This window comes from Erythrolamprus reginae, chromosome 2 (assembly GCF_031021105.1).
Source record: "Erythrolamprus reginae isolate rEryReg1 chromosome 2, rEryReg1.hap1, whole genome shotgun sequence".
NCBI lineage: Eukaryota > Metazoa > Chordata > Lepidosauria > Squamata > Dipsadidae > Erythrolamprus > Erythrolamprus reginae.
In genome coordinates, this window is record NC_091951.1 from 138,521,509 (window position 1) to 139,042,334 (window position 520,826).

General features: G+C 40.7%; 14 protein-coding genes across 25 annotated transcripts; 6 read left to right on the forward strand and 8 right to left on the reverse strand.

Moving 5' to 3' along the window:
- Positions 1 to 139: 139 nt before the first annotated feature.
- Positions 140 to 4,279, reverse strand: DNAJB1 (DnaJ heat shock protein family (Hsp40) member B1). Its single transcript, XM_070739606.1, has 3 exons — positions 3,744 to 4,279; positions 1,608 to 2,161; positions 140 to 1,186 (listed from the first exon to the last, which is right to left on the reverse strand). The coding sequence occupies exons 1-3, from the start codon at positions 3,952 to 3,954 to the stop codon at positions 956 to 958; spliced, it is 996 nt and encodes a 331-aa protein (XP_070595707.1). The 5' UTR covers positions 3,955 to 4,279; the 3' UTR covers positions 140 to 955.
- Positions 4,280 to 33,268: 28,989 nt separating this feature from the next.
- TECR (trans-2,3-enoyl-CoA reductase) lies at positions 33,269 to 73,042 on the forward strand. 3 transcript variants are annotated; one of them, XM_070739608.1, is made up of 13 exons: positions 33,269 to 33,369; positions 50,128 to 50,178; positions 55,306 to 55,357; positions 56,217 to 56,261; positions 56,675 to 56,778; positions 56,863 to 56,978; positions 61,287 to 61,392; positions 61,567 to 61,639; positions 62,704 to 62,747; positions 63,900 to 63,957; positions 64,427 to 64,515; positions 68,542 to 68,587; positions 70,441 to 73,042. In XM_070739608.1, the coding sequence occupies exons 1-13, from the start codon at positions 33,355 to 33,357 to the stop codon at positions 70,566 to 70,568; spliced, it is 927 nt and encodes a 308-aa protein (XP_070595709.1). In that variant the 5' UTR covers positions 33,269 to 33,354; the 3' UTR covers positions 70,569 to 73,042. The 3 variants fall into 3 exon arrangements, with proteins under 3 accessions (XP_070595709.1, XP_070595710.1, XP_070595708.1); XM_070739609.1 differs by lacking the exon at positions 33,269 to 33,369 and adding an exon at positions 33,567 to 33,645; XM_070739607.1 differs by lacking the exon at positions 33,269 to 33,369 and having other exon boundaries at positions 50,002 to 50,178.
- A 5,478-nt stretch (positions 73,043 to 78,520) lies between these two features.
- Positions 78,521 to 84,517, reverse strand: NDUFB7 (NADH:ubiquinone oxidoreductase subunit B7). Its single transcript, XM_070739610.1, is given in 4 exon segments — positions 78,521 to 78,790; positions 80,087 to 80,258; positions 84,337 to 84,418; positions 84,420 to 84,517. Coding segments are annotated over 4 exon segments (384 nt in total). The 5' UTR covers positions 84,450 to 84,517; the 3' UTR covers positions 78,521 to 78,690.
- A 2,775-nt stretch (positions 84,518 to 87,292) lies between these two features.
- On the reverse strand, positions 87,293 to 101,949 carry LOC139159435 (C-type lectin domain family 4 member A-like). The gene is made up of 8 exons (XM_070736751.1): positions 101,868 to 101,949; positions 100,526 to 100,630; positions 98,061 to 98,165; positions 95,741 to 95,857; positions 95,059 to 95,283; positions 92,900 to 93,030; positions 88,625 to 88,728; positions 87,293 to 87,460 (listed from the first exon to the last, which is right to left on the reverse strand). The coding sequence occupies exons 1-8, from the start codon at positions 101,947 to 101,949 to the stop codon at positions 87,316 to 87,318; spliced, it is 1,014 nt and encodes a 337-aa protein (XP_070592852.1). The 3' UTR covers positions 87,293 to 87,315.
- Positions 101,950 to 128,943: 26,994 nt separating this feature from the next.
- On the forward strand, positions 128,944 to 338,395 carry STXBP2 (syntaxin binding protein 2). 2 transcript variants are annotated; one of them, XM_070739624.1, is made up of 19 exons: positions 301,145 to 301,488; positions 316,835 to 316,884; positions 318,056 to 318,137; positions 318,828 to 318,904; positions 319,217 to 319,295; positions 320,473 to 320,576; positions 323,053 to 323,201; positions 324,179 to 324,263; positions 327,235 to 327,365; positions 327,483 to 327,590; positions 327,934 to 327,991; positions 329,712 to 329,777; positions 331,022 to 331,102; positions 331,253 to 331,391; positions 332,821 to 332,927; positions 334,745 to 334,840; positions 335,419 to 335,504; positions 336,526 to 336,683; positions 336,771 to 338,395. In XM_070739624.1, the coding sequence occupies exons 1-19, from the start codon at positions 301,452 to 301,454 to the stop codon at positions 336,848 to 336,850; spliced, it is 1,773 nt and encodes a 590-aa protein (XP_070595725.1). In that variant the 5' UTR covers positions 301,145 to 301,451; the 3' UTR covers positions 336,851 to 338,395. The 2 variants fall into 2 exon arrangements, with proteins under 2 accessions (XP_070595726.1, XP_070595725.1); XM_070739625.1 differs by lacking the exons at positions 301,145 to 301,488; positions 316,835 to 316,884 and adding an exon at positions 128,944 to 128,947 and having other exon boundaries at positions 318,053 to 318,137.
- Positions 129,935 to 157,280, forward strand: LOC139158589 (low affinity immunoglobulin epsilon Fc receptor-like). Its single transcript, XM_070735910.1, has 9 exons — positions 129,935 to 130,031; positions 133,107 to 133,226; positions 136,243 to 136,305; positions 138,201 to 138,254; positions 139,865 to 139,927; positions 142,863 to 142,952; positions 151,974 to 152,125; positions 154,648 to 154,754; positions 155,808 to 157,280. The coding sequence occupies exons 1-9, from the start codon at positions 129,947 to 129,949 to the stop codon at positions 155,950 to 155,952; spliced, it is 879 nt and encodes a 292-aa protein (XP_070592011.1). The 5' UTR covers positions 129,935 to 129,946; the 3' UTR covers positions 155,953 to 157,280.
- Positions 161,472 to 165,013, reverse strand: TRAPPC5 (trafficking protein particle complex subunit 5). Of its 4 annotated transcripts, none has more exons than XM_070739615.1 (2): positions 164,884 to 165,013; positions 161,472 to 163,372 (listed from the first exon to the last, which is right to left on the reverse strand). In XM_070739615.1, exon 2 carries the CDS (start codon positions 163,363 to 163,365, stop codon positions 162,799 to 162,801), a length of 567 nt encoding a protein of 188 aa, XP_070595716.1. In that variant the 5' UTR covers positions 163,366 to 163,372; positions 164,884 to 165,013; the 3' UTR covers positions 161,472 to 162,798. The 4 variants fall into 4 exon arrangements, with proteins under 4 accessions (XP_070595716.1, XP_070595717.1, XP_070595718.1 ...); XM_070739616.1 differs by having other exon boundaries at positions 161,472 to 163,369; positions 164,884 to 165,008; XM_070739617.1 differs by having other exon boundaries at positions 164,709 to 164,896.
- Positions 165,194 to 178,934, forward strand: LOC139161026 (C-type lectin domain family 2 member B-like). 3 transcript variants are annotated; one of them, XM_070739613.1, is made up of 7 exons: positions 165,194 to 165,326; positions 166,176 to 166,334; positions 170,575 to 170,661; positions 171,743 to 171,877; positions 174,065 to 174,219; positions 176,226 to 176,326; positions 178,730 to 178,931. In XM_070739613.1, the coding sequence occupies exons 2-7, from the start codon at positions 166,316 to 166,318 to the stop codon at positions 178,857 to 178,859; spliced, it is 627 nt and encodes a 208-aa protein (XP_070595714.1). In that variant the 5' UTR covers positions 165,194 to 165,326; positions 166,176 to 166,315; the 3' UTR covers positions 178,860 to 178,931. The 3 variants fall into 3 exon arrangements, with proteins under 3 accessions (XP_070595714.1, XP_070595713.1, XP_070595712.1); XM_070739612.1 differs by lacking the exon at positions 166,176 to 166,334 and having other exon boundaries at positions 178,730 to 178,934; XM_070739611.1 differs by lacking the exons at positions 165,194 to 165,326; positions 166,176 to 166,334 and having other exon boundaries at positions 170,219 to 170,661; positions 178,730 to 178,933.
- On the reverse strand, positions 189,992 to 204,542 carry LOC139158590 (G-protein coupled receptor 54-like). The gene is made up of 5 exons (XM_070735912.1): positions 203,782 to 204,542; positions 198,581 to 198,705; positions 197,333 to 197,468; positions 193,208 to 193,446; positions 189,992 to 190,714 (listed from the first exon to the last, which is right to left on the reverse strand). Exons 1-5 carry the CDS (start codon positions 204,077 to 204,079, stop codon positions 190,355 to 190,357), a joined length of 1,158 nt encoding a protein of 385 aa, XP_070592013.1. The 5' UTR covers positions 204,080 to 204,542; the 3' UTR covers positions 189,992 to 190,354.
- RETN (resistin) lies at positions 224,947 to 250,347 on the reverse strand. The gene is made up of 4 exons (XM_070735913.1): positions 250,326 to 250,347; positions 245,178 to 245,320; positions 225,544 to 225,621; positions 224,947 to 225,108 (listed from the first exon to the last, which is right to left on the reverse strand). The coding sequence occupies exons 2-4, from the start codon at positions 245,299 to 245,301 to the stop codon at positions 224,975 to 224,977; spliced, it is 336 nt and encodes a 111-aa protein (XP_070592014.1). The 5' UTR covers positions 245,302 to 245,320; positions 250,326 to 250,347; the 3' UTR covers positions 224,947 to 224,974.
- Positions 338,394 to 388,907, forward strand: PCP2 (Purkinje cell protein 2). Of its 2 annotated transcripts, none has more exons than XM_070739626.1 (5): positions 338,394 to 338,481; positions 364,618 to 364,803; positions 385,889 to 386,012; positions 386,903 to 387,060; positions 388,745 to 388,907. In XM_070739626.1, the coding sequence occupies exons 2-5, from the start codon at positions 364,621 to 364,623 to the stop codon at positions 388,748 to 388,750; spliced, it is 471 nt and encodes a 156-aa protein (XP_070595727.1). In that variant the 5' UTR covers positions 338,394 to 338,481; positions 364,618 to 364,620; the 3' UTR covers positions 388,751 to 388,907. The 2 variants fall into 2 exon arrangements, with proteins under 2 accessions (XP_070595727.1, XP_070595728.1); XM_070739627.1 differs by lacking the exon at positions 338,394 to 338,481 and adding an exon at positions 353,495 to 353,550.
- Positions 388,908 to 391,624: 2,717 nt separating this feature from the next.
- On the reverse strand, positions 391,625 to 397,745 carry PET100 (PET100 cytochrome c oxidase chaperone). The gene is made up of 4 exons (XM_070739632.1): positions 397,635 to 397,745; positions 393,430 to 393,510; positions 391,888 to 391,920; positions 391,625 to 391,798 (listed from the first exon to the last, which is right to left on the reverse strand). Exons 1-4 carry the CDS (start codon positions 397,665 to 397,667, stop codon positions 391,721 to 391,723), a joined length of 225 nt encoding a protein of 74 aa, XP_070595733.1. The 5' UTR covers positions 397,668 to 397,745; the 3' UTR covers positions 391,625 to 391,720.
- Positions 397,708 to 424,174, forward strand: XAB2 (XPA binding protein 2). The gene is made up of 19 exons (XM_070739631.1): positions 397,708 to 397,888; positions 399,237 to 399,385; positions 399,719 to 399,842; positions 400,446 to 400,643; positions 403,786 to 403,920; positions 404,964 to 405,128; positions 407,201 to 407,345; positions 408,138 to 408,289; positions 409,238 to 409,357; positions 409,671 to 409,802; positions 411,086 to 411,217; positions 411,943 to 412,056; positions 412,700 to 412,862; positions 413,557 to 413,747; positions 417,090 to 417,212; positions 418,077 to 418,248; positions 418,348 to 418,474; positions 423,366 to 423,475; positions 423,576 to 424,174. The coding sequence occupies exons 1-19, from the start codon at positions 397,715 to 397,717 to the stop codon at positions 423,635 to 423,637; spliced, it is 2,688 nt and encodes an 895-aa protein (XP_070595732.1). The 5' UTR covers positions 397,708 to 397,714; the 3' UTR covers positions 423,638 to 424,174.
- Positions 424,175 to 424,872: 698 nt separating this feature from the next.
- On the reverse strand, positions 424,873 to 475,039 carry CAMSAP3 (calmodulin regulated spectrin associated protein family member 3). 3 transcript variants are annotated; one of them, XM_070739630.1, is made up of 18 exons: positions 474,684 to 475,039; positions 460,876 to 461,141; positions 450,518 to 450,652; positions 448,624 to 448,722; positions 446,686 to 446,733; positions 444,903 to 445,041; positions 444,678 to 444,817; positions 443,680 to 443,773; positions 441,979 to 442,027; positions 440,054 to 440,130; positions 439,269 to 439,341; positions 434,457 to 436,167; positions 431,302 to 431,438; positions 430,829 to 431,055; positions 429,092 to 429,188; positions 428,828 to 428,946; positions 428,467 to 428,585; positions 424,873 to 426,431 (listed from the first exon to the last, which is right to left on the reverse strand). In XM_070739630.1, exons 1-18 carry the CDS (start codon positions 474,829 to 474,831, stop codon positions 426,123 to 426,125), a joined length of 3,987 nt encoding a protein of 1,328 aa, XP_070595731.1. In that variant the 5' UTR covers positions 474,832 to 475,039; the 3' UTR covers positions 424,873 to 426,122. The 3 variants fall into 3 exon arrangements, with proteins under 3 accessions (XP_070595731.1, XP_070595730.1, XP_070595729.1); XM_070739629.1 differs by lacking the exon at positions 474,684 to 475,039 and adding an exon at positions 463,857 to 463,879; XM_070739628.1 differs by lacking the exon at positions 446,686 to 446,733 and having other exon boundaries at positions 474,684 to 474,910.
- Positions 475,040 to 520,826: the final 45,787 nt, after the last annotated feature.

The window sequence follows — 520,826 nt, forward strand, 5'->3', positions numbered from 1 at the left end:
AAATTAGTTACAGTGTCTTTTGTTCCATGACAGAAAATAGTGACAATTCATGGGTAGTTTTAAGTATCTGCTATTTTGTCAATTTGCAGCAATCATCAAATTTACCAGATTTTTAATAATCATAGGAGCAAAACAAATATTTTAAGTATATATATCAATAAGCAAGACTCCAAAGTCTTTTTATTAAATTTTCAACTATAAATTTAACAGACTTGATACATTCAATTCTTTTAGACCAAGTCCTCTAGCAGGACATATAAATATGTCTGTATAGAAAAACATTATTTGGCAAGTCTGTAAATCAGATGGTTTCCTGTAATTTTTTTGCATGCACTCAAGAGCTACTTGGTATTAGAAAAAGCCCTATTTCATTTAACTTTCTGAAAGAGACAAATCATTTTTATGTTTATATGAACAGCTTTCCAGAATGTCAGCATTTAGTACTATTTAAGGAGCACCAAATTAATATCAAGGAAGCTGAAAATCTGAATATTTATTAAAAATAGCCTATCCTCCTTCAGGAAATAATATAAAAAACAAAGACAACACAATACAACATAGACAAGAGAGTGAAGATATTTACTTCTGAAGTCCAGTTTAGATTTTAGTCTCTTTTTTTTTCTAATGAGAATCTATATGGGCATGGCCTAACTAGGGCTTGTCAAATAGATGGAGAAAACATGACTGGTTGCCATACTCAGATTCAAATTTTTGAGATGTTTTCCTGTTTCTTTCAGCAAATGCTCCCAGTTATAAATGCTATGAGCAAACTCAATCTGGGTCTAAAGTCATTTAGCAGTGCAATATTCTTTTTTTCTTTTTCAATTGATTCTTTGAAACTTTTTGTAGCATAACATTACTCTCATATTCACTGCCAAAACAGACCCTGAAATCTTGATTCCAGTCTGTAATCCTCCATAATAGAGGTAGTGCAGTCCAGTCAGTGCCAGTCTTATTATATTGGCAAGATCTGTTCTAGGACGCTTTTGGAAGCCTGTGGAATTCTGTCTGGGAATCTTACATCAAATTCAATAATAAGATCCCCTCGCTGATTTACATTCTTGGGAAATGGAAGGCCTTCTCCGGGAATTCTTCGCTTCATGCCAGGTTTAATGACATCTTTGAATATCATTGGTATGGTTCTACCATCTAATGTTGGTGTATTCACAGTGCAGCCACACAAAGCCTGCATATAAAAATAAACCATATAAATCAGTATGTTTTTTTTACAAATTAAAAAACTAGAAAACATTTCATCTTCATTCATTGGCAATGACTTTAAAGTTCAATTAGATTTCACGTTAAGAGAAAATGCCAAAAACTGAATGCCACATATATACCACTTCAATGTTCCTGTTCAAGCTACTACAGCAATATGAATCATGTTTCCTGCATTTGTTCGTTAATGCTGTTTGTGTCTTGAGGATATATACTCTTAGGGGCTATTTAAATTTGCAACAAGTCTATTCTTATAGTTATATATGGATTATCTGAATTAAACTTTATTTCAACATGCAGTAATTTAGACATTTTATTACCAAATGACAAAATCTTCAAAATATTTGAAAAATATTTCAAATGACAAAATCTAGCTTTTTAAAACTTACCTCACGGAGGCTGATCTTAGCTGGGTATATAATATCGGACCCATCTCTCTTAAACGTGTTGTGTGGCTTGTCCTTTAGAACAAAAACTATATCAGCTGGAATGTTGGTTGGTGTTTGGTCTCCTTCTTTGGGGAATGTGATCTTAGTTCCTTCTTTCCACCCTCGTTTTACTTCTATTGTTAAAATCTTATCCTCACTGCGTGTGCTTTTCCCATCTGGATTGAGACGCTTGTGTGAAATTTTCATTTTCTTGGTGCAACCTGTATAAATTTCCTCCAATGATACCCTCAACTCATGGATGATTGGAGAATCTTGTTTCTTGCGGATGTTTTCATGTCCTCCACGATTGCGAGTAAAACCAATATTTTGAAAAGTTGAAAAAGGATCATCAACATCCATGTCATCTCCATTCCTCTGAACAAAAAAAGTATCAAAAGGATTCCGTCCACCAAAGAACTCTGCAAACATGGCATGAGGATCTCCATGGAAGGTGTAAGTGAAAGAAGTACCATTAGGACCTGCTCCACTACAACTGGGACCGCCACCTTTTAATCCTGAAATATAGAAAACATAAAAATGCACTGAATCCTTATGTTCAATGTCTCATGTTACACTGTCTCTGTTTAGTATTATTATTTCGGGAGTGTCAAATAGGGCTAATCTTAGAAATGCCTCTAATTTTCACCTACATTTTTCTCTCACAATTCACCTTTTTACCATGTTCATGATTCAACTGTATAAAATCAGCAAAACACCCTTTTCAGTTCTTTCAGTCTATAATATTCTTCTAAACTGAATGTTGTTATAGATATAACACAAATTATAATTCATTTCTACTTCAACTGGATAAAGCAAATAGGTATCTTTTCAGAATAATAGGGGGGGGATAAACCATTCAGCACAAATAAAATATTGGAAAGGACACCAGCATAAGAATATGCTAGAATATTCTAGCTACTACTAGAAGACTTTGCAGGAAAGGCTCCACCTATCTTAGACAGCTTGTCATGCAACCCAAATATATGCAGTGAATACATATTTTACCAACTCTTTGGAGAAAAATTGCTGAGCATTTACCATGAATATGAGTAAGCAAGACAATGAAAAAGCTATCCCAAATCTGCATAAATTATATAGTAAGAGTGTTTGTTTTAAATGCTGTGTTTTATAAACACTAGCAATGGTATGATGTTCTTTAAAACATACATACCACAAGGGAAAGTTGACAGAACCTATACACTCAGCAATCTTTATTAGTGTACATAAATGACCCGAAGCAGGGCAAATTCGGCATTCTAACACATTTATTTTGTAGCTTCCTCCAAGAAGCATTTCCACCCGGCCCAAAGTAGTTTCCTACCAGACAGGAAGAACCTGTAAAGTAATGGTAGATTTTTGAGGAGTGACCTTAATACAGTCAGAAAAATTCAAAGATGGCAACTCCTCTGGCCAGCTTCCAGAACAGAGAGTAAAAGAACTCGTTCTCCCAATATTTTGCCCTCCCTTCCCCTTTCCTTGGGAAATTAGTCCCAACACGGTCGTTTTCCACAGCCGCTGGGAAAAGAAGTCTTCATTAACTGGGACCTAAAGGCTAGATCTGACAATTATCATGGTAACAAATGGAAAGTTAGCAACTACCCTTTTTCAGGGTAAGACTCAGGGCAAGAGAATACAGGTATTAGCAATCGAGGGGAAATGGAATATTTTCATGTCAAGAGAAACGCACAGCCGAAGGAAGGAGGTCGTTCTTTTGGCTGAAGCAAATTTTAAAAGAGAAAAAAATATTTCAAAGCTGACAAAAAACAAAAAAACCACATTTATTCAATGTCCCCTAACCTACAGCCCTTTCACTTTGGAAGTTTCACTTTTCGATTTCATTCACCGGTAATAAGCGGACGGCGTGTTCTAGAGCAGTGCTTCCCAACCTTGGCATCTTGAAGAGATCTGGACTTCAACTCCCAGAATTCCCCAGCCAGCGAATGCTGGCTGGGGAATTCGGGGAGTTGAAGTCCAGATCTCTTCAAGTTACCAAGGTTGGGAAACATTGTACTAGAGAACCAACACACACACACAAATGCACTGCAGACTCGAAACATCATCCCCCACCCCCACCGCCGCCTCACTCGGTACACACACCTTCCTCGCCGAACTTGTCGAAAATCTCGCGCTTTTTGGGATCGCTCAACACATCGTATGCCTCGGCGATTTCCTTGAAGCGCTCCTCGGCGCCCGGGTCCTTGTTCTTGTCGGGGTGGTAGCGCAGCGCCTGCTTCCGATACGCCTTCTTAATGTCATCGTCGCTGGCCCCGCGGACTAGGCCCAGGGTGCGATAATAATCTTTCCCCATCGCGCTTCGCAGCTCCCCTCACGGTAAAGCCGGCCACCTCCCCGAGCTGCGGTGTATTATAGGAGGCGCTTCCCTTTCCAAGTTTATATGGCGGGCGGAGGAATCTTCCAGAGCTTGCCACAACATTCCCTCCCCAGAGCCCGCCTCTCCATCCTGCTTGGTCCAATGGCAGCCGAAAGCTTTCGAACGCTGCGCCAATGAAGACGCGGCGTGCGTCACACACGGGGGGGAAGTAACGGTTGCCGCGAGCCCGCCTTCTTACCTCAAGAGTGAAGGAGATAAGCAAATGGCTCTTTCTGTCAACGGTTGTTTTCCTTCCGAATTCTAGAGGCTGGAGGCTGGTCTCCGGGCGGGGGCAAGTCGGGTGACGTCACGGAAGGTTCGCGCTAGACCACCTCTTCTAATTAAAACCTTTCCAGAAAACGACGAAACCCCTCCCCCCCGTTTATTGCCATTCAATTAATCAACTCCACCCAGAAACTGAGGTTTTCTTAAACCTCCGTCCTGCCAAGGTTCAGAGAACCCTGTAACGCCACAGTTTCCCTTATAGACTGCAAAAAATACGACTTCAGCAATAATCAATGCCTGGAATGCACTACCTGACTGTGGTTTCTACTCCTAACCCCAAATCCTTAGACTATCTACAATTGACCTCTCCCCCGTTCTCAGAGGTCTGTGACGGGCGTGCATAAGGGCAGCATTGTGCCTACTGTCCCTGTCCTATTGTCTTCTATCATTACTTTTTATCATTACTTATCTAATGTTGTATTTGTACAAATTACCATTCTATAATTGTTTGACAAATAAATAATAAAATAAATAATAAAATAAATGCTATTGCCAGTTTCTCCAGTCTGGTGCCCTAAGAATGGAATTTCGTTAGATGGGGAAGTTGGAAATCCAAACACATCGGGAGGACAGCAACTGGGGAAAGCAGGTACTCCCTTAGGTGGCTGTGACAATGGTACAAAATACAAGATAACATTTTGAAATACTGTTTTAATGAATGTCATTTATGGCTAATTGCCACTAATGATAAGGGTGACTCAGCTCTGTGAAGTAATAGCTGTAACTATAAGACTCAAAACACCACTGATGAGGAAGTGGCATTTAACAACATGGACATTCACACCTATGCTGTCTGCAGATTTATGTAATCCAGCTAGTTAGCAACTAAAATCAAATCCAAGTTACAATTTTATATGGAAAGACAGTAATTTTTTAAAGGCTAGTGATGTCCCACTTGAAAACCATCAGGATCAACTATTAGACCCCCTGCAATTTGCATACCAAGCAAATAGATCAACAGATGATGCTGTTAATATGGCTCTGCACTACATCCTACAACATCTTGAATCTCCAAAGACCTATGCTATGGTCTGTTTTGTAGACTTCAGTTCAGCATTCAACACCATCATACCGGACATTATTTTAACTAAACTAAATCAGCCAACAGTACCTGAACACACTTGTAAGAGGATCACAAGTTTCCTAACAGACAGGAAGCAACAGGTGAAGCTAGGAAAAATCACATCAGATACCTGTACAATTTGCACAGTCCCCCCCCCAAGGCCTTCTCTCTATACACTAATGACTGCATCTCAAACGATCCATCTGTTAAACTACTGAAGTTTGCAGATGATACAACAGTGATCGAACTCATTCGAGACTGATGAAACTGCATACAGACAAGAGGTTGAACAACTAGCCTCTTGGTGCGACCGGAACAATCTAGAACTGAATGCACTCAAAACCGTAGAAATGGTGATAGACTTTAGGAGAAACTGCCGTATCCTACCATCACTCACAATACTAAACAACACAGTATCAGCTGTAGAGACCTTCAAGGTTCTATCATATCTCAAGATCTAAAATGGTCATGTAATATCAAAAACGTCATCAGAAAAGCACAACAAAGGAACAATTGAGTCTGTCATCTGCATCTCTATAACTGGTTTGGTTCTACAACCCTACAAGACCAACACAGACTTCAGAGGATAATCAGAACTGCAGAAAAAAACAATTGCTGCCAACCTGCCTTCCATTGAGGACCTATATACTGCAAAAAGACGGCGGTGAAAATATTTACTGACCCCTCGCATCCTGGACACAAACTGTTTCAACCCCTACCCTCAAAACGTCGCTAAAAGCACTGCACACCAAGACAACTAGACACAAGAACAGTTTCCCCCCGAAATTCCATCATTCTGCTAAACAAATAATTCCCTCAACACTGTCAAACTACTGTATTTACTAAGTCTGTACTACTATTATTATTAGTTTTTTCCCATCATTCCTATCACCCATTTCCTCCCACTTATGACTGTATGACAGTAACTAGTTGCTTGTATCCTTAAGATTTTTATTAATATGATTGTTTCCTCTTTGCTTATTTGACCCTTATGACAATCATTAAGCGTTGACAATATATCTTTTTCTTTTATGTACACTGAGAGCATATGCACCAAAGACAAATTCCTTGTGTGCGCAATCACACTTGGCCCATAAAGAATTCTACAGTACTCTATTCTATTTTCTACCTGAAGTAGAGAAGCAAATCCCTAATGCCCACAAAATATCACTGCAATCAAATTATTTTGAAATGTAAGGCAGCCTGAAAAGCATTGAAAAGTATCTCCTTGGCAATCATAAATTCATTTGCTTCCTTTTTAATATCCCAAAGCAAGTTGCCAGAAATAAGCTTCTCAATAAAAAAAAAATCTGCCTCATTTTTTTGTATCTTCAAGTGAGTGTTGACTCCTGGAGGCTGCCTGGACAAGTCACTGCAGCTTTCTTGGCAAAATTTTGTGAGTTACTTGCCATTACCTGATTTCTACTTGCCTCATGTTGTGCTCCTGTTAAAATGTCTGAAATCAGAGATGAATAGAAAATCAAAAATATTAACACAATAACTGTATCAACGCCATATTTTCTTTATAATATTAATTTGAATATGTGCCCAATATTTCAGTTGTGACTGCAGGTGAACACAAAATTTAAAACCAACAGAACAACTTAGTGAAGCTCATCTATCTGGTCATTCCCAGGGGACATTCAGTTGTTGAAGGATTTGCAAAATGCTCGGAGAGTCAGGGCCAAAAATCCTACAAGGTTCATGAGTTTGCAAAAGGCAAACACTTCCCCGCTCTGTAGTACTGTTTGGGCCTGCCTTGCTTGATCTAGTACACGAGACAGAAATAATTGGAGAAAGGGGTCCCACATATAAGTCCCCATGAAGGTCTTTATATAATGTGGTAATTGTTAAGTATGTGTAACTCAATGTAAAAGTTGAAAAAATAGCTGAAAGCGCCTGATTGGCTAAGACGCAGACAGTTGGTTTTAGGCGGGAAGCCTAAGTGTATAAAAGGAGCGGCTGTCACCATGTAAAAGCAGACGCATTCCTTGCTTGAGTCACTTGTCAAAAAGAGCTGATTAAAAGGAACTGTTCTAAAAGCCCCAGCTGTCTCGAATCTTTCACTGGCGACGTCGGACGGTCGAACCTACGCTTCCTACCATGGACAACTTGCCTGTCGGAAGAGCTCCTGACTTCTTCGACCCGGAGAAATTGACATGGGACAACTACATCTCCAAATTCGACATCTTCCTTGAAGCTGCGGGCATGAAGAACGCTGACAGCGACAGGAAAAGAGCGATTTTCCTGAACTATTGTGGCTCAGAGATCTACGATCTCGCCCAGACTTTGACAGATCCGCTACCGGCAAACTCTGTGACTTGGGACGCCTTGAAAACCAAGCTCGCCGCTCACTTCAAGCCGACCAAACTGGCCATAGTTTTCCGGCACCAATTCTCAAGAATGAGCCAGCTCGACACCGAATCGATAAATCAGTTTGCCACCCGGCTTCGCACTGTGCTGTCAAAGTGCAAATTTGACAACCCAGAAGCCCGGCTCATCGACGCCTTTGATTTTCGGCATGAAGAATGCAGCTGTCAGAAATAAGCTCACGGAAGACGAGCCTTCCCTTCAGACCATAATCAAGACAGCTCAAACAGCCAAAATCTCCGAAGCTGCCACCAAAGAACTAAAGCAGAATGACAAAAAGGAGGTCGTCGCAAAGATCGACTCTCAACCTTCACAAGCCGAGTCTTCAGACGACCACGGTCTACCTGCCTTCACCGAGGACAACTGCTTCCTGCTCCAACAGGACTCCTCCAGGCCACCAAGACAACATCGCCCCGGTTTCCCCTGCTCCGGCTGCCGAGGGAACCATCCGCGCCTCAAATGCCCTTTCCGCGACTCCATCTGCCGCCGATGCAACCGACAAGGGCACATCGCTGAAGCCTGCAGAGCCCCCATGCCAGAGGACTCCTTCTCCGCTCAGCGCCCTCCTCGTTTCCAGAGCCAACCAGCCCAGCCGCGAGATAACCAAAATCACCGTTTTTCTGGCCGCAGAAATAACGCAAGCTTCAACCGGGATTACTCACGAGGTAACTTTGACAATTCTATTAACAAAACGGTAACCAAAAAAGCGAGCAAAATTGTGATTTCACTGCTCCTTAACAAAAAACCGTGCCAGATGGAGCTAGACACGGGGTCTAGATTTACAATAATGCCTTGGGAAAAGCTGAAATTGTATATGCCTCATCTTAACCAAGCTGCTTTAAAGCCCATTTCTCTGGTTATTAAGGATTTTCAGGGGGGAATTATTCCTGTATTGGGAGAAATTGATGTACCAATTTTGTTCAAATCTGTAAATTGTATGTTACCTTTAATTGTGGTCTCGGGAGCAAGGCACTCCCTTTTGGGGTTGCAATGGATGGCTCCCCTGGGAATTGAAATCTCTGGTATTCACAATGTCAATGTACAAGAAATTCCTAACTTCCTGCAGGAATTTCCTGATGTCTTTAGCTCCACCTTGGGGTCTTACAATGGGCCACCTATTTCCTTTTCCTTAGACCCTAACGTTCGCCCTGTAAGATTTAAGCCTCGTAGGGTTCCCCTACCCCTCCTTCCAAAACTGGATCAACAACTGGACAAACTTATAGGTCAAGGCATTTTGGTCCCTGTTGACCAAGCACCTTGAGAAACTCCCATAGTGACTCCTTTGAAGCCCGATGGCTCACTACGGGTTTGCGCTGACTACAAGTCTACGCTTAATAGGGCCTTACAGCACCATCCATACCCCATTCCAGTGGTTCAACAACTACTTCATTCTCTGGGGGAAGGGAAAGTATTCGCCAAAATCGATTTGGCACAGGCTTATCAACAGCTACCCGTCGATGGGCCAACCGCCCTCGCACAGACAATAGTCACGCATAGAGGTGCATTTAAATGCACAAGGCTGCAATTCAGGGTGAGCGTAGCCCCTGGAATCTTCCAGAGCCTTATGGAAAGGCTCTTAGCAGGGATAAAAGGCGCAATCCCTTAATTTGATGACATTTTAATTTCAGGAGAAAGTCAGTCTCAGTTAAACCAAAGAATTAGAGAAGTCTTAAAAAAGCTACAGCAAAAGGGCCTTAGGATCAAACCAGATAAATGTGTTTGGGGAACTAACAGCATAGAATTTTTAGGCTATAGGATTGATGGAGAAGGCATCCATCCAACACCCGACAAAATAAAAGCCATTAGAGAAGCCCCTGAACCACAAAACAAGACAGGATTACAGGCATTTTTGGGCCTTCTAAATTTCTATTCTGTTTTCTTAAAACAGAAAGCAACAGCAGCAGAGCCTCTCCACAAGTTGCTACAGAAGGGAACTCCTTGGACATGGGGGAGAACTGAGCGCGAAGCCTTCTCTCAAATAAAAAACCTTTTAACCTCAAAAAGTGTAGTGGTCCAATATACCACCTTGCTACCTGTGAGACTAACCTGTGATGCGTCACCGTATGGGGTAGGCGCTGTTTTGGCACATGTATTGCCAAATGAGACAGAAGCCCCAATAGCATATTTTTCTAGAACCTTATCTAATGCCGAGTGGAATTACAGCCAATTAGACAAAGAGGCGTTAGCCCTAGTAGCCGGGGTGAAAAAATTCCACAATTATCTTTTTGGAAGAAAGTTTGAATTAATAACAGACCATAAACCTTTACTAGGCCTTTTAGCGCCCAATAAGCCCACACCTCCTTTTATGTCACCACGTCTAATTAGGTGGACTATGTTTTTAGCAGGATATAACTACGAACTTAAGCATAAGGGAGGAAAAGAAATTAACCACGCAGATGGTTTAAGTAGGTGCCCCATGACAATAACTGTAGAGGATCCAGCCCCAGTTGCAGATGTATTAATTCTGGAAATAGATGAGAACCCCATAACAACCGCTAAAGAAGTAGCTGAGCATACTCAAAAAGACCCGTTGTTACAAAAAGTAATTAACCATGTGTTAAGAGGATGGCCTAACGAAAATCTGGGAAATAATTTAAAAGAATTTAAGAGCAAGAGATTAGAACTGTCTTATCTGAGAGGTTGCCTTTTATGGGGAGACAGAGTCATAATTCCTTCTGGCTTAAAGAACAAAGTCTTAAAGCTTTTGCATATGGGGCATCCTGGTATCGTGAGGATGAAGAGTCTGGCCAGGGGGCACTTATGGTGGCCAGGACTGGATGTAGAAATTGAAAAATGGGTAGCCAATTGTGATCCATGTCAGGAGTCTAGACCAAACCCCAGAACAAAACCAATAGAATGGGAACAACCAAAGGGACCCTGGTCAAGAGTTCATATCGATTTTGCTGGCCCAATTGGTTCACAATACTTCTTAATAATTGTGGATGCATACTCCAAGTGGGTAGAGATTATTGCCATGAGTAATATCACCACCAGTGCCACTATTAAGGCCCTGCGCCATCTCTTTGCCACACATGGCTGTCCTGACATATTGGTGTCAGATAATGGCCCACAATTGACAGCCAGGCAGTTTGAACTATTTCTAGACCAGTTGGGGGTGTGACATGCCCTCATCTCACCTTACTCCCCTTGGGCTAATGGATTGGCGGAGAGGTACGTGCGCGTAGCAAAGGAAGCCTTACGCAGGTCAGGTCCAGGAGAGGTACAAGAACACCTTGACAAGTTCTTATTAACTCAACACATCACCCCAAACGCTACCACTCATAGGAGCCCTGCTGAAATCCTAATGGGGAGAAAACCCAGATCCCCAATTGATAGACTCCATCCTATGTATTGTGAATTTAAGAATGATATTGTAACCCCAGAAAGAAATCTGTATTTGGGACAAAGTATTTTTGCAAAAAACTTTGATGGGGGACTTAACTGGGTTAAAGGGACAATTGTTCAACAAACCGCGCCAAAGACTTATTATGTCCGTTTGGATGATGGCCGAGTGTGGAAAAGGCACATTGACCATCTACGAAGGCGCCAGGAATCCACACCTGTACCCAACGCCGAAACAACCAGAGACACTAACATCGATTCTTCCCCCTCGCTAGACTCTAACGTACAGACTTTGTAACCAGATCTAATGGAATTACAAATCAACTCACCAAGCCAGCGGTCCTCCAGTGACGCCGAGCCATCTTCATCGGAGGTCGGCGTTGTGCCTGCAGACTCGACACTGGGGGCCTCTACGCAGCTGTGGCCCTGGACTGACAGTGGAGATGGCGAGCCGACCTCCTCTTCAACCGAATACCAGGACTCAAATGGTCTGCGCAGGTCTGAAAGGACTGCACGCAGACCAAGCTGATTGGAGGATTTCGTCACATGGCTTTCAGTGTAAATAGTTTTTTTTCTGTCTAAGGAGGGAGGGGTGTTAAGTATGTGTAACTCAATGTAAAAGTTGAAAAAATAGCTGAAAGCGCCTGATTGGCTAAGACGCTGACAGTTGGTTTTAGGCGGGAAGCCTAAGTGTATAAAAGGAGCGGCTGTCACCATGTAAAAGCAGACGTGTTCCTTGCTGGAGTCACTTGTCAAAAAGAGCTGAATAAAAGGAACCGTTCTAAAAGCCCGAGCTGTCTCAAATCTTTCAGTAATTAACATCCTGAAGTATATACCTGGAAGCTTACTAGTTTCTATAACCAAATTAATAACATTTGGCAAAATATTATTAATATCTTCCAACCGTTTATTATATGCTGCAATGCAGTAAAAAAAACATTTACACAATGTGAGTTTAATAAATAATTGCAGCTTAGTGGAAAATCATCACTGGCAACCTTCTGTCTCAAAAGACTATGGTATCATGCTCTGGAAAGAGTTCCTAGAACAGCATCTAGTATGGCTAAAAAGGACAATCCGAGAGTGCCTTTCCACACTGAGCGCAGATCCATTTTGTCCCCTGCCTGGCTCCCAGATTTCACTGGTTCTAGGACTGCCTCTTTGCTTCTGCTTGATGAACAAGTGTCTCCTCGAAATGGAGAAGGCCATGCTGCATCTTTAGCCTCCAAGCTGAACAATCAGAGGTCAAGTTTACCCAGCTGTTAATGTCTGTTCCCCAGGCCTTTAAACCCTTATATTGCAGCTGTGGTCTCCCTCTAGGGCACTTTGCTTTCCCTGCACTAATTCACCATACAGGAGACCTTTCTGAATATGACCATCATTCATTCTCACAACATGTCCAAGCCAGTGAAGACGTCGCTGTTTCAGTAGTGTATACATGCTAGGAATTCCAGCAAGTTCCAAGACTGCACTAGTGCAAAAATAATGGTAGTAATTACAGTATTTCCATTTCCTTCTAAGTGTAGCAGAATAAGTCCTTTAAGCCAAATTTCTAGATAAGAAATATAATGAAAGTATTTATTTAAGATAACCTGTCTCTAAGGAACAGTTATATGGATTAAGTGATTGCTTAAATGTCAGTGCTGCAAAAATCTATAAAACCACAGTGTAATGATTTTTTTTGGTGGAACAATGTATGACTTATTATCCTGGGATATTAATGAACCTGTCAAATACCCATACTCTGTGACATCCACAAATGTTGATTTTCTGCCATGGAAAACACTTAATTTCTAATAATATAAATGGATCCAGAAGCAATCCCAAAACTATGAACTTAAACTGAAAATATGTTGAATGCTATCATTTCCACAAGTAATCTATTCAATAATAGCACTTCCATCTTGTTTGGTTCAAGTTTCACTTTGTTGTCTGTCATAATCACATCTCTTAATACAGTCAATAGCTGATCAACCCACTGTGTTGTACTGTTAAGGTACTGGTGTAGCATTGCAGAATTCCAAATTTTAACTTTAATTCACACCCCACAAGGTGATTGGTTTTTAGCCTTGTCACTCACAGCCCGACCCGACCTATCGCCTTGTGAGATACTGTAGGTTGCTATGGTTGCCAGCATAAAGAAAAATAGTTATGTGTCATCAGAATGCTGAATCTTCAAATGACATTATTCAGTCTTTTAATATAGATTTAACTTTAAGAATAAAACTTGCAGAACCTCACAAAAAAACCCATTAAACATACAGTACATTATGGATTATATGCCAATCCAAGGGAACTGCTTTCAGATCCTTTCATAAATGATTACCATATTCAATTAAAGTTATTATTAACTTGAATTTTTTCATTTTTTGACATTGTTCCAAATCTGTATTTCAATACAGATAATCCTCGACTTACAATTGTGATTGAGCCTGAAATTATAGTTGTAAGTCACACTGATTGACAAAGGGTCATCATGTAACCACTCAATTTTACAACATTTTTGCAGCAGTCCTTAAGCAAATGCTTAATGTAGTCAAAGTCAACATGGTGGTCCTTAAGCAAATGTGATTGCTCAGAAAACTCATTGCTTTCAATGGATATTTTTTACCAGGAACTGCAAGTAAATGTTGTAAATTGTGGTCAAATGTGAGATGTCTGGTGAGTGCCCAAAATAAGTACCTGCCTATTGTAACTTCACACAGTTGCTAAGTGATGGGTAACATCAAGGGCTACCTGTAGCTGAGTCTATCATTGTTCTAAAGATGGAATTATGTATAGTTTTCAGCAACAACAATAAAGATGTACAGTTTCCTAGGAGCTGTTATCATATGCAGAGACAACTCCATATAAATATACTTTGGAGGAAAATAAGAATCAGTAGTACTCAGTGTTGAATTTGTCCTAACAGGCAGCAATTTAATTTGAACTAATCAATATACATGGCCATAGGGAATATTTTAAAGTATAAAACTATAGACTCCCATATAGGTTTTCAAGTAAGTCATTATAAAGAAAATAACTGTATTATCCATTAAAAAAAATTATTGATCCAATTGCTTTTCCTTGCTTCTCTCTTTCTTAACTTCAGTGTTTCCAAGCACAGCTGCTGATCAAAAATAGACAAAAAATTCTTCTGCGTGTCTTGCATATCTCAGTAACAGTTTAAAGCAGCTGATGGTATGTATTAATGTTTTCTTGCTTTCTTCCTGTCCCAGAGAAAGATGGACTGAGAAACTGTACACCAGTTCACTCTTTTCATCTTATAAATGAAGAAGAACCAAATATCAGGCAGACCCAGTTTCTGTATTAAAATGCCTTCTTAGGGAAAAGATTTACATATTTTAACTGAACTCTCTTTTCCTAATTGGGTAGAATATTGTATATGCAAATATTATTTATTTCTTAAGTTCTATTATACAGTTTATCAGTCTTTTAAATTATCTTTATATTATATAATTATATAACTTCACTAAACACTCAACAAGTCTTAAGCATCAATTTTGCTTGTAATGGTCTTTAGTATAAAACAAGGGTGTCAAACTTGCAACCCATGGGCCGGATGTGTCATGCACTAGCCACACTAATGCTTGGTTTAGTGAAGGGGGGGAAAGTCATAATACGTCATGAGACAACGCCCTGACACCCCCGGTAAAAGACAATGCTGATACAATATATACAATCTTGATTACTAGTATATAATCTACCTATAATATCTGTTCCCAATCCCGTGGGACTCAGGGCGGCTTACAACAATAAAGCAATACAAAAAATTAATGTCAAATATTAAGCAAAACTCCCCATTAAGCTAGTCAATCAATATTAATAACAATAAAACCCCTAGACTAAACAGTACAACCAAGCACTCATACATACCAGTCGAACCATAATTCAGCCGGGACTAAAATGTTAATTCTCATGGCCCCCAGGGCTGCTGCCAGAGCCAGGTCTTTAAGGTTTTTCAGAAGGCCAGTAAGGTGGGAGCAGTGCAGACATTGTGGGATAGTTGGTTCCAAAGGGCCAGGACCACCACAGAGAAGGCCCTCCCCGTGGGCTCACCAACCAGCACTGCTTAGTCAACGGGACCTGGAGAAGGCCAACCCTGTGGGATCTAATTGGTCTCCGGGAGGTATGCGGCAGGAGACGGCCCCATAAATGGTCTTAGATTTGTGAGTGTGACTATTGCTATTGGCCAGATGATACATTTTCACCTCCAGTTTTGAATGCAAAAAAGCAAATAAACAACAAAGGCTCCCTTCAATAATCTTTCATTATTTTCTAAACACTGATGGAGTTTCAGAGTATTTTAATATGGAACTGCACAAGCAGACTTCTTCTCCAGATAAAATAGTAGAAGTCTGGGCTTTCCAGAGTGCTAGTGATAAGGACCTACACAAATTAGCTCCTATTTTTCTTCCTCAGATAAAATAGGGAAGTCTAGTTTTCTCTACTCCACCTTGTTGGAAGCTTAAAAATAGGGGGGGGAAAATGATAAGATTTTAAGTAAAGGATGTGTACATGTGCAAAAAGACAGAGCCACCCTGGAAAGGTAGATGGCATAGATAGGGGCTGGCTAGTATACATAAGGAACTCCTCTGGTGATACCCATAACAGAGTACCTAAACTTGCCGCAAGTGAGAAAACTTAACACAGTGCATACACTTTGAACCTGGTATGTTGCTGTTAGTTGCGAAGTTGTGTCTGATCCATTGCAACCCCATGGACAATGTTCTACCAGGCCTTCCTGTCCTCTATCATCCTCTGGAGTCCATTTAAACTGATGCCTTCAGTGACTCCATCCAACCACCTCACTCTCTGTCATCCCGTTCTTCTTTTGCACTCAATCTTTCCTAATGCTGAGAAGCTGTTATAATAAAGAGTAAAAACTATTTTATTCTGTATTAATGGAGGAAAAAACCTAAGTTTATTCTGGTATAATAATAGTGACAATTTAAAGCTGTTTCATTCATGGGTAAGTTGAAGAAAAAAATATTTGTTTTGTCATGTACGTATTGGTGATATTCAAAGATATAATAATATTTAGATACTGTACATAATACTAGTGAAAGAGAAACACTAGGACAGGGGTATGTTATGTTAGAGGTATGCTGTCCAGGGGTGAGCTACTGCCTGGACAGGGGGGAACGCAGTGGGGTAGCAAAAATGGAGCTCCACCCCAGAGCACCCAATTTGCACTGAAAGATGTTGAAAGAAAATGCAAGGCATCCTGCATAAGCCACGCCCACAGTGTGGTAGTAAAAATTTTGGTAGCCCGTCACTGGCTGTTGCTGCATTAAGCTACAAGTAACCACAAGGTCTCCATATAAGAAAAAGAAAAATGGAAACACCCATTTCATATAGAATAGTACAACGTAGAATGAATTGAACAGATTTGACTATCTTTATGTACAAGTATTCCTTGACTTACAGCAATTCATTTAGAATAGAATAGAAAATAGAATAGAATAGAATAGAATAGAATTTTATTGGCCAAGTGTGATTGGGAACACAAGGAATTTGTCTTGGTGCATATACTGTCAACGTACATAAAAGAAAAAGATACATTTGTCAAGAATCATGTAGTATAACACTTAATGATTGTCATAGGGGTCAAATAAGCAATGAAGAAACAATCAATATTAATAAAAATCTTAGGATACAAGCAACAAGTTACAGTCATAGAGTCCTAAGAAGGAGGAAAAGGATGGTAGAAATGATGAGAAAAACCAGTGGAAATAGAAGTGCAGAATTAGTAAAAAGTCTGACAGTGTTGAGGGAATTATTTGTTTAGTAGAGTAATGGCGTTTGGGGAAAAACTGTTCTTGTGTCTAGTTGTCTTGGTGTGCAGTGCTCTGTAGGGATGTTTTGAGGGCAGGAATTGAAACATTTAGGGACCATTCAAAAATTTCCACACTTATGATTGTTGCAGCATCCTCATAGTCACATGATAAAAATTCAGTCAGCTGGTAACTGATCCAGATTTATGATGGTCACGTTGTCCCAGGGTCATGTGAACACTTTTTGAGAGCTTCTGACAAGCAAGGTCAATGAGGAAGCCAGATGTACCGAACAACCAGTTGCTAACTTAACAACTGCATGACTCACTTAACAACTGTGGCAAGAAAGCTTGTAAAATGGGGCAAAATTCATTTAACATCTTCTTGCTTAGCAACCGAAATGTTGGGCTCAACAGGACTACCTGGAAATGCCATGACAAGTTATCACAAGGACCTGACACATAAGTAATGTGAGTGAAAATGCAGGTTAAAAATTCAGCTTGGATATAGAGCTGTGATGGCAAACCTATGGCGCATGTGCCAGGGCTGGCATGCAGAACCCTCTCTGCTGGCACACACGCCATCGCCCCAAGTCAGATCTCGGTTCTGTTTCTTTCGTGAGCTTCTTTCCCTGCAAATGACAAAACAGAAGATCATGAAAGAAAAAGATTTAACCTTTCACCGCGCTGCCAGTGTTGGAATGCCCCACTTCCCACCTGTCAGCTGGTCTTCGGGTTTTTGCTGCACATGCATGGATATCTGTGCACGCACACACATGTGCACATTCACGCATGTCCATGCGTACACGCAGTTGCATGCATACCTTTCAGTTTGAGCATGCACATGCTCTGCAGTTTGGGCATTCAGTGTCTAAAATGTTCACCACCACCGATATAGAGGATTATAAGTTCTAATTGGTTATATTATTAGAAACAAGATCATTTCCAAAATAGCAAGGCTTAAAATATACAAAATGCACTTTGTCTGCAGATATGCTTATGATGTGATTCATAAACTGTATGACGCATAGAGAAAAATAAAAGGAGGACACCCATGAAGAATGTCTTGAGAAAGCTATCATGCAGGCTGAACTGGTATTTGAATTTTTAAAAGGATAAAACTGTTAAACATTTCTAGACAACTGCTGTTATTTTTAGATTTCCCTCAAAATACATTTAACTAATGTTTCAATAATCTAATTAGAAAAAAAAAATTATTAGCAGTAGCCAAAAATGAGTTATTTCTGATCAGCATAAACTTCAAAAGACAGCTAAAAGAAGATAAGTATTTTTAAAACAATACATGAATTAATTACTACTTTTGATTCATATAACACCTTGAGATATAAGATTAATTTTGCCAAATGTCCACAGATTTTAAAGCTTCCAATGAAATAAAATCTAAATCTAAATTGTCTAAATCAGCAATGATAAATTGATTATCTATTCATGTTATTTTATTTATTTATTTGTCAAACATGTATAATTACAGGATTTATCCTATGTGCACCCTAGTATCATGTTTCTTTTGTCCAAAAGAATTGGCATTAAAAAGAAATAAGGGAGAAAAGTTTGGCATATCAACTCTTTGAAACCAATGTTTTTGGAATCTAAGTTTCAATGCTTAATACTGGATACAAATAGATACAGTAGTAGGCCTGGATATGAAATGGTGATGTTTATAGATATTCTATGGTAGTTGCAGAGTCAGCTCTCACCTTTCTGAAGAATGTTTCAATATTTGTTGAAGGTTTTGCTGCTGCTTGTTTCAACAGAGCAAAAAATTTAGATTGATTTATTCTACTCTTTTGTTTCCCTTGGTTTGGACTCCTTTGCTTCCCAAGATAAGGCACTCATTGGCTGTTAGAAGCAGGAATGACAATAAGACAAAGAAAATCAGAACAGGGTCCTTTTAAACGAAACAGAACCTGAACAAAGAACAGTTGTGTTTCCTCTTTTCTCTTTGTCTGAGACCCAGGTTCAAAGTATAGATTGAGAACTGGCAGAATCATGGTCATGAATCATTTGCAGAAGGAGGTCACAGGCTTGGACTGAAGAAACCCTCCTTGTCTTTCATAAATTGCTTAAGACCCACCTATATCGCCAGGCATGGGGGAATTGAGACATCTCCCCCAGGCTTATATAGTTTATGTATGGTATGCTTGTGTTGTATGTTTTTTAAATAATGGGTTTTTAGATATTTTCTTTTAAATATTAGATTTGTTCATTGTACACTGTTTTATTATTGTTGTGAGCCGCCCCGAGTCTGAGGAGAGGGGCGGCATATGAATCAAATAAATAAATAAATGACCTTATACCAAAACATAAACTGAGGAAATGGCCTTGTAACAAAATATTAAAGAATAACAAGATCGAAGGTTTATATATTTTTTATTTTTTCTTATACAGTGGTACCTCTACTTACGAGCTTAATTTGTTCTGTGACCAGGTTATTAAGTAGAACAGTTTGTAAAAAGAAGCAATTTTTCCCATAGGAATCAATGTAAAAGCAAATAATGCATGTGATTGCGGAAACCACAGGGAGGGTGGAGGTCCTGTTTCCTCCTGGGAGATTCCTAGAGAGGCCCCACAGAGGCTTTGGCCCACCTTTTCCGGCCCTGTTTCCTCCTAGGAAATTCCTAGAGAGGCTCTACAGAGGCTTCTCCTTGCCTTTTCCGGTTACAGTTTGGGGGGCCCAGGTTTGTAAGAAGAACATGATTCTTGAGAAGAGGCAAAAAAATCTTGAACACCCGGTTCTTATCTAGAAAAGTTCGTAAGTACTGTAGAGGCATTCTTAGGTAAAGGTACCACGGTACTTAACATCAGAGGTGAATTTTTGAGTTTTAAGCTGAGGAAGGAGTTTTCACTTTCTGAAATGCCTAATCAACTAGATTCACTGCCAGGTATGCACTTTATAAGCATTGTTAATATCATATTGGATTTGAGTCCTAGAAGCAGACAACTTGAAAAAGTCATTATCATCTCTTAGCAATTGTGGTAAATATGATTGATTATGTCCATCAGCACCTTAGAAATTGCTAACAAATCTCTTGTCCATGGAGCTTGGTTGCTTAAATCCATAATATTGTAGTGAAATCTGTCTTATCCATAAGCATTTTGCTGATTGATTACTTGAATTCATTTTGACTTGGGTTGCTTCCAGACAGATAGCACTTACCATTAACATTTTTAAAGTGCAGCTGTTCTTTTTCCCCTCCTTAATAGGTAAGTTATAAAAAAAAATAAGAATGGAAAGATGAATAGGAGAAGCAGGAATTTACCAATATGGCAATGTGCACCTGAAGTTACACATAACATTCTACGAACAGAGGGAAATTTCATCAAAATACTGTATTTTGCAAGTATCTTTGAATGACAGGTTAGATAAAATCCAATATGTTATTTTAATATTTCTTTTTGAAATTGCCTGCATCTATTTCTGATCTTAAAGCTTCAGAATAGAGAAGAATTTCAATTGTAGAAATTCAACTTGCCCATTATTCTTTTCTGTCAGGCCCTTATAATAGAGAGGACAGATAATTGGATCCAAAAGAAGTTAGTATCTGTTTAAAAGAGGGAGTGTCATCCACTTTCTCTTTTAAAAAGAGACAGTTTTCACAATTATAAAGATACTCTAATTAGATATGTCAGGCAAGACATCAAATCATAGTTTGTTCTTAACTTGTTCTCATTAGATAGTTTAAATACAGGTACCTAGTTTGGAAGATTTAGACTAACGCTAGACTAACATAAGAGATGGAATCAGAAGCTGAATCTACAGCAGAGGTGAGCAATTAATTTTCCCAAGGGGCCATATGAAAAATTGGGACTGTTGTGGAGGCTCGAATCAATAGGGGCATGAAAGACTGTAGGCACCATATAAGGATATACTGTATACATAAATTGGGGGGGGGGGATAGTAGGCACCTTCAAAATCAAAGCAATTCTGTTGTATTAAGTGCATGGTGTATACTTATTTACATTTGATTTCTAACTTTCAATTGACAAACTGTGGGGCAAACAGGGACAGCGAAAAGACTAGATCTAGTCTGGGGGGCTATCAGATGCTCAGATCTGCTCTACAAAGCCAAAATAGGGAACTGAATTTGTACAATCGATGTAGTGTCACAGCAGCCTCAACAAAATAGTGGCTCAAACAGCAAAAAAAAAAGTTCTGTGACTAAGTGCAGTGGTACCTCTACTTAAGAACTTAATTGGTTCCCTGACCAAGTTCTTAAGTAGAAATGTTTGTAAGTAGAAGCAATTTTTCTTTTATTCATAAGTTAATCCAACAGTTTCATTTTCCCAAATGTATTCATTAATTTCACTCCATAAGATCAAACCCATTTTCATTCTGATCTATTATATTCTCATATATTGTATCTCATAGTTTCACAATCATAATATATATTTCATACACAATAGAATGAATATAATTCTTCATTCTACAATGAATTTGTCTTTGGTACATTTGTCAATAATCATGATGTAACACTTAATGATTGTCATATGGGTCAAATAAGCAATCAGGAAACAATATTAATAGAAATCTTAAGGATACAAGCAACAAGTTACAGTCATACAGTCATACAAGCACAACAAAGGAATTTTGTAAGAATTATGCTTGTGCTAATTCCCTGAAATATAGACTCTGAACAATATAAAGTATTTTAAAAGCCAACATATCATTGCCTATATACAGTACCATCAATTACAAAGTGTATACAGTGTACTGATAAATAGATACTCATACACACATACAATATCCTACATCTTTAATACTCGGTTAAATATCAGTACCACAGTTATTGTTTGTGTGAAAAACCTAGAGAATTTGATAACACACACTTTGACACGCATTAGCTTCTCCTATTGCTACAGTATAATGTATTGCTTTAACTATAGGATTGTCATATCTGTATTGTATTAATTGGAATAAACACTGGAGAGCAGCAAACCATTTTTGTTCTGAATATTTTCAGAACTGTAATTTCTAAAAAACAAATATTGAACTTACAGGGTTGAGTTTAATTAAAGAGAGAAAGATGTGGGGCTCACTCCTAATTTGCACTGTGAATATACGGTAGAAAGTAATTGAGCTAAGCTCCCTGAATCTCACTTCATTTGTATAAATTCCCTTTTTTGTGCATCAGCCTTTCTACTCATGTGACTCATAGATGAACCTGAGTTAAGAACTTTATGGACACCTAAGTGGAATTATTAAAAGTGGAGAATTCTAGCTTTAGAAACATATTAGTAGAACTGAATCAGCAAGGTGTGGTGCTGGAGGTAACCGAGAAAACAGTCATTGGGCAACTCACTAGGTTAGTAGTTTAATTGAAAAAAGCAAAATGGCACTGCATGTTCATGCTTGCAATGCTCAAGCTTGCTAATGTTAATAATATTTTACAATCCATTCATGTGGTACAACATGTCCTAGCAGCAGTTCTTCTAAATTATGACACACAGGATTAATTTAAGGCTGTTCCGGATTAGTAGAATTTTAGATGAACAGTAGATGGAGTGCTTTAAACAGGACAAAGGACTTTTTAATTCTTTGATTTTGTATGCAACCAAAACTTTGCCATCTGTTAACAAAACAAATGACCCTATTTGCATTTTTGGAAAAATACAAATCAGATTAACAAAGGGATTTTTTTTTTTAAAAAAAAATGAGGAAATATGCCTCCTACCAAAGCATCATAGGCAAGCTCAGAGCCCTTTTCCATTAGAGCAGTGTTTTTCAACCAGTGTGCCGCGGCACACTAGTGTGCCGTGAGACATGGTCAGGTGTGCCGCAAAGCTCAGAGAGAGAAAGAAAACAAGAGAGAGAGAAAAAAGAAAGAAAACAAGAGAGAGAGAAAGAAAGCAAGAGAGAGAAAGAGAGAAAGAGAGAGAGAAAGAAAGAAAGCAAGAGAGAGAGCAAGAGAGAGAAAGAAAGAGAAAGAAAGAAAGAGAGAGAGAGAGAGAAAGAGAGGGAGGGAAGGTGGGAGAGAGAAAGACATAGAGGGAGGGAGGGAGAAAGAAAGAGGGATGGAGAGAGAGAAAAAAGAAGAAGGGAGAGAAAGAGGGAGGGAGAAATAGAGCAAAAGGGAGGAAGAGAGAGAGAAAAAAATGTCCAAACTTTTTACCCCCCCCCCCTCAATGTGCCCCAGGATTTTGTAAATGTAAAAAATATGCCATGGCTCAAAAAAGGTTGAAAATCACTGCATTAAAGGACTTCATTACCCTCTCTTCTTTTTAGATTCAGCAGAATATTGTACTTGCATGATATTCATTCATTCATTCATTCATTCATTCATTCATTCATTCATGTTTTAGCTTTTATATAGTTTTTATCTTTTTAATATTGTAAGCCACCTAGGTGTAAGCCAATAAATTTAACAAACAAATAAATCAATTTGTTATCTTTGTTGCTGAATCCCTATCCTGGCTCAAGTGCCTAGGTTTTAAATCACTGCAATTATTTGATTTTCCGCCAACTAATCTGTGACCAAGCATAATAAATTTTACAGAATTTGAGATTATCCATAGAAGTGTCGGAGTAAAGGAATAAATATACTACTTTGACACAATATAGCCAAGGATGATGGAAATCTGACTCATGAGGCATTTATTTATTTATTATATTTGTCATACAAATATAGAATTATAGTTTGTATTAACATAAAAATGTATAAAAAGTGATAAAAAGGATAATATGACAGGACAGGTACGGTAGGCACAATAGTGCACTTATGCACGCCTCTTACAGACCTCTTAGAAAAGGAGAGAGGTCAACAGTAGATAATTTAAGGTTGACCTATCAATACTTCAGCTAACAGAAAACTACAGGCACCTAAAGCATGCTGCCTATGCTGTTGATCCCTATCCCATCAAGAATGCCATCAAATAATAGAGTCTTCATTTACTATGAAGAGGGCAAATTAAGGGGAAAGATTGGTGGAATCCCCCAATATTGTTCCTCTCCCTCCAAACTACCAAATAACCATCATAGGCTAGCATCATAAAATATTCATCAGCTGTTGTTCTTAAGTGGGATGGGGTTGAGAAACATGTGAATTTTGACCGATGATGAGATCAGTACCTTCTGACAATATTCACTGCAGGCTTTGCAAAAGCTAAGGACCTTAGATGACAGGAGCTAGAAGAGGAAACAAGGGAAGTGTGGACCTAACCCTTGGCTTTATCCCAGAGCATTGAGGGTTCAGGGTGTTATGTGATCCTGCCTCACAATCCCCAGCACTTGTCAATTATTTTTCAAGCTCTTTTAGATCACCCATCTTTTAAAATAGGCCAACTAACAGTTGATAGGCAGGCAAGTGGTTGCTTGGTACAGTGGTAAAACCTCCTGCCACTTCACTTTACACTCCTCTTCCTATCCCAATTTTGTCCAGTTAAATAGAAAACATTACAGCTAACACAGCTAAGGGCAATTTGAAAGTGCTTGAGATGTGGAGTTAGAATAAGGATGAAAACAATGTCATGAGATACAGTAGGAAAAAAGTTGCTGATCATATTTGTACAATGGTTAGGAACAAGCTGAGAAGTACTTATCTTATATAATGCAACCAAACTAACCATTCAGCACAATGTAGCAAAGTTCTTCAAATGTTTATAAATGGACTAGTCAGGAATGTTTCAAACAGGTTCTTAGAAGTTCACAAACAAGCCAGTAATCTGAGCACTGATTGAGAGACAACAAAGACTCTAGGAAACTGCAAACCTCGCATACTGTAATTGTTAATAGCTCCTTCAGAACAGCCCTCAAGAATTCAAATAGACAAATCAGTACCTACTGTATAAGCACAGACCTCCCTTATGCTACTCACTATACAAAAACAGACCCCCAAACAAGTGGTTATATTATTCAGAAAATTACTGTAGTTAAATTATTATAGTGTGGGAATATGGTATTTAATAGGGTATAATATTATAGTATCCAGGATATTATTTTAAATGTAAAATAAAAAATTCCCAAAGAGATGAAAAAGATACCATTTGTATAACTAATGTAAAGTGAAACTTGTATAGGGCTGCTAATAATTGTAAACAAAGTTCATGCTGCTTTATTGTCAAGTAGCTGTTCTGAATGAAAGGACTAACTTCATTTACCGGAGGAATCTGTAGTATCTTAGATCTTGTAGAACTACAGCGCACCTTTGAATAGTTCTAGCCTTTATGACCAGGGTGGGACCACCAATTATGCATATTATCTCTGTGTTGTGGTAACAAGGATTGCATTTCAGACACAGAGAAGTTACTATAGTACTTGGATATGTTGTACAGTCTCCCTAAAAAATATAAGCAATGAATCATTCTGTGGGAAAGGAAATGGAAGAACTGCTTAGGAAAATATTAAAGACACTTTAATATTAAAGTAAATAATAAATATTAAAGATACATACACAAAAGATCTGCATTCTACATACAGTTTCCCTTACAACTAATTATCTGGTTATATCACAGAATGTACAATAACTACTTGCCATTGTTAATGTACAGATTTTTCAAGTTATTTGATCAAGTTCCTAATTACACTGGAAATCAAGCATTAGAATGATATAATTGAACATCAGCTATTTGTATTTTTGTAGATGTGTACATTAATTTAGATGTCTAAGTTCTACTAAAAACAACTTTGTAATCTCCAATCACTGAGTTGCTCAACGCAAACTCTTTAAATTATGGCTTTGTAAGATTGCCTTTTCTGTGCAATATCTCCAGATATTCCACTTGCTCAGACAAATAGGCACCAGAGTGTATTGCACAACAGAGATTCGAAATAAACAAAAGAACAAATCTTATAAAGCAAAATAAATAGGAATTCTCCCACAAGGAAGAAGTTATTGTGCTATTCCTGTGAACCTAAAGGTGAAGTAGGAAGAAAAAAACTTGCTTACGTATTCATTTAAAATAGATATTTGCTTATCATGCTTCAACAAACTAGATGAACAAGACTTTTAAAAATAAGTCTAATAATTTGAACGTTCTACAGACATTAATGACAGCAGCGGGCCACCATTCCCGGCGCTACCGGAATGAGCTATGTGCACAAGAGTTCCAGGGTTTTTTGCTTCTGTGAAGGCGCAGAAGCAAAAAGACCCAAAACCCGGCCAAAATAAAGTAACAGTCATCACTCACTCTGCTGCGCCACTCCAGCCTGTACGCTTGCCTGCCTCGCTGCTCCGCTGCACCACTCGTGGTGACTCTGCCACGAGCAGCCTGCTTGCTCCACCGTACCACCGCACGCATGCCGCGAGTGGCCTGCCCGGCCCTTATCTTGCTCCAGTGCTTGCACAATCTCCTGCAGGGGCAGAAGCCCGCACAGGGAGCAGGTCGAGTGGCCCTGAGCTCCGGCACTGCGGCCTCCTCTGTGCTGTCCCGCACCGCAGGCATCTCTCAGCACGGCGATGCTGCCCCGAGCAAGTCATGGCCTTCGGCTGATCCCAAAGGCCACGACTCGCTCGGGGCACCATCGCTACATGCACTGAGAGATGCCTGTGATGCAGGAGAGCAGAGAGCAGGCCACACAGCCAGAGCTCGGGCAGGCCGCTGTTGCATGTGCAGGAGCCGAAATCTCGCCCTCATGTCCTTCTGGAAGTGAGATTTGGGTATGCGCAGAAGCAATAATACTAGTAATGTTTACCGGAATCATGCCGGCTGCACGTGCAGCTCATTTTCGCCGGTGGAAGAGCATTCCATGCCGTCCCGCCTCATGCCCACCCCTGGTTATTGACATGCTTCCTTGCATTCAGTTCAGCAGAAAATAAAAATCTGCATCTCTTTCCCAGCAATTTCTCTCCTTGCAGCTAGTTTTACTTTCAGTTTAACACTTGGCCTCAAATCAGCTGAAGTTTGGGAAGCTGATAATGAGTTGCTTGGCTTAACAGGGTCTGTTGTTTGTTGCAAGAAGGTAAATTACTGTGAGGCAGAGGCCAAAGGGTGGGTGGGGCTACATTTGGTGCATAAGACCCACCGAAGTTTTTACCCTCTTTTGGGGGTAAAAAAGGTGATTTTATACTCTGAAAAATACAATAATCTACAAGATGTAGAGATATTTTCTTTCCAACAAAAGTAAGATTTCTTTGGGTGAGTTAATTTAATTTAATTCATTAGACTTCTATGCCACCCAATCCCATGGGACTCAGGGCAGCTTACAACAGGAAATACTGTAATACAATACAAAGATGCAGAAGTCAGAATTAGATAATAAAAACAATAAAAAACTCATTATAAAAACCCTGACACTTTATCCAAACACATATACATACCAGTCAATCACCGTTCGACCATGCCTGGGTGTTAACATTCACGGCCCCCAGGCCTGCCGGTTGGGTTGGGGTGACATAAGGAAACAATGGGTTCATACAATACACTAAGCTAAAACTAAACAAATGTATTATAGGTTGTTGTGTTCTGTGATGCCAGTAAATTGGAATTCATTTAAATTGGTTTGTGAACAAACAAGTATGTTTCAGAATGATGTGAAAACTCATTCTCCTCCTCCTCCTCTCTCACATACACAAACACTGGAAATCTGTTCATTATAAACCTATTTATTATACTGATCTGAAGCAACAGTAGTTCTTTCATATGAAAGATATTTTAATTCCTAATGGAAAAGAATGTTATCTTAGATTTTTGTTGTTTTGTTTTTTGCAGTTTTGGGATGGGGAGAATTAAACAAGAATTCTAGAAAGTGTTGGCATTTTATATTATTTTTCTTCATCATCAGTCCTTCACCTGTTTCTAGTATCTATACTATGTTTGCTTAAAATAGTCTTCTGATTTCAGTATGCATGAAGGGCATTTGTTAAGGAAAGAGGATTAAGGAAAGAGCTAAAATTAATGAGAGGCTGCTCCTCCTGCTGCAAGCCATCAAATGATTGCTCTGCAACCTTTTCCTGATCATTTCCACCATTTCCTATGCTGCTGTACTACATGGAGGGAGGGAGCAAATTGGAGTCTGCAGCTGTTTTACAAAATAGAATTAAGTCTTCTTCTTGATCTTGCTTCCTGTCATGTCACATTAGTTAAAAGTATTATAGCCAACAAGCCGACACAAGAGATAAAATCCTTACGTATTTCTCCCTGAATTCCTATACTGTATTACAAAAGTGATGATATTTAAAAGGTTTCTTGTACATTGTAGATTCATCCAGTTGAAGTGAATAAAATAAACTGACTTGTATTCTCCCTAGTAGCAGGTCATAATTAGTGGATTATCTTGACAATTCAGTATTGTATTCTTGTCTGACAATGAAATATTTTTTGCAATCTCCTTACTAGTTGCTAATGGTGTCAGCTTCCAACTGTGTGTGATTTCCTTTCTTTCCCCTTGAGCTACTCTCTAAGAAACTATCACAAACCAACTTTATTTTTTAGAGAAGGTTGAGAATTGCAGTTGCAGTCTGAAGGAAATGGATTCTCTGATTTTTTTCAGTAAGAGTTCAGGCTGAACACAAACATGGAACTACGTATTTTTCAGACACTTTTGCCCCCCAAAAGTGGGTGTTACTTATACAGCGAATATTGTGGTGGAGGTTGATGCAGCGCCGATCAGCTGTTCTAGGCAGCAGGGATCAGTGACAAATGGGCTGCAGTGAATGGGCTGCAGAAGCAGATTCCCCCCCCTTGTTTTCCTCTTCTAAAACTAATTTGCATTTTATAGTTTTATAGTCCAAATAATACAGTAAATCTACATTGATTGCTCTTGTGAATAAACTGGGGCAGTATTTGTAAAAGGGTCTTCTGCAAAGGCTTCTCCAATGCATCTGCAACTGAAAGAAAAAGATCCTTCCATGTCCTATTTGTATGTGTTATTTGTAGAATCTTGGGTTAGTTAGGCCTCTTAGTCACCATGTCTCTTGCAGGATCCATTCTGGATTGTTACCGGGACCACAGGTTTAGTCTTCCAAGCTTTCAGATTCTTGCTGGAGTCCGTCCTCAGAGAACTTCTCTCTCACCAGAATGTGTCTCTTTTCTGGAACAGTGTTCTCTCAGATATAATCAGGCTCTGGTCCTGTAAGTTTTTTGCAGTGCCAAGAGAGAGCTATTTTGGTGGCCTTTTGGAGCTCAGGAAACCATTTTACCCTCTGCAGATAACAGTGGTCTTATGGTTGCTTGCTGTCATGTGGTAAGGTGTTTATCACACGATTATTACCTTTTAGATTTATACTGTTACAACATTTAGTTTTAGTTTGTTTGGAAATCTATAAGCTATTCAGAGTCAGACATCATTGCAGAGGACATGCAAGAAAATTAGCAATTAATAAAATAGTGTAACAACATCAACTTTCAATAAGTGAAAAATTAGTATTATTTTCTCTGACAATTATGTCAATTTTATTATGCTAACTAAGTACGAAAATAGATAGGAGTGGCACAGAAAATACTATTGGGCCATTCCCAAATCTGGGTGTGTATGACTCACCAAGAAGATTTTTTATACTAGTTCATGCTTGCCCATATTCTTAGATCACAGGATTTTCCCAGGCATCATTTAAAATGATTTCATCACCATATGACTCCATGTAATGACAAGACAATAGAATCATTGGCAAATCCATTCATTAACATTAGGTATTTTCCCCTTTAACCTTTTAATAAGATATCAGCAAGATATCATCAGAAAAACAGACTACAAGATGAACTTATGGAATGGAGTTATCGAACCATTGCATTGATTATTTATGCAAGACAAAATTGGTTCAAGAACTTAAAAAATGTACATAGAGAAATATCAAACAAATGGACATTTTTCAGAAAAGGCAGAGGGACATGAAATCAAAGAGCTATCATAAAATGAATAATAAAGAGATAATGAGAATATAGCATTTACCTTTAACAATTTATAGCAAAATCTTTGTTTATGTAGCTCATTCTAGACTCTGAAATACATTGAGATTAATGGTTGTCAAAGTAATGGATTTTCTTCTGAAAGTTTACAATAAGGAAATGGAAGAGTTTGAACTGAACTAAAAATGCAGCAGTGCAGAACAAGAAAAAGGTAAGATACATATACATACAGTATTTATATTTGATTGTTATAGCCACCCCTCTCAAGAGGATGACATTGGGGTGAATATTATAAAATATAAAATGAATGTACAGCAATTGCAAAAGAAATATATACAATACTAAGTAAAACTGTTACTATGGATAGTAATACATCCAGGCAAGAAGTTCCTTAACACACTTGTGACCCTAAAGTAACTTACCTCCAAGCCTTGGAGGGATTTGAATATGATAACTAGCTCCTTGAGTTATACCAGGAAAAATACTGTTCACAAAAAATGATGTTATATATGTTGGATATCTGACACCCTTTAGTACCAGTGCAGCTGCATTCTGTTACCAGTAGAGACTTGCAGATGCTCTTCAAGAACAGCCCCACGTAGAATGTATTGCAGTAGTCTGTTGCGTATTGGACTTACAACATGAATACAATTTAAGAATGGCAGAACCCAGATAACGGAATCAAACCTGGGCATCCAAAAATTTTAAAATAATCTGACAACACAATTTAGCAGTTAGAAGTATTCAGCAGAGTTCATTATGAAAACAGAAAGGAAACGAGAAATCTAAGTCAATGATAAACATCAAGACAAATTACTGCCAACCTCCACTCTTTCTGAATGTAAACTTGAATGTAAACTAATCTAATTGATTTCTTTCATTATGTCACAAAGGTTTTGGATGAAGGTGGTGCTGTGGATATTGTCTATCTGGACTTCAGCAAAGTCTTTGATATGGTTCCACATAAAGAGCTGATAGATAAATTAGTGAAGATTGGACTTAGTCCCTGGATAGTTCAGTGGATTTGCAGCTGGCTAAAGCATAGATATCAGAGGTTGTTGTTAATGGCGAGTATTTTGAGCAGAGCCTGGTTACAAGCAGTGTGCCACAAGGGTCTATTCTGGGTCCTATTCTTTTTAATGTTTGTGAGTGACATATGGGAAGGTTTGATAGGGAAGGTTTGATTATTTGCCAATGACTCTAAAGTGTGCAATAGGGTTGATATTCCTGGAGGTGTCTGTAATATGGCAAATGATTTAGCTTTACTAGATAAGTGGTCAAAGCAATGGAAACTGCAGTTTAATGTTTCTAAATGTAAAATAATGCACTTGGGGAAAAGGAATCCTCAATCTGAATATTGTATTGGTAGTTCTGTGTTAGCTAAAATTTCAGAAGAGGATTTAGGTGTAGTGATTTCTGACAGTCTCAAAATGGGTGATCAGTGCCATCAGGTGGTAGGGAAAGTGAGTAGAATGCTTGGCTGCATAGCTAGAGGTATAACAAGGAGGAAGAGGGAGATCCTGCTGTATAAAGCACTGGTGAGAACACATTTGGAATACTGTGTTCAGTTCTGGAGACCTCACCTACAAAAAGACATTGATAAAATTGAATGGGTCCAAAGATGGGCTACAAAAATGGTGGAAGTTTTAAGCATAAAACTTATCAGGAAAGACTTAATGAACTCAATCTGTATAGTCTGGAGGACAGAAGGGAAAGGGAGGGCATGATCGAAACATTTAAATATATTAAAGGGTTAAATAAGGTTCAGGAGGGAAGTGTTTTTAATAAGAAAGTGAACACAAGAACAAGGGTGCACAATCTGAGGTTAGTTGGGGGAAAGATCAGAAGCAATGTGAGAAAATATTATTTTACTGAAAGAAGAGTTGATGCTTGGAACAAATTTCCAGCAGACGTGGTTGGTAAATCCACAGTAACTGAATTTAAGCATACCTGAGATAAACATAGACTGCTCAAAAAAATTAAGGGAACACTCAAATAACCCAGTCTAGATCTGAATGAATGAAATATTCTCATTGAATATTTCATTTGCACAACTATTCCACTTGCACAACAGCATGTGAAATTGACTGTCATTCAATGTTGCTTCCTAAGTGGACAGTTTGATTTCACAGATGTTTGATTTACTTGAAGTTATATTCTGACTTTTAAGTGTTCCCTTTATTTTTTTGAGCAGTGTACAGTATATCCATCCTAAGATAAAATAGGGTAAACAGTATAAGGGCATAGTAGATGCATCAGGAGTTATTTTTCTGCCATCCATGTCTATGTTTTTATGTTTCTAAACTTAATTCAGAAATTAAGGTGGGAAATCATTTTGCTTAATTGGGATAAAGAACTGATAAAAGCAAAGAGGGAACAAATTCTTGGAAGGAAAGCAGCGACAAACAGAAACTTAGGATCAGCCTAAGCAGAAGTCTTCAAACTTGGCAGCTTGAAGACTTGTGGACTTCCAACCCCCCAGAATTCTCCAACCAGTTATGTTGGCTGGAAAATTCTGTGGAGTTGAAGTCCACAAATCCTAAAGATGCCAATTTTGGGGACCCCTGAGCCTAAGGATCAGCCTATATTTACAACAAGGTAGGTCAGAATGGTTAAATTAATTGTCCAGTGGACTCTGAAAACAGATTTTGACTTTGTCTGAAGTAGTGTGGGGTCTCCTTGCCTAAGCAGGGGGTTGGATGAACACCTCCAAGCTCCCTTCCAACTCTGTTGTTGTTGATGGTGATTATACTGTATTCACAAAAACCCCACTAATACAAAGCAAACGAGATTCATATGCTAGATTTCGTGTCACAAGTGGAACACTTCCCAAGCGTCTAGGACTGTGTGATATATTTCGGTATGATGCGTGCAGATCCAAGTACAGTGGCCTTTTGCAACTGACAGATTGTGATTTTATCAACGTTTTTATTATTTCAGAGAGAGAGAAAAAAATACGGGTTTGGGTGAGACCGAAGGTGTTATTGGAACTCCTGGAAGAGCGATTTTTTTACCAAAATGAGACCAAGATAATTATATTTGTACGCGGAGCCGCCAGCAAGCGAGCCACAGCGACTGGCATCGAATCCGATAGTTACTGAGCTGGAACATAGACATTGCTCATTCTGTTGAGACTTTATTCCAGGCTGAAACAGTGATGTAGAGCAACTCTACACAGCAACCGCTCATTTGACCTCGCTTGCGGCTGACTCTGAAGGAACTCCCAACAAACTCTTACTTACCTGAGAGCGCCCGCTCTCAGGTAAGCAAGCGCTAAGGGGACCTTTGCCCTCGAAATCGTCTTCTTTTTTCCCCTTCAGCTCCCACCTCACCACCTGCGCGGCAACCCTTCGAAGGTCATCTATATTCGTTTGTCACTCCGCCATTGGATCCAGCCGACGTTCTCGGATGCGATGATTGCTTCGACGGATTGCCACTTCTACCCTTTGGCCACTGGATTGGGTCAGGCGTGGTCACGCGCTACAAGTTGCCATGGTGACGTTTGGAGGTGGGCACGAAAGGCGGGGAAGGGGTAGTTGCTTGCGTCTAATTGGCCGACCCGTCGGAGATAAAAGAGTTCTCTCCGATTCGCCTTATAGTTCTTCGCGCCGCCTCCCCCCCTCCCGCTCCAACGAAGTTAGAGCGTGTCACGTGAGGAGAGGCTGCTTTACGCCGCGGGAACGTAAACGAGCGCGGAGCTATGAAGTACTACGAGGTGAGCGGGGGGCAGTTTGGAGTCCGAGGGCATCGCATGGGCCAACGGGGAGAGGGGAGGTCGCACGGAGGCCACTGGTCAGCGGTCGGAGGGGACGAGAATCAGGTCCTCGCTCTCTGACCTGAGGGAGGTGGTGGGTACCACGCACGCGTGGGATTCCGCTTGGGTAGAAAGCGCGAGAGGGAAAATACGCATGCGTAGTATCTTGACCAAGCATGCGTTGGTTAGTTGGAGGGAACGAGGATAGGCTTTTATCATGGGAGTTTGAAGTGTAAGGTAGTCTTTCTTTTGGTTCGTTGGCGTGTCCTTTTATAGGGAAGTAAATGGTCCGTTTCAGCCGCCGCAGGTTGCTTCTGTTGCCTTGTGAAGGAGCGCTTTCAAAACCCTGCACGCTTTTTGTGCCTTTTGGAGCAGGGGTCTCCAACGTTGGCCACTTTAAGACTTGTGGACTTCAATTCCCAGAATTCTTCAGCCAGCAAAGCTTACAGCTGGCTGAGGAATTCTGGGAGTTGAAGTCCAGAAGTCTTAAAGTGGCCAACGTTGGAGACCCCTGTTTTGGAGTATTTAGCTCTACTATCTCCTTCCTGTTCTCTCTCAAAGTGCGATAACTTCATCTTTCCTTGGACTGATTTACAGCTGTCGTCGCTTTTCTTTACTGGCTAGTAGAACACAGATAGCTGGGTACCGATTTTGCTTGTTTTCATTTTCCGAATTTTCTTCAGAGAAAGAAAGAGAAGTGATCCAAATCGAAGGTTTTCAGCCTTCTTTCAGACGGTGGCACCTGTTAGTTAAAGGAAAAATAAATAAAAGACCTTTGACCAAGAGGGAAAGCTTCATTTGATAGAAATTTGGCTATGTCCGAGTGAAAGGGGTTTTTGGCCTCTGCTGTCGCGAAAGCCCCATCAAGTTCTTGTAGATCAGTTTGAAAAAAGCCTAGTCCGTATTGCTGTCAGATTGACATGGAAACTGTGCCTTTCTCTATTATATTCTTCGATGTATCTTTCTATTTTCCAAAAACCATAAAAATGATCATATCTAATTATATCTGGATGGTGATGTTCAATGAGTGGTAGTAGTGACGGGTCAAATTGAGTAGCCACGTTTGTTGTTCAGTCGCTAAGTCATGTCCAACTCTTCACAACACAGTAGACCATAACATGACAGGCCCCTTTGCCCCTCTGCTGTGTCCTGGAATTTGTTGCATCCGTTACATTATCCATCTCGTCCTCTGTCATCTCTTTTTTCCTTTTTCCTTCAATATTTTCCAACATACCCATCTTTAGAAATCTTAATTTTAAAATAACTTACAATTATTTTGTACGTGTATGTTTCTATGCATACTATACTTTCAGTACTGTATATCTGTTTTCTTAAAAAAAATCCAAATCTTTCTGCTGTTTCTTTAAAACAGACTTCTTGTCTTTCCTGTTGCTTTTGCCATCTTTCTGATTACTCAAGAGAACCTAAAAGTCATTGTGCAAGGCAGCTTTGATATGTTAATGTTTTGGCTTGTTCACTTAAACAGGTACTGCAAACCTTACTATTAATTCCTTTGTACAAAGTTAATTATGTATTATAGTACATTGCTTTATGATATTGAACATTAAGCTTAATACTTTTGTTAAGTTTATCACTAAACTGGAACCTTAACATTTCTTGAAGAGTTGCAGAATTTGTCATAGTTTTGATTACTTTATGCAGGAAAGTGTTATCTTAATTTTAAGTTTTTATAACTTTTTGTGTCTTTTTCATGTGGCTAGTCACTGAATGGAAATAAAGATACTGTATTTAGGATAGTGAATGTCAATTGATTGGATTTCTTAAAAGTAAAAGTAATATGGAACAGAAGGGCATTTTATTTAATAATACAAATTAGTGGCACCTGCTATGTTCAGACAATATGCCTAGGCTGGTTTAATGAATTTATTTTCTGTGTTTGCACAATATAGTACTTTAGATCACAAGCTAAACAAATGGTCTGTGTTTACATAACATACCATAGTAAGCCACCAAAACCCCCAAACTAACAAAATTTTAAACTAACACATTTAGCATAGTGTACAACTGTTGCTAGTATATTAATAACTGATTTAAGCAAGATCGTATAGAATTTGAGAAGACAAAAGGACTGATGGAGAGAATATACCATAAATACATAAATTACCCTGTCTTTTTTTAAGATAAGCAACTGTGTTACATTTGTTAGAAGCTTAAATAGCCTCTGTGACCCAATTCCTAATAATTAAAGGTGAGGGAATAGAACGTTACAGCATAGCTATTGATTGCTACATTTTAGTTCGGGATGGCTCTTTTATATTGAAAATTGATGCATGATAAAGTACTTGAAGAACATATTACAGAACCTTCATTTTTTTTTTGCAATCAGCTTCCAAGAACAGAAAAGAAGCAGATATACATCTTAAAAACATAACTAGCACTTTTGTATTAATAAGATTATTATCTCCTGAGTGCCACAGTTTTCTTTCTTCAATCTAGATTAATTTTTCCTCAGAGCAGATTTATATATTTTTTCTGGTAAATTCTGCTAAACAAATTCTCAATTTTCCATTTACTGGACATATGCTAATTTGTGCTAATTTATGGAAGTAGAGTAGGGGAGCTTGAGGGTCTTCTCTTATTTGCTATAATAGACTTAGGTTCTTTTGCTACATCTGATTACTAGGTATATAATAACAGCAACTGAAATCCTTGTTGGCTTTTTAGCAATTCACTTTATATCCCAGCTGAATATATCCCATACTGTATTCCCTAGTGTCCACTCTGTTGTATGGTTCTACAAAAGACAGATGTATGTAGAAATTAAATACTACTTATCTAAGAAAATATTGGTATAGACTGAAAAGTAAGTCTAAATGATAACATTAATGTTCAATGGTTATCTATATTGTTTTAATACTACAGCCACTAATCATAGTACCTATCTAGGAGGGACATAGTTGCATAGTTTAAAATTTATTTATGTACTGTATTTGGAATGTTTTTAAAGAACAAAAGATCCTTATATGGATTGCTTTAATGCTTTTCTTTTTCCAAAAACATTTTGTAAATTTTAAATGTTTGCAATACAACTTTTGCACATTTGCCTTACAATCTGGAGGTGCTGAACAGCTCAGTATATTTTTCCAGCCCTGAGGTCAGAGCAGCCTTTGCACCTGTCTTGTAAATGGATATATGCTTAGCAGTGCAGTGGTACTAAGATTGGCTCTTTGCATTGCCTGCTCAGATCAGCAGTTTTTCAAAGGGCCCTGTCTGAATACTGAGCAGTTGAGTATTTAATATCTCTTCACCAATACCTTGAGTTGGCAGAGAATAATAATGTTCCCAGAATCAATTGGCAATATTGCTTATTTTCTGACATTGTAGTTTTTTTCTTTCATCAACTTCCTAATTTTAACCTTCATTATTAATAGCAAAGATGCCCAGGCTCTTACACCCACATGCTCTCCAAAAAGCCAAGTGGGACATTTAATGACATACAAATCTGGAGGGCATTTAGTTGGGAAAAATTATCCTTGAACAATATCCAATCATAACTAGCAATAGCAATAGCACTTAGACTTATATAATGCTTCACAGTGCTTTACAGCAGTTTACAGAGGGCCTATTGCCCCCAACAATCTGGCTACTCATTTTACCGAAGGATGGAAGATTGACTCAACCTTGAGCCAGTGACACTTGAACTGCCAAAATGCTGGTGATCAGGAGAAGTAGCCTGCAGTACTGCACTCTAACCACTGTGCCACTGCGGATATTTGCTAAGAAGACAGAGATCAAAGAAATAGGCCATCTAGAACAGTAGTCACTAACTGGTGGTCCTCAAGAAAATTTTGGTGGTCCGCAGAGAAATATTTGCATTTCTCTTGAGGAGCCCAGATGAAGTTTCCTGTGCCACTCATACTACAACACTTTGACTGACAGGGACAGAATGGGGTCCTTCAGGCAGTTAGTTTGGCTGCCTATTAGCGGAAAGTAGCAGCTGGAGTCAAGCTTAGCTTTGCTGTCCATTGCAGATGTTAGATTGACCCCTTCAAACTCTCATCTCTTGAGCACTGCTGAAGCGGCACGGAAGCTTCAGCTTGGCTCCTCAAGCGACGAGTTTGCAAGGGGACGATTTAGCATCTGCAATGGACAGCAAAGCTGGGGTTGACCCTGGCTGTTTCTCTCTGCTGTAGTGGTCCTAGACGTGGTTTACCACTCCCAGCCCAAGCAGCTCCCCTTCAGCCGGCAGGTTGAGCCCAGCGCTGGCTCTCTTATGCCAAGCTGAGCCCTTCTACTTCAATTGGGGGACCCCACGAAAGACTCGCCGCCCCTTCCACCCTTCTTCCTTGGCCAGTCTTTTGAATGATGTGGAAATGCTGGATTGTGGCTGTGTGGCTACAGGAAGAAAAGGAAGAAGAGCAACAGAAGGTCCAAGAGGAAGAGGGGGAATAGGGTATCTTTGACTGATTTTTCCGCACAAAGGCTTTTCTCTTGCCTGGCTCTTTCCCTGTGGCTCTTTCTGGATAAAAAAGATCCCTTCTTCCTTTTTGTACCTAGCTGATGCTTTCCAAAGCTTGCTTTTCCAACGCTAGCTGCCCAAATCCCCTTCGATTGTGATATTTAAAAATTATTATTATTTACATTGGCCGTCCCTTTCCGACATCTCTATTTTTCTCATTGATTCAAACATTACTTTCCCAAGTCCTCCATTTGCTTTCAACCTGCCCTTTTTTTGCCTGTGCGATCTAAAAACAAACATTTAGAAGCACTTGGCTTTAAAGACTTCTCTTTGTATTGGATTAGTAGATAAATCCCAGGCATGAATATGCCTATGCATTTAAAATGGGAATGACTATAAATTCTTAAAAGAAAGTTAGCATGAAGCAGGGGAACTGAGATTTGTTAGCTTTGGTTTCTTTACTGCATTGACTTGATTATGTTGTGCAAAAAATAATAGTGGTGCACCAGTTAAGATTCTAGGTTGATGATGATTAGATTTAAAATAGGACAGTTATGAACAGGGTACTGTAAGGAAGAAATGATAAAATGGAAAAAAGCTGTAGTGCTTCCTGGATATGGTTTACCACTCCAGGCCCCAAGTGGCAGGAGACTAGGGCTACCAGCTGGTACAAATATATCGCGGCGAAGGCGGAATGATGCTGCTGCACAGGTGCAAGTAGTACATTGCTCCTGCACCTTCCAGCCATCATCACCGCCAATTCAGCCCACGTGGGCTGCCCCTCCCTGTCCTCAGCAGCACCATTATCTCATTCAGGCCAGTGCTGGCTGCTTTTTGCATGTTGCACCACCTGCAAAGTTCCACATTGCATATGTCCCCCCTATGGCTGAGATTTCCAGGCCGACCCTTGGCTGGTCCCATAATCCAGAATTGTGGTAGTCAAAAGATTGGCCCTTTGGTCATCCCAGAGCAGCTCCTCTACCCAGGGGCACTGGCCTGCCAGGGCCCCTTCAGACCAATGCACCCAGGTGGAGGAACTGCCACGCAGTGACCAGTCCTGTGACCACCACAGTTCTGTAATATATTCTCGCAGAAGCAGACAAGTAGCCCTGAAAGGCAGCTGAGCTCCCCCACCCCCACCCCGGGTTGTCTGCGGGATTAAAAATTATGAGTTTGGTGGTCCATGACTTCTGAAAGGTTGGAGTTAATGAATAAGGAGCTAATCTCACCAGAAGCTTAAGACAGAACATGTTGTAAGCAACTTTTTTGGTTTGGATCTTACACCCCTTAATAAGAATACTGTATGTGCGTAGTCCAGCATATATTACTGTAGTCAAATGCAGCCATTCTATAAATTAGAGGCTGCATTTATAATGACAATGATAAGAAACTGATAGAAACTTTTAATTCTGGAATTAATTATAAAAATCCTTCCTGTGGGAAATTGTTAAAAGCGTTAAAAATAAATGAAAAAATAAGAATATAAATAGATATATAGATATAACTTTCTCTTTACCACAATTATATATATATGTGTAATCACCTTAGCTTAAGCAAATGATATCTTCTTCACATACCCCATCTCTTATAAACAAATCCTTTAAAACCTAATCATTTTAATCAGAATCAGCAAAAGTCCCCTTAGGTTATTAGCAATAATAACACATCTATTTTAATCTTTATCATATAAACCGTCTTTATATTTCTTTCTTTTACTTTTAGCAATCTTGATCTTCAAAGCTTTAGTAAGTCTATTTGCAAATCCAATATAGAAAAATTATTTACCCTCTTAATATGTTTTTTGTATATTCCTTTTAGTTGTTAAGACATCAGCTGGTTTTTTTTGTATGTCCAGTATAGCATTTCTCTCCCTCACCCCATACATTTTTACTATCATCCTAAAATCCACTTTTAGGTCAGCCTCAGTTTTGTTATTATATTTTGCTCCATTTTGTAATAGTCAATCAAATTTAAGTGTTTTTCTCCTTTAATTTTAATTTTCAGTTATTTCTAGTTCCCCCAGTGTTCAATCCTTAAAAATCTGTCCTATCATTTAAAAGAAATAATTCAAAACAAAAACAATTTCCCACAGGAAGGATTTTTATAATTAATTCCAGAATCTCATTTCAGATCCATCCAGACCCTATGTATGTCCAAAACCAAAGTTCTAATCAGCCTTTTGAGGTTTATTTAAAAAAATTAACTCCTTAAATTTGTAAGCTCACCCTGTGCTTTTAAATTTGTCAATTAATCTTTCCTAGTGGCTGAAAAGCAGTTTACAAGCAATTTCTAAAAGTGATTAGAAGATATGGGAGTTCTGTGGTAATTTTATGTCATGTTGATTTTAGAAAATATTGGCCCTAACTAGATACTTAACAGATACCACTTACTATCCCTTTCATTTAAACCTGTTTTCTTCCCCTTTATATTATATACTACTAATAAGGAGTCTTAATTAAAGATAAATACAATAACTTTCATTAAGGTTCAGTTTGGATAGTTTTAAAATTGTATGTTCTAAGTACAATAGCTATGTGTTGAAATCTTGGCCTTTTTATATTTTATTATATGTTGCTTACTATAAGAAACCCCCCCCCTCGCATCTCTTGCAAGATTAATTTTAACTGCATTACAATATTAGAAAACACTATTTTTCCAAGAGCAAAATTACAAATTGAAATTAAGAAATTTCAATTAGCCTGCAATTATCTGGAAATAAGACAACAACATTGTAAGACTGATTTACGCTTGTCATTTAACTGTTTTACATATATAAATGTTTTTTTTATTTGTTCATTAGTACATGCTGCCATTTTTGTACAACCTGTGGCATTGTTTCCATAGGCATGACATAAGAAATTAAGATAAATTCACACAAAAAAATCAAACTCAAAATACTGTACAAGAAACATTTGGTAAGTTATATTTGAGAAGCTAAGATTGCCTTTGATGAGCTAAATGGAGAAAGAACTTTTAATTTATTTATTTAATTTATTTTGATAAGGGTATATGTATTTCTCTGTTCAAACTCTTCATCTAATTGAGTGTTTAATATAATTCGGTTGAGTTTCCCTGGTTTGAATAATTTAAGTAAGAGATGTGCTTTTAAACTTGCTTTGTGGAGCAACTGTAGGCCTTTTAGTTGCTGAAGTTTTGTTGTCCACCAGAAGGTGCTGTTTGCTTAATTTTGGAGAATATGCATTTCAAATAAGATCTCCAGTGTCTTCCTGTTTTTCCCCTCCCCTAAATATGAACTGATGTTTAGCAGAAAAACCAATATCCCTTTGCAGCCTGACATAGAATCTATTCCTATTGCTGAATAATTAATATATGGATCAATAGAAAACTATTCCAGACTCAGGGTGGCTTACAACAAAAGTGAATACATAACATGTAGAAATCTAAATTAAAACATACTAAAAAAAACAATTTCTTCAAAAAAATTAAAAATAATTCACATTCAGTCAATCAAACCTATACATTCATTCACTGGCCTGGGGAAGATGATAGATTTATTGGCCCCAGGCCTGCCAGCAGAGATGGGTCTTTAAACTCTTGCAGAAGAGTTTTATCTTTTATATAAAATATATAACATATATTTTATTTAAAAAATATATTGGCTGTACTATGTATATACAGCCAAAATATTGCGATGTATTCATTCATTCATTCAACTGTCATAGCTACCATTCTTAATCAGTGACCATGTGTGTGTGTGTGTGTGTTATAGTTTCCAAAGTATACAATACTTAAAGCAAAAGTCTCCAAGTCTTCAGAGAGGGTTGGCATAGAAAACCAATAAATTAATAAATAAATAATAAATAAAAATACTTTAAAAACAACAAAAATATCCAATATATTTGATTGGTTAGCAGTAAAGCTGGGAAACGAGGCCATTAACATAGTCAGCACCTCAAGCTTGAGAACAAAGTCAGGCTTTTAAACCCTTACAAAAAGCCAGTTCAGTTGGAACCGTTCTCTGAGGGAAGGTTATTCTACAGAACATGGGCTCCTGCATAAAAGGCCCATGTAATCTCCACCAGCTGACACTGGCTGACAAGATCTGGAGCGTGTCCAATTGGATGGGTAGAAAGTCTTGGGAAAAAAGCAGTCCTTCAAGTAACTCGGTCCAAGCCATGTAGGGCTTTAAAAGTGACAATCCTGAATTGCACCTGGAAGGATATCGGTAACCAGTGCAGCTCATGCAATAGTGGTATCATGTGCTGTATATTTGGCACCATTTATTACTTGCATAAGCCGCATTCTGCATGAGTTGAAATGTATAAATGCTTTTCAGGGGCAGCTCCATCTAGAGCTTGTTGTAGTAATCTAAACATGAGGTTACAAGGGCGTAATAATAGTGAGAAGAGATTCCTGGTACAAGAATGGACGCAAAGGATTTTAGCTGGGCATCTAGCGGTAGTCCCCTTTCCGATCAGGATTTTTTTCTGAGAGCTTCCGGTAACAGCCTGAACTCAAATTTACTTTAAACCTTCTCTCCTCCACTAACTCCTTCAGAACTGCACCACAGTTGTCATCCGTTAAGCTAATTGGCCATGGGGGTGATGCCTCCCCCAGCTTGCATTTCTGCCAATTCTCCCTGCAGGTATCAGCAAGCCCAGAGAGTGGCCAGAGACCTTAAATTTCCCGCCAGCTGCCATCATGCCCTCAAAGTTTTGGCAGCCATTTTTTGTTTCAAAATGGTGGACAGCACAGGTCTGAAAGATAAACCATGAGGAAAGCGCAGTTACAAGTCTAACCACAATGGCCCAGAGGCAGAAGAGACTGGGCTTTCTTCAATCACATTGTCTGGGCACCCTCATCATTCGAAAATGTCCAAAGCCTCTGAGAATGCCAAGCGGCGAATGGACAAAAGATTAAAAAAGACATAAGGGATAAGACTTCCATGCCTAGCGCTCCTGCTGCTATCTCTGCCTCCTCAGAGGCTGGCAATAATTCTTCTTCTCTGGCACAGTTGGCCTTGGATAGTTGGCCATTGCCAGAGGCAATGAAGATGTCTGGAGGGGCTTCAGGATTTCCCCAGCCCTGCTCAATTAACACACAGCAGGAATCTCAAAATTCTGTGGCCCCCTAACCCAGACTCCATTCCTAATCCTCAATGACATCAGGCCCCACTGCCACATCTATTACTCTTGGCCTGTGATGGCAAACCACGTGTACCACAGCTGGCACGCAGAGCCATATTTGAGGGCACGTGAGACTTTGCCATGTTTCATTTCCAGCACGCATGTGCACGCTGGCCAACTGATTTCAGCCTTGCAAAAGGCCATTTTGTCCTCCAGACTCTCCAGGGAAGCTTCCCTGAAGCCCCGGAGGCAAAAAAAATCCCCCGACAGATAAACCAGTGGTTCAGAAAAATGCACTTCCGGTTTGTCGTTATGCTGTTTTTTACACTCTGGAGGGTTCAGGAAGCTTCCTGAAGCCCTGGAGTGCAAAAGACAGCACAATAGGCAAATTGGAAGTGCGTTTTCCAAGTGCTCTTTTTTTGCACTCTGGAACTTCAGGAACCTTCCCTGAATCCTCCGGGTGCAAAAAAAAAAAAAAGCACAATGGCAAACTGGAAGTGTGTTTCCTGAACTTCCGGTTTGCCCATCTGGACATTTTTTTAACCTACCAGGCTCCAGGAAGGTCTGTGAGCATGGGCAGGGGGCAGCGTGGGTATGTGCGCATGAATGGAAGGAGGGAAGGGGGTGGCATGGGCACGCATGCTAGCACACCCACACTCACCCCTTCAGGCACACGACCTAAAGATCTTTAGTTCTAAAGATCTAAAGAACTAAACCTCTTGCTGGTTGTGCAATCAATAATAATATGTTGAACCATATTGAGCCATCTGTTACCACATTTTTGTATTCAGCTTATAGGTTACTTATCATTGCTGTCACTATAATAACTGAATGGCAATTACCATCTTGCTACATCTCAAAAATGCTTCATTGCGCTAATTGGAAAGGGATCAAATGCTTTTTTTTGAAGAGCCTCTTGGCACCTGGCCCACTGCTGTCCCTTTTATAAATTGAAAAGTCAAGTCTAACTTATTTTCCCATCTCCACTCTTACTGAAGGGTGTTGAAATTATCCAGACTTCTGTCAACTCGTTTTCCTAAATATTTCAAGAATGCTAGAGCTATGATAAAATGCACATTGCTTTTTAGTTTTTACATTGATGAACTTGAGGTTTATATTTTAGCTACTTTGGTTTCCAAATTAAAACTGCGCAAGGAATTTTTGTTAGTAGACCAAGTTTGTGGTTTAGCTACTGACTGTAGATTGTGTAGATCTTGGAAGAATTGATGTCAATTATGGAATGAAACAGTAATAAGTAATGGAATTTTCTTTTGCATCATAAACTTCTTAATGGTTATATCTTTGTGAATGTGTTAGATGGATAGAAACAGCAGGGAATCAGTCTGACACAAGTCTTGAGTTGTTAATATTTTCAATCAGTGGGGAATTAAGAGATACTGTTACCACATTCTTGCACTGTCTTCGGTTGCATCTGGCAGCAAGTGAGGGGGGGGGGAGCAAAAGCATAATTTCCTCATACTCTTCCTACTGATTTTAGGCAACTGCACATGTACCTGTAGTAGTCATAGCCAGCCAAGCATGTGCTTTTTCCGCCCCCATCCTACAACTCTAGCTGCTGCTCCCGTGCTATATTCAAATAAAGACCTCAGAATAAATCAGAGTGGATGATTCATATAGCTATACTAACAGGAACAAGTGTTCTGGGTACGCCTGCTGCTTATGTCTGCTTGTCCAAGTTCATGTTGAATTTTAAAAAGTACAGTACTAGCCATAGGACTACGGAACTGGATCCAATTTTTGATTTTCCAGGAAACTTTATATGCTGTTTTTTTTTTCTTCCGGTAGATTGAGTGTGCAATTTCCAGTGGCCACTTTGTAATTCATAGGTTTAATCTGTCCCAGAGATAGCCACGATAGATTATACACATTTAGTAATTTTCTAGTTATGTACCAGTACAAGCCTACACTAAGTACAATAGATTTATTTACTTCTGCAGTATATTTGTCCTTTTGTAGATAAAACCCATCAGCTTTAGACAGAAACTGCAGTTAATTAGAGCAACAATTGAAACGGTGGTAGTAGAAATACAACATAACTAAGTTAAATGCAGTTTGACAAAGAAATTTCAGAAATTATAAACCTTGGGAACTGAAAAAGATTCTTGCAGGAATTAAAAAGACAACAGACTAGACACAAAATGTACAAGATACTATAAATATATAACAAGTTATTCTTTGGAAAGTTTAAATTATCCCACTGAACGGCATCAGTATATAGAATTTGAAAGAAAGTTTTTGGTAATTTTAGTGATTATATAGGAATATATCGGAACAGACATGCCTTGAAATGTCATGTCTATGAACCTATGAGTCAGGTCTCCCTAAAGAGATGTAATTAGTTATTAATGCTTATATGAAATTAGAATTAATATTTAAACTCTGTGCTTGAATTTTGTAAGTGGTTACAAATTTAGCTATCTAAATTTATTTTAACATTTTGAGTATAGATTGGATGTGTCTTTCTTATGCCAATTAGGAACGTTTTGTCTGTGAGAGAATTTCTGTGGGCTAAGATACACATTTATTTAATCCTTTTAATCTCCATGGTCAAACTTGGCAAATTGGACACTGTAAATTCAGTTCATCCATGAAAGGAATGTTACATTCAGATGTAGACTTCTAAAAAGTTTTCAATGTCGAATTGTAAGTGACATCAATTTTAACTGAGGCCACACAGTGGGAAAACGGTCCTTTCCACTATCTCCCCTCAACCCTCACACCAACAACATGTACTTACCAGGGCTTCTTGCTTTTTTCATGTGTGTGTATCAAGTTGCTTCTGTCTGGGTTAGTAGTTCTTCTTACTTTCATGGTGATTAAAAAAAAATTCCCATAGACATATTGAGAGGCTTCAATTGAAGGCTGCTTTATTTTCAATATATTCTAATGGTTCTTGCATTTCTCTAGTATCAAGTTGTTTTACTGGGGGCTGTATTCTGTCCCTTAGTAGATCACATTGTCTTCAATTCTTGCTGCGCCACTGATTGTAGTTTACAGTAGCTTAATTTGGTCAGTGTGATCTATGTGTTGCTTTCCACTGGAATAAATTCTTTGTTCTAGAAGCTCTGAGGTATGAGAGTGACCATTCCTATCTGAGGCACAGTTCTATTAATACCCCTGTTTGGAGCTGTTCCTTGGTATCTGTTGGACATACTGAACAGACTCCAAATTTTTGTCCCACTCAAGACAGCTCTTAATTTCAAAGAGCTAAGCTCTTATATAAATAAGAGAAGAAGGAGATTATGTTTCTGTCTCTTGGAAAGAGTGGTGATTACATTTATTTAACACAAGAAAAGCTTTGTAAAGTTGAGTAAAATAGTATAATTAGTCTGGTTCAAGATGCTGTCACTAGGAATAGCCTTATTCTAAAAGCATAGAATATCAAGGGACAAACATTAGCACCCTTTGAAGCCTAATTACAGGTCATCCTTGACTTACCAAAACCAAACCCAAAATTTGGGTTGGTAAGCAAGACAGTTGTTAAGTGAATCATTTTAGTAGTTAAATTAATCTTGCCCCATTTTACAATGTTTTTGCCACTGTTGTTAAGTGCTTCCCCATTGGCTTTGCTTTTCAGAAGGTGATCACATGACCACAGACTACGGCAATTGTCATAAATATATGCCAGCTGCCAAACATCTAAATTTTCATGACATGACCATTGGGTAAAAAGTACAAAGTATAAAATAAATATTGAAAAATGTCCTGAAATAAAGTATTGTCTAAGTATGATTAAAAGATTAAAAGTATATTACAAAGGAGTTTGAGACACTTTTCTAGATAGACTATTATGCAATCTTAAAATTGACCAAAGAATATATACGTATACAGTAACTGATTTCAGATTTGAGTAGAAATACTGAAACAGTGTTATTAAGTGAATAATGTTATGTTATTAGGTCATATATACTGTGAATTGGTTTAAGTCATATTTTGGGGTATTCTGTCAATCACTCTACAAATCTATTTATACAGTATACAGTACTGCTAAAACTCTTGTATCTGTAACCTTTAACTGGGTGAAACAATACATTATAAGGAAAACCTTTTGAATCATAGTACCTCAAATAAGCTAACTTATGGAATGTGTCCAGAGTCCTGGACTTTTGACTCCTGTACAATTGAAATTTAGCAACTTTTATAAAATATTTTATGACATAAAAATCATAATAAAGCATTTTATAACATAATACCAAATATCATAAAATATTTTCTGAGGTCAATTGTTCACTTTTGATTGTGCTATACAGTGCAACAGGGGCTACTTTTAAGGCAGATGCATTTCTGGACATCTCCCTTAATTTTTAATAACTTTTCAATTACATTAGTAACTCTACCATTATTGAAGGCATTTTGAGGAATCTGGTAAGGAAATATCTCTGAAATAATGATGCAATGGGAAATGGGTTATCTTAATTATTTTTTTTTAAAAAAGCAAGCAATCTATAAACAAGTTCCAGTCAATGTGGTTATTTATGTACATTTTCTGAGCTAAAAATAATCCAGGTTATGTGGATTTAACAAATTAACAGAGTTGGAAGGGACCTTGTAGGCTATCTAGTCCAAGCCTGCTCCCCCTCCCCTGCTTAAGCAGGGGCTCTACATTTCTGACAAATGGCAGTCCAATCTCTTCTTGAAAGTCTCAAGTGTCAAAGCTCCCACAACTTCCATTGTTACATTTATCCTAATTAAAAATATTAATAAAGCTGTATAATGAATAACATTTATAACATAATACAAAAGCAAACAATACAAAATCAAACATAGTATTTAGTAAACTAAATCTTCACGAGACCAAATGGCCCTCAAAAGAAACAAGGAGATAGTACAGGATGCCAGTTGGAGACCTTGGTCAGTTGCTCTCAAACAGATTAACAGAGTTGGAAGGGACCTTGTAGGTCATCTAGTCCAGCCCTCTGCTCAAGCACGAGACTCTACACCATTTCTGACAAATGGCAGTCCATTATCTTCTTGAAAGTCTCAAGTGATGAAGCTCCCACAACTTCTGAGGGCAAACTGTTCCATTGGTTGATCATTCTCACTATCAGAAAGTTCCTCCTTATTTCAAGGTTGAATCTCTCCTTGATCAGTTTCCATCCATTATTTCTTGTCTGGTCTTCAGGTGTTTTGGAAAATAGTTTGACCCCTCCTCTCTGTGGCAGCTCCTCAAATATTGGAACGTGGCTATCATGTCTCCCCTGATCCTTCTCTTCATTAGACTAGCCATGCCCAATTCCTGTAACCGTTTTTCATATGTTTTAGTTTCCAGACCACTAATCATCCTGGTTGCTCTCCTATGCACTTTTTTCTAGAATCTCAACATCTTTTTATAGTGTGGTGACCAAAACTGGATGCAGTATTCTAGGTGTGGTCTAACTAAAGCATTATAGGATGATATTAATACTTCACTAGATCTAGATTGTATCCCTCTGTTAATGCAGTTTAAGATTGCATTGGCTTTTTTGGCTGTTGCTGCATACTGCTGCCTCATGTATAGCTGATTGTCCACTAGGACTCCAAGATCCCTCTCACAGTCAATGCTATTAAGTCTGGTTTCACCCAGTTTATATGTATACTTCTGGTTTTTCCTACCTACTGTAGGACTTTACTTTTTTCTACATTGAATTTCATTTTGGTAGATAGGACCCAGTGTTTAAGTCTGTCAAGGTCCATCTGGATCTTGAGCCTATCTTCTAGGGTGTTAGCTATTCCTGCCAGCTTAGTATCATCTGCAAATTGGGTAAATTCCCCTTCTATTCCCCTTCTCATCTAAGTCGTTTATGAAGATATTGAAGAGTACTGGGCCTAGGATGGAACCTTGTGGTACTCCACTGCTTACTTCTCTCCATGTAGACTTAACCCATTAAGGACTACTCATTGAGTACAGTTTGTCATCCAGTTGTGAATCGATCTGGTGGTGAAGCTGTCTATCCCTTTTTTTAAGGTTATGAAGAAGTAGGTTGTAGTCTACTTTGTCGAATGCCTTGCTGAAGTCTATCGAAGTATGTTATGTCCACAGTATTTTGCTGGTCGATTAATTTAGTCACTGTGTTGAATGAAATGAGATTGGTTTGGCATGATCTGTTTTTAACAAACCCGTGCTGATTGCTAGTTACTACTTTCCTTATTTCTAGGTGTTGGCTGTTTTTTTATTATGTTTTCCCAGGTATTGATGTTAGGCTGATTGGTCTGAAGTTTTACAGATCTGTTTTCTTCCCTTTTTTGAAGATGGGAACCTTGTCAGTTCCTTTGCAGTCCTCTGGTAGTTCCCCAGTGTTCCAGGATTTTTGAAAGATGTGGTGCAGTGGTTCTGTGTGTCAGGTTCCAGGAAGTCAATAGACCAAAGGCTCGAACACAACAACCTGTACAAAAAGTCCTTTAATTTCCAGACACTCACCAACAATTATTCTCCCACCTCAAAAAATACCTAGGAATTGTTGTTGTTTGGATTCTTGTGTTAGTGTAACAGGAATTCCTGGTCTCCTGGGCAGAGAAAAATTCTAGGCTCTAATATCAATAGAGATCTGGATAACATCCTAGAAATGTGTTAGTTTTGCCAAGCAGCCTCCTGTATTCATGTGCATTTGAAGGGAGAAACCTGAGTACCTTTTCCACCCCAAAAGATGGCTTATGAAATCTGGACATGAATGGATCAGCATGGTCTCTTTGAATGAAAGATTAACTTGGAAATAAGATGGGTGGCAAATAAATTTCATGATAAAAACAAAAAGCTTTAAAACTTCCTGATATGACCTAACTAGGCCAAGAGGCTTTTGCAAGAAGTTTTTTGCTGGGCTCAGTTTTATATTTAGCTGAGAAGGGTAGTGGTTCAGCTACCATGCTATCGACTTACTCCTTGGAACACAACCTACCGAACAGACCAAAAGGAAAGCCCTTTTATTTGCTGAGCTGAATTGCTTGAGAGGCTAAACTTTGAGTCTTAATCACAAAGGGAGCATTTTTTCTTTCAGATTCAAATTTTCACACAGATCAGAAATGATCCATTCTTAAATTTTGATCATAGGGAAGAAGCCTGTTGATTGAACATACTCTTTGGGATTTGCTGCTTTGTGAAGAGGCATGGATGGAAATTTGCTGCCTGTAGAGGGGTGTCCACTTCTTCAAAGAAATCTCAATGACTTAAGGCCACATCCTATTAAGAAATCTAAAAGGGGTGTTCTTTTTTTTGAGGTGGAGATTCTGGATGCCAAGACCCGGGAAAAGCTGTGCTTCCTGGATAAGGTAAGTGTTCTAATCTTGGAAGGAGGATTTGAAGTTAAAGTTGACTTTTTTCATTGCAGAAAAAGTGAATTATTTACTAAAAACTAAATCAAAGTTTGAATGAAATATCCATGAAGTTGGAATTTCAGTTAACAAGTGAGATCTACATGTGCAGGTCTTGTAGTTAGCAATGAGAGATATTCATGCACAAGAAATTATAGTCAATTGCAAAATATATCAATATTTGCTATCAAAAGACAAACAAGCATGTTGCAAAACTATGAGAAATATTTTTGTTTTGCAGTTGTGTGACACACTGTTTAACTCCAAGTTGTTCTACAATCATGACCACCTATCTTTGATTTGAATATATTAATCATATTTTAGGCTGTGTTTGATATCAAGACCTTTTAGGACAGCTCTGGATTTATGGGTACAATAAGCATGTGATATTGCCACCAGTAGGATGGGTTTTTTTTACATGCCGGTGTGATATCTCCCTATGTAGATCCTAAGTAAAGGACAAAGGCATGAACTCTATAGATTTGTATTATAAATGGAAGACAGAACTTTAAATAATTTGCAACAGTTTGTTATCTTCAATCCCCCTTTCATTCTTATATAATAATAGCACTATTATGAGTTAATGCTTAATTTGCCAGAAAAAATAATTCTTCTGGATCTGCATGTCTACCACTCTAACTAGACAGACCTTCAGATTTTGAATATTTTTGAACCGCCAAAATTTGAAAGTTGCTTTGGTTTAGTTTAGATAATGAAATGAAATGGTATAATTGTTCACAGTACATCTGGTTGGCATAAGGAAACACAAATGAGTGGACTTCAGATTTGTTTCGAAAAGTACAATCCACAAAAATATTCCTATTGGCCAATTTTTCAATCTTTAAAGATTCAGGACTGTAAGAACTTTGTATAAAAGTCAATGCGTTTTTGCTCAAGAACTTACTCAAAGACATAGTACCAAAAGTATCTATAAGATAGGTAAATTTTTCAGACACAAGTCTACTGGATGGAATTTGTCATTGCAAAGAATGACAGATCCCATCCAAAAGTGCTAGCCAATCTGATTAAGGGGAGGATCTTGAATCCTTAATATGGTGATACCTTAGTTACAAATGACTCCCTGTATTTGCATTGTCAATCCTTTTTCTGCACAAAATAGATCAGAGAGATATTCTTTTTGAGATGCATGTTCTTTTAAATAAAATAAACATGAAAGGTAATGTTGGAAGCATTATTCTTTTGGATTTAGTTCCAAGTGGGGGAAAAGGAGAACAGAAAAGGTGAATCACATACTTCCAGGTGTTAGGTCAGGAGGAAAAGAGAACAGTTGCTGAGTGTCTCTGAGTTTTTATAACTTCTGTTGGGCCCCACCTCCGAATTTCCTGTTCCTGTATAAGAAATGCACTGATTGGTTGTCTGAATCCCATGGTGCCATGCAGAAGCAACTTTCTAGCCTGTATTTTAGAGTTCAGGTTTGGCTGACCCTTTGCTGGGTGATAGTATAGTTAGGGTTAGTGTAGTAAAGGCGCTTTGGGCAATTCCTAATATGGCTGTTCAGTTATGTAGAAGATTAGTTATATGGTTGTTTGTTATATAGATGACTAGTTCAAACTATTGAGTCCCATTGGGATTGGGCAACATAGAAGTCAAATTAATAAATAAATATTAACAAAAGGTGGTAAGTTTGGCCAATTAATAAAGGTGGGGGCTACTAGGAGTGGGTCTTTTCCTTGCCTAAAAGAATGTTTCTGGGGATATTATATACAATCTGCCTTTTAAATATTTCTTAGGATATTTCATTTTTTCATGCTGCAGTAGAAAATATGTTTTATGAGAAAGGAAACAGAAGAGCACCAAAGAAGGAAATTCACATTACAGTATTTCTTTTGCTCCCAAAGCTTTACTAACCATGGCAGTTCAATTTTGGTCAGCACTGAGTGGCAGTAGCATCTTTTCCTTTTCCATTTGATTCCTAAGGGTATTGTTAATCCTTTCAGACAAATGAGACTCCTGCATTGACTGTTGAGGAAGCAAAGAGACTAAATATAGAGATGAGTCTAAAGTAACATCCAAATACTGTAGTGATAGTGGTCAACAAAACATAATCTCAGTTTCTTCCACATTTTGTATGCTATATATGACATTTGGACCCCCTAGTCTTATGTCCCAGTAACAGCACAAATCAGTAAGATAACCTTTTTTCTGTCTGAATGTATGGCTGCTATGTATGTAAACATAATGACTAAAAATTCTAAAAATATAAAAATGCAGCTTGGAATTCCAGCACAACATTCCTACACCCATTTTATTATTTGTTTATTACAAGTATTTTAAGCCCGTTAATCAAGCAAATATAAGTAGCTTTACAAACAATTAATCAGCCACAGAAAAAAAGACAAACGTATATTTTCAAATTTCTTTCAATTCAATAACGGCAAAACAAGAATAAGCAGCATCCATATACACCTCAAGTCAGTATGTCATCAATTCCCAGCTGCCGAGAGCCCTTCTACGAGGGAGGTGGGCGGTTAGGAAATGCCATCAGTGCTATTTCCAAAACAGGATCCACACAACACAAACAAAGCATGCACTCCATCCACTGATATTAGATATACCTATAAAATATGAAACAAGATTGACTCAGCCTTCCATCCCTCTGAGGTGGGTAAAATGAGGACCCGGATTGTGGGGGCAATATGCTGGCTCTGTTAAAAAGTGCTATTGCTAACATGTTGTAAGCTGCCCTGAGCGGCATAAAAAAATTGGAAATGAATGAATGAATGAATGAATGAACGAACGAATGAATAGTCATTTCCTCTAAACCCATAATTTTGCCTCTCCAGCTGAATACTGTCTTTCTCAATAGAATGCACTCAACTTCATTCGTTTCTTTTCTACGTTTTATAACAATGTCTTCTGCCAACAGTAAAATAAATTCCTTTTGACTACATTGTTTCTTTTGCCTTTCAACCTGGTAAGTGTTGTGGTTGGCTCCTAGCCTGAAGCCTGGCATAACAGTAAGGTTTCCCTGTAGGATTGGAATTGGGTAGAATAAATGGTTAGAATTAAAGTACAGTGGTACCTCTACCTAAGAACGCCTCTACTTAAGAACTTTTCTAGATAAGAACCAGGTGTTCAAGATTTTTTTGCCTCTACTTAACTACCATTTTTTACTTAAGAACCCGAGCCCGGGAAAATTTCCCAGGAAATTTGAGAGCGGCACGAAGGCCCGGGCAGTTTCCTGCCATTCCCCTTTTAATCCTGGCCATCTCAGGCTTTTCTGGGCTGCCAGAGGAGCCTTTTGGTGGCGCTTAAGGAGGCTTTGGCAGTCTAGCGGGAACAAAGCATTTTCCTTTCTCTGGGCGCTTGGACAGGGAATAAACCTCTGCCAGCGCCCAAACAAAGGAAAACGCTCTCTTCATTTTGGGCAGCTCAGAGTGAACGGAGCGTTTTCCTTTCTCTGGGAGCTGCCTCAGAGTCCCTCTTTTTTTTTTTTTTAAGCCTTAAAGTTTTGGAATTTTTTGATTCCCCTCACCTCACCTTCTTCAAATTCCGAGCTTTTATTTCTTTCCTAATAGGTTTGCACGCATTATTTGCTTTTACATTTATTCCTGTGGGAAAAATTGCTTCTACGTAAGAACGTTTCTACTTAAGAACCTGGTCACAGAACAAATTAAGTTCTTAAGTAGAGGTACCACTGTGTAAATGCTCTCTGCTCCCAGTTATAGATTGAATAAGAACTACACCATTTTGCTTATTGATCATTACTTATATGGCACATTTTCAGCATAGAAAACATATATTTCAAAGGAAAAGTATTTATTTAAGAAATCTTTATCAATATGCACCTAACAATGTTTCTAGTACCCACACTGCAATTAAGCAATCTTTTTTGCAATGTTTATACATACAAATTACGGTATTAATTTTACAAAAAGATATTGACAAAATTGAACGGGTCCAAAGACGGGCTACAAGAATGGTGGAAGGTCTTAAGCATAAAACGTATCAGGAAAGACTTAATGAACTCAATCTGTATAGTCTGGAGGACAGAAGGAAAAGGGGGGACATGATCGAAACATTTAAATATATTAAAGGGTTAAATAAGGTCCAGGAGGGAAGTGTTTTTAATAGGAAAGTGAACACAAGAACAAGGGGACACAATCTGAAGTTAGTTGGGGGAAAGATCAAAAGCAACATGAGAAAATATTATTTTACTGAAAGAGTAGTAGATCCTTGGAACAAACTTCCAGCAGATGTGGTAGATAAATCCACAGTAACTGAATTTAAACATGCCTGGGATAAACATATATCCATCCTAAGATAAAATACAGAAAATAGTATAAGGGCAGACTAGATGGACCATGAGGTCTTTTTCTGCCGTCAGACTTCTATGTTTCTATGTTACTATTTCACTTTTTGTGGAGGCCTTTTTGCACTGTATCCAAAGCATCCGTAGTTCTGGTATTAAAGGTTTGAATTGAATCAAAGAATTTTTACCTATTCTCCATTCGTTTTTAATATTTTTTTGGTCATTGCTTGATTATTTGATTTTCTTTGAAATTTGTGGGAACATGAATGTGCCAGATGTTTGTAACTCATTAAAGGATTTTCTCTCTAGGATTGCATGGCTGTAGTGGAGACGTTTTTGTAGCAGCCATGTAACCATGGAAAAAGTTGCAAGTACACAGACAACTGTTGTGTACATGCTTTTCAATATTCCAAAGGCTTCGTCTGGATTGAATCCAAACTTGCACCACCCTACTATAATAGGTTCTTGTCCGCAAGCCCCTAGGCTGATAAGAATATAGAAGTGTGTGACAGAAGCACATTTCTAACTTGATATCTTATGGCAGTGTTTCTAGGAAGATATGTTTCATCACAGCTTTTTAAAATTTCTAATTGACTCTTCTAGTATTATTTTGCTTAACATGCTGATGTAAACTGGTGGTATATTTCCATTTTACACATAATTTTAATATGCACTTGTTATGTCTGAGCCATTTTTATTGTTGTTGCCTGTTTGTTGGGCTAGAAAGTAGCTAAATCAAAGTCGTCTTACTTGATTATACAGAATAGTGTCCTCCTTTGTTTTTCTGATTCCTCTTCTGTATTTCCTTTCAGGTAGAGCCCAATGCTACCATAACCGAAATCAAGAATCTCTTTACCAAGTCTCGTATGTATAGAAAAGTACCACCTTTGTTGTTTATCATGTCTTTGTGGTGGGTTTCATTATTGAAAGCGAAGAGCAGCTTAATTTATTAACAAAATTAGCTATTGAAAATGTTTACTACATCTCTTAAATGGTACATTTTTGAAAATATAATTATTTTTCTTTGATTAGAATCAAAGATCAATAGCTTCAGCTTATGAATTTATCTTTTTTGTCCCTTTATGGCAGAGGTGTCAAACTCACGGCATCACGTGACATATTGTGGCTCCCCCCCCCTTCGCTAAAACAGGTGGCTATCGTCAGCCTCTGGCCATGTGGGCATGGGTGTGGCCAGCATGTGGGCCGCAAGTTTGACACCCCTACTTTCCAAAGTTGAGAAAGAAAAATGTCTAGATTAAGAGCATTTCCCCTCTCATGCTGGTTTGTTTCTTGATCAGGAAGGTAAAGCAATCTGAAATAGACAAGAGGATCTAAGATTTTTTTGTGTGTTTTCATCAATTTTCTAGTGCTCGCCAGATCTTTTGGGCTTCAGATGCCATATGGCCACGTAGGTTATCTGTCTAAACTTGTATAAATGTAGAAATGGTAATAGATATGAGTTTAGTCACATACCCAACTACTTTTAAATAAGTCCTATTAGTTGTGTGTACAGATTGTACTACTGGTATAAGACACTGCTTGGAAATTTTAGATATTGACCCAGAATGAGTAACTTTTCTCTAATTGTAAATTATCTTTCTCATGAAAACACAAATAGTGTTTTGTCTACCTTCATATCTCTAGGTTGCTCTTGAGTGCTGCCAACTGATGGGGCTAATGGTTCTGACTCATTTTAAGAAAACTTATGTTTTTCTTTTCTCAGATCCTCAGTGGTATCCAGCCCGGCAGTCCCTGCGACTAGATCCCAGTAAGTTGCTGTGCTACAATACCTCCTAATACTTGGCTTCCTTCCTTTCTTTAGGATAAAGTTTTTGATAAAAGAAGTGGGAAAGAACAAAACAAAGGCTGGTACTTGCTTGAATGAGATTGTATTAGAGAATAACATTGGTGTGAACATTTTGTGGTTTGGGAATTCACTAGAAGGGCCTCTTTGAAAGAAACCTTCACCTGCAATAGTTAATTGCTAATGATTTGATTCATGAATAAAGAAGATAATTAAGCAACTTCCATCTTGGGTTACGTTGCATATGTTTGTCTTTTAGAATGAAAGGCTAACCATTTCTTCTCTGCGGTACAGCCAAACAAGCAACTATAGTGTCTGATGTTCAAATCAAGATTCTGAGTCCCCCAGAGTTTCAGGGTGATTTCTCTTTCTTCTAGAGGGAAAGACTTTGAAGGATGAAGATATTCTTCAGAATTTGCCAGTTGGGACAACAGCAACATTGTATTTCCGGGATTTAGGCGCACAGATCAGCTGGGTGACTGTGAGTGGTATTTCAGTTCTCCTCAAGAAAGCAGTTCCCTCTGAATTCTTTTTGTCTTTTACATTCTGTTTTTTGTTCTGTCAGGTATTCCTCACAGAGTATGTTGGACCCCTTCTCATTTACCTGATGTTTTATTTCCGGGTTCCTTTCATTTATGGCTCAAGATACGACTTCTCCTCCAGCAAGTACTCTGTTGTTCAGTGAGTATTTACAGGCCACAGTAAACATTTTACTGCTTACATTTAATTTAAACAGGAATCTTTTTCCACTAAGTGAGTTGAGATCTTCTCCAAGGAAGGGCAGCCCCAAACTTAATTGATTTTTCTTCCTTGCTAGGACTAGACATTTCCCTTAATATATCTTGCTCTTGTAAAGGGAAATTTTCCTGTATTCCAACTGACATTTCTAGAGTTGGCAGAAAAAGAACTGGCCTGAATATTGAACTACTTTTTGCAATTGGGTATTATTGAAGTATCACATAAGGTCGTAAAGTTTTGCTCCATCATTCTGTGTAATAAAATAGCCAGCTGGATGCATTTGGAAGCTCACAAATTTAGGTGGGAGTAACTGCCACCTTCTAATTACATATTCCAGTAATCAGTATTTAAAGCATGCTGCTATGATTCAGGAGGTAGTAAGATGCTATCTATAGTGGGTTTCTTAACTTTTTCTTTTAACATTAGATTTGTATTGTATTGCTATTGTTGTTGTGAGCTGCGGAAAGGGGCGGCATACAAATCTAATTATTTTATTTTATTTTATTTTATTTATTTTATTTTATTTTATTTATTGGATTTGTATGCCGCCCCTCTCCGGGGACTCGGGGCGGCTAACAGCAATAATAAGACAGTGTACAATAATAATCCAATACTAAAAATGATTAAAAACCCATTATTATAAAAACCAAACATACATACAGACATACCATGCATAAAATTGTAAAGGCCTAGGGGGAAAGAGTATCTCAATTCCCCCATGCCTGGCGGCAGAGGTGGCTTTTAAGTAGCTTACGAAAGGCAAGGAGGGTGGGGGCAATTCTAATTTCTGGGGGGAGTTGGTTCCAGAGGGCCGGGGCCGCCACAGAGAAGGCTCTTCCCCTGGGTCCCGCCAAGCGGCATTGTTTACATAGCAGTGGGAGGGATACAACACCATCTATCTCCAGTTGCACAACCCAGTCCTTTCAACAGTTTTGAGAAGTCTCCACCCTCATTTGCAGCGCTCAGGTGACCCTAAGTACACAGATAACCACCAGGAGGCTTCAACTATTCTCTAAAAGAATCCAAATGACCAGCTGTCTGCAAGGAATCCCCCACCATCCAGTCAGAGCTGAAGAAGTTTTTTTGGGATGAGAAGTGAGATATCTTTAAAAAAGATAACCAAGAAAATCCCGTTGCCTTTTGAAAAAGCACCTTTGGGACAAGCTGAATGATTGAGAATCTCTATAGACGTTTGCCTATTTGGCATTCTGCAGGGAACAGATAACTTTCCAAGAGAGTGATTTCAGCAATCTTCAATTTCAACATCTTGCCCAGCAATCTAAATTTGGTTTCCAGAGCTGCCTCCTTACTTTTCTTCGCATTGTTAATACTGACTTGCATTTCATCTACTGGTTCTATTTCAGCGTTACTTATCAAGCTTATCTAGATAACACTTGATGTCTGCATTTTCACAGTGGAAAGACAGGTCACCGTATGGTTGGCAAGCCTGTCCTGCTTTGTCTAAGGATGATAGGAATATAATAATAGGATAGCTCAATAATAGAATAATTAATAATAGAATAATAAGAATTCTAATAATAACGTTCTCCACTACTTAGAAACATCCTCCGTGAGGCAATATATGTGTTCAGTCACAAAGAGTGGATTCATTCTTAAACTGTCTTTCCTCTCCCATGGGTGGAGGGCCTCCTACTTTAAAAAAGTTTTATTTTTCTGTAATTAACCAGGAACCATGCTTGGGATGAGACACACCATCACTCTTGAAGGCCTCTATTGCCTCTTCCCTGTCTCTCTTAGCTTCTCCAGTTCGGTTACCGTATATACTCGAGTATAAGCCGAGTTTTTTAGCCCCAAAAATGGGCTGAAAAACACAGCCTCGGCTTATACTCGGGTCACCACACGAGGGCGCCATTGCTTGAGCCAGAGCACCAGCTTTTGTCCCCTCTGGCACGCCGTAGTTCCTCTCCCTAGCTCAAGCAAAGAAGGCAGCCATTTGCAATGGTGAGTCGGATTAAAAAGGCCCCCTGCTGTCAGATTCTCCTCCCCCTCCTTTGAAAGGATTTAAACTGTTTAAAAAATGGTATTTTGTGGTAGTTGCTGTCCTTGCTTGGATAGGATCTAATAATGTGTTATGAGGCAGAGCTAGACAGGAATTCTTTTTCTATCTGTCTATCTTTCTATCTATCTATTTTTCTATCTATCTATTTTTCTATCTATCTATCTATCTGTATCTATTTCTTTCTTTCTATCTATCTATCTATCTATCTATCTATCTATCTATCTATCTATCTATTTTTCTATCTGTCTGTCTATCTTTATATCTATCTGTCTATCTGTCTGTCTATCTATCTATCTATCTATCTATCTATCATCTATCTATCTATCTATCTATCTGTATCTATTTCTATCTATCTATTTTTCTATCTAACTATTTTTCTTTCTATCTTTCTATCTATCTATCTATCTATCTATCTATCTATCTATCTATCTATCTATGTATCTATCTGTATCTATTTCTATCTATCTATCTATCTATCTATCTATCTATCTATCTATCTATCTATCTATCTATCTATCTATCTATCTATTTTTCTATCTGTCTGTCTGTCTGTCTGTCTATCTATCTATCTTTCTATCTATATCTATCTATCTATCTATCTATCTATCTATCTATCTATTTTTCTGTCTGTCTGTCTGTCTATCTATCTTTCTATCTATATCTATCTATCTATCTATCTATCTATCTATCTATCTATCTATCTATCTATCTATCTATCTATCTATTTGGTTTTCTATGCTGATAACCTCACAGCAGCTAATGCTGAAGCTCTTCTTTGGATACACTTATTTGTTTGTTTGTTTGTTTGTTTATTTATTTAATTGGATTTGTATGCAATCCCTCTCCAAGGACTCAGGGTGGCTCACAGCATATATAAAAACAGAACAATAATGTAAATCTAATTAATGATGAGAAGGAATCCAGTTTTGAAGGATTTTAACTCTTAGGTTTTAGCTTTGTTCCTGATCGAGCTACTTTTTTTACTTTTTAATTTATTGTTAATATTGTTAATTTGTTTACCCTCTTTTAAATTTACAGAGCTAGTTTACTGTTTTTCTTTAAAATAAATATTCTAAAACATGTCTCAATTAATGTAATTTTATTGTTTTCCATTTTTATAAGTTACCAGTAGCCACTGCATTTTCTAACCTCGGCTTATACTCGGGTCAATACGTTTTCCCAGTTTTTGTGGCAAAAATTGGTGCCTCGGCTTATACTCGGGTCGGCTTATACTCGAGTATATACGGTACTTGAAAATTGCCTTTCTCGGTCAGACTCCATTGTTCCCACGACATGGCCAAAACAATAAAAGCCTTCATAGCATAGGGCAAGTATTTGAGAGATCATCTCTCTGCAATTATATCTATCCATCCCATCATATCCAGCAGGAGAAAGATGCTACAGATCCTGTCTATTAGGGAATATCATTTGGTAGGGCCCAGGAAGAGGACCTTTTCTGCCCCTTTAGAACACCTTCCCCCAGATATTACATTTGCTCCAACCCAGCTAGCCTTATGTAAGGTCTTAAAGCAGACCTGGGCAGTCCCAGCCCAGCACATAGCAGTGACATATCAGGTGGGACAGCAGCAATGGAAGCAAGGTGATGGAGTGGGGCAATGGCAGGTGTGTGGGTAGGACAGTGAGAGGTTTCAGGAAAGCAATGGCTGGGATTGGCAGTGCCCCACCCCCCATAACAGTTCCAGTTGCTCATGTGACCTCTTGAGAAAATTAATTGTCCAGCCTGCCTTAAAGACATGGTTGGGTCACCACTTGGAAGCTGAATTTGTTCCAAAGTGTATGCAGTGCTTGTGCTGGTTGGTTGATTGGTTATTTAGTCCCCCCCACTCAACTGCTGATTATTTTTAAAGAATAATAGAATAGAATAGAATTCTTTATTGGCCAAGGGTGATTGGACACACAAGGGATTTATCTTTGGTGCTTTCAGTGTACATAAAAGAAAGAAAAAGAAAGAAAGAAAAAGAAAATGGTAATTTAAGAATTGTTGTTATATATAGCTATGTAGTACTTTTAACTGCTGTTAGCCACTTAGAGCCAATAATTTGAGATGGGTGGCCATATACTTTTAAATAATAAACAGATTAACATTGGAAACGTGGATAGACCTTATCCTTTGGCTGATAGTAATCAAATACAGTAGAATAGTATCTGTACTTTTTTAGATAAGGCTGTGATTCTATTATCAGCCATGTCTGTTTTCTTTTCCTTTCCAGCCTGGCTTGCATGTGTCACTCTTTCCATTATGTCAAGCGCCTCCTCGAGACCCTTTTTGTCCACAGATTCTCCCACGGAACAATGCCTTTACGTAACATTTTCAAGGTAATGACATTTTCAAGCAAGGTGGCTATAGACTAAAAACTGCCCTGCCTTTCTGCTGGATCTCTTCATGGAGCAATGAAACTGAAGCAGTGGGCAAATCCTTTTTTTTTTTTTAAATATTCTGCTACTAATCTATTACATCTTTTAATGTGACACTTTTAATTATTTTCTCAGAATTGCATTTACTATTGGGGCTTTGCAGCCTGGATGGCATATTACATCAATCATCCGTTGTATACACCACCTGGTAAGCTAAGAAAAGAATCGTATCAGTTGATTAAAGAAGTCCACCTGATTTCTAAGAAGCTGAACATTAAATGGAGTTTATGTTTCTTTCCTTGTAGTTAACCAGAGGTGTGCATTGGGAAGGGGGTGCAGGTAGGGAATCCCAGAATGGGTTTGCATAAGAATGGGTTCTGCCTAGTTAATATGCTTCTCACTGAATGAGTGGTAATAGATATACATAATGGTCATTGGAGCGGTACATAGATTTCTTGCCTTAAGAAAGGAAATAAATACATAACTGAGCAGAATTCCAGCTTTTTTAAAAAAAGTTTCTAGACCCTTTAATTTAAAATACTAGCTTAAAAACATATAACTAATGTCTGGTAAAATTCTTCAGATCAGAGGCAATAAGTTCCTAGTGCCCCAAATAATTTCTTGAATGGAAAAATACGTAAGTGTATTCTTTAGTTGAGGGATAAGTCTATAATTTTTTCCCTATCTGGCCACCTGAGGATTCCTCAGATCAAGTAATTTCATGTAATCTAATTTCTCTAACTTTATTTTCTTTAAAGTGACTTCTATCACAAGGGTAGCTTCACTCATTCTCCTCCATTTTAGAATTACAGTTGGTATACTTTCCCTTAGAGATGCCTTCTTTATGAGTTACTGCTCTGGACTTGACTCCTATTTAAACAGTTCAAATCCAGGGAGATCTCATTCAAATATTCTCTTGGACATTAAAGTTATTATTTTGGGTCTGTTTGTCATAAGTCAGCTATACAAATCTTGCAAGTTATGAAGGTGAAAGGCAGCATCCTGTATGTGCCATATTAAACTCTGTGCAGAGAACACAGGATATAGTTTGGTGCAAATTATTTCGAGTCTTAATTAAAACATATGCTACTTCCTTTTGAGTATTAATATGCTATCGCACATGTAACTATAGTTGCTGTCACGAGATTCTCAGTTGGAAAATCTTGAGATCTTTCATTGGGGAATCGTTTTTCTTCTAGGAATGGTCTAGGTGCTCCCGTTGTTGTAATTACTCTAAGAGTATTTTTGTTTCTTTTTCTGTTTTTTTCCCAGCATATGGACATGAACAAGTGAAATTGGCGCTTATCATATTCCTGGTAACCATTTGTAGATTTTTGAATAATAGCCCTTTACCTGAAAAATGTTGCATATATAATAAAAAAAAAACAGGCAGATGTTTTAGACAGAGCCTAGGCCTGGTTAAGGTGGGGGTTTTCCCCATGCAAAGTCAAGTGTTAAAAATCAAGAAATTGTTTATCTAGACTGTTTGTGGCAAACAACAACTTTTATGCAAATTGATAAGATAATGTTGGATTATTATTTTTTTACAAACCATAGTAGTTCCCTCAAATAATAGAAAAATCAATTGCCTTTTGTAACAATGGGAAAAAAATCTAAGAGAAAGGAACTAGAATTATATATAGTAAAAATGTAGAAATATACCTCTCTTTTTTGGTACATGGAAAGACCATGAAGCAGTCTGGTTTGGGAATGGATCTGGTACTATTGCCTGGAGAGAATTTTTCCTCCCTGACACATGTGTTCATGTCTTAAGGTTAATATGATAGTAAGACTCTGCAGTGGTTCAAATTGAGTTCAAGGAAGGTGTTTTAACATGCAGAAATGTGACTATAGCACTTTACTGCAAGTTTTGAAGGCAGCTTTCTTTTTTCTTGGACTGATCTGATTCCTGCACTAGGCAGTTCTGTGATCGCAGGAAAAAAATTGACTGTTTTCAAGAATTGCAGAAAAATGCTGTATTCATGCTGTGCAATCTTATTTATTTATTGTATGTATGTGATGCCTTATAAAGAATGAGAAAACACTTGCACCAAAGAAATTCAAGTGAAACTACAAAAGAAGTGAAAAGGAGAAAGAAAAAATGCAACAATGTTTTTTTAATAGTTTATTTAGTTATGGCACTGGAAAATACTGGGTTCTGAATTTCTTGTCTTCGAGCCAGAACTTATTTTTGCAAAATTATAGAACATCTTATTAGTGCCAGAGCTGTTAAATTGTTTTGGACTGATGAGAACAAGGGACCAGAAGACATGAATAAAAAAAAAACCTTGTTGTATTGGCACATTAGAAGTTTTGTCTTTTCCTCCAAGCAAATTCCTCACATTTCTACAAAATTATTTGAGTCACAGATGGGGTGAACTGTGGGAAGTTTCTGTGGTGATAGGAAGTATGTAAAAAAAATATCCTTGCATCTTCCCTGCTAACACTGGTTTTGTTTTCTCTTGCAGTTCTGTCAGCTGGGAAACTTTTCTATTCATATTGCTCTGCGAAATCTTCGCCCAGCTGGTGAGTACAGAGAAAAGGCCAAATGGAAGCGCAGATGTCTGTATTAAAAACACACTCTGCTCTGTAATGGGAACAGCTGACCTTTTAAATAACAAGCCAGCCTTAGGTGCCCAGAGGTAATCACATGACTTCTGAAAGCCAAACAAAGAAAACGAGAGAGTGCTATTAGGTTTGGTAGGAAGAGTTTTGCAGTTTCTTGGAGGTGGGCTGAAGCTACATCGGGCAAAATGAGAAATTATTTTGCTATGGGCTAAAACCATGTTAGTCTTTTTGGTATGTATCTCTCTTTTTTTTTAACTGTGAAGTATACAGATCTTTCTTTTTGTCAACTTTGATAAACAGAAGGGAGACTTTTACAAGTCTAATGCTTTATTGTAACTCTTGTGTGTGAAGTTAGGTGATAGGGTGTTTTTTTCCCATTGCATGCAAATTGGTTCATTGTCTCAATAAACATTATGATTTCTTCCAGGTTCAAAGGCCAGGAAGATCCCATTCCCCACGAAGAACCCATTTACATGGCTTTTCTTGCTGATCTCTTGTCCCAATTATACTTATGAGGTATGGCTGTGTTTTAGCTTTGGAAGAAATTCTGAATGCTTAAATCTGTATTTTATTAATGAATTCTGCTTCACAGATAACATATAGATATAGTGATAATATCTAGGCAAATAGACCGAAAATATTATTTTTATCTTTCTTTTAGTTGAGTGATTAATACTTGTTGCTCAGAAGCTTTCCTCCACCTTTGAATTTAATTGAAATTTGATGACAGATGGAAATCTAGTTTAATCTTGAATCACCCAGCAAAGTGGAACTTGTTTCTTCTCTCAGTAATTAATTCCATTGCTGACTTACTCTTTCAGAATAGCCTTTTAAGAAAATAAATACCGGTAAATAAGAATATCCATTCCTTTTTAAAATTTAAATCATTATTTTGCACCCTAAAAAGATAGAGAGTAGGTTGTGATTTTGTATATGACAATTCTTCAGATATTTGAGGAGATATATGATAGTATACTTCTCTCAAAGTTAAAAGTTCTCATTACTTCAAGTCCTTATTATATAACTTTGCTTTAGTCCAGTGATCATGCTTCTTAACATTTCTTTGAGCCTGTTATAGTTTCTCTGAATGCTTTGTGATGTATATCAAACAAAATCAACTTAAGTAACACATTTGATGCAGTAGACACAGCCTACTTCTTGGTAAGATAGAACAATGTGGAATAGACAAGTACCACCACCAGATGGATTTGCAGTTGGCTGACCAACCACACAGTGTGTGGTCCTCAATGGAAATACATCTATGTGGAGGGAAACATGCAAAGTTCTGACTTTGTCCAGTGCTTTTCAACACCTTCATAAATCATCTTCAGCTGCACAGAGTTGTGGATATAATATGGGCAAAAAATAAATTTAATTAATTAATAAGAGACTCATCAAATTTGCAGATGACACCAAGTTGGGGGGAATTGTTAATACTTTGGAAGATATATCCAAGATTCAAGATCTTGACAGACGTGAACTTTGGGCTCCATCCAACAAGATGCAGTTCAGTGATGAGAAAAGCAAGGTCTTGCACATAATAAAGAATAAACAAGTACACAGGTACAGGATAGACAGTAACAGGATCAACAATCCTAACTAGAGAAAGATCTAGATGTTCTGGTGGATCACCCTTTATGTATGAATCAGCAATATGCTGCAGTTGCCAAGAAAGTCAACGTCGTCCTAAGCTGCATCAACAGAGAGATTGCATCAAGATCATGGAAGAAATAGTGCCACTCCCTACTTCACTAGTGGGGCCACATTTGGAATACTATGTCCAGTTGTGTTCGCCAGGACACACAAAATACTGAAGTCCTAGAAAGAGCACAGAGAAGAGCAACAGAGATGATAAGGGGGAGGCAAAATCGTATAAAGAACAGCTAAGAACAGCTTGGTATGATTAGTGTAACAGAGAAGGCTAAGGCGTGATATGGTAACAGTCTTCCAATACTTGAAGGGCTGTCAGTGGAAAGAGGGCGTTAATTCATTCTCCATAGTACCTGAGGGCAGGACAAGAAGCAAAGGACGAAAGTTTATCACAGGGAAATCCAACCTGAAAATAAGGAGGAATTTCCTGACAGTGAGCATCAATGGAACAGTTTGCCTCCCAGAATTGAATACTTGAGGTATTCAAGAGAAGTTTGGATAACCATTTGTCCTTAGAAGGGGGTTTGGGCTAGACCACCTCCAAGAATCCCCTTCCTTCCTTATGATTCTGTATTTTATAAGTTGGATATAGTGGGGTCTAACTAAGTAAAATAGAACAATTTTCTCTCATCATCTCAAAGTGTATTTGATGGGGCCATAAAATTGATTTTGTCCATTTTGCATTCACATCATACTCATTTATGAGCAGAAATTACACTGCACAAAAAAATAAAGGGAACATTTAAACAACACAATATAACTCCAAGTAAATCAAATTTCTGTGAAATCAAACTGTCCATTTAGGAAGCAACACTTATTGGCAAACAATTCTACATGCTGTTGTGCACATTCAACTTCGTACAGAACAAAGTATTCAGTGAGAATATTTCATTCATTCAGATCTAGGATGTGTTCTTTGAGTGTTCCCTTCATTTTTTTGAGCTGTATATTTTGCTCCTAACAAGATTGTTTCAAATTTATTAAGTTAGCCAAGTAATTTAAAAAAATAGAAGAGTAAAGAGAGCCCATTTTGAACCCCATTATATTTATCATTCTGGTTCAAAGGGAAACCATACTTGGTTCTTTGAAGTTGTTTTTTGAGAAGCTGTGTATCCACTTGTCATGTCATCCCATTCACACTTAACTATCTTGTTAATCAGAATGTCATGGGATACTCTGTGAAAGACTTTGCTGAAGTCAAGATACATTAAATCCATAGCATTCCCAGATTGGCTAAGAAAATTACTCAATAAAAGAATGAGATGGTGTCAGCGTGATGAAACTTGTTCTTACCAAATTAATGCTAGTGTCTTTTAATTATTTTAATTATTACCTTGTTTGCAATATATTATGAGATTAATCTCTTTAAAATCAGCTCCCAAATCTTCCCACCTATTTGACTAGTGTGTAATCCCCTGGATCCTTTTCTCAATCCTGAAATAGGAACCCACCGCAGCTCACTGAGTCATATGCCATCTGTTCTCTAGAATTTCTCAGAGTTCAGCCTGTCCATCAGCAACATTTTTCACATCCTATCAAGGGTGGGTTCCACTTATCTTCTCTACTGGTTCGCACCGCGATGGAACTGCACATTTTGCCCTGTCACATCATGCAAAACACCTGGAAATGGCCCTCTGTGCATGCTCAGAAGCCTTTTCGCATATGCGGAGGTTTTTTTTTGCAAGCTGCGGTGACCAGGAGGGGGGGGGGCAGTTCGGGAGCGTGGACTGCCAGTCATCGCTGTCAGTTTGGAGAGCAGCAGTAAAATTCTGCTACCAGTTTTAAAGAACTGGTCAAAACTGGCAGCAACCCCCCCACTGATCCAAATGTGTTGCATTTTAGGAAATATGAAATGTGTACTCATTTGAAATGAATAGATACTGTCTGACAACTTTTTTGTCAATCTCAGACTTCAGTCCTCTTTGTCCATTTGTCTTTACATTTACCAGTGGAATACACATAACCCTTTTATTTGGAAAAATAGAGACAAAATAGGAACTGAGTAATTGTTGGCTTTTTGCTATTTTTTTCTAGTGTCTCTTTTCTCTGTGTTGCTTTTGATTTTGAACAGTCTCTTCAGTTGCTATAGTCTAATATGTGACTGATGCCAATAAGTCTGTACTATATTTATAGGTGATACTCGAAAAATTAGAACATCGTGCAAAATTTCATTTATTTCAGTAATGTAACATAAAAGGTGAAACTAATATATAAGAGAGACTCATTACATGCAAGGTTGACTCAGAAAATTATAATATCACACGTACCAGGCATATATTTTATTTGTATTATTTGTGTGTGCATTGTTTTGTTCTTGATATTCTTTACTCTTAGATTCCAAATTTATTTAGATAATTAATAACATATCTCACTAAATTAGCAGACTCAAGGTGCCTTACTATAATCTCAAAACAATAACTGTAAAATAATATTAAAAATTAAGTTCATATACTCAAAATGACCTTGGAACTTCTTGTTAAAGCCCCGGGCAAACTCCCATTTCTTCTGCATTTTTCTCACTCTGGTTTTGCAGAGGGAAACACTTTGGTTTCATGGGTGCTAAGAATAGTACCTATGCCTGACCTAAGAGTAGAGAACTACAAAATCTTCAGGCCTGTTTGACACTGATGATCGTACTATTTGCTATTTGCCTTTTGAATTGAGAATAGGATAGGTATTTCCTTCTATTTACACACTAATCTGCCCTGTAATTGGGCTAGAAAGTTTATTGGAAAGTTTTCAGTGCAAGTACGGAAACACATTTCATGATTTGTGCATAGGTTTGGTCTTCATCCTTCAAAGTAGGACTGTGCTGTATGCTTACTATAGCTGAAAAACACAATGCTCAAGTCTAGAAAATCTTAATATTTTCCTTGATGTTTTATTTTCCAGGTAGGGTCTTGGATTGGCTTTGCCATAATGACTCAGTGTCTTCCAGGTAAGTCCTGGTAATAGGTTAGATCTTTGCTGGATTCACTTTTAATAAGAATTTTATTAAGCAATGTTTATGAAATACGGTTATTTATTTATTTATTAAATTAACCAATTAATTAACCAATTAATTAATTAATTAATTAATTGATTAATTAATTCAACTTCTGTACCACCCAATCCTGAAGGACTCAGGGCGGCTTACAACAATATAAAATACAAAAAAACCCCAATTAAAAATAAGTCAAATATACAATCTAACAATAAAACCCAGATTAAAATCCATAATAAACTAAATAACCAGCATACATACATAGCATTTCTACAATTTGGCCATGATAGTTGTTAATTCATGGTCCCCCAGGCCTGCCGACAAAGCCAGGTGTTCGTGGCCTTACAGAAAGCCATTAGGGTGGGAGTAGTATGGACCTGGGGGGGGGGGGGGGGGGGGAGTTGATTCCATAGAGCCGGGGCGGCAACAGAGAAGGCATGTATGTATTTTTATTCTTTCTGGCCCTTCCCAATTTTACTATTAGAACTGTTCTTTATTGCCAAGTATATTAAGGTCTATGAATTTAAAACAGGAGAAATATCTTGTCCCTTTCAGTGAAGAAAGCAGCAACAAAAAGATTGCAAGAGTTCAGTAAATTACATCTTCTGTCTCACTGTAAAGCTTCATCCCTCTACTAAAAGGGATGCTAGCAGCCATGCACTCTTCTGCTTGGTCTCTTCGTTGCCTTTACTTTGTTTTACCAAGGCATATAGGAATTGAATATGTTCTTTTTCGTTATGTAGTATAGGAAGTAATGAAAGATTTTCTTCCTCTTCCTGGGATAGCAATCCTGAGCTGTACCTCCTATTTTACAAAATCCATTTTCCATTTGTTAGGGATGCTTTAGCTTTGAGTATCCATATTAAACAATGGGCAAAATTTGATAGTATTCCCCAAGACAAGTATCCAATATTTCTTTCTTTATTTATTGAATTTATATACCGCCCCTCTCCGAGGACTCGAGGTAGCTTACAACATATAAAAACAACAGAGTGTAATAGATAAATCCAATTAATTACACTAAACAAACAATTTAAAATCCCCAGATACGTTAAAATCAAGCGTACACATTCAGACAACAGCCATTCATCGGCCAGGGGTAAGATCTAATCACCCCAAGCCTCACAGCATAAATGAGTCTTAAGATTCTTGTGGGAGGCAAGGAGGGTGGGGATAGTGCGAAACTCTGGGGGGAGCTGATTCCAGAGGGCCGGGGCCCTTGCAGATAAGGCTCTTCCCCTAGGCCCTGCCAAGTGACATTGTCTAACCAGTTGCTGGGACTCATATGGCAGAAGGCAGTCACGCAAGTAATCTGACCTGATGCCATGTAGGGTTTTATAGATCAGTACCAACACTTTGAATTGTGTCTGGAAACCAATTGGCAGCCAATACAGTCTGTGGAGTGTTGGAGAAATATGGGTGTATCTAGGAAGGCCTATGACTGCTTGTGTGGCTGCATTTTGCATGATTTGTAGTTTCTGAACACATTTCAAAAGTAGCCCCATGTAGAGAACATTGCAACCATCATAAATATGAGCTAGTTGCCAAATGTCTACATTTAGATCGTATGACCATGAGGATAATGCAGTAGTTGTAAGAGTGAAAAACAGTCAGAAGTCACTTTCTTCAGTGCCATTGTAACTTTGAATGGTCACTAAAGGAACTGTTGTAAGTCAAGGACTACCTGCAATACATTTGGAAAATAAGTCAATGTTAAATGTTTTATTCTTTTTACTGCCTTTCGGCCAAGAGTGAGGGTGTTTTTCTGAATGCCTAATAACGTTACACACTTTTTTTTTTGTCAACAGTGGCTCTGTTTTCCTTGGTTGGATTTATTCAAATGACCATTTGGGCAAAGGGTAAACACCGAAGTTACCTGAAGGAGTTCCGAGATTATCCACCCCTACGTTCGCCTATCGTCCCTTTTCTGCTCTAAGCCTCCTCCTGCACTAATACATCAAACTGGGCTGGTAGCTTCATTTTTTATCTTCTTGAGCAGCTGTTATTGGAGTCTAAAACAGGGGGGTTTCACTGTCCACAATATGTTTTGAGGGGGAGGTTGTTGGAATTCCTTCCTTTTTAAAGTTAATTGCCCTTTCCTCCATCATCTTTGTCCTTTGTCCCTATTCGAAAACCACATTTGTCTTAGAATAACACTTCCCTACAGTTACCACGAAGGCAAACACTGCAAGAAGAACAGAGGGAACAATCCAACTATACAGAGGTGATGGAAAGTTGAAGAGCTGCTAGGCATTATATTTGTAAGAGCAGATACCATAAATGGAGCCTAGGCAGCTGGTCTTTGGCCAAAAGCAAGATTGTAGAATAGCAATCTTAACTCTGGTCCTTATTAATAATTTTGGAAAAGTTTCTCCACTGCGTTTGTGCCACTTTTTGGATATGAAAGCATAAAAGTGCCTTGGAATGCATGGTGCCATTGCTAAACCAAATGGGTGTTTTTGGGGATGGAAAAGGCATGGCTACTTTAAGGAGTTGCAGACTGATGCAGTCATCCTGGCCTTGTGGTATGATACATAGTTTTTCATTTGCATTCAAAGCACAGCACAGCCTATTAATTCAGTTTGGGTATTCTCCTAGTAGTAAATATTATTTTTATTGTGGAGTGATGCTTGGAACTAAAAAAAGTGTATTTTTTTTTCTGGAGGGGAAATAAACTGACTAAGATCAGTGACAATACTAACTTCATCTCTTTTATAAGATGGTCTTGTGTCCCTTTTTAACCCTTGTTCATCTAGTACGCATTTTGTTTGAAGCCAAAATTGAAAATGGCTCAATGGAATGATATCACAAGTAATTTTACGAGGGCAGAACACATTATTTAATTATCCCAGTTATAAGCTAAATTATGACATAGCAAATTCCCTGCTGTGAAGCAAAGGAAACAAATTAGTTATGATCCAGTAGTAGATTTGGTGTTACATAGGTTGTTTCAGTCCCGTCCACCATAGAAATTGGCAACTTGTCATCTACGTAAATGCTTTTCCTTTTCCCACCTAGTAGAAACTTATGAGCGGTGAACATCATCTTCCAAGTATAAATGTATGCCTGAAGTAACTCAACTTTGTGTGATGGTAGAGTAGGCCTTCTGTAGTTAAGAGGTTCTTGAAATGCAGGTCTAGCAAATACAATCTTGTGCCTAACTAGCAATAATTGTGTAACTTTCTGTAGCACAGGCTCACAGAAAGATGAGTGGACAGGGCAATTATGCAGATATGCAAGTGAAACTTTGATTTAATGGATCAGATGATAAAAGGAGGTGTTTCTTCCAGATGTCCATTAAATAGAAGAGGGATCAATACCAATGTAGGTATTGGTATTGGGTAAATCCTACAAATTGCATCTGTGTGACTTACTCAATTTGTAGTATATGTTTACAAGGGCACTGAGAAATTGAGGGGGGAGAAATTTGTAACTATTTCTAGCACTTAAGAGATAAGGAAATGCCTATTATTCCTTTTACAAAAATATTCAGTGTTCACAGAATTGAAGCCTCTTAGGTTTGGACCGTCTTCTTAAGAGGAGATTATTTTTCTGTTTGTCACTGTTATTAAGGTTGTGATGCTGCATACAGGTAGTCTTTGGATTATTATGGGAGTGGGATTGCCATTGCTAAGCAATGTAGTTGTAAAGTGAATCATCAGTTTGCAACCACATCAGAATCACCGCTTAACTACAGCAATCCTGGCAATTTCACTTACTGTCATTGCCTCAAGATATACAGTTGTTAAGTGGGAAGTGGTAGGAATTTTATGTATGGACCAGAGATGGGTTGCTAGGAGGGTTGATGCAAGCTGTGATTTGGAGGTGGCTTGTGGGGAGGAGTGGCTGGGGCAACAGACTTGAGCATAAGAAGGTTGTGGAATACACAGTGTGGCAAGAAGGCTGGGGGAATTACTAGAGTAACATGCAACCTTCCTTGCTAGCTTCCCCATTGATTTTGATTATGGGAAGCCAGTAGGGAAAGCTGTAAATGGCAATAATCTAAGGACAGGATGCTGCAATTGCGGTAATACAAGAAGTTGACAAATCCCTGAATCATGATTGCATGACTGTGGAGCACTGCGAAGGCCAGAACTTCAAGGATTGGTCATAGGTTCCACTTATTTAGCACCGTTCCAACTTCAAATGGTTGCTGAATTAGTGGATAGTAAATGAGGACTACTTATATATTTAATTTGGAGGAAGACCCTTTTGAAGTAGAGTGGAACTTGATTTTCACAATCAAGATGAATGTTTGTCATAGTCTTAGGTTATGCTACATGTGAGCAGTGATATCTGAAACTTAGGCTCCAAGACTGCTTGCTGTTACATGAGCCACTGACTTTTTGCTATAATCCATTTCATGTGCAATTTTATTTAAAACTAATCAATAAAAAATAATCCAGCCACTCTACAGTCTCAGGCTGTTTTTTTTTTTAAAAAAAAACATGGAATTATAAATTGAAGGACTATTTCCCCACATTGGGGAAAACTACAGGTAAGAATGGACACCTCTTTTATATATTAATATAATATCATTTTGTTTGAAATAAATTGGACCAGAAACGATTGGACATTGGAGTCCTAACTATTAATAAATTGGATCCAATAATCCAATAATAACCCAACTATCCAATAAATTGGACCAGAAACGATTGGACATTGAAGTCCTAACAAATCGTAGTTGCATAAGGAGAAATGGAACTGCTTATTGGCTAAGAAAATTTAAATTTAGGATTAGAGAGTCTTGTGTAATTTATGCTACAAATTGCACCTGTAGGTTGGTCACGGAATTGGCTCCCCAGTTCAGATTGGCTCACTTTGATGTACTGACCAGGCAGTAAGATGAACAGAGGAATATTACTCTTTTGTGTGAAAAATGACACATCAGGTAGGATTGACTATAAATATAAATACATTGAATGAGAAACTTACTGCTAATTAGCTATATTTCCAAAGAATATTTTGAGCACTGTTAATGTCAGCATTCCAAATAACATCTAAAAGAAATAAACCAGAATCCAAACCTTGGCTTTCTTCCAAGCTCCAATTTATTGCCAGTCATGTTGGTTACGGACTGTAGGCATGTCCAGGTTAAGGTTCTTCCCTCATCCCCACACCCACCAGTTCATCATATGGACCAGTCCAGTTGTCTGCACATCCACGGACCTCCTCCGTACTTCCGCTGGTGCTGAACAAAGGATGACCTTGGATCTTCAAGAAAGGGATTTGTTATGGCTAGTATCTTTCCCCTTCTTGCAACTATCCTTCCCAGTTCCCACTGTATTTCTGTAATTGTGGCTTTGGCCTGACAGTTACTTTGTATTATCTCATGATCACCTGCCAACAGTGCTCAGCAAAATGCCTTTGGGTGCTCAAATATTGTGGGTGATTGCACCTCATGTTTTATTCAGCTATGGATGACTTTTTACCTTCAGAACTAAACACAAGTAAAATTGGATAGAATGATATTCCCCATTCCCAGAAGCTTACCCAGTTGAAGGACAGAATAGGAAAAGAAAAAATTATTCAAATATACTGTAATGAGGATCTGGATTGTGGGGGCAATATGCCGGCTCTGTTAAAAAGTGCTATTGCTAACATGTTGTAAGCTGCCCTGAGTCTAAGGAGAAGAGCGGCATAAAAATTGAATAAATAAATAAATATGTGAGAAAGACTCACTTTGAAAGAAAAGAAGCTATCCCACATTTGAAAAATCACGTGCAGTTCATCAAACAGCAAATTGGCAGAACCATGATTGTGAATGTTTACACGAGATGAGAAATCTTGGATCTTTTACACAAGAAACTTTCAAGGCCACATGAGATCTACAGATAAGCACAGAAGTTACACGACTGTTGACCTACAGAAGCAACTTTGTTATCACCCCTTGTTTCGGTTCTGCTGTCTGTATTACTGCTTAGCCTGATGCTCTAATTGGATGCTCTTTCCAATTACTTCCAGAGGTTTGGAGGGGGATAGGTAGAATATTTGACCTGATATGGCCTGGTGCATATATCTTTCTCAACTACTGGTTATGTCCTTACTCAGCTGAGTAAACATATTGGCTTTCTTTATGGCCTACTGTGCTGTTACCAAATGCCAGATTGAATGATAAAATCTGAGCAACCTCTATCATGGTGCAGCCTCTTCACCCTCTACTATACATTTCAGCTATGCTAAAAAGTTATATATGTTTTCTGTTGTGGAGAAAAAATAAACCTTTATGAAAAAAAAAGATCGAGAGAAACTTCTCAAATTTGATCAAATTCCAGAGTACATAATACTGAATATTTTGATGAAAGACGTCAAGAGACTTTCCCTCTACTTTGCGTCCCTTCAGTGTCATCCAGTGGAGCTTTTGACCCCTATGAATAAGTGTTGTACCACATGTTTCTTGACAAATCTGTATTTTCTTTTATGTACACTGAGAGCATATGCACTAAGACAAATTCCTTGTGTGTCCAATCACACTTGGCCAATAAAGAATTCTATTTTCTCAATAATTTTTGGCTTTTGGGGCCCGGCATAACTAGAGGCATTTATTTGTTTCCCATCTTTATTAATTTTATAAATAACTCAAGGCGGCACACATATCCAACACATCTTCCTCCTCCTATTTCCCCCACAAGAAGTTGCACAGAGTGTATGTGACTGGCCCAAAGTCACCCAGCTGGCTTTAATGGCTAAGGGGGGACCTTGAACTCATGGTCTCTCGCTTTCTAGCCTGGTCTTCGAAATGGTAAACCAAACTGGCTCTAGATATAGGCAGCCCTTGATTTATGACCATAATTGAGCCCAAAATTTCTGTGTTAACTGAAACATTTGTTAAGTGAGTTTTGCCCCATTTAACGACTTTTCTTGCCACAGTTGTTAAGTGAATCACTGCAGTCAAGTTACTAACCCAATTGTTAAGTGAACCTGGCTACCCCGTTGACTTTGCTTGCTAGGAGGTCTCAAAAGGTTATCACATGACCCCAGGACACTGCAATGGTCATAAATATGAACCAATTGCCAAGCGCCTGGAGTTTGGTCACGTGATCATGGGCATGCTGCAGAGTCGTAACTCTGAAAAACGTTCAGGTCACTTTTTTTCAGTGCTGTTGTTATTCTGAATGGTCACTAAATGAAGTTTCAAGTCAAAGACTATCTGCATATAGAACCCATGTTGGCTCTAAAATTTGAAAATAAAACCTATCAAGATCATCAAGACTTAGATGAACTTAGCAGTTCGATCAGTAGAAACATAACTGGTCAGTTATTCCTATGTTGAAGATCTCTACTAGGTATCTAATTGGATTGAGATAACTAAACTTCACTTGTCTTCATGGTTTATAACATCTACCATAAAGGGACACCCAACTGAGTCCAGCTGATACATTTCTTATCACAAGATGTGATCTTTCATAGAAAGATGTCATTCGTTTTAAAAAAACCCCAATAATGGCTAGTGACAAATTGTTTTTTGATCAAAGTATTAAAAGTGTGTGGTGTCTAATTTATAGGGTCAGACAATAAAATAGATTTTCCAGGTCAATTCAGTAGGGGCTTCAACTCGGCTTTGACTCTGAAACTATTTCATTTACTCTTTGGATGAGCTTTGCCAACAGATACTGAACAGTACCATGTTGATTCTGCTATACTGCAGAAAAAACAGTTGCTATCAACCTGCCTTCCACTGAGGACTTGTATACTGCACGAGTCAAAAAGAGGGCTGTGAAAATATTTACAGACACATCACATCCTAGACACAAACTGCTTCAATTCCTACCCTCAAAATGATGCTATAGAGCACTGCACACCAGAACAATTAGATACAAGAAATTTCTTCTCGAACACCATCACTCTGCTAAAGAAATAATTCCAACACTGTCAAACTATTAAGTCTGCACTACTGTTAATCATCATTCCCATCACCCATCTCCTCTCACAAATGACTGTAGGACTGTAACTTTGTTGTTTGTATCCTTACAATTTCTATTGATTGGTTCCTAATATGTTGATTACTTATTTGCACTTGGACTATCACTAAGTATTGTACCTTGATTCTTGATGAATGTATCTTTTATGTACACTGAGAGCACATGCACCAAAGACAAATTCCTTGTGTGTCCAATCACAAATTATATTCCTTTTCCTATTCTATTTCTCAATGGCTCCTGACCCCAGCAATCATGGCATACTTCTGGGGTAGGTTGTCTAAACTTGATATAGGTGGAACAGCCTTAGAGTGGTTCTACTTATTCATGGCTGGTCACCTCCAAAAAGTATCGCTGGAGGATTTCTGCGTACTTCATGTTGCTAACATGAGGTTCCACAAGGTACTATCCGTGTTTCCCTAAAAATAAGACTGGGTGTTATTTTCTTGTGGGCCCCAAAATAAGCAGTAGTGAGGCCCACTTTAGCTTGCTCACGGTGAGGCAGGGGAGGTGGAGCTGTCCCACATGCCCCACATCGGCTTATCTCAGAGCCCCACCCCCCAGCCAGACCATCCATGCCCGACACCTGTCTCACCTCATTGCTATGGCACTCACACTGCTCAGCTTCCTTCTCCATTGCAGCTGCAAGCAAGCGGAAGTGGGTCGACGGCCATGTGGGTTTGTTATACACAGCTGCTACTGCGAGGCAGGTATTGGGGCATGGATGGCTTGGTTGCGGTGGCCCTGAAGAAAGCCAGTGTGGGAAGCATGGGCAGTTCCATTCCACCGTGCCTCATGGCCATGAAACCACGAGCAACCAGAGGGAAGGGGCAGTGGGTAGTTGCACAGATTCTTAAACCGCCCTGAGTCTACGGAGAGGGGTGACATACAAATCTAATAAATAATAATAATAATAATAATAATAATAATAATAATAATAATAATAAGTAGGGCTTATTTTAGGGGGTAGGGCTTATATTAGGCACACGGAAAACCTAGGTTTTATTTTTTGGGTCTGATTTTCAGAGAAATGGTATTTCTCAAGTTAATGAAGCTGTACAATACAGTATGTGGATGACACATAGTAGTGATGACATGTTTTATTTCCTTTGTCACCGTAGTGAAGCATTAGAATTGCTAGTCATTGCCTGGGTATAGAAATGATTTAGCCGAGGCAAAAAAATAGATGCTCAGTCCAGACAAAAGACATAGCATTTTATCTGGAAGATCTAATTCATAAAGGAGATGCTTCTGTTTCCATCTTTGACATTATAGGCATAATTATCGTCCATAACACAAATGGCATGTGGCACCTTCATCAGTTCAGGCTAATATATCAGTTATAATTGAGATAGCCTCACTACAATAATTTATGTCCTGATTCTACTAGAACTATTTCAATGTTTCCTTCCTGGAAAGAAACAAATGTTTTAGATAAACAATAAAGTAATTCAGCCAGGATGGATTATTTCCCAGATCTGCAGCCCAAATTGCTCCACTATTCTTTAGGTCACATGAGGCAGAGCAATTCTTGGGTGTTTAGCACAATCTAGTGGCTTCTGGACTCCAGCATTCATCATTCCCAAAGGTTCCAACTTTTGTAAAAGGATTTTTTTTGTGTATGAAGAGGTGTAAATGCACAGAATGTATACAAATCTAATATTCCGGATTGTGGGGGCAATAGCCTAGCTCTGTTAAAAAGTGCTATTGCTAACATGTTGTAAGCCGCCCTGAGTCTAAGGAGAAGGGCGGCATAAAAATTGAATAAATAAAATTGAATAAATAAATTCAGAAGCAACTGCCTTTATCCAGAATGAAACTGAAAGCTTTTATGTTGCTGAATACAAATATAAAAGTAACTAGATGGTACAGTTCCATCTGAACTTAACTAGACGCATCTCATTGGCACAATTGCCAGAACTGGTAATTGCAAGATTAAGACTCCCAAAAAGAAGATACTTACAGATCCTTTACATTTATGAATATTTATTATCCGTAGGTCCAAGATGTGCATTCATTCATTTTGTTGTAGAATCACAGTGAACATCTGAGACCCAACTGTGACATAATGTTTTTATTGTTTTCAATACAGCAAGTCCAGAAGTTTCTTTTAAGAGGAGGGAGGAGAAGCACCCCAAACTAATTAGTTTCTATGGCAACTTTCGCCCGTTCTTCGATGCGCTTCTTCCTTGCCAGCAAACGCCGTTCTCGTTCAAATTCTTTCATGCGCATAACATAGCTAACACAAAGGATACAAGCATAAGTCAGTTCAAATTCTATTTGGCCAAACAGGCTTCTCTTGCTGCATATTAATTGGCTTGAATGTCATAATTTTATTTTAAATTATTTAAAATAAATTCACGAGTCTTCAAAATTATTTAAATTATTTAAAAAAAATTTTTTTTTTTCATATTTAAAGTATCAGACATTTTATTACTGAGGCACATTGGTTCCCAGACTTATCTTTTACAGTCAAGGTCTTAGTAGTGTGGTATGTTTCTTAAAGTTCTCTATGCATGCTAGATAACAATGGAGTAATTATTCATTTATGATTTACCCTTGCGCATATAACTTTGCTCAGAGGATTCAGTGATTGTGGCCCTTTAAAGCAAAGTGCTGTAGAATTTAATCAAGGCTTATTAGCATTAAGGAAAAACTACTTGGTTGACTATCATGAGCTCTTCTCTATTTACCATCATGGTATTTATAGTCCTCCCATCTCACCCCAATATATTATGCTACTTTTTTGAAGACTCATTGAATTTTTATGGTGAATTTTTATAGAGCTGGGGTAGCGCAGTGATTAGAGTGGAGCACTGCAGGCTTCAACTAACTGCTAGCTGTAGTTCAGCAGTTCAGATTTCACCACCAGCTCAAGGTTGTCTCAGTTTTCCATCCTTCCGAGGTGAATAAAATGAGGACCCAGATTATTGGGGGCAATACGCTGATTCTGTAAACAGCTTAGAGAGGGCTGTAAAGTACTGTGAAGGGTATACAATGGTACCTCTACCTAAGAATGCCTCTACTTACGAACTTTTCTAGATAAGAACCGGGTGTTCAAGATTTTTTTGCCTCTTCTCAAGAACCATTTTCCACTTAGAAACCTGAGCCTCTGAAAGTGTAACCGGAAAAGGTGGGGAGAAGCCTCCGTGGGGACTCTCTAGGAATTTCCTAGGAGGAAATAGGGCCTCCACCCTTCCTATAGCTTCTCCAATTGTATGCATTATTTGCTTTTACAATGATTCCTATGGGAAAAATTGCTTCTTCTTACAAACTTTTCTACTTAAGAGCCTGGTCACGGAACGAATTAAGTTCGTAAGTAGAGGGACCTCTCTATTAAGTCTAAATGGTATTGTCTAAAGGCTATAGTGGAAACAGAACACATTTCATAAAGGAATTACAGGGATATTTAGAGGCAGTACTTCTAATCCAGGGTAGTTTCTAATTCCTGAAATTTACATAGTTAATTTACATAATGAAGAATAAAGGACAAAATATAGCAACAAAGCAGATTAAAGCCATATGTCTGACTTACTCCAGGTGCTCACAGTACTTCCACTCATGCTCCTGATGTTTACACCCCCTGATTGTAAAAGGATGTTTGTCACGTCTGCACTTCATCCACATTATGTAATGATGGGCACAATAATCCCGGAATTTGTAAGGAATCTGGGCATCATTCATCTCTTGATGTGTTGCTATCATCACTATAGGAGAACAGGAGGAGGAAAAAATGGAAAGGGAGATTAAAATCTAAATGGAAGCTCTTCAAGATTAAGCATTTGGAATTCTCTTAACATGTTGTTTTTGAAAGCATCTTCAACAAGTTAATTGAGAGAATTTGTTCAATAAAAATTTACAGACCACATCAATCTGATGAGAAATTATTGATGTGTGTTCTTTGAATATTATTTTGAAATCAGCTATGGAATCGTTCAGCTATGCCATTCAGTCCATGCTTAATCAGAATGTTAATAAGAATGTCATAAGATATTTATTAAGTGCTTTATTGTATCATGTCTCTATCACTCCCACAATTTATTAAAGAAGTTACTCAATGAGAAAAGGTCCATCAAGATGTACTTGTCAAAGTCTTTATTATTGACGGATGAAAAGGCTTACATAAAATTGGCAGCTAATATCCTAGGAAACAAAAGCATAATTAAAAATCTTGAAGAGTTTGAGCATTTTGCAAAGCTTTTTATAACTGCGATTTACTAAATAGAAATTAAAAAGAATCAAGAATCAAGCATATAAACCTACCTTTTATTTTTTACTTTAGGAGCATGGAAATTGCATATTTTGGAGAAAATAAACTACTGATTATAAATTACATTTAAATATGTCTCCCTATCCTCTGAATTTTTAAAAGCCTTTCAAAATTAGATTTTATACAAAAAATGTTTACCACTTGAGTTATTTTTTGCTGTTCTTTTCCATAACAATATTGGCATATATTTTCCTATAAAAATGTTCATTTGCACTTGAGACCTACTCAGTATTATCAAATTTCTGAATTGTAATACTAACATTATTATATTATCACTCATTTCTTTCAATAATATTTTGTCAGCCACTAATGCAGCATTATGAACTAGCTAACTGGTGATGAACAGGAGTGAAGGTAGAAGCAGCAAGTAAGCTCTGACCCAATGACAGGTTAATATGGGGACGGACTATTTAATGGACCTCACAGACCACTAAAAAGTAAACAGTTTGAGAATAATTGGATTATAGAAATGGCTAAAAGTAATAGGATGAAATTTTAAATAAGACAAATGCAAAATTTCAATGATGGAAAAGATGACCAGGTTAGATTAGTAGCCAGTTGCAAACTGAAGAGCTAGCAATTACAAAAAGGACAAATGAAATTTCAGGCTGCACCACCAATGACAAAAGTACAATTTCCAAATCACAGGAAATAAGTTGTTCCATTTTATTTTACATAGATCAGTTTCTACCTCAAATACAGGGTGCGTTCCAAATGTAATGCAATTGAATTTCCCGCGCTGCTCCTATTGGTCGGAGTAGGACCGAAGCACTTGGAGTAGGTGTGGGGGATGCTAAGCTTTGCCGTGAAACCGGTCTCAGTGCTCTCCAAGCTGTGGAAGAGTCAGGACGTCAGTTATTGTAAACCTCTGCATGCCGACTGTGTCACGAAAAGACCAACCGAGCGGAAATTTCAAGTGAATTTTTGCAACGTATAGAAATTGAACCTGATTATTTGGGTTTTTGAATACGATCCACAAACAAAACGCCAAAGCTCTGAGTGACACACCAACCAGTACCCCAAGCCCAAAAAGGAAAGAATGAGCAAATCAAAAGTGAAAACAATGCCCATTGTCTTTTTCAACAGTAAAGGAGTGGTCCATAAGGAGTTTGTTCCTCAAGGACAGACAGTTAACGCTGCCTATGTGGATGTGCTGGAAAGACTCCGAAAAAGGGTCATCAGCATGAGAAAAGACATCTCTGCTACCTGGCAACTCCATCACAACAACGCCCCTTGCCACAACGCGCTACGAATCTGAGAGTTCCTGGCCAAACACCAGGTGCCAATGCTGCCCCTCCCCCAATAGTCCTGATGTCGCCGCAGCAGACTTCTTTTTGTTCCCTCGGATCAAGGCATGCTGAAAGGAACCCGTTTTTCGTCCATAGAAGAGATCCAATCAGCCGTGAGGAAGACCTTGGAAAAGGTCCCGGAAGACGCCTTTCAGGACACTCATCGGTCATGGCAGAGTTGCTGGAAAAATGTGTAGATGCCCAAGGACAGTACTTTGAAGAATTTTAAGTGTTTGTGCAAATCTATTCAATAAATTACTGTTTTTCAAAAAATTGCATTACTTTTGGAATGCACCCTGTATAATATTCAGTTTATGTATCACACTTAATCCAAAAATAAGAATTTAAATGCCATGAAGAGAAATGGAAGGAGCTGAATAATCTTGAAGTAGGAAAAAAAGACAGCTAACGAAGAGATATACGATATATTCTCCAAATGTATCAACAGATGTAAAATTAAAGGCCTCATATATTTCAAGTAGATATAGGTATATCATTGCCTTATTCTATATACATGCTCAAAAAAATAAAGGGAACACTTAAACAACACAATATAACTCCAAGTAAATGAAACTTCTGTGAAATCAAACTATCCACTTAGGAAGCAACAGATTGACAATCAGTTTCACATGCTGTTGTGCACATTCAACTCTGTATAGAACAAAGTAGTCAATGAGAATATTTCATTCATTCAGATCTAGGATGTGTTATTTGAGTGTTCCATTTATTTTTTTGAGTAGTATATTTTGCAAGCTACCTAGAGTCCATTGGAATGGATTATTGTATTATATATATTTTGATACATTTAAATGACCACTGCAATGGGGCTACCCCTGAAAAGTGGTTCGGAGACTACGACTGGTACAAAATGCAGCCTCAGGAGCTATTACAGGTGTGCCCAGTGGATACACCCTTGTAACATCGATGCTCTGCAAGCTGCACTGATTGGCGATCGTCTCCGAATGCAATTCAAGGTGTTGGTTATCACCAATAAAGCCCTATATGGCTCAGGACCAGATTATCTCCGGGACTGCCTTCTGTAGCACACCTCCCAGTTCACAGAGTCGGCCTTCTCCGGGTCCCATCAAACAATGTCGACTGGCAGGCCCACGTGGAAGGACCTTCTCTAGGGGTTCCGACCCTATAGAACCAACTGCTCCGGAGATTCACACCTTTCCCACCTTACCGGCCTTCTGTAAAGCCATGAAGACCTGGCTGTCCCAGGAGGCCTGGAACCGCTGAGCGAATGGAACTTAGATTGGCTAGGAATTAGAGTGAGTGTATGTATGTTTGCCTAGGGTTCTTATTAATGTTTTTATACTGTTTTCTACATTGTTCTTATTTATTGGAAACTGCCCAGAGCCTTTCAGGAATGGGCGGCATATGAGCTTAACTAATATATAATAAATAAATAATACAAAAGGAAGAAAGTTCTCATTTTGAACAGAAATTTGCAGGGGATTCCCAGTCATCCTCTCCCGGTTGTCTCCTTTTATGGAAGAGGCAATTTGATTTTTCCGTTATGCTTTGAAGGCTTTTTGCTTTCCCATCCAGAGCTGAAGAAGCTTCTTGGATGAGAATTTGAAGGGAAAAAAAACCACGATGAAGTCCAAGTCGCCTCTTTGCCAAAAGCATCTTTGGTGGAATCAAATCTGGTCCCTGTCGATGCATTGATTAAGGGACGATTCTCCCTTGAGAATCCTCCCTTTTCCCTTGAGTACCACTTGTTGAGGGTCAAGAGAAAAGAAGGGTCTTGCCTTCTCTTTCTGCTCAAGATCCCCATGGACAATTGGTGGGCCACTGTGAGACACAGAATGCTGGACTCGATGGGCTGATTCAGCCTGGCTCTTATGTTCTCCCCTAGAGAGCCAGAAAAAAAACCTATGCATCTCAGCACCACATAAACTACTACTATGCTATACATGTTTGACAAATAAATAAATATAAATAAACTACGCCTCCCCGTAGGCAATCCGGCTGAGCAAGAGGCAACCTGGGGACCAAGCTCCGCGCGGTGTCCCTGGGTGGCCGATGGCGAGGGAGGCAGGAGAGCCTGACGCCCTCTAGGTCCCAGCTTCCACGGGTCAAAATCTGCGCGGCCCCAATATTTTCGCAACCCTGGAGGGCCGCCGACGGGCCGCTCAGCCCGTGACTCCTGGAGCTAGCAAGGCGGAGCTCAGCGCGGGGTGACCTTCCTAGTCCGCGACCCGCTCCGGCGCTGCTCACCGCGTTCCTTGCGCTCGGGGAGGCCAAGGAGGGGGTCGAAGGTGGGCAGGGCGGAAGGGTCGGGCTCCACCTCCGCGTCCCCCCAAATACCGGCGGGCTAAATGAGCCCCCATTGCCGCCAAGGACTCTGCCCGCTGCTTCGGTTGGCTTCTGCTGTTTGCTTTTCCCCCCCCCCTTTCCTCTCTTCCCCGGAACCGGAAGCGGCCGCGGAGTCCGCCTTAAAAGTTCTCGACTCTGGAAGCGCCCAGGATTTCTTCGCGGCCTTGGTGCGTCACTTCCGGATTTGGTTCTCGAGGAACCCTCGGCGTCGGCTTTTTTTACGACTGCGCGATAGAAAGAAAATTGCACGCGGGGTTTCGTTTCGGCCGTTTTCTGCCCCTGCAAATTCACCCGAGTGGGAATAGGGGAAAAGAATCCAGAACCGCAGTGCATTTTTTTTAAACCCCCCCAATAATTTATTTCTTTTCATTTGTCAACATTTGCTTATTTGACCCCTATGACAATTATTAAAGTGTTGTACCTCATGATTCTTACAAATGTATCTTTTCTTTTATGTACACTGAGAGCATATGGACCAAGACAAATTCTTTGTGTGTGCAATCACACTTGGCCAATAAAGAAAAAAAATGATCGAGGGTCCAATTGGATTTGGAAGTGTCCTTTGCCTTTTGAAAGCCCATGCAGGAAAAATAGTTTGCAAATAGCCTTGCAACATGGCTTACAATTAAAATTCAGTTTTGTATAGTTGCTTGCTGCTTACGGACACATTTTACGGCCAAATTTGAAGAGAACACTGCAAAAATGCCAGAAATTTCTGCCTTTCTACCTGCCTTATTAATTAGTGATAGTCCTCCATTTCAGCTTTTCTGATGTTCAAGAAGTTGTCTCTGTTTGGAGGAATATAGCAATAGCATTTTGTCATTTATACAAATGGTCCTTGACGTAGGACCACAATTGGGTTTGTGTTGCTAAGTGAAGCATTTGTTAAGTGAATTTTGCCCCATTTTATGTTCTTTCTTGCCACAGATGTTAAGTGAATAACTGCAGTTGTACACAATTGTTAGTTGCAGTTGTCAGGTACACTGCAATTGTAAGGTACACAGTTCTGCCCAATGAATGTATCTGGTGTGATAGTATGTGTGTGACTTTTTGATTTTAAATGTTTAGTTTTAAGAATTTTTTTAAAGTTAATATCCTATTAATTGGCCTAGAATGTTTTATTTATAGTATTTTTTACTAAAATGTTGTAAGCCGCCCCGAGTCCACGGAGAAGGGCGGCGTATAAGTCCAATAAATAAATAAATAATACGTGTAAGTAATAACTATATTACTGGTTTTCCCATTGACTATTGTCAGGCTACAGATGATGATCACATGGTCCCAGGACACTCATAAATATGAGTCAGTTGTCAAGCCTCTGAATTTTGATCATGTGACCATAGGGATGCTGCGGCAGTCATAAGTGTGGAAAACAGTCGTAAATCACTTTTCAGCACTATAACTGGTCACTAAATGAACTATTGTAAATTGAGGGCTAACCTGTTGTAAGTCGAGGAGTACCTGACTTACTTCATAGTGCTTCGGAGGTCTCCTCTAAGCAGTTTACAGAATTAGCATATTGCCCCCAAAAATTCAGGTTCTCATTTTACCAATCTTGGAAGGATGGAGGTCTGAGTCAACCTTGAGTCGGTTAGAATCGTTGGAATCAAATTCCTGCATTGTTAGAATTAGTTGCCAATACAACATTCTTAACCACTGTGCCATAACGGCTCTATTATTATTAATATTGGATCAAAAATGGAGAAACATTCTAGCGGTGTTTGTCAAAGCATTGTCAATGGTTTTGGCATTTTTAAAAAATACTTTATTGTGCAATTATCCCAGCAGAATCTACAAGTTATTTATTTATTTTATTTATTTATTTATTAGATTTGTATGCCGCCCCTCTCTGTAGACTCGGGGCGGCTCACAACACAATAAAACAGTTCATGACAAATCTAATAATTATAATTTAAAATATTTTAAAAAACCCATTACTAAGCAAACATACATACAAACAAACAAACATACCATGCATAAATTGTATATGCCCGGGGGAGATGTCTCAGTTCCCCCATGCCTGACGACAAAGGTGGGTTTTAAGGAGCTTACGAAAGGCAAGGAGAGTAGGGGCAGTTCTAATCTCTGGGGGGAGCTGGTTCCAGAGAGTCGGGGCCGCCACAGAGAAGGCTCTTCCCCTGGGGCCCACCAACCGACATTGTTTAGTTGACGGGACCCGGAGAAGGCCCACTCTGTGGGACCTAATCGGTCGCTGGGATTCATGCGGCAGAAGGCGGTCTCGGAGATATTCTGGTCCGATGCCATGAAGGGCTTTAAAGGTCATAACCACCACTCCTTAGATCAGAACAATAAGATACCTATAGGAGACAAAATCCAAATGGCTTTGCCAAATGGCTCTGTTAACTGAAATAAAAAGAGTCTAGGCTAGGGTGGAATATGGCAAAGTGCAACATAATCTGGAGAGATTAGAGATTTTATAACTTTTTAGGGAATACAACAATTTCCATTTTGCTTTACTTAAAAGTAGCTGTTCTACCTGCATATCAGCAAAGTTATGATGATATTGAGCTTAAATGGACTCCAGAAGATGGTAGAGAACATGAAGGCCTAGAGGAACATTGTCCATGGGGTCATGATGGGTCGGACACAACTTTGCAACTAACAATAACAACAACATGATATTGAAAGCAGTCTTAGTGAACAAGTGACAATATTGTTTCATGCAGAGGGCTAGTTTTATGAGAAGAAAATTTATGAAAAGTATACTGCATATATAAGCTATTACTAAAAGTCCTGCTTGGACAGAATTATCTAGGTAGCCAAGGCAATTATTCATACAAATAAGCATTATACTGAGAATTCTCTACTAAATTTGGAAAAGAGAAACCCCCTTGAATTAGGAGATGCCTACAAAGGAACTCATTGCACACAGTCCTCTTCCTTCTCACACACAAACCTAACTGGTGAACTGCAGTGAATGTCATTCCACAGTCCCTCTTTATATAGGACAGCACAATCTTCACCATTTGCCCCTGCATTATTGGGTTCACGATGTCTCCAGCTTCTGAAAAAGAGACAGAATTCATTTTCTTTTCTTAAATTCTGCTGATTGTAATATTATCTTCCTTTTTTGAGATCCTTTATACTGCCTGGACACATAGTATTACAGAAAAGTATAATTGGTAACTTATATAGTATTGGCAAACTAAATACCTGTTGAAGGAGTATTTCCTTTTGTTTTTGCCATTTTTCCATAACATAAGTTTATAAATATCTTCCATTTCATAAAACTACAAGTTTTAGATAAATACAAGTACAGTATTAAGTAAATAAGAAAGATCTAAAAGATAAATCCTCCAAAAAAGAACACAAGAGGGCGTTAAACTATCACTATACCATAATGAGACAAAATAGGAGAATTCCAAATTAATGTTGTCAATTATGAGACGGTTCCTACAATGTCTTCTTTCAACGTTGCTGATTTAGCCACTGTTCACCTGTTACATAAGTCAGATTTCATTGACCCAGGTCTACATCTTTTCCATATCCATCCATTTATCATATCCATTTGTGACAACATAAACTGGACATGAAATTCTGGATACATTGATGTGAAAAATTTGGGTACTGGTGGTAATTAAGATAATGGGCAATTTTTTTCCAGTCTTCAGCTTTTAGTTGATTTTGTAATATGCTTGTATATTAATTAAAATGCTTTTTATTATTTAGCATTGGTTTTTTTCTTGTTAATCAGGGTGTTAGGAAAGTAAATAATTGAATGAATACTCTTTGCTTTAGTGTCTGCAAAAGCACTCAAACTAGGGAAGCATCCCCAACCCCTGGGCCATAGCCCACTATCAGGCCATGGCCTGTTTGAAATTGGGCTGCACAAGTTCCCATTTGCAAGTTTCCCGTGCAAAGTTCCCCTCTCATGAGCAGCTCCCATTTGCCCTCCCGTCACGCGAGCAGTGGCCATTTGTGCTTGTGTGCAAAGCTCTGTGTGAGCAACAGACACTTGCCTATCACTAATGCAAAGGAAGCTGTGTGCACCTGCCTGCCACTCAAAAGAAACTATTCCTTCTCCCCACTGCTGGGCCGCTAAGGCAGAACGGTTGGGGACAGCTGAGCTAGAGTAAATACGATTCCAGATAGTCCAGTTAGCAAGGTTCTAATCTGTGTGACTCCTAAAATGTCTGTCTGTCTGTCTGTCACGCACATACACACATACCGTTCTCCCAGTGGTGATCCATCAACCCAACGCCAAGTTCCTTCTGTCTCTTTATCACTTAAGCCAAGCCAGATGGACTGTTTTAAAATCTGAGCCACAAAATCCTAGGAGGAAACATCTCTGTTCAAATGCCATGCAAGTGAAAGTTGCAGCCTGCCTGCCAGCATCTGCCTACCTCTCTCTTGTACCATGCCATTCTAGCATTTTGGGTGTCTTACAGAGCATAGAATATACTAACAAAACATTCATTCATTCATTCATTCATTCATTCATTTATCGGATTTGTATGCCGCCCCTCTCCATGGACTCAATTTCACAATTTCAAAGCAAATAATGTGAGAAAGCCTCAGTGGTGACTAAAAGCAAAAACGAATAAAATAATAATAAAACAAAACAAAAATGGTACAACGCTTAAATGAAGAGCATGCTTCAGAGATAGTTCCATTTTCAATAGTTTTCTGAAAGCCTGTAGGGAGGGGCTGACTGATTTCCACTGAGTTGGACATTCTAAAACTTTAGTGCTGCCACAGAAATGAAGTGCATTCTAATTTTGGTCCTATTCGGCTTGGGCTCTAACTCAATGTTTCCCAACCTTGGCAACTTGAAGACATTTGGACTTCAATTCCCAGAATACCCCAGCCAGCGAATGCTGGCTGGGGAATTCTGGGAGTTGAAGTCCAGATTTCTTCAAGTTGCCACAGCTGGGAAACACTGCTCTAACTGAAACAAAAGTAGGCGGGGCCCAGAGACTGGAAACCAGTGCATGACTACAAACTCCATATTACAGTACATGCTTCTGTCACTGGAACCTAGTAAGTACGTGAGCTGCCACATTCTGGATCAGTTATCAGTGGCATTTCTATATAGATTGGAACAGGGGTGAAATGTTCCTGGTTCACTCGTGCCTGTCAGTTATTGGAGAACTGGTCGCAAAGGCAATGTGAGGCTCCGCCCACCTGCCCGGATGCCACCATGGGAGAGCTTGCTATTCATTAAATAGCTTAGTGTGGCCAGTTATAAAATGCCCATTTATCTGGGTCTTTTTTCATTTCTGTGTTGGAGAAAAGCTAAATGCACATTTAAAGGGCAACAAAGAGATGCACCAAACTCCAATTCTGGGCTGACATTTAACAATTGTCCTGATTGGACAGCCCTATATTTATGCTGTGAGCCTCCCCGAGTCTGTGGAGAGGGGCGGCATACAAATCTAATTAATAATAATAATAATAATAATAATAATAATAATAATAATCAGAAGGGATATTTTTTATTAGATTTTTCAGCTCACCTTTATTACTTGGTTAAAAATTCTGTTTTTATATGTAGCACCACAGCATCAAACAAAGCGTACAGTCACCATAGGCTTCCCTGCTTAATTATTTAATTGTTACAGGAAACAGGAAATTCTACTTAGAACAAAATCATTTAGAGTATACACCATAGACCCAGACTTGTTAACACTGCCATTTACTGGCTAAATATTACTGTAGTTGTTGGATAAAGATACAAGAAAACTGTATCTAACACTTCATAAGCAATTTCAGGCAGCAAACATAAATAATAATCCTTGCCTCTTCTAGTTTCTCCACAACAACCATGTGAAGTTGTGGGGGGGGGGAGGGCATGGCCGCATGGGGTTCCCCTCCTTCCATGGGGGTCTGGTTCAATCAGAACCAGATTGATACTGCCCTGGAGGGACAGGGAAGAAGGAGACATTGTCAGCAAGTGGAGGGCTGCAACACCCCCAGAACTGTTAAAGAGTCCTAGACTGGTGGCTCAGAAAAACGGCTTGCAAAGGCCATCCAAGCCACAGCAGCTGTGAATGGAAGGATGGATTAAGTTTGAAGCTTGGAATCATCTAGAGAAGAAAGGGAACGTAAGCAAAATGCTGGAGGAAAAACAGAAATTCAATTTGGTGAGTTTTCTTTTGCTTGAGATTTGAGACTTTTACCTTAACAGGAAGGAGTGAAATGCTGAAAGTGCCAAGAAGAATAATAAGTGGCTAACTGGCAAATAGAGGACTTTTAGAAAGAATTGAGAAAGCAGTAACTAAAACCCAATCTTGTAGAATTTTGAGAATTTTGGAATCAATTGTAATCAAGGAACTATTGGATTTAATTTAGACTGGTTTAATTTTGCTCAAAGTATACAAAGGGAATGAACAAAGAAAAGTTTCTTTTTTACAGAAAACAAGAGCACCATCTCCTGGCTAAAGGATTTATTTAAAAAAACCCCTGTGCATAGTGATTATTTATACAGCTGCTGACCTTGTGCTGAGAGCCTTGAAAAATACTAGTGAGCCTTTATGTTTTTATGCTTTTATTGGAGATAGAGGGGTTTTTTTTCATCTGCTGGCTGAAAGAACTTGGAATGAGCTTTAAAAGACCAGACATAAACATTAAAAGGGACATTTTATACTGCTTATGAAAAATTAATACTAAGCTATGGTATGAATATTTTACACAGCTGGATTTATAATAGAGGCTTAACTAAGATACTAACAGGCAAGTAAATTTGAAGATTTTGTGAAGATTTAAGAAGAGACTTTATGGAATTTGAGGATGGAATCAGAAAGCAAATACAGAAAGTACTGGATAACAATGAAGTTTCTAAAAATGATGATAACAAGGACATTACTATGGACTCTGGCAATATTATGACCAAAACTATAGAACAAGGAGTTGGAGAAGAAGAATTGAAAGAAAACAGCTGGAAGAAAGCACAGAGAATGACAGAAATGAAAATGGCCAGATCAATGATTATAATAAAGGCCAGGATGATTACACTGGGGTGAACAGTGGAAAAGAAAAAACAGGGTATCGACAGAGGTATTGGACAAGGGAAATTAAGAAAGAAATAGTATATAGAGGGAAGGGACTGAGAAGAATAGAACTAATGCAATTAACATACACTAAAAGGAGAAAAGGAGAAAGGAAAGGGGGGAAATATTGGGGATACAAAACAACAAGGAAGAAATCAGGGGAGTCTAGGAAAAGTGAATGGAATTTTAAATATATATACCATATATTGTATATATACAGTGATACCTTGTCATACAAACTTTTCGAGATATAAACCTGGGGTTTAAGATTTTTTTGCCTCTTCTTACAAATTATTTTCACCTTACAAACCCAAGCCGACGCCACTGGCATGCCCCGCCACCGAACTTCTGTTGCCAGCGCGCCCGTTTTTGCGCTGCTGGGATTCCCCTGAGCGTCCCCTCCATGGGAAACACCACCTCCAGACTTCCGTGTTTTTGCGATGCTGCAGGGGAATCCCAGCAGTGCAAAAACGAGCGCTTCGCTGGCAACGGAAGTCTGGAGGTGGGGTTTCCCAGTGAGGGGAGCCTCAGCGAAGTGACAGCATCACAAAAACACGGAAGTCCGGAGATGGGGTTTCGAGGACTTCCGTGTTTTTGTGATGCTGAAATTTCACTGATGCTCCCTTCACTGGGAAACCCCACCTCCGGACTTCCGTTGCCAACGAAGCGCTCGTTTTTGCGATGCTGGGATTCCCCTGCAGCATCGCAAAAACACAGAAGTCCAGAGGTGGGGTTTCCCATTCAGGGGAGCCTCAGAGGAGTCCCAGCAGTGCAAAAACGGGTGCTTCAGCTGGCAAAAGGGGTGAATTTTGGGCTTGCACGCATTAATTGCTTTTCTATTGGTTCCTATGGGAAACATTGTTTCATCTTACAAACTTTTCACCTTAAGAACCTCGTCTCAGAACCAATTAAGTTTGTAAGACAAGGTATCACTGTATATATAGTGTATATATATTCCAAGATATAGATTAACAGCCCAAACTGATTTTCACAATGCACAAAGCTAACATGAAGTTAGCTAGTTTATGGTTCATTGAGTCTATATGAACACAATTAGCATAGGGCTAAAAGAGGCAAGGACAAAACAGTATTAATAATAATAATAGTAATTTATTAGATTTGTATGCTGCCCCTCTCCGAAGACTCGGGGCTTAGTCTGATCTATGGACTTCCTGCCTAAATGAAAATAGTAATAGTAACTAGTAATATTTTTACTGGTGTGTATTTATATATGAGCACAGCACAAATCCAAGTTTTTAAATACTTACTATGTGAAGTGGTATATAAGACTAAGTGCTATTTCTAAGTGCTATTAACTAAGGTGCTAATACTTGGTTTCCCTTTTCAGATTCTACAGAGGAGGCAGGCAGTGGGAAAAGGTTAAGATGAGGAAGTTGTACTACAAAGAAGGTGTACAAAAATAGTTATTATTTGCAGGAATATGTAGCGTTTACCTGCTCTTGCTTGTTATTAATAATGACAAGGTGAGAATCACAATTAACACATTTTTGTCTTGCCATCTCCCAATTTTCTTCTGTCTCAGAGAAGTAGTAAACATGTGTCCGAAACCTTCGCCATGGAATATCTGAAACAGGAAAGTTGTACAGAAGAATTGTTTTAAAAATGGGGGCAGAGACTCCGGGAATAAAAAAATTGGTGGATTGAAGACAGATCAATAAAAAACCAAGCTGGCAACATGATAGATTAGAACAGTGTTTCCCAACCTTGGCAACTTGAAGCTATCTGGACTTCAACTCCCAGAATTCCCCAGCCAGCGAATGCTGGCTGGGGAATTCTGGGAGTTGAAGTCCAGATAGCTTCAAGTTGCCAAGGTTGGGAAACACTGGATTAGAAGAATGAAGAACTGGCGAGAAGACCAGCTCTTTGTACCTGTCTGAAAAAAGGAGAGGACCAGAAAAAACCCTCAACTACTCCAAATTGTTGGGCCTTGCAAAGAAATTGCAAGGCAGCAATTTGCAAACGGTTTTAAGCACTGAGAGATGATGAAATAATCATGTTACTCAAACCTTGGTCATCACTTTAAAAAGAGCACTAAGCTTGTATCCTTTCTTTTCTAATGACGTTTGGAAACTGCTTGTTAACTAGTTTTCATCTAATAGAAAATTTTGGAGTGATAAATTTGAAAATATATGCATAACCAGGCTAAAACAGAAATTAAATAATCTTCTTCTATGTAACCTATGTAAGATGCTGAATCAGATTACAAATCGTTTCCTTTTAACTTTGAGTGGTCCTTGATTACAGCTAGATTTTATTGGTCAGCATCATGTGTTTGAGACATACTGTAGTTTAAATTCTAATCACTTTAATCTATGTATATAAAAAAGCAAAATGATAATTTAATGCCCTGTTTTCTGCCAAATAAGACATCTCCTGATGTCTTTTGAGTGCATGGCAGTAAGGCCAAGTGCTTATTTCAGGGTTCCAAAAAATATGTCTTATATTTCTTATTTTCGGGGATACATGGTATCGGACAGGCACCGGACTAGATTATCTCAGGGACCGCCTTCTGCTGCACGAATCCCAGCGACCGGTTTGGTCCCACAGAGTGGGTCTTCTCCGAGTCCCGTCAACTAAACAATGCCGCTTGGCGGGACCCAGGGGAAGAGCCTTCTCTGGAACCAACTCCCCCCAGAGATTAGAATTGCCCCCACCCTCCTTGCCTTTTGTAAGCTCCTTAAAACCCACCTCGGCCGCCAGGCATGGGGGAATTGAGATGCTCTTTCCCCCTGGGCCTTTACAATTTAATGTGTGGTATGTCTGTATGTATGTTTGGGTTTTTTTATATTAATGGGTTTTTAAATCATTTTTAGTATTATTGGATTATTATTGTACATTGTTTTATTACTGTTGTTAGCCGCCCCTAGTCTCCGGAGAGGGGCGGCATACAAATCCAATAAATAAATAAATGAATGAATGAATGAATGAATGAATGAATGAATGAATGAATGGTAGGACTTCACAACAGAGTGTTCGAGTGTTGGATGCTATAGCCTGGCAGGTGAAAGAGAGGAAGATTTAACGTTTGTAGCTCTTCTCACCATTAATTCTTCCATTGTGTTCCTTTCCTGCTTTGTTGATTGGACCAAAGGTAGATGACATAATAAAGATTGGGGAAGGAATATCCTGCACCGTAAACTTCATTTGCTCTATCAAATGCAATTCCCCTACAGTCCCGCCCCCTTTCCCTTCTCCCATCTCTCTTTGAAGATTAGACCTCTGACAGGACCTTTAGATATTTCCAAGTCTTTTGTGATATTGTCCAGAAATGTTAATCCTATAAATTCATGCTCGTGGAGTTTGCGAATATATATATTTCTCAGAGATATAATGTGACCCGATTTTGGTTGAGTTCACACATTACACTTGACTAAACTATATTGTAATATGTTTGGTTTGGTCTTAGTTGGTTGTCTGAACCCCAGTCAAAGAGATTCTTCTGTGGAAATGTATTAGGTTTGCTTTAACCTAAGCCTAAAGCTTCCTTCCTACTTTATTTTTGAAGCATATGTTAAATGGAGGCTTTTGTTTATGAACTCTGGTCTCTTATTGCTTTTCCTGATGTCATCTTGACTTGTTTTTTAATATTTACCTCTGCAATTTTGCGTATCTATTTTTTTTTCTATTCTGCGTAGCTGTTCTTCCATTTTCTGCAGGCTGACTTTTCTCTTCTCATCAAATTGTTGTTCTAAGCCTTTGAATCTGGCTATAACACTGGTCTCTAGGTCTGTGAAATTGAATAGTACTGCGGAAGCATCACAGACCTCTTTTGTGGAGCTCAAATTTAGCGATTGGAGTTCTGAAAATATTGAAATACCTGGAAGGAAAAGAAAGAAATATATAATTTCACGAACTATACTGTATTCTCACGTGTAGTTGCAGGACCCAAAGCAGGAGTCTAGTGATTGAGAGTAATCTGGGTGCTTTTGCATGAGGACTATTTTTCCCAAACCATTTCTCAGCACTCGGATTCCACCGGGTTAACTAAGACTATGCTGATGGAATTGTTTATGAAATATTTCCCATTTAATTTTAAAAGGCGGGAATTATGCTGGAAATGGGCTGTAGATCAAAACCAGTTGGCGAAAGAGCAATCTGGGAAAGCCATACATTAATATTCACTCCTCCCCAGCTGGCCGATACCATCCTTCATGTGTTTAAGCACAACTAATGTTTCTTCTCCACTAAATGTCATTGCCCTCCCCCATTGCTATCACGTCGTGGAACTGGCATGTCCATGGGGGTTGCTTCACTAGTTTTTGGTAATCACTCACTTGAGAGGAGGAGGATGAAACTAAGGAAGACACAGATACCAGTGAGGATCAAGAGAACACTAACTCGGTTTCTTTTACAGTACTTTTTCCATTGGGCTGGAGAAAAGATGGATGGACCTGCAGGGAAAGAGAACCTCAATTGATACAGCTTGGATTTAAATTCCAAAAGAGAGAGGGGGGGGGGGAGGGAGGGAGGGAGGGAGAGAGAGAGAGAGAGAGGGAGAATGAGAATGAGAATTAAACCCAGACAAGGGCTTGGTTGTGCAATCACCCTGTTTCATTCACAATTGTTTACAAGAATATACGTCTATTCAGGCATCACATATGATCCAGAAAGGAGAGTAAAATAACTTTGCCATGCCTTTTGATAGGGGAATACTTTCTCACAGGCTTTCCACATTAACAGACCAAATATTTCTGTCTTATGTTGAAATCCATAGCACTATTATCCCAGAGTGTATGCATTTTTTTAAAAATTGAAGCAAGTAGAGAACATCAGACAGTCAGTGTTCATTCTGTCTTGAAGGTAAGTCACTAGTTAAATATCCTATGTTCTCATCCCTCACTTGTGTGGCTTATGAATTAACACAATTCTTCTCACCTTCCACACAAAAGAAGGACTGATTCTGTTTCTACCACAATCCACATATCTGGTTGTGTCCATTATCTACCTTTATCCACTATCTTGTCAAAAACAAAAACAACAATCCAACTTCTGAAAGGTTGCTGTGTAGTAGGGTTGGGGGAAAGGAAGCTTAATTGCAAAAAAGCAAAACAAAACAAAACAAGTAGCAATAGCACTTATATACCACTTCATAGTTTTTACAGCCCTCTGTAAGCAGTTTATAGAACCAGCATATTGCCCCCAACAATCTTGGTCATCATTTTACCGATCTCAGAAAGTTTGAAGGCTGAGTCAACCTTGAGCTGGTCGGGATTGAACTCCTGGCAGTGAGATGAATTATCTTAAAATACTGCATTATAACCACCGTGCCACCAGGGCTAGTAAAAGAAAGGCTCTCAATAGCTCCAGGTTCTTGGTGATATAGCAACAAATCTGTGGGCAGAAGGGCTTCTCCTGTAAACTTTGCTGTTATGGTGACATGATGGCATAGGTCTGACAGCATGCTAAATTTGCATTAGAGAATCCTTTGTGAGCAGTGATTTGGGTGTGAAGGAAGATTAGGTTTGAAGAAGTACTAGGAAATTGAAACCTCCATGGACAAGATCGTGAGTCCCATGGATGAGTAGTATAAATCAAATTGGCCTCCGGCTGGAGTTTATAGATTTTGAAAGAAAAAACCCCCAATCCTTCATTTAGTAAAATGCAGGATAATACATCAGGCTGAATATAGAATGATACTTCTCTTGGGCAGACTGTTTGCAGACTACAGAGCATTCTGTACTGAATTGAAAAAGATTTGAGCTGAAAATATGGAGTGAATTGAAAAAGGTTATTCCTATAAGAGGTTTAGAAAATCTTCTCTGTAAATATTGTTTTTTCCTTCCATATGAATAGTCACCAGAGAGGGCACCAAAACCTCAAGCAATAAAGTGTTTCCTTTCCATATTAGAGAAATAGAACATGACAGGAAGCATTTTTCAAACACACAGTGTATATAAAAATTGAAAACTTGTATACCACAATTTACTTTTCAGAATGTTGAAGTGCAACTGTAGCTCAAAATTGCACACAACATAGGAATGTTTAAAAGTAGCAAATGAAATCTATGTTTTAAGGGAACATACCCACAATATAATAGGAAGAAATAGATTGAAATAGCAACTCTAGAAAATGTGCTTTGCAAAGACAAATGTGCATGGAAATTGATATATTTTCAGACTGACCCGCCCTTCTGAATTTGCAAGATACAGTAATAAGAAACTGAAAAGTAATGAATGGGAAAAACAAGTGTGAGTTTATCTTCATTAGTTGTTTACAATGACACTGCAATGGCCTGGCAATTCCAATTTTACTCCCCAGTTCATGATATTGATATCCAAATTATTATTATTATTATTATTATTATTATTATTATTATTATTATTATTAAACATTTATTTATAATGTCCTTTTAACAAAGGGCATGACAGGAAGCCATATACAACTAACAAAGAGAAACAGTAGACAATACACACCCTTAGTTAAAACACTACTGTTTCAGTTCTTCAAAATATGTGTCAACCTAAAACAAAACATCAAAGAGAGTGAAGACAGTTATTTCCATTGCCAAAGCTGAGGTTGGATTCTGTTGAAGATTCTTAGGAAGGAAAGACTCTGAGTGACATTGAAACAGATTTAGTAATACAGATATCATACCGGTAACAGTCTTCATATCAGGATCCAATGGTATAGCTGGTGTCTTCTTTTCACAAGGTAGCGATATGCTGTCATAGTTAGTTTCCACGCTGCAGTCATCGTAATCTGTTCCAGAGTGAATGGAATAAGTTAATCTCAGGATTATGAAAATTTTTGCACAAGGATTGTGCACAATGTGCACAACATTCTTTAGATGCATGCTACCAGGGGTGGGTTCCAAATTTTTTTACTGCCACTCTGTGGCCGTGGCTTACTTTGTGGGCATGGTTTGATGGTCATGTGATGGTTGGTGTGACTTTGTGATTATGTGACTGGGTGAGGGAGTCATGTGTCTGGGTGGTCATGTGTCTGGGTGGTCATGTGACTGGGTGGGCATGGCCAACTTGATGTCACTCATGTCAAGGGTTAGAGTTAGGGTACCTGGATTCTCTTCGCCTCAAAGGCCTCAACGAGATACAATTTCCCTATCTATTCATTACTACTGAACATCCAAAATATACTATTTAATCTTACGTATATATGCCATGTGTGTACATACATATTACACACAGGCACACAAAAAGATACATTATATGCTATATATACTGTATATGTATCTACATACACAGCACACACACACACACACACACACACACCTTCTAAAACTACACATATAACCTCACTGCATTTGGAAAAACACACCCAGAGTCCACTTTCTGCCATACATTTAGCCATAACGTCTGTACATTAGAACATTCCACACGCCTTCAGATATTCTTCCCTAGCTTGCACATGATTGTTAGAGCCAGGAAATGTCATGGGTTGAGTAAAATGTGGGGAAACTCACTTAACAATGCTCTTGTTAGCAACCAAAATTTTGGATTCAATTGTGGTCAAGGACTATCTCTGCCTTCCTCTGCATGGCAGCCTTGTCCTAGTAAACTCTTTCTCCTCTCTAGGTAATTTTCCTCTCTGTTAGAGGCCCAAAAATAATCCAAACAATGTAAGCACATGGTTGGATTCGATGACCTCTGAGATATCTTCCAGCCCTAAATTGCTGTGCTATTTCAAAGTGTCTTCTGAAGTCATGTCTGGTGACAGAGTTTGTGGTGCTTTCTTCCTTTCTCTTCCTCTTTCCCTTTGTATTGGTTTGTAAATAGGTTGATCTGAATTTATTTTATTATTGGTCACTGTTTGGCAGAAATGGGGCAGAAAGGGTGTCAGTAGCAACTGAGTGTTCTCCCTTGGGTATCTTTTGAAAGGTGATGGGTTCCTTCGTCACACAACTCATGCTTCCTCACCAGACGGAGCGGTGGGAAGGAGGAACGCTTGGGGCTCATCTATGTCACTTCCGGTTCCGGGTCACAGGGGTGAGCCCTCCCACACGCTGGGCGTGGCTTTCATGTTTGGATGAAGGCGTGTCACGTTTCACCCTTACAAAACAAGGAGTTACACCCATTAGTTGCCCAGGTATGTTGTGTCAGGTATTCCGCCCCATTTAGTTTCCTCTGCAGGTCTCTTTTTTTTGTAATTCAATAAAGTGACCTGTTTTCATCCAGCTCTGGTGTTTGAGTGTTCATTCCCCGTCCAACGCAATAAGGGAACATACACACAATATAATAGGAAGAAGTAGATTAAAATAGCAACTCTAGAAAATGTGCTTTGCAAAGACAAATGTGCATGGAAATTGACATATTTTCAGACTGACACCCCACCTTCTGAATTTGCAAGATAATAATAAACTGAAAAGTAATGAATGGGAAAAACAACTGTGAGTTTATCGTCATTAGTTGTTTACAATGACACTGCAAGGGCCTGGCAATTCCAATTTTACTCCCCAGTTCATGATATTTGTTGAATCCTATGTAAATAGTTGCCTATGTAAAACGCTGTATCCAGGCAAGCTGTGTAAAAATAGGAGTCGCGCCTGATTGGCTCAGACACTGACAGTTCTCTTTTGGCGGGAGCCGCAAAAGTATAAAAGGGCGCCTGTTCTCTGTTAAAATTCAGACGCGTTCCAGCTGAATGTCACTTGTCTTAAAGAGCTGTAATAAAGGAACCGTCTTGTTAGCCTCCTGTCTCTGGACTCTTCAATATTGATATCCAAATTAATAATAATAATAATAATAATAATAATAATAATAATAATAATAACAACAACAACAACAATAACAATAACAATTTATAATGTCCTTTTAACAAAGGGCATGACAGCAAGCCATATACAACTAACAAAGACAGACAGTAGACCATACACACACTTAGTTAAAACACAACTAATAAAACTATTTAACTATTTACAATTTAAGAATCTTTACACTACTGTTTCAGTTCTTCAAAATATGTGTCAACCTAAAACAAAATATCAAAGAGAGTGAAGACAGTTCTTTCCATTGCCAAAGCTGAGGTTGGATTCTGTTGAAGATTCCTAGGAAGGAAAGACTCTGAGTGACATTGAAACAGATTTAGTAATACAGATATCATACCGGTAAGAGTCTTCATATCAGGATCCAATGGTGTAGCTGGTGTCTTCTTTTCACAAGGTAGAGATATACTGTCATAGTTAGTTTCCACGCTGCAGTCATCGTAATCTGTTCCAGAGTGAATGGAATAAGTTAATCTCAGGATTATGAAAATATCCTTTTCTCTTTCTTTTTCTCTTTTTCTCTTTTCTTTCTTTCTTCTCTGACTTTTTCTTAATGCCCTATATGAGCCCTACTGATTGATATGTGGATTTTATTCATATGTATCTTCATGTGATCTGCTACCTCTGCTATAAGCTATAAGTCTTGGATACCTTAACAATTGAATGGTTAATATCATGGAGGTAATAAAAATGATGCAGGAGGCATTAAATTGTTTGTGGTTTTTTGTTAGTTTGGTTCAGGAGTCAGCAGCCTTAAACACTGAAAGAGCCATTTGGACCCATTTTCCACAGAAAACAAAACACTGAGAGCCACAAAACCTGGGTGAGCATAGCCAATCCGACATCACACACACTCTCACCCAGTCACATGAAACCCTTTCATTTCCTTCCTTCCTTCCTCCTTCCCTCCCTCCTGATTTTACCTTCCTTCCTTTCTTCCCCCTCCTCTGATTTCACCTTCCTTCCTCCTGCCCTGGTTTTACCTTCCTTCCCTCGCCTTCCTTCCTCCCTCATCTGATTTTACCTTCCTTCCTCCCTCCCTCCTCTTCCTCTCCCTGTCCCTTCCTTCTTTTCTCTTTCCTCTCTCTCTTCCTCTTCCTCTCTCTCTCTCTCTCTCTCACACACACACACACACACTGCTACCTGGTCTAGACACAAAATATCTGTTGTTACAGAAGTTTTCATTTCTCTCTATAATACACTTGATAGTCAATGCCCTATCTCTCAACCATGTAAAGCCTATGCATATTTACTTGTCAGTAAGGTTATTATTTTCAGTGGGATTTACTCTTAATAAATGATTGCAGGCAGACAGTTAGCTCCATTGTTCAGTGTTCTGTCGGGCTCTCTGGTAGACTCCTCCCAAAAATTCACAGGTACAAATTGCAGACACACACATGTTTGAAAATTCAAAACAATGTTCTTTATAATGAAAATTCACTTAAACTAAGCCCTCTTTTGGTATAGTCTCCAAACAAACTGGTAATTTGTACAAGTCCCTTATCAGTTCTGTGATACTTATCTTGCAGCTGTGAGGCAATTCACAGTCCTTCTTTCACAAAGTGAAACACACTTTGCTGTGGTTTAGTTTCAAAGCGAGGAAAAATCAGCACACAAAAGGTCAAAGTCAGTAAAGCAGCCACGAAACTCAACGATCAGATAATCCTCCACAATGGCCAAACCCACAGGCTGCTCGCAAATATTTCCAACTTGTCTACATTTTGTTTGTCGCAAACTGTTGATATGCATATGGTTCTTGGCCATTGTCTGATCCCTGTATGCACCCCCCTTCCTGTGTTCCTTAATGATTCCTCTTTGTCAATGTTTTTAACTGCCCAGGAACTACATTATGCCCGGTATTATGAATGGGGTCCCAAGTCATATCGTCTCCCTTCTGGAGCAATGTCATTATATACCCCTCACGTTGCCATAGGAGCAGATGTGGCGTGTGCCCGTATTGTTAACTGTTCCAGCCATCAATCCCACCCACGCTGCTTGAAATTGTCACCTGCCATGTGGAAGCGCAATTGCTCAACCATTCAAAATGTATCATTTGCCTATGGTCATGTTCTGCTTCCCCCAGGATGGTTTTTTACATGTGGTGACAGGACCTTCAACTATATTCCAGCAAACCTATCTGAAACCATTTGTAGCCTGACCCGCCTAGTTCCTGTTCTCCCCTCCAAGCAAGATGTACTTTTGTCTCACCAACATCGGTAACGCAGAACTGTTATTCCCTTGGATAACACCTGTGATGATAGCATTGTCTTATTGAACAAAGCTGAATATATTTCTTTAACTGCCTCACTTGTAGGAGTGCCCGCTTTGGCAGCGTACAATCAGCGTTTGATAGGAAAGCTTGCTTGTACCTTGGCAAAAGATATTAACAGAACCTCCATCGCCTTGACTGCTTTAAATGAAGAGCAATCTGACCTGAGACATGCGATATTAGATAACAGGGCTGCCATTGACTTTTTATTGTTACTGCACCATCGAGGCTGTCAGGCAGTTAAGAACATGTGTTGTTTCAATCTCACTGATAACTCTGCCACCATTGAAGAACAGATTAAAGGGATGAAACAATTGTTGGACAACATGGGCACAGACATATTACCCAATTGGTGGAATGCTCTATGGTCATGGCTTCCTGATGGCTCTTGGTTAAGGGTAATTTTTATGTATGTGATAGGTATCATTTCAGCTGCTATATTGTTATGTTGTTTTATCCAATGTATTCCTTCCTTGTTTTCTATGTGTCGTTCTGCCTTTGTTCACGATGTATTGTATGAATCTACTCAGCCTCTTAAACCCCCCCTAGGGCTGTTTTGTGAAGATCCGATGGATATAACAAGAACAGAGCACCGACATAAGGTGCTTGCATTCAAATAAAAAAGTAGGAGATGTTGCAGTATATCAAACTATGTTGGGATAGGATTTTTATTAATCTGGAATTCTAGCATAGAAATATATATATTCTCTGTGTGACCCTGATTCAAAAACCCCAGGACAAGGAAAGGCCGTAAACCTAATCTGCATCCCTGGTTCAGAGGTTCAGAATAAACATCTCTAAAGCTTTCACAACTCCGGACAGGACATTATAGGATCAAAGGGAGGAAGTTTCATTGCCTGGAGCAACACAAACCAGCAGGCCAATTAAGGGAGATTAAGCCAGATAAGAAAGGTGCGAATAAACATCTGCCTTTTATGAAGTTCCTTCCTTGATATGTATAAAGATCCTTGAAGTTCCTTTCCTTGATATGCATGGGAAAGGGAGAAGCTCAAAGATACGTTTGAAGCTATGTATTATTTTGACATGTATATGTAATCATACCCCATTTCCTTATGTTCCTAAATAAATAGAAGCGCATGGCTCTACACCATGTCACTTCACCCAGAGAGAGAATGTGTCCAGTTTCTACTTTCTAGGATTCGCTTTCGTGAGTGGCCCCACTGGCTTGCCTTGCTCTCTGTCCCTTTTGAAGGCATTGCCTTCATTAGGACTCAGCGGCGTCACAAGTGGTGGAGAAATACGGGCAGGTTTATCCTGTTACCTCGGCGTGCCGATGCTGTCGACACGTGCCTGAGACCCTCATCGCTTACCGGAACCCTCGTCGTCCGTCGATAGCAGCGGGCGATTTCGTAAGTATGGGGGGAGATCTGTCCCGGCAGCAGCAGGCCGGTCACGTGAAGGAGCTTGGACAGATTCTCAGAGCTTTTGATTCTAAATTTAGACAAGACTTTCTTTTCCCTACTAAAGGCGAGTTATGCCAACTCTTAACTTATGTTTGGAAACATTGTCCCTCTTATCCTCCTCACGGCTCAATAAAGCCTGCCGTTTGGATTAAGATAGGTACTTATCTCGACCAGGAGCCTCGGGCTCCTGTGCCAATTCTTTTAACTTGGAAGGCTGTTCTTGCAGCCCTTCATTTTCATAACTCTGATTCTTTCTCTCCCTCTGACCTCTCTATCACTCATCCTGCCGAGCCTTCGGCACCACCTCCACCTTGTCCCTCCTCTCCTACCGACCCCTTTCCTCCTCCACCTATACCCCCCCAAGACCCTGTGCCTATACCTCCTCAGGATTTCCCTGCTCCCATATCTTTACCTCCTCCTCCCCCTCCTATGCCACCCCTGCCCTCCCAGGCACACCCTACTTCTGCTTCTGCTTACTTTTCCTCTCCTCTTTGCTCAGATCTTTCTTCTGGCAGCGCGGTTGTGTGGGGGCTGGCCTCCACCCACGCTGACCCATCCCTTTCTCCAGATGATCTTGAGACCCTTTCTCAATTCCCTGTTGATTTCACGGGCGCTGTCCCGGTCTATCAACCTATTGCTTTCTCAGTTCTTAAAAAATTGAAACAAGCAATCTCTGAATATGGTCTTACCTCTTCTTATTGTCAGACTGTTTTTAAAAATCTTACTACAATCTATAACCTTCTTCCAACCCCAATCTTCTTCCTCAAAATTTTAAACTGGCTGTAGTTGATTTGAAAGATGTTTTTTTTCCCCCTTTCCATTCTTTTGCAACCCCAAGACTGTTTGTTGTTTGCTTTTACTTTCCCTGTTTTCAACAATAGTTATCTTACTTCTCACTCTCAGTGGAAAGTTTTGTCTTAAGGCATGTTAAACAGCCCTACTATGTGTCAATATGTGGTGCATTCATTGCTAGAGCCCTTTCGCCTCTCTCATGCGAACGTTCTTTTGTACCACTTTGCACCACATGGATATCTTACTTGCCGCTGATATGCCTCACCCATCCTTTTAAAAAAAAATTCTGCTCTTTCTCAATGCACCAAATTGTCCGCTTCCATTTTGGCATTTCAGAAATTACCTGATACACCTTTTAATCTTGTTGTAGACTCATTGTATGTTTCTCAGATTATTCTTAACATTTTTAATGCCTATTTGTCTCCGGCTGTGGAGAGCTCCTTAATGGCCTTGTTTTTGACTCTCCAGCAGCTAGTTATGGCTAGGACTGCTCCCTTTTTTGTTGCTCACGTACGCAGTCATCAGCCTTTCCCAGGAATGCTAACCGAGGGAAATGACACTGCCGATAAGGCGGCACGGTCACCTGCTGTTTTTTCTCTGTCCTCCCCTACCCCTTGGGAGAGCCACTCCTATTTTCACCAAAATGCCAAAGCTCTCGCCAAACAATTTAGCATCTCAAAATCTGAAGCCTCGGCCATTGTTCAGCAGTGCCCCACATGCAGTCAGCATGCTAACTCCATTCCCATGGGGGTCAACCCGCGTGGTCTTGAGGCTTCACAAATTTGGCAAATGGATGTTACGCAATTCCAACCTTTTGCGCCCTGGAAATATTTACATGTTTCCGTTGATACTTATTCTGGCTTTATTATGGCCTCCCCACAGAGAGGCGAGACCACGAAACATGTTATCAACCATTGTATTCGTACCTTTGCAACGATGGGATGCTCTAAGAACTTAAAATGGGCGCTAGAAAAATTAAAAATGGAGAAAATCCCTCCGGGCCTCCCGTCCTTGCAAAACCAATTAAACAGAGTACTTTTTACTCTTAATTTTCTAAACTTAACTGGGCCCTCCGCTCTCTCTACTGCTGCACAGCGACATTTTGCCACGCATGAATCCTTGCCCCCCCGGCCCCCCGTTTATTACAGGTTACTTCCAGATCTGACCTGGAGAGGCCCCGCAGATCTCATCACCTGGGGCCGAGGATACGCTGCTGTGCAATTGGAAGGTCGTGTTCTTTGGGTCCCTGGCCGGCACGTGCGTCCCTTTTTGCCAAAAACTAAGGAAAAGAAGCAATCCCTCCCTGACCTCTCTGAGTGCTGTATCCTTGATCAATGATGTCCACCTCACCTACAGAGGCTGTTCCCACGCCCATCCAAGAATCCGGACTGCATCAGCCTCCACCTTATGATGAGGTTTTTCCTGACCCTCCAGGACACTTTCCTCCACGAGGATGCCCTGTTTTGCGCATTCACAAACGCGCCTCCCATTTCACTCTATGGGAAAAATTAAATGGACCAATGTCATGTACGCCATTTTTTCTACACATTTTAATTTTTCTATTGTGTTTTTTGTGCATGTTTTTTATTATTGCTTTTCCTACCTGTTCCCGTGCTCCCACTTATACCCGCCCCAGACGTTCTATGGACCTGCAACAACGGATGGAGTACAATATTTGGCTACGTCTGGCAAATATTTCCAACTTGTCTACATTTTGTTTGTCGCAAACTGTTGATATGCATATGGTTCTTGGCCATTGTCTGATCCCTGTATGCACCCCCCTTCCTGTGTTCCTTAATGATTCCTCTTTGTCAATGTTTTTAACTGCCCAGGAACTACATCATGCCCGGTATTATGAATGGGGTCCCAAGTCATATCGTCTCCCTTCTGGAGCAATGTCATTATATACCCCTCACGTTGCCATAGGAGCAGATGTGGCGTGTGCCCGTATTGTTAACTGTTCCACCCATCAATCCCACCCACGCTGCTTGAAATTGTCACCTGCCATGTGGAAGCGCAATTGCTCAACCATTCAAAATGTATCATTTGCCTATGGTCATGTTCTGCTTCCCCCAGGATGGTTTTTTACATGTGGTGACAGGACCTTCAACTATATTCCAGCAAACCTATCTGAAACCATTTGTAGCCTGACCCGCCTAGTTCCTGTTCTCCCCTCCAAGCAAGATGTACTTTTGTCTCACCAACATCGGTAACGCAGAACTGTTATTCCCTTGGATAACACCTGTGATGATAGCATTGTCTTATTGAACAAAGCTGAATATATTTCTTTAACTGCCTCACTTGTAGGAGTGCCCGCTTTGGCAGCGTACAATCAGCGTTTGATAGGAAAGCTTGCTTGTACCTTGGCAAAAGATATTAACAGAACCTCCATCGCCTTGACTGCTTTAAATGAAGAGCAATCTGACCTGAGACATGCGATATTAGATAACAGGGCTGCCATTGACTTTTTATTGTTACTGCACCATCGAGGCTGTCAGGCAGTTAAGAACATGTGTTGTTTCAATCTCACTGATAACTCTGCCACCATTGAAGAACAGATTAAAGGGATGAAACAATTGTTGGACAACATGGGCACAGACATATTACCCAATTGGTGGAATGCTCTATGGTCATGGCTTCCTGATGGCTCTTGGTTAAGGGTAATTTTTATGTATGTGATAGGTATCATTTCAGCTGCTATATTGTTATGTTGTTTTATCCAATGTATTCCTTCCTTGTTTTCTATGTGTCGTTCTGCCTTTGTTCACGATGTATTGTATGAATCTACTCAGCCTCTTAAACCCCCCCTAGGGCTGTTTTGTGAAGATCCGATGGATATAACAAGAACAGAGCACCGACATAAGGTGCTTGCATTCAAATAAAAAAGTAGGAGATGTTGCAGTATATCAAACTATGTTGGGATAGGATTTTTATTAATCTGGAATTCTAGCATAGAAATATATATATTCTCTGTGTGACCCTGATTCAAAAACCCCAGGACAAGGAAAGGCCGTAAACCTAATCTGCATCCCTGGTTCAGAGGTTCAGAATAAACATCTCTAAAGCTTTCACAACTCCGGACAGGACATTATAGGATCAAAGGGAGGAAGTTTCATTGCCTGGAGCAACACAAACCAGCAGGCCAATTAAGGGAGATTAAGCCAGATAAGAAAGGTGCGAATAAACATCTGCCTTTTATGAAGTTCCTTCCTTGATATGTATAAAGATCCTTGAAGTTCCTTTCCTTGATATGCATGGGAAAGGGAGAAGCTCAAAGATACGTTTGAAGCTATGTATTATTTTGACATGTATATGTAATCATACCCCATTTCCTTATGTTCCTAAATAAATAGAAGCGCATGGCTCTACACCATGTCACTTCACCCAGAGAGAGAATGTGTCCAGTTTCTACTTTCTAGGATTCGCTTTCGTGAGTGGCCCCACTGGCTTGCCTTGCTCTCTGTCCCTTTTGAAGGCATTGCCTTCATTAGGACTCAGCGGCGTCACAAGTGGTGGAGAAATACGGGCAGGTTTATCCTGTTACCTCGGCGTGCCGATGCTGTCGACACGTGCCTGAGACCCTCATCGCTTACCGGAACCCTCGTCGTCCGTCGATAGCAGCGGGCGATTTCGTAAGTATGGGGGGAGATCTGTCCCGGCAGCAGCAGGCCGGTCACGTGAAGGAGCTTGGACAGATTCTCAGAGCTTTTGATTCTAAATTTAGACAAGACTTTCTTTTCCCTACTAAAGGCGAGTTATGCCAACTCTTAACTTATGTTTGGAAACATTGTCCCTCTTATCCTCCTCACGGCTCAATAAAGCCTGCCGTTTGGATTAAGATAGGTACTTATCTCGACCAGGAGCCTCGGGCTCCTGTGCCAATTCTTTTAACTTGGAAGGCTGTTCTTGCAGCCCTTCATTTTCATAACTCTGATTCTTTCTCTCCCTCTGACCTCTCTATCACTCATCCTGCCGAGCCTTCGGCACCACCTCCACCTTGTCCCTCCTCTCCTACCGACCCCTTTCCTCCTCCACCTATACCCCCCCAAGACCCTGTGCCTATACCTCCTCAGGATTTCCCTGCTCCCATATCTTTACCTCCTCCTCCCCCTCCTATGCCACCCCTGCCCTCCCAGGCACACCCTACTTCTGCTTCTGCTTACTTTTCCTCTCCTCTTTGCTCAGATCTTTCTTCTGGCAGCGCGGTTGTGTGGGGGCTGGCCTCCACCCACGCTGACCCATCCCTTTCTCCAGATGATCTTGAGACCCTTTCTCAATTCCCTGTTGATTTCACGGGCGCTGTCCCGGTCTATCAACCTATTGCTTTCTCAGTTCTTAAAAAATTGAAACAAGCAATCTCTGAATATGGTCTTACCTCTTCTTATTGTCAGACTGTTTTTAAAAATCTTACTACAATCTATAACCTTCTTCCAACCCCAATCTTCTTCCTCAAAATTTTAAACTGGCTGTAGTTGATTTGAAAGATGTTTTTTTTCCCCCTTTCCATTCTTTTGCAACCCCAAGACTGTTTGTTGTTTGCTTTTACTTTCCCTGTTTTCAACAATAGTTATCTTACTTCTCACTCTCAGTGGAAAGTTTTGTCTTAAGGCATGTTAAACAGCCCTACTATGTGTCAATATGTGGTGCATTCATTGCTAGAGCCCTTTCGCCTCTCTCATGCGAACGTTCTTTTGTACCACTTTGCACCACATGGATATCTTACTTGCCGCTGATATGCCTCACCCATCCTTTTAAAAAAAAATTCTGCTCTTTCTCAATGCACCAAATTGTCCGCTTCCATTTTGGCATTTCAGAAATTACCTGATACACCTTTTAATCTTGTTGTAGACTCATTGTATGTTTCTCAGATTATTCTTAACATTTTTAATGCCTATTTGTCTCCGGCTGTGGAGAGCTCCTTAATGGCCTTGTTTTTGACTCTCCAGCAGCTAGTTATGGCTAGGACTGCTCCCTTTTTTGTTGCTCACGTACGCAGTCATCAGCCTTTCCCAGGAATGCTAACCGAGGGAAATGACACTGCCGATAAGGCGGCACGGTCACCTGCTGTTTTTTCTCTGTCCTCCCCTACCCCTTGGGAGAGCCACTCCTATTTTCACCAAAATGCCAAAGCTCTCGCCAAACAATTTAGCATCTCAAAATCTGAAGCCTCGGCCATTGTTCAGCAGTGCCCCACATGCAGTCAGCATGCTAACTCCATTCCCATGGGGGTCAACCCGCGTGGTCTTGAGGCTTCACAAATTTGGCAAATGGATGTTACGCAATTCCAACCTTTTGCGCCCTGGAAATATTTACATGTTTCCGTTGATACTTATTCTGGCTTTATTATGGCCTCCCCACAGAGAGGCGAGACCACGAAACATGTTATCAACCATTGTATTCGTACCTTTGCAACGATGGGATGCTCTAAGAACTTAAAATGGGCGCTAGAAAAATTAAAAATGGAGAAAATCCCTCCGGGCCTCCCGTCCTTGCAAAACCAATTAAACAGAGTACTTTTTACTCTTAATTTTCTAAACTTAACTGGGCCCTCCGCTCTCTCTACTGCTGCACAGCGACATTTTGCCACGCATGAATCCTTGCCCCCCCGGCCCCCCGTTTATTACAGGTTACTTCCAGATCTGACCTGGAGAGGCCCCGCAGATCTCATCACCTGGGGCCGAGGATACGCTGCTGTGCAATTGGAAGGTCGTGTTCTTTGGGTCCCTGGCCGGCACGTGCGTCCCTTTTTGCCAAAAACTAAGGAAAAGAAGCAATCCCTCCCTGACCTCTCTGAGTGCTGTATCCTTGATCAATGATGTCCACCTCACCTACAGAGGCTGTTCCCACGCCCATCCAAGAATCCGGACTGCATCAGCCTCCACCTTATGATGAGGTTTTTCCTGACCCTCCAGGACACTTTCCTCCACGAGGATGCCCTGTTTTGCGCATTCACAAACGCGCCTCCCATTTCACTCTATGGGAAAAATTAAATGGACCAATGTCATGTACGCCATTTTTTCTACACATTTTAATTTTTCTATTGTGTTTTTTGTGCATGTTTTTTATTATTGCTTTTCCTACCTGTTCCCGTGCTCCCACTTATACCCGCCCCAGACGTTCTATGGACCTGCAACAACGGATGGAGTACAATATTTGGCTACGTCTGGCAAATATTTCCAACTTGTCTACATTTTGTTTGTCGCAAACTGTTGATATGCATATGGTTCTTGGCCATTGTCTGATCCCTGTATGCACCCCCCTTCCTGTGTTCCTTAATGATTCCTCTTTGTCAATGTTTTTAACTGCCCAGGAACTACATCATGCCCGGTATTATGAATGGGGTCCCAAGTCATATCGTCTCCCTTCTGGAGCAATGTCATTATATACCCCTCACGTTGCCATAGGAGCAGATGTGGCGTGTGCCCGTATTGTTAACTGTTCCACCCATCAATCCCACCCACGCTGCTTGAAATTGTCACCTGCCATGTGGAAGCGCAATTGCTCAACCATTCAAAATGTATCATTTGCCTATGGTCATGTTCTGCTTCCCCCAGGATGGTTTTTTACATGTGGTGACAGGACCTTCAACTATATTCCAGCAAACCTATCTGAAACCATTTGTAGCCTGACCCGCCTAGTTCCTGTTCTCCCCTCCAAGCAAGATGTACTTTTGTCTCACCAACATCGGCAACGCAGAACTGTTATTCCCTTGGATAACACCTGTGATGATAGCATTGTCTTATTGAACAAAGCTGAATATATTTCTTTAACTGCCTCACTTGTAGGAGTGCCCGCTTTGGCAGCGTACAATCAGCGTTTGATAGGAAAGCTTGCTTGTACCTTGGCAAAAGATATTAACAGAACCTCCATCGCCTTGACTGCTTTAAATGAAGAGCAATCTGACCTGAGACATGCGATATTAGATAACAGGGCTGCCATTGACTTTTTATTGTTACTGCACCATCGAGGCTGTCAGGCAGTTAAGAACATGTGTTGTTTCAATCTCACTGATAACTCTGCCACCATTGAAGAACAGATTAAAGGGATGAAACAATTGTTGGACAACATGGGCACAGACATATTACCCAATTGGTGGAATGCTCTATGGTCATGGCTTCCTGATGGCTCTTGGTTAAGGGTAATTTTTATGTATGTGATAGGTATCATTTCAGCTGCTATATTGTTATGTTGTTTTATCCAATGTATTCCTTCCTTGTTTTCTATGTGTCGTTCTGCCTTTGTTCACGATGTATTGTATGAATCTACTCAGCCTCTTAAACCCCCCCTAGGGCTGTTTTGTGAAGATCCGATGGATATAACAAGAACAGAGCACCGACATAAGGTGCTTGCATTCAAATAAAAAAGTAGGAGATGTTGCAGTATATCAAACTATGTTGGGATAGGATTTTTATTAATCTGGAATTCTAGCATAGAAATATATATATTCTCTGTGTGACCCTGATTCAAAAACCCCAGGACAAGGAAAGGCCGTAAACCTAATCTGCATCCCTGGTTCAGAGGTTCAGAATAAACATCTCTAAAGCTTTCACAACTCCGGACAGGACATTATAGGATCAAAGGGAGGAAGTTTCATTGCCTGGAGCAACACAAACCAGCAGGCCAATTAAGGGAGATTAAGCCAGATAAGAAAGGTGCGAATAAACATCTGCCTTTTATGAAGTTCCTTCCTTGATATGTATAAAGATCCTTGAAGTTCCTTTCCTTGATATGCATGGGAAAGGGAGAAGCTCAAAGATACGTTTGAAGCTATGTATTATTTTGACATGTATATGTAATCATACCCCATTTCCTTATGTTCCTAAATAAATAGAAGCGCATGGCTCTACACCATGTCACTTCACCCAGAGAGAGAATGTGTCCAGTTTCTACTTTCTAGGATTCGCTTTCGTGAGTGGCCCCACTGGCTTGCCTTGCTCTCTGTCCCTTTTGAAGGCATTGCCTTCATTAGAACTCAGCGGCGTCACAGATATCCAAATTAATAATAATAATAATAATAATAATAATAATAATAATAATAACAACAACAACAACAATAACAATAACAATTTATAATGTCCTTTTAACAAAGGGCATGACAGCAAGCCATATACAACTAACAAAGACAGACAGTAGACCATACACACACTTAGTTAAAACACAACTAATAAAACTATTTAACTATTTACAATTTAAGAATCTTTACACTACTGTTTCAGTTCTTCAAAATATGTGTCAACCTAAAACAAAATATCAAAGAGAGTGAAGACAGTTCTTTCCATTGCCAAAGCTGAGGTTGGATTCTGTTGAAGATTCCTAGGAAGGAAAGACTCTGAGTGACATTGAAACAGATTTAGTAATACAGATATCATACCGGTAAGAGTCTTCATATCAGGATCCAATGGTGTAGCTGGTGTCTTCTTTTCACAAGGTAGAGATATACTGTCATAGTTAGTTTCCACGCTGCAGTCATCGTAATCTGTTCCAGAGTGAATGGAATAAGTTAATCTCAGGATTATGAAAATATCCTTTTCTCTTTCTTTTTCTCTTTTTCTCTTTTCTTTCTTTCTTCTCTGACTTTTTCTTAATGCCCTATATGAGCCCTACTGATTGATATGTGGATTTTATTCATATGTATCTTCATGTGATCTGCTACCTCTGCTATAAGCTATAAGTCTTGGATACCTTAACAATTGAATGGTTAATATCATGGAGGTAATAAAAATGATGCAGGAGGCATTAAATTGTTTGTGGTTTTTTGTTAGTTTGGTTCAGGAGTCAGCAGCCTTAAACACTGAAAGAGCCATTTGGACCCATTTTCCACAGAAAACAAAACACTGAGAGCCACAAAACCTGGGTGGGCATAGCCAATCCGACATCACACACACTCTCACCCAGTCACATGAAACCCTTTCATTTCCTTCCCTCCTTCCCTCCCTCCTGATTTTACCTTCCTTCCTTTCTTCCCCCTCCTCTGATTTCACCTTCCTTCCTCCTGCCCTGGTTTTACCTTCCTTCCCTCGCCTTCCTTCCTCCCTCATCTGATTTTACCTTCCTTCCTCCCTCATCTGATTTTACCTTCCTTCCTCCCTCCCTCCTCTTCCTCTCCCTGTCCCTTCCTTCTTTTCTCTTTCCTCTCTCTCTTCCTCTTCCTCTCTCTCTCTCTCTCTCACACACACACACACACTGCTACCTGGTCTAGACACAAAATATCTGTTGTTACAGAAGTTTTCATTTCTCTCTATAATACACTTGATAGTCAATGCCCTATCTCTCAACCATGTAAAGCCTATGCATATTTACTTGTCAGTAAGGTTATTATTTTCAGTGGGATTTACTCTTAATAAATGATTGCAGGCAGACAGTTAGCTCCATTGTTCAGTGTTCTGTCAGGCTCTCTGGTAGACTCCTCCCAAAAATTCACAGGTACAAATTGCAGACACACACAAGTTTGAAAATTCAAAACAATGTTCTTTATAATGAAAATTCACTTAAACTAAGCCCTCTTTTGGTATAGTCTCCAAACAAACTGGTAATTTGTACAAGTCCCTTATCAGTTCTGTGATACTTATCTTGCAGCTGTGAGGCAATTCACAGTCCTTCTTTCACAAAGTGAAACACACTTTGCTGTGGTTTAGTTTCAAAGCGAGGAAAAATCAGCACACAAAAGGTCAAAGTCAGTAAAGCAGCCACGAAACTCAACGATCAGATAATCCTCCACAATGGCCAAACCCACAGGCTGCTCTTTATAGCAGCCTCACTAATTACCACAGCCCCACCGAACCACAGGTGGCCTAATTTTCTTTGATAATAATCTCTCATTTGTTGCTGCCTATGCATCGCTCTCCGCATGCGTGGCTGTATCATTAACTCTTGTTCTGAATCCAAGGAGGAGCTAGATAATTGATCTCCTTCTGAGCTGTCTGCCACACTCTCCTCCTCCCTGTCACTCATGTCTTCTTGGTCAGAGGAGCCTTCATCATCAGATTCCACCGGGGGCAAAACAGGCCTGCAGCATGTGGATGTCTCCCCCACATCCACAGTCCTTGGGGCAGGAGCAGGGCCAGAGCTAACCACAACATTCAGTAGGCTCTAAATAAAATTTCTACATTAACAAAATTTATACCTAAACAACAGAATATATAGGAGCAAAAAATCATAATAATAATCTGAGCTATCCTTCTTCCCCCTTCCGCCCCTCACTTCCTTTTGCTTTCAGGATGGGAGTGAAAACCAAATATAGATGGGAAGGAGGCAAGGGAATTAGTGCCTGGCTGCAAAATAGGGGAAGGGAATTGGTCAGCTGAAAAATGCTGTTCTCCTATTTTCCAGCCATGCGCTATTGCTGGGACTGAAAAGTTGAGGGGACCCAAGGAGGGGTGGGTTCTAACTTACCTTGCTGGTGTGCTTCCTCAAAACGGGGACCACATGTACAGTGCCGGAAACTCGGCTTCTGCACATGCTCAGAAGAAAAATCAAATCAAATAAAAATTAAATTATTATTTATTTATTTTTTAAAAAGAAAGTCAAAAACAAGATGGTGACCTAATGCACAGTGCTGGAAACTCGGCTTCTGCGCATGCTCAGAAGAGAAATAAAATAAGAAACTAAATTCCCCAAAAATTAAATTCAATTTTTTTAAAAAAGAAAAAAGAAAGCCAAAAACAAGATGGCGATTGCATGCACAGTGCAGTAAGTAAGTAAGTAAGTAAGTAAGTAAGTAAGTAAGTAAGTAAATAGGTAGGTAGGTAGGTAGGTAGATAAGTAGATAGATAGATAGATAGGTAGATAGATAGAGATAAATAGATAGATAAGTAGATAGATAGATAGATAGATAGATAGATAGATAGATAGATGGGTAGGTAGGTAGGTAGGTAGGTAGATAGATAGATAGATAGATAGATAGATAGATGGATGGATGGATGGATGGATGGATGGATGGATAGATAGATAGATAGATAGATGGGTAGGTAGGTAGGTAGATAGATAGATAAGTAGATAGATAAGTAGATAGATAGATAGATAGATAGATAGATAGATAGAGATAGATAGATAGATAAGTAGATAGATAGATAGTGTTGAGTACATGTAAATAGTTTAAAACCTTGTACGAAGCTGTCTCTGGGCAGAAAATGTAAATAACAAGAGGTCGCGTCTGATTGGTTCAGACGCATGACCGTTCCTTTTGGTGCGAGCCGCAAATGTATAAATAGAGCGGCTTTTCTCATTGACAGCCAGACGCGTTCCCTGCTGAATGTCACTTTCCAAAAAGAGCTTAATAAAGGAACCGTCTTTGAACCTGCCTGTCTCAAGTATTTTTCACTGGCGACGAGGATGGGATGAACCACGCGTGTAAGATAAACAACCTTCAAATCGGCCGGGCTCCTGAATTCTTCGATCCGGAGAAATCATCCTGGGACGCCTACATGGCCAAGTTCGAGATTTTCCTCGAAGCCGCCGGAATGCGAGACGCCGACGCCGACCGAAAGCGGGCAATCTTCTTGAATTACTGCGGTCCAGAAATTTTTGACCTCGCCCAGACTCTAACCGACCCGCTGCCAGCGAAATCCGTTCCGTGGGACGACCTACAAACAAGGCTCGCCAACCATTTCAAACCCACGAAGCCAGCTGTCGTGTTCAGGCACCAGTTCTCCAGAATGACAGAACTCGACTCCGAGACGATCAACCAATTCGTCACGCGACTTCGAACGGTGCTGTCAAAATGCAAGTTTGACAGCCCGGAAGCTCGCCTCACCGATGCACTCATCTTCGGGATGAAAAATTCCACGGTTCGCAACAAGCTCCTCACCGAGGACGAGCCTACTCTCCAGGCGGTAATCAAGTTGGCACAAACCGCCGAGGTCGCCGACGCTGCCGCCAAAGAGCTGAAAGAACACGACAAGAGAGAAACCATCTCCAAAATCGTTTCTTCTGTTTCCCGCGCCGAGGCCCCAGACGACCTCAGCCCACCTGCCATCGCCGAGGACAACTGTCTCCTCCTGCAGAGTGACCAATCCAGACAGCCCAGATACCCTCGCCCCACCGCCCCGTGCTCCAGCTGCCGAGGGAACCATCCGCGCCAACGCTGCCCCTTCCGGGATGCCATCTGCCGCCGCTGCAATCGCCGTGGCCACATCGCTGAGGCCTGCAGAGCCCCCCTGCCCGGGGAATCCTTCTCCACTCCTCGTCCGCCGCAATTTTCCAACCAAACACCCCAACCGTGAGACTACAGATTTCCCCGAGGTTCCAGCCGCAGGAACTACCCAACCGCTAACCGCGACTACTCAAGAGGTAACGAACAATTTTCTGTGAATAGCAGAACAATGAAAAATGGGAGCAAAATCGTAATCTCGCTGCTCCTAAACAACAGACCACGCAATCTGGAACTGGACACGGGGTCTAAATACACTATTATGCCATGGGAAAAACTTAAGATTTACATGCCTAACCTCTTAAAATCTGATCTATCGCAAACCACATTGGTAATAAGAGATTTTCAGGGGAACATCATACCTGTCTTGGGGAAAGTATCTGTACCTATTAACTTTAAACATGTTAAATGTTCCCTTCCTTTGGTTGTGGTTGCAGGGGCTAAACACTCTCTTCTAGGTTTAACGTGGATGGAACCATTGGGCATTGAAATTTCGGGTATCTGTACGATTAACTCTGATAACATTCCAAATTTCTTACAGGAATTTCCAGAGGTTTTTAGCCCCACCTTGGGTACTTATAAAGGGCCCCCTATATCGTTCTCTATTGATCCTAAGGTTCCCCCTGTCAGACTCAAGCCCCGAAGAGTGCCTTTATCTCTTCTTCCCAAGCTTGACCTACAGCTCGATAAACTCATCGCCCAGGGCATCCTGGTTCCCGTAGAGCAAGGGCCTTGGGAAACACCCATAGTCACCCCGCTAAAACCAGATGGCTCCTTAAGAGTCTGTGCGGACTATAAATCCACACTCAACAAAGACCTACAACATCACCCTTACCCCATTCCAGTGGTACAACAAATCCTTCACTCCCTGGGGGAAGGGAGGGTGTTTGCAAAAATTGACCTGGCACAGGCTTACCAGCAACTCCCAGTCGATGAACCAACATCACTGGCACAGACCATCATCACACACAGGGGTGCCTTTAAATGCACCAGACTACAATTTTGGGTAAGCATAGCCCCTGGGATTTTTCAAAGCATAATGGAACGTTTATTGTCTGGGGTTAAGGGAACTATTCCCTACTTTGACGATATAATTATTTCTGGGGAAAACCAATCACAACTAAACCAAAGAATAAGGGAAGTATTGTACAGGTTGCAATCAAAAGGGCTGAGGATCAAACCTGACAAATGCGTGTGGGGAACTGAGAGTGTAGAATTCCTAGGATATAGAATAGATGGGAATGGCATCCACCCCACTACGGAAAAATTAAAAGCAATCAGGGAAGCGCCAGAGCCAACAAATAAAACAGAACTACAAGCATTTCTAGGCCTTCTTAATTTTTACTCTATCTTTCTAAAACAGAAGGCAACGGCAGCAGAACCCCTACACCGCCTACTTCAGAAGGGGATTCCCTGGACCTGGGGCAAAACTGAGCACGAAGCCTTTTTTCAAATTAAACAACTATTAACCTCCAAAAGCGTGGTGGTTCAATATAGTACAGTACTACCTGTCAGGCTTACGTGCGACGCATCATCTTATGGGGTAGGTGGGGTTTTAGCTCATGTACTGCCCAATAATACTGAAGCCCCAATCGCTTTCTTTTCCAGAACAATGACCAGCACTGAAAGAAATTATAGCCAACTAGATAAAGAGGCTTTAGCCTTAGTGGCTGGTGTTAAAAAGTTCCATAACTATCTGTTTGGAAGGAGGTTTGAATTAATCACTGACCACAAGCCTTTATTGGGCCTTCTGGCTTCTAACAAGCCAATACCTCCATTTATGTCCCCCAGATTAATTAGGTGGGCCTTATTTCTGTCAGGGTATCAGTATGAGCTGATTCACAAAGGGGGCAAAACCATCAACCACGCTGATGGTCTAAGTAGGTGTCCTATGTCAGAATTAGTGGAGGATCCAGCCCCATCTGCAGATGTGTTAATAATAGATGTTGAGGAAAATTCACTAACCACAGCAAAGAAGGTGGCAGCGCACACCCAGCAAGACCCAACTCTACAAAAAGTTATAAATTGTGTACTAAAGGGATGGCACGGAGACCCCGAGGAGGTACAATTAAGTGAGTTTAAAACCAAAAGGTTAGAATTGTCTTTTATTAAGGATTGTCTATTGTGGGGTGATAGAGTAATCATTCCTGAAAGCCTGAAAACCAAAGTACTCACTATGTTACATGTGGGCCATCCTGGGATTGTCAGGATGAAGAGCTTAGCCAGGGGGCACTTGTGGTGGCCAGGTCTGGACACAGACATTGAATGGTGGGTAGCCAAGTGTGACCCATGCCAGGAGTCATGGCCTAATCCCCCCAAAACAGCTCCAGTAGAATGGGAGAAACCTGCGGGGCCTTGGTCCAGGATACACATTGATTTCGCAGGTCCAATAGGGTCTCAGTATTTTTTGATTGTGGTAGATGCTTTCTCAAAGTGGGTAGAAATAATTCCAATGAGTAATATAACTACTTGTGCCACCATAAAGGTTTTATACCATTTGTTTTCTACTCATGGTTGTCCTGACATCTTGGTGTCAGACAATGGGCCCCAATTGACAGCCAGACAATTTGAAATATTTTTAAGTAACTTGGGGGTCAGACACGCACTCACATCACCTTACTCGCCATGGGTTAATGGTCTGGCGGAACGCTACGTAAGGGTGGCCAAGGAGGCCTTGCGCAGAGCAGGCCCTGGAGAAGTTCAGCAACATCTGGACAAATTCTTGTTAATGCAGCACATCACACCCAATTCCCTTACACACAAGAGTCCTGCAGAAATCTTAATGGGGAGAAAACTCAGATCACCTCTGGACAGGTTACACCCATGATATTGTAATAATAAATGTCTTGATAATATGTATGTAACTCCTGAAAGGAATTTATACCTGGGACAAAATGTTTTTGCTAAAAACTTTGATGGGGGGTTAAATTGGATTAAGGGCAAGATTGTGAAGCAAACTGCTCCCAAAACGTATTTTGTGCAATTAGAGGATGGCCGCATGTGGAAGCGGCATATTGATCACTTAAGAGGACGCATTGAATCCTCCCAGGGACAAACCGCTAATGAAAACTCTTCCCCCCTATCAGAATCTTACTCACAACCCGATTTACTGGAATTACAAATGGACTTACCAAGCCAGGAAAGGTCCTCTAGCGACGCCGAGCCATCTTCGTCCTCAGAGGTCGGTGTTGTGCCTGCCCACTCAACCCAGCGGGCCGGAGCTCAAACTCGGCCCCAGCCGCATTGGGGAGGTACAGGCGAACCGACCTCCACTGTTGAAAGCGAGGACTCAACTGATCTGCGCAGGTCGGAGAGAGCCTCGCGTAGACCAAGCAGATTGGAGGACTACATCACATGGTTAACTGATTGACATGTTCTGAACTAAGGAGGGAGGGGTGTTGAGTCCATGTAAATAGTTTAAAACCCTGTACGAAGCTGTCTCTGGGCAGAAAATGTAAATAACAAGAGGTCGCGTCTGATTGGTTCAGATGCATGACAGTTCCTTTTGGCGCGAGCCGCAAATGTATAAATAGAGCGGCTTTTCTCATTGACAGCCAGACGCGTTCCCTGCTGAATGTCACTTTCCAAAAAGAGCTTAATAAAGGAACCGTCTTTGAACCTGCCTGTCTCGAGTATTTTTCAGATAGATAGATAGATAGATAGATAGATAGATAGATAGATAGATAGATAGATAGATAGATAGATAGATAGATGGCAGTGGCCATGGACTGGAAACTGACCAATCTGGTTTGGTGACATCATTGTGATGTCACAAGGGGGGCCCTTACCAGTATGGGTGAACTGATCCTAAAAGTGAGGAACCCACCAGTGCATGCCACCCTTTAACTTTGTTGCTCAATTTCTGACTTATGTCTTGCTCATCCTTACAATATACATTTGGCTTCCTCTATAAATGGAGCATCTTCCTTTTTTGTGTGTGTCTGTGTGGGGGAGTTTGATCAGACAAGAAAGATTAATGGCACTCCACTGCTTTACCATCTTCTCATTTCTGGAAATAGCCAAGTCAGCTCCAGCATGACTGTGTGAGGGTTTGTGTGGTTGCATGTCTGATCTCATTCATTTTCTCAGCACTTAGTCTATCAAGAAAAAAAAGGCAGAGGAACTCGCATTTGCTGAATTTGAAAGTTCATTTCACTGTCTTGATAAACATTTTGCTACCTACTGAGATGTTAGAAGGAAAGCCAATTCCAAGGAATCAATTGTTTTAAGTAATGCCTCCTGTTTTATGCTATAGTCAGTGATGGTGAATCTATGGCACAGGTGCCACAGGTGGCATGTGGAGCCCTATCTGCTGGCACATGAACCATTGCCTAGCTAACCTTCAGCATGCATGTGTGTGCCGGCCAGACAACTAGACACAAGAACATTTTTTTCCCAAACGCCATCACTCTACTAAACAAATAATTCCCTCCACACTGTCAAACTTTTTTCTAAGTCTGTGCCCTGAGTCTGCGGAGAGGGGCGGCATATAAATCCAATAAATCTAATCTAATCTAATCTAACTTTTGGCTCATCCTCTGAGAGGGCGTTTTTTGCTTCCAGAGAGCCTCTGCTTCCAGAGAGTGGGGAATGGGGGAGGGCGTTTTTACCCACCCATGGCTCCAGGGAAGCCTTTGGTGCCTGGGGAGGGTGAAACATTAGCCTACTGGGCCTACCAGAAGTTGAGAAATAGGCTGTTTCCAGCCTCCGGAGGGCCTCTGGTGGGGGAGCTGTTTTTGCCCTCCCTAGGCATTGAATCATGGGTTTGGGCACTCACGCATGTGCGATAGCACGCACCCATGCGCTTTCGGCACCCAAGGGGAAAAAAGGTTCGCCATCACTGCTCTAGGTGTATAATGAGGAAAATACTATTTGTCACTGAATCAAAATAGATGCAATAAAGATAGAATAAGGGCAGCACATTTTTGTCAATATAGTTTCCTGCCAACTCAAGGATGAGTGTGTAGACCACAGCTCAGCACAGCGAATGGTCCTCTTATAAAAACCATCAGTGAATCTTCAATGGAGATATCTGAGGAAAAGATACATTGGAGGATAAAGCTCCACCTTCTTAATAGCAATAAATAGGAAGAAAGGTCAACAAGAATAGCTTGTGGCTCTAGAGCAATTTTTTTCTTCTACATAATTTTTACAAGCAAAGGAATCTTGTCCATTTTCTCTGTCTGACCATTCCAAGTGGCCTGTGGTCTCATTCCAGATTTCCATTCAGACTTTCATTTTCTTCCAGGAACTGATGATCAAATCAGATCCCATGTTTTGTATCTTTTCAACCTGCTTTAGATACATTTCCCATGTAGATGGCACTCTACAAGCCAACATTTACAGCCAGTGAAGGCCATTGTTTGTTTGTTTGTTTGTTTGTTTGTTTGTTTGTTTGTTTATTTATTTATTAGATTTCTATGCCATCCTTCTCTAAGCAACTCAGAGCGGCTTACAACACTGTAAATGCAAATAATAATAATAATAATAATAATAATAATAATAATAATAATAATAATAATAATTATTATTATTATTATTATTATTATTATTATTATTATTTATTAGATTTGTATGCCGCCGCTCTCCAAAAACTCTAATCTATTTATTTTTTTAGACATATACAAAATTAATAAAAATCTAAAAACCCCTTATGCAGTCATCCACATTCATCCAATTCAATCATTCATATCGGCTGGGTACAATATTGTGGCTCACAGTCCCCATGCCCGCCGGCAGAGATAGGTCTTCAGAGCTTTACGAAAGACCAGGAGGGAGGGGGCGGTACGTATTTCTGGAGGGAGTTTGTTCCAGAGGGCTGGGGCCTCCACAGAGAAGGCTCTTCCCCTAGGCCCCGCGAGTTGACTGCATTGGGCTGATGGGACCTGGAGAAGGCCAACTCTGTGGGACCTAACTGGCCACTGGGATGAATGAGGCAGAAGACGGTCCCGTAGTTAGTCTGAGCCTAAGCCATGTAGGGCTTTAACAGGTCATAGCCAGCACTATGAATTGTGCCCGGAGACCAATTGGCAACTAATGCAGTTCATGGAGTGTTGTTGAAATGTGGGCAGATCTTGGGAGCTCCACAATAGCTCGCGCGACTGCATTTTGCACACATTATGAAGTGTTCCATATCGCATTCCCCCTCCCCACACTCCACAGCCAGGTTTTCAGTCAATTACCTTCAGTGCTGAGTCTACTCTGCTCTGCAGGCTCAGGAGGGAGAGAACGCCAAACCTTGCATGGAAGATCTGCTCCCCTGCTTATTGAGTTGCCATACATGATTTCTGGTTACAGACTTGAGAAGGAGAGAGATTCTGAATGGATTAAAATAGAGCTCTCAAGTTCTTCACATGGTCTTCTGGATTTCATTTCTCCAGGAAGTCATCAGATCTCCTTTTCTCTTGCTTCCTTTTTCTGGACAGGTGTGTGGTAATACTGTGACAACAGCTGTTGTTGAGGCTACAATCGCGTCTGGCTGCAGGTCTTTCAGAAGGCTCATCTCAGAGGTGGAAAGGGAGTCCACGGGACTTCGGAAACCACTTATCCCACAGAAGTGGCCCCATAAATCAGAACAGCTGCTTTAAATCCAGGCCACTTTCTTTTAGCTTATGGGGAGTGGCTGCTGGAATAGGATAGGATAGGATAGGGTAGGATAGGATGGGATGGGATGGAATGGAATGGAATGGAATAGAATAGAATAGAATAGAATAGAATTCTTTTATTGGCCAAGTGTGATTGGACACACAAGGAATGTGTCTTTGGTACATATGCTCTCAGTGTACATAAAAGAAAAAGAGACATTTGTCAAGAATCATGAGGCACAACACTTAATGATTATGATGTAGAATTAGTGATGTAGAATTGAAAGTGCTGGTAGAAACAGAAAAGGCAGATTTTGCAGGAAAGAGATTCATGCTAATAATTGATCTAATAATTTGATGATGCCATCCTCTTAAATATTCTTGAATTCTAAATAAAACAAATGTGCGTGGGTTAGGCTGAGATAGATGCATAAAAGCTCTAATTTTTTTTAAAAAATCACCATTTGAAGCTAGGATGGTAGGAACATTCTGATTGGTTCCCTTCCAGATTGGTTCCATATTTAAACCCCCTGCCTTGTGTATACTGCTGCTGGAAGTTAGTTCCTGTAACCTAATAAAAAGCTGAAGTCACTCCATCATTCTCCTGCCTATTCAGTATCGGAGCTCAACAACCTGCTTATCAAGAATTTTCAGACTTATAACTGGTGTGGTAGCTGATGCAATCCAACACTATCTAATTAAAAGCAAGCTGTGTCCACCTGAGCAGAAAGGAAGCTGCCCAAACAACAAAAGAACAAAACATCTACTCCTAACTTGCAAATTGCTTGTAAAAAAACTGCAAGGCAAGATCAATTTGAAGGTAACTTGCTTTGTTTACAATAAAGGATTCAAGTCCTTGCCACACGATTGGATAATCAAGTGCCTAGAAATGCCCATTGTTGTGAACAAATAAAATATCCAGTGAAGAGCTGCAAAAATTTTTACTACCGTGTTTCCCCGATAGTAAGGCAGTGTCTTACTATCTTTTTACCCCCAAAAGCCCCCCTATGTCTTACTTTCGGGGTATGTCTTACATTTTTTTCTGCAGTTCAATAGTTGGCTATAGAGAGGAGGAGAACCCCAAGTCGCCATTTCTAGTCAGAAGGTGGCTTTGCGCTTATCCTTTGACACCCCTTCTATCAAAGCCAGCGACGGCCCCAGTCAAAAACCTCGAAGGTAGCAGCAGCGCGAAGCCCTCAGCAAGAGGATACTTTTCCTGAGACGGAATTTACTTCTCCCTCACGCCTCCTCCGGGGATTGACGGATGCCGCGGCCAATCCGAGAGGCCGTGGAAGAGTTCTGGCCATCTCGAGGTAGCTTAAGACGGGACCTGGCCTCGAGGGCAGGAGAATTAACCCTTTCGACCCCCGCGAGGAGGGAAAGAGGTGGGATGCGGCTGCCTCGCCCACGTTTTGCTTTCTGCCCGGCAGTTGCCTTCCGTCTTCCTCCCCCTCTTCGTCGCGCCGCCGCCGCCATGGCCCAACTCCGTGCCTCTTCTTCGCCGGCTGCCTCCTTTGACTACCTGGTGCTGGGAGGCGGCTCGGGGGGGTTGGCCAGCGCCCGACGTGCCGCGCAATTGGGAGCCCGGGCTGCCGTAGTTGAAAAAGGGCGACTTGGGGGCACTTGCGTGAGTCGAAAACGGATTGTGTGTGTGTGTGTGTAGGGGGGCGGGCGGAGGAAGAGCAACGAAGGTGGGGAAGCGGCGGAGCAGTTCGCGGCGCTGGTGAGGGAGTTGTGCGCCCAGGAGAGTCTCCCTTACGCAGCGCGCCACCGCCAGCTGGCACCAGGCTGCGTAAGGGAGATTCTCCTGGGCGCGCAACTCCCTCGCCAGTGCCGTGAACTGCTCCGCCGCTTCGGCCAGGGCCGCCGTTTCGCCCGCCTCCTTTCCGGCAGCTCCCCGCGCGCCCATCCCCTTCGCCTCGCCGTGGCGAGGCGAAGGGCGCACGGGGAGCTGCCGGAAAGGAGGCGGGCGAAGGAGGGCGCAGCTCCGGCCGCTCGCCTCGCCTGCCCACCCGGCGTCTCTGAAGCTTACCGGCCGGGACAGGCAACACGGCATCCGCTTGAGACGCCGGCGGGAGCAGCGGGAGCATAAGGGAGACTCTCCTGGGCGCGCAGCTCCCTCGCCAGCGCTGCAAATTCTTGGCAAAGCGAAGGACGGTGCTGGGGCCGAGGGAACTGCCGCCAGGGCTGCTGCCGCGCTGCCGAGCAGATCAGCTGCTGGGCGGCTGAAGAAACCATCCCTGGGTCTTCTGGAGGTCATCGGGCTCCCCCCCGCAATACCCCCCGTGTTTCCCCGAAAGTAAGACATATGTCTTACTTTCGGGGTATGGCTTATATAAGCCGACCCCCCTGAAACCCCCCATATGTCTTACAATCGGGGGGGTCTTACTATCGGGGAAACACGGTACCACACTGTGGGTGTGGCTTATTTTGTGGGTGTGGCTTGCCATCCATGTGACCAAGTGGGAGTGGCTTGACGATCACGTGACGAGGTGGCTTAAAGGTCATGTGACTGGCTTAAAGGTGGCCAACTTGATGTCATTTACATCAAGTGTTTGGGTTAGCGTTAGGGTGCCTGGCCTCTCCTTGCCTCAAAGAGATACAATTTCCCTATCTATTTACTATTACTGAATATCAAAAATATACTATTTAATTCTATGTATATATGCCATATGTGTACATACGTATTACACACAGGCAGACAAAAATATACATTATCTATTATATAAACTGTATGTGTATGTACACACACACACAGCTCTTCTAAAATTATATACATTCAACCTCATTTACTGCGATAAGAAAAACATACCCAGAGCCCAGAAGGGAAAAAAAGAAAACAATTCAAATTTTTTCTACCGTTTCTGCATACCTGACGGTACCCGTAGGAGCCCATCACTGAATCTACCTTCACAAACATGTTGGCAGTTTTGCAACTAGGCACTTTCCCCAATAACTCTAAGAATGGTTGTTTGTTGCTGTGTGGAGGTAGGAGTGGAAGAAATGAAGTCAGATTAGTTTGTAAGAGTGAAGATGAATAGCGAATATCAAAGTTATTTTAATCAAGACCATCAACCCCAAGACAAACCAGGCTTAATAGTTAACAAGTGGGCTTTAACAAAATTATTACAGTGTTCCCTCGATTTTCATGAGTTCAAACTTCACAAAAAGTCTATACCACGGTTTTTCAAAAATATTAATTAAAAAATACTTTGCAGTTTTCCCCCATACCACGGTTTTTCCCGCCCGATGACACCATATGGCATCACCAAACTTTCGTCCACCTTTAATAAATATTTTTAAAATAAACTTTAATAAAGAAACATGGTGAGTAATAATCTAAATGGTTGCTAAGGGAATGGGAAATTGCAATTTAGGGGTTTAAAGTGTTAAGGGAAGGCTTGTGACACTGTTCATACCCAAAAATAGTGTATTTACGTCCACATCTCTACTTCGTGGAAATTCGACTTTCGCGGGCGGTCATGGAACGCATCCCCCGCGAAAATCGAGGGAACACTGTATATGTAATGCCTAGAATTTCCTATCAGAAATTCCTAGATGGAAATCCACTTCTGCCTACCTTGTTAAGAAGACTTTCCGAGTTTACTGACAGGATTCAGAGCACGCATCTTGCTTCAGACGAGAGGGGTCTCCCAAAAAATAAGGGCATTAAAATGAGAAAAGGAAGGGAAAAGCTCCGACTATATGATGTTCCAGCTCCCTAGCTCATCTATTCCATTCAGCTGATTTCTCCTTGTAAAGTCTACATACAGCACTCATCAGGAAAGTTCTAGGATGAAAAGGTGTCGGAAAGAAGGGATAATTTGTGAAAGAGGGAAAGAGTTAAGCACCCCCATTTTATAGAAAAATTAGGTCAGAGCTGTATGAAGTTTATCAAACCAATTTCTTTGAGTTGTTATGACTCATGTAGTCCAGAAAAGAAGTAGACAGCAAAGAGAGAGAATTGTTCCATCAGTAGTTACATAAGGAATGCTCTTTCTCGAGAAATGTCAGAAGAAGGAATCCAACAAAAAATGAACCTAGTCTCCTTAGTTTCACAACCTCTTTCTTCTGAAATTCTCCCCTAACAGCCATGATGACTCACATGTTGGAAGATCTCGATGGCACTTTCTGTTGCCGATATCAATTTTAATCTCTTTTGTCTTTGATTGTAAACCTATAAAAGAAATAGATTGGCCTATCTGTCCATCCATCTGCTCCTCCAACCTATAGACAATATGGTTTTTCCCCAATTACTGTCCTGCTTATTTATCTGGTGAAGCAAAAAGACGACCAAGGAACTTCCTAAGCAGACTTTTGCTATTTTGACAGGTTATCTTCTTGCATTCAAAGGACATACTAGGTAAGCCTTTGGAAGAGCCTTTCCCACCCGCTTTTCTCCACATAGATGACAAGTTGAATTATGCCCTGTAAGCATAAAATATAGTATGTGTATAGATAGCAAACATATGCTTATTTGGGTCATGGCTGTTTGTACAGTGAGTGAATCTTTCATACTGAACAAATAGTAAGTCATGTGTCGCCAAATCACTCCAGGAGACAGGTATGATTCTGCTTCCAGTCTCTGAACCTCTCTCAGGAACATGGCAAAATTGCTTGTTGGAGCTCTTCTGCATGGCTTTCTAACTGTTGAATGGAAACGTTCCAACTATCATACGTAGAGGGTGTAAATCGACAATACTGCTTTATCCATGCCAAAGCAGAGACAGCTTCTATTTGTGTGCTCTGCTTCTCAAATTTGGTCTGTCATTTTCTTTGGGTGCAAGCAAGAGAAACATGGATTGGGAGGTAGAATTGGGGAAGTGGCTTGCAGTCCTCTTAGCACCAGGAAGATTCACTTCCTTCTATGATTTATTCTACAGGAGTGGCAGGAATTGAGTAAAATTCTAGTAAAGAATGGTTGGAGATTTATTGATGCCAGGAGAAGTGTCAATGAAGGAAGAGAGAGAAAGAGAGAAAGAGAGAGAGAAAGAGAGAGGAAGAGAGAGAGAGAAAGAGAGAGGGGGGAGAGAGAAAGAGAGAAAGGGAGGAAGGAAGAGAGAGAGAGAGAAAAGTAGAGGAAGGAAGAGAGAGAGAGAGAGAGAGAAAGAGACAAGGAGGAAGGAAGAGAGAGAAAGAGAGAGAAAAAAGAGAGAGGAAGGGATGAAGAGAGTAAGAAAGAGGGAGGGAGAGAGAAAAAGAGAGGTTTTTTTGCAAAAAAGTTTTTGCGATTTTTTTTTACTCCTGCCCCCCCCCCAATGGTGTCCCTCTTTCCCAATCTTAAAATCTGGTCACTTTATCCTAGTACAACTACAGGCAAAAGCCCTGCTGAATGTCTGATGGGCCGGAAGCTCCGGTCTGTCCTCGACAGGTTGCAGCCAGGTTATTGGACTAAAACAGAAAATCCCAGAACAGAGGGGATCAGAACATTCCAAATAAATGCCCCCACATACAAAAGAAACTTCGCCATGGGGTCCCTATGGCTACCTGGGAAAGTCTTGGAAATAACAGGCCCCAAATCCTACATAATAGGCCTGGGGAATGGCCCAAAATGGTGGCGACATATAGATCAATTATGCGACTGCTGGCCATTGAACACTGACTGGGAGGCAGGCCCAACCCCTAACCATGTTCTCCCTACAGCTATGACTAAATCCCGGGAGCCGGTTCACTTAGCTGTTGATCCAGAGGCGCCACCCAGAGAGAGCAATGAATCCAGTCCAGCAGATTACAACATCTTGTCTGAGCTGTTCCAGAAGTTTCCAGAGAGGGAGACAGAGAAAGAAAACACGTCCTCTCCGGCTCCACCCAGTGCCCCAACTTAACCGTGCAGGTCAACTAGAGCTATAACAAGCCCTACATATCTCAGCGATTAAGTATGCAAAATTATATGCTGTACTAAGGGGGGGGGAGTTATGTCCTGAAGAAGCTGGGAAGGTTTCACTCCAATCCGACAGCAGGGAAAGAAGGTAGGAAAATTCTGATTGGTTCCCTGCCGGATTGGCTCCCTATTTAAACCCCCTGCCTTGTGTATACTGCTGCTGGAAGTTACCCCCTGTAACCTAATAAAGATCTGAAGTCACTCCACCAACCTCCTGCTTCTTCAATATCGGAACTCAACAGGCATATTTTATACCTAGCTCCTGCGCAGCATCAAAGCACTTTAATGCAGCCATGTAAAGAATTCCATGATTCCCGAAAGAGTTTGATAATGCAAAGCACTGGGTTTTCCAATCAGTATTGGCAGTTGGTTTGAAAGGTGCCCAGATCTGTGAACTCATTCTGACATGCACAAAGCAGACACTTTAGTTAAGCAGTACTAGACATCATATTCCAACGTAGCCCTTAGGAAGCCATGTTAACTAGTGCATTAGGGTGATATACGGATTTTTCAGGGGAAGGCTTTAAGAACTTCATGGAAGGTCTGAGCTGAAAAGAGGAAGAGTGGCTACTCGTGCTCATTTCCTTTCCTAGAAAAAGTCCGGGAGTACTTTAGACTGTAATAAATAGCCGAAAGTCCCACAGCTTCCAGAGACTGAGAAAAATGGCATCATCGCAGGGTATCTATAAGGCATGCGAGGAACCCAATGAACAGAGGAAGAAGCCAAGCAAGATGCTTGAAGCAGCAGGTAATTGGCAGCTTTATCTGTGCCCCTGGGGTGGGTGTGGGGAGGGTTTCCAGAAAAACAGCTGTTTTCAGAGCCAAAATGGAGAGGAGCTTACAGCAGCAGCACAAACTCCTGCCAGCTGTTGCCAGTTTCGTAGAAGACCACAACTTCTTCAATAATATGAATTCTTATACTTCTGGTGTCACTCACCATAAGCCTCACTCAGCATGGCTTACTAATGATTGGATTTGTTCATTTCATTTTTATTTATTTATTTGTCAAACAATTATAGGATTGCAATTTGTACAAATAAAACATTAGATAAATAATGATAAAAGGTAATGATAGAAGACACTTATGCATCATTTGGGCAAAACTGGATGATAAACTGGGAGGGAAATTGCAAAAGGCCACTCTAAGGGAAATGAATGGGTATCTGAGAAGAGCGAGAATACTCTTTCCATTTTCACTTATTATTTATTTATTATTTAATTTATTATTTATTATTTATTAAGGGGCGAGTACAAGTGCACTAGAGTGCCTTCCGTCCCCTGTCCTATTGCTCTCCTATATCTGCTATACCTTTCTTCTATTCCTATATCTCCTCTTCTACTCTTTCATTGATATGTTCTATTACTATACCTTCTTTTCTATTATTTTTAGATATATTTTACTATGAGTATCTCCTCTATAACCTTCATCATGTATTTTACTATGTGTATATAGATATATACCCACTAAAACCCTCATTGTGTATTGGACAAAATAAATAAATAAAATAAAATAAAATTTAAGCATTCCATCCACCTAGCAAATTAAAGGGATGTGGGAAGAATTCTAACTGCTTGAGATACAGGCTTACTGAGAGTAACTGTTCTTTGCTGATACAGAGGGATGCTGTAGTTCCTCTGTGAGGTGCTGTAACTCAGTGGAGGATCACAATAATTTCTTTATTGGCCATGTGTGACTGGAGAAACATGGAATTTGTCTTTGGTGCATATGCTCTCAGTGTATATAAAAGAAAAGATGCATTTGTCAAGAATCATGAGGCACAACACTTAATGATTGTCACAGAGCGCAAATAAGCAATCAGGAAACAATCAATATTAGTATAAATCACAAGGATGCAAGCAACAAGTTACAGTCATACTTAGGTGGAAGGAGATGGGTGATAGGAACGGTGGGAAGACTAATAGCAATAGTAATGCAGCCTTAGTGAATAGTTTGACAGTGGTGAGGGAGTCCTCGAAGAGGGGCGGCATACAAATCTAATTAATAATAATAATAATAATAATAATAATAATAATAATAACAACAACAACAACAACAACAATAATAACAACAACACTAATAACAACAACAACACTAACAACAACAATAACAACAACAACAACAACAATAATAATAATTGTTTAGCAGAGCAATGGTGTTTGGGAAAAAACTGTTCTTGTGTCTAGTTGTCTTAGTATGCAGTGCTCTATAGCTTTGTTTTAAGGGAAGGAGTTGAAACTATTTATATCCAGGATGTGAGGAGTCAGTAAATAAAGATTTTTGCATACCAGAAAACTATGATTTAATGGTCTTCTAAGGCTTGTGCCCCCAATCTTTTGGGCACCAGGGACTAGTTCAGTGGAGAGGGGTTTTTCTGCAGACCAGAAGGGGCATGGTTTTCATGGTTTTCATGGGGACTCCTGTTCTAAGATATTCTTCTGTTCTTCTGTTTTGAGTCCTGAGAGAATTGACAGTCAGTCAATTCTAGCTAACACTGAAGTAGATGGGTCAATGAACTGACCCGATGAAAGGCCAATAGGCCTAACCTGAACCTGAAGACAAAGCCCAATCTCTTTAAATTTATGTTCCAATTTTTGATCTGCATTTCTAACAGCAACAAAACTTTCTTAAATATTGTCTGAAATGTCCCTTTCATTAGATGTCGCCAAACATAACTTAGGTGACCATCTCTCTGAGATGGTTTAATTTGTATTTTTGCACCGAGAATAGGGATGGAGTTGATGACCTCAGTTCTAGTCCAGTAATCCTATGAAATAAGGTTTCTAACTTTATCTTTATATAGTAGGCATAAATAATGTGAACTTCATCACATGCAGACCCATGTGGTTGTTGTTCCTTCAATTAACCATGGTCAAACAACCATAGTTTGTTTACTAACTAGGTCAGTATTCCGGAGGAAACATGAACCTGAGTTTATTTATTTATTTATTTAGTTTATTTATTTGTTCGATTTTTATGCCGCCCTTCTCCTTAGACTCAGGGTGGCTTACAACATGTTAGCAATAGCACTTTTTAACAGAGCCAGCATATTGCCCCCACAATCTGGGTCCTCATTTTACCCACCTCGGAAGGATGGAAGGCTGAGTCCACCTTGAGCCGATGATGAGATTTGAACCACTGACCTACAGATCTATAGTCAGCTTCAGTGGGCTGCAATACAGCACTCTACCTGCTGCGCCACCCCAGTTTCCCTTAGAGAATATAAATTATTATACCCACAGAAGTTAACTGGCCAGAGAATGAGCGTTTTTCATTTTTAATGTGCTGCTTCTGAACTCTAGTAAGGTGGATCAAAGTAATCTCAGTTCAAACAGTGTCTCCCCTCCCCCCAAGGCAGCTTTCTATGCACTTCTGTAAAATTCATAAGAAGACAAGGCATCCACATGTGTTATGGAACCAGTGAAGGGCTACCAAAATTTTTACTACCACAATGTGATGGTCTAATGATTATAAAAGTTTATTCCATGTAAGAAATGAGCTATATAAAAGCAGGTTTTGCTGCTGTAGAGAAAAGCTAATACAAATATTATTCTAGAATGAATGGGATTTTAGCTGGTGTGTTAGAAAGTTTGTGAAGTTTTTCTTCTATAGCAGGGCTGTCAAACTCGTGGGCCATGTGCTGGATGCATCACACACTAGCCACGTCCACACCCAGTTTAGCGAAGGGAAAAAAGTTGTGATATGTCACGTGACAATGCCATAACGATGCGAGTTTGACATCCCTGTTCTATAGTATTAATAATTGAATTCTTATCCTACTTTTACTACTGTTGGTTTCATAAAACATATGTTTTTTGTCCACAGGTAATTTCCTGCCACAAAGCTGCCGAGGTGGTTCAGGAGTATTCCCGGTGATCATTATTCTTGTGACCGTTGCATCATTTTTGCTGTGGATCATCATTGTTGCTGTAATGGCATCAAAATGTATGTCTTCTGAGTCAAAAGCTGGTTCATCTACAGTGGTGGGTTGCTCCTGGTTCAGGCCAGTTCTTAGAATTGGCAGCGCTGATGGTGGGAGACTCCGCCCACCCACCTGGGATGCTTCTGAGCATGTGCAGAAGTGTCATGTGTGTGCGCAAGCAGGCACGCGAACCGGTGGCAAAATAATTTACAACCCACCACTGCTCATCTATCTCCATTCTAAAATAACACATCTCAGATGTGAAGAGAAAGAAAGAATAGAATATAAGCTGGTGCCTTACAAATAAGTAAGGAAGAACAAACTCATAGTATTTCTCTTCAGATGCGTTAAGTCTACATTTTCCACAATTCCCCCGAGCTTGGGGAATTTTGGGAGTTGAGAGATGCCTTTATTAAAAAAAATTCTAGATCAGAAAGTTATGCTTTCAATTATAAGGGCATTTGAAAATAATTTGTTTTTAGAGAGTCAACTCACTAAATATATTGGCTAAAAACTATTACTCAGCTTTATATAAGATGAAGCTATTTTGTCACTGATACTGTTTGCACAGATACTATCAGTAATTGCCATCACCTCTGGTTATTGGCTATGCTGTTTGGAATAGATGGGATGGAGCCCAACAAAACATCTTGCTTTTAATCCGATTTATTTTGTGTTTGATGAAGTTTGGGGATATTTGCTTTTTGTGACTACTGATCTCAATTTCCTGATTGGAAAACAACAACAACAACACTGTGGGAAATAATGTGAGGGTTTTGCTCAAATCCCAAACAGTCTCTTGTTTATGGACATTATTCCCAAGTTGAACACTTTACATGGTAATTTTATTTAGAACCTCATATCTGGTGGCCTATCTATTTGTCTGTCTGTCTGTCTGTCTGTCTGTCTGTCTGTCTGTCTGTCTGTCTGTTTATTTATTTATTTATTTGACCTCTATGCTGCCTGATCCCATAGAACTCAGAGCGGCTTACAACAATACAAATATAATACAGAATAAAAAGAAGTCAAATATCAATAATAAACTATAAAAAAACCCTATTATAAAACTCATAGCCCCAGTTATAAAACCCATAAATCCAATCTATCAGACAACATACAATATATACCAATCAAACATGACTCGGCAATGCCAGATGGTAAAATTCAGCCCCCCCCCTCCCCGGCCTTTTGGAAGACCAGTAGAGTGGGAGCAGTATGAGCATTGGGGGGGGGGAGTTGGTTCCCTAAAGCCAGGGCGGCTACAGGGAAGCCATCCCCTGTGGTCCCGCCAACCTCCATTGCTTAGTTGATGGGATCTGGAGAAGGCCGACTTTGTGGGATCTTATTGGTCTTTGGGAGGCATGTGGCAGGAAACCTACTCATAATGATGATGACAATCATCATCCCTTCTCACATTTTTCTTGTAAAATGCTTAATTTCACTCCACTCCACTCCACTCTATTTGTTAGAGATACCATCGGCTATTATTTTTAATTAGTCACGTTGAATAAAGGTTATATTAAATGAAAACATTGTCCTTTTCTTAGTGAGCCTCGTGTCTTCCTCCATAGGTTTGTCTTATTCATTGACCTCTCAGATTCTCTTTAGCTGTCACTCAGATTCTCTTTTGCTTGTCACCCCTTCATCTTTACCTCTTGTCCCTCATAACTGTAGAAGGAATACCACCTCCATGCTAGCAAAAGACAATGAAAATCTGAAATACAGACTAGGAAATACCAGTGCTTGAACTGGAGAAATTTGGTTAATAACTGTACCTTTTTATTGTAACAATCGTTATATAAGACAGTGGACTGATAATGTGCAGTACAAATTTATCCCTTAATAAGATAACCATTTCTATACTAATAACAAAAGATTTAAGTGCCAAAGCCCACTGCAACAACATAGCCAAGAAGGCTTCAAGAGTTGTAAACCTAATCCTACGTAGCTTCTGCTCTGGCAATCTCACACTACTTACCAGAGTTTACAAAACTTTTGCCAGACCCATCCTCAAATACAGCTCATCCGTTTGGAAACCATATCACATCTCAGACATTAACACCCTTGAAAATGTCCAAAGATACTTCACCAGAAGAGCCCTTCACTCCTCCACTCGAAATAGAATACCCTACGAGACTAGACTTTCAATCCTGGGCCTAGAAAGCCTAGAACTAAGACACCTTAAACAAGATCTAAGTATTGCCCACAAGATCATATGCTGCAATGTCCTGCCTGTCGGCGACTACTTCAGCTTCAACCACAACAAGAGCACACAACATATTTAAACTTAATATTAACCGCTCCAAACCTGACTGTAAAAAATGTGACTTCAGTAACCGAGTTGTCGAAACGTGGAACTCATTACCGGACTCCATAGTGTCATCCCCAAACCCCCAACACTTTACCCTTAGTTTATTTATGGTTGACCTATCCAGATTCCTAAGAGGTCAGTAAGGGGCGAGTACAAGTGCACTAGAGTGCCTTCCGTCCCCTGTCCTATTGCTCTCCTATATCTCCTATACCTTTCTTCTATTCCTATATCTCTTCTATTTTTTCATTGATTTGTTCTATTCCTATAACTTCTCTTCTATTCTTTCTTAGATATATTTTACTATGAGTATATCCTCTATAACCTTCATCATGCATTTTACTATGTGTATGCCCACTAAAACCCTCATTGTGTATTGGACAAAATCAATCAATCAATAAAATATTATTTTCTGTTATAGGCTCGAGATCATTCCTCTTTAACTGTCATAGGAAGCCACAATCTCCTGCTGTCCATGATAATGAAGCTATCTATCTCAAAGTGCAAATCAGACTAATTCATTTCAAATTGGCTAGTCTTGGCCAGGTTAAATATTTCACATAAATTGCAATGTAATTGGTTTGGATCACTGAGTATATCCAGCTACTGTAAATTACAAAGGATGATTTATGGTTTAGCGTATAATTGTTGTGCTAATCTGAACAGTTATAGTTCATCCAGGAAACCATGGTTTGATGCAATGTCTGAATTCAGTCTTCCTCTTCCTTCAGATTCGAATATTTCCAAGGAACTGGAAGAGCTGCGTTTGAATCAAACTTTGCTGACTGAGAAAGGTAATAATTCCATATTGTTGTTCCAAACAGTTATATGTATTATAATTTCTATCTCAATTAGAAAAATCAATTTTTAAAAGAACAATAATTGAAATAGCTATATCCAGTCATAGTCACCTTTGCAGAAATGTTTTGCAAGTAACTGCAAAAGTAGGTTTACACAAATGTGAATAAACAGTCTGTTGGGATAATATATTGCCTATATTTCATCATGGAATTACAGAAAAATAATGAAAAAATATAATACAACCTGTTTTTCTGTAGGCAGTATAGTCAGAGGCCTTCAAGATGTATGGATTTCAACAATCAGAATTCCCTATCCCATATTCTAGAAATTGATTCTACAGATCTGGATGGTATTCACCTTACCAAAGGCTATACTAAGGTAGCCAAGAGAGTTTCATAGTGATCATAGTAATTAGAATACAACTGAAATGCAGCATTTCACAAAACGTTCATATATTTCCCCATTTCTTGGCAAGATGTATTGATCAGAGGCTAAGGATCATCATTTTGATGGGTCTGGAAATTGGACCTTTCCAATAGAGAATTCATTGAGGTGTGTACACGTACTACTTATACAAGTTAACACTAAATTTATATTGAGATTTCTAGAATAGGTTCGCTTTTCTGTGTATCTATCCTATTCTACTATTATTATTATTATTATTATTATTATTATTATTATTATTATTTATTGGATTTGTATGCCGCTCCTCTCCGCAGACTCGGGGCGGCTAACAACAGTGGTAAAACAACATGAACAATCCAGTTAATAAAAAGAACTAAAAAACCCTTATTATAAAAAACCAAACATAGACACAAACATACCATGCATAACTTGTAATAGCCTAGGGGGAAAGAATAACTTAACTCCCCCATGCCTGGCGACAAAGGTGGGTCTTAAGTAATTTGCGAAAGACAAAGAGGGTGGGGGCCGTTCTAATCTCCGGGGGGAGTTGGTTCCAGAGGGCTGGGGCCGCCACAGAGAAGGCTCTTTCCCTGGGGCCCACCAAACAACATTGTTTGGTCGACGGGACCCGGAGAAGGCCAACTCTGTGGGATTCGTGCGGTAGAAGGCGGTTCCGGATGTATTCTGGCCCAATGTCATGTAGGGCTTTAAAGGTCATTACCAACACTTTGAATTGTGACCGGAAACCGATCGGCAGCCAGTGCAGGCCGCGGAGTGTTGCAGAAATGTGGGCGAATCTAGGAAGCCCCACGATGGCTTTCGCAGCCGCATTCTGCACGATCTGAAGTTTCCGAACACTTTTCAAAGGTAGCCCCATGTAGAGAGCGTTGCAGTAATCGAACCTCGAGGTGATGAGGGCATGAGTGACTGTGAGCAGTGACTCCCTGTCCAAATAGGACCGCAACTGGTGCACCAGGCGAACCTGGGCAAAGGCCCCCCCTCACCATAGCCGAAAGATGGTGTTCCAATGTCAGCTGTGGATCGAGGAGGACGCCCAAGTTGTGGACCCTCTCTGAGGGGGTCAATAGTTCCCCCCCCAGGGTAATGGACGAACAGATGGAATTGTCCTTGGGACAATAAGTTTGTTAGGTCTGAACCAGGATGTCTCTAGATATGATTGCCTTTATTGAAGAAAAACTCTTCCCATAAGCATTCAGTTTCTTATTTTGATAAATCAATACTACCCTTATTACAAAGGACTTAATATCTTTAGAGAAAAAGCTCCAGGTCTTTTGGGAAAAATTTCCAGTGCGGTTGGGTCTATAAATTCCTGAAGTTGCTGAAGCTAAACCTGACCATGTAAGGGTTAAAAGTGGTATAGCTGTCTTATAATTTCCGCTCAATCCATATATTGTACATTATCTGGCTAGCAAAACATTAAACTTTGAACTAGATCCCTAAGGGTAATATTCTGTCTTTCCAGGTCTCCAGTCAGAGAAGCAGTTTCAGCAGTTCCAAACCAACAATGCTGCTCATGGTATGCATTAGCTTCATCTTGTGTCTGATATCCCAACTGATGTTTACCATTGCTTCTTTCCTTCCTTGTGCCAAGCATCCTTGAGTTGTTTATTTTTGTTCTCCAAACTATTACAACATATTGTTTTTTGCCACTGGGCGACCATATTTTGTTCAGTGTCTGGGGGGAGCGGGTTAACAATTCAAGATGATGCTATGATCATACAATCAAAGACATATAACTGCTATCCTAACCTTTCTTTCTTTTTTCTTTCTTTTTTTCTTTCTTTCTTTCTTTTTTTCTTTCTTTCTTTCTTTCTTTCTTTCTTTCTTTCTGTTCTGCCGGGCTCTCTGATAGAAGCCTCCCGAAAATTCAAGGGTACAAATTTCAGGCACACACACACACACACACACACACACACACACACATGTTTGAAAATTCAAAAAAATGTTCTTTATCACAAAATTCAAAATAAACAAAGCACTCTTTTGTATTGCAAAGAGCACTCTTCCCAAAACAACCGGCTAGTCTGTACAATTTCCCTTAAGCAGTCATTAAGTACTTAGCTAGCAGCTGTGAAGACACTTCACACCTCTTCTTCTTCCAAGGAAGTGAGACACACACACACACACACATGTTGCTCTGCTTTGATTTCAAAGGCGTGAAAAAGCAACAAAGTCCAGCAACACAAGATTCCTGACGAACTGCGATCAGATATTCTTCCACAAGGGCCAAACCCACATGCTGCTATTTATAGCAGCAGCCCTAATTACTGGAGTCCCACCCAAACACAGGTGGCCTCACTTATTTCCTGTAATATGTTCTTACTTGGTCTCTTCTACGCATAGTTCTGCGCTTGCGTGGGTCCAAAATGTCATCATCTGAATCAAGGGAAGATAAGGGAGATTGACTACCTTGGCTGTGTGCCAAGCCCTCCTCTGCCGAGTCACTCCCACCTTCTTCTTCGTCCGAGGAAACTAAACTCTGAACTGATTCTGTCGGCAATAACACAGGCCTGTGACATGTTGAATTTTCCCCTGCATCCACCTCCCCATTCCCTGAGGCAGGAGCTGGGCCAGAGCCAACCACAACAATTTATTTATTTATTTATTTATTTATTTATTTATTTATTTATTTATTTATTTATTTATTTATTTATTTATTCTCCTTTATCCTATTTGATGCCTTGGCTGATTATCTGCGAGTAGGAGAAAATGACTAATATTCCAATTGAATGAATTCATAAAGCAATTTGTCAATAGGTGTTCTTGCCCACTTAGGGTGGGTGTGCACGTGTTTCTTTTCTGTGAGAGTAAAAAATTGGCTAAGACTAGTACTCTTCAAAGATTGCTAGCAGGGAGAAGAAAAAGAAATTCATATTTTTAAACTTGGGACAGAGAAACATCTGCACTGTTGCTTTGGGAAATTTTAAGTAGAATTTACAATTGTGTTGCTTATTACAGGAGAGGGCTTCCACTGCGGTCTCAACATTTAATTTTAAATTGAACCACTATAACCTAATCCCATAGCACCTTCTAGTTCTTCTTGCATAGGGAAATACAGAGGTCTTAAAAATGCCTTTTCACCCAAAGTAGCAATTGCAGTGTATTGTGTCTTTTTGTTTTTTTCAGAATCGGCAGTAAATAAAACCCTTAAAAAGCTGGAGGATGATCACGATGGCCTGAAATCTGATGGTAAGCAATCTTTATAGGCAGATATGGGCTTGGTTCTGGTGAGAAAGGAAGATAAGGTGGATACGTGAGCTTGCTAATAGGGAATTTCATGAATAAGATTTACTTTGGATTGTTTCAAATTGAAAACTGTGAGTTGTTCCTGGCAACCTCAGTCTAAATTCCTAAATCCTATTCATTGTATCTCTATTGTTTTTCTTTCTGAAGGATTTTTTTTGACAACTTTCCCTATCAAGGATGGTCCTACATTAAAGTGAGAGATCTGCCTTGGGTGGTTGATCATGGGAGTGGGGGGGGGGACACACACATCAGTATCAAGAGTCCACCAAATCTTCTCCTCTTGTGTTAAAAGGTAGTTTTGTGAATCTTTCATGTATTCAGACATATTTTCCACAGCGGTGAAATCCAATTTTTTTTACTACTGGTTCTGTGGTCGTGGCTTGGTGGGTGTGGTGTGGCTATGTGAGCATGGCTTAGTGAGTGTGGCAGGGGAAGGATACTGCAAAATCTCCATTCCCTCCCCAATCCAGGGGAAGGATACTTCTCATTCCCTCCATTCTGGGGCCAGACAGAGGTGGTATTTGCTGGTTCTTAGAATTATTCAAAATTTCCATTACTAGTTCTCCAGAACCTGTCAGAACCTGCTGGATTTCACCCCTGGCTTTCCAGGAACACTTTTCAAAAAAGCATTTTGGCCAAATGTAAGGACTCATATTCTGATCATTGACCAGGGAATAAATGGCATCTTCAGCAAAGTAGGATTCCCACCTCCATCCACCCCTCATGCAATTTATAAGTATTCCAGGCCAATAAGAAAGTAAATATGAAAAATAAATAATAAAGAAATAAACAAACATAAATGGAAAGCACTGATGAAAGATTATTGTTGTGAGCCGCCCCGAGTTTGCGGAGAGGGGCGGCATATAAATCCAATAAATCTAATCATATAAATCCAATAAATCTAAGATGGAATAAATTGGTCAAAGGATGTTAATTTTTCTGGGCTTCTTAAATAAATATGTGTTATAAATGAGTTTGCAACTGAATATACAAGAAACTGTCCAGTGTTAAATGTCATCTAGATTTATTGAAATTAGAGTATCGAGTATTGTATTGGCTAAAAGTCCAACAACTTTGGTTACAGCACAGCTGGAAAAGTCTGAATGGAAAAGGCTGAATTACTGCCACCAGTATATACTGCAGAGGTGAATTAAATGGATCGAATAATGATATTTCCCCCATTTTCCATGCCTGCATCTAAGCATCTTTACATGTAGAAAATGCATGAGAAAGAAAATATAAAACAAAATGCATTTCTCATGCTTTTTCAGTGTCGATGAGAGGAAATCTATGGAAAGCAATAAGATTACTTAATAACTAAATCAGGAGTTCTCAGACTTTTTGGTACTATAATCTCTGAAAATAAGGAATGAACCTGTATAAGTTCCACTTAAATAAAACCAACAAATTCATGGGCATTAGGGCTGGGCAAAGAATATTTTAAAGAATATTTTTAATCTATAGGTATGTATAAAATAAAACAATGATACAATCTTACATATTTATAATTTTTTCACTGAAAATAAATAACCCAAAACCTTGTGTTCAATAGAAATAATAAGTTTTCCATAATTGCTAAAATTTATGGAGTGGGAGACAGTCATTCTAATTTTCATTACACATTGGTTTGGATTCATATAGTGCAGGGGTAGGCAAAGTTGGCTCATGGACTGTCATGGCTCATGACTTATGGACTTCAACTCCCAGAATTCCTGAACCAATCATGCTAGCTCAGGAATTCTGGGAGTTGAAGTCCTCATGTCATAGAAGAGCCAACTTTGCCTACCCCTGATATAGTGCGATTCGAATCACGACAGTGATTCAATTTTGAATGTGCATGCTATTAGACTTCTGGTCCCAAAGATGGTGCTGACAAGATGTTTTTGGCAAGACGATTTTCCAGCCAGAGTGAAAGTACGTTCTGCCAGAAATCCATCTTTGCATTAATGGAAAGATGGAAATGGAAAATTCTTCTAGCCACACATTGCTTGTCATCAGCATTTCAATGACAGGAAAAATTGTTTTAGACTTACCTTTTCTTGAGTATGCCATATGACCCTAATATATGTATGTGTGAATATAAGGAAAATATTATTTCTTTAAACAATGCAGCCAAAAGACAAACAGTGGTAGATGCAAGCACCTACATTACAATAACATGGTTAAAGTCAGTCTCAAAGATTTAAGATTTAGCAAGAGCATTAATTAAGCCTATAATGTATGCAGAAAAGCAATCAATGGCAAGACCTATGCCCATGGGAGGCGTAGATTGACATAAAGCCTTTTCTGCATGTACAAGGGGAGCTTCAAACAGTTAATAGCAACTGCCAGAGTTTATGCGGCATAGTACAACTTTAAATGCATAGTTTTGATCCACCTGGTGATCCATAGCTAGTAAGTGTCTCCCAATGGCCAAAGAAGGCGTTTAATGGCCATGATTTGCTGCTGTTGTTGGATTACTCAAGGCTGTTCAGACTCATTTCAGAAGATACTCTTTTATTCTGAAAGCCAAACACCTCTCAGTTCTGCCAACATAATTGTCTCCGCAATTACAAACAAATTGGTAAACACAATGAGTTTTGGTGCTGATAGGTTGTGCTTCCTTAATTAAGAGTAGTGGCAGCCTCTGGGTTTGATTTAGAAATTTATTATTTCCTTCTTTGAATTCTCCTCTGCATCAGTATATCAATGGCTAATCTTCTCCAATTCTGTGCCCACCAGATAGATGTCTTGGAACTGAAACTCTTCAATGATCCTGTCAATAGGACATGATAGGTATAGGAGTTTCAACCTATCTGAAAGACACAGATTGGGAAAAGTTGTGTTATGTCAAGTTTTATTTCCGTTTAATTGTTTTCCTGTAAATTTGTACTTTTAGTGAATAAAAAGATAAAATTGGTAGAGACTCAAGGTGACAAAAATGCGGAGACAGTCGCTCGTTTAATCGATGCAGTCTATCAGATTAATGGTAAGATATAATTTTTCTGTCTGTCAATTCGTAAGATGTTACTCCTTCAGAGTTAAGCATTCAATCTTGTTGTAATTGACGCTGTGTTGAGGAAAGCTTGTGTTTGACAGCTTGTGTTTGATACTAGGCTGGTGACGTTGTTTGGATTAAACAATACAAGTACAAATGAATCTTTGAATTAAAAGTATTCTTTAATTCAAACTTTCATTTATACTTGTATTGTCTGATTGTCCTTGCATTTAAAAATGAAAGTTTGAATTAAACAATACCAGAGCAAATGAAAGTTCCCCTACAAGTTTTGAACTGTAGCCCAAATTTTACTACATACCTCAAAGCATTGGTTATAGTACTGTATATTATTATGCATCTTTTCTGGAAGTTTAAATGGGTTAGATACAAATTTATATATTTGGTTCCAGATTCTGATCAGGCCTCAGTCAAACCACCCACAGTACCTAAGATGATGATGATGATGATGATGATGATGATGATGATGATAATAATAATAATAATAATAATAATAATAATAATAATTGACATCGCAATCCCGGGAGACAGCAGATTTGAGGAGAAGCAGCTAGAGAAATTAGTGAAATACGAAGATCTAAAAATCGAACTGCAACGACTGTCATAAGCCAGTGAAAGTGGTCCTAGTGGTACTTGGCATGCTGGGCGCAGTGCCAAAGGATCTCAGAGGACATTTGAAAGCCATCGGAATTGACAAAATCTCCATCTGTCAATTGCAAAAGGCCGATGGTGATGAAATAGGAAATCCAGCATAGTGATCTCGTTTGCTGTGTTGTATTGACATCATCATCCTCATCATCATCATAAACCTTGGAATCCCCAAGTTAAGTATGTCGAACCAAAATGTAGTTTTCTCCTGACCACATGGTAGCGGCAGCATTGATAAGAAGAAAAAGGTAATAAGTGAACGATCTGATTATGGCAAAGGACTGGTGGCAATATCCTCCATTCCCAGGTAGCGACTGCTCTGGGATACAAACCATGTCTAATTCATTAGTGCCGAGTGTATATGTTGGGCTCTTAGTGACTTAGGTCATGCCCATGATTGCCCTGGTGGTGAAGAACTCCTGGACTGTCCCATCTGAGGGAAGATCAAAGTCCCAAGTAGTACTATAAAGTAGTGTTTCCCAACCTTGGCATCTTGAAGATATCTGGACTTCAACTCCCAGAATTCCCCAGTCAGCATTCGCTGGCTGGGGAATTCTGGGAGTTGAAGTCCAAATATCTTCAAGTTGCCAAGGTTGGGAAACACTTCTATAAAGCAATCAAATCTAGCAGTTTGGGTAGGGATATTGTTCAACAACAGGGAGGCCAGTATGGCAGCTACAAACTTAGAGCCAATTTTAATCTAGAGGTCTCATATCTGATTATCTGCAGAGCAGAACATCTGAAAGCCATTGTTTTTTAAAGCTGCAAATACAATATTGCAGTTTTTGCCAGTCAGGATCTGAGCCTAGACCTCACTTTCAAGACTGTATAGACCAGTGTTGGCAAACCTTTTCGGCACTGACTGCTGAAATAGGTGTGTACAGGTGCCAGACACACATTCTGAAAACTGGAAGAGCAGCCACCTGGTGGACATGCCGGGAAGGTCAGCTTCTGGTATCGGACACACACATTTGCACCAGCCATCTGGTCTTCCAGTTTCTATTTTTTTTTTTTTTCAAATCTTTTTATTAATTTTCTTTAAAATGACAAACAAACTTACAAACATTTAACATACATTGTAGGGATGTATCATCCCTGCTCTTCTCAAAAGTATAATTGCAGATACAGAAAAAGGAATACACAATTGAATATCTAATTCAATGCTACTAATACAAAAAATATCTAGTAAAAAAAAAAAATTAACTGTCATATAAAAGTTTCTAATTAATTTCAAGTCAAAAAATCTTTAGAAAAAACAAATTTCTATTCTATCTATGTAAACTAAATCTAAGATAAATCTTAATAAGAAAAGATCATCTAAAATATCTATACTTGTTACTACTCTTCTTTCTTTATTTTTTTATTCTTATCTATCCATTCATAAACATTGTTCCATGTTGCGTAAAATTTGGTTTCTTCCTGTTCATTCAAGCGTCTTGCCATCATGTCCATTTCCGCGCAGTCTAATATTTTTGCAATAACTCCCTCTTCTTTGGGGATATCTTCCCCTTTCCAATTTTGCGCGTATATAATCCTTGCCGCTGTAAAAATATGTATAATCAAGTACAAAATTTCTTTTTTATAATTTTGGTTAGTAATTCCTAGCAAACAAAACTCCGGGGTGAAATCTATTTTCTGCTTTGTAATTTCTTTTGTCATTTTTTCTATCATTTTCCAATACATTTTAGCTTTATTACATGTCCACCATTGATGATAATAGGATCCTATTTCTTTCTTACATTTCCAGCACAAAGGTGATGTCTTTGGGAACATTTTTGCTAATCTACTTGGTGGGAGATGCCATCTATAAAACATTTTTATTTGGTTCTCTTTCAAAGAAACTGATTTAGTCATTCTCCAATTGCACATCCAAACTTTCTCCCATGTATCTAAATCAATTTCTTTACCTATGTTTCTACACCAATGTATCATACTATCTTTTAATGTTAATTCAATATTCTTGTGGGTAATCAAATATTTATATATTTTTCCAATTACTCTGTTGTGGTTTTTAGTGATTAACTCACTTAACAGGTTTTTACTTTTGTTAAATATATAGAGTGTACTATCTTTCTGGTATCTGGATCTAATCTGTGCGTAATGCCACCAATCAATTTGTATCCCTTCATCTTGTAGTTTAATTCTAGATTTTAATTTCATTTGATTGTCTAACAAATCTTTATATCTTATATTTCTTGAGTCATTAATAGAATTTGGATGTATTATTGCGTCCAGGGGGGTAACCCAATCTGGAATTGTTAAAAAGTGGTTTTTCTTTATGTCTTTCCAGACATCAAATAAATATTTTCTCAGCGTGTGTCTTTTAAAGTAAGAATGGTTTTTATCTTTATCGTACCACACAAAAGCATGCCAACCAAGCATGAGGTCATGTCCTTCTAATATTGATGTTCTCATGTCCTCTAAAGTTATCCAGTTTTTAATCCATGTTAAGGCGGCTGCCTGATAATATAGTTTCCAATTTGGGAGCGCAAAACCCCCCCTCTCTTTTATGTCTTCTAACATATTTATCTTAATTCTTGCCTTTTTCCCTTGCCATAGAAATTTTTTAACCACATTTGTTAAGTTTTTAAAAAAGTTAGCCCCTGGATTGATTGGGATCACTTGAAATAAAAATAATACCTTAGGTAAGATATTCATCTTAATCGTAGCAATTCTTCCCAAAAATGATATTTTTAGATTGTTCCATATTTCTAGATCCTTTTTAATTTCATTAATTAATTTTATATAATTATCATTTTTTAATGTTATTGTTTTGGCTGTTAGCCATATTCCCAAATATTTTACTTTTTTAACTATTTGCATTCCAGTAATACATTCTAAATTGCTTTCTTGTATTTTACTCATGTTTTTAGTTATAATTTTTGTTTTATTTTTATTTATTTTCAAACCTGCCACCTTGCCATATTGTTCTATTGTTTGGATTAATCTTGGTGCTGTGACTAACGGATCTTCCATTATAAAAGTCAAATCATCTGCAAAGGCCTGGACTTTGTATATCTCTTTTCTAACTGTTAAACCTTTTATCTTTGGATCTGATCTTATTTTTATTAAGAGTGCTTCTAAAGTCATAATGAAAAGAAGAGGTGATATGGGACATCCTTGCCGCACTCCTTTATTTATTTTAAACGCTTCTAATTGTTCATTGTTTAATATAATTTTTGTCGTTTGTTCTGAATAAATAGCGTCTATTAAATTAACAAATTTGGGGCCGAATCTCATTTTATTTAATTGCATCTTTATAAATGTCCAATTCACGTTATCAAAAGCTTTTTGCGCGTCTAAGAACATTAAAGATAATGTTTTATCTGAATGTTGCTCATAATACTCTAATACATTAATGATTGTCCTAAGATTATTTTTAATTTGTCTACCTGGAAGGAAACCATTTTGGTCTGAGTGAATTTTGCTGTTTATCACATTTTTCAATCTATCTGCGTATATTGCTATAAAAATTTTATAATCTACATTCAATAAAGATATTGGTCTATAGTTTTTAATTTTTTCTTTTGGTGTATCTGGTTTATGAATTAAAGTTATCAAAGATTCCGACCATGATTTAGGAATTTTACCATCTACTCTACATTCATTAAAAATTTGGAGCATATTATTTCTTAATACTTCATTTTCTATTTTATACCACTCTGCCGGGATAGCGTCCGGTCCCGAGGCTTTGTTGTTTTTCTGCTTTTTAATAACTATAAGGAGTTCTTCCATCGTTATTGGACTCTCCATCTTTTCTTGTTGCTCTTCTGTTATTTGTGGTAACTCTGCACTCTCTAGGTATTTAAATACGGCTTCTTCTTCAATATTATCATCTTTATACAATTCTTTAAAAAAGTTTTGAACTATATTTGCTTTTCCCTCTGGGTCATATTTTATTATTCCATCTTTATCTTCTAATTTTCTAATTAATTTAGATTGTCTCTGCTTTCTCAGTTTATATGCTAACCATCTACCTGATTTATTGGCATGCTCAAAATACTGTTGCTTAGCTTTCTTTATTTTTTCCAATAGTTGATTTTGTTCTTGTAATCTAATTTTGTGTTTAATTAAATTTATTTTTTTCCCCAAATCTTTATTTTTCACATTTTGTTGTGATAGAAACTCTAGTTGTTTTAATTCATTTATTAATTGTTCATATTTTCTTTTTCTTTCTTTATTATATTTTGCAGTGTAGGATATTGTTAATCCTCTTATGTATGCTTTGGTTGCATCCCACAAGTTCTGAGGGGTGGTGTCTGTATTTTTATTAATTTCAAAAAATATTTTTAATTCCTTTTCCATCCATTCTTTATATTCTTTCTCTTTCAAAATATTTCTATTCATTTGCCAATTGCGATGTTTTTTAATATTTCTCATATAGACTATAACTGGATTATGATCTGCCCAAGTATTAACATCTATTTCTACGTCTTGTATGTACTCTGCTGTTGTTTTGGGATCCCACATCATATCTATTCTAGTCCAAATTTTGTGGGGGTTTGAGTAAAAAGTATATTGCCTGCTATGAGGATGCCTTTCCCTCCATATATCATTCAATAGCAATTCTGCTTTCATTTTTTGGAAAGTTGAGGGCAGTAAATTCTTTTTTTTCTTTTTACAACTTTTCTTCACCCCCGAATGGTCTAATTGTCTATTTGTTATGGCATTAAAATCTCCAATAATTAACATATTTTCCAAATTTAATTCTAAAATTTTTTGATGTAATTTTTCATAAAATGCAATTTGGTCATCATTTGGGGCATATATAGAAACAATAGCAAGCGATTTGGGTTCAATATCTATCTGGACAATCAAAATTCTACCTTCATCATCACTATATAGTTGTTTGGAATTTATAGAACTCTCAACATACATTGCCACTCCTCTTTTCTTTTGGTCTGCTAACGCAGCATACATCTTTCCAATTTTATTATTTAACAATAAATTCCGATTACTTTTTTTTATATGCACTTCTTGGAGTATCACAATTTGAGCTTTTTGATTCTTGATTTTGGAAAACATTTGTTTTCTTTTTTTTGGTTCATTAAGTCCATTGACATTTACTGAAAAGATTTTTAAATCTCTCAATGTAGTCATTTGTTGTATTTCTTGGTTTCGCGTTGAGGTTGCTTTCTTCTGGCCCCATGGTCCTGGTCCTCCACTTGTGCAAGTGCCCCCATGGCTTCGGCCTGCATTGCTTCCAGTTCTTTTGTTATCTGTTCCATTTCGCATATTCCACTGTTTTCATAAAAGTCTCTTGCTTGGTCTAGATTCTCCAATTTATATCTCGTTGATTTCCATGTCAATGATAGACCTTGTGGAATAAGCCAGCGAAAAGTTATGTTTTCTTTGATCAGAAGTTTGGTCAAGAAATGATAGTCTCTTCTAATCTCTCGAACACGTCTTGGGATTTGTTTTAATATTTTTATTTCTTTGCCTTGGTGTTGTAGTTGTCCCGCTCTTGACCAATGCAATATATCATCTCGCATGCTTTTTCTTACAAATTTGATGTGAATCTCGCGTGGAAGATTAAAACGGCGAATATAGCTGTTAGAAATTCTGAAGACTTCATCGATTTCTCTTTTTATGTCATCTGGGTCCATCTGAAGGATTTTCCCAATAATGTCAGCCATAATGGCCTTTAAATCTTCATCTTTTTCTTCTATTACGTTTTGAAATCGAAGTCCATATGACGCACGTTGCATTTCCAGATGTGTAATTGATTCATCATACCCTCTGTAACGTGAAGCAGCTTTGTCCTCCAAGTGACCAATTCTTTTCTCCACCTTTTCCGCCTTTTCTTCCACTGCCTTCATTCGTACTTCATTATCTTGCAAGGCTTGCTTAATCTCCTTCATCTGGTCTTTCATTTCACCTGTGTCAACTTTCATTTCCGCCATCTCTGCTTTAATTTCATCTCTCTGTTGTGTTGCGTCTTGTTGAGATTTTAGCATAAAGTCATTTAATGTTGTTAATGTCTCTTGGATTGAAGCCAGAGATGGTTGTTTCTCCCTGTCCTTCTCCTTGGTGAACATAGTTGCAGATAAAGTCTGCTGTGCGGGAGATGGATGTGGTGAACTTTGCGGGGAAGAAATGACAGTTGTTTGCTTCTTGATTGTTTTAGTATGGGTGGAAGAACTTGACATTTTCAAATTTAAATTTAGTGGTATTTTATGTTAGCAAAATGTAAAGAGATTCTATAAATTCCAAACCCACAGTAACAGTTATACTAAATCAATAGCAATTAATTAATAGCAATAAAAGTTCTAATTCAAATAAAAGGCTAAATTTCAAATACACTTAAAATTTAAAATATATCTAATTAATGCTCAACTTATTTATTCTTATTACTCTAGTCAAAGTTTATATCAAGAAGATGTGAAGAAGAAGAGGGGGAAAAGGGGAAGAGATTAGTTTAGCACAGCTGCAAAGATAAGGAGAAAAAGTCAGCAAAGTGAGAAGGAGGGTAAAAGCATGTGAAGTTAAAGACTATTATTCAATTAGGAGGAACAGGGGACCAAAGACCAAAAGAAAATTTAGCAATGCATAAACAAAACCAATTGTAATATAATGTAATATAGAATTAAAATTCAAAAATTGAAATTATCAAAGGGAAAATGCAAGAAAAAAAAAAACAATTGATTGAAGATCTAATTTGTTGTCAGAAACACCTTAATGAGTACTGCAAAGGTATTCCGTTTTTTGAAGAAGGGTATAGTCTTTAGAAAATTTATAAAACTTTTTCCAAGCAAATGCAGTTTAATCTCACGAAGTTAAAATGAAGTCGGTCCGTCTCTCACAGCCCAGGAAGAAATCTCTCCGCAGTAAATCCAACGAAAATGCTGTTAATCCACAAACCGCTATTAATCCAAACGAAATCCAATGGAAATAGTCCAACAGAATAATCCAAAAAAAAACGTCGATTAGATAATCCAAATTTTAAAGTTCTCAAATGTAGGAAAAGAGGTTTTTTTCCCTTTATAAATGTTTATTCAGAATTTGTAGGAAAATAGTGAGCAGTCTGGTCCTTCCGCTAGAAAAATCCCAGCCCGGACTTCATTTTTCAACTTTCGGTAACCAAATGTTTCAAAAATGTTTCAAAAGAGGAAAAAAAATTTTTTTTCAACCAAATAATGTCATTTTGTGAATAATAAATCCTTTAATGTCTCATTCTAAAATCTTCTAGATCTCCTTGTTTGCAAAAATTCAACAATTCAAAACAAGTGAAAGTGGTTAGAATAAGTTCCGGCTGTTAATTCGCGCCTGGATACAATGTTGTTTTAACAACTTTCTCTTTCGCCTTTGTTTAAACTCCGATTCAATTTTCTTGTTTTTTTAAACTTCTTGTTTAGCATGGAACATAGAAAAAACTTTTACCTTAATTGTAGCTTCTTTGGCAATATTCCTTTTTCGATTAGGGTTGTTCAGTTTCTCTGCTTTTTACTCTCTTGATGTTTCTTGCTTCCCACTGGTTAGGTGGGATCGCAATGGCCGTGTCCTCTTGGGAGAGGACCGGTGCTCCCTGCACCAGAGCTGCAGGATGAACCCTCTGTCCTGGAGCCTCGGCGATGGCTCCCCGGGCAGAGGGGAATCCCCTTTTCTAGGATCGAGCCATCCGGACTCGATCCGATCGCGCTGGGGCGACCTCTGGGAGGGTTGGAGGGGTCTCGAGGCAGAGCCCTGCCAAGAGACTCCGCTGCGATCCTCAGCGAAACCGGAAGTCTCTGGTCTTCCAGTTTCTAGTGTGCATGTGCACATGAACATCAGCTGACCGGTGGGCATATGCACACCGGAAACCGGAAGATAATCTTCCTGGTGCGTGCATGGGCACTAGGCGGCTGCTCTCCCGGTTTCTTTCTGGTGCTCCCCCATGCGTGAAGACCATTTGGTCGACGGACCGGAATCTGGAAGAGCAACAAGTGGCAGCTTGTGTGCTCGGAGAGATGGGTTTGTGTGCCACTTCCGGCACACGTGCCATCGCTTCGCCCTCAAGTTATCACAAACATTGGTAATTGTTAGATATTTGCCTGGGTGACCTACCCAGACAGGGTAAAAGTCAAAAGTTCAGATTTGTTTATTGCATGTTGATTGGTTGCCTTCTTTTGGAACTTAAAATGTATCTTTGTAAAACTGCCTGTTGCTGGGCTATATTGTATAAATAGGAGAACTGTCATTGTATAGAGCTCTCAATACTCCATTGCTTCTTGACTGAATTGACTTCCTTGTCCTGTTAGCGAAATAAACCTTGCTTGATTCAACCTTGCTTTGAGAGTTATTACAGTAATATTGGTTTAATGATTAAAAGCAACTCCTGAATATGTGATTATCTGCCTGTTTTTATAGCTTCAGGCTGCCAGGTTTGTCCAAAAGGTTGGGTGTTCAACGGAGGAAAATGCTACTATGTCAGGATGGGGAGTGAAGCCTGGTCGCAGGCAGGGAAGAGATGCGAGTCTTATCAAAGCAAACTGGTCATCATTGATAATTTTGCTGAGCAGGTAATAAGGCGTTCCTGTTTAATAATCAAACATTCCCCACTTCTCAAATTTAAACCGTGCACATTGACTCAAGGAGCATGTTTGTGGAACAAAACTTCAGCACTTGAGAATTGAACATGTTGGCTCTAATTATGAAACTATTGGAGAGAAGGAAGAAGGAGATGTTCCTGAGGATTGGAGAATGGCCACTGTTGTGCCTATCCACAAGAAGGGCAGTAGAGAAGAAGCTGGTAACGACAGGCCAGTTAGCTTGACATCAGCTATAGTTAAAATGATGGAGACTCTACGCAAAAGGAGGATAAATCAGCATCTAAAAACCAATAACCTATTGGACCCAAACCAGCATGGCTTTACTGAAGGCAAATCATGTCAGACTAATCTCATTGATTTCTTTGACTATGTCACAAAGGTGTTGGATGAAGGTGGTGCCGTGGATATTGCCTATCTGGACTTCAGCAAAATCTTTGATACGGTTCCACATAAAGAGCTGATAGATAAGTTAGTGAAGATTGGCCTTAATCTCTGGATAGTTCAGTGGATTTGCAGCTGGCTGAAGCGTAAATATCAGAGGGTTGTTGTTAATGGCGAGTATTCAATTATTTGAGCCACAAGGATCTGTTCTGGGTCCTATTCTTTTTAATATCTTTGTGAGTGACATAGAGGAAGGTTTGGTAGGGAAGGTTTGCCTATTTGCCGGTTATTCTAAAGTGTGCAATAGGGTTGATATTGCTGGAGGAGTCTGTAATATGGCAAATAATTTAGCTTTACTAGATAAGTGGTACAAGCAATGGAAACTGCAGTTTAATGATTCCGAATGTAAAATAATACACTTGGGAAAAAGGAATCCTCAATCTGAGTATTGTATTGGCAGTTCTGTGTTAGCAAAAACTTCAAAAGAGAAGGATTTAGAGGTAGTGATTTCTGACAGTCCCAAAATGGGTGAGCAGTGCAGTCAGACAATAGGGAAAGCAAGTAGAATGCTTGGCTGCATAGCTAGAGGTATAACAAGCAGGAAGAGGGAGATTGTGATCCTGCTGTATAGGACGCTGGTGATTTGGAATACTGTGTTCAGTTCTGGAGACCTCACCTACAAAAAAATATTGATAAAATTGAACGGGTCCAAAGACGGGCTACAAAAATAGTGGAAGGTCTTAAGCATAAAACTTATCAGGAAAGACTTCATGAACTCAATCTGTATAGTCTGGAGGACAGAAGGGAAAGGGGGGATATGATCAAAACATTGAAATGTGTTAAAGGGTTAAATAAGGTCCAGGAAAGAGGTGTTTCTAATAGGAAAGTGAACACAAGAACAAGGGGGCACAATCTGAGGTTAGTTGGGGGAAAGATCAGAAACAATGTGAGAAAATATTATTTTACTGAAACAGTAGTAGATGCTTGAAACAAACTTCCAGCAGATGTGGTTGGTAAATCCACAGTAACTGAATTTAAACATGCCTGGGATAAACATATAACCATCCTAAGATAAAATACAGGAAATAGTATAAGCGCAGACCAGATGGACTATGAGGTCTTTTTCTGCTGTCAATGTTCTATATTTCTTTGTTTCTAAGAAGGAAAAAAACTTGTAGGGGCCACCTGCTTCAGTAGAGAACAAGGGTCAGAAGTCTCCTTCACCACTCAAAAGATGGTGGCGAGGGACGTGCACAAATAAACTAGACAACAAACTAGACAAATAACATATTTATTGTTGCCATTACCACTATCTTGCTTCTTTATCCTGTGTTTAGACTTGCTGTCAAATACAGGTAATCATTGACTTGCCACCATAATTGGGCCCAAAATTTCTGTTGCTAGGCAAGGTAGTGCTAAGTGAGTTTTGCTTCACTTTGCAACCTTTCTTGCCACAGTTATTAAATGAATCACTCAACTGTTAAATTAGTAACATGGTTGTTAAATGAATTTGGTTTCCCCATTCACTTCCCTTTTCAGAATATCATAACATCACATGATCCCAGATATTGCAACCTTCATAAATATAGGCCAGTTGTCAAGCATCTGAATTTTGATCGCCTGATCATGGGGATTTTGCCATGGTCAGAAGTGTCAAAAATAGTCAGATGTTTTTTTCAATACTGTTGTAACTTCAAATATTCATAAAACAAATTGTTGTAAGTCAAAGATTATTGTAGGTATACTGTATACTGATTTCAAGTACCGTATACAGGGTATATTTAGCACAACTATTGCTTAACTTTTCCAGCTTCTCTGCTCTTCTTGTTTCTTGATGTTACCAAATGACAGGAAACACTGTTGGGGTTGGAACATGTGTTTTAGAGAACACTAAACCCATTCTTTCAAAACATACTCCCTTGATATGTGCCCAAGATGATTTTAAATTGTTAAATTTATACTCTTCCTAGTTGCAGCCAGATCCAGGTGATCTGCAGGTTTGCATAAGTGGTTGACCAATTTTGGAAAATGATTGGATGGTTCATAAGACAAAACAATTTGTCTATTGTGGTATATTATAACTGAACTATTTAAACTGCTTTATATTTCAGAAATTCCTTACTTCAGTTTTAAATGGCAAGACGCTCTGGATTGGTCTCAGTGATATGAACCATGAAAATAAGTTTGTTTGGGTAGACAGTAGTTCTGTATCATATACGTAAGTTTCTATTAATTTTTTTTCTTTTTCTCATTGGTTTATAAATAGGGGATTTCTACCCTAGACTTTCAAACTATGCAATCAGTCTGTTTCTTTCAGCATACTTTTATCTGACTGCAGGTCAGATAATTGATTCCAAAATTTATGTTGTTAAGTGAGAAGTTTATGTTGTTAAGTGAGTTTTGCCCCATTCTATGACTTGTTTTTATCTTTTCTTGTGTAGACTTTCAGCACTTTGATTTTCAGTTTTTCCCTCCCCCCCCCAGCTTGCTTTTGTCAGGTGATTGTGATAGTGGATTATAAGTGCCTTTATGCAACCAGGGCCCTGTTTGTGCTGCTTTCATTCATTGATAATGTGCTGATATATAATATGGTCTACTGGGTTGTCTGCTAGATGGGGCATTTTCTGTTTTTTTCTCTCTGCTGTTTCCATCCTGCTACAAGGTTATTGGAAACCTTCCTTCCTTCCTTCCTTCCTTCCTTCCTTCCTTCCTTCCTTCCTTCCTTCCTTCCTTCCTTCCTCCATTTATTTATTTATTTAATTTGAAAGGGACCCTGCAGGTCATCAAGTCCAACCCTGTGCTCAAGCTGGAAATTCTACACCTCTAACGCTTCCACTCAGTGAAGGGCTACCAAAATATTTACTACCACACTCTGGGCGTGGCTTATGCAGGACGCCCTGCATTTTCTTTCAACATCTCTCAGTGCAAATTGGGTGCTCTGGGGTGGAGCTCCATTTTCGCTACCTCACTGCGTTCCTCCCCACATCTGGGCAGTAGCCCACCCTTGCTTCCACTGTTAGTGAAGATATGTTACATAGGTACTCATACAGAAAAAAAAATCACTGTTCCTTGTAGACGTGGGCCCACATGTACCTATATCTAGCCCACGTCTGTGCTTTCTGAAGCACTTTCTGCCTATACGTTGCTGAAATAATGGAGAATATACTTAGCTTAGATTGAGTTGTTGGATTCTTGATGCTTTTTCACCAATTTATCAGTCCTAACTAATTAATTTTGCCATTGATATAATCCCTTGAATTTCTAATTGCAGCTCCTGGGCTCCAAGAGAACCCAATAACAGTGGACATGGGGAAGACTGTGTAGTGATGAGTAGCCAGGCCAATGGCCGATGGGAAGATCGTCCATGTGGAAAGAGTGTGGATGGCTGGATTTGTGAAAAATCCTGGAAGTGCTAATTGTATCCAATAAGAGCAAGACTCAATATTCAGCATTTGTAACACATATGTATTATTTTGACCTTTTGTTATTTTTATTGTCTTGTATTAATTTGCTGTATTTTGCTTTACTGAGAACTATTTTAGTAGATAATACAGTTTCCCCTAATATATTAGGAGAAAACATACCCCCAGTCTATCCGTTATACAGAATATCAAATTTCAGAAATGAAAGATAATCCCAAAAATTCATTAATTTTAAATTGTATCATAATGAGAAAAGGACCATTATTCTCAAGCTGCTTTTGGGGTTTCCTTAGTACCTTAAATGAGAATGAGAGCTAACCAGTTTACTTCCAGGTCTGCCTATTGCTTTATGATTTGAATGGCATGAAGCAGGTTTGACAATAGGTGGTAATGATAGTATTCTGTAACAATTTTTAAAAAAATCAGTGTTACCAAGTCCTACTTATGCAGTGTGTCCTTCCACAAGCAAGTCTTCCTTATGCAGTATGAATTGAAAAGAGTGTTTCGATTTTTCTGTTCTTTCTTGAATCCCGGCTGCAAACATTTATGGATTAGGTAGTCATTTGAAGGAAAGTATTTTCATAGTGCTTTTGACCAAATCTATTGGGCTGCTTATTTCCTTTGGGTGAACAGAGTGTTCAGCCTAGAATGTCAAAATATTCACGAACTGGGAGAACCAGTGGCAACAAGGTCAGCCAAGGTCAGCATAGCAACTCAGTCAACCAATAGGAGCTAACTACTTAACAATGGTAATAATAAACGTTTATTGATAATGCCCTTTTAACAAAGGACATAACAGCAAGCTATATAGAACTAACAAAGACAGACAATAGGCAGTGCACAAACTTAACTAGGACACATCTAATAAAACCACAAACCTTGTTAAAACCATTCCCAACCTCTCCAATGTCCTCCCCTCTTGCTGATCCCCAGAACAAGGATGTTTCAATCTGCTGAATCAAAGAGGGATGTCTTTAATGCCTTGCGGAAACGGAGAAAATTCTCCTCTACCTGAAGCTCTAAGGGAAGACTGTTCTACAGACATGGAACCAGATCTTGAAAGGCCCGCAATTTTTATGTTGCTGTACGTGTCTGTGGGTGCTTCTGAATCTGTGCAGAGTAACTGAAATCTAAAAGCTTAAGGCTGGGTGCGGGTCCAGTCTCCTCTATGCACTCTACATTCCCCGTATTCTTCCACTCTGAACTCTGCTGTAATGAAGCTAACTCCTGCTTGTGTTTATCTGCAACTGATAGATACTCTGCAAATGGTATTGTAAATATCTGTTGTTTATAAAGAAGTTATCGAATCCAGCTGATTCAGTCATCTGTGTGTGCATCTTGTTTTATTTTACATTGAATTTTTAACATAGGACAGGGGTGTAAAACTCAAGGCACGCAGGTCCAGATCAGATCCAACCTGTGCAGCCATACTGCAAATTGTATGAGCTCACCCACGTTGCTTCAGCCCAACACCAGGGGTAAGCAAAGTTGGCTCTTCTATGACTTGTGGACTTCAACTCCCAGAATTCCAGAGCCAATCATGCTAGCTCAGGAATTCTGGGAGTTGAAGTCCACATATCATAGAAGAGCCAACTTTGCCTACCCATGGCCCAGCCCACACCATCCTGGCAGGCATTCATGCTTACCGGAGGTGCCAGTTGCACATGTGCACAGGCCTGGTTCTCTACTGCTGCGTGCAGGCCAACAAAAGTAGAGCTGGAAAGCAGGTTAGTGAAGGGATGCGGCTGCCCTGGGGGGAGGCTTTGGCATAGGTGGCCTGGCTGAAAGACCCTCAGGTAAGCTGATGCGTGGCAGGTGGGGCAGCTCCATACTTCCTGCCTTGCTTCGTCCTCCATCCCCCTCACTGCCTCACTACATTCTTCTTCATTCTTGGCCACTTGCCGCAGTAACAGGCGTCGCTGATTGCCCACAACACCCATCACTCACCATCCCGCTCTGTTACGGCGGCAAGTTGACTCAGCCTTCCATCCTTCCAAGGTGGGTAAAATAAGGACCCAGATTGTTGGGGGCAATATGCTGACTCTCTGTATACTGCTGAGAGAGGGCTGTGAAGCACTGTGAAGTGGAATCTAAGTCTAAATGCAATAGGGTTGATATTGCTGGAGGCGTCTGTAATATGGCAAATAATTTAGCTTTACTAGATAAGTGGTACAAGCAATGGAAACTGCAGTTTAATGATTCCGAATGTAAAATAATACACTTGGGAAAAAGGAATCCTCAATCTGAGTATTGTATTGGCAGTTCTGTGTTAGCAAAAACTTCAAAAGAGAAGGATTTAGAGGTAGTGATTTCTGACAGTCCCAAAATGGGTGAGCAGTGCAGTCAGACAATAGGGAAAGCAAGTAGAATGCTTGGCTGCATAGCTAGAGGTTTAACAAGCAGGAAGAGGGAGATTGTGATCCGCAGTAACAGGCGTCGCTGATTGCCCACAACACCCATCACTCACCATCCCGCTCTGTTACGGCGGCAAGTTGACTCAGCCTTCCATCCTTCCAAGGTGGGTAAAATAAGGACCCAGATTGTTGGGGGCAATATGCTGACTCTCTGTATACTGCTGAGAGAGGGCTGTGAAGCACTGTGAAGTGGAATCTAAGTCTAAATGCTATTGCTATGCTAAGTAGAAGAAATGGCGAAGAACAAAGACAAACAAAACAGGGGGTGTAGGATGAAGCAGTGCAGGCCACAGTGGACAGCATGGCTGGTGCCGCCACCACAAAGTAAGGACTTGGTACAGAATAATTTATGACACTGACAATACTTGAGAAGTAGAAGGCATTAGCACTACAGTTACAGATTCAAATTGGGGCAGAATTTTTTAAATCTATAATGTGCAAATCTACACAATAATAAAATTTAAGAAAAATGAAACACTGATCTGGGCTGAATGTTTGCATTTCCTATACCTCAATTCACTGTGAATTCTTCTCCTTGACCAGGTCCCTTTGGAGTACAGTGCATAAGAGAAGTGATGGAGGAAGAGTAGGTCCGAATCCGATCGAACACTTGTAAGAGCTTTTATTAAGACTTACAAAGTGGCGCTCAAGGCGGCAAGATGCGCGTACCATGCCGCCTTGATTGCATCAGCGGAATCCCGCCCGGCCGCTCTGTTTAGAGTGACCCGCTCCCTTCTTAACCAGGGGGGAGCTGGGGAGCCCTTGCAGAGCAGTGCCGAGGATTTTAACACGTTTTTCGCTGATAAAGTCGCTCAGATCCGGGCTGATCTCGACTCCAATTGTAATACAGAGTCGACTGACAACGAGTCAGTCGAGGTGACTGGGGCACGTACTTGTCCACCTGTCTGGGAAGAGTTTGATCTGGTGACACCTGATGAAGTGGACAAGGCCATTGGAGCTGTGAGTTCCGCCACCTGTTTACTGGATCCGTGTCCCTCCTGGTTGGTCTCGGCCAGCAGGGAGGTGACACGGAGCTGGACCCGGGAGATTACCAACGCTTCCTTGGGGAGGGGAGTCTTTCCAACTCTCTATAAAGAAGCGCTTGTGCTCCTCCTCCTCAAGAAGCCCTCCCTGGACCCAGCCGTACTTAATAACTATCGTCCAGTCTCCAACCTTCCCTTTATGGGGAAGGTTGTCGAGAAGATGGTGGCACTCCAACTCCAGCGGTCCTTGGAAGAAGCCGATTATCTAGGTCCCCAGCAGTCAGGCTTCAGGCCCGGTTACAGCACGGAAACCGCTTTGGTCGCGTTGATGGATGATCTCTGGTGGGCCCGGGACAGGGGTTTATCCTCTGTCCTGGTGCTTCTTGACCTCTCAGCGGCTTTCGATACCATCGACCATGGTATCCTTCTGCACCGGCTGGAGGGGTTGGGGGTGGGAGGCACTGTTCTTCAGTGGTTCTCCTCCTACCTCTCTGGCCGGTCGCAGTCGGTGTTAGTGGGGGGTCAGAGGTCGGCTCCGAGGTCGCTCCCTTGTGGGGTACCTCAGGGGTCGGTCCTCTCCCCCCTGCTATTCAACATCTACATGAAACCGCTGGGTGAGATCATCCAAGGACATGGGGTGAGGTATCATCAATATGCCGATGATACCCAGCTTTACATCTCCACCCCATGCCCAGTCAACGAAGCGGTGGAAGTGATGTGCCGGTGCCTGGATGGGTGTCAACAGACTCAAACTCAACCCGGATAAGACGGAGTGGCTGTGGGTTCTGCCTCCCAAGGACAATCCCATCTGTCTGTCCATCACCCTGGGGGGGGGAATCATTGCCCCCCTCAGAGAGGGTCCGCAACTTGGGCATCCTCCTCGATCCACAGATCACATTAGAAAACCATCTCTCAGCTGTGGCGAGGGGGGCGTTTGCCCAGGTCCGCCTGGTGCACCAGTTGCGGCCCTATCTGGACCGGGACTCATTGCTCACAGTCACTCATGCCCTCATCACCTCGAGGTTCGACTACTGTAATGCTCTCTACATGGGGCTACCTCTGAAAAGTGTTCGGAAACTTCAGATCGTGCAGAATGCAGCTGCGAGAGCAGTCATGGGCTTACCTAGGTATGCCCATGTTTCACCATCACTCCGCAGTCTGCATTGGCTGCCGATCAATTTCCGGTCACAATTCAAAGTGTTGGTTATGACCTTTAAAGCCCTTCATGGCATCGGACCAGAATACCTCCGAGACCGCCTCCTGCCGCATGAATCCCAGCGACCGATTAGGTCCCACAGAGTGGGCCTTCTCTGGGTCCCGTCAACTAAACAGTGTCGGTTGGCGGGCCCCAGGGGAAGAGCCTTCTCTGTGGCGGCACCGGCTCTCTGGAACCAACTCCCCCCGGAGATTAGAACTGCCCCTACTCTACCTGCCTTCCGTAAACTCCTTAAAACCCACCTTTGCCGTCAGGCATGGGGGAACTAAGACATCTCCCCCTGGGCATGTTTAAATTGTGTATGGTATGCTTGTGAGTGTGCATGTACTATATGGGGTTTCTTTTTAAATCTTAAATGTTTTAAATGTATTCAGATTATTTATGATTTGTTTTTCTCTGCTGTGAGCCGCCCCGAGTCCTCGGAGAGGGGCGGCATACAAATCTAAATAATAAATAATAAATAAATAATGTCTTAGAAGCTCTTTCTTTAAAGATGAAATGTTTGTTGTCCCGTTTTCAAGCTCAGTGAAGGAGTTTCTTTGCTAAATGAAAAATTATTCTTCACCCCTCTTCTAACACTCAATGAAGTTGTGTTGCTCCAGCCTCACAACTGGAAAGGCAGGCAGCGGATGGGCAGTCTTGCACTCCCTTTGTGATTGGCTCTCCGATGACTGACAGGCAGGAGCAAACTAGGAGCATTTCACTCCTGGCCTTTGCAAAACTTTAGGTTGTGCACTGGTTGCAGTCTTTCCTGTCCCTCTGCTTATTCATCCAAATCCTAGTCATTTCATACTTCGACTACTGCAATGGACTCTACATGGGACAACCTTGAAGAGCATTTGAAAGCTTGAACTGGTGTAGAGTGGGCTGCATTCAAAAAGTGAGACTAAAAAAGTGATGAAAGGGCCAATCACCAAGTTTATTATTTCAGTAAACCAATTCTCCCAAATATCTAGTGCATTACACAGTAAGAACAGATTGATGTTGGAGGTACTAAATGACAAATCAATCATGCACCTTTCACAATCTCCTTCCAGATGTTTTTGCATTCAGTTCCCATCATTTTTGACAAATAAATGGTCATATTGTCTGGAACTTTGATTTAAAGTTTCAGCCTAAAATATTGACAGATCTTTAGTTCGGTAAAATTGGTCAAAACTATATACATATGAAGAGAGTTTAAGCCAAGATTTGAAAACACAATGATTTATTCCACTTTGCAGCTGGAAGAAGAAATAAACCATGACTAGTTTTCATTTTGTCCTCAAAACAAGATTGAAGAAACTCTGGTTTATTATTAAGGACTAACTGTAAAACCTTGGATTGTTTAGATGAACTTGAAAATATGCTCAAGCCTTGTCTGGAGTTCTATCCACATACACCAGCTATTGCTTACTGTTCTGTATGAAGTCTATACATATGGTCTTTTCATTCACATTTTCTAAAAAGAGAGATAACTATGTACAGTACATCAGTTATAATTATCCCCCACTTCCTTTTTCTTAAAATAGAGAAGGAAAAAGTTGTATGACGGGATGACTGACGGGGAATGCATGTGGCTCTGGGTCCAACTTTCAAAAGAGCTTTACTTGATCATCTATCACAATTTCTGCAGATAGGTTGTCAAGCAGATTTATCTCCTAATGATCAGAGCAGAAATATCGCCAGTTTAAAAATACATATTAGAGATAGGCATTGCATCTACTATCTCTAAAAAACACATTTTAGATGAAATATCAACATAGGTTCAACCTTATTTCAGGTACACATAGGAAATTGACTGCAATAGTCATGAATAATGGGAAGAACTAAGTAAAAATGACAACAGCATGAGAAAATAACTTGATGGTAGAGCATACATTTTTCATTAATCTCTTCAAACTTCAACAGGACAGTAACAAAGAAATGCAATACATTATTTCCTTCCCAGACTGGTATCCTTCAGGTATTTGGGATTATAACTCTTCTCAGAATGCCTCAAAGGAAGAAGTATATTGCAGATTATCTGACAAAACGTGGTTGGGAAAGGCGTTATGAAACACAATAACCTTTTTCCGTTGCTGGCTGGATCTTGCTTTCCCTCACCAAATACGATTTGCAAATAGTCAAAATTTCAAACTACATATGAATAAATTACTTTACCATAGAATGTGTGCATCTATCTGTACATACTCTCTCTATACATATACACACAAGGACAATTGGAATTTATTTATACAAAATATGGTCAGCGGCCATCTAACGCTTTGTCACGTGCTATAACCGACTCGTCAAATTTAATCATGAGTGTGGTCCCTTTGTGCCAATGGGCTGTGACTTTAGCAGGGAAGCCACTGCAAGTGAGCATGGCCTCCACAATGCCAGCAGTGAAGGAAGCACAGTTGAGGGTGCTGTTCTCCTTGGGAACTGAAATGTACGTATTGATCAGAGGCTCTTTCTCAATGATGTAATAGGTCTTGTCATCATCGTTGGCTTGCTCAAGCTTGTCAGCTTCCTTCCCAAAGAGAGCCTTCCAAACCGTCACTTTGATGAAGAGCAGAATATTGATGACCTTGGTTTCACGTTTGCCATTCTTCTCTCGCATCACCAGAACATCCAGGATACGAGCCCCCACCTGCTGGCCTAGCTCAGAAAGTTTGTTCTGAAGCTCTGAAACAGAATAGACCCTGTTCTGGCAGTACTGTACAATCTCGGAAAACAGCAGGGAAAAGGCACTGAGGCTTACATCTGTCTTGGGTCGGGTGAGAGAACGTTCAAGGATAGCAGACTTCCCACGGGTAAAACGTGCATCCATAGTGCTACTGAGAAAAAAAGTTATTGAGGCAATAAGCACATGGCTACAATATATAATGCTGTTTAATTTAGAAACAGAGAAATGTGGGTGGGGGGAAGAAAAAGTAACAATCTTTTAAATATATATTATCCAATATACAGTGGTACCTCTACTTAAGAACTTAATTCGTCCCATGACCAGGTTCTTAAGTAAAAAAGTTTGTCAGTAGAAGCAATTTTTCCCAGAGGAATCAATGCAAATAATGCATGCAAACCCATTAGGAAAGAAATAAAAGCTCGGAATTTGGGTGGGAGGAGGAGGAGGAAGAGGAGGAGGACAGTCGCTGCAAAAGGAAGAAGGTGAGGTGAGGGAAATAAAAAAAATACAAGTTCTTATCTAGAAATGTTCTTAAGTAGAGGGGTTCTTAGGTAGAGGTACCACTGTATAGAGATAAATATATAGGTAGATGACATAGATATAGAGATAAAGAAATAGATAGATAGATAGAAAATAAGAAAGAGAAAGAACGAACAAACGAAGAAAGAAAGATCTATGAAAGACTTACTTATAATTAACAGAACATTCTGATTGAGTTGAAACTCAAAACAGCAACAGAACATTATAAATTTCATACATTATATTGACTTTTCCGAATCTTCTAATTGGCCAAAGTGAAACTATTTTGGGTGACAATATGGTTTTGTTTTAATTTAATTTAATTTAATTAATTTGACTTCTATGCCGCCCAATGCTTTGGGATTTAGGGCGGCTTACAACAGTAAAAAACGTGATGCAATGTTACAAAATGTAACAGAAGTCAAATATTAATTAATAAAAAGAATAAAACCCCATTATAAAACGGTACAACCCCATTACAGAACTACAACCAACTATCCAATCAAATACCCATGCGTTTTTTACATGCTTTTGCTGTTAACTACATGATTGTAAATCAGAAGCGCAGGCTTATACAACTACCCTATTTCAGGGAGAGCTTTAAACTACAAGGGTGAAAACGATTGTTTTCTTTAATTATTAATTTCTATGTTATGTTTATATAAATTACTATCCTATACTTGATTGACAAATAAATAAATAAATAGTTCCCAAATTGTTTTGCTTTTTATGATGAAGATTTAAGAATCTAATTCTTAAATTTAAGATTTAAGAATCACTAACGTGCACCCACCACACACACACCCCGCAACCTTACAGATTTTTTAGGGGGAGGGCAGCCTCGTCTACTATCTCCACACACACACCCCGCAACCTTACGTGGCACAAGATTTTTTAGGGGGAGGGCAGCCTCGTCTACTATCTCCGATGTTCAAACTTACTAAATGTACATAAGCTAGCAGGAGTACCTTGCTCATGCCAGACACCAGCTGCCCCTGGAGTGAGGACCCCCCCTCTCCAAATTAGAGCGCTGGGGCAACACGACCATAACAGGAAGGGGAGGGGAAGGGGCTATATCGCTTCTGTTGCAAGGCAGCACCTCCCTCCCCACTTCGAACCGTCCCCCCGCCTTCCATCTCTCACCCAAAGAACGAGATGAACCCTCAACTGCGGCTCCTTTTCCCTTTCCGGCAGCGCGACTCCTTTCCGGCCGCGGGCAGAAGGACCGGAAAGAACAAGCGCACAGCGGAAGCGCCAGGAACACGAAGACGTCGCTATGGCAACCGGGACCGCGGCCCCTCCCCCGTTTGCCTTAGTGCTCTCCGAACTAGCCTGCGAAAACAATGGGCGGGCGCTAGATGGCAGTCGAGAGACGCGGAGCTGCCTCGAAGAAGGCGTCACAAAACGGACAGCAGTGAGAAAGCAAACGGGAGGAGCGGGGCGGGGCGGTAGATCGGCATAAAAGATCATTACAGTAAACGAATTATAAACTTATTTTATTTCATGCCATATACGAATGCTGCAAAATGATATGCTCAGCACGTTACAGTTTGTCATAACTGAAATGGCTGCTAGAGTCAATACTGGTGAGTTCAAAAGTGAAGTTTTCATATGCTTAACTTAGGAGACGAATCCTGACCTCAACTGTGTAGTAAAATTACACATTAGTTTTGCTTTGTGCGTTGGCAAATTCAGAACACATCAGCAGTCACTTTTCCAATGGGAAAGCATTTGATCCGTGACAGTGTCAAGTTCAGATGTGTTTATTTGTCCCCAAATAGTTTGAAATCCTTTTTCATGTTTCCTAGCTCTGTAGTTCTCTACTTTCCCCTTTCCCTTAATAATAAGAGGGACGGCATAAAAATCTAATTAATAATTAATAATAATAATAATAATAATAATAATAACAATAACAATAATAACAACAACAACAATAATAATAATACTGCATAAGCCAGTGAAAGTAGTCCCAGTGGTACTTGGCACGCTGGGCGTAGTGCCAAAGGATCTCAGCGGACATTTGAAAACTATTGGAATTGACAAAATCCCCATCTGTCAATTGCAAAAGGCCGCTTTACTGGGATCGGCAAACATAATTTGCTGCTACATCACGCAGTCCTAGGTGCTTGGGAAGTGCCCAACTGGTGATGAAATACGAAATCCAGCATAGTGGCCTTGTTTGCTGTGTTGTATTGACATAATAATAATAATAATAATAATAATAATAATAATAATAATAATAATAATAATAATAATAATAACCTGCCTTCCTTTGAAATAGATCCACTTTATCTGGATTTATTTCCCCACATTTTACCCCATAAAGCTGCCGTTTCCTTTCTTGCTAGCTGTCACTCAAGGAAGGGGCTGAGTGAGCAGTTAAAAGTCCCAGTATGGAAGTGTTTGTGTTTGTTTGCATGGTATCTAAACTACAGGAAGAACTTCTTGGAGTTTTGCAACACAGAAGCATTGTCATCCACTCAAAACAAAAGACTGATTGTCTTGAGGGAAGTAGCTGGGTCTCATTTTAGAAGAAATTTCCGAAGCCCTATCCCATACCAGAGGAGTACAATATATGGAAGACCAGGTGAAAGGTAGGAACAAGACGACTACTGATGAAATGAAATGGGATAGATAAGATAAAATAACCTTTATTATCACCTCTTTTTTTGTGAACACAACAATGGCACAAGTTAAAAATGAAATTCTGATGCCTGCTCTCAAAAGAAAATATACACTGCTCAAAAAAATAAAGGGAATACTTAAACAACACAATATAACTCTCAAGTAAATCAAACTTCTGTGGAATCAAACTGTCCACTTAGGAAGCAACACTGATTGACAATCAATTTCACATGCAGTTGTGCACATTCAACTTTGTACAGAACAAAGTATTCAATGAGAATATTTCATTCGTTCAGATCTAGGATGTGTTATTTGAGTGTTCCCTTTATTTCTTTGAGCAATATGTATGTATGTATGTATGTATGTATGTATGTATGTATGTATGTATGTATGTACGTACATACATATATTTATGTTTTCGTAGATTTTCACGGGTATAGGTATGTGGGTTTAGGCATATTCAGGGTTTTTCCCGTGTAAGGTTGATAGACTCCTGGCTAACACACACACACACACACACATACATACACACACACAAACACACACTAATAGCAGACCATTTAGAATACATGATAATTATGAAAGCTATCTTTTTCTATAGCAGCTTGATCCTTTTTGTGGTATTGGATTAAACTCTCAATCAGAGCAGCAGCTTTTAAATATGAGAAAGATCTCAAAGAAGAACATAATGACTCTGGGAATCTCTGGACAATAAGACTGCCTCAAAAGGCCAACACACATGAAATTAAGATGCTTTAGTAACAAATTATTTTGCTTTGTCTACATGAAATTCCTATGTATCATCCCCAATTCAGACCCGAGGCTGTTCAAAATCATCTTTAACTTTTCCAGTTTTGAAAAAAAGTGCCTTTTTGCATGCTGTAATTGTGCCAAATGTATGATCTGGCACATGTTACTGACCACATTTGCTTTTGTGGCCAAGGCTGGGGAACTGCTTATCTACCACTAACCACTTTAGGCTATTCTGACATTCTCTAACACTTCTGACCTTATGTGGTTAGGACACAGCAGTGGTTTTCTACTTATGTCACCAATGACTGCATTACAAGTTTTCTCTTCTACTGAGGTCAGCCAGATGTTCTAAATGGATTTGGCATTTTTATCAACCCACCTAGTCCTTCCCAAGGACCTGGGATAGGCAGATGTGGATGTTTGATAGTGTTAGTTAGAGGAATCGTTACAGAATGTAAGCTGTTCCAGGTAAAGCTGCCTTTTGCAATTGATGGTGAAATGTCAATGCCAATGAATGGTGTTTCAATGATGTTTAGGGGTTGCACCCAAGGAGCCTTTTACTATTGCTTTCTTTTGCCATAGTTGTTCTATTTCTGTTTGCAGGTCTTTGCATTTTGTTATATTTTCCATTTCTTTCTCTTATTCTGTCTCCAGCTACTGCCACATCCACTATTCAGACTTTTCGTCTTTTTTATCGACAATTGTCGCGTGTTATGTGGCAGGTGCCTGTCTGTTTGAATTATAATTTCCCAGAGTACTTTAACTGTTTTTATAATTATTTTACTTCTTCTGAGGACTTGCACAAGAACAGGGAAACACTCCTGGGGAAAGTATTGGGACACAATAAAGGAGAATATTTCTAGCTCAGGGTTGAAATGAGGAGTCCTTGATGCTCCCTGAAGTTGCTTTCTTTTCTTTCAGACATTTTATTATCTAAACTAGGTAACATCAATGCTACTGACATCACTAGTGTCTGCATTTCCCACAGCTGTTTTATAGCACAACGATGTTACTTATATTCTAGGCTGGATGGGAGAAAACAGATCGATGGTTGGTTACTCCCAGTTTAGACTGTTTTTTAGAACTGGTAATGCTGGCCACAGGAGGCTCCGCCCACCCACCGGGGATGCATCAGCATACATGCGAACTTTAGGCAAAATAATTTACAACTCGCCACTGCAACAGGTCCAACCCCACACCATTCTGGCTGTGGAACACCATGGGTGACAATTGTAAATCTGAAACTGTTCCCTAAAAAGCTGGATCCCTGAAACTGGACTCCTTGGACCTGTAGCACTAGTCAGGAGCAGAACTAACTTATGATCATTTGCTCACTTTGGTTTCTCTTTGTGCTCCCAGCTATACCTTAGACCTTTTGCTCTTGGACCCTTATCAAGAGTGATGCCAACCACATGTTGGTAGGAATTTGGAGGAAAAAATATTCTAAGCAAACCCTTTATCTAATGACGCATATAATAACTGCGGACAGAATATCCTATGCCCAATTGTGGAAAAATGAAAAGATCCCAGGGGAAAACAATATCGATAAAGTCTATAAATATGTAGAGATGGACAAAATGACCATGGAAATTAAGGGAACAAGTGACAAAGAATTTGACAAGATATGGAACAATTGGTATGAATGGATCCAAGACAGAAATAAGCTAGAATTATATAATGTGTTAGTGTACAGAAAAATAGACATACAGTACATACAACATTGATAGGGACAATGTTCAAAGGAAAACAAAAACAGAATGATAAACAGATCGAACTATCTATTCATGCACCCACTTCTTTACTTCTCAGGTCTATAGATATCTTTATATGTTTATAAATGCAATGCTTGCTATATGCTTGTTTTATTTATTATTTCTATCCTACTTTTTTGAAGTGAATACATTGCATAGAGGTTTGTAAACAAGATTAACAATGAAACAGGTTATGATCTGTTAAGGACCAGTGAACTGTATATTATTTTCTTTTTCTTTTATTCTGTAAAAACGTAATAAATAAACTTTTTAAAAAAGTGATGCCAACCAGAATTTCACCTACTTCACCATACATGCCTATAATCTGTCAGCTAGGCTAATCAGAACAATGGTGATGCAATAAAGGGGTAAAAAGGACCTATCGTAGTGTTAAGTTTTGTGAGAACCATTTTGGTGTAGTAGTTAAGGAACTAGGCTAAAAAGCAGGAGAACATGAATTCTACTCCTACTTTGGGCATGGTGTTAAATGGGTGACCTTGCCCTAGTGGCTCTTTCTCAGCCCCAGGAAAGAGGCAATGGCAAAAGAGGCATTTCTGAAATTTTGATAAGAAAACTTGAGCGAGTTCTCTAAATGGTCCCCGGAGGTCATCTCTGAATCAAAGCCCCCCCCCCCCCAATAATCTAGTGCCAAAGGGGAGAAAATGTGGGTTGATTTATTAGTCATAAAGACATCCAAATATCTGGGAAAATAGGAAAGGCCTGTGGATGTAAAGCGAGAACAGTCCCTAGTTTGTACTGAGGATCAATCTGACCGTGTTACTAGTCCACTGCGCATGGAATCTTTAAAGTCATCTTCAGGAATATCCAGGACTACAGTAGGTCTTTGCAGTGCATTATGTAGGTATACGTCAGGGAATTCTTTGCATACAGGAGGAACAAGATTATGCTCAGAATACAGAATTCCAAAAAAACACATGTTCACTGCCACTGAATCCTACTCTTTAGAACAGAATGGTGCCAGACAAGAGGTAAGAGATATACTCAAGTTAATGTCAAATTTGGTGTGAGTTAAGGCAGTGTTTCCCAACCTTGGCAACTTGAAGATATTTGGACTTCAACTCCCAGAATTCCCCAGCCAGTGAATGCTGGCTGGGGAATTCTGGGAGTTGAAGTCCAGATATCTTCAAGTTGCCAAGGTTGGGAAACACTGTGTTAAGGAACCATACTAGAAAGTGGGAGACTGTGAATTCTACTCCTTTCCTGGGCCTGAGACAGCCATTAAGCTGCTTTCCCCTGACTTCACCTCCAACATAATATGTGGCTGAAGCCTTTTTACACACACACACACACACACACACACACACCCCTCAAATAGTAAACATACCAATATTCATTCCTCCTTTGAGTTGGGCTAAAAGAGTGTGTGTCTCCCAGCTAGTTTTCATGCATAAGGCAGAAACTCCAACACAATCTTTTGGTTTCTAGGCCAACATATTAACCTCTACACCAACGATGGGTGTCAAATACATGTCACAATAGCATCACCTATTGGGTTCCCCCCCCCCTTCCTTTGCCAAACCGGATGTGGGCGTGGTCAGCACATGATACATCTGGCCCATGGGCCAGGAGTTTGACAGCCCTGCTCTACACCAAACTACACCAAGCTTATCTTATATAGCAATATATGCAGTCATGAGAGTTTTTAAAAAAGAAGAGCAGTACTTAACAATGTTTCTTTCTCCAGTCTTTGGAAGCCATCTTGATGATCCTGAAAGCAATTATCAGAATGTTGTTCCTCTAAAGAGAACAAGAGCAAGGAAAGCAAAGTCAGGTATGAAATTTTTAAAAATACAAAAGCATCCAGGGATTGAAATTTAAAATCATGGGGGATTTTGCTAGTTTGGGAAAGATTAAAAAAGCCTCAATGGGCAAAGGGGAATATACTTATGATTTCGATTATCCCCCACATGCCCTATTCATGCCTATTTAAACAATTGCTATAATAATAAATAGTGCTACCAGAAGAATGAGATGATGATATTATGAATATCTGAGTGTGAAATTGTTGGCAGTCTTCTAGTTTTTCTTTTTAATCTCAAAGCAATTTGGGGTCTAGGTTGCTCTGTGGAATTGTATAGTATCTTCAATAAATTGTAAACCAGAACTGATATTATTATTTATTAGAGTTGGAAGGGACTTTGCAGGTCACCTAGTCCAACCCCCTGCTCAAGCAGGAGTCCCTATACCATTTGAGACAAATGGCAGTCCAATCTCCCCTTGAAGGTCGTAAGTGTTGGGGCTCTCACAACCACTGCTGGCAAGCTGTTCTGCTGGTTGATCGCTCTCATCGTCAGAAGGTTTTTCCTCACTTCCAGGCTGAATATCTCCTTGGTCAGCTTCCATCCATTATTCCTTGTTTGGCTTTCTGGTGCAGAGCCTGATCCCACACTCCCTGTCTCTGTGGCATCCCCTCAAGTATTGGAACACTGCTATCATTGTCTTTTTAAACTCTCGTGTCCTCCTAGAAGAACAGGTTTTAAAAGTATAAAAAGTTGGCCAAGATGACACCATCTCACCCCATTTTTCCCTTTATACTCCACAATGTCCTCTTGTGGAGGTCGGAGTGGGGAAATATTTTACTTAGGCACGGGCTCTTTTCAATATTCTCACTTTTGTACACATGCCTCCTCCTGCCTGTATAGAAACATAGAAACATAGAAGACTGACGGCAGAAAAAGACCTCATGATCCATCTAGTCTGCCCTTGTACTATTTTCTGTATTTTATCTTAGGATGGATATATGTTTATCCCAGGCATGTTTAAATTCAGTTACTGTGGATTTATCAACCACTTTCTACTACCAGCTATCTCACAATATACTAATCAGTTTGCCTTCTATTGGTTATTTACAGGGGCGCTTCCGTGTGTGGGGAATGCCTGCCATAAGGCTTGCTTCTCTTCAAGAACATCTAAGATCGTTCTTTACATCTTGGTGTGTGTATCCCTGTTGATAGCAACGGTTGCTTTCCTGCTGTCTGTTTTGAAATGTATGTTCAATATTTCAGTTACTTCCTCATTCTGATGTGCTTATTCACGTTGGTTGTCATTATCAAACTAGGCTACGAAACAAACATACCACATATTTCAGACTATAAAAAGCACCGGACTATAAGACGCACCTAGATTTTATAGGAGGAAAACAAGGAGAAAAGTATTCTGAACCAAATGGTGTAGTAATATATTATTTAATAAAATACCAGTGTAACAGAATACGTTTTACAACCATGTACACTTTTTACAAACTTCAAACTTGACAGCTTCAAGACTTGTGGATGTCAACTCCCAGAATTCCTCCTCCACTCATGCAAGCTCAGGAATGGGAGTGGAAGTCCACAAATCTTAAACTTGCCAAATTTGAAGACCCTTGCACCCCTAACCCAGGGGGGTCTTTAAACTTGCCAGTTTTAAGATTAGTGGACTTCAACTCCCAGAATTCCTCCTCCAATTATGCTAGATGGGGTAAATAGAAGGCAAAAATGTCCCAATTTTTGCAAAAAATGACTGTTTTTTGCAAAAACAGGGCATGCTGAGGGTTTGGGAAGTCTGCACAGCTTTCCTAAGGAGTGAGGGAAGGCATAAATACCCCCATTTTTGCAAAAAACGGCCCAATTTTTGCCCATTTTGTTTTGCAAAAATTGTGTTTTTGCCTTTCCCCATCCCCTTGAAGTGCTCTACAGGCTTCCCAAACCCTCTGTGTACCCAATTTTTGCAAAAATGGGATGTATGGGCAGGGCTTTGGGAGGCCAAAAACAGCTGTGTTCGATATATACGACGAACTGACATTTCTATGCTCTTTTGGGGGGCAAAAGGTGTGTCTTATACTCCCAAAAATATATTAACTAATTTATGAACAATAAAAATACATTTAAAAATATAGCTATAATGAAATAGTGTTCTGCAAAACATTGAAAGTTCACTATGCTACTTTCATTTCCTTCTAATCAGCCAACTTTGTAGGTGACTCATGCGATTGCATTTCTCTTGTATGGTTGATGATTGGTTCATTCAGTCATCCAGATGCAGAGATAGAAGAGAATTATGTGCTCTCAGCAATCCCAGAATGTTTCCTACAAAAAGCAGAAAGTGGGGATCCCCTGGTGAGAAAAATTCTCAAGTATTACTCTGGAAATGATAAAATCTTTGGCCCTGTAGAAGTGAAGATTGTGTCCAGAAATATACATGCCTCAGCTATCCAGAGATTGGGCAAATTATACTTACTGGTTTACTAGGAGAGGTTGGAGGAATGTCATAGAAACAGAAAATTAATGGCAGAAAAAGGCTTAGCACTCCATAGAACATATGAAGAGCCATGCTGAATCAGGCCAAAGCCCATTGAGTCCAGCATTCTGTATCACACAGTGGCCCACCAATTGTACATGAGGATCTTGAGCAGAAAGAGAAGGTAAAACCCTCCCTTTCCCTTGACCCTCAACAAATGGTACCCAAGGGAATCCTGCCTGCTTCAACCAACATAGAGGCGGCACATGGACATCCATTTCAATAACCACCAATTTATTTATTTATTACTTAGATTTGTATGCCGCCCCTCTCCGAAGACTCGGCACCAATACACTTGGCATCCACAAATCTGTCTAATCCTGCCTTGAAGCTATCCAGGCTGACAGCTGTTAGAACCTCTTCTGGAAGTAAATTCCATAAACCAATGACCTTCTGGGTGAAGAAATGTTTCCCTTGATTTGTCCTCACTTTCTTACCTAAGAGCTTTAGGGAGTGGCCCCTCCTAGTATTGTGTGATAGAGAAAATATTTTTTCTCTATCCACCTTTTCTATCCCATGCATGAATTAAACGCCGTCTTTCAAGGCTGTACAAATACAAAATATTTGCTATCATCTTTCCTGGGACTTATTAAAAACAGCAATAACTAAAATAAATTAATTAAAAAGAAAATAACAACAACAAAACAACCTCAAAGGGCAGTGTCTATGGAAGGGAATCGAAGTGTTGTATTGCCTCTTTACAAATTGATGGTGAGACTGCATTTGGAGTACTGTGTACAGTTCTGGTCACCACACCTTAAGGAGGATATAATGGAACTGGAAAAGGTGCAAAAAAGGGCAACAAGAACGATCAAGGAAATGGAGTACCTCCCTCATGAAACCAGGTTGCAATACCCTCTTACTTACCATAATACATGGATCTCTCTGTCCTGCAGATCTCCCTCAGTGTCCAAAGGGCTGGCAGAAGTTCCAGACAAATTGCTATTACTTCTCTGCTGATCAACAACCTTGGGAGATTGCAATGAGTAACTGCCAAAGCCTCACAGCTCACCTGGTAGTGCTTGATAATAAAAATAACACAGATAAACAGGTGAGCCATTCCTTGTGAGACAGGCTGCCTTTCCCCCTGCAACTATTCCCCATTCAGCCCTATTCTTATAAGAGGCAATGTTCAATGTTTGTAAGTGTGCAGTTCAAATTTTCTTCTGCCATCAGTTTCCTAAAGATTCAAGATTGTGGATTGTGAAATAAATCTTAACATTTTAAGAGGAGAGTATATCTCCTGAACATTCTGTTTGCATTGAAGATTTGAAACCTTAACAAAGAGAAGCCCCTCCTTTTTTTTTTTTTGCTATAAAAAACTCAAGCATTTTTAACTAGCTGACATGTACACAGGCTTAAGAGAAATTACAGGTGGAAGCTGCATTATTCCAATGCACAATTAAAAAAATATTATATTGGCATAACAATTACCGATCTGATTGTTGTTCCAACTTTATCTTCTGAACCTTCTGTTCTAGCTAAATGGCGGTGTCCTGATTTATATGGGGGGAAGGACAAGAGTTGGTGCAGAGTTCCCTCTCTCTTCTTTGCCCTCACATTTCCTCCACCCTCCCAATCACGGTTCTTCAGCTGCTATTTGGGGTGGTCTAAATTACTAAGCTGAGTATTGGCTTGGAGACCTAGTGGGTACAAAGGAGAGTCCACTGCGAAATAAAACAGACTCCCCACTGTCTCAAATGGAATGCCACTGAACCAGTTGCCTTTGCCATCACAAAATGGCCAATAGATGCCAAACCGATTGCAGACCTAGGGATTTATTGACTGACGTTGAACTGAATGTGAGATAGCCAATTGTACAACTACCAAGCCTATTGCCAATTAATAGCATTTAACAATAGCATTTAGACTTATATACAGGGGTGGGCTACCATTCCCGGTCCTACCAGAAAGGGCTGGGAGCACGCCCTCCCTGTGTGTGCGCCCCTGTGTGCGCACCCTCACAGGGGATTCAGCTTCTGCGCATGCGTAGAAGTCGACTCTCATGCGAGGACCTGCATGTGCAAGATTTCCGGGCTTTTTTTGCTTCTGCGCATGCACAGAAGCAAAAAGAACCCAGAAATAGGCAAAAACAAGGTAAGTGCCCACTTGCCGCTGCCCGACGTTATTCGCACTCCCATTGCCCACTCTGCCATGTCGCCGCCCATTGGCTGCCATTCGCCTTACACATCTCTTTTGCTGGCTTCCTCCCCGCTCTGTCAAGTCACCGCTCACTCACCACCATTCGTCCCATGCGCCTCTCAATGGCTTCCATCCTCCACTGCCCACTCTGCCATGCCGCCGCCTGCCGTGTTGTGCTGCAAGCATAGTTCCCTCTAAGCTGAGCAGTGAGCAATCGCTCACTTAAAAATCATCATCAACTCAGAGTTTTCCAAACCTGCCCAGAAGCCGAGAGGGAAAGAGTGAGAGGGAAGGAGAGTGAGAGGAAGAGAGGAAGAGAGAGAAACAGATAGAAAAAAGAGAGGAAGGAAAAGAGAAAGAAAAAGAATGGGAGTAAGGAAGAGAGAAAGAAAATCAAAATCTAGTTTGAAACTAGCTCAACTATTCAAGTGGCATTTTGATATTGATAAGAGTTGCCCTATTATGAGCTCACTGTTATAGACACACAGTACAGTATTTTATTTTGAAATTCTCTGAGGCAAAACAAGATGGGTTTTTTATTTGTTTGTTTGTTTGTTTATTTATTTATTTATTTATTTTCTGTGCCGCCCAGTCCCGAAGGGACTGCCGCTCAAACACTATACTTTTCCGCCCACCCCCCAAAAAAATTAGAGGGAACACTGGCTGCAAGCGGTCTGCCCGGCCCTTACTTTGCTCTGGTGGCCTGCTTCCCTCTCACTCTTTCCCTCTCGGCTTCTGGGCAGGTTTGGAAAACTTTGAGTTGATTATGATTTTTAAGTGAGCGATTGCTCACTGCTCAGCTTAGAGGGAACTATGGCCACCAGTACCCTTAATCCTGGTTCAGTGAATTGCATCTCAGTCATAGCTGCAGACATTAATATAATCCTTTTTGCTTTAATCCTCCCCACCCCCCAGGAATTTCTGGACAGTGTAAAAAAATCTAGCTATTGGATTGGCCTCAGAAGGTACTCTAAAGACAAGTGGATGTGGATAAATGGGAAACCCTTTCTGGAGATGTAAGTAAATGTTACTGATGACGGCTCTTTCTCTGATTGCTCATTTCATGATAAGAGTTTTAGGAGAGAAAAGAAGAGAAGGAACCATCAAGGAATGTAGCCACAGAAGAATGGAATTGAAATAGATTTTTCAAAACATTTAAATATATTTTCTGATTATCTTTGTATTATGAATATGTAGAGTAGTTCAAAACCTCTTGTTTACAAGGACAAACTGTCACTTGCCACATTCATTTCATCTGCTCAAAAGAAAGGAGACTGCTTCAGGGAGACAAGGCCATGGAAGAGTCTATTGTAGGCTGCAGTTCAAGGTTTTCCTCTTTTTCCATTATAGAAAGTCTGAAGAGGAGAGAGACAATCCAGTGGTTAAAGCCCCCCCTTTTTTACTACCGGTTTTGTGGGCGTGGCTTGGTGGGTGTGGTGTGGTAGGTGTGACGGGAAGGATACTGCAAAGTCCCCACTCCTGGGGAAAGACTTTTTTCCAGCTGCTATAGGTTTTACATTTTTTAAAAGTTTTTAGTATTTTTCATATTATGTATTACCCAGAGTCAATATGTGTGAGATGGACAGCCATGTAAATCCACTGAATAAATAAATATAGCTTGGTTCCTCTCAACATCTTTACTTAATTCTTCTTCCTTCCTGGAGGGATTGGTGAGGGAGGAAAAGGAATGAAATCAAAAACAAATGAAACCATTATGTACACTGAGGTATTGCAGAGACTATTTTATTTATTTATTTATTTTTTTATATTTTTTTATTTGTCATACAAATATAGTATTGTATTGTGGTATGTTTAGCATAATATAAGTATAAAGTAGAGATAGAAAAGATAAAAAGACATTAGGACAGGAACGGTAGGCACAAAGGTGTACATATGCACGCCCCTTACAGACCTCTTAGAAAAGGGGAGAGGTCTATTGTAGATTATGTAAGGTTGAAGATTTTGGGATTGGGGGAAGAAACAACAGAGTCCGGTAATGAATTCCAAGTGTTGACCACTCTACTGCTGAAATCGTATTTTCTGCAGTCTAGTTTGGAGCAATTTACATTTAGTTTGTATCTATTGCGTGCTCTTGTGTTGTTGTTAAAGGTGAAGTAGTCTCTAACAGGGAGTACATTGTGATGCATGATTTTATGAACAACAATTAAATCAGTTCAGAGGCGGCACAGCTGTAAATTTTCTAAACAAGGTAATTGAAGTCTGGAGGAGTAAGGTAATTTGTTGTAGGAGGAGGAGTGGAGGACTCTTCTTGTGAAGTATTTCTGGACTCCTTCAATTGTATTAATGTCTGTTATGCAGTGTGGATTCCATACAGGTGAGCTGTATTCAAGAATTGGTCTGACAAATGTTTTGTATGCTCTGGTTAGTAGTTTCTAGAGAAGAAGCACTAGTACAAGTGCACTAGAGTGCCTTCTGTCCCCTGTCCTATTGCTCTTCTATATCTCCTATACCTTTCTTCTATTCCTATATTTCTTCTTCTATTCTTTCATTGATATGTTCTATTACTATATCTTCTTTTCTATTCTTTCTTAGATATATTTTACTATGAGTATCTCCTCTATAACCTTCATCATATATTTTACTATGTGTGTGTGTGTATATATATATGTATGTATGTATGTTTTTTATGTCGGATCACCCTGGTATATTGAAGAACGTCACAGCTCTTTTTTGCCTCTAGGCCCAACCCAGGACCATTTCAAGGCAGTTAATTTATTCATAGCCGACAACTATATTCTGTATGTATCAGCTAAAAACATTTGATACATACATATATATATATATATATATATATATATATATATATATATATATATATATATATACCCACTAAAACCCTCATTGTTCATTGGACAAAATAAATAAATAATTAGTGCTTTTTTGGCAATGCTGTTGCAGCGGGCTCTGGCGTTTAGGTCATTGGAAATGAGTACTCCAAGGTCTTTGACTGAGTGAGGGTCTTCTGTGAGTTCAATTTGTCCAAATGTGTATTTAGTATTTGGATTCTTTTTACCAATGTGTAGGATAGAGCATTTGTTGGATGAGATTTGCAGTTGCCAGTTTGTTAGACCATTCAGCTACATGGTCAAGGTCCTTTTGAAGGACAGAAGTATTATCGGCGGTATTAAATAGCTTAACTTCATCAGCAAAGAGAACACAATTGCTTGTAATATTGTCACAGAGATCGTTTATGCGGAGTATAAAGAGAGTAGGTATTAATTTAATTTAAGTATCACTTTAATTTTGGTTCCAATACATTGTAAGAAGAAGATTCATCCTAGCACTCTTAAAGAACCTTAGGTAGAATGTCATTCTGAATGTACTATTTATTTTTAACTGTCACTGTAGGAAAGATCTTCCTTTTCTAATCATTAGTGCTTGTCTTTCTTTCTTAACAGGACTCCATCCCTTTCAAATAATGAAAAAGAAAACTGTATGTATAATTTCTGGAAAGATTCTAAAAGTAGCAAAAGGAAAACTGCTTGTACAGAACATCTTCCTTATATCTGTGAAAAAGAACAAATGTAAAAATATGCAATTTTATAAAGTTTACATTTTATTCTTTGAAAAATCATGTTTGTCTTCATTGTTTGATGGGTTTTATATAATTTCTTATGGAGTTACAATTTTCAAATGCTGCAATAATCAGTATAAGACATCCTAATTAGGAGATGCTGCCACCTAACAAACACAATTTGCCTTTTCTTGGTTTTTTTTAAAAAAATTATATTGCAAGGGTAAAAAAGATAAGGTGGAGCATATTTTTAAATTTTTTAAGGAGAGTTGTCATTTTAAGCAAGAAGAAACATCCATATTCAATCATTCTAACTAGAAAAATAGTTGCATAGATAAAGTTAATATGTGACTTAAAATGTTAATGTAGCCAACAAGGAGTTTTTAATAAAATTATCAGTAACTGTAGAGGTTTTCAAGGATAATTTTTAGCAACTGATTAATGACCATAATAAAGTTACTCTGTTTTGAATTTTTCTTCAAATAACTTGCTTTTCTTAAAATTATCTGCACATTTATGAATAGATGTAATGTCAGTGGCTTAAAAGATACCAGAGGAGTTCTATACTCCAGTGGCTTTAGCCCAGTGATGGGCTCCTATGGGTATGGACAGGCACGCAGAACCTGTAGAAAAACCGGTCAGGTACGCAGAACTGGTAGAAAAATTTGGATTTTTTTTCTTTTTTTCTCCTTCTGGGCTCTGGGTATGTATTTCCTATCGCAGTAAATGAGGTTGAATGTGTATAATTTTAGAAGATTTGTGCGTGAGTGTGTGTGGGTACATACACATACAGTTTATATAGTAGATAATATATATTTTTGTGTGCTTACGTGTAATATGTATGTACACATAGGGCATATATACATAGAATTAAATAGTATATTTTGGATGTTCAGTAATAGTAAATAGATAGGAAAATTGTATCTCTTTGTGGGGAGGAGAGGCCAGGCACCCTAACCCAAACCTTTGACGTGAGTCACGTCAAGTTGGCCACCTTTAAGCCATTCACATGACCTTTAAGCTAACCCCGGTCACATGATCGTCAAGCCACTCTGACCTGGTCACATGACCAGCAAGCTACACCCACAATATAAGCCACACCCACAGTGTGGTAGTAAAAACATTTGTAGCCCTTCACTGTTTGAGCCCTACCATTGTGTGACAGCGTGCCATTACTTGCATTGTCTCTGCCAACCTAGCAGTTTGAAAGCTTGTAAATGGAAATAGATAAATAGGTACCACTTCAGTGGGAAGTAACAACATTTCATGTTTCATTGTCATGCTGTGGCATGATGTCGTGCTGGCCACATGACCTGCTTGCCTTCCATTTTTCAACCTTTGAATTTGGGAAGTCTCTGCATCATGTTTTGAAAGCAGTTCTATATGATTTCAGTTCCTCTCCCTTTGCTCTTGGCAGCTGAAAATGTTCTTTGGTGCCTAAAGGTCTCTTGTAAAAAATATCCTTGTTTATTTTGGGTTGCAGGAGCTGCCTGGCAAGGGATATGCAAACGAAGAGAATGGCTCAAATTCTGGTCAGACTGTAAAAATAATACGAAATGAGAAGTACAGTGATACCTCGTCTTACAAACCCCTCGTCATACAAACTTTTTGAGATACAAACCCGGGGTTTAAGATTTTTTTGCCTCTTCTTCCAAACTATTTTCACCTTACAAACCCAAGCCGCCACCACTGGGATGCCCCGCCTCCAGACTCCTATTGCCAGTGAAGTGCCCATTTTTGCGCTGCTGGGATTCCCCTGAGGCTTCCCTCCATGGGAAACACCACCTCCAGACTTCCGTGTTTCTGCGATGCTGCAGGGGAATCCCAGCAATAGAAGTCCAGAGGTGGAGTTTCGCAGCGAGGGGAGCCTCAGCGAAATCGCAGCATCACAAAAACATGGAAGTATAGAGGTGGTGTTTTGAGGATTTCCGTGTTTTTGCGATGCTGCGATTTCGCTGAGGCTCCCCTCGCTGGGAAACCCCACCTCCGGACTTCTTTTGCCAGCGAAGCACCCGTTTTTTCACTGCTGGGATTCCCCTGCTTGGATTCTCCTGCAGCATCACAAAAACACGGAAGTCTGGAGGTGGGGTTTCCCATGGAGGGGAGCCTCAGGGAAATCCTAGCAGCGCAAAAACGGGCACTTCGGCTGGCAAAAGGGGTGAGTTTTGGGCTTGCACGCATTAATCGCTTTTCCATTGATTCCTATGGGAAACATTGTTTCGTCTTACAAACTTTTCACCTTACAAACCTTGTCCCGGAACCAATTAAGTTCATAAGATGAGGTATCACTGTATTAGCCTTTACAATGAAAGGATGGGTTGGACACAGATGACAAAGAAAGACTTAGTGAAAGCTTCTTTGATGTTGAAATATCAGGTAGAACAAAATTAGAAATGCATATACAATAAAATTGAAAAAGCTCAGAAAACACTCTACACCTGTGATGGTGGACCTATAGCAGCTTTCCTGAACCCTCCAGAGTGCCAAAAACAGCACAACAGCAAACTGGAAGTGCATTTTCCCGAACTTCCACTTTGCCTGTTTGGGCATTTTTTTTTCAGGTACCAGGCTTCAGTGAGGCCTGTGCACATGCAACTTGAAGACTTGTGGACTTCAACTCCCAGAATTCCTGGCTAGTGATGCTGGTTAGGAATTCTGGGAGTTTAAGTCCACAAGTCTTCAGGGTTCTCCAAACTTACTAGTTAGGTTGTCACACTGACAAAATGATCATTCTGAAATAATAAAGTGAAATCAGGAGGCTTCTTCCTGTAGAAAAGCATATTCATAGTAAGTTTCAGTACAGTAATGGTCAATTTTGCTTTTCAGCTTCACTAGATTTCCTGTCCTAGTTTCCTGGTAACCTGAAGCGATAGGCCATATTCTTGGTCTTTGTCCCCTGTTGGTTGCCTTAGAAACTGTAGAATATAGCAGTCATATGGGCTAAAGCGTTTCGTGTTCTGCTACTGATAGAATGATAGAGGTGGACAATTTAATGAAAAGCGGACTCCTTTGAAATCAGTGGGAATGCTGTTTCATTAGGTGGAAAGAAGAAAGGCTTCAGCAGAAGGTCTACAATTCATAGCAAGGCTCACGTTAAAAGTATTGAAACTGGAGGAAAGGAAGAAAATGTTGGTATATTGTTAAGTATGTTAAGTATATTTAAGTATATTTGACAGGTTTTCTTCACTTATAATAACTCACAGATTAGTGCTCCTGAACAATTATTCCAAGTTATTATTATTATTACTATTATTACTATTATTATTATTATTATTATTATTATTATTATTATTATTATTACTATTATTATGTCAATACAACACATCAAACGAGATCACTATATGTTGGATTTCGTATTTCATCACCAGTCGGGCGCTTCCCAAGCACCTAGGACTGCGTGATGTAGCGGCGAATTATGTTTGCCGATCCCAGTAAAGTGGCCTTTTGCAATTGACAGATGGAGATTTTGTCAATTCCAATGGTTTTCAAATGTCCGCTGAGATCCTTTGGCACTGCGCCCAGCGTGCCAAGTACCACTGGGACCACTTTCACTGGCTTATGCCAGAGTTGTTGCAGCTCGATTTTTAGATCTTCGTATTTCACTAATTTCTCTAGCTTCTTCTCTTCAATTCTGCTGTCCCCTGGGATTGTGATGTCGCTGATCCATACTTTCTTCTTCTCCACAATCAGGATGTCTTGTGTGTTATGCTTCAGAATTCGGTCAGTCTGAAGTTGGAAGTCCCACAGTAGTTTTGCTTGCTCATTTTCAACCACTTTTTGGGGCTTATGATCCCACCAGTTCTTTGCCACTGGTAAATGGTAGTTCTGGCACAAGTTCCAGTGGATCATCTGTGCCACAGCATCATGTCTATGCTTGTAGTCAGTCTGTGCGATCTTTTTGTAGCAGCTGAGTACGTGATCGATTGTTTCATCTGTTTCTTTACAGAGGCTGCACTTTGGATCGTCTGTTGATTTTTCAATTCTGGCTTTGACAGCATTTGTTCTAATGGCCTGTTCTTGTGCTGCCAGTATTAGTCCTTCTGTCTCCTTTTTTAGTGTTCCACTTGTAAGCCATGACCAGGTCTTTTCTTTATCCACTTTGCCTTCAATCTTCTCCAAGAACTGGCCATGCAATGCTTTGGTGTTTTTTTTAAATTGATGATGATGATGATGATGATGATGATGATGATGATGAATATTTTGGTGTTACAGCGGCATGTCCAGAGCATTATTGAAACTGTAGAGATCCCTTTTGTGATATTAACCTTTATAAAAATAGTGCCCATAAATATTAATGTTGCATATTTCTTCAGGGCGAGGGTAAACAGATCTGCCTGGTAAATTTTACATTAAAAACCCCATGCCATTACCTAAAATAATCAACTACAATAATTCATATATGTTATGGCAGCTGTAAGCAATCACACAGCAAAAGACATATACCTACTATTTTTCGGGCTATATAAGGTGTACTTTTTTGTCTCCCAAAAGGGGTAAAATATATGCCCATCTTACAGACTAAATATTGCTGAAACCACCACCCTTCCGACCATTATTTGGCCTCTGCACTTCCCATTTTTGGGCTATTTTCTGGCACGTTTTGGGGGGCAATTTTCAAAGCTTCTTTCGGCCTGTCTTTCCCCTCAAAATGGATGGAACACTGATTATTCTTACTGGGGATGTATTTTTTTTTTTTAAATCCTTTCACTGCTCAAGCAATTCCCATCAGATTGAAATCTTTGTATTTTATAAAGGAAGGGAATCTGAAACATATCTAAAGTGATATGGTTCAAGAAAGGTTCGACCATCATTCACGTAAACATGAATTCTCACACAATAAATTAAAAAATTGGGGAGACGAGATGGAAAGAAAATCAACTACCTGATGAGTTAGTTACCAGTTTGTTTAAAAGCACAGTATCTCTAGCAAGAGGTGACTGATGACATCAGTAAATATGAGTCATGGGGGGATAACTGGAAAGGAGAAACGATTACATTGTGGATTGATGTGTGTGGGGAGAATCAGAAATTATTTAACTACTTTCCTCCCCACAACAACTACTGTTGTCAAGGAACTTGCTCAAGTCATGTGTTTTAGCAACTTGAGGAAGTGTACACTGTGCAAAGTTGTCCTTGCTCACTCACAAGCTGGCCAGAATCACTCGAAAGGTCTGCCTGGTTTAATGCAGTCATTGCTAATTACTATATTCTCATCTGGAGACTTTGTGAACCACCCCAAGGTCTCTATTAAAAGTAAGAGAAGGAAGGAGATGGGAAAACCTAAGCCAGTATGCAGTCTTGAAAAAACATCTCTTCCATTCAGTAGTAGATCCCAGGAAAGCTGGATCCCACTCAGTTCTCAACTGCCAGGGATCTGGATGCACCTGGAGAACTCTCTCCTGGTCCACATCTCTCGTCTTGTCCTATGTTTGACCTATTTGAAGAAGATGGGTATGTCCTGAAACGTGAAATATGGCCAGAGTAGTAAACGTCTTAGAGTAAAATCTATCAAGGTTATTCCTTATAGGTAAGCCTCATGAGTGCATATGCATTGTTGTGGTTAGCTCTGGCCCAGCTCCTGCCCCAAGGAATGTGCAGGTGGATGTGGAGGAGACATCAACATGTCGCAGGCCTGTTTTGCTCCCGATGGAATCTGTTGATGAAGCCTCCTCTGACCAAGGCAGCATGAGTGACAGGGAAGAGGGGAGTTTGGCAGACAGCCCAGGAGGAGATCAATCATCTGTATCATCTTTGGATTCTGAACAAGAATTAATGACACATCCACGCATGCGTAGAGTGATGCATAGGAGACAACAACTAAAGGATTATTACATGAGAAAATGAGGCCACCTGTGGTTGGGTGGGGCTCCAGTAATTAGGGCTGCTGCTATAAATAGCAGCATGTGGGTTTGGCCGTTGTGGAAGAGTATCTGATCGCAGTTCGTCAGGAATCCTGGATTGCTGGTTTCTGGACTTTGCTTGTTGATTTTTCACGCCTTTGAAAACAAAGCAGAGCAACGTGTGTGTGTGTGTGTGTCTCACTTTGTTGGAAGAAGAAGGGGTGTGAAGTTTCTTCACAGCTGCTAGCTAAGTACTTAATGACTGCTTAAGGTTAATTGTACAGACTACCCAGTTGTTTTGGGACGAGTGCTCTTTGCAATACAAAAAGAGTGCTTAGTTTATTTTGTGATAAAGAACATTGTTTTGAATTTTCAAACGTGTGTGTTTCTGAAATTTGTACCCTTGAATTTTCAGGAGGCTCCTACCAGAGAGCCCGGCAGAACATGTATAAACTCCCAAAGTTACAGCATTGTAAAAAAGAAAGGTCTCCCTGTTTTTAAAACAGAAATCTAAACTTTTTTATTTATTTGTTTTTGTTGTACATATTTGTGGAATACAAAGATATAATAATATTTATATACATGATACTAGTAAAAGAGAAACATTAGGACACTCTGGTGCACTTATGCATGCCCCTTACTGACCTCTTAGGAATTGGGAGAAGTCAACAGTAGATAGTCTAAGGATAAAATTTGGGGGTTGGGTGATGATACTACAGGTAAGATTAAGATTTATTAGATTTGTATGCCCCCCCCCTCTCCGGAGTTAGAGGTAGTGAGTTCCATGCATCAACTACTTGGTTACTACAGTTGTATTTCCTGCAGTCGAATTTAGCACGGTTTATTTATTTATTTATTTATTTATTATTTAGATTTGTATGCCGCCCCTCTCCGAGGACTCGGGGCGGCTCACAACAGAGAAAAACAAATCATAAATAATCCGAGTAAATTTAAAACATTTAAAATTTAAAAGAAAACCCCATATACTAACAGACACACACACAAGCATACCATGCACAAATTAAACATGCCCAGGGGGAGATGACTCAATTCCCCCATGCCTGACGGCAAAGGTGGGTTTTAAGGAGTTTACGGAAGGCAGTAAGAGTAGGGGCTGTTCTAATCTCCGGGGGGAGTTGGTTCCAGAGAGCCGGTGCCACCACAGAGAAGCTCTTCCCCTGGGGCCCGCCAACTGACACTGTTTAGTTGACGGGACCCGGAGAAGGCCCACTCTGTGGGACCTAATCGGTCGCTGGGATTCGTGCGGCAGGAGGCGGTCTCGGAGGTATTCTGGTCCGATGCCATGAAGGGCTTTAAAGGTCATAACCAACACTTTGAATTGTGACCGGAAATTGATCGGCAGCCAATGCAGACAGCGGAGTGATGGTGAAACATGGGCATACCTAGGTAAGCCCATGACTACTCTCGCAGCTGTATTCTGCACGATCTGAAGTTTCCGAACACTTTTCAAAGGTAGCCCCATGTAGAGAGCATTACAGTAGTCGAACCTCGAGGTGATGAGGGCATGAGTGACTGTGAGCAATGAGTCCCGGTCCAGATAGGGCCGCAACTGGTGCACCAGGCGAACCTGGGCAAACGCCCCCCTCGCCACAGCTGAGAGATGGTTTTCTAATGTGAGCTGTGGATCGAGGAGGACGCCCAAGTTGCGGACCCTCTCTGAGGGGGTCAATGATTCCCCCCCCAGGGTGATGGACGGACAGATGGGGTTGTCCTTGGGAGGCAGAACCCACAGCCACTCCGTCTTATGCGGGTTGAGCTTGAGTCTGTTGACACCCATCCAGGCCCCAACAGCCTCCAGGCACCGGCACATCACTTCCACCGCTTCGTTGACTGGCATGGGGTGGAGATGTAAAGCTGGGTATCATTGGCATATGGATGATACCTCACCCCATGTCCTTGGATGATCTCACCCAGCGGTTTCATGTAGATGTTAAATAGCAGGGGGGAGAGGACCGAACCCTGAGGTACCCCACAAGGGAGAGACCTCGGAGCCGACCTCTGACCTCCACTAACACCGACTGCGACCGGCCAGAGAGGTAGGAGGAGAACCACTGAAGAACAGTGCCTCCCACCCCCAACCCCTCCAGCCGGTGCAGAAGGATACCATGGTCGATGGTATCGAAAGTCACTGAGAGGTCAAGAAGCACCAGGATAGAGGATAAACCCCTGTCCCGGGCCCGCCAGAGATCATCCATCAACGCGACCAAAGCGGTTTCCGTGCTGTAACCGGGCCTGAAGCCCGACTGCTGGGGACCTAGATAATCGGCTTCTTCCAAGGACCGCTGGAGCTGGAGTGCCACCACCTTCTCGACAACCTTCCCCATAAAGGGAAGGTTGGAGACTGAACGATAGTTATTGAGTACGGCTGGGTCCAGGGAAGGCTTCTTGAGGAGGGGGCGCACAAGCGCTTCTTTATAGAGAGTTGGAAAGACTCCCCTCCCCAAGGAAGCATTGGTAATCTCCTGGGCCCAGCTCCGTGTCACCTCCCTGCTGGCTGAAACCAACCAGGAGGGACACGGATCCAGCAAACAGGTGGCGGAACTCACAGCTCCAATGGCCTTGTCCACTTCATCAGGTGTCACCAGATCAAACTCTTTCCAGACATGTGGACAAGTACGTGCCCCAGTCACCTCGACTGACTCGTTGTCAGTCGTCTCTGTATTACAATTGGAGTCGAGATCGGCCCGGATCTGAGTGACTTTATCAGCGAAAAATGTGTTAAAATCCTTGGCACTGCTCTGCAAGGGCTCCCCAGCTCCCCCCTGGTTAAGAAGGGAGCGGGTCACCCTAAACAGAGCGGCCGGGCAGGATTCCGCTGATGCAATCAAGGCGGCATGGTACGCGCATCTTGCTGCCTTGAGCGCCACTTTGTAAGTCTTAATAAAAGCTCTTACAAGTGTTCGATCAGATTCAGACCTACTCTTCCTCCATCGCTTCTCTAGACGTCTCTTTTGGCGTTTCAACTCCCGGAGCTCCTCGTTGAACCATGGGGCTCTACGGGGTCTAGCGCCGCGGAGAGGTCGCAAAGGCGCAATCCGGTCAAGAGCCTCTGCCACAGCCCTTTTCCAGGCCTCAGCAAGAGACTCCGCCGAACTGTGGACGAGTGCCTCTGGAATAACCCCAAGCGCCGTCTGAAAGCCCTCTGGGTCCATCAGGCGTCTGGGGCGGAACATCTTCATTGGTTCCGCCTCCCTGCGGGGAAGGATTGGAGTCAGGAAGTCAAGCCGTAGTAGAAAATGGTCTGACCATGACAAAGGCAATGCTTCTAAGCCCCTTAGTCTCGGACCATTACTCAATTGCTCGGAAAGGAATACCATGTCAGGTGTGTGCCCTCCCTCGTGAGTCGGACCCTGTACTACTTGAGTCAGGTCCATGGCTGTCATGGTGGCCATGAACTCCTGTGCCAGCCCAGAGGTTTCACCGAGTGACGGCAGGTTGAAGTCCCCCAGGACAATAAGTCCGGGGAACTCCACCGCCAACCCGGCTACCTCCTCGAGTAGCACAGGCAGGGCTTTTGACACGCAGCTGGGAGGCAGGTACGTGAGAAATAAGCCCACCTGAACCCCTAAGTCCAACTTCATCAAGAGAGACTCGCAACCCGCAATTTCCGGAGCAATGAGTCTACGCAGGCAAAGGCTCTCCCTGGCTGTAATAGCCACTCCCCCCCCCCTTCCCTGGAGTCGAGGTTGATGCCATATCTGAAACCCGGCTGGGCAGATTTCAGAGAGAGGAACACCTCCCTCCGGGCCCAGCCAGGTTTCAGTAATACATGCCAGGTCGACCTCCTCATCCAGGATCAAATCCCGGATGAGGAGAGCTTTATTTACCACCGACCTGGCATTGAGCAGCAGCAACCTGAGCCCAGGTTTACTTTAAGTTTGTACCTATTGTCTGCTCGAGTGTTGTTGTGGTTGAAGCTGAAGTAGTTGTTGACAGGAAGGATATTGCAGCAAATGATTTTATGGGCTATGCTAAGGTCGTGTTTAAGGCAACATAGTTCTAAGCTTTCTAAACCTAAGATTGTAAGTCTAGTTGCATGGGGTATTCTGTTGCGAGTAGAGGAGTGGAGGGCTCTTCTAGTAAAGTATCTCTGGACACTTTCTAGAGTGTTTATGTCCGAAATGTGGTGTGGGTTCCAGACAGATTAGCTGTATTCAAGCATTGTTCTGGTGAAAGTTATGTATGCTCTGGTTATTAGTGTGAGATTAACAGTGCAGAAGCTACGTAGGATTAGGTTAACAACTCTTGAAGCCTTTTTGGCAATGTTGTTGCAGTGGGCTTTGGTACTTAGGTCATTTGATATGAGTATTCCTAGGTCTTTTACAGAGTGAGGGTTGTCTGAAAGGTCTTGTTTATTCAGCTTGTATTTGGTGTTCTGATTCTTTTTGTCAATGTGTACGACAGAGCATTTTTTGGTTGACATTTGGAGTTGCCAGATGTTTGACCATTCAGACACAGAGTCAAGGTCTTTTTGAAGAGTAGCTGTGTTATTGGTGGTGTTGAAAAGTTTGACATCGTTGGCGAAGAGAATGCAGTTGCTTGTAATGTGATTGCAAAGGTCATTTATATAGGGTATGAAGAGTGTTGGTCCAAATACGCTGCTTTGGGGTACGTGGCATCGCTGTTAACCAGAACAGGATTAGATATGGCACTCGCTATTTTGAGAACTTGTCATCTGTTTGATAGGAACACAGTTATCCAACTATGGAGGGATCCTAAGGTGCCATAGGATTTGCGTTTTAGAAGTAGTTTGTCATGAACAACTGAGTCGAAGGCTTTACAGAAGTCAATATAAATTGCATCTATTGATTTGCTCTGATCACTGTTTTAGAGAGAGAAGACTCATGTTTACAAGGAGGACATATAACATATATTTCAGGAAATATCAGTGAGTTATTGTGTGGGCAAATGCATGTTAGCATGTTGTGTTAGCATGTTGGTTGAATCAGGCTATCATCTTTTTGCATCAGATAGTTTGCTTTAGCAGTTTGGCTTAGTGGTTGAACATTGAAAATAATAACCTTATGGCACTAATAAATATTAATACTGTTTGAGTTGGTTAAACAGGGATACATCTTTATGCCTTGTTGTGAGCCGCCCCGAGTTCGCGGAGAGGGGCGGCATACAAATATAAATAATAAATAAATAAATAAATCTTAACTGCCATCGAATCAAGGATGTGTCTTTTGAATGATCTTAATCTATTATTTTATTATTTTAATCTGTTGGGGTTTTTTTTTTTTAAAAACAAACCTTTAAATCTCAATAAGCCTCAGGAAAAAATATCAATTTCAAACATTTTATTTTTACATTTTGCATCCAGAGATCAGATAAATCCAACAGAACCTATATTCTAAAGATGACCATAAACACAAAACAGTAGGCTAGCTTCTGCCAGAATTGAAGCCTAATACAGCAGTGCAGATTCCTGAAGCCTTTAAAATTAAAATTCACAATGAATAATATGGAATCCCTAATTCTTATCATTGTCGAATTTAGCCTAGAATGCAGAAAATTCTGCTCTTTGTAAGTGGAAAAGAAATTACTTTTCATATATTGTTGAGTCAGTAACCATCTTACTTTTAACCTGTCAGTTGGAATATCCTTTCTCAGGAAGGAAGCCAGCCAAGTTCTCCTCACAACAGAAGCTAGGTCTCTTCCGTTACAAATTTCATCTCCGCATTATGGGTGCCTGAATGCATGCCATTGTCCCGTACACGCTGGCGGAAGAGGAAGGGGAAGGCCTTCTTGAAGGATTTGCGGAAACTGTCTCCCATGAAAGCATAAACAATAGGGTTGAGGGAAGAGTTAGCATATGACATGCAATTAGCCCACGTCTTAATCTTATAGGTTTCATAGTTCGCCTGGAAATGGAGATAGAAGCCCTGAAAAAGCAGGTAGAACTGGATAGGACCCCAGCAAATGGCAAAAAGAAGTACGATCACTACAACCATCTTGGAAATCTTTGCTCGCATGGCAGCTGAGCGCTCAGAGAGATGTTGTACTTGCTGGAAATGAACAGAAAACACATATGAACAGTTTTTATAGACAGTGTGCTAGTTGAGCAGCCAGGCCAATTGCCTGGTTTAGCAGGAAAAAGACCAAAAGACCTACTGGTTTCAGATTCAGGAGGAAGACAACTGCAATTTTAGACGGTCATTTTAATATTTTAATATTTATTATTTCAATTGTAAGCTGCCCAGAGTAACTTTGCAGAGTGAGATGGGTGCAGTGGTGGGCTGTTGCCTTGACTGGGGGGGGGGACGGACACAGTGGGGTAGCGAAAATGGAGCTCCACCCCAGAGCAGCCAATTTGCACTAAAAGATGTTGAAAGAAAATGCAGGGCGTCCTGCATAAGCCATGCCCACAGTGTGGTAGTAAAAATTTTAGTAGTCCTTCACTGGACAGGTGGCATATAAATTGAATAAATACATAATATAAAATATCTCAAATACCTTTGGAGAGGTATTTTCCCAAGAAAGCGAATGGCCTCAGCAGGTCTTTCAGAGCTATTTTGATACTCTGCACATGCTGGATATTCTGCACTTGGTTCAGATTTCTGGCAATTTACAAAGTTTTAAGAAATGACTTGCCAATATCTTTTGCTAGGGCAGCTCTGGACCCACCCACCTGGATTTAACGATTCTAGAGCAGGACTTGAATTCAGAGTCATCTGGTTTATAATCCAGCACTTTTAATCAGTACACCAATCTGGCTATCAAGGTTTTTTGGCAGGAGGTGTTATTTGCCTATCTTTACATTGACAGCCTCTCTACTTTATTTATTTATTTATTATTTTATTTATTATTTAGATTTGTATGCCGCCCCTCTCCGCAGACTCGGGGCGGCTTATCATCTTATGTTCACCTTTTCTTCCATTTTCCAACTCATTACAAATGTATTTTCTTCCTGGATTATCCCACAAGTGTAGAAACCTTTGGGGAGGGGAGATCAAATGAATTATTTTATTTTATTTATTTTATTTTATTTTATTTATACTCTTCTTGGGGGAAAATGATTGGGAATAAAACAAACTAAGCATATCTTAACCTTTTCTGCTCCATAGCTGATAGAAAATTTGAAAATTCAGAACACATAGGAATTCAATCTCTTGGTGAAAGACATTATATAAACAGTTGAAGAAGACAAAATGAGAATGGATGAACCCAAATATTATATGCCAAGTCCAAAGAGAACCTTATACGTTTTCAATTACGATTTCAGCAATATAGGAGCATACAAAATATGTCTATTTTGCCAAGGTATTTTAAATAGATGATGAAATAAAATAAGAAAAAAATGTTTATCACATTTCTATCCTGTCCATCATACTTGCATGACTCTGGGTATTTACAAACAAAACAGTAAAATCATATAAAATCCATAGTTAAAAACATAATTAAAAACCATATTAAACCAAAGATTTTAAAAAACAACAACTGCAGAGTTAAAAGGCAGAGGGAGCACCTTCAACCCACCAACCACCCCCAAAGTTGCATGACACTCTTAGATCCCCTGGCCAGTTGGTAGAGCCAGGTTTGAATGCTCCTCTGGAACAGTGTTTCCCAACCTTGGCAACTTGAAGATACAGTGGTACCTCTAGATACGAGCTGCTCCACATGCGAGTATTCCAAGTTACGAGCCACGACATGAGCGAAATTTCTGTTCGACACCCGAGCTCAAATTCGGGATATGAGCCAAGCTTCCACTAGTTAGCGCAAGAATCTCCTTGCTTCCAGTTATCTCGGTGAGAAAAGCAAAGTCTAAAGGCATTCGTTCGAGATACGAGTTGATCGACTTACAAGCTCAGGTCTGGAACGAATTAAACTCGTATGTCGAGGTACCACTGTATTTGGACTTCCACTCCCAGAATTCCCCAGCCAGCAAATGCTGGCTGGGGAATTCTGTGAGTTGAAGTCCAGATATCTTCGAGTTGCCAAGGTTGGGAAACACTGCTCTAGAAGGCCAGGAGAGTAGGAACCAGCTACCAGGGCAAATGGTTCCATAGCGTGGAGACAACAGCAAGGAAAATTCTCTTGCTAGACGACACCAGTCAAAGTTTTTTAACCAATGTGATTATATTTGATTATTTTTTTTAATTCTTAATTAAAATTAATATGTTTGTTATTATAAATGAAGGCATGATTTATTAGGCGTTTATGAGTCACAACAAAGCTGCTTATGATTCCTCAGGCTCCTAGTTGACCTGAAGTTTAATTATGTGCGAAGTAGCTTAATTGGTAAAATATGCTGCACGAGTGAAGAAAATGATTTCAATTCTCACCAAAACTTATTACACATATTTGTAACGGCATGACATTTATTCTGGTGGCACCTCAAGCAATGCATGGGTGCCAACTTTTTTTTCCAGGATTTTTTCTTTTTAACATTTGTTTAAATTACCTGAACTGGGATTTTGTTTTTGCACGTATGTGAGACTGGCGGAACTATTAAAAAAAATATCTAACAACAGAAGTACAGTTTCTTTCTACTATCTTACCTGGTAATCATGGTCTACTGGTTCAACCACAGGGCGTCCAATGCGCTTGAGCATGACTGTGTAGCAGACGCAAATAGTGAGAAGAGGCAATAGATAAACACCCAAGAAAGTGTAGAGGATAAAGCTGCGCTCCTGGCTTTTGCTTGTGAAAGCTTCAATGCAGTAGGTACGTAAACCATACCAGTAGCCATTTTCCGTACGATGATACATAGCCATGGGCAAGGAGAGAATGAAGGAACCTGGAAGTCATAGACACAGAACTCACAATCCTTGGGTGAGCATTTAAGAAAACAAGCTCTACAGAGACTTGAGGGAAACCAGGAGAATGATCCTATCTCTTGGAAAGGAGAACAGTGGATGGATGCATGGATATGTGGATGAGTCTGGTTGCTGATTTGCTAATAGAGATAAAAATTAGTCCATGAAGTTTCCTTGGCAAGATTTAAAAAATGGTTTATCATTGGATTCTTCCTAGTGTTGAGAGAAAGTAACTGGCTGGTGGTCACTCAGTAGACCTGGTTCTTAGCCTGGTGCCTTAACCACTACACTATTCTGGCTCTCATATAATATATAATAGAGGTAAGGGATAATCTTTTTGAAAGCAATGTTCAAAGTATTTATAAACCTAGTCCAGAGACAGAAGAAATGAAACTAAAATATGACCACATTCTAAAATCCATCATTTAGAATATTTAGCTTTGCCATGACATTCAATGACTTGGAGTTTAAACAATCTAAAGATAATGGTTATCAAAGATTATTTTAAGCTTATACATAGTACAGTATATATTAAATTATTTTCCTATAGTAAAAGTTTGTGGATTGATAAAAAATATCTTAAATTTCATGAAGGGGTTGATGAACTGGAATGCTTGGTGTTATATATCAAGAGTTCTTGTTTACAACAAGGTATGGGAAAATACCAGCTCCTGGCTGAGCCATCTGGCAGCTCCCTATATAAGGGCAAGCTGTCCAACTGGCTCTCTGCTGGCTCTCTATATAGTTGGGATAAAGAGCTGTGGCATGAAGCCTGTTTCCAGTCTCTTCACACTCACCCAAATTAACACTTGGAGAAAAATGACTTACAGGAAATTGAATGGATAGATCAGGGAAAGGTTAGGGGGTGGATAAAAAAATGGAAACACCTTGAAATATCATCAAAATATCTTTTAATATGGTGTTGGTCCAACTTTTGCGGCAAATACAGCCTCAGTTCTCTGAGATGTTGATTCATGCATATGGTGAATTATTTCCAAAGGAATTTTTGCCCATTCTTCAGTTAGCAGAGGTCCCCAACCGCCGGTCCGCGGACCAGGACCGGGCCGTTGGGGTTTTCCAGCCGGTCCGCGGCGCCGCTGCCCTCCCGGCAGAGGACATTATGCAGGACAGGGTGGGGCGTCGGGCAGGGCGGGGAGAATCAGGAGGCTCCTTTGGCGGCTGGGGGCTGCCTGGCTTTGTGATTTTGGCTGGGGGGGAGTTAGGAAGGTCCTACTTCTCCCCCCCCAGCTAAAAACTCAAAGCCTATCTGCTGGACACTCACCCAAATTAACACTTGGAGAAAAATGACTTACAGGAAATTGAATGGATAGATCAGGGAAAGGTTAGGGGGTGGATAAAAAAATGGAAACACCTTGAAATATCATCAAAATATCTTTTAATATGGTGTTGGTCCAACTTTTGCGGCAAATACAGCCTCAGTTCTCTGAGATATTGATTCATGCATATGGTGAATTATTTCCAAAGGAATTTTTGCCCATTCTTCAGTTAAAGCAGAGGTCCCCAACCGCCGGTCCGCGGACCGGGACCGGGCCGTTGGGGTTTTCCAGCCGGTCCGCGCCGCCGCTGCCCTCCCGGCAGAGGACATTATGCAGGACAGGGTGGGGCGTCGGGCAGGGCGGGGAGAATCAGGAGGCTCCTTTGGCGGCTGGGGGTTGCCTGGCTTTGTGATTTTGGCTGGGGGGGAGTTAGGAAGGTCCTACTTCTCCCCCCCCCAGCTAAAAACTCAAAGCCTATCTGCTGGATACGGGCGACGAGCGGGACGAGCGGCGCCGAAGCCGGTGGCTGTGGCAGCTGCTGCAAGAGGCTTCCGCGCCGCTCTGTCCCACTAATCGCCCGTATCCAGCAGATAGGCTTTGAGTTTTTGGCTGGGGGGGGGGACTTAGGAAGGTCCTACTTCTCCCCCCCCCAGCCAAAAACTCAAAGCCTATCTGCTGGATACGGGCGATGAGTGGGACAGAGCGGCGCGGAAGCCTCTTGCAGCAGCTGCCACAGCCACCGGCTTCGGCGCCGCTCGTCCCGCTCATTCCCCGTGTCTGGCAGAAGCTGCTGCCCGAGTGCTCTTGGCCGGCGGGATTCAAAGGGGAGAATCAGGAGGCTCCTTTGGCGGCTGGGGGCTGCCTGGCTTTGTGATTTTGGCTGGGGGGGGACTTAGGAAGGTCCTACTTCTCCCCCCCCCAGCCAAAAACTCAAAGCCTATCTGCTGGATACGGGCGATGAGCGGGACGAGCGGCGCCGAAGCCGGTGGCTGTGGCAGCTGCTGCAAGAGGCTTCCGCGCCGCTCTGTTCCACTCATCGCCCGTATCCAGCAGATAGGCTTTGAGTTTTTGGCTGGGGGGGGAGAATTAGGACCTTCCTAACTCCCCCCCCAGCCAAAATCACAAAGCCAGGCAGCCCCCAGCCGCCAAAGGAGCCTCCTGATTCTCCCCGCCCTGTGGAGAAGTGTGGAGGGCTGCGTCACTAAGCTCCACCCCTCCATAACCCCACCCCCATTTGACCAAAGCCCCCCCCCCACCGGGCCGTGGAAAACTGGTCTAGCTTAAAGCCGGTCCCTGGTGCAAAAAAGGTTGGGGACCTCTGAGTTAAAGCACCCTCCAGTTCTTTTAGAGATGATGGTGGTGGAAATTGACTTCTTACTTGAATCTCTAAAATCGACCATAAATGCTCAATAATGTTGAGGTCTGGTGATGGTGGTGGCCAGATGAAATGCTGAACTTCATTAGAATGTTCCTCGTGCCATTCTTTAACAATTCTTGCTCTATGGATTGGTGCATTATCATCTTGAAGGATGGCATTCCCCTCTGGGAACAGTTCTTGAACCATAGGATGAATTTGGTCGGCCAAAAGTCCTAAATAGTGATGGCTGTTAATTCTTCCATGAAGGGAAATCATTGGCCCGGTGGATTTCCAAGAAATAGCACCCCAGATCATCACTGAACCCTCACCATGTTTGACAGTTGGGAGAAGACAGTCTGGATGAAATGATTCTTTTGGCTGTCTCCAAACGTAAATATGGCCATAGGTCGGAAAAATGGTAAACGATGATTCGTCAGAGAAAATCACATTTTGCCACTGCTCGAGGGACCATTTCTGGTGGTTTCTACACCACTCTAAATGCTTTGAAACATTTGTCTTTGAGAGCAGAGGTTTTCTAATTGCAACTCTTCTGTTGAATCCAGATTTGTGAAGCTCCCTTTGAACAGTTTTTGTGTAAACTGTGATCTGTATGTGTCTATTGAGCTCTGCAGTGATTTTAGGAGCTGTGGTCAATTCGCTTTAGAGTCCGATGTTTTCTCTCAGACAACTTCGACTTTCGACCAGACCTGTGCTTGGCTGAGGACATTTCCGTTCTCTTTTAAAAGCAGTCATTACTTTTGAGACATTACCTCTTGAAACACCAAACATTCGGGCACTTTCTATTACACTAGCGCCTGCCATTCGAGCACCAACAATTTGGCCTCTTTGAAAGTCTGAGAGGTCTGCCATTTCTAGAAGGTTATAACCAATTTCCTTAAATTTCTGTTTAAAAAAGTTTTAAAAAACATATCAAATAACAGAATTTTAAAAAAAACATTAAAATACATCAAGTTTTGATTGATTTGAACATGTTCAAACATTATGATGCCAAAAAATCAAGTGTTTCCATTTTTGTGTCCACCCCCTGTAAGTCCTAGATTCTAATGTCAATGACAACAATTTATTAAACTCATACGTGATCCGATTTGTAATGAGACGGGAAGATTAGTGGTTTGAAGTGAAATAATGGCTTCAAAAGTTACATAGCTTCCTCTTTTTCCAGAGGTGTAAGTGCTCACACATTTTGCAGACATCTTCCCCCCCCCCACTTACCAATCCAAATAGCAAAGCTGATAGACATGGCTACCTGGGGGGTTCGATAACGCAGTGACTGCAGTGGGTACAATGTAGCATAGCAGCGGTCCACACTCATAGCCATCAGAGTTATGCAGGTAGCCTGGACAGTCACCTGGTGGGAAGACAAAGCATGTGGTGAAGACCCTTCAGCTACTTGTGCACCTCCTTAATATAATATAATATAATAATAACAGAGTTGGAAGGGACCTTGGAGGTCTTCTTGTCCAACCCCCTGCTTAGGCAGGAAACCCTACACCACTTCAGACAGATGGTTAACCAATATCTTCTTAAAAACCTATCAGTGTTGGAGTATTCACAACTTCTGGAGGCAAGCTGTTCCACTGGTTAATTGTTCTATCAGGAAATTTTTCCTTAGTTCTAAGTTACTTCTCTCCTTATTTAGTTTCCACCCATTGCTTCTTGTTCTACCCTCAGGTGCTTTGGAGAATAAGTTGACTCCCTCTTCTTTGTGGCAACCCCGGAGATGTTGGAACATTGCTATCAGGTCTCCCCTAATCCTTCTTTCATTTAAACTAGACATACCCAGTTCTTGCAGCCGTTCTTCATATGTTTTAGCTTCCAGTCCCTTGATCATCTTTTTTGCTCTTCTCTGCACTCTTTCTAGAGTCACAACATCTTTTTTACATTGTGGCAACCAAAACTGAATGCAGTATTCCAAGAGTGGCCTTACCAAGGCCTTATAAAGTGCTATTGACACTTCATGTGATCTTGGTTCTGTCCCTCTGTTAATGCAGCCTAGAACTGGGTTGGCTTTTTTGGCAGCTGCTGCACACTGCTGGCTCATATTTAAATGGTTGTCCACTAGGACTCCAAGATCCTTCTCACTGTTACTACTGTTGAGCAAAGTACCACATATACTGTACCTGTGCATTTTGTTTTTCTGCCCTAAATGTAGAACCTTACTACTTTGAATTTCATTTTGTTTGATAACACCCAATGTTCAAGTCCTTCCTCTTTTTAAAACGAGAACAGCACTATTTGCATTCAGTGTGAATCGCTTATAGTCCCTTCATATCTATAGTAGCTTAGGAAGGATGTCGAGAAAATGTGGGTTGCCTGTCCTAGCACACAGCTAGGTCCTTGGCAGCAAATACAGGCATTAAAATTTATCCACTTCATATCATCAGTTGTACATGTGGGGATTAAAATAAAATTATGGATACAGTCAATAATAAAATTATAATATAGGTAATTCCATCTCACCTGCTGTAAATAGTTGACAAATTTGCACATGAAGTCACCAAATACCCAGCTGGGTAAGGGATAGAGAGTGGCAGTGAAGGGAACACAGCACACTAAGAATATGATGTCAGTGGTAGCCAAATTTGCTGTGAAAGACACAAAGTTGAGATCAGCTTTGGTATAAGGTTAGCTGAGACAAGTAATGTCTACTTCCTTTCCTGATTCAAGTCTTAAAGTTCTGTGTAAAACACTGGTTCCCAACCTTCTTTTGCCCCAGCTAAGCATCTCTAAAATCCTGATGCCCCCCCCACCCCGTGAGTTACTATTCAAAAAGTGAACTCCTATTCGTGTAGAGAAAGGCTAAAAGGCCATTAACTTGGTTTAAACAAGGTTCCAATTGCCCCCAGTAGTCTAACATAAAGGATTCCTCTTTGTCTGGGACTCGAGAAGAAGTGCTGTAGAGATCTGCCCCCATGTGTCCCTCTTCCTAATTTCTATCACTGCTGTTTCATGTTCTTTGACCAATTTTGAAATGCAGCACTTCAGCCCACATTTTGGTGCCACTAGCACATTAATATTCCAGAAAAAAAGTACATTGATACCTCGTCTTACGAACTTAATTGGTTCCGGAACGAGGTTTGTAAGGTGAATAGTTTGTAAGACGAAACAATGATTCCCATAGGAATCAATGGAAAAACGATTAATGCGTGCAAGCCCAAAACTACCCCTTTTGCCAGCCGAAGCGCCCGTTTTTGCACTGCTGGGATTCCCCAGTGGAAGTGATGTGCCGGTGCCTGGAGGCTGTTGGGGCCTGGATGGGTGTCAACAAACTCAAACTCAACCCAGACAAGACGGAGTGGCTGTGGGTCTTGCCTCCCAAGGACAATTCCATCTGTCCGTTCATTACCCTGGTGGGGGGGAACCACTGACCCCCTCAGAGAGGGTTCGCAACTTGGGCGTCCTCCTTGATCCACAGCTGACATTGGAACATCATCTTTCGGCTGTGGTGAGGAGGGCGTTTGCCCAGGTTCGCCTGGTGCACCAGTTGCGGCCCTATTTGGACAGGGAGTCACTGCTCACAGTTGCTCATGCCCTCATCACCTCGAGGTTCGATTACTGCAACGCTCTCTACATGGGGCTACCTTTGAAAAGTGTTCGGAAACTTCAGATCGTGCAGAACGCAGCTGCGAAAGCCATCGTGGGGCTTCCAAGATTCGCCCACGTTTCTTCAACACTCCGTGGCTTGCATTAGCTGCCGATCAGTTTCCGGTCACAATTCAAAGTGTTGATCATGACCTTTAAAGCCCTACATGGCATTGGACCAGATTACCTCCGGAACCGCCTGCTACCGCACAAATCCCAGCGACCAATAAGGTCCCACAGAGTTGGCCTTCTCCGGGTCCCGTCGACTAAACAATGTCGTTTGGCGGGCCCCAGGGGAAGAGCCTTCTCTGTGGCGGCCCCGGCCCTCTGGAACCAACTCCCCCCGGAGATTAGAACTGCCCCCACCCTCCCTGTCTTTCGTAAACTACTTAGGACTCATTTATACCACCAGGCATGGGGGAGTTGGGATAGCTCTTCCCCCTAGGCTATTACAAGTTTGCATGGTATGATTGTGTGTATGTTTGGTTTTATAATAGGGGTTTTTAGTTGTTTTTATTATTGGATTGTAAATGTTGTGTTATTATTGTTGTTAGCCGCCCCGAGTCTGCGGGCGGCATACAAATCCAATAAATAATAATAATAATAATAATAATAATAATAATAATTATTATTATTATTATTATTATTATTATTATTATTATTATTATTATTATTATTCACTGGCAACAGAAGTCTTGAGGCAGGGCATCCCAGTGGCGGCAGCTTGGGTTTGTAAGGTGAAAATAGTTTGGAAGAAGAGGCAAAAAAAAATCTTCTTAAACCCCGGGTTTGTATCTCGAAAAGTTTGTATGACGAGGGGTTTGTAAGACGAGGTATCACTGTACATCTCATTAAAGCATTCTTGCTGAATATCCAACCTAGAAAGTTTGCTTTTAACACTTATCTTTGTCCCTTTCTTGCATTTTATTTTTATCTCTTTCTCAACGCATACCTAAGGTGGTTTAAAGTCCTTTTAGAAATTCTGGGGTTAAGATAGTTGCTTTTTCCCTTTAAGTACATAGCAAGTCATGGCAGTTTTTCCTCAGAGGGAGACGCGGTGTGCTTTGCTAACCATTTGGTTGATGGTATGATCCAAGTGGGTGGGATCAGCACTGTACTATAGACCAGCATTCGCTGGCTGGGGAATTCTGGGAGTTGAAGTCCAGATATCTTCAAGTTGACAAGGTTGGGAAACACTGCTATAGATTACCAGTTGATATTGGAAATACCATTCCATCCCCTCCAGTCAATTGGTATAGTCCTCCAGGGCCCTTCAGCTTTGAACGATCAGAAAGTTCAAAACTTTCCAGGCAAAGCCCCATTTGCATCAGCTTGTGCCCAAGGGATTGGAAGGAGAAAGAGAATAGAAAGAGGGCTCCTTTTCTGCTGCTTCATGGCATATGCCTCCTTATCCAGTCACCTGCTCTCAGGCTGCTTTGGAGTATGGATTACCCACTCCGAGAGGATGGGAGGAGGAGAAGGTGGAAATGGCTCTTGACCTGCCAGATCACTTATCTCACAAAGCTGATCTCTGGAGCTAGAAACCTGGTAGGTTAAGAATCACCTAATCCCCAAACTGGAACAAATGGTGGGAGAAGAATGGTAATCAGCTATTTCTTCTCATCTTACAATTGGCCTCCACAGTTCAGTCAAAATCTGTAGTGACCTTTGATGGACAACTAAACCTCTGAAAGCTCACCTGATTCCCCGATTCAGCCCTCAGCCCAGAATGACTGGTTTAGCTTTCCCACTGGTTGAAATATTTATTCAGAGTGGAAGAAGCAAAATTGTGGTGATTCAGTCAATCCTGTTCTTTAAGTTTCCCCTTTCACAGTAAATGAAACTGTGAAATAAAACACTTAGCAACTTCCAAGAGTGAACAGCAATAGGGTAGCAAAATTTGTAATCGTAATTTTTTTTTACCAGCGAAGGACTAATGGGTTATACTTCAAGTGAGCTGTGGATGAGGAACCCAAATACGATATGGTGGTATTGTATTACCAATTCCTTACAAGTGTCATCGTATTTAATGCAATGTTGACATAGGTTAGAAAAACAGAGAATTTTTGATGAAAATCAGCGGAGTCAAAGTCCTAATTTTAGAGAATGATTACACAAAATTATACCAAGGTTCTAATAGCGATGGAAAGCGGACTGAGATTAACTCTGAAACAGGAAGCATACAGCTTTTGTCTAGACTAAATGTACATAGCTTTTTAATCATGTGAAATTATTTACATAGAATGGCATGCATAATAATGCCAGATCAACTAAGTATACAAAGCTTTGTAAGCTATGATACTTTAAACGAAGGGTGAGGAACTTATGGCTCTTTGTGAAATGTTGAATTTTATTCCCTTCAGCTCCAGTTACTGTGGCTAAATAATGATGAAAGCTGGGAGTTGTAGCATAACCATGGAAGGCCACACGCTTCCCAATATCTTATGAGTTAGGACTCTCATACGAAAATGTGCCAGAGTTTGGGAATAATAATTTTTTAACCTAGCTTCTCTGAACATATTGTAAATAACTTTGGAATAGTCACCATCTTAATAACAGTTAGACAGGAACTTGGAGGTCATCTAGTCCAATCCCCTACTCAAGCAGGAGACCTACAGTGTTCCCTCGTTTTTCGCCGGGGATGCGTTCCGAGACCGCCCGTGAAAGTCGAATTTCCGTGATGTAGTGATGCGGAAGTAAATACACTATTTTTGGCTATGAACAGTATCACAAGCCTTCCCTTAACACTTTAAACCCCTAAATTGCAATTTTCCATTCCCTTAGCAACCATTCAGATTATTACTCACCATGTTTATTTATTAAAGTTTATTTTAAAAAATATTTATTAAAGGCAGACGAAAGTTTGGCGATGACATATGATGGCATCGGGTGGGAAAAACCGTGGTACTGTATAGGGAAAAAACCCGCAAAGTATTTTTTAATTAATATTTTTGAAAAACAGTGGTATAGACTTTCTGCGAAGTTCGAAGCCGCAAAAATCGAGGGAACACTGTATACCGTTCTGGATAAAAGGCTGTCCAATCTCTTCTTTAAAACCTCCAGTGTTGTAGCACCCGCAACTTGAAAACCCTTGAAAAATGCATTAAGGAATGTACTGGTTTACATTAATTACATTAAATACATTAATGTGGGTGTGTAGGTATACACACACACATACACAGAGAGAGAGAGAGAGAGACATAGATATATAGATGTAGATATAGATAAATCGGTAGATCTAGATATTAGATATATGAGAGAGAGAGAGAGAGAGAGAGAGAGAGAGAGAGAGAGAGAGAGAGAGAGAGAGAGAGAGAGAGAGAGAGAGAGAATGAATATTATTCCTTAAAGTTACAACACACTGGATTTTTACATGACAACTGCCAAAGAACAATACATCAGTGTAATCTGGAAATGCAGTAAGGATTAGCGAGTGGTGCTTTTAAAAAAATTTCAACCATTTGTCTGTGAAATCAAAGGTAACGCTTAAAATCATTTTTATTTACAGCTGAGAGCAAGTGGCGAGTAATATAAACCCCATTTCAAATATTACAAGCAAATTTAATGCCTTAGAAATGCCAACTTCATCCTGCACAATTGATTGCAACTGTTACAAGCAACTGGTGTTATCACCAGTGGGAACTTGCATGACTTCCAATGTTCCTTTAAATAGCATTGATGGAAGTTGACTGGATGGAGTGAGAATCTAAATGTAAAACCCTGTCAGGTTCTAGATTCCAGCTAAGGCGGAACATCTATTTTTATTTATTTATCTTGTCAAGTACGAATTGGTAGTATACAAAGATATAACAATGCTTATATATATGATACTAGCAAGAGAGAAACATTAGGACAGGGGACGGTAGGCACGCTGGTGCACTTACGCATGTCCAGCAACCAATTTACACACATCCCACAGAAGTGCTACAAGAACCTTTTTTTGTCCCTCATTTGACAATATACCAGAAGAAAACATGTTAGCTGTCTCTGCCCCCTTGCAACCAGCTGGGTTCCAAGTGAGTTTTACTGCTACTACTACTGAGTAGGGTGTGTGTGTGTGACTCACGGGACTCACTCACCAATGTAGAAGTTTGTGGCGGTGCGCATCTGGCGGTGCTTGCTGATAACATAGATGACCAGGCCGTTCCCCACCAGGCCCAGCAACATGATGAGGGCGTAAAAGAGCGGCACCAGCCAAGCGTCGGTCAGAAACGGGGGCGAGGTCTCCTCTTCCTCCCCGCTGCGGTTAAAGATCCAGAACTGCGTCCCGAGAGGGAAGGCGCCGGCTGCTTTCTTGGGCTCGGCGCTGATGGGGTCACCCTGCCAGGCTACGGTGGGCTCCCCCGTCCAGTTGCCCCAGGAGGGCTCCGCAGCCATACGGAGGGACAGCAGAGGGCTAGCTCCACAGTGGAGCACCAACGCGTGGTTGCAAGAGCCTCAATTCCTGCAAAATCGGAGCAGGACCGGCCGGGTGGGGTACGAGGCACGCAGCCCCTTCCTCCTTCGACAACCAGGAGTCTCAATTTCCTCTTAGCTGAAGATGCGTTTAGTAGTCCCACCGCTAAGGCCAGCTGGCTGCCCAAAGTAGAGACGGGCAGTCTGCCATTCCCCTTGCAACAAGTTCCTGCCTCCCTGCTCACTGTTGCAAGCCGCCAGAGGAGTTAGAAGGCTGGCGAGCGCAAGGCGAGGAGAAGCGCCCCTTCCACGACCGCCGACGCTCTCCGCGCCGAACCTGCCGGACTCCGCGGCGCTCTTGCCATAGTCGGCTCCAGCGCGGCATCCCGGACTTTCCGAAAGAGGCTCCGGCGGCTGAACTTAAGCGGCAGCCCGCGCTGAGGGCGGCTTTGATTGGCTCCTGGGGACGCTGCCGCAAGCGGCGGTCCTCGCTCAAGACCATCTGCCCGGCGATAGCCCCGAAGAAGAATTCAGGCTCGACGGAAAGCCGAGTGAGCAAGAGAAAGAACCTGGCCCTCTGCGAGTTTCCCCGGGGTTTTTTTTTTTTGGGGGGGGGGGGTGTTCTTGGAGTTCTTAGAGGAGAGCGGGAGGACCTAAGGCTTGGGAGTGCCTTGCCTCAGTGGGCCAGGGTCCTGCTTACTTAGGTTATTTATTTATTAGAGTTGGAAAGGACCTCGTAGGTCATCTAGTCCAACCCAATGTGGCAATGTGGCAGCAGCCGCTAAAAAAGCCAACACAATCTTAAGCTGCATCAACAGCAGGATACACTCCAAAACTAGGGAGGTATTAATACCACTCTAGAATGCCCTAGTCAGACCTCACCTGGAGTATTACATTCAGTTCTGGTAATCACACTTCAAAAGAGATATAGAAACTCTGGAAAAGGTACAGAAAAGAGCAGCCAAAATGATAAGGGGACTAGAAACCAAGACATACTAAGAGAGGTTTGCAGGAACTTGGCATGGATAGTCTAGTGAAAAGAAGGGCCAGGGGAGATATGATAGCAGTCTACAGGTACTTAAGGGGTTGCCACAGAGCGGAGGGAGTCACACTATTTTCCAGGGCACCAGTGGGCCAGACAAGGAACAATGGATGGAAGTTGACCAAGGAAAGATTCAACCTGGAAATAAGGAAGAACTTCCTGACTGTCAGAGCGATCAACCAGTGGAACGACCTGTCAGCAGAGGTTGTGAACGACTCAACTCTCAACATATTCAAGAGGAGATTGGACTGCCATCTGGCTGGAGAAGTATAGGGTTTCCTGCTTGAGCAGGGGGTTGGACTTGATGACCTGCACGGTCCCTTTCCACTCAAATAGATGGATGGATGGATGGATGGATGGAGATAGATAGATAGATAGATAGATAGATAGATAGATAGATAGATAGAACCCCTTGTTCCATGAGGAGACCCTGGCCTATCCCATTTCGAGCAAATGGCAGTCCACTCTCCCCTTGAAAGTCTCAAGCATTGGAATTCTCACAACCACCGCAGGCAAGCTGTTCCACTGGTTGATCACTCTCATCTTCAGAAAGTTCTTTCTTTCTTTCTTACTTACTTACTTACTTACTTACTTACTTACTTACTTACTTACTTACTTACTTACTTACTTACTTACTTACTTACTTACTTTGCTTGCTTGCTTGCTTGCTTGCTTGCTTGCTTGTTTGTTTGTTTGTTTGTTTGTTTGTTTGTTGATTTGGATTTGGATTTGGATGCCGCCTCTCTCCGAGGACTCTCAAACTTTCCTTTGCTACTGGCCAAGCTCTCAGGGGCTCTTGGGAACTGTAGTTTAAGAAATATTTAGAGGGCTGCAGGTGGTCCAGATGATATGGTGGCTCTTCTTCTACTCCCCTTCCATTCCTTTCCACCAGAAAGTGACAACTAAGTAGTCCAACAGTAGCTAAAGAACTGGTAGTTGTGATTTTTCATTGCTGTGTATATGACAATAATATAATAATATGGCTATCTAATATCAGTCAGGCTACCCCACCTTCTCTACATGAATGATCTAAAGTTGTATAGAAAAATACCACCTGCTTGACACTGTCCATATATACAGCCAAGATACAGCCATAGAGTTTGGACAAAAACGGAGAGGGGCGGCATACAAATCTAATAAATAATAATAATAATAATAATAATAATAATAATAATAATAATAATAATAAAAAATATGCCACCCTTACCATTGATGGAATAAAATAATGAACAATGACAGTATCAAGATGCTCTATGGAAATAATACTGTGAGTCTGAATCAAGACGATTGTTACAATTATCTAAGCATCCTTGAAACTGGCAACATCAAACATGTTAAAGCCAAGAAGAAAACTAAAAGTGAACATATCATGAAAGTGAAGAAGAACTTAAAATCCAGACTCAGTGGAGGAAATACCATTAACACCTGGACAATTCCAGTCATTAGGTACATAGCTGGAATAGTGAACTGGATTCAAGTCGAACTAAAAGCCTCAACAGGAAGATCGGAAAAACAATGGCAGAGAATCAAGCCCTTTATCCCCAAACAATGTTGACAGACTTTACTAGGGCCAGTTTGGCCTAGTGGTTAAGGCACTAGGTTAGAAACCAAGAGGAGACTGAGTTCTAGGCCAGTCTTTGGCATGAAAACTGATTGGATGAATTTGGGCCAGTCTCTCTCTCTCAGCCCATACATCAAACTTGGGCAACAAGAGAGTCAGTCAATTTCTGTCTTGACCAATGGATCAACACTTGGTTGATTTGCAAAAAGGCACACTCTGCATTTGTAGGAAAATGCTAGCAAGAAAAAAATGGGATATATTTTAAAGAAAGCAACAAAGCAACAATATTTTATTGCATTGCATTAACTTTGTGAGCTGAAACAGAAGTACAAAGCAAATGGTGTTTTAAAAGCTGCTTTATTTTTTTAAGTACTTAACAGATTTACAGAAATAAATATAAAAATATTATCTATATAAGAAAATGACAAAAGGGTCAATGATAGTATGGGCCAAAAATGTGGGTTACAACATATGCTTGGCTTACCGGGAACAAGACCTGGAATAGAAATTATAAAATAACTAAGTCAGCATCTTATAAAGAACATCATTATAAAATGTTTTACCATTGTCAGTTGGCCCTGCACGATTAGCAAAAATAAATTCTAATTTAAATTTGATTTGTTGGAAATGCAAAAAAGAGCAAGGCACCTTCTTTCACAGATGGCGGTCATGTCCCAAAGTGAAGAAATATTGGATAAAGATACATAATTGGTTACAGGAAATAATAGGAACAACAGTAGAATTCACCCCAGAACGTCTTTTATTGGGCATATGTAAAAGACAATATGATAAAAGCACCAAGTATTTGATTTTGCATGTCACAACAGCTGTCAGCATCACATATGTGCAATGCTGGAGGAACCCTAATGTTCCGATCCGAAGCCTGATAATCAAGAAAGTTTTTGATTGCGCAGAAAAGGATAAATGAACCATAGAATTCACAGTACAAAAGGACTCAGACTACTACGAAACATGGGAAAAGTGGTATAAATGGATCAATGATAGAAAATTGAAGAGAAAATGTGGGATGAAGACAGAATTAGAAAGTATTGTAAGATGATGCATAAATTGTATAAATATAATAATGATTATATAAAAGATCTATTTGTAGATCTATTTGTAGATCTATTTGTAAAATGTGAAAAATTAATAAAAATATATTTTTTAAAAATTATATGAAAAACTACAAAAATAAACTACTCAACAAAAGCAAAACAAATTGATGAAGATTTTATATACTGTATTTTTTCAGAGTTTAAGATCTTTTTACCCCACAAAAGAGAATGAAAACTTGGGTGCGTCTTATACACTGAATGTAGCCACCCCCAAAGAGCAGTTAACCTCCTTGCAGCAATTTACTTCCTTGCAGCAAACAGCAGCAAAGCCTGATTAGCACAAGCCACTGATTATCTGCCTCCCGACACTCAGCTGATTGATTGAAGTTACCAATAAGCCCTCCTAAAATGAAAGTGAAACTAAAACTGCATGGAGAAAAAATTGCTGCAGGGAGAGGCAAAGGCTGAAACTGGCTGTTTGGTTTTTTCTGCAAGAAATAATTAAAAATTCCTATAGAATGTTCAAATTATTAGACTCGTTTTTAAAGACTGCTTTATTATTGTTCTAGACAACTTAACAAAATGAAGAACCTTTTTAAAATAAACGTTTGATCTGAAGAGGCCCAGTGCTATTACTTCCAGAAAGCCACATCAATTTTAAAGATCTGTAAAAGTATAATCTAAAATTTCCTGTTTTAGTATTAAGTATTAGTACTAAGATAAGGCAAATGAGTTAAACCCTGACTTAGTCATGTTTGGTGTAGTTCTATTTAAATAATTGGGAGGAGTAAGGGTGATTACATTTAAGAAAACTTTCTGGTATTAATATACTGCCATAATGTACATTTCTCCAATTCTTTGCTATTTCTATGGGTCAGGCTCACATGCATAGAAATACACAGCAAACAGTGTATATCATCTGTGCTGTTTGGGTATGACTAATTGATGAGAGCTAAAAATAGATCTATCCTAGGCTCCCTATATTTCTTTATCAGTTCTTTACAAATTTGAATATCTCTCTCTCTCTCTCTCTCTCTCTCTCTCTCTGTGTGTGTGTGTGTATTTATATATATTTGGCTCCTGCTAATATCTGGCAATGCAGAAAAGGTAATGACTGAGAGACAATGCATGTTGTTGTTGTTGTTGTTGTTGTTGTTGTTGTTGTTCTTCTTCTTCTTCTTCTTCTTCTTCTTCTTCTTCTTCTTCTTCTTCTTCTTCTTCTTCTTCTCCTCCTCCTTCTCCTTCTCTGTATTTCCATTATAATTATATTTTTCCAATCATCCTGTGAACAATTATGTCTTCTTTGCAATGGTGGGATAGCCTAGGTAAAATAGACTCTTGGTGTATTATTTTTGGATCATCTAGTGAAACTGAATGATGGAAATGTGAGGTCATACTAAAGAAGTTTATTTTTTAAAGGACTCTATTGTGGAAATTGCCATCAGAAGATGTATCAACACAAGCATTCCTGGGAGGGATTGCCAAAACAGGCAGGATGGCACCTAGCACAATACAATCTACACTCTGTACTTTTTGCATATGTGTCAATAATGGCATTTATGTATAAACAATCAAAAATTGAATCTCCAGTCTTCCAATTTCACTACTGTTTCTTTTTACAAAAATCCTCTTTCTGCAGAAAAAATGATAGACCATGGGGGGCAAATGTACCCTGATGCTATTTTCAGGTTCACACCATTTCATTTTTGCACAGATCATCTCCGCAATCTATTGTCTTCCTCTCTTCTTTATTTTATTTTTAGGGCTAGTATGGGAAAAAGCTTTTTCCCAAATACCATGGAAGTGAATTATGTCCTTTTTACGAATAAAAGATGGCTGAATTTACATCACACACATAAGCTTTTTATTGAATCAATCCATGTTCTAGATTTGTAGATTTGAACCATAAACAAACCACCCTAAAACACACACACCAGAAATTAAGATTAATACTAACCAAGCTTAGTTTATTACATGAATTATCTATTCAAATTTTAACTGTCCTATTTAAGGACTGTGATTGAAATGCAGCCAATGAATTTATGCCAGAATCAGTGCCGTTCTTTATCCTTCTTAAACCATCCTCATTACCTGAGGGAAATGTGCTCCATGCTCATAGTCTTGCCTTTAACATTCCACATTTTTAATAATTTATGCCTTACCCTTTCCAGAGGGTTCAAAATATGGGCCTTTTATAGCTCATTTCTAAGCCTCAGCTCTTAGGTTCTTTGCCTGAATAATGAAAGAGTATTATTCTTTTTCCTGCGTCTCCAGTTTGATGAATTTGTAACCACCCTATAATCCCTCGCAGGAAGACGCCTCCCTCTAGCATTTCTGCAGGGTATGGAGTAGCTGCCCCTCCTGATCTGAAAAGGCTCAAGTGTTTCTTTATTTGCCTTTCATCACAAGGCAGTGTTTGAAGAGCATCTAGTGTTTCATCTCCTTTGTAGCCTGGTAAATATAATGTTGCTCTTCCTTTGCAAATAGGCACATGCAGCCTCTCCACCCCAAAGATCTTTTCTGAAAGAACTGTTCACAAAGTGACACTTGCTGGCATAAGGACTTCCATCCGCAGGGACATGTCTCAATGGAGAGAGACACAGTGAGAAAAAGCCACACCGGATAATGAGTGATAAGGATGACTCAAAGGACTCTTTGTGTAGTGAATGGGAAGTGATGGAAAGAAACAAAAGAGAAGGGAGGAGGAAGAGGATTGTGCTCTCTTTTTACTTTCTCCTTCTTGCCTCCCTTCCTGAACATGTTTATCATGAGGCTACTTTCTTTTTCCCTCTTAAGGTATGAGCAGAATAATCCTTGTTTACCAAGGTTCTGCACACAGAGAAACATTTAGATTAAGATTAGATGTGAATAACTACACAGTCACACACATACTAACTTGAATTAAAGTTTACTCTGAGAAATAACATATTCAGATAAACAGTCTAAAGTCATACACACAATAAGTCAGAATAACAATCCAAACCTTACCAAGTACATAGTCTTTCTTACCAGTTTGGCTTTGTCATAATCAGTAAACAAAGATATCAAGCCTAAACACATTTTAGCCATAATACATAACTACAATACAGAGAGATTGCAGACAAATGCAGAGCAAACCTAACAGTGAGTAGCCATTAACAGTGAGTAGCCAGACAAAGAGAAACAGAGAGGGTGACTCAGAGAAATAAGCTATGAACTCTAGCTCCCTCTTGTGGCAGGCTGCAACACCTTACTCCGCCAGACTTGAAATTCTTGGTTTAGACAACTTACAACTCCGTCATCTCTATTCCGTCTTAATTATAGTTCATAAAATCATATACCAAAATGTCCTACCAGTTAACAACTATTTCACCTTCAATCGCAACAACACACAAGCACGGAATCGATTTAAACTAAATGTCAACCGCTCCAAATTTGACTGCAAAAAATACGACTTCAGCAACAGAGTAATCAACACCTGGAATGCACTACCTGATTCTGTGGTTTCTACTCCTAACCCCAAAACCTTTAACCTTAGACTATCTACAGTTGACCTCTCCCCCTTTCTAAGAGGTCTGTAAGGGGCGTGCATAAGCGCACCATTATGCCTACCATCCCTATCTTATTGTCTTCTTTTGTTACATTTTATCATTACTTATCTAATGTTTAATTTGTACAAATTATCACCCTATAATAGTTTGACAAATAAATAAAATAAAATAAATAAACTTGCAGCCAATATATTGCCAACCCAACAGTTATGGACAGAGTCCTAACATTCCCCTTCTCAGTTAATTTAGCACCAGGCAGTATCTAAATATCAAATAAGAGTGTGGTTAATGTTACTTTTGCTGGTCAGAACCACAGCAAAACTTCTGCCTTTTAAGTGTGTACATTGTTAAAGAGTTCAAGGATGACTTCCAGTTCTCATTGCAGTGAGAACAGCTTGGAAAATAGTGAGCTCCAATGAATCCTGAAAAATCCAGCCTGTAATTGCTGTTGGGAGATCCTAAGGCAGTGATGGTGAACCTTTTTTCCCTTGGGTGCCGAAAGAGCGTGGATGTGCACTATCGTGCATGCGCGAGTGCCATACCCATAATTCAACGCCTGGGGAGGGCAAAAACAGCTCCCCCCCAGAGGCCCTCTGGAGGCCAGAAATGGCCTGTTTTCCAACTTTTGGTGGGCCCAGTAGGCTCATGTTTTGCCCTCCCTTGGCTCCAAAGGCTTCCCTGGAGCAGGGGGAAGGTAAAAATGCCCTCCCAAATCTCCTTGGAGGCTCTCTGGAAGCCAAAAACGCCCTCCCAGAGCCTCTGTGTGAGCCAAAATTCAACTGGCTGGCACAAACATGCATGTTGGAGCTGAGCTAGGGCAACAGCTTGCGTGCCAGCAAATTTGACTCTACATGCCACCTGTGGCACCCATGCCATAGGTTCGCCATCACTGTCCAAAGACAAGGCACTTTGTGGACCATGAGGAACTCACAATTTCCTCATTAAGTTCTAAGTGAGCTCTCCCGAATAAGCTGGGACAACTGGGACCATAAGTTTTGTGCTGGAGCGGTCCATAGATAGAGCATTGAAACTGGGTGAGATAATTTCAAACTCTTACTCTAAAGATCTAATTTAAGTACAAGAATTTTAAAAGATGAACTCCAAGCATTAAGAAAATGGCAATTAGACACACAGAGAACTGAAAATTAAGAGCGGAAAGAAATGCCCAAGGGAACCTTAAAATTCAGAAAGCCTGGAAAAAAGCTCAAAAAATTGGAAAGGTGATTTTTGGGAGAAACTGTCTTGCTTTTTTTTTTTTTAAATTCCCCATGACTTATTGGATAATCAGCTGTTTTTGACATGCTGTTTAATGTTGGACTTGGGAGCAGGAGAGCCATCTACTGGAAGATGAGGAGCAGTGCAGCACTACAAGCATCAGTGCCCTTAGTGAAAGTGAGGTCCAATACACATAAAATCTAATACACAAAATAGAAGAAAGTAAATAACATCTGAAAGGTGGCTTGACCTTGACTGTCTTCTAGAAGATGATTTGGATATTTTGAAAATATGTAATGAGTTTCTTTTTCCTCTTGAAAATTTCTAAGATGAACTAAATTGCAAATAACCAAACTTCATTGAAACTGGCTATCAGATTATGGATTTCAAAAATTGGAGTAACCTAGTAGATTAATTTGGATTTGTATTATTAAGGCTATTTGACAGAACATTTTGTCTTCTACCAGGCAAAAGAAGAAAGATGATAAAAAAGAAAACAAGAAAAGTTAAATAAAACTTTAAAATTTGAACAATTGGGAAGAGATGTAACTGAAAAACAACAAGGCTGTAAACTACTAAAGAAATTTAAAAATTAAAAATTTAGGGGATTTGGAAATATATCTATGGAATTGATTGAATTTTATAAAGCTGGAGTTTTTAAATACTGAGATGTCAGAACCAAAGACGTATACTGAGTAATCTTTATTAAATTATTACAAAATGGATCTACAGGGGATAATAGAGGCAAATGGAGAAATAATTTTGATGTTCAAAAACACACACGAACTGTAAAGAACAATAAGGAAACAAGGGGATTGTCTAAAGACAAAGAAATAAATGTAGAAGCCAATGATGAATATGATATTTAGGAAATAGATGAGAATCTCTCTCTCTCTCTCTTTCTCTCTCTCTCTCTCTCTCTCTCTATTTATAGTCCTAGGATGATACTTGCTTTGATTTATTTCTTTTGTTTCATCCTTCAAAAACCTGGGTAAAAGCATAATTATGCATGTGGTGTAGATGCACTCATATAATTGCTAAAAAGGTTTATTTTCCCCAGTGTTGGTCTGATTTCATGTTTTTGTGGCTGAGTTTTTCTAAATCTTTGCCAGAGATCCTGATCTAATTACGATTTGAACTATATTTGCAATACTCCCGTTACTACTTATTGTGTCCAGCCATACAGTGGAACTTCGCTATAAACCAGAGCTCAGTGATACAACTATTGAGGCTTTTTTTCAGTGTTCTTGTCTACAGGACATTGATTTGAGTACTGGCAAGGAGAATCTACAATGCCTAGCATCTACAATACATTTAGACAAGACAACTTTTACTGAAGAATTTTCTGGGTGTTGAACCATCAATCAACAAACTAATTAGCTTCAATCCATAGACAACAAAAACAAATCAATTTAAAACTAACCAAGAATTCTTTGTGCAAATGCAGCAACTAAGTTATGAGAGAGGGAGATTGATGTAGTCAGTGGCTAAGGCTAAGTTAGGCTAGAAATTAATTCTAATTCCACCCTAGGCACAAAACCAGCTGGCTGTCCTTGGGCAAAACACTTTCCCTTAGCCTTAGGAAGGAGGCAATGGCAAACCACTTTTGAAAAATCTTGCTCAGAAAACTGCAGGGAATTTTCACCAGGAGTCAAAAAGCTGGTTTAAAGGTGCATGCCTATGTATGTTTGTATGTATGTCTGCATGTCTGCATGTCTGCATGTCTGCATGTCTGCATGTCTGCATGTCTGCATGTATGCATGTATGCATGTATGCATGTATGCATGTATGTGCCAGTAAAGATGCATCTGTACACACAGAGAGAGAGAGAGAGAGAGAGAGAGAGAGAGAGAGAGAGAGAGAGAGAGAGAGAGAGAGAGTCTTAACCTTGCTCTTGTCTGAACCCAGACAGTAAGCTAAAGTACCAATAGAGGAGAGTAAAGTCCATCCAAGTTTATTAAATTAGCTACTTATTGAAGGTAGGAAGCCTAAAATGATTGGGGTAAAGGTAAGAAAGTGGGAAGTGTGATAAAGTAATACATATACAGTACAATCAAAACATTAAAAGATTTTTTTCCCTCCCCTGCTTGCACTATAACTGCCTAAAACAAAATGCAGAAAGATTCACAAGGAATGAAGCGCTCTTTCATTTACTGGCATTGAATATAATTTTAACATTGATCTGTACAAATCCATGGGAACTGAGATTGTCAGTGATTTCTGGTCTTGAGGACTGTTTGTTTCCTCAGGAATCCCATGGCTTGCATCCTGCCAATTGCTGGTGTGAAGAAGCGGAGGGGCGTTATTCGTTGTGAGCTTTCCCAATGCCTTAGTTTGTCGTGATAGAATACCAAATGTTAGACTAGATTGGCAATTGGCCTGATCCTGCAGGGCTCTTCTTTCAATGGACTCTTAGGCTGGTTCCCTTTTCAGAATACTATTCATCTGAATGCTCCCCGAAGTGTCGTATCCAAAACTTCACACACAAGTACTCTGACCATCAGAGTAGCAAAACAAAGAGAAACTGTTACTTCCCATGAACCAGAAATTATGGTTGTTCTGAAGCCACATCACTGACTTGTATTCATCCCTTGATCAGCCTCGATTGTAAGATCTCTTTTACATGCACTGTATTATTACCAAGCCAGATCCCTTTTGTTTATTCCTGTGCATTTGATTTGTTTTTCCTATGTGAAGAACTTAGCATTTATCTCTGTTTAAATTGCTTGTCATTTACTGCCTGCTTCTGACATCTGAATCAGTTTTAATTTTGCGTCTGTGTCTAATGTGGTATGTACGTACTATCCAATTATGCCATCCAATTCTGTATTATCTATTTTGGACAATCTTTTCCTGCTGTATGACAACATGTAATTAAATTATGTTTACTGCTTTCTCAGACTTAATATTCAAATAATAATAATTGTTGCAGGGAAGGGAATTGATCTGGAACATGAGAAACTCTGTGGGGGAGATAATAACTTGGAAATAATTTTCATCTAAAAAGGAAAGACACTCTCTAGCTCTTCCAAAAATGCAATTAATTAGTATGGATGACCACCAGTTTAGAATCTTAACTGGACTTCCTTCCTTCCTTCCTTCCTTCCTTCCTTCCTTCCTTCCTTCCTTCCTTCCTAGCTGCTGTTTACATTGCAGTATGTGTTATGTCCTGAAAAGCTTGGAAGTTTTCACTCCAGTCCGACAAGGAAGTGGAGAAGGGAAATTCTGATTGGCTCTTTCCCAAAAGGGCTCCCTATTTAAACCCTTGTCAAAAGCAGGTAGGTACTGATGTTTGCTCACTATAATCAATAAAGAGAAGAAAATGAATCCTGGGACAACTATATGGCAAGATTCCGCTATTTCCTGGAAGCTAATGATTTAATGAATCTTATAGATAACAGGAAGAGGGACATGTTTCTGAGCCATTGTGGGCCCAAGGTTTCTGATAGAGCTGTAGTGTTAACAGAGCCCAAAACTATAGAAACAGTTATGTGGACAAAGCTACAGGAGGTACTGAAGAAGCGCTACAATCCAGCACCTTCAAAATTTGTTAGTACAAATTCAGCGAACACTTGCGGGCAGTAACAAGAAAGCATAAATGAGTATATGACTGAACTGAGAAAAGCTGCAATCCATTGCAAATTTCAGAATCTAGATGAAGTACTACTCTTCCAGCTTGTTCTTGGGGTGCGTGATATGGAGTTACAAAAAAAGACTCCTAGTAATGAGCAATTAGTTAACCTTGAAGGCAGCAGTAGAGAAAGCCAGGGCAGTCGAGATATCTAATAAGGCTGCTGAAGTGCTGCACTGAAGGAGAACTCCAATTAAAAGGGTGCTGAAGTTTGTGAGATTCAAGAAAAGGATTTTGCTGCTGAACAACCCGAATGCGGGTTGTTGATTATATTGATTCTGTACATTTGGATTCTGAGTTCTGATTCTGGCTTCTGCTCTAAAGGTATTGTACACATGCATCATTATTTATAGTATTACTGTATATAAAGAAGTTTCTTTTATGCACAAATCCTGCTGAATTCTTTATTATGTGCAGGTTGAATTGCTACAAACTCTTAACAGTTCTGCCAAGGAAAAAAGTTATTCCAAATGTAACTCTAGCTGTAAAAAAGAGAAGCTGGCCTTGATTCCCTCAGAAAATCTTACAAGTAGGATCTCTTTCAGCTCCTACATAGCTTATTTTAGCTTACCTTGCTTCATAAATGCTTCACCAGCAAAATAGGGGGTGCCCTGAAGTAAATTCACCATATGTCCTTTATAACATAGGACAGGCCTTTGTTTCAAAAATCTATCTTTTTAGATTAATTTAATTTAATTATTCATTTGCTTGGTTTATTTTTTATTTTTTATTATTATTTATTAGATTTGTGTTCTGTTTGGGTCACTCCGGAAGCCAATACCAACCCAAAAAGAGAATCCAGACACACCGATAAAAGGCAAAGGCAGTTTTATAAAATTCAAGAAAAAACACAGGTAACAGAAAATGTCCTTACAAACAGGAAAACGCTGTATCTTCAGATATATCCACGAAGGCAAAAGTCCATGCAGCAATACAGGATTCTTGCTGCCAATACGAAGCTGTAGATAGCAGACCTACACCTCCCACGGGTCTTCCAAACTGCTGGGCCACAAGCCAGGAACAGAGACGCCGAGAACAAAGCAGGACACCGTAACTCCAATTGATAACACTCCACATGGCTTCAAGGGCTTGGCTGCCTTTTAAACCCTGCTAAGGAGGACCACACCCAAGCCCAGCTATTCCTAATTCAGTGCTGATAATACTTCTTTAATTGCTCCTTTCTCTGATCTGAATGTCTCTGTCACATGTCAATGACGGCTTGTGCTTCATTACCTAATGACTCCAAGCTACTGGCTGGGGAGAGCCCCCCCCCCCCCGGGGCTCTCATGCTGTTCTCCTTCATCCCATTCCTGACTTTCCTCTCCCCCGTCCGACTGTTCAGCCCCCTCCTCTTCGCTGTCATCCTCCTCCGGGCATGGAGCCAGCAGAGACACAGCCGGTCCCTGAGCAGCCTCAGGCTGAACCACAACAGATTTGTAGGCCGCCCCTCTCCGTAGACTCAGGGCGGCTCTTAAAGTTTTGCTCTTAAAGTTGTAAACAATTATTGTGATTTTATTTTATCCCTACAAAGCTCTTTCAGATTTGTCCCTTTTTTAGGTTTGTACTATTGCCCCCAAATATTATCACTTTACAAGGCAATTTCACACTTTTCTGAGGCAGACAGTAAGGAAAAGAGCCTCCTCTAATGGGGAAACTCTTACAGTTTTCATTTATAGGATTAGGAAACAGCTTATTTATTTATTAGATTTGTATGCCGCCCCTCTCCGAAGACTCGGGGCGGCTTCCAAACACACGAGCAATTTAAAACAAGTGTAATAACATATTACATGAGTAAGAAAGAGGCAACAAAGAGACTTTTCTCCCAAAAGTCCTTGGCCTGCCTGAGTGCCTCTCTCTATGGCTTCCTAGAGCAGTGATTTTCAACCTTTTTTGAGCCGCGGCACACTTTTTACATTTACAAAATCCTGGGGCACACCACCAACCAAAATGACACAAAATGACACCCTAAGACACTCTCCTCTCTTTTTCCATCCCTGTCTCCTCCCCACCCGTGTGTGTGTGTGTGTGTGTGTGTGCATACACACTTTTGAACCATTTCCAAAAGCAGGTGAGGGCTGGGTTTTTCTCTCTCTTATTCTTTGGGTGCTTTTAATTACAGTGATCCCTCGATTTTTGCGGTCTCGATTTTCGCGAAACGCTACACCACGGTTTTTCAAAAAATAATACATTTAAAAATACTCCACGGTTTTTTTTTCTATACCACGGTTTTTCCCACCTGATGATGTCATACGTCATCACCAAGAGTCACTTCTCTCTCCCTTTCTCTTCCTTTTTCTCTATCCTTTCTACCTCTTACTCTTTCTTTCTCTCCCTCCTTCATTCAATTTTCTCTCCCTCCCTTTCCTTTCTCTCCCTCCCTCCCTGTGCCTGCCCTGCACCACCCAACAGGGACGGACAGCCCCCGATCGTCGGTTCGTCCCCCCCCCCACAGAGGGAGATCGGGCTGCAAAGGCAGTGGATCCGCGTCCCCAGCCACCGGCTTGGATTCCCCTCCCGGCGGCATTGGGCTGCCCTGCATCGCTCACGCGTTCAACTGCGGTGGCTGCTTTGGCGGGGAAGGAGGAGTTTGGGAAGAAGATGAAGGCAGTGGGCAGCAGCTGAGGCGAAGCGAGGCGAAGGCGGCGAGGAGCGGCGAATAACAGAGCAGCTCGCGCCCGGTGGGGTCTCTTCTCCCCAGCCAAAGGAGGAATGGCTTGTGTGTGTAACGTATTTTCGCTGATAAGGAAAAGGATCGGGCTGGTGGGGGCGGGGAATCCACCTCCCCAGCCACCGGAGGGAGATCGGGCTGGTGGGGGCGGCGAATCCACCTCCCCAGCCGGGCAGAGGGAAATCGGGCGGGCGGGGGGTAGCGGCGAGGAGGCCGGAGGCGCTGGGTGGGTGGCCGACATTAAATACAACCATTGCCAGCCTCCGCACTTTCGTTGCTCCCTGGCTCCACCATCTGTGCATGCGCGGCCATGGAAAAAGGGCGCACATGCGCAGATGGTGTTTTTACTTCCGCACCACTATACCACGGAAAATCGATTATCGCGGGAGGTCTTGGAACGTAACCACGCGATAATCGAGGGATCACTGTATATGCTTTAAATCAAGAGTCACTTCTCTCTCTCTTTGGTTTCTCTCTCTTTCCTCTCATTCTGTCTCAATCATTTTCTCATTTCTCTTTTTTCCTCCCCTTTTTGCTCATTTCTCTCTCTCTCTCCCCCTTCCTCTTCTTTTTTCTCTCTCTCTTGCTTGCTTTCTCTCTCTCTCTCGCCTTCTTTCTCTCTCACTCTTGCTTTCTCTCTCTTTCTCTCTTTTCTTTCTTTCTCTCTCTCTTTCTCTCTCTCTTGCTTTCTTTCTCTTTCTTTCTCTCTCTCTTTCTCACTCTCACTCTCTCAACAAAAAGTTGTGAGACTGGAACCTGAGCTTCCTTCTTCGCGGCACACCTGACCATGTCTCACGGCACACTAGTGTGCCACGGCACACTGGTTGAAAAACACTGTCCTAGAGAACAGGAGAGGGGCATCTTGGCAACCGCAAAGGATGGCACTCAACCAATGTGGACATGGATGGGCTGGAGTTTCATCAGGGAGGAAATTGCCCAGTTGATCACCCAGGTAAGAGTGGATGGGAATCAATACTTCTAGGGCTGAGAGGTACATTGGATTTAGGTGGGAGAGAGGGAAAAGGGCCCAGACCAAAAGGAAAGATAGGCAGGAACATTGATATAGGGGAAGGGGACACTTGCAAAACCAGCTATTGCCATGGGGGGGTGTGTGCTTTGTTTGCACTCTGAATCTGGCTGGATAATTCTTCATGATGCAGCAGGCCTCTCTTGAGAACATGAGAACAGTAGTGGGTGTCTGAGTCAGAACTAATCAGCAAGAAACACATTATCAAACTGGCAAATTGGTAGATTAGTCCAATCGCTGGGGAATTGGCAAACACACCAGCTGCCATGATCATTTTTAGAGAAACCTGTGCCTAGAGAAACAAATTGAAGATAATTCACAAGAAGATAATTCACAAATCCCAGGGCAGCACAATATTCTCTGAGTCATTGCCAGAAATGTGATGAAAGAGCCCTTTGCCAAATACTGTTAGCACTAAATACATTACATTTTTTTAAATGAACATATTCATTTGTTTTTAATCTGCTTTAAGTTTTCCCCATGAGAAATCCAGGAAAATCATGATCCCCATATTTCTAAGAAGACTGTGATTTTGGAAAGCTTTCAAAGCCTAACTGTCCAACAAACCAGCCAAGGGCATAGTTTTTCCCCCTCAGATGTATTCAAACAAAATCTGGACAGCCATCTGTCACAGATGCTTTTCTGCATGGGAATGGGAAACTGGGCTCCATTGTCTAAATCACTGTTTAGCATAGCAATTTCCAGGCACGGACTTCAATTAACAGAATCCACAGCCAGAGTGTCCATTAATGAACATTTGGGCTGGAAGGTTGGAAAACATTACCTTAAATGGCCCTTTCAGCGTTACGATTCTGTGGTTCAAATAATCTGTGATTCCTACGTTAGAGCTCTTTACCCATCCTTTAGTCGACAGGAAACAAGATCACATTAAATTAATTCAATTTGACCTATTTTCAAATGGGCCACGTGAAGAGAAATTTTACCATTACCAGATAAGGGCAATGAGAATTGGGAATTAAATGAAACTAATGTCAATGGTGAACAGAAAGCAGATGTTGCCAAGAGATCTTTGTGTCGTGGGAAGTGAGGAAAGGCCTAAGAAAGGGATAAAATATACTGCTCAAAAATATAAAGGGAACACTTAAACAACACAATATAATTCCAAGTAAATAACATTTCTGTGAAATCAAACTGTCCACTTAGGAGGCAACATTGATTGACAATCAATTTCACATGTTGTCAGCACATTCAACCATAGTTCCCTCTAAGCTGAGCAGTGAGCAATTGCTCACTTAAAAATCATCATCAACTCAGAGTTTTCCAAACCTGCCCAGAAGCCGAGAGGGAAAGAGTGAGAGGGAAGGAGAGAGAGAGGAAGAGAGGAAGAGAGAGAAACAGATAGAAAAAAGAGAGGAAGGAAACGAGAAAGAAAAAGAATGGGAGTAAGGAAGAGAGAAAGAAAATCAAAATCTAGTTTGAAACTAGCTCAACTATTTAAGTGGCATTTTGATATTGATAGAGTTGCCCTATTATGAGCTCACTGTTATAGACACACAGTACAGTATTTTATTTTGAAATTCTCTGAGGCAAAACAGGGTGGGTTTTTTATTTGTTTGTTTGTTTGTTTATTTATTTATTTATTTTCTGTGCCGCCCAGTCCCGAAGGGACTGCCGCTCAAACACTATACTTTTCCGCCCACCCCCCCAAAAAATTAGAGGGAACACTGCATTCAACTTTGTACAGAACAAAGTATTCAATGAGAATATTTCATTCATTCAGATCTAGGATGTGTTCTTTGAGTTCCTTTGTTTTTTTGAGTAGTGCAGTATACAGAGGAGTGTCTATGAAGATTCTCAGTCATCTAGGTCATGATTGTCCCAAAGGTGGAAGCTGGCTTAGGCCCCTTTCAAAGGGGAAAACCTGGGAATTCTCTGGATCCCATCTTGGTGGAGTCAAGAGACAAGGGAAAAATCATGTCAACCTTCTCTGGACAAGGTGATTATCGCCTTTCACCTTATTTGTGCCACACTTCCTTTCAGACAACGGGTGCAGGTGTGGGTCTCCCATGCAGGTCCTCAAGGGAACTACATCCCAAAACAACGACAACAGCAAGATTCGTTGGGCAGGAGCAGACGGTTCCAGGCCAGGCAGCCCTTTCGGAGTGGAGGAAGTCGGCCCTGTCATCGTTCCAAGTGACTACAGGTCCAACACTGCTATCAGGATGTAATTAAAGTTTTACAGCCTTTTGGGCCAATCGGTCTTTCATTTAATAGCTTTGTCAAAGCAAAGCTGGTTTTAGAAGGCTTAAAGATTAAAGAAGAACAAACTGATTAAGATGCAAGAAAAGGTTAAACCTTGAATGGATAGTGGAGGTTTTCTCCTCACATTTGGCTTTATAAAGAATATAAAACTTACTCTTTAGGAAAGAAAAAAGGTTCCTTTATCAGGATAATTAGACAAGGAAGGATTAACTTTAACTGAAGGCAATGATAGGACATGCTGGAGTTTCTTTTTATCATGAATTAAGGAACTTGGCAGACGTTTCTGCATTTTTCATCACTTTTTTTTTGCTTTTTTAGTTAACCTTTTTATTTAAAACAAAGGTGCATAAGATATTATCTATGAATTGACAGATAATTACTGAAGTTATACAATTAATGCTTAATATGATTTAATAAGAAACCTAGCAGAAAATAAAATACATATTATTTTTAGAATATTAAAAAGAAGTATAAATGTTTAGGTTTGATGTCAAAATCTCTACTTTATTGTTAATCATAGTAGACATTTACAGAATTGATATTTGCCTCCCAAATCGGCCCTTGTTTACATCTTCCTATGCTAAAATTCTGTTCTGGAGAAAAAATGGAGTTCATGTCATCTTTTAGGATGGATGCAGAAATAATAGGATCACAGATTAGTCTTGTCAGAGATGGCAGAATTAGGGGGTCACATCTCTTTCATTTGCATAGTTTAGAGCCAGAACGAATAAATATAATTAGAACTTCCAGAAGCCAAAAGACAAAGATCATATTTGTATTTTATTTTTATTTTTATTTTCACTCTTAATTTTATTTATTATTTTATTTATTTATTATTTGGATTTGTATGCCACCCCTCTCCGAAGACTCGGGGCGGCTCACAGCAAGTAGTACAAATCATAAATAATCCAATCAGTTAAAATATTTAAAGCTTTAAAAAACCCCATATACTAACAGACACACACACAAGCATACCATGTATAAATTAAACATGCCCAGGGGGAGATGATTCAATTCTCCCATGCCTGACGGCAAAGGTGGGTTTTGAGGAGTTTACGGAAGGCAGGAAGAGTAGGGGCAGTTCTAATCTCCGGGGGGAGTTGGTTCCAGAGAGCCGGTGCCGCCACAGAGAAGGCTCTTCCCCTAGGGCCCGCCAACTGACATTGTTTAGTTGACGGGACCCGGAGAAGGCCCACTCTGTGGGACCTAATCGGTCGCTGGGATTCGTGCGGCAGGAGGCGGTCTCGGAGATATTTTGGTCCAATGCCACTCCAACACAGTCCAACTCGTTCAGCTCACCCGACTCACCGGCTTGTTCATTCGCGAAACTCGCCCCAAACTCCTTCACTCGTCCCCCCAGCCTCAATCTCGGCGTGGGAATGTTCCCGGAGCGAGAGAGGAACTCAGGAAGAGAACTCGGAGGCGGGGCAGTTCGCTCGCTCCACAGCGGCCGCCATCTTCCGAGCCCCAGCTGATCGGGGCTCTCAGCTCTCCGCTCTCCCACGGCAAAAGCAGGGAGAGGACACCGCACAGGAACCAGGCATCGAGATGAAGAACCTTCGGCCCACCGAGTATGCACGCCGGCTCACTGAATATACACGCCGGCTCACTGAATATGCACCCCGGCTCACCGAATGTGCACGCTGGCGGCCGCCATCTTCCGAGCCCCAGCTGATCGGGGCTCCTAGCTCTCAGCTCTCCCACGGCCAAACCAAGGAGAGGACGCCGCACAGGAACCGGACACCTAGACAAGGAACTTTCAGCTCCCCGAACATGCACACTGGCCTTCAAACTAGTTCAAAACCACCTATATTTTTGATGTTATCGCTGTAGTCCAGCGGAGCAGCGGCATCCCTTCCTTCCTTCCCACTGCACCACTGGAACCGGAAAGTTTATCACCTGACATTCATCATTTCAGGCATATGGATTTCTTATACAGCCATGTTTTTCTAGTGAAAACTTGGGGTTTCTAGCTACTTAAATACTTTTATGCCTAAATTATTTTGTGAATAGCAGCCACTCACATAACTAGAAACTTTGATGTTCCCTCTTCAAATTTTTGAAGGGCACCTGGAAAAAATAGGACCTTTCATCTGATAACCCCCCCCCAATGAACCAGTTCCAGTCTTTGTCAAATTGTTTACATGATTTACTCTTCTGGCTTTCCCCCCTCTATATGGACAACTAATATTATTCTGATTTTTATTTTTTTAAAAGGTGATTCCGACAATACAAAATTTAATATTGAATAAAGAATTTAATCTGCTGCATAGTGGAAGCTTTCTGAGTGGAGAAACAAGCCTGTCAATGAAACTACAATGGATTCTTAATTCTCAAGATGAAGTTTGATATGTGACACAGCTTTGCATTTTGGAAATTAACCCACTGAGACAATTCCTGTTGTGTCCAGAGGACAGTTAGGCCTTGTACCCGCCCCATAGTCCTTGGGCAGGAAAATACTGCAAGGTGATTGGTTGGCTCAGCCTGGCAGCCTGGCACGGCCATGTTTGTCTTGTTTAGTTCTGTAAACCGTTACTTCCTGTTCAATAAAGAACCGTTACTACAAGATTGCAGTCCTTCATTCCAGCAAGGATTTAACATCTGGTGACGAGGAGGGGATACAATTCTCTTTTCCAACCAGAACAAGAATATAGGGAAAACATTTCAGGAGCCAAAACTGACATTTGCCATTCTATATGTAAATGAGTTGCAACAGGATAAAGAAACCAATGCTTGCTTTCCATTTGGGGCCAAAGAGATACAAACAGAGACACATACTCACATGCCCACAATTTAACAGTTAGTCATTTATCAGATTCCAAATGAACTCTGGATGGAAATTCAAGTAGAGAACAATTCAGAGAATTATTGATTCATACTTTTATTGAGCACAGAAACTGGACCCCACCTGCCATCGAAACAGTATCAAATAAAAGGCATTTTGCAGCAACGGGCTTTAGTCCAGTCAATCCGGGGACATGTGCAATAACAACCTGAGTTGTGACGAATATCCCAAGATCCACAACTCATTCCACAGGCACATGTAGTGGGTGTAAAACCTAGGAAGAAAAAAGGAAATGAAAAGAAAGTTAGAAAAGATAAAGATTATACAGATCTGTTTCACACTATTTGAATGTTTGGAATAATTGTAATAAAAGTACCAAGCTAAGTAGATTCTTTCAACAGTCTAGTTTAGTTTGCCTTTTGTACCCATGCATACACAAGGCAGACAGATGTCAGAGGAAGGAGTTTGATAGAGAGTTTCCCCCCAACCAGTCCTCTTCTCTTAGCCCCTGATCTTCTCCCACAAGTAGGGGTGGGCTACTGCCTGGACGGGGGAGGCGGGACGCAGTGGGGTAGCGAAAGTGGAGCTCCACCCCAATTTCCACTACAAGATGTTGAAAGAAAATGCAGGGCGTCCTGCGTAAGTCACATCCACAATGTGATAGTAATAATTTTGGTAGCCCTTCACTGCACAAGTTATTAGTTCTCACCTGGTGGACAATTGACGAAAGCACCTCGAGCAAGCACACTTTGGCAAACCCGGTGGGCTCTTGGCAGAAATGAAGACACTGGAGAATGAAACCAGTAATTGTTATTAACATATGTATTCAGACAGGATTCTTTATTTCTGTTTTGCAGACATTTATTTTGCTGTCTTTTGCTTTGCTCTCATACTTTTGCTTTCATTCCGAAGTAAGCAGAGATATAGTCTGCATATTCATCTATAGAAAACAATTACTATTTCCTCATCAAACTTAGCACGTGCTATAATAGATAAGGAAGAAGAGATGAAATCCGAAGGTCCTCAAAAAAAAGAGAAGAAATATTGAATCGCCATAGATGCAATAATGGACAAAGAGCATCGCAGGGTGAAAAAAGCCAAAGGTCTTACTTTATTAGTAGAAAAGGGCCATGAAGCCAAAAGAAGCAAAAGAATCAACTTATCCTAACTAAGCCTAAACTTATCCTAAATGTATACATATACAGTGGAACCCCGACATAAGAGCTGCTCTACTTAAGAGCAACTCGAGATAAGAGCTGGGAGGGGAGAGATATTTTTGTTCTACTTACAAGCCCAAATTCGAGATACAAGCACCAAGGAGCTGTCTCCTGAAGCCAAACGCTAACTTCCGCGTTCGGCTTCAGGAGACAGCTGCGAAGCGGCGCGCGTGTTTTATTTTTTTTTTTTCAATTTTTTTATTATTTTTCATAAAAAGACAAACAAATACAAACAAACAATGAACATAAAGTGGGGGTGTATTTCCCCCGCTTCTTATGAAAGTATAAATTCAAATATAGAAAAAGAATACATATGTGTTAACTATTATAAAAAAAAAAAAAAAAAAAGAAAAGATTAATAAATTTGGGTTGAAATTTACAAATCTTAATGTGGGTATTAAGGTTAGTATAACATAGTTACCAAAAAAGAAAGATACCTTTAATATAATCCTAATTACTATAATAAAATAGTGTTAAACCTTCAATCTAAACAGTAAGACTAAATTCAACTATTATACTTCAAAAATCTTAATATATTGTTTATACTTATACATACATAGCTATATCATAATCATCAAAAAATCCTTTTAAACTAATATTACTATTGTTATCATCTAGGTAAAAACTAATACAAAATAAAGAGAAAGAAAAAACAACCACTAACGATATATCTTATTTTTTCTTATCTATCCATTTGTAAACGTTGTTCCATGTTTCGTAAAATTTAGTATCCTCTTGATCGTTTAATCTTCTTGTCATCATATCCATTTCAGCGCAATCTAATATCTTAGCTATAACCTCTTCTTCCTTGGAGATTTCCTCCCCTTTCCAGTTTTGCGCATATATTATTCTAGCCGCAGTTAATATATGTATGATTAAATAAAAAATTTCTTTCTTATAGATCTGGGTTGTGACACCTAATAAATAAAATTCCGGGGTATTATCTATATCTTGTTTTATTATTTCTTTTAATATTTTTTCAATCATCTTCCAATATAGTTTTGCTTTGCTACATGTCCACCATTGATGATAGTAAGTTCCTATATCCTTCTTACATTTCCAACATATTGGGGATGTTTTGGGAAACATTTTTGCTATCCTATTTGGTGGGAGATGCCATCTATAGAACATTTTGATTTGGTTTTCTTTTAAGGAAACTGATTTAGTCATTTTCCAATTATTAATCCACACTTTCTCCCATGTGTCTATATCTATTTCCTTACCAATATTTCTACACCATCTTATCATAGTATCTTTTAAAGTCAACTCTATATTTTTATGAGCAATAAGTAGTTTATATATTTTCCCTATCATTTTTGTAGAGTTAGTGGTTATTAAGGTAGTTAAAGAATTCTTACTTTTATTAAAAATGTAAAGAGTTTTATCCTTCTGATATCTAGATCGGATCTGGGCATAGTGCCACCAATCTATTATTATCCCTTCTTCTTGTAGTTCAATTCTAGATTTAAGCTTCATCTGATCGTTTAATAGTTCTTTGTATCTATGAGTCATTTTCTTGTCCTTTATAGACTTTGGATGCGTTATTGCTTCTAAGGGAGCTAACCAATCTGGGATGCTTAAGAAATGATTCTTCTTTATATCTTTCCATACTTCTAGTAAGTATTTCCTTAATGTATGCCTTTTAAAATATGAATGGTTTTTGTCCTTGTCATACCATAAAAATGCGTGCCATCCAAGCATTAAATCATGTCCTTCTAGTTCGAGTGTTCTTTTATTATCTAAGATTATCCAATCTCTAAGCCATGTTAGTGCGGCGGCCTGATAGTATAATTTCCAATTTGGAAGGCCAAATCCTCCTCTTTCTTTAATATCTTCTAAGCAATTCATTTTTATCCTTGCTTTTTTACCTTGCCATATAAATTTTTTAACTAAGTTGGTTAAAGTTTTTAAAAAGATACCCCCTGGGTTTATTGGTATTGTCTGAAAAAGAAATAAGACCTTGGGTAAGATGTTCATCTTAATTGTTGCAATTCTTCCTAAGAAAGATATTTTCAAATTGTTCCAAGTTGCTAAGTCTTTTTTAATTTCTGCTAACAATTTCATATAATTATCATTTTTTAATGTTATTGTTTTCGCTGTTAAATTTATTCCTAAATATTTAACCTTTTTTACAGTCTTTATTCCAGAGATAGTTTCTAATTTAGTTTCTAGTGTTTTGTTCATATTTTTAGTCAAGTAATGTGTTTTGTTTTTATTTATCTTTAGACCTGCTACGTTTCCATATTGTTCAATGGTTTGTAATAAAGTAGGAACTGTTGTAGTCGGTTCTTCAATTATAAACATTAGATCATCTGCAAAGGCCTGGAGTTTATAGATTTCATCTCCTACGGTTAAACCTTTTATTCTGGGGTCCGCTCTTATTTTAATTAATAAGGTTTCAAGGGTCATAATAAATAACAATGGTGATATAGGACATCCTTGGCGAACTCCCTTATTTATATCAAGTATTGGTAATTGACTGTTATTCAATATTATATTCGTTGTTTGTTTTGAATATATGGTATCTATTAGATTAACAAATTTTGGGCCAAATCTCATTTTATTTAATTGCATTTTTATAAATATCCAATTAACGTTGTCGAAGGCTTTTTGAGCATCCAAAAACATTAAAGATGCCATCTTATCTGGGTGTTGTTCATAGTACTCTAGTATATTTATTACAGTTCTAATATTATTTTTAATTTGTCTCCCTGGAAGAAACCCATTTTGGTCTTGGTGTATTATTCCATTTATAACTCCTTTGAGTCTCTCTGCATAAATGGCAATAAAAATCTTATAGTCTACATTTAATAGTGATATAGGCCTATAATTTTTAATTTTTTCTGGTTCTGTACCCTGTTTATGTATTAAGGTTGTCAGTGATTCTGACCAAGATTTAGGAATTTTTCCGTCAAGTCTACAGGAATTAAAAGTTTCTAACATATGATTTCTTATTGTTTCATTATCTATCTTATACCATTCTGCAGGTATGGCATCTGGGCCTGTGGCCTTGTTGCTTTTCTGTTTTTTAATTGTTATTAGGAGTTCCTCCATTGTTATTGGTCCATCCATGGTAGCCTGTTGATCTTCTGTTATTTGTGGTAAATTTGAAGCCTCTAAATAATTAAAAACTTCATCTTCAATGACATGATCTTTAGCATATAATTCCTTATAAAAATTATACACAATGTCTGCCTTACCTTCTGTGTCGAATTTTATTTTACCATCTTTATCTTCTAATTTTTGGATTAATTTTGATTGACTCTGTTTTCTAAGTTTATACGCTAGCCATCTGCCAGGTTTATTTGCATATTCAAAGTATTGTTGCTTTGCTCTTTTAATCTTTTCAGTTAGTTGGTTTTGTTCTATAACTCTAATTTTATGTTTAATTACGTTTATTTCTGTCTTTAGATCTCTATTCTTAGTATGTTGCTGTGACAAGGATTCTAATTGTTTTAGTTCGTTTGTTAATTGTAAATACTCTGATTTCTTTTCCTTATTGTATTTTGCTGTATAAGATATTGTTAAACCTCTTATGTACGCTTTAACTGTATCCCATAAGTTCTGTGGAGTAGTATCTGATGTTTTATTAATTTCAAAAAATATTTTTAATTCCTTTTCAATCCAATCCTTATATTTCTTGTCGTTTAATATATACCTGTTCATCCGCCAATTGTTCTGTTTATTATTCATCGTCATATAGACCACTATTGGATTATGATCGGCCCATGTATTAACGTCTATCTCAACTTCTCTTATCTGTTCTGCCACCGTTTTTGGTGCCCATAACATGTCAATTCTCGTCCAAATTTTGTGAGGATTGGAATAAAAGGTAAATTGCCTTTTGAGAGGGTGTCTTTCCCTCCAAATATCGCTTAATAATAGTTCCGCTTTCATTTTTTGAAAAGTACTGGGTAGCAAGTTTCTTCTTGTTTTTTTGCCTTTTCCCCTTTTTTTATTACCTCCCCCTCCTGAGTGGTCTAATTGTCTATTCGCGATAGCATTAAAATCACCTATTATCAATAGATTATCAATAGCTAAATCTGTTATTATTTGGTGTAAATTTTTATAGAATGTCATTTGATCTTCATTGGGGGCATAAATAGAAACAACCACTAGAGGTCTGGGTTCAATATCTACTTGTACAATCAATATCCTACCCTCTTTATCCTTATATATTTGTTTGGAATTTATAGAATTCTTGACATACATCACTACACCTCTTTTTTTTTGGTCTGCTAATGCAGCATACATTTTTCCAATTTTGGGATTCAACAGTAATTTTTGGTTATCTTTTTTAATATGAACTTCTTGTAGTATTGCAATCTGAACATTTTGGTTTCTGATTTTGGAAAAAATTTGCTTCCTTTTTCTTGGTTCGTTAAGTCCATTAACATTTACGGAAAAGATTTTCAAGTCTTTATTCATTGTCATTTAATAGGTTTTTTGGTTTCTCGCTGAGGTTGAACTCTTCTAGAGCCTTGGTCCTGCTCTATTACTTGGGCAGTTGCCCCCAAGTTTTCTTCTTGCTGAATTAGTGATTTTTCCCCTGGTTGCTGTTGAGCTGGTTGTAATTGGACCACTAGTTGCTTACTTGCATGGTCGGAGTGGCCCAAACCACTCTGTTCAAGAAAGAACATAGCTTGATCTACGTTTTCCAGTTTGTACCTTGTAGAGCGCCATGTCAGAGAAAGTCCTTGTGGAATAAGCCAACGGTAAGTGATATTTTCTTTAATCAAGATTTTGGTTAAAAAGTGGTAATCTCTTCTGTTTTCTCTGACACTTCTTGGAACTTGTTTTAATATCTTTATTTCTACTCCATGTCGTTGAGGCGGGGAGTTTCTTGAATAATGAAGTATCTCATCTCGCAACGCCTTTCTTGTAAATTTAATATGTATCTCTCTTGGGAGGTTGTGTCGACGGATATAGCTATTCGAAATTCGGTATACTTCATCGATTTCTTTCTGTAAAGCCATGGGGTCCTCTTGAAGTATACCTCCAATGATTTCCGCCATAGTCGTTTTTAAGTCTTCATCTTTTTCCTCTTTTATATTCTGAAATCGAAGTCCGTACGAAGCTCGTTGCATCTCCAGCTGAATGATAGATTCATCATATCTTTTGTATCTTTCATCAGCTCTCCCTTCAAGATACTCCATTCTTTTCTCATTTTTGTCAGCTTGCTCTTCAACTTTTTTAACTCGGTCATCACTTTCTTGAAGAGTTTGTTGAATCTGCTTTATCTGATCTTTCATCTCGCCCATATCAGCTTTCATTTGAGCCATCTCCACTTTAAATTCTGCCAAGTCAGCTTTTATGGCTTCTCTTTGTTGTGTTGCCTCCTCCTTTATGGCTTCTCTTTGTTGTGTTGCCTCCTCCTTTATGGCCTCTCTTTGTTGAGTGGCATCTTCTTGTGATTTGACCATAAAGTCCTTCAAAGCATTCAAAGTCTCATGGATAGTTGCAAGATTGGACTGCATTGTTTTGTCTTTGTCTTTGTCTTTGGTAGACATGGTTAGCACTTGATGCGAAGGAGAAGAATGCGGTGACACTTGTGGAGATAGAGTAGTTGGTGTTGTTTGTTTCTTTGTTGTTTTAACAAGAGTTGAGGTGTGGGACATTATCAAATTAGAATCCACTATTTCAAATTTTAAGGTTAGTTTCAATTTTATATATAGTGAAAAGGAAAAGAAATTACTATAAATTCCAAATCTATTCAATATATTTTGTTTCCCTTATAATATGACTATACCAATTCAATAGCAATTCAATTAATAACAGAGTTCAAAAAAAGAAGAGAAAAAAGAAATATTATTGTTTAGTGCCACAGGGAAAAAAAAACAAGTATTAGCCTTTTCAAGTAAAAGGAGGACAGAAAATGAAAGAAGAAAAGAAATATCAACTGTATATAGAAGACAAAAGAAAAAAAAGAAAAAAAAAGTTTTTTGGAGGAGAAGACTTTAGGAGGAGGGAAGAAAAAAAGAAAAGGGGAAAAAGTGAAGTAAAAAGAATTGTTCAAAAAGAAAAAGAAAGAGGGTGGTATTTTAGTTCAACTATTTAGAATAGAGCAGGAACACAAGGTTTATTAACAATGCATATAGTTCAAACCAAACTTCTTCTAGTAATAAAAATGTAAGGAAGAAAGTCAAAGAAAAATCAGGGAAAAAACCAGATAATTATTCAAAGACACAATAACAATATTGTATACTTAAGTTCTTCTTATAGATCCTGTAATTTTGCTAGGAAGTAGTAATGAAGATCCAAATCTCAAAGGGTAAAGTTATATTTGATTTCAATTCAAAATTCAAGGAGTAAAGCAATTCCAAAGCTTGCTTATGTTCAAGATGGAGTCAGTTTATTTTCCAAATTCAAGACAGGAGCAAAGAACAAAGAAAGAGATCCCCAAGATGGAGTCAAGTTAATTTTCGTGCAGCAGGCAGATGTTAAGCAAATAATCCAAAAGGTATCAGCAATAATCCAAAAGGTGTCAGCAAATAGTCCAAAAGGCTCAGCAAGTATTCCAAATAGGTTAATCCAACAATAAGTAATCCAAGAAAGAAGTGATTTCAATCTCTTCTAGGTTCCATTTAATTCATGATTATTAAGTTATTCATGTTGTGAAAATAGGCAGCAAGAAAGAAAAAAAGGCAGCAAGACTGTGTTCCTCCGCTTCAAAAATTAAGTCCAGAAGATTATAATTTTAAAAGTCTATCAAGAACAGATTCTGTTCATCACTAGAAATTTTCTTTAGCAGTTAAAATTTTCTAAATAGTCATGTCAAATTTAAACTATTTTGTTAAAGCATAAAGTCAGAAAATTATTTTGTAGATTCCCAAGTTCACGTTCAAAATGGAAAAGTAAAAGTGAAGAAGAAAAAAAATTAGGTCCGGCTGTTATTTGCGGATGGGTTTAAACAAGAAAAAACTTTCACTTTCGCCCTGGAAAAAAAAACTTTTACTTAAAAGTTTTACGATCTTCTGACTTAAAAACGAAACACAATGGAGATTTTTACCTTAAGTCCTTTCTCTGCTATATTCTTTTTCTATGTAGATGTAGATATTTTTACTTTCGCTTCTTTGCTTTTATTCTTCCCGCTGAGTGAGGGGAGAAAGCGCTGGCCGGTCCTCTTAAGCAAAGAGGAGCGGTTCTCCCGTCTCCGAAGCTGCGGGGCGAACCGCTGCCTCTGGAGTCCTGGCGATGGGTCCTCGGGCAGAGGAGAGCCCCCTGTTCATGGATCGGGCCATCCGGGCCCGATCCGATCGCAATTGCGACCTTCGGAGGGGGTAGAAGAGATTCGCCTGGCAGAGCCCTGCCAGACACGTCTCGCCGCGATCTCCACCAAACCGGAAGCCCCGCGGCGCGCGTGTTTTAAAAGGTTGCAGCCGGCCTGGGGGGCTCGGGGGGGTGCTTGCAGCTTTCTTTCTTGCTCTTTTTCTTTCTCTCTTTTACCTTCCCTTCCTCTATTTCTTCTTTTCTTTCTCCTTCCCACCTTCTTCCCTCCCTCCCTCCTTTCACTCATTCCTCTCTTACTCTCCCCTTTCATAAGTTTCCTTGCTTCCTTCCTCTGTTCCTGTCCCTTCCCCCTTTCTTTCTTTCTTTCTTTCTTTCTTGCTCTTTTTCTTTCTCTCTTTTACCTTCCCTTCCTCTATTTCTTCTTTTCTTTCTCCTTCCCACCTTCCCTCCCTCCCTCCTTTCACTCATTCCTCTCTTACTCTCCCCTTTCATAAGTTTCCTTGCTTCCTTCCTCTGTTCCTGTCCCTTCCCTCTTTCCTTCCTTCCCACCCTCCGTCCATTCATTCACCCATTCCTCTCTTGATCGCTTAAAGCCGGTCCCTGGTGCAAAAAGGGTTGGGGACCTCTGTCCTACAGGATTGGGTGGCAGAGAAGTTGAACATATGTAAATTTAAAAGTTTAAGAAAGTTTACAAGTTAAGTGAAAGAAACTTCATTATTCATTTATATGTACATGTACATTTCTTCATTAAAAACATGTCTTTCTGCATAATTTAGACTAACTTTGTGAGTTTTTTTAGGGCTGGAACCAATTAAAATTATTTACATTAATTCCTATGGGGAAAAGTCGTTCGAGATAAGAGCTGCTCGACTTAAGAGCCCAGGTCCGGAACGAATTAAACTCGTATCTCGAGGTACCACTGTACTAACTTATTAATTCTAACTGTATACTAATTTATTTCACACAGCACCTTTTATAATTCTCTGTTTTCTATGAACTAATGCAGCTAATATATATGGGCAGTTATAAATGATGCTGTAATTCATGAGCCTGCCAACATAATAGATAAGGCTGCAGGTATGTTGTTGTTGTTGTTGTTGTTGTTATTACTATTATTATTATTAATTAGATTTGTATGCCGCCCTTCTCCAGGTCACAGAGTAGATACAGACATAAACATGTAGCACAAATCTAATAATTTAAAAAACAACTAATAGAGTACAGTGATAGATTTGTTTGTTTTTATTTATTTATTTATTTTGTCCAATACACAATAATCCACAATGAAGGTTATAGAGGATATACTTGAGTAAAATATATTAAAGAAAGAATAGAAGGGAAAATATAGGAATAAAATATATCTATGAGAGAATAGCAGAAAAGATATAGGGATAGAAGAGAAGATATATGAGATATCGGAGAGACTATAGGACAGGGGTGGAAGACACTCTAGAGCATTTATGTACGCCCCTCTTAGGAATCTGGAGAGGTCAACCGTGGATAGTCTAAGGGTAAAGTGTTGGGGGTTAGGGGATGATACTACGGAGTCTGGTAATGAGTTCCACACTTCGACAACTCAATTACTAAAGTCGTATTTTTTGCAGTCATGTTTGGAGCTGTTAATATTAAGCTTGTATCTGTTGTGTGCTCTTGTGTTGTTGTGGTTGGAGCTGAAGTAGTCTTTGAAGGCAGGACATTGCAGCATATGATCTTGTGGGTATGATCTTGAGGTTGAGAAAAGCTTAGATCATGTTTAAGGTGTCATAGTTCTAAGCTTTCTAGACCCAGGATTGTAAGTCTAGTTTCGTAGGGTATTCTGTTTCGGGTAGAGGAGTGAAGGGCTCTTCTGGTGAAGTATCTTTGGACATTTTTGAGGGTGTTTTTGTCAGAAATGTGGTATGGGTTCCAAACAGATGAGCTGTATTCTAGGATGGGTCTGGCGAAAGTTTTGTAAGCTCTAGTAAGTAGTGTGAGATTGCCAGAGCAGAAGCCACATAGGATTAGATTAACAACTATTGAAACCTTCTTGGCGATGTTGTTGCAGTACGCTTTGGCACTTAGATCTTTAGTTATTAGTACTCTGAGGTCCTTGACCGAGTGGGGATTATCTGTGATAATTTGTTTATTCAGTTTGTATTTGGAGTTCTGATTCTTTTTGCCGACATGTAGGACAGAGCATTTGCTGGTTGAGATTTGGAGTTGCCGTGTGTTAGACCAATCAGAAACAGAGTCTAGGTCTTTTTGGAGAGTAATTGTGTTATCAGTGCTGTTGAAGAGTTTTACATCATCTGCAAAGAGAAAACAGTTACTTGTGATGAGATTGCAAAGATCATTAATGTAGAGAATGAAGAGCGTTGGTCCCAGTACGCTACCTCGAGGGACACTGCTTTTAACAAGGACAGGTGTGGATATGGAGCTTCTTATTTTGACCACTTGTTGTCTGTTTGACGGGAATGCTGTAATCCAGCTATGGAGGGATCCTGAGATGCCATAGGATTTGAGTTTTAGAAGTAGTTTATCGTGGACCACTGAATCAAAGGCTTTGCAGAAGTCAATATAAATTGCATCTATAGATTTTACTTGATCAAGATAAGTTGTCCATATGTTTTTGCAGTGGAGGAGCTGCAGGTTGCAGGATAGTTTTTTCTGAATCCAAATTGTTTGTTAGAGAGCAGATTATTAGTTTCTAGGTGGAGAGTAATTTATTGGTTTATAATTGATTCCATGACTTTGCATGGGATGCAGCATAGTGATATTGGTCTGTAGTTATCGACAAGAGAGGGGTCTCCTTTTTTGAAGATGGGAATTGTTCTGGTTTCTGGCTAGAGCCTCTGTTAATTGGAATAAAGGCTTACTGAATGCAGAATGAATGTCCATGGAGAATCAGGTTTTAGGTCTTGCTTTCTTTGGGTGACAAAGGGGTCCTGGCATTGCGCTTCCTGAATTCGTTCTCAAAGATCTAGCACATTATGGGCGGCTGCGATTGATGCAAGAGGCAGAATGGTATGAAGCAGCACAGGTTCTTGGTTTTGGGTGTATTCAGGTTTGCGAGACAATGCATAGGCTTGTTTGTTGTCGTACTTGGAAATGTAGGTAATGCGGAAGTCGAATCTGGCAAAGAAAAAGGACCATTGGATTTGTCTCTGCCTCAGCTTCCTGGCAGTTTGGAGAAATTCCAAGTTTTTGTGGTCAGTTCTGACCTGTACTTGGAGATGGGCTCCTTCCAGGTGATGTCGCCAGGTCTCAAAAGCAGTCTTGATAGCTAAAAGTTCTTTTTCCCAAATGGTATAGTTACCTTCTGCAGGTGTTAATTTCCTAGAATAATAGGCACAGGGAAATAAAAGTCCGCCATCTTGGCGTTGCTGGAGAAGTACAGCTCCTACTCCAACATCGGAGGCTTCGGCTTCGACGATAAATGGATGGCCGGGATCAGGGTACTGGAGAATAGGTTCTTGCATGAGCAAAGTTTGTTGTTCTGCAGTGCCCCATTGAAATGGAACTTCTTTCTGGAGAAGGCAGGTGAGGGGTGCAGTCAAGGTGGCGAAGTTGGGAATGAAGATTTGGTAATAATTGACAAATCCCAAAAATCATTGGACATCTTTGGCTCGAGCTGGAGGTTGCCAAATTTGCAAGGCATCGAGTTTTCCAGTGTCCATGATGATGCCTTGGGGGGAAATGATATGGCCTAAGAAGTCAATGGATGTTTGAAAAAATTGGCATTTTTCTAACTTGGCGTAAAGGTGATGTTGTCGGAGGCGTGGAGTACTTGTCATAAATGGTGTCATCAATGTAGACGGCCATGAAGTGGTCAATAAAGTCCTTAAAAATCTCATTCATAAAATATTGGAATACTGCTGGCACATTGGTAAGTCCAAAAGGCATGACAGTGAATTCAAAATTTGTATGCCGCCCCGAGTCTGCAGAGAGGGGCGGCATACAAATCTGATTAATAAATAAATAAAATAATAAAAAATGGCTGTAGCGGGTGCCGAAGGCGGTCTTCCATTCATTGCCTTGACGAATGCGAATGAGGTTGTAGGTGCCTCGCAAGTTGATTTTGGTGAAAATTGTTGCCATGCGGAGGCGGTCCATGAGTTCAGAGATTAAAAGTAGAGGGTAGCGGTTACGAATGGTAATGGAATTGAGTTTATGATAGTCACAGTATTCAGATGATGACATTTTGGACCCACGCAAGCGCAGAATTATGCGTAGAAGAGACCAAGTAAGAACATATTACAGGAAATAAGGGAGGCCACCTGTGTTTGGGTGGGGCTCCAGTAATTAGGGCTGCTGCTATAAATAGCAGCATGTGGGTTTGGCCATTGTGGAAAAATATCTGATCGGAGTTCGTCAGGAATCCTGTGTTTTCTGGACTTTGTTGCTTTTTCACGCCTTTGAAAACAAAGCAGAGCAACGTGTGTGTGTGTGTGTCTCACTTCGTTGGAAGAAGAAGGGGTGTGAAGTTTCTTCACAGCTGCTAGCTAAGTACTTAATGACTGCTTAAGGGAAATTGTACAGACTACCCGGTTGTTTTGGGAAGAGTGCTCTTTGCAATACAAAAAGAGTGCTTTGTTTATTTTGAATTTTGTGATAAAGAACATTGTTTTGAATTTTCAAACGTGTGTGTGTCTGAAATTTGTACCCTTGAATTTTTGAGAGGCTCCTATCAGAGAGCCCGGCAGAACAGAAATAAGATAAATATTTTTACTGTGCGTATAGGAGAGTTATGAACAAAAACTACTGAGTGTCACTAGAAACTAGACCATTTTGAGCAGACAAGAGATCACATGAAAAGTATTTCTGAGGATCTATACCAACTTAGAGGCTCTATTTTGGCATGGGTGACATGGTTCCTTCCTATAAGCACAATTTCTTCAACTGCCATGTTCTCCTCTATCCATAGGCCAATGGTATTCAACCAGAGCGACTTTAAGACTGAACATTGGGGAAATTCCAGGCTAGTCACGAGAAGATAAATAAAGAGGAGAGAGAAGAGAAGGGGAAAGGAGGAGAGGACAGAAAGGAGAGGACAGGAGAGGAGGAAAGAAGGAAAGGAGAGGAGAGGAGAGGAGAGGAGGAAAGAAGGAAAGGAGAGGAGAGGAGAGGAATTAATTCTTTATGATTAGGGGTTTCTGGATAAAATGGAGAGATTCAGGTTGATAGTTAATTTGTCTTTCAGAAATACCAGGATATCCTTTTGTAAAATCAGAATTTTTTAGACTCATCAAGCATACCATGGTAACCAGTCCCATGAATATTCTATTGCTTACACTTTGTATGTTCCAAAGATAGAAGATGTCTATATTCTTCCTACACGTAACTCAGAAAAATAATTGCTATTTCTGATCCCTGCTGCACTTTGAAAATAATGTGACCTATTTCACTTTCTGGTCTGCCGTATTGTTACAAAGCAAAGTGACTGAGAATCTGGATGGATAAAGTCAAGAGAGTGGGGTGGGGAAGGAAATTACATTCAAAGGCAAACTCTAAAATAACTGCCTAATACTAACAGTTATACAGAGATAGTTGAATAGAGAATATATAGCCCAGTGCAATGCATTGTCCATTGAATTATTTACTGTGTCATGTTTAAAGCAAGTATTGGTGCAACCTGGAGCTCTTGGCCTGCCACAGTATTACTTATCTTATATCCCCAATGCAATGCTTTACTCTATCAGAATAAATGCTTATTGTCAAATCATGAATCTTATAACCTGGGAAGATAATAATAATCCAAGGGTAAAGTGTTGGGGGATTGGGGATAGAAACATAGAAACATAAAAGACTGATGGCAGAAAAAGACCTCATGGTTCATCTAGTCTGCCCTTATACTATTTCCTGTATTTTATCTTACAAATGGATGACACTATGGAGTCCGGTAATGAGTTCCACGCTTCGACAACTCAGTTATTGAAGTCATATTTTTTACAGTCAAGTTTGGAGCGGTTAATATTAAGTTTAAATCTATTGTGTGCTCTTGGGTGTTGTGGTTAGCTCTGGCCCAGCTCCTGCCCCAAGGAATGTGTAGGGCGGCCACCGGACACACCGACTGGTCGGCGGCCGCACTAAGCTGGATGCTAACCCCTCTGTGTAGCTGATCCGTCTTAGACTGCCTTACTACAAGGGACACCCCCCCTTGTCTAAAGGCCAGATCAGCATACTGGAAGGCTCGGAGCGAGGTGTCAGCCTGAGACGAAGCCATGGCCTCGCTGACCCTGAGGGCCCCAAAAAACATGACACAAGTCGCTGCCCTAAAAAGACGGGCCTCGTACAATGAGGCACACAGACTGTCAAAAACCCCGTTAATTAAAGACAGCTGCTCCATCGTCAGAGCCCGACGAGTGTCACCAGGGGCCCCCGCTCGCTCCCTCAGCCAGCCTTCCAGCATCTTCCGAATGCGGAAGTCACCCAAAAAATCCGCAACCCCCCCCCCCCCCCCGCCTTGGACAGAAAGGCGAGGCCAGCTAACCTGGACCGGATCGTCCTAACTGACAGGCCACGCTGCCTAAGCTGGACGCAAAACTCAGCCAGGTGCTCTACAGGGACAGGCCAACAAAGTTGGTAACCCCTGCCCTGCCTGAAATCCCCAAACTCCTTACCTGCACGCTGGTATGCCCTGAGGGTGCCGGGCGCTACAGACAAGGAGATTGCCCTGGATGCCTCGTCTCTCCACCACTCTGGATCCCCCCCAGACTCCAGAGGTGGCCGGGGAACGCCTCTGGCAACTCTCGGGCCCACGGGGCCAGGGTCCGAAACCTGGACAACTGACCACAGGACAAGGCATCAGCGACCCCGTTATCCAACCCGGGGACATGCCTAGCCAAAAACAATGTGTTTAGGGACAAGGACTTGTGCACAAAATGGCGGACAAGCCGCATGACCCCTGTCGCTCTTAGAGGACAGGGCATTCACCACATGGACAACCGCTAGATTGTCACACCAAAAGTGCACGGTCTTGTCCCTAAACTGCTCCCCCCAAAGCTCTAAGGCCACTATTAAGGGGAAGAGCTCTAAGAACGTAAGGTCCTTAACCAACGAAGAGGCACTCCATTCCGGAGGCCATGCCGACCAGCACCACTGGTCACCTAACACTACCCCGAAACCACAAGTCCCCGCGGCATCAGAGCAGAGCTGCAACTCAGCTTCCAAAAGAAGCTCATGCCTCCAGAAAGACAAACCATTAAACCTGACCAAGAAATCCCACCACACGCCGAGGTCAGCCCTGACCCCAGCGCAGAGGCGGGTACGAAGATGGGGCAAACGGAGCCCCTTCATCGCGTCGTATACCCTTCTGGAAAAAGCCCTACCAGGAACAACCACCCGACAGGCAAAATTAAGAATGCCTGCCAATTCCTGAAGCTGCCGTAGGGTAACCTTCCGGCAGCCCAGCACCTCATCGAGCTTTCTTCTGATCTTGAGCAACTTCTCTAGGGGAAATCTGGAAGCTTGCTCCTCCGAGTCCAATTCAATACCCAGAAAGGTAATCCTGGTGGCGGGGCCTTCGGTCTTCTCAGAGGCTAAAGGCACCCCTAACTGAGCACAAAGGGCTTCGAAGTCCCGCATAAGAGCAAAACATTGCTCCGAATGCGCAGGCCCCGCCAACAAGAAATCATCAAGGTAGTGAACGACCGTACCCAGACCACTGTGCCTCCTGAGCGCCCATTCCAAAAAGGTGCTAAAACTCTCAAAAAGAGAGCACGAGACAGAGCAGCCCATAGGCAAAGCTCTGTCCACGTAATAACCACCCTCGAAATGGAAGCCCAACAGCTCAAAGTCATCTGGGTGTATGGGGAGGAGCTGGAATGCCGACTTAATGTCGCATTTACCCATAAGGGCTCCCACCCCACACCTCCTAACCATAGTCACGGCTGCATCAAAGGATGCATACCGGACTGAACAAAGCTCGTCAGGAATGAAGTCATTCACTGACTCCCCTTTTGGAAAAGACAAATGGTGAATCAACCTAAATTCACCACTCGCCTTTTTGGGGACCACACCTAAGGGAGACACACGAAGATTCGGGAAGGGCGGCTCCGGGAAGGGCCCGAGGACCCTGCCCTTGGCCACCTCCTTCCGAATCTTCTCCCTAACAATGTCTTCATGACCAACAACCGACCTAAGGTTGTCAGACATGAAGGCCCTCCTAACACCCATATAAGGGATCCTAAATCCCTTCGAGAATCCTAGCAAGAGAGCGGCCGCTCTCGAGCGAGGGTGATAGTCACGCACGAGGCCGACACAAAATGGCCGCCGCGAGCAGACTGACAAGTGTCTGCTCGTGGCTGCAGTCCGGGCGAAAAGGCTGAGCCTCGGGCCTGCTCGCCCTTATATAGGGCAAGCAGGCCCCACCCGGACCAATCAGCAGCCGGGCCAGTCAGGCCCGAACTCCCGAGCGAAGTCTCGCCTCGCGAGAATTCACTCGGGATCCAAGATGGCGGCCACCATGAGGGTCCGGTGTCTCCCGGTCCCTCCAGCAAAGCCTGCTGCCGGGTAAGTCCGGTGCCATCATTGTGTGCTCTTGGGTGTTGTGGTTAGCTCTGGCCCAGCTCCTGCCCCAAGGAATGTGCAGGTGGATGTGGGGGAGACATCCACATGCTGCAGGCCTGTTTTGCTCCCAGTGGAATCTGCCAACGAAGTCTCCTCTGACCAAGGAGGCCTGAGTGACAGGGAGGAGGAGAGTTTGGCAGACAGCCCAGGAGGAGATCAATCATCTGTATCATCTCTGGATTCTGAACAAGAATTAATGACACATCCACGCATGCGTAGAGTGAAAATGAGAAAATGAGGCCACCTGTGGTTGGGTGGGGCTGCTGTAATTAGTGCTGCTGCTATAAATAGCAGTGTGTGGGTTTGGCCGTTGTGGAGAATTATCTGATCGTTGTGTTTCATGAATGTCTTGCTGACTCTGGCCTTAGTTTGTTGACTTTTCACCACTTTGAAACCAAAGCAGAGCAAAGTGTGTTTCACTTGGTGGAAGAAGAAGGGCTGTGACTTTCTTCACAGCTGCAAGCTAAGTACTTACGAACTGATAAGAGACTTGTACAAATGACCAGGTTGTTTTGGGACGAGTGCTCTTTGCAATACAAAAAGAGTGCTTATTTTATTTTGAATTTTGGGATAAATAACATTGTTTTGAATTTTCAAACGTGTGTGTCTGTCTGAAATTTGTACCTTTGAATTTTTGGGAGGCTCCTACCAGAGAGTCCAGCAGAACATTGTGTTATTGTGGTTGAAGCTGAATGGAGTTTGTAGAGCTCCAAGTCTGCTAAATATGCATTCAGGAACCTGTACCTGTCCTTAGAGACATGATATAATTTAAATTGAGGGGTTGCTCTGCATATGTTTTCTTCTTGTGTGACTAAGTTAACTAAACCTTTAGCAATTTTTAGACATATAACTTACTGAAATCCATTGCCTTTCCATTGGATTGGATCATATTGGAGGGGGGAGATATGCAAAATGAATTTCTTTAAAAAAATTAAAACAGATCTATTGCAAAATATACGAAAACAATATAAAATATTATAGATCCACTTTATCAAATCATTCACAACTTTCAAGGTGGAAGAGCCTGGTCCTTCAAAAAATTAGCAAAACCAATTGGAACCACCCGTATGCCAACAGAGAACAGATTGTTGCAGGTTGCCTCTCCCATGCACAGCAACACATTCTATGTTGCCTACACAAAGCATCTGATGATATGAGAGGAGGAAAAGCACCACATTTAGAGCAGTGTCTAAATTCATTTTCCAGCTGTATCAGCTGCAGAAGGACAATGGAGATGTAGGCTGTGGCTTGTGGACTCATCCTCTGGAAATAGTTAGTGAATCATCATGTATTTTACTACCTACTAATCATGTATTTACCTACTAAAACCCTCATTGTGTATTGGACAAAATCAATCAATCAATAAATAAATATCAGGACAAGGAGGCTGTGTGGATTTGCTCTTTGACACCCTGCATTTCATTGCTTCGGGTTTTAATGATGTAGAGTCACCAAGTGTTAAAATTATATAGGATCTTTTAAAAAGTCAGAGTTTACTCCTATCTAAAATGAAAGAAAATCATTAACTACATGAGCAAATTCAATATACCTAAAATATTACTTTCCCTCCCTTTTTAAAAAATTATTTACTGTTCTGGGTTAGACAAGAGATCTGAAATACAGGGGGTGGACAAACAAATGGAAACACTTGACTTTTTGGCATCATAATGTTTGAACATGTTCAAATCAATAAAAACTTGACATATTTTAATGTTTTTTTAAATTCTGTTATTTGATATGTTTTTTAAAACTACCTTTTGTTTTTACAGAAATTTAAGGAAATTGGTTATAACCTTCTAGAAATGGCAGACTTCTCAGACTTTCAAGGAGGCCAAATTGTTGGTGCTCGAATGGCAGGTGCCAGTGTAACAGAAAGTGACCGAATGTTTGGTGTTTCAAGAGGTAATGTCTCAAAAGCAATGACTGCTTTGAAAGAGAATGGAAAACGTCCTCAGCCAAGCACAGGTCTGGTTGAAAGTCAAAGTTGTCTGAGAGAGACCATCGGACTCTAAAGTGAATTGTTAGAGTGGATCGCAAGACCCCAGCCCCTAAAATCACTGCAGAGCTCAATAAACACGTACAGAGCCCAGTTTCCACAAAAACTGTTCAAAGGGAACTTCACAAATCTGGATTCCACGGAAGAGCTGCAAGGTGTTCCCATTTTTTTGTCCACCCCCTGTATATGACTCTTATCTCTAAGGCAAGTGATGTGTGCAATACGTTTCTGCCTGGAAGTAGACCGATTGTTCTAGTGATTAATGCACAGGTTATCTGAGGAACGTCTTCCAACTTCACCCACCTGTCTCACATGACAGGACATGTTATGTTTGAAGTTTGACTGGTGAGGTACAGGAAGAGAGGCCTCTCTGGTGTTGTCCCTGTCTCATGGATCAGCTTATCCCTAAAGGCAAGGCAAATCCCCTGTTCTTCTGGAAGAACATTAAGTAATGGTTTTGACAGCTTATCTGCAGGTCCAAGAATGCTATGCAACCCTGAGGGTGGTCAGGAGGCTAAAGGTAGCCACTCTACCTCTTTTACTTAGCAATTGTCCCTTCAAATTAGCTTTAATCTGCTTTTTAACTTGATTTTACCTACAGCAGTGGTTTTGTGGTGACCACCAACCATAAAATAATGAAATTATTAGGAAACTCAGGGGTGGGTTCTAATTTACCTTACTGCCGATTCGCTTCCTCCTGCATTGCGTGACTGCGCCTCATGGACACATGGGCGCTTTAAAAGCACACACATATGTAATGTTGATTTTTTTTTTAATTGCAAAAAAAAAAGCTGGAATCAAGATGGCGACGCATGTGCAGTGCCAAAAATTCAGCTTTTGTGCATACACTTAGAAGTTCCCATGGCACAGATACATATTTTTTCATTTGCAGCTGGGTGGATCTGCCTAGAGACAGATAGAGGAGCAGTATCTCGGTTCCTAAGACCATTAGAAATATATGTTTTCCGATGGTCTTAAGGTGACCCCTATGAAAGGGTCATTCGGTCCCCCAAAGGGGTCCTGACCCACAAGTTGAGAACCGCTGAGCTAAAGCTTTTATATTGTTTTATTATTTATTCTGTAAACTGGCCAACGGTATGCAAATGTGATGAGGAGTAAAAAAAAAAATTGATAAACGAAAGTGGAAACCAGGAAACTAGGAGTGTCAATCCTGCCTTAAAATGGAAGCCAGCTGGGTGACTTTGGGCCAGTCAATTTCCCAGCCAACTCAAGCCACAGGGTTGTCGTTGTTGTGGGAAAAATAGGAGGAGGAAGGAGCATTAGGTATGTTTACCACGTTGCTATATTAAAAAATAATAAAGGAGAGAGATAAATTTAAAAAACACTAAATACCTGCAGCATCAACTGTTTTCTTAGTCTTCGATTCAATCACATTGTCAACTTCACATGTCTGAGTATTTACATATTTTTCAGAAAGCAACACAGTCAACAGTAGGAATATGAAGAGTTTCTTCATCTTCGGGATGCAGAACTTCCTGCAGAGAAAAAACAAGGCAATCATTCATCCTGACATGGTAATTTCAGAGCCCCCTTATATCTTTCTTTCTTTCTTTCCTATTTACTTTCCCCATCATTCAGAGAGAAGGATGTCTGTGCACGTTTACATATATTAGAAAATAATATGTATGTTTTGTTTGTATAAATGGATGAATTTTTTTTAAAAATCCAGTGTTACAACCCACATTCACATCTGGTAACCCAAATATCAACTCTTGCAGAGACTTCCTCGCTACGTTTATTTATTTATTGGACTTTTATGCCGCCCTTCTTCGAGGACTCGGGGTGGCTCACAACATATAATAAAACAATACATAACATTTCGGGTCCAATTAATTAAATATATAATCTAAAACTAAAACCCCTAAAAAACCTGTCATTCTCATTTAATCAGTTTCTCTCAGTCCATTCATCAGCCAGGGAGCAAGAATCTAATGGCCCCAAGCCTGGCAACATAAGTGAGTTTTGAAACTCTTGCGGAAGGCAAAGAGGGTGGGAGAAGTAACCACACTCCTCTGGGGGGAGTGATTCCAGAGGGCTGGGCCCCCCACAGAGAAGGCTCTTCTTCTAGGCACCACCAACTGGCAATGTCTAGTTGATGGCACCTGGAGAAGGCCAACTCTGTTGGACCTAACCGGTCACTGGGATTCATGCCTTTCTAACACACTGCTGGATGCTGTCCTCCCACCTTTGGGACATTATAGCTGTTATCAGTGGTTCTTCAATTATAAATACCAAATCGTCTTCAAAAGCTTGGACCTTATAGGTTTATTTCCTTATTCTTAGACCTTTTTTTTATTTTTTTTTATTATTTTTACTAGTAATGTTTCCATTGTTAATATAAATAGAAGTGGGGAAATAGGACATCCCTGCCTAACTCCTTTCTTAATTTCAAATTTTTCTGTCTGTTCACCGTTAATTATAATTCTGGCATTTTGTTTAGAATATATTGTATTTATTAATTTTATAAAGTTTTGGCCAAATTTCATCATTTCAAGCTGTGTTATCATAAATTTCCAATTGACATTATCGAAAGCCTTCTGAGCATCAAGAAAAACCAGCGCCATCTGTTTCTCAGGGTGCTCTTCATAGTATTCTAATGTGCCTGTTATTATTCTCAAATTATCTCTAATTTGTCTCTTGGGAAGAAAACCATTTTGGTCTCGATGTATTAATTGATTCATTTTTTAAAAAATCCTTGTTGCATAAATTGTAATAAATATTTTATAGTCCGTGTTCAATAGAGATATCGATCAATAATTATTGATTTTTTCTTTTTCCGTTTCTGTTTTGGGTATAAGTGATATTAATGCTTCTGACCATGTTTGGGGTATCTTTGCTTCTTGGGCTATCTGATTGTAAATTTCCAACATATTGTTTTAATAATAATAATAATAATAATAATAATAATAATAATAATAATTTATTAGATTTGTATGCCATCCCTCTCCGAAGACTTGGGGCGGCTCACAACAATAATAAAAACAATATAACAGTGAAACAAATCTAATATTAAAAGAAAAAGATATATAAACCCCCAGAAATTAAAACCATACAACACATACATACCAAACATAAAATATAAAAGCCTGGGGGAGGGGGGTGTCTCAGTTCCACCATGCCTGGCGATATAGGTGGGTCTTGAGTAATTTGCAAAAGACAAGGAGGGTGGGGGCATTCTAATCTCTGGGGGGAGTTGATTCCTGAGGGCCGGGGCTGCCACACAGAAGGCTTTTCCCCTGGGGCCCACCAAATGACATCGTTTGGTCAATGAGACAAGGAGAAGGCCAACTCTGTGGGACCTTATCAGCCACTGGGATTCATGCGGTAGAAGGCGGTTCCGGAGGTATTCTGGTCCAATGCCATGTAGGGCTTTAAAGGTCATTACCAACACTTTGAATTGTGATTGGAAACTGATCGGCAGCCAATGCAGGCAATGGAGTGTTGTAGAAATGTGGGTGAATCTGGGAAGCCCCATGATGGCTCTCACAGCCGCATTCTGCATGATCTGAAGTTTCTGAACACTTTTCAAAGGTAGCCCCATGTAGAGAGCATTGCAGTAATCGAACCTCGAGGTGATGAGGGCATGAGTGACTGTGAGCAATAACTCCCTGTCCAAGTAGGGCCACAACTGGTGCACCAGGCGAACCTGGGCAAACGCCCTCCTCGCCACAGCCGAAAGATGGTGTCCCAATGTGAGCTGTGGATCGAGGAGGATGCCCAAGTTGCGAACTCTCTCTGAGGGGGTCAATAATCCCCCCCCAGGGTAATGGACGGACAGATGGAATTGTCCTTGGGAGGCAAAACCCACAGCCACTCCGTCTTGTCTGGGTTGAGTTTGAGCTTGTTGACACCCATCCAGACCCCAACAGCCTCCAGGCACCAGCACATCACTTCGACTGCTTCGTTGATCGGACATAGGGTAGAGATGTATAACTGGGTATCATCGGCATATTGATGATACCTCACCTCATGCCCTTGGATGATCTCACCCAGCGGTTTCATGTAGACATTAAATAGCAGGGGGGAGAGGACTGACCCCTGAGGCACCCCACAAGGGAGAAACCAAGAGGGTGACCTCTGACCCCCCACTAACACTGACTGCGACCGACTGGAGAGGTAGGAGGAGAACCACTAAAGAACAGTGCCTCCCACTCCCAACCTCTCCAGCCGGCGCAGAAGGATACCATAGTCAATGGTATTGAAAGCCGCTCAGATGTCAAGAAGCACCAGGACAGAGGACAAGCCCCTGTCCAGGGCCCACCAGAGATCATCCATCAACGTGACCAAAGCAGTTTCTGTGCTGTAGCCAGGCCTGAATCCAAACTGCTGAGGGCCTAGATAATCGGCTTCTTCCAAGGACCGCTGGAGTTGGAGCGCCACCACCTTCTCAACAACCTTCCCCATAAAGGGAAGGTTGGAGACTGGACGGTAGTTATTAAGCACGGCTGGATCCAAGGAAGGCTTCTTGAGGAGGGGGTGCACAATTACCTCCTTATAAGGAGCCGGAAAAGACCCCCTCCCCAAGGAGGCATTGACAATCAGCTGGACCCAGCTCCGTGTCACCTCTCGGCTAGCTGAAACCAACCAAGAGGGACACGGATCCAGTAAACAGGTGGCGGAACTCACAGCTCCAATGGCCTTGTCCACTTCATCAGGTGTCACCAAGTCAAACTCCTCCCAGACAGATGGACAAAGACGTTTAGCCCCAATACCTCGACTGACTCGTTGTCAGCCGATACTGCTATAGAATTGGAGTTGAGGTTTTCTAATATTTTTATTTCTTGTTTGTATAATTCAGCTGGTATACCATCTATACCAGTTGCTTTATTATTTTTCTATTGTTTTATCGCTACCTATAATTCAACTAAGGTAATTGGTCTATTTAATTCTTGTTGTTGCTCTTCCGTTAATATTTTCATATTTGATGATTCTATATATTTTTCTACTTCTTCCTTTTTTACTTCTTCATATACATATAATTTCTTCTAGTACTTTACTGCTATCCTTTTCTTTTCTTCTTTGTCATATTTTATGATACCTTGTTCATCTTCCAATCTGTCTATGATTTTCCTTTCTTTTTGTTTTCTTAATTTGTGAGCCAGCCATCTGCCTGGTTTATTAGCTTGTTCGAAATATACTTGCTTGGCTGTTCTAATTTTATCTACCATTTCCTCCTGATATAAGAGATTAATTGCATGTCTAATTTGATCTTTTTTCTCCTTAGTTTTTTATTTTTTGGATTTAGTTGTAATTCTGTTTCTATTTGTTTTAGTTCCTGTTCTAATTTTTCCTGTTTAATTTCTTTTGTTTATGTTTCCTTGCCATATATGATATTGCTAAACCCCGAATATAAGCTTTTGTCATGTCCCAAAGTGTTTGTGGTGTAATGTCTTCAGTTCTATTTATCTCAAAGAATATTTGTAGTTCTTTCCCTAATATCTGAATGTATTGCTTTTCCTTTATTATTTTTCTGTCCATGATCCATTTTATTTGTTTTTTACTATTTTCCTTTCTCCAAATTAATATTATCGGGTTATGATCTGCCCAAGTATTTAATTCTATTTCTATTTTTACAATTTCATTACTTATCTGGGGTGTTGCCCATACCATATCTATATGAGACCAACTCTGCTGTGGATTTGAGTAGTATATGTATTGTTTGTCTTTATCATGTTTTTCTCTCCAAGAGTCTTTTAAATTCATTTCTTTAACTATCTCCCAAAAAGTTTTAGGGAGATTTTTCTTTTTTTTAATATTTCTATTCCCTTTATAGTCTAATTTCTTGTCTGATATTGCATTGAAATCTCCTAATAAAATTATATTCTCCAATTCTAATTCGATAATTTTTTCATGTAATTTTTTATAGAATTCAATTTGATTTTCATTGGGTGCATAAATCACTATTAACATTAGGGGCTTTTGATCTTTTTCCAATTCTATTATTAAAATTCTTCCCTCCTGATCTTTATATATTTCTCTTGAACTAATCAGTTTGTTTTTAAAGATACTGCGGTTGAAATTTTAATGTTTTAGATGGCTTTTAAAAACTACTACAGTATTGCATTTTAATGTTCTATTTCCATAAATGAGTAAGAAACACTGCTCATAGGTAGGCTATCAGTATGGTAATATAACAACATGTTTAACCCCTAGATTCCTACAAAAAAATTAAATAATTTCTCTACTCATGATCAATATGAATCTGCAGCAAAGTCCAAATAAACCATGACAGTTATCTCAGTTTTTAAGTCAACAGTTCTACTGAGTGATTATAGCACTTCATCCATTTATTTAATCAAACTAATCTTCTATGAAGTGAATTCAGATCAACAAATAAAATCTGTAATTTGGCAATGCAATCAGAAGCCCCTTAGAGTTGATGGCATGGATTCTCATATGGGACAGTAGATATAATAGGGATTTAGAATAGCCTCCTGTTCTTATCCCCTCCTTTCCTTGCCAAATGATGTACAAACATACCTTTAACAGGGACAATTTTTTCCCTCCAAAGTATTCTGTGTCCTGAACAAATCAACCCTCTTTAAATACCAAAGAGTTACCCAATTTTTTTTATCCTGATTGGTCTAAATGTTTCAAAAGGGTTTCACTCCTCCTCTTTCCTGACATACCATTCTCTTTTGCAGCAGAAACATTGTTTTTAATTGTTTTATTGCCAGACACTTGGGCTCAATATTAATCCACAGAGAAGGAAGTAGCAAAAGTTAAAGAATTTACCTAAGAAAAAAATATACAAATCTATCTTTAAGAATACGTTAACTCCAGTGACTAATCTCATCAGGATAGCACTGGCAAGATTAAGACTTTACTGGTACAAGATGATTTTTTCCCAGTAAGATAACACAGCACAATGAGATATTACAAATTATTTTATTATAGTTATCCCCAAAATAACTCACGGTTATGATGCGATTCTTCTGCGGGTGACAGCACAAGGACATTTCCTATAATATAATAATTTTATGTATTTGAAAATAAAAAACTCTATTTCTCTGGCTTGACTTGAAAATAATGATACAGGTAGTCCTCAATATACAACCATTCATTTAACAGTTGGTTGAAGTTACAACAACACTGAAAAAAATGGACTTATGATCAATCCTTTCACTTACAAACCCTGCAGCATCCCTGTGGCCACATGATCAACATTTAGGAGCTCGGCAATGATGATTGGCACATGCCGGGATCATGGGATCACCATTTGCAACCAGGAAAGTCAGTGGGGAAGACATAACCCCTTAAAAATGGTGTGACTCACTTAATATCAGTGATGGGCTACCAAAATTTTTACTACCACACTGTGGGCTATTTAATGGCTTATGCATTTTGTTTCGATATCTTTCAGTGTAAATTGGGTGCTCTGGGGTGGAGCTCCAAATTTTGCTGCCGGAACTGCTTTTCTGACTGTTCCCATAGAAGCCCATCACTGCTTAATATCCACCTTGCTTAGCAGCAAACATAGCAATAGCAACAGCACTTAGACTTATATATCGCTTTCCAGTGCTTTCCAGCCATCTCTAAGTGGTTTACAGTGTCAGTATATTGTCCCCAACAATTTGGGTCCTCATTTTACCCACCTCAGAAGGACGGAAGGCTAAGACAACCTTGAACCTGGTGGGATTTGAACTGCCAAATCGCAGGCAGCCAGCAGTCATCAGAAGTCTTCAGCAACCGGCGTATATTTATGGTGTTTGCCACACGCTGGGATCCTGGGATTGCCATTTGCGACCAGCAAAGTCAGTGAGGAAAACCATAACTCCTCAAAAACCGTGAAGAAAAAAAATGAACTCTCACAAATAATACGAAAGATAAGAAACATCCTTCCTAAAGATAAATTACGGTATCTCTTCCTCCATCCTGTTACAGGTAGGATGCGATTCTACTGAGTTTTGTGGGTATTTTCATCATTATTGCAACATACATTGATTATGTTTTTAACTCTGGTAATTTATCTGCTTTATTATCACTTTAGGATTATTCTCAAACAATGGAGTGGAACTAGATTAAGGTGGCCAGACGTCCCGCTTTTACGGGACAGTCACGCTTTTTAGCAATTTGTCCCGCATCCTGGGGCATTTTTTAAAAGTCCCAATGTTTTTTGAGACAAGCTGCCAGCTGGAGATTGCTGGATCTCCGCATCGGCCGATTTTGGGCAATGCGGAAGCTGAGCTTCCTTCTTTGGGGGTTCCAAGTTTTTCCCCTGCAGATTCTACTGGCCGTTTCCAGGAAAAAACTTGGAATCCGCGAAGAAGGAAGCTCAGCTTCTGGTCTCGCCACTTTTGTCTCTTCGCCCTCTCAGCCTCCCACAGCACCTGCCAACAATGGAGAGGGAGAGAGAGAGAGAAGAAAGGAAGAGAGAGAAAGAGAGGGAGGGAGGGAGAAATAGAGAGAGAAAAGAGTGAGAAAGGAAGAAAAAGAAAGAAAAAAAAGAGGGAGAGAGAAATAGAAAGAAAGGGAGGAAGGAAGAGAGAGAGAAAGAGAGAGAAAAAGAGAGGGAGGAAGGAAGAGAGAAAGAAAGAGGGACAGAGAGAGAGAGAGAAAGAAAGGAAGGAAGAGAAAGAAAGAGGGAAGGAGGGAAAGAGAGAGAAAGAGAGAGAAATGGATAGAAAGGGAGGGGGAAGAGAGAAACAGACAGAGCAAGAGGGAGGGAAGGAGGGAAAGAGAGAGAAGGGAATAGAAAGAGACAGGGAGGAAGGAAGAGAGAAACAGAAAAGAGAGGAAGGAAGATAGAATAAAAGAGAGGAAGGAAAAGAAAGAAAGAGGGAGAGAGAGATAGAAAGAGAGAGAAATACAGAGAAAGGGAGGCAGGAAGAGAGATAGAGAGAAAATGGAAGAAAAGAATTTTTTTGCTCCATGTAGACCAAATTTTAAATCAGTTAGTAGTGTAAATAAGAAGTAAATATATATTTTGTAAAGATACTTCCTGCTGCTGCTGTATTTCATTGAAGATTTCAACTCCATATCTATTGGTCTGTGGCTGGCAGGTTGGGTTGGTTAGCTGCTTGGGCTGGCTATCTTCAAAAAGTGCAGCTCTGACACTCTGGAACCTGAAAGAACAACCAGCAATGGTTCGTGATTCCAAAGTGATGGCATGCATGCCTTAAGTTAGCCATCATGGGCATAGAGCCATGATGGCAAACCTATGGCATTTGTGCCACAGGTGGCATGCTGAGCCATATCAGAAGGTACATGAGGCTTTTCCCTATGTCAATTCCAGCACACTGGCCAGCTGACATTTGGCCTTCTGGAGAGCAGAAGGCATTTCACTCTCCCAAGATTTCAGGAGAGCATCCAGAGCCTGTGGGTATAAAAAAACAGACCCAATGGGCCTACCGGAAGTTCTGAAACTTTTGGCACTTGAGCAAAAAAAGGCTCGCCACCGATGCTATAGGCCTTCCTGCCTCAGCAGGTGATTGGATCTCCAAGATTCCTTCCAACTTTGCCATTCTGCTATTCAGAAATGTGTGGGAATGTGTACAAATCATCTTTTTTATTATTATTAAAGCAACCATCTCTTTTTCCAGGCTCATTGAGCTTCTTTGGAAATTGCTCTTATGTGGTTCATTGTCTGACACATTTGCTTTTATTTTCTCCCAGACGTACAGGTGTTAAGCACCTTTCAAATGGGATTCCCAGTGGAGCACCCATTTTTGTGATCTTGGGATTTCCCTACAGCATCGCAAAAATGTGGAAGTCTAGACGTGGGGTTTCCCATGGAGGGGAGCCTCAGGGGCATCCCAGGATCATAAAAACAGGTGCTCCGTGTTGGATCAGAGGGTCCTACCTTTGCAAGGTGCTCAGCCTGTTAGGACTGAGCCAGGACCTTCCGGAGGAGATGGCTATTAAAGTACAAGCAAAACATGTTCGAAAGAACTAAACTTTTATTAGAAAAAGTAGAAAAATAAAGTTTGTCTTAGGAGACATAAAATGAACGTCTACATTGCTAAGTAATATAGATCGTAATGTCCGCTTAATTGCTTCTCTTCCTAGAAGAAGGAGGATGTGAGCAAAGCAGTTACATCATAGAGGAGGAGCTACATTAATAAACAGAGTTAACTATCTAACTCCTGAATGTTTCTTAATGTCTTTGGAGGCTGTCAATTTACAGCGTGACACTCCGCTGGCAACAGAAGTCCAGAGGTGGGGTTTCCCAGCGAGGGAAGCCTCAGCGAAATCGCACCATCGCAAAAACACAGAAGTCTGGAGGTGAGGTTTTGAGGACTTCCATGTTTTTGTGATGGTGCAATTTTGCTGAGGCTTCCCTCGCTGGGAAACCCCACCTCCGGACTTCCGTTGCCAGCGGGGCACCTGTTTTTGCAATCCTGGGATTCCCCTCCTGGGATTTCCCTACAGCATCACAAAAACACGGAAGTCTGGAGGTGGGGTTTCCCATGGAGGGGAGTGTCAGGGGAATCCCACCAGCACAAAAATGGGCACTTTGGCTTGAAAAAGCAGTAAATTTTGGGCTTGCACGCATTAATCGGTTTTTCATTGATTTCTATGGGAAATATTGTTTCGTCTTACGAACTTTTTACCTTACGAACCTCCTCCCGGAATCAATTAAATTCGTAAGACAAGGTATCACTGTACTGTGTTGGAGAGTTTTTGTTTTCCCCAAAATTGTTCACCTTTTTCAGAAAAATACTAAACAAAAAGGGGGTGAAATTATTCTCTCATTTTTTTCTATTCCCCATTTCCTCAGCTTTCATGTCACTAATAGTTACAGTCCATTATTTGAGAATAATCCTAAGGGGGAATACAATAATACATATGTTTATCTGAGAATCCGTCCCATAGAAGCCCCAAGGGGCTTCTGTTTGCCTTGCCAAAATACAGCTTGTTTGCTTGCTTGTTCATTTGACATTTCGCCATAGAAGATTAATTTGACTAAATAAATGGATGAAATGCTGTAATTGCCAATTAAACACTCAATAGAATTGTTGACTTAGGAACTGAAAAATCACTCATCGTTTATTTTGTCTTAGCTATAGATTCATATTGATCCTGACCAGAGAAATAATTTTATTTTATTTTTTGTAGGAATCTAGTGATTACTCATTTTGTTATATTACAATATTGGTAGCCTAACTAAGAGCAGTGTTTTCTGGCTGGTTTATAGCAAAAGAATATTAGAATGCAGTAATATTTTTAAAAGGCAACTAAAAACTGTTCTGCTTTGGACCCACCGGATCAGAACCAAGAAGCCTCCACGAACAAAGGATTTAATTCAAGCACTTTTTATATATATACAGTTTTTATATACAGTTTGTACAGACAAAAGCAGACTTTTCAATTCATGTTGGCAGAGGCCCCGCTCGAACTGTTAGGGAGATAACATATAATGGGTAGCCAAGAGGCAGCCAATTAGCACATTCTTTCTTTTTGATAAGGTCCATAAATCACTCACATAACATCACAGATCTCCAGATTTATTTTCAGTCTCTTCTTCGGCAACTCTGCATAACTTTTAAAGGAGCCATGGCAATTTTACAGCACGGCATTTCTGGAACTCCGGATCTAGATCTTCCTCCATGACAAAGGTTGCAGATCCATGCCTCATTACCCAGAAACCCTCCCTTATATGCAGACTGGGCGTGATCAACTGTTTCCTAGAGCTATGACTGACTACACCAGTGATGGCGAACCATTTTTTCCTCGGGTGCCGAAAGAGTGTGGGCGGGTGCTATTTGATTAGATTTGATTTGATTTATTGGATTTGTATTGCACATGTGTGAGTGCCCACACCCATAATTCAGTGCCTGGGGAGGGCAAAGACAGCTTCCCCCGCCCCTTGGAGACCCTCTGGAGGCTGGAAATAGCCTGTTTCACAACTCCTTGTGGGCCCAGTAGGCTCGTGTTTTACCCTTCTCAGGCTCCAAAGGTTTCCTTGGAGCTGGGTGAGGGTAAAAACGCCCTTCTCCATCCCCCCAGAGGCTCTCTGGAAGACAAAAATGCCCTCCCAGAGCCTCTATGTGAGCCAAAAATCAGCTGGCCAGCACACACATGGAAGTTGGAGCTGAGTTAGGGCAATGGCTCATGTGCCAGCAGATATGACTCTGCATGTCACCTGTGGCACCCGTGCCATAGGTTCGCCATCACTGGACTAGACTTTTTTCCATAGGCTACTTTCTACAACTTTTCCCATAAAGCTGTTCTCGTCTATTTCTAAACCTTCTGACACTGGTTCCCAGTCCTCAATGTCCTCCTCCTCCCCCTCTGAGTCAGACATTACCATCTTCGGGTTTCTACAGTCTCTGGAGGTTCTTCAGGTTCCAGCTCTCCCTCACTCTCATTCTCTGATTCATCTGTCAAGAACGCTAGCTAGGGTACCAAGACGGCCCCAGTTCATCCTCCTCAGAATCTGTCACTAACAGCACCAGTCGTGGACCACTCAGAACAAAAACATTAAAATTTCAACTGCAGTATCTTTCAAAGATCCAAGCAACATTGATGGCTCTTCCTCAACAATAAGTACAATAGGAGCATATTTCACAAATAAATTCTTCAGAATCATGAAAAATAACATATCAAACAGACGGTGTGTTCTTTCAGAAACAAGAAACTGTATCCTGGCTGCTCAATTCCATTAATGCAACAAGGGGCTTACTAGGATTGCATATAAATAAACAAGGGGGATTGATAGGATGGGAAAGCACCTGTTTCAAAATATGAAAAACTGGCTGTCCTGAATGCAAAACAATTGGCCATTCACAAGGACACTATTTCAGTTGTAGAAGTGTTTGTCTAGCTGATGTTTTGTAGCTGTTCTGAAGAATTTTGCAAAGAACAAGAAAGGGTAGATCTAATATTTGTATGCAAATACAAAACAGGTTACACTCTATGGCCACACAATATAGCTATTCATCATTTGAGTGGAAAATATTTTCACTAAATTTTCAATGAATTCACTAATTCCCCTTCAACCACAAGTTGAATAAACAGAAGGAAAAGAACCTACTAATCCTCAGTTCCAGACATTAAGCTTGAAGGGGAAATTAGAAGGAGTGAAAAAGCTTACAGGGTTGTTATGGGGAAATTAGGAGGAATCAAAAAGTATTAGTATATGATCTGCACAACCTTTGTTTCTTAGTCATGTTTGCTTTGGTCCTTTGAGTTTCCTAATTTGGAAAGGGTGTGAGAATAATGTTTCCAATTCATGTCTGCTGAGCTTTAATTCTTCTAGAGCTTTATTTTAATTCTAGACCACAGAAAGGAAGGGTGGAACATAAAACACCCACAAACTGAAGAGTGCTTTCCGCCTAGTGCCTTGTTTGCTTGGAATTGTTTTATCTTTCATTGTAATGAAAATCTAAATTCAGAGCTGTCACTTATTCTCCTTTTCATTACCATTAAGATGCAGACCTGTTCAAAGGATGTCTGTGAATACGGAAACACACTATCTTTATCAGACTGAGCAGAAATAATTGCTTTAGAAGTCACACACTGTTGCTTGATAAATATTGCAATGGACTTGTAACATCATGATCAAAGTTGAGTAAAGATACACACTGCATATCCAATTGCAGCTGGTTGAAAGCTTTAAATGATGTTTGGTACAGCCTTCTAAACTGCCCAGAGGCATGCAAATATGATGAGTTTGGGGTACAGCTTTTCGCCGGGGATGCATTCCAAGATTGACCACGAAAAACCAATTTCCACGGAGTAGAGGAAATATATTTTTTATGTATTTAACAAATATTTGGACTTTTTAAAACCTTCCGCTGCTGACCGCTGAGAGAGACTGGCTTCTCTCAGTGGTCAGCAGCAGTAGTAGCAGCTTTCCTGTAGTCGGGCGGCGGCATACACACACACAAACCATCCCTGACCGGGCGTTCTTTTCCCTTTGTTTTCCCTTTGAAAAAAAACCGTGACGTAGCAAATCCGGGAAAGCTGAACCGCGAAGTAGCAAGGGATTACTGTATAGAAATGTGATGAATAAAAAATAAATATGGGCACCAGGCTAGAGACCAGGAAACTGGGATCTAATTCCACCTTAGGCATGAAAGTTGGCAGGATGACTTACAGCCTTTCAGGTCTTAACAGTTTTGTTAAAGCATAGCAAAGCATCATCCTTATACCCATCTGGATTCAGATCCAAGCGGGAAAAAAGACACTGGAGATATGGAGGCTGTTTGGAAAGGTGGCTTAATGGTGGACAGGACAACATGGTCTGAGGTCCTGGGCAGTTGAGCACGTGGGGGTGGGGGTGGAGAGAGAGAGCAAGGAAGGGAGGAAGGGAGAGAGAGAGAGGCCCCTCTCTTGGTCTTTGAATTTTCTTCCTGTTCCTCTGGCAAGGGAATGTACTCTGATTGGTTTTCAGGCTCTCATGTGGAGGCCATGTGGGGGTAACGTTGTAGGCTGTCTTGAGTCCCAGGCTTGGTTGAACCTTGATGGGTGATGCAATCTTCCCAGGTGCCATCTGATGAGATGGGTAGAGGGCTAAACTTAATATGTCCAGAGGGTGAAAGGCTTTTGTTTTGTAGATAAGTTGGCCCAGCCTTTTGTCTTGCAGATAAATTGGCACCAGTCTTTCTGGGGCTATTAAAAAAGGTGGGGGCTGCTTTCCAAGAGCATGTTTGTTCTTTTCTCATCCATAATATTTTGCCTTTTTAATACTTCCTAGGATATTTCATTCTTCTAGGACAGGGGTGGGCAATTAATTTTGCCATGGGGCCGCATGAGTAATTGGGATGGTTTTAAAAGGCCGGACTAACGCTTCATCTGGGAGCGGGCCCACAGTGCGCCTGCGGAGAGGAGGCCTCCCTGGCGGCCCCTCCCTTCGGGAGTCAGCTCTTCCTGTCCCAACAACTTTGGAGCAACATTGATGGCTCTCCCTCAACAACAAGTACAATAGGAGCATATTTCGCAAATAAATTCTTCAGAATCATGAAAAATAACATATTAAACAGACGGTATGTTCTTTCGGAAACCAGAAACTGAATCCTGGCTGTTCAATTCCACCAAGGGGCTACTCCACCAAGGGGCTACTGGGATTGCATATAAATAAACAAGGGGGATTGATAGGATGGAAGAAGACCTGTTTCGAAATATGAAAACTGACTGTCCTGAATGACTCAACCCAGCAGTTTCTGTCCCCTTTTTCCACAGCTTGCAGAACAATTGGCCATTCACAAGGACAAATACTTCAGTTGTAGAAGTGTTAGTCTAGCTGACGTTTTGTAGCTGTTCTGAAGAATTTTACAAGTGGGTCCATGACATGGTAGATCAGATTTAATGTAGGCAAATACAAAAAAAGGTTACACCCTATGGCCACACAATATAGCTATTCATCATTTGAGTGGAAAATATTTTCACTAAATTTTCAATGAATTCACTAATTCCCCTTCCATCACAGTTGAATACATAGAAGGAAAAGAACCTACTAATCCTCAATTCCAGACATTAAGCCAGAAAATACTCTGCATGTCTTATCTGTATGTGAGGAGAATAATTTCAAAAAACTATTGGAGGAATTTAGGTCTTGAAGTAAATATTGTAGCAGTTTGATTTTTATAATCTTATTGAACATTTGATTTAAAGGATAACCAATACATACTGAAAAGGAATGACTGAATAAATGCAGAAAAGAAAGAAAAAAAATATGCAGAAAAAAGAAAATGAAAGAAAAATAAGAATACAGTGGTACCTCTACTTAAGAACACCTCTACTTAAGAATTTTTCTAGATAAGAACCGGGTGTTCAAGATTTTTTTGTCTCTACTTAAGAACCCGAGCCCGGAAAAATTTCCCAGGAAATTTAAGAGTGCCATGAAGGCCCGGCCAGTTTCCTGCCATTCCCCCTTTAATCCCGGCTATCTCGGGCTTTTCTGGGCTGCCAGAGGAGCCTTTCGGTGGCGCTTAAGGAGGCTTTGGCAGTCTAGAGCGAATGAAGCATTTTCCTTTCTCTGGGCACTTGGACAGAGAATAAACCACTTTGCTGTGGTGATTCCCTTGCGCTGTCTCCCACACACCCAGCCCAAGGTTGCCTCCCTGAGCATCTGGGCACGGAAAAGCAAAAGGGGGCACTTTGTCCCGGCCAGATCAACTCGGCTTCAGCCAAACTGAGGAGTCACCACAGTGAAGGAAAGGCCCCGGCTACAAAGCAAGAGAGCGACAGGAGAGGGGAGCCCTTCAGCATGGGAAGGAAAAGGCAGCAGGTAGCAGCAGCATCCACCTTTCGGTCAAAGGAGCGGGAGGTTCCCCCCTCTGACCCGCCTGGGTTTCTCTCTCTGGTGCAGTGTATGGGAGGCTGCCTTGCGCCAGGTGTATGGGAGGCGCGTGCTCCTGCTCACCGCCTCAGAGTTCCTCTTTTTTAAAAAAAGCCTTAAAGTTTTGCATTTCTTTTATTCCCCTTGTTAAGTCACCACTCTGGAGTCCGGTTGATTCAAACTCATTTATTGGAACACAGGACAAAACAAACGTTCACCAACTGAGCAACTCCCCAACAAGGGCAACGGCTAATCCGTTGCCCTATTTATACTGTTTCAATACGCGGGCTTTTTCTAACTGTCAACTTTTTAACTTTCGCGGCTCTTTTCGGGGCTCTTTTCCCAATAGCCACGTGTTACCCAATCAGTGAATTTTCCCCATTTATTTAAACGAACACAACACCCCTCCCTTTTTAGAAAAAACTATGGGCTACGTATTTATCCAAGTGATGTAGTCCTGTAACCGGATTGGTGGCTTCACGGTTCGTTGTGACCTGCGCAGTTCAGTTTCCTGAGAGCTACCTCCCTAATGGTCGGCGCTGTTTCTGCTCTGCTAAGGCCAGTTTCTGTTTGCGATGTTGCAGCTGAGTCTTCGCTGGCCTCCAGGGGCAACAGGTAGCCATCGCTGGAGTCCTGAACAGGTTTGGGTAAGTTTTCTTTTGAGTTTTCTATAGTGGGTAAAATGTTAAGGTTAGTTCTAATTTGTTTGCGTAGTTGATCAATGTGACGACGCCAACTGCGGCCGTCTGTTAACAATATTAAATATTTTTTAAAACCTGTTTTTTCTATTACTGTTCCTTCTTTCCATTTATCATTTGAGTCATAATCTTTTGCATAAATTAAATCGCCAATGTTAAAATGTCTTTCTGTTTGTATTTTAAATTCCTTCTGTTCATTTTGATAATTTGGGTGAATGCGGTCTAATTTTGAGCGAATGTTTCTGCCCATCAGAAGCTCTGCTGGGCTCTTTTGAGTTGAAGCAGATGGGGTTATATGTTGGATGATTAAAAATTTGTCAATTTGTTGTTGCCAATCTCCTGGTGGTGACTTGTTTAATGCTTCTTTTGTTGTTCTCACCATTCGTTCTGCTTGTCCATTAACTTGCGGAAAATGAGGGGGGATGAGAGCGTGTTTAATGCCTTGTTCTGCTAAAAATAGTTCCATTTGTCGAGCTGTAAATTGTGGCCCATTATCGGAGACCACAATGTCTGGAATGCCATGAGTGGCAAACATCCTTCTTAATGCTTTTATGGTAGCGCTGGTAGTAGTAGATGTCATCAGTTCAATTTCCAGCCATTTAGAGTAGGCATCTACTACTATTAAAAAGGATTGGCCCCTGATTGGTCCTACGAAGTCTATATGTATACTTGACCAGAGCCCTCTTGGTGTTGGCCATTCTGATGGTTTGGTTTTTGGTGGATTGGATCTTGATTTTTGGCAGGGAACACAACCACCCACCCACAATTCTATGTCATTGTCCAATCCTGGCCACCAGAAATGGTTTCTTGCTATACTTTTCATTTTAACTATTCCTGGGTGTCCCTGATGCAACAAGTGCAATGCTCTTTTTGGGAGTGTTTTCGGAATCACTACTCTGTCCCCCCACAAAATGCAGTCTTTAAAAACACTGAGTTCTATTTGTCTGTTTTTGAACTGTTGAAATTCTTCTGATGGTTTTTCTGCTGGCCATCCCTTTAATGTCCATTGTTTAACATTTTTTAAGACTGGGTCTAAGTTAGTGTGGTCCGCTATTTCTAAGGCTGTTAATAGTGACTGGTTGTTTATTTCAATTAGGAGTATACTAGATGCTGGGGCAGGATCGATGACTAATTCTTTTTGTGGACACCTGCTTAAAGCATCAGCATTTCCGATGTCCTTCCCCCCCCTGTGGATAAGAGTATAATTGTAGCCGGCTAAGAAAATAGTCCACCGGGTCATTCGTGGAGATAGGAAAGTGGGGGTTTGCTTGTCTCCCTCCAAAATACCTAGGAGGGGCTTGTCATCTGTAATTAATAGAAAGGGGTGGCCACAAAGGTAATAATGGAACCTCTTGACACCTGCTACGGCTGCAAGGGCTTCTTTATCAAGTTGGGAATAATTTCTTTCAGTGGAAGAAAGTGTTTTGGAATAAAATGCGATTGGGGCTTCAGTCCCGTCTGGAAAAATGTGGCTCAAAACGGCGCCTATGCCAAAAGGGGAGGCGTCACATGTTAACGCTATTGGCATTGCAATGTTATATTGTACCAACACGCTGTCTGAAGAAAGCAAATTCTTTACTGCAATAAAAGCAGCATGCTCTTTTGGTCCCCACGTCCAGGCAATGTCTTTTTTGAGAAGGTTATGAAGCGGTTCCGCCACCGTCGCTTTCTGTTTAAGACAGATGGAATAAAAGTTAAGTAGTCCCAGGAAAGCTTGTAATTCGGTTTTGTTAGTGGGGGTCGGAGCGTTTTTAATGGCCGCAACTTTATCATTGGTGGGGTGAATACCAGATTTATCAATGTTGAATCCCAGAAATTCAACACTGGGGACTGCCCAGGAGCATTTTTCTGCTTTCAAGTGGAGACCGGTTTCCTTAAATTTTGTCAATACAGCTCTAATTCTGTCCCAAAGTTCTGCCTTTGAAGTGGCAGAGATTAACACGTCATCAAAATATGGGACGACCCCTGGAATGTGATTTAAAATGAGCTCCATGAGGCCCTGGAAAATCCCTGGGGCTATATAAACCCCAAATTGGAGTCTCGAGCATTTGAAGGCGCCTCTAGGAGTGACAATAGTTTGAGCTTCCGCGGTGTCTGGGTCAACGGGGAGCTGTTGATAAGCTTGCGCAAGGTTCAATTTTGCAAAAATGGAGCCATTTCCTAAAGTATGTAAAAGTTGTTGGACTACAGGGATGGGGTAAGCATTGTGTTGCAATGCTTTATTAATGGTTGCTTTGTAGTCCACGCAAATTCTTATGGAGCCGTCCGGCTTGATGGGGGTGACTATAGGTGTTTCCCACCTGGCATGATCTGTGGGAATTAAGATGCCCTGAGCTACCAATTTGTCTATTTGTTCGTCTACTTTAGGTAATAATGGTATTGGAACTCTGCGGGGTTTTAAGCGGATTGGAGCAACGTTTGGGTCTAAATTAAAGGAAATAGGGTTGCCTGTATATTTACCCAGTTCACTTGAAAATACCTCAGGGAATTCACTTAGTAGGTTTTTTGGGTCATAAACATTTTCACACACATTGTGGACCCCTGAAATTGTAATGCCCAAGGGATGTAACCATTGAAGCCCCAATAAGGTATGCTTGGGGCCATCCACCACAATAAGAGGTAAAAGACCTCAAAATTTTCTGAATACGACTGGCACACTTAAACAACCTAATACAGGAATTTTCCGACCTTGAAAGTCACTTAACCCTGCTGTTCTGTTCGAAAAAACTTCCTAATGTTATGTTCGGGTCACATACGACCCGGACCAAAAACTCTTCATTTGAAGTGCTTATGTTTGGTCAATTTGAAAACTTTTTTCACTTGGAAAGTAGTCTGAACATTTCTGCACACAATGATATGAAAATTGAAATGAAAAAAGTAAATCTTATTGGTTTATTTTGCGGATATATTGCATGCCCCCCCGTTTTTGTGAATTTTTTCAATTTATGGATAGGTTTGCTTGCAAAATCCATTCTATTTTATTAAAGTTGGTGTGGGATTGGTAGCTTGAACATTTCTGAACATAATGATATGAAAATTGAACTGGAAAAATTGATGCATATTGGTTTATTTTGTTGATGAAATGCATGCCCCTCCGTTTTTTTGAAATAGTCTTCACTTTATGGATAGTTTTGCTAGCAAAATCCATTCTATTTTACTAAAGTTGGTGTGGGATTGTTAGCTTGAACATTTCTGAACATAATGATATGAAAATTGAACTGGAAAAATTGAAAAAATTGAACTGGAAAAATTGACAAAAATGCACAAAAACGGGGGGGCATGCATTATATCCACGAAATAAACCAATAAGATTTACTTTTTTCATTTCAATTTTCATATCATTGTGTGCAGAAATGTTCAAACCTGTTTCCAGGTGAAAAAAGCTTTCAAAAAGACCAAATATAAGTACCTAAAATGATCAATTTGCAGTCCGGGTCAAATAGACCCGGGAACATAACATTAGGGAGGTTTTTTTTTCAGCAAGAAAGAAACCCCCCACCCCCCCCAAAAAAATTCTCATAGAGAGAACCCCTGAAATGATGAAAACTCATGGAATTTCAAGTTTCAGATATGCAGGGAAAATGTTTTACAGGGACTCAAACTTGGTTTCGGGTCACATACGACCCGAACAGAACAGCAGGGTTAAGCCCACATCCCACGGTTTTAAGTCGGATTTTTTCACGTGTGGCAAATACAGTCTTAGTTTTTGCCAAGGCATTATAGAATGTCTCGAGCCTGTGTCCAGTTCCATTTCGCAGGGAAGATTGTTTAAAAGTAACGAGACAAACAGTTTGTCCTCAGGGGGGGAAGAGTTTGAGTTAATGGGAGAGGGGCAATTACCTCTGCGGTTGGAAGAACGTGAATCATCGGTAGATCTAGGTGTTTGTTGTCGCTCGGGTCACTGGGCCATTCGGAGTCGTCTGGAATATGGTTGACAGTAGGTGTGGTGCGCTTGATTTCAGCAACAGATGTTTCGGAGATTTCCGAAGCTTTAGCGGCTTTCAGGACGTCTTGGAGGGAGGCTTCTTCGTCAACGAGGTATTTCTTCTGGAGGGAGATGTTGTTTAAGCTGAAAATCAGGCGGTCAACCAATTGTTCTTCAGGGTCCTTGAACCTGCATTTGGGTAGGACGGCGCGGAAGCAGGTAATGAAGTCGTTGGTGGACTCGCCTTCAGATTGTCGCATTTGAGTGAATTGGTGACGGTGTACACGAACGGGAGTCGTGGGTTGGAAATGAGCGGCAAGCTTGGTTTGTAGGGTTGACCATGCGACGGTTTCCAATGTATCTGGATCAATGAGAGTAGAGGCTAAGCTGTAAATTGCTGGTCCGCAATAGCTCAAGAAAATAGCTCTTTTTCTGTCGTCCTCTGCATCCTGCAGGTTGCTTGCTTGAAGAAAGATTCTAAATTTGGACATGTACGATGTCCACGATTCCGAGTCGGAATTGAAGAAAGGTGGTGGTGGAGCCATGACCGAGCTCATGGTTGCTTCGCGGGAGTTCGACCTCCTCATCGCCCTATTTATACTGTTTCAATACACGGGCTTTTTCTAACTGTCAACTTTTTAACTTTCGCGGCTCTTTTCCCAATAGCCGCGTCTTACCCAATCAGTGAATTTTCTCCATTTATTTAAACGAACACAACACCCCTCATCTCACCTTCTTCCTTCGGCAGTGACTCTCCTTCTCCTCTTATTCTAAAATCTACTCTTCAAGGAGAGGAAAATAAGACTTCTTTATCATGATAACTGAACAGGAAAGATTAGCTTTATCTGGAGGCAAAGACAAGAGATTTTGGAGGGGGTTTTTAATCATGGATTAAAGAAGTTGGCAAAGGTTTCTGCATTTTTCATCATCCTTCCACCCCTCTCTGGGTTCAGATCCAAAAGGGAGGAAAGGCACTGGAGACATGGAGGCTTTTTGGAAAGGTGGTTTAATGGTGGATAGGACAACATGGTCTGAGGTCCTGGGCAGTTGAGCACGTGGGGGTGGCGGGGGAGACAGAGAGCGAGGAAGGGAGGAAGGGAGAGAGAGAGAGACCCCTCTATTGGTCTTTGAATTTTCTTCCTGTTCCTGTGGCAAGGGCATGTATTCTGATTGGTTTTCAGGCTCCCATGTGGAGCCATGTGGGGAAAACTTTGTAGGCTGTCTTGAGTCCCAGGCTTGGTTGAACCTTGATGGGTGATACAATCTTCCCAGGTGCCATGTGGTGAGATGGGTAGAGGGCTAATCTTAATATGTCCAGAGGGTGAAAGGCTTTTGTTTTGTAGATAAGTTGGCCCAGCCTTTTGTCTTGTTGATAAGTTAGTACCAGTCTTTCTGGGGCTATTAACAAAGGTGGGGGCTGCTTTCCAAGAGCATGTTTGTCCTTTTCTCATCCATAATATTCTGCCTTTTTAATATTTCCTACGATATTTCATTCTTCTAGGAGAAGGCTGGGTACTAACTTTCTGCACTTCATTATCACTCTGATTTCATTATTTCAAGCATATGGATTTCTTATTCAACATGTTTTCCAGATGAAAATTTGTGTTTCTACCCTATTTCCCCCAAAATAAGACATCCTCTAATAACAAACCCAATCAAGCTTTTGCGTGCATGGCAATAAAACCAAGTGCTTACTTCAGACAGGGTTTTATTTTTTGGGAAACACAGTAGCTATTTCAATACATCTATGCCCGAATTACTTTGTGAGTAGCAGCCACTTACATCACTGGAAACTTGGTCTCCCCTCTTCACATATGGAAAGGGCACCTGGAAAAATATATGATCTTTCCTCTGATTTTTTACACCTTTGTCAATTTATTTACCGTATTTTTCAGAGTATAAGACGCACCTTAGTTTTGAGGGAGGAAAACAAGGAAAAAAGCAAACAGCACAGATGATATACACTGTATTTCTGAGCATGTGTGCCTGATCCATTGGATTGAATTGGAGAAAATGAGCAGCCACTTTCAGTACAGTCTGATCCCTTCAGCGATTTGCCTCCATGCAGCTTTAGTTTCACTTTCATTTTAGCAGGGGGGCTTGCTGGCAACTTCAGTCAATCAGCTGAGTGTCGGGAGGCAGGTAATCAGTGGCTTGTGCTAAGCAGGGTCTGCTGCTGTTTGCTGCGAGGAGGTAAATTGTTGGCAGGCAGAGACCACTGTGGGGGTGGATGGGTGGGGCTACATTTGGTGTATAAGACACACTCAGGTTTTCACCCTCTTTTGGGACGTAAAATGCATCTTATACTCCGAAAAAATACGGTACATGCAGTAATGTAGAATTCTGCCTTTTTTTCTTCTATGTGCATGTAATATCAGTCTGATTTTATTTTTAAAAAGTGATTCCACAACCCCAAAAAAGTTCATTACCATTATTTTTTTTATTATACGCAAAGCAATGAAATATGATTGATTGAACTTAGTTTTGTTCTATTCACTAAATTTCCTGCAAATAGTAAAAAGACAATGATCCTCAATCATTCAGAGGGCCAGAACCCCTGCTTACATGAAACATTCTCCCCTCTCTCTGTCCTTGTCTCCTTTTTTCAATTCAGAAAAGCGAGGTCAATCCTGCTATCGTTCCAGTCAATAATGCAACATAGCTGCTGTGGCCTAGAGGTGGAGCTCTTCCCTCACAATCAGGAGGTTGTAGGTTTGATCCTAGGTAGAGGCAGATGGGGTTTTTTTAATTAATTTTTTTTATTGATTTTAAAATAAAGAATATAAAACACACACACAACATACAAGAAGAGCTCAGTGATTGGTGCCCACCACCAGATAAACTTTCACACCCCACCACCAAATTGGGGGTGTTTCTTATATATACCATTTTAACTCAAGAGCAAAATATCTATTTACATATTATAAAGTGATTCCAATTTATTCCTTACAGCTTGGTCTCAGATTCTACTAACCATATATCGTCTTACCTTGTCCCATCGTCCCATCAGTTGTCGCAAATCAGATTCGTTAACCAAATTCATCCTTTTGTCCATAATCTCAAATTGAATATGATTCACCATGTACAATGCAAAGGACAACTTTGCGTTGTCCATTTTGTCGCATCCTTCCAACCCAAGACTATTACCCCTGGGTGCGTTCTATCGCTGCTTGTTTTATTTCTCTAAATTCTCCCATCGCATTGCTTTTAACTAATACTACCATTTCATTGAAAATTATCCATCGTACCCTGTTTTCCCGAAAATAAGACGTACCCCAAAAATAAGGCATGTCAGAGGTTTTGCAGAATTTGCTAATATAAGGCACCCCCCAAAAAAAGGCGTAGTCAAGTTTACATACGGTACGATGAAAAAACATACGGTACCATTCAAAGCTGTTCATAGCGGTACCGTAATAATGTGGCATCCCTGCTGGCCCCTTCCATCGCTTTGTACCGTCCAGTACAGCAGACAAAGTCTGCTGCTGTCTCACCGCCATTACAGTCTCCACTACAGTGCGTAGACTGTAGTTCCTCTGGTGGCCAGAAGCTGCAATAAACAGGAATTATCTATCCAAACCGTGAATTGGGTCTTTGTGGATATTAGGTGGATATTGTAAGTGTTGGGATTGGATCTTTCTGTAGAAGTTGAGGGTGCTGGACTGAGATCCTAATGAAAGTTTGAGACGTGGGGAAACAAAAAACAAAAAACGGGCAGCCCCGACTGTTCCGTGGTGAGAAGTTCTGACACTGATTTTAAGAGCAGTCTTTAATACTATGAGCAGGACTGTGGTGAACTGAAGCAATAAATTGTTGGAGTTGGAATTCATTTTCTTGTAATGTTGCAACCCGTTTGTAAACATTTTCTGAATGAGGAACTAAGTTATTATTCTCTGACTGCCTGACTGCTTGAGAATATAAAGCTACTAAAGAAAAGAACTCAAAAGAACTTAATACATAAAAACCAGGGGAAGCTTATAATATCAAAATATAATATATTTATACAATCAGCTACTCCTCTATTTAATCAGGTGCTATTAGAAATTTATTAATTATATCTTTATCTATGCTTTATTTATATTATATTATAGTAATTTACTTATATAGAAATATTGACTTTTACTTATTAAAATACTGAACTTATAGAATATATAGAATTAATAGATATATTAATAGAATAGATATACTCTTTCTTTGGCTCTGTCTTTGTTAGCAGCGATGGCTCATCCCCCAATTTCATCAATCACACCTCAAACTCTCTCAACGACCTAACCCAAGTAGACTTCACTGAAGACCGAGTTGAAAAAGCATTACGTGACCTTAAACCTTCTCTATCAGTCGGAGCAGATGGTCCATGTGCTTACTTCCTAAAAAAACTCTCTTCTGCCATAGCTGAACCAGTAAGCATTATTTTCGAAAAATCCTTCAGAACCAGCACACTCCCTAAGCTATGGTCAAAAGCAATGGTCATCCCCATCTTCAAAAAAGGAGACCCCTCTCTTGTCAATAACTACAAACCGATTTCACTATGCTGCGTCCCATGCAAAGTCATGGAATCAATTATAAACAAATCAATTACTCTCCATCTAGAAACTAATAATTTGCTCTCTAACAAACAATTTGGTTTCAGAAAAAAACTATCCTGCAACCTGCAGCTCCTCTACTGCAAAAATATATGGACAACTCATCTAGATCAAGGGAAATCCATAGATGCAATTTATATCAACTTCTGCAAAGCCTTTGATTCAATGGTCCATGACAAACTACTTGTAAAACTCAAATCCTATGGCATCTCAGGAGCCCTCCATAGCTGGATTACAGCATTCCTGTCAAACAGACAACAAGTGGTCAAAATAGGAAGCACCATATCCACCCCCGTCCCAGTTAAAAGCGGTGTTCCCCAGGGTAGTGTACTGGGACCAACGTTCTTCATTCTCTACATCAATGACCTTTGCAATTACATCACAAGCAACTGTGTCCTCTTCGCCGACAATGTAAAACTCTTCAACTCCACCGATAACACAACTACTCTCCAAAAAGAACTGAACTCTGTTTCTGAGTGGTCTAACACATGGCAACTCCAAATCTCAACTAGCAAATGCTCTGTCCTACACCTTGGAAAGAAGAATCTGAACTCCAAATACGAACTAAATAATCAAATTATCACAGATAATCCCCACTCGGTTAAAGACCTCGGTATAATAACAAAAGATTTAAGTGCCAAAGCCCACTGCAACAACATAGCCAAGAAGGCTTCAAGAGTTGTAAACCTAATCCTACGTAGCTTCTGCTCTGGCAATCTCACACTATTTACCAGAGCTTACAAAACTTTTGCCAGACCCATCCTCGAATACAGTTCATCTGTTTGGAACCCATATCACATCTCACACATTAACACCCTTGAAAATGTCCAAGATACTTCACCAGAAGATCCCTTCACTCCTCCACTCGAAATAGAATACCCTACGAGACTAGACTTTCAATCCTGGGCCTAGAAAGCCTAGAACTAAGACAAGATCTAAGTATTGCCCACAAGATCATATGCTGCAACGTCCTGCCTGTCGGTGACTACTTCAGCTTCAACCACAACAACACAAGAGCACACAACAGATTCAAGCTTAATATTAACCGCTCCAAACTTGACTGTAAAAATACGACTTTAGTAATCGAGTTGTTGAAGCGTGGAACTCATAACCGGACTCCGTAGTATCATCACCTAACCCCCAACACTTTACCCTTAGACTATCCACGATTGACCTCTCCAGATTCCTAAGAGGTCAGTAAGGGGCATACATAAGCGCTCTAGAGTGTCTTCCGTCTCCTGTCCTATAGTCTCTCCTATATCTCCTATATCTTTTCTATTCTATCTCTATAAGCTTCATTGTATATTATTGTGTATTGGACAAAATAAATAAATAAAAGAATCCCAGCAACCAGTTAGGTTCCACAGAGTTGGCCTTCTCCGGGTCCCGTTGACAAAACAATGTCGATTGGCGGGACCCAGGGGAAGAGCCTTCTCTATAGCGGCCCTGGCCCTCTGGAACCAGCTCCCCCCAGAGATCAGAATTGCCCCCACCCTCCTCGCCTTTCGTAAGCTCCTTAAAACCCACCTCTGTCATCAGGCATGGGGGAATTGAGATATTCTTTCCCCCTAGGCCTATATAATTTATACATGGTATGTTTGTGTGTGTGTTTGGTTGGTTTTTAATAAGGGTTTTTAAGTTATTTTAAATATTAGATTTGTTATATGCTGTTTTTACTATTGTTGTTAGCCACCCCGAGTCTACGGAGAGGGGTGGCATACAAATCAAATCAAATCAAATCAAATCAATCAATCAATATAAATGTATATTTGTTTTTGTAGATTTTCATGGGTATATGTATGTAGATTGTTCTGAGTTCGGGTTTTGCCCCATGTAATATTTTGAGTGTCTATGCGACGTTTCGGTGAAATCACATTCACCATCATCAGGCTGAAGTTATAAGCTTCGTGCTGCTGTAAATATAGAATGTTTGCAACTGCCATTTGTTCCTTATATATAGTGTTGGGGGTGGAGATTTGGTTTGAATGTAGCAAATAGATTGGGTGACTATGTTTTAATGATTTGATTGGTTGGTGGAATCACATTTAGTTGAAGGATTGACATGGTGATGAATATGATATGTTTTTTTGTTTAAGGCTGGTTTCCAAATCTCTGGTAGGCAGGACCTGTCATCTCGTCTGTTCATGCTGAGGGGGTGTCTTTCTATCTCTATGGCTTCCATAATTATTCTTCTGTATACATTTTCTGTTTTGGAAACAGGGCACGAAATTGACTTTGAAAAAACTAAATTACTTTCCAAAATAGAAAATGTATACAGAAGAATCAATGACCTGAGTGATGGTGCTATCTGTGGATGAGTGGGTGGCTATGTTGGAGGCAGACAATGTGTTACTGAGTTCCTCCACAAGGCGGACCTGGAATGCAGGTGAAGGGTCTATTACAGGTACAGGCAGGGGACAGCGGCTAAGGGCATCTGCATGTGATATGTTCTTCCTGGGATTGTATTGCAACTGGTAGGAATAGGCAGCCAGAAATTCTGTCCACCTAGTCATTCTAGGGGAGATGAACTGTGGGGACTCTTTGGTGCTTGCTAGTATATCCAGTAAGGGTTTGTAGTCCATTTGTAATACAAAAGGTCTGCTATAGAGATAATCATGGAACCTTTTGACCAACGTGACAAGGGCCAGGGCCTCCTTGTCTGTCTGACTGTAACTTCTCTCAGTGTTGGACAAGGTTTGTGAGAAATACGCTATGGTGGCCTGAGAACTGTTTGTTAGTTGGTGGCTGAGTACAGCACCTTTACCATAAGGGGAGCCGTCTGCAGTAAGCACCTATGGCCATTGATCGTTGTATTGAATGAGGACTGCGTCAGAAGACAGCAAGTCCTTGACAGCTGCGAACGAGGCCTGTTCCACCTCCCCTCAAACCCAGGGTCTGTCGTTGTTCAGTAAGCGGTGTAAGAGCTCTGCTAGTGTTGCCTTATATGGCAGGAAGGTGTTCGAATCCCATCCTCATCGCCAGTGTAAAATCTACCCAATAAAGATACTGGTAGGCCAGGGAACTCACAAAAGGTTTATTGTACTAAGTTAATGATAACATTCAACTGGAACTGCTAACAATGACAACAAGATGGCTGCACCTGGCAGCTATTTATACCTCCTGCTGCCAGGCTGATCCGGCCAATCCAGGCTTTGTATTTTCCCATCCAAGGGTAAGAGGCGGGCAACATTTCTCAACTGTCCTCTGGACACAACACTCCCCCTACTCTGAAATGGTCATTCTGAAGGTTTTGAACATCTCTACTCATGATTAAAAGGAAGCCAAGCAACTTTCATAGATCCCAGGAAATAACACATTTGGCTTCAGAAGTGTAGACAGTTGCTGTGTGCATTTCTTAATAAGAATCATCCTTTTGCCTATGGATCTAAAATATTGCATACCCTAACAGAAAATATTCTGAGGAAATTAAGGATAGTGATCTAGTGGTCCCTTTCCTTTACTCTAAAATAAAATACTGTGTTGGAGAGTTTTTGTTTTCCTCAAAATTGTTCACCTTTTTCAGAAAAAATGCTAAATAAAAAGGGGGTGAAATTGTTCTCTCATTTTTTCCTATTCCCCATTTCCTCAGCTTTCATGTCACCTATAGTTACAGTCCATTATTTGAGAATAATCCCAAAGGGGAATACAATAATACATATGTTTGTCTGAGAATCCCTCCCCTAGAAGCCCCAAGGGGCTTCTGTTTGCCTTGCCAAAATACCGCTTGTTTGCTTGCTTGTTGATTTGACATTTCGACATAGAAGATTAATTTGACTAAATAAATGGATGAAATGCTGTAATTGCCAATTAAACACTCAATAGACTTGTCGACTTAGAAACTGAAAAATCTGTCATGGTTTATTTCATCTTTGCTATAGATTCATATTGATCCTGACCAGAGAAATTATTTTATTTTATTTTTTGTAGGAATCTAGCGATTGCACATTTTGTTATATTACAATATTGGTAGCCTACCTAAGAGCAGTGTTTTCTGGCTGGTTTATAGCAACAGAATATTAGAATATTAGAATCGGAGAGGGGCGGCATACAAATCTAATAAATCTTAATCTTAATCTTTTAAAAGACAACTAAAAACTGTTCTGCTTTGGGCCCACCGGATCGGAACCAAGAAACCTCCACGAACAAAGGATTTAATTCGAACACTTTTTATATATAAGCAGACTTTTCAATTCATGTTGGCAGAGGTCCTGCTCAAACTGGCCAGGAGGTAACACACTGTGGGGCAGCCAAGAGGCAGCCAATTAGCACAATCTTTCTTTTTGATAAGGTCCGTAAATCACTCACGTAACCTCACAGATTTCCAGATTTATTTTCATTCTCTTCTTTGGCAACTCTGCATAACTTTAAAAGGAGCCACGGCAGTTTCTCAGCACGGCACTTCTGGAACTCCGGATCTGGATCTTCCTCCATGACAAACGTTGCCAATCCACACCTCTTTATTTATTTATTTATTTATTTATTTATTTATTTATTTATTTATTTATTTATTAATCAGATTTGTATGCCGCCCCTCTCCGCAGACTCGGGGCGGCTAACAACGATAAAAAGACAATGTAAACAAGTCTAATATTAAAAATAATCTTAAAAACCCCAATTTAAAGAACCAATCATACATACAAACATACCATGTATAAATTCTATAAGCCTAGGGGGAAGGGAAAATTTCAATTCCCCCATGCCTGACGACAGAGGTGGGTTTTGAGGAGCTTACGAAAGGCAAGGAGGGTGGGGGCAACTTTGATATCCGGGGGGAGTTGGTTCCAGAGGGTCGGGGCCGCCACAGAGAAGGCTCTTCCCCTCAGTCCTGCCAGACGGCATTGTTTAGTTGACGGGACCCGGAGAAGGCCCACTCTGTGGGACCTAACTGGTCGCTGGAATTCATGCAGCAGAAGGCGGTCCCGGAGATATTCCGGTCCGATGCCATGAAGGGCTTTATAGGTCATAACCAACACTTTGAATTGTGACCGGAAACCAATCAGCAACCAATGCATACTGCGGAGTGTTGGTGTAACATGGGCAAATCTTTATCCAGAAATCCTCCATTATATACAGACTGGGCGTGATCAACTGTTTCCTAGAGCTATGACTGACTGGACTTTTTCCCATAGACTACTTTCTACAACTTTCCCCATAAAGCTGCTCTTGTCGACTTCTAAACCTTCTGACACAGGCATCTAATAGGGGCTCCCGGTGCTCAATGTCTTCCTCCCCCTCTGTGTCAGACATTACCAACTTGGGGTTTCTATAGTCTCTGGAAGTTCCTCAGGTCCCAGCTCTCCCTCACTCCCACTCAGATTCAGCTTGCAAGAATGCTGGCCTAAGGTACCAAGATGTCCCTGGTTCATCCTCCTCTGTTACTAACAGCCCCAGTCGTGGACCACTCACAACCAAAACATTAACATTTCAAAGAACCCAGCAACATTGATGGCTGTCCCTGAACAACGAGTACAATAGGAGCATATTTCGCAAATAAATTCTTCAGAATTATGAAAAACAACAGATCAAACGGACGGTATGTTCTTTCAGAAACCAGAAACTGAATTCTGGCTGCTAAATTCCGTTATTGCAACAAGGGGCTATTATGATTGCATATAAATAAACAAGGGAGATTGATAGGATGGGAGAGCACTTGTTTCGAATGACTCAATGCAGCTTCTCTTTTCCCACAGCTTGCAAAACAATTTGCCATTCCTAAGGACAAATACTTTGGTTGTAGAAGTGTTAGTCTAGCTAGCCTTTTGTAGCTGTGCTGAAGAATTTTGCAAGTGGGTCCATGACATGGAAATTTGATACCCAAAGAACAAGAAAAGTTAGATCAAATTTAATGTGTGCAAATACAAAAAAGGTTACACTCTGTGGCCACACAATATAGCTATTCATCATTTGAGTGGAAAATATTTTCACTAAAATTTTAGTGAAATTTTAGCATAATTCCCCTTCAAACACAAGCTGAATGCACAGAAGGAAAGAACCTACTAATCCTTGGTTCCAGACATTAAGCCTGGAAATACTCTGCATGTCTTTTTTTTTAAGAATATTTTTTATTAAATATAAAACATTTTCAAAAAATATTTAAAACATCAAAATACAAACTTTGAACAAAACCATGCAGACCAAGACAAATGAGAACAAAAAACATAGAAAAAAGAAAAGGAAAACAAACAAAAAAAGGAAAAAAGCAATATATTAAACCTTTATATCCCTCTTTTACAGTAGATTGTGTTGATGTCATATTTCCTTTAGAATATTTGCAAGTTAAACTGTATTCCCTCTACAGTTTTCAGTTCTCAATATACATAACTATTATAGAAAATACTCTGCATGTCTTATCTGTATGTGAGGAGAATAATTTCAAAAAATTACTGGAGGAATTTAGGTCTTGAAGTAAATATTGTAGCATTTTGATTTTTATAATCTTATTGTAAATTTGATTTAAAAGATAGCCAATACATACTGAAAAGGAATGACAGAATAAATGCAGAAAATAAAGGAAAAAATATGCAGAAAAAAGAAAATGAAAGAAAAATAAGAATATAGTGAAGGAAAAAAAATAGTTGACTCATCCTTTCAAGGTGGGTAAAATGAGGATCCAGATTGTTGGGGTCAATATGCTGATTCTACAAAACTGCTTAGAGAAGGCTGTAAAAGCACTCCGAAGCGGTATATAAGTCTAAATGCTAACTTTAGGAACTGAATTCCAAAACAATTGGAGGATGTGAGGCTCTCTGTCCTCAGGTTCAATACCTCAAGTAAGTGTTGAACCCTATTTCAACACAATTCTCAGCTGCAACTTATATTTACTTATTCAGTAAAGGGAATGTTACTTAACACACTCTGCTAAAGAGACGTTCCCTGAGGACTGAGTCCAGCACGAGTCCAAAAGCTTGGAAGACAATGCTGCTACCCTTCAAAAAGACCTTGACCACGTAGCAGAATGGTCTAAAACCTGGCAACTTCAAATCTCCACCACCAAATGCTCTGTCTTACACATTGGTAAAAAGAATCAGAATACTAAATATAAACTTGGAGGAATTGAACTTATTGATAACCCTCAATCTGTCAAAAACATTGGAGTACTCATATCCAATGACCTAAGTCCTAGAGCCCACTGCAACAACATTGCCAAAAAGGCTTTAAGAGTTGTTAACCTAATCCTTCACAGCTTCTTCTCTGGTAATTTTGAACTGCTAACAAGAGCTTACAAAACATTTGTCAAACCAATCCTAGAATACAGCTCGCCTGTATGGAACCCACATTGCATATCTGACATCAACACAATTGAGACAACACAATATTTCACAAGAAGAGTCCTTCATTCCTCTTCTCACAACAAAATACCTTATTCCGCCAGACTTGAAATTCTTGGTTTAGACAACTTATAACTCTGTCGTCTCCGTTCCGACTTAATTATAGTTCATAAAATCATATACCAAAATGTCCTACCTGTTAATGACTATTTCACCTTCAACCGCAAAAACACACGAGCACGAAATCGATTTAAACTAAATGTCAACCGCTCCAAACTTGACTGCAAAAAATACAACTTCAGCAACAGAGTAATCAATGCCTGGAATGCACTACCTGATTCTGTGGTTTCTACTCCTAACCCCAAAACCTTTAACCTTAGACTATCTACAATTGACCTCTCCCCCTTTCTAAGAGGTCTGTAAGGGCGTGCATAAGCGCATCATTGTGCCTACCGCCCCTGTCCTATTGTCTTCTTTTGTTTCTATTTATCATTACTTATCTAATGTTTTATTTGTACAAATTGCCACCCTATAATTGTTTGACTAAATGAATGAATGAATGAATCAATCAATCAATTAATCAATCAATCAATCTCTGGTCCTGGTGATCAAGCTAGATAAGATCCTGCAACATTATCCCGGGAGACATATATTTGCTTTCATTCATGAGTTACTTAATTCATCTATTATTTCAAAACCTTCTTAATATGAAAAGAGGAAATAATATATACCAGTAAGGCACCTTATAAAATATGTAGTATTGTGTACATATCTGACAGTTTTTGAGACTTCCTCCATCTCTGCATTTGTTCATTATTTCGAAGTGACTAGGTAACTTTTTCAGATCATCTTGCTGTTCAAGCTATAGAGGCAGATCCTTTAATATTAATTTTGATGCTTTAGCATTGATTGTTGAAGGAGAAAAAGGTTCTATTTGTAGTGAGATTAATTCCATGGTAATCACAGGATCTATAAAGAAGAAAATGTATAATTTATCTCCCCCTTCATAATGTATAACCATTTTAATAACTTATAACTTTCTCTTAAAATAAATAAATGATCCCTCTTTTCTATATCTCATTTTTATCTATAAGCAAATTTTAAAAACTTCATTCATTCCTAATCCTTTCTTTCTCGGTCATGTTTGCTCTGGTCCCTCGCATTTCCTACTTTGGAAAGAGTGTGAGAATAATGTTTCCAATTCATGTCTGCTGAGCTTTAATTCTTCTACAGCTTTATTTTAATTCTAGACCACATAAAACACCCACAAAGTAATGAAAATGTTAATTCATGGCTGTCACTTATTCTCCTTTTCATTACCATTAAGATGCAGACCTGTTCAAAGGATGTCTATGAATAGGGAAACACACTATCTTTATCAGACTGAGCAGAAATAATTGGTATAGAAGTCACACACTGTTGCTTGATAAATATTGCAGTGGGCTGGTAACATCATGATCAAGATTGAGTAAAGATGCACATTGCGTATCCAATTGAAGCTGGTCGAAAGCTTTTAACTGATGTTTGCTACAGTGTAGGGAAGTCAGCCTTCTTCTCTAAACTGCCCAGAGGCATGCAAATGTGATGAGTATAGAAATTTGATAAATAAATAAAAAATAAATATAGGCACCAGCCTTTCAGGTCTTCTGGTCTTTCATTAATAGGTTTGTTAAAGCATAGCTGGTTTGACAAAGCCTGTAGATAAACTGATTAAGATCAACCTTTATTGAATTAAGTTCAACATTTATTGAATAGCAGAGGCTTTTCTTCCCCACATTTGGCTTGATAAGGAATGCAAAATCTACTCTTCAAGGAGAGGAAAAAGACTTCTTTATCATGATAACTGAACAGGAAGGATTAGCTTTATCTGGAGTCAAAGAGAAGATATTGGAGGAGTTTTTAAATCATGGATCAAAGAAGTTGGCAAAAGTTTCTGCATTTTTCACCATCCTTCCACTCATCTGGGAGGAAAGAGAAAAAGAGAGAAGGAAGGAGGGAGGGAGGGAGGGAGGGAGGGAGGGAGAGAGAGAGAGAGACCCCTCTCTTGGTCTTTGAATTTGTTTCCTGTTCCTGTGACAAGGGCATGCCTTCTGATTGGTTGTCAGGTTCCCATGTGGAGCCATGCGAGAGTAATTTTGTAGGTTGTCTTGAGTCCCAGGCTTGGTTGAACCTTCATGGGTGATTCAATCTTCCCAGGTACCATGTGGTGAGATGGGTAGAAGGCTAATCCTAATATGTCCTGACCATGAAGGGCTTTTGTTTTGTAGATAAACTGGCCCAGCCTTTTGTCTTGCAGATAAGTTGGCACCAGTCTTTGTGGGGCTATTAACAAAGGTGGGGGCTACTTTCCAAGAGCATGTTTATCCTTCTCTCATCCATAATATTCTGCCTTTTTAATATTTCTTAGAATATTTCATTCTTCTAGACAGTGGTTCTCAACCTTGGGGTCAGGATCCCTTTTGGGGTCGAACGACGATTTCAGAGGGGTCACCTAAGACCAGCTGAAAAGACAAATTTCCCATGGTGTTAGGAACTAAAGCTGGTGCCTTGGAATTTATTTTTACAATCCAACCAATCAGGTATTTACAGTGGGGATGTCCCTCTGGCATTCCTGCCAATCAGGTTAAAGCTCTCTTGGGAGAATTGGCGCTAGACTTATGGTTGGGGGTCACCACAACATGATGGACTGTATTAAGGGGTCACGGCATTAGAAACATAGAAGACTGACGACAGAAAAAGACCTCATGATCCATCTAGTCTGCCCTTATACTATTTCCTGTATTTTCATCTAAGGATGGATATATATTTATCCCAAGCATGTTTAAATTCAGTTACGTCTGCTGGAACTTTGTTCCAAGGATCTACTACTCTTTCAATAAAATAATATTTTCTCATGTTGCTTTTGATCTTTCCCCCAACTAACTTCAGATTGTGTCCCCTTGTTCTTGTGTTCACTTTCCTATTAAAAACACTTCCCTCCTGGACCTTATTTAACCCTTTGACATATTTAAATGTTTCGATCATGTCTCCCCTTTTCCTTCTGTCCTCCAGACTATACAGATTGAGTTCATTAAGTCTTTCCTGATACGTTTTATGCTTAAGACCTTCCACCATTCTTGTAGCCCGTCTTTGGACCCGTTCAATTTTATCAATATCTTTTTGTAGGTGAGGTCTCCAGAACTGAACACAGTATTCCAAATGTGCTCTCACCAGCGCTCTATACAGCGGGATCACAATCTCCCTCTTCCTGCTTGTTATACCTCTAGCTATGCAGCCAAGCATCCTACTTGCTTTTCCTACCGCCCGGCCACATTTTTCCTATCGCACGAAAGATTGAGAACCACTGTTCTGGGAGAAGGGTGGATACTAACCTTCTGCACTTCATTTATCAATTTGCTTTCAACATTTCAAGTAAATGGATTTCTTATTCAACATGTTTTCAAGATGAAAACCTGTGTTTCTATACTGGTTTCCCCAAAGTAAGACATCCCTTGATAATAAACCCAATAAGGCTTTTGAGTGCATGGCAATAAAGCCAAGCACTTATTTCAGGGTTCAAAAATATAAGATAGGGTCTTATTTCCGGGGAAACACAGTAGCTATTTAAATACCTATATGCCTGAATTACTTTGTAAGTAGCAGCCACTCCCATCATTGAAAACTTGCTCTCCCATCTTCCCGTATGGAAAGGGCTCCTTGAAAAAAGTATGATCTTTTTTTCTACATTTGTCAATTTATTTACCGTATTTTTTGGAGTATAGGTTGTACTGGAGTATACGATGCACCTTAGTTTGGGGGGAAGAAAACAAGGTTTACCAAACAGCAAACAGCATAGATGATATACACTGTCTGCTGTGTATTTCTGTGCATATGTGCCTGACCAATAGAAATTGCAAAGAATTGGAGAAATGTACATTATGGCAGTATATTAATAACATAAAGTTTTCTTAAATGTAATCACGCTAACTCCTCCCAATTATTTAAATAGATCTATTCCAACCATGACTAAGTGACAGTTTAACTCAGCTGCCTTATCTTAATTTTACAGATGTTTAAAATTGATGTGGCTTTCTGGGAGTATTCTCTGCTAGTCCCATGCAATAGAACTGGACTTCTTCGGATAAAGCATATACAGTAGTCCCTCGCTATACCGCGCTTCACCTACTGCGGCTTCACTTCACCGCGGGTTTCTGAGGAAGCCGATCGGCAGATTTAAACAGCCCGCCGAACTTGATCGGCAGGGGTTTTTTTATAAAAAAAATATATCTAAAATTGTAAATACTGTATTTAAATACTGTATCTAAAATAAATACTGTGTGGGAAGGGTTTATAAACACTTAAAACAATGAAAACTACCAAGCAATTACAATATAAATACTTAAATAAGTACTATCAGTCGATAAATTCCCCATCGCGGATTTCACCTATCGCGGCCAGGACTGGAACGTAACACCAGCGATAGGTGAGGGACTACTGTATTTTAAAAAGCTTCATTTTGTTAGATTGCCTAGAACAATAATAAAGCAGTCTTTAAAAAATAAGTGCAATAATTTGAACATTCTATAGGCATTTATAGTTCTTAGAATCATAGAATCATACCCAGTTATACATCTCCACCCCATGTCCAGTCAGCGAAGCAGTGGAAGTGATGTGCCGGTGCCTGGAGGCTGTTGGGGCCTGGATGGGTGTCAACAAACTCAAACTCAACCCAGACAAGACGGAGTGGCTGTGGGTCTTGCCTCCCAAGGACAATTCCATCTGTCCATCCATTACCCTGGGGGGGGGGAACTACTGACCCCCTCAAAGAGGGTTCGCAACTTGGGCGTCCTCCTCGATCCACAGCTGACATTGGAACATCATCTTTCGGCTGTGGCGAGGAGGACATTTGCCCAGATTCACCTGGTGCACCAGTTGCGGCCCTATTTGGACAGGGAGTCATTGCTCACAGTCACTCATGCCTTCATCACCTCGAGGTTCGATTACTGCAATGCTCTCTACATGGGGCTACCTTTGAAAAGTGTTCGGAAATTTCAGATCGTGCAGAACGCAGCCGCGAGAGCCATTGTGGGGCTTCCAAGATTCGCCCACATTTCTTCAACACTCCGTGGCTTGCATTGGCTGCCGATCAGTTTCCGGTCACAATTTAAAGTGTTGGTCATGACCTTTAAAGCCCTACATGGCAATGGACCAGATTACCTCCAGAACCACCTGCTACCGCAGGAATCCCAGCAACCGATAAGGTCCCACAGAGTTGGCCTTCTCCGGGTCCTGTCGACTAAACAATGTCATTTGGCGGGCCCCAGGGGAAGAGCCTTCTCTGTGGCGGCCCCGGCCCTCTGGAACCAACTCCCCCCGGAGATTAGAACTTCCCCCACCCTCCCTGTCTTTCGTAAACTACTCAAGACTCATTTTTACCGCCAGGCATGGGGGAGTTGAGATAGCTCTTCCCCCTAGGCCATTACAAGTTATGCATGGTATGTTTGTGTGTATGTTTGGTTTTATAATAGGGGTTTTTAGTTGTTTTTTATTATTGGATTGTACATGTTGTGTTTATTATTGTTGTTAGCTGCCCCAAGTCTACAGAGAGGAGCGGCATACAAATCCAATAAATTATTATTACTATTACTATTACTATTATTACTATTATTACTATTATTACTATTATTATTATTATTATTATTATTATTATTATTATTATTATTATTGAGTTGGAAGGGACCTCCAGGGTCATCGGGTCCAACCCCCTGCTCAATACAGGATTCATTAAACCATCCCAGAAAGTTATTGACTTACCTCCTTGCAGCAAAAAACAAACTGCTTTCGGCAGTCTGATCCCTCCAGCAATTTGCCTCCATCCAACTTTAGTTTAGTTTCACTTTCATTTTAGCATGTGGGCTTGCTGGCAACTTCAATGTATCAGCTGAGTGTCGGGAGGCAGAATCAGTGGCCTGTGCTAAGCAGGCTCTGCTGCTGTTTGCTGCGAGGAGGTAAATTGCTGGCAGGCAGAGACCACAGTGGTTACATTTGGTGTATAAGATGCACCCAAATTTTCACCCTCTTTTGGGGGGTAAAATGCGTCTTATACTCTGAAAAATACAGTACCTACAATAATTTACTATTCTGGCTTTTTCCGTTATATGTGCACATGTAATATCATCCTGATTTTATTTTTCAAAAGTGATTCCCACAATCAAAAAAAAGTTCATTACCATGATTTTTTTATTATATGCAAATCAATGAAATATGATTGCTTGAACTTAGTTTTGTTCTATTCACTAAATTTCCTGCAAATAGAAGAGAAGAGAACAGAACAGAAGAGAACAGAATTCTTTGTTGGCCAAGTGTGATTGGACACACAAGGAATTGTCCTCGTGCATATGCTCTCAGTGTATATAAAAGAAAAATATACATTTGTCAAGGATCATGAGGTACAATACTTAATGATTGTCATAGGGGTCAAATACGTAATGAAGAAACAATCAATATTAAAAAGAAAATGATCCTCAATCTTTCAGAGAACGAGATGAGAAGAAAAATATTACATAAATGGTATTATACACCAGTACAATTAGCACGTTTCCAAACAACGAAGAAAGGAAATTGTTGGCATGGGTGTAAGGAAAAAGGAGTATTTATGCATATGTTTTGGGAATGTAATAAAGTTCAAAAAATTTGGAAACAAATACAAACGGAAGTGAATAAAATTACGAATGGTAATTGGAAAATAACCAAAGAAGCAGCATTATTGATAAAAAATAGTGAGGTAAAAGAATATGAAGAAATCAAAACTGCAGCGATAGAAAGTGCCCAGGCAACTATAGTGCTTGGGTGGAAAGATGACAATAAATGGACGATAAAAAATTGGTGCAGATACATGACAGACCACATTCACTATGAAATTATGGAAATTAGACTACATAATTATAATGAAGAGAAATTAGCAGCAACAATGAGGCGGTGGGAGAAGGTCAAAAATTATATATTAACAACATCAGTAAGCGATGCAAATGTAAGAAATAAAATTCAATCACTTTATAAAGAATGAACAATGTAACCCAGAGATGAAGCAAATGAAGGATACAAAATTGAATCTTCCCTGGTGAAGGGAATTTTTATTTTTGATGGCACATTTTATGCTTTATGTTTTGTCTTTTGTAAAAAAATTTAAAAATCAATAAAATTATATATTTTTTAAAAATCATTCAGAGAACCAGAACCCCTGCTTACATGAAACATTCTCCTCTCTCTGTGTCCTTGTCGCCTTTTTTCGATTCAGAAAAACTAGGTCAATACTGCTATTGTTCCAGTCAATAATGCAACATAACTCTTGTGACCTGGAGGTGGAGCTCTTGCCTCACAATCAGGAGGTTGTGAGTTTGATCCCAGGTAGAGGCAGATGTAAGGTCTCCTGCTTGGGCAGGGGGGTTGGACTAGATGATCTGCAAGATCCCATTCAACTCTGTTAATCTGTTAAATAGTGCCACCCTGAGATGCCATGAAAGGTGAAGAACCATTTTCTCTCTCTATTCCTTCCATCTCCAGGGATGAGGGTGAATGAATATGGTGGCCACAATCCTCCCCTGTATTCACAAACATCCATGTATTTCAACTGAATTGGGAGTTTTCCACAAGAAAACTATGCAAAACTATGAAACTTGTCAAACTATCCTTTGCCTCAAATTCTGTTATGCCTTCCTCAGCATGTCCCTTCAGCTTTTAACTTACTGCTCCTTTTCCTCCTGCAAGGCAGATAACTTGTCTCTGGTTTCTGTCTTCCCATCCTTCTTGAAGGATTCCACAGGTAGAAACATAGAAACATAGAAGACTGACGGCAGAAAAGGGCAGCGCCGGACTTACCCGGCAGGCAGGCTTTGCTGGAGGGACCGGGAGACACGGTCCCTCATGGCGGCCGCCATTTTGGATCCCGGGCGAAGTCTCGCGATGCGAGACTTCGCTCGGGAGATCAGGGCCTGATTGGCCAAGGCCCTGATTGGTCCGGGCGGGGCCTGCTTGCCCTATATAAAGGCGAGCAGGCCCGAGGCTCTTCCTTTTCGCCCGGACCGAGCTACTGAGCAGACGTTCGTTCGTCTGCTCCGGCGGCCATTTTAGGTGGCGACCTCGTGCGAGGCGCCATTTTGTGGCCTGTGGTCTAAGCGAAGAGCCTTTTCAGCGTTTAGCGGAGCCAGCATCGGCTGGACTCCGCTCCGGTTTGGAGCCTCATTGCCTGTTTGTGGGTGGTGGGGGTGCTGCCTTTGGGGCTTGTGGTGTCCTGGGGGTGGCTTGTGGCCTGGGATAAAGGCCTGGTGTCGGGCCTTGTTGCCCACTGGGAGGTGGGATTAGCCTCTTGGGAGGGCTTTGTTCTGCGGAGGCCTGCTGCTTCTGGCAGGCCTTTGCCCACGGGGTGCAGGGCCCGTTGGGGGAGGGCTTGGTCCCGCCCTATTCCTTTTTGTGTAAAAAATAGATTTTAGTAGTATGGCCCCTAAAAAGCGGCCAGCTAAGGCCCTCCCGGCCCAACCTGTGGTGCGGCCTAGGAGGGCTGCCAGGCCGTCTGCCCGGGCTCGGGCGGCGGCAGAGGGGCCCCCGGGGGGGATCCCGGTTGGGGGGGTGGTAGGGTTTATGCCCACAGTCCCTCAACCCGAGGTGTCCCCTTCTCTCTCCTGGGCCAGGGTCCTGGAGCGGCTCGACGAGTTGGAGAGGTGGAGGTCGGGGGCAGGCCCGGAGGGGCTTTCCTCGGCTGCCACCGCAGCTTGGGGCGCAGACCCCGAAGAGGAGTCGGCCCCAACTGGGCAAGTGGCCCACGAAGTACAGATGGCGGGCACCGGACAGGCGGGCAGCACCGGGCAGACGGGCCATGCTGGACAGATGGCCCAGCCTGGGCAATGGTCATCGTTCCAGGGCCCAACCAGGATGGGCCCACCGTGGATGGCTTCTACCCCTTACGGGGCAGGTGAGGTTGCACCACATGCAGGCACATCTCCGCTCCTGCCCATTCAGGGTCCCGGGTTCATCCCGCCAGCTTTAGGGGGTGGCAACACCTTCACGGGGGCTGCTGCAGGCACCTGTGGTCAGGTCTGGTCCCCGCCAGCTCCGCCAGTGGGGGCGCTGGGGGTACCTGTCCCACCTGGGGCGGGGGTGGGGGGTTGGATTCCTCCTCCACCGGCCATTATGCCACCGGTCCCATTCATGTATCCACCGGGGCTTGGGGTGCTGGGCTCGGGGGCCACCACGGTGTGGGACCCGTTCGCCAGCATCAAGCCTGGGGCCATCCCTTGCGGGTTGCCCGCCACACCTTTAGGGTACCATCTGCACCCGTCAGTTAAGGAGGCAATCTGGCGGGGGGAGTACGTTGATTTGTTCTCCATCTTGAACAGGGAGGTCCCTAAACAGGATAAGGAGGTTGTCCCTGGGGAGAAGGTGAAAAAGACAAAGGTCACGAAATGCTTCAGCTCGTGGCTGTATGCCTTTCTGACCTTTGCGTCGGTGGTCATTCAGAGGCAGCCGGGGAGGGCCGCTGCCTTGCTGAAGTACATCGACTTGATAGCGAGGGCCCATTTTGAGTATGGGGGCACCATATGGAGGCATTACGACAAGGGTTTCCGTATGCGTATTGCCCATGACCCCTACTTGCCTTGGGATATGGTGGTTCCGGACCTGTGGTTCCAGGCCACTCATATGTCAGGGAAGGAGGGCTGTGATAGGACCGATAGCGGTCACTTTATGGAGGAGGAGCCTGCGACGCCCGCGCCGGCCAAGGCCGTGGCGGGCGCCGTTAGTAAAGGGGCCTCTTTAATATGTCACGAGTTCGCTGCAAAGGGGGCGTGTTTTCGCCCCATTTGCAGGTTTCGTCACGCCTGCGGAAGTTGTGGGGGAAACCATTCCGCAGCCGTGTGCCCCCGCCCCAAGAAGGGGATTGAAAAGAAAGGCTCGGGTCCCCCAAAGCCTCCCCCACCTGCTGGGGGAAAAGGGGCCCAGCCCAATTAATTTAGGGGTGCTTGAGGGTTGGTTGGGCGACTACCACCCTCGCTCGAGAGCGGCCGCTCTCTTGCTAGGTTTTTCAGAGGGATTTAGGATCCCTTATCAGGGTGTTAGGAAGGCCTTCATGTCTGACAACCTTAGGTCGGTTGTTGGTCATGAAGACATTGTTAGGGAGAAGATCGGGAAGGAGGTTGCCGAAGGCAGGGTCCTGGGGCCCTTCTCGGAGCCGCCCTTCCCGAATCTTCGTGTGTCTCCCTTAGGTGTGGTCCCCAAAAAGGCGAGTGGTGAATTTAGGTTGATTCACCATTTGTCTTTTCCAAAAGGGGAGTCAGTGAATGATTTCATTCCTGACGAGTTGTGTTCAGTCCGGTATGCATCCTTTGATGCAGCCGTGACTATGGTTAGGAAGTGTGGGGTGGGAGCCCTTATGGGTAAATGCGACATTAAGTCTGCATTCCGGCTCCTCCCCATACACCCAGACGACTTTGAGCTGTTGGGCTTCCATTTCGAGGGGGGCTATTACGTGGACAGAGCTTTGCCCATGGGGTGCTCTGTCTCGTGCTCTCTTTTCGAGAGTTTTAGCACCTTCTTGGAGTGGGCGCTCAGGAGGCAAAGTGGTCTGGGTACGGTCGTTCACTACCTTGATGATTTCCTGTTGGCGGGGCCTGCGCATTCAGAGCAATGTTTTGCTTTGATGCGGGACTTCGAAGCCCTTTGTGCTCAATTAGGGGTGCCTTTAGCCTCTGAGAAGACCGAAGGCCCCGCCACCAGGATTACCTTTCTGGGTATTGAATTGGACTCAGAGGAGCAATCTTCCAGATTGCCCCTGGAGAAGTTGGTAAAGATTAAGCGGAAGCTTGATGAGGTCCTGGGCTGCCGGAAGGTGACCCTACGGCAGCTTCAGGAATTGGCAGGCATTCTTAATTTTGCCTGTCGGGTAGTTGTTCCTGGAAGGGCTTTTTCCAGGAGGTTGTATGATGCGATGAAGGGGCTCCGTTTGCCCCATCATCGTACCCGCCTTTGCGCTGGGGTCAGGGCTGACCTCGGCGTGTGGCGGGATTTTTTGGATAGATTTAACGGGTTGTCTTTCTGGAGGCACGAGCTTCTGTTGGAAGCTGAGTTGCAGCTCTGCTCTGACGCCGCGGGGACTTGTGGTTTCGGGGTAGTGTTAGGTGACCAGTGGTGCTGGTCGGCATGGCCTCCGGAATGGAGTGCCTCTTCGTTGGTTAAGGACCTTACGTTCCTGGAGCTCTTCCCCTTAATAGTGGCCTTAGAGCTTTGGGGGGAGCAGTTTAGGGACAAGACTGTGCACTTTTGGTGTGACAACCTAGCGGTTGTCCATGTGGTGAATGCCCTGTCCTCAAAGAGCGACAGGGTCATGCGGCTTGTCCGCCATTTTGTGCACAGGTCCTTGTCTCTAAACGCATTGTTTTTGGCTAAGCATGTCCCCGGGTTAGATAACGGGGTTGCTGATGCCTTGTCCCGTGGTCAGTTGTCCAGGTTTCGGACCCTGGCCCCGTGGGCCCGAGAACTGCCAGAAGCGTTCCCCAGCCACCTCTGGAGTCTGGGAGGGATCCAGAGTGGTGGAGAGGCGAGGCATCCCGGGCAATCTCCTTGTCTGTAGCGCCCGGCACCCTCAGGGCATACCAGCGTGCAGGTAAGGAGTTTGGGGAGTTTAGGCAGGGCAGGGGTTACCAGCTTAGTTGGCCTGTCCCTGTAGAGCATTTGGCCGAGTTTTGCGTCCAACTTAGGCAGCGTGGCCTGTCAGTTAGGACGATCCGGTCCCGGTTAGCCGGCCTCGCCTTTCTGTCCAAGGCGGGGGGGTTTGCAGATCTTTCGGGTGACTTTCGCATCCGGAAGATGCTGGAGGGCTGGCTTAGGGAGCAAGCGGGGGCCCCAGGTGACACTCGTCAGCCCCTGACGGTGGAGCAGCTGTCATCAATCAACGTGGTTTTTGGCAGTCTGTGTTCCTCATTGTACGAGGCCCGTCTTTTCAGGGCAGCGGCTTGTGTCATGTTCTTTGGGGCCCTTCGGGTCAGCGAGGCCATGGCTTCGTCTCAGGCTGACACTTCGCTCCGGGCCTTCCAGTTCGCTGATCTGGCCTTTAGACAAGGGGGGGTGTCCCTTGTAGTGAGAAGGTCTAAAACGGATCAGCTGCACAGAGGGGTTGCCTTACAACTTAGTGCGGCCACCGACCAGTCGGTGTGTCCGGTGGCCGCCCTACGGCTTTATTGTGGTATGAGGGGGTCAGGCCAGGGGTACCTGTTTAGGCATTGTGACGGTACCCCTCTGACCCGTTTCCAATTCTGGGCTTTAGTATCTAGGGCGATGGCCCAGGTGGGCATGGATCCCGCCGGTTATGGAACGCATTCGTTCCGTATCGGCGCCGCCACTAGTGCGGCACTTTCTGGTTTCCCGGCCCATCGGATTCGGGAGATCGGCCGCTGGCGGTCAGCGGCATATTTGGGTTATGTTAGGCCCGCTGAGGATCCCAGGCAGGGCTTAGGCTAGGTAACCTCTCTGTGTCTGTGTCCTCTTGCAGGTCCCCAGGCTAACACGAAACCGACGGCGCTGCTGTGTGGCCACAGCATGATTTTCTGGGCCGGCCGCGCGGCAGCCAGGAGCGCCATCGGGACCCACCTGTCCCTGGGGCGGTGGGTCAACGTTACCTGGATGGGCCGGAGAGGTATGCGGTGGGAGGGTCTCCTACCGGCGTTGCTGGGCGGTCAGCATTCTGTGGCTGCGCCCGGCAATATGGGGGGCGGCTCCTGGAGTCGCGCCCAAAGGGGTCTGGGTGGGCAGCGTCCTGTGGCCGCACCCAGGTGGCTGGTATTGCACTTAGGTGGCAATGACCTGTGCATACTGGGAGGCCTGGCGCTGCTCATCCAGGCACGCGAAGACCTGCGAAGGCTTCGTGAGGTCTGGCCCACCACGCAAGTGGTGTGGTCAGAAATATTACCTAGGCTTGTGTGGAGGGATGCCTCTTCCCTTAGGGCCATTCACCGGGCTAGGCGGCGGGTGAATAGGGCTATGGGTAAAACGGTTAGAGAATTGGGTGGAGTGGTAATACCTCATCCCCTTATATCAATAGATAAGCCATGGCTCTACCGTGACGATGGCGTTCACCTGTCTGACCAGGGGAACGCCATCTTCTTACAGGACCTGCAGCGGTCTCTGCGTGAGCTGGCGCAGCTAGAGGGGGGAGTCGGGGGGCCAAGATAGAGATCTGACCCCCGCTCCTGTGGCAGGTTAGGGGCGGAAAATTGGGTGGTTTAGCAACCGCGCGTTCTCCCTTGGGCATCTTTGGGGATGATTGACAGGTTCTCCGCAAGCTCATGGAGGGAGTTTCTGCCTGAGCAGCTGGGGGGAACCTGTCTTTGGGTCCTACACCTTTAATTCCCCGATTCGGGTTAGCCGGTGGGACCCCCCTCATGCACAGCATGGCAGAAAAGGTCACAGGTGACGGCCTGGCCCTCACCTGGACCTTGCATCGAGATACGCCCATGAGTTGCCCAGGAATGTTTGCTGGCATACGTCATTTCCGCCCCGGAAGTATTTGTTTGACCCTGCAGGTCCAGTTCCGGGTCATAGTTGTTTATGCTAATTTATGCAAAAGTATTTGAATAAATTATGCAAATTTATGTTAATAAAAATGACCCAATTTTAAATCCAGCTCTGGTGTCCGTGTCGTTACTCCGTCTCTCCAGCAAGGGCAGCGCCGGACTTACCCGGCAGGCAGGCTTTGCTGGAGGGACCGGGAGACACGGTCCCTCATGGCGGCCGCCATTTTGGATCCCGGGCGAAGTCTCGCGATGCGAGACTTCGCTCGGGAGATCAGGGCCTGATTGGCCAAGGCCCTGATTGGTCCGGGCGGGGCCTGCTTGCCCTATATAAGGGCGAGCAGGCCCGAGGCTCTTCCTTTTCGCCCGGACCGAGCTACTGAGCAGACACCCGCCCGCCCTCCACTATTTTGCAGTGTGCTTCGGGGTCGCCCTTAGGGGGCCGAATGGGAATTTTTTGCAGTTCTGCCTCTTAGCTGAGCTGTTTTTTCGCCCATTCCACACTGGGGTGATGGATGTGCGGTTAGGGGGTGCTTGCATTAATTAGGTTAATTGGCTTACCTTTGGTCATTGGGTAGGCAGGTTAGGGGCGGAAAATTGGGTGGTTTAGCAACCGCGCGTTCTCCCTTGGGCATCTTTGGGGATGATTGACAGGTTCTCCGCAAGCTCATGGAGGGAGTTTCTGCCTGAGCAGCTGGGGGGAACCTGTCTTTGGGTCCTACACCTTTAATTCCCCGATTCGGGTTAGCCGGTGGGACCCCCCTCATGCACAGCATGGCAGAAAAGGTCACAGGTGACGGCCTGGCCCTCACCTGGACCTTGCATCGAGATACGCCCATGAGTTGCCCAGGAATGTTTGCTGGCATACGTCATTTCCGCCCCGGAAGTATTTGTTTGACCCTGCAGGTCCAGTTCCGGGTCATAGTTGTTTATGCTAATTTATGCAAAAGTATTTGAATAAATTATGCAAATTTATGTTAATAAAAATGACCCAATTTTAAATCCAGCTCTGGTGTCCGTGTCGTTACTCCGTCTCTCCAGCAAAGACCTCCTGGTCCATCTAGTCTGCCCTTATACTATTTCCTGTATTTTATCTTACAATGGATATATGTTTATCCCAGGCATGTTTAAATTCAGTTACTGTGGATTTATCAGCCACGTCTGCTGGAAGTTTGTTCCAAGGATCTACTACTCTTTTAGTAAAATAATATTTTCTCATGTTGCTTTTGATCTTTCCCCCAAGTAACTTCAGATTGTGCCCCCTTGTTCTTGGGTTCACTTTCCTATTAAAAACACTTCCCTCCTGAACCTTATTTAACTCCTTAACATATTTAAATGTTTCGATCATGTCTCCCCTTTTCCTTCTGTCCTCGAGACTATACAGATTGAGTTCGTTAAGTCTTTCCTGATACGTCTTATGCTTAAGACCTTCCACCATTCTTGTAGCCCAGTGATTTTCAACCTTTTTTGAGCCGCGGCACACTTTTTACATTTACAAAATCCTGGGGCACACCACCAACCAAAATGACACAAAATGACACCCTAAGACAGTGATTTTCAACCTTTTTTGAGCCGCGGCACACTTTTTACATTTACAAAATCCTGGGGCACACCACCAACCAAAATGACACAAAATGACACCCTAAGACACTCTCCTCTCTTTTTCCATCCCTGTCTCCTCCCCACCCGTGTGTGTGTGTGTGTGTGTGTGTGTGCATACACACTTTTGAACCATTTCCAAAAGCAGGTGAGGGCTGGGTTTCTCTCTCTCTTATTCTTTGGGTGCTTTTAATTACAGTGATCCCTCGATTTTCGCGGTCTCGATTTTCGCGAAACGCTACACCACAGTTTTTCAAAAAATAATACATTTAAAAATACTCCACGGTTTTTTTTCTATACCACGGTTTTTCCCACCCGATGATGTCATACGTCATCACCAAGAGTCACTTCTCTCTCCCTTTCTCTTCCTTTTTCTCTATCCTTTCTACCTCTTACTCTTTCTTTCTCTCCCTCCTTCATTCAATTTTCTCTCCCTCCCTTTCCTTTCTCTCCCTCCCTCCCTGTGCCTGCCCTGCACCACCCAACAGGGACGGACAGCCCCCGATCGTCGGTTCGCCCCGCCCCCCACAGAGGGAGATCGGGCTGCGAAGGCAGTGGATCCGCGTCCCCAGCCACCGGCTTGGATTCCCCTCCCGGAGGCATTGGGCTGCCCTGCATCGCTCATGCGTTCGACTGCGGTGGCTGCTTTGGCGGGGAAGGAGTTTGGGAAGAAGATGAAGGCAGCGGGCAGCAGCTGAGGCGAAGCGAGGCGAAGGTGGCGAGGAGCGGCGAATAACAGAGCAGCTCGCGCCCGGTGGGGTCTCTTCTCCCCAGCAAAAGGAGGAATGGCTTGTGTGTGTAACGTATTTTCGCTGATAAGGAAAAGGATCGGGCTGGTGGGGGCGGGGAATCCACCTCCCCAGCCACCGGAGGGAGATCGGGCTGGTGGGGGCGGCGAATCCACCTCCCCAGCCGGGCAGAGGGAAATCGGGCGGGCGGGGGGTAGCGGCGAGGAGGCCGGAGGCGCTGGGTGGGTGGCCGACATTAAATACAACCATTGCCAGCCTCAGCACTTTCGTCGCTCCCTGGCTCCACCATCTGCGCATGCGCGGCCATGGAAAAAGGGCGCACATGCGCAGATGGTGTTTTTACTTCCGCACCACTATACCGCGGAAAATCGATTATCGCGGGAGGTCTTGGAACGTAACCTCGCGATAATCGAGGGATCACTATATATGCTTTAAATCAAGATTCACTTCTCTCTCTCTTTGGTTTCTCTCTCTTTCCTCTCATTCTGTCTCAATCATTTTCTCATTTCTGTTTTTTCCTCCCCTTTTTGCTCATTTCTCTCTCTCTCTCCCTTCCTCTCCTTTTCTCTCTCTCTCTTGCTTGCTTTCTCTCTCTCTCTCGCCTTCTTTCTCTCTCACTCTTGCTTTCTCTCTCTTTCTCTCTTTTCTTTCTTTCTCTCTCTTGCTTTCTCTCTCTTTCTCTCTCTCTTGCTTTCTTTCTTTCTTTCTCTCTCTCTTTCTCACTCTCACTCTCTCAACAAAAAGTTGTGAGACTGGAACCTGAGCTTCCTTCTTCGCGGCACACCTGACCATGTCTCACGGCACACTAGTGTGCCACGGCACACTGGTTGAAAAACACTGTTGTAGCCCATCTTTGGACCCGTTCAATTTTGTCAATATCTTTTTGTAGGCGATGTCTCCAGAACTGAACACAGTATTCCAAATGTGGTCTCATCAGCGCTCTATATAAGGGGATCACAATCTCCCTCTTCCTGCTTGTTATGCCTCTAGCTATGCAGCCAAGCATCCTACTTGCTTTCCCTACTGCCTGACTGCACTGCTCACCCATTTTGAGACTGTCAGAAATCACTACCCCTAAATCCTTCTCTTCTGAAGATTTTGCTAACACAGAACTGCCAATACAATACTCAGATTGAGGATTCCTTTTCCCCAAGGTGGCTCTGCTATCGGATGCATAAAACTGATCTGGTCGCTATTCTTGTTTTTCAACCTTCCTCTGAACCTCTCCAGTTTCACTGTGTTCAAATTCCATTCATCTATTCTACTTCTTATCACATGCTTCCCCACAAAGGAAAAGCTGTGGTGGCGCAGTAGTTAGGGTGCAGTACTGGAGACTACTTCTGCTGATCACCAGCTGCCAGCAGTTTGGCAGATCAAATCTCATCAGGCTCAAGGTTGACTCAGCCTTCTATCCTTCCAAGCTGGCTAAAAAGAGGACCCTGGAAGTTGGGGGCATTATGCTAACTCTGTTAACTGCTTAGAGAGTGCTGTAAAAGCACTGTGAGGGGGTATGTAAGTGCTGTTGCTATTGCTAAAAGCTGAAAAATTTGAAAAAGAAAAGACAACATATGAAATGCTGGATGAATGTCATGGATGGAAGAAAAGAATGGTTTGTAAAGAGTAGAAGGATGTGGAGAGGCTGAGTCAATGGGGTTGTAACCATAGCTAAAAAGTTATACAGTGATACCTTGTCTTGCAAACTCAATTGGTTCCAGGACGAGGTTCTTAAGGTGAAAAGTTTGTAAGATGAAACAATGTTTCCCATAGGAATCAATGGAAAAGTGATTAATGCGTGCAAGCCCAAAATTCACCCCCTTTGCCAGCAGAAGCGGCTGAAGCAAAAACACAGAGATCCAGAAGTGTGGTTTCGAGGACTTCGGTGTTTTTGCGATGCTGCGATTTCACTGTTGCTCCCTTCGGTGGGAAACCCTACCTCCGGACTTCCGTTGTCAGTGAAGCGCTCATTTTTGCAATGCTGGGATTCCCCTGCTGGGATTCCCCTGCAGCATTGCAAAAACACGGAAGTCCGGAGGTGGGGTTTCCCATGGAGGGGAGCCTCAGGGGAATCCCAGCAGCGGAAAAATGTGTGCTTCGCTGGCAACGGAAGTCCGGAGGTGGGGCATCCCAGCAGTGGCGGTGGGTTTGTAAGGTGAAAATAGTTTGTAAGAAGAGGCAAAAAAAGCTTAAACCCCGGGTTTGTATCTCGAAAAGTTTGTATGACGAGGCGTTTGTAAGACGAGGTATCACTGTATTTCTTTTCCTTTTCTTATTTTTTTTCTTATCACACTTTCATTATTATTATTATTATCTATTTTATTCATTAAACATGTAACTAAGTCAATTGAACATTTTAAAAAGTGTCACAAATACCACTGACTAGTGCTAATGGTTGATACGGGTTGCTGCCAGCATCCTAGGTATCAACCAAGTATCTTCTTAAAATATATGATGTTCCAAGTAGCACAGTATTTTGCAGTTACACTGGTGTTAATGCAGGAAGCTGCAAAAAATATATTGACAAAATTGAATGGGTCCAAAGATGAGCTACAAGAATGGTGGAAGGTCATAAGCATAAAACGTATCAGGAAAGACTTAATGAACTCAATCTGTATAGTCTGGAGGACAGAAGGAAAAGGGGGGACATGATCGAAACATTTAAATATGTTAAAGGGTTGAATAAGGTCCAGGAGGGAAGTGTTTTTAATAGGAAAGTGAACACAAGAACAAGGGGACACAATCTGAAGGTAGTTGGGAGAAAGATCAAAAGCAACATGAGAAAATATTATTTTACTGAAAGAGTAGTAGACCCTTGGAACAAACTTCCAGCAGACGTGGTAGATAAATCCACAGTAACTGAATTTAAACATGCCTGGGATAAACATATATCCATCCTAAGATAAAATACAGAAAATAGTATAAGGGCAGACTAGATGGACCATGAGGTCTTTTTCTGCCGTCAGACTTATATGTTTCTATGTTCTATGTTTCTTGATGTGTTGTGAAATTCTTGGACATGGTACCAAGTGCCCTGATGACAATAGGTATCATTGTTGCATGTTTCATCCTATTATGTCCTGAGAAGCTGGGACTTTTCACTCCAGCCAGACTAGAAACCCAAGCAGATAAAAGCTGATTGGCTCCTCATTTAAAGGGTTCCCTATTTAAACCCCTGTCTATAGCAGGGCTTTGCTGATGTTTGCTAACTATGGCCAATAAAGAGCTGAAGTCACGAAACTGTATCCTGCATCTTCAGTAGAGAAACTTGACATCTGGCGATGAAGGTGGGATAGTGAAAGGAATTTTGAACAAAGGCAACCAGCCCGGACGGAAGGAAGCAACAAACCACGAGGCACCAAATTCAAAAGCTGAACAAAAGAAATGAGTCATCGCTATGTTGCTTTACCATCTGCCGACCCCCATTTGATGCAGAAAACGAGACCTGGGACAACTATATGGCAAGATTTCATTGTTTTCTTGGAGCAAATGAAAGATCTTCCTGACAACCGGAAAAGAGACATGTTCCTCAGCCATTGTGGATACAGGTTTTTGATAGGGCTGTCGCTTTAACGGAGCCCAAAACAATAGAAATAGTCACTTGGACGAAATTACAAGAGGTGCCCAAGAGACGCTATGATCCGGCACCATCAAAATTTGTAAGCCGGTACGAGTTCAGCGAATGTCTGCAACAGGATGGAGATACCATAGACGACTTCCTGGTTGAATTAAGAAAAGCCGCAATGCATTGTAAGTTTCAAAACCTTGATGAATCGTTAATGTTCCAACTCGTTAGAGGGGTGCAAGACATGGGCTTACAGAAAAGTCTTCTGGCTAAAGGAAATGATATAGCCCTAAAGATAGTGGTAGAGGAAGCCAGAGTAGCTGAAAGGTCTAACAAGGCTGCAGAAGTATTGTGCTGGAAAGGGCCCCCAAGTATTAACAGGGGGGATCCTCAGGTGTATGAGATCCAGAGTGGTAAGACTATTGCAGAACCAAGTGACCACGAAGAAGATGAGGAAGAGGTGTTCCAGACAGACCGGAAAAGAGAGGTGCAAAAAGCAGGACCAGAGGTTTGCGGCAGTTGTGGGGACACTACCTTCAAGAAAACTGCAAATTTTGTGATGCTCTGTCACAGGTGCAGAAAATATGGCCATATCGTGAGGGTCTGCAGAGCACTGCTCTGGGTGCCCAGGGGTCCTAACCCAAAGTACCACCCAAGCGAGCTGAGAAGAGATGAGGGAGGTCACAATAGATGAGCCAGCAGTTTCACCCCTCATCCAGGGGTCAACTACACCTGGGTGAACCAGGTGGGAAGCCAGAGCAATGCACCTATATGCACCACTGTCTCAGGGGAAGGGTCCCTCTATGAGGCGGAAATAGACACGAGGTCATCAATAATGATAGTTTCCTGGGAAACTGCAAAGCGAACCATACCCAACCTGAATCCAGCACAATTAAGAGCTCAGTCTGTAAGAATCTCAGACTGCCAAGGAAACCGAATTTCGGTGATAGGCCTCAAAAGAGCGAAGACCAAGAAGCAAGTTTGCTACTAATGATTGCCAGAGATCACATCCTAGTCTGCTGGGTCGGGATTGATTCAGAACACAAAGAATGAAGGTGACCAGAGACCAAAAAATGATAAACGCGACAACTGTGGACGGCTGTGATGAATTGCTGTGCAAGTTCCAGACGGTGTTCGACCCGACGATGGGCAAGTACATGGGCACCCCTATTTCCTTTAGTTTAAACTCCAAGTGGAGCCAATAAGATTACACCCCCATAGAGTTCCCTTTGCACCTAAGCCACTGATCGACAAAGAGCTAGATAAACTAAGAGGGAAAGGGAAACCTAGAACCGGCTGACCATGCAAAGTGGCAAATTCCCATAGTCCCCATAGTCAAGGGTGATGGGTCTTTGCGCACATGTGCTGACTATAAGTGCACATTGAACAAGGTGTTACAGTAGAGCGCATACCCAGTACCAGTAGCCCAACATCTCTTGCACACTCTGGGCCTTTTTTGTAAAACCAGACCTTGCACAAGCATATCAGCAACTTCCTGTTAATCGTGAGACCGCATAGGCCCAAACGATAGTTACTCACCGTGGGGTTTTTAAATTAATAGGCTTCAAATTGGGGTTAGCGTGTCCCCAGGAATTTTTCAAGGAATAATGGAACGAATCTTGAACAAGCTATCCCGTGTAATTCCATACTTTGACAATGTATTAATAACGGCAAGGAATATTAGCCAGCTGAGGGAGGTGCTCATGTGGTTTTGACCCACTGGCCTGCAAGTTAAGGCAAACAAGTGTCAGATAGGGGTTCTGGAAATAGAATTCTTTGGGTACCAAACAGATGGATCCAGGTTTCACCTCACTAAAGATAAGCTTAGGGCTATTAGAGAGGTTTCAGTGCCCACCAGCAAGGCTGAGCTACAAGTGTTCCTGGGGTTGCTAAATTTTTACAGTATTTTCCTGCAAAATAAAGCTACATCACAGAACCCCCTCCATACGCTGCTGTCTAAAAATACCCCATGGGTTTTTTGTAAATGGGGTCACTTGCAAAACAGAGCATTCAAGGCAGTAAAAAACCTCCTATCTGAAGACAGTTTCTTAATGCAGTTCAATGAGACCTTGCCAATGTTCCTGGTGTGCGATGCATCACCTTTTGGGGTGGGGGCAACCCTGAACCATAGACTTCCAAATGGCCACGAAGCCCCCATTGCTTATTTTTCCAGGTCTCTGTTGAGTGCCAAGAGAAATTACGGCTAAATTGACAGAAAGGCCTAACCAAGCTTGGGACTCAAAAGACAACCTACAAAGTTACCCCTGCATGGCCCCATGGGTGTCTGACAACCCGGTCATTTGCATTTTCTCCTGGCAAGATTGACTAAAATGTTTAACAATATGTCCCCAAATTGTAAATAAATACCTGACCAATATTACCACATGTGGTGGACCTATATAAAGGCAAGGAATTTTTGGACACAAATCCATACGTGGTTAGAAAAAATGATCAGACAACGTAATAGATTTTAACCAGAATTGTTTTCATTAAGCATTATATCAGATGGCTATGATAAAGGGACAATATATCTAATATTACATGTCTTGACTGCAGCAAGGATTGTATATGTGCAGCAGTGAAAGAATGAAAATAACCCTTCAGGGGATGAGCCAATAAGAAATATACTAGATTGTGCGGAAATGGACAAATGTTAAAAAAAAAAAATGAAAGAGATACAGAAAGCTATTCAACATGGAATAGATTCTATCAATGGTTAGAAACACGAGGTAGAAGTTGGAATGCAAATGAACCAGGTCAGGTGGACATGGAAAGAGATATTATTTTTAATATTGATATAGGAATGTAAGTATTAGAATGATAAGTTGACATATTAGAATATGATGGTCAAAAACTATTGTACAACACTAGCATTATTTAAAACAGTACATAAGTTATTCCATTTTTACTTTTGTTTTATGGTAAGTGGAATGTCAGGACAATTACACTGTATTCAATATACTTATATGTAAACAATAGAAATACAGTATATCTATGAAAAAAATGTTTCAGTTATAGAAGTGTTAGTCTAGCTGGCCTTTTGTAGCTATGCTGAAGAATTTTGCAAGTGGGTCCATTACAATAAGGTAATATAAACTTTGGTAAATAATTGATCAAGAATGTCTAGGCATAGGCCAAGAAGTATAAAATTCACCATTAGCATGTTAAAAAAATCATAGGATGAAAAGCTTCGCTAATTAAGTGCACTCCTTATATTTTTATGAGATGTTAGCCTAAATTTGCCATGTATTCCATAAATTAGGAACAAGGGATGAAGTATGAGGACAGGATATAATACTTCTCTTTAATTCTGCCCAGAAATAAAGTGCTGAATTGCAGTTTCCTTTCTCTGCCCGATTATTGGCTCAAATTGTGTTGGAAAAATAAATCCTGTGTTGGGCTGACCAACAGGGCTTTGATATTGTCTTCTGAGTGTTTCTGGGTAAAGTCCCAAATCATATGGCTTTCCAGGGAATTCATAACAGGTTAACAGGATTCTGTAGCCTTACATTGTCTCTCTCTATCTAACCCACCCCTTCTTTATTTTACAAATTGCATCTTCCTATCAAACTATTCTTTTTTCCTCCAAAATCTTTCTTCGCTTTAACCGTTTCCATAACCTAAAGAATAACCCGTTCCCACAACCTGAAGAACCAGATCCTTGCTCGGGATAGACAAGTCCCTAACTCACCGAAGGTCAATGACCCAACAGCTATTCTCAACCTTTGCCTGAGGTGTGGCCACTGCACATGCTACAGTGGGAGCCACAGGTGAGAGCTGAATGACAGGTGGGGACAAAAGGTGACCGAGCTGCCCTAAAAGCCACCCTAAAATGGGATGCTGTAAAAGGACATGACATGTTCCTACACCAGAGATGCTACCCCTCCCTGAACAACCCAGACGCACCGGTCAACCAACCACTGCTCCCAGCCCATCTCCAACTGTCCTGCTATTGGAGCAAGATGGAATCTGGGAAGAGAGAGAGGCTGACTATGCTACCTCTCCCTCGCTTTAATCCAATTCATGTGCAAGTCTTGACATCCCTCTCAAGATGTCAAGGTCCTCTTCGAAAACCCTGATCCAATTAAAGGGAGAAAGAGGAAAATTCTTTGCCCCTACAATTTTTATTTTTGTTATTTTTATCTTTTTATTCAAAAAAATCAAAATGTTTTTTAAGCAAAATAGAGCTCAACCGGAACATTATAAAAGAAAGTGAGAAAGAAGAAAGTTTGTTCCAAAATGCTACGCAACACAAATTGAAGAAAGCACCAAGGAGCTTCTGTTCAGTACCTGCATTGGCTGCCGATTTGTTTCCGGTCACAATTCAAAGTGTTGGTAATGACCTATAAAGCCCTACATGGCATTGGACCAGAATACCTTTGGAACCGTCTTCTGCCGCACGAATCCCAGCGACCAATAAGATCCCACAGAGTTGGCCTTCTCCGGGTCCCGTCGACTAAACAATGTCATCTGGCGGGACCCAAGGGAAGAGCCTTCTCTGTGGCGGCCACACCCCTCTGGAGTCAACTCCCCCTGGAGATCAGAACCGCCCCCACCCTCCTTGCCTTTCATAAGCTACTAAAGACCCACCTATATCGTCAGGCATGGGGAAATTGATATACCCCTGGGTTTATATTGTTTATGTATGGTATGATTGTGTTGCATGGTTTTAATAATGGGTTTTTAGATGTCTTTTAATATATTGGATTTGTCACATTGTTGTTATTGTGAGCTGCTCCGAGTCTCAGGAGAGGGGCGGTATACAAATCTAATAAATTATTATTATTATTATTATTATTATTATTATTATTATTATTATTATTACTACTACTACTACTACTACTACTACTACTACGGTACTACTACTTGGGTGGGTGGTTTCTTTTATCTATCGCCAGTCGCTGTCTTGTATTTATCACGTCTGCCCTTTTCATAAAGCGTGCAATGCTTTATTTTTATTTATTTATTTTATTTATTTGTATTTATTTATCTAGTCAAGTATGTATTGGTGGTATACAAAGATATTATAATATTTATATACATGATACCAGTAAAAGAGAAACATTAGGACAGGGGAAGATAGGCACTCTGGTGCACTTATGAACGCCCCTTGCTTGGGTAACCGGAGAGGTCAACAGTGGATAGTCTAAGGGCAAAGTTTTGGGGTTAGGTGATGAAACTACAAGGCTGTTTCTCCTTCCCGATTAGCCGCAGCCGCCAAGACCTACGCACCAAGTTCACACTCAACAGCAGGCCCACGCCGGAGCCTCCGCGGGCTCCCACATCCGGCTCGCAGCGCCAAGGAGGGAGCCCGGGCTTCGCCAGCTGCACGTGAGGGGTGTGTCCCCGCGGGCCGGGCCGAGAGGTGGCGAGCTTCGAGGTCGGCTCCTCCCGCCTGAAGACGCGGAAGTGGCGGCCTCCGGCGGAACAGCAGCAACAGAAGGACCCAAAGAGGGACTGGGTGGGACATGGCGCCGACTGGGCTGAAGGCGGTCGTTGGCGAGAGTGAGTGGGAACCGGGGCCGCGTGGGGTCGCGTAAACATTCGCGGGGTTCGCGGCCGTGAGGATGGTAGCTTTCTCGAGTGGGGGGGAGAGCCGAGTAGCGCTTTTCGTTCCACGTCGCTTTCCCCCCCCCGCGGGTTTATTTATCCTACGATTATGGCAACAACAGGGGCTTCTCTGATAGGAGCAAAGCTTTGGAGGGGGGGGGAGGGCTGGCTGACAATTCACCCGCCTCCTCCTAACCCGCTTCTTATGGTCCGAATATGGGAAATAGGACTTCCTGAACTCTTGGTGATCTTCGTGGCTTACACATTTCTTCATTCTTCCTGCTGCTTCAATTCTTCGCCTCCGCGCACAGCAGTTTATTCTGCCTTAACTAAGCCGTCAACATATTTGCAAGCACTAATCATCTAAGAGTCCCTTTCTCGCAAAGCCTTCAATTTTTTTTTAATAAAATAGTTTATTGAGTATAAATAGGTGAAAAAAAGAAGGGGAAGGAAAATGGGAGGAAGGGAAAAGGGGGAACGATACACAATAAGGGAAAATCTTATACATAATGTTATATACATCAGCATATTATAACAGCAGTTATATATATTTGTACATTACAGGGAGTAAAAGGTAAGTATACAAAATATAAAGTAAGTGGATGAAATAAAAAGAGTCCCTTTCTTGCAAAGCCTTCAATTTTTTTCTTAATGTCTCCTTAATTTCTATGCTGCGGAGAAGGGCAGCATAGAAATCCAATCAAATAAATAAATTAATCCCCCCCCAGAAGTAGCATCAGATTTCATTGCTGACATATATTTAGGGTATCATGCTGTTTCGCCCCCTTCTCAAAAAAATCAAACAATCTTTGTCTTTATAGCAAATTTATGAATCTAAAATTGCAGTTTTAATTACTGAGGTTTTATTAAAAAGTATACCATTATTACGTATGGGGGGGAAAAACAGTCAAAAATTCACATTTTATCCCCTCCTGACTAAATTTGAGTCAGGCACAACATTAAGCCATGATACACAATATTTTTTATCGACTTAGTGTGTTTGGGGAGCCATCACTCGGCTTAACATATTTGAACTAGGGCATTGTGATATGTTTGACAAAGGGTAATTTTAAAATGGGACTTAGAATACCATTCTTCCAACTCAGGTTTAAGAGTGGAGATTTGAATTGTTCCTCTTCTAAGTAAATTTTATTTGTGTCCCCAAGGGTTCTATATCCAACACTCTTCTTTCTTTCACAACAACAACACTGTGAAGTAAAGGGTTGGGCTAAGAGAGAGGAACTGGCCCAAAGTCACCCAGCTGCCATTCATGGCTAAGGCACAACTTGAACTCATAGTTTCCTGCTTTCTTGCTTGGTGCCTTAACCACTAGACCAAACTGGTTCTGTATCTTCATAAGCTTATAAACATGTTTTCATGCTTAAGAATTAATTTCTTAGTATATATCATAGTAAAATATTTAAGTTAAATCTACTACTGATAATGGCCTACAATTGCAGGTGCAGTGATAGGCTACTATCAGTAAGTAGCATGTACAGTTTTGAAACCTTTCTTAGTTACTTAAAATAAATGTGCTTGAAATTTGTACATCTTTGTTGCCTTATGAAGTTATATAGCACCTGCTTACAGTAATGCATCCTCAAGCCCTAAAACTGCTTGATCTCTATCTTCCTGATAAGACCCAATACTTGTTGCTCTGTAATAAATCCCGAGACCTAGTAATGATTTCAATAGTTTTGCTCAATTTCCTTACTTGAACTTGGAAAAATATCTGATGTTTTTCAATATACTGATGAAATATATAAGTTTTGAGATTGTATTTGAGATGCTTATTCTAACACATAAGGGAGGGAACCACGCTAGCTAAGACAGAATTAAAACATTGTAGTAGGAATTGATTAATATTAAATACCTATTCATGTTTTGATTACCATTGATGTGTTCTATCTATCTACTGACTGATCTCATTTTATTTTTTATTTTTAAAATATATTTTATTGCATTTTAATATTTACATCTTAGTACATTTTAATACTTTCCAGTGGGTTGACATCCATATATTTACATTTATATGTTATTCATTTTTACATTTGTTACACATATTTATTTGTAAAGTTCTATCTCTTATTATTGATTTGCTTTTCTCTTTTGTGTCCAATTGTATCACTTCATCCAGGTACAGTAGTAATCTGAGTTCTTTTGATTGTTCAGTTTCATAGTTAACCTGTCCATCTTTGCACATTCGTATATTTTCTCAATTATCTCCTTGTTGTGGGTTTTTCCATTTTCTTGCGTTGGCTATTCTTGCGGCTGTTATAATGTGTAATATTACTTACCGGGACCTGGTAGGGGAGATACCTTGATCATGTCTGATCACATTTTAATGAGGATTTGTGACTCCTCCCTTCTAGTATAGTTGAAATCTAGTATACAGTAGTTGAAATCAACTTCCTCTTTGTCACCATAAAATATCCAACCGATCCCAGAAATAAAGATTGGGGTAAAAGAGTAAAATGTTGGAATGTCATTTAATTCTAATATTCCTGGTAATGCTTGCACTCCAGAGTTTTTGAATTTTAGTACTCCAGTGAACCCTCTATTATTTGATTCCCAAAGTACAAGAAAAGTGAAATCAAATTTAATTTCTGCAGATAAAAAAGATATTCTATGGCCATATAGTATATTATGTAGCTATTTGGTAGGTTTATTGTAAATGTAATATGTCTGAAAGAAAAAAAACAAAGTATTATTATTATTATTATTATTATCATCAGCATCCCCTGAAAATTCTGAGATTGTTTTTGAGACAGGAGAAAGGCTAGTATGTTGCTGATATACTAGACTTTAAAAATAAATAAACATTCCAGCTCATGTATCATAAAAAATTGGATTTTAATTGGTAGTATTTTACAATCCAAAATATCTTTTCCCTTGTGGCATTATTCTACAGTTAATGGCCATTTTACAAATCAAAATCTTCAGTTAGCAAATGAGAAATATTCCAATTTTGTTGTGGATTTAGGATACACCTCAAACTAAAATCCAACACGAACAATTGCATTGTTTGTTTACATTGTTTACAACCTTATGAGGTTTGAAAACAATGATCTGATTTCCTTCAGGGATGAAATGAGATTGCATTAGTTTAAATAAAATTGTTAAATATTTTACTATTCTCCTACAGATATTTTAGAACAATAGTTTAATTAAATACTTCTTTTGAGTGTGAAGATATTTTAAACGACTGAAATCCTGTTAATTTCTTGTAAATAAATCTCTTTACCAATTATTAGGCACAGTAAGCATTTTTCCTCATACTTTAGCCCAGTGGTTCCCTAAGAAAAGACAAATTTCCCAGAGTGTTAGGAACTAAAGTGTCTATTCTAGCACCTTGGAACATATTTTTACAATCTGACCAATCTGGCGTTTACAATGGGGGTGTCCGTTTGACCGTCCTGCCAATCAGCTTAAAGCTCTGTTGGGAGAATTGGCGCCAGAGTTATGGTTGGGGGTCATCACCACATGAGGAACTGTAATAAGGGGTCGCGGCATTAGAAAGGTTGAGAACCACTGCTTTAGCCCTTCAAAAGAAGTTTGTCTTAACGTACTTTGAGAATAGATTTTTTTCCTTTTTGTGTTGTTAAGTAGATAATATTTTAGTAAACATATTAGTTTTCTTTGCACTTTGGTTCTTTCATCTACCTATCATCACTTGATTGAAAAAGTTTTTTACTAAACTTTCAGGATGTTGGCATAATTCCCCTTCAACCACAAATTCAACACACAGAAGGAAAAGAACCTACTAATCTTCTGTTCCAGACATTATGGCTGAAAATATTCTGCATGCTTTATCTGCATGTAAGGAGAATAATTTTGAAAAATTATTGGAGAAATTTATGCCTTGAAGTAAATATTGTAGGATTTTTATAATTTTATTGAACATTTAATTCAAAAGATCATAAAAAATAAAAAGGAATGACAGAATAAATGCATAAAAGAAAGAAAAATATGCAGAAAGAAAAGAATATAATAAATAAAAATATATAAATTAGCTCCCCTTTCATAATAAGTATAACCATTTTAGTAACATCACTTTCTCTTAAAATACAATAAATTATCTTTGCTTTCTATATGTCATTTTCTATCTATAATGAAATCTTTAAAACCTCATTCAGTCCTAATAAATGAAAATCCATAAGGGCTACCAGAGTAAATATATGTACAGTATTTTAACCTTGATCAAATAAACTTGCATCCTTTCCCTTTATTTTTAATCTTTATCTTTAATTCCTTCACATACTGTCCTAGAATTTGATTTGTATTCATTTTTTGTCCTTTCTCATAAAATCCGTCAAAACTTCTAAGATTCTTTTGTAAATCAAATATAAGAAAGTTATATTTTTGGTTTCTTATTTCTATATTCTTTTTAATTATTAAGACATCAGCCAATTTCACTTGTATATCCAGTATAGTATGTTTTTCCATATCATTCTTATAGATGTCATTTTTAAATCCACATTCAAATCTGATTCAGTCTTGTCCAGTAAAACCTGTTTCCCTTCCATTATGTCTTTTAAATACAGTCTATCTATAATGACAGGGATTTTAAAAAGTAAAATAAAACCCTTTAATATATCTCTGATGTTAAAGTATTTTGCTGCATTCTGTATTAGTAAATCAGATTGTATTCTCCTTTAATTGTACTCATAATTTCTTCTGGTTTTCTCTAGTATTCAGCCTTCACAATCTGTTTTTTAAAAGGAATTCAAAACAGGAGCATTTATAAGATTTATAATTAATTTTAAAATCTTATTTTAAACCCATATGAACCTTTAGTTCATTTGTAACTTTCCAAAAACAAGGTTTTAATCAACTCTTGCTGTTTATTCCCCCCCAAAAATGATTTTTTCAAATCCTCATTAAAAGAAAGTAAACCCTATCCCTATTTTCATTTGTTATTTCTATATTATTTTTTATTATTAAGACATCAGCCAATTTCACTTGTATATCCAGTATAATATTTTTTTGTATATCACTCTTTTAGATGTCATTTTTTAATCCACATTCCAATCAGACTCAATTTTGTTTGGTAAAACCTATTCTTCCATTACCCCTTTTAAATACAGTCTTATCTATAATGACAGATTGTTAAAATTAAAAAAAATATATTTAATATCTCTGATGCAAAAATATTTTGCCCCATTCTGTATAAGTAAATCAAACTGTGTTCTCCTTTAATTGTAACCTTAGTTTCTTCTGGTCTTCTCTAGCATTTACGGTAACCTTCAAAATCTTTTTTTTTAAGAATTCAAAAGTGAATTTATAATCTTTATAATTACTTTCAAAATCTTATTTGAAATCCATCTGGACTATTAGTCTATTTGTAACTTTCAAAAATCTATGTTTTAATCATCTTATTCTTTGCTTATTCAAAAATAAATGAATAAGCATCTTTGCTTATTCAAAAATAAATGAATTTTTCTAATTTAAATTAATTTAATTTAATTGATTTATATGCCACCCAATCTGTGGGACTCAAGGTGGCTAATCCTCAAATCTGTATTCAAAATCTCTTTTACTAAGAATTAAAAGAAACACACCTGGTACTCTAAAGTGTGTCATTGCAAAGATTTCTAATAACTTAAAAGCAATTAAGCAATTTCCAAAAGAAATGAGGCTGAGCAAACCTTATGCCCATTTCAGCTATTTTTTGGTTAGGTACTCCCTGTCTCTCAACTCACAAACCATCTGGTTGATCTGTTGTGCTAGAAGCTTTTTCGGGTAACAAGAGAATCCATGTTCTCTTAGATTCTAAAAGATACAGGAAACATCCAATTCAGTAGTAAAGTCTTTTGCCATCTGTCTCCTCATCCAAATAGAAATATATTGCTGCCATAATCAATCTTTAAAATGCAATGACATTTTTGCATTTTCTCATTGCATTGCATATAAACAAATTTACAAAATAAACTACATTTGGCATTTTTTTAAAAAGCTATGATTACTTTTTAAAAGCTGCAGTTACAACTTTCAGGTTGTCATTTAATAAGTCCAGCGGCTAATTTCAAAATAAATACAGCTCAATTTCTACCTATAGTATTTCCAGTTGAGTTTCTTCAGAAAATGCCATGTTTTATTCCTCCAGTTTGAATAGTTGTCCCTTTTCCCTAACTGTTTTGGCCCCCATCATTTTTCCTTTCTCCCGCCATCTTTTCCCTAATCTACTCTTTTACTTTCCAGATTATAAACCAACTTTGGAGTTGATGTAAAGATAGAGATATGTTGTCATATCCATCTAAGAAAATTATTTACTTAACAGACCCAGTTTTAAAGTGAATAAATAACTTCTAAAAGTATATACGCTCAGCCCAACTCGGCTTACAGGGTTGTTATGGGGAAATTAGGAGGACCTGCACAACCTTTGTTTCTTAGTCATGTTTGCTCTGGTCCTTTGAATTTTCTAATTTGGAAAGAGCATGAGAATAATGTTTCAAATTCATGTCTGCTGAGCTTTAATTCTTCTAGAGCTTTATTTTAATTCTAGACCACAGAAAGGAAGGGTGGAACATAAAACACCCACAAAGTGAAGAGTGCTTTCCGCCTAGTGCCTTGTTTGCTTGGAATTGTTTTATCTTCCATTGTAATGAAAATCTAAATTCAGAGCTGTCACTTATTCTCCTTTTCATTACCATTAAGATGCAGACCTGTTCAAAGGATGTCTATGAATAGGGAAACAAACTATCTTTATTAGACTGAGCAGAAATAATTGCTTTAGAAGTCACACACTGTTACTTAATACTGTTCTTAGTAACATCGTGTTCAAGATTAAGTAATATATACAGTGGTACCTCGAGATACGAGTTTAATTCGTTCCGGACCTGGGCTCTTAAGTCGAGCAGCTCTTATCTCGAACGACTTTTCCCCATAGGAATTAATGTAAATAATTTTAATTGGTTCCAGCCCTAAAAAAACTCACAAAGTTAGTCTAAATTATGCAGAAAGACATGTTTTTAATGAAGAAATGTACATGTACATATAAATGAATAATGAAGTTTCTTTCACTTAACTTGTAAACTTTCTTAAACTTTTAAATTTACATATGTTCAACTTCTCTGCCACCCAATCCTGTAGGACAGAGGTCCCCAACCCTTTTTGCACCAGGGACCGGCTTTAAGCGATCAAGAGAGGAATGGGTGAATGAATGGACGGAGGGTGGGAAGGAAGGAAGGAAAGAGGGAAGGGACAGGAACAGAGGAAGGAAGCAAGGAAACTTATGAAAGGGGAGAGTAAGAGAGGAATGAGTGAAGGGAGGGAGGGAGGGAAGAAGGTGGGAAGGAGAAAGAAAAGAAGAAATAGAGGAAGGGAAGGTAAAAGAGAGAAAGAAAAAGAGCAAGAAAGAAAGAAAGAAAGAAAGAAAGAAAGGGGGAAGGGACAGGAACAGAGGAAGGAAGCAAGGAAACTTATGAAAGGGGAGAGTAAGAGAGGAATGAGTGAAGGGAGGGAAGGAAGAAGGTGGGAAGGAGAAAGAAAAGAAGAAATAGAGGAAGGGAAGGTAAAAGAGAGAAAGAAAAAGAGCAAGAAAGAAAGCTGCAAGCACCCCCCCGAGCCCCCCAGGCCGGCTGCAACCTTTTAAAACACGAGCGCCGCTTCGCAGCTGTCTCCTGAAGCCGAACGCGGAAGTTAGCGTTTGGCTTCAGGAGACAGCTCCTTGGCGCTTGTATCTCGAATTTGGGCTTGTAAGTAGAACAAAAATATCTCTCCCCTCCCAGCTCTTATCTCGAGTTGCTCTTAAGTAGAGCAGCTCTTATGTCGGGGTTCCACTGTACTGCATATCCATTTGAGCTGGTATAGATATTTGATAAATAGATAACAAATAAATATAAGCACCAGAGTAGAACCCAGGAAACAGTTGTAATTTCACCTCAGGCATAAAAGCTGGCTGTTTGACTTTGGGCTATTTATTTTCTCTGTCCAACTCACATTATTGCAAAAAATATGAGGAAGAAATATTAGGTATGCTTCCCATCTTGAGTTATTTCTAAAAATATTAAAGGCAAAATAAAAACAGTCTAAAAATATCCAATCTTAAATGACATTTACCTGCATTGATATAGCAAACTGTACAAGATGTACTTGTCCCAGGGCTTCCAAATATTGTTAACACTTGTAACTTTTAATCTGATAGAAGTGAAGAATAATTATTTGTTTGTTTGTTTGTTTGTTTATTTATTTATTTATTTATTTATTTGATTGATTTATATGCAACCCCTCTCCATGGACTCGGGGCGGCTTACAACATTTTGATAAAAAGATACAATATATAAAACATTTCTAAGCCAATTAACAGAATAGTTAATTTAAAAAATATCTTAATTTATCTTTATATTAAACATTTAAAATCAAACTGTTACATACGTACTATCACATTGAATACAAATTAGATCTATTATTAGAAATTAATTATCAACTATATCTAATGTTGAAAATAAAACCAATTCATATTTAGTTTCTGCCCAGCATGCCTGGGTAAGACAACCCTATCCATGATTTACTTACTATAATTCCCACAACATAATAAGACAACAGTTACACTTCTTACAATTTATATTTGGCTGTAGACTACATTTCAGAATATACCATTTCAATGGGAAAATCTATGAGACATTCTAAGCACACCTTATCTCCCAGTTTATACATCAGATAAGCATCTAAAAGTGTGTGTATATATATGTAGAGAGAGAGAAAACGAGAGAATGGGGGACTGAATGAAGTACAGTAATCCCTCGCTACTTCGCAGTTTATCTTTCACGGATTCACTACTTCACGGGTTTTCAAAGGGGGCTTAAATCCATTAAATCCATTAAAAATTTTAAATCCATTAAAAATCCATAAAATTCTTCTACAGTACTACTGTATTCTATTAAAGAAACTGGTAGGATATCACATGTAGTTCCAGTTGAGAAACATTATAGAATGACTGTTTATTACAAAGGGTGGGTTTTAAAAGTCCAAATACTCGTTAAATCAGGGGTGGGTAATTAATTTTGCCATGTGGCCGCATGAGAAATTGGGATGGTTTTAGAGGGCCGGACTAATGCTTCGTCAGGGAGGGGGCCCCTTCGGGAGCCAGCTCTTCCTGGCCCGGGGCTGCTGCTGCCCCTTCTCCGCTGCCGCCGCTGCTTCTCCTTCCTCTCTTTCCTCCGCTGCCGCCGCTTCCTCTGCCTGCCCGCACCCCAATCGCCACCACTGCTCCTTATCTCTCTTTCAGACGCTTGCTCGGCTCTGCCAAAGCTTCTCTCTCGGGCTCCTGACATCACCCACAGTGACCTCATCGCCTAGCGCTCGCCTTATTGTCAATGTCCTGAGCCTCCCTCAGGCAGAGGAGCTGTGCGGCTGCCTCCAGACTGCCGTTTCCAGGCTCCAGCCACAGCCCTGGGGGGGAGACCTTTTTTAAAAAGCGGGACATTTTTCACAGATAGTGGCGGGCCGGTCATAGACAGCGGGCGGGCCGCATGTGGTCCACGGGCTGCCCCTTACCCAGGTCTGCATTAAATACATAAAAAATATCTTTCCTCTACTTCACGGAAATTCGTTTTTCACGGGTGGTCTTGGAATGCATGCCCCCCAAAAAATGAGGGATCACTGTACATCTAAACTGTTGCGTGAGTATAGGAATCAACCCGGGTGAGGTTGTCTTGCTTTCCCCACACATTTTCTTCTTTGGCATAGCATATCTGTGGGGTGAAAATAAAGTGCTTGTATGTCCATTTGGTAACTCTTAAGTTTTTCAATTATTGACTTACCTGATAGATTTCCTAGAGCGTCTTTTCTCCAGGAGTTTGAGATTGGGAACATAAAATTCTCTTTCCCAATTTCACCCCTCCACCATCTTGTGAAGTGCGTTAAGCTGGGGGGAAAGGGAAACAACACCCCAAATCACTCAATGGGCTTCTGTGACTTAGGTTTCCCTGTCTTAGTCTTAGGCAAAGTTAATCTCAAATTATGTGACCCAGATTCATATTCCAAGATAGGAAGATGACTTTTTTTTCAACAAAATTATCAACCCTTTAGAATTCATGTGAAATGCTAAATTGGGACTAATGGTAAATTGGAGAAAAGAGTTTCCAATCCAATTATAGCTGAAGTTAAGGGAATGAAAAAGAAGCATAAATGAGTTCCCAGTGCAACCTGTCCCTGTAACAAAATGTTCATAACTGTTGAACATTTTGAACAAATAGTATTTTTAACCTAAAGAACAAAATGCTTTTCTATCCATTTGTAAAAGTCATGGGCACTCAAAATATTTTAAGACACTTTCCAACAAAAATATATTTGTACATTATGATAGCCATAATCAGGCTGGGTACAGTGGGATCCTGCCCTTAAATTAGAAAAAAAAGGTGCATTCCTTGTTTCCTTTTCCTAAAGGTAAAATACAGGACAAAGATTGAGCCTAACCTAACTCTAACCCTACAACCGGAGTGGTGGCTGATGTCTTTTTAATAAGCAACTAAAGTATGGTATTACCAGTTACATCTGTTCAATGGGACTTGAACCAACAGTTGTGGTATTGGCTCCAAAATTAAAATAGGAAGTCCCCAAAACAGAGATACTGTAAATCAGCGTTTCCCAACCGGTGTGCCGCAGCACACTAGTGTGCCGCGAGACACGGTCAGATGTGCAACGAAGCTCCTAGGGAAGCTCCAGCTGGGCGGGGCACTGCCGGTGCCTTCGAGCTGCCACTCGCAGCTGTCCCCCGGTTCCTGCCTGTTGCCGCGGTTTCTGGTGCTCTCCTGCTGGGCCCCAAAGAAGGAAGGTAGGAAGAAGGAGAGCTTCATTCTTCGCGCCTTTTTCCCGCCTTCCTTTTTTGGGGCCCAGCAGGAGAGCGTCGAAAACCGCGGCATCAAGCAGGAGCCGGGGGACAGCTGCGAGTGGGAGCCCCAGGTCGGAGGCATCGGCAGCGCCCCGCCCAGCTGGAGCTTCCCTGGCGTCGGCGGCAAGTGTCCTTTGGGGCCCGGCGGGAGGGCACTGGCGGTGGGAGCGGGGTGGTGGTGGTGGCTGCAGCGGCCGCAGGCAGTCGCGGGGAGATGGCGGCGAGAGGGAGCTCCAGGCGGCGGCGAGAGGGAGCTCTCTCTCTCTCTCAGCTGACTGCAAGCGGGAGCCCTGATGGTGGCGGTTGGACGTGCTGCTGGACGCCATACATGCTGGCGCTGTGGGCCTGGCATATACGGCGTCCAGCAGCACGTCCAGCTGCCGCCGTCAGGGCTCCCACTTGCAGTCAGCTAAGAGAGAGAGAGAGAGAGACATAGCAAGAGAGGCAGAGAGAGAGAGACAGAGCGAGAAAGAAAGACAGCAAGAGAGGCAGAGAAAGAGAGATAGAGAAAGAGAGACATAGCCAGAGAGGCAGAGAGAGAGAAAAAGAAAGAGAGACTTAGCAAGAGAGGCAGAGAGAGAAACAGAAAGAAAGAGAGACATAGCAAGAGAGACAGAGAGAGAGAAAGAGAGAGAAAGAAAGAGATAGCAAGAGAGGCAAAGAGAAAAAAGAGACATATAGCAAGAGACAGTGAAAGAGAGAGAGAGAGAAAGAAAGAGAGAAAAAAGCAAGAAAGAGATAGCAAGAGAGACAGAGAGAGAGAGAGCGAGCAAGGGAGAGAGAAAGACATAGAGGAAGGGAAGGAGGGAGAGAGAAAGAGAGCAAAAAAGAGAGGAAGAAAGAAAGAAAGAGGGATGGAGAGAGAGAAAGAAGGGAAGGAAGGAAAAGAGAGAAAGAGGGAGAAATAGAGCGAAAGGGAGGAAGAGAGAGGTTTTTTTGTCCAAACTTTTCTTTAGCCCGCCCCCCCGCCCCGCCCCCTTTCAATGTTCCCCAGGATTTTGAAAATATGAATAATGTGCCGCGGCTCAAAAAAGGTTGGGAAACACTGCTGTAAATGAATATGGTGATGAAGAAAATCCCAAGGCTGTCTGATTCAGAGGAAAAGTTATTTCTGTATTGGAGCTGATTCAATCATCAGTCTAAAATTAATATTTGGGAAATGATAACTTGAAAATCTCTCTCTCTCTCTCTCTCTCTCTCTCTCTCTCTCTCTCTCTCTCTCTCTCTCTCTCTCTCTTTGGTTAAATAAATCAACTCACACTTCTTTGTTTCAGGTTCAGTATGTTATTCACTATGTACTACAGGTACAAATTTATGAAAATTCATGCTTTAGTGTTGTTTTTTAAAAAAACTGAAGTTTTTTTGCAGTTAGCCATTTTGCACGGGAAAATGTCATATGGAGCCTGCTGTACTCAGCCAGAGGTCAGGCACTGAAATGCTTCAGTTTATCTTGTTGCAACCACTTTTTAGAGCTTCTTTTACAATCTCTGGTTATTGCTGCAACTTTCCAAACCAGTATTACCAGTTCCTTTTTATATCTATCTATCTGTTCTGTTAGAATAAATGTGTGTGAGAGAGAGGCAGGCAGGCAGACAGATAAACACTTGGTGCAATCTGCATATTTTTGCACTTTAAATGTCTGGTAGATTATTTAATTAACCTGTGTGATTACAAAAAAAAAAATCAGGAAAAAACAACACTACCATTGAGCTCCTTTCTGAAAAATAATTCCATCAAATTTCATGCTTTATAAATATATTCAGAATTTTTAGTAAAGAAGGTTAACTTATCTCATTCCTAACAACTAACTCAATTTTCTGTTTGAATTTTAAGATAATTATCAGGTATTTGGACATTACAGCTGAAGAGATTGGTTCAAGCTGGCATATAGTTACTGTTGTAAGAACAGCTTTCTATAATTAATCCATGGGAAACACCTGCCATTTGTCAATTAGAGATCAGAATCAGTTTTAAAAATAGAAATCTTGGCTCTTATTTCTTGTCATGGAAAGCTAATGTGTTGGCTACGGGAAAATGAGCTTTGGACCCAAGATCGCTGGAATTTAACCTCCTTTTTGAGCAAATGTACAATCAGTCGGGAGCCGATGCTCTCTTTTTTTTTCCCTGCAGGAGAAGCAATATTCAAATAATATTTCTCTGTCATTTGGGACAAGTCAGTGCCCTGTTTTCTGCTGGCAGAGACAGAGGAATCTGGAAGTTATAGTTTCAGCATATCTGAAAGGCTGATTAAAAGATTCTGGATTCTTATTAATATTTGCTATTTTTATTGCTGTTTTGAGAATATAATAACAATAGCACATAGACTTATATACAGCTTTACAGTGCTTTAAATCCCCCTCTAAGAAGTTTACTGAGTCAGCGTATTGCTTCCAACAATCTGGGTCCTTTTAAGAAGCAATATTGTGATTCCTTGGGTCACTGCCAGCAATCCTTCTGTTTTCAGTAATTGGTCAAATTAGCATGGAGGTACAGAAATTGCATTATTGAATGCACCCCTTCCATATCATTTTAATTGCAGGATCCTGTTAATATACAACCATGGGTTATCTCATTTATTTTTTCAGTAAAATGTTTTAAAAGTCACACATTATAATATAGTCTGAATTCAAATTAACAGCTTTAAATGATGTTTTTCTAAACAGTAGTATTCAAAATGAATTCAGGGAAAATTCAACCAAGCATCCAAATAAGATGAATCCTCCATTGGAAAAATGTTAGCCGAGCATAGTTGCAAGGCAGCAGTGTTAAAAAGGCCCTGCCCATCTCCCTCACCTTTCAAGGAGAAGTAGGAGTCTCAGAATCATACATCTAACATTGCACTGTTTATCTACAATGGGGATCCCCAAAGTTAGCAACTTTAAAACTTGTGGGCTTCAAATCCCAGAATTCTCCAGCCTGGGAATTGGAACTCCACAAGACTTAAAAGTTGCCAAGTTTGAAGACCTCTGATGTACAACACACACAGCCTACTCTTTACAAATAGAATCCAATGCAGAGTTCATAGTACCAGTTGGAGACCTGAAATACTGTATGTAGCAAAATACCTAAAAGATAAAGTTAGAACCTCCAGCAGGAAGAGCCGCAAATGCATTGGAAAGCTTTCAGACTTACAAAGCTAGGGTAAAACAAAAATCCTTCACTGATAGTGAAATTACTATAACATAGACCAGTGTTTCCCAACCTTGGCAACTTGAAGATATCTGGACTTCAACTCCCAGAATTCCCCAGCCAGCATTTGCTGGCTGGGGAATTCTGGGAGTTGAAGTCCAAATATCTTCAAGTTGCCAAGGTTGGGAAACACTGACGTAGACAGATGAACCTTTCGTAGGAGGACATTCTACACAATACATAGTAGTTCATTATAATACCTAAAACATTTTAAAAACAGCCTCCAAAAATCTTAGAAAAACAGAAATACTAGGACTACTAATGGTCATTTTGTCTCATGATGCCGATAGGCTTCTCACAGCATGTCCTTGTCTCTAAATAGCAAAATGGATGCAACCTGGGGGCATTCCACAACCAGGTTCCTATCACTGGACGTTCTTCTCAAATAGCCACCCTCTTACATCACACATTAGGGGAAAGCTGCTGAAGATCTTGAAGACCAGGTCAATGTATGAGGTTAAGTGCTGTCCAGGTTTTGCGTAGGTAAGGGTTCGCCGGTGCTACCAATGCGCTCTCGGTGACCGACCAGCATGTATCCAGTGGGCATCGGTGCATGAGTTGGCTTTTGCGCATGCGCAAGATGTCAAATCTTGCACAAGGATGCTTGCACACGACAGATTTCGCCGATTTTTGGTAGTTTTTTGCTTCACAGAAGCAAAAAACTCACTAAAAATCGGCAAAATCTCATGCACACGAGCCTCCTCATGCGAGATTTGGCTTCATGCGCAGAATCCAAATCTCTTGCGGGTGCATGCACACACGCAGCTCCATTTCTCCTACCGGAATGCCGTCTCCCGCCATCCCCTCAGGAAGACAATACCGGTTGTGTATTTAAATAGTTGATTCCAGAGAGTTTTGAGATTCACCTCAGAGATGCTGATGTACGTTAGAAACCTGAACACTTGTATATATGATGTAGATTCATCTGTAAATATGATTATGTACTTTTTTTAAAAAAAATGGAAAAATGTAATAAATATATATTAAAAAAAGAAAGAAACCTGAACACTTGCTGCCACTTCAGAACACAGCCTTCACGTTCCTGCTTTTAAAACTGATGCAAAAACATCTGCTGTGTGTGCGTTGTGTGATTTTACTCAAAATCCTACATTTTAGCTTCTATCAGGGTCAAGAACAACGTTCCTATTGTGACAAACAGCTATACTGGGGTTAAAAGGAAAATTATTTATCTGGCTTAGGACACAGTTAATCATTCTCATTGTAACAAAAAAACCCCGCTTCCATTCCATTCTAACTGAATTAACCTTCACTTTTCAGAGATTCTGAATGATGTTATACACAGCATGAAGAAGGAAGGGGAATGGAAGGTTAGTGCACCTCTGTGTCTTGGATGAGTTAAATTTGTCTGACCAGTTTGTTAATCTAAATTGTATACATCTGCACTGGACTTTCTAGTGATGTGTTTTTTAAAATAGTTTCTGGTGCAGTTAATTTTTAAGTATAGTAAATTCTGGGGCCTTGTGTTCAGTAGACCAGCTGTATCCTTCACTGTGACACTTAAGGTTCTTTACGCTTCTCATACCTTTTCCTGATGCAGCAAGGTAGCAAGTGAGCCTTGAAATTGCTCACTGAGACAGACAAAAATGCTATTAAATTAGTTTTGCTCTACTGGGTTTGCGAGTACGTTATGTGGCTATGCTGATTATCTCATATCTATGCTACAATTTGCTGTCAAGTTAATAAATATTCTCCAGCTCAGAATATTCTGAAACAAAGTTGCCCCTTTAAAGTAAACACCTGCAGTTTTTACACACACACACACACACACACACACACACACACAAAACATCCAGGGCTGGGACCAATCTTTCATTATACGTACTAGCCAAAAAAATACTAGCTGAAGATAGCAGATCTGGAAAATATCGTTTTGTTTACCTTTCTGCAGAGAAGTTACATCAATGAGATAATAGGTTTTAAAGGACTCTCTCCAATGCAAGTAAAATGTTTTAAATCCTAACTCTTCTCTACAGTAGTCTCGGAACTGGACTAGTAAATGCTGACTTACATACCCCTTTACTAGCAAAGGGGTATTATGATCCAGCCATTCATAATGATAAGGGTGTCTTAGAAAGGGTGTCAGATCCCCAAACTAAAATCCTCCAGGCTTATTCTGAAATAGGACTTGTTGGGAGGTGGGACAATAAATTAGCTGCCCGAGTTCTCGGAGAAGGGCAGCATACAAATCGAATGAATGAATGAATGAATGAATGGACAGACGGATGGACGGATATGAATGTGGGCATATTTCAATTATCTGTACAGGTTTGGGAGTAGAAATGAAAAATTGGAACACCAATATAGAACTAAATAGGAGAATAGGATTCCATGGTTTTATAATTTCATTACATAGAAGAAGGAAGTGCTTAGGAACAGAGTGCCTTTTTGTGATGTAACTAATTATTTTAATTATACCTTTGCGCAACCTTAAAATTTGCTTCTTTATATATAATATCATTTTCCTCTCTGTCCCTTAAGGTCCTCATTATGGATCACTCCAGCACCCGCATCCTTTCCTCCTGCTTTAAGATGTCAGATCTTCTGGCTGAAGGAATCACAAGTGAGTGACCCGTGCAAGATACTCTTTGTCTGTTGTTGATCCTGTCAGCAGAGGCCTTCAGTAGAGCTGGAAAGGCTTCTATCTTTTGTGGCACAGTTCTCCAGCTCAGTGTGTCCATCCAGGTACAGCTGGGCCCTGGTTTGTTGGGTCAATCTACAGGCAGCTTCTTCTGATGCTGTCACAATCAAATATGTACAGTGTTCCCTCGCTTTTCGCGGGGGATGCGTTCCGAGACCGCCCGCGAAAGTCAAATTTCCGTGAAGTAGAGATGCGGAAGTAAATACACTATTATTGACTGAACAGTATCACAAGCCTTCCCTTAATACGTTAAACCCCTAAATTGCAATTTTCCATTCTCTTAGCAACCATTCAGATTATTACACACCATGTTTATTTATTAAAGTTTATTAAAAAAAATATTTATTAAAGGCAGACGAAAGTTTGGCGATGACATATGACGTCATCGAGTGGGAAAAACCGTGGTATAGGGAAAAAACCCGCGAAATGTTTTTTAATTAATATTTTTGAAAAACCGTGGTATAGACTTTTCGCGAAGTTTGAACCCGCGAGAATCAAGGGAACACTGTATATCCTTTTATTATTTTTTTCCTCCTTCCATACCCTTAGGAATTGTTACCTAATTCTTTGTCCTTCCTTCCAGGCATCTAATACACATTTTACTTTCTTCAGTTATTGAAGATATAAACAAGCGCCGAGAGCCCCTTCCCAGTCTGGAAGCCATCTATCTGATCAGCCCAATTGAGACGGTAGGTCCATTGCCTAGTTAGGCAGTTAATACACTGATAAAGGCCTCCTTAAAGATAGATCCTATGAAATTTCCACAGATACCTAGGCTAGAAATTAGAGCTTTCTACCAATTCCTTGGAAAAGGAAAAAAAGGTGGGTAGAACAAAGACAAATGCTTTAGATTTTCCTGAAGCCTCAAGAGGAATATTATCCACCCAGAGATCACTATGATTAAGGGTGGTTAGTATAACTGGAGGGTCAAGATGTGGGAGTTAGTAGAAAATGTTTGGGATTTGTACAACTGCTGCTAACAGCCTGTTCTCCATTTGCAGTCTGTCCGTGCTCTGATAAATGACTTTAAAAGCACTCCCACATTCACCTACAAGGCGGCCCACGTCTTCTTCACAGACAGTAAGTTCAGGGAATGTTCTCAGGCAAACAAGAAGATGTGTAGGACTGTCTTTACTAACTTGGTGTCTTCTAGATTGGGGGATCCTGGGATAACATTTATTGGGAGCCGGGTTAGTGAAGAATAAAAGCAACTGAACAGATACCTAGCCGTTCTCCACAGTGGTGGTTATAGCATCCCGGAATGGGTTGACCTTGTCCTCCAAGCTGATTGGACTGTCTGGACGAGTCCCCGCAGTTTCTTCACAAGGTTTTTCAGAAGTGGTTTGTCATTCTCTCCGTCCTAGGCCTGGGAGAAAGTGAATGGTACAAGTTCACCTAGTTGGTTTGTGCCCAAGGTGGAACTAGAATTCAATCTCCCAGTTTCTAGCCTGATGCTTTAACTACTACAACTGGGCTCTCTAATCCAGTGTTTCCCAACCTTGGTAACTTGAAGATATTTGGACTTGGGAATTCTGGGAGTTGAAGTCCTGATATCTTCAAGTTGCCAAGGTTTGGAAACACTGCTCTAATCCATAGTTGATGCATTTTATCCATTTGATTCAAAATTGTACAATTCATGTTAAGCCATGATATGTTTAACTATGATTTGATGAAGCAAAGGTGCTTTTTCAGGAGGCAACTGGACTTCCTTGTTTTTTCTTTGGAAGACGTTTTGCCTCTCATCCAAGAACTTCTTCAGCTCTGAGAGGATAGTGGGGAATGTTAGAGCTGAAGAAGAAGCTTCTTGGATGAGAAGCAAAACATCTTTGAAAGAAAAAACAAGGAAGTCCGGTCACCTGAAAAAGCACCTTTGGGACAGCCATGACCTGGATGAATCTATACAGACTCATGATTTGATGAATAAATTATTTGGTTCATGCATTCTGTTGAGAGGTAAACCATGTTTTACACACTATAATGGTTAGATTCATCTAGCACACTACAACCCAACAGAGAAAAAAATATGTCCTAATGTGGTTCATGAACCCATTTCATTGAGATTATGAATTGTGCTAGACCCCAGAGAAGAATCTGACCAAGAGGTCCCAAAAGTGAACTTCTGCTCTGAAGCACTTATGCAATTTTAAGTGTACTTAAAGTGTTTCTAGGCTTGACCTATAACCATTAAAAAAAATTCAGTAAAATGAATGATACGTCTGGAGGACAATGAATATTAACTCCCATCCTTGTCTTTCAGCCTGTCCAGATGACCTCTTTAATGAGCTTAGCAAGTCCCGGATCACGAAAGCAATCAAGACACTCAAGGAGATCAATGTTGCCTTCCTTCCCTATGAATCACAGGTGAGGAGAAAAAAGGGGAACAGAGCAGGGACCTCCAATTTTCACTACAGTGTACCCTCGATTTCTGCGGGGGATGTGTTCTGAGACCGCCCGCGAAAGTCGAATTTCCGCGAAGTAGAGATGCGGAAGTAAATACACCATTTTTGGTATGGACAGTATCACAAGCCATCCCTTAACACTTTAAACCCCTAAATTACCATTTCCCATTCCCTTAACAACCATTTACTCACCATTATTACTGGTACTCACCACTGAATAAGATACTTAGTGATCCTGATATTTATAAACATAATTATTTATTAACATTTTTTTTTTAAATATTTATTTGCAAAAATTATTAGTTTGGCGATGACATATGACATCATCAGGTGGGAAAAACCGTGGTATAGGAAAAAAACCGCGAATAATTTTTTAATTAATATTTTTTGAAAAACCATGGTATAGGCTATTCGCGAAGTTTGAACCCGCGAAAATCGAGGGAACACTGTATAGTCTCCAGGTTGTAAGGATAAATGAATTGAAACTTTTGCTTTGAGAGATTTCACTTTTAATAAAAATAATGATACCAAGCTAATAGCCATCACTAAAATACTTGCAGAAGAAAAGAAGCAGAGCTTCTTTTAAGGGTCTCTGAAATTTAAGGGGGAGGGAAGCACAATGGCCCAGTGATTAAGAAGCCAAGCTTGTCAGCTGGAAAGCTGATAGCCTGGGTTCAAGACCTGAACACTGTGTGATGGGTCAATCTCCCATACTTGCCACAGCTGCTGCCCATTCAGCATGAAAATGCAAGTAGATAAATAGGTACCACTTTGGTGGGAAGGTAACTGTTCTATTTTTGCTGCATGCTCTGCTCTGCAGTGTGATGTCATGTCAATCTTAGTATAAAAAAGAATTTTAAACATTCCAGAGGTGTTAAGAATGGTTTTTGGGGGTCAGTCTTCTTGATCAGTTGCATCTATTACAATCACTTCTATCATAAGTCAGGTAGCCCTCAGCTTATTCTCATGTATTTGAATAGGATGATTTTCTTTTTTCTTTCTTATGAATTAGATATTGAATTTATAACTAGCCTGCTTGAGAGCCAGGTTGGTCTAATGGTTGAGGCACTACACTAGAAAATAGGAAACCGTGAGTTCTAATCCTGCGTTAGGCATGAAAGCTGGCTTGGTGACTTTAGGCCTGTCACACTTTCTCAGTCCATTTCATCTCACAGGGTTGTTGTTGTCTGGAAAATAGAAGGAAATAGCATTAGGTATTTTCACTGCCTTGAGTAATTTATAAAATTAATAAAGATGGAATTTTTAAAAATCTTTTAAACCCCCTGTGTTTGTACATCCACTTCTCATATCTTTTTCTATCAAATTGCTCCCTGCCCACTCAGCATGTTGATTATTCTGAAGACAGCATTATTATTACTATTATTATTATTATTATTATTATTATTATTATTATTATTATTAATTGGATTTGTATGCCGCCCCTCTCCGGAGACTCGGAGCAGCTAACAGCAATAACAAGACAGCATATAATAATAATCCAATACTAAAAACAATTAAAAACCCATTATAATAAAAACCAAACAGACATTGTTTTTAGTATTGGATTATTATTATATGCATAAAATCCATGCATAAAATTGTAAAGGCCTAGGGGGAAAGGGTATCTCAATTCCCCTATGCCTGGTGGCAGAGGTGGGTTTTAAGTAGCTTACAAAAGGCAAGGAGGGTGGGGGCAATTCTAATCTCAGGGGGGAGTTGGATCCAGAGGGCTGGGGCAACACTTCTAAGCCCCTTAGTCTCAGACCATTACTCAGTTGCTCAGAGAGGAATACCATGTCGGGTGCGTGCCCCCCCTCATGAGTCGGACCCTGTACTACTTGGGTCAGGTCCATGGCTGCCATGGTGGCCATGAACTCCTGTGCCAGTCCAGAGGATTCGTTGAACGACGGCAGGTTGAGGTCCCCCAAGACAATAAGTCTAGGGAACCCCACCGCCAGCCCGGCTACCTCCTAGAGTAGCACAGGCAGGGCTTGTGCCACGCAGGTGGGAGAAAGTCCTTAAAGCTTTAATTCAAGATTCTTTTAAGATTAGATGATGTTAATATTAATTACAATGTTAACTACAAAGTTCTCAGAGGGAAGAAGCTGGCAGCATTTAATGGAGTGTTGTACATTTTCAAATAACCATTAACTCTGGTCCTACTAGTCGTATGATGACTTGAAGTTCTGAAGGAGGAAACTATGTCTAGAGGAGTGACAACTAAGGTCACAGGATCCTGACAAAGACAGGACAGGGGTCAATTCAGAGCGAATGGTTTTGGGAGGAACAGACTATTTTTAAGAAGGACATTACTACTGTATTGTGAAAAAAAATGTTACCAGAGCACTGTATGGGTTTATATTGCCTTTCTCATAGATCACTAATATAACATTTCCATTCCACCCCCCATTTCTTCTCTTCTGTTTCCTTCTCTTCAGGTGTATACATTGGACAGCAGTCAAAGTTTCCACCATCTCTTTAGCCCCTACTGCAGGGAAGATAAAAACAACCACTTAGAGAAGATGGCAGAACAGATTGCCACACTGTGTGACACTCTCAAGGAATACCCCTCAATTCGCTATAGGAAGTTAGTACAAAGGGAAGAGGGAGGGGGGGGAAACCTGATATTCTACCAGTGCTCTGTTTAAAACGATATTATTATTATTATTATTATTATTATTATTATTATTATTATTATTTATTAGATTTGTATGCCGCCCCTCTCCGAAGACTCGGGGCGGCTAACAACAATAATAAAAACAATATTATAGTAGAACAAATCTAATTTAAAAAAACATATAAAACCCTATCATTATTTAAAAAACCAAACAACACATTCATACCAAACATAAAACAAAATATAAAAGAGCCTGGGGGAAAGGTGTCTCAATTCCCCCATGCCTGGCGGTATAAGTGAGTCTTGAGTAGTTTACGAAAGACAGGGAGGGTGGGGGCAGTTCTAATCTCCGGGGGGAGTTGATTCCAGAGGGCTGGGGCCACCACAGAGAAGGCTCTTCCCCTGGGGCCCGCCAAACGACATTGTTTAGTCAACGGGACCCGGAGAAGGCCAACCCTGTGGGACATTATCGGTTGCTGGGATTTGTGCGGTAGCAGGCGGTTCCGGAGGTACTCTGGTCCAATGCCATGTAGGGCTTTAAAGGTCATAACCTTTAAAGATATAAAGAGGATGAGGGAAAATTGGGGTGCAATTGTGAAGCACATTGGGAGGTCACACCTGTCCATTAGGCAAGGAAGCATCCTGCTACTTTTAGTTGATGCAGACAGGGCCAGACTACTTCTTATAATGAATGTCTGCCGCCAGACCAGCTCATCTGCAGGATCTGATGCTTTAATCATGTGTGAGACATTGTTTCATCAACTGAGCCCCCTGGATACATCTCTGCTGCCAGGGATTGAAAGCAAGGTTTCTTACAGTGTATATGTATAAGAAAATGGTCCAAGAAATGCAAGAGGCAAGCCACTCTTTAGTTTGTCCAGGCATTTGTCTCCCTTCCAGAATGCCAGAAGCCCTGTTTCTAAATAACTATGCATTTATGGTTGCAGTGGTTCTGAAGAGTGTTGCCTATTGGCTGATGCAGTGTTGGCGAAGTTGAATGCCTTCAAAGCAGACAACCCAACCATGGGAGAGGTGAGCAATCCCAGAGTATCCCAGAATGTTGAAGAGCAGGTCAGTGGGTGGAACAAGATAGCAAAGACTGTTGTGTTGCTTAGTGACGGATGTAAGAATGAACAGGTTGGGTGTAGAAATGGAACATTATCTAGTCTCTCATGAAAAGTTGGGACAATCTGTCTTCCAAATACTATCCGTGTTTATAAACAGCGAATTTAATTTGAAATAATGTGAAGGTGCCCAGCCAAGAATTGTCAAGATGCTTTTCCCCGAGGTCTTCACGAGAGGCCCTTTGGCAGTGGGATACTTCTTTCCAAAGTCACGTTTAGACCTTCACTAAGGACCACGATCACAGGGAAAGATGACTGAAGTATCTTCAGTCATCTACAATGCTTTAACCCTTTCCCGAACATACTATTCAGCAACATCACTTTCTCCAAGTGACATTTCTAGTGGGTGAGCAAGAAGTCAGGAAATCAGACAGTGATCGGGAAAAATGGTCTCTGGAGACAAGATTGAAGCACACTATTTGCACAAATTCTCACTGCTGCATTTCAGTTCTAAATAAATTGTTATGGGAAGTCATAGAATCGTAGAGTTGGAAGGGACCTCCAGGGTCATCGGGTCCAACCCCCTACTCAATGCAGGATTCACTAAACCATCCCAGAAAAATGACAATCTGGTTTCTATTTGAAGACCTCCAGTGGCAAACTGTTCCACCGGTGTATCATCCTTACAGTTAGAAAGTTTTTTTCTGATATCTAATCTAAATCTAAATCCCTTGCAGTTTCATTCCATTGTTTCTAGTCCTTCCATGTGCTAATTAGAACAATGCTGATCCCTCTGCTCCGTGACAGCCCTTCAAATATTTGTAGACAGCTATCAAGTCTCCTCTCAGCCTTCTCCTTTGCAGACTAAACATCCCTAGATCCTTTAACCGTTCCTCATAGGACGTGGTTTCCAGTCCTCCAGGTTTTCCATATAACATCTAGCTGGCTATAAAACTGTTGGTCTTTAAGCTTTTATTGAACCAACTTCTTTGCCCCAAATGATTTTTAAGCAAGGCTTTCCACTAGTTGTAATTTGTTTTTAAACAACTGTGTTAATGAACAGGAATGCTGTATCAAAATGTGGTTTTGGAGGTGGAGGAGTGTTCTTACTGCTGCCAATCAAAGGACCCAATGCAGAAATTCCATCTCTTAATCAGTTTTTGTGGCCAAAAAGATAAAACAATGAAAAGCAAACGCAAGACATTATTGTGTGAAAGCCCAACAGCTGCAGAATTCTGTGCACAAGGCAAGGTGACTTCATAACAGAAACTCTATCCAGAGATCTGAGAGTTACTTTTGAATAGGAAGAAGTACTGCTTTTTTCTTTAAGAAAGATGTTGATTTATCTCTAACAAGAAATTGTGAGACACTTACGCATAAGACATATTTTCTACAGCCCGTGCATACATTTTTACACGTTATCGAGTAGTCATTAAACACCTGAATGCATGAAAAGGGATGCTATTTATCTTTCTGCATCAGTAGTGCTTGGATATGTTAGCTGTCCTCTGCTATGCGATTGAAATTTCTGAGATTGTGCAGTTACAACATAACCAGCCAACACTTGTTTGGAAAAGGCTGTTCTAGCCTACATCTGGAGTGCTACTATAATCACTGAAAGAATCAATGTCCATGGGCCTCTGTAGTGTCTTTGCATGCCACCTGCAGGCTAAATGATGAATTGCATTGTACTCCAGCACCAAAGTCATACAGTCCTACAACTGTTTTGGGCATGCTGAAAATGCCTTCCAACAATGGTGCTCTTGCTGCTGCTTTGTGAACGTCTTAACTGAATGTTAAACAGCTGGCAGCATTTAGAGAAAAGTGGGTTCTCCTGCCATCCTTTCCCAGTCATCACAACAAAGTAACCTCAAAACTCAAGACATTATTAAGTCAGTTAAAGATATAGTGGACATATGGTTGGGATGTCCAGGTAAAATCTAAAGGACTTGTTTCGAATGGATCTATCTAGAGCAGAATCTGCAGTACAGAGAATTAATAGCCTCTAGCTTGCCTCTCTTGTTGCTTGCAGAATATCACAAGTATAAGTCCATTATGCTTATGGGAGTATTTATAGTATTTTTGGAGTATAAGACGCATCTTCACCCCCCCACCCCCCAAAAATGGGTGAAAATTTAGGTGTGACTTATTGTCCGAATATGAGCGTTTTTGACCTCCCAAACTCTCTCTGTGTCACGTTTTCACTCTCTCTGGTCTGCAGAAGCACACTGCAGTGCTCCACAAATCCCATTTTTGGGCTCCCAAGCCCTCCATGTGTCACGTTTTCACCCTCAGGCCCCCAGAAGCCCTCTGCAGGCACAAAATGGGCCAGGTTTTGGCAAAAGCAGGCCATGTGGAGCACTGCAGAATGCTTCTGAGGGCCTGGGAGGGCAAAAACGCCACACACAGAAACCAAAAACTATTTTTTTCTTGTTTTCCTCCTGTAAATTTAGGTGTGTCTTATAGTCTGGTTCATCTTATAGTCCAAAAAATATAGTTACTGTACTTCGCTTGGAAGGGGGTTTGCATTGTTTGAATAATACATTTTTGTCCAGGCTCCCTACCAAAGATGATTAGAGAGGCTGCACACAGTCAACAATGTGCTACGCAGTCTGCACTACTCAGCTGTTCCATTCTTCCTTAGGGCTGCAGCAGGGCTGCTGTTAAATAATTAGCAGTATAGCTCTGTGACAATCTTTTTATTTACTTTTTGTTTACTCAGGCCCACTGAGCTGGGGGGGGGGGTTATTTCCAAATAGGGTTACAGATTAAATCAATCATGCCATGATTCATAGATTTCTTAAGATGCAGGGTAGATGACACTCAGACCACACCTAAGGACTTTACTTAGCAAGGAAAGATGCAACATAACACAGAGACCAAAGTCACAAAGTTGCATTTTATTTTATTTTTTGTCTTCCCCTTTTTGCTGCTTCCAGGGCCCTGACAAATCTCGATCCCAGCTTCTGATAGTTGACCGCAGCTATGATCTGGTGTCGCCACTTCTTCATGAGCTCACCTTTCAAGCCATGGCCTATGACTTGCTCAACATTGACAGCGATACTTACCGGTAAGAACTATTGTGGGGGATGAAGAATGAATAAGAGAGTAAAAGAATTCTGTGCCTTCCCACTTAGAGAGCGAGCGTATGTTTCTTAGAGAACATTACTCTTTCGCCTTCCTTCAGGTATGAATCCACGGGCATCAGTGACTCCAGGGAAAAGGTAGTACTCTTGGATGAGGACGATGACCTCTGGGTGCAGTTACGCCATATGCACATCGCAGATGTATCCAAGTAAGACCCTAGTCATCCACATAGCCCTGCATAGAACTGCCTGGTTGCCTGATGAGTTTGTGAATCAGCTAGAACGATAACTGGCTGGAGTGATATAACCCTGCTGGAGCCCTTCTTCCTAAATTGATCTGGACTGCCATTGGTGTCCATTGTGAAGAGGGGTGGGGGGGGTGTTTGATGTTGCTTCCACCATTATCCTCTCTTCCACCATTACTGCCATTTCTGGTGCAGAGAGCTCTGAATTTTGAAGGCTGCCCAGAGTCCATTGTTGTGGGAGAGATGAAGAGTCGCACTTTTGGGGTGAGTGTTTCTATTTGGCCCTGAATCTGACCTCCTTCCACAGGAAAGTGACTGAGCTCCTGCGGACCTTCTGTGAAAGCAAAAGGCTCACCACAGATAAGGTAGGATGGCCAGAACTTCATCTTGGCTGTGATTTGCCTTCCTGAGAGAGATGCAGGGTGGGTGGAGGGGGGGGGGGGGAGCTTGCATTCTACATCTTGCAAGCTGGGCCTCTTGGGTTCAAGTTATGTGACAGGGAAAGAAAACATCCGATTGCTGTTTGGTTTTTCATAAAGGGAAAACAACCTTACTTAACTAAGTCTAATTTGTTCTGGACAACAGTTTGAAAACCCAGTTAAATGCACAATGCACAAAAAAGGTGGAGAGGTGTAGATGGTATGAAAACAAGAGGGCCTTTGGATATACCAAGATGAGTAATCTTCAGGCAGAGCAGCAAAAGTGACATTTTAAAAAAATGTTTTTTTATTTTTTTTCCCATATATGCATCCATCCATATACCATAATTCATAACTAAATATATTTAGTTATACATTTCTTATTCAAAACATCCTAACCTGCACCTTTATATTTTTATTTCCTCATCTGTTTTCCCCCTTGTATCATGTCACTCCTCTCCCTCTGTCTCTCTCACTTCCTTCTACCTTTTTTCTCTTTCTCTCCTACTTTCCTAGTTTCCTCCTCTCCCCTTCTTCCTTTCCTTCTCTACTTCCTCTTCTCCTTCTTCTCCCTTCCCTGAGTGAGTCTAATCCTAATCAGTCTTTTGGTTAACAGGTAGGTTACTCATAACCATAATTATATTTAATTATTGGTGCTGCTGTTAAATTTATATTTTTTCAATATCCATATCCATATGTATGTCTTATACTTTCCTAGGAATATTCACTGCTGCCACAACTACCTTCTTTTGTCATCTGGGTCTACCACCTTCACTTTTCTATTTTCTATTTCCCTCCAATTTAATCAGTGTTACTTACCTGCTATACATATTCATTTTCTGTCCAGTCGTAAAATTTTCCCCATACATTATAGTATACAGAGTCTTCTTTATCTTTAATTTTCATTGTCAATCTATTCATTTCAGCCCAGTCCAATATTTCTTTCATTGCCTCCCCTTAGAAGGGGCTTTTGTTGCTGTCCAATTTTGTGTGGATGCAATTCTAGCTGCAGTGATTATATGAACAATTAAATATGTATTTTCTTCATTAAATTTCTCTGGTAGTATACCCAACAGGAATCTCTCTGGTTTCAACTCTATATGTTGTTTCAATATTTTTTCTATTCATATTTGGATTAAACTCCAGTACTCTTTGGCTTTGGCACATGTTCACCACATGTGGTAAAAGAAACCAGGTATTTGGTGATGTTTCCAATGTTTTTGCAGAGTAGCAAAAGTGACTTTGAAGTCATTTGGGAGAATAAGAGACAGTATAGGATAGGGACTGACATTTTCCTGTAGAACATTCATACAAACTCTGGACAAATGACGTATCATATTTCCATTCTTCAGAGTTTTAACATTAAGTTTCTTCATGCATCTTGAGTGACGACTCTGGAAATTTAGAGCTTACTTAGCCAAATGTAAAACAAATAGATGAGCCATCATAGCCTGTAGGTCTTGTAAGACAGCTTTCATTAACTTGAATGCCCTGCACATATCTTGGGGCTAAATCCAGGGTATCTAGGAGTATTAGAAGATAATTCAGTAAGGGTGTAAGGAGCTGTTGTAAGGTGAGAGAGTTGCTTTTATCTGAAATTTTACTATCACTTGGATTATCTTTATATGTTGAGTTTCTCATGGCCAATAGATATTTTTCTTTCTAGGCTAACATTAAAGACCTCTCTCAGATCTTGAAGAAGATGCCTCAGTACCAGAAAGAAGTTCATAAGGTAAAAGATGCCAAATGTATTTTGTGCCTGTACTTAATTATTTGCGTACTGCAGTCAGTTATAGAAGTGATTTAAAATAAGTCAATCCTATAATCACCCACTGCCAATTAGCATAAATTAGAGTACACTGACAGTGCAAATTGTTTCATGTTCTAAAATGTTTTTAAATCTGACATTAAAAGGCTGAATAAAAGCAACTAGAGGCATGTCCACATAGATTCTTGCACCAATCGAAAATCAGATCTGGACACGTTCATCTATGTTTAATTGATGAGCTAATATATTTCTGATTCATGCAGCAAATCAATATCAGGAGGGGGGGGGGAACTTTTCCCCATTTATAGAAACAGAGGTCTATAATTTTCCCAGCAGTAAGAATGTTTGCCTCACTTGCCTTCTGGTTCTTTGACTTCAGCTGACATGGTAGAGTCTTCCCAGTCATTTATCTGCAAACCTGTAGAAACATGTATGAGTTTACAACTTCTAAACTAAAACGTTTAATTCCATGTGGTGTATCTAAATGGTCTGGCTAAATTTAAACTCTAGAAGAATTGAGGCACGGCATGGATTGTATATACAGTACCTTATAGTATGACAGCTCCAAAAGACTGCAATCCCCATTGTTACAACTTCCATAAAGCTTAGCCAATCCCATATTGCCACTATTCTCATAATTTCTGAATATTCTGCACCAAACTGCTGCTATCTCCTTGAGCTTCCATGGAAGCTAGCTATTGGTTGTTGGTTTTTTTGAGAACCATATTTGATTGTCAGAAAGATACCTCTCATTTTGTGTTGTCTTCAAAATCATCATTTTCCACAGCAGCGCTGTGCCAAAATCTTTATTCAGAGACTGGGAATCTCATCTCTCTCTCGCTCTCTTTCAAAATAGCTAGGTTTCCGGTTGTTAAGATGTGTGTATAATTGCCACAAACTCTCAAGCTCTTCATACAGACAGCTTTCCACAAAGCTGTAAAGGAAATTGGATCTAGTAAGGGGCTGGGGGCCCTTGCACTGCCAGATTTTGTGTAATAATCACAGAGACCAGCTTAATTTCATTTGTATAACTGATCATGGCATTTCTGGTTACTGCAGAATGTGGCTATTTTTTCAGGACTCCCTTTGATCTTGTCTTGCTTATTATCTACAGGCAACTTTTTGTGCATTGGAGGAGCAGGAGGAAAAAACTTCAATGCTGGGGGGGGAAACCCATTTTTTTTAAACCATCTTCTTTCATCCCACAGTATTCCACCCATTTGCATCTGGCTGAAGACTGTATGAATGCCTTTAAAGGCACCATAGAGAAGCTGTGCAGCGTGGAGCAGGTAGGCACATTATGAATTCAGGGGAGGTGAGAACAAGAGCAGCCCAACTCTGTGTATTCACAGTGGGAGTACAACCTACATTGGGTGCCTCTTTCTCTTCCCTGGTGAAAAGGATCGATTCTAATGGGCGTATCTTCTCCCTCCTCAAAGGACCTGGCCACAGGGGCAGACGCTGAAGGGGAGAAAATGAAGAACCCAATGAAGAATATTGTGCCCATTGTCCTTGATACCAGTGTGGAGGCATTTGATAAGATTCGCATTATCCTGCTTTGCATACTTCTCCAGAATGGTAACTGTTGGCTTGTCTCTGTTTAGCTAGGCTATGAAACCTTCGACATCACCGAGCAGAGAATTTTAACAGAGTGTGGATGTGTGATAAAGCCAAGACACAGTTAAATAAGTATTATTTACATATAAACAATCCAGAATAAGCACGAAGCAAATACAGAATAATAAGCACTGAGCAATTACAAGATAGGAGCACAAAGCAAAATACAATATAGATAATAAGCATGAAGCTTATACAAGCGCGAAGCTTAAACGCAACTCTCCGCTCTCAGGCAAAAGTAAAGGAAGTGACTGAGCAGAATAATGAGCTTTTATAGCTTCAATGAGGAAGTGACGAAAAAGCCTTGAATATTAACTCTTCAAGTACAAGTTAACTCTTTAAGTGACAGTACAGTTTTACAGTAGCAACTGTAACATTTAAAGTGACAGTACAAGTTTGGTACAGTGTACAATATGCAGTTTACAATGGCAATCCCTAACAACCATGTACCCTGTACTAACAGTAATATTGCTGGATAACTTCTCTCTCAGCTGGGTTAGGGAAAAGGTCCCCTCAAGGACCAAAAGGAAGATAAATTTCCTCATACCCAGAAGCCAGGTTCACACAACACTGCTGGGTGTTACATCTTTTTCCTAGGACACAGATCAACTCCCCTCTACATCAGACTCATAAGTAGTAGCATGGTCAAAACCAGCACACTCATGGTTAGTGCTCATCCACTTCCTCTCCTGGGTGATCAAAACTAAATAGCAACAGAAACGGAAAGAAGTACTAGCCTAGAAACCAGCAGACTGGGAGTTCTAGCATCTTGCGGGGAAACTAAGCGATGACTTACAACCAAAAACTGCAGATTGTGCTAAGAAAAAGAATAAATAGATTAACAAAAAAAAAAAGATTCACTGGAGCGTTTGTAAAAACTGGTGGAAAGATTGGGTTGAAAAAGTAGTTGCATACAGCAAGATTAGAACAGCCCCCACCCTCCTTGTCTTTCCCAAGTTACTCAAGACCCACCTATATCGCCAGGCATGGGGAAATTAAGACATCTCCCGCAGGCTTTCTTATATTTTATGTTTGGTATGTATGTGTTGTATGGTTTTTTAACAGTTGGGGTTTTTTATATAATTCTTATTATTAGATTTGTTCCATTGTTTATACTGTTTTTTATTGTTGTTGTGAGCCGCCCCGAGTCTTCGGAGAGGGGCGGCATACAAATCTAATAAAATAAATAAATAAATAAAATAAATAAAATATTGTGGGATTACCAGACACAAACTAATTAAGCCTTGAAGCATAACACACCAGATTTAGCAGTGATTGAGAAAAATAAAGAGTGGGTGATTGATGTGGGAATAGCAGGGGATAATATAATAGAAAGTAAAGGTTATCAAACTCTGGATGACACTGCCTGAGCTGTATTCCTTTTATCTAGGCATCAATGAGGAGAACCTCACCAAGCTCATCCAACATGCCAACATCCAGCAGGAGAGAGACACCCTCTACAATATGCACTGTCTGGGAGCCGCCATCATGCCAGAGGTATTTCACACACACACATCTGCCTAATGATGTTTGTTGGGCAGGTAGCTTGTTCCTGTGTGGTTTGTGCATAAGCAGTGTTCCCTCTAACTTTTTTGGGGGGTGGGCGGAAAAGTATAGTGTCTGAGCGGCAGTCCCTTCGGGACTGGGCGGCACAGAAATAATAAATAAATAAACAAACAAACAAATAAATAAATAAATAAATAACCCACCCTGTTTTGCCTCAGAGAATTTCAAAATAAAATACTGTACTGTGTGTCTATAACAGTGAGCTCATAATAGGGCAACTCTATCAATATCAAAATGCCACTTAAATAGTTGAGCTAGTTTCAAACTAGATTTTGATTTTCTTTCTCTCTTCCTTACTCCCATTCTTTTTCTTTCTCTTTTCCTTCCTCTCTTTTTTCTATCTGTTTCTCTCTTTTCCTCTCTTCCTCTCTCTCTCCTTCCCTCTCACTCTTTCCCTCTTGGCTTCTGGGCAGGTTTGGAAAACTCTGAGTTGATGATGATTTTTAAGTGAGTGATTGCTCACTGCTCAGCTTAGAGGGAACTATGTGCATAAGTATCACTTACTAGTGCAGTCTAAATGATGGCCCTGGCAGTTCAAGGTCAAGGGTAACCTCTGGCTATCCTATTGATGAAGACAAGATTCTCTCTTATTTAGTCTGCCAATCTTGTGTGTTTCTCTCTATTCCAGTGTTTCCGAACCTTGGCAACTTGAAGATATCTGGACTTCAACTCCCAGAATTCCCCAGCCAGCATTCGCTGGCTGGGGATTTCTGGGAGTTGAAGTCCAAATACAGTAATACCTCGTCTTACGAACCTAATTGGTTCCAGGGGGAGGTTCGTAAGACAAAAAGTTCATAAGACGAAACATTGTTTCCCATAGGAAACAATGTAAAATCTATTAATCTGTGCAATGGAAAAAAACCCCCCACAAAAAACCGCTGCCGCCCGGCTGTCACCTTTTGAAACAGCCGAGGGTGCTTCCCAGCGTCCTCCTGAACCCGAACGCCAAACCCGAACTTCCGGGTTCGGCATTCGGGAGGCCGCCGAGAAGCCCCCCGGCTGTTTTAAAAGGTGACAGCCGGGTGGCGGGGCTTCCCAGCGGCCTCCCAAATTCCGAACCCGGAAGTTCGGCAAAAGTTCGAGTTTGGGAGGCCACTGGGAAGCCCCGCCGCCCGGCTGTCACCTTTTAAAACAACCGGGGGGCTTCTCGGTGGCCTCCCGAATGCCGAACCGGGATGTTCAGGTTTGGCGTTCGGGTTCAGAAGGCCGCTGGGAAGCCCCCCGGCTGTTTCAAAAAGCGACAGCCAGGCGGCGGAGCTTCTTGGTGGCGGCGGCGGGTTCGTAACAAGAAAAAAGTTCGTAAGAAGAGGCAAAAATTTTCTGAACCCCGGGTTCGTATCTTGGGTTGTTCGTAAGATGAGGGGTTCGTATCATGAGGTACCACTGTATCTTCAAGTAGCCAAGGTTTGGAAACACTGGTTTAACCTAATCGCATCCAGCCGCTTCCACGTTAATTGCAAATCCATCAAGGGTTCCTTTCCATTCGCTGACTGGGGATTTCTGGGAGTTGAAGTCCAAATATCTTCAAGTTGCCAAGGTTGGGAAACACTCTACTCATTCTTCTCTCTGCTCTTTTCCTCACTTGCCTGTCCCTCAGCCTGTCCTGCTGGAGCCGTTTAGGTAAGCCACTTCATCTTCCTCTAAACGCTGAACTTTCCTGAACGATCTTGTCCGTCCCCTCCTGTCTTTCTTCCAACTGGTCAGGTTCCTGCTCTTTTTAATTTTTTAATGGGCTTTTCTACTCGCAGGACACTGCTGGGAACGTGAAGCCTCTGAGGAAAGTGCGGTTAGAGCCTACTTACCAACTCTCCCGGTGGATTCCCATTCTTAAGGACGTCATGGAGGTACACTAAAGGAAGGGAGGGGGAGCTGGCTGTCTTGAGTGTTGGTTGTGTACTTGAAGGTGGATTCGGCTTCAGTCCTGAGGCAAATCCAGTTGAGAATCCATCCACCCTGAGTATCTTTGTGACCTGGATTGCAGATTGCACAAGAAAAAAAATATTGCCCTAGAACAGTGTTTCCCAACCTTGGCTGTTTGAAGATGTGTGAACTTCAACTCCCAGAATTCCCCAGCCAGCATTCGCTGGCTGGGGAATTCTGGGAGTTGAAGTCCAAATATCTTCAAGTTGCCAAGTTTGGGAAACACTGCCCTAGAAGATAAACAAAATATAAATCACGAAGTCCTTATTACTATGTTGACTTCTTGCTTAGAGAGTAGTTGTGGTTAGGATGAAATTTTTGAGAATAGAACAGCCCCCCACGGAAGAAGACAAATGAAAATGGCTGTGTCCAGACATGCAAACTGAGCAGCCAGGATCAGCCATACGGCTTCTGTGGCCTTTTAAACAATCCCAGGTTTTATCAAACCAGAAAAAAAATGCGGAGAACACTCATCTTTTTATTTTTGCTCCTCTTGACACAGGACGCCATTGAAGACAAGCTGGATAAGAAGACCTGGCCCTATGTGTCTTGCCCTGTCCCTGGTCCCTGTTCCCAAACTGCTGTGAGGTAAGTGATGCTCCAAATAGAAGAAAGCGTAAAGCAGCACCACTTAGACCAGATCTAAATGTAAATTATAAGGAAAAAATGTACTCGCCTCTTAGGTAAAGATATTTGCACTTAAGCTTTGTTGAAGAACACTCTCTCATCACGTATGCTCCTGTTTGAAAGAACTGTAGATGATAATAATAATAATAATAATAATAATTATTATTATTATTATTATTATTATTATTATTATTATTATTATTTATTAGATTTGTATGCCGCCCCTCTCCGAAGACTCAGAGCGGCTCACAACAATAATAAACAGTGTAACAAATCCAGTAATTAAAAACTACCTAAAAACCCTTATCATTAAAATAGTCACACAACCCAATCATACCATACGTAAACCATGATAGCTGGGGGTATATCAATTACCCCATGCCTGGCGACATAGGTGGGTTTTTAACAAATTGCAAAAGGCGAGGAGGGTGGGGGCAGTTCTAATCTCCAAAGGGAGTTGATTTCAGAGGGCCGGGGCCGCCATAGAGAAGGCTCTTCCCCTGGGTCTCGTCAGACGGCATTGTTTAGTCGACGGAACCCGGAGAAGGCCAACCCTGTGGGACCTAATCGGCCGCTGGGATTTGTGAGACAGAAGGAGGTCCCGGAGGTATTCTGGTCCGATGCCATGTAGGGCTTTATAGATCATTACCAACACTTTGAATTGTTACCGGAAACTAATCGGCAGCCAGTGCAAGCTGTGGAGTGTTGACGAGACATGGGCATATCTAGGAAAGCCCATGATTGCTCTCGCGGCCGCGTTCTACACCATCAGTTGTCCTTGAATGGCTGAATAGTATACGATGGAGCTGATTCTTTCTATGTACATTTGGGAAGGTGGGATCCTTCATCTCTTGAGCCTGCTTTGGTGCTACATGTTCCCAGGGAGGTGTCTAGCATGCATGAAGATGTTTTTTCCCAGATTGCTAGGCTGACAGCCTTTTTGCAGATGGTTCCTCTGCCCACATTCATTTTTGTCTCGCAGTGCCCGTTTTGGACATTGGCACAAGACCAAGACAGCAACTGAGTACAGGACCGGACCCCGTCTTATCGTGTACGTGCTTGGTGGTGTTACCATGTCAGAGATGCGTTGTGCCTATGAAGTCACGGAGGCTACTGATGGGAAATGGGAAGTGCTGATTGGTAAGTGCACAGCCAGGGAATAGGCTGATTCTTCACACGTGCCTTGTTTTTTATGGGTTCCTGTGTTAATCCTTCTCTTCTCAACAGGGTCATCCCACATCCTGACTCCCAAGCAGTTCCTGGAAGATGTACGCAACCTAACTGAGCAGACACCTCTGAAGACCTAAAGTTTCTAGACCCTAAGAGACTTGCTGGCCGCAGTTCCATTCGCTACCTTTTTCTTCAGCCAGAAGGCTTCTTCCTCATCAATGTCTCTGTTTGAACTCTTCTGAGGCTGGCCCTATCTTGATCCAATCTTTATCCAGCTATCATGATTGAATCGACACTGGAAGGACCTCGCCCAAGGCCTAGACTGAAGATAAGGATCTGTCTTCATCTCTTATTACGATGGGGTTTCTGGACACCCTTTATTTTTCTGCTCTCCCACAAATATGGGAAGAGGAGAGGTTGTGTAGCTCATGAATTAAGTGTCTCCTACTCTTGCCTAGAGGTTATTTGTTCCATCACATGAGGACTTTGCCAAGAAATCAATTCTTTTGACTTGACATACACAACTTTGATGGCTTTCACCAGAGCCTGTTTTTTTTTCCTTTTCTTTTTTGCCCCCCAGCAAAGAAAATAGATCAACAAAGTGATTGCTTGTTCCTCCTTTATGGAAGTGTTCTGGAACAAACTGTCATTTCTGGATTCCCACGTTTAGAAGCTTGGCTATTCTTTTAGCTTGAAAGGATGATTGATTGCTGCTTCTTTTTAAAAAGCGGGAAAGGTGATTTTGCTGGTCATATGCTGTCTTCGTTATAAAGATCACACACCAGCCAAGGAATCTGAGTCTTTAAAATAAATATGAAACTCAAGATTGTTGGCATTATCTCTTCTGTAGCGGAGAATGCACGCTGTGATAGTTAGGCAAGAAGATAATTTTTGCTTCCTATATAAAGAATTGGGTATGTCAGCCTTCATCTTGAAAAGTTACTGTGTCAGTTGAAAACGGTACTCTTTATAAGTGTCTTTATTTTGGCCTTCCTCCATAGCATACTATAAGGAGCTTCCTGATAACAGCATGGAAACAATAGCTGGTCAAAAATGTGACAGCAAGATTATGATGCATTGAGATGTATGCTACTGCTTTACACTCCACAAGTGTCTTTGCTTGTATTTCTGGACTTAGTTTAAAATGTTGAAATTAAACATTTAACCAGAGCTGTCTCTTTTCATACATGCTGTCCAGATTGTCTTCAGAATACCTTCACATATTTAACATATTTATTATTAAAAGTTTACAGTAAATCTTTAGCAAATTTCAATAAATGTATAAGTTATTTATGCATTTCTATAGAGTTAAAAGATATTAGGGATATTTTCAGATGGTAGAACTCAGGCACCCTCCCAAAAGGTGAGAGGGAGACTATGACAACACTCATCCTAAAAAGACTTATCTGGCATAAATGATCACCTTGGAGCTAGAATAAGTTGCCTGTGAAAATAAACAAGGCTTCATCTTTGTTTTTTAAAATCTACATTTGAACTGTTTATCTGTTTCTATGGCGCTGATTTACTCAGGCTTCCTTGTGTATTTGTTTCTTAATGTTTAGAGTGGTTATGTTATGTTGTGCTATTTGACGTTGTATAAGTTCAAGCTGCATTCACTGAACTGCCCAGACAAAATGTAGCTAATGGCTATTACACAGACAAATAAAAATAGAAAAAGAAAATTTTGGTGTCCCATGAGAGGAAAATAGAACTGCCTTTTGATTTTGTGCTAAGCATGGAATAACTTTACATCCCGTGATCATTGCAGGTAGATACGTCCTTTTTAATTAATATTTTACTGTTAAACTAATCAGCAAAATTACAGGTATATATAACGGTATTAAAGGATCAATACAACTTCAATAATAAAAAAGAAGAGGAGGACAAATAATATGTAATTGCAAAAATTTGTATTGCTCAAAAGTTTTCTCCTTTCCGTTTTGTTGAAAACAAATTCATAAGATGCATGTAGCAACAACCCACCACTGCGAATTAGTGGTAGATTTCTTTTTCCAATGTGTATTGATTCCTTTAGCCAACTTCCATGTCTTCCCCTGTATTTTACTTTGATTGTTAAATACATAGGGGACTTCAGTTCAAGCTGGAGACCCATCTTAAAAATCCTATTAATTCTGGGGGCTTCCGGTTTGGCGGTGATCGCGGCGGGACATCCTTGGCAGGGCTCTGCCAGGCGATCCCTTCTACCCCCTCCGAAGGTCGCATTTGCGATCGGATCGGGCTCGGATGGCCCGATCCCAGAACAGGGGGCTCCCCTCTGCCCGAGGAGCCATCGCTGAGACTCCAGAGGCAGCGGTTCGCCCCGCAGCTTCGAAGACGGGAGAACCGATCCTCTTTGCCTGAGAGGACCGGCCAGCGCTTTCTCCCCTCACCCAGCGGGAAGCTGAGAAAAAGTTCTAAATTGAAAGTTCTACATTTAACTAACTGAAAAAGAATACATCCGATAAAGGACTCAAGGTAAAAAATTTCCTCTTTGTTTCAAGACTAAAATCTGAAGATTTGATCGTTCGGAAGCCTCAAGGGAAAGCTTTCTTTAACGAGGCGAAAGTGAAAGTTTTTTTTTCTGAGTCTCATCCGCAAATAACAGCCGAGACTAAATTCTCTCATTTTCATTGTTTCCATCTTGTATTTGAATTTTGGAATCTATAAAACATTTTTTTTACCCTATGCTTTAATAAAAGAACTTGAACTGGAAATGACTATTTAGAAGATTTCAATGCTTAAAAGAAATTAGTAAAGACGACTAAAATTTCTTTTTTATAGTCTGTCAAAACATTGTGTTCCGGGCTGACATCTTAACAGCGGAGGAATATAACTTTGTTGCCTTATTTTTTTTTTCTCATCCTGTTGTCTTTGCAACATAATAACATTATATAACAACTTGAAAATAAATGGGAAATAGAAGGAACTGATACCTTTCCTTTGGAATATTTACCTTTGGATTAACCTATTTGGATTACTTGCTGATTGCCTTTGAATTACTTTGGATTACTTTGGATTACTCGCTGACTGCCTTTTTTCCTTGGGATTATTTTTTCTTCTGAGAACCTTTTCACATCTGCCTGGTCATATGAACTTCTGACTTTTAACCTGACTCCATCTTGGGATCTATTTTTTTTTGCCTTTGTCTTGAATTTGGAAAAGAACATAGACTCCATTTTAACTACAAGAAAATTATTAATTTGACTTTTTTTTCTTTTCTTGAGACCTGCAATTGGGATTAAGTACAATTGTATTTTCTGACATTTGGATTCACACTCTTTATTCATCTAATATAATTTCCTGATTTATAAGAAGAACATAACTATATATACTGTGTTTTCTTTTTGATTAATTAACTCTTTTTTTGTTCTCCTTCTGATTTTCCTTCTTTTTATTCCTATTTCTAAAAGAAGTTTGAATTGAAGACTATGCATTGTTAGCAAACCTTGGTTTCCTGCTCTATTCTAATTATTTGAATTGAAATATTCCCCATTTCTTTTTTCTCTCTTCCTTTCTCTCCCTCTTCTTGTTGCCTTATTAAGTCTTTTTTCTCTTCCCTTTTTTTCTCTGTACTTCCTTAAAATCTCCCTTTTTAAAATAGTTATTATTCTTTCTTTGCTGTCATTTATTTTGTCTTTTTATTAGACCATTTATTTTTAACTTTTACTGGTTTTCTATTCCTAAAAGTTTTACATTTGTTTTCTGAGTTATTATATCTTTAAATTTTTAAATTTTTAAAATAATTAATAATAATATATATTGGATTTTGAATTTTGAATTTTCTTGATAATTGAATAGTTATAATTTAAGCGTAACCGCTAATAAAACAGATTGAATAGATTTGGAATTTATAGAAATTTTCTCCTTTTCACTATATATAAATTTAGATTGATTTAAATTAATTCAAATTTTAAACAGCGGATTCAAAATTGATAATGTCAACTTCTTCAACCGTTGTTAAAACAGTCAAAAAACAACCTACTGCAACAATCTCTTCTCCACAAGTGTCGCCGCGTCCCTCCCCGACGCACCAGGCGTCAGCTATGATTTCCAAGGATAAAGAAAAAGACAAAACAATGCAGTCCAACTTTGCAACACTACAAGAAACTTTAAACAATATGCAGGACTTTATGTTTAAATCTCAAGAAAATGCTACTCAACAAAGAGAGGCTATAAAAGAGGATGCAACACAACAAAGAGAAGCTATAAAGGCAGACTTGACAGAATTCAAAAAGGAGATGGCCCAATTGAAAGTTGATATGGCCGAGGTGAAAGACCAGATAAAGGTGATTCAACAAACACTACAAGAAAGTGACGATCGCGTGAAAAAAGTTGAAGAGAAATCCGACAAAAATGCAAAAAGAATAGACTATCTTGAAGGGAGAGCTGATGCAAGACATAGAAGACATGATGAATCAATCATTCAGCTGGAGATGCAACGTGCTTCGTATGGACTACGATTTCAGAACATGAAAGAGGAAAAAGATGAAGATTTAAAAATGACTATGGCGGAAACTATTGGAGGAATACTCCAGGAGGATCCTGCTGCGCTAGTGAAAGAAATCGATGAAGTTTTCAGAACTTCGAATAGTTACATCCGTCGCCACAATCTCCCAAGAGAGATTCACATCAAATTTACCAGGAAAACTTTGCGAGATGACATACTCCACTGGGCAAGAAACTCCAAACTTCAACATCAAGGAGTGGAAATAAAAATATTAAAACAAGTTCCAAGAAGCGTCAGAGAGAGCAGAAGAGATTACCATTTTCTTACCAGAATTTTGATCAAAGAAAATATAACCTACCGTTGGTTAATTCCACAAGGCCTTTCTCTGACATGGCGCTCTACAAGATACAAGCTGGAAAATGTAGAACAAGCTAGGTACTTCTTCGAAAATAGTGGCATCAGCCACATGGACTTTTCAGATAATCAACAAGAGGCTCAACAACAATCAGCACAACAGCAACCAGTGGAGAAACTAGCAATCCAACAAGAAGAACTTTTGGGGGCCACTGCCCTGGCAATAGAGCAGGACCAAGGTGCTAGAAGAGTTCAACCCCAGCGAGAAACCAAAAAACCTACTAAATGACAACAACTAAAGACCTAAAGATCTTTTCGGTAAATGTCAATGGACTAAATGAACCAAGAAAAAGGAAACAAATCTTTTCCAAAATCAGAAGTCAAAATGCTCAAATTGCAATATTACAAGAAGTACATATTAAAAAAGATAACCAAAAATTATTGTTGAATCCTAAAATTGGAAAAATGTATGCTGCATTAGCAGATTAAAAAAAAAGAGGTGTGGTGATGTATGTAGAGAATTCTATAAATTCCAAACAAATATACAAAGACAATGATGGTAGAATACTAATTGTACAAGTTGATATTGAACCTAGACCTATAGTGGTTGTCTCTATTTATGCTCCCAATGAAGATCAAATGTCATTTTATAAAAATTTACACCAAATAATAATAGAGTTAGCTATTGAGAATGTATTAATAATAGGTGATTTTAATGCTATTGTGAATAGGCAACTAGATCATTCAGGGGGGGGGAGCAATAGTAAAAGGAAAAAAACAAAAAGAAATTTACTACCTAGTACTTTCCAAAAAATGAAAACAGAATTATTGTTAAATGATATATGGAGGGAAAGACACCCCCATAAAAGACAATTTACGTTTTATTCTAATCCCCACAAAATTTGGACAAGAATAGACATGGTATGGACATCAAAAATGGCCGCAGAACAAATAAGGGAAGTAGAGATAGATGTTAATACATGGGCCGACCACAACCCAATAGTGGTTTATATAAGAACGAATAATAAGCAGAATACTTGGTGGATGAATAGAAATATATTAAAAGATAAGAAATATAAGGATTGGATTGAAAAGGAATTAAAAATATTTCTTGAAATTAATAAAACCCCAGACACCACTCCACAGAATTTATGGGATACACTCAAAGCTTATATAAGAGGGTTAACAATATCCTATATAGCAAAATACAATAAGGAAAATAAATTAAAGTATGTACAATTAATAAATGAATTAAAACAACTGGAATTCACATCGCAGCAACACACCAAGAATAGAGATTTTAAAACAGAAATAAATGTAACTAAACATAAAATTAGAATTATAGAACAAAATCAAATAACTGAAAAAATTAAAAGAGCAAAACAGCATTATTTTGAACATGCAAATAAACCGGGAAGATGGTTAGCATATAAACTTAGAAAGCAGAGTCAATCCAAATTGATAAAAAAATTAGAAGATAAGGATGGTACAATAAAATACGATACAGAAGGAAAGGCGGATATTGTCTATAATTTTTATAAAGATCTCTATGCCAAAGACAACGTTAGCGAAGATGAAGTTTTTAATTACTTACAGGCTTCAAAACTACCACAAATAACAGAAGACCAACAGACTATGTTGGATGGACCAATAACCATGGAAGAACTCCTAACTACAATTAAAAAACAGAAGAACAATAAGGCCACCGGCCCGGATGCTATACCGGCAGAATGGTATAAGATAGAAAACGAAATAGTAAGAAACCATATGTTAGAAACTTTTAATTTATGTAGACTTGAGGGTAAAATTCCGAAATCTTGGTCAGAATCGTTGACAACTTTAATACACAAACCCGGTACTGACCCAGTAAAAATCAAAAATTATAGACCCATATCGTTATTAAATGTAGATTATAAAATATTTATTGCCATTTATGCAGATAGACTTAAAAGAATTATAAATGGAATAATACATCAAGACCAAAATGGATTCCTACCAGGGCGACAAATTAAAAACAACCTGAGAACGGTAATAAACACATTAGAATATTATGAACAACATTCAGATAAGACAGCATCTTTAATGTTTTTAGATGCTCAAAAGGCCTTTGACAACGTTAACTGGACATTTATAAAAATGCAATTAAACAAAATGAGGTTTGGCCCAAAATTTGTTAATTTAATAGATACTATATATTCAAAACAAACGACTAAGATAATATTAAATAATAACCAACTACAAACACTTGATATAAACAAGGGAGTTCGTCAGGGATGTCCTATATCACCATTGCTATTTATTATGACACTTGAAACTTTATTAATTAAAATAAGAGCGGATTCTGATATAAAAGGTTTAACAATAGGAGACGAAACTTACAAACTTCAAGCTTTTGCAGATGACTTAACGTTTATAATTGAAGAACCGATAACAACAGTACCTTCTTTATTACAAACTATCGAACAATTTGGAAATGTAGCAGGTTTAAAGATAAATAAAAGTAAAACTTCTTTCTTAACTAAAAATATGAATAAAATACAAGAAACGAAATTAGAAAATATTTCTGGAATAAAAACTGTAAAGAAAGTAAAATACTTAGGAATAAATTTAACAGCGAAAACAATAACATTAAAAAATGATAATTACATAAAATTATTAGCAGAAATTAAAAAAGATTTAGAAACGTGGAATAACCTGAAAATATCATTTTTAGGAAGAATTGCTACAATTAAGATGAATATTTTGCCTAAGGTTTTATTTCTCTTCCAGGTAATCCCAATAAATCCAGGAGGAAATTTTTTTAGAACCATGACAAATTTAGTTAAAAAATTTATATGGCAAGGGAAAAAAGCAAGGATAAAAATAAACTGTTTAGAAGACATTAAAGAAAGAGGAGGATTTGGTCTTCCAAATTGGAAATTATATTACCAGGCCGCCGCCTTAACATGGATCAAAGATTGGATAACTTTAGAGAATAAAAGAATATTAAATCTAGAAGGACATGATCTCATGTTGGGTTGGCATGCATTTATATGGTACGATAAGGAAAAAAACCATTCATACTTTAAAAGACACACATTAAGGAAGTACTTATTAGAGGTTTGGAAAGATATAAAGAAAAATCATTTCTTAAATGTTCCAGAATGGATAGCCCCCCTAGAAGCAATAACACATCCAAAGTCCATAAAAGACACGAAAATATTTTATAGATATAAAGAACTATTAAACGACCAGATGAAGTTAAAACCTAGGAATAAACTACAAGAAGAAGGAATAATATTAGACTGGTGGCACTATGCCCAGATTCGATCCAGATACCAGAAGGATAAAACTCTTTACATTTTTAATAAAAGTAAGAACTTGCTAAGTAATTTAATCATTACCAACTCACCAAAAATGATAGGGAAAATATATAAATTTCTTATCGCTCACAAAAATATAGAGCTGACTTTAAAAGATACTATGATAAGATGGTGCAGAAATATAGGTAAGGAAATAGATATAGACACCTGGGAAAAAGTTTGGATCAATAACTGGAAAATGACCAAGTCAGTTTCATTAAAAGAAAACCAAATTAAAATGTTTTATAGATGGCACCTCCCACCAAACAGGATAGCAAAAATGTTTCCAAAAACATCCCCACTATGTTGGAAGTGTAAGAAAGATATAGGAACTTATTACCATCAATGGTGGACATGTGGTAAAGCTAAAACTTATTGGAAGATGATTGAGAAGATATTAAAAGAAATATTAAAGCATGATATAGATAACACCCCGGAATTTTACTTATTAGGAATTACTAATCAGACTTATAAGAAAGAAACTCTTTATTTAATCATACATATATTAACTGCGGCTAGAATAATATATGCGCAAAACTGGAAGGGGGAGGAAATCCCCAAGAAAGAAGAAGTTATAGCCAAAATATTAGATTGCGCCGAAATGGATATGATGACAAGACGATTAAACGATCAAGAAGATACTAAATTTTATGAAACATGGAATAATGTATATAGATGGTTAGATAAGAAAAAATAAGAGATAGATTTGTTTTTACTTAGGTAATAACAATATTACCATTAGTTCAAATGTATTTGTAGAGGATTTTGTTATAATAGTTTACTTATAAGTAACATATTAAGAATTTTGTTTTATTTGTTTAAATGTTTGATTAGATGAATATAGTACCTATAAACGATATATTAAGAATCTTTACTTATACCGTACTAACATTACATTTAAGATTTGAAAACATATTAAGAATTTTGTTTTATTTGTTTAAATGTTTGATTAGTTGAATATAGTACCTATAAACAATATATTAAGAATTTTTACTTATACCGTACTAACATTGCATTCAAGATTTGAAAATTTTTTATCAGAACTTTTTAACATTTAACAAATGTTTGATTATGTATTCTTTTTTCTATTTGAATGTATACTTTCAAAAGTAGCGGGGAAATACATCCCCATTCTATGTTTAATGTCTGTAAGTCTGTATGTCTATTTTATGAAAAATAATAAAAAAATTTAAAAAAATAAAAAAAAATAAAAATCCTATTAATTCTTAAAGCCCAAAGCACAATCATAACAGAGAAAGAATAATTCTTATCAGTTAACGTTCCGGCTTCTGAATTACATTTACAACAGGGTGATTGTTATAACTAACCCTTACTGAAATTCTGTGATGCATCTCTGAGTAATGCAGGTAGAATATAAGTTTCTATAAGAAGATCCATGCGGGACTTCCGGTCTGGAGGAGACCGCAGCGGGATCTCTTCGGCAGCGCTCTGCCCTGAGATCCCTTCTACCCCTCTGAAGGTCGCAAATTGCGATCGGATCAGGCTCGGATGGCCCGATCCCAGAACAGGGGGCTCCCCTCTGTCCGAGGAGCCGTCGCTGAAGCTCCGGAGGCAGCAGTTCGCCCCGCAGCTTCGGAGAAGGGAGAACCGATCTTCCTTGCTTAGGAAGATTCAGCCAGTGCACTCTCCCCTCACCCAGCGGGAAGCAAGAAAAAGTTTAAGAAAGTGAAATTATTGCAACTTATCCGACTGAAAAGGAATACCAGAGATAAAAAGACCTATGGTAAAAAAACTCTTTTTTCGTTCCACGTTTAAAAACAGAAGATTTGATCGCAGCGAAAGTTTCAAGTGAAAGTTTTTTTCAATAAGGCGAAGGTGAAAGTTTTCTTTTGGATTCATCCGCAAAATAACAGCCGAATCTAATTTTCTCACTTTCGTTTTTTCCATCTTGAACTTGAACTTTGGAACTTAAAAAATATTTTCCTTACTCTATGGATTAATAAAATAATTTAAATTCGATATGACTATATAGAAAATCTAAATTGCTAAAGGAAATCTGTAATGAGGATTGGAATTCGTTTTTTTTTTAGATCGTTAAAATTATAGTGTTCCGGGCTTAAATTCTGACAGCGGAGGAACACAGCTTTGCTGCCTTTCTTCTTACCTTGTTGATTTTTTACAATAACGAAATAACGCAATAATTAGAAAATAAATGGAAAATAAAAGGAACTGAAATATTAGATCACAAAGAGTCTATTCAACCTTTCTTTTGGATTATTCACTTCTGGATTAACGTATTTGGATTACTTGCTGATCGTTTTTGGATTATTTGCTGAGAACTCTTCAACATCTGCCTTGCTGTACGAAACTTAACCTGACTCCATCTTAGGATTTGCCTCTCTACTTTTGTCTTGAACTTGGAAAATAAACTTACTTTATTCTAAGCAAACGAAAACCTTTAACTTGACTTTGCCTTTGAATTTGAAATTGGAACTAAATATAACTCTATCTTTTGACACTTGGATTTACAACCCTTACTTCCCAGCACATCTACTCGACTTATAAGAAGAACATAAGTACATAAATATTGATATTTTGTCTTTTGAATAACTATTTTCCTCCCTGGTCTCTTTTAGTTTCTTTTCTTTTTTTTCTGTGCACTCCTATTTTCAAAAGAAAATCAATTTGAAACATGCATTGTTAATAAACCTTGGTTTCCTGCTCTTTTTTAGTGGAATTAAAATACCACCTCCTTCTTTTTTCCTTCTCCTAGAATAATTTTCTCCACTCTTTTTACTAATTTTCTTTCCTCTCCTCTCTCCCTTTCCTTTTCTTTTTCTATGCTCCCTTCTATTTTCTATGAATAGTTAAAAAAAAATTTCACCTATTCTGTCCTCTTATCAGACTACTTCTTTTTAGCTCTTATTTCTTTCTTATTTTTAAAAGTTTTACACCTGGTTTTTTTTGGTATTGCATATCTAAAGTTTTAAAAATAACAATATATTTTGAATTTTGTTAGTAATTTGATTGATATATATAGTTATATTTGAAGGGAAATTGTTAACAAGATAAATTGAACAGATTTGGAATTTATAGGAATTCTTTTCCTTTTACTACATATAAATTGAAAGTAATTTTAAATTTCAAATAGTGGATTCAAATTTGATAATGTCAAGTACCTCAACCTTTGTTAAAACGGTCAAAAAACAAACTACAGCAACAATTCCCTCCCCACAAGGGTCACCGCATCCTTCCCCGTCGCACCAGGTGTTAACCATGTCTACCAAGGAAAAAGACAAAGACAAAACAATGCAGTCCAACTTTGCAACACTACAAGAAACTTTAAATACTTTGAAAGACTTTATGTTTAAATCTCAAGAAGATGCAACCCAACAACGAGAGGTTATAAAAGAGGACGCAACACAACAAAGAGATGCTATAAAATCAGAGTTGGCAGAATTTAAAATGGAGATGGCTCAATTGAAAGTTGACATGGGAGAGATGAAAGACCAGATAAAGGAGATGCAACAAACATTACAAGAAAGTGACGACCGAGTTAAAAAAGTCGAAGAGAAGTCTGACAAAACCGAAAAAAGAATGGACTACCTTGAAGGGAGAGCTGATGCAAGATATAGAAGATATGATGAATCAATCACTCAGTTGGAGATGCAACGTGCTTCGTATGGGCTAAGATTTCAGAATATAAAAGAGGAAAAAGATGAAGATTTAAAAATGACTATGGCTGAAACTATTGGAGGAATACTCCAAGAGGATCCCACAGCACTACTGAAAGAAATCGATGAAGTTTACAGAACTTCGAATAGCTACATTCGTCGCCACAACCTCCCGAGAGAGATACACATCAAGTTCACAAGAAAAGCTTTGCGAGATGACATACTCCACTGGTCAAGAAACTCCAAACTCCAACATCAAGGAATTGAAATAAAAATATTAAAACAAGTTCCAAGAAGTGTCAGAGAAAGCAGAAGAGACTATCACTTTCTAACTAGAATTTTGATTAAAGAAAATATAACTTTCCGTTGGCTTATTCCACAAGGCCTATCTCTGACTTGGCGTTCTACAAGATACAAATTGGAAAATGTAGACCAAGCTATGTACTTCTTTGAAAACAGTGGCATCAGCCATCTGGACTATACAACTAAACAACAAGCGGTCCAACAACAACCAGTACAACAGCAACCAGGGGAAAAACCAGTAATCCAACAAGAAGAAGATCTGGGGGCTACTGCTCAGACAATAGAGCAGGACCAAGGCGCCAGAAGAGTTCAACCTCAGCGAGAAACCAAAAAACCTACTAAATGACAATAAGTAAAGATTTAAAAATCTTTTCTGTAAATGTCAATGGACTTAATGAACCAAGGAAAAGGAAACAAATCTTTTCTAAAATTAGAAATCAAAATGCTCAAATTGCAATATTACAAGAAGTACATATTAAAAAAAATAACCAAAAATTACTGTTGAATCCCAAAATTGGAAAAATGTATGCTGCATTAGCAGATCAAAAAAAAAGAGGAGTAGTGATGTATGTTGAGAATTCTATAAATTCCAAACAAATATTTAAGGATAATGAGGGTAGAATATTGATTGTACAAGTTGATATTGAACCTAGACCTCTAGTTATTGTTTCTATCTATGCCCCTAATGAAGATCAAATGACATTTTATAAAAATCTACACCAAACAATAATAGAACTAGCTATTGAAAATGTATTAATAATTGGTGACTTTAATGCTATTACGAACAGACAACTAGACCATTCAGGGGGGGGAGGTAACAATAAAAGGGAAAAAAGTAAAAAAACAAGAAGGAATTTGCTACCTAGTACTTTTCAAAAAATGAAAGCGGAACTATTATTAAATGATATCTGGAGGGAAAGACACCCTCACAAGAGACAATATACCTTCTACTCCAACCCCCACAAAATTTGGACAAGAATAGACATGCTATGGGCACCAAAAATGGTTGCACAACAAATAAAAGAGGTCGAGATAGATGTTAATACATGGGCTGATCACAATCCAATAGTGGTCTCTATGAGAATGAATAATAAACAGAATAACTGGCGGATGAATAGAAACATTTTAAATGATAAGAAATATAAGGATTGGATTGAAAAAGAATTAAAAATATTTTTTGAAATTAACAAAAACTCAGACACCACCCCACAAAATTTATGGGATACACTTAAAGCCTATATAAGAGGATTAACAATATCCTACACAGCAAAATATAACAAGGAAAACAAATTAAAGTATGTACAATTAATAAATGAATTAAAACAATTAGAATTTTTATCGCAGCAACACATTAAGAATAGAGATTTAAAAACAGAAATAAATGTAATTAAACATAAAATTAGAATCATAGAACAAAATCAGATAACTGAAAAAATTAAAAGAGTAAAGCAACACTATTTTGAACATGCAAACAAACCAGGCAGATGGCTAGCATATAAACTTAGAAAACAGAGACAATCAAAATTAATTAAAAAACTAGAAGACAAAGATGGTATAATAAAATATGATACAGAAGGAAAGGCAGACATTGTGTATAATTTTTATAAAGATTTATATGCAAAAGATAATATTAGCGAAGATGAAGTCTTTAACTATTTACAATCTTCAAAATTACCACAAATAACAGAGGACCAACAGGCCACCATGGATGGACCAATAACAATGGAAGAACTCCTAATAATAATCAAAAAACAGAAAAATAATAAGGCCACAGGCCCAGACGCCATACCGGCAGAATGGTATAAAATAGAAAATGAAACAATAAGAAATCACATGTTAGAAACCTTCAATCTATGTAGACTCGAGGGTAAAATTCCTAAATCTTGGTCAGAATCACTAACAACTTTAATACACAAACCGGGCACAGACCCAGAAAAAATTAAAAATTACAGGCCTATATCATTATTAAATGTAGACTACAAGATATTTATTGCTATTTATGCAGACAGACTTAAAAGAGTCATAAATGGAATAATACACCAAGATCAAAATGGGTTTCTACCAGGGAGACAAATTAAAAATAACCTTAGAACAGTTATAAATACACTAGAGTACTATGAACAATATCCAGGTAAGACAGCATCCTTAATGTTCCTAGATGCCCAAAAGGCCTTTGACAACGTCAATTGGATATTTATAAAAATGCAATTAAATAAAATGAGATTTGGCCCAAAATTTGTTAATTTAATAGATACTATCTATTCAAAACAAACAACCAATATAATATTGAACAATAACCAACTACCAAAACTTGAGATAAATAAGGGAGTTCGTCAAGGTTGCCCTATATCGCCATTGCTATTTATTATGATTCTTGAAACTCTATTAATTAAAATAAGAGCAGATCCTAAAATAAAAGGTTTAACTGTAGGAGATGAAACTTATAAAGTCCAAGCCTTTGCAGATGATTTAACGTTTATAATTGAAGAACCGATAACAACAGTCCCCACATTACTGCAAGCTATTGAACAATATGGAAAGGTAGGAGGTTTAAAGATAAACAAAAGTAAAACACATTTTTTAACTAAATATATGAGCAAAACACAAGAAACCAAATTAGAAAGCATTTCTGGAATAAAGATTGTTAAAAAAGTAAAATACCTAGGAATAAATCTAACAGCGAAAACAATAACATTAAAAAATGATAATTATACAAAATTACTAACAGAAATTAAAAAAGATTTAGCAATGTGGAATAACCTGAAAATATCATTTCTAGGAAGAGTGGCAACAATTAAGATGAATATTTTACCCAAGGTCTTATTTCTCTTCCAGGTAATTTCAATAACTCCAGGGGGAATCTTTTTTAAAACTTTGACAAATCTAATTAAAAAATTTATATGGCAAGGGAAAAAAGCAAGGATAAAAATAAATTGTCTAGAAGATATCAAAGAAAGAGGAGGATTTGGCCTTCCAAATTGGAAATTATACTACCAGGCTGCCGCATTAACATGGGTTAGAGATTGGATAACTCTAGAGAATAAAATAATATTAAATTTAGAAGGACATGACCTTATGCTTGGATGGCATGCGTTTATATGGTACGACAAGGAAAAAAACCACTCATATTTTAAAAGACATACATTAAGGAAGTACCTACTAGAGGTTTGGAAAGACATAAGGAAAAATCACTTTCTAAATACTGTATCCCAGAATGGCTTGCCCCCCTAGAAGCAATAACACATCCGAAGTCTATGAAAGACAAGAAAATATCTTTTAGATATAAAGAATTACTAAATGACCAGATGAAGTTAAAATCTAGGATTAAATTACAAGAAGAAGGAATAACAATAGACGGGTGGCATTATGCCCAGATTCGATCTAGATACCAGAAGGATAAAACTCTTTATATTTTTAATAAAAGTAAAAATTTGTTAAGTAATCTAATTACTACCAATCCAACAAAAATGATAGGTAAAATATATAAATTCCTCATTGCTCATAAAAACATAGAGTTGACTTTAAAAGACACTATGATAAGATGGTGCAGAAATATTGGCAAGGAAATAGACATAGACACATGGGAGAAAGTTTGGATTAATAACTGGAAAATGACCAAATCAGTCTCATTAAAAGAAAACCAAATTAAAAATGTTCTACAGGTGGCATCTCCCACCAAATAGGATAGCAAAAATGTTTCCCAAAACATCTCCACTATGTTGGAAATGCAAGAATGAAATAGGAACCTACTACCATCAATGGTGGACATGTGGTAAAGCTAAAATATACTGGAAGATGATAGAGAAAATAATAAAAGAAATAGTAAAGCAAGATATAGAAAATACCCCGGAATTTTACTTATTAGGAATTACCAACCGGACTTATAAGAAAGAAATTCTTTATTTAATTATACACATACTAACTGCGGCTAGAATAATATATGCGCAGAATTGGAAGGGGGAAGAAATCCCCAAGGAAGAAGAAGTTATAGCTAAAATATTAGATTGCGCTGAAATGGATATGATGACAAGACGATTAAATGATCAAGAAGATACTAAATTCTATGAAACATGGAACAATGTTTATAAATGGATAGACAAGAAAAAATAAGATATACAAATTTATCTTTAGTTAATTTTTTGTATTTGTTTTTACCTAGGTGATAACAATGTTAATATTAGTTTAAATGTATTTTTTTGATGATTATGATACAGTAGTTTATGTATAAGCAACATATTAAGAATTTTGGTTTATATACGTATAGTAGTTGAAATTAGTTTAAATGTATTGTTTGATGATTATGGTATATTAGTTTATGTATAAGCAATATATAAAGAATTTTGGTCTATACACGCATAGTAGTTAAAACTAGATTAAAGGTATTTTTTGATGATTATGGTACATTAGCTTATGTATAAGCAATATATTAAGAACTTTAGTTTATATATACATAGTACTTAAGATTTTGAAAATTCTAACTCAAATTTACTAGACTTTTTAATATTCAACATATATTCAATTATGTATTCTTTTTCTGTATTTGAATCTATACTTTCAAAAGAAGCGGGGGAAATGCACCCCCACTTTATGTTTAATGTTTGTATGTGTGTCTGTTCATTTTAAGAAAAATTAATAAAAAAAATTTAAAAAAAAAAAGAAGCTCCATGCAAGTACAAGCAGAGGTTTTTCGAACGGATTCACATTTAATGTATGGACCATATTCAACTATTGCAAGAAAGGGCAATGCTACCTAAAGTGTGAGTAGCACAGTGCATAACCGCACAAATGTATTTTAAAATGATGGCACATTACTTCTGGTTCAATACTTTTACACCAATATAACATTGTGATAAATGTTTGCACCTGAAAACTGAAGCACAGTCTTCTTTAATACATATTGCATATGCATGAATGCTAGATGTTCCAAATGCATCCATCATTATGTGATAACATTAATGACCTGGGATGGGCTACAGTGTGGCTGATTGCATTAACTGTTGGAAGCTATTGTCTGACTTAGCGTGTGTCAATTTTCCATTCATGCTAGTTGGATTCTGCTATTTTTCCTGTGTGTTGTGGGCTAGGCTTCATTTTTTGTTTAGATTCAGAAGTACATAATACAGCTTTTATGTACTTCCACTTGGCAAACTCTTTCTATGATGAAAGGGGTTGAGATCGCAGTATCCTATAAGTTGTTATTATATTATGTCCTGTTGCAGATCTTTTTCGGACACCCCCGCACAATCTGTGTAAAGTTTTAAGTCCTGACTCCTGCTTTGGAATTAATTGCAATTACTGTCCATTTGGATAATTACTGTAAAGCAGCTGTCTTGAGCTGGATAGTGGGTCGGAAGAGGGGGATGGGTGCGTGTGAGAGAGATAGAGGGACATATTAGTGCTAAATGCTGCTTTGACAGTCCCCATCTAGATGTCTTCCTGCCTTAAGAAAGCAGCAAGGAAGGAGCTGCGGTATAAGCTGCCTTTAGAATTACAATACTTCTGTAGTTACACTGCCAAAAGCTTTTAGTGCAAGAACCAGATACACTTTCCCCTTCTGGCTTGATAAATGAAAATGACTGTCAACAGCGAAGAAAATATTTGTTTCCCAACGAGCTGGTTTAAGTCCTTTGGACAATTTTATAGATTTTCATTTGTGCACTCACAAGCATCTTTTGTAGATAAAAGTAAATGTTTCGGGGATTGCCTGTATAAGGCACAGATTTACATACCATGCCAGAGATGAATGATGTCTGTAGCTGGGATTTTCAAACTTTTCAGGCCACAGAACTTCTTTAAAAGAAAAATCTTAAGAACCCCTGAGCAGGGGAAGAAATTCTATTTATGAAGATTAGTTGCATTTAAAGTATTTTTTTCCTTTTTCCTTTTAATTCTTAGTCTTTCACAGAACCCCATTTAGGTTCCATGTAACACAAGGTGATAAACTCTGCTCTAGAGCAAGAGAGAGAACTATTTTTATAACCTGATTCTAGTAGGATACTTTGGGCTGATGGCAGTGGTAGTCCAATTCCCCCAAGAGTTTGTTCTGCGGGAAATGGGAAGTCATTTGTTGAAAAAGAGCTTCAAAGATGAATCACACACAATTTTGCAATATATTTTTGGAGCAATGATTTTCCATTTTAATTTGGTTCCATTTCCTCCCATTATTACACTCTTCACTGGAGGGAAAAACATATACAGTAGAGCTGGGCATACAGTTCCAAATGTAATGGGCAGTTTGACATTAATAGCGGACAATTTTTCTGACATTTTGCAAAGAAAAGGAAGTGTCAAACTACTTTTCAAAGGCTGAACTCCCTTTGCTATTAATGTTAGTATTGCTGTGGAAAAGTCCAGTAGGAGAAAGCCTATATAGTTAACCAAAGAACATAAGACAGCTGGAGGAATGATTCTACCACCGAGAAACATTGACACAGTATTCTTCCCCACTTTTATTTTATTGTTGTTGTTATTATTATTATTATTATTATTATTATTATTATTATTTAGATTTGTATGCCGCCCCTCTCCGTAGACTAGTTAGTTAGTTAATTAGTTAGTTAGTTAGTTAGTTAGTCAGTCACGTACATATTTGTAATATACATAGATACAAAGAGCCAGGGTGGCACAGCAGATAGAGTGCTGTACTGCAGGCCACTGAAGCTGACTGTAGATCTGCAGGTCAGTGATTCAAATCTCATCACCGGGTCAAGGTTGACTCAGCCTTCCATCCTTCTGAGGTGGGTAAAATGAGGACCCGGATTGTGGGGGCGATATACTGGCTCTGTTAAAAAGTGCTATTGCTAACATGTTGTAAGCCGCCCTGAGTCTAAGGAGAAGGGCGGCATAAAAATGGAATGAATGAATGAATGAATGAATTAATTAATTAATTAATTAATGAATTAATTAATGAATGAATTAATGAATGAATGAATTAATTAATAGCCATTACAAAAGTATTTCACTGCTGTACTCTTTGTACAGTGTTATATTCTTGAAATACTTTCTCCTGCTAGCTTTATGTAAGGTTACAAGTGACTTGGTTTTGGAAGAACATAAATAAAGAAATAAAATAAATAAATATAACATTGGTATATACATATATATACCAATGTCTATGGAGAGGGGCGGCATACAAATCTAATAAATAATAATAAGATGGGTACTGATAAGAGGGAACAATTGGACAGGGACAGTAGGCATGCAGGCGCGCTTATACACCCCCTTTACTGACCTGTTAGAAATCGGGTGAAGTCAACCATAGACATTCTATAAGGGTAGAGTTTTGGGGGTTTGGTGATGAAACCACAGAGTCAGGTCGTGAGTTACAGGCATTAACCATTCTGCTGCTAAAGTCGTATTTTCTACAGTCATGTTTGGGACTGTTCACTTTGTATCTGTTTGTATCCGTTTTGTGCTCATGTATTGTGGTTGAAGGTGAAGTAGTCGACAGGATATTATAGCAGATAATTTTATGAGCTGTGTCAGGACTATGCTTAGGTCATGCGGAAGGCAACGTAGTTCTAAACTTTCTAAGCTCAGGATTTCAAGTCTGGTTGCATAAGGTATTCTGTTGTGAGTAGAGGAGTGGAGGGCTTGTTTAGTATAGTATCTCTGGACACTTTCTAATGTATTTATGTCTGATATGCAGTTCCAGACAGATAAGGGTTCCAGACAGATAAGGTCTGGTGAATGTTTTGCATGTTCTGGTTAGTAGTATGATATTACCGGAGAAGAAGCTACGTAAGATTTGGTTAACAACTCTTGAAGCCTTTTGGGCAATGTTATTGCAATGGACTTTGGCACTTAAGTCATTTGGTATGAGTATTCTAAGATCTTTGACAGAGAGAGGTTCATCTGCAAGGTCTTGTTTATTCAACTTGTATTTGGTGTTCAGGACAGAGAATTTGTTGGTTGAGATTTGGAGTTGCCAGATGTTTGATCATTCTGACACAGAGTCAACGCCTTTTTGGGGGATAGCAGTGTTATTGGTGAAGAGAATGCAGTTGTTTGTAATGTGATCGCAAAGGTCATTTATAGAGTATAAAAAGTGTTGGTCCTAGTACACTGCCTTGGGGTACACCACTGTTAACAGGAACAGGATTAGATAGGGCACTCCCTATTTTGACCACTTGTCTGTTTGACAGGAACACAGTTATCCAGTCATGTAGAGGTCCAGAGTGCCATAGGATTTGAGTTTCAGAAGTAGTTTATCATGAACTACTGAGTCAAAGGCTTTACAGAAGTCTATACAAATTGTGTCTATTGTTTTGCCCTGGTAAAGTTTCGGGGTCCATATTTATTTATTTATTTATTTATTTATTTATTTATTTATTTATTTATTTATTTATTTATTTATTTATTTATTTATTTATTTATTTATTTATTTATTTATTTATTTATTTATTTATTTATTTATTTGTTAAATTTGTATATTTATTTGATTTATTAGATTTGTATGCCGCCCCTCTCCATATGTTTTTACAGTGTAGATTGCAGGATAATTCACAGGTGAATTTTATTGTCTTGTACAGGTGGTAGTATTAGTGAGGTTCTGCAGCCCTTTGCTATGCTTCTTGAAACCGCCCACAGATGCAATCATAGAGTAGCTGGAAGGTCCTTTTGAGTTAAGCAATTAGCTCCTAGTGTTATTGTAAATTTAGCAAGCAAGCCATATCCCATCTGTTTATGGGATGAATTGAGCTTTTAAACCTCATTTCCTAATTACTGGACAAATTCCAGCAACCCCACTTGAACCAATGTAGATCCAATCAATAATAACACATCTTTTTTTTTTAACATAGAAAGCAGTATAGAGGGGGGGATGACTTCCTGTGTGCAACTTTAAATACCTTTAAATAGGCTACAGCAGGTGATCTAAGCCTTGCTTGATCACTCCCTTTTAAATTAATATTGCAGTGGCTGAAACAAGAGAAGAGGCCAGAAAAATGTCAGTTGAACAGAGCACTTACAAGCAGGGTGCTTTTTGACAAATAGGATCAAAGGACTTTATAGTCTTCACTTGTGAATGTTTTAGAGTTGGTCCTATTACAGAAAGGGAGCTGAGAGCTATTGTAAAAGGACTGCATGTTGCCTCTGCACTAAAAGGGAAGAAATTAGTTTTTAACCTCCTTCCTAGATATTACTCAGTAAAATCTCAGTAAAATCCCTTGGCCTATGTGTCTGAATTAATGAGAATTGATTCCTTCCTTTGCATTCAGAGCATACAGTTCCTGTATGCTCTGAATGCAAAAAAATAATAAAATCTCAATGTACTCTCTTTTAGTAAGTATACCTACAGAAATGGCAAATGCGAAAGAGCTTATCTGCAATGCAGATCCATAGCACAGACAACTGAGTCAGTTTCGTTAGTGACATGCTTCCCCAGTACACTGTATATTGGCCTCTGCTGGTTTTTGACTTCAGTTCCCATATGCCCCTGCCATCATGGGAATTATGGAAGCTGGATTTCCCAGAGCTTGAGCTGAACATGCTGAGATGTTCTAGTACATTGCAAAAAACCTGATGAGAAGCTGCAGCCAAGAATAGCTGGTTAAATGCCCTTTACTGGCAAATAGGATTTCTATAGGTTGGTCCGGTTTCTAAGATGCACACCTGATTTCTGCATCTACGTAGAATATAAAGGAATGAAATACCATATTTTTCAGAGTATAAGACATCTTTTTTGCTTCTAAAAGAGGCTGAAAATTTGGGTACATCTTATACTCGGAATGTAGCTTTTTTGAAGCTTTTTTCCCCAGCCCAATGAAGTGTTAATGATCTTCCCGGCTTGCAGACTTGTTTTCATTGCTACTTTGAAGTTTGTTTTCCAGCTCTATGTCTGCAGGCTTGTTTTCATTGCTACTCCCTTTGAAGAAGGGTTTTTTCAGCCCTAAACAGGGGATAAAATAATGTGCTGAAGCTGAACAGACTAAGGATGTTAACCAGATGAATACTGGTAGGTAGATCCCCCCCCCCCCATTTTCCTCCCCCAAAACTAAGGTTTGTCTTAATACTCCGGAAAAATATGGTAGATAGGGGGAAAGGAGCATGTCTGTTCCTAATGTCTTGAACAAAATCTATAAACATTTCATATGTAATTGGACTCTAAACACATTCATTTGAAATAAGGACGGTCATTACACCTCTAGGCATTTACTGAAAATATTTGGATGGAACTATCTTTGCATTACTCGCTAATAATGGATATTTTTAATCATAAGAGCAACTCTGTAACATCTGACCATAGAGAAGTGTAGTTCTATTGTGACCAACCAGTTCCCTTAAGAAACCTCCCAATCACAAGCCCAGCAACTAGCATTGCATACCTATTCCATCAGGTATCAGAGCAATAGGTGACAAGCGTGACTGGTAACCACCCATTGGATAGTTCTACCCTCGGTGTATTTTCCTATCTTCTGAAACACCATTTTGTTCAAGCCAAATGCCTGAAGGACATTGAATGGATCTCATTATTTGGGGCCTCTTCAGCTATTGGCACTCTTGCTTCACTCAGAAGAACAAAGCTTACAGAACAAAGCCTACAAAGCTATTTTATTAAATAGTTAAATGGGGTTGCACTGCGGTGAAAGAGTCGGCTGCAGCCAGTGTTCCCTCTAATTTTTTGAGGGGGTGGGCGGAAAAGTATAGTGTCTGAGCGGCAGTCCCTTCGGGACTGGGCGGCACAGAAATAATAAATAAATAAACAAACAAACAAACAAACAAATAAATAAAAAACCCACCCTGTTTTGCCTCAGAGAATTTCAAAATAAAATACAGTACTGTACTGTGTGTCTATAACAGTGAGCTCATAATAGGGCAACTCTATCAATATCAAAATGCCACTTAAATAGTTGAGCTAGTTTCAAACTAGATTTTGATTTTCTTTCTCTCTTCCTTACTCCCATTCTTTTTCTTTCTCTTTTCCTTCCTCTTTTTTCTATCTGTTTCTCTCTCTTCCTCTCTCTCTCCTTCCCTCTCACTCTTTCCCTCTCGGCTTCTGGGCAGGTTTGGAAAACTCTGAGTTGATGATGATCTTTAAGTGAGCGATTGCTCACTGCTCAGCTTAGAGGGAACTATGGCTGCAGGTACCATTTTTTTAATGGAAGAAACCTGAGGCATTGCACATCACTTCAAAGTTGTATGTACTTTGTGTAAGATGTGAGTTGAATTGCTGGGAATGATCAGTCCTAGACTTCTCTGCTCTACTTGGAACAGAGAGGGATACCTCTTTAGAGGTACTAAAATCTCACAGAAAATCCATTCAATGGGAAAAGGTGAAATGCTTCACAGTATATTGGTAGCATAAAGCATTGTTCAGCAGTCCCCTATTAACATTTGCACGAACTGTTTGTGAGCCATTCCCTGGCACTCAAAATTTCCACTTTACCTTAGAAGTTGCAAAAAAGGGGCTGCCATAAAATTGATTCACCTAATGGAACAGAGTAAATAAAAAAGTATTAACACCTAAGTGTGGCAGTTTCCCTAAAGCTCCTGGAATTAAAGCATGGAAAGACAGATGTAGAAGAAGAAGAAGAAGCACGCATTTTCCTCACAATCACTTTTAAGGGCAACTGTCCATTTGTTTGCTCTTCAGAAGCAGTCTTCTCTATGCCTGGGCATGGCTCCTGGGTGAAGGAACCTTCTGCATGGGCCTTGGAGGAAAACAACTCTGGAGGCATGCCTGCCCTTTTAGTCAAGGTTTTCATCATCACTAAGAAACCAGCGAAAAAGTCAAAGTGCTGCTTGATGTTTTTTTATTCTATGTTGCAGAAAAAATAAAATTTCTATTTGGAAAAAAAAGAAAAGGAAGGGCAGCTTCTTGGGAACATCACATGCCTACAAGAAGAATGTTGAAAAATACAGGGCCACCATTCCTGTCCCAAGGAAGCCAATAAGGATGGGTTAAGCCATGAGTCCTAAAACTATGGCCCACCGAAGCCATTAATCCAACCTGCATAGGACCATAAGGCTGTCCACCCACATTGCCCGCCCGGCTGAGTGCAGGACTTACCTTTGCAAGGCCAGAACTGAAAGGTAAGGCCAACAATGTTGGTGAAAAATGGGGCACATAGACACCTCAGGAGGCCAAAAACCGTGAAAATGGCCTGTTTGGGTTAACTCCTTTAATGCCAAGCCAAGTGTGCCCTCAGTGTTGCAAAACATTCACACTTTGCTCTCCTCGAGGCAAAACCAGACTTTTTCGGCTGAGTTTTTTTTGTTGCAGAGGATTATTATTATTGTTGTTATTATTATTATTATTATTATTATTATTATTTATTAGACTTGTATGCCACCCCTCTCCGCAGACCCGGGGCAGCTCACAGCAGTGATAAAGGCAATACATAATAACAAATCTAATAATTAAAATTTAAAAAATAACAATAGTGCATTTAAAAATCTAAAAACAAGGAACCCCAATATATAAAAACATACATACAATCCTATCATACACAAATACTACATAGGCAGGGCGAGATGTCTCAGTTCCACCACATTTGGCGACAGAGGTGGGTTTTGAGGAGTTTACGAAAGGCAAGGAGGATGGGGGCAGTCCTGATCTCTGGAGGGAGCTGATTCCAGAGGGTCGGAGCCGCCACAGAGAAGGCTCTTCCCCTGGGTCCCGCCACACGGCATTGTTTAGTCGATGGGACCCGGATAACAACTGAGACATTTTAAATCCTTCTGATAGCTGGTGCACCCCTCCAAAAAAAGAAGAAGAATAAGAAGCAAAGGTGACTGAGCACTTACTCCGCTGCTTTTCATAGAATAATCTAATTGCAATGCTCTCTCTTTCTCTCTCTTACTGCCTCTCCCCAAGGTAGTCAGGAGTCATAGAAACTTGGGTTGGGAAAGGGCAAAAGTAGCTTGTGCTAACAAGGCTCCAAGGCCCACAAAACTCCAAGGGCCCTGGGTTTATTTTTGCTAGTGTAAAAGAAGAGTTAGAGCACATACAGGAGGCCAGAAAGAAAGAGCTTCAAAAGACTCCTCTGGAGGAAGTGATGTCAGGAGCATCTCAGGTAAGGGAGCAGGTTGATTGGGGGGTTGCAATGAGAACTGCTGGGCTTGGTTTAAGGAGAAGGGCTAAATTTGATGGGCCCTTTTGGTTGGCACAAATTATGACTAATCTGCCATCGATGGCAGATACTGAAAGGGAGGCAAGGATTGCGCACAATGTTGCACATCTGTACAATAAACCTGTTAGCCGTGGGAGGGGAAGAAGATGTATATGTTGAAGTGTCTCAGGAATGACCTAGATTTGTCAGATGCTTTGGGCTCATCCCTGAAACAATATTATTTATTTATTTGTTTGTTTATTTGTTTGTTTGTTTATTTTGTCTAATACACAATACATATTTTTTAAATAATTTTTTAAATTAAATTTTATTACAACAAACAAAAAAATACTTAAAAGAAAACGTGCCCAACACCAATAAAAAAACCCACCACCATTTAGGGGGTTAAATTATTTGCAATAAGTTTCAATTTCTTCCTTAGCTCCGGTTTACATTTCTTTACATACAAAAAGTGATTGGAATTTATTTTTCACATTGTCGTCATAGATTCTACTTAAGATATAATTTTTCACCTTATTCCATTGTGCCATCAGGTTCTCCAATTTATTTTCATCAGTTATTTAATCTTATTTCCATAATTTCGAAGTGGATGTGGTCCACCATGTACCAGTACCAATTCTGGATTGTCCATTTATTGCTATCCTTCCACTCTAATACCACTACTGCTTGAGCGCTTTCCAAAGCTGCTGTTTTGATTTCTTTAAATTCTCGTATTTCCCCATATTTAACTAGTATTGCTAATTCTTTTGTAATTATCCAATTAATGTTTAGCATATTATTTATTTCATTCTGTACTTCCTTCCAAAATTTTTGAACTTCAACACATTCCCAGAGCATATGCATAAAAACTCCTTTTATTTGGCAACCATGCCAGCAATTTCCTTTCCCTTTCCTCTGGAAGTGTGCTAGTTTTACTGGCGTGAAATACCATTTATGTAAAATTTTCCTTCTCATCTCTCTAATCCTTGTATTCTTTATTTTATGTATATTTTCTACTACTTCTTCTATCTCGCTTTCATTAATATGTAATTCATTTTGCCAATATCTTGTTAGGCCTTTAATCACTTCTATACATAATACATATTGAAGAGAATACACATGAAGTATTATATATAAAGAGAAGATATAAAAATAGAGGAGAAGATATATGAAGGAAGAGAAGATATATGATATGAGATAAGGAGAGACAATTGGACAGGGGACGAAAGGCAGGCTAGTGCACTTATGTAGGCCCCTTACTGACCTCTTAGAAACCTGGAGAGGTCAATCGTGGATAGTCTAAGGGAGAAATGTTGGGGGTTAGGGGTTGACAGTAATGAGTCTGGTAATGAGTTCCACGCTTCGACAACTCGATTGCTAAAGTCATATTTTTTACAGTCAAGCTTGGAGCGGTTAATATTAAGTTTAAATTTGTTGCGTGCTCTTGTGTTGTTGCGGTTGAAACTGAAGTAGTCATTGACAGGCAGGACGCTGCAGCATATGATCTTGTGGGCAATACTTAGATCGTGTTTTAGGCGTCATAGTTCTAAGCTTTCTAGACCTAGGATTGATAGTCTGCTTTCGTAGGGCATTCTGTTTCGAGTGGAGGACAAGGAGATTGGCTTTAGAAAGAAGCGTGGAAGAGGCAGAAGAATGTTCTTAATTCTGGTCTGTCACGACTCAACCATGTTCTTTTGAGGCCATCACTTCAAGGCCAGATCTCCTGCCGTCAAGTGAGGCCACGTCCGATCTGGTAGAAAGCTTTTCACAGGAGAAACGACTCCACTTGGATTATATTCTGAGATCTGGCTACCAACTTCGGTAAGCGCTTTTACCAGGGAGCAGAAAGCAAGAGCAGAATTTCCAAGCCCGTTCTTTATCACTAGTGGTCACAATGGCAGAACCATAAATTAGCATTTAGACTAATATACCGCTTCACAATGCTTTACAGCCCTCTCTAAGTGTTTTACAGAGAGTCAGCATATTGCCCCCAACAATCTGGGACCTCATTTTACCAATTTTGGAAGGATGGACGGCCGAGTCAATTTTGAGCCTGTTGAGATTCGATCTGTCAAACTGCTGGCAGTCGGTGATCAGCAGAAGTAGCTTGCAGTACTGCACTCTAACCACTGCACCACCGAGGCTCTATAAAACGGCATCTCAGTGACAATTTGGAAGAGGAAGATGTCATTCTAACCGGAGAAGGAGTTAGACAGGTTGTTCTGGGGAGAGGTAAGGAAAGGAGGTGTCCCCAATTCTTAATTTCCCAGTTGACACTTTGATTCCCCTTGCTTCCCTCTTTCCTCCCTCCATTTTTTCTTCTCTTCCCTCCCTCCTTTCTCTCTCTCTCTTTCTTTCTCTCTCTCTCTTTCTTTCTCTCTCTCTCTCTCTCTTTCTCTCTCTCTCTCTTTCTTTCTCTCTCTTTCTTTCTCTCTCTCTCTCTCTTTCTCTCTCTCTTTCTTTCTTTCTCTCTCTTTCTCTCTCTCTCTCTTTCTTTCTCTCTCTTTCTTTCTTTCTCTCTCTCTTTCTCTCTCTCTCTCTCTTTCTTTCTCTCTCTCTTTCTCTCTCTTTCTTTCTCCTTTGCATTTCTTTGCCAAAACACTACCTCCAATTTTGCCTCCAACAGACCTGCAAGGCAGATTTGGTAAAATGTAGGGAATGGTTCAAAATTTGCCCATGAGAGTTCTAGCTGGTCAGGGGCCTGAGCTTGAGCCCTCCTCACTCTGTCTGCAGTGCTATAACCATCCCTCCCCATTGAATTCCTTTCCTTAGGTGATGAAGAAGAAAAGCAGCTTTGGAAATGCAAAGCGTCCACGGAAGTTGTTCCTATATTCATTCAGGGCCCTCTCCATGCCTGGCCGCCCCTACCAAGCTCTTCCCAGTTCCTTTCTTGGAGACTATGACAGCAGCATCCGCTATGCCGGCACCAGGAGCCCCAAGGGAACGTTCTCTGAAAGCGTAAGTGAATGGTGCACCTCCCCAGATGGCTTCTGGGCTTTTCATCATCTAAATTTGCCCGTGGGACCTCACTGGCACTTAATCCTGCTCACTCTCGCTGAATAGGCTTGCCATTAGGGTTAACCGCTCCCCCCACTGCTCCCAATCCCAGTTATGGAAACCTGTCCTGGCCTTTGCCATCAGGATTGGCTGGGCATGTTGCCTATGTTGCAATATGTCTCCACTTTAATTTAGAGGCAGTAACAGGTCCCAATGCTGAGCTTCCAAAGCTGTATTAATCTTCTGGCATCTCCCTGCCCTCAAGGTTAACTGCCACTCGCTGACCTCCAGAGCCAAACAACTAAGCAAGGTCCATTTTTGGTACTCGCCAGTACTTCCTCACACAACAGCAGCGGAAAGATTTAGTCATTTCTGTTATATCCTTCTGTCCTTCCCTCCCCCCCACCCACTTCAGCCTGGATAAGAACGTATCTACAAGAGGACACTTTTTTGGGGAAAGGTGCTATAGATCCAGTGAAGGGCTACCAAAATTTTACTACCACACCATGGGTGTGGTTTATGCAGGACACCCTGCATTTTCTTTCAACATCTTTCAGTGTAAATTGCATGCTCTAGGGTGGAGCTCCATTTTCGCTACCCCACTGTGTTCACACACACCCCGCCCCAGTCCGGGTAGCAGCCCACCCCTGTATAGATCTTCCCTAATTCTCAGAATCAGAAACATCTTAAAGATTATGAAAGACAGTTGCTGCTTCCTTTCTCACTATTTATTTATTTATTTATTATTTAGATTTGTATGCCGCCCCTCTCCGCAGACTCGGGGCGGCTCACAGCAAAATAAAACAATTCATAACAAATCTAAATTGTAGTTTAAAATATTTAAAAACCCCATTTACTAAACAAACATACATACAAACATACCATTCACAAATTGTATATGCCCGGGGGAGATGTCTCAGTTCCTCCATGCCTGACGACAAAGGTGGGTTTTAAGGAGCTTATGGAAGGCAAGGAGAGTAGGGGCAGTTCTAATTTCTGGGGGGAGTTGGTTCCAGAGGGCTGGGGCCGCCACAGAGAAGGCTCTTCCCCTGGGGCCCGCCAACCGACATTATTTAGTTGACGGGACCTGGAGAAGGCCCACTCTGTGGGACTAATCGGTCGCTGGGATTCGTGCAGCAGAAGGCGGTCTCGGAGATATTCTGGTCCAATGCCATGAAGAGCATATTACTAATGCTAATTGTCACACAATTAAGACAAAATCAACATTTAATTTAGCCAATGGGCATGTAGACTACCTGCTTTTTATTATTATTATTATTATTATTATTATTATTATTATTATTATTATTATTATTTAGATTTGTATGCCGCTCCTCTCCGTCTTTGCTAAGCATCACCCCCCCATTGCTGGTTTTTGGTCTGCAAATACATGACAAAGTACAGGGCTGGTTCTACAAATCTCTAAATTTACTTATCCCTGTATCCATCCCACCCACCACATGTAAGGAAAGGCAGGAAGTATCAAATGAAAGATAAGGCTGGTTGTGTTTCAGAAGACGCTCGGGTTTTAAATCCGACAGATCAACATCAGTGTTGCTGGCTACTGTAATTTTAGAAAATATTTAATTTAATTCTATTTAATTTATGTAAAATAGATCTGCGTAGGAGAAAGAGAGAAGGTGGGTGAGCCTGGGAAGAAGGAAATGACCTATTCATGTTCAGATTACTGATAAGCAATTACCAAGTGAGAACAGGAGCCCGTTTGATTGCCACCCAACTAATCCAGGCCAATTGCTTTCTTCCTGCTTCTGATTGTGCTGAAGATTTGTTTACATACCAGGCCAAATATTATCGACACAAAAGTTGGCAAAGACTTTTTACACTTTAGGGAAGTTGGTCATTTTATCTTTGCTTTACAAACATAGCACTTTATTGTGGAATCATAAGGCTTGGCAACAGGTGGTACAGCCAAAGATTATGAGCCAGCTTGAGGGCCAGGATCTCGCAGCTGCTAGCCAGACAAACAGCACCCAAAACCAGGGCAATGGGATTTCCTCACTTGGGAACCAAATGTATTGGATCTCCAACCAAGGAATGCCTTGGTTGGAGGCAAAGTAATATTTGCAAGGGTTGCAAATCAAGAGTGCTCCTTCATAGTATGACACAGCTATGCACAGAGATATGCCTCCTCCTGGACACAGAATCCACCACAGTCCCTAATAAAGAGTATTACAATTATTCAGGATAATCTTTATGCAGATTATCGGGACCTGATGGACGGAGCAGATTGGATGCCTGTGTTTATTAAATATGAATTTTGATCCCTGCGTAGAGAGTGGGATCGTTCTGGGGGGTGTGGCCTTGAGCCAAGGAGGGGGCTTAGCGCTGCCACTCCGTATAAATCACTAAAGCAGGATCAGGGCAGCCAGAGGGTAGGCAACGTCCATGTGCTGAGGCATCCCACACAATCAACACCGGAACAAAAGAGCTTCATTGGTAGGGAAGGAGCCCATTTTGGACAGTATTTGCAAGAAGGGCACCTCACAATGACAACGGTAGAAGCCAAACCTGAAGAGGAGGACAAAAAGGAACTGGACTCAGTGCCAGACCCCGCTCCACCAGAGGCAGCAACCACACCAACATCCGATCCACCAAGCAGGGTAAGGTTGTCGCTTGCGTAAGGATTTGAGTCTGTCCAGTTCTCACATTGCTCTGGGACCAGAGACTGGTCAGTATTGGGACTGAGCTTTGAGGGAGAACAAGTGCCATGTGTCAAGGCCACGAGCAGAATGCAAAAAGAGCAGGATTCAGATAAGGGCATAAATTGTTTTGTTTTGGTTTTTGGAATTAAAAAAACAGATGCATCATGAGCATTTTGGTCTGGAAGCCCTGGGAAATCTTCAGTTGAGCTGATTCTCAACTGTTGCTTTTTCTGCCCTTCTTCTTCCCCATTCTACATTCCTGTCCCGTTCAACAGTATTCCCTGCAAAAAGTACTGGTTTTCAGAGTCCTTTTTCAATATGTATTGCGATATCACCACTGACTTATTAATCTTCCATAACTAATGGTCTCTTTATGTCATCCATGCAGATCGACTTCTTCTGGGAATACTGATTGCACTACATACTCTAGACCAGTGTTTCCCAACCTTGGCAACTTGAAGATATTTGGACTTCAACTCCCAGAATTCCCCAGCCAGCGAATGCTGGCTGGGGACTTCTGGGAGTTGAAGTCCAGATATCTTCAAGTTGTCAAGGTTGGGAAACACTGCTCTAGACTTTTCTCAGAGCCTGTCCTTTCAATCCCGGCATTTTAAATTAAAAGGGTGTGAAAACAAATTCAGGTAGTAACTTTGAAGGAAGCATAAATGAAAAATACCAGAATGTGATTTGTGCAGTTAATGAGGGCGGTTATGTCTCTCCCTGGAGAGTTTGCTATCCAATCACAACCTTGATTTAAATTTCAAGGAAGAAAAGGTTACCATCAACAGGAAACATTTGGCGAGGAAAACAGACAGCCCAAATTATTTTTTTTCTATGCTCCTCACAGATAGAAAGTGTATAGTATCTCCATATTAACTTAAATATTTCTAAATGTGTCATATTTCTTTTCAGGGAAATTTGGAAAGTGCCTATTATCTTTATTTTAATTTAGAATAATGATTTATAAATGTGTCCTATTTTTTCCCAGGGATATTTTCTCAGCTCCCACCCTAAAATAAGGCCACAACATTCATTCACAAACTCACAAAACTGGAAGGAGCCATCTTTGACCTTTTCAGTGGAGGAATCCAAATGTTGCTTTCTCAGAAGAAAGCCACTTGTGGAATATATACATGTATCCCTCACAGATACCTTCCTATTCCACTGAGTTGCCTAACAACTTTCTTTGGCCCCCAAAACTTTTAACTGTCCTGCAGGAAAGCAATTTTTCAAGAGGGATCACAGAATACAAAGGGGAATGATTACTGGAGTTTTTGTTTTCAGTTTCAAGCAATGCAATGTCTCCCCAACCCACCCATAAATCAGCTTTTCCCATACTATACGTACTTGTGTTTTGCGCTTTTCCTCCTTGGTTACAGAATATCACATTTTATTTTTATTTATTTTTTATTTATTTGTCAAACATGTATAGGATAGTAGTTTGTATAAACACAAGTAAAAAGTAATGATAAAAAAGGACAATAGGACAGTAGGACAGGGACAGTAGGCACAATGGTGCACTTATTCACACCCCTTACAGAAACGGGGAGAGGTCAATTGTAGACAATCTATGGTTAAAGTTTTGGGGGTTTGGGGAAGAGATCACAGCTAGTGCATTCCAGGCATTGATCACTCTTGGTGAAGTCATTTTTCTGCAGTCAAGTTTAGAGTGGTTTACATTTAGTTTGAATCTATTACGTGCTCGTGTTTTGCTGCAGTTGAAGGTGAAGTAGTCATTAACAGGAAGGACATTTTGGTATATGATTTTATGAACTGCAGTTAGGTCCTTGTTCAATTCCAGTCTGTTCATTTCAGTTGGTTGTTCATGCCTGTCTGGATCTTTTCGACTCTTCCTCTTTCTTTTAAGGCATAGACTACTCTTTCCAACATTGTGGTATCTGCAAATTTCATAAGAGTTCTCTCAACACCATCATCCAAGTCATGGATTAAAATGTTGAAAGACCCATGGGCACAGAAATTTACATTAATTGGGTGATCTGGGACTTTTCCAGTTTCCTATATTTTCATCATTTAATCGTGGTCAAATCCTGACAGGGAAGGAACAGAGAAAACTTTAACTGCCCAAACCTTGGCTGCTTCACTGCTCCTGCCCTCTTCAGTTCCTAAGGAACACTTTTTCTACAATAAATATACATTGGGCTTCTAATGGTATTCAAGTGGAGCTCACATCCATATGCAGTTCAGGCTCTAAGGTGTCTTTCCCAATTGTAATGCTGGGTAAGTGTTGATTTAAGTGACTTAAACAATGCTAGGGAGGAAAATCTGGTGAACACATATGAAAATCATTTTTACATTTGCTCAACCAAATGATCAACCTTCTGTGACACAATTAACTCCACCTATTGAAGTACAGCATGCTGTTCCACAATACAGTGATACCTCGTCTTACAAAAGCCTCGTGATACAAACTTTTTGAGATACAAACCTGGGGTTTAAGATTTTTTTGCCTCTTCTTACAAACTATTTTCACCTTACAAACCCACCGCTGCCGCTGGGATGCCCCGCCTCCGGACTTCCGTTGCCAGCGTTTTTGCGCTTCTGGGATTCCCCTGAGGCTCCCCTCCATGGGAAACCCCACCTCTGGACTTCTGTGTTTTTGTGATGCTGCAGGGGAATCCCAACAATGCAAAAACAGGCGCTTCGCTGGCAACGGAAGTCCGGAGGTGGGGTTTCCCAGTGAGGGGAGCCTCAGTAAAATCGCAGCATTGCAAAAATACAGAGGTCTGGAGGTGGTGTTTCGAGGACTTTGGTATTTTTGCGATGCTGCAATTTCACTGATGCTCCCTTCGCTGGGAAACCCCACCTCCGGACTTCCGTTGCCAGCGAAGCGCTCATTTTTGAGATTCTGTGTTTCCCCTGCTGGGATTCCCCTGCAGCATCGAAAAACACAGAAGTCTGGAGGTGGTGTTTCCCATGGAGGGGAGCCTCAGGGGAATCCCAGCAGTGCAAAAATGAGTGCTTCGGCTGGCAAAAGGGGTGAATTTTGGGCTTGCACGCATTAATCGCTTTTCCATTGATTCCTATGGGAAACAAAGTTTCATCTTACAAACTTTTCACCTTAAGAACCTCGTCCCGGAACCAATTAAGTTTGTAAGAAAAGGTATCACTGTATATGACTCTGAACTATATACACTGATTGCGTATGATCCTTCAGAGCACTGAAAAAATCGCTAATATATTTAATATCTTTTCAATAATATCTGACTAGAAGCAGGCTCAGGCTTTTGCTCAGCAATGAGGACAGTTAACTTAATTGAGTTGTTTCTTAAGAGCAGATGGCAGATTTTTTTATTGTGACTAAAATATTGTGAAAAGAGAAACCTACCTATATTTATTCATTGGATTTCTATGCCGCCCCTCTCCGAGGGTGCACTTCCTGAAATTATTTTTTAATTAAAGTTTAAAAATACAAAGATAGAAAATTAATGCAAATTAAGAAAAAATTAAAAAAATTAAAAAGTGTAGAGAAAAGGAAGAAAAGGAAAAATATAAAGAAAAAAGCTATTTAAAGAAAACGATGAAAATTCTCAGTCGTCCTGGTAGACTTGTCTGGGAAGTGAGACATGGCAACTGAACTTATTTCCTTCTTTATTATTATTATTATTTATTAGATTTGTATGCCGCCCCTCTCTGAAGACTCGGGGCAGCTCACAACAATAATCAAAAACAATATAACATTGCAACAAATCGGTTTTTTTAAAATATATTTTTTATTGATTTTTTAAAAAATTTACAAAAAGGAAAAAAACATAAATTCAAAAACATAAATGTGTGTACCATCACCAAACAAAATAATATGTCCCTCCACCAGGGAAGATTCAATTCTATATCTTTCATTTACCTCAACTCCGGGTTACATTGCTCATTCTTTATAGAGTGATTGAATTTTATTTTTTACATTTGCATCGCTTACTAATATTATTATATGATTTTTAACCTTTTCCCACCGCCTCATTGTTACTGCTAATTTCTCTTCATTATAATTATGTAGTCTAATTTCCATAATTTCATAGTGAATGTGATCCACCATGTACCTGCACCAATTTTTTATCGTCCATTTGTTAGCATCTTTCCATCCAAGCACTATAGTTGCTTGGGCACTTTCTATTGCTGCAATTTTAATTTCTTCATATTCTTTTACCTCACTATTTTTTATCAATAATGCTGCTTCCTTGGTTAGTTTCCAGTCACTATTCGTAATTTTATTCACTTCCATTTGTATTTGCTTCCAAAATTTTTGGACTTTACTGCATTCCCAAAACATATGCATAAATACTCCTTTTTCCTTACATCCATGCCAACAATTTCCTTTCATCGTCGTTTGAAAGCGTGCTAGTTGTACTGGTGTATAATACCATTTATGTAAACATTTTCTTCTCATCTCTCTTACCCTTGTATTTTTAATTCTTTTAATATTTTCAATTATGCCTTCCATATCCCATTCATCAATTTCTAACTCATCCTGCCAATATTTCGTCAGTCCTTTTATTACTTGCTCCTCTGCTTGTAATAATTCCCTATATATATTACCTGCTTGTGCTTTTATATTCGTACTCTTTTCCCTTAATATCTTCTCTAAATTTGTTTCTTGTTTGAGGAATATTTCTTTATTTTCCCTTTTACTTAGATACGTACTTATTGCGTTAACTTGTAACCAATTTTGTTGTCCAAGGCATCTCTCTATTTCGTTTCTATTGATCCTTCCATCCTTTTCATATAACTGTTCAATTCTCTGTATACCTTTTTCCCTTAATTTCCATATTATCTTTGTGAGGTTACTTTCTTTCTTTATATTTATCACATGCAGCATCACTAATTTAGAATTTGTCATTTTTAATTTACCTTGCCATTTCATCCAACTTTCTATAATCGCTTTAGTTGGGTTTATTAATCTATTTATTTCTATCTTATTCCACAACAATAATCAAAGACAATATAACATTGCAACAAATCTAATATTAAAAGAGAACAATATATAAAACCCCGACAATTTAAAACCCATGCAACACATACATACCAAAAACATAAAATATAAAAGCCTAGGGGAGATGTCTCAATTCCCCAATGCATAGCGATATAGGTGGGTCTTGAGTAATTTGCGAAAGACAAGAAGGGTGGGAGCCATTCTAATCTCCGGGGGGAGTTGATTCCAGAGGGCCGGGGCCACCACAGAGAAAGCTCTTCCCCTGGGGCCCACCAAGCGACACTGTTTGGTCGACGGGACCCGGAGAAGGCCAACTCTGTGGGACCTTATCGGCCACTGGGATTCGTGCGGTAGAAGGAAGTTCTGGAAGTATTCTGGTCCACTGCCATGTAGGGCTTTGAAGGTCATTACTAACACTTTGAATTGTGACCAGAAACTGATCGGCAGCCAGTGCAGGCCACGGAGTGTTGTAGAAACATGGGCGAATCTGGGAAGCCCCACGATAGCTCTTGCAGCCGCATTCTGCACGATCTGAAGTTTCCAAACACTTTTCAAAGGTTTACGATGTTTTGCTGTTCATCCAAGCAGCTTCCCCAGTCAAAGCAAGTTAGTAAGGCAGTGAGTCACTGCAATGTACCAACTCCTTCCACATCAACCTCAGGGTTTCCCACCCAAAATGTATGGCAATATGTTAATGAAGATTCTCAGTCATCTAGGTAAATTTGTCTGGAAACAATCGCGACAACTGGATTTATTTTCTTGTTTCTTTTAAAAAAAAATTAAATAAAGAAATGACTTAACATTCCTTCTTTTTGCTTTTAAAAATCTTGGCGCTTGTAATAGTGTTTCAAAAGCTGATTACTTTTCAGACCTCCCCCTTCAGAACTCCTTCAACAATGTAACACAACTCTTTTGTAAATCCAGAACAAGAAAGTTATCCAAGTCACTCTTCTGGTCCTTCTTTAGTTATTAAGATATCAGCGAATTTTATTTGTAAATCCAGTGTAACATCTTTCTCCATATCATTCTTCTAATTTGTCATATTTAAATTTAAATCTAAAACATGTTGCTGAGTTGTATCCTCTTCCATCTCCTCTTTTAAGCCTATGTTTATGGTAACAGGCAATATAAAGAAAACTTTCTGAGTGCATTGTTCTGAAATAGCCTCAAATTCTTCCAAAATTGAATTACTTTTTTCCATTCTGTATTAGTGAGCCTCTTAGAATAGAATAGAATAGAATAACAGAATTGGAAGGGACCTTGGAGGTCTTCTAGTCCAATCCACTACTTAGGCAGGAACCCCTATACCACTTCAGACAAATGGTTATCCAACATCTTCTTTTAAACTTACAGTTTTGGAGCATTCACAATTTCTAGAGCTATTCCACATTAATTGTTCTAACTGTCAGGAAATTTCTGCTTAGTTTTAAGTTGCTTCTCTCCATGATTAGTTTCCAGCCATTGCTTCTTCTTCTTCTACCCTCAGGTGCTTTGGAGAATAGCTTTAGTCCTTCTTCTTTGTGGCAACCTGGAGATACTGGAACATTGCTCTCATGTCTCCCCTAGTCCTTCTTTCCATTAAACTAGACATACCTAGTTCCTGCAACCGTTCTTCATATGTTTTAGCCTCCGGTCCTCTAATCATCTTTGTTTCTCTTCTCTGTATTCTTTCTAGAGTGTCCACATCTTTTTTACATTGTGGCGACCAAAACTGAATGCAGTATCTTCTTTCATTATAATTTTATTTAATTATAATCTTTTGTTCTTTCTGGTTGCTGCTAGTGTCCAGCATTTAACATCTCCTTTAATCATGTTTTTCTCTAATCTACAAAATTTTCCTACAGGAAGATAAAGTTCAAAATTTTCATACATTTTAATAGGATTTTAAACAACTCACACAAAGGATTCTTATAATTAGTTTCAATCTTTTATTACCCATCCATTTAATCCCATTTAGAACTTTTCAAAATCACTGTTCTAATCACCCTTTTGCTGTTTATTTTAGAATCTTTTTAAAAAGTTTACATGAAACTACTTTTGCTTAGGGTTGAAGGAAAATTACCTGCTGTGATGAGACTTGTCATTCTAAAGGTTATTAATATGCAAAAAGCAGTTAGCAAGCCATTTCCTAAAGTGACAAGAGAGAAAATGCATGAATCCAGTATCCAAATCATACTTAGAAACATAGAAACATAGAAGACTGACGGCGGAAAAAGACCTCATGGTCCATCTAGTCTGCCCTTATACTATTTCCTGTATTTTATCTTACAATGGGTATACGTTTATCCCAGGCATGTTTAAATTCAGTTACTGTGGATTTACCAACCACGTCTGCTGGAAGTTTGTTCCAAGGATCTACTACTCTTTCAGTGAAATAATATTTCCTCACGTTGCTTTTGATCTTTCCACCAACTAACTTCAGATTGTGTCCCCTTGTTCTTGTATTCACTTTCCTATTAAAAACACTTCCCTCCTGAACCTTATTTAACCCTTTAACACAGAGGTCTTCAAACTTGGCAACTTTAAGATTTGTGGACTTCAACTCCCACAGTTCTCCAACCAATATAGCTGGCAGGAGAATTCTGGGAGTTGAAGTCCACAAGTCTTAAAGTTTCCAAGTTTGGGGACCCCTGCTTTAACATATTTAAATGTTTCGATCATGTCCCCCCTTTTCCTTCTGTCCTCCAGACTATACAGATTGAGTTCATTAAGTCTTTCCTGATACGTTTTATGCTTGAACAAAGGCTGTCTTTCCCTCAGCTCTCTGAGTTATAAAGCTTGCTAGAGACCATTGTTTTTTGCAGGGAGCCTTTATATGGAACAAAGGTGGATGATCCCAATAGGAGAGGAATCTTGAGGTGCCAGGCTGTTCACCGACTCCGTGTCCCGCCACAATAATCATCACCAGAAAAAGCAAAATTGTCTTCAGTCTGCTATTTCTTCCCTGGAAGCCCCTAGCACGCTTGCACAGAAATCTGTGTTAGATGGCGAAGAGCTCTAGATTTCTGAATTTCCTATGGGAATAGATTAGTGATGGTAAAAAGAACCGGTTTGCTACCTGTTTGCTATATTTATACTATCAGGCAAAATACCTATGGGATTTTCTTTCCAGGGATCAAAAGTAGCACGGTCCGCCCTGTATGTCAGGTTGCTTGATTTAGGGCAGAAAAGGAAATATTATTTGCCATTCTATTTCAAGCAAATTATTTTGTCTCCAAAATGTAATCTGGAACTTCTGAATTCACTCTCTGTGTGAAAACAGTCTTCGCCTCCCTTCCAAAGTCTTTCAAGCAGTGCTGAGTAAAAGTAATCAGCCAATGCTGTTCAGGTCCATTATACCTACAGATGACTACAAGATGCCCCTATGCCAGGAAATATATTCTACCACCTTCCTGATTGATATCAGAATAGAATAGAATAGAATACCTGTAGTTTCACTTGTCACTTTAAATGTACATTAAGTTGTGAATGCTCCAACACTGGAAGTTTTTAAGATGTTGGATAACATCCATTTGTTTCAAGCAAGGCGGTTGGACTAGAAGATCTCTAAGGTCCCTTCCAACTCTGTTGTTGTTGTTGTTGTTATTGCTATTGCACTAATCAGCTTATATTAAAATGAAACTTCATTGTATACAGCTCTCAAAGGGTAACCAGCTCTAATATTCACTACATCAACATGACAAAAATATAAATCCATGAATGAAGAATAATGTACTTTAGCTCTCTGCTCCACAAATTCCCAAAATTGTTCTCTTTTGCTTTGTTTTTCTTCATTGTCTTCTCATCCTTCATGTCACCCATCCACTTATGATTGTATGGCTGTAACTTGTTGCTTATAGCCTTACAATTTATATTAATATTGATTGTTTCCTGATTATTTGTACCCCATGACAATCATTAAGTGTTGTACCTCATGATACTTCACAAACGTATCTTTTCTTTTAGGGGCACTGAGAGCATATACACCAATGACAAATTCCTTGTGTGTAGTAGAGTAGTAGATCCTTGGAACAAACTTCCAGCAGACATGGTTGGTAAATCCACAGTAACTGAATTTAAACATGCCTGGGATAAACATATATCCATCCTAAGATAAAATACAGAAAACAGTGTAAGGGCAGACTAGATGGATCATGAGGTCTTTTTCTGCCGTCAGTCTTCTATGTTTCTATGTGTCCAGTCACACTTGGCCAATAAAGAATTCTATTCTATTTTATGCTATGCTATTCTATCATATTCTATTCATAACAATAACAACACATTTGGAAGAGACCTTGGAGGTCTTCTAGTCCAACTCCATTTAGACAGGCAACCCTACACTACTTCAGACAAATGGTCATCCAACATCTTCTTTAAAACTTCCAGTGTTGGAGCAATCACAACTTCTGGAGGCAATCTGTTCCATTGATTAATTGCTCAGGAAATTTCTCCTTAGTTCTAAGTTACTTCTCTCCTTGTTTAGTTTCCACCCATTGCTTCTTATTCTACCCTCAGGTGCTTGGGAGAATAGTTTGACTTTATCTTCTATGTGGCAACCTCAGAGATACTAGAACACTGCTATTCTGTTTTGTTCTGTTCTATTCTATTTTTTCATTTTGTAACTTTTTCATCTTGGGCAGTCATTTCCTTAAGCTTGTAGGAGCACACCAACTCAGTACTTTAGAATTTTCTCTTAGCTTGAAATCAGAAATAGAAAGGTTTGTATATAGCCCTCATGGCCTCATCCACCCATTCATTAGTCATTTTCTTTTAGCAATTTTTAGAGTTCTATCTTCTATCTCAATATTCTGGAGTAGCTCCTGAGATAGGATTAACTCTGTGTGAAATAGAGCAGTTATCCTTTCCCCCCAAAACACACTTGTAGCCCCTACCAAGCGCTTAATTTTTTTATGCCAATGTAAGGCTCTTAATTTTAGGAAATGCAATGGTATCTGAGAATGACTTGGAAGAATGACAAGAGGATAAACCACAAGCTAGATGAAGGTTCAATAAGAAATAGCTGAATCCATGAAAGGAATGATAGTGTAGCAAACACCTCAGCAGGGCCCCTTCCTAGTTTCTTGGATGATAAAAGCAAAAGGGGTCATTGATCTTCATATTTCGGCTGTGGCGAGGAAGGCGTTTGCCCAGGTTCGTCTGGTGCACCAGTTGCGGCCCTTTTTGGACAGGGAGTCATTGCTCACAGTCGCTCATGCCCTCATCATACTGCAATGCTCTCTACATGGGGCTACCTTTGAAAAGTGTTCGGAAACTTCAGATCGTGCAGAACGCGGCCGCGAGAGCCATCGTAGGGCTTCCCAGATTCACCCACATTTCTACAACACTCCGTGGCCTGCATTGGCTGCTGATCAGTTTCCGGTCACAATTCAAAGTGTTGGTTATGACCTTTAAATCCCTACATGGCATTGGAACAGAATACCTCCAGAACCGCCTGCTACCGCACGAATCCCAGCAACCGATAAGGTCCCACAGAGTTGGCCTTCTCTGGGTCCCATCGACTAAACAATGTCGTCTGGCGGCCCCCCAGAGATTAGAACTGCCTCCACCCTCCTTGTCTTTCGTAAACTACTCAAGACTCACTTATATCGCCAGGCATGGGGGAGTTGAGACACCTATCCCCCAGGCTCTTTATATTTTATGTTTGGTATGTAGGTGTTGTTTGGTTTTTAAATATGATAGGGTTTTATATGCTTCTTTTTAATATTAGATTTGTTTCGCTATAATATTGTTTTTTATTGTTGTGAGCCGCCCCGAGTCTTTGGAGAGGGGCGGCATACAAATCAATATTATTATTATTATTTATGTACTTCCATACTTGCAACATACAATAAAGTTAGAGCTAATAGTTCTGGGTGTGTGTAATGATATATGGGAATGAATTTGAGAGAAGTGGGGAAACAAATGTGGAGAGGAGCCCATAGCTGAATCTTGGGCAGAGAAAGAAACTTTAAAAGAATCAACTCTAAACTTACTAGATGATAAAAAGAGACAGCAGGAGATTTGTATTTTCAGATTTGCAAGATCCTGTTAATGTAACCTTTAGAATTTTAGAATTGGCTCATTTTGTCATACATCCTTTCTGCTTTGCTTGTGAGTCTGACAATGTACTTCTTGTCAGCATTTTTTGCTGGGCAACAAAAATTGTAAGTGCTGAAAAAGTGAAGTACAGTATTTAGAACCAGCAGCTCGAGTTGTTGTTTTGTGTTCCTTGTTTTGTCTAAAAGCAACATTAAGATTATGTTAAGTCTACAAATATGCCCAGTTTCAAAGCATTTGTTGATTGAAACAAATGGGTTTTATTTTATTTTTAAATGGAGCATTTTCTCCCTCCTGTTGTCTCGCCCCCTTCCCCACACTTTTCTTTCATTTACTCCTATTCCATGCCATTCTTGGAGACTGTCTGGACAAGTCCCTTCAGCTTTCTCTGCAAGGTTTTTCAGAAGTGGTTTGCCATTGCCTCTTTCCTTGGGTTGACAGCAAATGAGTAGATCAACGTCCCTTAGCTGAGTTTGTACCTAAGGCTGGATTAGATACTCATTAGTCAGTTTCAACATCTATAGAAAAATGATCTGGAAATCACGCCAATGTAACTGATAACATGAATTTATCTGAACTATGAAACAAGTTGTACCTGGTAACACATTTTTTAACTCATAGCTACTATGCATTATTTTAATCTATACTTTCAGCTGCTGTTTTAGTTGCAGTTAGTGTTGGTCATGACCTTTAAAGCCCTACATGGCATTGGACCAGATTACCTCCGGAACCGCCTGCTACCGCACGAATCCCAGCGACCGATAAGGTCCCACAGAGTTGGCCTTCTCTGGGTCCCGTCGACCAAACAATGCCGTTTGGCGGGCCCCAGGGGAAGAGCCTTCTCTGTGGCGGCCCCAGCCCTCTGGAACCAACTCCCCCCGGAGATTAGAACTGCCCCCACCCTCCCTGTCTTTCATAAACTACTCAAGACTCATTTATATCGCCAGGCATGGGGGAGTTGAAATAGCCCTTCCCCCTAGGCCATTACAAGTTATGCATGGTATGTTTGTGTGTATGTTTGGTTTTATAATAGGAGTTTTAGTTGTTTTTTATTATTGGATTGTACATGTTCTTTTTATTATTGTTGTTAGCCACCCCGAGTCTACGGAGAGGGGCGGCATACAAATCCAATAAATAATAATAATAATAATAATAATAATAATAATAATAATTATTATTATTATTATTATTATTATTACAGGAAGCTTATAATTTTATAATTCAGATAAGGTGGTAGTTCCATGAATCCCTAAATTATCCCTTATAATTAAAAGGGGAGGATATCATTTGGGAGAGGTAAATGACCTCGGACCTCAGCCTCAGTAATTTTTCATGGTTAAATGGGAAATTAAAAAATGCAGAAAACAAACTCCATTGATCTGTAAATATTCAATTTAACTTCTTAGAAAAGCTTAAGTTCTCAGAAAAAGCCTTTGGCAGATGAAACATGGATGGGTTATTAAGATAAATTGTAAGTGACTGTGCAGCTCACTTAAGTTTTGGCTAATTCACTCCATAATCCCTAGACAAAAAAAAAGGTTAGGAAATATTTTAAATCTCTTTGTAGAGGCTAGTCGAAGGGTAAAAATAAATGGTGTTATTAAATTACTCAAAACCAGTAGAATCCATTTTAATCTCTTCTATAATGAATTTCTTCAAAGAAATCAATCATCTCCACAGGTTACTTAAAAATCACATTAACCTTTATTTCCAGACACGGTTCTGGCACCACTTGTTTACAGCAAGAAATTCAGAAGGGCCAGAGATTGTTTATTTATGACAGGGAGCGGTCCTGAAATTCTATAAACCTGAAAAATGGATGCAGGAACAAGAAGTAGTGACATTGGTGACCCTTCCTACTTCTTCCTCAGTCAAATGAAGGGCTTATCCACAGACATCCCAAAGTTCATACTCTAAATGAGACTGGTGACACACACACACACCCCAAAACAAAGAGAAAGACCAAACCATTTGAATTTATTTATTTATTTATTTATTTATTTATTTATTTATTGGATTTGTATGCCTTGATGTGCTTGATCAGGATAGGCAAGAAGGGTTTTTATTCATTTATTCACTTTCATTGTTTGAATTCACTTGTAAGCTGTGACCTCGACTTGCAACCATTTTTATAGTGACTGGCTGAAGTTGCAATAGACCCAGGGGTGGGATTCAAACATTTTTACTATCGGTTCTGTGGGCGTGGCTTGATGGGCATGATGTGGCTTAGTGGGCATGTCTTGGTGGGCGTGGCAGGGGAAGGATACTGTAAAATCCCCATTCCCTCCCAATCAGCTGAAACTGAGGCAGAGAATAGATGGGGTGGGTGGGCCAGTCAGAGGTGGTATTTACTGGTTCTCTGAACTACTCAAAATTTCCACTACCGGTTCTCCAGAACTGGTCAGAACCTGCTGAATATCACGAAAAATGACTTACACTGTCCTCACACTTTTAACCATTGAAACATCCCTAGGATCACATGATCAAACTTTGGGTGTTTAGCATGTATATACAACAGGGGAAAACATTCCAGGGTTACGTGATTGCCATTGTAATCTTCCTAGTCAGCTTCCAGCAAGAAGTCAATGAGGGTAGCCAGATTCACTTAACAAGCATGGGCTTCACTTAAGTCAGTGGTTCTCAACCTTTCTAATGCCGTGACCCCTTAATACAGTTCCTCATGTTGTGGTGAACCCCAACCATAAGTCTAGCACCAATTCTCCCAACAGAGCTTTAAGCTGATTGGCAGGAAGGTCAGAGGGACACCCCCACTGTAAACGCAGATCGGTCGGATTGTAAAAATATGTTCCAAGGCGCCAGAATAGAAGCTTTAGTTCCTAACACCATGGGAAATTTGTCTTTTCCTATGGTCTTAGGCGACCCTTGTGAAACGGTTGTTTGATGCCCCAAAGGGGTATTGACCCCCAGGTTGAGAACCACTGACTTAAGTGCAGTGATTCATTTAACAACGATGCCATAAAAGGTCATAAAATTGGATGCAATTCACTTCACAACCCCTTGCTTAAATTTGGGTTCCAATCATGGTTTAAGTCAAGAACTACCTGTATGGTCTTATTAGTTGCAGAAAAAAATTGAAACATAAGTGCAGCCGCTGCCTTGTATCTAAACACTTAGAGGAACATAATTTGTGGAAGCCATTAAGGGGTTACTATCTCACTCAGGCTTGAACTCACTTGATCAAAAAACAAATTCTGATATGTCCAAATATGTAGATTTGCCCCCTTCCTATCCCCTGCAAGTCAGATTCAGATCCTAAGATAGAGTGTTTGGGGAGACACCTATTTACATGGCAAGATGTCTTGTGTTATTTTGAATGGCTAAAATTCATGAGCATTCGTATGTGGGTTTGCTTTGATTCTAACATCTCATGGATCTTTTCCAATAAGGCAATTTTGATTGTGCATTTGGGGTTCCGCCAGTGCTAATACACAGACCTTTTCATAATAACAAGGATAGCAAATAGCATATGGTAAAGGATAATTATGAAATGTGCCACACTTGCAAAGGTATTGTGGTAAAGGATAATTGATCATTGTTTTTCAAAAATCAGCATCATTTGCAAAGAGAAGTAAGAACCTTCAGTTGGACACTATATGATAGAATAGTTTTCTAACTTAAATCAACAAAGCATCAAACAATTAACAGTATTAATTAGCATTTAATAGTTTTTGGAACTAATTCATGGTTGCAGTTTTGCAAGGAGTTAAGCAGGTACACCATCCTTCCAACTTTCCAAATGAAGAATTACATGGTATTTTTTATCTAAATACAGTTGTTAAATTAATACAATCTGGATCCCAAATTAATCTTTCTTCTGGGTTTACAGTACAGAGACTAAACAAACCACACCAAGCCTATTATTTATTAATAAAGCAATGTTCAATCTATATATATAAAAGCAAAAACCACTCACACCGTAATCATGAAATCTCCAGAACTGTAAAGCCCACAAACTTGAAATTTTGCCATGTACATTCCTCTTGGCTTCTAGGATTTTTTGAAATGACCATCAGAGGGGGTCATCTGTACATCTGCACCCCTGGGAGGCAGGGATGATTAGGATGAAAAATTACCCAGGCAGTGCCAGGTCATCAGCTAGTTGTATATTATTTTGAAAACAAATGCTATAGAAACATTATTGATTCCAAAGAAAAGTACAGTATTCTATATTTCTATTCTAAAGGCAGTGTATCTACTTCCCTTGCTCCAGTATTTTCAGACATGTTTGTTACTCTGGTTCTGATGGTCTCCTACCATGTGTCTCTCCCATTTGCTCTCCAGCTGTTCTAAGTCAAAAGGGCAGTCAAGTAGGATTTTTTGCCATTTTTCAGATCATTCATTCTAAGCCCCTCCTCCTCCCATTGGCAGCTCAATGAATGATGGCTCTGCCTTATATAAAGACCCCTTCCTCCCTTGCAGATCACGGTCCATCTGCTTTAGTTATTGTCCAGGGGATGATAATAGCATTAAGTTGATCCCAGTTATTTTGCTTCAGCGTTTGCTTCCAAAGCAACGAACATAAAGCTTAAAACTCGGTCAATGAGCAAATGAAAACACCATTTGTTTGTTTTTTAACCCAAGGTTTTAAAAGTGAACTCTACACTGATGCTGTGTTTTGTAAAGAGCTGTTAGTCCTTTTTCTGATGCTGCAGTTTGCAAAGGGATATGATTAAGAGATGACTCATCATCTATAATCTACTTTTGGGTAAAACCTCCATATAAGGACCGCATGGAGGAAGGGCTTCTGTTTTACTTCCAAATGTCAATAGAATCAGAAAGTATGTCATCTGTGCAATCTGCATAATTTCAGTAATGAAGTTATTAAGGGAATGATGCAAAATATGTCCCTTGCAATAACCTATATCGGCTGCATGATTTACACAAATGACGTTTAACAAAAACTAATAAAAATTTGGACTACTTTGGATGCATCTGACCTGATTATTACTCAGGAAAGTATTCTGATGGAAAGTTTGCCCATTGCATCCAGAGTCTGATGAAAGTAGGTTGATTCAGTCAAAGGTTTACTGTTCTTAATACATTATTAACATAAGTTAAATAAAAAAGCAACTTTCTCACCTTTTGCAGACAAGCAACCTTGATTTATATCATAGGAATAATGAAATGTGCCACACTTGGAAAGGTATTGCAAGGATTTCTGTCAACAGTGGAGAGCTTGCAGCCATCTAGGCGTTGCTGTGTGCTCTACTAAAAGTTCTGCTCACCATTAGCCTTTCTGATCAGGTTATTGAGAGTTGTAACCTAGTTCCATTTATGAGGCCAGTGGTCTAATAGCAGGTGCTTGGATACCCAAATGCACTACTATGCATATAAGCAGCGGTCCCCAAACTACGGCCCGTGGGCCGCATGTGGCCTGCTGAGGCCATTTATCCGGCCCGCGGGTGAGTGACACAACACAGTGTTCTATCTAATTTTCTATGAATAAAATGTGGTATTTTGTTAGTAACTATCAATCATCAAAAAACTTGCCAAAGTTTTTTTTTCTAATTTTGTCATCCAGTTACATTCATTTTCTTTTAATTAAATTCCCTCCTTAATGTTCCTTCAAAAAGTACACCAATTATATTTCTAACTTATTAACCATTATGCCAAAGTGCTTCCTTCTTTCTTTATACATTTTTCTATAAGCCAAGAAAACCTACAATCAGATGTTAACAAAAGAAAATTAAAAACAAAACATAAGCATATATGAATTTCAGACTTCTTCCCCCCCTCTAAATAGTACATTCCCATTTTGTTTTTTACTTTAAAATAAGGTATGTGCAGTGTGCATTGGGATTTGTTCATAGCTTTTTTAATAGTTCGGCCCTCCAACAGTGTAAAAAGTTTGGGGACCCCTGCATATAAGCAAAGTCCAAACCTCACAAAAACTCATATCTTTTAATAAAAGTTATGAGACAGAAAAAGTGCTGCCGGATTCCTTCTGAATAAATGCTAGCAGTCTTTTCATTCACACATCTATCCTAGATGGTAAAAATAGTACATTAGCACAGCATATTGCTTAGACTGATATACTGCTTCACAATGCTTTACAGCCCTCTCTAAGCAGTTTACAGAATCAGCATATTGCCCCCAGCAATCTGGATCCATTGGAAGGATGGAAGGCAGAGTCAATCTTGAGCCGGTGGGGAGATTCGAACTGCCAAATTGCAGGCAGAAATATTGCAGAAATAGCCTGCAATACTGCATTCTAACCACTGGGCCACCACAGCTCTTTAGAACTCATGTTCACTCCTGATTCATTAAGTTTGAAAAGGCAAAGGAAGAAATACACCAAGGAAACGGCCACATTTATTTTATTTATTTTTCGAATTTATAGGCCACCCTTCTCCTAGTGGACTCAGGGTGGCTTACAACAATAAAAGAATGACAAAATTTAAATACCCCAATAATATAATAAAAACATATAAAATTAAAACCCAATATAACAGCATACAGTCATCACACATTCATACTACTGGCCGGAGTGGAGAACTATCGCTCCACAGCCCCAGACCTGCCGGCATAAGTGTGTTTTCAACGCCTTTCAGGAGGCCAGGAGATTGGAGGTCGTATGAATCTCTGGGAGGCGTTGGTTCCTCTGTTATTGGCCTTTGTAATTCAATATCATATCAAAAGCCCAACAAGTCAGTAAATGTTTGATTCAGATTGGGTTCCTCCCGGCTCGGACTGTTTTGCCCAAACTGGTAGCAAACCACTGGTGACGTCACGGAGCTGTTTCGGTCAGTGCCAGTCTGTGAACACCGTCATCTTTGTTTTTGGATGGATGGTGGGGTTGGAATTTTTTCCTGTTTTTTTCTTCTGTGCATGTACAGAAGCTTTTTAAAAATTGGATTTTTTGTTGTTTTTTGTTGTTTTTCCTTTGTCTGTCTCTTGTTGGTATTTGCCTGTTTTAAAATATATTTGAAAACTACAGTAATAAAAAAATTCCAAAAAAATATTTAAAAATAGGAATTTTCAGCATTGGTCACCGCTGGTCTGATTGTCATATATTCCTAGCTGGTCTGATTGTCCCACCGCTGGTCTGATTGTCATATATTCCTAGCTGGTCTGATTGTCCCACCGCTGGTCTGATTGTCATATATTCCTAGCTGGTCTGATTGTCCCACCGCTGGTCTGATTGTCATATATTCCTAGCTGGTCTGATTGTCCCACCGCTGGTCTGATTGTCATATATTCCTAGCTGGTTTGATTGTCCCACCGCTGGTCTGATTGTCATAAATTCCTAGCTGAATCCTTAAAGTGAGCAATGTTAGAAATCTACCTAGCTTTGCTCCCATGGTTGATGACAAAAACTGGCCAGTGGAATGATTAAGACAGGTAAAGTTGGAACCAACTTCTTATTCTTCTTATGTTATAGTCAGGCTCTCCAGAACAAGAAGGCTTCTTCAACCTGCTGACTCATGTGCAGGGAGGACGTATGGATGAACAACGCTGTAACATTCAAATTGTGCATGGCAAGAGTGGCTCAGATCCCGAAAAGAGTGAGTTCTCTAAGCTAAATAAGAAGGTTTAGTAAATCCAGGAGTCATAGTGCAGTGAATGATTTCCCCAAGACCAAGCTAAACTTTTGATCCTGGATACTGCTGCTAAAGAGAGATCCACATCTTCTGTTGGGTCTACTTTCAGTATTTACAAAACAGATATCTTGGGACATGGGAAAGTTTCCTTGCAGGCTAAATTCTCACAAAATTCTCACAAAATGAGAAAGTCCTCTTCTACTCCAAATTATGTATGGTGGATTGGTCTCTGGGTGTCACACGACTTTCATTGCCAATGACAATTCGTTGTTTTGACAATGACAATAATTTATTATTATTATTATTATTATTATTATTATTATTATTATTTTCTGACAGCGCATTTACTCTGAACATTTTTCTAGAGTGCAATTGAGATTCCCTAACTTGTTTGTCAAGCCATTTCCAATATTGCTTGGGCATTTCATTCGCTAAATAAAGGTTTATTGGCTTTCAGTGATTATATGGATATGTCCACATGGGGTGTTTTATTTGTTTGTTTACTTACTTCTCTCTCTCTCTCTCCCTTCCTTCCTTCCTTCTTACTTTTCTTTCTTTCTTTCCATATTTTTGAATCGCCCATCTCCCTCAGATCTAGAAGTAGTTTAATGTTGTCGTCTTCTGAGACACTATGCTTATTTTCCTAGTAGTCTTCATTCAAACTTGCTTTGTGGTTTTAAAATCAGCCAAAGTTAGCTAGGAGCTAAGAAGCAAAAATGCTAAATGAACAAAATGGCGATGTTTTTGACATGTTGCAGAATAGTGACATCTAAAACAGTGAAAAAGAATGCTACTCTTGCTCGTCCTCCATTATGCCTTCCATTGATGGTGCTTCGATTTTTTTGGGCCTGCAGATGATAGCCCCAGCCCACCACCTGAGATGGACAACTTCATGGAAATGCTGGCTCATACACAGAGCCGACGAATGGATGATCAAAGAGTCAGCTTCAACTACCTTCCTGGTTTTCAGGGTGGTAACACCAGCAGTCTGTCAGGCTCCAGCACCACCAAAGTAAGTCTCTTCAGAAATTGATGTGAACAGGGGGCAGGGGGGCCATTAAAACCTGCCCAGACAGTAAAGAGTCTACGGAGAGGGGTGGCATACAAATATAATAAATAAAATAAATAAATAAAATAAAAGAAGATGACTGATAAATCAATCACATGCGTTAGGCTACACACCCTATTATCAGAAGTCTTTTCTTACTAAATCTGGAAACAGGCAAAGGAAGTATAAATACAGTGGTATTTATAAATACAGTAGTACCTCTAGATACGAGCTGCTCCACATGCGAGTATTTCAAGTTACGAGCTGCGACGCGAGCAAAATATCTGTTCGACACCCGAGCTCAAATTCGGGATACGAGCCGAGCGTCCACTAGGTGGCGCAAGAATTCCATTTTTTCCAGTTATCTCTGCGCGAAAAGCCAAATCTAAATGCATTTGTTCGAGATACGAGATGATCGACATACGAGGTCAGCTCTGGCACGAATTAAACTCGTATGTCAAGGTACCACTGTACAGCGGGATCTATTTTGCTTTTTAAAAAATGAGTTCCCTAACTCTCTAAAATTCTCAGAATGGATCATATAAAGGAAAATACAGTATAAAATCTGAAACCTTGATAACAACAACAAATACATACTCTTGCAGCACAAAAGAAATGGAGACACTCCTTCTCCTTATTCCAACATCATTTAGGAAACACGAGAGAAACTTAAGATACCTTTCAAGACAATAATAGCATTAAGAAACAGCAATTTCATCTATGGAGCTATCATGTTGAGTTTTGCATGTGTGTAAAAAAGGAACAGGGCTTTGATCACAACAACATATCCCAATTTCAAATTTTTTGAGTGTCACTGGATGGGTTTTCTGCCAGAATCATTTCACAGTTGTTCTCTACCTTTGTTGATGTTATGCATCCAGAATCTGCTTACATTTTAGTTCAAATGCAGACAGCCTTTTTTTATACAGGTTTGGGTTCACTTAAAAAGTCCTCTAGTGCCCAACCAATCTGAATCTTTCCTTCTGGCACCATCCTCATATCCATGCATTAAAACCCATGAGTGCTTCCTGCCTGTCCCAAAGAATAGAAAATCTATTTTCCTTGGCAACCCCAGCTTCAAGGGCTGGGCAAATATAGTTACCACCTCATTAGCACCGATGTGGACCAAACTACTATTTCTTTTTTCCTCACATTATCAAGCAGCTTGTTTTCTCTTTTTGAAGTGAGCATCATGAAGTGAGTCTACGGAGAGGGGTGGCATACAAATCTAATTAATTAATTAATAAATAATAATAATAATAATAATAATCAACAATGACCTCAGTAAGTCAAGCACCCAGAAAGGAATGACAGACAGTTATGCCTTGAGCAAAGATAAAATTATGTTGGTAAATTTCTTTAAGGGAGGGGGGCAGTATAGTTGTTATAAGGTTACAATATGCTTGCTGCAAAAGTCTCCAGTGGGAACTGTGTATTATCTATCGATATGAAAGGACTCACAGCACCTAGTCATAGCCTCTCACAGCATCTAGTCATAGCCTCTCAAAATTCTTGTCCCAGTTGATTATATCTGTGTATGCCTTGCGTGCTTGTGTATCTGCTTCTGCCTATATAGGCCACTCTATGGAGAGGACAATTCTCCTGTTTTTTGCTACATTATCATCCTCTGTTTATTTTCTTCTTGCAGAAATGAGATCCTCCCCAGCCCTGCTTGGGAAAGCAGTGGAGAGAAAGCAATGTGATGCCACCAAGCATGCGCTGTGCCACTCACTCAAGATCAGCCCCTTACTGCTTCAGCCCTGCACATTTACTGTACATGCTCTGTGATTCTAATAAACATGTCCAACCGTTCCCTCCTTGTAGATTTCTTTAGCAGATCTCCTAATAGCAGGACGGGCATGCTACTACAAGACAACACCGCTGGTGGCTTGAAGAAGATAGCTGTTTCTTGCTACCCATATGTATAAGCAAAGGAAATATGTGGATAACATTGCTACTGATTCTGTCTGCAGCTCAGGAAATATTGAAAAATACTTAAGACAAAGAATTCCGAAACCAGATTTATCTCAAGAAAGAGAGACAAAGCTCTCTCTGTGGATGAGATAATTGAACCCAAATTCCATCAAAAAGAAAATCATACCTCTAACATTATTCATGGTTTAGTTTCATATCACATCCTAGGAAACAAATAAACCAGTAAGCCCAGTTGAATTCCTGATTTAAATTCCCTGTACTAGATGGAGTAGTGACACCTGTTCTCATTTGCTGGAAAAGAAACAGAAAGGTAGCACGTTAAGGGCACACTTACTCCTATCATCCTTCTCTAAGTATCTATACAAGAGCCCTGGTGGGTGCAGTGGTTAAAATGCAGGATTGTAGGCTAACTCTGCTGACTTGCCAGGAGTTCGATCCTGACTGGGTCAAGGTTGACTCAGTCTTCCATCCTTCTGAAGTTGGTAAAATGAGGACCCAGATTGTTGGTGGAAATATGCTAACTCTGTAAACTGCTCAGAGAGGCACTTTGGAAAGCACTTTGAAGTGGTGCATAAGTCTAAGTGCTATTGCTATCTGCAAGGCCATTAGTGGGCACAAATGACTAAATGCATGTTGCAAAGTAAACTTGGCCCACAACACCCTTAAATGTGACATCCTGAGATAATTCATAATTCCTTTCCACATGAAATCTGCATACATTTTTAACCACATATATTCAAGGAGCCTTACAGTAGGAATAAAAGTGCAGGAGAGCTAAACTTCAAGCAATAGGAGTATTCAGAGAAAGTATTGGCTGTCCCAAATGTGCTTTTCCAAAAGACAACTGGAATTTCTTGATTTTTCCCCCCTCACAAACATATTACTTCTCATCCAAGAAGCTTCTAGTAATACTATTACTAAATTTTCAGATGATACAACAGTGGTGCTACTCATTTCCAGGGAGTTAGTCTGCCTATCAAGATGAGGTGGACCAGTTTATTTATTTATTTATTTATTGGATTTGTATGCCGCCCCTCTCCAGAGGCTCGGGGCGGCTAACAGCGACAATAAAACAGTGTACAATAGTAATTTGGTATTGATGATTAAAAATCAATTAATATAAAAACCAAACATACATACATACATACCATGCATAGAATTGTAAAGGCCTAGGGGGAAAGAGGATCTCAATTCCCCCATGCCTGATGGCAGAGGTGGGTTTTAAGTTGTTTACGAAAGGCAAAGAGGGTGGGGGCCGTTCTAATCTCTGGGGGGAGTTGGTTCCAGAGGGCTGGGGCCGCCACAGAGAAGGCTCTTCCCCTGGGTCCCGCCAGGCGACATTGCTTAGTTGACGGGACCCGGAGAAGATCCACTCTGTGGGACCTAACTGGTCGCTGGGATTCATGCAGCAGAAGTCGGCGGTCTCTGAGGTAATCTGGTCCAGTGCCATGAAGGGCTTTATAGGTCATAACCAACACTTTGAATTGTGACCGGAAACTGATCGGCAACCAATGCAGACTGCGGAGTGTTGGTGTAACATGGTTGCTTTCCTTGTACGAGATGAAATGACAATAAACTAAACTAAACTTTAAGTTCTCCACCTATTGTTTTCTTTTTTCCAGTTGTTCAAATCAAGACTAATCTTGTTCAGCAGTAATTGGAAAAAGACAATATGCTATTCATCCCATGTGGAATAATATTAATATGCATGTGCAGGAAGCGAAATCTCACGTGTGATTGCGAGATTTCGGCACTTTTTGCCAATTTTTGCTTCTCGGCATGCACAGAAGCAAAACACTGCTGAAAATCACCAAAATATCATGGTCACACGCGTTTTCGTGTGAGATTTCACTTCCTGCGCATGCACAGGAAACAAATCTCGTGCCAGGCATGTGCACCCAACCCCACCCACACCCGTTGCTCGCCTGGAAGCGTCCTGGTATACGGAGGTAAGTGTAGTCCCTTACTGATTACAATACAGTGGTACCTCATGATACGAACTGAATTGGTTCCAGAAGGAGGTTCGTAAGGTGAAAAGTTCGTAAGACGAAACAATGTTTCCCATAGGAATCAATGTAAAAGCAAATAATGCATGCAAATCCTTCAGGAAAATCCCAAACCTTAGAAGGGAGGCGAACAGAGGGCAGGGAGGAGCAGCTAAAGGGGGCCGGTGGAAGAAGCAAGGCTAGGCTAAAGGGTGAGTGGGAAGGAAGAAAGGCAAGGGGGCGCCCCTCCCTTTTCTTCTTCAAAAGACACTCTTTCAGTGCCTCTGCAAGCACCCTGTTCTCTGCAAAGTCTTTCCCCCTCCAAGCCGCCCCTCCCTTTTTTCTTCAAAAAAGGAGAAAAAAAGAAACCCCTTCATCCCAGCAGCAGCGGCTTGGGTTCCTAAGGTGAAAATAGTTCGGAAGAAGAGGCAAAAAAAATCTTAAACACCGGGTTCGTATCTTGAAAAGTTCATTAGAAGAGGCGTTTGTAAGATGAGGTACCACTGTACATTGTAAGAAATTGATCACAACTGAAGAAACAAAATCAAAATTTTCTCATTCTTATCCCCAAAATGCCTTAGGCATGTAGAGAAGAATACAATGCAGAATTACATATATACAAAATATAGTATTTATTGTAGAATACAAATCCCTTCATTTCATTGCCCAAAATCTTTTGCAATTAAAGGGGGAATACCACTCCATTATTTTTTAGCCGCCTCCAGTTGTTTCTTCTCATTATGTTCCCGCAGTCTTTTTCTAAAGGCTTCTAGATCTTTTCTCTGGAGAAGAGAGAAATGCAAATTTCACTACAGATTTTTCTCCCTTACAAAACGTACAATAATGAAATGTATTGTGGCCACAGATTTACCTGCTCTTCAGTTAGAGGTGGAAAGATGTTGCTCTGTAGAAAATGTAGCAAGGAAACAATTAGTGTCAGAAGTGATATGACAAGCAATGACAGAATGTAAAATGTCAGGAAGTAAAAATGGCAAGGAGATCAGCATGTAAAATGCTGTGCTTAAAAGAAATAGTTGAATGGAAAGTGGAATCAAAGTGCATCATTTAGGAGGGAAAATGCACTACTATGTTCTACTGAATGACCTATGTGTCACTATTGTGAATTTATTTCATTTTAGCATGATAGACTATTGAGTTCAGCCAGCGCTTGACCAAGTCCTTGTTCAGTTTAAATCAAAATAGAAAAAATGCAGAGTTGGAAGGGACTTTGGAGGTTTTTTAGCCCAACCACCTGCTCAAGCAGGGAACCCTATACCCTCTCAGACAAATGGTGGTCCAATCTCTTCTTATAAACCTCTAGTGTTGGAGCATCTACAACTTCTGGAAACAAGTTGTTCCACTGATTAATTGTTTTAATAGTCAGGAAATTTCTCCTAAGTTCTAGGTTGGTTCTCTCCTTGATTAGTTTCCCTCCATTGCTTCTTGTCCTACTTTAAGATGCTTTGGAGAATCGATTGACCCCTTGTTCTTTGTGGCAGGTCATTAGATATTGGAACACTGCTATCATGTCACCCCTAGTCCTTGTTTTTATTAAATTAGGCATGTCCAATTCTTCTACCATCCCACTCCCAAAATCCAATTCTTCATGTTCTAGCTTTCAATCCAATCATCTTTGTTGTTCTTCTCTGCACTCTTTCAGGAGTCTCAACATCTTTTTTTTAATATTGTGGCAACCAAAACTGGATGCAATAGTCCAAGTCTGGCTTTACCAAGGCATTATAAAGTGGTATTGATAAAGATATTGAAGAGTACTGGGCATAAGGTAGCCTTGGGGTACCCCACTGCATACTTCCATGTAGATGCCATTCCATTAAGGACTACACATTGGGTGCGGTTTGTCTGTTTGAGTTACAAATCCATCTATTATATCAAGTAGTACGTTGTGGTCAACTTTATCAAATGCCTTACTGAAATCCAAGTAAATTATATCCACTGCATTTTGCTAGTCTACTAATTTGGTCAAAGAATGCAATAAGATTTCTCTGGCATGATTTGTTTTGGACAAATCCATACCGGCTTTTCGTTATGACTTGCTTGCCTGTAGGTCAGCAGTCTCCAACCTTTTCAGCTCTGCAGACTAGCAGCGGCGGCAGGGAGAAGAGAGGAGATGGCTTCATGTCCACATTGCTCACACAAATGCAACTTTGCGAACTCGCCTGCCACTTGCGTTGCATCGTGCCTGCTACATTCCATGGCTCAGTATCAAGCCACAGACTGGTGTTGGGGACCCCTGCTCTAGGTATTCACAGATTTGTTGCTTATCTATACCTTTCCAGAATCTTTCCAGATATTGATTCCAGGCTGATTCCTCTTTGTTCTGGAGATGAACATCAGGAAAACTTTAGAAATAAATGAATTAGCCTAAATTTTTCTCATCTAATTACAGACTTACTGCGATTCCATATTTTTCAAAAAATTCTGTCTGATTTGCTGTCCAGAATATAGCAACCGGGAAACTCAGATACAGCATCAGCTGAAAGAGAAAGAAAAAAAAACCTCAAATGCCATTGAACCATAGAAAAAAAATTATTTTACAAGAGTTATATTGGATATTTTTTTTCTTACCTCCTTAGTTAAAAGGCAAACATTACAAAATGGTCAAAAGAAAAAGGGGCTGTACTTCTTTTCAGACTAATTTTCTTTTTAGTATCGGAAGCTTTAAAAAGGCATTGGTGATATCCAGAGCAGTACTAGTCTCTATGGCAGCAGTTCTTAGACTTTTTGGCTTCAGTTTACATTTTTAAAAATTATTGAATAATTATGTATTTTTATGTATTAAAAATTATGTATTTTCAAAAACATATTAAATATATCAAAGAACCATTAACCTGGGTTGTATCTTTCAATAGTTACAATATTTAGTATATTTACTATACTATATATCTTGTATCTTTCAATACTTACTATATTAGAAATTAAAATAGAGAAAATTTTGATAATATTTTTATTTATTTATATTTTTTAATGTTCCATCTCCCTATAATTCATATATAACTTAATCATAAATAAAGCTATTTGCAAATAAATCTATTTTCATGTTAATGTAAATATTTTAGTGTAAAAATAATTACTTTTTTCAAAACCAAAAAAAATAGTAACATTGTTTTAGTATTCTCAAATCTTTTTACTGGTTGGCTTAATAGAAGACTGCTGAATTCTCCTATTTATTTCTGCATTCAATCTGCTGTCATCTGTTATTTTGGATGGAATACATAAAGAAAAGTCAGCCTCACACAATCTTGGCTAGGAAAAAAAGCACGGTACTTTAGCAGCCTTTTCAAGAAATTCTGCTTTGACCCCATACAAAAAACCAACATATTTTTTTAAATGTTAGTTGCCAAGTGAAATTAAACAGTAAAAAGTTTTTTTAGTATTATTGTGAAAATAGTTTTAACCTTGCAGATCCCCAGGCCACCCTTTCAGAACCACAGTTGTAGGGCAAAATTTCTCAATCTTGGCAGCTTGAAAATATGTGGACTTTATCTTCCAGAATTCCCCAGACACCATGAGTGGAAGTTATACATCTTCAAACTGCCAAGGTTGACAAACAATCCTACAGGGGAAGAGAAGGCAGCCAATTCTACCCAATACATGTAGTCCTTAACTTACAACAGTTCATTTAGTGATGGGTCAAAGTTACAATGACACTGGAAAAAGGGATTTGGGACCTTTTTTCACACTTACAACCGTTGCTGCATCCCCACAGTCACGTGATCAAAATTTAGATGTTTGGCAACTGATTCATATTTATGATAGTTGCAGTGATCAGCACGGGACTTTTGACCTGCTCCGTCTCCGACCTGGGCGGGTTCACCCCTCCTTAGGCAACCTGGTGGCCCTCGGCTCCCCGTGGATCACCATATTGATGCCGAACTTAGTGCGGACACCCAATTGGCATAGCCCACTGCAGCCCAGGACTCCTGACCTCAAGCGATCCGCCAGCCTCAGCCTCCGGAGTAGCTGGATTACAAGCTCGCGCCACCGCACCCAGCTTGGGTCAGTTTTGGTTGGTCAGCCAAAAGTCATGAATTTTGTAAGTCATTTGTCTCCAGATGTCCAAGAACCTCAACACCTAGCATGTCTTTGTTGACTTGGGTGACGACCAACTTTAGATGGTCAACGAACTGCTGTAAGTCAAGGACTATATTTATCCCCGAAGAATCTGCTACTAGGATCAAAGGGATACTAAAATGTCTAGATTCTAAGAAACTGAAACGGTTCTTGGATGTTCTGTTTTCTGTTTGTTTTTTTTAATTATTATTATTATATTGATGGTCTTTGACTGTAATAAAGGTCTATTTATTTATTTAGTTGCAGTGTCCCAGAATCACACAATCCCCTTTTGCGACCTCTTGACAAGCAAAGTCAATGGGGAAGCCAGATTCACTTAACAACTGTGTCACTAATTTAACAACTGCAGTGAGTCACATAACAGCTTTGGTAAGAAAGATGGTAAAAGGAAACAAAATTCACTTGACAATTGGGCTGAATTGAGGTCATAAGTCGAGGACTGTACCCCTTTCCTTAATAGCTCCAAGTTTCTGATCTCCGGGTAACAAGAGTGCCTCAAAGTTTAAGCCCCAAGGAGTACTTGCGGGAAGGGGAGCGAGAGGAGAAGGAGTTGTTTTCCCGCAAAACCTATTAACAATTGTAGAATCATATCAGATACCTGTACAATTAGCACAGGGCCCCCCAAGGCTGTATGCTCGCTCCACTTTTCTTTTCTCTCTATGCCAATGATCATCTCTAATGATCCATCTGTTAAACTACTGAAGTTCGCAGATTACATAACAGTGATCAGACTCATTCGAAACAATGATGAATCCCCATACAAATGGCAGGTTGAACAACTAACTTTGTGATGCAACCGGAACAATATAGAACTGAACACACTCAAAACTGTAGAAACGGTGGTAGACTTTAGGAGAAACGCGGCTATACTTCTACCTCTTACAATACTAGACAACACAGTATTAACAGTGGAGACCTTCAAGTTTCTGGGTTCTATCACATCTCAAGAGCTAAAATGGTCACCTAACATCAAAACCATCATCAAAAAGGCACAACCAAGAATGTTCCTTCTGTGCCACCTCAGAAAGCTCAAACTGCCCACGGAGCTGCTGATACAGTTCTACAGAGGAATCATTGAGTCTGTCATCTGCACCTCCATAACTGTCTGGTTTGGTGCTGCAACCCAACCAGATTGACACAGACTTCGGAGGAGAATCAGAACTGCAGGAAAAAAAACAATTGCTGCCAACCTGAGGACCTGTATACTGCATGAGTCAAAAAGAGGGCAGTGAAAATATTTGCAGATCTCTCACTCACATCCTGAGCACAAACTGTTTCAACTCCTACCCTCAAAACGATGCTACAGAGCACTGCACAGTGCACACCAGAATAACTAGACACAAGAACAGTTTTTCCCCCAAAGGCATCACTCTGCTAAACAACTAATTCCCTCAACACTATCAAAGTATTTCCTAAATCTGCACTACTATTAATCTTCTCCTTCCCATCGCCCATCTCCTCCAACTAATGACTGTATGACTGTAACTTTGTTACTTGTATCCTTATGATTTATATTGACCGGTTCCTAATATGATTTGATTGCTTATTTCTACCCAGACTATCATTAAGTGTTGTGCCTTATGATTCCTGACCAATGTATCTTTTCTTTTATATACACTGAGAGCATATGCACCAATGACAAATTCCTTTTGTGTCCAATCAGTTGGCCAATAAATTCTATTCTATTCTATTCTCTTCTAGATATGTATTGGGTACATAGTTCCCTCTAAGCTGAGCAGTAAGCAATCGCTCACTTAAAAATCATCATCAACTCAGAGTTTTCCAAACCTGCCCAGAAGCCGAGAGGGAAGGAGAGAGAGGGAAGGAGAGAGAGGAAGAGAGAGAAACAGATAGAAAAAAGAGAGGAAGGAAAAGAGAAAGAAAAAGAATGGGAGTAAGGAAGAGAGAAAGAAAATCAAAATCTAGTTTGAAACTAGCTCAACTATTTAAGTGGCATTTTGATATTGATAGAGTTGCCCTATTATGAGCTCACTGTTATAGACACACAGTACAGTATTTTATTTTGAAATTCTCTGAGGCAAAACAGGGTGGGTTTTTTATTTGTTTGTTTGTTTATTTATTTATTTATTTAATATTTCTGTGCCGCCCAGTCCCGAAGGGACTGCCGCTCAGACACTATACTTTTCCGCCCACCCCCCCAAAAAATTAGAGGGAACACTGGTTGGGTATGCACTATTTATTTAGTCATGTTTATGTAGTGTATATTGGAGGTGGTGAATCCTTGAGAGTTATATGCAACGAAATTTCATTTTAATATATGCCAACCAGTGAACATTCAAAGTGACAATAAAAGTCTATGTCTAAGTCCCCATTATGTCGTAGGTTCTCCGCCCTTGACCCTTCCCCCAAAGCGGAACGTAGGAAGCCGCCCCGGGATCTAGTTGGCCGCCAAAAGACAGGAGGTCTTGTAATGTTTGCACCCGACCGATCCTTTTAATACTGTAAACCCGATTGCCTCCCCCACTCCCCCACCCGCACCCTTTCCGCCGACCTCGCATTACAGACCCGTAAAATCTCAAGCTGGTTCCTGGATATCATGATGTCCGGCGACGGCAAAGAAACCCGCCTCCTCTCTCCGATGGCCAATGGGAGGCCAGCCCAATGCCAGACTGAGAAGAGGGACTGCTTCGACGTTAAATTTCGAACGCAGCCGAGACGGGGTGGAAGACGTCATCTTTGCGCGCCGTATTTGGCCTCGACAGGAAAAGGCCGCGATGCCGGAGTTGGAGACGGTGTCGGGAAAGCGGGAGCTTTTCTTCGTGAGTACGGCTGGGATCCTGGGTCGGGGGAAGCAAACTTCGAGATTCTTTTCCCCCCCCAATGGAGTAATAGAATAGAATACTGTACCTTTTAACTGTGATTGGAGGAATTTGTGTCCGGTGCAAAAGCTGCAAAGCAACAGCTCTGTAATCATCATATCCATATTGATACCAATAAGAAAGGGGTAGTGAAGAAGATGGGAAGGAGGAGGATGATGATGATGATAATGATTTACTTTTGATACATTTTGAAATGTTCAGTTGACTGAGTTTCATGTTTAATGAATAAAAGATAATAATAATTATAATGATATTACCTAGGACGCTGGCAGCAACTCATATCATCTGTTAGCACCAGACACCGGTATTTGCGATGCATTTTTGAACATTCAGTTGACTGGGTTTCATGTTTAATGCATAACGCAATAATAATAATAATAATAATAATAATAATAATTAATATAATAACAGTAATATAGGTGGTCCCAGTTGTAATTGGAACATTGGGTGCTGTGCCAAAAGACATCAGCTGGCATTTGAAAACAATAAAACATTGATAAAATCATGATCTGTCAATTGCAAAAGGCCACCTTACTTGGATCTGTGTGCATCATACGAAAATACACCACACAGTCCTAGACACTTGGGAAGTGTTCAACTTGTGATATTGTGATACGAAATCCAGCATATAAATCTCATTTGCTGTGTATTACTGTTTTTGTGATAATAATAATAATAACAACAATAACAATAATAGGATAAATAGACAAGTCTTTTTAAGTGTAAGTGTATTGGTCTAAGTATATATTTAGACAAACACACCTGATCCTGAACAGAAAAAACAGTGTTGTTACAGTGGATTGCTTTTGCGACATCATCAATATACCATGGGGATTTTTGCCCGTGGGGAAAAACTAATGCCTTTTAATTATCAACTCTGAATCCTGATCCATAAAGATCAGATGGGAATGCCTGGGTGTCTGAAACTACTTGTCTGCATTTTATCTTAAAGAGAAGATTTGAGAAATATATAGGCACCCTAAAATGGCTTGTATAACCAACTTCCTTCTAACAGTACATGATTAAAGGATGAAAATTACATAATGCTAATTGCTTTTGAATGCACATTTCAGGATAAGTATAACTGCAATTTCTCTGTGCCTTTGTGAGATGAGATTAGGATTAGTGTTTAGATTTCCTTGGTCCCTCCCCCACATACTACATAAGGCTATGATCTACCCTATAGATATAACCTGAAAATAATATTGTTGAGATATTGAAATTGTAGGGCTGTTCAGTGAAAGAAAACAGTGCTTTTTGTCCAAATCCGTGTCACTTCCCTGCACAGGAGGAAGAAGACCTACAGTATGAAGAAGAAATCCTGCGCAACCCATTCTCTGTCAAGTGCTGGATCCGCTATATTGACTTCAAGCAGAATGCTCCCAAACATATCCTGAACCTGATCTATGAGAGAGCTCTTAAAGAATTGCCAGGAAGGTATAGTTATCTCTCATTCATTATGATTGTTTTGAAATTTAGATTTTTGAAAATACTAAAATTATTTCTTTAACACCCAGTTTTTCATAGAAGCCACAGATTTTTCAAAGTCAATAACTCTGCTGCCCTTCTACCCCCCCTTTTTTGGGGGGGTCTAAATTTGTCTTTACTGAAAGATATCAGTAATACTTTGTGTAGCTAGGTCACCTTGCTGCTCTAAAACTTTCCAACAAAGTGTGAAGATTGCAGTTCAAAATTTGCTGCCAGTCATAGTCTGAAAAGATCAAAATTCTTTCTTATGATGTTGATGGTCTCTTTTGCTGTGTCTTGCAGCTACAAGCTCTGGTACAACTACCTCAAGCAGAGGCGGAAACAAGTGAAGAGCAAATGTGTAACAGATTCCTGCTATGAAGAAGTGAACAACTGCCATGAGCGTGCCCTGGTCTTCATGCATAAGGTACAGTGTTAGCCTGCAAACTTAAAGGGTTTGGTAGAGCCCACAAGGAGCAAAAAAACATGGATGGGAAAACATGCCTTAAGCGCAAGTGGGCTCAGTTTGAAACACTTGCTAATTAGTTTTCTGATTGGAAAGGAAGGTGACTACAGGTAGTCCTTGATTTATGACCCATAGCTTAACAATTCTTTGAAGTTAGGACAGGCTCAGAAAAAAAGTTACCTTGCAACCTATCCTACTTGCAGGATACTATAACCTGGCTTGCATTTATGGCCAGTTGCAGTATCCCATGGTCCCACAATTGTGTTTTGCAATAAGTGTGTGTGTGTGTGTGTGTGTGTGTCTATCCAATTGGGACATTGCACTCCCTCCCTCCCTCTTGTTCTCTCTCTCTCTCTCTCCCTGACCGGACTCAACTTTTTGACCATTATTACGATTGCTACTAAGTATACACCATGGTTGTTAAACATATCACGTGGTGTAAGTCTGAATCTAGCTTATCCAATTGTGGTATTACCTCTTTGAATCAGATTGCTGGACAATATGGACTTTTGTCTGATTCAGTGAAAGGATTATTTCATTTCTGATATCTTATATTTCCTACAGATGCCTCGGATATGGCTAGATTACTGCCAGTTTCTCATGGACCAATGTCGTATCACCCGTACTCGCAGGACATTTGACCGGGCCCTCAGAGCTCTGCCCATCACACAGCATCATCGTATCTGGCCACTTTACCTGAAATTTGTCCGACTCTATCCATTACCTGAGACAGCTGTACGGGTCTACCGTAGGTACCTAAAGGTGAGGGTGTCTTGCCGTTTCCCCTACTGGTACTCCTTGTCAAGATTGCCCAATTATGAGATATCCTTTTGTTATGGGAACGGCCCATCTTTTTCTCAAGTACCTGCAGTGGTGATCTTGATGGTTGCCAGGCTCTCATGGTACATGCACACATTCTCAGCATTTTATTTCCCTCTTCCATCCCCTGTTCAAGTTAAAAAGAGTTGAGATTTGAAAGAAGCAAAGTGATTCAATTTTGACACTCTTTGACTTAAAACCCATTCATTTAGCATCCACTCAGAATTACAGTGGCACTGAAAAAGTCACCATTGGTCCTCTTGCAACTGTTGCAACATCCTCACAGTCACATGATCAAAATTCTGGCATTTGGCAACCAACATGTATTTATGACCATTGCAGCATCTCAGCATCATGTGACTGTTTTTGTATCATTCCCAGCTGCTTCTGACAAGTAAAGTCAATGGGAGGGGGAGTCAGATGCACTTAACAACTGTATGATTCACTTATTTACTACAATGATTTGCATTACGATTATAAAAAGTCATAAAATTGGGCACAACTCATTTAACAACTGCCTAGTTTAGCAACAGAAATTCTGGTCCCAATTATAGTAAGTCCTGAGCTACCTGTAATATATATTTTATTAGAATTTCCCTTTCAGAAGGGGTTGCATACTCTAAAAATGGCCGTCAATCAGAGAATACCATAGTTTTTCCCCCCTTTAGGCTACTTTTTGTTACTGGCTTAGAACAGGAATTGAGAAATTATTTTTATTTGCAGTTTTCTTGAGTCCTTTATTGGAAATCTTTGGCCTGAAGAAGCCTATTTCTGACAGTCTAAGAACAGACATACCATATTTTTTGGAGTATTAATTAGATACACTTTTTCGCCTCTTAAAAGAGGCTGAAATTTTGGGTGCATCTTATACTCTGAATGTAGCCCCTCCCACTCGCCGGCCCCTACCCTTCAGCCTTCGTGAGTCCTCTTCTTGGCTGCACAGATTGCCGCTGACAATGGCTTGTGTTTTGGGGCTCCATGAATTGCATTTTCAGCCTCCAAATGCTCATGTGTACCCAAAATGGCTACCTGGAATAGATATTGCCTTCTCTTACCCCTTCCCTTCCCCGCTTTGCCTGCTTTAGTCAATGGAGCTGCCTCCGAGGGTCAGCTGTGCTTTGAAGCTGTTTTTCAGCCCCAAAACAAGCTAAGCGATCTTCCATGCTTTGCCTGCTTTTCTAATTGCTGCTCCCTCTGACAATCAGCTGTGTTTAGAAGCATAGCCCCAACCACCTCCAAGCTCCAAACCAGTGAGCGAACAAATGTGCTGAAGCTGACCTGGCTAAGGACTAGCCAGATGAATTACCTGGTAGACAAAATTCCCCTCCCTCCCAATTTTCCTCCCCAAAAACTAAGGTGTATCTTATACTCCGGTACGTCTTATGCTCCGAAAATTGGGGCTTCTATTTGTTCTCTGCATGTTTAAGATAAAAATCGGGTCTAAATATGTTCAAATGTCATCAGCTTTAATATGGCAAGCCAGCACAGTCATTGTGTGTATTTCCCCACACATGACAAGTTAATGTTCTATCATTCCTCCTGGCATCCAATTTCTAAAATACAGAATCTTTGCTCTTGTTCTTTGGAATCTTGTAAATGTACATAAAAGAAGTGATTATTTTGAGCCGGGGTGGCGCAGCAGGTAGAGTGCAGTACTGCAGGCCACTAAAGCTGACTGCTAGATCTGTAGGTCATTGGTTCAAATCTCATCACCGGTTTCAAATCTCATCACTGGTGGTCTCTGTTCCATGTACTAAGTAGAAATAATACCAAGGGCATTAATTTGCCTTAAGCAAACTTTGAGTCAAAAGGCAAAACATAATTGAATAATTGACAGTGTCAATCTTTTTACATTTTTAAAATAGTCTTTTAACAGCTGGCAATAATAGTGAGCCGGACTGGCGTGCAGCAGGTAGAGTGCTGTACTGCAGGCCACTGAAGCTGACTGTAGATCTGTAGGTCATTGGTTCAAATCTCATCACCGGTTCAAAGTTGACTCAGCCTTCCATCCTTCCAAGGTGAGTAAAATGAGGACCCGGATTGTGGGGGCAATATGCTGGCTCTATTAAAAAGTGCTATTGCTAACATATTGTAAGCCGTCCTGAGTCTAAGGAGAAGGGCGGCATAAAAATCAAATAAATAAATAAAAATAAATAAATAACGTAATATGTGACTCAGAAACAACTTCTGGATATATGTGTAGACTATCATAATTTCACTATCATCATGACCATCGCTAAGAATTTCAAGAGGTAAAGCCCACACATCTATAAGTTGCCAAAGATGGGAAATAATGGCTTAAACACCTGAAAAAATTAGTTAACGTTTCTGAGCTAAGACATCTAAGAAAATACTACAGTCTTGGCATGATCATTAGCAGTCTCATTTTCCTGAGCCTATTCTTCCTTAATTCCTTCCTGGCATAGGATTTGTGGACAAATAGAACCTGTAAGGATCTGCCCTCAACTCCTCTCCCAAGAAATAAAACTCTTGAAATCAGACACATTTCAAAAGGAACTTTTACTGAGAGATAGTGATTGCAGAAAAGTCAGGTGGAGCCTGAAAATTAGGCACGAAGGGTAAAGCTAATTTCACAGAAAAAAGAAACATATATGGTTGGCACATGGCCCTGAAAATCATGAGACTAGATTCTTTTATTTCTGAAATAGGGTGATAATTAGATATATTAATAATCACAAGTAGTTTAAGTTTGGGGTTCCAGAGTTTCTCCTTTTTGTTTTCAAACTCTTACATAATATTACATAAGTACAGCTTAATTGTCCCTCAAAGTTCTCTCCCACAGCCAAATATATTCATCCAATGTAGTCCAATGAATGCAGATTGGTTTTTGTACTCAGCTACTGTGTCTCCCCGAAAATAAGACCCTGTCTTATATTTTTTTGAACCCTGAACTAAGCACTTGGCCTTATTGCCATGCACTCAAAAGTCCAATTGAGCTTATTATTATTAGTCTTCAGAATAGCATTTCCATCAGCACTGTAATTAATCCTAAATTCTCTTAATGGCTATGTGCTCTAAGCCTTTCATAGCAGGTTTATAGGTATGGTTGTCTTTCACGTTGCAGCTGAGCCCTGAAAATGCAGAAGAATATATTGAGTATCTGCGCTCCATCGACCGTCTGGATGAAGCCGCTGTCCGTCTTGGTGCTGTGGTGAATGATGAGCGTTTTGTTTCCAAAGAGGGAAAATCCAATTATCAGGTAGGTTTCTTTCTTTCTTTCTTTTTTGCAGTAAAAGTTTTTTTTTCCCTCCACATCAAAAACATAGATAACATATATCGCATATACCTTTAATAGCAATCAATATATATATATTGTTGCTTAAAAGCAATAGTACAATAACCTAAGTTACATTCCAATTTTATTATTCAGTCCATCTCAATCTTCCCTCTCTCCATTCCCCTTCCTATCTTAGATGGCTATTCCACCTCTAGTACCTACTTTCTTACACCTTCTCTCCCCTTTCCTATTACCATCTCCTCCTCCTTCCTTCTTTCTTCTCTGCCTCTCCTATTCTCTCTACCTCCCCTTCTATTCTCACTCCTTTCTCTCCTCCTTTCCTACTTCCTCTTACGCCCTCTAAATCCTTCCCTCAGTGGATAATTTTACTTACAATAATTTTTTCTTATTATTTTTCTCCCCACCAAAAAAACCATACATCATATAGGTCAATTTAGTAAACAAATATCATCTACTGAATATCATTAACCACTTAGTTTCATATATATTACTCTGTATATGTTATTAATCTTATGCTGCCTCCTTTGTCTAATTTCATCATCCCCAGATTGTTTCATTCTCCAATTAATTTTAATGCTATTATTTACTTCCTCTGCTAGTTATTCCCTCTTGCTTAATAAATCAAACCCATTGTGCTTCATTCATTTACTTAATTCCTTACCCCTCCTTCGTTTTTCTAAACCCCTTCAGGAAAGCCTCCTGAAGTCTGGGGATGGTGAAAAATGGGCCAACCAGAAATTCGTTTCTGAATGTCCGGTTGGCCATTTTTGCCATCCCAGACTTCGGGGGCAGGGCGGGGTGGGTGGGTTATGTGCATTCACAGTAGGGCAGCGTGGGGGTTGTGTGCATGTGCCTGGGGGAAGGGCATTGCATTATGGGTGTGGACACGAGAGCTAAAAAAAAGGTTTGCTATCACTGGTCTAAGCCTTCATGCTTTTCCTATGCCTCTCAAAAGCTTTCCTGCGTTCTCTAATGTCTCTTATTGTTTGGGGCTTCTTTTGCAGTTATGGCACGAGCTCTGTGATCTCATCTCTCAAAATCCAGACAAGGTGAAGTCACTCAATGTGGGGGCCATCATCCGAGGGGGCCTGACTCGTTTCACGGACCAGTTGGGCAAGCTGTGGTGTTCTTTGGCAGATTACTACATCCGCAGTGGCCATTTTGAGAAGGTAGGCACTGAATGCATATCCAGCATTCTGCATGATATGATGATACAGGCTAAAATCCCATCTCAGGAAGAAATTTCCCAAAGCATAGATTGGGTGGAGTGCAGCCACCAAAATGTTTTTTTACCCCTGATTTAACACCTACTATATTGAGAAAATCTTAGGCTAGGTGTTGTGGTTGGCTCTGTGCCAGCTCCTGCAACGGGGAATTTGGATGTTGGCTTAGGAGAGTCCTCAGGTTCCCAGAGAATTGTCTTACTGCCATCAGCTTTGGACAGTGAGGATTCCTTGCCAAGGTCAGATGCTGGGGAAGAAGAAGAATCAGATAGAGAGAGGGATGCAGCCAGCCCATTAGTTAATGACCCCATTAGTGGGTCATCGGAGGAGGTGGATGGGTGGATAGATGCCAGAATGCGCAGGCTCATGGCTAGAAGGGACCAACTGCGCAGGTATCATCGGAGATAAGGGAGAACACCTGTGGCTGAGGCAATTAGGCTAATGATGTTGCTGATAAATTACCAGCGTTGCAGAGAGCGCATGTGGGAGTTTATCCGTTTGGAGAAGGATATGTCGTGTTTGCTTTGTTCCTGGACCTTCACAGACTTTTGTGGATTTCACAGCTAAGTAAATCTTGTGGACTCACTCTAAGAGGTTTGGCTGTGACGCTCTTACAGCTGCTCTTATCTGCTCTATTTGTTTTGTCTCACAGCTTTCAAGGACTGTTATCTGTGTGTGAGCTAATTTGCTCAGTTTAAGTTTGTAAGGTCCTTGGAACGTCTGTTAAGTCTATTTTTGAAAAAAATAATTTAATTGTGCATCACTCTTAGCCTTTCAGTTGTGCATCACTCAGCCTTCCATCCTTTTGAGGTCGGTAAAGGAGGACCCACATCATTGGAGGCAATATGCTGAACGCTTAGAGTGCTGTAAAACACTATAAAGTGATATATAAGTCCAAATGCAATTACTATTTTGCAGCCCTGGAAATTTAGCTGGGAAACAAATACTGTTTCTTATTTATTAGTTAGGAAAGATAAAATTGTTACCTACCCCCTCAGAGGAGGGCAGTAACAATGTTACAAAGAGTTAAGGTTAGGGAGTTCAGAGCATGGCATATGAGAACTGGTTTGTCTAAAGGTAAGGTCATCAGACTAGAAGCCAGAAGACTCTGAATTTGAGTTTCACCTTAGGAATGAAAGCCAGCTAGGGTGCTTTGGGCCAGTCCTTTTTTTTCTAACTCACCTCACCTCACCTGGATTGTGGTGGAGAAAATAGAAGGAGGAAGGAGTAGTGTGTGTATGTTCACTACTTTGGGATAATTATAAAGATAATAAAGATAAGCTGTAAATAAGTATTCATTGTTCATGTGTACATGTGACTTCTGTTCCATTTGTTAGTGTTTGCTAGTTTTAGGAGGCTGAAAACAGAAGAAGAGGCACATAGTGGGCCATGGAGAGAGAGAGAGAGAGAGAGAGAGAGAGAGAGAGAGAGAGAGAGAGAGAGAGAGAGAGAGTAGGGAGTAGGAAGCACATCCTATCTGACACTTGCCAGATAGATTATAAGAAACCTTTGTGTGCTAGCAGATGGGTAAAGAAAACAGCTAGAGGAAGCTGGACATTTCTTATCTTTGGTTGTGTTGGATGAGCTTGAAGCTTCATTCTTTTTCAGATATGAACCAAAAATACTCTTAGCTATTGGACTTTGGATTTGATGGGAAAATCAAATTACGGGCCCAATTTTCTGTTGCCTGAAGTTTGCTTTTCAAGAAGGTTTAACCCTAGCTGTCATCCATCACTTTGACCTGATGTAGGGGATGTAATTCCTTAGCAATAACTGAAACAGTTCCAGAGGAAGATTTCCTCCCTGCTAGATGATGTTCATCCCAGTTAACTGCGTTTTGACTTACAGGGCAGTCCTACATAAATGAGAACCTGGTTTTCCTAAAAGACAGATTGCATTCTGAGAGATAGACTGTGCTTTTACAAAAACTAATCCCTTTTGAAGAGAGGTGCAAACCACCGGGTGGATGAAGAAGAGAGGCTCAGCAAGAGCTTTGGTGACTCTTGTCTCTGTCTTAGGCCCGCGATGTGTATGAAGAAGCTATTCAGACAGTGATGACGGTACGGGATTTCACTCAAGTGTTTGACAGCTATGCCCAGTTTGAGGAGAGCATGATTGCTGCTAAGATGGAGACCAACTCTGAAATGGGACGTGAGGAGGATGGTAAGAGCACCTTAGGCAGAGGAAAGCAAATGTTAAGCTGCTTTAAGCTGGATCTAGTAACACAATTTTGAGTCTTCTAAAGCTTTATGACTTTCAAGAAACAGGACTTCCCAGATGGTCTTAGAAATTAGAATCCTCCTTCATTTCACCATCCTTCACTGTTGGCTATATTGACTAGAGTTTCAGCACTTCTCCACCTATCTCCAGCACTTAGATCTCGTCACCCAGGCAGTTCACAATCTCTCCTTTTCATCAGTCCGTTTGTGCCCGTCCCAGCTAATGGCGACAGAGTCGTCATCCTCAGCTGCTGACTGAGAAGCTGGTGCCCGGGGGGGGGGGGGGGCGCAAAGGCTGATCCCCAATGGTGCCTCTCTTTTCCACTGCCCCTCCAAGGTGGATCTGACCTGGTTCCCATTGGTTCCAGGTCTCCAAACAGCTGTGATTTGGGGTTCAGTGCGGAGCACGGAGGAAATCCATACCGATGTGACATTGGCCAAGCCCCTTCTGGCTATGCTGGCTAGAACTGATGGACATTGGACTTCTCCAACTTGTAGATGGCCAAATTCGGTGGATCTCTATCCTGTATCTTTACATGATGCTGGATGTTTCCCTGTGTTTTATTACAGATAATACCTTAATGTTAATTTTTTAATCCATCCCATACCTTAGTTATAGGCTATACAACTCTTACTATTCTTCCCATGCCTTTGGAAAACTGTGTAGCTTAATAGAAAAGAACTGTGGTCCTATAGTATAATTTAATTTCTGCTGTTTTTTCTGTTTGGAAAATAGACGATGTAGATCTGGAATTGCGTCTGGCACGCTTTGAGCAGTTGATCACGCGGCGGCCTCTGCTTCTCAACAGTGTCCTTCTGCGCCAGAATCCTCACAACGTCCATGAGTGGCACAAGAGGGTGAAGCTGTATGAAGGCAAACCTTGGGAGGTAGGAGAACGTCCCACCTCTGAATGGCTAGAGCAGTCACATTCCCAAGCCAGTAGCCTATTACACTGTCCCCATTTATTAAATACAGTGGTACCTCTGCCTACAAATGCCTCTACTTACGAACTTTTCTAGATAAGGACCGGGTGTTCAAGATTTTTTCACCTCTTCTCAAGAACCATTTTCAACTTACAAACCTGAGCCTCCGAAACTTGTAACTGGAAAAGGCAGGGAGATACCTCCGTGGGGCCTCTCTAGGAATCTCCTGGGAGGAAACAGGGCCAGAAAAGGTGGGGAGAAGCCTCTGTGGGGCCTCTCTAGGAATCTCCTGGGAGGAAACAGGACCGGAAAAAGTGGGGAGAAGCCTCTGTGGGGCCTCTCTAGGAGTCTCCTGGGAGGAAACAGGGCCAGAAAAGGCGGGGAGAAGCCTCCATGGGACATCTCTAGGAATCTCCTGGAAGGAAACAGGGCCTCCACCCTCCCTGTGGTTTCCCCAGTCCCACATATTATTTGCTTTTACATTGATTCCTATGGGGAAAATTGCTTCTCCTTACAAACTTTTCTACTTAAGAACCAGGTCCCAGAACAAATTAAGTTTGTAAGAAGAGGTACCACTGCACTGGAATTTTATGTTAGCTAACAGCAACATTCTGGAACTGGAGCTTATGGAAATACTTTCAAGTAGTTAACTTGAACCCGTCAGCCGCCCACTTTAGAGAGTCCTTGAAGATTAGGTCTGTCTGTGAAAATAGAAGATAATGGGGCTTCTTTTCGTGTACTTGCATCTCAGTAGCTAAAAAAACATAATGTCTCTTAATGAGGCCGAGTTAACACAAAGAGCCTTTTCTTCTCACTTGCTCAGTTTTATGTTTCACGGTATCTCACCCAAGCAAGAAATGAACTTTCCAGTCCATGACTCTCCTTTCTGACTTACTTTTTTACTCCTTCCAGATCATCAACACATACACGGAAGCAGTGCAGACTGTTGACCCATTTAAAGCCACCGGAAAGACGCAGACGTTGTGGGTTTCTTTTGCCAAGTTCTACGAGACCAATGGACAGATAGAAGATGTGAGTGATGCACTGGGCTGAGGCAAATATTGCTCCAGCTTATTTCCTGGTTCTCTTTCCTAGCCGCTGTCTGAAGAGCTAAATTATGGGGGTTTTCACAATCAACATATGAAAACATTTCAAATGAGTACTTGAAGGTTGTAGGGTTTCTGAGAAGGGCCCCAGTCCTTGATGACACACAAAGCATTTGAGGAAGGAAAGGTTTTTTCGGCTGCATTACAGATTAGAGCCCAAAGAGAAAACATGGTGAGTTGTGTTTTATTTCTCTCCTAGCTTTTCTTCTGATCCCCCCCCCCTCCCTGTCTTATACCAGGCCAGAACAATTTTTGAAAAGGCCACTAAGGTGAACTTTAAGCAGGTGGATGAACTGGCCAGCGTCTGGTGCGAGTATGGTGAGATGGAGCTGAGGAATGAGAACTACGATCAAGCCCTGCGTATCCTGAGGGTGAGAAGAAGTGTTAATACCACTTTATAAGGCCTTGGTAAGGCCACACTTGGAATACTGCATCCAGTTTTGGTCGCCACGATGCAAAAAGGATGTTGAGATTCTAGAAAGAGTGCAGAGAAGAGCAACAAAGATGATTAGGGGACTGGAGGCTAAAACATATGAAGACCAGTTACAGGAACTGGGTATGTCTAGTTTAATGAAAAGAAGGACCAGGGGAGACATGATAGCAGTGTTCCAATATCTCAGGGGCTGCCACAAAAAAGAAGGAGTCAACCTATTCTCCAAAGCACCTGAGGGTAGACAAGAAGCAATGGATGAAAACTAAACAAGGAGAGAAGCAACTTAGAACTAAGGAGAAATTTCCTGACAGTTAGAACAATTAATCAATGGAACAGCTTGCTTCCAGAATTTGTGAATGCCCCAACACTGGAAGTTTTTAAGAAGATGTTAGATAACCATCTGTCTGAAGTGTTGTAGGGTTTCCTGCCTAAGCAGAGGGTTAGACTAGAAGACCTCCAAGGTCCCTTCCAACTCTATTGTTGTTATTAAATAGGGAAAGGGCATTTTGAAGTCTTATAATCAAACTTGCTTGACTAATTGTTTTCCAAATGATGAGGTTTGAACAGATGGTCTATAGATGTGAGGGCGAACCTATGGCACGTGTACCACAGGTGGCATGCAGAGCCCTCTCTGCGGGCACGTGAACTGTTGCCCAACTCAGCTCCACTGTGCATGCACCCAGCCAGCTGATTTTTGGGTATTTGTTGTGCATGTGGAAGATGGCTGTAGTGTGGAGCACGGGGGCAGTGCATCCCTCCCCCGGCACATTTTTGGTCCCAGGAAGCTACAGGGAGGCCTGCTAGGCTCAAAACGGGGCGAGGGGGGGGGTCACACAAGCATGTAGGAGAAGCATGGGGGTGTCATGTGTGCATTCAGAGTAGTGGTGTTGCAAGTGCACTGCATTATGGGTGCCAGCACTCACGCATGCGGTCGGCACATGGCATGAAAAGAGTTCGGCATCAGTGGTCTATAGTCTTCCTGGATATTGTGGACCAAGAATCTGCTCGCTGGGAAGCTGACAAACATTCTTTATACTCCCCAATAAGAGAGCCATGGGTTTAGTTAAGCAAGGATGAAGAAAGTCAGGATTCCCTTTGCATGCAACAAAGCTACGTGGTCTCAAATATGTGTTTATACCGTATGTGAACCCAATTCTTAACCTGCTTGCTCCAGGGGTTCTACTTCTTCTGTTCTCATCATCATTTTTTTTCTCCTACCAGAAAGCTACAGCTATCCCAGCTAAGAAAGCCGAATACTTTGATTCCACAGAGCCTGTGCAGAATCGTGTATATAAGTCCCTCAAGGTTTGGTCCATGATGGCTGACTTGGAAGAAAGTCTTGGCACTTTCAAAGTAAGTGGTCTTGGTTCACTTCCATTCTTTCCTATTCCGGCTGGCATTTTTCCTGGCAATTTTTATGATGGCCCATTTTGCCAAGCATAAATTTCTTAGCTAGGCTTCTAGGCAACTAGATTTTTTTCCCTTTTGTTTGTCTCTAGGCCTTATGAGTCCTTGGTTACAGAGTCCTGTAACCAAGCGCAGAAGAAATGTTTTAAAAATAATATTCCCCCCAGCTTAGAATCAAATCAAGATATTTCTTACCCTTCTTAATTTGCTAGTGACTGAGAAGTCATCCAAAATTTAAAAAAATAGTCTATTTTTTGCTCTTCCTCTTTAAGCACCCTTTCCCTCTTATTTCATGAGTTTGGCTTGGAAATAATTTATTGAATCTGCAGGGCCAGAATGGAATTATTGGCACAACCATCTATTCCATCTCTTGAGTAACTAAAGAAGAATGGTAATAACAGTCCTTCTATAAGCGTGTACATTCTGTGTACATTTCTGTACATTTAACATCCATCATGTTACTGATGGAGAGAGTGACAGCACCTGATTTGACCAGATTGGAGGAGGGGGAGCCATCAAGTTACACTATAAATGCCATTCAGTCTCAAATTTAAGTGTTTCCTCTTGATCTGGACATAGTTGGGAAGTGGGTGATAAGATTCTGTGCCTGTATTTTGGGGTTCTGGTCAAACCTTATATTGAAGCTTTTTTTTTTGCTTTGCCATTCCTAGTCTACTAAGGCTGTATACGATCGTATTTTGGATCTGCGCATTGCCACCCCACAGATCATCATCAACTATGGTCTGTTCCTGGAGGAGCACAAATATTTTGAAGAGAGTTTCAAGGTGAGTTGGTTTCATGAATGCTTCCTTCTGCCCATCTGGGTCTGTATCAGTGTAGAAGTCATTGAACCTGGAACACTGCAGGTTACAAATGCTAGAAGAGAAGAGAGTGCCGAATCAGCTGCAGTTCACTATATCTTGTTATGTACAGTATGTTGCAAAGGATAATTACTGTATAATCTTTCACTTTCTCAAAACTCTGAACAAATTAGCCAACATATTCTACGTTGAGATGGTCTGTGTTTCAGAGCAAACTGTAGCTTAGGTGTAGGGACAGCTACAGGGGCACAGTAAATATTTTGCATTATAATTGCCATGCATCTTTGCTGTCCTTAGCTATTGTTTATAATTATCAAAAAAGTTAGTTTGCTTTCTTCTGCGATGGCTATCAGTTGTTTTGTTTAATTGGAAAATGTTAAATAGAAACATAATTAAGGTAGAATTAGCAATCCAATATAAATAGAAGGGTTCTAGGATGGTTTTTGGTGGGTTAGCAATTTGCAGGAAGAAAATTATTCCTTAAAATGTGAATCAGTATAGTCAAGGCCTGACAGTCCCATATGGTATTTAAGTAAGTGGGGAATAGGGCAGAGCCTTCTGTGAAGCAGTCTGAACTTCGGTTTGTACGTTCTGTTCATTTTGGCAGGCATATGAGAGGGGCATCTCCTTGTTTAAGTGGCCAAATGTTTATGATATCTGGAACACCTATCTAACCAAATTCATTGACCGCTATGGTGGCAAGAAGTTGGAACGTGCTCGGGATCTCTTTGAGCAGGCCCTGGATGGCTGTCCCCAGAAATTTGCAAAAAGTATGTATTAAATGTCTCTCTAGCAAAAAGTTGAGTCACAAATCCAGTCAGATTCTGATTATAAGAAAGATTGGATGGGACATTATTTATTAGATTTGTATGCCGCCCCTCTCTGAAGACTCCGGAACATGTCTTCTGGACAACGGTTGATTGTAGCAAACCTCCTAAACTATCTAATAATCTATATGGCTGGTCTTTCTTTATTGACCTGAAAAGGATCTTGAGGACTCCAAAATGCCTTTTTCGTTGGAAATTGGATAAAGAGAATGTCTCTTCCCAAAGGTGCTTTTTCAAAAGGTAACTAGACTTCGTTTTTGCTTGAAGATGTTTCGGTTCTCATTCAAGAAGCTTCTTTAGTTCTTCAGAACTGAAAAAGCTTCTTGGATGAGATGTGAAACATCTTCAAGCAAAAAACCCCAAAAGCCCAGTTGCCTTTTGAAAAAGCAATGTTGGGTCAACCATGACTTGGATGACTGAGAACCTCCATAGACATAGAACCTCTCCTCACTTCTTCTTAATTTAATGGAGGAGAGCAAGATGAATCAGAGTGGGCAAATTCAAGCAAGTCCTCAGCACAGGTTTACTTGAGTGCATTTTGATAACAAGCATGCTAATAAGTCTTGATATGAAAAACCTTGACCTGAAATTGAAGGGAGGAGATGAAATCTGGCTCTAATTTTCTTTCCTTTTGCAGCCATCTATCTCTTATATGCCAGGCTGGAGGAGGAATATGGGCTGGCCCGCCATGCCATGGCCGTATATGAGCGAGCTACTCAGGCTGTGCTGCCTGCAGAGCAGCATGATATGTACAACATCTACATCAAGAGAGCGGCTGAAATTTATGGCGTCACCCACACACGTAGCATCTATGAGAAGGCGATTGAGGTTAGTTTAGTCTTTCTGAATTGCATCTGTTGGTTTCTCCTTCCTGTGATTCAGCTTCCTTCATGGAATGATACGGCTTTAATCTATCCTAGCTGGCCAATCACAATTAAAAATGTGGGTCACTTATTAGAGCATATGCATCTTGGCTTGCTTCCTCCTATATAAATCTGCAGGCATTGGTTGAGCCCATGGTTATCAAATCAATCCTATAGGAAAGGAATGATTTTTGTTAAGTTGCTCAGAAAGGCTAGGAAAAATTGCCTTCTCCCTTGGAGAGGACTTGCTTTTATTCTTGACCAGGTCTTATCAAGCAGGAAACAGTCCTCCATTCCTTCTGGAGCTGACTGACAAGAAAAGAAAAATTGAAAAAGCAAAAGAAAGAAACCAGCCATCAAGTTAAAAAATAGAAGTCAAACAATGGTGGAAGCCTCTATCTCACTTCATGGTCAGTTGCTCAAGGGCTGGAGTGTGAATTTCCAGAACAGTTGAACAACAACCTCTAGGAATTCAACCAGCCGGTGTTAATCCTTAGTGTCTGCAACAGCATTCATACAGCACTAGTAGTATTGTTGCACTTTGCACAGAAAAGTGACAGTGAAGCCAGAGAACAGTATAGCATGCAGCCCTCTCCTGATTGGTCCAAAAGAGAAATTTCACAAGCAGAGGGAAAGGGGGCTGTTGCGATAGACTCTGCCCATTGCTTTTTGTTCTGTTCACATGAGATTTAACAGCAGGGTCACAAAAGGAATCCACTATCTGAAGTGGTCTGTCAGGAGGACATAGAGACCCAAATATGGGAATCCTCAGCCACTTTTGCATCTGCCACTTTGGGTTATAAAAAAAGAGAGATACATGGTGCTTTAATTTAGTTTTAATTCTCCCACTAAAGCACTGTTTTTCAAATAGTGTGGAGGGGGGGCGCGGAGCGATGCCAGGGGGGCATTTGACCCCGGGGAACATGATTTTTTTTGCCACAGGGAGTAGGGGTTTTTTGCACCAAACAATAGCACGCAGCACAGAGTAGGAGATATGAAATGCATATAACAAATCCTTAAGAGAGGCCCTGGAGAAATATTTAAAAAGGGATGAAAAGAAAGGAGGAGAGAGACGGAGATAATGAGTCAAACGTAAGTCTCCCAAAAGCTAAGATGAAGAAATATGATAAAGCGTATATAGCGCTTGGCTCCACTGTGACTGTGGTGGGAGACGAGGAAAGACCGGTATGTTTACTGTATCTAAAAATGTTGGCAGCAGACAGCATGAAGCCAAATAAATTAAGGCATCACTTAAACACATTACACCCCATTCACACTGATAAGCTACTTGAGTTTTTTAAGCGAAAACGTGGCTGAATGTTGCAAACAATTGTCCCGGCGGAGAGTTTGGGGGGGACGTAAAATGTTTACTTTGGGGGGTGGTTTAACAGAAAATAATTGAGAAACACTGCACTAAAGCAAGAAAGGGATCTGAAAGTGAACATCATAGCTCATTGAAGCCAGGCACCAAGCAAGATGCCGGACTTGCTAGTTCCAGCCAAGAAAGTGATCAACTGGTAATATCTGTGGACATAGTCATTTAACAATGAAAGGAGAAGAGATTTCTCGCAAAACAGAGAGGACCCTTTTGTCTCTCTGGAGTCTTGCTCTGGCATCTGCTTCAACACAAATGTCTTCCCCTATCTGGCTCGCAACATCTTTTGTCTCTTTTCTCCCACTTCACACTACAGGAGGAAATTTTTTAAAAACCACTATCATAAGGGGGGGGAAATAGGTTCAAGAAGCACCAGGGCCCAGCCAACAGCCTCTGTAAAAGTCAGTTGCATCGTTTCATTTATTTTGTGACCTTGCTCATTCTACAATTTCTGCAGGGAGAACGTCACAAGCCCAATCAGAGATGCAGTTCTTTGTGGAGGAGGAGGAGGAGGAACTTTAGAGGGGAAACACAACTAGCTAACTTAGATTTCACATTAACAGTATGCACATTATTACTAGACAAAAATGATAAAAGATCCTTAAACTGGAATAGGTAACCATGAATAGATGACTATATGCCAGCCCTTAAATGAGGGGAAGATATTCAGTGAATCTCTTGAACTAGAATTGATTTAGAGTTAAGTATTCTTAATTCAGATCTATTCTTTAGATTCCAGCTAAAATAATAGTTTAGAAAGCAGTGTCCCTGGTAGCTATATCAGCCAGGGAAGTGGAGGAGCTGTAGACATTGTTGCAAGGTTTGTGCATTTTCCCACATCAGCATGGTAACTTTTCGTAAGTGATTGTGTTGCCCAATTGTATCCCAAATACATCCAACACTATCAAAATATTCAGCAAGTTAAATATTTGCGGGTTGCTTGCGATTCACTGGAACCAAACACCCAGCGGTCTCTTTATGTATACAAACCAGGAGCACAAGTTAAGCGGGTCTACAGCTCCTCCATTAAGGTGTTGACTAAGATTCTATTACATTGGCACATACAACTTGCGTCAAGCAGATTTCCAGAAGCTTTCTCAGATGAGACTTTTGATTGATTGGAGAAAGTATTATAACACCTGTCATCCCACCTTAGGGAATGCTCCTCCTACCACCATAACTTTGGAGACTATGAATATTTTGGACTTGCTGTTCAGTGCACAACAGACTCACCAGCAGGAAGAGCAAAGAGTTTGCAGTTAGGGATGAAACTTAACCTGATCGTTGAAGTTTATGTTTTTGCTAATTGAATGGCATTTGGTTTCAAAGACTCTATAGTTGAGGGGGTCTCCAACCTTGGCAACTTTACAACTTGTGGACTTCAATTCCCAGAATTCTTCATCCAGCACATACTGGCTGAGGAATTCTGGGAATTGAAGTCCATGAGTCATAAAGTTGCCAAGGTTGGAGACCCCCTCATCTATAGATCATAGAATGTAAGATCCCTTATGAATGAAGTCGGTTCCTTTGCCTGAAGAGAGGTTCCTTCTTAAACAGCAGAAATGGTTTGTTGGGTTTGTTTTTTCATTGAAAGAAAAGTTAATCCTTTTCTGCAGAGTCAGTTGTCTGAGGAAGAATTCTTCCCACTAAATCCATCGACCTCTCATCCTTTTATAGTTGCCATCTTTTTGGCTGTGGCATCCATATAGCTACAGACTTTTTTGCATTGTTCAAATGAGTTTTGTTTTCCCAGAACAAAACTGCTAGATCAGATATTCCAATTGCTAAAATATTCAGAAAGCCCTCTGGGTAATCATAATCCTTACCTGCAAGAGTAAGGCAGAGTTAACTCCAGATTATTACTTCACACCACCCTAGAAGCTGAAGTACTGAAGGGCATGGTACATTTAAATATCCATACTTTTTTTTCAGGTGCTATCAGATGAACACGCTCGGGACATGTGTCTGCGCTTTGCTGATATGGAATGCAAATTGGGTGAAATAGACCGAGCTCGGGCAATCTATTCCTATTGTTCACAGATATGTGATCCCCGAGTAAGTAGCTTTTTCTGTGTACTAGAGAACTAGCTTACTGTCTGCTTGTGGCAGTATTTAGCTGGGAGGAGGAAGGAAAAAGCTCCTCAGTTTACCAAAAGGGCAGAACTGATCACTTCCTGCTCAGTTCAAAATTAAGTGGTACCTCGGGACTCATCGCTAATTGGTGTCAAGAAGCATGATGAGTACCAAACAAATTTTTCCCATAAGGAATAATGTAGTGAGTCACAAGGCAGCCGTCACCAACAGGTTCTAGCTTGTGCGTTGAGTACCAAGCAAATGATAAGTACAGGGACAAAATGTTCACATCAAAATGCATTGGGTACTAAAATTAATGAGTTTCAAAGTAGTTGAGTACCAAGGTACCACTATATATGCATTATGGCATGACAGTCTTATATGCAGTTTTGAAAATTCTTCCATCTGTAACCATTGATGGATAAATAAAGGTGTGTGTTTGTTTGTTTTGCTTACACAATAGGTATGTTTCTGTTGTTTATGATTGCCCATTCCTGATGCAGAAGATAGAGAGCACAATAATAGTTGACCTCTGTCCTCTTAACCTCATTAAATCTTTCCCTTTTTTTATATTAGCCTTCCATCCTTTCGAGGTGGGTAAAATGAGGACACGGATTGTGGGGGCAATAGGCTGGCTCTGTTAAAAAGTGCTATTGCTAACATGTTGTAAGCCGCCCTGAGTCTAAGGAGAAGGGCGGCATAAAAATCGAATGAATTAAATAAATAAATAAATATTAGGAAGCTCAGAGGAAACAGCAGTCTTTGAATCAATTTTCTGTTGGGTTTTGCCACCGTCTCTTTCTTAACGGTCCTCGAAACACACATCTTTTTGGTTTCCCTTCCCAGACCACTGCCAACTTCTGGCAAACATGGAAAGAATTTGAAATTCGGCATGGGAACGAAGACACTATCCGAGAAATGCTGCGCATTAAGCGAAGTGTGCAGGCTACTTACAATACTCAGGTTAACTTCATGGCTTCTCAGATGCTAAAGGTTTACAGCAACGCCACAGGCACAGGTACTGCTTGCCTTCTCTTAAGATGGAGATGAGCTACATCTCCTGTTCTCTTCTAACCCCTCCTGCTCATCCCTCCTCTTTAACATGGTCTTGTTTCAGTGTCTGACTTGGCACCAGGACAGAGCGGCATGGATGACATGAAGCTCTTAGAGCAGCGAGCAGAACACTTGGCAGCCGAAGCAGAAAGAGATCAGCCTCGAGCTAAGGAGAAGATCTTGTTCGTCAGGTAAGCAGGCGACTTGTTTATCTCCCCCCCCCCCCAAAAAAAATCTGGATTCATAGCATCATCAAAAAAAAAACCATGATGGAAAAAATGTGACCGATTCTTTGATTTGCATTCAGAAACTCAAGACAGTGTATTATTTTAACCCATCAAGAATCAGGAAGAATAAGTTGAATAGTGCCCTAGACCAGTGTTTCCCAACCTTGGCAACTTGGAGATATTTGGACTTCAACTCCCAGAATTCCCCAGCCAGCATTCGCTGGCTGGGGGATTCTGGGAGTTGAAGTCCAAACATCTCCAAGTTTGCCAAGGTTGGGAAACACTGCCATAGATGCTAACATGTCTAGAATAATAACAGGACTGTGGTGTTGCCTTGAGAAACTAGCACAATTTTCTACCAAACAGCTATTCCAGCTTTCAAGTTGCATTTTTCTAGGAAAAGAGAGATTGATTGATTTGGTTGATTGATTGATTGATTTGGTTCGTTGGTTTTGATTTATAAGTTGCCCAACTCCTTCCAGACTCTGGGCGGTGTACAACAATTTAAAACAATATAAAAACAATTTAACCCCCCTAAAAAATAAATCATTCATATCCTTTTAGCTGGGGCTAAATCCATGATGGTGAACCTATGGCAGGGGTGCCACAGATGGCATGCGGAGCCATATCTAAGGCCACATGAGGTGTTGCCCTAGTTCAGCTCCTGCACCTATGTTCACGCTGGCCAGCTGTTTTTTGACCTTCCAGAGGGTGGGGGGAGAGTCATTTTTGCCTTCTCCAGGCTTCAAGAAAGCCTCCTGAAGCCTGGGGAAGGCAAAAAACCCTGGCACAACGGGCCTATCAAAAGTTCAGAAACAAACTTCCGGTAGGCCTGTTGGGCCCATTTTTTGCCTCCCATAGGCTCTGGTGGCTTCCTTGAGGCCTGCCTGCATGCGTGGAGGGGAAAATGAAGGGGAGGTTGTGCCTGCATGCATGGGGGAAGGGCATTGCATTAGGAATGTGAGCGTGCGCATGCATGCTATCGCAGGCACACACACCCTCTTGGCACCCAAGCAGAAAAAGGTTCACCATCACTGGGCTAGATGATATGGCTCACCAGCCCCAGGTCTGCCAGAAAAGCCAAGTTTCCACGGTCTTCCGGAAGGCCAGGAGGATGTGGGCAGTGCGGATCTCCGGGGGCAGTTGGTTCCAGAGAGCCAGAGCCGCCAGAGAGAAAGGCCTCCCACAGGGTCAGGGTGATAAAGGTGGTAACCAATGCCTTGAATTGCATCCAGAGACTGATCAGGAGCCAGTGCAGCTCGTGGAGTGTTGGTGTGATGTGGTTGTAATCCAGACCAGATTATCTTCAGGACCACCTTCTGCCGCACGAATCCCAGCGACCGATTAGGTCCCACAGAGTGGGCCTTCTACGGGTCCCGTCAATTAAACAATGTCGTTTGGCGGGATCCAGGGGAAGAGCCTTCTCTGTGGTGGCCCCGGACCTCTAGAACCAACTCCCCCCAGAGATCAGAATTGCCCCTACCCTCTTCGCCTTTCGTAAGCTCCTTAAAACCCACCTCTGTCATCAGGCATGGGGGAATTGAGATATTCTTTTCCCCTGGGCCTCTACAGTTTATGCATGGTATGTCTGTATGTATGTCTGGTTTTTATAATAAGGGTTTTTTAGTTGTTTTATTATTGGATTGCTACATATTGTTTTTATCACTATTGTTAGCCGCCCCAAGTCCACGGAGAGGGGCGGCATACAAATCCAATAAATAAATAAACAAACAAACAAGTAATAAACAGCTCGTACAGCTGTATTCTGGACCAGTTGTAGTCTCCGAACACTTTTCAAGGGTAGCCCCATGTAGAGCGTGTTGCAGTCGTCGAGACGTGAGGTGATAAGGACGATAAGACTCCTGACCAGATAGGGCCGCAACTGATGCACTAGGCGAACCTGTTAAAAAGCCTCCCTAGCCACAGCCGAGAGATGTTGTTCAAGTCTCAGCTGCAGGTCTAGGAGGATGCCCAGATTGTGGACCCACTCTAAGGGGGTTAATAGACACTGAAGGTGACACTGAAGTATTGCCAAGGACAGCCTGCTTTTCATTTACCATTTTGGCACTTGTACAGGGTGGTCTGCATGATTTATGACACATTGGGAACTGAGCTCAGAGGACTATTTGGCTTTCTGATTTCATTGACTACTTATGTGATTGTGTTTCATCGAGATGATGTCAGCTTTTAGGGACCACACTCCATGATGTTGTCCTTCAGGTCTTTCCCCAGTGCACCCAAATGCCATTGTTACTGAGTCTATCCAGTTTGCCCTTGGTCTCTTTCCTTCCACCTTTCCCAGTATTGCAGCTTTTTCTAGAGAGGTCCACCTTCAAATAATGTAATAGTATGTGATGGGAGTAAGGAGATGCTGCCTCAGGAATGATCAGATAAGAGACAGCATAGCCTGCAGTTGGATGGTGAGCTGGGCAGGAGGCTCAGAACATACCCTATTTTTCGGGCAGTAAAAAATATGGCTGGAGAATTGGACTTTCAGTTAAGTGAGGCATCACATGGCTACAACTTGTGGTTTCACTTCTGCCTCTCCATTAACCTCCACTGTTGCAAGCCTGTTGGGAAGTAGGCAAATGGTAGTCATGTTGCTGTGAGATGCTGTGATGGTTACAAGTGTGTGCTGATTGCAAAGCATCTGAGTGGCAATCACATGGCTGTGGCACACTGATGATTGTAAATACAAAATGTCATAGTCGTAATGTCTAACAGTCATTAAATGAGGCAGTTGGTAAGCAAGGACTACCTGTACCGATTTCTTGGGGGATGTTCTTTGGTTTTCCCCATTATCCAGCTTGCATCATCTGTTATGTCTCCAATTTGGCTTTTTCTAAAGTTAACTCCAAATCCGGAATTACTTTTTCTCAACTCTAATTCATTGGTATATATAATGCTAAACATTATTTTGCTAGCCCGTATAATGAAGGGTGTTCTATGATAATTTGCACATTCCAGCAAATCCCCTTTCTTTGGGAATTGGAATGTAAATCATCCTCCTCCAATTTCTTGGCCCTCATATTGTTCCCCAGATTTGCTGGCATAGCTCCATTAGAACCTTTACTGAGTCTCCTTCTGTTACATATTGTATTTCTATAGGTTTTCCACCAGTTTCTGTAATCTTCCAATTTGACAATAATTAACTTCTAGTCGTAGAGGTTCTTGCAAGTAGGGAGTATCTTTTAGGTTATATGGATGCTGATACACCTTTACTGTGCAATGTTTCAGTATAGTACTCCATCTTTTGACCTCCTTTAAAACCCTGCTGTTCTGTTCGGGCCTCTGAGACCCGAAATCAAAGTTTGAGACCCTGTAAAAAAAATTTCCCTGCATATCTGAAACTTGACATTTCATGACTTTGCATCATTTCAGGGGTTCTATGAGAATTTTTTGGGGGGGTTTCTTTCTTGCTGGAAAAAAAATAGTCCCTAGAGTGTGTTCTTCATTTGAAGTGCATTTGAAGTGGTCAATTTGAAAACTTTTTTCACTTGTAAAGTAGTCTGAACATTTCTGCACACAATGATATGAAAATTGAACTGAAAAAAATTATGCATATTGGTTTATTTTGATTATAAAAAGCTGTGGCTAGGGTACGCATTTTATCAGCAAAATAAACCAATAAGCATTACTTTTTTTCATTTCAATTTTCATTTCAATGTGTGCAGAAATGTTCAAACTTGTTTCCAAGTGAAAAAAGCTTTCAAAAAGACCAAATATAAGTACCTAAAATGAACAATTTGCGGTCCAAGTCAAATAGACCCGGGAACATAACGTTAGGGTGTATCGTCGAACAGAACACGAGGGTTAAATCAGTTACTATCTGTCCATGGAGTTCCCTTAGCATACCAATTTGAGGTTCGGATCTTATTCTGAGTTCAGAGATATTTTGAACATTACCTTAGTTTTCCATCTGCAATGTGTTTCCATCCTCAACATCCTTATATATGTTCTTATACTATTGCTTTTTGTCTTTTCTAACAGTTGTCTGAAGCTTTTGTTAAGCTCCTGAGATTTTTATCTTGTTCTCTTCATGGCAATTTCCAGTTTCGTTTCTTCTCTTTATTAGTCTCTGGCAAACTTTCCATGTTCATACTTAAGAAACTTCTTTGGAAGATAAGTTATCTTCCTCCTTGCCTCAGGGGTGCCAAACTCAAGGCCCGTGGGCTGCATCTGGCCCATGATGTAGTCGGATTGAGCCCTCAGGGCTGTTCCTGGGCTACTCAGTGTGAAGAGGAAAGATCAGGCCAATGTAGCATCGGCCGATGCGAAGAAGAAACACGCCAGCAGTTTGGGGAGTGGTGTCAAGCTGGCCATGCCCACTCAGTTGGTCATGCCAAGCTGTTCCTTGAGGACAATCACAGCCCTGATCAGGTCCTCAATACTCCTGGCCTAGACTGAAATAATAACTTTCCAAAAGGCAAGTTGTAATCCCCATAGCTGAACAGAGATGTGAAGCTGACTCTTCCAGGCAATGAAGATAACCAGGTGCTTCAAAATTGTTTAGATTCAAATTTCCATCCTCCCAGAATTTTTAATTAGATTTATTGGCACCTGTGAACGTTTCAGCCAAAGGGCATCAGATTGCCTGTCCCAACACAAAACCCCACAAATTATATGTCTGGTTCATCATCGCCACTCCACCAATGAATGAATTCACTCTTGCCATGTTAGAAAATGTATGGTATATGATCTGCTTTAGATGTAGGTCAAAACTTTTCAATATGTTTTTAAAAACATAAAGCCAGGGCAAAAGAAAGCTCCTTTTATAAGGGAAGGGTAAGTACTGGACAGTTCCAATTAGAAATCATGTTGTCACGTTCACCCTTCTTCCCTTGCTTCTATTCAGGAGTGATGCCTCCCGCAGTGAATTGGCTGAACTTTCCAAGCAGGCCAATCCTGATGAGATAGACATCGATTTGGATGAGAGCGATGAGAGTGAAGACAATGAGCCTGATGGTAAGAGGGAGGATGGTAATGCAGCAGCATTCTTCTGGTGCTCTGGCTGGATAGGAGCTGTGTGGCCTTCATAGTAACCATTCTAATTCTTCTTTTACAGAGGTGCAGCTGGAACAGAAGTCAGTGCCCTCTGCTGTGTTTGGTGGCCTTAAAGATGACTGAGCTATTTGTTATTCATGAACTGTTTTAAGATGGAATAGAGACGCCACCTTCCTGGTTAACCAGTCTACCATGTAAAGCCTTTTCTTTGTGATCTTGTAAGCTGCTGTTCTTGGCAACTCAGCATAATAGACAAAGAAGCAATTTATAAAATACTGTTGATAGTTGTATTGTATTTTACCATCAAGAAGGGAAACTTTCCTTCCAAATAATTTAGCTTTAAAATGGAAAATTTGTGGAAAGGATGGTAATGAATGTTAACACTTATTTCTTCATGGAGGGTTTTCTTAAAAGCCTTTTCCAGGCTTGTATGGTAATATCTGTTTCTTAACCAACTTCATTATCACTAAAAACATTATTGCCTGGACTGAATTCTTAAATTATAAAGAAGGCAATTATGGAAACAAGGGGAGTTGGGAGCTTAATTTATATTATGTTCCAAGGTGAAATAATTGTTTACTATGTAAAATTAGATTTCATTCAAAGAAATGAACTTTTAAAATGAATGTTCCTATATTTTTATAAACATTAAGAACTGCAGATTTAAACTTTTTTTCTTGCAATACAAAACAAAGGCTACAGATTTTCTTAAAACGATAGCTTTTCTTAAACCAGAATTCTTTAATTCAGAATCTTCAAGGTGCTGGAACTAAATCCCCCAGAATCCCCAGCCAGTATGTTCAGGCACAGGAGAAATAGACGTTAAGCCTTTTTTCCCATCTCATTTTCATATTTATTTGCCAGGAACAAATTGTTAACTAATTATATATTAGCTTTGACATTAGAAAATTAAAACAGTGTGTGCCCCTTAGGGCTTTAATGCATTTGAATAAGTAGGAAAAAGTGGATAAATCCATAAAGCATGGAATAACTTTCAATTCCACTAGCGAATACTGGCAGGAGTTTCTTAAGATGCATGACAATAGGGGCTAATCCCATCTTGAGCTCACTCCTTGCTGAATTCAAACATCTGCATGTTTCTTCCACTGGTGTAAGATTTCAGTAGCTTCCCTGTATGCCTGCAATTTTAAAAAACTTTAAGTGATCAAGGGATAGTGTTCATTCTAAATGATTGTATCATAGATTATGGAAAGTAGGAATGAACAAGCGCCTTTCAGAACTTCAATTTCCAATTTCAGTACGCACTGGTTTTGCATAGACGCAAAGATGCCTTGCCTACTTATCAGTAGTACAGGCTTCAATATTCAAACATTCATTGAGTAACGACCAGTAAAGAGCTCATTTAAGTTACTTTATTAAGTGGGAAGGACAAAAATCCCAACCCACTTTTTACATCAACTCAGCCCTGCCCTATACCCCCAGACACCTACATGACGCTCAGTCAGCCACAAGAGACCAGAATAAGGTTGAACAAGACAAGGTCAGAGTGAAGCATCCAAGCTGAATGGGACTGGCTCCCTCGCATCTTGCCCCTATTCATTCTGCTTTGCAAGCAACTTCTATCCGAGGCAACCAAAGGTTGGATGGCAAGTGAGGCTCAAATAATCAAGGGCTACATAACGTTCTGTGCCCAGGCTCCTCTCTCTCTTTGGGAAGGCTGCATCGCCCAGCCTCATAGCCTTGGAAGCAGGTAAACGGGGTTTGAAGAAAGAAAGGAGGAAAGAAAGAGAAAAAGGAAGATAGATCACACTCCTCCCTTAAAGTGGTTAGAGTTTTCTTTTGGCAGTTCAACTCTGGGTACACAGAGACCTGCTCTATGACTGTAGCAGCCACCAGCTTCTCAACTTGTAAATGATAGCAGCTGCTGAAAAGAGATCCCCATTAACAGCTCTTTCTCAGCTGTACCCCCAATAGCCCTTCTGAGTAAGGGAGTAGACAAAAGGGAGGTGTTCAATGGAAAAAAGGAATGAACACGCATACATACATACATACACACCTTGCTCTGTACTACCTCCACCATGCCAACTCCATATACAAATCCACCCTACCCGCTGTTCCAAATTTATTCTTTTTTATATACAAATAATTGAAAAATCATTAAATAGCTCATATATATATATATATATATATATGTATGTATAGTATGTATAAGTATAAACGGGGAACCCAAGAAATGAAAAAACCAACATAGAATCTTCCAGGCAAACGGGAGTCTGAAAAATAGACTCTTCCTTCTGGCTGCACATTAACATTCAGGTAGTGCTTAGAGGCAAGAAGCAAACCCTTATTTAGGGCAGCATTACTATGGCAACTCTTTGAGACTTTAGCTTATGGAATCTGCAGGTTGCACAGAACCTAGTCTTCCAATACCATACCGCTCCACAACCCAAAGCAGCCAATAGTAGTCTCCAAAGCAGGCACCAGAAGAATTTCCCAGATAACTCTGATCCAGCCAGAGATAGTGCTGGCCCAGGACTAGAGTCTCAGACCCGTGCCTAACAGCCTCATCAACTCAAGCCATCCATCACAGATGGCCAGCCGCTAGGTGTCGTAGGCAGAGAGTAGGCGTAACACCCGGTTCTTCACGTCACAGCTCTTTTGGTGTGCTCGGCTTCTTGGGGGTGCCTGGCTTCTTGGTCTGCCAGAGATGGCCCTGGATAGTGAAAGCGTCCACACTCATGGACATGGTCTTACTGGGAATCTGAGTGAAACGCTTGCGATCAGAGCTGTACTTGTAGATGCCTTCAATCATGGGCAAGGTAATGGTGCGGGGCCCGTAGCCTGCTAAACGTGTCAATTCATCTGTTTCCCCAGACAGGGTGTAGAGCGCCCGGAACTGGCAACTTGAATCACGGAAGAGAATGAGGAAGTGGTTGGCTTTGCTCTTTTCAATTTCCTACGGTAGAGAGAAAAGAAACATAGAATCAAAAGATCAGATGAAGCCAAAGTATAAAAAACAAAGCAATAGCCATAGTGGCGCAATGGCTAGAATGCAGTATGGAAGGCTAACTTGGCCAAATGTCATCAGTTCGAGTCTGACCAGGTCAAGATTGACTCAGCCTTCAATCCTTCTGAAATCGGTAAAATGAAAACGCAAATTGTCGGGGGAAATATGCTGATTCTGTAAACAGCTTAAAGGGCTATAAAGCACGGTGAAGTGGCACATGTCTAAGTGCTACAGCTATTGATAATTCCTTAAAAAACTACTGAAGAACCAGAAGGTACCATTCTAAATTTCAGAGAAAAGGCTGGCCTTGTTTTATAGCAGAGGTCTTCAAAGTTGGCAACTTTAAGACTTGTGGATTCCACAAGTATTAAATTTGGCCAGGTTTTTTTTTTTATTTAGGTTTTTTTATTATAGTATTAACATCTTGTACCCATTAAAAGGACTCCATAATTTTTAACATTAAAGCTCAGCCATTTACATTTTTAGTGATGTAGTTGCTAGTACTTCTCCCTTTCATCATCACTACTAAAGAATGCAGCTAGGGCTTTCTGTTTATTTTGTAACTGCAGTAAACCTTAAATCATGGGAGCTCTTCAGATGTTTCATACTGTCAGCGTGATCAACAGCCAAAAAGTGTGGGAAGCATAGTCCAAAATCTCAGAGATCAAGTTGTCTACCCATACCACGAGAGTACATCTCAATAACTCAGAGATGGCTATTATATATCGAAGGACACCAGAAGGAAAATCTGCTTATGAAAAAGCACCCAGCCTACTAAATTAAGCCAATACAAATATACATACAGATACTGTATATTTGTACTTCCCCAAGTTAATCATAATTAGAAGCAGAATTTCAGTTGCTAATTGATGCAATCACAAAGCGTGACATTATGTATCTGCATCGCGTAGCAATGGCAATCCTAACAGCTTCTATTGCCATTGTTAAGCAAGATTCACAGGTTGTTAAACAAGGACCTCCTTATAAACCCCCTCACAGTTTCCACCAACCAAGTCAATGGGTAAGCCAGCAGGAAATTGGAAGTCCCCAGAAGTTTGGAAACAGGCTGACAGGCAGGTACAGGGTTGTTGCCAAGTGAGGGAGAGCACAGGAGGGACTAGTGTGTTACATGAGGGGCAAGACCTAAAGTGGCTACTCTTGAGCAGGGGAGGGTCTGTGAGTGGCCAGTGAGGCTGACGTACAAGGCCTGTGATGGCTGCTTCCAGGCAGAGGATGGCAGACAAGGAACTGGTGTGCCTCCATGGGGTTTGTGATAGTTGCTGCAAGGTGGAGTGACTTGAGAGCAACTTATGACCTTCCCAGCCAGCTTTCCCAGTTCTTTTGTTTGAAGGAAGTTGGCAAAGAAAGTTGCAAATAGCAATCGTGTGATTATGGCACTCCACAGCTGTCATAAGTGCAAGCCAGCTGCCAAGCATCCAGATTGTGATCATGACACCATGGAGATGCTGAAACAGCCAGAACTTGAGGACCAGATGTTCAGTGCTGTGGTGACCAAACAGTTGCTGGGTGAATGGACTACCAAGGACTGCCTGTAGCTCCAAAGCTATTGAATATAGAGCTGCAGCCACAATTGTCCCAATTTTTAAGCCATTTATCTATCTATCTATCTATCTATCTATCTATCTATCTATCTATCTATCTATCTATCTCTATCTCTATCTATCTATCTATCTATCTATCTATCTATCTATCTATCTATCTATCTATCTATCTATCTATCTATCTATTGTATTTATATGTTGCTCATTCCAAAGCAGACACAGAGCGGCTAACAAGTGGAATAAATACAATAGTATTACAATACAATCAAAATACAATTACTCTTAGATTTGATACCAACATCTGCATGCTGTGCCCATTTCAAGAAAGAAGGGCTACCTTTTCCATGGCTCATTTATTTATTTATTTATTACTTAGATTTGTATGCCGCCCCTCTCCGAAGACTCACCATGTCTCGACTTACCTCCAAAATACGGATTTTCTGGGGTTCATTGACCTTGCCAGCGAGGCAGCAGTGAGACAATGCATTATGGATGATGTATTTATTGGACTTGGCACTGGGCTCCTTGTACAGCTTGGGCCCTGCAGAAATACAATGACGTTAGCCTAGAAGATAGGTTACATTCCTCCCCATCTGAAGGAAAGCAGGCCAAAAAAGAAGCATTGATAAATGTTTCGCAGTGAAAAGATGGAACCGGAAGGGCCTTAAGCATAGCCAAGGCCACTTCAAGATGGAATGGGGGGGGGGGTGTTTCTAGCCAACCACCCTCTGCCCTGCAAAGAGAGGAAAGTTATGATCTGTGGAACAACAGAATAAGCTTTACCAGTATATTCTGGAATGGAAGCTGGTGAGGAGGCAGTGGATGCATTTTCCCAGTCACGTTCCCGGTTCTGATTTGGTAGCATCCGATTGGGAGACATTGGCCCAGAAGGCGATGCAGCTCTGGGGAACAGATCAACAGATTTAAACCCTGGATTTAAGAGAACTTCAATCATTTGTACACAGGTGCATTTCCTTGGATATGGATCCAGGTTTAAACCTTCCCCGACCCGCTTGCCAGCGATACAGAGAAGCGATGCCTACTCACCGCGAAGCTCTCTTGACGAAGAGGGAGTTTCCCGGGTCATTGGCCACAGTTGAAAGAGAGAGAGTAGACTGGGAGTAAACTTTGCTGAGCTTGGAGCCTAAGAAAAATGGATATCAATAGGAGCTGGCTTAGTAACCTCTCATCTATAATGCTAAGAAAGAAGCTCATTCATTTATTTTGAGAGTTTGGCAGTCCTTGATTTTTGTTACTGGGGAAAGAAAAAAAAATCAAGGAAGGAACATTCCAATGGTACTAAGTCAAAACTAACAATCACATGTAATTAAGCAGCTAAAAGAATCAAATGCTCGCTTTGAAAGAGAAATATCCTCCATTGTCAGCAGAGCCCAACTGACCGCTTCATCTCCAAAAGAAAAAAAATCATTTGTGTGTTTTGATAACGACAGACTTGGGTAAAAATCTCATCTTAAATGATGGCACAATTTCACCCTATCGGAAAATCCCACAAGCCCTCTGAATCTAAGTCACCAAGAATTTTAAAACAATAACCAGTGCTGCATTCAGAAACAAACAAGACACCACTGTAGCTGATACCATAAAGGCAAGGCATGATTCTAAAACACAGAATGGAGCCAGGTATTATTAAACTTTTTTTAAAAAAACTATTTTTCCAGAGGGTGATGCACGTGTTGAAAATTGTCTGACAATCTATGTTTAGAAATTATATTAATCTTAAGACCACCAGCTATTTATGCCGCAGTTAAAGAAAGTCCAGAATGTACTAAATTGGGTTTAGTAAGATCAATAAAAACAGAAAGTAATGAAATCCAGAACTGAGCTTATTCTAAGGGTTTTGGCCTGAACCTTAACCAGTAACTTTAAGAGTATCTTTTCTTTTAGGTACATTATTTTTTTAAAGTATATAGTATATATTATTATATAGTATATATTATTATATAATTATTTTTAAAAAAATATATTTTATTGGTTTTTTCAAAATAACAAACATAGCAAACAAAACATACAACATTTAGTGGAGCTACAGTCGCTCCACTCAGGATAGAAATCTTCATCATAATAATAATGAAAAAATAAAAAAATTGTCTATAAGATACATATTGTTATATAGGATAAAAATGTCAGTTTTACAATATGAATCTAAATCTATATCAAAATTTATAAAAATATATATGAAAAAGAAAAAAGTTTTAAGAGAAGAAAAAAAAGAGAAATTTATGTTTATACTAGTAATTACCATCTTATAATTTTTTTTAAAAGTATAGCACTTCTATGTACATTAGTATTTTTTCTTCTTCTATAACCGCCCAGAATCCCTAAGGAGTTGGGAGGCATAAAAATCGAATGAATAAATAAATTAAATAAATACACTGAGAGCATAGGCACCAAAGACAAAGTCCTTGTGTGTCCAATCATACTTGGCCAATAAAGAATTCTATTCCATTCCATTCTAGTCTAACAATCATCTGAAAATCCCTACAGCCACACAAGAGATTAACCTAGCCAGCTAGGGCAGAGGGAGAACCAACTAAGACCATCACCTCTGATAATTTACTATCATCCCGGAGAATAAGGGATACAGGCAGGTGATGACATCATGAAAGAGCAACTTAATCACAGCCTTTGAAAGCCCCTGCTCACACACCTGAGGTCCCTTCAGACTCAATTATCTGGAGAAACCACAGCCTCTTACAGACTTTTCCCTGCTTTTGCGTCAACGGGATCATTTTCCTCCTTGCTCCCTTTTACCATAATTCTTACCAAGGAGTCCTTTGACAGGGCTGCGAGCAAGGGCAGAATCGTCGCAAAAGACTGTTTTAGGCCGTCCCTTCTTTAGGGCACGGACGGTTGTAGGCTTCTGACGCAGCACTTTATCAAGGTCTTCCATCAGTTTGAGTTGATGACGCCTCAGGTACTCCTGGCGAGTGAAGTCGCCACGCCTCGGCCCAACTTCTTCCTCTACTCGGGCGCGCTCATCTGCTTGAACTCTGGAGGGGGGGAAAATAGTCAGAAATCCACAGGGGATATTAATCAATTGGATCAATCCATCTAACTATCCAACTGTATGACTCTCTCCCACCCTGCTGTAATTGGCCGGGTAGAAAAGATATGTAAATTAGCACCATTTGCTTGGTTCTAATAGTTGCATTCACCTCCTTACATCAAAGCAGCTCCCATGCCACTGGGCAGAGTGCCAAGTATAGACAATAATATGATGGCTCATCCCATCTTACTTGATTTCCTCTTTCTTCTGTTCCTTCTCTGCCTCCTGCCACTGTTTTCTGCGCCGTGCCTCCTCACTTCGCCGCTGCTGTCTCTCTAAGAAACTGGCTCGCTTCTGTGCCATTTCCTCTTCGGCCTTATCCTCACCCTGTGTGAAAAAAGAACATGTCAGCTGAGTAAACCTAATGGGTCAGCATCAGGTTTGACTTCCAGAAGAGTTAGTTCACTCTTGTCCTCCCCTCCCTCAAATTGGAGACTCTGACAATCGTCCCCCGCTCATCTTGGAGGACTTGAGCACTTCTATTCTGGCTACTCATGCTGGGTTCATGTTCTGTTTGTAGCAGACTTCAACCAAATTGTATTTTAAACCGATGAGACTGGGTGCTACCTCTAGCGCAGTGGTTTCCAACCTTTTTTTGGCCATGCTGCACCTAAGCATCTCTAAAACCCAGAGACACCCCCCCACCCCCCGTGACATTTATTTATTTATTTATTTATTTGATTTGATTTGTATGCCACCCCTTTCCATAGACTCAGGGCGGCTCACAACATAATAAAACAATTCATAACAAATCTAATAATTTACGATTTAAAATTTAGTTAAGAAAACCCCATTTTTAAGCAGACATACCTACAAACATACCATACGTAAATTATATAGGCCCGGGGGAGATATCTCAATTCCCCCATGCCTGACGACAAAGGTGGGTTTTGAGGAGTTTACGAAAGGCAAGGAGGGTAGGGGCAGTTCTAATCTCTGGGGGGAGCTGGTTCCAGAGAGTCGGGGCCACCACAGAGAAGGCTCTTCCTCTGGGGCCCGCCAACCGACATTGTTTAGTTGACGGGACCCGGAGAAAGCCGACTCTGTGGGACCTAATCGGTCGCTGGGATTCGTGCAGCATACAATTCATATTATTCAAAAAGTGAACTACTCACGCGGAGGAAGCCTAAAAGGCAATTAACTAGGTTTCAACTAGATTCCAATTGCCCCCATTAAAAATGAAACTGCCTCTCTGTGGGATGTGGGCCTCACGTTGGGAACCAGGGCTCTAGGCACTGTTCTCTGTAGGCTGCGCGCATGAGCGCGCGAGCACCCCAAAATACCGCCCCACGCGCCCTTTTTCATGGGCGCGCAGTCCCCATCCCCTCGCCAGCCTGCGGGGGGGCGGGGGCGGGCGGGGAGGCACGGGCAGTAGAAGGGAGCCGCGGCCGCCTCTGCCTCTCCATGGTGCCTTCGGCCCTCTCGCACTCCAGGCCTCTCGGCCCTGCCCCCCGCCCGCCCGGCCTCTCTTTCTCCTCCGCTGCAAGAGGTGGGGCAGGCATTCTCCGGAGGCTGGCGGGCGCGCGGGCCAGCGCGCGCTCTTCCCATCTCCCTGCCTGCATGCCCGCCCGGAACATTCAAAGTAAGAGCGAAGGGTTTTCTTATTTTGAATGTTCCGGGCGGGTGGGCTGGCAGGGAGATTTGGGGAGCGCGCGCCAGCTGCCCCCCGCCCACTCGCCGTTTGCCCGCCCGCTCGCCGTTTGCCCGCTCGCCGCCCGCTCCGCCTCTCTTTCTCCTCCGCTGCAAGAGAGGTGGGGCAGGCATTCTCCGGAGGCTGGTGGGTGCGCGGGCCGGCACGCGCTCTTCCCATCTCCCTGCCTGCGCGCCTGCCCGGAACATTCAAAGTAAGAGTGAAGGGTTTTCTTATTTTGAATGTTCGGGGCAGGCGGGCTGGCAGAGAAAGTGAGAAAGAGAGTGAGAGAGAAAGAGGGGGGAGAGAAAGAGATAGCAAGAGAGAGAGAACGAGAGAGAGAACGAGTGAGAGAAAGAAAACAAGAGAGGGAAAGTGAGAAAAAGAGAGAGAGCAAGAGGGGGAGAGATAGAGAAAGAGAGAGAAGGAAAGAAAGAAAGAGATGAGAGAGGAAGGAAGAGAGTGTGAGAAAGGAAGAAAACAAGATAGAGAAAGAGAGAGAGAGGAAGAAAGCAAGATAGAGAAAGAGAGAGAGAGAAAGAAAGATGAGAAAGGAAGGAAAAGAGTGAGAGAGAGGAAGAAAGAGAGAGAAGAGTGGAAGGAAGAGAGAGACAAATGATAGAAAAAAGGGGAGAAAAAAAGAGAAATGAGAAAATGATTGAGGCAGAGAATGACAGGAAAGAGATAGAAACAGAGAGAGAAGTGACTCTTGATTTAAAACATATGGTAAAAGCACTTAAATAATAACAGAGAAAGAAACCCAGCCCTCACCTGTTTTTATTAATAGTTTTGCTGGTTGTTTTAGTTTTAATAGTAATGGATTTTGGGGGTTTTTAAATTATTAATTTCTTTTAATAAAAAAATAAAAGTTTTTTTTTATTATTTTATTTATTTATTTATTTATTTATTTATTTATTTGTTTGTTTATTTATACTTCTATGCCGCCCAGTCCCAAAGGGACTGTCGCTCAGACACTATACTTTTCCGCCCACACCGAAAAAAAATTAAGAGGGAACATTGGCTCTAGGGTTATGTTGGGCCGCATGTTTTGAAAGTGGTCGTGCAAATAGAAGTCATTAAACAGGATTCAGTTGCAACAAAAATTAGCCTACATGATCTGCACTTCTGGATCTTTAATCTCCAGCATTCATAACATGAGGTATACAACTAGTTTCAATGATAGATGCCTTATTTATTTATTTATTTGTTTGTTTGTTTGTCTGTTTTTTTGTTTGCTTGTTTGTTTCTTTGACTTATATGCTGCTCCACTCCCAAAGGACTCTGGGCAGATCACAGCCAAATGTATACTAATTACTAGAGAACAGCTCCTGAAGCTGTTGCTATTGCTGGGAAATAGGCTGGACAGTGACAGAATTTTTCTCATGTCCTATTATTTCTCAAACAGTAGTTACTTGCACATCTTCACCCACAGTTTAAATATTTTGTCTGATAATTCCCACCTAATAAGCTTGTGCCTACCAGGTGGCATTTTGGGTCCCTTGGTAGAATCTGATATTCCTCCTGCTCCTTCTACGTTCAGCCAACTAGTTTTGAAAAAATTGTACCCAGATCATCTAAGTTCATCTCAGAACTGCTGGAATCTAAGCAGAAGCCCCAGCCAACCTCTTTCCCTTCTCCCAGAAGCTCTTTTACAGAAAACAGAAGCCTCTGTCCGGTAGGTAAGAATTGTTAGTAGCCAAGAGTGAAATTCTCACCTTATAAAAGAAGCCCAGACCTGACCGGGGCTCAGAATCCAAAGTCTCAGCAATTGATTCCTCCAGGGAGTCATCCCCATCCACATCTTCATCATCCTCTCCTTTTAAGCTAGACAGAGGGATTTCAATCAGGCTACTGTGTCGATCGCTGGGTGAGGAGGCATCACTGGTGCCGTCACCTGAAACACGAGCGTTGCCTCCTTGTGGAGGGACAGAGGCCACCGGCCTCAGATTACTCTGGGCTTCCACCTCTGGCACAGGCAGCACCTCCTCAGCAAAATGGATGGAGGAACGGGTCTGCACAGGGACCTGGCTCGGGGAGAATTTGCGGAGGTGCGGGAGGGTGTCCACGTTGTGAGGAGGCGTCAGGACTCGTGTGAGAGGTGGCAGCTTTAGCTCAACTGGCCGGGTGTGCTTGGGACTCTTGGGAGGCACGGGGGCCGGAGACTTCTTGGGTGTGGGCTGGGGTGAGCGAGATTTGCGGGAAGGGGAAGGAGAAGGGGAGGACAGTTCCAGCGTAGAGCGGGGAGGAGCCCCCTCGCGGCCAGTCCTCGGGGCTGGGATCACCCAGGCTTGTGCGCTAGGTTTCTTCTCCTGCAGGAGGCGCTGCTGTTGCTCACTCAGGCGCTGCATGTCCAACTGCAGTGAACTCAAAGCTGTGTTCAGTTTGGCCACTGCCCGGTTGTAATCGCCCAGATTCTCATCAAGCCCTGCCTTGAGGATATCTGGAGAGAAAGTCACCTGTTTATTATCCAGACGGGTACGTGGGCTTCCAGCTTCTTCCTCCGCCTCCAGCTGAGCAAGCCGCTCTTCCAGGGCAAGTCGACTGTCCTCAGACTGAGAGTCAGGGGCCTTCTGGAGCTGCAAGAAGGCACTTTTTCCCAAGCGCTGACGGTGGCGGGTAAATATAGCCTCGATGCGTTTCTTCTGAGCCTCAATGGCCCGACGCTTCTCCTCCAACCGGGCACTCAACTGGCTCATTTCTGAGCTAAGGGCAGGGCTTTGGGCAGGGCTTTCTTCTGATGGCACCTGACCAGCCTCTGAGCCTTCAGAGCTGACCCCGCTGGACTTGCTGTCAGTAGCTGCCAGCTTCTTCTTGCGTTCTGCAAAGCTCGTCATGCGCACACCAGAGGCGGAGGAGGCAGTGCTCTCTGGCTGCGAACTCAGGGAACTCACGCCTGAGGTGGAATCGTCTGGGCCTCCTGCAAGCCTCAAGGGCTCCTCAGCATCGGAGTCCAGGCTACCTTCTTGAACGGGTTCTGCACCATTGGGGGGGCCGTTATGGCAGCGGTAAACAGTGGGCAGGGGAGCCTTTTCCAGCACGGACGTTTTAGGAGGCTCTGGGGAGTGCAAATAAAAGCCGTCGGGGGCTCCCTCAGGGACCAGGCGTTCACTGCTGTGGATGATCTGCAGTGCTTCCTCAATGGTGGGCAAGTCAGGGTAGGCATCATTTAGGCCGTTCTCTAGAGCCGGACCCTCTTGACTTTTGTGTCCAGCCCCATGGAGTGACGGCATTACTAATCCATTGGGGGCCTCGGCAGCCTCAGTGGGCCATGGGTGGGGGGAGCGAGGCAAGGAGGAATAGAGGGTCGGTGCCAGGCTGTCCGAACTGACAGAACGGAGGATGCCAACAGGGTTCCCCATCACAATATCCACATCACTGTCCAGGCCAAAAGGGATGCTGAACGAGACAGCCTGTGACAAGGGATGGCTAGGGAAAAAAGTGAGAACAAGGAGAGAGTATTAAAGGCCAGAAAAGATTTGGCTAAGAAAGTCCAACTTCTATACCAGTATTGTAATTTTCATAGTTCTATGTCCAAACCTAAGAGCCAGGGTGGCGCAACAGGTAGAGTGTTGTACTGCAGGCCACTGAAGTTAACTGTAGATCTGAAGGTCAGCGATTCAAATCTCATCACCGGCTCAAGGTTGACTCAGCCTTCCATCCTTCCGAGGTGGGTAAAATGAGGACCTGGATTGTGGGGGCAATATGCTGGCTCTGTTAAAAAGTGCTATTGCTAACATGTTGTAAGCCGCCCTGAGTCTAAGGAGAAGAGCGGCATAAAAATTGAATGAATAAATAAATAAATAAACCTATAGCTACGATATCCTTCATGACTCTTAACCTAAATCCCTCATATCTCCCGAGCATTCCAAGGTGTAGTTTTAAAGGACTTTAAGGAAAAGGACTTGGAAGTCTGAAGCTTAATGAACTTTAAAAGCCATACAGATGAAGTCGTAGAGGAAAGATATTTATAAATAAATAAATAAATAAATAAATCTAATGTAATAAATAAAGATGCTCTGATACCAGATGCAGGTACAAATTTCAGGGACTCTCTTAACTAGAAAGCAGAACAAATTATGAATTGTATTTTATTTAGCTTCCATTGAGCAGTGAAAGGCAGATATTTTTCACATTTAATTATCCTGCTTTGTGTTATTTTTAATTAATTGAACTGTTTAAATATTGATGATACGAACCCTTGTACAGCCCTAAGTACAATTTTGAAAGTGGGAAAACAGGAAATCCATTATTTTATTAATTACATTTGCATTTTAAAAATCATTTAAATTATTTCCACCTTAATAAAAGCCAAAATCATTTTTGTTTCTTAAGAACAACAAAAGCAATTACTGTTACAAACTAGAACAATTGGAACCACATTAATTAGATTTGGCTTTGTTCAAACTTATGTTTAATCATTTGGAGTTCAATGTCCATAATGCTTTACCGGCATAGCCTTTGGCACCTCTATTTTTTCAATGGTCTAATCAAGAATTATTATTTAGTTCTCTGAACATGTTCAGTATTTACCACATTTCTCAACCTTATTGGATTGCTGGCTGGGAAAATCTGGGAATTGGAGTCTATGCATCCTAATGTTGTTTGGGTTGATCAACACAACTATCATGTGAACAACACTTCTGGTTTCTACTCCATCTTAGACAAAATGTCCTCCCACACCTTCCCTAAACTAGCACTTCCAGATGTGTCGACACAGTCACAGAAATGCTAGCTGGGAATTCTGGGTGTTGTCAGAATGTCAATACAGTGGTACCTCTACTTAAGAACGCCTCTACTTAAGAACTTTTCTGGATAAGAACCGGGTGTTCAAGATTTTTTTGCTTCTACTTAAGAACCATTTTTTACTTAAGAACCTGAGCTGGGAAAAATCTCCCAGGAAATTTGAGAGCGATACGAAGGCCCAGCCAATTTCCTGCCATTCCCCCTTTAATCCTGGCCATCTGGGCTGCCAGAGGAGCCTTTTCTGGGCTGCCAGAGGAGCCTTTTCTGGGCTGCCAGAGGAGCCTTTTCTGGGCTGCCAGAGGAGCCTTTTCTGGGCTGCCAGAGGAGCCTTTTCTGGGCTGCCAGAGGAGCCTTTTCTGGGCTGCCAGAGGAGCCTTTTCTGGGCTGCCAGAGGAGCCTTTTCTGGGCTGCCAGAGGAGCCTTTTGGTGGCACTTAAGGAGGCTTTGGCAATCCAGAGTGAACAAATCATTTTCCGTTCTCTGGGCGCTTGGAGAGGGAATAAACCTCTGCCAGCACCCAGAGAAAAGAAACGCTCCCTTCGCTCTGGGCAGCCGAGGAGTCACCACAGTGAAGGAAAGTCACCGGCTACAAAGCGAGTGAGTGAGAGGAGAGGCATCAGGTAGCAGCAGCAGCAGGCAGTGTATGGGAGGCAGCCTTGTGCCAGGTGTACTCCTTGCTACTCCTTGTCGCCTCAGAGTCCTCTTTTTTTTTTAAGCCTTAAAGTTTTGTATTTTTTTGATTCCCCTCACCTTCTTCCTTTGGCAGTGACTGTCCTCCTCCTCTTCTTCTTCCTCCTCCTCCTCCCACCCAAATTCTGAGCTTTTATTTCTTTCCTAATGGGTTTGCACCCATTATTTGCTTTTACATTGATTCCTATAGGAAAAATTGCTTTTACGTTAAGAACCTGGGCACGGAATGAATTAAGTTCTTAAGTAGAGGTACCACTGTATATTCAAAACTACAAGTTTGCAGGAAAATTTATTGGTGACTGAGCCAAATTAATTTTGACTTATTTATTCATTCATTCATTCGTTCATTCGATTTTTATGCCGCCCTTCTCCTTAGACTCAGGGTAGCTTACATGTTACCAATAGCATTTTTTAACAGAGCCAGCATATTTCCACCACAATCCGGGTCCTCATTTTACCCACCTCAGAAGGATGGAAGGCTGAGTCAACATTGAGCCGGTGATGAGATTTGAACCGCTGACCTACAGATCTGCAGTCAGCTTCAGTGGCCTGCAGTACAGTACTCTACCTGCTACGTGCCACCCCAGCTCACTCAAGGGGCATACATAAGTGCACTGGTGTGCCTTTCGTCCCCTGTCCAATTGTCTTTCCTTTCGTTCTCCTACCTTATATACTCTCTTCCTTTCATATATCCTCTCCTCTAAGTTCACTTTCAACCTCATTTACATTATCACATGTCTATTTTTCTTCCTATGTATTTGTGTATTGGACAAATGAATAAATGAAATGAATGAACTATTATTACCAGCTGTTAAAAGACTATTTTTAAAAACTTCCATGGGTTGCTAAGAAAACTGGGTGTACTTTAGTAATTTCGCCTTTTAGTTCCTTCCTATTATTCCAGCTCACTTCATCTTAAATTCTGTATAATTTCCTTACTTGTTATTATTCTTTCCCTCCTTGCCTCACCTAACTTTTGCCACCCCACTGTACAAACTGCTTGTTGTTAAAACCCCACGGGCTGCTTAATCAACGGTTCTGCATCCTTCCTGGCGTCAGCAAATGATCCACGGTTTCCTCCTCCCACCTCTCACCTGAGTTGCTTCTTGCTCCATGATTTACCAAAGCCTTCTACTTGGGACATGGATGTGGAATGATGCAGAGAACCTACATGCACAAAGGCAGAAAGTCACAACACAGCACAACTCCAAGATCACACAATGGTTTTCTCTAGTAGCGGGATTCAAGGCCTGCTTTAAAAAAGAATGGCAAACATCTCAGGAAGATTATTACTGGGAAAACAGTTATTTCCCTCATTAGATCAGCAGAAACAAGCAACATGGAGAAACTGCAACCATGTTCTACTTTAACAAATGTATTTTTCACAATTATGCTAAGATTGGGCAATCTTTGATCATTTTAATCTAATTTTTTTGAGGTTAGAATTTCATTAAAATGCAAGGCTGTTGATTTGCATACAGTACAATCTTAAACATGTAGGTTTATAAGTGTCGCTGAACTCAGTGGGAAAGTATTCAAAGGAGTAAGCCACAATTGCTTTACGTAATTGAAAACACCTGGTGGAGTACATCCTTATCGCACAACCAAACCAACAAGCTTGCTGTGCCTCTTATGTTCCCCGACCTGTGTGTAGCCACAGCCTAGACCAACTGGAAGGCTACCCAGCGCTGAGCATTCAAAACCAACCTGATCATTGGGAAATGCTGGAAGCCAAGATCAAGATAACCTTTTAAGATTTTCAAAAGCCGCACACGCCTGGCTTAACACCATATACTTTCAACAAAACTTGTCTTTTTCTATGTCTACATGAAAGTTACTTGGAATCGCAAGACAAAGGACAGAAGGAGCCAGATCTTACCTAAGGAGCCACAGAGTGGTGACTGTGCCTGTCCTCCAGGTAGCAGTGGGTGGCGCAAGCTGAACACAGGGGAACTACTACAAAACAAGAACAAGAAGCAAAGATTGGATCAAAAGAGGGATAATGTTTCTGGATGTTACACACAGGAAGACAGAACGATAGCCTGAGTATTATAGGACTACCAGCCAGTATATTAACCTCTAAGCCACAAGCTCATCTCCGAATCAGCCTTTTACCAGGGAAGAGTTAGGCTACAAGTTCAAATCCCAGTAAAGGGTATGTCTGTTTGATGATACCTAACAAGGTTGAAATAGATCTATAACAGGCTCCCTTCCTTTTCACTTATCAGCAAAAATATGTAACTATATATGTACGTACGTACGTACATATGTATGTATGTATAGTAACTAAAGAGAAACAGCAAATTGTGGACAGCAACTCGATACTTAGAGGTACTTAAACACCTGTGATGGGAGAAGGTGAGAAAGCAGGAGGATGAAAATACTCAAGAAGGGATTATACAATCCTAAAATTACTATGCTATTACTATAAATATGACATGTCTATATAAGATGAAGAGTCAATCAGTTCATTCATTTGGTAAAGTAAATGTGTATTCTGTGACTTGCAGAAACAAGTTATTCTAATTTGCTGCCTACAGGCATTCCCATAACTTGCAAATGAGGGGAGGGCAGTGCCAGAGATCTAAATAAGATCAAAGGGTTTTCTCTGTCCTTCAAAAAAAAATTTTATCAGCCTGAAGCAATTTGGGAATTGCAGCGTTGGCCAAGAATCTTTCCTCCAAGCATGCAACTCAACCCAGGCATATCAAGGAGGCTCCCTTGATTAAGAGTTAGATCTTGTGAGAACAAGTAGCACTTTACTCTTACTTCAGAGCAGCCCAGACTCAAGTTTTTCCCCCTGGAGCAAAGGCAGGTTCTACAGCTTGAAACATGAGGAGGCATCAAGACACAATAACACAGAGAGAGAGTTCTCCCCACCCTTAGAGCAGGAATAACTCCTTCTAGATCCAAGTTTACCTAAAGAGAGTTCTAGCATGTAAAAAGGCCTGGGGGGAACCATCAAACTATCAACAGGAAAGTCAAGTTTTGGAACACTGGATTAGTGCCACTTCTGAAGTGACAAATCAGGCTCTGAAATAGCCACAAATCAAAAGGTTACTTGGACAGATTACAAAACAAGGATCCTCTTTATTAAAGATTTCAACAGGTGAGCCAGGAACCAATAGTGCATAGAGTCCTTGGCACAGTAGTAAAATAAACAAAAATGAAAGGGCCAAAATCTGGCAAGATTTGGAAATCGAGTCATTTTAGCCCTTCTCATTTAAAACCTCAGGAACTCACAAGCACCATTTGTAATGTGCAATGCATGTTCCCAGAGTCTCATACAGCATTTGGATTAGGACTGGTGTGAGAGCAACAACCACTCTTTGTGTGTGTGTGTGTGTGTGTGTGTGTGTGTGTGTGTGTCTGGAGACACACTTTGTCTGCTCTCTACCCTTCTATATAATGTCATTCGAAATGGCTGAATCAACCCTCACCAAGGTAAGGTCTATATATATATATATCCCTCCTTTTCACTTATCAGCAAAAATATGTTACACACACACCACACACACACACACACACACACACACACACACACATATATATAAGAGCCCTTGGCAGACCCTTAGCAGATGATGGCAAGGAAGAACAGTTCTTTAAGTTCCTTTGTTAAATAATTAGACATACAACTACTTTGCAGGAAAGGATCTACTCCTGGGATACAATCCATTCTCTGTGTCTTTAGAAATCCTCAATCTTTCTTCCTGATACAGAGAATCCTAGCCACTCCCTCCTCCCAAAACAGGGGAGACAGGACACAGGTAGCTGCAGGTGGAAATATCAAGGACTCACTCTCACCTGTTCTTCCCACTATTGGGTGTGGAGGCATCATTCTGTCCAGGGGAATCTGAAAGAAATCAGAGGTTTTACCACAAGAGCAGGGAAGGGGAAAAAGCAAAGAATTCAACCCGACAATTGCACTGGTAGAAGGTCAGAAGAGGGAGGAAAGCATCCGCCACCTGTACCCAGATGCAGGAAAGAAGCCTCCTCTGATCTCAGCTCAGAAAGGAGGCCATTGTTCCAGAATGGAGCTGTGCCAGATCACAGTAAACTTTTGCTGTTTCTCTAGCTGGAATGTGGATTTGGCAAAAGGAGCAACAGTGATAATCCCCTATCAAATGTCAAATTAAAGCTGTGTACCCTTTACACTGGTTGGCTATATACTATGCATTGCTCTGGTTAGACAGGGATTGATCAGGAGGAATATCAAATAAATGTGATAAAAATCCCATGTTCATGAAAAAGGGAGACAGAAGTATTTGCGATATACGAACTCCAAATCTCTTGCCCCCAAGTTCCAAAAAAATGGAAGAACCTGGATGGATAACAAGGATGAAGTCATCAATGCAAACGTCTGAGCAAAAGATAGAATAATCTATAATCCCACAGATACAATGGACATGAACTACAATGAAGGAAAAATGCTAATTCTTTTCATTTAATAAATTAGATGAAACTGTTCTGGGATGTTTGGGATAGCAGTAGTAGTAGTAGTAGTAGTAGTAGTAGTAGCAGCAGCAGCAGCAGCAGCAGCAGCAATAATAATAATAATAATAATAATAATAATAATAATAATAATAATAATAAACAATAATAATAATAATAATAATAATAATAATAATATATTAGATTTGTATGCCGCCCCTCTCCGAGGACTCAGAGTGGTTCACAAAAAGCAATACATATACAAATCCAATATTAAAAATAATTTTTAAAAACCCTTATAAAAAACAATCATATGCTATGCTATGCTATGCTATGCTATGCTATGCTATGCTATGCTAGTTATGCTATGCTTTGGCCTTCCTGTTAGAAAACAGCCTAACAGATTATTTTCAGGTTTAGAACACTGAGAAAAAATATACAATCTATGATTGATTCCCTGCCCCTACCTCCCCTTAAAACTTGAGAGCCTGAATATTTTGTTTTTAAAAGCAGCAGCAGCAGCAGTTGTAGAGCTGCAAGAAATGTGAAAATATGTAACTGAAAATTAAGCTGGTTACAGTGGAGATGTCTGCACATCCTCCTTCATCTTCCAATGGCTTTTACCTTTTTATTCCTTCAATATCCACTTCCACATATTCAGAGACACATTTATTTAATATGCCCGCCTACTATCTCATTTTGCCTAACCTGACCTGCATGACAGCAGCTTCTACATTACAAGACAGGAAAGGCTTGGTAGTTGTGAAGAGACAAATGGCTCTCTTATGAAGATATGTATCTATATATCTGTATAAGTATCTATGTACCTATGTATGTATGTATTTATATATCTATATATCTATGTAGGTCTTGGCATATTATACAATGTCACCAGGATTCTCTGAACCTTACACAAGAAGAAACCCGAATATTGCAAGACCTAAACAGTACCAGTGAAAATCTACGAAAACTATATATCTATATATCTAGATCTCTATATCTCTATATCTACATTTATATGTATATATTTATAAGGTCCAGGAATGGTGGTCAATGGACATACTACCTTCTTACCTGGAACTCTTGGCAGTTCCTTTGGACAGACAAAATCTGGCTTTACGACCTCAAAGCACAGAAACAATTCAGCCAGGAATACTCCGACATTGACCTGGGGAAGTAAAGCAGGAAGTGAGTCAAGGATGACTTTTCTCTCTCTTGGCTGGAATCTGAGCAGGAAGGAAGCCCTGGAGTCTCTGCCCTATAGCAGCACAGCCCTTCTCAGAAGGCAGCAAGCTGAACGGGGTAACAATTCTATCTACGCACCCAAAATCTCTCTTTCCCCCCCCTTCTAGCGCCACTCCAACCTCTATCTTAAAAGGGCCTCGTTGTTTCTGCACAATCAGCTTTTGGTTAATGTGGCTTGAGACATCAGCCAAGACTTATTAGGGGAAGGCAGGCTGAGTCTGGTACAAAACAATAATCCCTACTTGCTCCACAGGATGAACTTTTCTGGTTGTGAAGCTAGGCTCCCCCCACTGTGCCAGGGCAACTATTTGCTCCTCTTCCTTCAATTAGACCAGTGATGGTGAATTTTTTTTTCCTTGGGTGCCGAAAGAGCATGTGTGCATGTTATCGTGCATGCATAAGTGCCCACACCCTAATTCAATACCTGGGGAGGGCAAAAACAGCTTCTTTCCTCCCGGAGGTCCTCTGGAGGCTTGAAACAGCCTGTTTCTCAACTTCTGGTTGGCCCAGTAGGTTCATGTTTCATCCTCCCCAGGCTCCAAAGGCTTCCCTGGAACTGGGGGAGGGTAAAAACGCCTCCCCCATCCCCCTGGAGGCTCTCTGGAAGTCAAAAAAATGCTCTCCCAGAGTCTATGTGAGCCAAAAATCAGCTGGCCGGCACACACATGCACATTGGAGCTGAGCTAGGGCAACAGCTCCCGTGCCAGCAGATATGGCTCCGCGCCACTTGTGCCATAGGTTTGCCATCACTGAATTAGGCAGGCTCCTTCCTACCTCCTTTTGCCTCTCAAGCAGCCTGCTGTTCTCCAACCAGTCCCAGGACTCACCCTTAGCAGTGGTGGCATGTAGAGCAGGTCCTCCAGTGAGAGGAAACAGGAACCACCCAAATAATCTGAAGAAAAGCCCTGGATAAGCTGCAGGTTGTACAAGCTGTCTGCCACCGACATTGTCTCCTTCAGGCACACATCTAGCAGGGAGCAGACAAGGAAGTCAGTATCCAAAGGAAAGAGTGACTCTGAAGGGCTCCCCCACCCTTCCACTCAGCCGCTCACCTTCAAGCCGTATGAGCTGCGGGCAATAGTGGTGGATTGTGGCAGCAATGGCCCCTCCGCTGGCCAGGTCCTTTATTCCTGTGATGGCAGGGAAACACGGGGTCTGTTTGGGCAATGCTTTGTCCTTCCGATAGCGGATCTGAGCAGGACCAAAAACAAAAACAATGCAAGGAGAATTCAAAGCCATGATATGGTGGGGTTTAGCTCCACGTGCCAGAGGACCTGGAGCAATGCCTTCCCGTCTCCATGCCCGGTGTCCGAAGCTCCTCTGGGCTCATGCAGCAGCCTTCACAAGCGCTACCAGGGGGAGCTCCCAGTGGGTAAAGGGCCAGAAGAAATCAAGCCCCCTTCCACCTCCCCAAATACGGGATTCCCCTCCTCTGGATGCCAAGAGCAAACTGCATGCAGGGAAGGAGGCATGATATAAAAGCAGGGAGGGACGGGCAAGCAAGAACTTTGCAGGAGCCCCTCGAAAGGCAACAGAGACAGAAAGCAGGAGGCAGCCTCAGCCATTACTAGGGGGGTGAAAAGGAAGGTCGTTTCAGGAAGACTTCTAAAGAACAACAGTACTCTGACTATGTAGTCCAAAGTAGCCCAGATCCCAGGCTTTGCCCCACAGGCTAGATCAGCCTTTTGCAAGCCCTGTCTGCATAACACTAAAACTCCCCCAATTTCCAGCTAGCATGGCTAACCATCGGAGTGACTTCTAGGCTGGGACAGGTTGGACTGTAACACCCCAAAGTCCAACTGGAAAGAGTGGCTTTGGAGATAAAGGTAGAGGATTCAGCGGTCTCAGTTCCTCCGTCATCCCCACCCCACCGTTTAGAAAACTATAAACTATCCTTTACCACTCTGTATATGCTTGTCCTCAACCCCAGGACACAGCACACGAGACAACAAAGGCAACACTCCCAGCAGAGACACACACAGAGCAGGGCAGGCCACACATCAAGAGTGCACATGGCAAGCAGGGGGAGGAAAGAAGGAGGGAGGAAGGGACACAGACAGGCAGACATAGATACTCAGCAAAGTGGAGGAGAAATAAAAGGAAGCAAATGGGACACCTCCATTCCTGCTGAAATGAGCTGGAGGGAGGATCAACAGGAATTCCTGGGTGGCATCTAAAAATGGGCCAGACTCAGCAAGCTTTCGAGAACCACCTCCTGCTCTCCGTAAGCCGCAGAATCAAAAGAATTCAGAATGGAAACCCTTCTTCTAGCCTGTTTTCTAGATATCTCCCCCAGGAAAGAAGATGGGGAGAAACTAGAGGCATCTCATCTGACTACCAAGGATAAACAGGGGTCGTAGTGCAGGGGTGGGATGGGAGAGCTAGAGTATGCAGAGATTAAACTGATGAAAATATACACCTGTAGGTGTAGGTGATCCTCCTAAAATTTGATTGTATCTTATAATTCTGGAGAGAATGCAGAAATAGTCTTGAATAACAAGGCATCTCACAATGAAAATGTATCCCCCCAAATTCCCAAGTTTCTAAATTCCTAAAGAGATGCAAAGTCATTACAGTCCTCAGTCCCAATAAGGACATAAGGCCAACAGCCATGGTGCCATGGAAGTTTGCAGCCAACAAAGGAAGCTGTGGGTTGGCCTGGCCATAGATTAAAAACAGCTGGGGGGGGGGGAATGCTAGGCTGGGGGCGGCATGGGGGGAAAGGGGGCAGGCCCATTGCAGCAGGAACAGCCAGAAGTTCAAGAACAGCAACCCAAGAGGACGGCACAGTGGTGCAGGTGGGCAGGCAGGTGAGCACGCCGATGGATACATTACCACAGGAGGTTTATTCCCCGACTCCTTCAAACAAAAAGCGATGGCATGCTGGATGCAACAGCAAAGAAAAAAGAGAGCCTGATCAATGCACCCACCAGGAGGGAGAAGAAGGGGAGGGTTGCTGCCTTGCAAGGCTGGGGAGGGAGGGGGGGTTCTTGATGTGGGGAGGGGGCCACCAGTACTTAACTTAAGCCTGAACTAGAGGAACGCTTCCCGGCATGCATCTGAAACCTTGAGAACCCCCTAGGTCCCTGGATGACCCCACCTCCTAAATACCAACACTCTGGATCTCAACACACCTGGGCAGTCAGTCCTCCATATTGTTTTTCAAACTTAGCAACTTTAAAGTGGGTGGACTTCAAACCCCCACAGAATTGAAGGTTGGGGAATTCTGGGAATTGAAGTCCATACAACTTCAAAGTTTACTAATTAGGAAAAAAAAGACTGCTTTAAGCCTTTATTGAGCTGCACCACGTACAGCAGGAGAGCAAGCAAAGGGGAGGGGGGGGGCAGACGGCAACACAAAGGGTGGGTGGGAAAGGTTAAAGACATGCCAGGTTAACTAGCATGCAGTTCCTACTGGCAGCTCTAAGCATGAACTGCCCTGCTCTGGCTGTCTCTTAACCCCTCCCCATCAATAACAAGTGGGCTTTCTGTTGATCTCTGAAACCAGTGCGTTAGACCAGGGCTCTCCAACCTTGGGAACTTTAAGCCTGGTGGACTTCAACTCCCAGAATTCTCTGGGAGTTGAAGTCCGCCAGGCTTAAAGTTCCCAAGGTTGGAGAGCCCTGCGTTAGACTGCCCACGCAAACGCCTGTAACCCCAAGAAGGCTGTGTGACCAAGGCAGGAAAATGAAGGCACGTATGGATCCACCTATACGATATGCAGCCCTGGATAACCTGTTCCTCCAGGGCCTGCAGAGGAGGACACAGGGAGCTAAGAGAGACCAAAGCAGGTACAGGTTGTGAATGGAAGAAGGAGGGTGAGAGAACAAAGGATGCCGGGATATACCAGCATCCCAGCAGCTGGAGTCTCCTGTGGGAACTCTATGACTCCCTACCGACAGGCGTCCCCTCTACCCCCATCAACGTCTCTGTTTAGGAGATGGGTGCCTGTTGAAACAGACCGGCCAAGTCGCCCAAAATCTCCTCCAAGGGAAGCTCTAGATATGGAACTACGCAGGGACCTCTGTCCCAGGGTCCTAAACCCCCAGCATCCTTTGCTCTGGGCCCCCCTGGCATGCAGCGCAGGAGCCAAGGCAGCAGGGAGATAATAAATAAAGCCACCCACTTACAGGAACCAGTTTCCAGTACCACCTGGTGGGACACTGAAGCAGAGGAAGGAGAAAGACCAGAGGGAGAAGAGGAGAGAGATGCAGAAAAAGACAGCTCGGTCACATACTACATCTTGACTGTATTCAGCACAGGCAACCAAAGAGGCCGTTGAGCTGGGACGGGGGTGGGTGGGTGGGTGGGGGGTGACACTGAGCCCACCAGGAATGGAAACAGGATTTCCCCTCATTTACTCCCCCCATGGCTCAATGGTTCAGTCCAGCCAGCCCCACTGAACAGCTTGGGAGGGGTGAGTGAGAGGAATAAATGGTCAGCATTTGCTGGCAGTCAAGCGGGCCACCCACAGGGCAAGACAGGAAGTTAGCCCCAATCAGAGTGGCGAGTGGGTGGGCGAGAGAAAGAGACCTGCCCTCCCAAGAGGAGGGAAGGTGGAAGGAAGCAAACTCTTATCCTCTGAGGCAATGGTGAAGGGACAAGCTTGTAAACATAACAAAGCCAGTGTGAGGAAAAGCTCTTTCGATGATGAACTTGCAGCAGTGCCCCTTATTGCTGCCACCCCAAGTTAAACCAGAGCCTGAAGGCCCCTCGCCCTGCCCCTCCCTTGCTTCTCTCAGGAGGGCAAACAATGCAGCAAAGCACCCACACCTTGGGACCACTACAGGATGCAGGAGTCTGGCCGTCAGTTCCAGGAGCTGAACGCTGAGAGGATTCCTGTTCCGCAGTCTGTTGTATCTTGTGAATGATCTGCAGGGCGGCAACAAGGAATCATTTGCAAACATGCAACACAAACGACAAGCCAGGTGCGGCTTCCTTCCCTCTCATTGATCCCCTTTTCTCAATAATAATAATAATAATAATAATAATAATAATAATAATAATAACAACAACAACAACAACAATAATAACAATAACAACAATAATAACAACAGCAATAATAATAATAACAATAACAACAAAACAACAATAATAATAGTATGTATGCCACCCCTCTCCGCAGACTCGGGGCTTAAGCCAGTGATGGCAAACCCTTTTCTCCCTGGGTGCTGAAAGAGCGAGGGCGTGCGCTATCGCACATGCGCAAGTGCCCATACCCATAATTCAATGCCTGGGGAGGGTGAAAACAGCTTTTCTCATCCCCCAGAGGCCCTCTGGAGTCGGACATGGCCTGTTTCCCAATTTCTGGTAGGCCCAATAGGCTCATGTTTCACCCTCCTCAGGCTCCAAAGCTTCCCTGGAGCTAGGAGAGGTTAAAAACGCCCTCCCTCATCCCCCTGGAGCCAAAAATGCCGTCCCAGAGCCTCTGTCTGAGCCAAAAGTCAGCTGGCCGGCACACACATGCACATTGGAACTGAGCTAGGGCAACAGCTCACGTGCCAGCAGATATGGCTTTGCGTGCCACCTGTGGCACCCATGCCACAGGCTCTCCATCACTGTTTTAAGCCATGAGCCTTGGTGGATTGTGCTGATTTTAGTTCATTCACATTTTATTTTTCATCATCATCATCATCATCTTTCTCACAAGGATATTCTAAGAGTAATTTTGTACAGGCGGTCCTCGGCTTATGGCAGTTTGTTTAGTGACTGTTCAAAGTTATGATGGAGATGAAAATTGCGACTTATGACTGTTGTGAGCTAGTTACGGCCTTTGCAGCATCCCCACAATCATGTGGTCCAAATTCAGATGCTCGGCAACTGATTCATATTTATGACCGTTTCTGTGTCTCAGGTTCATGTGATTGCCTTTTGCAACAACCTTCTGAGAAGCAAAGTCAATGGGGAAGCGAGGTTCACTTAGCGACTGGCCTAACCAGCATAATTTATCAAATCCCAGGGATTCACAATTGTGGTCATAAGAATCATAAAAGTATGATTAATAAGTATGATAAATAACTAAAAAGGGGTAAAATCAGTGATGGGCTACCAAATTTTTTACTACCACACTGTGGGTATGGCTTATCCATTTTGTTTCAACATCTTTCAGTGCAAATTGGGTGCTCAGGGGTGGAGCTCCAAATTTTGCTACTGGAACTGCGTTCCTGACCATTCCCGTAGAAGCCCATCACTGGGTAAAATTCACTTAAAACTAATGTTTCACTTCACAACAGAAATTTTGAGCTTAATTGTGCTTGTAAATCGAGGATGATAGCTTTATTATTTATATATTTTTCCTTTCCTATTCTCTTGAGATGGAAGTGCAGTCTTCTGCCATTATTCCTTGTTCTTAACCTTCACAATCTGAGCTTTCTTTGACTTCCAGGCTGGGCAGAAGAAAGCAGGAATGGGGGTGGGGGATAAAAATTCTAATCTCACAAATCAGGATCAGATGGGGAAGTTGACCTAAGTAATCTAACCATACTTAACCTAGCATTGAATTTTACATGTCATCAGTAGCACGTACTTGGGCTAAGGAGACACATCTTACATTTGTTCTATCTGGTCTCTGCCCCATAGATTAGTGTGTGCAGCAAACGGAATATTTCCATGCGTAAGCTGCTTGGATGCAGATAAGAGACAATGTAAACGAAGGAACATTTAATACCATATCTATCCAGTGTAGCAGTTTCTGGTCCCAGGAGCCGGCTGCTGGCTCAATGCCCAATGCAACACTTAACGAGCTGGTGGCTTCCAATGCAAATGCTGTCATCAGAGAATCAATTAATGCCAGGTGTGCCCCCTACAAGTCAAGCAGAGAGAAAAATAAGAGGAAAATGTTATCAGAAAAACTACAGCATCCGTGCCCCACAAATGGAAATCACCTACACATATATCTGGCATGGTCCTCCAGAGCAGTGTTTCCCAAACTTTTTTGAGCCGCGGCACATTATTCATATTTTCAAAATCCTGGGGAACACTGAAAGGGGGGGGGGGGGCGGCAGGCTAAAGAAAAGTTTGGACAAAAAACCCCTCTCTCTTCCTCCCTTTCGCTCTATTTCTCCCTCTTTCTCTCTTTTCCTTCCTTCCCTTCTTTCTCTCTCTCCATCCCTCTTTCTTTCTTTCTTCCTCTCTTTTTTGCTCTCTTTCTCTCTCCCTCCTTCCCTTCCTCTGTCTTTCTCTCTCCCTGGTTCTCTCTCTCTCTGTCTCTCTTGCTATCTCTTTCTTGCTTTTTTCTCTCTCTCTTGCTCTCTCTCTCTCTTTCACTGTCTTGCTATATGTCACTTTCTTTCTCTTTGCCTCTCTTGCTATCTCTCTTTCTTTCTCTCTCTTTCTCTCTCTCTGTCTCTCTTGCTATGTCTCTCTTTCTTTCTCTTTCTCTCTCTCTCTGTGCCTCTCTTGCTAAGTCTCTCTTTTTCTCTTGCTATGTCTCTCTTTCTTTTTCTCTCTCTCTGCCTCTCTTGCTATGTCTCTCTTTCTCTATCTCTCTTTCTCTGCCTCTCTTGCTGTCTCTCTTTCTTGCTCTGTCTCTCTTTCTCTGCCTCTCTTGCTATGTCTCTTTCTCTCTCTCTCTCTGCCTCTCTTATATGTCTCTCTTTCTTTCTCTCTCTCTCTCAGCTGACTGCAAGCGGGAGCCCTGACGGCGGCAGCTGGACGTGGTGCTGGACACCGTATATGCCAGGCACACAGCGTCAGCATGTACGACGTCCAGCAGCACGTCCAACTGCCACCGTCAGGGCTCCCGCTTGCAGTCAGCTGAGAGAGAGAGCGATCCCTCTTGCCGCCGCCATCTCCCCGCGACTGCCTGCGGCCGCCCCCCCCCCCCCCCGCTCCCATCGGACACTTGCCGTCGACGCCAGAGAAGCTCTAGCTGGGCGGGGCGCTGCCGGTACTTCCGTCCTGGGGCTTCCGCTCGCAGCTGTCCCCCGCCTCCTGCTCGATGCCGCGGTTTTCGGCGCTCTCCTGCTGGGCCCCAAAGAAGGAAGGCGGGAAAAAGGTGCAAGGAATGGAGCTCTCCTTCTTCCTGCCTTCCTTCTTTGGGGCCCAGCAGGAGAGCGCCGAAAACCGCGGCATCGAGCAGGAGGCGGGGGACAGCTGCGAGCGGGAGCCCCAGGACGGAAGTACCGGCAGCGCCCCACCCAGCTGAAGCTTGGCAGCACACCTGGCCATGTCTCGCGGCACACCGGTTGGGAAACGCTGCTCCAGAGCAGTGTTTCCCAACCTTGGCAACTTGAAGATACAGTGGTACCTCGTGATACGAACCCCTCGTGATACGAACCTGGGGTTCAGAAATTTTTTGCCTCTTCTTATGAACTTTTTTCGGCTTACGAACCCACCACAAATCGCAAAATGGCGCTCCTCTGGCCGCCGCCGCCCGGCTGTCACCTTTTAAAATAGCCGGGGGGCTTCTCGGCATTCTCCCGAAACCGAAACGTGGCCTCCAGGAAGGACGTCTTTGTGACGTCAAAGTTCCGCCCATGGAATTCCCAATTGGGATTCCCCACCTCCTTTCCAGCCTCCAGATCGGCCGAAAATGCTGCTGCTGAAACAGCCGGGCACTTCTCAGCGGCCTCTGGAACCCAAACCCGAAAAGTTTTAAAAGGTGACAGCCGGGCGGCGGCGCCCAGCAGAGCACCATTTTGCGATTTTTTCCCCCTTTGCACACATTAATCGCTTTTACTTTGTTTCCTATGGGAAACAATGTTTCGTCTTATGAACCTTTCGCCTTATGAACCTACTTCCGGAACCAATTAAGTTCGTAAGACGAGGTATTACTGTATTTGGACTTTGACTCCCAGAATTCCCCAGCCAGCAAATGGGTCTTCTGTATCTCAATTGAATGTAAATCTGGAGCAGGAATAGCCTTATTTATTTATTTATTTATTTATTAAATTTGTATGCCGCCCCTCTCCGTAGACTCAAGTACTTATCATTCAATAGGTTATAGATAAATTTTCAGACCATAATTCAACAATGCATTCACATTTCTGACTCTTATTTCTTTTTCAAAATATCCTATTTAGAACAATAAAAATGTTAAATGAAAAGGGTGTCAACATACAGCAAATCTAAAACCAGGCTCTCTCATTCTCCCAACATACTGTACTTCCAACAATCAAGATTGAAAACCCGTACAGTACAATACCTCAATGGTGGAATTCAAAATGTTTTTACTACCTGCTGCAGGCGTGGCATGGTTTGGTGGGTGTGGCTTGGTGCGCATGGCAAGGGAAGGATACCTCAAAATCCCCATTCCCTTCCTACCCCATTAACCCACAACTCTGTTCTCCTGTGCAGGGTAACAAAAGAAGATCCAGCCAATCAGCTTGGGCTCAGGATGAAGCAAATAGATTTGGGTGGGGCCAGTCAGAGGTGGTATTTGCCAGTTCTCCGAAATCCCCAGACAAAAATTTCCACTACAGGTTCACTAGAAGTGGTCAGAAATGGCCGAATACCACCTTCGAACTACCTGGTATGTCCAATATACTTGAAAAATAATATTTTGTCCAATTATTCATCTCGAATTCATGTGGTTTAAGCAAGTCACCCAAAACTATCTGAATATAATTTTCTGTAATTAAAAATTAATTCCAACATAAGAAACTTAAAGGACTAACATGTCAGGCACAAACTGCAAAGGACCAAATCTTGGCAAAAGTATGGCAACAACACAATACTTTGTGTTTGATTTGAAGACGTTAATTTCCACATTAATTCCACCTCTACCTACAGCTAGTTTGGCCATTTTAAGATTTTAATACTATGAAGAAAAAAAACTAGATATGCCAATCATCCAGAATCTTGAATACAAAGTCTCTCAAAACTGCTCAACAAAACAGCAGAGCCAAGAACTGCTGATCCAGAAGTAACAACTCTTCAAAGCCTCACTGAGAACATAATAACCAAATACAGTAGTCCCTCGCTATACCTACTGCGGCTTCACTTCATCGCGGGTTTCTGAGGAAGTCGATCGGCAGATTTAAACAGCCCACCGAACTCGATCGGCAGGGTTTTTTTAAAAAAAATATATCTAAAATTGTAAATACTGTATTTAAATACTGTATCTAAAATAAATACTGTGTGGGAAGGGTTTATAAACACTTAAAACAATGAAAACTTACCAAACAATTACAATATAAATACTTAAATAAGTACTATCAGTCGATAAATTCCCCATCGCGGATTTCACCTATCGCAGCCAGGTCTGGAACGTAACACTAGCGATAGGTGAGGGACTACTGTAACCCAAATGCCAAAGGCATTCTACTAAGGGGGGGGGGGAATGAAAGGATGGTAATCATTGGTGGGATAAATCCCAGCTTTTTATTTTGCTGCTCCCTGCCACTCCAGAATAAAGAGTTCAATAGTTCTCCAATATTACAGCTGTCATTAAAACAACAACTACAATAGCTACACAATGTAAAGGGAAAAAAACAAATTTGCTGCCTGTAAACCTAGTAGCATAGCATCAATAAATGGAAATGTCAAAATAAAGCATTTACTTAAGGAATTTAGTTGGTTACAGTGATTCTTGTTCAACTTCTTTTTGCTTCAGTTTAAGTTTATTTGTTCCCCTTTACTGCATCGACTTGGCAATTTTTTTAAAAAATGGGCATGAATTTAAAATTTGAATTATATTGTGAAATTTAAAATAAGACAATTATAACTATACAGTAATTACATTTCTAATTCACAGAGATTCAGAAAGTGCAAATTAGGTAAGCTTAAATTAAAATTTGATCTGAGCTAATTTCTCAGCCACCCTTCAATGTTGACTTAAAAAGGAAAGCTAGAGACTCAACTGCATTTACTTTTAGGAGAGGCAGATAATGAATCCATATCTATGGCAACGTCTACATCTAACACATACTGGAGAAGTTCCTACAGTTACAATATGATAACAAGAAGAAAATAGCAGGATCCTGGTTCACCCCATGGTCATATGATGGATTAGCTTAATGTAGCAACAGAATAAGGTAACAAAGCTTTTCTTGCTCATACCAAATCTTTTGATTCCCACCAAAAAAAAAAAAGCTTTCTGCATATAGGCAGTGAAGGGTTACCAAAATTTTACTACCATAGTGTGGGCGTGGCTTATGCAGGATGCCCTGCATTTTCTTTTAACATCTTTCAGTGCAAATTGGGTTCTCTGGGGTGGAGCTCTATTTTTGCTACCCCACTACATTCACCCCCGCCCCTGCATATAGGGAAAGACTAGGCTTTGTTCTTCCCTCTGCTAGTCTAATTTTCCAAGGAAATTAGAAAATTAGAAACAGAATAGTCTTAAAAGTGGGAAGCATTTTATTATTTTATTCTCCTGATTGTCTGCATCTTTGAAGAGTTTTGTTCAAAGAGCATGGGTGAAATCAATCTATATTTGTAGCTGGTGTGACTTTATCCAATAACCCAAGTCCTAGGATGCAAACCAATGATCAAATGAGTAACCTCTCCCTAAGAGACTGAACAAATACATACATACATACATACATACATACATACATACATACACATACATACATACATACATGCACCATTTCACCTTCCAGAGTTCTAGGGTTAATTAGGAAAGTTTTCTGGAAGGAGAATAAAGGTGTTTCTGCAGGGAATGAGGAAGATTCCTCATTCTTCAATTGTTAGCAATTATAGTTACCATAAAATCTGCACAGATTCTGCTTGTGCAAACCGAATATTGATGTATTATGTAGTGAAAAAGGAAACAGAAAATATGGGTGTGTTAACCCTTGAATAATTTGGGGAGTGAGAAAATGCCAAGAAAAGAGAGAAAGATGTTGGGAAAAGTGAGGAAGAAAAGGATGATGGGAAAAAGAGAATTGTGGTAAGAAGAAGAGGAAGGAAATAATAGGGCAGGATATGTGTTTCTTATCCATGGCATATAGCAAAGGTTTAAACTTTACATATGTGAAACCAGCCAGATGAGTATTGTGTAAATATTTTCTCAAAACAACTTTTATACATCTGCTCTCTCTGAGGATCATAGATCTGCACAATGAAATCCAGTACATATTTCTTCACTATTATCTCTGTTTCAGACCACAGCCCCAGCCAGGGAATCTGGGAATTTAAGCAATATAAATCCTATCAAGACAGGTTCACTGGGAATAAGAGGGTGGTACCAAGGAAGATCTCTGTTGATTAAAAGCCCACAAAACATCCAGTTGGATGCTAAGTCTTGGAACCAAACTGTTTGATAGCAGAACATTCCTTACCCACTGATTAAACCCAGATGTCATAGAACTGGACTTGTTTCTTTTGCCCAGGGCCTTTTAACAGAAGCAAGACCCAATTTATATAGTGGGAACTATCATTTACAAGAATGTGCAAGAGAAGATTGTGAGTCAAAGACTAAATGGTGACTGCTACATAGGAAGACACCATAGAAACAAAGAAGATTGACGGCAGAAAAAGACCTCATGGTCCATCTAGTCTGCCCTTATTCTATTTCCTGTATTTTATCTTAGGATGGATATATGTTTATCCCAGGCATGTTTAAATTCAGTTACTGTGGATTTACCAACCATGTCTGCTGGAAGTTTGTTCCAAGCATCTACTACCAAGCAACTACTACTACACCACTCGCTAACACAAGATTTGATAAATTAATGAAAAATGGGGCAATTCATAATTATTATTCATGAGGGTTATATATTACCTCCAGTATTTGGAGGCCATGTGCAATGGGCTACTGGTTCCTCAAAAAATAAGCAGAGAATATTATTCATTCCTGCCCAGCTTATAGATTTCAGGGGGCCCTGGTTGGATTAGAAAGGCATTTGGGTTTTATCTTTTAATCCACTAGAGCATGTGGATTCAGTGGGTGCCTGGCAGCAACTAGATCTTAGAAGCCAGAACTTTGCAATCTTTTCTGAGCCAAAAAAGAAGGCACTTGAACTTTAAGTTATATGCTAATGACAACACTCTAAAATGGGACTAGAGCCAGAACAAAGTAGTAAGACAAGGAGGGGAGGGGGGGATTAATTTCATAGCATCTCTCTTGTATCACAATAAAAATTACAGTTCAAAAACAACTTCTGATATTGCTTTGAGGGCTGTTGCAAAATTATTTGGCCCTGAAGTTGCAGCCGATTCCTCTTCAGTAAGCAAAAATAAAGAAAGAGTTACATTTGAATCTCTAAGTACATTTATAACACATTCAGACTTTCCTAAGATGTTAAACGCTACAGCAAAAAGAACTTCAGCAGCAAAAAATAAATTCACCAGGTAATTAATAAATGCTGGGAGAGATTTAATTGGAAGGAGGAAGAAAGCAGAAAAGGAACACCTTAAGCCTGAAGGAAAACCTGAGAACAAGTTCCCTTTTTCTTCATGGCAAAGCTCTTTTTAACAAACTTTAAGAGATTTGATGCAAGATAACATGCACTGTAAAAGGCTTCTCCCCAACTGAGAGACCCAGTTAAATGTTGGGTCCCTCTCCCCGGCAAGGAAAAAACCCAAAACCTAGCCCAAGTCAAGCTCTACAAGTCTGACTACATGGCAATAAAAGGATAAATGCATAAAAATGGTGTCACACAGGCCAGGAGAGTAGAATAATGGCCATTTTCAACTCTCAAGCGACATCTTTTGTAACACATTTTGCTGGAAATGAGCCAATGTGATTCCCTTCAAAGAGCTGCTGATCCACAGCTCTGTCATCCCATCTTTGAAGGTGATTCCAGAATTGCAGGGCACACAAGCCTCATAACCCTGAAAAAAGACACCGCTGCATGAAAAAGTAACAATTTGTATTGACTTGCTTCTGCTTTCCACAGCATTTATTCAGAAGCAAATCCAAAGCAAAGTATTGGGGAGAGAGAACTTTTCCAAAACCTCACCAGAATGAGGACTCGCCCCATAACTTCTTCAAATTTCATCCACTGCTAGCCTATCTCACAGCAGATAGCAAAGGAAAAAGGGCCTACATGAGCAGTTAATTGCAACTCCCATCCCCAGTTTCCAGTCTTGTTAAAAATCCCAAAGCAAAATCAATGATCAGTCTGTGAGTTCAACCAATCCTACTAGACACCTGCTGATAGGATCTCAACAGATGGAATGCTCCTTATCTCTTCCACATACTGAACACCAGCCAGAAGAATTACAATTGTTGGCACGTGGAGGTGGCAAACAGAAATCCCCATTCCCAAAGATGTTAGTTAAGTTTATCACGGTGCAATCCAAGCATTGACCAGAAAACTTGAGAAGAAGTCACTCTTTTGGTGATACTTTGTCATCAATGATCAGGTCAAAGAAGAGAATTTTAGCAATCTACAAGGCTTCCGGCTTTTTCAGAATCAAGTCCTGAACATTTTTCAACTTTTATAAGATCCATTCCATTGCTGTTGTCTTCAACATTCCTTTATATTTTGTTTGTTTTTTTAAAAAAAACTTGTGGCCACACATCTATGGAGGTCACAGGTCACGGTTATTGCAAAGATGCTTTTCTAAAAGACAAAAAACTGAAGAAGCTTATAGGATGAGAAGGGAAATGTTTTAAAAGAAAAAAACCCACAAGAATACCCCCCCCCCAGGAAAATCCAGCTGCCTTTTGGAAAAGAACCTTTGGGAACTTGTGTCCACACACATCACTAGAATGGGAAGGGAAGACAGAATTTCCCACCACTCTCACAAAGATAAAAAGGAGATAGTCACTTTTCCTTCACTCCTTATTTGGGCGGGCAATAGAGAGGAAAAAAGACATTCATGGCACCGGACCAGATTACCTCAAGGACCGCCTTCTGCTGCACGAATCCCAGCGACCAGTCAGGTTCCACAGAGTGGGTCTTCTCCGGGTCCCGTCAACCAAACAATGTCACTTGGCGGGACCCAGAGGAAGAGCCTTCTCTGTGGTGGCCCCGGCCCTCTGGAACCAACTCCCCCCAGAGATTAGAATTTCCCCCACCCTCCTTGCCTTTCGAATGTTGCTTAAAACCCACCTCTGCCGCCAGAGAACTGAGGGGCACTGAGATATACTTTCCCTCTAGGCCTTTACAATTTTATGCATGGTATGTCTGTATGTATGATTGGTTTTTATATAATGGGCTTTTAACTGTTTTTAGTATTGGATTTTGTTATATATTGTTTTATTGCTGTTGTTAGCCGCCCCGAGTCTGCGGAGAGGGGCGGCATACAAATCCAATAAATAAATAAATAAAAATTTATTCTCTCTTGTGTTTTTCTCTACACGTTCTAGCCATAATGGGAATTGCCGGAATGCTGCCTGCATTAAACAAAACCTGAATTCTCACATGTTATTAAATAGAGGTGTTTGGTTTATCTTTCCTACATGAGGATGTACACATCTGTCAACACCATTAAAACCGTGGATTTTCACCAGCCATCGTAGCCCTTGGGTATATCAGCCTCTGAAATATGATGGATGCAGGAATCCGGAGCAAGATCCACAACCCCAACAAATCCTTTAAGCCCTGGGGGGGGGGGGAGAATTACTTCTGTGGTGGCTCTAGCCACACCTTCATGTTCCCCACCCAGAAAAAGAGGAGGAGAGGGGTTCCCACGGGGTGGATGAGATCTAAGCATGCAAAGGCCCCACTCTGAAGCTGAGGCACCAAATGAGCCACTTTGGTGCCTCATTTGGTGCCTGAATACCATTTGGACATTCAGCAGAGATGGGGAGGAAAAGTAAGGTGATTTGGGGTCCAGCCTGGCATCCTTTGGTACTTTAGGATGCCGTGGGAGGTTTCATACCTATAACAAGAGGAACAGTGGATTTGAAACTTTTTTTCTCCATCATTTTCTTGAGCTTGTGCCTTCCAGTTACTGGTTGCAAATGATGGGAGTTGTAGTTCTACATGTCTGCAGAGCATCTACCAGAATACTTTTGGGGGGTATCCTTATACAAAACCATCTGCTCCAAGATCCACTGCATGCATGACTAGGGTTCCTTTGGCAGAAACTCCATTTGGGAGGCCTTCTCATCAATATCACAGATGAGGCTTAAATGCCCAGATGTTATGCCCTACTTGTATAGGCCAACTCTATCCCAAATTTGAAGTACTTAACTTAGTAAAAAGTGCAGCTTCTTTCTTTATAATAATAGTATAGTGATCGACAGAGGAGAAACAAAATGAAGCAAAATAAAAGCAAGCTAATCCAGATTTCTGAGCTTCTGTCCCTAGACAACCCAAGAGATCTGAGTAAATTAGCAGAATTAACCCTTCAGTTCAGTTGGCACTACTGCACTTCGGATCTCTACTATCTGCTCCAGCTAAAGATTTGAAAAACCACTTGTTCATTCATTCCCAATGTACAATTAAAAAAAAAATATTTTTATTAATTTTTTAATATAGAAAAAAAAAACACAACATATAACAAGTGCTCAGTGATTGTACCCACCACCAGACAAACATTCATACCCCACCACCAAATTTCAACTTGCACATTTCACGTTCAACTTGCACATTTTCAGCAGAATGTTAAAGGTATTTGTTGGCATGGGTGCCAAGATAAAGGAGTGTTTATGCATATGCTATGGGAATGCCCAGCAGTGCAGAATTTTTGGCAAAAAAGTGCAAGAGGATATTAATAGGATATTAATTATAAGATGGATAATTACTAAGGAAATGGCAGTATTAGTTAAAAGTAATGAGATGGGAGAATTCAGAGAAACAAAACAAGCAGCGATAGAAAGCACTCAGTCTTAGGTTGGAAGGACGCAACAAAATGGACATTGCAAAATTGATATAGGTACATGGTGGACCACATTCAATTTGAGATTATGGACAAAAGGATGAATTTGACTAATGAAACTGAATTGCGACAACTGATGGGGCGATGGGATAAGGTGAGACGATATATGGCGAGTAGGATCCGAGACCAAGCTATAAGAAACAAGTTGGAATCACTTTATAATATGTAAATAGATATTTTGCTCTTGAGTTAAAATGGTACATATAAGGAACCACCCACTGTACAATTTGAAGCCTCCTATCCTGCAGGACCAGATCAAAGTTGCCTCTGGGAACATAGCCACCTCCTTCCCTTCAGACTTACCAGCTTGATTGGCTTGTGGTGCAGATCGGCTTCCTTAACAGGCTTGTCTTGAAAGGTGGGCACCAAGCTACGATGGGCCAAAAGTTGCAACAAGGCAGCGTTGTCCTTCGGGGAAAGGGTACCGTCAGGGCCTGAAGGCAAGACCTGGCACCAGGCACGGCAGTAGACATCAGACGACAGCAGCAGGCGGATGAGAGGAGGCTTCATATGCTCCTGTTCATATTGGTCTGTGTAAAAGGGCTCACGCAGTTCAGCAGGGATGTGTTCTGCAAGAGAGAAGCATGCGGTCACACTGAAGGTATCTCCTTATAAATGTGGCGCCCATATCTGGTTGCCTTGAATGCTCCATTAGCTTTGGCCGCCTGCTTTAGCAGTGAACGGCAATCAGAGAACATTGGACAGGTTCAAATACCTTTGAAACACAACAAGTTGCCAGGGAAGATTATCATCTAACTTCCTTCCTACATAACATAGAAACATAGAAGACTGACGGCAGAAAAAGACCTCATGGTCCATCTAGTCTGCCCTTATACTATTTCCTGTATTTTATCTTACAATGGATATATGTTTATCCCAGGTATGTTTAAATTCAGTTACTGTGGATTTACCAACCACGTCTGCTGGAAGTTTGTTCCAAGGATCTACTACTCTTTCAGTGAAATAATATTTTCTCACGTTGCTTTTGATCTTTCCCCCAACTAACTTCAGATTGTGTCCCCTTGTTCTTGTGTTCACTTTCCTATTAAAAACACTTCCCTCCTGGACCTTATTTAACCCTTTAACATATTTAAATGTTTTGATCATGTCCCCCCTTTTCCTTCTGTCCTCCAGACTATACCAATTGAGTTCATTAAGTCTTTCCTGATACGTTTTATGCTTAAGACCTTCCACCATTCTTGTAGCCCGTCTTTGAACCCGTTCAATTTTGTCAATATCTTTTTGTAGGTGAGGTCTCCAGAACTGAACACAGTATTCCAAATGTGGTCTCCCTCTTCCTGCTTGTTATACCTCTAGCTATGCAGCCAAGCATCCTACTTGCTTTTCCTACTTTCAGATCACTTTTTTCCCCTTTCTGATGGCCTCCAAATATCTTGGGCTGCAATTTTTATCTTTCCCCTGGCTAAGATGATGAGAATGATAGTTTAATACATCTTCAAGGGATCAAAGGGAAGCTTGCTATATGAATAAAGGAGGGAAATAATATAGATCGCACCCTTCATTGGAGTTTAGGTTTCATATACAGTGACAACCAGCATCACAGAAGAGGAAAAGCTGTGAGTGTGTTGTGATAGGCCTTTCAGTGTCTACTTTATTTTCCCCACTTTCTCCACTGACTTGTCTCCTCGGTTACAGATAGTGAGAGCAAGATAGTAGTTCTACAGAAGGCTCTTTCTGGCCTGAGAATTAAGAAGCAGTGTAGCCTTCCACTTGTAAAGGCCAATCAAGTTTTCTTAATGGAAGTTGGTTTTCTTTGCTTTTCTGAATCTGGTGTGAATGAGAATCAGACAGAAAGCTGCAACTCTGCTCAGTGCTGTACCTTAGCATTCTCAGACTAATAAATGAGACCAAAGCATTTACTCAGTGAATAGCAGTACTTTTCACATGTATGTACTGTACAATGGGCATTTTTGAAATATGCATCTAGGCTCACTTTCAGTATTCTTAAATAATTAGTCTTAAGACCCCAATAAACAATTTCAGTTAATTGTGGTCTTAGATCAGCACCAGAACAGTGATGTGTAGCTAGATTCCATCCCTGGCATACTTTTATTCCTTTACTATGTCCAGGAGTGCATCAGACCTTGATAGAGAAACCCAGCCTTGATAGGGTTGGGTTCTGATCCACTAATACAGAACAGTTGCCTCACATCACAAAATGTCTTTTTCCATTACAAAACCATAAAGAGATCAACAGCAACATACAAAGAAGGAAAAGTACTGCTTTTTCTTCCTCTCTTATTATGAGGGATGAACCTTGCAGTTCTCAGGGAAAATAATAAATCATTCTGTTCCTAGACTGATAACCAAGAAATTGCTAATCAATATATTTTACAGGATAAATATAGCAAGGCAAAGATTAATGTTCATTTGTTCAGGTACAACAAGACATCTAGCACACACAAAGATACATGTAGGAACGCTGGCCCAACATTTGTAGATACAGGTGACTTGGTAACATCTGAGATTTGGAGTTGGACATTTATCTTTATCTTCCTTGCAGAAGCTCTATCTTTATCTTCCTTGCAGAAGCTCTATCTGCAAAAGCTTATCAATCATATTTAGAATGATTTCTATATAGCAAGAAAAAAATAGAGAAAGAAGAAAATGACCAGATAATTACTTAGGCAATCTACTCTTAGGATTATATGATCAATATTCAATGGGATGGGAGAGAAAAAAAGAACTTCAAAAACCCAGTCTCACACAAATGAGGTTGACACATGAACACATTCCATGAAATAATATATACTGCTCAAAAAAATAAAGGGAACACTTAAATAACAGAATATAACTGCCCCGAGTCCTTGGAGAGTGGCGGCATAGAAATCCAATAAATGAATGAATGAATGAATGAGTGAATAAATAAATAAATCCAAGTAAATAAAACTTCTGTGAAATCAAACTGTCCACTTAGGAAGCAACACTGATTGACAATCGATTTCATTTTGTTGTCACCACATTCAACTTTGTACAGAACAAAGTATTCAATGAGAATATTTCATTCATTCAGATCTAGGATGTGTTCTTTGAGTGTTCCCTTTATTCTTTTGAGCAGTGTAGTTAGAAACAACCCCTGTTGTTTTATCTGATTATACACCTGGTAAGATTTTTTAGGCTATCTCATATGAAGACAGTTGAAGATTCCATCTAAAACACTAGATGAAGAAAGCTTACAGAGCTATAGCTGCGATGAAATAAAAGTGTTTAAGAACACAGCATCTAAGTACAAGTGAAAAAAAAATCAGAACTTCAAATTTCACCTTTAGTTTCACCTGTTTAATTTGCAGAAGGTTTGGGTTTGCAAATAAGCCAGAAAGTAGATCAGAAAGCAAGCTCATGGATTCTTTTCCTTCTTTTGGGAATAATGAAATTTCATTCCCCAGAGTCTGTGATACTCTTGACTGAGTATCAGAAAGCAAATCATAATTTATTACTGGGGGGGGGGGGATGTTACTGGTAGAGCTGACATTCACATGCTCTGTTGGCTACTTCCTCAAGAGGCCACGAGACTCTGGACCTACGTGTCAGCTCCTGCCGGTAAGCTGGCTGGGAGGGGAGGGACATCTCTGAGTTAAGAGAACAGAGAAGGAGAACAGGTGGAACAGCTTCACCAGCTGATTCAGCATCATATGATCACAGCCATCACTGCAAACTTGGCTAAAAGCCCAGCTCCTTCTAGCTGATGGGGCAGACCTACCCTAGTTAGGAGCCCACTGCACCCCATCCAAGGCTTCAGGGCATCCAATATAAGGAATAGCTTGCTTGAGACAGAAGGCATAAATCCCTCCATCAAATATACTTCAGTAAATCAACAGCTCCTATATTGTTTCTATATTTTCTTTGAGTCCAGCTTTAGCTTAGAAGGGAACCGCACCTTTAAATATACCAGTAAAGGAAGTAATGCTTTGATACAGCATAAGAGAGGCCACAGGACAACATGGACTCACACTTTCCATGCTAAGAACTTTTATCAGGCAAATCTCCTCAAAGGGCAAAAATTAAGCTTACAGATACAAAGGGCAAAAATTAAGCTTACAGATACAAAGGGCAAAAATTAAGCTTACAGATAATTGATTACACATTTACTGTTTAACGTCATGTGTCAATCTTTTCCCAGGACAGGTTTTGTGAAAATCTTGTGAAGCTTAAATCTGGCCAAGTAGATTTCTCCCTTAAGAAAACTATTAGCATCTGCAATTCACAAACCTTTCAGCAATAAAGCCTATTTATTTAGGCATGTCCAACAAGAAAGCTTTTAGGATGCTGCTGCCAATGTCTTAAGCTCATAAACCAAGCCCCACTTGAGGTTGCACTAACACAAAGACACCCATTTCTTTCAAGCCAGGAAGTCCTAACGTGATTCACATCCTGGGGACCTGATGTACACCTGCCATTGATAGAGCAGGTACCCAATTTATTGAGTAGGTTTCAGTTTCTGTACAACCCATTATCATTCAAGATGGATCCTAGATTGCCATAAGGAGATAATTTTCCAATTGACCACTTAGCTGATTCAGAAGGTGTGGCGCAAACAGATTGGGAATTCTGACCATTTTTAAATGGCTATGTTCCAAAGCAAATGTTTCTTACAATTACCTTTGCCCTGACAGTGAACCAGTGGAAGATTAGTCATAATGCCAAGTATATCACAGCACCATAGGCATGACCAATGGCCTGGTTCACAGACAAACATCAGTCAAACATTCTATTTGTCCAACCATTCTGTTTTAGTGTGAGAGCCAAGCCACTGTGGCCTGCTTAACAACTCATGGCTGTACGTCCGGACTTTGCAGATGTCCAATCAGAAGGCAGAAAACAACTTTTCTCCTATACATTGATCTCTTCAGTACAAGTAGTCCTCAACTTACGTCCATTTGTTCAACAAAACTCAAAACGTATGTCAACACTGAAGAAAATGGACATAGGATCCACCTTTCAAGTTCTAGGCATGCAGCACCTCTATGGTTGTGTGGTCATGATCCAAGCACTTGGGTGCCACTAGATATGACCTTCATCAGGAGATGCAGACCTGCATAGCTGATGGGGCCCTGGCAAGGGGAGGGAAATGACTTTGTTCTAATATGAACACAGCAAGGAGTTTAAATCCTCCTCCCCTCCAAACACATACAATTTCACTGCAACAGTGGGAGATGGGAAACCTTCTCAGTCCTGAGGTTGCCAATGGCAACAGAAAACCATCAATCTTGGGTGGGATCACTCAGAGAAATTAGAAAATTCCTCCTGGAAATGGCTAGTTTCTCATCATAGCCATTAACAGTGATCTGGCCCAGGGGTCTCTAACCTTGGCAACTTTAAAACTTGTGGACTTTAACTCCCAGCTTTGCTGGCTGAGGAATTCTGGGAGTTGAAGTCCAAAAGTCACCACAGTTGGAGACCCCTGATATAAACTGCTAGTAAGCAGGAAAGTGTATGAGGGGCTTCTACAACTTCAACAGCTGCTCATTTTGAATACACAGAACTGCAGGTAGAGTTTGGTCTGTCCTGCCCTTTACTGGAACTTGGATAAGGCTACTAGATTGGGTTGCAAAAATTCATTGTATGCAGCAAAGAGTGTTCTATCTTATCTAAGTCTCACTCAGGAACTCAAATACTATCTTCAGGAAGAAATAACTCCAGATATTACATAACAAGCTTCTGTACATATATGCACGCACATACCTGCAAGTAAAAAACTAATTTATTGCAGACCAAGGATGTAGCCTAGAACCTATTATCAGAATATTTGGAGGGGGTGGGAGATGTTGCTGGTTTTTAATATGAGAAAAAAACCAACTTTTTCAGTCTATAAGACACACCGGAGTACAAAGCTTTGAAGAGATAAACAAGAAAAAAGGTTTTTGCCCTCTCCGGCCCCCAGGAACACTGTGCAGGCCTCCCAAACCCTCTGGTGTCCCAATCCCCCCATTTTTGCCCTCCCCAGCCCCAGGAACACTGCCCCAAACCCTGTTTTTGTGAAAAACTGTTTTTGGCAAAAAAAAAATGGGGTACGTGGGGTGGGGTTTGGGAGATCAAAAATTAGGCATATAAAATGCACTAACATTTCCATCGTCTTTTTTTTGGGGGGGGGAGTACATCTAATACTCCAAAAAGTACAGGTACTCAAAATACGTATGTCTTATCAGCACATCCTGATAGTAATTTATTCATGTATTTATTTTTACAGTCCGAGCCCACTGTCCTTGTAAATATGACCAGAATAATTTAATTACAGGGGGGGGGGGAAGACTCTTGGATATTGAAAGCAAAGTTTCTTACAGAAGTTTTGGGTTTTTAAAAAAAAAACAGCCATCCCTAGTCAGATGCTTTCCAGGGGTGTTATAACAGGGGTGCATCAGGCACTGGCCACCCCATCCCCATTTTAGCAAGGGAGGGGGAGTTGCAATAGGTCACTTGACAACATGTTGTTACAGGTTTGAAGGGAAGAAGTGTACTAGGCATACAAGGACTGATGGTCAATGGAACAGAAGAACAGGAAGAAGCTACAGTACTTAAAATAGCAAACAGCCTTTGGCCCCAAGGCGTCTGAGAATCAGAGTTACTCCTATTGAGACCAGGTCAGTTTCATATTAGGACCTCAGGCCTGCCTAGAGACAGATAGATGAGACCAAATAACTTAAACTATGCCACAAACACATTGAAATATATTTCCAAGGCACAGGAGTTTAAGCCAGGAAGCTGTTTTGTAAACTCACATATGGGAATTTTAGCAAAGCAGTCAGATTACAGAGAAAAAAAAGCAACTTAGCCAGAGTTACCTACTCCTTCCTTTTGGAATGCTAAGGTCACCATTGAGGGCTGCAGTCAAGGGTGTGGGAAGTGAGCAGAAGTCTATAAAGACAAATTTAATGGACCCCAGAGATGTGCCCGGTGTAGGACAATATCCATGCCACAGGGATCTGGTTGGTCATACATACTCTGTCTCATAAAGCAGCATTTTGCCGAATAAGATTAAAGGTCTATGCAGAGCAGCACCAGATTTCTGCACAATAAATAACCATATGCCTAGAAGCAGGAGATGAGGGCAACAGCACCCTCCTATTTATGTGTCTCAGTAATCATCATTATAAGCACAGAACTATTGTGCAGCCACTAAAAATCTTCATCACTGATAGATTCATCTTATTTTATTTTTTAAACCACTGAAGTTGGAAGGTATACACAACATTTTCAAGCACTAATTTGAGTATGAAATAATGTTAAGATCAGCTAGTCAGAACAAATTGAATTTGAAATTTTTATACAAGTTTAGAAGCCCTCTTTCATTTTCCAGTAATAATTTTCTCTTTCAATTGGTTATCAAGGAATATTTTCTATTCTGTTCCAAGATTTCCTTTATTCATAGTGATTATTACAATGAAGGTTATCATACTTTAAAAGGATTATTATGCCCACTGCCAGTTCCACACAAAAGCATAATTGGACACTAAAGTGGTGTGGAACACTTTTTTGAAAGAAAACTCTGAAATTTTTAGTTACTACCAAGAAAACAAACTAATCTTATTTTGCAGAAGGAAGAGAGTAAGTAACAAATGGGTGGGTTGTAAGCTTGTGGGGTAGGAGGAGTTTCAGAATCATCTTCCTTTCCCACTGTAGCTGGTAAGACAGAGCAAGGCTCAGGTATTTTTCTACTTGTGATACATTTATTGCTATCCAAGTACAGATCAGGACCTTTTTTTTCCTCCTACCAATAATCTCTGGACTTTCCAGTCTGCAGAATGAAGAGAAAGTGCTTACACAGAAAATTGAGCCATTCAAGTCCAATATATAGTTAGGTCAGCAAGAGACAAGTGAGACAATAAGAAAGGAAAACCTATGAAGCAGAATGAACCAAAAGGCAAGTTCTACAACTAAAAGGCTCTAATTTCTTACTTTGTGAAAAGATATATACCAATAAGTGTGTGTGCACACACACACGCACATCTGCACTCTCACAATCTCAATTTTAAGACAAGTACTTGAATAAAATATTGTTCAGCTTTTGAACCCTCTGAAGACTTCCAAATCACAGTGCAAGTGAGCAGCCTTCTCAAAACTGCTGCAGGAATCATTACCACATCAGCCATGCAGTCACTACTATAATAAGGAGTGATATGCATCCCTATAATCTAAAAGAAAACCAACCACCAACTTTGGTAGGAGAGGTTCAGTGCCTCTAACAGTATATAATAATAATAATAATAATAATAATAATAATAATAATAATAATAATAATAATGATGATGATGATGATGATGATGATGATGATGTAGGATATCAGCTCCAAGCATCCATGGCCTAGTTAAAAAGACCAGGAAGAGTTTGTAAAAATACCAACAAGAGACAAGGTTAAGCATTCAATCAAGCTACCACGGCAAGCACTTTCCTGAGAATTCAATGCATAATGTTCAGTCTCGACATAACAAGACAAATTCACCAAAAGATTGATCAAGGACTTAGATTCGATGTGAGGATATTCAACAAGGGGAACCAAATAGAAGGGAATAAGAGCAATAGCTTTTCAGTATGGATTTGCTCAGGGCAGTTTCCCCATAATAAAACCTCAGACATTCAATAAATTGATCAAACAGTTATGCAGGAAAGGTGGGCATATGGTCAAAAGAACCTAGTTCCTAATCAACTATACTCCCAAATGTTAGCGAATAAAGGAATAGACAAAGCCACTAATAGTCTTTTAGGAGAAATATTTAAAATATACAACAGACAAGAAAAAGGCAGCAGTCGTTGATGGATTTAGCCCTTTATGGCACCGGACCAGAATATCTCCGAGACCGCCTTCTGCCATACGAATCCCAGTGACCAGTTAGGTCCCACAGAGTTGGCCTTCTCCGGGTCCCATCGACTAAACAATGTCGTCTGGTGGGACCCAGGGGAAGAGCCTTCTCTCTGGCGGCCCTGACCCTCTGGAACCAGCTCCCCCCGGAGATTAGGATCGCCCCCACCCTCCTTGCCTTTCGTAAACTCCTTAAAACCCACCTCTGCCATCAGGCATGGGGGAATTGAGACATCTCCCCCAGGCCTATATAGTTTATGTATGGTATGCTTGTGTGTATGTCTTTTTAAATAATGTGTTTTTAGATATTTTAAATATTAGATTTGCTATTGTACACTGTTTTTATTATTGCTGTGAGCCGCCCCGAGTCTACGGAGAGGGGCGGCATACAAATGTAATAAATAAATAAATAAAAAAGACACAGCCCTCTGAAAATTAGTTCAGTTTCTACTGTTGATATACTCAAAACAAACATTTACCGTACCAGTAAAACCTTTAAGCATGAAGAAGAAAACAGAATTAACACAGTTCTTCAAGACTAAATGAATATTACAATTTAGCAAGCAGACTCCATTTGAAAACTTCTATAGAATTCCAATGGACATTTTAAGAGTTCCATAAAGTAAAATACAATATGTAAATTGTAAGCAATAAAGACTAAATTGTTACTTAAAATCTGGGAGCTGGTATCATAAAAGTTTGCATGGCAAGTGATTCTGATCTAATAAGCCCTGAGGTGGAGATAATTCAATGCCATAATTGCTGAGAAATTTGGGGATTGTGGTCCCAGCATATTTAGAAGACAACATATTCGTTCCACAATCCCTTAATAGAGTTCCTCATGTTGTGGTGCCCCCCAACCATAAGTCTAGCGTAAGTTCACCCAACAGAGCTTTAAGTTGATTGGCAGGAAAGTCAAAGGGACACCCCCCACTATAAATACCTGATTGGTCAGATTGTAATAATATGTTCCAATGTGCCAGAATAGAAGCTTTAGTTGCTAACACCATGGGAAATTTGTCTTTTCTCATGATCTTAGGCGACCCCTGTGAAATGGTCATTCAACCCCCAAAGGGGTCCCGACCCCCAGGTTGAGAACCACTGGTTTATACCATGTCCATGTGCCTTTTGATCCTCATGAGAATTTATATTGATGCCCAAGGCATACAATTACAGCGTACACTTAAGTTGGATCAGTACACGTTTCTTTACATTTTTTTCAACTGAGTACACTAATAAATACCTTAACAATTTTTTACATCAGTGTAATGAGTCAGCAGTGTAGGTTATTTTAAACAGGATTCCACTACAGAGAGCAAAGAGTAAAAAGAGGTCTAGTTTATTTAAATAAAAGTGACATTGGCTGAAATGGATAATCATATACACATTTATATACAGACCAACTGTCTTTCTGTTCTATTCTCACCAGTTTCATATTAGGCTCTCTGCACATCTCATTTGCAAGCATACACTTTAAATAGGGCGATTTTGCTCAACTGCAAAACTTCTTGATAGTTTGGAGATGAACTGGATAAAAGCTAGGTGGAGTCAATTTTTCTCTTTGCATTCCATCTCTCAAGTCAGCAAATTAAACCATAATAGCATTTTATATTCCTATATTATCAAGAAACAGCTGGTGCAATGAAGAATATGTTATATATATATTGGGTTGGACTAAAATAATATGTTCAGTCTATCTGTTTTATCCAGAGCATGATAATACCAAAATTGTTGTAACAGTTGTAAAACTCAACCCCATCTAATTATTCAGCCAGACAAACAACTGAATTTTGGGTCAATTTCTGCTGCTCATTGTTGATCCAGTCATGTCCACCCATGTCTTCTCCCATTCCAGCCCATCCCTTTGCCAAGATCCTTCTAAGATAAGAAAAGTTCCAAGCTGTGGTCTAACATACAAGGGCTGAAATTTATTCAAGAAATTAATCTCAGCATGCTACCTTAATTTTACATAAGTATAGCCAACTTTCTCATTTATACAACAGAAGTCTCAGCCAGGAAACCTGTCAGGAGATTGTTAGTTTACAGGGAAAGCATCAGTGCCAGGATGGGTAAATCAAGTGGGTCTAATCCAGTGGTTCTCAACCTTTCTAGTACCACGACCCCCTGATACAGTTCCTCATGTTGTGGTGACTCCCAACCATAAGTCTAGCACCAATTCTCCCAACAGAGCTTGAAGCTGATTGGCAGGAAGGTCAGAGGGAGACCCCTACTGTAAACACCTAATTGGTCAGATTGTAAAAATAGGTTCCAAGATGCCAGAATAGCAGCTTTAGTTCCTAACACCATGAGGAATTTGTCTTTTCCCATGGTTTTAGGCGACCCCTGTGAAACAGTCGTTCGACCCCCAAAGGGGTCCCGACCCCAGGTTGAGAACCACTGGTCTAGTACCACGACCCCGATACAGTTCCTCATGTTGTGGTGACTCCCAACCATAAGTCTAGCACCAATTCTCCCAACAGAGCTTGAAGCTGATTGGCAGGAATAATTCCATAGGAATGATTACATTTGTATCCACAGATTTTGCCAGAGATGGAGACAGGGAGAATCTGGGCCCATTTCTTAAATCATCAGTATAAATAATCACTACGTATTATTTTTACATATAGATGAGAAAAGGTGTAGGCAATTATAATTCTGATTATATAACATGCATTAGGTATCTGATGAAATTACTTGCTAATTCTTATGTTAAGAAAAGGATGTTAAATTTTGTCCTATTTCACTGCACCTTCCATTGTGTCTATCCCCCAAATACCCTGCTTTGAATTGCTGATGATTCTCACCAGCAGCCAATTTCTGGAACAGCTGGTAACTGTGCCATGTTTATTTTGGGGTCATGGCACAAGGAGCGATTGCACTCAGAAGGACTTGACTCCCAGAGTGGACAGTGCTTTAAGTTTCTGCCAATCCCAGGAAACACATTCCACACTTTTCACTGAACTCTGAACCCAGCACTGGCTTAGCAAGCCTGATCATTCTGGCCTCAGTCCAAGGCAAACTACAAGCCTCTCTCACTTCCATCACAGGGTGCTGTTAGTGTGTCATCAAGATGACAAGGAAGGGTAGGGACAAGGGGAACCTGTTTTCACTTGGGTTTGACCAGATATATAGGCTAATTTCAAAGAGGAAAACTGGTCTCCCAATTCCACCCTTGTGGGGATATCCACAGGCACACACAGACACGGAATTTCAAAAAGTGTTACAATTACTCTACTCTTTTCTTCTCATTGCTCCATGGAATAGTTGTTGCATCTCACTCAGAGGAGGTCATGATTCCAGGAGTGGAGGAGAGAACAGCTTCTGGGCACAAAAGCCCTGGACCAAGAGGAGAGAAATTATTAATTGACTCACAAGCCATTTTCCTGTTCTCGGGCTGGCCTGAATCCCAGCAGGACTCAAACCCTATTATGCTATTTCTAGGTCAACAGCCTCAGAGGAATGCCCCCCATTCACATACACACAAACACAAACACATACACAGAGACATTGGGAGGAAGGTCTGTCCACTGCCAGTAAACATCCTGATTGGAGATTCACTGGCGATAGGAAGCACCCTGTATTTTTTATAGGTAAGTTTGACAATCCTCAAAATGAAACAGTACTTCACGTGCCACTTATGGTTCAAGTGAGCCCGCTACCACTTTCTGCCATCGTACTGTGAGAGCTGTGAAAGGGGTCTTCAGGAGAGATTGATGGGTAGGAATCCAACGCCCATGGGCTCACCTCTTTGGGGTGGTGGGTTTTTGTTTTGTTGTTTCGGGAAATCGGGAGAATGAAAGGATGACGTCACGAGAGGGAAGCCATATCTAGGTTATCCAAGAGCTGGAGAGAAGTACCAATGACGCCCACTTTCCTGGAGGAACAGCAAGGATGTTAATCCCACTAGGGATTTTCTGCTACCCCTCCTTTCCCCCTTATTGTGCACGGCCAATTTGCAAATCCTCACAGAACATTAATTCCAGGCCCAGCAGAAACAAAGGGAGCCGCAGCTAGAGCCCAGGGGGTTGCCCGGGTGCAAAGTCTGTCGCCTGGCACTGCCAGAGGACCGAAGAGGGCCACGCTAAGGAGGCAGTGGCCTTTCCATTGCACTTGTTTAGATACCCACACTCACACGCAAGGCACCAGCAAAGGATGGAGCGTTCATTACGTCCTCTTTTGCTCATAAAAGCTAATGAACCAGGCGGCAGGCTGAAGCAATATAGCTGAAGATGGTAGCATCTTTTTTCCCCAAAGAATTTTCCATTGCCAAACAAAGGTAAACACCAACACAGCCTTCCTGTTCAAGGATCTGCCGGTGCCACCGACTAGGGTGGGGCAGCCACGATACCAATCAGGCTTGGAGAACGTGGTCCTTGGGGTGCTCAGCCAAGCAGAGTGTCGCTAAGCCTTTGATCTCACCTAGCAGCCTGCTAGTCCTGCAGAAGATTAGACAGTAACAAAAGCCAACACAAAGCTACAGCATAAGGCAATGGAGCAAAAGACTGAGAAGAGGGAGGAGATCATCTTTACATAGGGGCTGCGGTAGCAAAAACGCCCCCCACCCAGTGCCACCAAGGCCCCCCGCCCATGCCTCCTACTCCCCGTCTCTTCCATCAACCTGGGCAAAGCAAACACCTGTTTTGTGAGAAGAAAAGATAGGAAGTAAACCCCCCTTGGGCAGCAAGGTGCCCCCCCCAACTGCTAGCTCTGCCAGCCCCACCCGGACCACCATCTGGTTGACAAGGCACCGGAGAGCTGAGCTCATTGTTGGTGCCCAAAAGGGGTGGGGCGGGGTGGGTGGGTTGTTGGAAACAAGATTGCCAAAGCCAATTGCCACAGATGCAACCAGGTGGAGCATCCCTGAAGCACAGAGAGAGAGAGAGGGATAGATGGACAGACAGACAGACAGTTGGATAGATAGATAGATAGATAGGTAGGTAGGTAGGTAGGTAGATAGATAGAGATGAATGGATGGATGAATGGATGGATGGATGGATGGATAGGGGGGGAGGGAGGGAGAAGGAGAGAGAAAGGCGAGGCTGACATATTCATTCTCCTATTCGCCGCCAAGCAGAGCAAGAAACTGCGGCTCAAATGAAACAAAACCGCCGGAGTCATTAAGCTGCCAGAGAGAGAGAGAGAAAAGAAAGACCGGGTCACAATAACGTCCGGGGGAGGGGGAGGTAATCCTCTCTCCTCGCCTTCTGTATGAAAAAGAAAAACAGAGGGCACCGGCCAACACCATCCCAGCCCGCCCGCCCCCCCCCCTCCTTTCCGCATGCCACCGGCCGTATACCTGCACCGCCGTAGGCTTTGGCAAGCACCCAGGCCAAGCTGGCAGCGCTCCGCGCCCGCGGGAAATCATACTGATCCAAAGGCTTGATCTCGGGCACCAGGAAGCTCTTCCTCATGGCCGCGGCAGCCGCAGGGGCAGCGGCAACCATGGCCCCACCACCACCACCGGGAAACAGGAGCGGACACGGCCTGGTGTGGCGGCGGCGGAGGCGGCGGCTTGGGCGACAGCAACGGAGACTGAGCAGGCGACGGCGGCGGTGGCCCCAGCCGAGCGCATCCCCGTCCGGTTTTCTCTTTTCTTTCCTTTTTCCTTTCTCCCTCCCCTCCACAGCTCCAGGTGCGAACGCCCGCCCAGCCGTCCCGGGTTTTTCCCGCCCCCCTCCCTCCCTCCAGTCGCCACGTGATCGAGGCCGTCAATCAAGGCGCGGGGAGGAGTTTCACAGACAGGTAATTGGCCAAGGCAAAAAAAAAAGAGAGAGGAGGCGCTGGGTCAATAATATGGCTTGGGTGGATTTGAAGCCGCAGCCCGGGTTGGGTGAGGCGCGTGCGCGCCTTTGCACCAAGCAAGAGGGGAGGAGTGCGGACGCGCGGAGGGGTGGGAGCGTTTGTGCTGGCGCTCTCCCGGCGGTGGAGAGGGAGGGAACGAGAAACGAGACCGGGGTTTCCCTCATCTTCTTCCCTCCCCCTTCCCGATTATATAGGCCGGAGACGGCTACGGCAGTCATGTTGGAGACAGAGGGAGACAAGCAAACACATACAAAGGAACCGCAGCCCGGGCTGGAGCAAAGCAAGCGAGAAAGCGCGTGCTCGCTCTTTTCGTATGCACACCTCCAGCATGTTAAGCAAACAAGGGGGCGGACATGAATGACCCACCCCCGAAAAAACACGAGTTATCCCCCTCGGAGCGTACCCCCGACCTAACCAGGACCTTGGCTCATTTCCCTAGCCGAAGCGCAGCGCGAGCTTGGCTTGGCGCCCGGGCGTTTGTGAGGGAAGCGTTGCTTTGGAAAACGGAGTGGGATTACGCTGCTTTCCTCTTGCTCCGACGCGCTCCCATTTATATTTTTTATTTTTTGCCAACAAAGATGCTTTGCGGGCAGTGAAGGGATACCAATTTTTTTACTACTACACTCTGGGCGTGGCTTATGCAGGACGCCTTGCATTTTTCTTTCAACATCTTTCATTGCAAATTGGGTGCTCTGGGGTGGAGCTCCATTTTCGCTACCCCACTCCGTCGTCATCCCCTGTCCGGGCAGTAGCCCATTCCTGTTTGTGGGGCTGGGAAAGGCCGCCGAGATAGTCCAAGTGCTGCTGGGGGGGGGGGGTGTCTTATCTTTCTGAAAGAAATGCTGAGGGAGAATTTAGCTGAAAATGCTGAGGGAGAATTTAACAAAGGCCGAAATCCAGCGCCCCTGATAGGGAAGGTTTTATTCCTCCTGTGACTTTTAACTCGAGCCAACTCATTAAGGGGCGATGAGGGCACAGGCGAAATTTGCGGCTGAAAGATGAAGTAAAGACCATTCGGTTTAGCTGCAGCAAGCAATTACCATTTTGTTAGGCTGGAGCCAAGATCCTATTGATCCGGGGAACGGGGGTGGTACCTAAGGATTGAATGGCGTGGGGACCAACGCCTTAAATCCTTTAGTTTTTCAACCAGAAATTGTGGTGTGTTTTTTCGGTCCGGTATTTATTTTCCTGCTTTCGGTTGGCCGAAAACAAATCGTCGGAATTAGCAAACAAACAAAAATCCATGGCTCGTACTTTGGTTCTTCCGTGCTCACCCGTTGCATGAAATAGTTCAGTCCACTGCCCGAGTTTTATTATACCCAAAGCAGTATCACAGAAGCGTCAGCATTCAATTTGGAAGCTTTAAAAGGGAATTAGAAAAAATGCATGAATGGAGGTAAGCCTGAGCAAGACATCTTGGCACTGAGACCGTTTGAAGCCTCCACGTGCAGAGTCAAAATCATTCCAAATGCCCTTTTAACCATTTAAGCAGGGAGGTAATGGGTCTCATTTCCTTGCTTGTGTGTACATGCAAATGAAACATAGTTTCAACTGATTCATGTTGCCCCATGTTGCATGTATAAGCAAAGACAGATTCACATGCCCGTGCCACTTCTTCCTCTCCCCACCTTCCTAGCTAGGCTCTAGTGACCCACCCTGTTCGCGAGATAAGCATCCTCAAAAGCTAAACTCTTAATAAAATGTGACTTGAAATGAGAAATTTATTTCAAGTCATTTCACATTTTCAATGAGAATTTGAGATTTATATGTAGCCAGGGATGGGTTTTCCCAGATGTTTTAATTTTATTCCAGATGTCATAAGTCGTCTTGAAACTCCAAAGAGCAATCCCGGAAACAGGCAGTCCTGTACATTAACATGGAAATGATGGTCTGTTTTTCCAGTAGTGTGGAGACGGGGAAAATGTATAAAACCAGCCCTTCCAGTTTCTTGTTTTTCCACATTTGAGTCTATATAAGCTGCTTTCCTTTATACCAAGCTTGAATTTTGCCCCTTAGAAGTAATTCGTTGTTTTGTTTGAAGCAACTACTGCATCAGCTTTTATTTAAACCTTAGGAGCAAAATTTCAATCCTTTCGCCATAATAAACAACAGCCAGTTTAGTTTAGTGATTAAGGCATCAGACTAGAAATTGGAAAACAGAGTGCTAATCCTGCCTTGGGCACAAAGCCAGATGGGGATGGATGGATTTTTTGAAAAGAGGCAAGGGCAAACCACCTGAGAAAAACCTAGCCAAGAAAATTGCAGTGACGTGTCTAGGCAGTCTCTGAGAATCAGACACAATTGAATGGAAGGGGAAAATAAACATAATGAAGGGCATTTGAATCTTATCAACTAATTTAGAGTGCTTGGCACTCTCCAATTGCGCTACAATATTTAAATTGACAAAGGATTGCAGACATTGAAAGAATCCATAACAATGTAAGCTGAACAGAGAAATCTTTTGAATCTCCTGCCCTCCAGATACATTAATGACTGCAATTCCCAGAGTTACTATTCACTAGCCATGCTAATTAGAAATTTTAAGAGGTAAGTTCCAACATAACTGGTGGACCCCCATTTAAGGAAGGCTATTTTAGGCCACTTGTACCTATTTGTATTTGTATTTTTGCTTTTTTGTTCCTGGGTAGAAACCCAAATTCTTTAACAAAAGAACCTGAAGTGGCCCTGTAATTACGACAAGTACATGAGAAAACACATGTGTTTTATTTAGCAAGGAACAATGGGTCCTTTAATGTATTTGGTAAAGTATGTTAGTGGATGGCACATCTAACAAAAAAATTGAAGTGCTTCCTGACAATATATAGAGATTCAAGCAGCTAATTGCATGAGGTACATAATTTGCTAATTTGGTTGCAAGAAATGCTACATAGTTAATATCCTATGTGCCGTTTTCAGTTAAATAAACTATATTAGAAGTCTTGTGAAACTTCATATATGGAGGCTAAATATAATGTAATATCTGTATCTCTCTCTGTGTTCTGAGAGCAGAGAAAAATGGACCATAAAAAAAGAAAAATGGATCATAAAAGACCATTTTGATAGATACAAGAAGTCCCAAATCTTTATGCCTATCCATACATCTTAGATTGAGGTAGATTCAGGTGCAGGGGCCCTTTCCCAAGACATACCAAGAGAAAGGATGGCACCTGTGCAGTCTTTCAAGTACAGTATTCACCTCCCAATAACTGAAAGTTTAAGGGTAGCTTTGAACTGAGTCTAGACATTTTGAGAACTAATTGAAGAGATAGGATACTTATAACCACAAAATGGAAATCCATAATCATAGAAGCAGACTCAACATTCACATTTTTGTAAGTATTTACTAAAACTGATTTGCCATTCTAATCAATATTGTCTCTAAATTGCCTACTGAATTCTGGACCAACTAAAGTTTTCAGACATTTTTCAGAAGCAGAGGGTAATAAAATAGTCATACTTTGTTATAACTAAGATGTATAACTTTGCCAAGGCCATTGTCTCAAAACCTCTGTTGCATGATGTCACTTTTTAAAGGCTACCCATCACTGTCAGGTTAGTCAGTGGTCTGAGATAATGAAACTTTTCTTTTTTGGTGATCTTGATCTTTCAGTGGATACACACACAAACACACAAAAGATCATCTTTTTCTCTTGGCATTATTCTCCACTTCTCTTATTGATTAAATCGGGAAAACAGAATTTTTAGTGCAGCGGAGCAAAGTCTGACATTGACCCCTCTTGGGGGAATGCAGTGCAAGTTTCTGTGTGTAAATAATTAACAGATTTAGTGAGAGGTCAGCCAAAGCATTCTGTAGGGCAGTGTTTCTCAAACCTTTTGTTCCATTATTCCAGACCGCTTATCAGAAAATCTGTTTTCCCGCTTATCAGAATGTCTTTATTTAAATGTCCCTGTTGTGATTGGGTATCGGGGTGGGGACCACATTTACCCAATTTTGTATAATTTAACCAGGTTTAAGAAATACCACTCTTTAAAGTCTTTAATTTTGCCACAGTAAGCGACCCAGAGCTTCAGTGTCACCTATGCAGGTGCACATTCAAATATTGATGACAGAACTCTTACCAGCTAAGAACCTGAGAGAAGATGGTGCATGAAGAGATTTTTAAAAATGATCAAGGGAAGGCTCTAAAGAGAAAATATTTGAACTTTTTATTGTAAAAAACAATGCCAATAATATATGATGGGAACGTGATATATGAAATCATGCACTGTGTCAAAAAGATAAATACCTCCCCCCACACACACATACTTACACCTAAAATATTAGAGGTTAAGGTCATATGCAATAAAGCTACATAGTTACATTTTTAAAACAAAAATAAAGACATCTCCACCAATGTTCCCTCTAATTTTTTTTCAGTGTGGGCGGAAAAGTACTGGGCGGCATAGGAAAGTATTGGGACTGGGCGGCATAGAAATATAAATAAATAAATAAACAAGAAAAAAATTCCCTTCTTTTTTATTAAAAGAAATTAATAATAAAACAAAACCAAAATCTATTACTATTATTACTATCTTCTCCTCTTTTTCCATCCCTGTCTCCTCCCCCCTTGTGTGTGTGGTGTGTGTGTGTGAACTCTTGAACCATTTCCAACAGGTGAGCTATTGGAAATGGTTCAAGAGTTCACACACACACACACAAACGCTGGTGTTTTTTTTCTCTGTTATTATTTGGGTGCTTTTTACCATATGCTTTAAATCAAGAGTCATTTCTCTCTCTTTCTCTCTCCCCCTCTTGCTCTCTCTCTCTTTTTCTCACTTTCTCTCTCCCTCTCTTGCACTCGCTCTCTCGTTTTCTTTCTCTTTCTATTGCTTTCTTTCTTTCTCACTCTTTCTTTCTATCTCTCTTTCTTTCTCTTGTTCTTTCTCTTGTTATCTCTCTCCCTCCCCTTTCTCTCCCTCTCTCTTTCTCACTTACTTTCTCCCTCTCTGTCAGCGAAGGGGCTGCGAGAGCGCTTTCTCCAAGCGCTTTGGGAATGCCTGCCCTGCCTCTACTGCAGCCCGCTTGCCGAAAGTCCAGGACGAAAGCGCTCCCAGCGAGGGGGCTGCGAGAGGGGCGGGGCAGGCATTCCTGAAGCGCGCGGAGAAAACCCTCTCTCGCAGCCCCCTGGCTGGGAGCGCGGATGAGGAGGAGAAGCCGCAGCCACCGCCGCGGGAGAAGTTGCACCCCAAGGCAGGAGGAGGAGGAGAGGGGGCGGATCGGGCGGGCGGGGGGCAGCATCGAGAGGCCAGGGGCGGGAGGGGGCCGGAGGCACCGTGGGGAGGCAGGGGCGGCCGTGGCTCCCTTTCCTTCTACTGACGGCACCTCCCCGCCCCCGCACCTCCCCCGTGGGCTGGCAGGGGGATGGGGAGCACGCGCCCGTGGAAAAGGGTGCGCGGGGGGGTATTTTGGGGCCGCATGGGTGCAACTTACGGGGAACAGTGATCTCCACTGTCTGCTGCAGTGATTGTAGATCTTTTGGACTCAGTTACAAAAAATTCAGAAAATACCTAACTTGTCTCTCCTGCATGCATCTCCCTCCCTCCCCTTACACACAGAGAGAGAGAGAGAGAAACATAGAAACATAGAAGTCTGACGGCAGAAAAAGACCTCATGGTCCATCTAGTCTGCCCTTATACTATTTTCTGTATTTTATCTTAGGATGGATATATGTTTATCCCAGGCATGTTTAAATTCAGTTACTGTGGATTTATCTACCACGTCTGCTGGAAGTTTGTTCCAAGGATCTACTACTCTTTCAGTAAAATAATATTTTCTCATGTTGCTTTTGGTCTTTCCCCCAACTTTGTACATCCATTTATTTTAAAAAAATATGAATTGAGGCAGCTCCAGGTTATACAAGACCTTAATTCTTGAAGCAACTTTGGACAATGCTCTTCTCTGGTGTATCCTGTTTTCACATGATTTTTAGAGGCTCCTATTGCATGCATGGGCCTCTACAACCTTCAGAAATCTCACAAAAGCACACCCCATTTTAGCACAATGCTTTGAAACTCTAGAGCAGTAATGGCGAACCTTTTTTTCCTTGGGTGCCGAAAGAGCATGTGTGTGCCCTATCGCACATGCCTGAATGCCCACATCCATAATTCAATGCCTGGGGAGGGGAAAACAGCTTCCCCCATTCCCAGAGGCCCCCTGGATGCCGGAAATGGCCTTTCCCCAACTTCTGGTGGACCTAGTAGGCTCATGTTTCACCCTCCCCAGGCTCCAAACGTTTCCCTGGAGCTGGGGAAGGATAAAAATGCCCTCCCCCATCCCCTTGGAGGCTTTCTTGGAGCCAAAAATGTCCTCCCAGAACCTCTGTGCGAGCCAAGAATCAGCTGGCCGACACACACATGCAGGTTGGAGCTGAGCTAGGGCAATGGCTTGCGTGCCAGCAGATATGGCTCCGCATGCCACCTGTGGCACCTGTGCCATAGGTTCGCTGTCACTGCTCTAGAGGCTACACAAGAGCATAGCTCTCTTGTGTGACTTCCAGAGGGCATACAAGAATACAGTGATCCCCCGCTCGTTGCGAGGGTTCCGTTCCAGGAGCACCCGCAACGAGCGGGTTTTCGCGAAGTAGCGATGCGGAAGTAAAAACACCGTCTGCGCATGTGCAGATGGTGTCTTTACTCCCACAGCGCTAGCGAGGAGCCGAAGATTGGGGGCGGCGCGGCTGTTTGCCGCCGGCATGGAGGGCTTCCTAGCAGCCCCCCAAACCCGGGTTGGGGGTCCGGGGGGCGCTGTCTCTCGGCGCTTTTGAGCCGAGTCCGGGAGCGAACTCGCTCACGGACTCGGCTCGAAAGCGCCGAGAGAGAGCGTGGACAGGCCCGTTCCTTGGCGCTGTCTCTCGCCGCCTTCGAGCTGAGTCCGGGAGCGAACTCGCTCACGGACTCGGCTCGAAAGCGCCGAGAGAGAGCGTGGACAGGCCCGTTCCTTGGCGCTGTCTCTCGCCGCCTTCGAGCCGAGTCCGGGAGCGAACTCGCTCACGGACTCGGCTCGAAAGCGCCGAGAGAGAGCGTGGACAGGCCCGTTCCTTGGCGCTGTCTCTCGCCGCCTTCGAGCCGAGTCCGGGAGCGAACTCGCTCACGGACTCGGCTCGAAAGCGCCGAGAGAGAGCGTGGACAGGCCCGTTCCTTGGCGCTGTCTCTCGCCGCCTTCGAGCCGAGTCCGGGAGCGAACTCGCTCACGGACTCGGCTCGAAAGCGCCGAGAGAGAGCGTGGACAGGCCCGTTCCTTGGCGCTGTCTCTCGCCGCCTTCGAGCCGAGTCCGGGAGCGAACTCGCTCACGGACTCGGCTCGAAAGCGCCGAGAGAGAGCGTGGACAGGCCCGTTCCTTGGCGCTGTCTCTCGCCGCCTTCGAGCCGAGTCCGGGAGCGAACTCGCTCACGGACTCGGCTCGAAAGCGCCGAGAGAGAGCGTGGACAGGCCCGTTCCTTGGCGCTGTCTCTCGCCGCCTTCGAGCCGAGTCCGGGAGCGAACTCGCTCACGGACTCGGCTCGAAAGCGCCGAGAGAGAGCGTGGACATCGCCCGTATCTAGAAGAAGTTGCCACCCGAGCGCTCTTGCCCGGCGGGAGGCGAAGCATATGGGTGGGGGGGCTGTCAGGACACCCTCCCACCCCAGCACTTTGCATCCCGCCGGCAAAGAGCAATAAGGCAGCAGCTTCTGCCGGACACGGGCAATGGGCGGGACAGAGAAGCGGGAAGAATCAGGAGGTTCCTTTGGCGGCTGGAGGCTGCCTGGCACCCGCTGCAGCCAAAACAACAAAGCCAGGCAGCCCCCAGCTGCCAAAGGAGCCTCCTGATTCTCCCCGCTTCTCTGTCCCGCCCATTGCCCATGTCCGGCAGAAGCTGCCTCCCGTGCCGATGTTCCCCGCCAAGCCCAGTTCGGCTTCCCTGGCTGCTTGGCCGGAGGGGGGGGGCTCGGCCAAAAGGGGCTGGAGACGCAGCGATTTGCCTCCCGCCCCTCGCCCCTGTGCCACCGGCACGTCATCTTCCCTCCCAGACAAAAAGGCCGGCCTTTGGGGATGAAGGGGTGTGTTCAGCTCTGCGTCTCCAGCTCCTTTCGGCCGAGCCCCCCCCCCCCCCCCCGGCCAAGCAGCCAGGGAATCCGAGCCAGGCTTGGCAGGGAACATCGGCACGGGAGGCAGGAGACGATCGGGCGACCGGAGCAGCAGCCAGGGAAGCCGAGCCGCGTATGGCGGTGACGGCGGCCGTCTCCTGCCTCCCGCGCCGATGTTCCCCGCCACGCCCGGCTCGGCTCGGCTTTCCTGGCTGCTTGGCCGGGAGCTGGATGCTGGTGGTGGCGGAGGAAGGCGAATGCGGCTTGGAAGCTGGGAGGGGGGCAGAATATGGGAGGAGAGAGGCTTGCAATAGAGGGTGGAGGAAGCGGCCATGGGAGGGCGAGCTGCCTCAGGGAGGAGGATCGGGCGGGACCAGGTGGGGGCTGGAATTTCTCCGCCAGGGCGAAGGGCGGGCGAGCGGGTGCTGGGGAGGGCTTCTCGCCCTCCCGACAGCAAGAGGGGGGAGCGAACGGCGTGGGCAGGCGAAGGGCGGGCGAGCGGCAGCGAGGAGTTTGCGTGGGCGGTGGGGCAACTCCTCGCTGACGCCAGCAAGACGGGGAAGACCCAGGGAAGCCGCTGCCATCTACGCATGCGTGCCCGGCACGCATGCGTAGATGGTATTTTTGACTTCCGGGTTGAAAAATAGCGAAGTACCCTGTTCGCAATGGTTGGGGACGCAATAAACGGGGGATCACTGTATACCACATTCTCACACATCCTGCACAGCCTCCAAAAATGTTAGAATAGGGTGTGCCTTAAATAGTAGTTGACTAGTTTTGATATGTCACCCAAAACATGCGTGATATTTTTGATATGCAGTCAGAGGTTCACATCATTGGTCTACACACTGCTGAATTATATAGTTTGTAAAATGCAGCAGTGATCACCAATTTAGAGTTCGTGAAGGATAAAAGAGTAACCACCACTAATCATGATAAAATATATATAATAGTTATGTCTGGGGTGGTTTGCCTGTCAGTACCAAATCCTGAAGATCAATAGAGAATATTGGAAAGATGCTCTGCTTTTAAATTTGCAAGAAGCCAGTATGAGAATACAATTGACAAAATGAATCTCAAAATTGATCCCCCCAGAGCTCTTGCTCTGTTTTTCTATTCCCTCGCTTCCTAAGATTTGATTATCCTTTAAGATCAATCAGGAGAGCCAGGTTTAATAAGGAGCTTATTTCAATGTGGAATTTGTGCATAAATGTGCATAAAGATTATTCCAGTTTCCCTCTTCAGTCTTCTACAGTAAGCTTCACAAATTCCTCCTCAATATGGAAATGAGAGCAGACTGAGTTTTTGATGCAATTTTATTTGGGTGGTTGGTTAGTTGTTTGTTGGTTAGTTGGTTCATTTATATTTACAGTATAGACCGCTCTTCTCCAGTGGACTCAATTTTCTATTTTCGCCCTTCCAGTGGAGGGAAAGAAGATACATAACATATTTCTACTGGTACAGATACAAATTTAAAGAGAGAATGACGCTTCCTGCTGTGCCTTATTTCCCCCCAAAAGTAACCAGCTTCCCCCTGCAATGGTCCCTCCTATCATTCTGTGCCAACCTCACTCCAATTGTCTTAGATCAGAGCACTGTTCCAGGTTCATTTATTGCATTTGCATCCTGCTTTGTTTCAGAGAGCTCAAACAGGCAGGGGAGGGTTTCCCCTAATCTTAATCCTACAACAGCAGCTGTGAGATAAATTGAGCTGAGAGAGAGTGACTGCGCTCTGTGACCAACCTGGGTCTCCCTATCCAAGCCCCCATTTACCTCTCCTCCCAAATCTCCATAGGTTTGCTTCATAGCTAGGATCCCATGTATTCCATCCTATGCTATGTTCTATAGACATGCCCCCAGGAAATCTGGAAGAGGTCGGTTTAGGAAAGATTATTCTAAGTAAACATGCTTAGGGGAATACTGGAAAGGTGATATTTCTTATTTCTGTATAAAGATACAAATAAACCTTTTAAGTTCCCAAGCAGCCACCCTGTTGCATTAGTTAAAATCCTTGAACTTCACAGAAACAAGCTTATTCCAAGAGGCACATTTCTTGCTCTACATCAGTGTTTCCCAACCTTGGCTACTTGAAGATATCTGGACTTCAACTCCCAGAATTCCCCAGCCAGCATTCGCTGGCTGGGGAATTCTGGGAGTTGAAGTCCAGATATCTTCAAGTGGCCAAGGTTGGGAAACACTGCTCTACACTAATCTGATACAGGTTGCAATTTTATTTCCCAATAGTCCACTTTTCCCTGATTTTAATTGTAAATCTATTCTGAAATAGTATCCAAATGCATGCTGCCAACAGATTGAATCGGACTGTTGGCTGCAAAACTTTACCACCTGTATACTAATTATTAAACAGACATGTTTTAAGGCAATTCAACACAAATAAAATTTCATGTACTCTCTCCCCCTCTGCTCCAATCAGTTGCATCTTCTCACAAAAATTCTCTAAAAGATTAGAGAGCTTTGAGGACAATGTGGGGCAGTCAGTTGCCTAGAGAAAGGAATCAATCTTTATTAGGATCACAGCTTATTTGTGCAGGCAGAAAAAAAGAGTATTGCTTTCTTCATGTACTTAAGATCATTAGGAACAATTAAAGTCTGAGGAAAGAATATTGAAAACAGTACCACCTGTAGCTGAGCCCCCTTGTAGATTTCACCTTATACGAGTTCAAACGTGACTTTGTTTATCTTGGGATGAGCAGTGAAACCTGCCAGCTATTTTCAGAGGCAAGTAGCACATGCCAAATGCCAATGTATTTCTCTTGAATTATGATGTTGTTTGGTTTGTCTTAATTAAACATTCATGTAGTCATACTTTCAAGATTAGGAATGATAAGGAAGTGGGGCAATTGTTTTCTCTCCCTAATTACTAGTACAATCCCAGCCCTCCTTTCTTCCAGGGTCAGGATATGTTTGCCCTATCAGGTTATCTCCATGCAAATAGTTTTATTATCACCAAAATGATTCTGCCATTGTCTAGTCCACATGACCCCAGAGGTTATTATTGCTGTGATGGGTTGAGCTGATGATCCGGCTGTAATAATTTCTGCCTTGGATTCATCCTGACTGGAAAACAATACCAGGAAAAACGATGTTGGTGCCATGTCATGCAATGCATAGCACACATTTTACTTAATCAGAAGCAAATTTTGTCAATTGAAGGTTATATGTAAAAGATTCTGGGGTTAGTTCTTGTTTCTTGAACTTAGAGAATTGATTAGCAACTTCCTTCAACTGTTTGAAATCCAAGAGTCACACTAACCCCCCAATCTATATAATCAAGTTTTCCACTAAAGACGATTTTGTACAAGGTCTGGCTTGTTTCTCCTACGCAGAATCCACAGAAATGTTGCTGATAGATATTGGTGGAAGAGTATGTGAAGGAGCCTCTAGTTTTTTTAAAATAATCTTTATTAAGTTTCTACATATAAAAACAATCTAAACAAACAAAACATACAAAGAAAAAAAGGAAGAAAAATGAAGACTCCCATGGGGCCATGTGGGGTCATGTTTGTCTGAGTCAGGTTTGGTTGAAGTTTGCTGATGCAATATCCTTAGGAGATTTTGCAAAGCATTGAGCTCTGCTGCTAGATGGTAGTGGGTTAGTCCTACTATGTCTTGGAGGGTCAGGTCTTAATTCCATCATCCTGGAGCTAAAGATCTTTTTTCTTGCAGATAGTCTGGCCTAGTCCTGCTGGGGCTGCTTTCTGTCTTTAAAAAATATGTTTCTCCTTTAGGGAAATATAATATTTCTCAAAATATTCTTCTAGGAGGGGTGTAACCTCTCACAGAACTCCCCTGAACACAATTTAGGGGTGCAGCTCTTGCTCCCAAGATAGGTGGTAGCCATGGCTAGGAGAATCTTTAGACAAATTCATTTGGTGTGCCTATTCTGCCTAACCTCGACTGGAAGGCCTTAAGAGTCGTACCCTGGTCTCTTCCCACATCTTTCTCCTGGATTATTACAATGCACTCCACCCACGGACCATCCAGAAGTTACAGCTAGTCTAGAGTGCAACAGCCTACACAAGTCTGGCTGTCCTGGGGTTTGTCCATATTACACTGCTGCTGTACGAGCTACACTGGGTCCAGGTTCTTTCCAGGTCCAATTCGAGGTGCTAGTTATCATCTTCAAAGCCTAAACAGCAGAGGGCCAGGTTATTTGAGGGACTGCTTTCCCTCTGATGTTATCTGTCCAACCCATAGTGTAAGTTTGATAGTGTGGGGATGTTCCAGGACTCTTCCCATAAACATTGTGATCTGGTAGAACCTTTTCGCTATTAATTACAGATTAACAGAGTTGGAAGGGACCTTACAGGTCATCTAGTCCAAACCCCTGCCAAAGCAGGAGACCCTATATCTGCCTGTACCTAAGATTGAACTCACAACCTTCTGGTTGTAAGGCAAGAGCTCTACGTCTAGGCCATAGCTGCAGTATGGCTGTTTTTTCTTTTCTTGTTTACTGATCATGCAGTGAGCCACCCACGATTGTTCTGTACAACATGGATCACCATGTAAGCATTTTAATGAATACATTTCCTCATTGCATTGGTGTTGATGTACAAGTCCCATAATCCACAAAAGCATGGTTGTGGCACTGAAAGATTACATGTGAATTATTCCTTCCTGTCTTCTTCCAAGTCTGATCATTTTTAGCTGTTTCTGCAGGGTATTAGAGGCATTTGACTGGAATAGCCCAAACAGCTGTCATAGCCAGCTGTTTGATCTCCCTCTACATCCTTTCAAGCTGGCACGTCTCCAGTTATAACATTTCTTCCCTAATTAAAATATACCACATCTCTACCTATAAATTAAAATACACATTAGAAAATATACTTGTTGAAAAGTAAATTTAAATGGGTGGTGGTGATATGTTTGTTTTGTTTTTGTTTTTTGGCTGGGAAGCAGGATTTTTTTTTAAATTAGTAGTTGCATCTGCACATTTCCCATGTAGCCTTTCTCGGGCTCCTTTGTGCTTGTTGAAGCCTCTACTTAACTATTTAGACAGTGCAGCTCTATCTTGTTAATTTCACTCTCATTTCAGAAGGAAAGAAGAGGCGTTAGCAAGGAGAAGGAAAAGAAGTCACTCAGAGTAAGAAATGCTCGACATCGTACGAATCCACTTCATCTTTACTGGGACAATGACATACAGTGATACCTCGTCTTACAAATGCCTCGTCATACAAACTTTTCGAGATACAAACCCGGGGTTTAAGATTTTTTTGCCTCTTCTTACAAACTATTTTCACCTTACAAACCCACTGCCGCTGCTGGGATGCCTCGCCTCCGGACTTCCATTGCCAGCGAAGTACCCGTTTTTGCACTGCTGGGATTCCCCTGAGGCTCCCCTCCATGGGAAACACCACCTCCAGACTTCCATGTTTTTGTGATGCTGCAGGGGAATCCCAACAGGGGAATCCCAGCAGCGCAAAAATGGGCACTTCGCTGGCAACAGAAGTCCGGAGGTGGTGCTTCCCAGCAAGGGGAGCCTCAGTGAAATCGCAGCATTGCAAAAACACAGAGGTCTGGAGGTAGAGTTTCGAGGACTTTGATGTTTTTGTGATGCTGCGATTTCACTGATGCTCCCTTCGCTGGGAAACCCCACCTCCGGACTTCCGTTGCCAGCGAAGCGCCCGTTTTTGTGATTCTGGGATTCCCCTGCTGGAATTCCCCTGCAGCATCACAAAAACACAGAAATCCGGAGGTGGGGTTTCCCATGGAGGGGAGCCTCAGGGGAATCCCAGCAGTGCAAAAATGGGTGCTTCGGCTGGCAAAAGGGGTGAATTTTGGGCTTGCATGCATTAATCGCTTTTCCATTGATTCCTATGGGAAACATTGTTTCGTCTTACAAACTTTTCACCTTAAGAACCTCGTCCTGGAACCAATTAAGTTTGTAAGACAAGGTATCACTGTATAACTAAGAGAGCTTAAAATGCCTGGAATAAATGATGACACTATAAAAGGTTTGTAGGGAGTACAGTAAGGCTTTTTTAGGCTATCATCCTTGGTTTGCTATTAGTGCCTAATCAGTGTAAATGTCCACTCCCATGCAAATAGGACTATCTCCAAAGTCATTGGAGAGAGATAACCACTATTTCAAATCCTGCAACTAACTGGTATCTTCTTCCTTATCGTAGTTGTTTACTTAGACATTTCCGTCCTCTTTGGAAATCATCTCTATCTGGAATAATTGTAGTTCTCTCAGGGTCAGCTTGAAGTGGGAAGCAGTTTTCATCCATTGAAGGGTTTTGCACTTCATGCCAAATCATAAAAATCTAATATCTAACTTTTGAGAGAGAAGGAAAGTTCTAGTTCTGATGACTTTTTGCACATCAAATAAAGTTAAAAATAATTAATTAGTTTCTAATTAACAGTTTTTCTCCCATTCCTATATTATACAGAAGTTGTGAACAAAGTTTGCCCTTTGCATCCATGGCTTGTCTCTAAACTGCACATAGGACCTCGTAATGGGTTCTAAAACCCATTGCTACTGATTTGCATGCACACTCTGCACAATGCTTATGTCCATGCAGGTGGGCGGAGCCTTCTGTGCTGGCGCTACCAGTTCGCAGAACCGGGCCGAATCAGGAGCAACACACCAGTGATAGGACTATGAGCTTTCTCTGCATGAGAATCCAACAGGCGTTTCACCTTTGGAAAATAAAGCAAACTTATTCTACTCTAAAATTCAGAGTGTCAAAGGACTGTGCACAGGTAAAAAGAAAGATGAAAGAAAGAAAGAAAAAAGAAACGAAAGAAGGAAGGAAAGAAAAAAGAAAGAAAGAGAAAGAAAGATGAAAGAAAGAAAGGAAAGAAGGAAGGAAAGAAAAAAGAAAGAAAGAAAGAAAAAAGAAAGGAAAGAAGGAAGGAAGGAAAGAAAAAAGAAAGGAAAGAAGGAAGGAAGGAAAGAAAGAAAAAAGAAAGGAAAGGAGGAAGGAAGGAAAAAAAGAAAGAAAGGAAGGAAGGAAGGAAAGAAAGAAAAAAGAAAGGAAAGAAGGAAGGAAGGAAAGAAAAAAGAAAGAGGAAGGAAGGAGGAAGGGAAGGAAGGAAGGAAGGAAGGAAGGAAGGAAGGAAGGAAGATACAAGCCACAAAGTATCACTTCTGGGACCATCTACCATATCTTTTATTATTTTCTTATGTGCTATGCAAGGGTAAAGACTGTAGCTAGATAGGCCCACATTGTAACCAAACCAGAATAGTTAAATTTGGCTTGGACACCATGTCAATGCACTGCAAGGATTCACAGTGCATGAAAACATTAATCCTTCCAAACACAGTGAAGCAGACCCATTACTTTTCTGACAACGAAGAGCTAAAAAGAAAATTTGGCTTACCGTGAGATTACTTAGAGATTTCTTTCTAAAGTAAGATTTGGAACTGGACAGTTTCAGTTCCCTCACAAGTATTTTTTCCAGACTGATGTTTGATCACAATGTGGTGTAGAATGGAAGAATGATAATGTGTGTGCTAGGAAAATATTATATACTGTATTATATACTTCTCCCCTATTGCAGTAGAAGTTCCTAATTTAGACAAGGCTGCAGCCCGTGTAATAAACAGCTACATATTTCCGGACTTGTAAACTGATAATCTGAAAGGACATTTGAAGTCTGTCATCTGCACCTCTATAACTGTCTGCAACCCAACAAGACCAACACAGACTTCAGAGGATAAACAGAACTGCAGAAAATACAATTGCTGCCCACCTGCCTTCCATTGAGGACCTGTATACTGCACTAGTCAAAAAGAGGGTTACTGACCCCTCGCATCCTGGACACAAACTATTTCAATCTCCTAGCCTCAAAATGACACTACAGAGCACTGCACATCAAGAGAACTAGACACAAGAACAGCTTTTATCCAAACGCTATCACTCTACTAAACAAATAATTCCCTCAACACTATCAAACTTTTTACTAAGTCTGCACTTCTATTCTACTAGTTTTTCTCATCATTCCATTCACCCATTTCCTCCGACTTATTGTATGACTGTAACTTATTGCTTGTATCCTAAGATTTTTATTAATATTGATTGTTTCCTTATTGCTTATTTGACCCCAATGACAATCATTAAGTGTTGTACCTCATGATTCTTGACAAATGTATCTTCTTTTTTTTATGTACACTGAAAGCATATGCACCAAGACAGATTCTTTGTGTGTCCAATCACACTTGGCCAATAAAGAATTCTAATTCTAACTGTAGCATTACCTGTAAGGAGGTGGAAACCACACATTTAGCATTTTCTCAGCCAGACTGAATGTCTGTGCTGCCTGCCTTCTTGTGCAACTCACAAGAGCACTTTATACTGGGCTGGCGATTGCTCTGTGATTTAACTGTTATAGGATTTTTGATTAATGGCTTGTTCTGCTAGTTGAAGTAGCTTGAGTGGCTAACTCATATGTATGTGCTGTTTGGTTTTTAAATATGATAGGGTTTTATATGCTTCTTTTTTAATATTAGATTTGTTTCGCTATACTGTAATATTGTTTTTATTATTGTTGTGAGCCGCCCCGAGTCTTCGGAGAGGGGCGGCATACAAATCTAATAAACAAATAAAAATAAATACTACAAACAAACTAATGCTTAAGACTCTTCAATATAGGACCATTTCATTGCTCGTCTCTCATGCAGAAATTGACTAGAAATGGAAACAGTTTTTTAAAAATACTGTTCAGATTTCAATGCATACTTCGAGTTTAGCAATGATGTTGGCCAAATGTTAAAATGGCCTTTGGTTGGTGAATTTCCCTTTATGCCACTTACCCATCTCTTTCAGGTCATGTGGTTTCTAATTGAGGGACCATTTGTATGAGTCTTCGACTCCGCTTGATACTTGTTAGACCAGTGTTTCCCAACCGTGGCAACTTGAAGATATTTGGACTTCAACTCCCAGAATTCCCCAGCCAGCATTCGCTGGCTGGGGAATTCTGGGAGTTGAAGTCCAAATATCTTCAAGTTGCCAAGGTTGGGAAACACTGTGTTAGACCAATTAAGCAGACCAGACCAAAAAAAATCAACTCCTTATGTAGGCTAAAACTACATTGTTATTAAGACTGGCTGTAATGAGACAATATCTCAAATATGATTGTCCTATATTTCTCCTCTTTTTAATAGTTCAGTCCATTAGAGAGGTGTCTTCCTTAGCCGCTCCTGAATATTATCACTCTGGACTTTAAAAACGCTTCGTCCCATCTTGTCTACGGAACAATTCCTGCATGTCTCCGTTAAAGTCATCTTACTCTCTTCTAATAATTGACAACTTCCTCCTTGGTATGTCTACCAGATGGGAAATAAAAGGAAGACAAGGGGTTAAATTATTCTTCTGGTCGCTAGGGTTAAACAACAACCAAAAAAAAAGCTACCACAGTTTCAGTGGTTATTCAAACATCTCCTGAGTGAAACCTCTGTGGGGGATAGCAACCCGTGATGAGAAGGAATGCACAGAAGGAAGTAACTGGAGGGATTTTCTTGAAAAAGGAAAGGAAGAGCAGCAGGCAGTCTGCATAAGATCTCTCCTACAGGCAGGTGGGGAAAAGACTAATTTTCATATGGTTGAAGAAAATATGGGCAGAGGCTGCTTTCACAGTAGGTTGGGTACAGGTTGAGCATGGCATCTTTGTTCTGACCTTGAGAATAGTGAGCCATCCGCACCTTGGGAAAGAAGGACATGTGGATAAGCCCTTCAACTATTATTATTATTATTATTATTATTATTATTATTATTATTATTATTATTATTATTATTATTATTATTATTTATTAATTATTATTATTATTTATTATTATTATTTATTATTATTATTATTATTATTTATTATTATTATTATTATTTATTATTATTATTATTATTATTAATTAGATTTGTATGCCGCCCCTCTCCGCAGACTCGGGGCGGCTCACAGCAGTCATAAGAACAGTATATAGTAACAAATCTAATATTAAAATCTAAAATAACAATTTTACATTAAAAAGCCTAAAAACCCCAGTATATAAAAAACATACACACAAACATATCATACATAAAACTACATAGGCAGGGGGCAGATGTCTCAGTTCCCCCATGCCCGACGGCAGAGGTGGGTTTTAAGAAGTTTACAAAAGAGGGTGGGGGCAGTCCTAATCTCTGGGGGGAGCTGGTTCCAGAGGGTCGGGGCCGCCACAGAGAAGGCTCTTCCCCTGGGTCCCGCCAGCCGACATTGTTTACTTGATGGGACCTGGAGAAGGCCAACTCTGTGGGACCTAACCAGCCGCTGGGATTCGTGCTAATCTGATCCAGCACACTGAATTCCAAATTAGCTACTTAAATGATATTCAGAGTTTGATATTTTATCAACCCAGGGATTTGGGATAATTCCACAAAATATAGTTAACCACGAATATATTATAGCCTGCAAATAAATTGAACATAATAAAAGATAATAGGAACAGAACCCAGTAAAATTTGTCGCATGAATGGGGTAATGGTGATTTGTCTATAGCAGTGATGGCGAGGAGCCATATCTGCTGGCACGTGAGCCATTACCTTAGCTGAGCTCCAACCTGCATGTGTGTGCAGGCCAGCTTATTTTTGGGTTGCACGGAGGCTCTGGGAGGGCATTTTTGGCTTCCAGAGAGCCTCCTGGGGGATGGGGGAGGGCGTTTTTACCCTCTCCCGGCTCCAGGGAAGCCTTTGGAGCCTGGGGAGGGCAAAACACGAGCCTACTGGGCCCACCAGAAGTTGGGAAACAGGCCGTTTCTGGCCTTCAGAGGATCTCAGGGGGGCAGGGGGAAATTGAATTATGGGTGTGGCTACTCGCGTATGCATCATAGCGCACGCGGGGGTTTTCAGCACCCGAGGGAAAAAAGGTTCACCATCACTGGTCTATAGTAAACCACACTCCAGCATCATTAAAGATGTTATGAATTACACAAATAATGTTCTCATTTTTTATGAGTGAGATGGAAGTGCTTTGTAAACCAGAATTGTTCATTCCTATCCTTTTTTTCCAAATTTGGATTTATGAACAGGGTCTTTTTTTCTTCATCTTGCCTTTAGTTTTTAATAGATTGAACAAACTGCTCTGGAACCGATGTGTTGGCCGTTTGCAGAACTGACACTATCATCTAAGGAACCACAAATATTTCTGACAAATCCACCAAGCTTTGCAGTTTAGAGTTTTATTTTCTGTTCCACAGACAAATTAGATGATGTTCCTCAAGGGATGAGGAAACACTTCTGATACATAGCAAAAAAAAAAAGTAAATAGTGTTCATTGCTCTTCTTTTTTTAAAGTGGTGACGACATATGGCTTGTTTTAATCACATAACCAATTTCAGCTGCCTTTTAGTTTAACAAAAATGGTTTGCTGGCTGAAGTTATTAACATTAGCAAACACATAAGCAAAATTTAACAAAATAAATATACCTATATGCTTAAAAAATAAATCATCCAGCAGTGATAGGGTGGAGATTTCCACAAAACCTGGAAGGCAGTTTTAGTTTCTACAATTTTAAAGTCAATAGTTTTCTGTTTCAGATTTCTTTGAATTTTCAGAACTTTCCCTTCGATAAAGCCATCTTACAACCTGATCTGTGCTAAACTGCTTGCAACCAAAAAAACCACTTTATTCCACCTTTTACCAGCATTTCTATAGCCTGTACTGTATATCAATGTAAGAAATACAAGGAAATGGCTGTCTGCTCAAAGGACAGAACTATGGGATAACAAACAGATGTGCTTATTGCAATTGATTAAAGTGGGGGAGATGAGTGGGGGGGGAAAATTGTCTGAAGTATTTATAGACAATGAAAAGCCATCACTGCAATGATGCTTTCCTTGTGGTCTAGATGTGGAGACAGAGAATTATACAAATGTCTTCATTCGCATTTTAGCAGCTTAGCATATAAAGAGAAACTCCAGGAAAGGATGGAGAGCTCTTAGCCCTAATACTCCATAATAAGCTAAAAATTAGCCATTGAACAGGTTCACATGATAATCACAAGGTGAAGTGTGTGTGTTTGGCTTAGCATGTGAAATAAACCTAGACACGTGGTATATCATTTGTAGTGTATTGCTTAGTGCAGTGTTTCCCAACCTTGGCAACTTGAAGATATTTGGACTTCAACTCCCAGAATTCCCCAGCTAGCATTTGCTGGCTGGGGAATTCTGGGAGTTGAAGTCCAAATAGGTTGGGAAACACTGGCTTAGTGCAATGAAACTGTTGTGATTCCGTCTGAGGCCCCTCAGGGAACGGCTGATCCTCTGCCGGCTTCCTGCTCAGAGGGGGAGGATGAGGAACAGGAGGTTCAGGCAGACGGGGAGGAGGAATCTCAGGCTGAGGGAGAGGGAGGACAGCCAGAGTCCCCCGAGAGGGAGCTCTCCCCAGCAAGCAGCCTGGATTCCTTAGATGAAAATGCACAAGCAATAATCGATCTCCGGCAGAGAAGAGCAACACAACGAAGGGGACAATTAGCCAGGTACTTTCAGCACTAAAGAGGCAACAGCTGGGTTTGGGTGTGGTGCTCTCTGGAAAGGCTGAAAAGGCAGACCCACCCTTCCTGGCTTGTGGAGTATTATCTTTGGGAGTCCTGGGACCTGGCTGTGATCTTTGGCGTCTTGGAATTCTGGTTTGTGACTTTGAATACTGAAACCTTGGGGGGGAAAGGTGTGGGTCTTATTCTCTACAGTGGTAGGTGTGCCAGCAAGAAGTCTGCTGTATTGTCTGGCCATCAGGACTCTGCTGTGAAGTCTCATAGCCTGCCTGTTGGGAAGAACAGTTTTTTTCTCTGTGTTTATTTTTCAAACTATAAAGTGCTTTTGCTTTTACCAGCGTGTCTGGCTGCTTTTTCCAATTGGTGTTGGAGTCTGGGGGCACCCAGACAGAACAGAAACCAGCCAAGTGTAGTTATAAAAACAAGTCACAATTTAGCACAAGTCCAACCAGTAGTAGGGGGACTGCTACTCAATAAGTAGGGATAGTGTAATTAAGGTGCATGTTTCCATTTTCAGATTTTACTCATTCACTACCCCCTCCTGCTCTTGGCATCTTGAATGAGGCACTTCTCAGCACTGTTAGTCTCTCTTGGGTGCAACGATAGATTTTGAAATACTTTTCTTTAAATTCAGTTGCAGTTTGTGGAGAGTGAATCATAGCTTTATATCTTGACCTTTCTGCGGATTTCCATAACTCAGCTAAGAAGGTATTCCCTGTACTATGTCAGGTTATTATTCACCTAAATATCTGGTGCCTTTTACAGCCAGATAAGCAAACCACACAATTTTGTTACACAGTCAGTCCAACTCTGGCAAACATTCCAATAGACTTCTTTGATTAATTATTTCCAAACCCCATTTCAAAGGAAAAAGAAAAGGCAGCTATTCAAACAAACAAGGTACGGCTACCTTTGCAAGATGCACTCAGGCAAAAACACTAATCGGTCACCTTTTAACCAGGCGAGTAGTTTTCAAACTTTAAAAAAAACCCCACCTTTTCTTAAAAACATCCAAAAGGTTGTGGACTCTCACTTTGTCCTTTGCTGACTGGATTAAAACATAGTGACAAAAAGACGCTATGATTTCATGATTCATTACAGGTAGTCCTTGACTTACAACAGTTCATTTATTGATTGTTCAAAGTTACAATGGCATTGAAAAAAGTGTCTTGACTGTTTTTAACACTTACCACTGTTGCAACAATGATCCCCTTGATCATGTGATCAAAATCTAGACGCTTAGCAACCGACTCGTATTTATGACCATTGGACTATCCCGAGGGGGGGGAGGTCATGTGATCATCTTTTGTGATCTTCTGACATACAAAATCGGTCGGAAAGCCAGATTTATTTAACAACTGTGTTACTAACTTAACAACTGCAGTGATTCATTTAACAACGCTGGCAAGAAAGATGATAAAATGGGGCAAAATTCACTTAACTGCAGAAATTTTGGGCTCAGTTGTGGTCATAAGTTGAAGACTACCAGTATTTTAAATACATTCACAAAAAACAACACCCGTCTGTTGTGGTTCAGCCTGAGGCTGCTCAGGGACCGACTGTGTCTCTGCTGGCTCCATGCCCGGAGGAGGAGGACAGCGAAGAGGAGGGGGCTGAACAGTCGGATGGGGGAGAGGAAAATCAGGAATGGGATGAAGGAGAACAGCATGAGAGCCCCAGGGGGGGGCTCTCCCCAGCCAGTAGTTTGGAGTCATTAGGTGATGAAGCTCAAGCCGTCATTGACATGCGACAGAGACGGTCAGATCAAAGAAAGGAGCAATTAAAGAAGTATTATCAGCACTGAATGAGGAAAAGCTGGGTTTGGGTGTGGTCCTCCTTAGCAGGGTTTAAAAGGCAGGCAAGCCCTTGAAGCCCTGTGGAGTGTTAACAGTTTGGAGTTGCGTTATCCTGTCTTGTTTCTCGACGTCTCTGTTCCTGGCTTGTGGCCCAGCAGCTTTGGAAGACCCGTGGGAGCTGTAGGTCTGCTATCTACAGCCTCGGCTTGGCAGCAAGAATTCTGTATTGCTGCATGGACTTTTGGCCTTCGTGGATATATCTGAAGATACAGCGTATTCCTGTTTGTAAGGACATTTTCTGTTACCTGTGTTTTTCTTGAGTTTTATAAAACTGCCTTTGCCTTTTACCAGTGTGTCTGGATTCTCTTTTTGGGTTGGTATTGGCTTCCAGAGTGACCCAGACAGAACACCGTCAATTGTAGAAATATATTAAATTTATGCACAAATGTGTACTCAGGCCATAGACGTTTAATAGTCTTTTTCCATACAAAGAAATCCCATTTGCAATCTGCTAAAAGATCTGAAAGGGCAGTGACTTTTCCTTTCCCATTCTTTCCCTATCCCTCCCCCCCCCACACCACACCTGTTCAGAAGAAACAACCAAATATATTGCTCAATAATAATACTAATAATACTAATAATACTAATAATACTAATAATACTAATAATACTAATAATACTAATACCAATACCAATAACAATAACAATAATTTATTAGATTTGCATGCCGCCCCTCTCCGTAGACTCAAATACCCCATTCTAGATCTGAATGAATGAAATATTCTCATTGAATATTTCATTTGCACAACTATTCCATTTGCACAAGAGCATGTGAAATTGATTGTCAATCAGTGTTGCTTCCTAAGTGGACACTTTGATTTCACAGAAGTTTGATTTACTTGGAGTTATATTCTGTTGTTTAAGTGTTCCCTTTATTTTCTTTTGAGCAGTGTATATTTTTGTTGTGATTCCTCCCACAAGACCTTTTTATTTTCATTTTTTGAAAAAAAGCCCTTTTTGCGCGATTAGACCTGAAGCTGCATCTATTTTCCAGGAATCCTATTCAAGCACAGTGCACGAACCATAGCCCTCCTGCTGTCCCGAGTAGAGTAGTGTATACATTGAGAAGGAGCGAAATCCCAGCTGGTGCCGGAGGAAGGAAGGAGGGATCATTCAAAATAACTGATCCTGTTCCTTCTAAGCTTCCCCTTAGGACAGGCCAGCATTTCTCTCTCTCTCCCTCTTTATCTGAGGCTCTGAAGTATCCCTCTGTGCCCTGGAAAAGCTGTGTAAGCTTTTGTGTGTTTTCCCCCCCTGCTTATTTGGTGCATTGAATTCTTGCAAAGACTCTGACCCTCCAAAAGTTCACCACACACTGTTTGGGAAGCATTCCTTTGTGATGAATGTTGCTTGTGTGGTTACTTTATGTTTCATTCTGTCATGTGAGCTCCAGATAACCAAGTGCGGTGGTACACTTTCAAAGTGCCTGTATTACAATCTAGTAAAATATATAATGCATTGCATAACCCCATTCATTCACTAGTCAGCAACTTCGAATTATTTGTCTCCTACCCAACATGGACAACACATTTGGATAGCTGGAGAGCAAGGAGTGTTGGGGACTCAAGACGTTTTACTACAATGCCTGAATACTATAACCAATTTGGTCACAGCAAAGACCTGTTTGCTCTAAAGCAGTGTTTCCCAACCTTGCCAACTTGAAGATATCTGGACTTCAACTCCCAAAATTCCCCAGCAGGGGTGTCAAACTGGTAGCCCATGGCCAGATGCCTCATGTGCAGGCTACACCCATCTCTGCTCCGTGAATGGTAAAAACTTTGGGAAATGTCACGTGACAGCAACATGATGCCCTGTGTTTGACACCTGTGCTCTAGACTATGTAAAGAATAGCAGTCACTCTTTTAACCCCAAGCAAGAGCTGTTAGTTCATTAAATCATTAGCGAGGAAAGGCTAAATATTGAAAGAAAGCTGTTATCTAGGTATAGTGCCCAAACCACCTATCTTCTAGTTAAATAGAAACTAGATTATTGTATTCCATTTTACAAGTCTACTTTGAATATTGCAGGCTCGTTTAGACAGAATAAAATATCCGTGTTGTATGTTACTCCGGGCTGTTGGAATATATTATACCTATTTTGTAAAAGCTGTATTGGCTCATCAGTTTTTTTTCTCGGTTGAAAAATCTTTAAAGCTCAGAATAATGTATGGCCAAATTGTCTGACGTATTACCCATTGCATTTAAAGATGCCTGGATTCCTTCCAGGCAGGGCATTGACAGATGATCATTCAGAAAGCTAAGAAGTAGAATGGTGTGTGCCAGCAAGGCTTTTGGAAGGAACCTTTCAGAAATTCTGGTAGAAGCAAACCAGCTGTAAAGAGGTTTCTAAGCTCTAGGATTAAGTTTGCAATTTGGCACTGACCCAGGATTTGAGGCAACATATCCCATGACCAGCTGCCTGGATTCCTAACTTACATTCCTGGACATGGTGAGCATTCTGGTCCTAATTTTTGCCTTGGGTCTTTCAGTAATAGGTTTCATAATTGTTTTGATTTTTAGCCTGTTACAAAATACATTCCTGCTCAGTCCTCTGGCTACTAGTGATTAGAGAATTGGACATCTTAAACCTTAATGATTTGCCCAGTTCTTCTCCAACAGAAAGAAAAGATGCTTTCTTACAGACCTATCATTGAAGAGGATTAAACTGGGGGAAGGGTGGCATACAAATCTATTTTTTTAAAATTATTATTATTATTATTATTATTATTATTACTACTACTATTATTATTATTATCTTATTGTTATTGTTGTTGTTGTTGTTGTTATTATTATTATTATTATTATTATTATTATTATTATTATTATTATTAATGGAACTCCTTGGAAAGCAGGACCCTAGATTAATGTCTTTTAATTTTGAACATTTTTATTGGGGGTTACTAATTATTAATATTTAAGCACTTGATGTTGAAGTAATTTTCCCTTTTTACTATTGTGCTGCTTATGTGTGTATTCATAGGTGTCTGTACATATTTAATTGCCCATTATTGTTTTAATACCTGATGCAATCTCTTTGGGTATGTATGTGCTTTGGAATATAGCTGTGTTTTAATTTAATCTTTTGCATGAAGCATGATAATGTTGTGGTTTTATAAGTTATTATGAGCCATAAGCCATAGCTCTTAAGAATTGCCTGCCAGGCTGGAAAACAACCAAAACAATAGCAGCTGCTGAAGCCATTGAAAAGATTAAGCTAAGGACCTTGTAAGAAAAGTATACCCTGGAGAGACTTTCATGCTTATAATATCCGGTTATCAAAGGTTATTTCCCCCCTCATTCTCTCTAATGCTCTTCCCATAGAAGATTATTGGATGCTCTTGAACAAAAACTCCACCGACTTATAGATATCAAGATTAAGTTTCTTGCACTTAGTAGACACAGATTGGAGAACAATCATGAATGTGGAATAACATTCGACCCCTCTTCATATTGCAATTCCTAAACTCTTATATTTTCTTCTCAAATTCCAGAGTTGTGTTATTGTGCTCCTCTCACAATATTAATATTTCTTATTCTGCACCAAGAAATAGTTTTCTTTTGCATTATTTCCTGGTACCTTATTTCTTAATTTCTAAAGACAACATGTGTGGCACATATCTTATAACTACTTCAACATAGAATGTGTGTAGATATTCTATAATAAACGTCTCATATATGAAAACACCTACCAGTTAAAGTAGAATTGTTGTAAGAGAAAATCAAAGACGTAGCCTATTTCTTTATTGTTTTAGTCTATGTTAAATCCCTAACAAGTTATTGATCTCTAAAAAAAATTCCATGTTTATTGTATTGCACAAGCGAAAGGATTACAGAAAATTACTGGTTTTTAGACTTAAAGTATTATATACATTGGGTCGTTTTTAAAGATTTTAGATCAACCATCAGTTTTTCATCTTTTGCACTAATGGTACAGATTTAATCTTTCAGCCAGGAAGACATTATGTAACATTGATCATCCTTCTGACTGCATCAAAACTAAGACAAGCAATCCACCTTTCAACATTTAAGCCCCCATCACCCAAAATCCCAACATCCAATCCACCTTCAACCAAAACCAACTCTACATCAACCAAGATTAGGTAGGCACTCCCCTTACTTCCTCAATATCAACTTCAGAGAAGGACGGCATATAAATCTAAATAATAATAATAATAATAATAATAATAAGTAGTAGTAGTAGTAGTAGTACTCCTTATCTTAAATGCAAACTAATGAATGCAAGAAACATCATAAACAAAATATCTGAACTCCTTCTCTTACTAAAAACTGTTAATTTTGACATTATATTTGTCTGCGAAATATGGCTAAATGCATCCCTCCCCGACTCCATTATCACAATAAGAGACTATCATGTTTATGGGTCTGATCATGAAACCCGTAGAGCAATGGGAGTTGCCATCTTCTATTTAAAAATCATTAAACCTAAAAAAATCCAAGTTAGACATGACCTTGATTTTCCAGAAATCATCATCTACGAACTGACACGAAATACCACACTTTGCTTCCTACTATGCTTTAGAGCCCCTGATTACGACATCACACATGCGAACAAATTAACCTCACTACTAATGTGGGCAACCTCCTACCCACATCCTCTCATTTTTTCTGGTGATCTCAATCTACCTCATATCAACTGGACCCTAAATGAATGTACAACTTGAATCCATACATTCAACTCTTTACAATGTTAATCTAGGACTTGAACAACTACTAGACTCAGCAATTGTCTTGCTCTCATCTTCTGCAATAGTTCACACTCAATTTATGGATTACAAATAAAACGGCCCTTTTCAAACAATGATCACAATATAATTTTGTCTCAATATACGTCCTTACAAAAATCACCATAATAATAGGACAACTAATTACAACTTTTAAAAAGCCAACTATGATATCATAGATGCTTCCCTATCATCTTTTGATTGACAGAACATTATTTTCTGGCTATAATACTGCTGAAGACTACTACAATATATTTTTGCATAAAATGCAAAGAGCCATTAAACTATATGTACCACTAATAATCACCAAACCCAAGAAAAATAAATTACCCATAAAAATATGGGAGCTCCAATCCAAAAAAATATCTCTTTGGTGGAAAAACAAAATCGGCTATGTTACATACTTTAAAAGCTGCTACAAAAATCTATGCCACCAAATAAAGACTGAATGCACCAATTACACATCAATCAAGAAGCAAACCTGCATGTGAAGTCCATATGCACCTTCTATAACTTTGTAAGCAACCAACTCAAAGACTTGAGGTCCATCCCACTCCTAGGAGGACCTAATAGTAATGATGAAGCCATTCACACCAACCTCCTTAACACATTCTTCGGCTCAGTCTTTGTAAACAGCAATGGCTCATGCCCAATATTTTCTAATCGTGCCACAAATAACTACAACAATCTAACACAAATCGATTTTACAGAAGATAATGTTGGAAAGGCTTTACGCATCTAAAACCACCCCTACCTTAGGAATGGGATGAAGAGGTTTGTAAGGGGCGTGCATAAGCACACCATTGTGCCTACCGTCCCTGTCCTACTATTCTATTGCCTAAGTTACCTGTACCTACCTTGCTAATGTTTATGTTTATACCAATACCTACTATCTTGCATATGCTTGACTAAATAAACAAACAAACAAACAAACAAATAAATAAATAAATATTAACATTCACAAGAATGATGAAATGTATAGATAATTTAAAGATAAATGCATCTTTAGTTTATTCATTATTTATATATATATAATGTATATGATGCCTGTCCAATAACTTGTGAAGGTACTGACATTACGTTTAAAAAGATATCCCCTCCCCATTTTTTAATTAAAAATATTTCAACGTATTTGTTTTTATGATTAATCCCTTATTAACTTATCATAACTGAGCACTAACTCTGCATTTTCTTTGTTCACCTAACTGATATTGTGTCTTTGCATTTTTTTCCTTTTCACTTGGCTGTTTTCTTTTTTCTTTTATTTTTTTAAAGAATGATGACTATAGCCTGTAAGTCTGTATTGAGTTGCTAATATATATATAATAAACAGATGTCTGCTACTTGGGTGGCAGTTCTAGATAGAGATGTCACATTGACAAAGATATGCATTGTCAAAGCTATGTGTTTCCCAGTTGTAACATCTGTCTGTGAAAGTTTAACCATTAAAAAAAAGTTTAACCAAAACAATCTGTGGGTTTGAACTGGAGGAAACTGTTAAGAATACCTTGGATTGGGACTTTCAGAGAAGAAGTGATGGAATGAAGATGGACCTACAAAAGTTGGAGCTAATGAGCATGGTGGAATGAGGAATCAGCAAATACACCAGGTCTTCATAATTCCTCTTTGAACAAGGAGAGGACTTGAAATTGCCCACAGGTGTTTCAGAAGGATGCTTCTTGTCAAGAGACCACAGATTTACAGCTCTGAGAGATGAAGGTGTATTGTATCGCTCAGTTGGTGCCTTTGAAAGGACACCAGGTTTCCAACTTCCTTTTGAAATAATTTGTGCAAGGGATTTGAGGATCCTGATTGAAGCTGGTGTTTTGTAAGGATGGCAACATGTTTCGTTGGTTTATTTCAAGAGTGCAGGAGATTAGCAGGTTGAGCCCGAAGGAGGGGTCAAATGTGTCATCGATCATGATTCCTTTGTGCCCACAAGAGGTCTAAACCCAACTCACTGAATTCCTTCTATTCTTAACTCCTATTAATTTCCCTTGATTATTAGTAGGTCAGATTCCTGTAGAGAGCTTAAGCTTACAATAAATATTTTGGTGACACATTTGAATTGCCCAAATCTTCTGATTTCCCTGGTGCTGGACAAGGGACTCAGAATCTAGACTCTGAAAAATAGCTACAAATGAGGTACAGAAATCAGGTTTTTAAAAAATATTTTAAACTATAATTTAGATTTGTCATGAATTGTTGTATTCTGTTGTGAGCCGCCCCGAGTCTGCGAAGAGGGGCGGCATACAAATCTAAATAATAAATAAATAAATAAAATAAATACTGTATTTATAGAAAAAGTGATAGGGGTGAGATGTTTAAGTCTCTGTGAATTGTGTGATGTATATTCCGGTTGGACTTATAGTTTGCTGAGAGACGATTTTTAGTTAACTTTATGTATATTACAGTCATTCTTCCTTAATGTATGGATTAGATCTGGTTTACCTATTCGGACAGTCAAGGAAGTTTATGTAAAAAATTATTCCCTGTTTGCTGTTCTACTTAATTTAATCTGTTTCAACTCAGTTGTCAATTATCTAATGGAGATGCAATTTAGTACTCTTCTGCAACAATATATTACCTTTGTTTGCAACGTTATTTCTAGTCTCTGTTAATTGTATATTCTATTAATGGTTAAGGGGAAGTTGGAAACAGTAGAAGGAATAAAATTTATTTTGATTTAAAACTTTCCACACACTGTTAATTGCTTTTCAGCTATTACAAATCTTTGGATCAACAAGTTTGGATCAACCAGTTTCCTTGGTGAAAGAAGTTTGAACGACAACTTTAAGAACTTAAAAAATATTTGGAGCATAAACAACGAAGGTGTCATTAAAACTTTGGTTTTGAAATATTACGAATGGACTAAGGGTCCAAATAAATTTGAATAACATTTTGGAGTTAATATTAAAGAATCCTTTTTATGGGAAAATGCTTTGCTTTGAATTTTAAAAAATAAGACCTTAAAAATTGGACACTAGGGGGAACTAGAAAGATTACAATTAAGAAGAACTCATAATCTTGAGTTACAATGATAGAATAAAACAAAGTATTCTAATATTAGCATTAAAATTTTGCAATCTATGTTTGAACAGTGGATACCAAAATTAATTTTAAGAGTATATATTTTATTTAATAGATTATACTTAAAATATGTTTAAAAGATAAGACCTAGACTGATTTGAAAGTTGATTTTAAAATGTCAGGATATAAGAATGATATGGGGAAAGATGCTACATTGGACATAAAAAATAAATTGGCCCACCCTTATTTTAGTGAAGGGGGGGGGAGTTATGAGACGTCACATGATGACAACATGATGATGCACGTTTGTCACCCCCATCTAGATTGCTAGAAATAAATAATAATAATTAATAATAATAATTTATTGGATTTGTATGCCGCCCCTCTCCACAGACTCGGGGCGGCTAACAACAATAATAAACACAACATGTACAATCCAATAATAAAAAACAACTAAAAACCCCTATTATAAAACCAAACATACACACAGACATACCATGCATAACTGGCCTAGGGGGAAGAGCTATCTCAACTCCCCCATGCCTGGTGGTATAAATGAGTCTTGAGTAGTTTACGAAAGACAAGGAGGGTGGGGGCAGTTCTAATCTCCGGGGGGAGTTGGTTCCAGAGGGCCGGGGCCGGCACAGAGAGGGCTCTTCCCCTGGGGCCCACCAAACGACATTGTTTAGTCGACGGGACCCGGAGAAGGCCAACTCTGTGGGACCTTATCAGTTGCTGGGATTCGTGCAGTAGCAGGCGGTTCCGGAGGTAATCTGGTCCATTGCCATGTAGGGCTTTAAAGGTCATGACCAACACTTTGAATTGTGACCGGAAACTGATCGGCAGTCAATGCAATGCAAAAAGAAGGTATATAATGTTAATTTATTTTATCAAGGTTAAATACAAATCAAATAAATAAATAAATAAATAAATAAATAAATAAATAAATAAATAAATAAATAAATAAATAAATAAATAAATAAAAGATAGATATACAGTGATACCTCGTCTTACGAACTTAATTGGTTCCGGGACGAGGTTTGTAAGGTGAAAAGTTTGTAAGACGAAACAATGTTTCCCATAGGAATCAACGGAAAAGCGATTAATGCATGGAAGCCCAAAACTCACCCCTTTTGCCAGCCAAAGCGCCCGTTTTTGCGCTGCTCGGATTCCCCCGCAGCATCGCAAAAACATGGAAGTCCAGAGGTAGGGTTTCCTATGGAGGGGAGCCTCAGGGGAATCCCAGCAGTGCAAAAATGGGTGCTTCGCTGGCAACAGAAGCCCGGAGGCAGGGCATCCCAGTGGTGGCAGCTTGGATTTGTAAGGTGAAAATAGTTTGGAAGACGAGGCAAAAAACCCTTAAACCCTGGGTTTGTATCTCGAAAAGTTTGTATAGACGAGGGGTTTGTAAGACGAGGTATCACTGTATGTGATAAGCCTTAATGGACTTTTGCTTACATCATGAGTAAAATGATGAGGCTTTATGGACTGGTTTATAGATAAGATAGGATATAAGGGAAGAAGAAATCATTTGTTGTATTTTAAGAGAAGGCAATATGTTACTAAAATTGTTTATACTTACAGTATGCTGAAGGGGGAAGTCCATTTTTTTATATATTTCATTTTCCTTTACTAACATTTTTTCTTTTATACAACCTCTGTTTTTCTTTTTGTTCTTTTTTTTAGTTTGTATCCCTTTATATTGTTGTATTGCAATCTTTAATAAAATTAGAACTATTTTAAAAACCGAAATGCAGATGGCTTAGGGGAATTAAAAATAATACTGTGGGCTGTAAAAAGAACACATGATTCAAAACTAGACGAGGTAAAATCAGCAGCATTCACAATTAACTAATGTCTAAATGCATTGAACAGATAAAGGAAAAGGAGATGAGCATCATTCTTGGAAAATTTTGGAAAAATTGAATGTAATAAAAAAAGGCTGACAGAAGACACAGATGAAATAAACACGAGATTACACAAGCTCAGAGAAGCAGTTTGTGACACATAACCTGCAAAAGCAATATTTGTTGATTCACAGATAGTTGGAAGCAATTGAACTATTGAACAACAATATCTCATCAACAGGCAAGGATTTTCTAAATGAAAACAAGGTCTACTGAGTTCAGTGTGACTTTACTCCCAGGTAAATGGGTAGAGCAGCCTTTCCTAGCCAATAGTTTGCTTGCATTTGTGTTTTCTGTTTTCTAGAATATCTCTGAAGCTTCCCAGTTGATAAACTGAACACCTCCAGCTGCACAAATGAAAGACTATATGGATGGTTTAGTATTTCTTTGATTGGGAATAAAATTGTGATCAGAAGTAGCAAATAACGAAACTGGGAAATTGTATATGACAATTATCTTGGGATACCCATAGAAACATAGAAAACTGACAGCCACAAAAAGTCTAGTACCTTATCGAGTCTGTCCTTTCAGTTTGTTCTTTGCTTTCTTTTTTTAATTTATTCATTAATTTTAATTGTTATTTTTATGTTTCATTAATTTTAATGTTGTTGTCTTTTTAAATTAAAATTAAATTAACCCATTGAAAAATAGATAAGAGGGAGCATAGCTCAGAGGGAGCATAGCCCAGGGCAGAGCAAGAGGCTCAGAATGTAAAGGTGACAGTGGGAGAGTTGTACTTTTGGAGTTGCAAGATTCATTTAATGTAGCTTTACAATAATATAGAGTTAGCTTATCTGGCCATTTTCTCTGTCTGGCCTCCCTGATAAGATTGACAGAAAAGTGTAACTTTTTGATGAACAAAAGGTATACAGGCTAGAGGTTATGCTGAAATGAATCTGAAAAAGTAAATGCATTGCACATTAATTTATCTGATGAAGCATCTACTAAAATAAAAAAGAAATTGAATTGTGTAATGGTTATAGCAAATACAGAGTTGACACTGCATTGCAGAAGGTTATTAAGAATTATGTATGATAGACGTAAAGCATTTGTAAGAGTATATTAAATGTTTAGCAACTAGTTCATCATTGTGCAAGGAGTCAGGCAAGGATAGGTGATGTTCCTTTGATTATTTTATGTGCATATGGATGAATGTATAAGAAATGCCAATGGTAATGTTAGAAGTGCTATTGTTCAGGGACATTAATATTATGTACTTTTGTATGCAGATGATGCCATGTTTTTGGCTAAGAATCCAAATAGTTGCAGTGAATATTAGACTCTATGTTGCGAGGAGCATGGATTTGAAAATTAATACATCAGAGATGAATGTCATGGTGATTGACAGGAAAAATGGAAGAAATTATTCATGTAATTAACAAAAAAAAAACTTAAGCAAAAAGTATCTGCATGTAAGAACATGTTTCTGCATACAGGTAGTCTTCAACTTACCACCATTTGTTTAATGAACATTTGGAAGTTACATTGAACACTGAAAGAATTGATCTATGACCATTTTTCACACATAACTATTGCAGCATCACTATGGTCTTGGGATGAAAAATCCAAATGCTTGGCACCTGGCATGTACTTATGACAGTGGCAGTGTCCCGGGTCATGTGATCATCATGTCCACTCCAGACTTCCCCAAGTCTATGTGGAAGCCAGATTTACTTTACAACCATGTTGCTAGCCGCTTCGGAGAGGGGTGGCATACAAATCTAATAAATTATTATTATTATTATTATTATTATTATTATTATTATTAGTAGTAGTAGTAGTAGTATTAATAATTATTATTATTATTACTAACTTAACAATTGCAGCAATTCACTTAACACCTGAAGCAAAAAAAGTCACAAAACGGCACAAGACCCACATAACAACCATCCCACTTAGCAAGAGAAATGTTGGATTCGATTGTGGTCATTAAATCAACCATCCTGTACTTCTTTTTATGGAAATTGGAGCTGAAGTTATAAAAAGAAACATAAGAATAAGCTCAGCGCAATGACAATAAGGCCTTGAGGTGTGGCTATAAACAAGAGATAGGGCCCCCCGGATGAATGGGAACTGAGTATGAAAATAAATCTACTGTAGAAAAGAACATTGTAAAGGTTTGGCTGAATATTAAATTGTAAAGCTAATACATGCTGAAAGAGTGGCTGAAATGAGAGAAAAAGGACAACTGAGAAAACCCAAAATGAAGTGGTGACATACAGACTTGGTGGAAATAAAGATGGTTTCCAAGGACAGAAAAGCATGGAGAAAAGTAATGATGTTGGTGCAAAATAGATTGGCTATGTTTTATGTGTCTTGTTTGTTTGTTTATCTTGTTAGTTAGTTAGTTTTATTTTCCCTTCTTTCTCTTCTGTAATTTGTGTATGGAATGATAGAACTGCCTATTTATCAAAAGGTTTCTAGGCCTTTTGATTAAGATGAAGTGCATATCAAATGTAACCATTAAATTGAGATCAGACACTAGATGGGGAAAGATAATTTTACACCATCTGTAGCAGTTTTTCGGAAAGGCATACGTCATTTATTTATCTTTCAGCCATAGTCGCAGAAACCTTAGGCATTTAATGAAGCATGTTCCTTCAGCTTAAAAAAAAACCCTCAAGGCTATCCCTCTTTGAGAGGTGAAAATAAGAAGAGAACACCTGTCTACATTCCCAGAAGATGCTCAAGAAGATCCTGAGCTGGATGCCAGGTTTCCAAGTCACCCCATGTCTGGCTTCCTCCTATAATCTCTGAAACAACCATAGAAAAAGGAAGAAACTGAGTTTGGTGCAGGTTTTCATTGAATTAGTGTCCTATATTAGAGTCACAGGCAAGTGAAGGAGACAAGAAAAATATTTTTTCTCCTTCTGTTACTTTGAGCCCAATTTGTTATTATTTTTCTTTAAAAAGATCACGTTGGATCATCACAAATTTCATATTCTGCCATTTTTATTTATTATAATGATTTATGATTCCTCTGGTTACAATGAAGTTTTTTTCCCCCTCTGCTTCTTGGAACAATTTTGGAACAAGGTAAAGTTTATCTCAAAGCAACCTTACGTTCTGGTTACTTCATTAGCATGGGGCTACCCTTGAAAGTGTTCGGAAACTTCAGATCGTGCAGAATGCAGCTGCGAGAGCAATCATGGGCTTCTCTAAATATGCCCATGTCACACAAACACTCCGCAGTCTGCATTGGTTGCCGATCAGTTTCCGGTCACAATTCAAAGTGTTGGTTATGACCTATAAAGCCCTTCATGGCACCGGACCAGATTACCTCAGGGACTGCCTTCTCAGATTACCTCAGGGACCAGATTACCTCAGGGTCTGCCTTCTCAGATTACCTCAGGGACCAGATTACCTCAGGGACTGCCTTCTCAGATTACCTCAGGGACCAGATTACCTCAGGGACTGCCTTCTTAGATGACCTCAGGGACCAGATTACCTCAGGGACTGCCTTCTCAGATTACCTCAGGGACCAGATTACCTCAGGGACCGCCTTCTGCCGCACGAATCCCAGCGACCAGTTAGGTCCCACAGAGTGGGCCTTCTCCGGGTCCCGTCAACTAAACAATGTCTCTTGGCAGGACCCAGGGGAAGAGCCTTCTCTGTGGCGGCCCCGGCCCTCTGGAACGAACTCCCCCCAGAGATTAGAATTGCCCCCACCCTCCTTGCCTTTCGTAAACTACTTAAAACCCACCTCTGCCGCCAGGCATGGGGGAATTAAGATTTCTTCTCCCCCTAGGCCGTTACAATGGTATGCATGGTATGTTTGTATGTGTGTTTGGTTTTCTATATTAAGGGGTTTTAATTTGCTTTTAGTATTGGATTATTATTGTATATTGTCTATGATTGTTGTTAGCCGCCCCGAGTTTTCGGAGAGGGGCAGCATATAAATCCAATAAAACTTGAAACTTGAAACATGTGTTGTTTCTGAGCTACGCCATGGAAGTGATTTGACTTTCTGGGTTCCCACCCCCACCCCAATCTTTCTTTGCAGCCCTGGGATTCCCTGGTTGTCCCCCATCCTAGAATAAATCAGGTCCAATACTCTATGGCTTTTCAAGATGAGCCAAGCTATGAACCATCTAGAACATTTTCACACTAATTTGGAGAACCAGCCAGTCATTTTTGGATGACATATCAGTAATGAATTGCAATTGCTGGCATATGTAATAAATGCCTTAGTCTTGAGCCCCATTTATGTTAAGCTTCCCTGACTTCTGGAAGAAAGGTATAGGTGGAGCTACGAAGAACTCATGCCCAGCTGCAGAAAAAAATTCTGAGCAGGGATGAGGTGTGGTGGACAACTGTTGCATTTTTGTTCTGTGAGCTCATGAGAGATTCTAAAGAAGTATGCTTAAAATGAAGCTACTTGGCAAGTCTCTTGCATTTTTAGCTAGGACACACTTGCCAACACGTGCAACTTGACTCCACCCTGGCACATAGAGGTACATACCCTGTTCAGGCTTCAGGGCCATACAGGTCTTGGCAGGCCTTAAAAATGGTACCTCTCCCATCCTTGAAGTGCACCCTGGCACACCCTTGGCTTACTTCCCAAGGTCTGTCAGCCCCCAAGGGGTTAGGGGCTCCCACCTGCTTCCCTCCCCAACAGACTGTTTCTTAAGACAGGCTACTGTTGTGCACTAGAGTGCTACCACAGGGTTATGATCTTCTGGATTCCTGATCCCATCCTCAGATAACCTGAAATATAAATTATCCACGACCCACGTGGGAGCAAAAATCTGAATTTGCCACAGCAGTGATGTTCAAGTCATTCTAGAAGAAATGAACGTTGTTGTATGTGTTTATGGAGTTCTTCAGTTCTGCAGTGTGTTTCATTTCCTTTAACCCTGCGTCATTCTACGTGATTCATACTTTTCTCAAAGACACTGAAACAGACAGGGGAAACGATGGAGACAGAGATTCTCCCTCTCAATAATGTTCAGTTTTCAGAAGACGCAGGTTCTAGCCCTGCTTTAGGCATGAGCCCACCTGGGTGATCTTGTACCAGCCACTTATTAGAAACAAAGCAATGGCAAACCACTTTCAAAAATCTTGCCAAAAAAACTGCAGGGTCAAGTCCAGAATTGCTAGGAATCAACCCTGACTTGAAGGCATGCAAGCACACATTTAGTTTAAGACAATGAAGGGCTGCAAAAAAACTTTGCTACCACACTTTGACCTGGCTTATTTTGTGGTTGTGGCTTGCCAGCCATGTGACCAGGTGGGAGTGGCTTAAAGGTCATGTGACTGTCTTAAAGATGGCAAACTTGATATCACTCACGTCAAGGATTTGGGTTAGGGTTAGGGTGCCTAGCCTCGCCTCGCCTCAAAGAGATACAATTTCCCTTACTATTACTGGACATCCAAAATATACTATTTAATTCTATGTATATGTGCCATATGTGTACATGCATACTGCACACAGGCACACAAAAATTACTTTATCTACTATATAAAGTGTATGTACACACACAGCTCTTCTAAAATTATACACATTCAACCTCATTTACTGCGATAGGAAAAACTTACCCAGAGCCCAGAAGGGAAAAAAAGAAACACATTCAATTTTTTTCTACTGGTTCTGTGTACTTGACCAAAATTTTTCTACTGGTTCTGCATACCTGACCATACCCATAGGAGCCCATCACCGATTTAGGACCAGTAGCGAGACTGTAAGTGTGTTTGTAAATTTGATTTTGCTTACAGCTTCCAATATCCTACATTTAGATACCGGTAACCTAAACTCCTCTTGTCTTCTTCAGTATGTCATTTCTCAGGCCTGAACTGGATTTGGGTTACCTTGTAAATTGCCCTAGTACGATGTTAGCAGAAACAAGGAAGTTTGAGTCTCTGGGAAATTAAGACCAAAGGACATTTATCGTCCAGGTGAGGTGAGGAACATTAGAATAATAAAAAATGGCAGCTCTGGCCATTACCACCATTTTATATATTGTACTGTCCCTACAATATTACAACTTAGTTTTTAAACCAGTTCTAGATTTTGAGGGAATCCCAGTAAATGTTGATTAGCCGTCTTCTCTGAACCAGTTGCCAGTTCCTTGGCCCTCTATTCATCTGCCGTTCCTTTCATCACACACGGCTTGAAAACAGGCAAAGAGAACAAAGATGAAGGGAAGGAGTGATAGATAATTGGTGTATTAGCCCCTAGAGGTCATCATAAAACTTTCGTTTCCAAACTGCAGCATTCCAGAGGGGAAGCCATGTGAGAATACCGTAGCAAAAAAATTAAAAACATTATTCCAGCATGAATCTATTTATTGGAGCATAAGAGTTTGAGGGGCAAATGCATAAAGCAACTGTGATATTTAGCAAAAGGTGAATGATTTATACAATTTATACAAATCTACAGTAACTGGTGCACCAGTTGCGGCCCTGTTTGGACCGGGAGTCACTGCTCACAGTCACTCATGCCCTCATCACCTCGAAGCTCGACTACTGTAATGCTCTCTACATGGGGCTACCTTTGAAAAGTGTTCGGAAACTTCAGGTCGTGCAGAATGCAGCTTTCCTAAATATGTCCATGTCACACCAACACTCCGCAGTCTGCATTGGTTGCCGATCAGTTTCCGGTCACAATTCAAAGTGTTGGTTATGACCTATAAAGCCCTTCATGGCACCGGACCAGAATATCTCCGAGACCGCCTTCTGCCGCACAAATCCCAGCGACCAGTTAGGTCCCACAGAGTTGGCCTTCTCCGGGTCCCGTCAACTAAACAATGTCGTTTGGTGGGACCCAGGGGAAGAGCCTTCTCTGTGGCGGCCCCAACCCTTTGGAACCAACTCCCCCCAGATCTCAGAGTTGCCCTCACCCTCCTTGCCTTTCGTAAAGTTCTTAAGACCCATCTCTGTCGTCAGGCATGGGGGAACTGACACATCTCCCCCGGGCCTATACAGTTTATACATTGAATGTTTGTGTGTGTTTTCTTTTAATAATGGGTTTTTTAGTGTTTTTTAAATTATTAGATTTGTTTTTTACATTGTTCTTGTTATTGTTGTGAGCCGCCCCGAGTCTACGGAGAGGGGCGGCATACAAATCTAATTAATAATAATAATATTAATAATAATAATAATAATAATAATAATAATAATAATAATAATAATAATAACAACTGAATTTAAACATGCCTGGGATAAACATATATCCATCCTAGAATAAAATACAGGAAATAGTGTAAGAGCAGACTAGATGGACGGACCATGAGGTCTTTTTCTGCCGTCAATCTTCTATGTTTCTATGTTTCTAATTTGAAGAGAAACTACAGTATATAACCAGTGGATTAAACCAGGGGTCAGCAACCTTAAACACTCAAAAAGAGCTATTTGAACCCTTTCCCACAGAAAATAAAACACTGGGAGCCACAAAACCCTTTTGACATCTAAAATGAAGATAACAGTGCATATATCCTTTTTTACCTTTATGCTATGTATAAAAAACTATAATGTGTTGCATTTATGAAATAAATGATCTACTGCAGAGAAAACACATTCTTCTGCATTTCTGCATGCAAGTAAAACATTTTGAACTCTGAAAAAAAAGATGGATTGAAAAGCTCAATAAATTACATGCCAGCAAGTGTCGGACATTGGCGGTTGTGATGCATATTTTGAGCAACAGAGAATCACAGCAGAGGGACAAAAGTGCCACATGTGGCTTCAGAGCCCCGGGTTGCAAACCCCTGGATTAGACCAATAAATTAAATTATTGCCACTTTTATAACTGCATGAACAAGCATATTATTTTAATATACAGGGTTATTCAAAAAGCATGATCCGATTTCATGATGCAATATTTTATTAAGGAAAAGTAATACAAAACTCCGGCCAAAGCACAAGTATTCGACTCACAACCCACTTTTATTTCCTGTCTTACAAGTGCTCAATTTGGCCACCACCTGCAGTACAGGCAACATCAATGCAATAAGAGAATTCCTCAGGCGCGTATCAGCATATCCCAATCCACGGAGTTGATCGCTGTTGTTATTCAATGTTTAAGGTAATCAAGGTTAGTGGGTAGTGGTGGAGCATAAACACGATCTTTTACTTGTCCCCACAAGAAAAAAAATCACACACAGGTGCCTTTGAAAAGCACACCGCACCTTGACAGCCGAATTTGTTTTCACAAACTCGAAAAAGCAGAACAGCTTTTCCTAAGGACTCACCATTCTGAGGGTAAACAAACAACTGAATGTTGCCAAAAGAACGATACGACTACATCGCCCCTGTGGCAGTCATTTAAAACTTAGAAAACTCCTCTTTCAAATGATCACTGACTCATTACGTGACGATGCTGGAGAATTGAAGCAAAGCATCATGAAATCGGTTCGTTCTTTTTGAATAACCTGTATTTATGTGCCTCGCTTAGCAGAAACTGACAGTCCTTTTCTTTGAATCACTCTGCATTTAAAATACTGTAGCTATTAATTTATGAAGCCACTTCAGCCAATTCCCAGATTTAGGTCAGAATGCTTTTATTTTTTTCTGGTGGAAAGATATTCAAAGACAACTACTATTTCTATGTGCAATAGTTTAATGTAATGAAATCCTATAAAACCCAATCAGTTCAAATAGATTGAACTAGAAGCATATCTATCTCTGCTGCCACATGGTGGCAAGGAAGAAGAAAAAGGAAATTTTAAAAAATGAAGTAAATAGGCCAAGAATGACTCCTGCTAAGGAATTATTAGAGGGTTTGTAGGGTTTGTTAGGGTTTGTTCTGGAGGGTTTGTTCTGGAGACCTCACCTACAAAAAGATATTGACAAAATTGAACGGGTCCAAAGACGGGCTACAAGAATGGTGGAAGGTCTTACGCATAAAACGTATCAGGAAAGACTTAATGAACTCAATCTGTATAGTCTGGAGGACAGAAGGAAAAGGGGGGACATTATCGAAACATTTAAATATGTCAAAGGGTTAAATAAGGTTCAGGAGGGAAGTGTTTTTAATAGGAAAGTGAACACAAGAAGAAGGGGACACAATCTGAAGTTAGTTGGGGGAAAGATCAAAAGCAACATGAGAAAATATTATTTTACTGAAAGAGTAGTAGATCCTTGGAACAAACTTCCAACAGACGTGGTTGGTAAATCCACAGTAACTGAATTTAAACATGCCTGGGATAAACATATATCCATTGTAAGAAATAGTATAAGGGCAGACTAGATGGACCATGAGGTCTTTTTCTGCCGTCAGTCTTCTATGTTTCTATGTTTAAAAGGATAAAAGAACAGATTGAAGACTATCCTTTAGTCAAAAAGAAAAACAGAGAAATGGGCAATGCTACTTAGGTAAATCAATAGACAGTTTAGGGAAACTTTTATATCACCTGTTTCTGGATGCAAGCAAGTCAGCTTTAATAACACAGGGTCACAGGAAGAAATGCTTTCCGATTCTTTCATTAGAATGGGAGTGACTGACTACCCAGCTATTCAAATGACTACTTTTTCAATATTTCTGAAGCAAGATCTGCCTTTTCTTCACAAAGAAGCCTAACTTCCTTCATGATTAAGGAAACTTGCATTTTAGTTTATTTATGGGTGAAGATGTCTATGCTTCTTGAGAAGTGTTCCCAAGTTGTGGATGTATAAATGTATGGGAAAATAGGTGGGGTGTTATATTTGACCTGAGAAAACATCAAGACTTAACTGGTTTAACAAATTAAGTCCTGATTTTTAAAAATATATTCTGTATTGAAAAGCGGTATTAAAAACAGGAGACCCAGATCAAAACAGAGCCTTCATTCTGTTATTCAATAATTGGATGAAAGTGTCAAATCCAGTCTAAACAAATGGCTGATTGTGCAACCAACCATCATTTTTTAAAAAATCCCTTCGGACAAGATTGATAAGTGAGGCAACATCAAGGGGGAAATACCTCTTTAAAAATAGTAAAGGTGGTTATAAATATCACCCCAAGGCTACGATCTTCATCCAGGGTACGGCTTCTGGTTGAAGAGTCTTCTTTGTATCCAGTAAAGTCTCTCAGACTATCTCTCAACATAGCACCAGTGGCACATGAGCATGGTCTGAGCTCAAAAGTCTTATTGCCTCACCACTCATCACCTGACCTGCATTCTGGCCATGGCATATCAAAGAATGCAGACGTGTTGTTTCTTTTTAAAAAAATATACAAATACAGTGATACCTTGTCTTACAAACTTAATTGGTTCTGGGACAAGGTACTTAAGGTGAAAAGTTTGTAAGACAAAACAATGTTTCCCATAGGAATCAATGGAAAAGTGATTAATGCGTGCAAGCCCAAAATTCACCCCTTTTGCCAGCTGAAGCGCCCGTTTTTGCGCTGCTGGGATTCCCCTGAGGCTCCCCTTCCACCTCCGAACCTCTGTGTTTTTGCAATGCTGCGATTTCACTGAGGCTCCCCTCGCTGGGAAACCCCACCTCCGGACTTCTATTGCAAGCGAAGTGCCCGTTTTTCGCGCTGCTGGGATTCCCTTGAAGCATCACAAAAACACGGACGAGGTATCACTGTAGTTGTATTTCTTCTCCAAATACAGCAGCTATTTTGGTAGACTTTTTGTCAGCAACAAGGAAAGCTTTCATCCTGATGCTTTCAGACAGAGGGATTAGGCAATTAGGCAACTTACGGCTTACTTGCGTTACAAAAGTGCAAAAACCCTTCAGTATTTTGCCTACGGCAGAGGTGGAATTAAGGTGCGTCATATAAAAAGTGTAATTCACTGGGAAACATAAAGTAGCAGGTATGCGATCAGTTTTCCTACATTCCCTTACTCCATGGCAGGGTGCTGATCACACCAATTTCTGAGGTACAGCACTTACTGAGCATATTTGTTTTCCCATCATCTTTTCGTACTTTCTCAGACAAGGTTACGCCGCCTAAATAAACTGCAGAACTCTGAAAACTGCCTTGTATTAATCCCAGAACATACTCACATTCTTTATATCCTTGCACAGGTAGAACCAATGGTTTTTTTAAACTACAAATTCTAAATATAGAGCTGTGGTAAAAATGAAATCCTGCACATGAGGTTGGGCTACCTTTTTATCAGGGAAAACTTCAATATCCCCATGGAAGTGAATAGACTGTGATAACAGGATTCAAGTCTCCTACACTCTGCTGATTTATATCTCAAAGCAATGTAGAATATGTTTTTGTAAAATCTATTTGATTTTCAGTTTGTTTTGAAATAAAATATTGAGAATTCCTTCATCTGTAAACTTTCCATCTTGGTGGATTGACGGATGTGTGTGTGGGGAGAGGGGGATGGTTTTGCACACCTGCCACTTTCACAAATGCAGTTTGCTACTGACACACACATTTCTGAGGCCCATTTCTTAATGGACTGTGTCCCAGTACAGGATTGCAGCCTGGGGACCCCTACTTTAGGAGACTTAAATGGCTGTTGTTTACATATTAATGTGTGCAGAGGGGGAAAATGGGAGAGGAAGTATGAAAGCTGGCGGAAAGCAAATTCAGCAAGATCATGTTTAAACATCTGTAGAGATTCTCAGTCATCCAGAACATAGTTTTCCCAAATTCCCTTTTTCAGGAGGCAACTGGACTGTTTTTTCTTTTGAAGACGTTTCACTTCTCATCCAAGAAGCTATTCAGCTCTGGCAGGATTGTGGGAAATCATGTTTAAAATGTAAAAGAATGAACCCCAGAGCTCACTGTAACAGCATTGCTAAAAAGGCATTAAGAGTTGTTAACCTAATTTTGCAAAGCTTTTTCTCCGGTAACATGGTTTTGCTAACTAGGGCATACAAAACCTTTGCCAGATCAATTATTGAATACAGCTCGTCTGCCTGGAACCCACACTGTATATCAGATATTAACACAATTTAGTAGGCTCAGATGTACAGTGGTACCTCTATCTAAGAATGCCTCTGCTTAAGAACTTTTCTAGATAAGAACCGGGTGTTCAAGATTTTTTTGCCTCTTCTTAAGAACCATTTTCTACCTAAGAACCATGAAATGTAAGAGCAGCATGAAGGCCTGGCCAGTTTCCTGCCATTTCCCCTGGGTTTCTCTCTCTGGTGCAGTGTATGGGAGGCTGCCTCGCGCTGGGTGTATGGGAGGCATGTGCTCTTCCTCGCTGCCTCAGAGTCCCTCTTTTTTTTTAAAGCCTCAAAATTTTGGATTTTTTTGATTCCCCTCCCCTCACCTTCTTCCTTCGGCAGCGGCTGTCCTCCTCTTCTTTGTCTTCCTCCCATCCAAATTCCGAGCTTTTATTTCTTTCCTAATGGGTTTGCACGCATTATTTGCTTTTACATTGATTCCTATGGGAAAAATTGCTTCTACTTACAAACCTTTCTACTTAGGAACCTGGTCACGGAACGAATTAAGTTCTTAAGTAGAGGTACCACTGTATTTCACAAGAAGAGTAGTCCACTTCTCTAGTCACAAAAAAGTTCCCTATGCCACCAGGCTTGAAATTTTGGGTTTGGCCAATCTGGAACTGTGCCGCCTGCAGTTTGATCTAAGCACAGTATACAAAATTGTCTTCCATGTCTTGCCTGTCAATGATTTCTTCAGCTTCAACCACAATTATAAACGGGCAAACAATCGATAAACTCAAAGTAAACAGCGTCAATCTTGATTGCAGAAAATACGACTTCAGCAACAGAGTAATCAACTCCTGGAAGGCTCTACCTGACTCCATTTTTGCAGCCTCAAGCCCTCACAGCTTCAATCTTGACTGTCTACCATGGACTTCACCCCATTCTTAAGCGGCGCGTAAAGGGGATGTGCATAAGTGCACCAATGTGCCTTCCGTTCCTGCCCCCATTTATCTGTATTTATTTCCTTTGTTCATGGTTATATTCATACCTATACTTATTACCTTGTACGTCTGACAAACAAACAAACAAACAAAGGAAACTGAACCTGCTACACCTTTTGGGTTGTAAATGAAAGTTTCCTATTTTGTCTTTTTAACAGTGCAATTACAAGAACATGCATTTATGTCTCTATGTTTCTTGTGCTGCCACTGATTTTTTGCATTGGATGGATATAAAAGTTTAATCTTTGTAAATTTCAAACAAAATCTTGTTTTGGAAGCATGAACCTTTTTCTTAAAAATAGGTATGCATTGTTCACTTGTAAATTGTATATGTGATGTACTGCGTCCAAGGAGTCAGGCAGTTAAAAATCCAAATGAATGTTTTCAGTCAAAAAAACTATAATACACTGCTCAAAAAAATAAAGGGAACACTAAAACAACACAATATAACTCCAAGTAAATCAAACTTCTGTGACATCAAACTGTCCACTTAGGAAGCAACGCTGATTGACTATCAATTTCACATGCTGTTGTGCACCTTTAACTTTCCACAGAACAAAGTATTCAATGGGAATATTTAATTCATTCAGATCTAGGATGTGTTGTTTGAGTGTTCCCTTCATTTTTTTGAGCAATATATTTTATTAGAAACAAGTTTGTCTTATGGTAGCAAAATTGCTTTTCAAATGTTCTGTGTATCTTTTCTTTTTATCTAAGTTGTGTACTCTTTGATTTCTTGAAGAGATTTTTCTCTGATGGAAACTTGA

What these genes read in the sequence shown, in the direction of transcription:
- DNAJB1 (XM_070739606.1), bottom strand. Translation starts at nt 3,954, where the DNA reads ATGGGGAAAGATTATTATCGCACCCTGGGCCTAGTCCGCGGGGCCAGC. An exon ending in CGACAAGTTCGGCGAGGAAG is followed by an intron (nt 2,162 to 3,743) that starts GTGTGTGTACCG and finishes TCTATATTTCAG; the next exon opens with GATTAAAAGGTGGCGGTCCC. An exon ending in CTAAGATCAGCCTCCGTGAG is followed by an intron (nt 1,187 to 1,607) that starts GTAAGTTTTAAA and finishes TTTTATATGCAG; the next exon opens with GCTTTGTGTGGCTGCACTGT.
- TECR (XM_070739607.1), top strand. Translation starts at nt 50,017, where the DNA reads ATGGATGGAAATTTGCTGCCTGTAGAGGGGTGTCCACTTCTTCAAAGA. An exon ending in CACAGATCAGCTGGGTGACT is followed by an intron (nt 56,779 to 56,862) that starts GTGAGTGGTATT and finishes TTGTTCTGTCAG; the next exon opens with GTATTCCTCACAGAGTATGT. An exon ending in TCCGTTGTATACACCACCTG is followed by an intron (nt 61,640 to 62,703) that starts GTAAGCTAAGAA and finishes TTTTTTTCCCAG; the next exon opens with CATATGGACATGAACAAGTG.
- LOC139159435 (XM_070736751.1), bottom strand. Translation starts at nt 101,949, where the DNA reads ATGGCCAAGAACCATATGCATATCAACAGTTTGCGACAAACAAAATGT. An exon ending in TTTCATCCTCCTCCTCTCAA is followed by an intron (nt 95,284 to 95,740) that starts GTGAGTGATTAC and finishes TTTTCCTTCCAG; the next exon opens with GTATTTCAATATTTTCAGAA. An exon ending in GGATCACCACTGGGAGAACG is followed by an intron (nt 87,461 to 88,624) that starts GTATGTGTGTAT and finishes TCTCTTTTTCAG; the next exon opens with AAGCTGGAGACATCGTGAAC.
- LOC139158589 (XM_070735910.1), top strand. Translation starts at nt 129,947, where the DNA reads ATGGCATCATCGCAGGGTATCTATAAGGCATGCGAGGAACCCAATGAA. An exon ending in CGATGGCCTGAAATCTGATG is followed by an intron (nt 139,928 to 142,862) that starts GTAAGCAATCTT and finishes TTGTACTTTTAG; the next exon opens with TGAATAAAAAGATAAAATTG. An exon ending in AGTAGTTCTGTATCATATAC is followed by an intron (nt 154,755 to 155,807) that starts GTAAGTTTCTAT and finishes TTCTAATTGCAG; the next exon opens with CTCCTGGGCTCCAAGAGAAC.
- TRAPPC5 (XM_070739615.1), bottom strand. Translation starts at nt 163,365, where the DNA reads ATGGATGCACGTTTTACCCGTGGGAAGTCTGCTATCCTTGAACGTTCT.
- LOC139161026 (XM_070739611.1), top strand. Translation starts at nt 170,448, where the DNA reads ATGGGCCAGGAGTTTGACAGCCCTGCTCTACACCAAACTACACCAAGC. An exon ending in AGCAAGGAAAGCAAAGTCAG is followed by an intron (nt 170,662 to 171,742) that starts GTATGAAATTTT and finishes GGTTATTTACAG; the next exon opens with GGGCGCTTCCGTGTGTGGGG. An exon ending in AAAATAACACAGATAAACAG is followed by an intron (nt 174,220 to 176,225) that starts GTGAGCCATTCC and finishes CCCACCCCCCAG; the next exon opens with GAATTTCTGGACAGTGTAAA.
- LOC139158590 (XM_070735912.1), bottom strand. Translation starts at nt 204,079, where the DNA reads ATGGCTGCGGAGCCCTCCTGGGGCAACTGGACGGGGGAGCCCACCGTA. An exon ending in CGCCACAAACTTCTACATTG is followed by an intron (nt 198,706 to 203,781) that starts GTGAGTGAGTCC and finishes TGTCTTTCACAG; the next exon opens with CAAATTTGGCTACCACTGAC. An exon ending in CAGCTTTGCTATTTGGATTG is followed by an intron (nt 193,447 to 197,332) that starts GTAAGTGGGGGG and finishes TATGACTTCCAG; the next exon opens with GTTCCTTCATTCTCTCCTTG.
- RETN (XM_070735913.1), bottom strand. Translation starts at nt 245,301, where the DNA reads ATGAAGAAACTCTTCATATTCCTACTGTTGACTGTGTTGCTTTCTGAA. An exon ending in GAAAACAGTTGATGCTGCAG is followed by an intron (nt 225,622 to 245,177) that starts GTATTTAGTGTT and finishes TTCATTCTCCAG; the next exon opens with TGTCTTCATTTCTGCCAAGA. An exon ending in TTTCGTCAATTGTCCACCAG is followed by an intron (nt 225,109 to 225,543) that starts GTGAGAACTAAT and finishes TTTTCTTCCTAG; the next exon opens with GTTTTACACCCACTACATGT.
- STXBP2 (XM_070739624.1), top strand. Translation starts at nt 301,452, where the DNA reads ATGGCGCCGACTGGGCTGAAGGCGGTCGTTGGCGAGA. An exon ending in GAGCCGCCATCATGCCAGAG is followed by an intron (nt 332,928 to 334,744) that starts GTATTTCACACA and finishes TTCTACTCGCAG; the next exon opens with GACACTGCTGGGAACGTGAA. An exon ending in TTCTTAAGGACGTCATGGAG is followed by an intron (nt 334,841 to 335,418) that starts GTACACTAAAGG and finishes CTCTTGACACAG; the next exon opens with GACGCCATTGAAGACAAGCT.
- PCP2 (XM_070739626.1), top strand. Translation starts at nt 364,621, where the DNA reads ATGAAGAAGAAAAGCAGCTTTGGAAATGCAAAGCGTCCACGGAAGTTG. An exon ending in AGGGAACGTTCTCTGAAAGC is followed by an intron (nt 364,804 to 385,888) that starts GTAAGTGAATGG and finishes CTTATGTTATAG; the next exon opens with TCAGGCTCTCCAGAACAAGA. An exon ending in TGGCTCAGATCCCGAAAAGA is followed by an intron (nt 386,013 to 386,902) that starts GTGAGTTCTCTA and finishes TTGGGCCTGCAG; the next exon opens with ATGATAGCCCCAGCCCACCA.
- PET100 (XM_070739632.1), bottom strand. Translation starts at nt 397,667, where the DNA reads ATGATATCCAGGAACCAGCTTGAGATTTTACGG. An exon ending in ACCAGCTTGAGATTTTACGG is followed by an intron (nt 393,511 to 397,634) that starts GTCTGTAATGCG and finishes TTTCTCTTTCAG; the next exon opens with CTGATGCTGTATCTGAGTTT. An exon ending in CACCTCTAACTGAAGAGCAG is followed by an intron (nt 391,799 to 391,887) that starts GTAAATCTGTGG and finishes TCTCTTCTCCAG; the next exon opens with AGAAAAGATCTAGAAGCCTT.
- XAB2 (XM_070739631.1), top strand. Translation starts at nt 397,715, where the DNA reads ATGGGAGGCCAGCCCAATGCCAGACTGAGAAGAGGGACTGCTTCGACG. An exon ending in GAAAGCGGGAGCTTTTCTTC is followed by an intron (nt 397,889 to 399,236) that starts GTGAGTACGGCT and finishes TTCCCTGCACAG; the next exon opens with GAGGAAGAAGACCTACAGTA. An exon ending in AATGGGACGTGAGGAGGATG is followed by an intron (nt 407,346 to 408,137) that starts GTAAGAGCACCT and finishes TTTGGAAAATAG; the next exon opens with ACGATGTAGATCTGGAATTG.
- CAMSAP3 (XM_070739630.1), bottom strand. Translation starts at nt 474,831, where the DNA reads ATGGTTGCCGCTGCCCCTGCGGCTGCCGCGGCCATGAGGAAGAGCTTC. An exon ending in TGCTACACTGGATAGATATG is followed by an intron (nt 448,723 to 450,517) that starts GTATTAAATGTT and finishes GCCGCCCTGCAG; the next exon opens with ATCATTCACAAGATACAACA. An exon ending in TTCGTCAAGAGAGCTTCGCG is followed by an intron (nt 428,947 to 429,091) that starts GTGAGTAGGCAT and finishes TCTGTTCCCCAG; the next exon opens with AGCTGCATCGCCTTCTGGGC.